Source organism: Schistocerca cancellata, chromosome 5 (genome assembly GCF_023864275.1).
Source record: "Schistocerca cancellata isolate TAMUIC-IGC-003103 chromosome 5, iqSchCanc2.1, whole genome shotgun sequence".
NCBI classification, from domain to species: domain Eukaryota; kingdom Metazoa; phylum Arthropoda; class Insecta; order Orthoptera; family Acrididae; genus Schistocerca; species Schistocerca cancellata.
This window is the reverse complement of record NC_064630.1, coordinates 84,719,463-85,250,438: the sequence shown is the minus strand read 5'-3', so window position 1 is coordinate 85,250,438 and position 530,976 is coordinate 84,719,463. Positions and strand designations below refer to the sequence as shown.

The 530,976-nt window shown below is 41.9% G+C and overlaps 4 protein-coding genes across 6 annotated transcripts; 2 read left to right on the top strand and 2 right to left on the bottom strand.

The window, feature by feature from the left end:
- Nucleotides 1-199,428: 199,428 nt before the first annotated feature.
- On the top strand, nt 199,429-214,008 carry LOC126188376 (eukaryotic translation initiation factor 3 subunit G-like). The gene is made up of 2 exons (XM_049929974.1): nt 199,429-200,096; nt 213,982-214,008. The coding sequence occupies exons 1-2, from the start codon at nt 199,515-199,517 to the stop codon at nt 214,006-214,008; spliced, it is 609 nt and encodes a 202-aa protein (XP_049785931.1). The 5' UTR covers nt 199,429-199,514.
- Nucleotides 214,009-218,447: 4,439 nt separating this feature from the next.
- On the bottom strand, nt 218,448-219,517 carry LOC126188375 (piggyBac transposable element-derived protein 4-like). The gene is made up of 2 exons (XM_049929973.1): nt 218,623-219,517; nt 218,448-218,536 (listed from the first exon to the last, which is right to left on the bottom strand). The coding sequence occupies exons 1-2, from the start codon at nt 219,515-219,517 to the stop codon at nt 218,448-218,450; spliced, it is 984 nt and encodes a 327-aa protein (XP_049785930.1).
- A 21,611-nt stretch (nt 219,518-241,128) lies between these two features.
- On the top strand, nt 241,129-287,197 carry LOC126188842 (cyclin-dependent kinase 9). Its single transcript, XM_049930461.1, has 7 exons — nt 241,129-241,390; nt 241,531-241,615; nt 241,699-241,789; nt 246,070-246,236; nt 246,379-246,497; nt 263,291-263,561; nt 285,851-287,197. The coding sequence occupies exons 1-7, from the start codon at nt 241,230-241,232 to the stop codon at nt 286,169-286,171; spliced, it is 1,215 nt and encodes a 404-aa protein (XP_049786418.1). The 5' UTR covers nt 241,129-241,229; the 3' UTR covers nt 286,172-287,197.
- Nucleotides 287,198-295,474: 8,277 nt separating this feature from the next.
- On the bottom strand, nt 295,475-474,302 carry LOC126188841 (uncharacterized). Of its 3 annotated transcripts, none has more exons than XM_049930459.1 (9): nt 474,222-474,302; nt 458,319-458,492; nt 458,116-458,225; nt 434,466-434,600; nt 379,940-380,098; nt 350,957-351,153; nt 332,919-334,097; nt 309,264-309,476; nt 295,475-298,481 (listed from the first exon to the last, which is right to left on the bottom strand). In XM_049930459.1, the coding sequence occupies exons 2-9, from the start codon at nt 458,408-458,410 to the stop codon at nt 296,418-296,420; spliced, it is 4,149 nt and encodes a 1,382-aa protein (XP_049786416.1). In that variant the 5' UTR covers nt 458,411-458,492; nt 474,222-474,302; the 3' UTR covers nt 295,475-296,417. The 3 variants fall into 3 exon arrangements, with proteins under 3 accessions (XP_049786416.1, XP_049786415.1, XP_049786417.1); XM_049930458.1 differs by lacking the exon at nt 474,222-474,302 and adding an exon at nt 472,692-472,928; XM_049930460.1 differs by lacking the exons at nt 332,919-334,097; nt 474,222-474,302 and adding an exon at nt 472,692-472,922.
- Nucleotides 474,303-530,976: the final 56,674 nt, after the last annotated feature.

The window sequence follows — 530,976 nt, the reverse complement described above, 5'->3', positions numbered from 1 at the left end:
GTGTTTTCTTTAATCATTCGGACAGAATTTGATTCTCTGACAGATGACATGGTAAAAACGCATGCTCGAACTCAGTTACATTTACTGTTTTTGACAACATACCTTAGTTGAACTAAACCACATGTAGGAGCTTTCTAATTCGTTTCCATCGAGCTCTGTGTGCTACATGCAGAAACAGGTAGTGACACACAAATCATATGCACCTACAACATCTATCACTGTGAATCACGTAAACTGGGTTCCTCCCGTTGAAGTGAACCACATAATCTTCTTCCGTTATTTTTCTTGTCCAGACATGTTTCGGTTATTTATGTTGCGGTCTATCAGTCGTATTTTGGATTGAGTTTAGTTGGATAGTTTTTGCAGAACCTTCATTAATTCACATAAAAGAAAGACAACAGTGTTTCTACATCTACACTGTGGAAACCACCGGGAAGTGTAAGGCATAGGATACATCCCATTGTACCGGTTATTAAGGTTTCTTCCCGTTCCATTCACATACGGAGCGCGGGAAGAATGGCCGTTTGAATGCCTCCTTGCGTGCTGTAATTATTCTAATATTGTCCTCCGATAACTATGTGAGCGAGACATAGGGGGTTGAAGAATAATTCGAGTCATCATTTACAGTCGGTTCTTGAAACTGTGCTAATACACTTTCTCAGGATAGTACACGTCTATTTTCAAGAGTCTGCCAGTACAGGTTCTTCCGTATCTTTGTCACACTGTTCCGTGGATCAGACAAACCTCTGAACATTCGTGTTGTCCTTCTCTGTATACGTTCAATATCTCCTGCCAGTCCCATCTGGGTCCCACACACTTGAGCAATATTCTAGAACTGGTTGCACAACTGATTTGTAAGCAACCTCCTTTGTAAACTGATCGCATATCCCCAGTATTCTACCAATAAACCGATGTCTGTCATCTGCTTTACCCATTACTGAGCCTATGTGACCATCCTATTTCATATCCCTACAAAGTGACGTCCAGGTATTTATATGAGTTGGCTGGTTCCAACAGTGACTCATTGATATTATAGTTGTAGGATACTAAGTTTTTTCGTTCTGCGACAACTGTTGTTGTAGATGTCCGATTCTTTGTAGCTGAGATGTAGGGAATCTTAATGACATTTCATTAAACAAATTATCGAGACGGTGTGAACACTGACAGGCGGTAATACTATTCTACAGAATGATCCTGAAAACTGGGTCTGTTGGCTTGACAGTTCACTGGTCTGCAGACTGTGATTTCTGTGCAAATCTGCTTTGTTACACTTTCAGCCCTATTGAAACTTATTTTGAATGCATCTATGCTAATTTCGCGTTGTTTTGGAGGCTTTTTATCCGTTGTATTGACAAGCTTCTTCGCTGAAAGTAAGTCAGTTTGAAGGGCCTGTAACGTTCGAGGTAAAGGAAGAACTGTTCCCGAAAATTCAGTGAGCATGATGAAGCTCACAATGAATTCCAACGAGATTATAGCTTGGAGCAGCGAAACTTACGTGTAGCTCGTTTGTTTCCTTTATCAGCCATTTTTTGCAAAATTCCAGGGAGACGTAGGAAGATGTCTAAAAATCTCAAAATCGCCTCATGTCTTTCAATCTATCTTGGCTTTTTAGTATGCTTTGTTTTTCCAGGGCATATGAGTTAGAATTTCTTCCTTGAAGAGATGCAGTCTTCCACCGGACTCACGGACAAAAGCTGTCCCACAACAGTTGCTATGCTAGGTACTGTGCAGCAGTACTGATGGCTAGGTATGAGTATAAAACGTAAAAGGTTGAATATTGGATATGCACACCTGGACACTTATTTTACGACTCATACTGGCACTTCCATCATATGCTTCTCCCTGGCACAGTGAAATGTCTAGGTTCAGGTTTTCCAACTCTTGCACTGTATTGCGAGCTGTGCATTCACCAGTAAGCTCCACAATCTGGACAAACTCGAGGAAATCTTCCTTGATTTGATTTGTATCCACTTCGGAATAGTGATTACAAATGGATAGTTGCTCACTAATAGAAGCTAAAATAGAAAAATATTTACATCTTTAAATTTTGGCTACTAATTTGTTTGTTACTAACTGCCCACAGCTTCCAATTAATTCATTTTGCAACGATTTGCTAATGCAGGAAGCATTTTTAGCATATGGTTTCACGTGGTGGAGTAGATATCGCATCTCCAGGATCTACTCGGAACCTCAACAATGCTTTGAAGTTGCCTTCACCAGGAGAACTTTTCGATTCTAAATCACCGTCATCCCTATGTCCTCTTAATGGAATGATTTGCATTATACATAGTATAATTGTTTTTAAAATGACTACAAGTTTTTTTGCGATTGTCTTCTACAGCTTTGCTCTCCTGGGTTCTCACGTGGACAAAAATATCCACTGACTTCCCCTCCATCATCACCATCAGGAAATTGTGACAGGTTACCATATTAGCTTGGTGTTCTCGTGGCGTTTGAGAATTTGAACGACTTCCTTTTATAATTTCTGCAGTTCTTCCACTAACTTTCACAATTTCACATCTTTTGTACATGTCTCACGCCATACAAAAATAAGGCACACCTTAAACAATCCGCTACTGGCTATTTTACATTTCTTTAAGGGGAGTTAGAACGGAAATTTTTTTCATATCATACAATTTGCAATTCTTTAGGATAATGTACAAAAAGAGGACAATTTTTGTAGTTCATTAGATTTAGAACATACAGTTTAATGACCTGTAAAAGTTTCATGTCAATGGATATATATATATATATATATATATATATATATATATATATATATATATATATATATATATATAGGGTGTTACAAAAAGGTACGGCCAAACTTTTAGGAAACATTCCTCACACACAAATAAAGAAAAGATGTTATGTGGACATGTGTTCGGAAAAGCTTAATTTCCATGTTAGAGCTCATTTTAGTTTCGTCAGTATGTACTGTATTTCCTCGATTCACCGCCAGTTGGCCCAATTGAAGGAAGGTAATGTTGATTTCGGTGCTTGTGTTGTCATGCGACTCATTGCTCTACAATACTAGCATCAAGCACATCAGTACGTAGCATCAACAGGTTAGTGTTCATCACGAACGTGGTTTTGCAGTCAGTGCAATGTTTACAAATGCAGAGTTGGGAGATGCCCATTTGATGTATGGATTAGCACGGGGCAATAGCCGTGGCGCAGTACGTTTGTATCGAGACAGATTTCCAGAACGAAGGTGTCCCGACAGGAAGACGTTCGAAGCAATTGATCGGCGTCTTAGGGAGCACGGAACATGCCAGCTTATGATTCGCGACTGGGGAAGACCTAGAACGACGAGGACACCTGCAATGGACGAGGCAGTTCTTCGTGCAGTTGACGATAACCCTAATGCCAGCGTCCGAGAAGTTGCTGCTGTACAAGGTAACGTTGACCACGTCACTGTATGGAGAGTGCTACGGGAGAACCAGTTGTTTCCGTACCATGTACAGCGTGTGCAGGTACTATCAGCAGCTGATTGGCCTCCACGGGTACACTTCTGCGAATGGTTCATCGAACAATGTGTCAATCCTGATTTCAGTGCAAATGTTCTCTTTACGGATCAGGCTTCATTCCAACGTCATAAAATTGTAAATTTTCACAATCAACATGTGTGGGCTGACGAGAATCCGCACGCAATTGTGCAATCACCTCATCAACACAGATTTTCTGTGAACGTTTGGGTAGGCATTGTTGGTGATGTTTTGATTGGGCCCCATATTCTTCCACCCACGCTCAATGGAGCACGTTATCATGATTTCATACGGGATAATCTGCCTGTGCTGCTAGAACATGTGCCTTTACAAGTACAACACAACATGTGGTACATGCACGATGGAGCTCCTGTACATTTCAGTCGAAGTGTTCGTACGCTTCTCAACAACAGATTCGGTGACCGAGGGATTGGTAGAGGCGGACCAATTCCATGGCCTCCACGCTCTCCTGACCTCAACCCTGTTGACTTTCATTTATGGGGGCAGTTGAAAGCTCTTGTCTACGCAACCCCGGTACCAAATGTAGAGACTCTTCGTGCTCGTATTGTGGACGGCTGTGATACAATACGCCATTCTCCAGGGCTGCATCAGCGCATCAGGGATTCCATGCGATGGAGGGTGGATGCATGTATCCTCGCTAACGGAGGACATTTTGAATATTTCCTGTAACAAAGTGTTTGAAGTCACGCTGGTACGTTCTGTTGCTGTGTGTTTCCATTCCATGATTAATGTGATTTGAAGAGAAGTAATAAAATGAGCTCTAACATGGAAAGTAAGCGTTTCCAGACACATGTCCACATAACATATTTTCTTTCTTTGTGTGTGATGAATGTTTCCTGAAAGTTTGGCCGTACCTTTTTGTAACACCCTATATATATATATATATCACTTATAAACTCACATGGGAAGTATTTTATGTTATTTTTTTAAATATAATCTACACCGATTGAAAATATTAAAATTTTTACGTCCAATACATCAAGATCTAATAAAATCGGTATTTTTTTTTATGAAAGGCTGTGGATTGCTGTGTTATAAAGGTTAAATTACGTGTCTGTATTGGTAGCACTGTCAAAAACAGTATCGTTGCGTTTCATAGAATAAACATGCGTTGTATGTCGAGAAGTGCTAAGGTTTTCCCGAGGAAAAGTGACGTATAGATTCCAAAATCTCTCAAAAAGCAAAGTATGACGCCAAAACGAGGTGTTTTTAAGAAACGTGGGTTTCATGGTAATAGATGTTCGAATATATGGAAACATTGTGTTCAACATATGGTGTGTGAAGTTAGAGACAATGAAATACAGGGGAACTCGTCAGTGTCTAGAGAAACACCCATTAGTGCTTCGAAGATTAAAATAAAACGTTGTGATACACAGTTTCCTCAAAACGAAAGTGATGTAAATGGTAGGTTAGGTTATATTCTGATAGACTTACACATCTTAACAAGGATGTTAGGTGAATGTGTGTATTGTAAAATATGTGGTGGGCCAGTTAGTTTACATGAAGACAGTGAGGTATCAAATAGACTAGCCAGGAAATGTATCATTAATTGTGCCAGTTGTAAATGTACTCCCTCATTTTGGAATTCTGATAAGTGTAAAGATAATTATTTTGAAGTGAATGTTAGGTGGTTTTATGGATTGAGAGCTATTGGCAAAGGTGCCGTGATGAATATGCCATGCCCATCTCGTAAAATCGACAAGTATGCAGGATTTATTGGAGCTGCTGTGGAGTCTGTTGCATTTGATTCAATATAAGGGTGCTGCAAACGAAGCTATTGAAATAAATGATGATATGACTGATATACCAGCAGCTTTTGATGGCACTTGGCAGAAGCACAGCTACAGTTCTAAGAATTCTGTTGCTGTGGTGGCCAGTGCAGATACTGGAAAGGTAATAGATTTCCAGATTTTAACCAAACATTGTTATAAGTGTAAATCAGGGAATGAAGAAGAGCATATCTGTGGCAGAAATTATGAAGGAACGAGTGGTGGTATGGAGGCCTCTGCAGCTGTTGAAATTTTTAGTCGATCTGTGAACGAAAGGGGAGTGTGTTACACTAAGTTCTTAGGTGATGGAGACTCAAAAGCATATAACAGTGTAGTAGCCACTCAACCTTATAGTGAGAAGATTATCACAAAACCGGAATGTGTTGGCCACGTCCAGAAGAGGATGGGCACCAGATTGAGGAAGTTGAAACAAAGTTTGAGAGACAATAAACTTTCTGATGGTAAAACCATAAGAGGCAGGCTGACAGACAAAATGATTGATGAATTACAACAGTATTATGGGATGGCCATTAGAAATAATACTGCAGATTTACTGAAAATGAAGCAGGCAGTATGGGCTACCAACTTCCACAGACTATCACCTGATGAAAAACCAGTACACCACCTTTGCCCTCCTGGACCTAATTCATGGTGCAATTACAGCAATGCCCAGTACTCAAACAGCCATAAACGTTCCATCCCAGCAGCAGTCTTGGATATCATAAAACCTATTTACAGAGACCTGGCAAATCCTGAATTACTGAAGAAGTGACTGCATGATCAGACTCAAAATCCCAATGAGTCGTTCAATAATCTTATATGGACATGCTTATGAAAAAATATTTTTGTTGGAATGAAGACACTAAAGTTGGGGGGGCGGGGGTCAGTGATGCTGTTTGATCCAGGTTCAGTAGTTTACCTGTAATTTTAATAATAGCAGGAAAACAATTATTTACATTGGACTACCCAACAAAACATTATACACCTGTTTCTGATTCATTGTAGAACGAATTCTTCAAACACATAATCAGTGGGTGCAAACACATAGTTCAAAAAGAACTAATTGAGAATAAATATTAATTTCGATTATTTGTAAGAAGTGGCTACCCTTCTGTCTGTCACTGTCTAAGATAATTATGTCCCTTTCATAGCACAACTGAATAAAAGGGTGAGCACAGATAGATACAGTGATAGAAATGTTTTGGTATGCATCAGCATACCACACTGGCACTACTGTTCCAGCAAATTTTACTTCTACATTTATTCTGATACGTTATTTATCGAACTGGCTTTTAGCTTTCGTGACAGACTGTAACTAGGTTTTTGTCTGTTTTAGGGGAATCGTCTTAAATGACTAATCATATTATTTTATAGCCTGATGTGCTTCTTTCGCGAATTTCGGCTATTACAAGAAAAAATAAATAATTATTGAGCACACCGAAGTGTTCCAGTCGACCTTGTTAGGTCACACACTAGCAAGCGATTGGCTGCCCACCTTTTCTGGGCCAGTGAGCACAACATTTCTGATCGACACTTGTACGTGGTGTCTGTAAGAGGTCAAGAAGTCAGTAATGGGCTTACTAGATAACTACACTACTTGCCACAAAATTGCTACACCACGAAGATGTGCTACAGACGAGAAATTTAACCGACAGGAAGAAGATGCTGTGAGCAAATTATTAGCTTTTCAGAGCATTCGCACAAGGTTGGCGCCAGTGGCGACACCTACAACGTGCTGACATGAGGAAAGTTTCCAACCGATTTCTCATACACAAACAGCAGTTGACCGGCGTTGCCTGGTGAAACGTTGTTGTGATGCCTCGTGTAATGAGGAGAAATGCGTACAGTCACGTTTCCGACTTTGATAAACGTCTGATTGTAGCCTATCGCGATTGCGGCGTATCGCATCGTGACATTGTTGCTCGCCTTGGTCGAGATCCAATGACTGTTAGTAGAATATGGAATCGGTGGGTTCAGGAGGGTAATACGGACCGCCGTGCTGGATCCCAACGGCCTCGTATCACTAGCAGTCGAGATGAGAGATGAGAGATCTTATCCGCATGGCTGTAACGGATCATGCAGCCACGTCTCGATCCCTGAGTCAACAGATGGAGACGTTTGCAAGACAACAACTGGACTATCAGCTCGGAGACCATGGCTGCAGTTACCCTTGACGCTGCATCACAGACAGGAGCGCCTGCGATGGTGTACTCAATAACGAACCTGGGTGCATGAATGGCAAAGTGTCATTTTTTCGGATGAATCCAGGTTCTGTTTACAGCATCATGATCGTCCCATCCGTGTTTGGCGACATCGCGGTGAATGCACATTGGAAGCGTGTATTCGTCATCTCCATACTTGCATATCACCCGGCGTGATGGTATGGGGTGCCATTAGTTACACATCTCGGTCAACTCTTGTTCGCATTGACGGCACTTTGAACAGTGGACGTTACATTTCAGATGTGTTACGACCCGTGGCTCTACCCTTCATTCGATCCCTGTGAAACCCTACATTTCAGCAGGATAATGCACGACCGCATGTTGCAGGTCCTGTAATGGCCTTTCTGGATACAGAAAATGTTCGACTGCTGGCCTGGCCAGCATATTCTCCAGATCTCTCGCCAATTGGAAACGTCTGGTCAATTGTGGCCGAGCAACTGGCTCGTCACAATACGCCAGTCACTAGTCTTGATGAACTGTGGTATCGTGTTGAAGCTGTATGGGCAGCAGTACCTGTACACGCCATCCAAGCTCTGTTTGACTCATTGCCCAGGCGTATCAAGGCCATTATTACGGCCAGAGGTGATTGTTCTGGGTACTGATTTCTCAGGATCTATGCACCCAAATTGCGTGAAAATGTATTCACATGTCATTCTACACTCCTGGAAATTGAAATAAGAACACCGTGAATTCATTGTCCCAGGAAGGGGAAACTTTATTGACACATTCCTGGGGTCAGATACATCACATGATCACACTGACAGAACCACAGGCACATAGACACAGCAACAGAGCATGCACAATGTCGGCACTAGTACAGTGTATATCCACCTTTCGCAGCAATGCAGGCTGCTATTCTCCCATGGAGACGATCGTAGAGATGCTGGATGTAGTCCTGTGGAACGGCTTGCCATGCCATTTCCACCTGGCGCCTCAGTTGGACCAGCGTTCGTGCTGGACGTGCAGACCGCGTGAGACGATGCTTCATCCAGTCCCAAACACGCTCAATGGGGGACAGATCCGGAGATCTTGCTGGCCAGGGTAGTTGACTTACACCTTCTAGAGCACGTTGGGTGGCACGGAATACATGCGGACGTGCATTGTCCTGTTGGAACAGCAAGTTCCCTTGCCGGTCTAGGAATGGTAGAACGATGGGTTCGATGACGGTTTGGATGTACCGTGCACTATTCAGTGTCCCCTCGACGATCACCAGTGGTGTACGGCCAGTGTAGGAGATCGCTCCCCACACCATGATGCCGGGTGTTGGCCCTGTGTGCCTCGGTCGTATGCAGTCCTGATTGTGGCGCTCACCTGCACGGCGCCAAACACGCATACGACCATCATTGGCACCAAGGCAGAAGCGACTCTCATCGCTGAAGACGACACGTCTCCATTCGTCCCTCCATTCACGCCTGTCGCGACACCACTGGAGGCGGGCTGCACGATGTTGGGGCGTGAGCGGAAGACGGCCTAACGGTGTGCGGGACCGTAGCCCAGCTTCATGGAGACGGTTGCGAATGGTCCTCGCCGATACTCCAAGAGCAACAGTGTCCCTAATTTGCTGGGAAGTGGCGGTGCGGTCCCCTACGGCACTGCGTAGGATGCTACGGTCTTGGCGTGCATCCGTGCGTCGCTGCGGTCCGGTCCCAGGTCGACGGGCACGTGCACCTTCCGCCGACCACTGGCGACAACATCGATGTACTGTGGAGACCTCACGCCCCACGTGTTGAGCAATTCGGCGGTACGTCCACCCGGCCTCCCGCATGCCCACTATACGCCCTCGCTCAAAGTCCGTCAACTGCACATACGGTTCACGTCCACGCTGTCGCGGCATGCTACCAGTGTTAAAGACTGCGATGGAGCTCCGTATGCCACGGCAAACTGGCTGACACTGACGGCGGCGGTGCACAAATGCTGCGCAGCTAGCGCCATTCGACGGCCAACACCGCAGTTCCTGGTGTGTCCGCTGTGCCGTGCGTGTGATCATTGCTTGTACAGCCCTCTCGCAGTGTCCGGAGTCACACACCGGTGTCAATGTGTTCTTTTTTCCATTTCCAGGAGTGTAGTATAATATATTTGTCCAATGAATACCTGTTGATCATCTGCATTTCTTCTTGGTGTAGCAATTTTAATGGCCAGTTGTGTAAATAAACCGCAGTGACCCTCATTAGCCTTTACTAACAAAGCTTTAGAAAACAGATATGTAAATATTGCAAATTTATACGCTATGAAGCAATATAAAATGTAATCGTAACCAAGCAATCAGCCCTTCCAGAACAGGCAACAACTTCCGTTTCATGCAGTTAGATTAGGAGGCTAGAGCAAAATGGATGTTTTTGGTCCGTGTCTGGACTACCCAGAGCTCACAGGCAAATTGAAATGGTCACACGGCCGTTTTTAACCCTGTACGTGCTACGGAGACAGCTCCACTTCATCCAATTTCTGTCCACCTACATCAATGTTGTGAGAAGCGGTTCCGCAAGCGAATGCTGCAGACTGTGTTTAGATGCACCATGCATTACAAAAAAAAAATGGCTCCGAGCACTATGGGACTCAACATCTTAGGTCATAAGTCCCCTAGAACTTAGAACTACTTAAACCTAACTAACCTAAGGACATCACACACACCCATGCCCGAGGCAGGATTCGAACCTGCGACCGTAGCAGTCCCGCGGTTCCGGACTGCAGCGCCAGAACCGCTAGACCACCGCGGCCGGCCATGCATTACATTCGTGTCGCGTTTGGAGCGCTGCGAGACACGCATCGCAGCAAAGGCAAAACCCGGCGAAGTCGGCCATTAGTCTGCTGTCATAGTGGCACCAATATCGATGAATTCCGCCGACGGCGAACATCGGCCGATGTTTTCACATCATACGCCGTTATGAGCGCGGTCACACTGTAGCTGATCTCATCACCCGAACGTGTAGACTTCGGACAACAATCAGTGAAATTCAAATCGATTTGTTTCGTCGGTCAAATCGACCGATGTGAGCTTTGAGAAACCGATGTTTAATCCAAGGAATAATGAATTTGTGTCATGCTGAGGATTTAAATATCATAATCGGAATATAGTTCGGAATGTATCTACAGAAATCGCGGGCTTATTGGAAACTACAAGTAGGCAAAATCTTTATCGGAAATTGTAAGTGTGAATTACGACGTCCAAAAATAATTTGTTCAAATGGGAAGGATGGAGTATCTTATGCTTAAGGTTACTATAGTGGATCTTTTTTGTGTGGTGGTAGGTGGACATTAACTGTCTAAAAATTATTATTACTGCCTACTGACGTTTTTATACCAGTAGGGGCTGATTCTATTACATGAAGTGGTTTGCATATGTGGTGTTATGTGTGTCCAGCTTTGAGTGTTTTACGTGTTTGGAATATCTTATTCTAAGCTTTATTTATCTTTCACAGTATGCTTTATGGTAGTCATTGAAGGTTAACTAACGTATGCCTGCAAAGCTTCAAATAAATTCGCAAAACATAGTGTTTGTAATCTTGCTTTTCAGGGTCATCACTAATCATCTTGTACATCTAAAGCCGAAGCCTCAATATGTGAAACATTTCCGGGTAACGAAATCTAACTTCCAGTATTTGTAGAGGTGTGATTCGAACTCAGTTAAAAAATCCGACACTCACGTTAAAGATGCAGTTCTAGCTCAAGTAAAATTAGACGTGACACTTCGGTATTTGACATGCACCACTTTCTGATAAGTACAATTTTAAAGTGTTTGTTTGATATCTTGGATGCTATTTACGATGCCCTAAATACCAATTTCAAAGCTAATATCTTCACTCTCGCTCCCCAAATAATGCGAAATGTTAAGTTTGTTCTATACCGGATTTTAAAGTTATGCTTTGTGCAAGTGCACTAAAAAGACACTGTGATAGGTTATAGATGATTTACTTTATGAAAAGCTACTCTCAGTCTGAAATAATACTTCCTTTCTCAAATCCACCGAGAAAGCGTTTAAAGAGCGTTGAAGTTTCATGTACTAGAATCTAATGATTTGAATATCCTGCCACCACTGGATTGGCGAAACCTTTGTGGTTGTCACGTAATGCTGATCGGTAATAACACATTTTAAATATCGTAAATGCATTTCCCCCCTCATGAACCATGGACCTTGCCGTTGGTGGGGAGGCTTGCGTGCCTCAGCGATACAGATAGCCGTACCGTAGGTACAACTACAACGGAGGGGTATTGTTGAGAGGCCAGACAGACGTGTGGTTCCTGAAGAGGGGCAGCAGCCTTTTCAGTAGTTGCAAGGGAAACAGTCTGGATGATTGACTGATCTGGCCTTGTAACAATAACCAAAACGGCCATGCTGTGCTGGTACTGCGAACGGCTGAAAGCAAGGGGAAACTACAGCCGTAATTTTTCCCGAGGGCATGCAGCTTTACTGTATGATTAAATGATGATGGCGTCCTCTTGGGTAAAATATTCCGGAGGTAAAATAGTCCCCCATTCGGATCTCCGGGCGGGGACTACTCAAGAGGATGTCATTATCAGGAGAAAGAAAACTGGCGTTCTACGGATCGGAGCGTGGAATGTCAGATCCCTTATTCGGGCAGGTAGGTTAGAAAATTTAAAAAGGGAAATGGATAGGTTAAAGTTAAATATAGTGGGAATTAGTGAAGTTCGGTGGCAGGAGGAACAAGACTTCTGGTCAGGTGACTACAGGGTTATAAACACAAAGTCAAATAGGGGTAATGCAGTAGTAGGTTTCATAATGAATAGGAAAATAGGAATGCGGGTAAGCTACTACAAACAGCATAGTGAACGCATTATTGTGGCCAAGATAGATACGAAGCCCACACCTACTACAGTAGTACAAGTTTATATGCCAACTAGCTCTGCAGATGACGAAGAAATAGAAGAAAGTATGATGAAATAAAAGAAATTATTCAGATAGTGAAGGGAGACGAAAATTTAATAGTCATGGGTGACTGGAATTCGAGTGTAGGAAAAGGGAGAGAAGGAAACGTAGTAGGTGAATATGGATTGGGGCTAAGAAATGAAAGAGGAAGCCGCCTGGTAGAATTTTGCACAGAGCACAACTTAATCATAGCTAACACTTGATCTAAGAATCATGATAGAAGGTTGTATACATGGAAGAACCCTGGAGATACTAAAAGGTATCAGATAGATTATATAATGGTAAGACAGAGATTTAGGAACCAGGTTTTAAATTGTAAGACATTTCCAGGGGCAGATGTGGACTCTGACCACAATCTATTGGTTATGACCTGTAGATTAAAACTGAAGAAACTGCAAAAAGGTGGGAATTTAAGGAGATGGGACCTGGATAAACTGAAAGAACCAGAGGTTGTACAGAGTTTCAGGGAGAGCATAAGGGAACAATTGACAGGAATGAGGGAAAGCAATACAGTAGAAGAAGAATGGGTAGCTTTGAGGGATGAAGTAGTGAAGGCAGCAGAGGGTCAAGTAGGTAAAAAGACGAGGGCAAGTAGAAATCCTTGGGTAACAGAAGAAATATTGAATTTAATTGATGAAAGGAGAAAATACAAAAATGCAGTAACTGAAGCAGGCAAAAAGGAATACAAACGTCTCAAAAATGAGATCGACAGGAAGTGCAAAATGGCTAAGCAGGGATGGCTAGAGGACAAATGTAAGGATGTAGAGGCTTATCTCACTAGGGGTAAGATAGATACTGCCTACAGGAAAATTAAAGAGACCTTTGGAGATAAGAGAACCACTTGTATGAACATCAAGAGCTCAGATGGAAACCCAGTTCTAAGCAAAGAAGGGAAAGCAGAAAGGTGGAAGGAGTATATAGAGGGTCTATACAAGGGCGATGTACTTGAGGACAATATTACGGAAATGGAAGAGGATGTAGATGAAGATGAAATGGGAGATACGATACTGCGTGAAGAGTTTGACAGAGCACTGAAAGACCTAAGTCGAAACAAGGCCCCCGGAGTAGACAATATTCCATTGGAACTACTGACGGCCTTGGGAGAGCCAGTCCTGACAAAACTCTACCATCTGGTGAGCAAGATGTATGAAACAGGCGAAATACCCCCAGACTTCAAGAAGAATATAATAATTCCAATCCCAAAGAAACAGGTGTTGACAGATGTGAAAATTATCGAACAATCAGTTTAATAAGCCACAGCTGCAAAATACTAACACGAATTCTTTACAGACGAATGGAAAAACTAGTAGAAGCCGACCTTGGGGAAGATCAGTTTGGATTCCGTAGAAATACTGGAACACGTGAGGCAATACTGACCTTACGACTTATCTTAGAAGAAAGATTAAGGAAAGGCAAACCTACGTTTCTAGCATTTGTAGACTTAGAGAAAGCTTTTGACAACGTTGACTGGAATACTCTCTTTCAAATTCTAAAGGTGGCAGGGGTAAAATACAGGGAGCGAAAGGCTATTTACAATTTGTACAGAAACCAGATGGCAGTTATAAGAGTCGAGGGACATGAAAGGGAAGCAGTGGTTGGGAAGGGAGTAAGACAGGGTTGTAGCCTCTCCCCCATGTTATTCAATCTGTATATTGAGCAAGCAGTAAGGGAAACAAAAGAAAAATTCGGAGTAGGTATTAAAATCCATGGAGAAGAAATAAAAACGTTGAGGTTCGCCGATGACATTGTAATTCTGTCAGATACAGCAAAGGACTTGGAAGAGCAGCTGAACGGAATGGACAGTGTCTTGAAAGGAGGATATAAGATGAACATCAACAAAAGCAAAACGAGGATAATGGAATGTAGTCGACTTAAGTCGGGTGATGCTGAGGGTATTAGATTAGGAAATGAGACACTTTAAGTAGTAAAGGAGTTTTGCTATTTGGGGAGCAAAATAACTGATGATGGTCGAAGTAGAGAGGATATAAAATGTAGACTGGCAATGGCAAGGAAAGCGTTTCTGAAGAAGAGAAATCGAGCATAGATTTAAGTGTCAGGAAGTCATTTCTGAAAGTATTTGTATGGAGTGTAGCCATGTATGGAAGTGAAACATGGACGGTAAATAGTTTGGACAAGAAGAGAATAGAAGCTTTCGAAATGTGGTGCTACAGAAGAATGCTGAAGATTAGATGGGTAGATCACATAACTAATGAGGAAGTATTGAATAGGATTGGGGAGAAGAGAAGTTTGTGGCACAACTTGACCAGAAGAAGGGATCGGTTGGTAGGACATATTCTGAGGCATCAAGGGATCACCAATTTAGTATTGGAGGGCAGCATGGAGGGTAAAAATCGTAGGGGGAGACCAAGAGATGAATACACTAGGCAGATTCAGAAGGATGTAGGTTGCAGTAGGTACTGGGAGATGAAGAAGCTTGCACAGGATAGAGTAGCATGGAGAGCTGCATCAAACCAGTCTCAGGACTGAAGACCACAACAACAACAACAACAACAAATGCATTTATTTGACACGAAGCAAGAAGAACAAAACATGGCAGAGAGAGAGAGAGAGAGAGAGAGAGATAGAACAAAGCAGTTCCAAGAGGTCAGATTCAAAGTTATGGCGCTCCGCGCCAGAGACGCCACAGAGCCCCCTCCTCGGCAGTGTGGAGTAGAGACGGGCAAAACTGTTCTTTTCAGAGATTGGATCAGAACTGTTCACTCCCTGAAATGAATTAGCTCTTTTTCATGACTCACCACTCATTTACAATAGAAAATAAATGGAAGGCACATTGCCCTTTAAACTTGGTTTATTCCAGTACTATACCTGTATTTTGATCTTATTTGATCCTATTTTGAAGTAACACAAATAATGAGTAAGAAATTTGTATTGTTTATTGAAATTTCCACGATATGACAAAGTTTTTGATTATTGATTTATTTTGCACTATCGTGGTTTTTTGGGTGATCGGAAAATGTTGTACCTTGAGATTTACATTAACAATATATTTGGCTATAATGTATTAAAATTTCATTAACCTCATACAAATACATCGCAAGCCATATATTTTTAAAGTGAACGTTTCCTTCCAAAGACGCCTAAAATCGCAAAATCCGTACCAGAATAAGAAAAAAATATATAAATTTGACTGTAAAACGAAAGTGCTGCATATAGCCTTACGCAGAATAAAACAAGGAAAATATTGGTGTATCACATTTTGCGATACGTTTATCGGTTCACTCGTAATTAAAGCGTAAATTCGAGTGTCCATAATAAAAATCCTATAGTAAGAGGAGTCATCAGGAACCTAATCTAATCAGTTTAAACAAATAAAAATAAAATAAAAACAATTGATGTATACATAATATAATAATGTAATATACATAGCAGTATTACTACGAAGAACAATATCCAGTAGGGACGAACTCCGATGCAGAGGTGCTGAGTCGAGCAGGTCGAGCCGCGAGCTGTATTACTGCGTGAGCTGAGACCGCAGAGACCAGAGTGACACCTGAGTTGCTTTGCTCAACGCTCTGGCTAGAGTCGAGACAGTGGGGTGAGCGTCGAGCGGGCGAGTTCCGAGGGTGGGGGGAGCGGTGAACTCACCCGCTCAGAGACAAATCGTCCGTTCCCTTGCGAGCAGGTTGTTGCAAGTAGTTCCTATGTTATCCGCTAGGTGGCTCTCTGTCCTGTTGCTCGCATCAACTGCCCAGAGGGCAGGACGCGCGACTGAAACGATCGCCGACAGAGTGCGATGCGAAGTTAAGCTGCGCCAAGGCCCTGCACATGGCAGACGACGCACAGAGACGGCACGGCATATGTGAAACACAAAATCCAATGGGGCACTGCACAATGCAGCCAGCCAAGGTAGAAGCAGGGCAGAGGCCGGCGCTGGCTGTGTTGTGTGGCGTGCACTGTGCTCTGACCAGCAGAGGCGCTGCTGATATGCTCCGTCTCTCTCTCTCTCTCTCTCTCTCTCTCTCTCTCTCTCTCTGCCGTGGGAAACGTTTGGAGCTACCGTTCTGTTTTTCTGAATCACTGATTGTTCACTCCTTTGAAAGATTCATCTCTATGAATTAGTTCAAGAGCGAATCCCCCATCTCTAGTGTGGAGTACGGGGGACGGAATCTTCATCACTCGAAAGCGTAATCCTCGTGCCAGCGCTTTGGTTGCAGGCGGCGGCCGGTGCGAGAAGTAGGCGCATCGGAAACTGCGCTGCAAGAGTCCCTTGCGGCCAGTTGTTCCACGTGCGGAGAGGCATCGGTCGAGGGCAGGTCGGCGGCGTCGGAGGCGGGGCGGCAACAACGGAAAGCAGATCGGAAGCATTGGAAGGCGGGTCAGAGAATGACCACGCTGGTTTCAGGCGATTAACAGACACGGTCTGTGGTCGTCCATGTAGACGAATTACGAACGTGTTCACACCTTGGCGTAACACTCGGTGAGGCCCCGAATAAGGTGGTTGCAAGGCCGCTTGCACGGAGTCGTCACACAGCATCACAAATTCACAAGATGCAAGTTCCTTGTGGACGAACACAGGTGGGGTGGAATGAGGGTGAGGTAGACTGGTGCGGAGGCGTGCAACGTGCACGCAAACCTGTTCAACCAGAGGCGGAAGGTCCATAGTATCAGCCGACAGTGAGTCCTCCACGAACTCTGCTGGGAGGAGGAGGGGCTTGTTGTATAGAATCTCAGCGAGTGATGCGTTCAAGTCTTTTTTATGTGCTGAGTGGATGCCCAGCAGGACGCAAGGGAGTGCCTCAGACCATGAGCCACTGTGGCACATAAGTGCGGCCTTGAGGGTGCGGTGCCACCGTTTGTCCAGGCCGTTTGCCTGTGGGTTTTAGGCTGTTGTGTGGAATTCAGCAACACCACAGAGTTCACACCGCCATGCAAAGAGAACGGACTCAAACTATCGTCCCTGGTCAGTTGTGAGGAAAAGAGGACAACCGAATCAGTCGACCCATGTGGATACGAAAGAACAAAGCAATAGTCTTGGTCGTGATGTCCACAAGAGGGACCACCTCAACCCAGTGGGTTATACAGTCGATGATTGATAAGATGTATCTGTACCCCCAGAAGGGGGGAGGGGGCCAACGATGTCAATGTGGGTGTGCCAGAGGCATCCTGTTGGAACGTCAAACTTGCGTAATGGAGGCTGAATGTGCCTGCCGACCTTGCTATGCTGGCAAGGTACACACACGTGGGTCCAAGTGTGGCAGTTGTGCTTCACACCGGGCCAGACGAAGAGCTCAGTAACCAGCCTTGTCACGGCCCGTGTTCCAAGTTGGGCCGAGCGGTGCAAAGCAGTAAAGACCCCACGTCAAAGAGCGGTAGGGACCAGGGGGTGGGGAGTGGCCATTGAGATGTCGAAAAGGACCAGGGTCGTCGACCCATGTAGGATGTGCGATTGGACACAGAGCAATGACTCATTGTCTGAAATTAATCGCTGTATATCATCGTCTTTTGCCTGAAGTCAGGCGAACTCTTCCAAGTTCAACGGTGCGGTTAGCATGCAGATGCAAGATAGGTAATCTGCCACAACGTTCTTCGCGCCGCTGATATAGCATGCATTGGAAGAGTGCTGACAGATGTAGTCCACATGACGAAAACGCCTCAGCGGAAGGTCCTTAGCCGGATTACGAATAGCGTCCATGAGAGGCTTGTGATTTGAGTAGATTGTGAAAGGTTGCTCCTCGAGGTCGCTATGGAAAATGTTTAATCCCCTCATACACAGCGAGAAGCTCACGATCGAAAGCCGACCACTTACACTGGCTCTCAGTCAGTTTCTTGGAAAAGAAGCAGAGTGGTTGGGTTGAGTCAGCGGTGTACTGTTGTAAAAGAGAGCCTACAGCTGAGTCACTGGCATCAGTCATGATCGAAACATAGGCCTCAGGGTCAGGCTGGGCTCTTGTAACGCGTTTGACGAGGGTTCAAATGGTTCAAATGGCTCTGAGCACTATGGGACTCAACATCTTAGGTCATAAGTCCCCTAGAACTTAGAACTACTTAAACCTAACTAACCTAAGGACATTACACACAACCATGCCCGAGGCAGGATTCTAACTTGCGACCGTAGCAGCCTCGCGATTCCGGTCTGCAGCGCCAGAACCGCACGGCCACCGCGGCCGGCTTGATGAGGGTAGTTTTAAGGTTACCAAATGCATCGAGCATGGGTTTGGTCCAGTTCAACTTCTGTTTCCCTGTGGAGTTTTTGCCGGAGAGGGCGTCAACGAGGGCCAATTGGACGGAGACAGCCAGAGGAATATGGTGGCGGTAAAAGTTTGCCATGGCCAGAAAACGATGGAGCTGAGCGTAATCTTCAAGAGGAGGGAGATCAAGTATGGTTTCGACACGAGAACTCGTCTGTCAGAGGCCGTCGGCAGAGACCGTATGGCCTAGGAAAGTAACAAATGTGGAACAGAGTTGAAGTTTATCATGGTTGATCACCACGCCATTGGCAGCGAGGGCGAAACGGACTGCAACGAGGTGAACTTGATGTTCCTCAGCAGAGGAGGAAAAGATCAGTATATCATCTAAGAAAGCATAAACAAATGGCAAAGGTAGCAAAATGGAATCAATGAACTGCTGCAACGTCTGTGCAGCATTTTTCAGGCATGTAACAGTATTCAAATAAGCCAAAGGGTGTGATGATGGCTGTCTTCAGAATATCCGGAGGATGCATAGGAATTTGATGGTTTGCCTTCGAAAAATCTAAAACAGAGAAAAACTTAGAATCATGTGGTAATTGCGTGAAATCCTGGATACGAGGAATCGGGTAGTCATCGATAATTGTGCGAGCATTCAGAGACCTGTAGCCCAGCACATGCGTAAGGAACCATCCTTTTTAGGAACAAGGTGGATAGGTGAAGACCAGTTTTTATCGGAGGGGCGGAGTATGCCCAAAGCCAACAAATCCTGAAAGATTACTTTTGCGCACAGAAGTTTAGAGGCGTCAATGTGCATGGCCTTATAATGTACAGGTGGGCTGTCTGTTGTACAAATCCTATGACACTGGCCGCTATGGCCGAGCGGTTCTAGGTGCTTCAGTCCGGAACGACGCTGCTGCTATGGTCGCGGGTTCGAATCCTGCCTCGGGCATGGATGTGTGTGATGTCCTTAGATTAGTTAGGTTTAAGTAATTCTAAGTCTATGGGACTGATGACCTCAGATGTTAAGTCCCATAGTGCTTAGAGGCATTTGAACCATTTTTTGAAATCCTATGACAAGTGCCATTACTGATGGCCGATACTCGCGAAGGGAGGCTGGCAAGAGGGATAGAGAGGGTCAGCAACGTCGGTTCACTGACCTTGCCGGATCGGGACAGCGTAGGCGAGGTGTCGGCTGTAGTCAACGAAGGAAGGCGTGGTGCAGCAGCCACGTGGTGTGAGGAATACGGAGTAGCGCGAGCAGTGCATCCTGGAGATCTGTCCATGGTGATGTGAAAACGACAGCAGGCGGTGGAATGCTCGACACATGAGCAGATTCGGGAGAACATGCAGGAGAGGCGTGTGTTGGGTCGCCTCGTTGCGGTTCTGCAGATAGGCGACGTATGGTGCGCCGTGCATGTGACAATTCAGCAGAGGCAGATGCAATGCGGGCACGTAACGATCATTCTGGGTGCGGAGTTCGTCGAAATGTGCGTGTACATCCGACAAATCAGAGAGCCGTGTAGCAGTATGCTCAAGCAAAGATGCTCAGATGGAAAGCATAGCCAAGGAGGTGGAAAGAAGTCGTGCTGAACTCGTTTGAGCGTGGAACAGCAGAACCAGATGCATGGCGGAGTGTGGCGGCCTGCAGGTCCAGTGAAAGTCCAACCCAATCACAGGTTCATCCAATCGGCGACGTGGAAAGTCCAAGGGAAAGTGTGGACTGGCAATAGGAGAGCTGACATCTTGATGGAGCCAAGCACCACAATAGGAGAATGATTTGCAGCGATCAAGGCGAGGTTAGCAGGTGAAATCATGTTTCCTGCGTGCTTGGCCGGAATAACGCTGACGTCGGCGCCGGTGGCGATGATAAAGCGATTGCCCGATGACAAGTCAGTGGTGTAGAGGCCGCTAGGCGTCATGTAGGCCGCTAGGTGTCAGCTCCTGACTGTCAGCTGAGGTGCGAGGCGAGCACACTGGCCTCTGCCAGCAGGGTGCGGAACTGAAGGTGCAGGTGTGGCAACTGATGGTGACGGAGGAGTCGTCCGTGACTGGTGGAATCTGTGACAAATGATAGTGTAAGCTCGATCAGTCATGTGTAAGCGAACCTCAAGTCCGCCAGTGATGTGGGTGGGACAGCAGGTGGAGTTCTAGAGCCGAAGGCACTGTGACCATCCACAAAGTCCAAACCACGGCGTCAGGTAATGCTTGATCATCAATTAATGCACAGAGCACCGCCAAAGCTGCGAAGGTGTGCGGTCGTCGAGTGCTCATCGTGAATAATGTGGTGGAGAGCCTCCGCCGGGGGGAGAGGCATCAAGGCGCTTGATGAGCAGTGCTTTTGCCGTCAGATACTTTCGCGAGGAGGGCAGTAAGAGAAGTAGATCGCTGATGAGGTTTGGATGAGTGTGGAAGTGACTCACCAGGCAGACAAAATATGCGTCGTCGTCCGGAATACCGTGGATATCCAGCAGGTGATCCACTAATGTGAACCAAGTCTTTGGGTTAGTTTCTTGCAAAGCAGGCAGCATAGGAAGCCTGCTGGGTAACATATGTTGATGCAGCATTGGCAGGCGGTGATCCATGCAAGCAGAGCAGGAAGCTCCCACCACCGGAAGTGCAGTAGCGATGGACGGTGCGTTGCCCAAGGCCTGCGTGGGGGGGGGGGGGCAGCAGCATGTAGCACATGGTGTGGAGTGTGCAGGTGCAAAAGTTGGTACCGTGTGTCCCAACTTCAGGCCCGATGATGAACACAGTGTGGGTGTAACAGCTGGTGCCATTGCAACAGTGGGCAGAAGGCAGTTCGGTGCAGCCACAGGGGGGGGGGGGGGGGGGGGTGTGATCAAGTAACCAGCGTGGATTGAACAGTGGGCGCCATTACGAAAGAAGGCAGGAGGCAATCATTGTGTAACCACGGAGCGATGGTTGTGGAAACCAGCATGGTTGAGGCGACTGGTGTCACTGAGATGATGGCGTGGCGTGCTGGGAGGGGGGGGGGGGTACTGCGACACTAGACATATATGAATGTGCAACCCCATGCATAGAAATGTTCGAATCACAGTTCTGGAGCTTCGTCGGCACATCAAACCAAACCGAAGGAGACGGCGTAGCTGAGGGGTAAACCACAACGTCCTTAACTGAGTGATCATCCACATTGTCACATTAGGTGGCGTGCACTGTCCATGTTGTGGCCGTTGTTGAGCTGTCACACTTGCTGGTGGCCATGTTGGGGCGATTAAGGTTGAGTGGCTGCTGGCGTGGCTGAGCGTACATAATTGTTCGCTTTTAACCAAATGCACCACTCATGTTCAAAAGCACAGTTAACAGGATGCATAGCACTAGCACCGAATGACACTGGTTGATCCATTGTTCCGAAGTCAATGTGGGCTGGCACACGAAGTCTGTTAATGATGAAGAGAAGCTCAAAATAACTTGCGATCATACGATGACAATGTCGGAGTCACCGCTGTGGTTATCATGTAATGCTGATCGATTTAAATATCGAAAATGCGTTTATTAGACACGAAGGAAGAAGAACAAAACATGGCAGTACACAAGTTGAGCGCCACGAGAGAGAAAGAACAAAGCAGTTTCAAGAGGTCAGAGTCAAAGACAGGGCGCTCCATGCCAGAGACACCACACCTTTATACACAGAAGTCGTATATCCCACTGCTGTTACCATACTCCATACTCGAAAAATAGGGTTTGGAAGAGAGCCTTAATGTTGGTTGGTGGTTTGGTTTGGGGAAGGAGACCAGACAGCGAGGTCATCGGTCTCATCGGATTAGGGAAGGACGGGGAAGGAAGTCGGCCGTGCCCTTTGAAAGGAACCATCCCGGCATTTGCCTGGAGCGATTTAGGGAAATCACGAAAAACCTAAATCAGGATGGCCGGACGCGGGATTGAACCGTCGTCCTCCCGAATGCGAGTCCAGTGTCTAACCACTGCGCCATCTCGCTCGGTGAGAGCCTTAATGTGATGATCATTGGTAATATACAGGTATAAATATAAAACACATCAAGAACGCATTTTACATTCAAAGGTAGCTGCTCCTTCTAATTGGTGGTGGGAGAAGGAAACTGTCGACACAATGTTAAAGCATTTTTAACCTTCGTAGCATGGCGTTTTCCCCTCCGCCTCATATTCATAAAACTTGTCACATAATTTTAGGAACTGATGACGGAGAGTACAGTACTCGCCATATTCTTTTCGAGACAGATACATATTACACTACTGGCAATAAAATTGCTACACCACGAAGATGATGTGCTACAGACGCGAAATTTAACCGACAGGAAGAAGATGCTGTGATATGCAAATGATTAGCTTTTCAGAGCATTCACACAAGGTTGGAGCCGGTGGCGACACCTACAACGTGCTGACATGAGGAAAGTTTCCAACCGATTTCTCATACACAAACAGCAGTTGACCGGCGATGCCTGGTGAAACGTTGTTGCGATGCCTCGGGTAAGGAGGAGAAGTGCGTACCATCATGTTTCCGACTTTGACAACCATCTGCACGAACACTTCGACGACGTTTGCAGCAGCATGGACTAGCAGCTCGGAGACCATGGCTGCAGTTACCCTTGACGCTGCATCACAGACAGGAGCGCCTGCGATGGTGTACTCAACGACGAACCTGGGTGCACGAATGGCAAAACGTCATTTTTTCGGATGAATCCAGGTTCTGTTTACAGCATCATAATGGTCGCATCCGTGTTTGGCGGCATCGCGGTGAACGCACGTTGGAAGCGTGTATTCGTCTTCTCCATACTGGCGTATCACCCAGCGTGATGGTATGGGGTGCCATTGGTTACACGTTTCGGTCACGTCTTGTTCGCATTGACGGCATTTTGGACAGTGAAAGTTACATTTCAGATGTGTTACGACCCGTGGCTCTACCCTCCATTCGATCCCTGCGAAAGCCTACTTTTCAGCAGGATAATGCACGACCGCATGTTGCAGGTCCTGTAGGGCCTTTCTGGATACAGAAAATGTTCGACTGCTGCCCTGGCCAGCACATTCTCCAGATCTCTCACCAACTGAAAACGTCTGGTGAATGGTGGCCGAGCAACTGGCTCGTCATAATACGCCAGTCACTACTCTTGATGAAGTGTGGTATCGTGTTGAAGCTGCATGGGCAGCTGTACCTGTATACGCCATCCAAGCTCTGTTTGACGCAATGCCCAGGCGTATCAAGGACGTTATTACGGCCAGAGGTGGTACTGATTTCTCAGGATCTATGCACCCAAATTGCGTGAAAATGTAATCACATGTCAGTTCTAGTATAATATATTTGTCCAATGAATACCCGTTTATCATCTGTATTTCTTCTTGGTGTAGCAATTTTAAAGGCCAGTAGTGTATTATTTGCCAACAAGAGGACTTTGGTGTAATGTCAGGGCACATACCTGTAGAAAAACAAATGTACTGACTGTAAGAACCCTGACGATGCTGGAAAATCGAAACGTGTAGCTTCGAGAAAAACTGGTTATAGTAACTGGTGGTAGTATTGTTTCTTACTGTCTAGCAAAAGAATCAAGAGAGATCGTATATTTACCGAAGATATATGAATATGTGAACCTGAACACTACCCTAAAATTTTACAAATTTTTCACAAAGTAAAAGATTTAACTTTACTTACATAGCGAGTAAAACCGACATAATAGCTGATTTGTCTGCTACGCAAACACGGAACGATAAGTGACATCATGTTTTGATGTACTTTTATCTAAATTCTGACAAAAAAGAAACAAGAACCAATGAAATAAACACATAACACAAGAAGTCACATTTACGTTCTGTTAATTCCAGGCTATTTGCATTTTTGAAACTCACGATTTTTGCTGCCAGTGAGTAAACATTACTGTAATTAGTGTCCACCCCGATAGCTGAATGGTAGGGGTGGTGGTTCGCGTCTGAACACATCCAAATTTTTGCCGGCACTGTAGCTCAGCGTGTTCGGTCAGAGGGTTAGCAGCCCTTTGTAATAAAAAAACTGAGTTAAACGATCAACAACGAACTTAAACGGATGTCTTACGATGTCCGCCCCGAGCAGATGCAACGAACGAAAACGAACAAAATGAGATTTAAAAAAAAATGGTCAGCGTGGCGGGCTGCCGTCCTAAGGGGCCCGGGTTCGATTCCCGGCTGGGTCGGGGATTTTTCTCCGCTCAGGGACTGGGTGTTGTGTCGTCTTTAACTTCATTATATCACCATCCGGCGCGCAGGTCGCCCAGTATGGATCGAATGTAATAAGACCTGCACCAAGGCGGCCCGACCTGCCCTGTAAGGGGCCTCCCGGCCAATGACGCCAGACGCTCATTTCAATTTACGGTAATTAGTCGAGATTCTCTGTCTTTTCCTGGTTCGATCTGTCTGAATCCGCCCTTGGTCATTAGGATACGACGTCTCTTCAAATAATTATCTAACTTTGTTCACAAATTTTTTTACTCTTACCTTTTACTTTACCTTCGCAGTACTCTCCTCCACAACTGATACACCGCTCCCAACGCCGTTTTCACTTCCGGAAGCAGTCTTGATACGCCTCTTGCTGCATCATCCGAAGCAGCGTCTGCGAATTTTCTTTCACCTCGTCTATCGTTGCAAATCTTTGGCGTTTTCAACTTTGGAAAGAAAAAAACGTCCGCAGGGGCGAGGTCGGAAAGTACGGCAGCACAATGATTTCATTTTTTGTGCAATAGTCACGCACCAACAGGGATGGACGTGCGGGTGCGTTACCGTGATGCAAGAGCTAAGAATTGTCACGCCACATTTCAGGCTGTTTCCTTCTCACATTTTCTCACAGGCGTCGCAACACGTCCCGATGGTACCATCGATTAACAGTTTGTCCCTGTGGTAAGAATTCATGATTAACTAATTCTTCAAGGTCAAAGAAAACTATCTGCATGGCTTTGACATTTGACCAGACCTGACGAGCATTGTTTGCTCATGGAGAAACTTTCCCGACCCATTGTGAAGATTGAACCTTTGTCTCAACATCATAACCGTAGACCCACGTCTCGTCACCAGTTATGATTCTCTTAAGGACCATCTCGTCCTCGTTTGCGCGATGCAAAAGCTCTTCGCAGATTGCGAGACGAAGGTCTTTCTTGTCTTGACTCATGAGCCGCGGGAGGAACTTGGCGGCAACACTATGCATTGCAATATGCTGTGTCAGGGTTTCACGACATGATCCAACTGAAATGGATCATTCCTCTACAATCTCCAGGATAGTCAATGTTCGATTGGTACGCACAGTTTAGCTGACGTTCCTGACTTGAGCGTCGTCGGTAGACATCGAAGGGCGTCCTGAACCAGGGTCATCTTTAAGTAGCGTCTGACCATTTTTAGATCATGTGAACTATTCGTAACACCGAGTAGGGCTTAAGCACTCATCACCGTACGCCTCCTTCATCATTTGGCGTGTCTCTGTAAAGGTTTTCTTGAGTTTCACGCAAAATTTAATGCAGACGCGTTGCTCCTCTAACTCTGCCATCTCTAAATTCGCAAACTGTGCGACACGACATTCTACTCAATACAGCGCTGAACAATAACTAACAGTAGTGATGGGGAGCTCGTGAATGAGTCGTTTAAATGAACGCTTCACTCCAGTGAAGTGTGAACTAACTACTCAATTTCAATGAACTGGTACTTCAAACTCTTCACAGATAACACACTCCACACTTTTTTCTAGTTCACTCACTCTCTTCCCCTCTCCCTCATCCCATTACATCGGCGCTACGTCACTTATTCTCCCTTCACTTCAGTTCCCCCTCTACTGCCTGTCGACGAATCGCGCGGCGTTTGTGGTAAACGATAGGTTTTGCTGGTGAGGGGCGAGGGGAAGGCAGCGTCAGCTGCTTCCTGCAGTGCTGACATCATTACCCGTGACTATTTGTGCAGTTCAGTTATACTTCGCGTCTACCGGTAGCCTACCGTTGGCAGCACTTGCGGAGAAATGAATATTACAGATACAAACGATAAGGCTGGCTGTGTGAGCACGCACAGCCAACATGTTAATAACACTGAAATCGTACCAATGACTACAGGTGACAGTTTACGTTTTGAATCTGGAGGGTTATTATTCTCAACAAAAATAAATCTACAGGAAAACTTCTGAATTATTACTTAAAGTAGATATATAGACTTTGTGACAGTGGTAAACATACACATTCTATTTTGGATTAAATTTTAAAAGGACCATAAAATTGGACTTCATTTCGTTGGTAGCCCTAGTTTTCAGTCCATGAATACAACAAATAATGTTTCACTTGGCAGATAAAGACTTTTTTGGGCGCTTCATGAGAAAATGTCGAGCAAGATTAAATGTAATACCTTCTTTATACGTGGCAGGCTTCTCTGTTTATCTTTCCTTTGTCCCCTTCGACCATACTCTATTTAAGTTAGCTCAGACGCTGTAAGAGCGTAAAACGTTGCATGCACATTACTGCATAGTTCGGCCATCTGTTGGTAAAATTATGAAGTATTACGAAGCTTTATTGTACGAGCGAGGCGAAGCGAGCGTAGCCGCGGCTGAGCGGCGAACTGGCCAACTTCGCCAGCTTCCGTACTTCATGAAAGAACTACTACATTTGAACGCTTCACGGCAAAGAGTGAAATGAATGAAGCAGTTCACGGGAATGAACGAGTTCGACCCATCTCTAACTAACAGACATACAACAATGAAACTTCCATCAGTAACATATTAAACACAGTTGTGTGCAGGGATGTCAATTGCATTTCGCTACAACACACCCTTGGCGCGAAATCACGAATGTTCCGGAATTTTTTGAACAGACCTCGTACGGGGTGTTCAAAAAGTCTCTCCGCAGTGCCGTATGATTGATTGTTGGCCGTGCGTGCTGTATGATTGTTCGCCTGCCTGGGTTACTTCCCTTCAAGTGGATTCTCCCAACATTCCACTGTTTCGTTCATCTCAGCCAGCGTCAGTAGTATCGTTGGTGTGTGTCGTTACGTGTTGACGTGAACGTTTAATTCCTTTGTTCGTTTGTTTCGTTTTTGTCACTGTTAAAATGCTAACAACTGAAGAACGTGTGTCTTTAGTCGAACAAGTGTTCAAAGCTGGCGGTAAATACACAGTTTCAGTTCGTCAAACATTTAATTCAGTTTTCCCGGAGACAACACTCCCACATCGCAATACTGTGCAAGATTTGATTAACAAATTTCGAAGTACGGGTTCAGTGACAGATGCACCGAGACGTGGTCGTCCTAGCGTTTTGTCTGAGGATAAACTACTCGATATTTTCGATAAAATGTCCCTGAGTCCGAACAAGTGTTCAAAGCTGGCGATAAATACACAGTTTCAGTTCGTCAAACATTTAATTCAGTTTTCCCGGAGACAACACTCCCACATCGCAATACTGTGCAAGATTTGATTAACAAATTTCGAAGTACGGGTTCAGTGACAGATGCACCGAGACGTGGTCGTCCTAGCGTTTTGTCTGAGGATAAACTACTCGATATTTTCGATGAAATGTCCCCGAGTCCGAACAAGTCAGTAAGAAATCTCGCCCAGGAAATCGATGTTAGTGTCGGAACGGCCCACACGTCAGTAAGGAAAAAATTAGAACTTTTTCCATACGAAGTGACAGTCGTGCAAGAACTGAAAAATACTGATCATGGCAACAGACTGCATTATTGTCAATGGTTCAAAAATTTCGTTCAACAAAATGGAATGGATATTCTTAATGAAACGTTTTTCACTGATGAGGCGTGGTTTCATTTATCCGGGTACATGAACTCGCAAAATTCTCGTATGTGGAGTACTGCAAATCCATTGTGTATTCATGAGGAACCACTTCATTCTATGAAAATAGGAGTTTGATTGCAATTTCTAGACGTCGGATTGTGGGTCCCATATTTTTCAACGAAACAATAAACGCACAACGATACTGCAGTGATATTCTGTACCCATTCATAGGAGAACTTACGTCAAGTGAAATACTGAACGGTTATTTTCAACAAGATGGTGCAACCGCGCATACAGCTCACGTTTCAGCTTCACTGCTTGCTGATGTCTTTGGTGATCGCATAATTTCACAGGGGCTTTGGCCTCTATGATCGCCTGACCTAACACCACCTGACTTTTTCTTCTGGGGTGCAGCGAAAGCAACTGTCTATAAAAACCGTCTAAAATCCATCGATGAATTGAAAACTGCAATATCCACTTTCACTGCTTCTGCTACAGAAGAAATGTTACACCTTGTGTTTGGAAACATGATTAGACGAATTAAATTGTATATTCAACAACAGGGAGGACACTTTCAACATTTAATGTGAAAATTTGCAAGTAAAAATGAATATTCGATAAATTAATAATTTGTTTTTCACTAAGATTCATTTCAGTATATTCACTGCGGCATATGGCAAGCGTGCTGACAATCATACGGCACTGCGGAGAGACTTTTTGAACACCCCGTACTACATTTTTTCGTTTTGTGAGGGGCACATTTACCATTTTCGAACATTTGAAACAATTTGTCAATCTTTTCACCAGTTCGATCGGAATGAATATTTATGCAGCTTCTTTCAGATAGTCCCTCAGTATAGATAACAACATAATCTGCAAAAAGTCTAAGGTTACTATTAATATTGTCTGTAAGATCATGAATACACTGCATGAACGAAAGTCCCATCACACTTCCCTGAGACTCCGCCGAAGTTGCTCTCCATCCAAGATAGCATGCTGCATCCTCCCTACCAAAATGTCATCAAACCAGTCACAAATTTCACTTTATACCCAGTATGATCGTATTTTTAACAATAAGCGTAGTTGTACTGAGTCAAATTCTTTTCGGAAATCAAGAAAGACTGCATCTAACTAACTGCCTCGATCCAAAGCTTTCAGTATGTTATGTAAGAAGAGAGCGAGTTGGGTTCCGCACGATCGATATTTTCGGAATCTATGCTGGTTTGCATGGAGGAGGTCATTCTGTTCGAGATACAGCATTATGTTTGAGCTTAGAATATGTTCTAAGATTGTGCAACAAATCGAAGTCAAGGATATTGGACGGTGTATTTGAGGGTCACTTCTACTACTCTTCTTGTAGAAGGGTGTGATCTGTGCTTTTTTCTAAGAACTGGGCACGGTTTTTTGTCCCAGGGATCTACCATAGGTCGTAGTTAGGAGAGCGACTAAGTTAGCCGCAAATTCAGTATAGAATCTGATAGTGATTCCATCGGGTCCTGGAGCTTCGTTCAGTTTTAGCGATTTCAGCTGTTTGTTAACACCACTGATGCTGATACTTATTTCACACATATTTTCAATGGGTCGAGGATTAAATCTGGACAGTTCTACTGGGATTTTCTTGGTAAAGGAACGTTTGACGACGGAGTTAAGCTTTTCAGCTTGTGCTTTTCTACTCTAAATTTCAGTTCCTGTCTCATTCGCTAGGGAATGTTCTGGGGGCAATGCTGCAAATTGTGAGGTCTGTTGAAACTCCATGCACAAGGCTGGTCTCTTCAACCTTCTCCGCCAGTTGCTGGGATGACCCAAGCATGACCCCATTGCCCAAACGACAGGCATCATTTGTTCCAACGTGCGCCACGATCTGAAGTTGGTTGCACCCTGTTCCCTCAGTGGGTGGTGGAATAGCCTCTTCAACATGTTGAATGAGGCCTCCAGACATACACACTGAGTGCTCTTGGTGTCTTTTCCTGTCCCTTCTGGGACTTCCGTAAAGGTACCGTCATTCACCATACTGGACACTAACTTTGGTGTCATTAACACCCTTTACGTACGACTAGAATTTCTTTGGGTTTTATTAAAGATCATTTCAAAAATGGTTCAAATGGCTCTGAGCACTATGGGACTCAACTGCTGTGGTCATAAGTCCCCTAGAACTTAGAACTACTTAAACCTAACTAACCTAAGGACAGCACACAACACCCAGCCACCACGAGGCAGAGAAAATCCCTGACCCCGCCGGGAATCGAACCCGGGAACCCGGGCGTGGGAAGCGAGAACGCTACCTCACGACCACGAGATGCGAGCAAAAGATCATTTGACAATATTCTGCTACAGTAGTCGTTGAAGGCTTCGCGTATTGCTCTCTTAACAGCCAAACTCGTTTCACTCAGCATCTCTCTATTTATAGCTCTATGCTTTGTTTTGCAGCAATTATGCAGTGATCTCTGTTTCTTTAGAAGTGTCTTTACAGTGACGGTATACCACGGAGCATCCCTCCCATTTTGAACAGTACTACTGGGTACGTATCTGTCCAGTGCATGGTCAACTATTTTTTTAAACGTGAGCCGTAGTTCCTCTACATGCTCCTGCCCAGTCTGAAAGTTTCAAGATCCTCATTGAGCTATGATACAACTGACTTTTTATCTAATTTACTGATCATATTTATCTTTCTGCTTCTTTTAGTTGTTCTTTGTACTCATTGTTGCCACAACCGTGTAGTCGTCACTGATTCCCGTTTCTATGCATACATCCTCAAAGACGTCAGGTATGTCTGTTGCCATTACATCCCGTATATTTCCGTCATGAGTGGGGTTCCGAACTGTCTGTGGTCGTTTTCAGAGAAGGCATTTAGTAATTTTTCACAAGATGTTTATCACGCCCACCACTAACAAAACTGTAATTTTCCCAATTGATTGACGGATGATTAAAGTCTCCGCAGATGGTCACAGTACGATTGACGAACTTACATACAAGTGAGTTGAGGTATTCTCTAAAATTTCGATTACATCAGGAGGTGCGTCTTGTGGGCGACAGAATGATCCAATTATCATTTTAGGCCCACCCCTGATACTGAGTCTTGCCAAAACAATCTCACATGCAGCTTCAGTTTCTATCTCGGTGGATTTGAGTTTCTTGTCTGCTGCGAAAAATACACCACCTCCATTTCCCATTTGCCTATCCTTTCGATATACACTTAAATTTCCTCCAAAAATCTCACTGATGCCAGTTTCAGGTTTCAGTCAGCTTTCTGAACGTAGCATTATGTAAGCTTCACTGCTTCTCAGGAGCGCTTCAAATTATGGCACTTTGTTTCGAATGCTTCGTCAGCCAACCATAGGATTTTAATACTCTCACTTGTGGGAAGCATATTGTTTCGATCTTACACTGATACTCCTTGGTTTTCTACAGCTACCCTTATCTTGATTGGATGGAGAGCTGTCTAATCTAAACAACCCTTGTGGACCCCACACACAGTCAACGACCTGAGTAGCATCCTCTGATATGTAGTGGACACCTGAACCATTTAGGGGGACCTTACAGTTCTCAACCCTATGGCGCAAATCCAGGACGTCACAGCATACTTGTCACAGAACCTCTGAAGTCTCTGGTTCACTCCTTCCACTCGACTCAGAACCGAAGGGCCATGATCAGTTCTGGGGGTAATGCCGCAAATTGCGAGATCTGTTGATACTCTATGTGCAAGGCTGGTCTCTTCAACCTTCTCTGCCAGTTGCTGGGATGACCTAAGCATGACCCCAGTGCCCAAACGACAGGTATCATTTGTTCCAACGTGCGCCACAATCTGCAGTTGGTTGCACCCTGTTCCCTCAATGGGTGGTGGTGGAATAGCCTCTTCAACATGCTGAATGAGGCCCCCAGACATACACACTGAGTGCACTCGGTGTCTTTTCCTGTCCCTTCTGGGTTTTCCGTAAAGGTACCATCATTCGCCATACATTTCAACTGTCGATGATTAATACACCCCTCCCCTTTTTTGTTTGCCTCCTCTCGCTACCAGTCAAATCAGGTTTCCCCAAAATTGGTGAAGTGAGTCCCGCTGGTTCAGTTTAAGTGAAAGACAGCACTTGTTGGTTAGGGGGATTGGTACAACACACTGAGTCTTACGTGGTCCCCAACTGCTCTGTACAGAACGACTAACTCTACCATCGAAATGCCACTCACACTCAAATGGAGGATTAATGACAGACCCCGCACTTTCTGCAGAGGGGACAGGATCCACAGGAGCGTAAAGTGCTTGAGGTACCTTTGGTACCTGTATCACAGGTACATGTCTCTCACGAGCTCTTCCAACACAATGACTCACAACAGCTGCCAATAGTTTGACAGCTGTCAGTGCGATTTCCAGCTACTTAACGAATGTCAACCAAATCATTCCGTGTCCGAGAACAGCATCCACAGTGCGGCAGCATTTTAGCTGATGTGATGTATTACAGGACAGTAAACAACTAAATTTAAATTAAGCCCGTTGATTGTCCTTTAAAATCTCGAGCTACAAAGTTGCTAATTCCCTGCAAGAACTGATGAAAATACACGAAACTAGATTTCAATTAAGGAAACAGAAAAACCTGTGGTAAAAATGATTAGTTTCATAAAACTTTTTGAGACGAGTTATAGTTGTTAAGAAACTCAAAAACAGAGTTAATTTGAGATAAATGTAGATAAAATATAGGGCTACTCCTCTTTAAAGGAAAACTAGATGTAAAACAATGTGTTAGGATATCTGCTATAGTAACTAAGTCACAAACGCCAATTTATACGAATTAGATTATGCACAGGACAATAATAGCTTCTGAAAATTCTCAAAAATCCTTTTTTGTTTGGGTTGATATAATAAAAACACAAAAAAGGAAGATATCCAGCATGTAGTAGACTCTGCTACAAGCCAGCTCAGTAAACGGTTAACAACAAATCAGTTCATAATAAACAGAAGGGGAACAGTAATGGCGTCAATAATTCTCCATAGCTGTCAAAATAACATTTTGCGTTACTCTACCGTGATTTCACCACTACCAAGCCATTGTAAATAAAGAGGCAACAAAATTTCTCATTACTTGGGTACAAAATGGCCTAAAAGGGACAAAAATATGTATTACATGAATTCCAAGCTGAATAGCTCTATAGGCTGTTATCCTGGGAATGTATAAACCAACAGTCAGTAATATTATGCTCAGTTTAGTGCAAAACTCAAATATGGGCTCATATTCTAGAGAAATTCGCCAGAATCCCCAGGTACCTACAGAATCCAAAAGAGAGACATTAGGGTTATTACAGACAGCAGAGCCAGACACACACGTGACACATTGTTTAAAACACTGAAAGTGCTGCCATTACCATGTGTGCATATAACTGACACATATTTAAAAAAAATGTAGTAGGCAGTGATAGTATGAAGGTCGTTCCGAAATTAATGCCTCCTATTTTTGTTCATGGAAACTACAGGAGATACATAAATCAGAACAGCACAGCTAAATAGAACAATATTTCAGCTGCAGAGTGTCATTTTCCCACACAGTCACGACCATTAATTATGCACTTTCGATAACCATGAACCAGAGTCTACATGCCGTGCTTGTAAAAATCACAACCAGGTGAGGCTAACCACTTCGTTACAGCTTTGACAACAGCATCTGAGTGTTGATAATGTTCGCTACGTAGTCCACCTTTCAGAGGCCCAAAGAGGTATGACCTGCCGAAAATTCACAAAGATGGGCTGCCTTTACACCCTACTGTTACCATCACTGGTGCCCCAACATACTCATTCGCCAAATACAGTACTTTAAGGATTTGCTTCTCCATTATGCTAGGCAATGTTTCATACTCACAACGGATTTTGTTATTATGACCATTACCTCCAGTCTTTTCTTCATGTGTCTTTCATAACAGGCCTATTATAGAAAGTAAATCATATTAACACGCCATGGGAGAAGTGATTCATTTAAACCATGTAAAAGAATAATAATCTTTATACGAAAAATGGAGAGTTGTACCTTTCTCAGGCCTTGTTATTTTGTAATAATATGTCTTCTGTTTTGGGAAACAAGTATGTCTGAAAATTATTTTTACGCAGATGTGTGACTAACTTCAAATTAAGTAGGCAACACTAATATTCTGTGTTGAAGTAGTTACCTTACTAACAAGGATTGATGTCGCACTCTGTACAACACTTCTGTAATAAGCGTGTTTGGTACTGTATTGTTTATTTCTCGGTTCATAGATCATTTCTGGACAACTCGTTATGATATGTAATATATAAGATAGCGCTATCATCAGCGTCAAAACTGTCTCCATACTCAAGACATGGGTACTGGGTGGAGACGCAGGTATTCCATACTGTTGTTCCAGACAAGGTCGTAGCAGGAGCCATTGTCTGCCTCCTATACGTTATTAAATGTCATGTATGTATCTGTGGCAGTTAGACGACTGTGATGTGTCATTGCATGATATAGTGTTATTAAGTAGTATAGTGTTGCGTTTGTATTGCTGTGGATGAAGAGGAGGAAGAGGGTGAAACCCAGTGCTGGCACATAGATTACTTCTCTCAGCAGCGCCAAGGGGGCTGCCAGGCTTCACTTACCCATCCTGCAGTTCGTTCAGTATCACCAGTGACACATGCTCTCACTCTAAGAGGCGCTGCAGAGAGATTTGGAATTCAATCCATCATGCTTGTGCAACGTTTGGTCTTGAAGCACTTGTCGGCACCATCTCTCCTCCTGTTGCCACCCAAATACCGGCAAGATGACACTGAGAGTGAATCGCGAATGTAGTCTGTTCAGAAGGAGATGAATGAATTCTGATGGAGGGGGGTTGGTAGTGGAAGGAAAACAAGCTCCGCCCACCACACCAACTCCCAGCGCATTGGCCTCTTGTGGGGGAGGGGGTGCAGGGTGGAGAATTCAGGCTGTGTTCATAGTGCCATCTACTGGCTGTTGTACCAGCTGTCAACTGCTACAGACTGCACATCTACAAAAGCAGCCGTCGAGCATTGTGGAGGGTGGTTGTAAAAAATCGCGTGAAATAAACGGAAGGAATCACTCGTGGATTCCAAAGTGCTATCTGGGGCCCATTTAACAGAATGATTGTACATAAGGAGTTAACCTGCCAGGGTAGCCGAGAGCGGTAACGCGCTGCTTCCTGGACTCGGGTAGGCGCGCCAGCCCCGGATCGAATTCACCCAGCGGATTAACGACGACGGCCGGTGTGATAGCCAGCCTGGATGTGGTTTTTAGGCGGTTTTCCACATCCTACTAGGCGAATACCGGGCTGGTCCCCACGTCCCACCTCAGTTACACGACTCGCAGACATTTGAAACACATTCACACTATTTCACGATTTACACTAGACGCAGACAGCTGGGGTACACTACTTCCGTCCCCGGGGGGTATGGGTTGGCGGCAAGAACGGCATCCCGCCACCCCTCAAAATTAACCATGCCACTTCCGTACTTAACCCTGCCGACCCTGCGCACAATGCAGGATAAAAGCGGTAGCAAAAGAAGAAGAAGAAGATTGTACATAAGGAATTAAAAAGAACGGGGTACAATGCTTGACCGATTCTTCATCAGCCACAAATTTCTATATTCAGTGCAAGCGACACTTGATGTGGTGTAAAGACGACGCCACTTCACACTGGACGAATGGAAACGAGGATTTGGAGTGACGAACGACGCTATTCCCTGTGGAAAACCGATGGAAGGGTTTTTTTGGACCCACCAAATGCCTGGAGAACTTTAAGTGCCGTCATGTGTAGGACCAAGAGGTGTACGTATGAGGTTGTGTTATGGTATGGGGGTATTTTTTATGGTTAGGGCATGCTTCTCTTATTGTCTTTAAGATTATTGTAATGCCAGTGTCGTCGTAACTGCTGTCTGCTTCACATCTCCTGTGCAGCAAGCTACGTAAATTTAAGTATTAACTGTGTTTTTCTTACTTGTCACTTCTTTTTCGGTGAGTTTTTGCTTTTAGGAAGCTTTATTTTTCGGGTTCTAGTAATAGTGTTCCATAGATTTCGTCTTTGTTTTGAATACAGTCCAGAGACAGTTAGTGCTTATTTTCATTGTTTCCAACAAGATGTTTCTAGTAACGACAGCTATCAGCCGCCTTTAGTGAATTTAGCAGTCTAGTTAAAAGTTGACTTCTGAAATTTTCCCGGCGTATTTCTTCTTCTAATAATTTCCGGGTATGCAGCCGGATCCCGTCGACATTCTGCCACGATATTTCGGCCCAGAGACGTCCGGCCATCATCAGGTGAGTACACAACTACTGAAGAGCCCAGGTGCAGTCGCGGTATTTATGCCGAATCTCGCGCATGTGAAATGTACTGGCATCCTACAGCGCATGCGTCAGGTGTTGACATGCGCAGCATAGCCGAGTTGTACGTGCTGCCCTCGGTGGTGGAAATAAAGGTTCATCTAGTCATTGAGTATCGAATGACACTGTCGATTCCGCTGTGATTGTATAATTTTAATAACAGGATTCCAATTTTTATCCAGCTGAAAGCCGTTGTCACGATTTATAAGATTATTGGCAAGACGTATTTCCACTGATTCCTTGATTACGGAATCCCAAAAACCGGAAACCGGGGATAAAATTTTTGTTACATTGTATTCCATTGAATGTCCCAAAGAAATACAGTGCTCTGCTACTGCCGATTTTGACGGTTGCCGCAGACGGGTGTATCTTTCATGTTCTATACATCGTTCATGGACAGTTCTTGTCGTCTGGCCAATATATGCAGCGCCACATTCACAGGGAATTTTGTAGACGCCTGCCTTCTTCAGTTGTAAATCGTCTTTAACGGATCCAACCAGGGCCCGGTTCTTTGCTGGTGGACGGAAGATAACCTTGATTTTATTTTTCTTCAGTAATCGGCCTATTTTCGACGACACATTCCCGGCGTATGGAAGGAACGCAGTTGATTTAAAGTCATCATCTGCGTCCTCAGTGCGTTGCTTCTTGTTATGATAGTTGCGCATGGCCTTCCTTATTTGGCGAGAAGTGTAGCCATTCTCTTTGAAAACCTTCTCCAAGTGTTCTAATTCTGCGTGGAGGTTTTCATCATCCGATATTATATGCGCTCGATGTATTAAGGTACTGAGAACACCGGCTGTTTGTGCTGGGTGATGGCAGCTTGACGCCTGGAGATACAGATCTGTGTGAGTCGCTTTCCTGTACACAGAATGTCCTAATGACCCATCATTTTTACGGCGTACTAGCACGTCTAGAAATGGTAAAGTGCCCTCTTTTTCAATCTCCATCGTAAATTTGATGTTCTCATGTAATGAGTTTAAGTGATGAAGGAATTTCTCCAGTTCCTGTCTGCCATGAGGCCATACAGCAAAAGTATCATCTACGTACCGCCAGAAGACCGTAGGCTTTAAAACAGCAGACTCAAGTGCTTTCTCCTCAAAGTCCTCCATAAAGAGATTAGCTACCACAGGCGACAAAGGGCTCCCCATGGCGACGCCGTCTGTTTGTTCAAAGAATTCGTCATTGAATAAAAAGTACGTTGAGGAGAGTATATGTTCAAACAAGGCCGTCATTTCTGCACTGAATAAGTTACCAATAAGATGTAATGATTCCATTAAAGGCACTTTGGTAAAAAGTGAGACCACATCAAAGCTGACTAATAAATCCGAGCTGCTAAGCTTAACTTCCTTCAAGCGACTGACAAAATCCTCGGAATTACGTATATGGTGGCAACACTTACCCACATACGGCTTTAGTAACGAGGCCAGATATTTTGCTGTAGAATAGGTCGCAGCACCAATATTACTCACTATTAATCGTAGTGGGGCACCATCCTTGTGTATCTTCGGAAGACCGTAGAGTCTTGGTGGTACTGCATTGTGTGGTCTCAATCTCTTGATAACTTCTTCAGGTAGAGAACAGTCGTTCAAAAGGGTAGTAGTTTTCCTTGATATTCGGCTTGTTGGGTCCTTTTCAATTCTACGGTAGGTAGAATCATTTAGCTGACAATATATCTTCTCGTTGTAGGCTTCTCTTGTCAGAAGAACCGTGGCGTTACCCTTATCCGCAGGCAGTACGACTGTGCTAGTATCTTCTCTCAGGCTGCGGAGAGCAGCTCTTTCAGCTGGCGAGATGTTACTCCGTTGTGGCGCACATTTCAACAACGTTCGGCAAGATTCACGTCGAATTTCGTCTGCAGAATCCACAGGGAGACGTCTAATGGCTTCCTCAATGGAACTGATGAAATCCGTTAAAGGCAGTGAGGCAGGTGTAGGAGCGAAGTTTAAACCTTTCGCAAGCACTGACATCGTCGCATCGTCAAAAGATTTCTCCGTGAGGTTCACCACGGATCGTCCAGAGATAGCTTCTTGCGGTTTTCGTGTTACGAGTTGGCTAAACTTTGCACTTTGTCTGTTCGTACTGTCCCTGTGAGCCCAGTCTGCCTTGGCCCGGGATACGCCGTCAATCCAGTCCCAACTAAGGGAAGAACATCTTGCTGAAATCTTCAGATGTAAATAATATAAATTCCTGGTGACAGCGTCTAACTCACGTCGCGTAAAACGGATTCGTTCTCTTACTAAAGCCAGACTCGCCTTGCGTTTTATATTGTTGGCAGCCACACTATTAATAAAATGAACAACTCTGGCGAAAGTTGGAATTGAAAAGGACCCAACAAGCCGAATATCAAGGAAAACTACTACCCTTTTGAACGACTGTTCTCTACCTGAAGAAGTTATCAAGAGATTGAGACCACACAATGCAGTACCACCAAGACTCTACGGTCTTCCGAAGATACACAAGGATGGTGCCCCACTACGATTAATAGTGAGTAATATTGGTGCTGCGACCTATTCTACAGCAAAATATCTGGCCTCGTTACTAAAGCCGTATGTGGGTAAGTGTTGCCACCATATACGTAATTCCGAGGATTTTGTCAGTCGCTTGAAGGAAGTTAAGCTTAGCAGCTCGGATTTATTAGTCAGCTTTGATGTGGTCTCACTTTTTACCAAAGTGCCTTTAATGGAATCATTACATCTTATTGGTAACTTATTCAGTGCAGAAATGACGGCCTTGTTTGAACATATACTCTCCTCAACGTACTTTTTATTCAATGACGAATTCTTTGAACAAACAGACGGCGTCGCCATGGGGAGCCCTTTGTCGCCTGTGGTAGCTAATCTCTTTATGGAGGACTTTGAGGAGAAAGCACTTGAGTCTGCTGTTTTAAAGCCTACGGTCTTCTGGCGGTACGTAGATGATACTTTTGCTGTATGGCCTCATGGCAGACAGGAACTGGAGAAATTCCTTCATCACTTAAACTCATTACATGAGAACATCAAATTTACGATGGAGATTGAAAAAGAGGGCACTTTACCATTTCTAGACGTGCTAGTACGCCGTAAAAATGATGGGTCATTAGGACATTCTGTGTACAGGAAAGCGACTCACACAGATCTGTATCTCCAGGCGTCAAGCTGCCATCACCCAGCACAAACAGCCGGTGTTCTCAGTACCTTAATACATCGAGCGCATATAATATCGGATGATGAAAACCTCCACGCAGAATTAGAACACTTGGAGAAGGTTTTCAAAGAGAATGGCTACACTTCTCGCCAAATAAGGAAGGCCATGCGCAACTATCATAACAAGAAGCAACGCACTGAGGACGCAGATGATGACTTTAAATCAACTGCGTTCCTTCCATACGCCGGGAATGTGTCGTCGAAAATAGGCCGATTACTGAAGAAAAATAAAATCAAGGTTATCTTCCGTCCACCAGCAAAGAACCGGGCCCTGGTTGGATCCGTTAAAGACGATTTACAACTGAAGAAGGCAGGCGTCTACAAAATTCCCTGTGAATGTGGCGCTGCATATATTGGCCAGACGACAAGAACTGTCCATGAACGATGTATAGAACATGAAAGATACACCCGTCTGCGGCAACCGTCAAAATCGGCAGTAGCAGAGCACTGTATTTCTTTGGGACATTCAATGGAATACAATGTAACAAAAATTTTATCCCCGGTTTCCGGTTTTTGGGATTCCGTAATCAAGGAATCAGTGGAAATACGTCTTGCCAATAATCTTATAAATCGTGACAACGGCTTTCAGCTGGATAAAAATTGGAATCCTGTTATTAAAATTATACAATCACAGCGGAATCGACAGTGTCATTCGATACTCAATGACTAGATGAACCTTTATTTCCACCACCGAGGGCAGCACGTACAATCGGCTATGCTGCGCATGTCAACACCTGACGCATGCGCTGTAGGATGCCAGTACATTTCACATGCGCGAGATTCGGCATAAATACCGCGACTGCACCTAGGCTCTTCAGTAGTTGTGTACTCACCTGATGATGGCCGGACGTCTCTGGGCCGAAATATCGTGGCAGAATGTCGACGGGATCCGGCTGCATACCCGGAAATTATTAGAAGTAGTTAAAAGTTGATTACTTAACTCTCCACAGTAAATTGTTGATTTCTTAGGATGGATAATATGTGTGACTGCTGTGTACGGACGCAGTAAGAGCTGGCCACTATTCGCGAACAGCTGAACGTGCTGATGGCCACGGTCAGCCGTCTTCAGGCTGCTGCTTCGGAGTGTAGCGGCAGTGGGGAGTCTGGTGCGTCACATGGTACACCCCAGGTGTTACATGCTTCACCTACGGTCCCTGCTGTCGAGACATCTTCGAGGGTACCGGGCGCGGTTGGGCCACCCTCTCCCCAAGGGGAGTGGCGGGTTCAACGGCGTTCGCGTCGCACGAGGCGGAGGGTCAATGTGGAGGCTGGCCGTGTGGCATCGCCCGCTCTGCCTGTGAGTGGACATGTGACCGCTCCTTCAGTAAGGTCCGAGCAGGCATACGGGGGGAGGGGTTTATTAGTGATTGGGAGCTCCAATGTTAGGCGGGTGATGGAGCCCCGTAGGGAAATAGCGGAAAGGTCAGGGAAGAAGGCCAGTGTTCACTCTGTCTGCTTTCCGGAGGGTCTCATCTGAGATGCGGAGGAGACCCTGCCGGCGGCGATAGAGTGCACTGGGTGCACCCGACTGCAAATTGTTGCTCATGTCGGCACCAATGTCTCCTATCGTCTGGGTTCAGAGGTCATCCGCAGTTCATACAGGCGGTTGACGGAGTCGGTGAAGACGGAGAGCCTCGCTCGCGGTTGGAATCTGAGCTAACTATTTGTAGTGTCGTTCCCAGAACCGATCGCGGTCCTCTGGTTTGGATCCGAGTGGAAGGCTTAAACCAGAGGCTCAGACGATTCTGCGGAGATCTGGGGTGTAAATTTCTCGACCTCCGCTATCGGGTGGAGAAATATAGGGTCCCCCTGAATAGGTCAGGCGTGCACTACACGCAGGAAGTGGCTACAAGGGTAGCGGAGTACGTGTGGAGTGCACATGTGGTTTTTTTAGTTTAGAGAATTCCCTCCCTAGGCCCGACAAGACGCCTCCTGAGACGCGACAAGGTAGCAGTAGGCAAAACGAAACAGGGAATGGCAATATTAATGTGGTAATAGTAAACTGCAGGAGCGTCAATAGAAAGGCCCCAGAATTGTTCTCATTAATAAACGGTCACAATGTCCACATAGTACTAGGGAAAGTTGGCTGAAACCAGATGTAAACAGTATGCAGTTCTAAACTTAGATTGGAATGTATACCGCAGAGACAGGCTGGACAGTGAAGGGGGAGGTGTGTTTATAGTGATAAAAAGTGCAATAGTTTCGAAGGAAACTGACGGAGATCCGAAATGTGAAATAATTTGGGTGAAGGTCACGATTAAAGCAGGCTCAAACATGGTAACTGGATGTCTCTATACACCCGCTGGCTCAGCAGCTGTTGTGGCAGAACACCTGAAGGAAAATTTGGAAAATATTTCGTGTAGGTTTCCCGACCATGTTATAGGTTTGGGTGGAGATTTTAATTTACCAGATATAGACTGGGAGTCTCAGACGTTTATAACGGGTGGCAGGGACAAAGAATGCAGTGAAATTTTTTCAGTGCATTATCTGAAAACTACCTTGAGCAGTTAAACAGAGAACTGACTCGTGGCGATAACATATTAGACGTTCTGGTGACAAACAGACCCGAACTATTTGAGACAGCTAACGCAGAACAGGGAATCAGCGATCATAAAGCGGCTACAGCATCAGTGATTTCAGCCGTAAATAGAAATATTAAAAAAGGTAGGAAGATTTTTCTGTTTAGCCTACGTGACAAAAAGCAGATTTCAGAGTACTTGACGGCTCAACACAAAAGTTTTATCTCAAGTACAGATATTGTTGAGGAATAGTGGACAAAGTTCAAAACCATCGTACAATATGTGTTAGATGAGTATGTGCCGAGCAAGATCGTAAGAAATGGAAAAGAGCCACCGTGGTACAACAACCGAGTTAGAAAACCGCTGCGGAAGCAAAGGGAACTTCACAGCAAACATAAACATAGCCAAAACCTTGCGGACAAACAAAAATTACGCGAAGCGAAATGTAGTGTGAGGAGGGCTATGCGAGAGGCGTTCAACGAATTCGAAAGTAAAGTTCTATGTACTGACTTGGCAGAAAATCCTAAGAAATTTTCGTCTTATGTCAAAGCGGTAAGTGGATCAAAACAAAATGTCCAGACAATCTGCGACCAAAATGGTACTGAAACAAAGGATCACACACTAAAGGCCGAAATACTAAATGTCTTTTTCCAAAGATGTTTCACAGAGGAAGACTGCACTGTAGTTCCTTTTATAGCTTGTCGCACAGATGACAGAATGTTAGATACCGAAATAGATGACAGAGGGATAGAAAAACAATTAAAATCGCTCAAAAGAGGAAAGGCCGCTGGAACTGATGGGATAACAGTTCGATTTTACACAGAGTACGCGAAGGAACTTGCCCCCCTTCTTGCAGCGGACCTATATCTCTAACGTCGATCAGTTGTAGAATTTTGGAACACGTATTATGTTCGAGTATAATGACTTTTCTGGAGACTAGAAATCTACTCTGTAGGAATCAGCATGGGTTTCGCAAAAGACGATCGTGTGAAACCCAGCTCGCACTATTCGTCCACGAGACTCAGAGGGCCATAGACACGGGTTCCCTGGTAGATGGCGTATTTCTTGACTTCCGCAAGGCGTTTGATACAGTTCCCCACAATCGTTTAATGAACAAAGTAAGAGCATATGGACTGTCAGACCAATTGTGTGATTGGATTGAATAGTTCCTAGATAACAGAACGCAGCGTGTCATTCTCAATGGAGAGAAGTCTTCCGAAGTAAGAGTGATTTCAGGTGTGCCGCAGGGGACTGTTGTAGGACCGTTGCTATTCACAACATATATAAATGACCTTGTGGATACCATCGGAACTTCACTGAGGCTTTTTTGGGGATGTTGCTGTAGTATATAGAGAGGTTGTAACAATGGAAAATTGTTCTGAAATGCAGGAGGAGCTGCAACGAATTGACGCTTGGTGCAGGGAATGGCAACTGAATTTCGGTGTTGACAATGAGTATTGTAATGTGCTGCGAATACATAGAAAGAAAGATCCTTTATCATTTAGCTACAATATAGCAGGTCAGCAACTGGAAGCAGTTAATTCCATAAATTATCTGGGAGTAGGCGTTAGGAGTGATTTAAAATGGGATGACCATATAAAATTAAACGTCGGTGAAGCAGATGCGATACTGAGATTCATTGGAAGAATCCTAAGGAAATGCAATCCGAAAACAAAGGAAGTAGGCTACAGTACACTTGTTCGCCTATTGCTTGAATACTGCTCACCGGTGTGGGATCCGTACCAGATAGGGTTGATAGAAGAGATAGAGAAGATCCGAGGGAGAGCAGCGCGCTTCGTTACAGGATCATTTAGTAATCACGAAAGCGTTACAGAGATGATAGATAAACTCCAGTGGAAGACTCTGCAGGAGAGACGCTCAGTAGCTCGGTACGGGCTTTTGTTGAAGTTTCGAGAACATACCTTCACCGAGGAGTCAAGCAGTATATTGCTCCCTCCTACGTATAACTCGCGAAGAGACCATGAGAATAAAATCAGAGAGATAAGAGCCCACGCAGAGGCATACCGACAATCTTCCTTTCCACGCACCATACGAGATTGAAATAGAAGGGAGAACCGATAGAGGTACTCAAGGTACCCTCTGCCACACACCGTCAGGTGGCTTGCGTCGGGTGGATGTAGATGTAGATGTAGAAGATAACACTAAAAGCGAAGCATGTGAAAACATTTTATATCATTGTGTACTGTGTACAGTAGAGCAATAGTTATAGACGATGATTGTTTCAGAATGATAAAGCACTGAGAGGCAATACTTTGTGGACAGGAACATTGCTGAAAGGGACTGCCATGCACAGAGTCTCAACCTGAACCTAATGGGACACCTTTGAAGAACGTCAACTTCGCTCCAGGCCCAAGCCTTCAACACGACTACTATCTCTGGTTTCGGCCCTTGAGAAAGAAGGGCCTGCCATTACTTCACAGACATTTAGAAAGCTCGGTAATAATATCCCCAGCAGGGTTTAAGCCGTCATAAAGACGATGGGTGGACAAACCCCATATTAATATTCACTAATATGTGTCTGGATATCTTTGATAAGATAATGTGTTTCTGTCGTCGCCAGTTCTGAGGAGAACCTCTTCATTTCGCATTTTATTAGTCCAACTAATTTTCAGCACTCTTTGTAGCACTGCATCTCAGACGCTTCAATTTTCTTCTTCTACGGTTCACCCACGGTCCATGATTCGATACAATGTTTTGTGCCAAAAGAACATTATCAGAAATTTCTTCCTCAAATTGAGGCCAATATATGACACTAATTGACTTGTTTTGACCAGGAATGCCCTCTTTGCTTATGCTGGTGTGCTTTTTATGCCCTCCTTGCTTCGTCCGTCATGTCTGATTTTGCATCCGAGGTAGCAGAGTTCTTTCAACGTCTACTTCATAATCCACAATTTTGACATTAATTTTTCAATAATCTCATTTCTGCTACTTATCATTATTTATATTTTTCACCGGTTTATTTTCAATTCCTATTCTGTGCTCAATAGCCTGTTCTTTCCGTGCAGTATTTCCTGCAATTCTTCCTCGCTAAGGATAGCTGTGTCTTCAGCCAAACTTACCGTTGATATTTTTTCACGCCGAATTTCAAGCCCACTCCAGGACCTATTTTTTATTTCCGTCATTGCTTCTTCGCTGCATAGATTTAGCAACACAGGAGAAAGGCTGCTTCCCTGTCTTGCATCCTTTATAATCCTAGTTCTTTTTCCTTGGCCATCCATTTCTATGGTTCCTTCTTGGTTCTTATGCCAAGGGCGCCCATGTCCGGAGGCAAGGGCTGTGTGAGTGTGTGTGTGTGGGGTGGGGGGGGGGGGGGATGGGGGGTAGAGGAGGAAGCGGACTTCCCTAGCTTTCAGGAAAAGGGAAGATATATAGTGCGGTCAGGTGTTTTTCTTTCAAGGAAGTGATTTAAAAGTCGGCGTTGGGAAGGTTTTCAACATATTCAGAAATGGAAATTTTTTATGGCTTCTTACAAGTCGCTGTTTGTCTTCCAAAATACGAAAAACACTCCAAACTTCAGGTCTAGCTGCCGCCCCCCAATAAACAATCGTTAGGGCGCGCTTGACACAAAATATATTTTCCCCGTCTTTCCCTGTAGATTAATTCTAATTTTCCGTGAATTTTAAATATCGTGCACCATTTTGCCTTGTCAAAAGCTTTTTCCTGAAAGACAAATCCTATGAACGTGTCTTGATTTTTCTTAGGTCATGCTTCCATTATCGAGTGCAACGTCAGAACTGTTTCTCTGGTATCTTTACCTTTCCTAAAGCCAACCTAATCTTCATCTGACAGACCTTCAGTTTTCTATTCCATTCTTCTGTATATTATTCTTGTCCTTAATTCGTTTCCTTTTCTCTATGGAAAGTCCCGCATTTTTTTTCCCCATACGAGCTCCTTAAACCACTGGAGAGCGAGACAAAAATGTTTGGCCTCATTTCTGTCCACGTGATTCTAAGGCTATGAACAAAGGACGTAATTGTAGTTCTAGTTAATTATGTTTCTTTTAAGATTCTTATCACAATGTATTCGTATGTATTGTTAGCATTTCTGATGATTTGAAGAACTGTATTCAAGGAATTCGAGAGGTACATCACCTAAGGTTATCATTACTCGAATTTGTACAGCAGAAAGGTGGGATGGATACTTCAAAATATCTGCGGCTACAAATTGACGGCAAACTAAATTGGTCAGACCAAGTTCCGGATATGAGCAAATCTCTGCATTCCGCAAATCACGCCTTACACGTTGTCAGCTCTCATAGAAATGTGGAAACTATTAAATATGTTTACTGTCGTTTATTTTAAAGTCATTATGACACATGGAATCATTGGGGAAATCAGCCATTGGTTAGAAAAGTGTTATATCTGCACAATATATTATATGTTCTGCAACGTGTTTCGTAAGGAAAAGAAGACTCCTTTTCAACACAATGTGAGTTGCGGCAACAACCACAGTTCAGACTTCACAACCCGCTGAGAGGCGTACAGGCGAGCCTATAAAACCCTGCCGACTTGTGCCAAAACACTGCTGGCACAACACCCTGCAACACAGCGGGTAAACCGCAGCCGGGGGCCGGATTTCCACGTGCCGTGGCACACCACTGCGCTTCCGTGGTCACCTAAATAGCCGTGGGCGGATTCCTCTGTCACAAAATAGCTGGGCAGAGCGACTATAAATACTCGCTGCTCAGCCCTTAGCACCACTTGTGTTCGTACTACGACTGGTTCCGGACTTCCGACTGCACGCTAGCCGGCGCTCCTACGTCACTGCTGCAACTCACATGACTCATGTGGGTTGTTTAATAAGTGTTTCACAGATAGATACGTTCTAAACGCTAATCCACATATGTTGTTCCACTACTATATTTTCTTTTAATTTTACGAAATGTAAAATATCTTGTGTGGTGTCACCGCCAGACACCACACTTGCTAGGTGGTAGCCTTTAAATCGGCCGCGGTCCGTTGGTATATGCCGGACCCGCGTGTCGCCTCTATCAGTGATTGCAGACCGAGCGCCGTCACACGGCAGGTCTAGTCTAGAGATACTCACTAGCACTCGCCCCAGTTGTACAGCCGACTTTGCTAGCGATGGTTCACTGTCTACATACGCTCTCATTTGCCGAGACGACAGTTTAGCATGGCCTTCAGCTGCGTCATTTGCTACGACCTAGCAAGGCGCCATATTCAGTTACAATAATTATACTGAACAGATAATATTGTGAATCGTGTACCGTCAAGAGCGACGTTCATCATTAATGGATTAATGTTAAGTATCAAAGTAATTACGTCCGCTTTCTGAATTCTAATTCCTTGTCATGTTCCAGACCTCACGTCAGTATAGTCCATCTCTCCTCACGCCAGCCTGCGTGAGCTAATACGCGTGCATTTCGGCCTCCTCTAGTAACACGGTGTTGGCTCTTCTGCCAACACAACATCTTGAGTTGTATTTCTTTTATTCTTTCTACATTTGATATATTTTTTGTTTTCAAGTTGTAATGTTTTCGGATTTAATTATGTTATACACTCCTGGAAATGGAAAAAAGAACACATTGACACCGGTGTGTCAGACCCACCATACTTGCTCTGGACACTGCGAGAGGGCTGTACAAGCAATGATCACACGCACGGCACAGCGGACACACCAGGAACCGCGGTGTTGGCCGTCGAATGGCGCTAGCTGCGCAGCGTTTGTGCACCGCCGCCGTCAGTGTCAGCCAGTTTGCCGTGGCATACGGAGCTCCATCGCAGTCTTTAACACTGGTAGCATGCCGCGACAGCGTGGACGTGAACCGTATGTGCAGTTGACGGACTTTGAGCGAGGGCGTATAGTGGGCATGCGGGAGGCCGGGTGGACGTACCGCCGAATTGCTCAACACGTGGGGCGTGAGGTCTCCACAGTACATCGATGTTGTCGCCAGTGGTCGGCGGAAGGTGCACGTGCCCGTCGACCTGGGACCGAACCGCAGCGACGCACGGATGCACGCCAAGACCGTAGGATCCTACGCAGTGCCGTAGGGGACCGCACCGCCACTTCCCAGCAAATTAGGGACACTGTTGCTCCTGGGGTATCGGCGAGGACCATTCGCAACCGTCTCCATGAAGCTGGGCTACGGTCCCCCACACCGTTAGGCCGTCTTCCGCTCACGCCCCAACATCGTGCAGCCCGCCTCCAGTGGTGTCGCGACAGGCGTGAATGGAGGGACGAATGGAGACGTGTCGTCTTCAGCGATGAGAGTCGCTTCTGCGTTGGTGCCAATGATGGTCGTATGCGTGTTTGGCGCCGTGCAGGTGAGCGCCACAATCAGGACTGCATACGACCGAGGCACACAGGGCCAACACCCGGCATCATGGTGTGGGGAGCGATCTCCTACACTGGTCGTACACCACTGGTGATCGTCGAGGGGACACTGAATAGTGCACGGTACATCCAAACCGTCATCGAACCCATCGTTCTACCATTCCTAGACCGGCAAGGGAACTTGCTGTTCCAACAGGACAATGCACGTCCGCATGTATCCCGTGCCACCCAACGTGCTCTAGAAGGTGTAAGTCAACTACCCTGGCCAGCAAGATCTCCGGATCTGTCCCCCATTGAGCATGTTTGGGACTGGATGAAGCGTCGTCTCACGCGGTCTGCACGTCCAGCACGAACGCTGGTCCAACTGAGGCGCCAGGTGGAAATGGCATGGCAAGCCGTTCCACAGGACTACATCCAGCATCTCTACGATCGTCTCCATGGGAGGATAGCAGCCTGCATTGCTGCGAAAGGTGGATATACACTGTACTAGTGCCGACATTGTGCATGCTCTGTTGCCTGTGTCTATGTGCCTGTGGTTCTGTCAGTGTGATCATGTGATGTATCTGACCCCAGGAATGTGTCAATAAAGTTTCCCCTTCCTGGGACAATGAATTCACGGTGTTCTTATTTCAATTTCCAGGAGTGTATTTGAAAATGTCTGTAAATTATTGCTATAACAGAATTGTAAATCTGTACAATAATAAGGAAGCGCAGAATTGTTCGGGTCAGAAAAATACTGAATGCACTTTGATTTTGCGTACCATGTACATCGAACAATTACAATACTAGTTCATCATACATGACTGAATTTTGTATTAGCGACACTATACTTTTGCTATTAGTTAAATGCAGGAACTCAGTTTTTTCCAGGTAACTGTGTCACCCCCTTAACAACCATGACGTGTATAAAAAAATGTGTCTTTTTATTTTGTTGTATGCTACAATAATTCAAATCCAATCAAAATCGAAGCTCCCTTGGGCAGGTTTATTTGTAAGATACGTCGAATGGTCGGTATTGCCTTGCAAGTTTCTGTATTTCACCGGAATCTAAAACGGTCCTACTAGAGTTTGCTGCTACCAGTTTTTCCATTCCAGTAAAATCAGCCGACAAGCTTCACTGTTTCCGAGATGTCCGTTCCTAGATGCCGGGTCATAACACTCTCCCCTTTCTCGAAGTCGCTTATGTCAACGGATTTCTCCATTTGCGGCCCGTATCGTCGCTAGAATGGTTTCCTGTTGGTCTCTGCTCCGTTTAGACACAGGTTTAGTCAGAAATATGGAAACACTACGAGTGCTGCATGTTTGAACATAAATGAAGATGCTAGCGAAGCCTGCAGGCTGCGCTGTTGTATTTAACCACGAACGACCCCTGTGCAATCTGTTGAATACGTTGCAAGAGTCAGTCATGATCAGAAAAGTGTTCTGTGCAGTTGTGAGTGCGTTATGTCGGACCAAATGAATTCGAAGTGGGCAGATTGTTGGAGCTCGGATGGTGGGTAGACGAAGTGTTCGATGTTTCGAGAGGCACTGCATCGAAGATTTATACCGCACACATAGAAAGCTACGTCACAACGCGAACGGAAGTGTGTGTTGAGTGATCGTGACAAACGGCCATTGAAGAGGATTGTGACGAGAATAAGAGGACGATAGGTGCAGAACTGAATGTCTCACTCACGAGCCCTGTGAGCACCAAAACGACGCCAAGGGACCTCAAGAAGCTGCGAACTGCAGGGCGAGCTGGAATTACAAATCCACACATCAGTGACGCATAACAGGGAAACGTGATACCGAAGCCATAAAACCTGGACTATGGAGCAGTGGAAAGTCATTTGGTCGGATGAGCCTTGTTTCACTCTGTTTCCAACTTCTGGTTGGGTTTAAGTCCCAAAAATGAAACATGGCGAGAGTTCGATGACAATTTGGGCAGCCGCATCGTGGCATTCCATGGGCCCCATGGTTACTCTACAATGTCACATTACTGAAAGGGTTATGTGACCATTTTGCCTTATCAGATGGATGCCATAATATGGTATTTGCTCCCCAATGGTGACGCCCTGTTTCAAGATAACAGCTCGCACCGACCACGACTGGTTTTGTGAGCACGGGGATGAATTTGTCTTATCTCCCCTGGCCACTACCGTCACCAGATATCAGTAAACTGAGCATTTGAAAACTTGTGGTAAGTTCCTTTGGGACCAAACTGCTGAGGCCATCAGTCCCTAGGCTTACACACTACTTAATCTAACTTAAACTAACTTACGCTAAGGACAACACGCACACCCATGCCAGAGGGAGGACTGGAACCTCCGAAGGAGGGAGCCGCGCGCACCGTGGCAAGGCGCCACAGACCGCGCGGATAACCTGCGCGGCTACTGAGCCTTGAGGTCTACTTTGGAGAGAGGGGCGCGTGATCGCTATCCACTTCCATCATACACACATCAAAAAAAGTTTTGCATGATCCCAGTTTCGCAGAACTCCTGAATACAGACGTTGACTTTGGATATTGTATCACAGGCATAGTCCCTCTAACTGTTCAGAGATGTCACTAAACCCGCCTAAAGATGTAAACAACCATGCATGAGCAGCACCTGTTAGACGGAGGGGGTCCGACAGCCGATCACTTTCAGTCATTTCACCAGGAAGGAGGTACACGGCGGTTCGATCGCGTCCGCATTGTTACTTTGTGCCAGGAAGGGCTCTCAACTAGGGAAGTGTCCAAGCATCTCGGAGTGAATCAAAGTGATGTTGTTCAGATATGGAGGAGATGCAGAGAGACAGGAAATGTCGATGACATGCCTCGCTCAGGCCGCCCAAGGGCTATTACTCCAGTGGATCATGGCAACCTACGGATTATGGCTCGGAGAAATTCTGACAGCAACGCTACCATGCTGAATAATGCTTTTCGTGCAGCCACAGGACGTCGTGTTACGACTCAAACTGTGCACAATACGCTGCATGATGCACAACTTCACTCTCGACGCCCATGGCGAGGTCCATCTTTGCAACCACAACACCATGCAGTGCGTCACAGATGAGCCCAACAACATGCCAAATGGACTGCTCAGGATTGGCACACGTTCTCTTAACCGATGAGTGTCGCATATGCCTTCAACCAGACAATCGTCGGAGTCGTGTTTGGACGCAACCCGGTCAGGCTGAACGCCTTAGACACACTGTTCAGCGAGTGCAGCAAGGTGGAGGTTCCCTGCTGTTTTGGGGTAGCATTATGAAGGGCCGACGTACGCCGCTGGTGGTCCTGTAAGGCGCCGTAAGGGCTGTATGATACGCGAATGTCGTCCTCCGACCGATAGTGCAACCGTATCAGCAGTATATCGGCGAGGCATTCGTCTTCATGGACGACAATTCGCGCCCGCATCGTGCACTTCTTGTGAATGACTGCCTTCAGGATAACGACATCGCTCCAATAGAGTGGCCAGCAATTTTCTCCAGACTTGAACTCTATCGAACATGCCTGGGCTAGATTGAAAAGGGCTGTTTATCGACGACATGTCCCACCAACCAATCTGAGGGATCTACGCTGAATCGCCGTTGAGGAGTGGGACAATCTGGATCAACAGTGCCTTGATGAAATTGTGGATAGTATGCCACGACGAATACAGGCATGCATCAATGCAAGAGGTCGTGCTACTGGGCAATAGAGGTACCGGAGTGTATAGCAATCTGGTCCACCACCTCTGGAGGTCTCGTTGTACGGTGGTACAACATACAATGTGTGGTTTTCAGGGGCAATAGAAAGGGCGGAAATGATGTTTAGGTTGATCTCTATTCCAATTTTCTATACAGGTTCCAGAACTCTCGGAACCGGGATTGTGCAAAACTTTTTTTGATGTATGTAGTTTCCTGGACTATTCTGGAGGAGGAATAGTATAAGATTCCCTTGAAAAGCATACAGACGACTGGAAGCTGTTATGAATGCCAGCGATTCTCCTGCATCGTATTAGGCACGGCAATGTGTTGCACTGGTGCTGTTTCCATATTTTTGTCGAGCTCCTTGCACTTTCCTTGCCGTGTCACGGCCGAGCAACGCCATAAGGCGACATCGTCTCGCGCTGGGCAGTAGTATTGTTTCTTCTTTTTCCTTTCTTTCCAATCCGTTAGACTGGTAGACAGCAATTATCGTTCTCCATTTTTTTCTATCTTCTGCAAGTCTTTTCAGCACCGGCTACGTTGTCAGTTTGAGATCTTGTTTTATTGGCCTGATGCATGGAAGTTTTGGTGTTCCTCATACATTCTTCCCAGGTTTATAAGCTGATAACCTTCACGTAATTGCTCAGTTGCATAACCTCACAATTATTTTGTGGTTACCACGGGCATAAATTGGATAATTTCGTTACTATTACTAGCAAATGTCTTCGACATATGCTAAAAGTATATAAAAATACATATAACGTACATGTAAGATGCCACTGAAAGTGGGCAAGTGCGCTATCCTGGTCCGGTAACCAAATAAAAAAAGTGCACTCTGTTAGGCAGCTACGTCAGTATACAGTTAACATGACATTCTTAACAACTACCAGCTGTAGAGCACAAGATTTATAATCATTTCTAACTCAATTTCTCGTGAGTAAATTTCACATTAGTGTTATTTTTTAAATGTACTGAAATTAACGCCTAGATTTTTGTGACATCAATTTTTGTGACATCGCAGTATGTTTTAGTCCATCGTACATTTTTCCAATCTCACTCTCGTAACATGAAAATCTTATATAACAACCTGTTGTTTCAGGCAAATGTCGCACACAAGTGATAGATTAACTGGGACATAACTGTGTGCTAGAACTAGCCATGTGAATTTAAAGCAACAGAAAAGAATGATACAACTTTTCCCGTGCCCACCAAATGTGTATCCAACAGATGAGTTCTTTCGGTTGGTGTTGTTCATTAATGCTGGAGAGAATTCTGCGCATGATTTAATAGTACAGTACTTCCTCAAGAAGTAATTGTGATTTCTTGGATAAGGAATTACTGCGCGAGGCCTTTTTTTTTAACGCAACTATAATCACAGGTGTAATCTAAGCCACCGAGCTGCCGAGCCAATTTTGACCTTCCACAAGCGGCCGACGTGTCGCGTGAGACATCATTCACCGGCTGAATAGCGGTGATCTCATCACGCAATTAAAAGGCCGCGAAAACAAGAGAAAGTTACAGTGTGCTGTGTATGCATGCAGGCTTGTAGCATTCCGATACAATCTCTTGATGTTAGGAAGAATTCCGCAGGTAAAATTCTTGTTCACTATTCAGTAAATTTTGACTGTGAGCGATCGGTATTCCTATATCTTTTAAGGTTGATGCACCTGATGATTCGATTTTAGGCTGCGAAAGTGGTTGTATTCTAATAAACAATAATTTTACCAAATGTTAGTGGAATTCTGCCTAATATCATGCCTTTCAACATTTGCTGATACCCGGAATATAAAATATTTCGTGACCATCTCTTAAGCTGCAAACAAGAAAACGCAATAACTTTGCACAGAACAAGCAAATAAGTAATTTTTGAGAGTTCTCCTGGAGAATATCAGTAGTCTCGATAAAATATTTTAAAACTGAATTTAAAAAAGTGTTGACTGCAGTGAAATATTTACTGGCAGCAGTAACACGTTTCGGTCAAAATGTGGCCATCTTCAGACCGTATTACACCATGATTGCAGGCGGCGGCGGTGAACGGACCACGTGTCATGGATTCACGAACATCAACTGCTCAAAAGCAGCAGCTTATGTTCGCGGATCCGCGATACCTGCTCCTTTCACCGCCACCGCCTGCATTCATGGTGTAATATGGTCTGAGGATGGTCACATTTTGACCGAAACGTGTTACTGCTGCCAGTAAATATTTCACTGCAGTCAAGACTTTTTTAAATTCAGTTTTAAAAGAAGCAAATAAACTGAGCAGGTAAATCGCTCTATCAGTTTGCAAGCTTCCTACTTTCTTTTGCAATCAGGACTTTTAATAAAAATGGCAAAGGTAATGTTAATCAGAACACAGGGAGGAGTTGTGATCTAAATAACAATAGACTTATTCATTCTTAACATCACACGACAAAAAACAATGACTAAAGAAATGTCACACACACACATTTTTATTTGACAAACGCTTTCACTAATATGGGGTCTATGGTGGACAACGTGATCAGCTGGGGATTGACACACGACACTAACCAGAACACTAATCGCTTTACCAGACTGCATACACGTGAATCCGGGGTATGGCACCAAAACTACGCCACAATCAAGCATCTATACTCTACTATTCCATAAAGAAATATATGGTTCCAAAGAACCAGTGGATACTTTACCCTCCTCCTGGTCAGGGCGGCACACCACGATGCGTTTGGTGAGTGAAGTCATGGACGGCAGCAGTCTGTTATTAATGGGACACGCCCGAAAAATGCAAGTACGCGGTCTCGTGTTCGGCTAATTCGGAACGCAGGTGCTTCCTTATGGGCCTCTGAAACCCCGGTGGATTCCAGTGTGCAGGCGGACCCGTTTTCTGGTCTGCCAAACCAGTCTGACTCCGTTCCACGACTACGCATGACAGAATATGTCAAATGTTTAGACAGCCGACTCAAGACAAGTAAGTACACTCATGCATCACTCGTTGTGTGCGTGAAGCTGGAAGCAGTACCTCTGACAGTTCAGATGGTGACTGGCACAGGCTCTAAGTGGCACGCTAGCAAATGACACAAGAATCACCATTTAGGTACTGACCTGCAGTTCTTTACTAGCGAAGTGCCAGTACAAGAGTGTCCTCTTTCTCTCCACTTTCCTCGCCAGCTCGGTAGCAAAGTACATTTACATCTTAGACTACTCCCACTTCACCACAAGCCAATCACGATCTGGAGCGCTGCATTCGAAGATGGGAGACTGCCCCTTGCTCTGCATACACAGATTTGACCAATCAGAGACTTTAAAGTTAATTGGGAGAAAATGAAAAAAAGATTCAGCTTTTGGGCCTCTTTTCCACGCATTTACGCCGTGTCTTTTGCTAGCAAAATGACCTGGATGGAACCACAGCCCTCCATGAAAAGATCGTTATATCCCCTGTTACATCCATTTCGAACTTTCCAAAGAACGGCCATAAACTCGCTAAAAGCCTCGTGCCGTCACAGATATGTTTTGTTACAGAGTCTGGACGTCTGGGTGCCAGTGACCTGTCCCATGGAAATTCGCAGAAAGCTCACAGTCGTCTCATCGGCTTCCTGCCTAACAAGGGCCCATCCTCTGCTTTATTGTCGATCTTCAATGTTCTGCCCATTGCAGCAGCGACTTCTCGGCGCCAGTTAGCCTACCTGGACATGGCCGCCGTCGAACCGGCGCCATCCGACGTGTCTACACACTGAGACTGCGGAACTCGGCAGTCCGCAAATGTTTTTCACCCAGGTTCCGCAGAAAAAAACGCTCCCCTCGGCCCTCAGCCGGCATACACTTTTACTGCAGTCGTTTAAATCGGCACCCTCTTCCTTTGAATGCAGGTAAAGCTTACCACTATTCCTTCACTAGACAACACAAGCAAAAGTGTTAACTGCTGCCACCATTTAATCATGACGTACGAAGTCAGATCGTATCCAGGTATAGCAACCAAGTAATAAAGATCAATTTCCCTAAGAACATTACGCTGCACAACACCATATTAGAAGTGAATGTCCTGCAATCTCTCAAGTTGACAGACGAGTAGCTGTTGTGAACCGCTGTAGCGAAATGAATCTCATCAGATGCTGATCAGCAGCCTCTGAAGAGGCGGCAGTATAAAGCCTCCGATTAGCAGTATAGGCTCCATACCCATAATAAAATTCCAGCCATTTCCGGATTATATTGTGAAATGCGTCTATTGTAACAGCACTACCGTGATTCAGGTGGTACGTGCTGTGTGTGTACTGTTCCGTGTTGTCATGACTGAAAGTGAATTTTGAATGTTGAATGGCTCAAATGGTTCAAATGGCTCTGAGCACAATGGGACTTAACTTCTGAGGTCATCAGTCCCTTAGAGTCCGCCCCCGGTAGCTGAGTGGTCAGCTGGCACGCTAGCTCAGCGTGTTCGGTCTGAGAGCCGGTTGGCCTCTGTAATAACAAACTAAGTGGAAGGATCAACCACCGAACTTGAACAGGATGTCTTGCGACGTCCGCAACGACCAAACACAACGATCAATAACGAACAAAATGCAAAAAAAACAAAACAGAAAAAAAGTGGTCAGCGCGACGGAATATCAATCCTAAGGGCCCGGGTTCGATTCCCGGCTGTGTCGGAGATTTTCGCCGCTCAGGGACTGGGTGTGGTGTTGTCCTAATCATCATCATTTCATCCCCATTGACGCGCAAGGCGCCGAAGTGGCGTCAAATTGAAAGACTTGCACACGGCGGACGGTCTACTCGACGGGAGGCCGTAGTCACACGACATTATTATTATTAGTCCCTTAGAACTTAGAACTACTTAAACCTAACTAACCTAAGGACATCACACATATCCATACCCGAGGCAGGATTCGAACCTGCGACTATAGCGGTCGCGCGGTTCCAGACTGTAGCGCCTAGAACCGCTCGGCCACTCCGGCCGGCGATGTTGAATGACTCACCAAATGTACTCCATGGTTTGGCCATTACAATGTACAGAATGGCTGTGTGTAATACGTTAAAACTACTACAAAGTTTCACTTGAGACGGACCTAAAGGTTAAAATTCGCCCATGGCCTAACTACAAATGTGGAACACTTCGTCCAGGCTACGGAACCAAGTGACATTCATTTCCACTGGGATGATGCGATACGATACGCTAAGTGACTTGCTACATGACAAGCAACAAGCTAGCATGAATAACTTTTCTGTTTCAGTTTCAGCTGCAGCTATAAGCTCTTCTGACGGACCTTTGTGGCTTATCATTTGAAGGTAGCTCAAGGAACTGCATATGAAAAGGAAGTACTGGATGCACCCGTACAATGCTATAAATATCAAACATTATACGGTGTGGGTTCTCGTGACAAACACAAATTCCACGAATTTTGCAGGATCAGTCCAGAAGTTTTCCACTACTCTGACAAAGCAGGACGCAAATTATCGACTTGCTGCTTCTTTTGGTGAGAACAAAATGTAAGTTGGTGCAAGTGCTTGAGTGACATTAAAATGTCCCTGTGAAAAGTTTATTTTTAGTAAGGCCACCTAGTATGACACTTTGTTCAATGCGGTACACTGACACGGCGACATTGGGTGGCACCTGGTGGCGTTGCGGGGATGTGGCGTGGTAATAAAAGTATGTAAGCGGAATTCTTTACAGACGAATGGAAAAACTAGTAGAAGCCGACCTCGGGGAAGATCAGTTTGGATTCTGTAGAAATACTGGAACACGTGAGGCAATACTGACCTTACGACTTATCTTAGAAGAAAGATTAAGGAAAGGCAAACCTACGTTTCTAGCGTTTGTAGACTTAGATAAAGCTTTTGACAATGTTGACTGGAATACTCTCTTTCAAATTCTAAAGGTGGCAGGGGTAAAATACAGGGAGCGAAAGGCTATTTACAATTTGTACAGAAACCAGATGGCTGTTATAAGAGTCGAGGGGCATGAGAGGGAAGCAGCGGTTGGGAAGGGAGTGAGACAGGGTTGTAGCCTCTCCCCAATGTTATTCAATCTGTATATTGAGCAAGCAGTAAAGGAAACAAAAGAAAAATTTGGTGTAGGTATTAAAATCCAGGGAGAAGAAATAAAAACGTTGAGGTTCGCCGATGACATTGTAATTCTGTCAGAGACAGCAAAGGACTTGGAAGAGCAGCTGAACGGAATGGATGGTGTCTTGAAGGGAGGATATAAGATGGACATCAACAAAAGCAAAACGCGGATAATGGAATGTAGTCGAATTAAGTCGGGTGATGCTGAGGGTATTAGATTAGGAAATGAGACACTTAAAGTAGTAAAGGAGTTTTGCTATTTGGGGAGGAAAATAACTGATGATGGTCGAAGTAGAGAGGATATAAAATGTAGACTGGCAATGGCAAGGAAAGCGTTTCTGAAGAAGAGAAATTTGTTAACATCGAGTATAGATTTAAGTGTCAGGAAGTCATTTCTGAAAGTATTTGTATGGAGTGTAGCCATGTATGGAAGTGAAACATGGACGGTAAATAGTTTGGACAAGAAGAGAATAGAACCTTTTGAAATGTGGTGCTACAGAAGAATGCTGAAGATTAGATGGGTAGATCACATAACTAATGAGGAAGTATTGAATAGAATTGGGGAGAAGAGAAGTTTGTGGCACAACTTGACCAGAAGAAGGGATCGGTTGGTAGGACATGTTCTGAGGCATCAAGGGATCACCAATTTAGTATTGGAGGGCAGCGTGGAGGGTAAAAATCATAGGGGGAGACCAAGAGATGAATACACTAAGCAGATTCAGAAGGATGTAGGTTGCAGTAGGTACTGGGAGATGAAGAAACTTGCACAGGAAAGAGTAGCATGGAGAGCTGCATCAAACCAGTCTCAGGACTGAAGACCACAACAACAACAAGCGGAGTAGACACAGACCGGGGGAACACCCTAGCGAGGAATGGGCTGCAAGTAGGGAAATCCATTTGAGATAAGCGATTTTGTGACAGGATAGGTTATTAGAATGCAGAGCCTGTGAACGAGTATCTCGAAAACGGCGAAGCTGGTCGAATTTTCATTTGCCACTGTTGTGAGCATCAACGGAAAGAGATAGGACAGTGAAACTACCAATAGGCGCTAAATGATTGGACACCCATGACTCTTCACAGAACATAGGGTTCGGAAGCTTGTCTGCTGTGTTGCTGTGTGAAGTAGGATAGATGGTGATCCGTGGCATCTCTGCCGAAAAAGCACAATGCTGGTGCACGCACAAGTGTTTCGGACCACATCGTTCATTGTACAGTTTTGAACATGGAACTCCACGCCATCCCTACGTGTATACATGTTCATCCAATGACATCGTCAATTACGATTGCAGCGGACACGGGTCCATCTGAATTCTACCGTTGATGGATGTATAGTGTCGGCTCTTCGGGTGAATCACATCTTCGCTACACTAGGTCTAGAGCAGATAGGTGGAAAGAGTACATTCAAGGCCTCTGTGAGGGACAATATTTGTCTCGTGTGGTAGAGGAAGCGACAGGAGTCGATTTAGAATAGATACGGGATCCAGTATTAGAATCAGAATTTAAGAGAGCTTTGGAGGACTTAAGATCAAATAAGGCACAAGGGGTAGATAACATTCCATCAGAATTTCTAAAATCATTGGGGAAAGTGGCAACAAAACGACTATTCATGTTGGTGTGTAGAATGTATGAGACTGGCGAAATACCATCTGACTTTCGGAAAAATATCATTCACACAATTCCGAAGGCTGCAAGAATAGAGCGCGTGGCGTGTTTTTGTAACGTTAACAGGTTCAAGTGCGACAGCGCAAACTGGAACGCGACGCAATGGTGACGGGACTGGCGTCTGCGCCTGGTCGCGTGGCGTTGCGGTTGTGGCACAGTTCGTCGCGCCGCTTGCCACGCCAGGAGAGGTAAGGGGGGGAACGGAGAAGCAGTCCTCCCATACGCTTCCTTCGACACCGCGCGTATGGGCAGTTGTACTGCTGGCATGGGCGTACCCAGCAAGGGGCAGGGGGTGGGGGTGGGGCAGCTGCCCCCCTCCCTAGAAAATATTCGCAGTTTTTCACTAGTTTACTGTTTTATTTAATAAGAAATGCTGCATGTTTTCTCGGATTGTACAAGTGCATTCTTGTATTTAAAATGTTTATTAAAAGCAGTTTTTCACTGGTTTACTGTTTTATTTTATAAGAAGTGCTGTATGTTGCCTCGAGTCCTTGTTTCCTGAGACTAGTATGACCTGCCCCCCCCCCCCCCCCCCCCCCCCAGTTCAGATCCTGGGTACGCCCTTGACTGCTGGCCGTCGGGAAAGTATTGCCTTACTACTGCACTTATTGTCATAGAGTTGTGTTTCGTTTTTCGCAATTTAACGTTTCAATTTTTTTTCATTAGTACATTGTAGCCGCGCGGGGTAGCCGTGCTATCTCAGGCGCCTTGCCACGGTTCGCGCGGCTCTCCCCGTCGGAGGTTCGAGTCCTCTCTGGGGCATGGGTGTGTGTGTTGTCCTTAACGTAGGTTAGTTTAAGTTAGATTAAGTAGTGTGTAAGTCTAGGGACCGATGACCTTAGCAGTTTGGTCCCACAGGAAGTTACCACAAATTTTCAGTACATTATATTTTGCAATTATTTATATCTATGTAGTCCTCCTTTTTTGTTTCGTTACTATTCTGTCAAGAACAATGCACAGTTGAATGACTGGTAGGCTATTAGCCACTGGGATTATATCTTCTGCCTCCGCAGTCTTCAGACTGTAAGAAGGAACAGACAATTCATCATGAGGATAACGAAACAGTAAGGAATATTATAAATCATGTGGATCAAGAAGCAAGGCAAGACATTTTAAATATACTACAATAATTCGAAAAGTGGGCATTTGCACAGATATATCCCCTTGTGCTCCTGACATAAAAGCGTTCAAGTATAGGTAGGGTGGCGCACGAAATATGTTACCAATTGTTCCTTTCACAATTTACGACGCACATTAGATATCCCTCTGGGATCTCTACAGCAGTACCAGCAGAGCTTGGAAAAACAAATGAGCTACGAAATGACGTGTAATTCACGATGCTGCCGCTAGGAGACTTGTAAGCAGCAATGACTGACAATGGAAGACTGACGACACAGCAAAATGGCTCTGAGCACTATGGGACTCAACAGACGACACAGCAATGATCGGCAATTGTGTTACTTTTTCATGAAACGAAAAGCCATGTTGTGACTCAGAGGCGTTTTCGACAACAGTTTAACACACGATAGGTCCCTTGCAAGAAGACCATCCACAGGTTGTACGATAAATTTGTACAGGAAGGAACAGTGTTGGAAGCGAAGCGACCTCGGCCTAAGCCTGTTTGTTCGCCGGAGAATATTGAAGCGGTACGAGTTGCTGTACAGAGAGGTCCCGGGAAATCGTGTAGAAAGGCAGCAGTGCAACTGGGAATATCCAGACGCTCCGTTCAACGCATTCTTAAAAGTGACCTCCATATGTACCCATACAAGGTGACCTGTGCACAGAAGCTCACTGAAGAACTCAAGCAGCAGACTACTGTTTGCTCAGTGGGCGGAGGATAGGGAAGAAACTCTCAACAACGTTTGGTTTTCAAACGAGGCGCATTTTCATTTAGACGGTGTGGTTAACAAACAAAATGTACGCTTTTGGGCCACTGAAAACCCACAAGTGCTTCATGAACGACAACATTATGTTCCGAGGATCACAGCTTGGGCAGCAATTTCCAATCACGGACTTATTGGACTGTTTTTCTTTGAACAAACTGTGAACAGCGAGCGTTATTTGAGCATGCTTCGCAATAGCTTCCTTCTGCAGCTTTTTGCTACTGCCTTGCCCTTCAACACGCAGTGGTTCATGCAAGATGCAGCAAGGCCACATACTGCAAACACTGTGTTGGAGTTTTTACACGAGCGTTTCGACATGCGGATCATTTCATTCAGGTTACCACGTCGCTTCAATGACGGACAAAATTGCCCCCCCCCCACCCCAATAGTCCAGACCTCAATCCATGTGACTTTTTTCTTTGGGGGTACCTAAAGGAAAAAATTTTTCCCGAAGCGTCCACGTGATTTAATGGAGCTCAGAAGACTTATTCTTCAAGCTTGCAGTGAAATTACGGAAGACAAGTGCCGTGGGGTAATCACTAACTTCATTGTTCATTTGAAGGAAGTTAGGAAGCGAAATGGTGGACATATTGAGCATGTGCTGAGTTAGAACAAATCTCCATGGACGGTTCTTCATTGTAGTATATGTTCCTTTCAGATTGTATTGACAATAAAGTTTATATTAAAAAATAAAATGGTAACACATTTCGTGCGCCGCCCTGTATATCCGTTTCACTGTGTTTACTTGGACATGGATGTAATAAGAGGTATTATACTATATCATAGGGACTTCACATCTTCGCTGTAAGCTAGAAACACTCGAGAAATTCCACTGAATGTCAATATTGTAATTGATGCGTAGTGATGAGAAAAAGCATTTCAGTGGTTGCATATATGGTATCAACATCAATAAGCTAATTATGCAACAGGCAACGCAAATGGAAAATGTGATCGGTATTATACTGCAAGTATGAGTGCTCTGAAAGAGTGTGGTTATTGATGTATTTAATTTGCTGAAATATATTGCTGACAAAGGCAACTCTGCATCCAAGACAACGTTTTTCGAACGACGCGAAGTCTTCCCGTCACAAAGCACACGTGGCTAGCTTCCGCATTCCCGCCGTGCTCATTATGCTATTCCAGTCGTGTGCATTATGCTCAGCTGTTGACGCATTCCTGTCGTGTCCAGTATATTCAGCTGCTGACAGTAAACTGACCATCGTGGGGTGCAGCGGATCAATTTTTTATTTTTCGCAGTTATAACTCTTTTACTCGCGAATGACATTGCCAGTTTGGCAAGCCGTAGGTCAGTAACCAGCGTCAGGCATGCGCGCGTCACTCCCCCCGAATGACACCCTCGTCATCATTTTCATATTTCTCAGTTTAAGAACAGGGAGAAAATCCAATGAAACTTTTTGAGTTTGCGACCGCATTGTCAATATATAAAAACTACCGACGTTTCGGTCCCTGACAATGCGGTCACCAACCCAGAAAAGGTTTATTGAATGTGACAATGGCCGCCGAAACTTACGTTTATATAGGAAGAAAATCCGTTGGTAATACTATGGGTTGCGGGGATTCTGCCAAAATTGCAAAGGAATTGTCGATTTATTTTTGTGTGATTCGTTAACCTTTTCTCATTTGAAGAAGCATCAACATTAATTGGTAACGGCTACATTTCTCTTGTTGATAGGTTTAATTGTCATTATATTGCCAAAAGACGGTATAATTTGCACAAATTCACCTTGCAGTAGCTATTGCACAGAATTCTGAAACAGAGTGTCTCATTAAACAAGCAACTGACGACCAGAGATATCAATAGCTTGTAAGGCGTTCAGCATCCTGCTGGAGCAAATAAACATCATTTCGTCGGTTTGTAGAAAAAAACACTCCGTCTACTGCCACAAGTGGCCCATCGGTACCATCCGACCGCCGTGTCATCCTCACTTTCAGAGGAGGATGCGGATAGGAGGGGCGTGGGGTCAGCACACCACCCTCCCGGTCGTAAGGATGGTATTCTTGACCGAAGCCGCTATTATTCGGTCGAGTAGCTCCTCAATTGGCATCACGAGGCTGAGTGCACCCCGAAAAATGGCAACACCGCATGTCGGCCTGGATGGTCACCCATCCAAGTGCCGACCCCGCCCGACAGCGCTTAACTTCGGCGATCTCACGGGAACCGGTGTATCCACTGCGGCAAGGCCGTTACCTGCAGTAAAATAAGAGAACAAAATTACATGTTTATTTTCGTACTAGGAAATTTTGTTTTCACTAGCTGTCGATGACTCTTAAAAACTTACGATACTAGATTGAGAAAAATAAAAACAATACCATCGGCTATAGTGCCGTCGACAAAAAAGTTCCGTGTGTTAACCATTTGGCAAAACACTCTTCACCTTACGTATTATCATTTGCCAAAATCTCGTTTCCATATCTGAGCGGGTTAGGAGATGTGAGGAATGGTACGAATATTTCATTCTCGAGCGCATGCGATCGGAAGTGAACGGCTACATGACATCTGTTTTCTAGAGATTGGTGACCCAGAGAGAGCTCTTCTCAAGTCTAAAGAAAAAATCAATATGTTAGCTAAATTTCATATGCACCAACATTAATGTAATATACACCAAACGCAAAATCATAGTGACCCCTATTTTTCATTTCAAACTTTTCGAATTTCGCGTAATATCTTACTTCAATAAGAAAGTCACAGTAAGTACGACCATTACCGAGATGATGGGCACTTCGCCATGAAGCTGACATACATAAAATCAAATTATTTTTACCGAATAGTTTCTGTGAAGTCGTTTGAGAAATATTACAGAGTGCGCGTCTCGTTTCTGTCGGCGCAGCGTGTCGCCATCCAGCGTGGGCGAAGAACGTCCACGCATCTCAATATGCGCAGGACATACGCGACACGTGCTGAATGCGTGCGTCGCGCTATAAGTCGCGCCACTTCACAAGTTTGCGCTTAGGCGTGCTGTGAATCGCGTCTGACGAGAAGCTTCCCTACACGTTAACTAAAGCTTTACTTCCATTCTTCGTAGCAGGAAACATCTGGACGGGCTTTGCTCTCCGATGGGGCTAAGACTTGAAGAACTAGAAAAAACCGTTAAGAAAGTTCATCCATATTGTTCGTTATAAGTTATAAAAGCTTTTGATACATCCCCTTGGTTTATTAAGACATGGCCCACAGCCTGTAACTAATGTTAATATACAGCATAGTGGGAGAACGACCATCACATGGAGGCAAGAAGCAAAACTGCGATAATCTTAGTCGACTCATATTATTCTAAACAAGATAAGTGAAATTTTTCCAAATTGCTCTGAAAAAATATTATTACTACAGTTGAACGCCGCTTCACTTATGTATTTGGCCACTGTATACTAATCGAAAGTTATTGATGATAGCAAACACCACTTGGGAACGTTACATTATTAATCGCAACCTCTCCGCAGCGAGCAGTCCAATGTGATTCGAAATGAACACAGACATGCCCGTTTATAAGAAGGATAAAAGAACGGATATGAAGAATGGCGGAACGGTTCCCCTAATGTCCCACTGGCGCACTTGTAAGGTGTCAAAACATCCGTATCTATTGAAGTTGTGCGCTATGTCGCTAAACTGCCCCAACGCTAAGAACAGTGAAACTGGTTATACCGTCATTTCTTCAAAAATAAACACATAAAATAAAAATAAAGAGCACTCCAAAGAACACACTCAAAGCAGTCCAACAAAATAAAGTAACCACATGGCCTGGCCTAAAAAAGTAGAGTCTGGGCTCAGTAATGTATTATTACCATAAGTAAAATCTAATAGTGCTTATAAGAGGGACAAGCACCATGTGGGGCGGCGTGTTAATAATAATAATAATAATATATAATCAGTCATAAGTAATTTGAGTAACTATTTGAAATATCAGAATACTGTTGAATTGATGTAAATATTGGGATATTGTTCGCCGTCTTTTACGAGAGCCTGGAAACTATTTCCGTGGTCAGCCAGAAAGCGATGGAGAACATACTGACCATAGTTCCCATAGTTCCCAGCCAGAAAGCGATGGAGAACATACTGACCATTGTTCCCATAGTTCCCAGCCAGAAAGCGATGGAGAACATACTGACCATTGTTCCCAGTCTGCAAGTCCACTTTCTTGTCCAGTCCATTGAAAGAAATGTATCTAATCTCTATTTTGCTCAACGGGATTATGATTATAAATGAAGATTTTGGGTTCTAATTCACAGACATATTTGGTGAAGTTTCACACACACAACATCGTAATATTCATTATATTCATATTGACAGTAAATCTCTCTATCCTAAACAGCACTATGAGCAGTTCAGAGGCTACCTCTACTGTAAGTTACTATTAAGTTGTCTTTCGCCCTGACTTCGGCTAATCAAAATAATTGCTCGCCGCAATAGTGGAAAATAAGTATCACCACTTGCCACAAGGAGTTGTTAACTTTACGGGCGGCACACTAACAGTTACTTCCGCGAAATCTAAGCGATAGAAGGTAGTGTACAGTCATCGCGAGTTCACTTTCTATTATTAGTGAAAATATACGTTTAGTAAAAGCCTGTCTCTGACATCATACGAGGCAGCGCGCAATCCAGCGTTTGACGGACGTGGATCGCACACTAACAGTTACTTCCGCGAAATCTAAGCGATAGAAGGTAGTGTACAGTCATCGCGAGTTCACTTTCTATTATTAGTGAAAATATACGTTTAGTAAAAGCCTGTCTCTGACATCATACGAGGCAGCGCGCAATCCAGCGTTTGACGGACGTGGATCGTACAGTGTTCGGGTGCGAAGTGATACCTAGTCTTGCCTCTCGGGCCGTATTTATATATGCGGCGCAGCGGACAGCCAAGGGAACACCTTTTGTTTAGGGAAAAATACTGACCTGATCATTCTGAGATTTGACAATTTACAAATTAATATACTAAAGCACATGCTAACAAAGTTTGGAAAAGCAACTTTAACTTTTAATTCCATTCTTAAATTATTGTGAAATATTTGTGTGCTACGCACAAAAGCGTTGTGGTGACGTGGCTCTACTAGCAGTGAGAGGGGGCAAGTCCCGGCACACTCGCTTACCTCTGTATTTCTCCAATGATACAGCTTTTGTTTCGCCACGTCACTCTCTATTTATTTTTGTGAACAATTTTATTTTTAAACAAAATTGAATACTAGAAACAAGAGATGTTATTATATCTGATCTCTTGATTTTTAGCAAAATTCCTTAACAATATCCTTACAAAATAACTGTACATATTTATACAGGAAAAATGGCATAATGGACTTTTACAAATCATGTACATAAATTACATAGAAACATGAAATAAAATTTTCGATAATTACAAAATTACTTTGTTTTACATAAATTTTTCAGTCTTTACCTCAAAGAGAAACACACAAAATTTTCTTGTTTCAGTAGTCACATATTTAATCGCAATCGTAGGCACTAATGTGAGCGTACGTAAGACACTTTCATTAAAACATTTGAAGTAAGGTGTGGGAATTCACTTCTCCATTATATTTTATTACAAGAAGGGAAATGGGAGCTTTCACTGTAGATCGTGTGGTCCTTGTTTCCTTCTCCACTACAGCGTGTAGGCTGCCTTTCTGAAGCCTCCATGTCCCTGAGAAACAGATGACATAGCCTAAGCTTCTGTTCTCAACTTACACCTAAGGGAGGACAAAACACATTTTATAATCTATTTTCCTTCAATTGTTTCAATAACTAGAAGTTAGCAGAAAGAATGATTCGCAGTAGATTACATCATAAAAACGTGACATTCTGCTTCATTATTAAGCCTGAATCACACACTTTGCAGGTCCTTTTTTCGTTTATACCTGAACCATAGCTAATTTGTACTGAAGGTCAATTTACGTTCTTAAATAGTGACTTTTTGGTTTAGTTTGCAATTTGCTTTACTACTTAGATGTTGCTTTACTTAGAAAATTGAGCAACCTTTGTAAGTTTTTCCTTCCTTTGGCTCAATTACCGTACGGATTAGTATGCTTAAGAAATCATTTGTTTTACAGCAGTTACTTTGCTACATCATTGGAAAGCTGTTTTTATCATGACATATCAGCTTCACGATCTGCATTTCTTAACAATTCCGTTTATTTGTATTTTGTTGCCTATATTTATCGGTTAAATGACCATCCGCCTTAAGCAAGACCATGCGTTTTTGAAACTTTTTCATGAGACATGTGGGAATTACTCATCAACTTTCCACCTTTTATACCATATATGTCAGCCTACCAACTTCATTTCTCCTGTTTCTCCCCATTTTCATTTAAACATATATTTCGACGATCCCTCTCTATTTACCTCCGTCAGCCTACTGACATTATTTACTTGAACATTTGGTGTGATCATGACACTACTTCTACATAGATCCTTTAGTTATTATTAAAACACTTTAGCTTTGCCTCTAGAGGCACCACATTATTACTCTCCTTTACCTTTAGACAACCTAATTCCCAATTGAAAATTGTTAATTTGTGCAGAGTCTGTGGGTTCATATTTAGGAAATTCCAGCTCTAATAATTTCTCTTAATGCAAAGCTTCTCTCTATTTTCATAGTTACTAACCCTTCTTATGGATCTTATTTATTATTTATTTATTTTAGCCACGAGTTTTCTATTATTGGCGCTCAAAAGATACGAACTGTCATTTTAACCTTTATAATTTACTGCTGTAAACTACCTCTCACATTCTTTTGTAAGCCCTCATTTGGATATAATCATGTTCGAGAATCACCCTTATTCACTACGAAGACGTTAGAAACTAATAGCATATATAGGACATGAAGACATACATTCGTTACTTACTATGATGGGACAGAAGAAGGGAATGAAACTTGTAAGGGAAATAAAGTTACATCCCGCTTGGACCGCACAGTACGTCAAACCGTGTATCCGCCAAAGAGTGGGAGAGTCCTTACAGTAACTAGTTACTATTATTTTTAAATTTCTTCAGATCTACAATATTTCGCAGACCTAGTTCTTTCTTAATCATCGGGTATTCCAAGCAGTATGCGATCGCACGAGGCTTACCTATTACCCTGAATGGCCCTTGGTAAACATGCATAAACTCCTTTGTTTCTGCTGAAATTTTCTTAGATTTTTCTTTAGTTTTGACCAATACTAGTTCACCAATGCTAAAACTAGTGGGGGAAGCTTTTGCGCCAAGCCTTTTTTTCTGTCCAAGGCTCTTTTATATATGTTTGCCATAGCTTGTGCCTTCTTCTCGTCTAAAGAGCTTTGAGTTAGGACTGGAAAATCAACCATGCTTGAAATGATGTTATGGGGTTCCTGATTAAGCATTAGTTCACAAGGAGCAAAGGCTGTGGCATCGTGTCTAAGATTATTGATGATTTCTTCAAAGTTTTTAATATTATCGGCCCAGGTCGAGTGCTTCCTGGCAGAGCAAGTCTACACAGCCTGTTTAACTCACACATAACTCTCTCACTCATATTTCCCTGCGGAAAATACCCCGAGATCCTTATATGGCGAATTCCAGCCTTTTCCAGACACTCCTAAAATTTTTCAAATACAAATTGAGGACCATTATTTCATAGGAGATTTTTTGGCTTGCCAACCTTTACAAAATAGTCCTTTTCTAGCTTGTCTACAAGCGTTTTGGCATTAGCACTCTTTATTGGATATAGTTTGACATATTTGCTAAAACAGTCAATCACCACAAAAACATGGGTATATCCTCCTTTAGATGTCGGGAGGGGGCCAAAAAGATCGGCTACACATAATTCCAGAGATTCACTTAGTTCTACATGGTGCATATCTCCCCGCACTATACTATTTATGGCACGTACCTTCTAACAAATAACACAGGATGCTAATCTTCTTGCTACTCTGCGATGCATGTTATCGAAAATGACTTTCTCACTTAATTTTGCAATTCATTTCTTGGCTCCATAATGGCCGTATTGTAGATGCACGTAGTCTATCAGCAGATCCACATGTTGTAAAGGAAAACATATTTTCCATTCCGCTGAATCTAGCTTCCTTCTTCGGAATAAAATTCCTGTACGTAAGCAGTAATATTGTGATACTTTAGGATAAGTAGGGACCCCTAAATGGCTTTTGACTAACCTCAATTGATCGTCATCATTCTGCTCCCGTCTTAAGTTTTTAAATATTTTCTTCATGGCACTCTCCTCCTTGGGCTCATGTGTGGCCAACGTGCTTACTTCGTTCCTATCTGCTAAGCGAAGTTCTGATTCCCTGCATAACTCAGCACTTCTTGATAGCCCATCTGGTACTAGATTGTTCTTTCCTTGAATGTATTTAATTTCAAGGTCGGACTGCTGAAGGTACATAGCCCACCTGGTTAGTCTTGGATGACTCAGTTTGCATGTTTTTAAAAACGTCTTGTGATCACTATAGATAACCACCTTGTGCCCTAACAAATAATGCTCAAACTCCCGCATACCAAACACGATGGCCAGTGCCTCTAATTCCAAAATTCTATAATTTCGCTCAGCAGGTTGCAGTGAACGACTCACAAAAACGATGATTTTATGAACTTCTTGGTCGCCTTCTGTTTCCATCTGAAACACCTCTACTGTACTCCCATATCCACTTGCGTCAACTGACATGCCAAAAGGTTTTGAAAACTCTCGATAGTGTACACAAAAGTGGACTATTTATCAAACAGTTTTTTAATTCTTCAAAGGCAGACTGGCACTCTGTAGTCCAAACCCATGGGGTTTTCTCCTTCAACAAGTTGAGTAAACAAGGTGGATGAAACAAGTGATCTTTAACAAAACGGCGATAGAGTCCGAACAAACTGATCATTGATCGGAGATGCTTTTTATTTCGGGGCGCTTCAAATTTTTCAATGACTGGTAATTTGGAGGAATCAGGTAATATACCATCCCTGCTAATTTCATGGTCCAAGAACTTTATTTTTTCCCTTACACATTCAGTCTTCTCTAACTTCAATTTTATACCTACTTTTTCTATAGCTTCTAGCACCCCGTCCAGCAGACTGATATGTTCTTCCCAAGTGGGAGTTGCCAAAAGTATATCATCCACATAAATAGTTACCTGACCTAATAATACCTGCCACAATACATGAGCCATTACTCTTACAAAGGCACACACAGAAATATTTAATCCAAATGGGACTACTTTATACTGGTAGCACACTCCTTCATACAAAAAGGCTGTATATTTACGTGATTCTTTCACCAGGAGCAAATTCCAGTATCCACAAGTTATATCCATAGATGTAAGGTACCTAACTCCTCGGAATTTTTTAATTAATTCGTCCATATTCTGGGGGCGGTCATTCTCATTAGAATTTCATTTAACCAGCGCGCATCCAGTACTAATCTAACACTTCCATCACGCTTAGGCACAACAAGAAGAGGATTATTATATTCACTAACTGCTTGCTCAATGACACCCCCTGCCTACATACACTCAATTTCTTTCTTAACCGCTTTTTTTCTTGAAAAATACCTGCCCGGGCTTGGCATTCATACCCTTTAACTTCACCAGGTGTATTCTAGAATACATTGTGAAGAGTGATTAATACTTTCCTTCATTCTGCTCCTTATTTATTAGAAATCTGATTCGTTGACTGCATCTTTGCTTCTATTTCTTCTGGAATATAGCTCCCTTCTGCATTAACTTCTTGCACATTATTACTGAATTCAGTATCTTCCTGCTAGTACCCTTTATTCCTGATCACCCTAAAAGGCAGTTCCCAGGTTTCATTATTACTGCCTACATAGCTTCCTATAAAAATGGTTCAAATGGCTCTTAGCACTATGGGACTGAACATCTGAGGTCATCAGTCCCCTAGACATAGAACCACTTAAACCTAACCAACCTACGGACATCACACACATCCATACCCGACCCAGGATTCGAACCTGCGACCGCAGCAGCAGCGCGGTTCTGGACTGAAGCGCCTAGAACCGCTCGGCCACATCGGTCGGCAAAGGTTATTTTATTAACTGAGAGTCAGGTAAGGTTAAAACTAAGTTATTCTGGTCAAAATCAATCTTCCCCTGCTACTTTATTAACAAACCTGAACCTATTAATATCTCAACACTTAAACCGACCACGATTAAACAAGGATGATCTACACACATCAAAAAAAGTTTTGCACCACCTCGGTTCAAAGAGCTCCGGAACCTGTACAGAAAACAGGAATAGAGATCAACATAAACATCATTTCCGCCCTTTTTATTACTCATAAAAACCACACATTGCATGTTGTATCACCATACAGCGAGACCTTCAGCAGTGTTGGTCCAGATTGCTGTACACACTGGTACCTCTAATACACAGTAGCACGTCCTCTTGCATTGATGCATGCCTGTATTCGTCGTGACATACTATCTGCAAGTTCATCAAAGCACTGTTGGTCCAGATTGTCCCACTCCTCAACGGCGATTCGGCGTAGATGCCTCAGAGTGGTTGGTGAGTCACGTCGTCCATAAACAGTCCTTTTCAATCTATCCCATGCATGTGCGATAGGGTTCATGTCTGAAGAACATGCTGGCCACTCTATTGGAGCGATGTCGTTATCCTGAAGGAAGTTATTCACAAGAAGTGCACGATGGGGTCGCGAATTGTCGTCCACGATGACGAATGCCTCGCCAACATGCAGCCGATATTGTTGCAATATCGATCGGAGGATGCATTCACGTATCGCACAGGCGTTATGGCGCCTTACATGACCACCAGCGGCGTACGTCGGCCCCACATAATGCTACAGCTGGGAACCTTCACCTTGCTGCACTCGCTGGACAGTGTGTCTAAGGCGTTCAGTCTGAGTGGGTTGCGTCCAAACACGTCTCCGACGATTGTCTGGCTGAAGGCATATGCGACACTTATCGGTGAAGAGAACGTGATGCCAATCGTGAGCGGTCCGTTCGGCATGTTGTTGGACCCATCTATACCGCGCTGCATGGCGTCGTGGTTGCAAAGATGGACTACGCCATGGACGTCCGGAGTGAAGTTGCGCATCATGCAGCCTATTGCGCAGAATTTGAGTCGCAACACGACGTCCTGTGGCTGCACGAAAAGCGTTATTCAACATGGTGACGTTGCTGTCAGGGTTCCATCGAGCCATAATCCGTAAGTAGCGGTGATACACTTGAGTAGCCCTTGGGTGGCCTGAGCGAGGCATGTCATCGACCTTTCCTGTCTCTCTGTATCTTTTCCATGTCCTAACAACATCGCTTTGGTTCACTCCGTGACACCTGGACACTTCCCTCTTTGAGAGCCCTTCCTGGCACAAAGTAACAATGCGGACGCGATCGATCCGCGGTATTGACCGTCTAGGCATTGTTGAACTACAGACAACACGAGCCGTGTACCTCCTTCAATGTGGAATGACTGCAACTGATCGGCTGTCGGACCCCCTCCATCTAATAGGCGCTGCTCATGCATGGTTGTTTACATCTTTGAGTGGGTTTAGTGAGATCTCTGAATAGTCAAAGGGACTGTGTCTGTGATACAATATCCACAGTGAACGTTCATCTTCAGAAGTTCTGGGAACCGTGGTGATGTAAAACTTTTTTTGATGTGTATATTATCACGTCACCTGTACCAATGGGTATCTAAGCTTCTTGATGTACCGGTCTAGAATCTTTTCCAGTAGCGCCCATTATTTTCAAACCACTTACTTTCATGACAGTTAATTCACTCTTATTAGGAATAGAATCAAAAAATGCTTGGAACGAAGCACTTGCTTCACTGCCACTGTCAAAAAGACAACGCACTGTTACTCCTGAGATGTTAGTTTTTATAATAAGGTGAGTTATTTTACTCTGAACAGGTCTCTCATAAACCTCTTCTAATAAATCCTTCTCAATTTGTTTCCAGTTAAGCAGTTTTGTTCAGTTGCAAGTACATTCACACTTAGATTGTAGGGTTCATCAATCTCTAAATTTTTAGCTGCCTTTTCCAACCCGTTCACCAATTTTAAATCAAAGCACTTGACGGCTCCCTTTACTTCCGTTTGCTGCACATCAGCTAAACTATTCTCTACCTGCAAGCAATTGCGCCCCTGTACAACATTGCTACCTATAATACTGCCGTCGCCTTTTACAGTTTGTGGCAAATCAATGTAGCTATCAGGTTCCTTGACCTCATTATTATTGCTAACCCCATCATCCATCACTTCCTCCTCTCTAGAACCTTGCAAAATTGATTCTACTTCCTCTACCGCAACTTTAGCCTTCAAATTGCCATCATTGTCGAAGATGTAAGCTTTTAATTCACCTTCGTCCATATCAGATTCAAACCCGTTAATTTCTTCCTCCCTGTTATCTGTACCGCGTTCTTTCTCTTCCTTGACTCATTTTTCTGAAGTGTCCAAAATGTTGTCAACTATATTATGAGAGTGGTTTAACACATCACTGGTACTATTTGCTCCTATTTCATCATCCCTGTTCTCTGTTTGCGTGTGTTGGCTGACTGTGGTCTGTGTTTTTGATACTGGTTGCGTTCCTGTTTCCGCCTTGTGAGCGCCACTTTCCTCTAAGATGGGATTTAGTTTCCCACACTCGGCCTGTTATGTTCATTTGATACACAGTCAGGTAGGGTAGCATTTTGCTCTCTGTCTTGTCTCAATGGCACATTATTGACTCTGTTGCTTTCTTCATAATAACTGTTGCTAAAGTGTTGTGACTGATACCCCCTCTTCCTCTACCACAGCCTTGATTATGATAATGAGACCTCGTATTCCAAATCCCCACACTTCTAACATTCACCTTCCCATTGTCATTATTTCTGTTGTTTACGTGATTGTTATTATTTGTTATTATTTTGCATCTGCTCCTCAGCAGCAGCTACTCTTTCTACTCGCTCTAAATATTCAATGAAACTATTTATCCGTAAGTGCGGAAATGATTCTTTTCTGCCAGTACCAAAGCAGCTTACCATCTAGTCCCATGATAATCGTTGCAGGTTTCATCTTTCCTGTCATTAGTGACAACCGTGAAACCTACTTCCTAGAGAACTCTTTTACTGACTCGCGTCCTGGAGCAAACTTTCTACTACTCAAAAACTCTCTTAAAACATAGTTTTGTTTATCGTGTGGCCAGTACTTATTAAGAAAAGCAGATTTAAATTCAGAAAGAATTTTGCATCTTATCATTACGTTAGCTGACCACCGGAAAGCATCTCCTGACAAATGACTTCTTCTGCAAGAAATTTTCTCTCGCTCTGACCATGCACTAGGCAAAACATTCTCAAAATATTCCAGAACTCTAATGAACGAATTTGTTTCCCTGGATTAAAACTCAAACACTGGCGTCACATGCTGTAAAGTAGTATTACAGGAATTACCAGAGGTTACTCTATTTCCTATGTTAGTAATACTAGTACTTAGTTCCTCTACTTGTAGTTCTTCTGCTTCTACTGCAACAGAATGTCTTTTGTCCACATTCTCACATAATTGCACACAATCTGCTTTAACTTTTTTAATATCTTTTTGCAAGCATTTGCCCTATTAGTTACTTCTTCAAATCGATAAGAGCAAAGTTTGGATTCGTTGCCTATTTTTTCTGACAACCTCCCTTCCAGAAGTTCATCTGCATCTTTGAAATCTTTGCGAACTTTGTCAATTTCGCTTTTGAAAGTACTATGCAGTTTATTTAACTGTTGCCGTACTTTGTTTTGCAGATTATGGTGATTGGCATCAATCTTATAATTTAACTGTTCAGTTTTGAGGTCATTTCATCCTTTAATGCCTTATTACCATCCCTCAGTTCTTTGTACTAGATACAATCCTACTTTTCAGTTCTTTATTACTATCCCTAAGTTCTTTATGGTGTGATTCAAGTTTGGCAAACACTAATTGAATCCAATTTGGAGCCTCTGCATTGCCACTTGGCATTTCCACTGATTTTAAAGAATTTTCTAGTATTCCGTGACTTGGCTGGTTCAAATGTCAAATGACTCTGAGCACTATGGGACTTAACAACTGAGGTCATCAGTCCCCTAGAACTTAAAACTACTTAAACCTAACTAATCTAAGGACATCACACACATCCATGCCCGAGGCAGGATTCGAACCTGCGACCGTAGCAGTCGCGCGGTTCCGAACTGAAGCGCCTAGAACCGCTCTGGCACAACGGCCGGCAGAGGACACTAGACGGATTTTCATATAAGGAATCAATTTCTCGAAAAGAATGTTTAGTTTTTCTGACTTTTTAAGGGAAAGGCTTAAGTCGAAACAAGGCACATGGAGTAGACGCCATGCCCTCGGGAATAAAGAGATCTGTATGAGAACATCTCAAGACAAAACTATTCCATCTGTTCTGCAAGATATTTGACATAGCGAAATGCCTCGGTCTTGAAGAAGAAAGCAGGTGATGGCAGGTATGAATATGACAGGTCCGTCGATTTAGTAAGTCATGGTTGCAAAACACTGAAGCCAATTATTTACAAGATAACGAAAGCATTGGTAGAAGCCGATCTCGGGGAAAATCAGTATGGCTTTCGGTGAAACGTAGGAGCGAGGGAAGTGTTACGGTTCATACAATTTATCTTAGAAAAAAGCTCGAATATACTCTTTGACATTCTGAAGGCAGCAGGGATAAAACACAGTGAATTAAGTTAACAAACAGAAACCAGACTGCAGTTAATAATAGTTGTAGAACGTGAAAAGGAAGCAGTAGTTGAGAAGGTAATGAGACAGGGCTGTAACTTATACTCGAAGTTATTGAGCATGCCGTAAAGGAAATCAAGGAGAATATTGAAAGGAAATTAAAGTTTAGGAAGAACAAATAAAAACTTTGAGTCTTACAAACGACACCGTAATTCTATCCGAGACAGCAAAGAATTTGAAAGAGTAGTTGAGTGGAATGCAGGGTTTTTTGAAAAGAGTGTATAAGATGAATATCACCAAAAATAAAATATTAAATGTAGTAGATGTGTTTGCTATTTGGGCAAGACGATGGCCAGAAGAAAGGATGTAAAACGCTGATTGGCAGAAACAAGGAAAGTGTTTCTGGAAAGACGGCTTTGTTAACATCGAATATATGTATATTTAAGTGTCAAGAAGTGTTATCTGAATGTATACGGTGTGCAACGTAGTATGGAAGTGAAACTTAGGTGATAAAGAGTTCAGATAAGAAGAAAAGAGAAGTTGGTAGTTAACATATATAACCAGCCACAAATGCTTTTAAAATGCTGTAGTTCAATGCCATAACCTTTTTGGACGTATGTCCATCTTCAGAGGGCTAACATTTCCAATGAATGTTTCGCTCAGCAGCACTCCTATACTGTAGAAGAATATTTGAATTTTAAGCGCCACTTTTTAAGTGGCAAATACACTTGGGTAGAATATTACTGTGCAGTACAGGAGGCGAACGAAATGTCGCTGACGAAAATATTAATGTCATTGGAAACGTTAGCCAACTGATTAATGAGCATAACAGGTCGACATCAGTTCGGCATTTGAAAAGTATTTGTTACTGGATGCGTTATTCAACAACATTCATTAACGGCCGCGGAGTCCTCGAGATCAGGCATGGATAAAGTAACCGATAACAGAAGGATTTGGTGCTGCAGGAGAATGCTGAAAATCAGATGGGTAAATCAGATAATTAATTACATGGTTCTGAATCGAATTCGAAAAAAATAAATTTATGACAACTGGACTAAAAGAAGAGATCGGTTGAAGGACACGGCTTGACGTACGAAAAATCGTCAAATTGGTAATGGAGAAAAGGGTTTCGGGGGGGGGGGGGGGGGGCAGGGGAGGGGGTGATAAAAATTTTATTGGGAGACCAAGGCCTGACTACAGTAAACAGCTTCAAATGGAAGTAGGGTGAAGCAGTTTTACAGAAAATAAAAAGTCTTTACAGAATAGACTAGACTGAAGAACTTCGCCAAACCAGCCTTCGCAATGAATACCACAGCAACATTGTGAAGGTAACGTTATCGATAGCCCTACCAACGACTATTACTGTTGCTCATTATCGGGTCTGCGTATAGCACTAGTTTTCTAGAACATTCTGGGCAGCTGCGCTATGCGCCAACTACAATGATACTTTGTCGACGTTGTGTTGGACCTTCGCTCTCGTTTCGGCCAGTGTGGGGAGAGAGACAGTGATGTTACATTGCCGGAAGGGCAGACGTACCATCTGTGCGTGTTGTAATAATCATTAGCGAGCAGAAATGATTTCAGCGGCTTATTTTAAGTGTTGAGGACCATGAGGTGATTTGAAGTAACTTACGTGAACATTGGTTACTTTTTGAAGATGAATTTAGTATTGGCAAGACTGGTAAAAGTGCCGGCCGTGGTGGCCGAGCGGTTCTAGGCGCTACAGTCTGGAACCGCGCGACTGCTACGGTCGCAGGTTCGAATCCTGCCTCGGGCATGGATGTGTGTGACGTCCTTAGGTTAGTTAGGTTTAAGTAGTTCTAAGTTCTAGGGGACTGATGACCTCAGAAGTTAAGTCCCATAGTGCTCAGAGCCATTTGAACAATTTTTTTTTGAACTGGTGAAAGTTAGCATCGCAAATATTGGTTCAAATGGCTCTAAGCACTATGAGACTTAACATCTGAGGTCATCAGTCCCCTAGACTTAGAAGTACTTAAACCTAAGCAACCTAAGGACATCACACACATCCATGCCCGAGGCAGGATTCGAACCTGCGACCGTAGCAGCCGCGTGGTTCCGGACTAAAGCGTCTAGAACCGCTCGACCACAGCGGCCGGCGCAAATATTGTAACAACTTATCTATGAGGAAAAACTGAAAGAGAACCCTGAGGGTAAAATATGGTTATTTACTTGCTTCATTTTGTGAATTAGAAGAAACTTAAGTAAAACTGTACAATCTACGTCGTCGCTTTATGATCAATCATTACCCTTAGTTCCCGAGTGTTGGAAAGAGGGCACAGGCTCCATCACAGGCACACATTAATAACAATTTTCCGTATGTTTTTCTGGTGTAACTCCTACTTTAGGTGTCCGATTTTCCCACTTTATACGGAAATTAAGGTAGAGAAACGTTATTAAGTCACTGTGGATTTTTGTTGAAACATAATTATTGCGTAAGTGCAATTTTATATATAAGTTTTTTTATTATCATAAACAACTTACATCATACAGCAACATATGAAGTTCTGTGACTATAGTCATGGACAAACATCTTCATTACAATCTGATTGTGACGGCAGTCGCCGAATGCCGCAGTGCACGCTCTAATTTGTCAATTTGTCCAAAGGTGGCTATGTAACTATCAATGACTGTTTCACAGTAATCAAGCACTTATTTAAGCCACACGGCCATAGTGCATATTTTTTGGGGGGTATCAGTCTTCTGACTAGTTTGATGTGGCCAGCCACGAATTCCTCTCCTGTGCCAACCTCTTCATCCCAGTGTAGCACTTGCAACCTACGTCCTCAATTATTTGCTGGATGTATTCCAATCTCTGTCTTCCTCTACAGTTTTTGTCCTCTACAGCTCCCTGTAGTACCGTGGAAGTCATTCCCTGATGTCTTAACAGATGTCCTATCATCCTGTCCCTTCTCCTTGTCAGTGTTTTCCACATGTTCCTTTCCTCTACGATTCTGAGCAGCACCTCCTCATTCATTTCTTATCAGTAAACCCAATTTTCAACATTCGTCTGTAGCAACGCATCTCAAATGCTTCGATTGTCTTCTGCTCCGGTTTTCCCACAGTCCATGTTTTACTACCATAGAATGCTGTGCTCCAAACGTACATTATCAGAAATTTCTTCCTCTAATTAAGCCCTATGTTTGATACTAGTAGACTTCTCTTTGCCAGAAATGCCCTTTTTGCCAGAGCTAGTCTGCTTTCGATGTCCTCCTTACTCCGTCCAACGTTGGTTATTTTGCTGCCTACGAAGTAGAATTTCTGAACTTCATCTACTTCGTAACCATTAATCTTAACAGTAAGTTTCTCGCTGTTCTCATTTCAAAGTGCATACGGGTAATTAATGGAAGGGTCTGGGTGTCAGTAACACAAGTCCAAAACTCTCACGTAGATGTAAGGTGCAAACTAAAGAGTTAACTGCTCACTTGGATGCAAAGCCCAAACTAAGAATGTTAAATGATCATTTAGACATAGGAGCTAAGCTGGCTGGACATGAACGCAATCGGAGGTTGCAGAATTGTGACTCCGCATTTGCTGAACATGTACTGAGTGAGGGTCACAACTATTAGCCAGTGTCCCATGTACTTCACTCAGCAAACAAAGGCCATAAATTTAACCTGCTGGAAGCCCTGGAAATTAACAAACATCTAGCCCACAGTCCTAATCCTAAAGGACCAGATACAGCTCAACACTTCCCCTCTCCTAAACTTCATATAGTCATCTCTGTTGCTCATTACTTTCCGCACTGTCTGTTCCTACATATTCCCATTTCCCTGTATTCATTAAGTTCTGTTATTTTATTGAAGTTGTCTATGTATTCCATATACAGTAGTTTCAATTGTTAAGGCTTTCTTTTAACTGGTACTTGTATTAATGACCATGTTTAATACCTCTTGTTGTTGTCTCATCAGATGTTTTTATATTTTACTTGGTTCATTTATTTAATGCAAACTGTTAGCCAAAGTTTTGAATTTTATGTATTTGTATATTGTTCAGCCTTTTTACCTTTTAAAAGTGCAGTATCACCACACTCTCAAAGATCGCATTTACTGTATGTTCCCTCAAACTCCTCCATTTTCCTGCATTTATTTATTTATTTCTGTTTATCTTATTGATATTGCTTTAGTTCCTTATGTATTTTGTAATGACACTTATAATTCTTTCTTCTTTTAATTGGTTTGTGGTAGAGATGAATACACTAAGCAGATTCAGAAGGATGTAGGTTGCAGTAGGTACTGGGAGATGAAGAAGCTTGCACAGGATAGAGTAGCATGGAGAGCTGCATCAAACCAGTCTCAGGACTGAAGACCTCAACAACAACAACATCACTCCTCCTGAAGTAGCCTTGTCAAATACTAATTTTATTTTATTTTATTATTTTTGTTTATTAATAGAAATTATTATGTAGGTATGCTGTTACTATTTTGTGTTAAATTTTTTCCCTGTCTACTTCATTTTTATTTACTGCTCTATTTTTTACTTTTCCAACGCATTACCACCACTCTGTCAAAGACATTACTTACTGTACGTCTCTGCTTCAACCTAGATGTGTAACTTCTCTTCCAATGTAGTTTACAAACATTGTAACTTCTCTGGTGGCAATACTCAGTAAATGTTTGAAGATGGCCTTGTAAGCCGAAAACCGGTTAACACAATAAAAGTAATACTGTAGAACAAAAGCAAACTGGTGCTTTTTGAAGCACCTGTTGAACGCTGGGGGTTATTGAAAAGCTGGCAGTTTGCCGTAAGACGGAAAATGTACGTGTGAAAATGAGTTGTACGATTTCGAATACTGACGAAGACACCCGAGCTGGACACGATCTGTATGTGGGAAAAGAAAACATGGCGAGTGACAAAGTGTACACCGTCCTGTCGAAAGTATCCGGACACTTATTAGCAGACATCAGAATGGGATGTATCCACTCTTCGCCTTTGCGATGGTTGGAACTCTACTGGGGACACCTTCAATGACCTGTCTCACTATCTGTGTAAGAATGACAGCCCATTCTTCCTTGAGAACCGAAACCAGAGAAGGGACTGATGCTGGACGCAGGGGTCTGGAGCTAGGTCGACGTTCTAACTCTTCTCAAATGTGTTCCATTGGTTACAGGTCGCGACTGTGGGCAGACCAGACCGTATCAGGAATGTTATTGTCCAGAAACCATTGCCTCACATTTGTTGCTTTATGACAGGGTGCACTGTCATGCTGATACAAACAATCATTGCCTACGAACTTTTACTCCGCTGCATTCCATGCGCAGTGCTGGGAATTGTGTTCATAACCTTCCGGATTCAGCGTATCCTTAAGCGCAGTAAGTGGTTCACACCACTACCACGAAAAAGTCTCCATGTTGTAACACCATCTTCTTTGTACTTCACTGCTCGATCTACAAGTGATGGCAGCTAACGTTATCCAGGCACTAGCCAAACCCAAACGCTCCTATCGGGTTGCCAGAGGGCATAGCGTGATTCATCACTCCAGATCGCAGGTATCCGGTCGTACGTTGTTCAATGATGTTGCTATTTGCCCCACCTCAAACGTCCTTAACATTGAATACAGTAATGTGTGAGAAACTGTTCGACCATTGTGTCCCGTTATTTGTAACCTCTCACACGCAGTAATTGTTCTAGCAGAAATGCTGGTATCTCTGTGGAACTGATGAGTGATTCCTTCTGCTGACTGCATGCGATTTTTTTTTACAATAACTCGCCGCAATACGAGGTAGTCCCTGTACGGCAGTAAATGAGACCTGCTGGATTTTGGTATAACTATCGTTGTTCCTTCGAGTTTACAATTCATAATCATATCACCAACAGTCAACTTCAGTAGCTGTAGAAGGGCTGAAATGTCCCTGGTGCATTTGTTAATCAGGTGACATCCAGTGACTGGTCCACGTTCGTGGATTTGTTACTAAGGTGACATCTACTGACTAGTCCATGTTAGTGGATTTGTTACTGAGGCGACATCTAGTGACTAGTCCACATTGGTGGATTTGTTACTCAGGTGACATCTAGCGACTAGTCTGCGTTAGTGGATTTGTTACTCAGGTGACATCTACTGAGTAGTTCATTTGTTAGTCAGGTGACATCTAGCGACTAGTCCACATTAGTGGATTTGTTACTCAGGTGACATCTATTGACTACTTGATTTGTTACTCAAGTGACACCTAGTGACTAGTCCATGTAAGTGGATTTGTTACTCAGGTGAGATCTAGTGACTAGTCCACATTAGTGGATCTGTTATAAAGGTGACATCTTGTGACTAGTCCACGTTAGTGGATTTGTTACTCAGGTGACATCTAGTGCATAGTCCACGTTAGTGGATTTGTTACTCGGGTGACATCTACTGATTAGTCCACGTCAGTGGATTTGTTACTCAGGTGACATCTAGAGTGGATTTGTTACTCAGGTGACATCAACCGACTAGTCGACGTTAGTGGATTTTTACTCAGGTGACATGTAGAGTCGATTTGTTACTCAGGTGACATCTATTGACTAGTCCACGTTAGTGGATTTGTTACTCAGGTGACATCTAGTGACTAGTCCACATTAGTGGATTTGTTACTCAGGTGACATCTACTGACTACTTGATTTGTTACTCAAGTGACACCTAGTGACTAGTCCATGTAAGTGGATTTGTTACTCAGGTGAGATCTAGTGACTAGTCCACGTTAGTGGCTCTGTTACAGAGGTGACATCTAGTGACTAGTCCACGTTAGTGGATTTGTTACTCAGGTGACAGCTACTAACTATTTGATTTGTTACTCAGGTGACATCTAGTGACTAGTTCAATGGTTCAAGTGGCTCTGAGGACTAAGGAACTTAACTTCTGAGGTCATCAGTCCCCTAGAACTCAGGACTACTTAAACCTAACTAACATAAGGACATAACACACATCCATGCCCTAGGCAGGATTCGAACCTGTGACTGTAGCGGTCGCATGTTTCTGGACTGTAGCGCGTAGAACCGCTCGGCCACCCTGGCCAGCCTAGTGACAAGTCCATGTTAGTGGATTTGTTACTGAGGTGAAATCTAGTGATTAGCTGATTTGTTACTAAAATGACATCTTGTGACTAGCCCGCATTAGTGGATTTGTCACTCAGGTGACATCTACTGAGTAGTTGATTTGTTACTCAGGTGACATCTAGCGACTAGTCCACATTAGTGGGTTTGTTACTCAGGTGACATCTAGTGACTAGTCCACGTTTGTGGATTTGTTACTCAGGTGACATCTGCTGACTATTTGATTCGTTACTCATGTGACATCTAGTGACTAGTCCACAACAATGGATTTGTTACTAAGGTGAAATCTAGTGACTAGTCCACGTTAGTGGATTTTTTACTGAGGTGACATCTAGTGACTAGTCCACATTCATGGTATTGTTACTCAGGTGACATCCAGTAACTAGTCCACGTTAGTGGATGTGTTACTCAGGTGACATCTAGTGACTAGTCTACGTTAGTAGATTTGTTACTCAGGTGACATCTACTGACTAGTCCACGTTAGTGGATTTGTTACTCAGGTGACATCTAGAGTGGATTTGTTTCTGAGGTGACATCTAGTGACTAGTCCACGTTAGTGGATTTGTTACTCAGGTGACATCTACTGACTAGTCCACATTAGTGGTTTTGTTACTCAGGTGACATCTAGTGACTAGTCCACATTAGTGGAATTGTTACTGAGGTGACATCTAGTGACTGGTCGACGTTAGTGGATTTGTTACTCGGGTGACATCTACACTCCTGGAAATTGAAATAAGAACACCGTGAATTCATTGTCCCAGGAAGGGGAAACTTTATTGACACATTCCTGGGGTCAGATACATCACATGATCACACTGACAGAACCACAGGCACATAGACACAGGCAACAGAGCATGCACAATGTCGGCACTAGTACAGTGTATATCCACCTTTCGCAGCAATGCAGGCTGCTATTCTCCCATGGAGACGATCGTAGAGATGCTGGATGTAGTCCTGTGGAACGGCTTGCCATGCCATTTCCACCTGGCGCCTCAGTTGGACCAGCGTTCGTGCTGGACGTGCAGACCGCGTGAGACGACGCTTCATCCAGTCCCAAACAAGCTCAATGGGGGACAGATCCGGAGATCTTGCTGGCCAGGGTAGTTGACTTACACCTTCTAGAGCACGTTGGGTGGCACGGGATACATGCGGACGTGCATTGTCCTGTTGGAACAGCAAGTTCCCTTGCCGGTCTACGAATGGTAGAACGATGGGTTCGATGACGGTTTGGATGTACCGTGCACTATTCAGTGTCCCCTCGACGATCACCAGTGGTGTACGGCCAGTGTAGGAGATCGCTCCCCACACCATGATGCCGGGTGCTGGCCCTGTGTGCCTCGGTCGTATGCAGTCCTGATTGTGGCGCTCACCTGCACGGCGCCAAACACGCATACGACCATCATTGGCACCAAGGCAGAAGCGACTCTCATCGCTGAAGACGACACGTCTCCATTCGTCCCTCCATTCACGCCTGTCGCGACACCACTGGAGGCGGGCTGCACGATGTTGGGGCGTGAGCGGAAGATGGCCTAACGGTGTGCGGGACGTAGCCCAGCTTCATGGAGACGGTTGCGAATGGTCCTCGCCGATACCCCAGGAGCAACAGTGTCCCTAATTTGCTGGGAAGTGGCGGTGCGGTCCCCTACGGCACTGCGTAGGATCCTACGGTCTTGGCGTGCATCCGTGCGTCGCTGCGGTCCGGTCCCAGGTCGACGGGCACGTGCACCTTCCGCCGACCACTGGCGACAACATCGATGTACTGTGGAGACCTCACGCCCCACGTGTTGAGCAATTCGGCCGTACCTCCACCCGGCCTCCCGCATGCCCACTATACGCCCTCGCTCAAAGTCGTCAACTGCACATACGGTTCACGTCCACGCTGTCGCGGCATGCTACCAGTGTTAAAGACTGCGACGGAGCTCCGTATGCCACGGCAAACTGGCTGACACTGACGGCGGCGGTGCACAAATGCTGCGCAGCTAGCGCCATTCGACGGCCAACACCGCGGTTCCTGGTGTGTCCGCTGTGCCGTGCGTGTGATCATTGCTTGTACAGCCCTCTCGCAGTGTCCGGAGCAAGTATGGTGGGTCTGACACACCGGTGTCCATTTCCAGGAGTGTAGTAACTAGTTCATGTTAGTGGATTTGTTACTCACGTGACATCTAGTCACTAGTCCACGTTAGTGGATTTGTTACTCAGGTGCCATTTACTGACTAGTCCACATTAGTGGATTTGTTACTGAGGCGACATCTAGTGACTAGGCCACATTAGTGGATTTGTTACTCAGGTGACATCTAATGGCTAGTCCAAGTTAATGGATTTGTTACTCAGGTGACATATAGTGACTAGTCCACATTAGTGAATTTGTTAATCAGGTGACATCTAGTGACTAGTCCATGTTAGTGGATTTATTACTCAGGTAACATCTGGTGACTGGGCTACCTTCATAGTCACTGTGCTGTCCCCGCCGACTCATTCTGCTACTTCTCTACTGACAACACAGTACTCCCCGCATCCTTTTATTCAGAAGAGTCTGCCTCTCGAGACATCTAGCATTCAGTTTCACACTACATAGGGTGTCCGGATCCTTTGATCAGACATGTATTAGGTACTCTGTGACGTTAACGACTTGCTCCCCTGAGAATAAGAAATTGGAGGTACACAAAAGCTACCGACTTGGTTCGACTGAGCCGGCTGCTGTGACCGAGCGGTTCTAGGCGCTTCAGTCTGGAACCGCGCGACCGCTACAGCCACAGGTTCGAATCCTCAGGCATGGATGTGTGTGATGTCTTTAGGTTAAGTCAGGTTTAAGTAATTCTACGTTCTAGGGGACTGATGACCTCAGATGTTAAGTCCCATGGTGCTCAGAGCCATTTCAGGCATTTGGTTCGACTGGGTCACGGATTGTGTTCAAGAAAATAAGGAAATGTTTCAGGTGGTGACGATACGGTACTAAGAGTCTCGTGGAGTAGTCCTTAGTCAGTAAGACTACATATGATAAGCAGCGGAATTATTGATGTAAAGTCCACCTGTTATGCAAGGTACTGTTTTTTCATGTGACCCTAAAGTGTTTCTGCACCTCACAGCCATCATCACCGGGTTTTCGTTATCCAAATCTGTGAAATGTGAACATATATTAAGTGGTAAATAATCTATGCAAATCAGGCCTAAAGATAGTTTTTGTTTGCTTTTTTCTCATTACGTTAATTTCACGCTACACGGTTATGCAGGATCATTTGTGCTTTACCCCGTTCAGCCAGCTTGTCATTTGTAACCAAACGGTGCTAACGTGAACTGTGTTGTCGAGTAGACACATTACTCTATGTTTAAACGTAATTTTGTAGCGTCAAGACATTTCGCACATATATTTGCTTTTACTTGCGTTTTTATTTGATAGGTCCTTTCTTCGCGTTCTCATGAGTTACTGAGAACCACTCAGATATAACACCTCTCTTTCTGTGCGTGTGTGTGTGCTTTTTAGCTGTTGGTGTTGTCTTTAAGGAAGTACTTTTAATGTGTTAAATGGTGTACCTTTTCAGAGTGTGGTGTATTTATTTACTCGCATAACCTTTTTTCCGTCCTGTATATGGACGATTTCTTCTATTGTTAGATTATGGTGTAAGGTGTCACTGGATTTAAGTATTTTTAAATCTGATTCTATTATAGTTGGGTGGTGGTTGTGAGCTATTATTTTGTCAGCAAAAATGTTATGGGAGCTGTTATTTTTTAGAGCTCTGAGATGTTCTGAATGTCTTGTTTTAAAGTTACTGTGTGTTTTACTATGTATACTGACTGACAAGTATTGCAGGTGAGTTCATAAGTACCTGATCTGTGGGTGTTTCCTGTTTCTGAGCTTCTGCTATGTTGTACTGTCTGTCCTGTATCCTATTTGAAGTCCCTGTTTCTACTCCCTACTCTGTCAAGTTTGTAGGTGATCCTGTGCCATTTAGTTTTGTGAGTATGTTGTTACTCTGTCGTGTCTTGCATGTGGTCATTGGTTGCCTGTTTTGTTCTTCTGTGTTGTGTAACGTCTTTTGTGTATGTGGCATGTTCATCCTCTTCCGTTCGCGTATTTGTTGGTTTATTTTCTCTATCATATGAACATTATAACAATATTCCTATGTTAATTGTTTTATTGCGTTTAGTTCAAGTGTGTAGTTATGTTTGCTTATGAGTGTTCTGTTTAGCCTTTGGACCACGAGTCTGAAGCTTGGTTGCTTGTTTGCCAACGGGTGGTTTGTTAAGTTCTCGGAACGGAATAGGAAAAAAGTACTTACATCACTGAAACTTTTTTGTTTTTCAATATAGTCTCCTTGTAGATTAATGCAATGGTCCAACGATGTTCCATTGCCTTTATCCCATCTCGAAAATGAGTTTCCTCGAGGCCTGCAAAATAGTTGTCAACTCCGGCTATAAATTCTTTGTTTGAAGTAAATCTTCTTCGACCAAGAAAAAATTTCAGTTTTGGGAAGAGATGGAAGTCTGACGGAGCCATATCAGGTGAATAAGGCGGGTCTGACAACAATTCATACCTTAGAAAATTTGCCATTGCGACAGCACATGTTTTTGATCCAGTGTCGAGAGTCGTGGCACCCATCTTGCAGATAATTTTTTATTTCTAATTCTTCAGTTAAAATGTGATATACTCTTTCAGATGACATCTGGCAAGAGTGAGCAATTTCATGTGCTTTTAATCGGCGATCCTCCATGACCATTTTGTGCTCTTTTGCAATGATTTCTGGAGTAGTGACACATCTTGGCCGACCTTTGCGCGGATCATCATCTTAGCTCTCCCGACAAATTTTAAATTCATTTGTCCACTTGGCAACAGTTCAATATGAAGGAGCAGAGTCCTCCAGTATATTCTGGAAATCGGCGTGAGTATGCTTTACTTTCATACCTTTCTTTACGAAGTACTTAATCACTGCTGGAATCTCGACTTTTTCCATCTTCGCGAATCACTACACGGGAACAACAGCAAAACTACATCACGGCCATAGCTCTCTTCCGAGAGCGCTAACGTGACACGTGTTACAGGCAACAGTCCAATGAATACCACGTGAACATCTCGCGCTAGAGCTGACCTCTCGCAGTGATTCGGACAACTTTTCAAACCACCCTCGTAGACCGTGAATGGTGGTGCTCGTCGCTGTCAGTTTGCTGAATAGTGTGAAGTCATAGGTGTTATTTATTTTTTGTGTTGAGTTATCCAGAAAATTTAGTGTTTTGTCCGTTTCTAATTAGTTTTATTATTTTGAGCTTTTCCTCATTACAGAGGCTTCTCTCCAACATAATAACTTACTTGGAAATTACTGTACAAAGAATAAACGTTCTTAAACTACATTTTCAAAATATTCCTCCAGGTGTTTCGATCTTGTGTTTCCTCTTCCTCTGCTCCCATTCTCCTCATTGTGTGCTGTACATTTTGGAGCCAGGTGGTCATAGATCGTCTTCTTCTTCTCCCCTCCGGTTCCCACTCCTGTATCAACTTTGGTATTCTGGCTTCCTCCATCCGTCGTACATGCCTGTACCACTATAATTTCTTCTTATCCATTACGTCATATATTCTTTCTTTTATTTCCGTTCTCCTTATTATTTCGGTATTCCTTATTTCCTCTTTCCTGGAGAGTCTTGCCGATCTCCAGAACATCACTAGAGCTTGTAATTTTTTAATGTGCATCAGGTTAATTGTCCAGGTCTCCGTTCCATACAGAACCACACTCTATAATGTAGATCTGTATACTAATTTTTTAGTTCTGCTCATTACATTTCTGCTCCATAAGACTGAGTTAAGCATCCCAATGACCATCCGTTCACTACTAATTCTTTTATTGATTTCTGACTCTGATTTTCCCTCGATTTGTAAAATGGATCCCAAATAGCAGAAAGTGTTTATCTTTTTGATTTTCTTTCCTTCAATGTATAGCTCATCGGAATCATTAGTCAAGTTTTCTGTTGTTTTTGGGGGAATTAATCTTCAAACCCCAAGTTTTGTATGCTACTGCTAGTTGATTGCACATATACACTCCTGGAAATGGAAAAAAGAACACATTGACACCGGTGTGTCAGACCCACCATACTTGCTCCGGACACTGCGAGAGGGCTGTACAAGCAATGATCACACGCACGGCACAGTGGACACACCAGGAACCGCGGTGTTGGCCGTCGAATGGCGCTAGCTGCGCAGCATTTGTGCACAGCCGCCGTCAGTGTCAGCCAGTTTGCCGTGGCATACGGAGCTCCATCGCAGTCTTTAACACTGATAGCATGCCGCGACAGCGTGGACGTGAACCGTATGTGCAGTTGACGGACTTTGAGCGAGGGCGTATAGTGGGCATGCGGGAGGCCGGCTGGACGTACCGCCGAATTGCTCAACACGTGGGGCGTGAGGTCTCCACAGTACATCGATGTTGTCGCCAGTGGTCGGCGGAAGGTGCACGTGCCCGTCGACCTGGGACCGGACCGCAGCGACGCACGGATGCACGCCAAGACTGTAGGATCCTACGCAGTGCCGTAGGGGACCGCACCGCCACTTCCCAGGAAATTATGGACACTGTTGCTCCTGGGGTATCGGCGAGGACCATTCGCAACCGTCTCCATGAAGCTGGGCTACGGTCCCGCACACCGTTAGGCCGTCTTCCGCTCACGCCCCAACATCGTGCAGCCCGCCTCCAGTGGTGTCGCGACAGGCGTGAATGGAGGGACGAATGGAGACGTGTCGTCTTCAGCGATGAGAGTCGCTTCTGCCTTGGTGCCAATGATGGTCGTATGCGTGTTTGGCGCCGTGTAGGTGAGCGCCACAATCAGGACTGCATACGACCGAGGCACACAGGGCCAACACCCGGCATCATGGTGTGGGGAGCGATCTCCTACACTGGCCGTACACCACTGGTGATCGTCGAGGGGACACTGAATAGTGCACGGTACATCCAAACCGTCATCGAACCCATCGTTCTACCATTCCTAGACCGGCAAGGGAACTTGCTGTTCCAACAGGACAATGCACGTCCGCATGTATCCCGTGCCACCCAACGTGCTCTAGAAGGTGTAAGTCAACTACCCTGGCCAGCAAGATCTCCGGATCTGTCCCCCACTGAGCATGTTTGGGACTGGATGAAGCGTCGTCTGACGCGGTCTGCACGTCCAGCACGAACGCTGGTCCAACTGAAGCGCCAGGTGGAAATGGCATGGCAAGCCGTTCCACAGGACTACATCCAGCATCTCTACGATCGTCTCCATGGGAGAATAGCAGCCTGCATTGCTGCGAAAGGTGGATATACACTGTACTAGTGCCGACATTGTGCATGCTCTGTTGCCTGTGTCTATGTGCCTGTGGTTCTGTCAGTGTGATCATGTGATGTATCTGACCCCAGGAATGTGTCAATAAAGTTTCCCCTTCCTGGGACAATGAATTCACGGTGTTCTTATTTCAATTTCCAGGAGTGTATAACTCAGCCGTGTCGCGTGTGCGATCTGACGCTAGCTGGGATATAGCGGCACTAGCCGGAATCGCGTTGCCTGCGCGCCGAAACGAGATTACTGCACTAACCGCCGCAAACACAGCATACGCAGACACCATGCCGGGCCTGTTGCGTATCCATCAACTGAACTCGCTGCTCTTGGTTTTGCCGTGTTCGTAGTTAAAATTATTGTATGTAATGTCTGCCTGTTACGCAAAACACTTGTTTTTTTCGTGTGTTTCAGCACCTCTGTGCCATAATCTGCGGGCTAACTTTATTCAAATCTGTGAAATGTGAACATATTTTAAGTGATAACTAATCCACGAAAATTAGGCTTAAAGATGTTTCTGTTTGTTTCTGTCATTACCTTAATTTTACGCTGTGAGTTATGCAGGACCATTTGTACATTATCCTGTACTGAATTACATTTTCATGAACAAATTAGCGAACAAGATTCAGACACATAATAAAACCAAAAGGATATATACTGGTACAGTTATGTCGATGACATAATTGTGTCTGATCGACGAAACGCATACACACATAAAACAGCTACGCAATGCAATAAACAATTTACACCAGACAATTCACTTCAGAATTAGAAACGGCCCGTGTGGAGTTTACTGGTCTCTCATCGGGCGCCTTCCCAGGTGGCGGATAGGGGAAAGCTCACCAGATATGGAGGGTACCGGGGAAATAAAATACCCGGGGTGTACCAAAACTAGCAACTGCTGCCTTGTAGTATGATATTGGCTTATCAAAGGCTAAAGGAAGAAAACCTTGAGTAAAAAGTACCTGGTCCTCCGGGTTGGGGGTTGTGCAGTGGGCCAGCTCCTCACTCAAATAAAAACCTAAAAATGGTAAAAAACCTAATAATATGCCTCGGAAAAATTGGAACTTTGGACGACGAACTGGCGATGAGAAACGGAAAATGATGTTTGGATGCCGGAATATGCAAGGTATTTCCACTAAAATAAATTTACTGCCTGCAGAACGTGACATGTTCAACATGGATGTTGTCGTACTCTCTGAAACAAAGCAGAAAGACCAAGGAGTAGAAGAACTGGATAATTATGTTCATATCTGGAGTGGGGTATCAAAGGCAGCAAGAGCCAAAACAGGAGTCTCCATTATGATTAAGATAGCATGGAAAAAAATAATCACAAATTGGACATTCATCAATCAACGTATTATAACTGTTGAAATAACATTATTTGCTAGGGAAGTTGTGATTATTGGTGTATACGCACCCACGAACGACACAACAGATAAGGAGAAAGATACATTCTGGGCCACCCTCAGGGAGACTATTGAAAAAATCCCAAGAAGAAAGGAACTGATTGTCATGGGAGATATGAATGCATGAGTAGGAATTAGAGAATCCTGTAGAATAGTAGGAACACATGGAGAGGAGGAATATAATGACCATTGGGAACGATTCATTGCAATTTGTGAACAATTTGATCTAAAAATTACCAACACATTTTTCAAATACAAGGGCACTCATAAATATACTTGGCAACAGAACACTAAAGAACTTCGTTCTATAATAAATGATATTATCATTAGGCAAACAAATAGTTTCAAGGTAGTAGACTTCAGAGCTTACAGAGGAGCCCAGTTTGGATTAGACCACTATCTAGTAAAAATGAAATCTTTTTGGCCATGGAAGAATGCAAGGAATGATACAAGTAACATAAATAAAACGAGCCAAAGTGAGAAAGATGAAAATTTACCTTTTAATATTGACAGCCTACAAGACGAAAGTATCAGAACACTCCTTCCGGCCAGGATGGAAAGGAAACTGGTTGAATCATTTGAAGGAAATACAGAGGAAATATATGACTATATAAAAACTAATGTGGAAATCATAGCAACAGAGGGTGCTGGGTAAAAAAGATAGCAACCAAAACGGTGCAGCAGAGTGGTGGTCAGAGGAAATAGAGGTCCTCGTTAGAGAAAAACGAAATGCGTTCCTTCAGTGGTTGAATTATAAATCAGAAGAAATAAGATCAATATCAAGGAAAGGAAGAATGAAGTGATGAAAAAAATAAGGATGGCAAAAACTGAAGCATGGGAAAGAATATGTGCCAAGGTTAATTGTAAATTAGGATTTGGGAGAGCAAAAGAAACATGGTCGGTATTAAAAAGGCTTCGACAGGATACAAAAAGCAAAACCAGTCTCCAACTGATAACAAAAAGGAATGTGAAGAGTATTTCCAAAAATTATTAAATGAGGACAGAGAGGAATATCTAGAAGAAGGAACAGTGGAAGAAATGGACATGAAGATGATGCGATCCAGATTTTAGAAAGTGAAGTACTTCAGGCGTTGAGGACAGGAAAGAACAGTAAATCACCTGGACCAGGTGTGTCTGAAATATGGTGGCGTCAAAATTGTGAAACTGATAATACAGCTCTTCAACAAAATGATACATGGAGATTCAATAGCCAACGAGATGAACCTACGTTACATTAATACCATATTTAAGAAACGGGATCGCAAAATTTGTTCAGACTATCGAGGACTTTGTGTTACAAACACATTAATGAGAATTTTTGCGAATGTAATTAAAAACAAACTAGAAAAAAATTTTAGAACCTAAGACGAACAATGTGGTTTCACGGCTGGGAGATCTTGTGTTTACCATATTTTCACATTACGACTGATTTTGAAGAAACATAGGGAAAAATCAAAAACATATAGGATTAATTTTCATAGTTCTACAAAAAGCGTATGATACTGTTCCAAGAAAATTACTGTGAAGAGCACTACATATGGCAAACATAAACCCTTCCTTGATTAAAATAACACAAAAGATGTATAAAGATAACATTTGCCAAGTGAAAGTTGGTAATAAACTTTCACAGAAATTTAGAACAAATAAAGGCCTTTTACAGGGCTGCCCCATGTCACCATCATTATTTAAAACCTATATAGATATTAACCTTAGGACATGGTCTCCTAAATATACTTCGTACCGGTAGGGTGACGCAGATACGCGAACGGGCAGCCACCTGCTAGGCGAGTGTTCGCGATCTGTTTTCAGTGACTGCGCGTGAACGGTTTAGTCACACGAAAAAAGGCCAGCATCCATACGAATGCGTCCCTCAGGAGACCCATAAAGAGCTTCCTACCCCCAAAGTAACTCCGAACTGAACACATAACGCCGTGCAACGGCGAAATTATGAACCGGGGGAAGCTAGTTAATTCATCAGTTCTACTAATGAGGAGTTCTACTAATGAGGAGGTATTGAATAGGATTGGGGAGAAGAGAAGTTTGTGGCACAACTTGACTAGAAGAAGGGATCGGTTGGTAGGACATGTTTTGAGGCATCAAGGGATCACAAATTTAGCATTGGAGGGCAGTGTGGAGGGTAAAAATCGTAGAGGGAGACCAAGAGATGAATACATTAAGCAGATTCAGAAGGATGTAGGTTGCAGTAGATACTGGGAGATGAAGAAGCTTGCACAGGATAGAGTAGCATGGAGAGCTGCATCAAACCAGTCTCAGGACTGAAGACCACAACAACAACAACACTAAGAAGATATCGAATACCGCTAAGAAAATTGATGCTTAGCTCTGGTTTTTGTTTCACAAAGGCTTTCTTCTGTACAGGAAAACAGAAGAAATTTATTGTCAACGAACGAATAAATTGTACATTTGCAAAGTAAGAAACAATATAATAACATTATTATTCTACTCCCAGGTACCGAGCGAAGTGGCGCAGTGGTTAGCACACTGGACTCGCATTCGGGAGGACGACGGTTCAAACCCGTGTCCGGCCGTCCTGAGCTGAGATTTCCTTGATTCCTCTAAACCGCTTCAGGCAAATGCTGGGATGGTTCCTTATAAAAGAGCGGGTGTGACTTCATTCCCTATCCCTCCGTAATCCGCTGAGACCGATGAACTCGCTGTTTGGTTGGTTCCCTTACCCAAATCAACCAGCTAACCAACACTCAGGTCATAGCAGTTCAGTACTTTACGTCAGTTTAAGAGATTTATACAAATTTTTTTGGTAATGTAAATGAACCACGAATATGAGGCCTATAAGCACTTGAGAGAAAATTTCCCATTACTGAGTGAATCAAAAGTCAAATAGGATGTCTTCGTTGATTCACAGATTCGAGAGCTTTTGAAAAACATACAATCTGATGAAATACTTCATAGCGATGATAAGGCTGTCCTGGAAAGTCTCAAAGAGAGGTTTCTTTCACTTCTTACGGAAATTACAAGGAAATCGTGAGCGAACTGTTGACATGTTATTGAAAAGCTTGGCTATAACATGTCTTTGAAAATACTCTTCCTTCGTTCGCACCTCGACTTCTTCCCTGCAAATTGTGGAGTAGTTTCTGACGAACATGGCGAGATATCCCATAAGGATATTGCAATCACGGAGAGGAACTATGCTGCAAAGAGGACTCTAGGAAGGTCCGGGATGTAGCTTACCAGCTGTAAATCAAGAGTAAACGCGCAGCCGATGTATTGTCTGATCATAAATTCTTCAAAATGTCAGGCAGGACTTTGATGGTGATAAAAGTGTTTGCACACTGACAGAAAAAAATCACAACACCAAAAAATAATTAATGTAGAGTAATGAATTTACGAGAATACACTTGTCTAGGCTACATACACTCCTGGAAATTGAAATAAGAACACCGTGAATTCATTGTCCCAGGAAGGGGAAACTTTATTGACACATTCCTGGGGTCAGATACATCACATGATCACACTGACAGAACCACAGGCACATAGACACAGGCAACAGAGCATGCACAATGTCGGCACTAGTACAGTGTATATCCACCTTTCGCAGCAATGCAGGCTGCTATTCTCCCATGGAGACGATCGTAGAGATGCTGGATGTAGTCCTGTGGAACGGCTTGCCATGCCATTTTCACCTGGCGCCTCAGTTGGACCAGCGTTCGTGCTGGGCGTGCAGACCGCGTGAGACGACGCTTCATCCAGTCCCAAACATGCTCAATGGGGGACAGATCCGGAGATCTTGCTGGCCAGGGTAGTTGACTTACACCTTCTAGAGCATGTTGGGTGGCACGGGATACATGCGGACGTGCATTGTCCTGTTGGAACAACAAGTTCCCTTGCCGGTCTAGGAATGGTAGAACGATGGGTTCGATGACGGTTTGGATGTACCGTGCACTATTCAGTGTCCCCTCGACGATCACCATGGTGTACGGCCAGTGTAGGAGATCGCTCCCCACACCATGATGCCGGGTGTTGGCCCTGTGTGCCTCGGTCGTATGCAGTCCTGATTGTGGCGCTCACCTGCACGGCGCCAAACACGCATACGACCATCATTGGCACCAAGGCAGAAGCGACTCTCATCGCTGAAGACGACACGTCTCCATTCGTCCCTCCATTCACGCCTGTCGCGACACCACTGGAGGCGGGCTGCACGATGTTGGGGCGTGAGCGGAAGACGGCCTAACGGTGTGCGGGACCGTAGCCCAGCTTCATGGAGACGGTTGCGAATGGTCCTCGCTGATACCCCAGGAGCAACAGTGTCCCTAATTTGCTGGGAAGTGGCGGTGCGGTCCCCTACGGCACTGCGTAGGATCCTACGGTCTTGGCGTGCATCCGTGCGTCGCTGCGGTCCGGTCCCAGGTCGACGGGCACGTGCACCTTCCGCCGACCACTGGCGACAACATCGATGTACTGTGGAGACCTCACGCCCCACGTGTTGAGCAATTCGGCGGTACGTCCACCCGGCCTCCCGCATGCCCACTATACGCCCTCGCTCAAAGTCCGTCAACTGCACATACGGTTCACGTCCACGCTGTCGCGGCACGCTACCAGTGTTAAAGACTGCGATGGAGCTCCGTATGCCACGGCAAACTGGCTGACACTGACGGCGGCGGTGCACAAATGCTGCGCAGCTAGCGCCATTCGACGGCCAACACCGCGGTTCCTGGTGTGTCCGCTGTGCCGTGCGTGTTATCATTGCTTGTACAGCCCTCTCGCAGTGTCCGGAGCAAGTATGGTGGGTCTGACACACCGATGTCAATGTGTTCTTTTTTCCATTTCCAGGAGTGTATTTAGGTGATTAACATTGCAAGATCACATGTTAATGTAAGCGCGAGATAGGCCATTGTAAATGTGAAATGCTGCTGCATTAATAACCGGTGTAATCGTCAGAATGTTGAATGTAAGCATGCAAATATGCATGCATTGTGTGTGCAGCTGCCGGACGTCAGTTTATGGGATGGAGTTTCGTGCCTGTTGCACTTGGTCGGTCTACGAGGTGCGACAGTAAAGTAATGAGACGGATGTGAAAAAAAATGTTGCTTACTGTTTTAGTCAAGTTTAGTGTTGTCTCCTTCAAAGCAGTTCCCTTCTGACTGCACACAATTTTTCCAGCGCTTCTGCCATTGATGGTAACATTTCTGGAACTCATCTTCTGTAATATCCTCCAAGACCCTCGTCACAGCTTTTTGGACATCTTGTGTTGTTTGAAAATGGTGTCCCTTGACCGCAGTTTTGACTCTTGGAAATAGACAAAAAGTCGCACGGAGCGATATCTGGTGAATAAGGTGGCTGTGGTAGTACTAAAATTTGTTTTGAGGTTAAAAATTGCTGAACTGACAGAGCAGTGTGGGATGGCGCAGTATCGTGATGCAGAATCCAATCTTCAGTTATTATTACACAAACCGTTTCTCGATTGATGTTCAGTTCTTCTGCAATCGTTTTCATGGATAATCTTTGATCAGATCGTACGAGTTCATGCGCCCTGGCCAAGTTGACATCCGTCTGTGAGGTTGATGGTCGTCCGCTGCGGTCTTCATCTTCAACACTCGTTCTGCTTTCATCATTTTTTGCCAACGATAAACTTGAGATCTACATAACCTCGTCTCCAAAAGCCTTCTGTAGCTTACCGTAAGTTGTCGCGTTTTCACCCAGTTTAACGCAAAAAGAAATGGCACACTGTTGCGCAATATTATGTGGTTCCATTTCCGTGACGGGAGACACAAACACGTGTTAACTTATTACTCCATAACTCACGACTGAGCAGTTCCATTGATGTGCCGCTTGGACTAGAAGCAGCTTATAGACCAAGGTCAAAGATATTGAGCCTGTGCAAGCCTGCAGGGTTGCCACATGTTGCAAAGAAAATCAGTCTCATTACTTTATCGTCACACCTCGTATCCAGGGACGCTTAATGCTATTTGTGGATGACGCTGGAGTTGTCGTCCGATGATGTCCCATATCTGTCGTCTTGAGAGATCTGGTGATCGAGCAGGTCAAGAGATATGTCGACATTCTCTACAGCATGTTGGGGCTACAACTGTGGTAGGTGGGCGAGCGATATCCTGTTGGAAAATACCCTCTGGAATGCTGTTCGTGAATGACAGCACAACAGGTCGAATCACCAGACAGCTGTACAGACTTGCAGTCAGGGTGCGTGGGATAACCACAAGTGTCATAAGAAATCTCACCCCAAACCATAACTCCAGGCGTAGGTCCAGTGTGTCTAGCACACAGACAGGTTGGTTACAGGCCTCAGCTGACCTTCTTCTAACACTTACACGTCCATCACTAGCACCGACGCAGAACCAGGTTTCATGAGAAAACGCAACATGGCTCCACACTGCCCTCCAGCGAGCTGTCGCTTGACATCACTGCAGTCGCAAATGGCGGTGGTTTGGGGTCAGTGAAATGCACGCTAAGGGCGTGTGGCCCGGAGCTGTCGTTGAAGTATCCGATTCATTGTCACTGTGGTGCTAACAGCTGCTGCAGGTGCAGTAAGATGCACCAGAGCCATATGGCGAACACATTGGTCTTCCCTCTCGGTAGTGTCACGTGGCCGTCCTGAGTCCTGTCTTCTTGCGACCGTACATTCTCGTGACCACTGCTGCCAGCAATTATGTACAGTGGCTACGTTCCCGCCACGTCTTTCTACAATGTCGTGGAACGAACATCCAGCTTCTCATAGACCTGTTACACGACCTCGTTCAAAAGCAGTGTGATGTTGACAAAGGCGTCCTCGTCGTTTCAAAGGCATTCTTTGACTAACGTCAACTCATCTCGTCCAATCTCAAAGGTAATTAACGCTCACGACCGTTACAGCGTGTATTTAAACAAACCTGATTTTCATGGTTCAAATGGCTCTGAGCACTATGGGACTCAACTTCTAAGGTCATCAGTCCCCTAGAACTTAGAACTACTTAAACCTAACCTAAGGACATCACACACATCCATGCCCGAGGCAGGATTCGAACTTGCGACCGTAGCGGTCGAGCGGTTCCAGACTGCAGCGCCTTTAACCGCTTGGCCACCACGGCCGGCCTTGATTTTCATCCTAATTGTGGCTCAACTAGCGCCACTTTTATGTGACTTGCGCGAAATCTGAATAGACATCATCTTTCACAATTACAAACACGTCTACCAACTTTCGTCTATGTCGCACAACTCCTTTTTGCTGTTGCGATTCTTTTTCCGTCTGTGTAGAACTGAATACCATGTACTCTACTGGTACCTACTGTAATTTTCTTTATTAATTTTAAATTAGTGGATTGCTTGTGTATGTTTCGTAAATTTTATAAGAAAATTGTACAAGATACGCAAAATTAATTTAGTAATTTTGTGAGCTTATAACACTAACCTGCCGTGAAACAAGCTAATGTTACCCTCTGCAATATTCAATCAATGCAGTCATTATGTATGTCATAGTCTGGAGTTTACATGTACTTTGTATATCCAGCTATGTTATACCGAATCTGAAACTTATAGACACGTATCAGTAGTCTCAGAACAAACAAGTTTTTTTCAACACAACAACACTTGACAACATAACATCATGAACAAGAACATACAAGCTTTGAAACTAAGACCAGAGCATCTGCCAACAAAGAAAGATGCATCCGGTGTTAGAGCAACTATACTGACAGATTACTTCAAGTTTGAAACTCACACTGATTGGAGATTATTCCAGTATAGAGTTGATTTTGCACCTGAAGAAAGCAACAATTTTGTAAGGAAAGCGAGATTATCATTACCTCCAGTTTTTCAATGTTCTAATGCGTAAATGTTTGGGATCGCTCAAACTGCAATTAGTGGAACATAAGTACTTTGGTGCAGGTGCCAGAATAAATGTCAAGGAGTATAAATTGGAACTTTGGCCCAGTCATCCATCTGATAGCATGAGAATAGTACCCTCATGAATTCAGAAATTAATTTAAAAGTTATGAGCCAGGATATCGTTCTCCATATTTACACAGATATATATGACAAAGAAAGGGATTGCCAGGTAGCTTTCAAGGAAGCCATTATTGGAGTCATCGTAATGATACCTTGTAACATTAGAACATACAGATTGAAATACTATTTCATTAATTCCATATACACTTTTTCATGTTGCCCCTTATTACTCATTTCTGTGGACGTAAGGTTTTAATTCTATAATGCTACAAACACCTAATGGCTTCTTTGACTTAGGATAAACAAGATAATAGGCGTTAGTGTGCGGAGTTCCTTGCTCTCCAAAGGGATCATTATAAATATATTTGAACTTAGAAATTTCTTGGTTTATTTCACTAGATTTTTCGTGAGTTTTTACGAGAACAAAATCTCCAATTTTGAATTTGGTCACTTTAAGGCCCTTATCGTGCCTTTTAGATCTGGCTTCCGCTTTTCCTTTCATTCTTTTTCTTACTATATCTTGTTTTCTCCCTCAGATCTAGTTCTACTTAGGGTGGAAACTGTAAGGTTTCATCAGTTACATTTTTACGCTTATGATTAAGTAAAATTTCTTCGGGTGTAAATCCATTAATTTCGTGGTGGAGAGTATTCATTGCAATTTCAAAGTCTGCAATAAACCTGCCCCATGCTTTATGATTGTGATGGAAATAAGTTCGACACGATCTGTCTACTTCACGCATATAGCGCTCCCAGATATGTTACTTACTGGCCAATCACCTATGTCTGGGGGCTTCATCGGCTTTCCCATTTCGAAGTCTTTCACGACTCTAATCAAATCTTGCCACCGTATCGTACCGTCTTATGTCTCTTTCTTTTCGGTTCGGTATTTACTGCTGGGTTTCGTTTACAACAGACTTCATTTTGCTTTTAGGAGACATCTTCAGTTATATTTTGTTCCCTTTCCTTCATTTCTACATTTTCTTCATCTGAACTATCATTTACTTCATATTCACTGTCTGATTCTAACATGAAAGTTACTCTTAGACAACGAGGAAGCTCTTCTTATGACCTTTCGTCAGTTTTCGTATTTTCAAAAATTCGATTCTTTCCCAAACTTTCTGTTTCATTTTCAGTTGATGACGTCAACTTTAACTTCATATTTAATATAATCGTCTTGGGTTTCAGTGGTTCGCGTACACTCATCTGAATCTATGTTCTCATGACCATCAACAACTTTGCAAAAACAGACATAATGTCTTATGGGATAACAGCAATCAGTGATTTTATAATGCTACTTAAAATCCGTCTTGATTGCAAAATTTTTTTTATTATTCATATGACCGGTTTCGGTTCATTCAGAACCATCTTCAGATCTAATATTTCAGTTACATGATGTGACGTAGCATGTGAAAGTTGCTGGATTTGGACGGGTTACTCCTGTAACTGAAATATCAGATCTGAAGATGGTTCTGAATGAACCGAAACCGGTCATATGAATAATAAAAAAATTTTTGCAATCAAGACGGATTTTAAGTAACCATCAACAACATCTAATTGTACGAGTCCTTTGTGAGCCAGGATCACCTCATCCATACTATCGAGGATTTCGTCCTCATCCCGATTCCTATTTATGGTGACCATTTTTCTATTTCTAGCTTCAATTTCTTTAACACTGGCAGCTCGCGTGCTTTGCGTGGCGTCTTTCTCTCCCTTACCAACCTCTTCATCTGAAATCGCTGTTCGCACACTTTACGTGGCGCTAATTACTTTCCTTTCCTTTTCATTTTCGGACAACGCCCTCTTTTCAACGTCTCCACTTTCGTTTCTCCCTTTTATTAATTCTCTGGCCGTATAACCCTTTTTAAAGTTTTCCCACTCATATCGTTTTAAACCATAAAACAAATCATCATGCCATTCCGCGATCCCTAAAGACTTCTTTTCGCACAAATTGTCTGTTTTTGCCTGGTTTAATGCTTTCACTTTTACTTAATAACATGTCCAAATCATTTCTCATTTCAGTGATATTTCCCACCGAAACAGATTCACTGAATTCCTTTCCGACGTTATCTCTTCCCACTTTCGCTACTGCAGCAGCAGCTTCGCTAAGTTCCAATGCACGCGATTTCTTAGTTCAAACGCTAGCCTCTGTAGCACAGCCTGTCATCCGTGACTCATTCATGATCACACTGTCTTGTGACACAGCTTTGCCACTTACTTGTGTCTCAGATTCACTTTGCTTTATCAAGTATGATTTCTTTAGTTTGGGCTGGTAATATTTGTCCACACGAATCTGGCCTGAAAAACACGTGGGCCTTAGTTTTCCACATCATTTCAGTTTTGATAGTTTTGTGGTGCAGATCCTCTATCGTGAAATGACATGTTACCGCGACCTCTGTCTCTACCCCCTTTGCATCATATTTACGCGGCAATGTTCGTTCTAATTTTGTTCGTTATTCTCGTGATTATACCTACTCCGGTTGTTGTTATTTTGACGATAGTCACGGCTCCCTCTCCAGTAGTCATTGTCTTCTACTCTTTCCAAAAATGACAAGAAGTTTTGTGATTACTTCCCATGTAACGTATTGAATCCTCCGAGAGCTTTTTCCATAGTTCCCACACTATTTCGGACTCCGTGCGTCTGTTTCTCAAGTGTATCAGTTTCCGATATCACATTTCGCAAAAAAAAAACCTTCATTGAGCTCCTGCCTCTGTTGTCATATAACCTGGCCATGATAAATTCCCGCCATAGACAGTTCTGTTTTTGCTCCGACCAGTATTCCTCTATAAATTTCTGTTTAAATTCGCCAGATGACATTTGTTCTGTATCCAAATTTAATCCCCAACTTTTCGCATCGCCAGCTAATGCGCTAATAACCACAGTGATCTTTTCCTGGTCCGTTAAGTAATCAGGAAAATTCCTTTTACAGATTTTCTAAAAATCTAATGCCTTTTTGCTGGATCGACTCATTCTTCTCCTGCTGGCAATTTGCTACACATTCAGTGACATAATTCGGTTTTTCTCTTATTTTTCGTTCAAGATCACTCACTTTACCTTGAACTCGGGAAGTGTTCTGTTCACACTTCTTTTCACATGTTGCCACTTGTTCCTTTTCGGGATCATTCACCGTTCGTCTCAATTGAGAAATTTCGGTTTTACATTTGTTTACTAATTCGGTTTTGGGCCCAAAAACCTTTTCATCAACTTTTGTTACAACCAGAGGTTCTACAGTGTCTTGAATCTCCATGATTTCGGTATCCAACCTGTCGTTAATGTCATTAATCTGTTCTTGCGTAGTGTCGATATTGTTATTGATAGTGTCTATTTCAGTTTTTAAGTCCATTGCATCACACACACCTACTTTTGAGTCTACTTTTTCGATCTGTTTACTGATTTTAACACTTTGTGTATTAATTACATCTGCCTGTGTTTTAAGCTGATTGTTAATATTACTGCCTTGTGCTGCAATTTGTGCAGACAACACTTTTAACAAATCAGTCATGTCCAGTGGTTTTTCGCTATCTTGTTCTAAGGTGTCCTCATACTCAGATTCTACTTCTTGTGTTTCGCTCGGTTCACTTTCGACTTTCGATGAACTGAACATATTCATCGAGTCATTAACATAACCACTGTCTTCAATCGTGCCGTCTTTCATAGCTTCTTTTATTTGCAACAAACTCTGAATTTGATCATTGACGTGCGTATTGTACACAATTTAAGCCTGTTGCCGTCCTGTGGCATCATCTATGCTCTCGTCTAGTGAACTACTGCCACCTAGTACACGATGTACTTTTTCGTTTCACTCCTTCTGACCTACTGTCGTCTTTGTTTCCATTTTAATTTTGTTAACACTATATATTTTATCTTTTAAAGACCTGTAAAGTTTTCTGTTAATTATTTTCCCGAACTATTGTAAATTCGCGAAGCTGGACATTCATTGCTCGTCTTACAACTGTTTTACGCCCAATATTTGTATTATAACCTGAATTTTAGTGAGTTAAATTGACGAATGTCCTGTCATGCAGCGCCACGTGTATCACTAACTTGCCGTGAACACGCTAATGTTTCCCTTCGGGAGGATTTTTAAGACTGACCACGCGTGTGTCTAATGAGCAAAGGTATCACGCTATAATTTTGAATTTGGGGAAATAAACAGAAAAAAACAGACTTTAACTTTGGGAGTTAATGTAAGTGATAAAATCATAAGTGAATGAAAAAAAAAGAATGGTCGCCAGCCCAATTAGGCACATTAATTTGGAAATATACATTTAAGAAAATTGAATATTGGTTATTGAAGTTACTTTACTTGAGATTTCCCTTTGAATAGTAACAGGATACAAACTGACACAGTGCACTCTGAACTGTGTGTAGCAGCAGTTACCAATAATTCACATCAGTAAATTATAAGAAGTAATTTTGCACCAAGTTCATACCAATGACAGCTACACTCAAGAGCATTACTTAAATACTGAAATGGTAGTGCATAAAGTGCAGCACTTAATTTGGACAAGAGGGTCTTTTATCTTAACTGACATAAAAAAAATCAATAAAGATGAATAATCGCATTAATACACTGTTTAAGCTCCTCTACATACATCAGTTTTCCTTAGCAACAGTAATAGTTCAATTTTTTCCTAGTAAGTGGAGAATATGATGGGGACCCATAAACTAGTATAGTTTATCTAGTCAACTCTGATTATTACAGTAAAAAAAAAGACTAATTCGAAAAGATAATCATTCACTTCACTTGGCGTAGTTCATAATTTACTTTGTGGGACAATAAAACACAGCACTGGGCTTAATTAAGTTCAAAAAAAGGAACCATTCATGATAGGAATCATAACTACACTACGTCTTGAAATGAGCTTAACTTATTTGCCTTTTTATCACCTGTGAAACTGGTATTTTAGACAATAATATTTACACGATCTTGCACCATATTCCTACAAAATTATACTTTGTGATAAACTAACGATACTTTAGCAAAATCCTATCCAGCTTCACTTTTGTGATTTTAACTTTAACTTTTACTACTCCTTTCACATTAGGCAAAAATCACTTTAAAACACTTGAATGCAAGAATTGTTCATTTAAATCAGGATACTCGGTTTTAGTAGCACTTAGATGAGGACGCTGTATACGTTCGTGATCAGAACAGGAAATATGGTTCTGGACACAAATTTGTTTTTGTGTTTATTATTCAGACCACACACATCTTAACTGGTCCATGCCCATATACGTAACTGAAGCAGTGGCGAAGATTGGTGGTAAGCAACATGGCGGCTAACTGTACTCATGGCTCTTGATGTTCGAATGCTCTATAAAATCTCTTCTTGGCGTCGGATTTTCACCATATTAGAGTCATTCCTTTTTGCCGAGAATACCAAATAAGAACCAGATTCACATCCGAGGCAAATCCATTGTAAAGCAGCTTCCAGTTGCCTCTCTTAGCACCTTCTAAATGTACCTTGCTACGGCTAGCCACATACTGCGTACCGTTCACACCAAGGAGCCGTTCAGTTCGACCGCCAAAACCACCTTTTACATCGCGCCATGGCACTTCCGTTGCGGAGGGACTTCCCTACATCTTTCATATATCACAAATGCAAGTGCCCTAAGTATAAACCAACTTTCAATAAACATTTTCTTTTTATAAACATACACATATTATAATAATTTATCATTTTAACAAATCATTTTGATTTTTTCATACATACATTACAGAACTCTAATTTACCTGTCACAAATCAAGGACTTTAAATAACAAAGAGTACACACTACATAACTGCAGATACACAGTTACATAATATAAACCTACTTCTAATTGATGTGTTACAAGCTGATGTTTATTGAATTTCAACGGTCCAGGAGATTTCATATTATTCAAGTGATTTTTCATTTCAGATACTTACAATCATATTTCTTACACTAAATTATTCTGGGGCAAACCTGTTCACCGACTTGCCCAAGCGAGCCGGCTCGCATTCATGCCTGGCCGGTGAGAAAGTCGGAACGAGGCAGCTCGTCGCGAGAAACTGTTGCCAACGAATCTACTCCATGACCGCTAATGTCACTTCTAAGGAGACATGTCGCTTCGCTCTGGCAAATGAACACCTTTTGCGGCAGACTGGTTTCCTAAGATTGTTGCACTGATGAGAAATAACAATGACATGAAACTTACGTTTCTTTTAATTAATGAGACAAAGAACGCGGAGAGCTAAGCGCGAAACATGATATTTCTTACAACTGATGCAGCCTTAAGATGAACGTCGTTTTAGGACCAAGTTTAAAGCTGCAGTACATCAGTTTGTATTTCATGGAGATTTTATTCACACTTTAAACATAAAACACTAGATGTCAATGAGTTCTACTTATTTTGATTTTCATTAAAGCGTCAATGTCTGGTACCGCTTTCCGATTACTGCTAATTCGTAGATGAGCTTTAAAGTTGCAGTGAGTGAGTTTCTGTGGGAAGATTTCATTGTCTTCACCGCTTAAAAAAGTAACTCAGACAAGTATGTAGGTCCGAACATCGCCTAATCGTAGATGCAGACTTGTGAAGTCGTGGAAATTTATGATGAGGAAATTTTTTATACGAGTGTGCAAGACGTGATGTATCACGAAACTTATCACGCGACTGCCCGTCACGCTATAGGTCTATAAATGTAGCTGGCCATCCTGCACTGATGTCTTGTAAATTGATTGTGCGTCTGACCTTCGCTTTGAAGTTCCTAAGCTATGCATGAGGCTGCATTTCATCAGTTTACAAAGAGCTACTCTCCACTTTAAGTACTGTGCCATTAAGCAGGAGTGTATTCGCCTGCCTCTAAGGGGACGGCGAAAGTAACACACGGCCATTCCTCTGAAAACAGCAAACACTTTGCACTTCCCCATTGCGCTTTCACTTCAGGCAGTCACATACTGACGTCTGACGGCCCTGTTTACCTCGAATGCTCACTGCCCTTGCGGCGAGATAGCGTGAGCGTTCGTGCTCAACTAGCCGACTCCTGAGCTGGCCTGTTCTATGGCATATTGCTACTTAAATAAATATATATGTTGATGGTACGTAACAGGACACGTAGTTCTGAATATGAAGCTAATTATTTCCTTTAATTGCAATTTTCACCATATTATTTCAAAACAAAGACGTTATGGAAGTGATTGCTCCAAACGAGCTGCAGTAATGTTATATGTTTTTTAATGTTTTACACGGCAGGCGTCTTCCGGCTTGTAGCCATTATCAAGTGACGTGTAGTTGGAAGTGACGACCATATTGCATCTACAGTAAAGTCTTTCTGTCATATATCGGTATGCACAATAGTTCTTGTAGTTACGAAACGTAAAAATACGCTATTTTCAGATATTTTGACAGTTCAGTTTTGACACTTCTTTATTTTGCTGCGGGCCCAACACAACGTAAAATAAAGACAGGCCATCGTTGATCATTGTTACAAAAATCTTGAAAAGTACTTCACAGATTAACTTCAAATTCTTACGCGATATTCTGATAAACTTTAGGATGGACACATTTAACGTTGTTACCAAAATCTTGAAACGTTCTTGACCGACTTACTTCAAAATAAAACTTTGGTTAGACATAGGCAACGTAGTTTTCAAAATATATGTGGTATGTAAGTATACTCCTGGAAATGGAAAAAAGAACACATTGACACCGGTGTGTCAGACCCACCATACTTGCTCCGGACACTGCGAGAGGGCTGTACAAGCAATGATCACACGCACGGCACAGCGGACACACCAGGAACCGCGGTGTTGGCCGTCGAATGGCGCTAGCTGCGCAGCATTTGTGCACCGCCGCCGTCAGTGTCAGCCATTTTGCCGTGGCATACGGAGCTCCATCGCAGTCTTTAACACTGGTAGCATGCCGCGACAGCGTGGACGTGAACCGTATGTGCAGTTGACGGACTTTGAGCGAGGGCGTATAGTGGGCATGCGGGAGGCCGGGTCGACGTACCGCCGAATTGCTCAACACGTGGGGCGTGAGGTCTCCACAGTACATCGATGTTGTCGCCAGTGGTCGGCGGAAGGTGCACGTGCCCGTCGACCTGGGACCGGACCGCAGCGACGCACGGATGCACGCCAAGACCGTAGGATCCTACGCAGTGCCGTAGGGGACCGCACCGCCACTTCCCAGCAAATTAGGGACACTGTTGCTCCTGGGGTATCGGCGAGGACCATTCGCAACCGTCTCCATGAAGCTGGGCTACGGTCCCGCACACCGTTAGGCCGTCTTCCGCTCACGCCCCAACATCGTGCAGCCCGCCTCCAGTGGTGTCGCGACAGGCGTGAATGGAGGGACGAATGGAGACGTGTCGTCTTCAGCGATGAGAGTCGCTTCTGCCTTGGTGCCAATGATGGTCGTATGCGTGTTTGGCGCCGTGCAGGTGAGCGCCACAATCAGGACTGCATACGACCGAGGCACACTGGGCCAACACCCGGCATCATGGTGTGGGGAGCGATCTCCTACACTGGCCGTACACCACTGGTGATCGTCGAGGGGACACTGAATAGTGCACGGTACATCCAAACCGTCATCGAACCCATCGTTCTACCATTCCTAGACCGGCAAGGGAACTTGCTGTTCCAACAGGACAATGCACGTCCGCATGTATCCCATGCCACCCAACGTGCTCTAGAAGGTGTAAGTCAACTACCCTGGCCAGCAAGATCTCCGGATCTGTCCCCCATTGAGCATGTTTGGGACTGGATGAAGCGTCGTCTCACGCGGTCTGCACGTCCAGCACGAACGCTGGTCCAACTGAGGCGCCAGGTGGAAATGGCATGGCAAGCCGTTCCACAGGACTACATCCAGCATCTCTACGATCGTCTCCATGGGAGAATAGCAGCCTGCATTGCTGCGAAAGGTGGATATACACTGTACTAGTGCCGACATTGTGCATGCTCTGTTGCCTGTGTCTATGTGCCTGTGGTTCTGTCAGTGTGATCATGTGATGTATCTGACCCCAGGAATGTGTCAATAAAGTTTCCCCTTCCTGGGACAATGAATTCACGGTGTTCTTATTTCAATTTCCAGGTGTGTATATAAATGCTATATAAAGGGGCAAAGTTTTTAACAAGAATATCGAAAGGTTCTTGACGGATTTGCTTAAACTATTATCACGGTCTCTGAACAGACACTGACTATAGCTTTTTAAAGATATTGTGGCGTGTGGTGTAATTGCGTGTGTTTTGTGTTGTACAATTTCAGCAAGATTACAATAAAACTAGTTGCTTATTATTAATGTAACGTGAAGTTTTATTTAATCACTGCTTTTCGCGGCTAATAATCGTTCTTTTGTTGAAGAAATCTCCACCTGGGTACGTGTAGCAATGTTGTCTGTCAAGCAGAGTAAATGTCACTGAGTTCATTCAGTAAAGTAATCATTTATAACCAGCGAACAAGCAATCTGAGCTAAAGAAGAGTAATGATTTTTCAGTAATTTCAGTGCTGTTGTTTAAAAGACTCTTTGCTAGTTGCAGATCGTTTATCGATTTTAACGCTACTGGTATTCAAGCTGGCAACACTTTTCTTTAAGCTAAATGAACAGTTTTGTTACACAATACCACACGTACACAACATTAATGTATTTTCCTGCCATATTTTTCATAATAATTGTTACGAAATAACCATGCTTCATTCTACAGCAGATAATAATTTGTATGTAACATGCTGTTTGCATTCATAGAAGTTCAATGTATTCACAGTCTAACTGAAACTTATTACCTCAGAGTGGGTCCTCGGCCACCAATACATAATTATTACCGCAATTATAACCAACAACATTTATGTCTGTATAAGAAATCAATTTAAAACTGCCGCTGCGATATTTCGCTAAGATGGCGACTAACAGAAGACAGTCACATATCGGTTAGGGTTCAGGCTGTGTTTTACTCCTAATAAATAATTATATATACATTAAATATTTTTGCACCTTCATTACATGCATTAACATTTGAAAATATTTCTCAATGTTAATGGCTTAATAAGCGCCATGTCCTAATAAACTGGTGTAGATCAATAGCGTTAATGGCTGCACTCTTTTGTAGCTTAGCAGAAAACTTAACATTTATATAGGACTAGAATTACAATCAAATAAAACTCCAAACAAAGAAGATTCATTTCAATAACACATGAACTCTACTTTAAATTCTGGTTAGCAACATAATACAGTTTTGGGTCAATTCTATTGTCCGATTCCACCCTTCGGCTTTGTTCAGTGACGTAATGTGTGATGTTATTTTGTTTATGTCGCAGCTTGTAGTTAGGAATATTAGATGATTTTTCAGGATTTCTTCATTATGCTCGTATATTAAAAAGCCGATGTACATTGTTTTGTTTTAATATCGTAATTTGTTTTACCACAGGTCTACTATAAGATTTTTACAATCGTTGGGCGTTACTGCAGAATTTTGCAAGTTCAATGTTTATGGTAATTATATGGTGCTGACGAAAGTTCCACCTTCAAGAACTTCCCATGAATGGATGTAGAGGTGCAGAAAAAAAAATATATATATGGAGGTCTATACGCATAGGACCTGGATCGGAAGATCGATCCTGAATTTAGAAGTAACAGTCATGTTAACTTACTATTTTTGCTATGAATATAAACAGGGGTCGTGTGTGGCATTGTAGTTGACTGATTTTAAATTTGGATCATTGGGGGGAGGGAGGGGGGCAGGAGTTACAGTTGAAGTAGACGAGCTGCATTTTGGATAGAGAAAGTATGAAAGGGGGCATGAGGTAGCTGGGCTTTGGGTTTTTGGAGTAGTAGTTTCTGGAGGGGACTGTGCTGATGTTGTATTAAGGGTCGTTCCAAATCGTACAAAATAAGTATTAACATCTTTAATAGAAGAATATGTGGAAGAAGGTTCAATAGTAAGGTCGGATGAGATTGCCTCCTGCAAGGGGTTGGGTGACAGGGATTATCGGTATTTGTTGTGAATCACAATATTCAGTTTCAAGATTACAAGACGGGGTTGCTTACCAATACTATCGAGGTGTATTGGGGGGCTGTTGTCGGGTGGGGAAAGAGAAGGATTTCTGTGTTGCAACGCCTTTTGGATGAATAGTGTTGTAGGAAGAGTATTCCTAAATGTTTTTGTGTATTTCTAGCATTTATGAAAATAGTCAGCAAAATGTACAAGCTCGTTTTGTTAGGTGTGAGTGAGTTTCATACTTTTTTCTTGTTTTATGTTGGTTTTTTCTGTTATTGTGACCTGTAGGTTTGGTACGTTTTTTAGGATTATCTGGGGGGGGGGGGATTTTTCTGTCGTTTTAATATTTTTGGGTACAATGGTGGAGCGAGGGGTTGGTTGTTGTGCCTTGTCTCGGTGGCTTTATTTGATTGACTTACTATATTTTTTTTTTTGTATTAAAATTTTGCGTCCGGTTGGGGACGGATGGTAGGGGAGAATTGATTTGGGAGGTGCCTTTTCCGTGCCTTGAAGGTTGTGTTTATTATTAATTTTTTTGATTACTTTATTGTTACGTCTTTTTTGTTCTTCTCATCAGCCTCGATCTTTCACTGCTTTGGAAGTTTCATATGTGGTAAGTTCCTTTTTATATAGCCAATTTTATGTCTTACTTTTGATGATTAGCTAACTATACTTTCTTTCATTCCTGAGGTATAAAATCTGCCATTTGTTATTTTCGAGCTATTGTAGCTGGTGTGGCTTACGTGTAGTTTTAGTTATCGGTTCCTAGGTTTTGTCATTTTTGCGTTTTATTTTTTTGAGTGTGCAGTGATGGTTGTGAAGATTTTCATTTTTGAAAATGTTTTCTTTACTACTTTGGACAATAATGTTCGCCAGCCGGAGTGGCCGTGCGGTTCTAGGCGCTACAGTCTGGAGCCGAGCGACCGCTACGGTCGCAGGTTCGAATCCTGCCTCGGGCATGGATGTGTGTGATGTCCTTAGGTTAGTTAGGTTTAATTAGTTCTAAGTTCTAGGTGACTGATGACCTCAGAAGTTAAGCCACATAGTGCTCAGAGCCATTTGAACCATTTTTTTGACAATAATGTTCCATGAAATGGATTAGTAAATTCGTCCTATATAGGTGAATTCCTTTGTCGATTCCGAAATATGCAAGATCTGCGTTTTTACAATGTGTGATCGCAGTGGTTTCTTTCAGTATTTCCATAGCGTCTTTCCTCTTTGTACTTCCGTGACAAACAAATAATTTATTATATGCAGTAGTACAGAAAGTTACAGCGAAATAAAAATCCTACAACAAACTACTTCACAAAATTACTGCAAAGACGTTCGAGGAATCGATAACTACAACTGACCTATAAATGATATATTGTTTACAATGGAAAGCGTGGAACTGATAACTGGAATTTAGGTGTATAGGTAAATTGTAGTTACCGATTCCAAACATTCCATGGTTGATTAAACACATCATTTTTCCATATATAGCTCAATTCTAGTTACCAATTCTAACCATTCCATGGTTGAGTAGTTGGAATCGGTAACTAGAACTGACGTCCTATGTAGGTTAGTTCTAGTCGTATTCGATAATTCACTAAAACGTTCGTTTTTTAAGCAGGTTTGTCAACTGTAATAAGATATTTGCGCTTGTTATTGTTCTCTGCACTACCGCGAAACAGTTAGTAATGTTGGAATCGGTAACTAGAAATGACCTTTATAGGAGGACATTTCTAGCTACCGGTTCCAACTATTCGATGGTTCATTAATTAGATCGTTTTTGCAGGACGTGTGCTAAATATAATACCATTTCTGTACTGACAACTGCTCTCTGAATTTCTGCGAAAAAGTTAGTGGTATTGGAATCCGTAATTGGGACTGATCTCATAGGTAAATTCTAGTTACCGATTCCAGCTATTCGATGGTTCATTAACTGGATCGTTGTTTTTTTTGCATGTGTCTTAAATGTAATAAGATTTTTCAGCTTGTAATTGCTCTCTGAATCATTGCGAAACAGTTGCAAACAATGGAATCGGTAACTAGAATTGACCTCCTACATTCGTCAATTTCAGTTACCGATTCCACCTATTCGATAGTTCATTAATGAGATCGGTTTTCCATGTCATGTATTAAATATATACCATTTCTGCACTCGTAGCTCTTCTCTGAACTTTTGCGAAAAAATTGGTAATATTGGAATCGGTAACTACAATTGACCTCATATATAGGTCAATTCTAGTTGTCGATTCCAATATTTGTTACTTTTTATGGATTTTCCTTCTTTGTGTACATGCTTTTTTTGGGATTTTGGGTGTTGGTTTCCCCATATTTAATGTTAGTAATTCGTATTTGCTATCATACGCTTTATTTTTCCGTTGTTGTGTTTGAATAATTAATATTATAATTAATGCAGTTTTATAATAGCACAATTTCACCATGCGATATACTGTAATGCAGTTTAATGGTCCTCTGTGCCCCTCTACTCTGAATTATGATAACAATTCTAACCACACATAAACATTTTCCCCCTCTTGTTCTTATCTATTTCGATTATCTTCAACTTGGTTAGATGTAATTCCTGAGTAAATAATAATCGCATTAAATGTGAGTGTAATTTTTTCCCATGCTACATTCGTTTGTTTTCGAGTATGATCCGTTCTTTTCATAGATTGCCTCTATGCAGCATCTTGCCTTTGGTATGATGTAATTGGTCAAAGCCCACGAGTGGAATCGGACACTACAATTCATCCCAGTTTTTTTACAGACCTCTGTGTGACGAGACATCAATCACATCCTATCAATACAACAGTTCGAACTAGAAGAAGGATTTTCCTACGAAAATCATAGACAATAAAAGATTGAGGTTTTCATTATTTTTTTTTACATGGGTATTTTTTTATTAACGATGAAGTCCTTTAGTATTACGAGAACAGGATCAAATTTCAGTCACATTCTATATACAGTGCTGTCGTGAATATTATTTTGAATAAAATATAGGCGTGGATATTACAATATATATATATATATATATATATATATATATATATATATATATATATATATATAGTTAGCAAAAATCTCAAAAATTTCTTGACCAATTTACGTCATATTTTTAACCGATGCTGTACTAAACTTTTGGACGGACATAGACTATGTATTTTTAAAAATACGCATGCTATATAAATATATCTATAGTCTCTGTATGTAATAGTCAATGTCCCGACTGACTCACTCTCTCACTGATTCATCATCGCTCAACCCAAACCATAAAGGATAGAAACTTGAAATTTGCAGAGGTTGTTGGTCTTATAGGTTTATCAACATTCCATTCCTAAGGGATGGAAGAGAGAATGAAGTTATTTTTTTTTCAAAATACGTCGCTATTAAGGCAATTTCGAAAATAGACCTACGAAAATTGGTATTTAGGTTGTCGACCGGAAACAAAGGAACATGTGTTTCAGCATTTTTGGGAATTTAGCCCCTGTAGAGGTGAAATAGTTGGTGAAAAGTTTATTTCGAAAATAAATCGTTATTAAAGAACTACTAAAATATTTTAAAGCTGCATCTATGAACATTGGTATTTGACCTCATGGTTACATTTTTAAAAAATTACATGTTTTAGTGTTTTCGAAATTCAACCCCTACGGTGGAGAAATAGGGGATGAGCTGTTCTATGCAAATATTTAATTACGAAAACGTTTTTAAAGCTAAATCTATGAAAATTTGAATTTGGCTTCTCAGTTAGAAATAAAAAATACGTGTTTTACTGTGTTCGGAAATTCAACTCCCATGATGGTGAAGAAGCGGATGAAAGTTTTAAGGAAATATTTCATTATACAAGCATTTTTGAATTTAAAGTTATGAAAATTTGTATTTGGCTTATCTGTTAGTAATTCAAAGCACCCATGTCACTGGTTTTGGAAATTCAATCTCTAAATGGGTGACATAAGGCCAGATTTATTCACTGGCTCATCATTGCACAGCTCAAACCGATGAGGATAGAAACTTCAGATTTGGAGAGCATGTTGATCTTATACTGTAGTCGTCGTTTAACAAAGGATTTTTCGATGTTCCACCCCTGCGAGGAACAAAATACTGTGCTACGACTTGCTGTGAAAATATACGGTTTCATTTTCTTCTTGCAGTCCGTTTTAACTATGATAGCAGGGCATTTAAGTCATGAGAGAATTTTTTTCTCTCATATATATTTCTTCCCTTACAAATAAATTTAAACAACTATTGTATACTCAACAGTCGGTTTAAATAGGAAAGAGGAAAGTTGTATTTATGGTGGTAGGCTTATGATTAAAATACTGTTGTGGAATCTGAATTGTGCGAAACTTTGTATTCCTAAGGATTTGCAGGTTGAAACTATGTGAAGTACTGTTATTGAAACTATTATATTCAAAGATCTAGCTGTTGGAGAGATCTCTCGTACCGCCGATGCCAATGATCCCCCCCGGATTACCTATTTATTTTAAACGACTGTCGTTTACAACTAAGGTTTCGTTGGTTGTAACAATAAATAAGGCTAAAGGTCAGTGAGAGGGGAAAAGAGAAAATGGACAGGGAGGAGAGGGGTGGGGGCTGGAGGTGGGGGGCGGCGCGGTGGTTGATAAATGGATACAGGCTGGGGAGAGGAGGAAATGGTCATGGAGACGGGGGAGAAGGAGGTCAGAACATATATCGAATTCCCATACATACAGGGTGTTTCTGTGAGAGCTTGCAAAAGTTTAACAGGACATAGAGGATGCTCCATTGAACAATTTGAGGTAGGAAATCTGGGGTCAGAGAAATCAGCTTAAGGAGATAACAGGAATAAAATCATATCACTGTATACTTTTATTTACATCAGTTACAGTTAACTGCAAGTACCATCACTGACATAATGAACGTACCATATGAGCCGTATCTTACAAAATGTTCTGGAACTGAAGGCCACCGACCTCAATGCAAGGATTCTGACGCACCCTGACAAATATCTCTAGTGTGTTTCGAATCACATAACTCTACATGCATGCCCAATACGTTTCTGTGAGAAAGTCAAATACCTCGGTGTCTGGCTGGACCGGAAATTACTCTGGGGGGACCACATATAACACATGACCAACCGAGCTAGCGCGATGCTCAAACAGCTCTACCCTATGCTCAACAAGCGTAGCACACTGAACAGAAGGGTGTCGAGGTCCATGTACATGACACTTATCCGACCCCTGATGACGTACGCAGCTCCTGTCTGGAGACACGCTGCGCCTACACGCCTGTGCTGTCTGCAGCTCATGTAAAACAAAGTACTCAAAATCATAAGCAATGCTCCACGATACACACGCATCGCGGACCTTCACCGGGAATACCGACTTGAGACTCTCACGGAAGTAATCCACAAACTCACCACAAGACTATACAGAAACTTCAGACATTCGCAGAACCCGTTTATTCTGAATCTGGGGAACTACGACCACAACCATAGATGGAAACATAAAAGACCAAAAGACATACTTGTAAGGACCTAACATCTATGGCCAAGCGCACGCAAACACAACGGTACAGGTGAGCCCCTGTTAATCAGACGCCATTACTGGATATCCAGCTGGAATACACTGCCGAATAACTGGCACCACGCAGAGAAGCCGTACCGTACACTGCATGCAGACAAGCTCCACACATCCCCCACACACTGAGATGATCTATAGCCGATCTCCCAATACTGTATAATGATCTTGATTGTTCCAGGAATGTAGCGGCTGCAGCAACCGGGATACATCGCCATCGCTTGCCACGGTAATGATGCATGATACTCATACTAACAAATCCAACCTTGCATGAACTATCGCAGCTAGTAAGCCACTACTGCTCTTACTACCCATCCCACTGTCGCAGAGGTTTTTTTCCCACGGCACGAGCCTTGGCACTTTTTTCCCTCTGCTCTTCAAATCGCTATCCTCACTCGCGTTTCGTCCACTATCACCTGATGGACCGTGTTAATGCGTAGTCTTACACAGACGCACGGATAACATCACAAGCCGGCCGGAGTGGCCGTGCGGTTAAAGGCGCTGCAGTCTGGAACCGCAAGGCCGCTGCGGTCGCAGGTTCGAATCCTGCCTCGGGCATGGATGTTTGTGATGTCCTTAGGTTAGTTAGGTTTAACTAGTTCTAAGTTCTAGGGGACTAATGACCTCAGCAGTTGAGTCCCATAGTGCTCAGAGCCATTTTTGATAACATCACAGCCCAGCATCCTGTGATCCACTTACTAGATAACTAACATGTTGACGGAGGTGACAGCAAAACTTTTGGTTTGGACACCACGTTGGCGCGGACGTAGAGGGGCCCCATCTCTATCACAGGCAGTTACAACTCTGGCAACTAATTCCATCTCCGTATCCACTTGGGTCTCACACACAAGTGACTTTAGATATCCCTATAGCAAATAATTAAGGAGATTCAGGTCAGGTGACCTAGCAGGTCATGGGGTAGGACCACCCCTTCAAGTCCAGCCATCAGGAAGTACAGCACTGAGACGGTTGCGAACATATATACTGAAGTGAGGCGGTGCACCATAGTGTTGTATCCACATCCTTTCACTAATAGCCAAGGGTACGTCTTCCAGCAACTCAGGTAGAACTCTCTGCACGAACCTCAAGTACAGGTGGGTACTCAGACGGCCAGGTAGAAGATAAGGCGAAGTGAGATTGTCGCCTACAGTGCCGGCCCAGGCTCGTCCTCCTTGTTTCCTTGCAGGAAATGTAGAACGCACAAGTAAATAAACGGGACAGCATGCCTAAACTTGTACACATGTTAGTCGTGAATAAGCTGGAAAACAGTAACGCTAGAAAAGCGGTAGAAATGTTTACTTCCATATCTCCGACCCCAGGTTTCCGACCTCAAATTGTTCAGTGGAGCATTCTCTATGTCCTGTTACAGTTTTGCACAGTGTAACGGAAACGCCATGTATTTAGCAACTGCACTCGTATACAGAGTGATTGTTATTAATGTTTATAAACCCTTGAAGGGACGGCCGGCCACAGTGGCCGAGCGGTTCTAGGCGCTTCAGTCTGGAACCGCGCGACCGCTACGGTCGCAGGTTCGAATCCTGCCTCGGGCATGGATGTGTGTGATGTCCTTGGGTTAGTTAAGTTTAAGTAGTTCTAAGTTCTAGGGGACTGATGACCTAAGATGTTAAGTCCCATAGTGCTCAGAGCCTTGAAGGGACGCGTATGACGGCGACACAAGTAATATAAGACGCTTGTGACCGCAAATGTCAAGAAATATCCCAAAAGTGGACGAAAAATGTTGAATATGTGACGTCACCAGATGTACCTCACCGCAAGAGCAGTGGTTGAGCCTATTGATACATCGCACCCTATCATCCCAACCCAAGGTATTGGCTCCGGGCGTACGTGTGCAGCTTCAGCACGTGGGACTCATAGTTCGAGTCTTGCTTCTGGCAGGCAGTATGGTTTTCTTTGCGGTAGATGCCTGTGTGTTTACATTGCGGTATGATTTATTATTTTATTTGGCGGTTTCGCGGTCTCCGCTGGTTTATTGCAGTCACTACAACAAATACCTACAGTATTCTGTCACAAGTACAGGACTATAAGCTTCCGGATGGTGTCTGATGGTGTCTTTACAAGTAAACGAACTATGTTTTCTTTACCAGATCAAGTCCGTAAACAAAAAAAGAGGGGACAAAAGAAACAAACACAAAACAAGAACAGCTTTTGCTTGGTTACAGCGAGGGCAAACCTACGTTTACAACAGTTCACATTTGCAAATGGTGTTCTTAATTTGCATAGTTTGCTTGAATAGCAGTACAGCATCGTTCAATCATCCCTTCACGCACGCAAGTGCACGTACGGCGAGGTACGCCATCTGGTACCGTCACAAGTTCTACATTTGTCATCCGCTTTTGGGCTATTCTCCTACATTTGTGGCCTCACGTGGCGTACATTAAATTACTTGTCTCAGCGACAGCTACGTCGCTTCGGTGGTTTTTAAAAGTTAATGAGAATCGCATTTCGCGTACGACGGCTGGGGGATGCCCGCAGCTCGCACGGCAGGCTCTCCGGCTGCTGCCCCCTGCGTCTGCCACAACACGGCTGGCTGTGCGCGCTTACCCTGAGTTGAGCGTAAACAGTGTTGCAATCTGATTAAATTAAGCCTACCTTTACTTACAGCAGGTGCTCAAAATGATGACACTCCGCGAGAAGAGTAGGCTGGCACTTCCTGAACGCTTACACATTCGACGAATTTCGGCTGCCGAAATTTGGGAAATTACTTGTCGAACGCTATTTTATAACTCCTCATGGTTATGGGGATTTTTTACTTATAGCTTATCTTTTAACATTCGCCAAAGATAATATACTTGACAAGGTACGAGTAGGATTCGCGTACTAAGGGTTCCGTACAAACTTAATTATTTATGATAACTTTGGAAGCTGAAGAAGTGAATAAAAATTTGTGATGCGGCCGGCACTCGACCGCGCGTCTTCTTGCTTAGTAGGCAGATATGCTGACCATTACACCACCACAGCAGTACAGTCAACATACCTGCACGAACTACCCAAGTCAAATACCCTCCCCAACACACACTCCAATTCACATCTCCCCTTATATTGTCGTTATTACCAGGGCACATTGGAATAGCACCCCAGCATTGAACGTAATGGGGAAGTGCTGTACAGCCCTGGTAATAGTGACAATGTAAGGGAAGATGTGAATTGGAGTTTGTGTTGGGGAGGGTAAATGACTTGGATTGTTTGTGCAGCTACATCGGCTAATGGTGTAATGGTCAGCATATCTGATTAGTAAGCAAGAAGAACCGCGTTCGAGTCCTGGCTGTAGCCTTTTTCAGCTTCCAACGTTATCATAGATAAATCGGAGACTTTAAATGTCTCAGGGAAAATTTAATTTAAAAATTTAATTAAGTATATAGACAGTTCCCCCCATGAACCATGGACCTTGCCGTTGGTGGGGAGGCTTGCGTGCCTCAGCGATACAGATAGCCGTAACCGTAGGTGCAACCACAACGGAGGGGTAGCTGTTGAGAGGCCAGACAAACGTGTGGTTCCTGAAGAGGGGCAGCAGCCTTTTCAGTAGTTGCAGGGGCAACAGTCTGGATGATTGACTGATCTGGCCTTGTAACAATAACCAAAACGGCCTTGCTGTGCTGGTACTGCGAACGGCTGAAAGCAAGGGGAAACTACGGCCGTAATTTTTCCCGAGGGCATGCAGCTTTACTGTATGATTAAATGATGATGGCGTCTTCTTGGGTAAAATATTCCGGAGGTAAAATAGTCCCCCATTCGGATCTCCGGGCGGGGACTGCTCAAGAGGATGTCGTTATCAGGAGAAAGAAAACTGGCGTTCTACGGATCGGAGCGTGGAATGTCAGATCCCTTAATCGGGCAGGTAGGTTAGAAAATTTAAAAAGGGAAATGGATAGGTTAAAGTTAGATATAGTGGGAATTAGTGAAGTTCGGTGGCAGGAGGAACAAGACTTCTGGTCAGGTGACTACAGGGTTATAAACACAAAGTCAAATAGGGGTACTGCAGGAGTAGGTTTAATAATGAATAGGAAAATAGGAATGCTGGTAAGCTACTACAAACAGCATAGTGAACGCATTATTGTGGCCAAGATAGATACGAAGCCCACACCTACTACAGTAGTACAAGTTTATATGCCCACCAGCTCTGCAGATGACGAAGAAATTGAAGAAATGTATGATGAAATAAAAGAAATTATTCAGATAGTGAAGGGAGACGAAAATTTAATAGTCATGGGTGACTGGAATTCGAGTGTAGGAAAAGGGAGAGAAGGAAACGTAGTAGGTGAATATGGATTGGGCCTAAGAAATGAAAGAGGAAGCCGCCTGGTAGAATTTTGCACAGAGAACAACTTAATCATAGCTAACACTTGGTCTAAGAATCATGATAGAAGGCTGTATACATGGAAGAACCCTGGAGATACTAAAAGGTATCAGATAGATTATATAATGGTAAGACAGAGATTTAGGAACCAGGTTTTAAATTGTAAGACATTCCCAGGGGCATATGTGGACTCTGACCACAATCTATTGGTTATGAACTGTAGATTAAAACTGAAGAAACTGCAAAAAGGTGGGAATTTAAGGATATGGGACCTGGATAAACTGAAAGAACCAGAGGTTGTACAGAGTTACAGGGAAAGCATAAGGGAACAATTGACAGGAATGGGGGAAAGAAATACAGTAGAAGAAGAATGGGTAGCTTTGAGGGATGAAGTAGTGAAGGCAGCAGAGGATCAAGTAGGTAAAAAGACAAGGGCTAGTAGAAATCCTTGGGTAACAGAAGAAATATTGAATTTAATTGATGAAAGGAGAAAATATAAAAATGCAGTAAATGAAGCAGGCAAAAAGGAATACAAACGTCTCAAAAATGAGATCGACAGGAAGTGCAAAATGGCTAAGCTGGCATGGCTAGAGGACAAATGTAAGGATGTAGAGGCTTATCTCACTAGGGGTAAGATAGATACTGCCTACAGGAAAATTAAAGAGACCTTTGGAGATAAGAGAACCACTTATATGAACATCAAGAGCTCAGATGGAAACCCAGTTCTAAGCAAAGAAGGGAAAGCAGAAAGGTGGAAGGAGTATATAGAGGGTCTATACGAGGGCGATGCACTTGAGGACAATATTATGGAAATTGAAGAGGATGTAGATGAAGATGAAATGGGAGATACGATACTGCGTGAAGAGTTTGACAGAGCACTGAAAGACCTGAGTCGAAACAAAGCCCCCGGAGTAGACAACATTCCATTGGAACTACTGACGGCCTTGGGAGAGCCAGTCCTGACAAAACTCTACCATCTGGTGAGCAAGATGTATGAAACAGGCGAAATACCCTCAGACTTCAAGAAGAATATAATAATTACAATCCCAAAGAAAGCAGGTGTTGACAGATGTGAGAATTACCGAACAATCAGTTTAATAAGCCACAGCTGCAAAGTACTAACACGAATTCTTTACAGACGAATGGAAAAACTAGTAGAAGCCGACCTCGGGGAAGATCAGTTTGGATTCCGTAGAAATACTGGAACACGTGAGGCAATACTGACCTTACGACTTATCTTAGAAGAAAGATTAAGGAAAGGCAAACCTACGTTTCTAGCATTTGTAGACTTAGAGAAAGCTTTTGACAATGTTGACTGGAATACTCTCTTTCAAATTCTAAAGGTGGCAGGGGTAAAATACAAGGAGCGAAAGGCTATTTACAATTTGTACAGAAAGCAGATGGCAGTTATAAGAGTCGAGGGACATGAAAGGGAAGCAGTGGTTGGGAAGGGAGTAAGACAGGGTTGTAGCCTCTCCCCGATGTTATTCAATCTGTATATTGAGCAAGCAGTAAAGGAAACGAAAGAAAAATTCGGAGTAGGTATTAAAATCCATGGAGAAGAAATAAAAACTTTGAGGTTCGCCGATGACATTGTAATTCTGTCAGAGACAGCAAAGGACTTGGAAGAGCAGTTGAACGGAATGGATGGTGTCTTGAAGGGAGGATATAAGATGAACATCAACAAAAGCAAAACGAGGATAATGGAATGTAGTCGAATTAAGTCGGGTGATGCTGAGGGAATTAGATTAGGAAATGAGACACTTAAAGTAGTAAAGGAGTTTTGCTATTTAGGGAGTAAAATAACCGATGATGGTCGAAGTAGAGAGGATATAAAATGTAGACTGGCAATGGCAAGGAAAGCGTTTCTGAAGAAGAGAAATTTGTTAACATCGAGTATCGATTTAAGTGTCAGGAAGTCATTTCTGAAAGTATTTGTATGGAGTGTAGCCATGTATGGAAGTGAAACATGGACGGTAAATAGTTTGGACAAGAAGAGAATAGAAGCTTTTGAAATGTGGTGCTACAGAAGAATGCTGAAGATTAGATGGGTAGATCACATAACTAATGAGGAAGTATTGAGTAGGATTGGGGAGAAGAGAAGTTTGTGGCACAACTTGACCAGAAGAAGGGATCGGTTGGTAGGACATGTTCTGAGGCATCAAGGGATCACCAATTTAGTATTGGAGGGCAGCGTGGAGGGTAAAAATCGTAGGGGGAGACCAAGAGATGAATACACTAAGCAGATTCAAAAGGATGTAGGTTGCAGTAGGTACTGGGAGATGAAGAAGCTTGCACAGGATAGAGTAGCAGGGAGAGCTGCATCAAACCAGTCACAGGACTGAAGACCACAACAACACATATAGACAGTTCATGCATTCGGGGAATTTGCTTGTTATCGACGTTGATACTGGCAAAATATCGGTTCCAGGGATTCTAAGACTTTCGAGAATGTTTTAACTTTCAAATTACAGAAGTGACATAAAGTCATGCAGGGGACAGGCGAACGTTATTACAACAATCAGTAGTTCTCCATTCAGGCTGACTGGGTCGCAATGATAAAAGTCAAACATCAGGCAAGGAATGACTTTCTTGCTCATTTGACGGACGCGTTTCGGAAGTTATCGATCTTCAGCTATCCAGGAGCGGTTGCTGCACGTAGATACGGCGTTTCAAGTGGTATGTGAACAAACATTCGCAGTAATCGCTGCTGGGTGGTGGGTGAATTTCGAAACGCCTCATATGAGCAGTATAGTCATTCCTTGCCTGTTGTTTGACTTTTACCATTACGACCCGCTCAGCCTGAATGCAGAACTACTGATTATTTTAATTTCAAGTTTGATGTGGGATACAAAATGATAGAACAAATATTTTTTGTGTTACATAATTGTAAATTAAGAATTTTCGGGTTTTTTTCTTTATTTTTACTATGAAATCTTGCATCTTACCAAATTTCACCACTGAAGAAAGCGGGGAGTACCCATAGGTTTTGATGACTGAGTTTGCGAGTATCAAAATGTATGACATAAATGGCCGTGCGATTTGATTGTACTGACAACGTTTATTATACCTCAAAGGGACCATAAACCTTAGTCTGTGACCTAAATTGCAACTTAATACGTCTACACTTACCGAGATAAAGGGGTCTTAACAGGCGGACGGACAGACAGAAAGTCTGATAATAAGCGAAAAAAAAAAATAAATCTTTTACATGTGATATAACTACAAATTTACGGAATTCGGATGTTTTTTTTCTTTGCTTGTACTATGAAACTTCCTTCTTACCAAGATTCACGATTCTAGGCCAACAGGAAGTACCCCATAGGCTTCGAAGAGTGAGTTTGCGAGTATCAAAATACGTGGCATATATGGCCGTATTTTTTGATGACTTTGACATAGAGGCTTCAGTTCATCGCCAAGGTACCATAGGCCTTAGAATGTGACATAAATTTCAGCTTGAAAGGTCTACCCGTTCCTAGGTTCAAAAAATGGTTCAAATGGCTCTGAGCACTATGGGACTCAACTTCTGAGGTCATCAGTCCCCGAGAACTTAGAACAACTTAAACCTGACTAACCTAAGGACATCACACACATCCATGTCCGAGGCAAGATTCGAACCTGTGACCGTAGCGGTCTCGCGGCTCCAGACTGTAGCGCCTAGAACCGCACGGCCTCTCTGGCCGCCTCCTAAGTTCAAAATAGTTCAAATGGCTCTGAGCACTATGGGGCTTAACATCTTAGGTCATCAGTCCCCCAGAACTTAGAACTACTTAAGCCTAACTAACCTAAGGACATTACACACATCCATGCCCCAGGCAGGATTTGAACTTGCGATCGTAGCGGTCGCGCGGTTCCAGACTGAAGCGCCTGGAACCGCTTGGCCACACCGGCTGGCCGTTCCTAAGTAAATGGGGCCTTAAAAAACGGACGAACATTCAAAGAGTAAGACAAGAAACGAAAAAAATTTTGTTTCGTGTGATATAATTACGGATTTACAGTTTTTGGGTTTTTTTCCCTTTGGTTATACTGTGAAACCTTCCTTTTTGCCAAATTTCATTATTCACAGTCAACCGGAAGTTAACTACAAGTTTTGATGAGTGAGTTGCCGAGTGTTAAAATATGTAACATAAATGGCCGTATATTTTGATTACACTGACTTACAAGATTCAGTTGTTTACACCGTCGAAGGACCATACACCTCAGTATGTGACATGCATTTCAACTTGATACGTTTGTCCATTCCCGAGAAAAAGAGGTTTTCACAGTCGGGCATACAGACTGACGTATAGCAAACCGATCCTATGCGGACTCCGTTTTCACCGATTGAGTCATGGAACCCTAAAAATGACACAGATTTATGTCTTGAAAAGCAGGAGGCTATTCAACTATACTATCATCAAAAACACTTCTCATTACTGTCATGGAAGCATTGTCAGTTTGTGGTCTTGCATTGTCCTGCGTGAAATGACCGTAGATCTGTCCGTTAGGTGTTAGTTCTCTATAAGAAAAGGTTGCGCTGTATTGTTCACATACCTATCAGAAGTTATTGCCTCTTGTATAAGGAATGTAGTTCGTCTAGCATTAATTGCATACCACACTTCAGTTGTCACATCATGCAGATGCAATCGATGATAATTTTCGGAACTCCAGCGTCGATTGTTGTGCCAATTTACGTGCCCTAACAAATGCTGCCATGCTTCGCCAGAGAAAAAGAGCATTTCGAGGTCAACCTCCCCATCCAGCACAGACTGTACCAGCCATTTGGAACAATGGCGTCGAGCAACAGTACGCTATCTGAGTTAGTCAGTCGATGTACTAGCGTTATTCTGTGTGATTTCAGTTAGAGTTTGTACATAGCTCTGTGAGCAGATGCTGCCGACAGTCTGAAGTGCTAAAAGTCGCAATGGTTTTCTTGAATGTCTTTCCGAGATCTCTCGTATCTCGTCTAATTTATTTCAATTAAAACGCTGGGTTCTCTAGACCTACGTTTGTCTAACACGGACCCAGTCTCTTGGAATTTCTTCATTAATCTACGTATCGTCGAATCACTGGGAACGAGCATGTCGGGAAATTTTCGTATGAATGCAAGCAGACATTCCACATAAAGATTCTGTTATTGCACACTTCACCGTAGACGTAGATCCTTCGCGAATATCACTGCGAATCGATATTTGACAAAAAACTTAAAAGGAAACGCCTGTACACTCAATCGCACGGTATAGGAGACACGTGCACGGTGTTACCGTCCGAGGACCGGGCAGGGCCGTATCTAGCATTAGGCAAGACTAGGCCGCAGCCTAGGCCACTAAAATTTTAGAGGCGGCAAAGGGCGGAAAAAATTAATTTCAAATAAAACAGCGAAGAAATTAAGCAAGTGAGGAGCAAAAATGAAAGGCTTACGGGTCGGGGAAGCCCCACATTCAGCTCAGGCGTCGGGTGTAAGCCCGTCAGGGGAGGCGTGCGCAGCCGTGTAGAGGCAGATGTTGGGGACAACAGCGGGTATACCTGCCGTGCGGGCTTCCCAGGCGTCGTGCGTTAAACAGCCGTTATAAACACCCGGTGAAATAAGCGTAGTATTTACGTCATATGCAGACTAATAATTATAGCCATTTTTTTTAGGTTGGTTAGTGTCTAATTTTTGGATGTTTCATTTTGAGCAGAAGAGTTCAGACTTCTGGGAAGAGATTTGCAGGACAACTTTTTGTTCACATTCTTTCAGTATTTCCATTTGTTTGGTTGCTGTTGCTACATTATCCGAGAGTATGACAAGGTCGTCGCTTTCCATTCCCTAATTACTTTGGCCAATAGTGAGGATAATCCGACGCCTTGGCGTACTCCAGTTTTGATCATGAATGGGTCAGAGATTTCACCCATAAATTTAACTTTCTATGTTGTGCCAACCAATGTCTGTCCGATTAGTCGTAGTGTTCTTAGGTCGAGTCCTTGTTCGTCTAAAATGTTGAATAGGGATTATCAGTCAACAGAATCGTATGCTTTCTTGAAATAAAAGTGCAAGCGATTAGAGTATACCTGACAGCCTTGTATTTTTGAACTGTTTTCATACTGAAGATTTGTTCAGTGAATGAACGACCGGGCGGAAGTTATATCACGCTGCAAACAACCAGGTGTTTCATGAGTAACGGTTGCAACGTCAGCCAAAAGGGCAACCAGCTCTTCTGAAGTGTCTGTCTATGTCGCATACACCAAAAGCTTCATCTCCTCCCACAACAAAAGAGATCTATAGAAAGTCAGCAACATCTCTAAAATAATATTCGCCACACAGCAACTTGAACACCGTCTCTGAACATCACTAGCGTTAAAACTTTCATGGATACCGAGGGGGAAATGGTGCACTTGTGATATTTTTGTCACTTAAAAAAGTGTTTCTTTTTATCTTCTTTAAACAGTCAGAAAGTTTGTAAACGTACTTTTTTTCAAGGCTGGTTTGTTAAGAATATTAAAAAAGCAAGGAAAAATGTTTGTTTCGTAAACAACTCACCTTGTTTTTCGACATAGTCTCCTTTGCGGGATATATACTTGATCCAGCGATCCTCCAGCTTCTTCACCCCATCGGAAAAATATGTTCTGTCAAATTCTGCAAAATAGTCGTTGACTGCAACTATCACTTCCTCACTTGATGAAAATTACTTCCGAGTGAGCCAAAGATTCAAGTAAAGGAACAGGAAGAAGTCATTTGAGGCTACGTCTGGTGAACAGGGTGTATGAGGAACCAATTCAAAGTCCAATTCATGCACTTTCACCGTTGTTATCGCTGATGTGTGGGATGGTACATCACCTTGGTAAACGAGCACTTCTTTGCATGAAAACCATGGTTGTTTTTCCAGCCTCCGCAAGTTTCAAACATTCCAATAACGAAGCATAATAGGGTCCAATTATGATTCTGACTTTTTGCGAGTAATCTGTGAGGTTTATTCCTTGGGAATCCCAAAAAGCAGTGGCTCTCACTGTACTAGCTGACAAAATAGTGTTTGCTTCCTTCGGTGCACTTTTACCAGTCTTTGTCCATTGTTTTGATTGCCGTTTTGACTCTTGTGTGTAGTGATGGATCCAAGTTTCATCAAGAGTCAGATACAGCTGCGGATTGCGATTAAAAATTGCCAGTCATTATGCTGAAATGTTGTTCCAGATGCAATTTTGGTCGACTGTAATCAATCGCGGCACCCACCACGGACACTTCCTCTTGATAACCAATTATCCGTGCAAGATACTTTACACTCGCTCACTTGAGATGCCTACAGTCTGAGCAATCTCATGAGTCTTTATTCGGCGGTCTTGCATTACCATATCATGAATTTTGTCAATGGTGTCCACTGTGATGGCCTCGTGTTCGGTGCTTGTCCGACCACGTTTAAATCCAGTAATCCCAAAGTAAATGGGCTTCAATGATGATGTACAGCCCACGTGAACTTCATTCAATTCTCTTTTGGTTTGTGCGGTAGTCCAGTCGTTCAGATAAAATATTTAATAATAGCACAAAACGCGGTTTTCTCCATTTTCAATCGCAGTCGACACACTGACCAATTCAGACGGCTGTCAACTTTGAACTTTATGCAGTACACTGTTGAAATTCTTTATACGATTCTTGGAATAACCAAGCTTACCAACCGCAAAGGCGCAAAAAAGTGTTCCATTCTTTCACGGAAATGTATCACACTTATCAATTCATCTTCGTACACTCTCTGTAATTAGAGGAAGAGTGTGGTCTGGTGACACATTGGCTAAGTGCCAGACTACGAACCCATTGGATTATGGTTTGACTTACAGCCAGTAATAGGACTTGTATCCGTCACTTACCACTTTTTTCCCATCTGGTAATGCATATTAACACGAAAAAGGCCGTGTTTCTCTGTAGCTCAGAGCCCATATTAAACTGCAGGTCCCTCTAAAATTGGTTGGATAAGACTGCTCCAAGGTCGAAGGGAGGAGTCAGAACCATATACAAGGTGTCCCACATAAAACCGGTACGCCTCACGCCCGAGATTAAAGTAACAATGAACTAACTAAAGTAGAACAGATAAAAGATGCTGCAAGTGGTGGCCATGGACATCCAGGCATCGGTGACTTTGTGTGATGACGCTACCAGCAACACGCTGTAATTTTGCTGGCGTGATGTTGTTACTATTATTATTATTATTGTTATGTAGTATTCTGCCTAGTGACAGGCCCATGTCTTCGTACGGAGAATTTCGGATTCCACTGTTTCCTGTCTTCAGCTTCTTCCTTCCATCAGTCTTTCATGTCGTCCAGATGTTGAATTCTTCTTCTTCCTCGTCCTGCGTTTCCTCTGAGTTTCCCTTCGATGACATCATGTATGCTGGTGGCCGAGCGGTTCTAGGCGCTTCAGTCTGGAACCGGGCGACCGCTACGGTCGCAGGTTCGAATCCTGCCTCGGGCATGGATGTGTGTGATCTCCTTAGGTTAGTTAGGTTTAAGTAGTTCTAAGTTTTAGTGGACTGATGACCTGAGATGTTAAGTCCCATAGTGCTCAGAGCCATTTGAACCATTTCTTCAATTTTGTTTTCCAACCGTCTGTTTAGTATTCTTGCAATGATCTTTGCTACATGTGACTTCAGACTAATTGTTCTATAATCACTACACTTCTGGGCTTGCTTTTTCATATATGAGTCCCTCGTGTCTAAGTACATGTCCAATCAAGTTGGCCTTTCTCTGAAGAAGTGTATGCAGTATACTTCTCTTCTCTCCTACTCTTCGCAGTACATCGTCATTTTTTATGCGATCTGTCCACTTCATCTTTGCCATTTTCCTCCAGCACCACATTTCAAAGCTCTCTAAGTATTTTTTCTCCTTCTTTCTCATGGTCAATGTCTCTGCTCCATACAGAGCAATGCTCCAAATGTAGCACTGTATCAGTTTTTTCCTCAATGCCAAACTCAACTTGCTGGTCAGCAGAGTCCTCTTCTTGTTGAAAGCAGCTTTGGCCATGGCGATTCTTGCTCGGATTTCGTTGGTGCAGTGGGCATCCTTTGTGATAAAACTTCCCAGGTACTTGAACTGATTCACATTTCCCAGTTCCCGATCGTCAACAGTTATTTTCAAGTGTTTCTCACGTTTTGATATGCGCACCACTTTTGATTTTTCGATGTTGATTTCCATGCCGTATTTTCTAACCCGTTTCCACCAAATTGTTCATCATGTGTTGCAGCTGTCTCTGATTTTTGGCGAGCACTACCAGGTCGTCTGCATACTTGATGGCGTTGATGAGACGTCCTCCTACTTTGAAGTTTCCGCATCCTTTCAGCGCTTCTCTCGCCAGCATTTTTCCATACAAGTTGAAGAGACTTGGCGACAGACAACATCCTTGTCTCACTCCCCTTCATATTTCCATACTGTTCGTTTCTCCATAGTTCAGTCATACCTTTACCCTTTGTCCCAGGTACAAGTTCCTTATAAGTCTCCGATCTCTCCAGTTGATTCCTATTTCCTTAAGGATGTTCATCAATAACCGGCCGGAGTGGCTGAGCGGTTCTAGGCGCTACAGTCTGGAACCGCGCGACCGCTACGGTCGCAGGTTCGAATCCTGCCTCGGGCATGGATGTGTGTGATGTCCTTAGGTTAGTTAGGTTTAAGTAGTTCTAAATTCCAGGGGACTGATGACCACAGAAGTTAAGTCCCATAGTGCTCAGAGCCATTTGAACCATTTGTTCATCAATGTATTCCAATTGACTCTGTCGAAGGCGTTCTGCCAGTCTATAAAACAAGCGCTAACTTCTTCGTTAACGGCCAAAACTCTCTCTGACAATAGCCTCATCATGCCAATGGCGTCTCTGGCCCCCTTTTCCTTTCCTGAAGCCAAACTGGTCTTCTCCCATCACTTCTTCAATTTTGTTTTCCAACCATCTATTTAGTATTCTTGCAATGATCTTTGCTACATGTGATTTCAGACTAATTGTTCTATAATCACTATACTTCTGGGCTTGCTTTTTCTTCTCAAGAGTAACCAAAGCGACGTCCAAAAAGTCTTCAGGCCATTCTCCAGTTTCATAGATTTTGTTTATAAGTTGTGTCAGAACTTTCAAACTTACATTTCCGATTACTTTAAGCAAATCCACTGGTATGTCGTCATCCCCTGTAGCTTTCCTGCTCTTCATGTCCTTTATCGCCTTCTCTACTTCCCTTGTAACTATAATGGGCCCTTTTTCATCTTCGCCAATAGCTTCCTCTGGCTCTATATCGATGTCATCTGGGCGATGTTCTGTATCATATACACTCCTGGAAATTGAAATAAGAACACCGTGAATTCATTGTCCCAGGAAGGGGAAACTTTATTGACACATTCCTGGGGTCAGATACATCACATGATCACACTGACAGAACCACAGGCACATAGACACAGGCAACAGAGCATGCACAACGTCGGCACTAGTACAGTGTATATCCACCTTTCGCAGCAATGCAGGCTGCTATTCTCCCATGGAGACGATCGTAGAGATGCTGGATGTAGTCCTGTGGAACGGCTTGCCATGCCATTTCCACCTGGCGCCTCAGTTGGACCAGCGTTCGTGCTGGACGTGCAGACCGCGTGAGACGACGCTTCATCCAGTCCCAAACATGCTCAATGGGGGACAGATCCGGAGATCTTGCTGGCCAGGGTAGTTGACTTACACCTTCTAGAGCACGTTGGGTGGCACGGGATACATGCGGACGTGCATTGTCCTGTTGGAACAGCAAGTTCCCTTGCCGGTCTAGGAATGGTAGAACGATGGGTTCGATGACGGTTTGGATGTACCGTGCACTATTCAGTGTCCCCTCGACGATCACCAGTGGTGTACGGCCAGTGGAGGAGATCGCTCCCCACACCATGATGCCGGGTGTTGGCCCTGTGTGCCTCGGTCGTATGCAGTCCTGATTGTGGCGCTCACCTGCACGGCGCCAAACACGCATACGACCATCATTGGCACCAAGGCAGAAGCGACTCTCATCGCTGAAGACGACACGTCTCCATTCGTCCCTCCATTCACGCCTGTCGCGACACCACTGGGGGCGGGCTGCACGATGTTGGGGCGTGAGCGGAAGACGGCCTAACGGTGTGCGGGACCGTAGCCCAGCTTCATGGAGACGGTTGCGAATGGTCCTCACCGATACCCCAGGAGCAACAGTGTCCCTAATTTGCTGGGAAGTGGCGGTGCGGTCCCCTACGGCACTGCGTAGGATCCTACGGTCTTGGCGTGCATCCGTGCGTCGCTGCGGTCCGGTCCCAGGTCGACGGGCACGTGCACCTTCCGCCGACCACTGGCGACAACATCGATGTACTGTGGAGACCTCACGCCCCACGTGTTGAGTAATTCGGCGGTACGTCCACCCGGCCTCTCGCATGCCCACTATACGTCCTCGCTCAAAGTCCGTCAACTGCACATACGGTTCACGTCCACGCTGTCGCGGCATGCTACCAGTGTTAAAGACTGCGATGGAGCTCCGTATGCCACGGCAAACTGGCTGACACTGACGGCGGCGGTGCACAAATGCTGCGCAGCTAGCGCCATTCGACGGCCAACACCGCGGTTCCTGGTGTGTCCGCTGTGCCGTGCGTGTGATCATTGCTTGTACAGCCCTCTCGCAGTGTCCGGAGCAAGTATGGTGGGTCTGACACACCGGTGTCAATGTGTTCTTTTTTCCATTTCCAGGAGTGTAATTTCCTTATAAATTCTTCCCATGTTTTCAGCACTTCCACTTGTTCAGTAAGCACTTGTCCGCTAGAATCTTCTATTCCGAACGTCCTTACACTTTTGTTCTCTCCTTCTCCCAGTTCCTTCGTTTTCTGGTACATGAGGTCGTACCTCCCTCTTCTTTGTAGTTCTTCTATTTCGTCACACATTTCTTTTAAGTACTTTTCCTTCGCTTTGTCTGTTTCCCTCCTGAGGGCGTTGTTAAGTCTTCTGTATTCTTCTTTATTTTTACTCTTCCTCCTTTCCTCCATCTTCTCCAGCATCTCATTGGTGATCCAGGGTTTTCTCGCTCTCTTTGTTTCCCTCCCAACTTCACTCTTCAGAGTATTAAAAAAAACCATTTTAACATTTTGCCACTGAGCTTACGCACTTGCAATTGTATTTTTGTGTCTCACTTCGTTAAATTTTTTCTCTAACGATTTTCTTACTGCCACGTTATTCTCTCTTAGCTTTTCCAAGTCCCATCTCTGTTTTCTCCTCCCATGCTGTCGGATCTTCTTCAGCCTTGTGCTGATATCTGCAACCAAAAGGTTGTGATCCGAGTCGATGTCGGCAGCCGGCATAGTCTTGGCGTCCTTCACACTGCCCGTAAACCTCTGTTTGACGAGTATGTAGTCTATCTGGTATCTGTTCGTATCTCCTGGCTCTTCCATGTGTACAGTTTACTCTTTCTTTTCTTGAACCAAGTGTTCATCACCACCAAATTATTTCGGTGACAGAATTCCACTAGCATTCCTCCTCTATTTGTTCTTTTTCCTAATCCATATTGTCCAACAATGTTTGCTTCATTGCCTTGTCCGACCACACTATTCCAGTCATCCATGATTATGGTATCTACTTCTCCTGTTCCTTCAGACTGAATGATGTCTTCTATTTCATCACACATTTTCTCCGCTTCTTCGTCATCGTGATCTAATGTTGGCATGGACTATTAGAATGTTTACTGGTTTTGCACTTATTTTTACAAACATTAAACGGTCACTATGACAGACGACTTTATTCACACTTTGCACTAATTCATTTCCCATCATTATTGCTACGCCACTTTCAAAACTTTTACTACCGAAATAAAACATTGTGTAATTACCTGATACTATTTCACCACTATCTGTCCACCTCACTTCACTTAAACCCATTATGTTCACTTCACATTTGTCAATTTCTCTCTTCAGATTTTCCAGTTTTCCTTCTCTTTGAAGTGTTCTCACGTTCCATGTCCCAATCCTGAAATTAAGATGTTCATCTCTTTTGATGACACCACCTGAAATACTCCCCACCCAGAGATCCGAACAGGGGAGTAGTTTATCTCCGGAATATTTTACTCCAGGAAACGCCATCGTTATCCTCCGTCTTCCAAAGTTCAGGAAATATAATAAAGTGGTAATATTTCCATTTCCTTTCCACATTGCAGTATCATGGCCGAAGAACCAGACTGTGGTTGGTTTCGCCCATGAGTCTTAGATCTTGATCCATTGAAGCATCATTTGCTCTGTGCATCAGTTCGATACTGGTGCCCGCTGCTGCTCGGTACGCCCGCATCTCGTGGTCGTGCGGTAGCGTTCTCGCTTCCCACGCCCGGGTTCCCGCGTTCGATTCCCGGCGGGGTCAGGGAATTTCTCTGCCTCGTGATGGCTGGGTGTTGTGTGCTGTCCTTAGGTTAGTTAGGTTTAAGTAGTTCTAAGTTCTAGGGGACTTATGACCACAGCAGTTGAGTCCCATAGTGCTCAGAGCCATTTGAACCATTTTGATTTTTGCTGCCCGATACCAGAGAAAGTATAGGATTGGGAAAAGAAAGACCCCTAGCCCTCGAAACCTAATAGCGTCAGGGAAAAAACAAGAGTTGGCTGAGGATGGCCAGACAGGAAAGATAAAAGTGAGGAGCCTGGCATAAGTAAGTGGAAGCAATGCCAGGATTCAACTCGGGGCCCCGTGGTTGCCAGCCACGTACTCACTAGGTGCGAGTCCCCTGGAGTTTTGTTACTATATCTAGTAATTTGTATGCTGACAATCCTCGCGCAATAGACGATCTTCGACAGAAAATTACTTGTTATTATATCTAGTAATTTTCTGTTCAAGATCGTATATTGTGCGAGGATTGTCAGCATACACTTTGCTTTTTAGTGTGTTCCATACATAAAAAATCACACGATGTTAAGTCGGGGGCTAGAGGGCCAGAGACCGCTGGTGACAAGTCTGTCTTCAGGGATGGTGATGTGGGCCATACTTTGGTTGGATGTGTGAGCGGTTGCTTCATCTTATTGGAATACTACATACAGCTTTACAGCATCGGTTAACTATGTATAGAAAGAACCAAAGATCTCTAAATACACTCCTGGAAATGGAAAAAAGAACACATTGACACCGGTGTGTCAGACCCACCATACTTGCTCCGGACACTGCGAGAGGGCTGTACAAGCAATGATCACACGCACGGCACAGCGGACACACCAGGAACCGCGGTGTTGGCCGTCGAATGGCGCTAGCTGCGCAGCATTTGTGCACCGCCGCCGTCAGTGTCAGCCAGTTTGCCGTGGCATACGGAGCTCCATCGCAGTCTTTAACACTGGTAGCATGCCGCGACAGCGTGGACGTGAACCGTATGTGCAGTTGACGGACTTTGAGCGAGGGTGTATAGTGGGCATGCGGGAGGCCGGGTGGACGTACCGCCGAATTGCTCAATACGTGGGGCGTGAGGTCTCCACAGTACATCGATGTTGTCGCCAGTGGTCGGCGGAAGGTGCACGTGCCCGTCGACCTGGGACCGGACCGCAGCGACGCACGGATGCACGCCAAGACCGTAGGATCCTACGCAGTGCCGTAGGGGACCGCACCGCCACTTCCCAGCAAATTAGGGACACTGTTGCTCCTGGGGTATCGGCGAGGACCATTCGCAACCGTCTCCATGAAGCTGGGCTACGGTCCCGCACACCGCTAGGCCGTCTTCCGCTCACGCCCCAACATCGTGCAGCCCGCCTCCAGTGGTGTCGCGACAGGCGTGAATGGAGGGACGAATGGAGACGTGTCGTCTTCAGCGATGAGAGTCGCTTCTGCCTTGGTGCCAATGATGGTCGTATGCGTGTTTGGCGCCGTGCAGGTGAGCGCCACAATCAGGACTGCATACGACCGAGGCACACAGGGCCAACACCCGGCATCATGGTGTGGGGAGCGATCTCCTCCACTGGCCGTACACCACTGGTGATCGTCGAGGGGACACTGAATAGTGCACGGTACATCCAAACCGTCATCGAACCCATCGTTCTACCATTCCTAGACCGGCAAGGGAACTTGCTGTTCCAACAGGACAATGCACGTCCGCATGTATCCCGTGCCACCCAACGTGCTCTAGAAGGTGTAAGTCAACTACCCTGGCCAGCAAGATCTCCGGATCTGTCCCCCATTGAGCATGTTTGGGACTGGATGAAGCGTCGTCTCACGCGGTCTGCACGTCCAGCACGAACGCTGGTCCAACTGAGGCGCCAGGTGGAAATGGCATGGCAAGCCGTTCCACAGGACTACATCCAGCATCTCTACGATCGTCTCCATGGGAGAATAGCAGCCTGCATTGCTGCGAAAGGTGGATATACACTGTACTAGTGCCGACATTGTGCATGCTCTGTTGCCTGTGTCTATGTGCCTGTGGTTCTGTCAGTGTGATCATGTGATGTATCTGACCCCAGGAATGTGTCAATAAAGTTTCCCCTTCCTGGGACAATGAATTCACGGTGTTCTTATTTCAATTTCCAGGAGTGTATCTGGCACTGTTTAAGGTCTGCTTGAAATACGAGGGTAAGTCAATTATTATCCGCAAAGTGGTTTTAAAATTTTATTGTAATCAAAGAGGAAACTTACAAGAACATAATTTTCTCGACATAGTCTCCTTGCGTTTAAACACACTTGGTCCGTCGTCGTACAAGCTTCCTGTTTCCCTCATAAAGGGAGGTTCTCGGTTGAGCTGCGAGCCAGGAATGCACCGCTTCTTTCACTGCTTGGTCCGAGGCAAATCGACGGGTATTTAATGCCTGTTTGAGAGGACCAAACAAGTGATAGTCAGAAGGGGATAGATGGGTACTATATGGAGGATGATTCAGTACTTCAAATTTGAGTTTCTGGAGCGTTTCAGCAGTGTGGGTAGCAGTATGCGGACGGGAATTGTCGTGCAACAACACAACACCTTTTGGCGGCAATCCTCGGCGTTTGCTTCGAATTGCAGGCTTCAGCCTGGCAGTTAGCATCTCACTGTAACGTACACTGTTTATTGTTGTGCCACTTTCCCCATTATGTCCAGTACTGGACCTTGTGCTTCCCAAAAAGCTGTAAGCATCAGTTTTCCTGTGGAATGTTGGGTCTTGAACTTTTTCTTGCACGGCGAATGCTTCCATTCCATACTCTGCCGTTTATTCTCCGACTCGTAATGATGGATCCATGTTTCGTCACCAGTAGTGATCCTGTCTAAGAAATTACCATAGGGATCCAAATGTTTTTTGCAGATGTCCAATCGCGTTTGTTTATGCAACTGTGTGAGTTGTTTCGGGACCCATCTTGCAGAAACTTTATGAAACTGAAGTCTGTTGAGGATGATTTCGTAGACAGAACCGTGACTAATTTGCAGACGATGTACCGTTTCGTCAATATTAATCGTTTGTCTAAGAGCATCATTTCACGTGAATGCTCAATGGTTTCTTCATTTGTGGGGGTAAACGGTCGTCCGGCTCCTTCATAGTATGTAACACTTGTGCGACCATTTCGGAATTTTTTAATCCATTTGTAGACACTCCGTTGTGGCAAAACACTGTTCCCGTACTGTACTGAAAGTCCACGATGAATTTCGGCCCCTGATACGCCTTCTGACCACAAAAACCGGATCACTGAACGTTGTTGCTCTTCTTTGGCGCAAATAGACAGCGGAACAGCCATGATTAACAGCACGGCAGCGGTAACGAAACTAACCTAGCAGCTTGAAAATTGCAAAGATTTAACAACAAATAAACAAAGCATGCGTCATTAACGCACAACGACAGTACTACCAAAATATACAAAAATATAACTAAATTGCGGATAATAATTAACTTACCCTCGTATACGGGGCCAATAACGCATATGCTACACAACGAAAACCCAACGCGTATCTTCTCTGAGTTGAGAGGTTCTTCATGGAGATTATGAGATTATGTGGGATGTCCCGCGACCAGTATCTGCAACTCTTGTCGTTCACATAACTTGACAAATGAAACCAGGCCTCATCTGACTTGAAGTGAAGCAAGGGGTCCAAGTAACCGTTAGCAGTTGATGTTAACAGCCAGCTACAATAATGAACTCCTTCTTCCTGATCCTCGAATATCAACTCTTGCATCACACTCATAGGATAGGCTTTCCATTTCATATTTTTTTGTACAAGATGACACGATGGACGAGGTACACGAAGCTGCTCCGAAAACCTCCTTACCGAAGTGCGGGGCTTCTCGTAACGTCCATGCGAATTCTGTCTGTAGTTTCATGGACCCTCACTGTCGGTCGCATATTCTTCTCCACGCTCTGAACAGATCCTACAGTCCTCCATTTCTTGTACAGACCTTTAATAGTGATGGTCGTGGGGAGTTTCCTGCCAGGATATTTTGCTTGAAAATTTCTTTACGTTCCTTGACGGATCCTGTCTTTATGTAACACTCCACAATATCAGTCGCTGTTCTAATGCGAACTGCCCCATTTCTGTAACAACTCAACAATGCGAGCTCACAACAACTGACGCACGAACACACAGCTGCACTCAACTTTCCGATAAATTGCAGTGTAGCCAACTTTCGACACAGTGCTGCCACTTGACAGGCAGTTCGACCAGAGATGATTAACCGGTACATGTAGTGTATCGGGTTTATGTAGGGCACGGTATGTAATAAAGCACTGTGGTGGCTCAAACGAACCTTCGGGTTGATGATTGCATTTCCTTAATTATGAAAACTAATTGTAAGATCCAAGAAAATATTTATCCTCCTCACACGTGCTTCAAGATGAGAAGATAGTAGCTGTTGGATTTTTCTCTCTGGTTTTCCACAACAATAACGTAAACCACTAAAAATCAGGTCGATATATTTCCAAACGTCATGTGCCCTCAATTTGTATTTTACCTCAACAAGACGGCCGCTGTGGCCGAGCGGTTCTAGGCGCTTCAGTCTGGAACCGCGCGACCGCTACGGTTGCAGGTTCGAATCCTGCCTCGAGCATGGATGTGTGTGATATCCTTAGGTTAGTTAAGTGTAAGTAGTTATAAGTTGTAGGGGACTGATGACCTCAGATGTTACGTCCCATAGTTCTCAGAGCCATTTGAACCATTTGAAATAGAAAGAATGAGAGTAATGACGATTACATTGAATCAATGTCTGATCTGTGGAATGGATACAGAACTCCAGTTGTCGCGTTGCGTGTTGTAAGTGCAAGTGGTGTGCTTACTCTGTATTATTGTTAGCAAAACTTTACACGAATCGATTAGGCAATGCAACTCCCAATACCAATAAAGAAATACAGTCATTGCAAAATACATTCAGCTCCTTAGGCACTGAACCATCTGGCCCTGTCCAAAAATGATAACTTTGGCCTCTGTGTGCATAACAAATAAATTAAATTGTCTTACCTCTAAAACAGCAACGGTGGAACGCAATGTATTCTGGTCTCTCACAAAAAATATGAATATGCTAACTACAGGCTCAGCAGTGTGCAATGCTGGCTATAATACTTGAAATGCACTTGAAATTCTTTTGGCTGATAAATGAGAACATTTAAGAAAATTCAACTTCTTTAAAAAGTAAAATGTAAATGTCGCGTGACTAGGGCTTCCCATCGGGTAGACCGTTCGCCGGGTGCAAGTCTTTCGATTTGACGCCACGACGGCGACTTGCGCGTCGATGGAGATGAAATGATGATGATTAGGACTACACAACACCCAGTCCCTAAGCGGAGAAAATCTCCGACCCAGCCGGGAATCGAAACCGGGCCCTTAGGATTGACATTCTGTCGCGCTGACCACTTTTTGTTCGCTTTCGTTCGTTGTATCTGCTCGGGGTGGACGTCGTAAGACATCCGTTTAAGTTCGTTGTTGATCGATTAACTCAGTTGTTTATTACAGAGGGCAGCTAACCCTCTGACCGAACACACTGAGCTACCGTGCCGGCTTTCTTTTGTTCGTTGCATCTGCTCGGGGCGGACGTCGTAAGACATCCGTTTTAAGTTCTTTGTTGATCGAGTAACTAAAGTTTTTTTTATTACAGAGGGCAGCTAACCCGCTGGCCGAACACGCTGAGCTACCGTGCCGGCACCACTCGACTACCGGGGGCGGACTTTAAAAAAATATATTACCTGGATTGGGAGGCGGTACTGATTATGGTGAATTACTAACACTTGAGTTTTCTTAGAAAAATTACATTGCAAGTTAAGTTTGTCTTTTCAGAAACCTCTGACAACTGAAGCTACTTTACTCACAACTGATTCACAAACAATGAGATTTCAACAGCAATTATTATCTAACTTCATTGGCTCAAATGGCTCTGAGCACTATGCGACTTAACTGCTGGTGGTCATCAGTCGCCTAGAACTTGGAACTAATTAAACCTAACTAACCTAAGGAGATCACACACATCCATGCCCGAGGCAGGATTCGAACCTGCAACCGTAGCGGTCGCTCGGTTCCAGACTGTAGCGCCCAGAACCGCACGGCCACTCCGGCCGGCATCTAACTTCATTAATCCAACATAAACGCAAACCATCAAATTACACAAAGCTCTGTTAACATATCCTTAAAAGCATTACAAAAAAATGAAATATCTAACTAGTCTTTTTCTCAATACAGTTTACATAGATTCTGGGATTAATCAACAATTGCAAATTACCAGCCAACTCACTTATACTAACGCGCTGGCAAAGACAAAAATCATAATTATTTAAATTTTTACCTTATTTGCCTGAAGACTTCTGCTTCCATGTTACAACAATACTGCCATACCTACGTTAATCTAACTCTTGGTCGCTTCACACAGCACACCACAGAAGCTGCCTGCTCCACCGTCTTTCCCTCACAGACAGCTACCTACGACTGTGCGCCAACCGCTCTCTTATTCCAACAAAGCAGTACAGTATTTTCTCCTCTGTGGTCGGGCACAGTCAGCGATCCACATTATCGAGACTATCAGAGACATTCATCGTTTATAGTATCCTAGTTACATTTTAATTTGTTAATATTCTTATCTTATTCTGGTGCCACATGCAAGTGTGCCCCAGTGTACTCCTTTCAACAGCAGCGAACGCTGAAGGGCCATTTTCATATCTCAGGCGCTACCCATCTCGACACTATGCAGGGCATTCCATTACTGTAAAAAGAGGCATCATCCTGAACAATATAACCTGTAGGAAGTTCGGTAGTGCATTAATGGCTTGATAATCAACTGGTTGAACTGAGCACTTGGCCCAGAATAATTTTCAAATGGTTCAAATGGCTCTGAGCACTATGGGACTTAACATCTATGGTCGTCAGTCCCCTAGAACTTAGAACTACTTAAACCTAACTAACCTAAGGACATCACACAACACCCAGTAGAATAATTTTCCCCATTGGTTGCATGCGTAAGTTGCAGTGAAGAAGTGCTTATTGATGAATATTCTCCAACACAATTCAGTTTCATCTCCTCAAATTCTACTAAGCGATCCACTCTTCGTCAGTAATCTTGGCTAGCTTTCCGAGGCTTGACCCATTTCCTCATTAGTCATGATGATAAATTTCCTCCAGTTGGGATGGCGCCTGTTGTGAAACTGTTTACACCACATTCATTCGGCTTGCCGAGCGCTACTGATCAAACGTATTTGAGCATGATTCAAAAAAAAAAAAAGTTCAAATGTGTGTGAAATCTTATGGGACTTAACTGCTAAGGTCATCAGTCCCTAAGCTTACACACTACTTAACCTAAATTATCCTAAGGACAAACACACACACCCATGCCCGAGGTAGGACTCGAACCTCCGCCGAGACGAGCCTCACAGTCCGGGAGCGCCCTAGACTGCTCGGCTAATCCCGCGTGGCTTGAGCACCATTAAAGGCTATAGTACCCTACCAGTGGCGATACATATGGATGAAGAAGAGCTTGTGTAGGTCTCGAGGCAGAGTAGTGTGGAGAGCTATCGCGGATAGCGGATGCGGAGCGTCGTATGGGCAACACCGCTGACACGGCTGTTTACTTGCCGTTGGCTATATGCCAGGTCAGTCAATTCTTAAGGCGAACATGTTTGAGAAAATCGCTCTTATCTAGCCACGGATTTCCCAAGCAAGCTGGTACACGGTCCAACAATGTTTGTCAGTTTACCCTCACTTTGAAGCGGACGCTATTCGTGTTCATGTGTATTTTGAGAGTAGTGATAACGGTCACAAATGCAGACAGAGCAGTCCTGGCATTGACTTTGGCACTGTTGTTTAAAGAAGAAGAAGAAAACAGGACTCTGGTCCAGGGGATGGCGTCAAATGAGAGATTTACCCATGAAAATATATAAAGATAATATTACGCTCAAATGGTTCAAATGGCTCTGAGCACTATGCGACTTAACTTCTGAGGTCATCAGTCGCCTAGAACTTAGAACTAATTAAACCTAAGTAACCTAAGGAGATCTCACACATCCATGCCCGAGGCAGGATTCGAACCTTAGCGCCTAGTACCGCACGGCTACTACGGCCGGCTATTACGCTCAGAACCCGATGATTACATCAACTTTCTTCGAATGGACAATGAAACTTTTTAAACCTTATTCAGTCCCTCCTGAAAGAGCAAACTTTCCTGTCAAGTTCTCTCTTATCTAGCCACAGATGTGTCAAACAAGTCCTTACGCGTACTAAGAAAGCTTGTCAATTCAACCTTACTTTTGAAGCAGACAGTTTTCGTGTATATGAATGAGTGGTTTCTGTTCTTTCGGACATGTCCGAAAGAACAGACACCACGCATTCATAGAACTAATAAGCCTAGCTGGGCAGTGGATCCACCTTCTTCAGTGCGAAAGCACAAATACGTCCGATCTCCCGTGGGAATCTCTGAGTAGCAAACGGAAGTACAGTATAATGTTCAAATGTGTGTGAAACCATTATGGAACTTAACTGCTAAGGTCATCAGTCCCTAATCTTACACACTACTTAACCTAAATTATCCTAAGGAATAAGACTAAAAACAGCCGACCAGTTGCAATTGATAAAGTAATCTTTACCTAGGTTTCGACAGATTTAAATCTGTCTTCTTCAGAAGGCGGCAGTATTACATTAATATGGAATGATGTATCATCGTCGTTTTTACAAATATCTGCATAGATCCATTAGTCCAAATTAAAATATAGCCCTGAAAACAGGGTTTGTCACGTAAATAAAAATTAGTACATGGATGTTACAGAGCTCATAACCCTATTTTCAGGGCTATATTTTAATTTGGACTAATGGATCTATGCAGATATTTGTAAAAACGACGATGATATATCATTCCATATTAATGTAATACTGCCGCCTTCTGAAGAAGACAGATTTAAATCTGTCGAAACCTAGGTAAAGATTACTTTATCAATTGCAACTGGTCGGCTGTTTTTAGTCTTATTACGTGTAACCGTTGCTGTTGCGCAGCTATGTTTAAAATACTTATCCTAAGGACAAACACACATACCCATGCTCGAAGGAGGACTCGAACCTCCGCCGGGACCAGCCGCATAGTCCATGACTGCAGCGCCTGAGACCGCTCGGCTAATCCCACGCGGCACAGTATAATGGGCAGGGACTGCGGATATGTGGGGCTCAATGGGAGTGTGGATCGGCCGTGAAACGTGTCGAGATGTCCGTGGATGGGGGAAAACGTGATGTCGCAGATGGTGCTGTGGTTACCGCACCTGCCTAGTAAGCACGAGATCCCAGGTTCGATTCCCAGTCCGGTACACATTTTCGCTCGTCGTCACTGATTCCGCTTAATGTCCCGCTGCAGCTGACATCAGTGATCACACTTCTGTTTACTTTTCGCGGATGCTATATTTTGGCACTAGTGGCAGGTAAAGCATTTCTAACACTGTCTTTGGTACTGTGTTTAAAGAAGAAGAAAACAAGACGCCAGTCCTGGCAATGGTTTAAAATGGCTCTGAGCACTATGGGACTTAACAGCTATGGTCATCAGTCCCCTAGAACTTAGAACTACCTAAACCTAACTAACCTAAGGACAGCACACAACACCCAGTCATCACGAGGCAGAGAAAATCCCTGACCCCGCCGGGAATCGAACCCGGGAACCCGGGCGTGGGAAGCGAGAACGCTACCGCACGACCACGAGATGCGGGCTAATGGTTTAAAATATACAACTGGAAACCTGTTAATGGAAATGTTTCACTCAGAATTTGATGTTTCTGCGAATGGACAGTGAAACGTTTAATAGCTTGTTTAGCGTTACTTCAGCCTCACACTGAAAAAGAAAACACAAGAATTCGAAAATTTATTCTCTTCTACTTGCTTCTCTAACGACAGCTCACTAAAATACCGCAACGTGGGAACATATAACCCACATCATCCGTGGAAGAATCAGATGACTTCTATTTCTTTTATTTCATTCCAATCCGCTTGTATGTCACTGTATGCGTAAAGTACTGATTTTGTCCATGCATAATGTGTGGCTGGAAAACCTCAATCAGGTTGGTAATTCTCAGTGGTTTTTTTTATACTTGATCGTAGTTTTCATAGTAGTGGAAACTCACGATACAGTGAAATAAGTCGTAATAAAACAATTTTTCACTAAACATACAGGACGAAACGTCGACACAAACACCGTCCGCCATCTTGTCAAACGTCCCGTCAATCAAAATTTCTCGCGAACATGTCAAACACGATCTATGCTCGAATAACACGTTAAACCGCAGCGTACACGGTCAAATATTTGACAAGCATACTTAAGTTTGACAAAATGTTTGATCGTTTACGGGAGGCCTTAACGCTGAGATCGACTAACACGGATCTGGCTTTCGAATCGCGCCGTGCTCATGGTTCCGTGTGCTAACTGTTCCGGTCATTCGCGCTGGTCGCATTTTGTGCTTTTCTCCGCGCAAGTCTCTGCTCGGTAATCGGACACTCTGCTCTCACACAGATTAACCCGTACATAAAGTTTTCCTCTTCCGGAGTCCAGCTCCCAGGGGTTTTAGTTCGAGCACCCACCGTCGGCTAGAGTAGTGCCACACACGTGCAGCTACGAAAGAGGCGACGGAGGGTTTTCTTACACGTGTGATGCTTTTATTTTTTTTTTCATTGTGCTAATTTTTGGCCACCATGAAAGCTTCGTTTTTACAATGCTGGCAGGAACAGTTGCGCCTGCAGCGGCAACATCGTCTGCAGCAGGAGCGCATAAGGGAGCCGCTCAAACAGAATAACGGAATCGATGCACACACACGCCATCTGTGACAGTTTGGCGCACTACTCTCCAGCGAGACCCGCCCCATCGCATCTGCTTCCAAATCAATATCCGCTGGCCGGGATACTAAAGCCCTCCTCCCACGTGAAAAGGCCACTTAGGACCGAAAATCGCTAGGTTTGTGCCCTGACAACCGGGCCGAGCAGACTCCACACTACTTTTCAGAGTCGTGACGTCACTGGTGGGTTTTCGATTATCGACTTTTGCGAGCGCTTGCGAATGACGTCTGTGTGAGCTGTATGCAGTTCGATTATTCATGTCCTTTGTAATGTGTGTGCTACAATACGCCATTTTCAAAGCAATAGCACAATTAAAATGTATCACAAACACCCAGTAACGATATAAGGCTTGAAGAAATATTATGATAACAAAGACGTGACACATATACAGTACGAGTAAACCGTAGCGTGCGGGATGTTGTCGTGGTTAATGGAGTGGAAGAGTGTGGGTTCGCATCCCACCCCCCATGCTATTTTTTTCCTTTAGGGGTTGTTAACACGGTCTGGAGCTTTGTTATGAATGTAGTACAAGCGTGTTCCGCAGTACTTGATGACATTTAACATTTCCGTCTTATTAGAGAATTAAGGGTGAAATAAATATTTGGCTTTTTATTTCCGAATATGTGGCGACGTCCGAGTGTGTGGTTAGGCAGGATCCCTACAGGTAAACTTAAACTTGCTGCGACTAAAACAAGCAGCAATTAAATTCATACTCTTTCTTCCCAAAAATACTTCGCTGTTTATTTCCAAATACGTCGCGATTCCCGAGTGTTTGGTTAGGCAAGAAAAGGAGAGGACAGCTTAAATCACTGCGTGTGAACACATGAGCAACAAGAATCAAATTCTTCCTTGTCGGAAATATTTCGCAAAGTTGCGCAATCACAGCCACATCCCAATGGGATTCTCCTGTCACTAACATATCCACAAACATCAGCTCGGCGCTATAGCGATCGGGAAATCCATAACTTTGTTTCTGGTACCCTTCACAGCACCATTACATCACTATTACGTCTGTTCCTGAAAAAAAAATAGTGTAAAACGTACTCGATCCGCGAAAACCGTCTCAAAACTGGAGAGGGCGTGACAGGCCCGGCAGCGGATCCATACCTGAAGTAGTCAATACCGACTTAGCATGCGCCTCCGAAGCGGCGGAAGATTGCGAAGAGTCTAGTGTAACGGGTGGTCCACCTGTCATCGGCGGGGTTGAGAAGTGGTCCACGAGTGAGTGGAGAAAGGAGGTCACCGGTTCCAAGGCTACGGTCGTAGTGGCACTGATATCGGTGCATTCCGCCGACGGCCAACATCGGCCGAAGACGACCTGTCGTTACAAATCAGTACTCCGCTACGCGCGCGGTCACGCTGCAGCCGACCTCATCTCCCGAACGTATAGACGTAGTACAACAATCGGTGAAATTCAAAATACTTTTTCGTCAGTCAGAACGACCGACGCTCTACCACACGGAATATGTAGTGTGAGAAAGGGATGAGTTTACTTCACGAAAGAAAGAGTTTTAGGCATCCTGCTGATGAAAATATTATAGTCGGGTATACTTCGGAAGCTACAGACTGAAATCGCAGGTTTATTGGAAACCAAAAATAGGTGAAATCTTTATTGGAAGTTGTAGGTGTAAATTACAACCTCAAAAAAATATAGAGTGAGTAGGGTGGCGTATCTTACTCTTATAGTTACTGCAGTGGATCTTTTTTGGGTCGTGGTAGTTTGGCATTAGCTGTTTACAAATCATTATTATACTGCTGACTGGCGTTTTTATGCCAATAGGGTGATGCTTCTGTTATATGAAGTGGTTTGTAAATGTGGTGTACAGTAGCTATGTACAGGGTGACAGTTATTGAATTATTGGAAATAAAATCGCCATAAATTGTGAACGGTTTGCGTTAGGACGTTGGCCGCGGGGCATGATGGAAATTGCTATGGTTTGGTTTAGCGACGAAGCCCACTTTCATTTGGACGGGTTCATCAGCAAGCAAAATTGGCGCATTTGGGGGACTGAGAATCCGCATTTCGCGATCGAGAAGTCTTTTCGCCCTCAACGGGTGACTGTGTGGTGTGCCTTGTCCAGTCACAGAGTAATCAGTGCGATATTCCTTGATGGTACGGTGCCTACCGTACGGTGCGTGAAGGTTTTGGAAGATGATTTCATCCCCATTATCCAAAGTGACCCTAACTGCAACAAGATTTATTTATTTATTTATGCATTTATTTTACCTGGCAAGATCAGGGCCTTCAGGCCCTCTCTTACACCTAACCAGGCTTACTCAGATTCAACAAATTTCAGTTTCTACAGAACATTAAGGACATATAACATGTTATACAGTATTAATGTTACAGAAAAAAATTAGAGATTATAAAAGTAGTACAATGATAATTATAACAATCAAAAAATAATTATAATAATCAAGAATAATAATAATAGTAATGACTATGTATAGGAAAGTAAACATATTTTTTCTTTTATGAATGTCAGTCCTATTGCTAGTTGGGAATTTTCTCGTTATATTCTTGCAGCTTGTGAGTTATTCTCATCAAGCAGAGACATAAGACGATAGAATGGGGTGAAAGAGATATAGAAGAGGTAGATAGGTTAGAGGAAGAGAAATAGAATGGTAAAATTCGAAGCTATGATGGAGAGGAGAAAGAAAAAGATGAGAGGGGCACGACAATGGTGGCTATACCGTCCCTAATATGTAAGTCTTGAGTTCCCTCTTGAATGTTAAGTGGTTCTGGATAAGACGCAGATCACAGGGGAGCGCGTTCCATAGTCGTATGGCTGAGATGGAGAATGACACAGAGAAAGATTTTGTGTTATGTAAAGGTACAGCCAAGATGCTAGACGTATCCGATCTGGTATTGCGGTTGTGGAATGATGATAGGTGATTAATGTGAGAAGATAAGTATTGGGGGCACCAGTGGCTAAGAAATCGATGAAGTAAGCACATCGTGTGGAGATCGCGTGCCTTATGAGGGCGTGTCCAACCTAGCTGGGAGTATGAAGGACTGATATGATCATACAACCGTATATTGCATACGTATCTAACGCAAGCATTCATCACTAGCTCGAGGCATCTCCAATTTTCACTATTTGTGCCGTGTTGAACTACATCACAGTAGTAAAGATTAGGCAAGACTAGTGTTTGGACTAATTTTTGTTTAACATGGGTTGGAAATATTTTTCTAAATTTTTGAATTGCATGTAGGGAGGAGAGCGATTTCCGGCAAGCTGTGACTGTTTGTTCTTCCCAGTTTAGGTGTTCATCCAAGATTATTCCAAGGTCTTTTACTGTTTTTTGGTATGGTAGTTGGGTACCATTGAGGAGTATTTGAGGGACTGTTTCGCGAAAGTACCGACTGATTAACTTTGGATGAGATATAAGTATGACCTGGGATTTCTTGGGGTTTAGTTTCAGACCTAGGTTCTGTGCCCATCGAGAAACAGGGCAAAGATCTGCGTTCATACTCGCTACTGCGTCAGCAATGTTCTTGGGGCTTGCACTTATGTACAGTTGGATGTCGTCGGCATATAGATGGTAGTTGCAGGAGTGAATCACTGAAGAAATATCATTAATGTACAGTGAGAAGAGTAATGGACCAAGGACGGAGCCTTGGGGAACTCCAGAGCGCACGTTTTTCCATGAAGACTTTTCCGACCCACAAATGACTTGTTGACTTCTGTTTTTGAGGTAGCTGTCGAAGCAGTGCATAGCGCTGTTTGAGAAATTCAGGTGTTTCATTTTAATTAGTAATATATCAAAGTCAACTGTATCAAAAGCCTTGCTAAAGTCAAGCAGTGTTAGGATGGTAGCTTCACGTCTGTCCATAGCATGTTTAATGTCATCAGTTACTTTGATTAATGCAGTTGCTGTACTATGGTGCTTTCGAAAGCCTGACTGATATTTGTTGTGGGTGTTATGAGTTTTGAGGTAATCCGTCAGCTGTTCATGGACGATGTATTCTAGGGCTTTAGATATTGCAGGTAGTATGCTGATCGGCCTGTAGTCACCTGGAGTGACCTGATGTGGTTCATGCAAGACGGAGCTCGACCCCATTGAAGCAGGAGAGTGTTTGATGTCCTGGAGGAGCACTTTGGGGACCACATTCTGGCTATGGGGTACCCAGAGGCCACTGGCATGGGTCTCGACTGACCGCCATATTCTCCTGATCTGAGCACATACGACTCCTTTTTAATGGTGCTGCATTAAAGACAACTTGTACAGCAATAACCCCAAAACCATTGCTGAGCTGAAAAATGCCATTCAGGAGGTCATCGATAGCATAGATGTTCCGACACTTCAGCGGGTCATGCAGAATTTCGCTATTCGTCTGCGCCACATCATCGCCAGTGGTGGCTGGCCTATCGAACATGTTATAACCAAATACGAATATCTGTAGTGACGTTTACATGTTGAAAAAGTGTGTGTACGCCGTAGTTTGTAAGTACTTTACTTTTTTTTTCATGTAGTTCAATAATTGTCAGCCTGTACTTCCACTTTTCATATCTGATGCTAAACTTTATACTTATCTTTCATAAACATGATGAATGACAGTCATTGAAGGTTAATTAACGTACGTCTGCACAACTTTGAATAAATACGGCGAACAGAGCGTTTGCAACTTGCTGTTCAAGATAACCACGAGTTATCTCTAGGGGAACGTTTCTCCCGCCATCTCATGTACTCGTAAAACAGTGTGTACAGTACTCGCCACACTTCTCTTCTAGGCCGATGTAGCTCATTCACATGCCATTCGGCGTCTTTACAGTAGCAAAAGCTGCAATACAGCACTCGTCTCCAAGCACAGAGGCGTCATGGTATCTATCCCACCCTAAGAGGTTAACATCTAACCTGCTTCGTACATAGAATATATTCTAACCTAACCTAACATAACATAACCTCCTTGACCCCATCAAAAGCTGACGAAGGAAATCGGACGTACTGTCACGGCACTCTGGGTCGATGTTACAAGGCAACCTCTAGTGACCGCGTCTGACTATCGTTTGTAACGTAGCCTCTCTCTGTTATTATTATTTTTTGTTATTGTTTTTTGTTATTGTAGTTGTAGAGATATGAAATTATTGTAGCGGTTTGCTTAGTCAGCCGTACTTCGGAATTTTTTGACAGAAAATGGAGCCTGAAACTTGCGTAATAAATACTTCGCGTGAAGTGCGATTTGCGGCATAAACAAAAATTAATTGCGGAGATGCAATCCACAGAATATTAACAGAAAAGCTTTAGAACAGTGCTCACGACTGACTAGACACATTCAGACGGAACGTACATTCGCGTACGAGTGGTTGCGATCTGATGAGAAAGCTCTATCTTAATTTTTTTTGTGTAAAATAATTACGTAGTAACATACTCGGAGATTGCGAACGTACAATCAGGGTAGAGGCACGTACTTTCTATCATTCCCCGTGGCCTGGGTAAAAGAATTGCAATTATTTAAATTTAAGAATATTTCTCTTTCAATCGGACTCCTATTTTTATACGAAAAGGAAGATTGCAGGTTCTGCATGTCTCGGCAAAAACACATCGAAATTAATCTTAGCGGCCACCAAAGGAAAGTAGTGAGCACAATCACGTACCTCTATTGTTGAGCAGCGCCGTCGTAAACATCGTCGCCTCCATCTAAAATTCGCCTTCTCGAATTAACAGAATAATTTGTCCTCCATTGGTATGGGGTTTAGGCTTGATCTTGACAGAAATTATAAAACACATTTTTCATCATTTAACACCTTCATTCAACACACACATAGACACGAAACTATACAGTACGTCTTTACGCCAGCACATCAGAACAAAAAAAGGTAGTTAATACTAGAAGTAATAAAAGAATCTCGAAATTAGTCCTTTGTATCTCAATGATAAAAAAGTTTTTTAGAGTATTCCTCTGGTATGACAGTCGAACAAATTTTCTTCTTGTATCTTTGAGATTAAATTACAACATTTTTTAGTTCCTTTTCACGTTGTCGGTGCCAGTGTGAAAGTAGCCCAATTCCTTGGGCTGCAGGGGGAGTCACGAGAGCGGCGCCCTATTCCTTGGTGAAAGTAGGACAGAGGAGCGCCATGTGGGGGCGACAGCGTGTACGCATGCTGCTGCATTTGAGAGCATTTCTCAATAGAGAAAACACTGCGACAGACACTGTCGCCCTGCAGGTACGGAATCGGCAGCGCGAGGATCCAAAAGGTAGCAGGTGGAGGAGGAGAGCCCCCTGACGTCATCGTACTCGATTTTTGAAAGGCGTCATCACACAGCAGCTCAGCGGAAGGCACGCTCACCTGGCCAACCCCAAGGGGCAGTGGGGGCTGTTACCGCACGTATACAGGGTGTTACAAAAAGGTACGGCCAAACTTTCGGGAAACATTCCTCGCACACAAATAAAGAAAAGATGTTATGTGGACATGTGTCCGGAAACGCTTAATTTCCATCTTAGAGCTCATTTTAGTTTCGTCAGTATGTACTGTACTTCCTCGATTCACCGCCAGTTGGCCCAATTGAATGAAGGTAATGTTGATTTCGGTGCTTGTGTTGACATGCGACTCATTGCTCTACAGTACTAGCAACAAGCACATCAGTACGTAGCATCAACAGGTTACTGTTCATCACGAACGTGGTTTTGCAGTCAGTGCAATGTTTACAAATGCGAAGTTGGCAGATGCCCATTTGATGTATGGATTAGCACGGGGCAATAGCCGTGGCGCGGTACGTTTGTATCGAGACAGATTTCCAGAACGAAGGTGTCCCGACAGGAAGACGTTCGAAGCAATTGATCGGCGTCTTAGGGAGCACGGAACATTCCAGCGTATGGCTCGTGACTGGGGAAGACCTAGAACGACGAGGACACCTGCAACGGACGAGGCAATTCGTCGTGCAGTTGACGATAACCCTAATGTCAGCGTCAGAGAAGTTGCTGCTGTACAAGGTAACGTTGACCACGTCACTGTATGGAGAGTGCTACGGGAGAACCAGTTGTTTCCGTACCATGTACAGCGTGTGCAGGCACTATCAGCAGCTGATTGGCCTCCACGGGTACACTTCTGCGAATGGTTCATCCAACAATGTGTCAATCCTCATTTCAGTGCAGATGTTCTCTTTACGGATGAGCTTCATTCCAACGTGATCAAATTGTAAATTTTCACAATCAACATGTGTGGGCTGACGAGAATCCGCACTCAATTGTGCAATCACGTCATCGACACAGATTTTCTGTGAACGTTTGGGCAGGCATTGTTGGTGATGTCTTGATTGGGCCCCATGTTCTTCCACCTACGCTCAATGGAGCACGTTATCATGATTTCATACGGAATACTCTACCTGTGCTGCTAGAACACGTGCCTTTACAAGTACGACACAACATGTGGTTCATTCACGATGGAGATCCTGCACATTTCAGTCGAAGTGTTCGTACGCTTCTCAACAACAGATTCGGTGATCGATGGATTGGTAGAGGCGGAGCAATTCCATGGCCTCCACGCTCTCCTGACCTCAACCCTCTTGACTTTCATTTATGGAGGCATTTGAAAGCTCTCGTCTACGCAACCCCGGTACCAAATGTAGAGACTCTTCGTGCTCGTATTGTGGACGGCTGTGATACAATACGCCATTCTCCAGGGCTGCATCAGGGATTCCATGCGACGGAGGGTGGATGCATGTATCCTCGCTAACGGAGCACATTTTGAACATTTCCTGTAACAAAGTGTTTGAAGTCACGCTGGTACGTTCTGTTGCTGTGTGTTTCCATTCCATGATTAATGTGATTTGAAGAGAAGTAATAAAATGAGCTCTAACATGGAAAGTAAGCGTTTCCGGACACATGTCCACATAACATATTTTCTTTCGTTGTGTGTGAGGAATGTTTCCTGAAAGTTTGGCCGCACCTTTTTGTAACACCCCGTATAAAGACTGTTAGTGGCACCAAAGTTGGCGTCCAGTCCCTTTTTGTAACACCCTGTATAACGTTGCTACCTGCCAATTATGGGAAAGTACGTCTCTCATCACCATCGTAAGTTCATGGGATTCAGCAATCTAGGTAACGTCGGCGAAGGCAGAGTCAGACGAGGCAAATGTCTTAATTTGGATCTCGGGGTAGGGTGCTAACCGGACAATCAAGTCGCTAGTTAACAAGACCACGTGTGAGGCAGCATATTGGAGACACTCAAATTGGCATTTGCTTGAGAGATCTTGCAGTTTGGCCACCCGGGACACTTACAACTGCGCAAGGAACTAAACCTCAACAGTGCCATCAATGCTTTTTCATGCCAAAAATAATGCATTAGTGACTGACGGAGTACGTCAAAGTTAAGTTTCTCGTGCTTGGCGGAGAATTTCAAATTTTGCACAATTTTGTATAAGAGTGCTGGACAGTAACAAGGTCGTCTTACAGGCTGGATTAACGATACACCTGACCAGTAAGTGTAGCAAGAACCGGCGCAGATTTGTCTATTGAGTGGGTAGGGGGGGGGGGGGGAGAAGACTTCTCTGATGGCGCGTGGCCTGCTACCAGCACGGCGTGAGTGTGGAGCAATTCCGCATTCTGTTTGGGCAGCTCCTGCATATGCTCCTGCTGCAGCTACTCCTGCACGTCTTGCAAAAATGTCGGGTCCATGATGGCCACAAATTAACAATATGAAAAAAAAGAAGTAAAGTGTAAGACATAGAAGAACGTTCTATGTTCCTACTTTTATGTCCGTACAGGGAGTGACAAAGTCGAGAGAACGCCAATGTAGGCACAAATGTAATTATTAAAGACGAGAATTCCATGCACTATAAAATCCCAAAATATGCATGCATTCAAGCAGACTATCAAACAACAATTTATCCACGATCAAGTGAAAAATACTATCATTTTTGTTTCCAAATTTATAAACTCACCTCCCTTTTTGCACAGTTGACATCTAATTTCTTTTCCGTGAGGTTCCTGCGCTTGTCAGTCAAAATATTTTTTTTAGACAGAAAATAACCTGTCTACACCACAAGAAGCTACGGTTGCAAATTTGAATGAACATATTTGTGGCAGTGTCAGATCAAGTTCTTCATTCATGCTTTCACCATAAAATACTTTGTTCCCTGAACAAAAGAATCCGTAGTCTGGGTTCCTGTTTGTTAAACTACCCAGTTAGTTCTTTGCTTAACAGTTGACATTGAGTATACTAGTGACACACATGTGGCTTCTAATTTTGTTGTTGCTTGGAGGGCAATTTAAAGAAGTTTGTCTTAACGTTAATTAACTCCTGCTACACACTTTTACATTCAAATGCTGCTTGGCATCACTGATACATACGGCACCATATGGTGAGAAACTGTTTGCTAAACAAAATGAAACAAGTATTTACTTTAGAGTTAAACATCAAAGTATTAATTTTATCGCAATTAACTTTATACCGACTTACTACCGGGCACTTAAATGTGATTCGCAGAGTATCCATGGGGATGTAGATGTAGACCTATTGGGATCAAAATTGACAGAATAAAACATTGTAGATTCCAACCATCTGGTAAGGACGGACAGAAGGGGTAGCAGTAACTCGCGTAGACTCTTTTTGTAAGCAGCTACACGTGTCGGAACTTTCGAAAACATCTGTATACATAAAATATCATTTTAAAATGACTGATTTATTTTTGCAGCTTTGGGATCACTAAACCTGATTTAAACCTAAATTTTGCACATTCGTCTTTAGTTGAGGTTATCAGATTATTGACATGCGTCATAAGTAAAGCGTATTGCTTCTGAACTGCGATAGAGCCCAAGAGAAAAACAAGTAATATGTGTTACACTTGGGTAGAATATTTTAAATGTTTTCCGGCCTTCAACGTGTAGGGAGCAGCATCACTGAATAACAAAATAACTCTCTTTTATTTAGATTATTTGGGCAGAAAACATCTAAAATATAAGAAGCATTTTCTCAGAAAATAATTTATAGAAATAGAGACTTCAATGAGAATACAATAATTATTTGAAATGTTATTCAGTTACAGTATAACCGAGTGAGGTGGCGCAGTGGTTCGACACTGGACTCGCATTCGGGAGGACGACGGTTCAATCCCGCGTCCGGCCATCCTGATTTAGGTTTTCCGTGATTTCCCTAAATCGCTCCAGGAAAATGCCGGGATGGTTCCTTTCAAAGGGCACGGCTGACTTCCTTCCCCGTCCTTCCCTAATCCGATGAGACCGATGACCTCGCTGTCTGGTCTCCTTCCCCGAAACAACCAACCAACCATGTAAGCGTAAGCTTCCGCGGCCGTTGTCTTCTTCAATAAAATTCTTCTGGGTATCAGACCGCATCGTCATAATTTAAAATGCGCCAACGTTTCGGCCAGCGTTGCAGCTAGCCTTCATTATTGAAGAACCAACCAACCAAGTTATAGTATCTGATTAAAACTTACACAGCCCATCATCAGAGGACCTAGCAGCTGTGGAGTTACTTGCTTGGTGCTGGACTTTACAACACACTAGATGGGGCTGGTCAGATCCCTCCACAGTTAATTTTCTTACAATTAGGTTAGCAACATAGTGACTCATAGGGTCAGTTGCTTCATCTACAGATTTCCGAATGTTCGAAGTTCCCAAGTCGTCTTGAATTTTATCCAATAGCTGGTTACCGAAATGACAAGTATTTTTATATGTGTGAAAATAATTTTATTTTTACACAAAATTAAATTTATTTTGGCAAATAAATCACGTTGGCCTACCCGATTACAAAATTTTGGAATATAATTTTTACTATTTGTCGAGGTATCAGGGACATCTTTTGATATATACTTCTCCGAAAAATACTTAAGAGCAGGGTTTTTGAGTTACTCAGGGATATCCGCTGGCGGGATACTAAAACAATAAATGGTGTACTATTAAAGAAATACATTAGTGGACAATAATGATGATTTCATGTTGCAGTTAAAATATAATCACTGATGATAATGTGAATGTGATAATGTGCTCTTACAAAAGCATCGCAGAAATCCATGTTAAAAATTTTTGACTTTTATGAAATGGATAAGTACTAAGTTTGAGCTAAGTCCCCGATCCTACAAAAATGCATTTGCATGGAATTATCGTCTTTAGTGATTATACTACCCGATGGTGGCTCGAAACAAGTTGAACCACAGAAAAGGAAACTAAACTCGACTTGCGAGTCAATCGGCGGGAGGGGGGTGGGGGGTGGCGGGGCAGAGATTCCGAACGCCTTGTAGATACGAGTTCGGATGTCAAAACAAAACGCGACCAGCCCAAAAGACAGAACACCAGCACTTGGAAACAGAACACGGCGCGAAGTAAGAGACAAGTCCGAGGTAGTTGATCTTAGCGTAGTATAAGAACTGAAGGCCCCTTTCCTATCGCGAGGTAAACACGCAGGTCAATGGTCCTGCTCGTACGATGCTCGCGCGCTCCGTGTGTGACGGCTTCCCGCCCTACTTTGCCGTGAGGTCCACGCCAGCTCAACTGCGTCCATGTCGATATCCGCTGGCGAGATACTAAAACAATAAATGGTGTACTATTAAAGAAATACATTGGTGGAAAATAATGATGATTTCATGTTACAGTTAAAATATAATCACTGATGATAATGTGAATGATTGTATGGTGCAATGGGTGATCATGAAAATGATCTGGTCGTGATGGGATATGGAAAGATGAGTATTGCTATGGGGTCCTGTGGAACTGCATGCGGCGACTAAAAGTCAGGACGGTGGAGAGCAGCTTGAAATTCCAGCGATAAAGGATGAATAAGATGCATAAGTATTCGGTCAGATGTTGATAGAAGATTGACAAGTTGCTTGAAATGTTCAGGAAACGAAATAACGTAGTGACGTATGACTATAGTATCAACGAGTCACAACTGAAGCCCGTCAACTTATATAAATACCTGGGTATAACACTTTGTATTTCTGTGAAAAGTGACGCTCTCATAGGCCCAGTCGTAGGTAAAGCATTTGGCAGACTTCGATTCACTGGCATCTTACAACACTGAGGCATAGCGATATGCACGTAGACAGATGGCGGTAGTACCGCATACACAAGGTATAAAAGGACGGTGCATTGACGGAGCTGTCATTTGTAGTGAGGTGATTCATGTAAAAGGCTTCTGACGTGATTACGGGCGCACAACGAGAATCAATAGGCTTTGAACGCGGAATGGTAGTTAGAGCTACACTACTGGCCATTAAAATTGCTACACCACGAAGGTGTGCTCCAGACGTGTGGTATGCAAATGATTAGCTTTTCAGAGCATTCACACAAGGTTGCCGCCGGTGGCGACACCTACAACGTGCTGACATGAGGAAAGTTTCCAACCGATTTCTCATACACAAACAGCAGTTGACCGGCGTTGCCTGGTGAAACGTTGTTGTGATGTCTCGTGTAAGGAGGAGAAATGCGTACCATCACATTTCCGACTTTGACAAAGGTCGGATTGTAGCCTATCGCGCTTACGGTTTATCGTATCGCGACATTGCTGCTCGCGTTGGTCGAGATCCAATGATTGTTAGCAGAATATGGAATTGGTGGGATCAGGCGGGTAATACGGAACGCCCTGCTGAATCCCAACGGGTTCGTATCACTAGCAGTGGAGATGACAGGCATCTTATCCTCATGGCTGTAACGGATCGTGCAGCCACGTCCCGATCCCTGAGTCAACAGATGGGGCCGTTTGCAAGACAACAACCATCTGCACGAACAGTTCGACGACACTTGCAGCAGCATGGATTATCAACTCGGAGACCATGGCTGCGGTTACCCTTGACGCTGCATCACATCGCCTGCGATGGTGTACTCAACGACGAACCTGGGTGCACGAATGACAAAACGTCATTTTTTCTGATGAATCCAGGTTCTGTTTGCGCCATCATGATGGCCACATCCGTGTTTGGCGACATTGCAGTGAACGCACATTGGAACCGTGTATTCGTCATCGCCATACTGGCGTATCACCCGGCGTGATGGTATGGGGTGCCGTTGGTTACGCGTCTCTGTCACCTCTTGTTCGCATTGACGCCACTTTGAACAGTGGACGTTACATTTCATATGTGTTACGACCCGTGGCTCTACTCTTCATTCGATCCCTGCGAAAGCCTACATTTCAGCAGGATAATGCACGACCGCATGTTGCAGGTCCTGTACGGGCCTTTCTGGATACAGAAAATGTTCGACTGCTGCCCTGGCCAGCATATTCTCCAGATCTCTCACCAATGGAAAACATCTGGTCAATGGTGGCCGAGCAACTGGTTCGTCACAATACGCCAGTCACTACTCTTGATGAACTGTGGTATCGTGTTGAAACTGCATGGGCAGCTGTACCTGTACACACCATCCAAGCTCTGTTTGACTCAATGTCCAGGCGTATCAAGGTCGTTATTGCGGCCAGAGGTGGATGTTCTGGGTACTGATTTCTCATGATCTATGCGCCCAAATTGCGTGAAAATGTAATCACATGTCAGTTCTACTATAACATATTTCTCCAATGAATACCCTTTATCATATGCATTTCTTCTTGGTGTAGTAATTTTAATGGCCAGTAGTGTAGATGCATGGGACATTCCCTTCCGAAAGTCGTTAGAGAATTAAGTATTCCGAAATCGAAGGTGTCAATAGTGTGCCGAGAATAGCAAATGTCTGGTATACTCTCACCACGTACAACGCAGAGGTGACGGCCTTCACGTAATGACTGAGAACAGCGGCGTTTACATAGAGTTGTCAGTGCTCACAGACAAGCTGCACTACGTGAAACAACCGCAGAAATGAATATGGGACGTGCGATGAATGTACCCGTTAAGACAGTGTGGCGAAATCTGGCGTTATGGGATTTGGCAGCAGGCGACCGGCTCGAGTGGGTTTGCTAACAGCACGTCACCTATAGCGCCTCTGCTGGGCTCGTGACCGTGTCGGTTGGACCCTAGACGACTGGAAACCCGTGGCCTGGTCAGATGAGTCCCGATTTCAGTTGGTAAGAGCTCATGGTAGAGTTCGAGTGTGGCACATACCCTACGAAGCCATATACACAAGTTGTCAACAAGGCACAATGCAAACTGGCGATGGCTCCGTAATGGTGTGGGCTGTGTTTACATGGATCGGACAGCACCCTCTGGTCCAACTGAATCCACCATTGACTGGGAATGGTTACGTTTGGCTACTTTGACCATTTTCGGCCATTCATTGACTTCATGTTCCCAAACAACGACGTGGGATGTCACTGGGCCACAACTTTTCGCGACTGGTTAGAAGAACATTCTGGACAATTCGAACGACTGATTTGGTCACTCAAGTCACCTGACGTGAATCCCATCGAACATTTATGGGACACAATCATGAGGCCAGTTAGTGCACAACATACTGCAACGGCAACACTTTCGCAATTATGGACGGCTACAAAGGGAGCATAGCTCAATACTTCTGCAGGGGACTTCCAACGATTTGTTGAATCCATGCACAACGCCGGGGAAAGGGAGGTCCGACACGATATTAGGAGGTATCCCATGACTCTTGTCACCTCAGTGAACTAAGGAAACGCAATCAGTCTACAAAGGAGATGGTTCACAAATCACTAGAAATCACTCGTGCGACCCATTCTGGAATATTGCTCAAGAGAGTGGGACCCTTACCGAGAAAGACTAATAGTGGATATTGAGCGTACGCAAAGAAGGATAGCATGAATGGTCACAAATCTGTCTGACCTGCGGTAGAGTATTCCGGAAATGCTGCAGAAACCGAACTGCCAAACACTTGAAAGAGAGACGCAAAATAACCAGGGAAAACCGTCATAAAGTTTCCGGGAGCAACCTTAAATGATGAGTCTAGGAACATATTGCGACTCCCTAAGTATCGCTCCCGTAGAGATCCGAGGAAAACATTAATTATAGCACTCACAAGAGTCATTTAAACAGTAATTCTTCCTGCATTCGTAGGTGAATGGAACAGGAAGAAGCACTAATAATTGGTACTATGGGAATTACGTCGGCCACGCACTTCGAAGGGTTTGCAGAGTATGGACGTAGATGTAAGCAGCATCCACAAGTCACAGCAAAATAAACTTACTTTAATCCTCGAAGGCTCTCTGCAAGTTTTGAGCAAATCTTACAGGTGATCAATGTGGTAGCCCTTCATGACGCGACAAATTGCAGTTCGGTATTTAACTGTTATAATCTTTGCCACATTGAAACGTCCACTTAGAACAATTATACACGACTGTGCTAAAAAATCTCTTACACTATTTGCTTTTCAAACAGCTGAGCAAAACTGAACGTACTCAAACATTCACTAAAGTGACACACAATATTTTTAGCGCAACGCAATCTGACTTTCAATAATCCCTACAAAACAATAGCCCTGACTAACTTTAACCTATACCTTTCACAAATCACTTACCTCACAAAAATCTTCGTTACTGGAACTACTGCAATACAGCAAGCGCCACTACTGCCAGCTAAATAAAAGATTCAAACTACGGAAGGCACTAACTACTGATAGGGATAGTTAGCAAACGAAAGATTTTAATAGAGAACAAACACTGTATTTACCTTAATAATCATAATATATATAGCAGTTCAATTACAAAACTCCGCCATCTCTCTCCCCACATCCACCACTGCTGGCGGCTCACCTCCAACTGCGCAACGCTACGCGCTGTTCACATCCAGCTGCCGCTGCCCAACACTACAATGGCAGACAACAATGCAAACTAGCCACATACTGCACACAGCACAGCCAGTGATTTTCATACAGAGCGCTACGTGGCATTACCAATATAAAAATCTAAACAGCCTAAAAATCTAAGCAGCCTACTTACATAGCCCCCATGCTCCCCACAAAAAATTTTACAAATTTTTTTGGCCAGTGGCCAATAATGATTTGATAAAATTTTTTATAATTACACTAACAAAGATATCCAATGCACACACTTATTGATACAATGTTGGTCAAAAGCTAAAATTTTCTCACAGTCCATAAAGACAGTCCTGATCATTCATCACAGTAAAACTGCTGTTTCTTTTGTCAAAGTCTGAGCAGTAGAAGACAATGCACACGGAAGTAGTGGATGTCAATGCAGTCTTGAAGAAGTAGCTTTGTCCTTCCAACGGAAAGACAGTGCTGGCACTTGACATGCTGACAGGTAATGGGCCACAACAGAGCAAACCCACAGCAGAGTCAGTCGAAGTTGATGAATATTGGTAGATAGGTCATTACAGAGTAGATCCACTGTAGACCTGATAGAGAGTATTGTATTGGTGGGCCACCAGAGGCGCAGACCCACTGCAGTCCTTGTAGAGATTACAGTATTGGTGGGCCATCAGAGATGCAGACCCACTGTAGTCCTGGTAGAGATTGTGGTATTGGTGGGCCACCAGAGGTGCAGACCCACTGCAGTCCTTGTAGAAATAATGGTATTGGTGGGCCATCAAAGGTGTAGACCCACTGCAGTCCTTGTAGAGATGGCCAGCAGCCATCTGTTGCGACTGTGCAGGTGCACATTCACCATCGAAGAGTCTTGCGGAGAATATAGCAAGTCCATAAACCACCTCTTGTCCACTCAAAAAAAAATTTGTTTGAAATGTCCTTAGAACCAGCAATGCTGTTATCCAGTCCCTTGCTGAATTATTAACACACGTGCAAACACTAACAGTCCCAACTTCTCACATATTGACCATATACTATGACCAACAGAAACGTGTGCAGTGAAATGTAACTTACAAGTTACTTAATTTGATGAACTGGTGTCAATTACAACATTATAACATGAGAATACAATTAAAAAGGTACAAAATACATCATTAAAAACATAACAATACAGATAACATTTGTAGTAATACAGGCTTTACAAAAGAATAGAAATAAACATATACATCAGTGTTACAGGAATTATGACATAAGTACACACATAAAAGATCAGAATAACTTGCGAAACATCAACTTCACACATGAGCATTAAAACAAAACAGAATAAATAATGTCTCAACATTTTTACAAAGTAAATAACATAGAAAAATTCTACAACATAGCTCTCATCAGCTAAACACATAAAGACAGGAAAAACACAAATACACAAGGGTACACAAACATATAGAGGGATGACACAAAAGGAAAGGACACGGTTTGTTTTACTGCAGTATTTTGCATGGAGATCTCCCTTCGTTCATCATTATTCCCAAAAAGTCCTATCTAAGCCTGCTTTCTGTATTCTGTTCACATCCTCTGTCAAAAATAGTTTTTCTCCACTGTACAGTATCCTTTTTTTTGCCAGACCATTTTCTGATAGCTTCTCAATGCATTTCTTATAAATTCATCATAGTTAGTTTTTTATATAGTCTACTCCTCTTAAGCTAACTTAAATCTACTGAGCTCAGATGCTAAACCAAGGGACGAGGCAATGCTGCAGCACATAACAAATTAACACAAACAGCAATGCAAAAAAAAAATGGAAAATTGCAAAGCAAGCTACAGTAAATCTAAATTACCAAGCAATGCAACATTACAACTAATATGAGCCAATGTGCAGCAACAAGAGAAATAAGTCAGTAGTAAAACTAGCTTAACAGAGTAACACAATTTAAAATTCAGTAGCACTATGCCTGGCAAACAGCAGCAGCAACTTATATCTAAACATGACAAAGCTCAAGCAGAAAAAATATTACACTAAAATGGCCATGTCTAATACCTATGTCACATCTTAACACTAGAGTGATGCATCACGAGAACTTACACTAGCAGATAAGTTACCAAATCGTAAAGAAATTATTTATGCAATTCCTGTGAAGGGAAATGTCTATTTATGTGCCCTCGTTTTCTTGGAAGTAGATCATAAATTTCTTATTGACTGGATCTGTAGGCATAAAATAACTATATTAGTACATATATTAAATTTTATTTTAACCAATGCTGCAGTGCAGCTAGAAACTAGATATTAAAGAAAATGAGCAAATATGTACAAAGGATGGCATGAAACATCATTCATTAGTCATATGGCATTTCATAACGCAGTAAAAATTCCCTCAATTCTAGAGAAAGACGCTTGTCATAATCAGGTGTGCAGATGTAAGCGTGTCGTGTTTGCGGTGCCTTCTACAAAGGTATGTCAAAAGCGAGGATAATGGCCTCCCTTTTTTTTTCTTTTCTACCTGAGCGTCTGAAAAGGCTTGTTCTCCAGGTGTCTGACGCAGCTGTGTGCCCACGACGCACGTGCAGGTGGTCACTTAACTTTCTTACGGAAATATTTACGACAGCAGCTTCCGCTACAGTGACAGTCTCATATAAAAATATTTCACAGGTCAAGAATTTACGTTGCAAATGTGTAGAAACAAAATGCTATGAGTATAACAGTGTCCAAAAATTTTCGCCGGCATTGTGATACATTCACGCATTTACACACATTTCATAACTCTTAAAGTACGATTCTCGGTTTCCAACATCCTTTTTCACAAGTCAAGAGTCCCTAACTTCTATTCATTATTCATATACATATAAACACGTAATCACATTCCTCATATATGGTAGCATCATCTTATTGACATAAACATACCTCAACAGCATAATACACATCGTCGTCGTAAAAATAACATCATAACACCTCAGTCAAATCTCAAAATCATCGTAGCTTCCTCCAATAATTTCAAAACCTAAAAAAATTCTCTGCTCATGTCAAAAGTGTCAGCTGCCTCAAACGTACTTTAAAAATCATGATATCATACCAAATACATCATTCAAAGCTCTCATAGTATCACAATGGGTCCGAAAAAATATGAACAGTTCACAAAGTACAGACAAAATACAATTTCGTAAGTGTGAAGTAATCCAACTCTGTAATTGCGTAAACATGTGTCACTGACGTAGTAAAAAAAATGTTTATCTCTCAGTTAAATGATCAGATAGGTGTGTAATTTGTGTGTTAGAGAAATATGGTACCGATATGTAAAGTTGTATAAGCAAATACCATATTAGCTAGGGCTCCTTGTGCTTGCCAAACACATGATGCACAAAGTAGGCGTGTACCCCCCTGAGGATTATTGTAATCATACCCTCAGGTGTTACAGATTACAGCAATGGACTGAAATGTATCACGGAAAACTTTCTTTGTAATTCAAAAATCTTTAAAAATAAATGTTTTAAGTACAAAATTAATCACTCAAATACGTGTCCTGTAGCGCTAAATGTGCGTCTTGCTGTAAGATCATCTCTGTGGAAGTCTCGTAGTTATTGTCCTCCGAAAGCTAAGTTCTGCAGAAGTCAATGTACTTACCTCATGATAAACAAAAGTGAAATGCTTTGGGTATAGATTTCTTAGTTATTACGCTTATTGTTGTGATGAAGAAATTACTGTGCTGTAACGTATTGTTGTGCTACGGAAAAGGCTGTCTCATTGTAGCTATACCACAAAAGTTACTATTAAGCATGTTTTACTTTCCAGAAGAATTCAGAAAAACCGTGCAGATATAAAACAGATACGCCACAAAAGCAACAATGTAAATTGTGTCACACATTAGTAATGTCATGATATAATCGTGTAGCTGTCACATTAACTAACCACTGTGTCATCTGGTATGTCCCAGAAAGTACTTTAATTCAGAATGTATTTTCAAGTACACCAAAATGTTGCATTAAAATCTCATTAGCAGTGCTGGTATATGTTCTAAGTATGTAAGCCGTATAGTCGTTACGTAATCGTGCAACTAACAAGCAAGAATGTACACACACAATAACACTGTGTCGTCTGTTCGCAATAACAATGCAGTCGTAATTTCTGTTTAAATAAGTTCTCTTGGTTCTTGACTGGATATTTAACTTCAAACATTGTTGCATGGTAACAGTTTCTAAGTCAGACAATGCATACCAGAAATGTGAAGTGAAACGTTTTATGGCAAAGACAAAGTTAAAGAGCAGATTATCTTTCAATAAACGGTTTTACATGTGAAATGTGGTGTAACCCTTTGCTCTTCTCAGTACGCGAGTTTCAACTTGAATGCAATTATCATGCGGTATTCGTCCATAAAGAATACTGGAATTTTGCTCAAGGTTAGCGTCAATGTTATTTTTCCCTTAGCCAGCGGGCGCAAGAGGCTGCCTACAGTGCGAGTCATTGTCTGTTTCTTTGTTGGCGTGCGTCGTTATTGGGATTTGGAGACCTAACTTCTAAAAATTCACCGTGACGAGAATCCCGCCAGTTCTGATGCAGTTCAGGTCTGTCGTTACGATCATATCGTCTGTCGTCATGTCGGTAGATTCCATAGTTTCTTTCTTGTCGGTCACGTGGTGGAGAATTTCTCCCTGAGTCGTAACTGCGTGCTGGACCGTTGCATCTAAAGTTATTCTGTCTCCCTTGATAATAATTGTTTTGGTTCCCATATTGTCTGTTCTCTGATTGTCTCTGTGATAGTCATTACCGAGGAGAGGTGATCTTTCCCTGTAATTATTACTACTCTGCCAACGGTTGTCATATGGGTGATGTCTGTTTTGGTCACGAATTGTGTTGTGAGAATAGCCTTGTCGTGTCCAGTTATTATTTCTGTCGTCACGGAATTGTGACGGATGTGCCCTGTAGTGATTGTTTTCCCGTTTTCGCATCCCGCGACTGTCTGTGTCAATTTCTAATTCTTGTAAGAGTCCCTGAAAAGCTTCAATGTCGTCTTTGCAACGTCCTGCTAAAATAATATGTCGTAAATGTTCAGGCAGTTTGATTAAGCAAATGCGGATGAGTTCTGAGGGGCTGTATGGGTTTGACAGGTACTGATTCTTGTGCAACATGTCTTCAAAATATTTCACAAGACTGGAAAATTCAGATTGTTCGAAATGTTTCATCATTATGATGCCATGTTTTACTCGGTCTTGTGTGGCTTGAGACCAATATGCTGAGAGGAAGGCATGGTAAAATTCTCCTTCACTGTGAAAATCGCATTCTTACAGCTGGTTCATTCTCCAAGTAGCCACACATAAATTCTAATCTGTGTTCTAATGACCAGTTGGGAGGAAAACAATGAGAGAATTGATGGAGCCACGCTTGTGGATGAATATCGTTGGTAGAATTCTTAAATGTTTTGAATTTACGTGTAGTAATGAACAACTTATAGTCAAAATCACCATGTCGGCGAGTCGCATGTCGGTCATTGTTACGTCTTGTCGGCGGTTCCATCTCAAAATTCGGTGCACATTGCCAATTCCTTTCATAATTTCTGAAATGCCCTGTGTTATTATTTTGTGGCTGTTCCGTATTTCTATGTCCCTCTTCCCGTATTGGGGCGCGAGTGTCCTCTGAAATACGTAATTCTTGTATTACCTGTGTCAGCTGATCTTGTACTTCCCAGATTTCTCTTTGGTGTTGCGTATTAATTTGATTCTGATTTTGTTTGAATTTCCTAATTTGTTCGCACTCTTCTGTGTCATTAAAGACTACTGGTTTTGTGTCATTCTACCTTCGTAGATAAATTATTTAGCTGATCTGAAAGTTCGGCTATTTTCTCCGATAGTGTACTTATTTCCTCCATGTGTCTTTCTGAGCCAATTTTCAGGGTAACTACTGTGTCCTTTAAATTTTCCTGAGTTTTTGCAAGTTGCGTAACCGAATCGGTAGATGCAACTGAGTCAATTTTAGCTTGCAAGGTCTCATGATTTTCATGAACAATAGTTTGCAGTTCTTTTATGGCTGCTTCGTGATTCTGTAATGCATTTTCATGACGCGAAAAAATAGGTTGGAAATGCTCACAAATTTGTGTTTTTACGTCATTACAGACCTTTTGACATTTCGATTCGATGTTATGTAACTCAGTGGTTAAATCTTCACGTGTTTGTTCAAGTGTGGTGTCTAACTTTTGAAGATTTTGTTCCATTGTGCCTAACTTTTGAAGATTTTGTTCCACTGTGTCTAACTTTTGAAGCTTTTGCTAAGTTTGTCTCTGATTTTGTTCCATTGTGTCTAACTTTTGAAGATTTTGTTCCATTGTGTCTAACTTTTGAAGCTTTTGCTGTGTTTGTCTCTGATTTTGTTCCATTGTGTCTAACTTTTGAAGATTTTTTCCCATTTGTTGCATTAATTGTCATAACAATGCATTAGTGTCTGGAATCTGTTCCTCTACGCTTTTCGGCAGTGCATTTGCACCAGCAACATTCACATTTTGACAAGCAGAAAATGTGTCTTGACTTATTTGAGAAAACGGTGAGGACCCAAAACCCAAGTCTACAGTATTTGCAATATTGTGTTCTGTCATTTCGGATTCCTGAGGCGAGCTGTTGCCGACCGATCGATCGATAATGCTTCCCTGTTCACTACCTGTTTCACTGTCTACACCATTATTTGCCGCCCGCTCCATTTCCCTATGCACAATTACCAAATTACTACTTCGAATGTCTGTTAATTCACTACCCAGTGGTGCTGATAAGCTACGCTCATCGTCACTATTATTTCTCAGTTTACTTTGGAGCCGAGTGTTACGTTTTTCACACGCCATTATTGTCACAATATTTCACACGACAACACAGAAAAACACAATTTGAATAGCAAAAATAGGAGAACACATAAACATAGCACTGAAAATAATATCTAGTTAATTGCAAGCGTAGCTGCGAAATACTTGGTGCAAATCTACATGCATGCCACAACTGTTTTACGCGCTAGCAATAAACAAAAGCTACACTAAATACACAAACTACAAGAAAAAAATCAGAAGATTCCAGTGAGGTATCCTAGGATAAGGGTCGACATATGAAACGTCCCCTTAGAAGAATTTATACACGACTGTGCTGATAAACCTTTTACACTACTTGCTTTTCAAACAGCTGAGCAAAACTGAACGTACTCAAACATTCACTAAAGTGACACACAATATTTTTAGCGCAACGCAATCTGACTTTCAATAATCCCTACAAAACAATAGCCCTGACTAACTTTAACCTATACCTTTCACAAATCACTTACCTCACAAAAATCTTCGTTACTGGAACTACTGCAATACAGCGAGCGCCACTACTGCCAGCTAAATAAAAGATTCAAACTACGGAAGGCACTAACTACTGATAGGGATAGTTAGCAAATGAAAGATTTTAATAGAGAACAAACACTGTATTTACCTTAATAATCATAATATATATAGCAGTTCAATTACAAAACTCCGCCATCTCTCTCCCCACATCCACCACTGCTGGCGGCTCACCTCCAACTGCGCAACGCTACGCGCTGTTCACATCCAGCTGCCGCTGCCCAACACTACAATGGCAGACAACAATGCAAACTAGCCACATACTGCACACAGCACAGCCAGTGATTTTCATACAGAGCGCTACGTGGCATTACCAATATAAAAATCTAAACAGCCTAAAAATCTAAACAGCCTACTTACAACATGCCTCTCAACTTACTATAATCGCCACCAGTGACTACCGATATGTTTACACGGCAGTTCCAGATAACGCAACGCTGGAGGCACAAACACACTTTCTTTTGCGTGAGGCCTATGTCACTGGCGTCAATCTATTGTAGAATTACGGAATATGTTTTATGTTTACATACAAGATGATTCCGTGACGACTTTACAGTCTGCGTGGTATGATAGAGCAGGGTAAATGTATCAGCTTGAAGTAAGGGATCCTAGTCCGGAAACGACCGAGTCGAAAGGTATAAGCGAAAATCTACTCGAGTTTCACCTTAGCCTGGTGCAGCGCTCAAACTAAGGGCCCCAACTTTCGAATACTTACCACAACGTACAGAATTCCCACTGAATACTCCCCAGTAACCTAAGATAACTTCCCCTATCGATGGACTAGTAATGGCGCACGTAAGTACACTCATGCTCACAAACGAAGGATAATTGCAGAATGTGGTGCCACACAACGTGGTGCTACACGAAACTGGCGCTAATAGCATAGGCACATAGGGAACACACACGACACAGTTCTGTAAGTCCACGGTATTGGTGAGAAGTTGAGAAAACCGTCCCCAAAACACATGTGCTACAAAACGCCACTGTTTCCTGCGCATGTACCCCGACATCAATATGGGATATGATCACCATGCACACGTACAAAGGCCGCACAACGGGTTGGCATACTCTGGATCAGGTGGTCGAGCAGCTGCTGGGGTATAGCCTCCCCTTCTTGCACCAGTGCCAGTCGTAGCTCCTGAAGTGTCCTAGGGGTTTGAAGACGTGCAGCGATACGTCGACCGAGAGCATCCCAGACGTGCTCGATGGGGTTTTGGTCTGGAGAACAGGCAGGCCATTCCATTCGTCTGGTATCTTCTGTTTCAAGATACTCCTCCACGATGGCAGCTCGGTGGGGCCGTGTGTTACCACCCATCAGGAGGAAGGTGGGACCCACTGCACCCCTGAAAAGGCGGACATACTGGTGCAAAATGATGTCCCAATACACCTGACCTGTTACAGTTCCTCTGTCAAAGACATGAAAGGGTGTACGTGCACCAGTCATAATCTCACCCCACACCATCAAACCACGACCTCCATACAGGTCCCTTTCAAAGACATTAAGGGTTTGGTATCTGGTTCCTGTTTCACGCCAGATGAAAACCCGTCGAAAATCACTGTTCAGACTATACCTGGACTCGTCCGTGAACATAACCAGGAACCACTGTTCCAATGACCATATACTGTGTTCTTGACTCCAGGCATTACGGGCTCGTCTGTGACCAGGAGTCAGTAAAATGTACCTTGCAGGTCTCTGGGCGAATAAACCATGTCTGTTCAGTCGTCTGTAGACTGTGTGTCTGGAGACAACTGTTCCAGTGGCTGCAGTAAGGTCCTGAGCAAGGCTACCTGCATTACTTCGCGGCCGTCTGCTGGCACTGATGGTGAGATATCGGTCTTCTTGTGGTGTAGTACACTGTGGTCGTCCCGTACTGTAGCGCCTGGACACGTTTCTTGTCTGCTGGAATCGTTGCCATAATCTTGAGATCACACTTTGTGGCACACGGAGGGCCTGTGCTACGACCTGCTGTGGTTGACCGGCCTCCAGTCGCCCTAATATTCTATCACTCATAACGTCATTAATATTTGTCCTTTGAGCCATTTTCAACACACAGTCACCATTAGCAAGTCTGAAAATGTCTGCACACTTACTCGCTGCACCGTACTCTGACATGCACCAACACACCTCTGCGTATGTGGACTGCTGCCAGCGCCACCGTGCGATGGCCGCAAGTCAAATGCACCGCATGGTCATACCCTGAGGTGCTTTAAACCCTCAAACCGCCCACCAGAGCATTGTTTCACCATATATCAGCATTATCCTTAATTTATGAGCATGAGTGTAGATGTCAGCATACAGAAAATTCTATAGTATCTAGGGTAAAGTAGTGATGAATTCCATTCACCTGCACAAGCTTCACAAGCTGCTAAATTTACAACAGTTGATCAAAATGGCGCCCAGCAGCTTTCAATGGAGGCATGGCGTCATCGCACGAACTTATGTGGTACCCGTTCCAATATGCCTGATACGGTTTGAACAGCGTCGCAGGCAGCGATAATTCTTGCCAGGAGATCTTCAGTCTCGACAGGCGTCTCGTATGGAAGACTGTTCACAGGGCCGCACAATAAGAAGTCAACTGGGGTGAGATCAGGCGAACGCGCCGGTCATTAAACAGGACCTCCTTTGCCTATCCACTTTTCAGGGAATTTCCGATCCAGGTGTTCACGAATTCTCAGTCCAAAGTAAGTTATTATCCCAGCCTCTACACCTATGGGATCGTTGGGATTGCCTTCCCTGGAATATTAGCAACGATAATACCTGCACAGGTGTTACACTGTGGGAGGTTGTTGTCATTGTTGTGGTCTTCAGTCCGACGACTACCCTGTGCAAGCTCCTGCATCTCCGAATAATTACTGCAATCTACATCCTTCTGAATCTGCTTAATGCATTCATCTCTTGGTCTCCCTCTACCATTTTTAACCCCCCCCCCCCAACCCCAATTATCTCCAATACTAAATCAGTGATCATTTGACGTCTCAGAATGCGTTCTATCAACAGATCCCTCCTTTTAGTCAAGTTGTGGCGCAGATTTCACGTCCCCCAATTATATTCAGTACCTTCTCATTAGTTACGTGATCTACCCATCTAATCTTTAGCATTCCTCCATGGCACGACATTCCAAAAGCTTCTCAGCTCTTCTTGCCTAAACTGTTAATCATCCAAGTTTCATTTCCATACATGACTACACTCCAGACAAACACTTTCAGAAAGGACTTCCTAACACTTAAATCTATATTCAATGTTAACAAATTTCTCTTTTTCAGAAACGCTTTCCCTGCCATTGCCAGTCTACATTTTACATCATCTCTACTTTAGCCACAAACAGTTATTTTGCTTAAAAATGAATATGAACAGTCACAACCGCAATAAACTTTTTTTTCTTTATGTGAGGTTACCCTGTTTGTAGACCTAGACCATGATAGTAGATGGTGGCTGTGAACGAATCAGGCCCTACACCTCCTCGAACGCTAACTGCAGTTAATCAGGTTGTGACTGATGATATTCATTTTTAAGTTATAAATAAACGGCTGTACTCCAGAGAAATCTGTTCTCAAAAAGTACTAGTTATTTTGGAGCCACAATAGCAAAACTCATCTACTGCTTGAAGTCAAATTAAAGTAAATGTAGAATAAGGTGCTGACGACCTAGCCAAGAAAGCACCCAATGTTGTACACGGATGAGTACCTAAGGTTAATGCATACGATTGGCAGTACTATTTCTATTCTACTGACTAAACTTTTTTTTTCTTGCAACTGGTGGTCACCAGCTTGGAGAAAACATTCCGAGGTATTCACTGCGAGTCACGGAAGATAATAGCACTCTATCCCATCATCTTTTTACATTCTTCTTAAAACAACAAAATTTTATTTATACTTCAACAGTATTGAGGCAAGGGGGGCATCACACGAAAGTAACGTTATCCAAGATGGCGGCGATGACGTCATTCAAGATGGCGGCCGTGACGTCATCCAAGATGGTGGCTGAGATGTCATCAAAGATAGCGGCCCTGACGTCGTCCAATATGGCGGCTTTTGGCGGGAAGTTAGAATTTTGGCAGGAAGATAGGTCAATTGGGCTCCCTCCACTAATCTAACCCCCCTCCCCTCCCTACTCCCAGAAAAATGGAAGGAAGTTCAAATTCCAACAGGATAATGCATCACAACATGGTTACCTCTACTAACCTAAGAAAATCGCGGGAAGATAGATCACTTGGGCTACCCCCACTAACCTGTCACCTGACAGCCACCTCTTCCTAGGAACTGGCGCCAAGGTTGAAATTTAGTGATAAAGATAGGTCAATTGGGCTATCTCTACTAACCTAAGAAAATCGCGGGAAGATAGGTCACGTGGGCTAACTCCACTAACCTAAGTCACTCGACCGCCACCTCCTCCTAGAAACTGGCGCAAAAACTTGAATTTTGGCAGACAACAAACCTAAGACAACTGCAGGAAACAAAGCTCACCTCCAGTAACCTAAGTCACCCGGCCGCCACCTCTTCTAGGGATTGCTGGTAAAAGGACTCAGCCAGCACTGGGCTGGTTGAGAGAGAAAGGAGTGCGCTTTATTTATTTTGGAACAATTTATTATCACAGTGATACAGAACACACGTTCTGACATGCCACTCAGTATACAGATCTGCAAACTACTCTTAAATAACTCTACACACAAGCTTTCTAATTGTAAACTGTCAAAATAACGCATTGCACAGCCTACAGACCTGCAAACCACTCGTAAATAATGCAATACATTTACATCCAGAGAACCAAACAACTCATAGATTGTCAAAATAATAATCCATCTAAAAGACTCTGCAAACATGCTTGCTAATTGTCAACTGTCGAAATCATGCACCAGTCTTTATTTAAACAATTAGAGACAGTACTGCCATCCACTGTGTTCACCAGGAGGACCGCACTCCAGCTGACCTAGTACACAGTACCACCACCAGAGGGTGCTGTCGTCCATTCCGTGATGTAATCCAAGATGGCAGCCATGATGTCAGCTGATGACACAAGTACCATTATCCAAGATGGCGGCAAACAGTGTGTTCACCATGAGGTCTATACCTATTACACAGTACCACTACCAGAGAGTGCTGTCGTCCGTTCCATGGCGTAATCCAAGATTGTGGGGTGAAATGGCAGGAAAAGGTTCAAATGGTTCAAATGGCTCTGAGCACTATGGGACTTAACTGCTACGGTCATCAGTCCCCTAGAACTTAGAACTACTTAAACCTAACTAACCTAAGGACAGCACACAACACCCAGCCATCACGAGGCAGAGAAAATCCCTGACCCCGCCGGGAATCGAACCCGGGAACCCGGGCGTGGGAAGCGAGAACGCTACCGCACGACCACGAGATGCGGGCGCAGGAAAAGGACTCTGCCTTTGATGGACATGAGTCTTTATTTTGCAGGCAGCCTCTCCACCACGAGATCTAGAGTCGAACTGACCTAGTACACAGTACTGCCCACCAGAGGGTACTGTCATCCCTCCTGTGACGTAATCCAAGATGGTGGTCTGGAGGGGGAAAATGGCACGAAAATGACAGCCTGTGCTGGGCTGCTGGGGAGAGTATGGAAGGAGTGTACTCTATTTATTCTGGAACATTTTCTTTATGCATGGAGTATATTTATCACAATGACACAAAACACTCGCCCTGATGTGCTTGGGGGTCACAACACAAAGTCTTCAGACCTATAAACTACTTCTAAATACCGCTCTCCAGACATGCATACAACTCCTAATTTACCGAAATGACTTCAGCACAGACATGCAAACTCCTCATAAATAATGCAGTACACTGATGTGCAGACACGAAAGCAACTCGTAAAATGTCGAAATAACACATAGCACAGCCTACAGACCTGCTCACAAAATAATCCAACAGACACGCAATCAATGTGCTCGAGCATCCTCCATCACCCCCTGTCCACTAGACTGCACAGGAGGCTACAGGCAGCCCCAGCAAAGTGACGTGGCTGTCAGGTGTCAAACTACACACTGGTGCCCTCAAGCATGAGGCAGTGACATCCCTTTCATACTTGATACCTGAGAAATTCTTCACAAAAGATGTGTTCACATAGGCACCGTTGCTGACGCGACTGGGTGGGGGCGCAGACACTCGAGGGGTGCACACACTGTCACAGCCACAAGCCACCACTGGATGCATGTGAAAGTTGTCTCTATTTTCGGGTATACAGTCAGTGTTATACTGATGTCACAGAACTTCAAATGTGCTCATGCAGCTACCATATGCGACAGCATGTGTCTTTACCATTGATGACAGAGTAGCACAGGGAGCATTGTTCCTAGCGCAAAATGAGAGATGCATCTAACCGTACTGAACTTCCCAGCATGACTGACGCGATGCTACCTGAAGCTACATACCATCGCAGGCACATCTAGTAATATTACCAATGTTATACTGAAATCACATGCCTATCTAAAATAATAGCCTAGTCGACCTCGCAGAAATTGTATAGTGTCCCACAAATAGTTAACGCTCGCTTTCTTGATGTCTCAGCTTGTATGCATGGAAATTCTTGCCCTAACAGAACCTGTTTACTAAAATAGCGCAGAATAACGTCGAATGCAGTCTTCCTCACAGACCTAATGCGGTACCTAGTCCATCATGTGCTACCCTTCCTGCTTTCAACACACACAAACGTTCCCATCGCTATGAAAAAACGCTCCTACATCCCAGCACAAAGGATGTGAATGAATCGAGTATTATGATTGGCTCTTATTGAATTTACCCATGGAATTACTGATGCCTCCAGTATCGAAGCACCATCCACCTTTTTTTTCTTTCTGCACACAGGACTTTCAGCGGTAAAATTATTTTGTACAGATCGCTAAATTGCATTGACAGTTAAACCCGCAAATTAGTCTACAGATCATCAAATACATACGAGATTCACAAGAATATTGGAAGCAGGGAACATATTTACCAATGTAACTACAACAAAATATTACGATTGCTCCTACAGTCTGACACCGATCGAAGTACAGGTAACATCTCCTCTTCACGACTGTGCTTTTGGAACGAATCTCAGTATCTATAGCACACATAATTTTCCACATAAAAAATCTCTCTCATACCCTCACGGTTATCGATGTGCTGAATCTACACGTCCCTCACGATAGAACACACAGTCTTCCTCTCTAGTCATGCCACAACATAAACCACAGTAACTTTGCAATGCAATATACACATATTATACACAATGTAAGCCACAGTAAATTTACAATACAATATATACACGTTGTACACAAACAGTGCAGTTATCTTTCATATCTGTACAGCACCTGAAGAAGTTATGGTATGCCCACACTCACACTGGCTATATGCCACGATACTCGTCAGTCCTAGGGAAGAACCGTCCGCCTTTGCATTCTTTCTACAGACATAACATTCAGCGGCAATAAACTTACACTGATCACCTTATTGCACCTAAAACTAAACCTCGCAAAGTGCCATACATATCGTCAAATATTTTAAGACTCTCACTCAATTACACTGCTCTCCCACTGAGGACAGAAGCTCGAATATTAGAGTATGAAACATCTCCAACCCACCAATATAACACCGTGTACCATGTTGATGTAGTAAACATTCAGTTCACATCCTCTGCCATATAAAATCATCCCTTTTACCAGAAAGCTGTCAGTGGAATTCACTCAGAACTGTTACGCAAAGTTACGGTCCTGCCTGCTTGCTGAAGTTTCAACACCCATCTCCAGACTCTGGGATTGCAAGAACATATCTGATTTCGCATAGTTCGCACACAGCAGTATCCTACCGATCGCTCATGCAACATAATTCCGAAGATATAGACTGAGGATTATTTCTATATAAACCCGAAAGTTTCGCTGGGTGGAGGGTGCGCTAGACCACTGAGTAATTAGAAACAGACGAAAAATGATATTTCCACCCACAAATACCGATCTTGGTGATGTAACAGATTCTAAATCTTCCCTACAATTTACAAGGTCAACTAAGGTGTTTCTCATGTCTAGAGAACCGGCAAATGTGTCTTCCACATGCTAGATGCACACCCCACAATCGACTTCTCTCAAATAAATGAAGGCGCGAAATGTGCCGAAGCAGTCAACCGAACAATTTACATGGGAGGGAATAATGGTCCAGCATAAACACACCTCCAAATTCATTCTCAAATTCCCATGCACTCACGAAAGCTATCCAACACATACTAAGTAGTAGTTTGCTATTCGATAGTCTAGAATACAACACCTTAATTCATCTACATTCCTACACTCCAACAGGCCTCTCCATTCTGACAGCTCCTACCGTTAAAGGGAAACGTGAATCACCGCCACAGGTCAAGGACGCTGCAGGCCGAGAGTGCACAGGTAGAATCAGTCATCCTAAGAAATCGGGCACATATATATTTCATCCCTATACTTACAACTAAATGTTACGATCGCAGTCTCAGTTCAACGACATTCAACAATGAGCAAAGTAACGAAAATACACCCTGTTGACGGCTATGGCTCTGGAAATAGAAATATCACTACCATTCTTATGACTTGCCATACTTTCCCTATGCTGTCACAAGTGGCCATGGTTCTACAGATGCATACAAGTATCGATGTTAAAAGATATACCCATTTCAAAAATGGTCGTACGACATTACCTCTGAATGAGGTGTTTTTTTTTTTTTTTGCCCGGACAAATACCATGACGGCGATCGCAGGAGTATATAGTATCAGACCAACAAATCGCTGACAGTGGAACCTCGTAATAAAATTAGTGGTGGTGGTGATGTGTTGGGGCTTACGGGCGCTCAACATCGAGGTCATCAGCGCCCTGACACGCATTAAAAGGAACGAATGTGGACAGACCTAAGAAAACTAAAGCACACACTCAAAGAAAGCAGGAAAAGAAGGAAAATGCTACATAAGAAAGTAAAACCTAAGGAAAGGGGAAACATAGCAACAAGAATGTCTCCCGAGCACGGGATCCCGGGTTCGATTCCCGGCGGGGTCAGGGATTTTCACCTGCCTCGAGATGACTGGGTGTTTGTGTTGTCCTCATCATTTCATCATCATCCAGGAAAGTGGCGAAATTGGACTGAGCAAAGATTGGGTAATTGTACGGGCGCTGATAACCACGCAGTTGAGCGCCCCACAAACCAAACATCATCATCATCATCAACAAGAATGTCACAGGAAATTGTTACTGGCTGGTCACTTTCATAAAATATGGGCGAGCTTGTCACACAGTGAGCAAATTAAAATACTCTCCCTAAAATCTTTGTAAAAACATTTGACAGGGCACAGAACTTTAAAACTTTAACCACATTCGTCGGAGTGTTGCCTAAAAGAGATGGCAGGTCCGCTGGCAAGTCAGCCGCGACCCGCTGGTCAGAAAATAAAACGCAATCGTAATAAAATTACTCAACTTAGAAAGTGATTCGGCTAAGGAACATGGTATGAAATCGGTATTTACGAATCCCTCACGTCAGCACTGCTAGATATTTCTACAGTATTTGTAGCGCATTCTCTCTCGATCCCTTGTCAGAGGTTCACTGAGCTATAGACGACGGTTGATTGAGAAGGATCACAAACAGTAGTAGACGGTGTTTTGATTGAGATCGTAATGTGGGGTGGCGGGTGTAATTAACTGTTATAAAAATGTAAATAGAATGTTATGTAGAAAAGAATGCATTTCCTGGCCGTTTAACCATATGTGGGGCGGCGGGTGGAATTAATTGTTATATAAATGTTCCTATTATTTATGCTGTCTTTTGCCGTTCTCAACACTGGCTCTCTAACTACAATTTTGGCAACCAGAAAGTGATTAGCAAAACGTGAAGCCTGTAATTAGAATTCCTAATGCCCACTTCATCTGAGAAATACATTTATAGCTACAGCTTATAGCTCTGAGGAATTAGGAGATTGTCTGGGATTCATAATCAAAAACGATCGTAAAAAAAACTTTCTCTGTATTCTGAAAGTCACAGATGAAATAAAAGTAAATCCACACAACCTGACTAACAGAGCAGTTCAGAGTCTAATGCGCTGATGCAACTATAACTATCCAAATTAAATGTTTAAATGAATGCTCGCCATAATTTGATGAGAATATTTCATCAAACGCCACGCTAAATAATGGTAGAATGTCTGTCCCGCGGCGGCACGTGAAAATACGACATACGCAAACTGAAGATAGATCATTAAAGTCATCCCAGAATTAACACTTCACTCGAAAATGATTTCATGGTTACGCGTATCCCGAGTAACTTAATATGGCACCCGAGGCTGTTTATAGCAATGATACCGACGCGACGCGACTCCTGACACAGATGGTGTGCTATTCAGCGTCTGGAGAGAACTGGGGCCTTGCTTCCTCGCGCAGCGTTCTTATATATAAAGCGGCGGTGCGGACGGCTAAGGGAACGCCTGATCAAATCGGCTCTCCCGACTAGCCGCTGGGCTAGTAATGCACCACATTAAGTTATATAATAAATCATCGCTTCCTTTGCTGATGGCCGATGAAGCTCTCAATTTAAATGTGCATTCAGCACACAGGTCAGTAATCATAATAAAAGGCTGATGTGGCTAAGTAAAATATTTTTAGGCGAGAGAATTAATTTAATTACACTACACACAGTAGACGAGCTCTGAACTTGCCTTTTGGAGATACGCTATCGCTATAGTTATATAGTTATTCAATTGAAACTTCTCACATCTTTATGATTATAGCGGATCTCCATTCTACTTAAACACAGTATAAACATCCTAGCCTTATTTATTAGCCTACTTAATCTATCTTGCTTTCTTAATTTTTAAGACAAAAACCAGAAAATATTGAATTTCAACTAAAATTTTAATTTGTGAGATCCAGAAGACTGTTTCTCTTAAATTATTATGAAAAAGGAATCTAAATATAAATTTTTAAGTCTCTAGCTCTTTTCTGTTACGCCAATGATTTTTACAGAAAAAGTCCAAATTTTGAAAATGGTTAAAGTTATTGAACTGACATTCAACACATATTGATTTAGTATTACTCCTGACGTGCTAGAAACGTTTCAGGTTATTTACTTGATTTTTAAAGTGTTGCGCCACATTTATGACGTCAGAGCTAGGCTGGCACACAATGGAAAGACTGATGAGAATTTTATAAGGCGTGAGTAGGCTGCTTCCCTACAGTAAGAAAATGTTCACTAGCTTCTCAGATCTTTAGTGTTACACCATCTACTAGAAATGATGTCTAGGATTTGGAAACAGTTCTTTCCATTCAAGCACATACCTGTGTTGGATCCTATTGACAATTCCTTTAATGATTACAAACACTACTGAATCATATTTCCGGCACTTACATATCTCGAAACGAGTCACCTTTCCCGAATCTAGATGCTACAGTAAAATTCCAGCGTGGTTTTATTGACCCCCTACGCATCTTGCAATTGATCCCATTTCTACAGCTCTCCACATGTGATCGTTCCAATTTAAGTCGGAACTGAGCAGAAGGCGGAGAAAGACATATCCATCACCTTCTGCAAACCGTGTATAAGCAGAACGTCCTAGTTAGTGCAACATGATTGTATTTTGACCATTTGGTGGAAATGTGCACAATGTCGTATGTCTCCAAACTAGATACAGATACTACAGTCCGAAGCAGATCCTCATCCATTCAGATCAATCAGCCCAACATGCTATCATCGTTATTCTCTATCCCCCAACAGAGAAAAATTACGAACTGTAGTAGCTCCACTAACTTCATCCGCTACAGAAGTCACCTAGGCACTGAAGCTGGCGCAAAGACGCATAGCTGCGGTGCGGTCCATCGCAGAGAAAGAGACTTTGCAATGCTCCCCAGAATGGTATTCCTTATGGGTCACCCTGCCTGTCATCGAATTTACCTGTCGAACTGCTGCTGCTGCCTATGCAGGGCGATCCTATTAAATATACAGCTTTTGATCCATTGCAGAGGTCAGTTAGTCAACATAAGGAAACTAGAAGAATTTGGCTGCATTGTGGAGAGTTTCCAAACTGATGTCCGAAAGTGATTGACAACCTCTACATTTAAACTCATCTCTCACAGTGACAGAATAGATTATGGCTCTGCATTCCGTTTCGACTGATTCCTCATATTACAGCCATGTACACGATCACTGTTTCGCTGCTAGCAACCCCCAGATGTTGTCACCTATCCACAAAATTCATTCCCCAACTCAAACAAGCGTTGTCAATCATCATTATATGGTAACAAACAGTGCACCAATGCATGGATCGGATGGAAAAGACACCGCCAATGCACTGTAATAATAAGAAACTAAGTTGATAGCGTGAACAATTTTAGCAATTTTACAATAACTTCAACACTGATCATTGATGTGACAGCATGGTTCCCCAGCTTCAGTATCATAGCTAAACCACCCCTTCTCTATTTTGCGAGTGTCATTGCGAATGAAGATAGATGACTGCTCAGTACGTACATTCAGTGTTAATTCTTTAAGAGCATTGTGCTTAATTTACGATCTACCTCTCTGCATATGAGAGTCACAGAGCATTTTCGCTATCTTAGGGTAAAATTAGAGAGTGAAAGACCCTCCTCACACTGTCACTGACCAATCCACCCTGCAGCAGCGTTCCTGAATTAATCTGCAACTGATCAGAAGAAGACCGCTACACTCCACGTCTCGTGAATGAATGCAGCTTCCCGAGTAATAACCCATCCAAGTGCACGAGATTTCTCGAGATGCGCCCATGTTGAGGAGCTTAGCACTCCTTATCGATGTATAGTAACAGATTTCAAAGTGTCGTGATGTACGAGGTGCATTCAAGTTCTAAGGCCTCCGATTTTTTTTCTCCAGACTGGAAAGAGATAGAAACATGCGCATTGTTTTAAAATGAGGCCGTGTTCATTGTCAATACGTCCCAGAGATGGCAGCACTGTACGGCAGATGGAATTTTACCGCCAGCGGCGAGAATGAGAACTGTTTTAAATACTTAAAATGGCGACGTTTTCCTTACTTGAACAGTGTGCAATCATTCGTTTTCTGAATTTGCGTGGTGTGAAACCAATTGAAATTCATCGACAGTTGAAGGAGACATGTGGTGATGGAGTTATGGATGTGTCAAAAGTGCGTTCGTGGGTGCGACAGTTTAATGAAGGCAGAACATCGTGTGACAACAAACTGAAACAACCTCAGGCTCGCACAAGCCGGTCTGACGACATGATCGAGAAAGTGGAGAGAATTGTTTTGGGGGATCGCCGAATGACTGTTGAACAGATCGCCTCCAGTTGGCATTTCTGTGGGTTCTGTGCACATAGTCCTGCATGACGACCTGAAAATGCGAAAAGTGTCATCCAGGTGGGTGCCACGAATGCTGACGGTCGACCACATGGCTGCCCGTGTGGCACGTTGCCAAGCAATGTTGACGTGCAACGACAGCACGAATGGGACTTTCTTTTCGTCGGTTGTGACAATGGATGAGACGTGGATGCCATTTTTCAATCCAGAAACAAAGCGCCAGTCACCTCAATGGAAGCACACAGATTCACCGCCACCAAAAAAATTTCGGGTAACTGCCAGTGCTGAAAAAATGATGGTGTCCATGTTCTGGGACAGCAAGGGCGTAATCCTTACCCATTGCGTTCCAAAGGGCACTACGGTAACAGGTGCATCCTACGAAAATGTTTTGAAGAACAAATTCCATCCTGCACTGCAACAAGGGCAGCGCGTGTGCTGTTTCACCAAGACAACGCACCCGCACATCGAGCTAACGTTACGCAACAGTTTCTTCGTGATAACAACTTTGAAGTGATTCCTCATGCTCCCTACTCACCTGACCTGGCTGCTAGTGACTTTTGGCTTTTTCCAACAATGAAAGACACTCTCCGTGGCCGCACATTCACCAGCCGTGCTGCTATTGCCTCAGTGATTTTCCAGTGGTCAAAACAGACTCCTAAAGAAGCCTTCGCCGCTGCCATGGAATCATGGCGTCAGCGTTGTGAAAAACGTGTACGTCTGCAGGGCGATTACGTCGAGAAGTAACGCCAGTATCATCGATTTCGGGCGAGTAGTTAATTAGGAAAAAAATCGGAGGCCTTAGAACTTGAATGCACCTCGCAATAGCATACAGTTATGAAGAACAAGAAACGAATGATTTTTATGTGCGATGGAGCTCCAGACAGATGGAGTTCGACGCATTTTTACGTAAATCAGCCAAGCTATCAACTGTAAAATATTGTTTTAGAGTCTATTATCGGTACCTGTAAGGTATTGGTAAGAGAGAACATAAACACACACACCCCTAAGGCTACAACGTTCTGCACTTAAAACGGGCTATAATGTTGGATCACCTCCATTTCCAACCTATCACTCGTATGGAATGTAGCGCTGTTAATATTCCAGTGTGAGAAATATATTTCCAGGGTATGACATACATCCTTCTTCCCGGTTTCTCTACGATAAACTATATTATCAAATCTTAAAACGAAAAAACTACTTCTGTAAAACCTTTCCTCTGCGTGATACGAGCACAATATAGCTTTCCAGAGACATATATTCTCCACCGTTCACATCCAATCACGGTTCAGAAATTATACAATGCCTGCATCAGGCCTATACAGGGTGTTACAAAAACGTACGGCCAAACTTTCAGGAAACATTCCTCACACACAACGAAAGAAAATATGTTATGTGGACATGTGTCCGGAAACGCTTACTTTCCATGTTAGAGTTCATTTTATTACTTCTCTTCAAATCACATTAATCATGGAATGGAAACACACAGCAACAGAACGTACCAGCGTGACTTCAAACACTTTGTTACAGAAAATGTTCAAAATGTCCTCCGTTAGCGAGGATACATGCATCCACCCTCCATCGCATGGAATCCCTGATGCGCTGATGCAGCCCTGGAGAATGGCTATTGTATCACAGCCGACCACAATACGAGCACGAAGAGTCTCTACATTTGGTACGGGGGTTGCGTAGACAAGAGCTTTCAAATGCCCCCATAAATGAAAGTCAAGAGGGTTGAGGTCAGGAGAGCGTGGAGGCCATGGAATTGCTCCGCCTCTACCAATCCATCGATCACCGAATCTGTTGTTGAGAAGCGTACGAACACTTCGACTAAAATGTGCAGGAGCTCCATCGTGAATGAACCACATGTTGTGTCGTACTTGGTAAGGCACATGTTCTATCAGCACAGGTAAAGTATCCCGTATGAAATCATGATAACGTGCTCCATTGAGCGTAGGTGGAAGAACATACTGACGACACTAAAATGAGCTCTAACATGGAAATTAAGCGTTTCCGGACACATGTCCACATAACATCTTTTTTGTTTATTTGTGTGTGGGGAACGTTTTCTGAACGTTTGGCCGTACCTTTTTGTAACACCCTGTATATAAAATGGTAGTTAGTAGCGAGGGATACATCCTACAAGGAAACAGATTAACGCATAGCAGCAGCGTCCGACATGTGAAAATTACAAGTCATTGCGTCACTAACTGTGTAAACAGCACATCTGTCAGGCAAATGTGTACACGGGGATTGCAGCACCTCACAAGCACCTATCGCGAACTTAGTTATGACACTGAAATCTCGATTTTACATCTAAGATGCGACAGGGGAATGGAGTACATCGGATAAATCAAAGTTCGTTGTAGAGAGTTTCAGGGAGAGCATTAGGGAACGATTGACAAGAATGGGGGAAAGAAATACAGTAGAAGAAGAGAGAGAGATGAAATAGTGAAGGCAGCAGAGGATCAAGTAGGTAGGAAGACGAGGGCTTATAGTCATCCTTGGGTAACAGAAGAGATACTGAATTTAATTGATGAAAGAAGAAAATACAAAAATGCAGTAAATGAAGCAGGCAAAAAGAAATACAAACGTCTCAAAAATGAGATCGACAGTAAGTGCAAAATTGCTAAGCAGGGATGGCTAGAGGTCAAATGTAAGGATGTAGAGGCGTATATCACTAGGGGTAAGATAGATACTGCCCACAGGAAAATTAAGGGGAGCCTGGGGTGGTCAAATCCAAAAAAATTACGATTTTTTTTTTGCTACCGAAAATTAATTGGAACATTCCTCTTTAATGTAAACTTTGAATTATTGTTCTACTCGCCCTAGAAGTGGAGTTATTACCATTTTCCCCCACGCCTGCAGAGGAAATGGGAGTCGCTGAATGCATCTAACACCCTCTCGTGACTTCCTGGCGAACTGCTTGGGATTTTCTCGGCCTGTTACGCATACAGCGCCTTATGTTACGCATACAGCGAGTGTGCAAGGGTTGGCTAAATTGTTTTCTGTGACAAACGAAGCGCTAAGAGCGCGGAACATCGTCTCTTTGCTGTTTACCGTTTCGAATTAGTGCAGTGTTGCGCCTGTTGTTGGTAGTTTTATACTTCTTGTGTAAAGCGTTGTTCTGGTTACGATGCCACGTTTTGGTAACCGTGTATATAGGAAGAGGAAGAACGTAGGGAAAAGAATCGTACGAAACTGAACACTGAGCTCCAGCGGCTCATTGTCGGCCAATTGAGAGCTGTTTACCAATAAGATCATGTGAAATACCTGCTTGACAGTAGGGACGACTATATTACCATTCTCGATTTCGTAAAATCAAAGGCGATGCCTTACTTTACCCACCAGACGTCGGGTAATCGCCGCACCAAAATCGTCATCAAGGACTTGCCACCAGGGGTTACGGCAGAGGAGGTCAAGGAGGAACTGCTTCGACTCGATTTCGAAGATCCTTTGGTCCACCAGTATAGCAAGAGGAATCCTGAGACCAGGGCATTGATCCCCTGCCCTACCCACGTCGTCTCCCTTTCCCGGAGGGAGGACATAGAGCGGATTTACCAAATCCGGTATCTTCTGTACACGAAAGTCCGGATTGAATCGTACGAGGACCGCAACGGTCCAGCCATCTGTCGCAAATGCCAACATTTACGACATACTGGGAATTACTGCTCCCTGCCGTTGCGTTAAGTGTGCTGGCCCACATATAGTGGAGAACTGCACACTCCCTGCTTTGGAGAAACCTACCTGTGCCAGATGTTTGGGAACAACGCACGATCCCCACCACATGGCATCCTGGAGGGGGTGCCCTCTTTACCAGAAGGCACTGAAGTCTTCTCGTCCGCCCAAAAAGAAACCGAGAACAAATCGATCTCCCCCACCGCTACGGGACATGACCAACTATCCTGTTTTGCGGGGTCAGCCTGGTGCACTGTCCTCAGCAGCCACTCTGGTTCCAGCCACTCAGGCACCAGATGGTTTGGTGGCTCCTGTGCCACTTCCTGCCCGGACTCCCACGACATCCTTTGCTGCTGCAGCCCGGTCTCCTCCACATTGTCTGTCTTCCGTGACAGCTCCCACTGCTCACCAACTACAGGAGCCAGCTGCAGCTCCCTCCAGTCCATCTGTGGCTCTATATCAGCCCTCTGCCCCTACCTCCACTCTGCCTACTACTACACCAGCACCTGGGCGCCGTAGGGGCAAGCAAACCACCTGGGACCCTCCCCCAGTGGTGGAGACTGATGCATCCTTTCGGGCGGACATGCGTGAAATCCTCCAGGTCATCTCCTTTTTCACGAAACCCCGCATCCGGGCTGTTATTCGTGACACTGCACAAAAAATCCGTCAGTCGGAGGACGGGCTCTCCAAGGTCATCGCCCTAGTGGAAGGGCTTAGTCAAATATTGTTGTAATGGCGAATGGACCTCCACACCACCACCAGCCCCCTCGGGATCTTGTCACTTGCATTTTTAATGCCAATGGCATAAAACATATGAAGACGGAATTCAACACCTTCCTCCATGACTATCGTGTGGATGTTTTACTGGTCACAGAAACACACCTCAAACCGGCAGACGATTTCCGCCTTCGCAACACGGTGTGTTACCGCTCTGACCGCCACGACCGCCGTGGTGGAGGCACAGCTGTATTCCTCAACAAAGCTCTTGTCCATACCCAAGAGACTCTCCAGCCAATGGAACACATAGAGGCCACAGCGGTTACCATCTCCACACGCCTTGGTGCCATTACCTTCGCAGCAGTGTATTTGAGCCCAAACAAGCCACTGCTGGAAGCAGACCTCCGTACATTGTCATCCTTCGACAGGCTCATCATTGGGGCAGATCTCAATGCCAAGCACCCAGCTTGGCATTCTCGCGTGTCTAACCCCAAAGGCCGGCTCCTCCTTGACCTGGAGGATACTTTAGCACTATCAGTCTATGGCCCCCACGAACCTACCCATATCCCAGTCCGTACTACCTGCCAGCCAGACGTTCTGGATGTGGCCATCTTCAAAAACATCACCGCTCAGTTTTCACTGGAAGTTCTCCATGAACTGGCCTCTTGACCATGAGCCAGTACTCTTGCACCTCACCAATGCTGCCCTTTCATTTGATGTTCGTTCCACTGCGACCCTCACCAATTGGGGCAAGTTTGCCAGGGTACTTAATAACACCACTCGACACGACCTCAATTTGACAACACCGGCCAATATAGTCCGTGCTGTGGATTATCTTACCGCCAAAATACAGAAAGCAGTGAAACTCTCCACCTTCCCTGCACCTCGAAATTTAACACCCCTGGACGACTTGCCCCCTCTGTTACGAGAGCTGAAGCTGCAAAAGAACCGCTACCGCCGGAGGTGGAAGCAGTTTCGTGACCGTCAGAACAAACGCCAAATGAGACGCCTCCAACGCGAATTCAGCCACCGGCTCGCCGAATGGCGGTCTGAACAGTGGGAGGACAGGATGTCCACTTTCCTACTCCACCAAAAATCTGACTGGGCTGTCATTCGCACCCTGCGGCGTTCTTAGTCAGCGACTGCCCATCCTATTCGCACAGCAGCGGGCTTGTCTTATGATACCCTGCAAAATGGTGGAAACTCTGGCAGATGCGTTCGAGGCCCAAAACCGTCCTCTGGTCTCCGAACCAACTACAGGAAGAACATGAAGTCCTGACAGCTGTTGCTGCTTTCCACAACCGCCCACCCCAGTCTGCTCCCCTTCTTACGTCCATGGCAGAAATTCAGCGCATCCTTCGACGGAAACGTGGCCAGTCGGCCCCTGGATTGGACGGAATTTTAAATGAACATCTTTGCCACCTTCCCCGCACACCACTCATCTTGTTCACCAAGATTTTAAACTGTTGTCTCACATCTGGCATTTTCCCCCCTCAGTGGAAACAAGCCAAGCTGATTGCGATCCCCAAGAGATTCAAGGACCCTACAATCCCCACCAACAACAGGCCCATCAGCCTCCTAAACATTATGGCGAAGGTCCTTGAATCTGTGATCCTTCACCGACTTTCCCAACCTCTTGCGGCAGCTGGGACGATCCGTCCTGAACAGTTTGGATTCACTTCGCACCTCTCTGCTGAACTTCAGGTCCTACGGATCACTGAACACATCAGCAAAGGCTTCAACACTGCCAAGTCGACAGCTGCCGTTTCTCTGGACTTGCAAAACGCCTACGACAAGATCTGGCAAGACAACCTCGTACACAAGATGCTGACACAGACCCCTATACCGGATATTTATTTCAAGATCGTGGATGACTACCTCCATGGCAGGACTTTCCTAGTGGCTCAACGGGGAATGCGTTCTGGCATTCGCCAATTGTCGGCAGGCACTCCGCAAGGATCGGTGCTATCTCCCATCCTTTTTAATATCTATGTCAATGATATGCCGGTCATCCCCGAGTGCCACCTTGCACAATACGCTGATGACACAGTACTATACACCACTGGCCGCATTACTGACGCCGTCGTCGCCAGCCTCCAGCGACAGGTGGAGGCCACTATCACCTGGTGCCGGACAAACAAAATAGCTCTCAATGCCGCCAAAACTACGGCAGTTTACTTCACGAAACGGCGCCCAGTCCTCCGCCGCAATATCTCGATTGCAGGTGTGCAGGTGCCCTGGTCTCCGACAACCACCTATCTCGGGGTCCAGATGGACCACAAGTTGCTCTTCCACTGTCATGCGGAGTATATCACCAACAAGGGGCAAAAGCTAACCAGGGCTTTGTACCCGCTCTTTCGCAGTAGGGAACTTAACCTGCGTACCAAGCTCCGCATTTACCGAACAGTTATCCTGCCGCCCTCACGTATGGATCTGCTGCATTGGCCACGATTAGTGTCACCAGGATGCGGACATTGCAGCGCCTGCAGAACAAGGTGCTCAGGTGGAGCCTGCACGCCCCGCCACTCACGAGAATTGTCACTCTCCACGAGGAAGCGGATATCGTCCCCCTAAAGACGACCATACGCAACAACGCGCGGCGGCTCTATGAGAAAGTGGATGCCTAGCGGGACACTGTCCATGGGTTACGCCACGTTGGGACCACACTTCCACGCCGCTGGCATCGACATCCGGTTCCCCTAACCATCCTAGAGGAATCGGATTCCGACCATGGCCAACGATAGGTCTGGCACGCCCACCATGGACGCATCATTTGGCGAGACTAGCCCCCATTCTACGTCCAATACCTCCCAATCATACCTGCCCACGTTAGGCTAAATTTTTCTGCCTGACTCATGTAGTACTATCACCGTCAGAGGGTGGTACGGGACTACAAGTCCCACCGCCACACCTCCAAAGTGAATTGCAGTGATGCAGTCACTGCCCTGTGGATAAATTTACTGCCTCACCAAAACAGTTAGACCGCAGTAGACCGGTGATGCTGTATTGTAACATATCACAAAAAAAGGGAAAAGAAAATTAACACTAATACCAAGTTGCGGTACTACAATTACTGAAACAGTGCGTTCTTCTACTAAGCAACATATGGCCGGCCATAGCCCTGTGACATTTTCTAGCAAATACTACCTTGGGGATGGTGACTCCAAAGGTTTCAAGACTATAGAGGAACTGAAACCATATGGAAATGAATTTGTAGTTGAAAAGTTGGAATGCATTGGGCATGTGCAAAAGCGTATGGGTGCATGGCTTCGAAGGCTCAAACAAACTTTGGGTTCAAGTAAGCTCAGTGATGGAAAGACAATAGGAGGGAGAGGCAGGCTTACTGATGAGGTGATTGAACGTCTACAGAAATACTATGGGAATGCTATAAGGCAAAATACTAGTAATGTTAGTGACATGCGAAAAGCAGTGTGGGCATTGTTCCTTCATACTGCCTCTTCCAATGAATACCCTCAACACAGCCTGTGCCCAAAAGATTCCTGGTGCAAATATAATGCAAAAAAGGACTATGATCACAAACATGGTTTGCCAGCAGCTGTGATAAATGCAATAAAACCAATTTTTCATGACTTAGCACAGCCTGAGTTGTTACACAAATGTCTACACGGAAAGACGCAGAATCCTAATGAGAGCTTAAACAATTTGATTTGGAAAGTGATTCCTAAAAGGGTATTTGTAAGCATAAAAACACTACACTTTGGCATTTTTGATGCAATAGCAACCTACAACTAAGGGAACAGTGTGAAGTGTGAAGTTCTGAAGGCATTAGGATTTAAAGCTGGGGTGAACACTGTACGAGCACTAAGAAATATTGACAGAGAAAGGATAAGAGGAGCAGAAAGGAGAGAAAGGCATATGAAGTATGATGGAACAACATGCCAGAAACGAAGACAGAAGAGGAAGCTTTTAGAGGATGAAGAAAAAGACCCTGATAATCCATCCTATAGTGCAGGAATGTATTGAGAAACTTTGATAGCCATTTCCCATATATTAGAATTTTTCGAATATAAGGAACATTTTCTCAAAATCCACTCAAGCTAGAGAGATGATATTTTTATACAGCACTCCAAGTGGTCAAACTTACATTGTAACACAGCCATTTTGCAATATGTTCAGTAGTTTCATTTCAGTTTAATTATAAAGCAATTATTTGTAAAAAAATTTGGGTCATTAATAAAAAAAATAATTGGAAGGAAACTAGAAAAGATACTCCAAAATCCCTCTGTCATAACTGCAATACTAAATCACTCTATATGTAAAAAAAATTCAATTTTTTCTATTTGGTAGTTTATTCATAAATGTTCCTCAAACTTTGTGTTTTTAACATGGGCAGCATAGGCACCTCCGGATCCCCTTAAAGAGACCTTTGGAGAAAAGAGAACCACTTGCATGAGTATCAAGAGCTCAGATGGAAACCCAGTTCTAAGCAAAGAAGGGAAAGCAGAAAGATGGAAGGAGTATATAGAGTGTTTATACAAGGGCGATATTATGGAAATGGAAGAGGTTCTAGATGAAGAAGAAATGGGAGATATGATACTGCTTGAAGAGTTTGACAGAGCACTGAAAGACCTAAGTCTAAACAAGGCCCCTGGGCGTAGGCAGCATTCCATTACAACTACTGATAGCCTTGAGAGAGCCAGCCCTGACAATACTCTACCATCTGGTGAGCAAGATGTATGAGACAGGCGAAATACCCTCAGACTTCAAGAAGAATATAATAATTCCAATCCCAAAGAAAACAGGGGTTGACAGATGTAAAAATTACCGAACTATCAGTTTAATAAGTCACATCTGCAAAATACTAACGCGAATTCTGTACAGACGAATGGAAAAACTGTTAGAAGCTAACATCGGGGAAGATCAGTTTGGATTCCGTAGAAATGTTGGAACACGTGAGGCAATACTGACCTTACGACTTATCTTAGAAAATAGATTAAGGAAAGGCAAACCTACGTTTCTAGCATTTGTAGACCTAGAGAAAGCTTTTGACAATGTTGACTGGAATGCTCTCTAACGAATTCCAAAGGTGGCAGGGGTAAAATACAGGGAGCGAAAGGCTATTTACAATTTGTACAGAAACCAGGTGGCAGTTATAAGAGTCGAGGGACATGAAAGGGAAGCAGTGGTTGGGAAAGGAGTCATACAGGGTTGTAGCCTATCCCCGATGTTATTCAATCTGTATATTGAGCAAGTAGTAAACGAAACAAAAGAAAAAATTGGATTAGCAATTAAAAGCATGGAGCAGAAATTAAAACTTTGATGTTCGCCGATGACATTGTAATTCAGTCAGAGACAGCTAACGACCTGGAAGAACAGCTCAACGAAATGCACAGTGTCTTGAAACGAGGATATAAGATGAACATCAACAAAAGCAAAACAAGGATAATGGAATGTTGTCGAATTAAGTCGGGTGTTGCTGAGGGAATTAGATTAGGAAATGAGACACTTAAAGTAGTAAAGGAGTTTTGCTATTTGGGGAGCAAAATAACTGATGATGGTCGAAGTAGAGAGGATATAAAATGTAGACTGGCAATGGCAAGGAAAGCGTCTCTGAAGAAGAGAAATTTGTTTAACATCAAGTATAGATTTAAGTGTCAGGAAGTCGTTTCTGAAAGTATTTGTATGGAGTGTAGCCATGTATGTAAGTAAAACGTGGACGTTAAATAGTTTAGACAAAAAGAGAAATGTGGTGCTACAGAAGAATGCTGAACGTTAAATGGGTAGATCACATAAATAATGAGGAGGTATTGAATAGAATTGGCAAGAAGAGAAATTTGTGGCACAACTTGACTAGAAGAAGGGATCGGTTGGTAGGACATATTCTGAGGCATCAAGGGATCACCAATTCAGTATTGGAGGGCAGCACAGAGGGTATAAATCGTAGAGGAAGACCAAGAGATGAATACACTAAACAGATTGAGAAGGATGTAGGTTGCAGTAGGTACTGGGAGATATAGAAGGTTGCACAGGATAGAGTAGCATGGAGAGGTACGTCAAACCAGTCTCTGGACTGAAGACCACAACAACAACAACAACAACAACATGCTCGAGGTGTAGAGTGCTGTCTGCTATATTTTGATGATTTATGTGTTCAAGAGTTAGTTTGGGGAAATACCATATTGCGTGCATTTCCACCAAATGGTCAAAACACAGTCCTGTTGTACTAACTCCGGACGTTCTGTTTCTACACGGGTTAGAGAAGGTGGTGGATATGTCTTTCTTTGACTTCTGCTCAGTCCAGACTTAAATTGGAATGATCACATGCGGAAACTGTAGAAATGGGATCACTTGCAAGATGCGTAGGGGGTGACTAAAACCATGTTGGAACTTTACTGTAGCATCTAGGTTCAGGGAAGGTGACTCGATCCGAGATATGTGAGTGCCGGAAATATGATTCAGTAGTGTTTGTAATCATTAAAGGAATTATCAATAGGATCCAACGCAGGTATGTGCTTGAATGGAAAGACCTGTTTCCAAATCCCAGTCATCATTTCTAGCGGGTAGTGTAACACTAGAGATCTAGAAGCTAGTGTAAATTTTCTTACGGGCTCAATCCAAACACCATCTACTACTGTTTGTGATCCTTCTCAATCAACCATCGCCTATAGCCTGCCGGATATATCACCGAACCTCTGACAAGGGATCGAGAGAGAATGCGCTACATATACTGTAGAAATATCTAGATGCGGTGACGTGAGGGATTCGCAAATACCGATTTCATACCATGTTCCTTAGCCAAATCACTTTCTAAATTGAGTAATTTTATTACGAGCTTGCACCGTCGGCGACGTGTTGGTCTGATACTACGTACTCCTACAATCACCAACATGGTATTTGTCTGGGCAAAAAAACCACCTCATTCAGAGGTAACGTCATAACTCGATCTGTGAAGTGGTTATAGCTTGTAACATTGATACTTGTAAACATCTGTAGAACCATGACCACTTGTGACAGCAAGGGGAAGAGTCGAATGTGTGTGAATTCCTAAAGGACCAAACTGCTGAGGTCATCAGTCCCTAGACTTACACACTACTTACACTATATTATGCTAATAACAACACACAAACCCATGCCCGAGGGAGGACTCGAACCTCCGGCAGGAGGGGTGAGCAGTTAGTGACATGGCGCCTCTAACCGTGTGGCCACTCCGCGCAGCTGAAGAGTATGTCATGGTAGTGCTATTTCTATTTCCAGATCCAAAGCCATCAACAGGGTGTATGTTTGATACTTCGCTCATTGTCGAATGTCATTCAGCTGAGACCGTGATTGTAACATTTAGTTGTAAGTACAGGGATGTAATATATATGTGACCGATTTCTTAGGATGATTGATTCTATCTGTGTGTGACCTGTGAGGGGGTGATTCACGTTTCCCTTTAACGGTAGGAGCTGTCAGAATGGAGAGGCCTGTTGGAGTGTAGGAACGTAGATGAATTAAGTTGTTGTACTCTAGACTACCGAATAGCGAACAAATACTTAGGGTGAGTTGGATAGCTTTCGTGAGTGCATAGGAATTTGAGAATGAATATGGAGGTGTGTTTGTGCTAGACCATTATTCCCTCCCATGTAAATTGTTCGGTTGACTGCTTCGGCACATCTTGCACCTTTATTTAGTTTAGAGAAGATCGATTGTGGGGTGTACATCTAGCATGTGAAAGACACGTTTGCCAGTTCTCTAGACATGAGAAACACCTTAATTGACCTTGTAAATTGTAGGGAAGATTTAGAATCTGTTACATCAACGAGATTGGTATTCGCGGGTGGAAATATCATTTTTCGTCTGTTTGTTTCTAGTTACTCAGTGGTCTAGAGCACCCTCCATCTAGCTAAACCATTGGGTTTATAGCCGGCCGGAGTAGCCGAGCGGTTAAAGGCGCTACAGTCTCGAACCGCACGACCGCTACGGTCGCAGGTTCGAATCCTGCCTCGAGCATGGATGTGTGTGATGTCCTTAGGTTACTTAGGTTTAAGTAGTTCTAAGTTCTAAGGGACTTATGACCACAGCAGTTGAGTCCCATAGTGCTCAGAGCCATTTGAACCATTGGGTTTATATAGAAGTAATTCTCAGTCTATATCACTCACACTGGGCAGATAAGTACGGTTAGATGCGTCTATCATTTCGCACTAGGAACAATGCACCCTGTGCTGCTCTGTCATCAATGGTAAAGACACGTGCTGCCCCGAGGTGTCTCGCATATGGTAGCTGTGTGGGCGCGCCTTGGAGTTCTGTGATGTCAGTATACGAGGTGCATTCAAGTTCTAAGGCCTCTGATTTTTTTTCTCCAGACTGGAAAGAGATAGAAACATGCGCATTGTTTTAAAATGAGGCCGCATTCATTGTCAATAAGTCCCAGAGATGGTAGCACCGTACGGCAGATGGAATTTTACCGCCAGCGGCGAGAATGAGAAATGTTTTAAATACTTAAAATGGCGACGTTTTCCATACTTGAACAGCGTGCAATCATTCGTTTTCTGAATTTCCGTGGTCTGAAACCAATTGAAATTCATCGACAGTTGAAGGAGACATGTGGTGATGGAGTTATGGATGTGTCGAAAGTGCGTTCGTCGGTGCGACAGTTTAATGAAGGCAGAACATCGTGTGACAACAAACCGAAACAACCTCGGGCTCGCACAAGCCGGTCTGACGACATGATCGAGAAAGTGGAAAGAATTGTTTTGGGGGATCGCCGAATGACTGTTGAACAGATCGCCTCCAGAGTTGGCATTTCTGTGGGTTCTGTGCACACAATCCTGCAAGTGTCATCCAGGTGGGTGCCACGAATGCTGACGGACGACCACACGGCTGCCCGTGTGGCACATTGCCAAGCAATGTTGACGCGCAACGACAGCATGAATGGGACTTTCTTTTCGTCGGTTGTGACAATGGATGAGACGTGGATGCCATTTTTCAATCCAGAAACTAAAGCGCCAGCCAGCTCAATGGAAGCACACAGATTCACCGCCACCAAAAAAATTTCGGGTAACCGCCAGTGCTGAAAAAATGATGCTGTCCATGTTCTGGGACAGCGAGGGCGTAATCCTTACCCATTGCGTTCCAAAGGGCACTACGGTATCAGGTGCATCCTACGAAAATGTTTTGAAGAACAAATTCCATCCTGCACTGCAACAAGGGCAGCGCGTGTGCTGTTTCACCAAGACAACGCACCCGCACATCGAGCTAACGTTACGCAACAGTTTCTTCGTGATAACAACTTTGAAGTGATTCCTCATGCTCCCTACTCACCTGACCTGGTTCCTAGTGACTTTTGGCTTTTTCCAACAATGAAAGACACTCTCCGTGGCCGCACATTCACCAGCCGTGCTGCTATTGCCTCAGCGATTTTCCAGTGGTCAAAACAGACTCCTAAAGAAGCCTTAGCCACTGAAATGGAATCATGACGTCAGCGTTGTGAAAAATATGTACGTCTGCAGGGCGATTACGTCGAGAAGTAACGCCAGTTTCATCGATTTCGGGTGAGTAGTTAATTAGGAAAAAAATCAGAGGCCTTAGAACTTGAATGCACCTCGTAGTACTGACTGTATGCCCGAAAGTAGAGACAACTTTCATCTGCATCCAGTGGCAGCTCAAGGCTGTGACAGCACGTGTGCCCCTAGAGCTTCTGTGCCCCCACCCGGTCGCGTCAGCAACGGTGCCTATGTGAACACATCTTTCGTGAAGAATTTCTCAGGTATCAAGTATGAAAGGGATGTCACTGCCTCATGCTTGAGGGCACCAATGTGTAGTATGACAGCCGACAGCCACGTCACTTTGTTGGGGCTGCCTTTAGCCTCCTGTGCAGTCTAGTAGACAGGGGGTGGCGGAGGGTGCTTGCGCGCGTTGATTGCGTGACTGTTGGATTATTTTGAGAGAAGGTCTAAAGCCTGTGCTATGTGTTATTTCGACATCTTACGAGTTGTTTTCGTGTCTGCACATCAGTGTACTGCATTATTTAGGAGGAGTTTGCATGTCTGTGCTGAAATCATTTCGGTAAATTAGGAGTTGTTTGTGTGTCTGGAGAGCGTTATTTAGAAGTAGTTTATAGGTCTGCAGACTGTGTATTGTGACCCCAAGCACATCAGGGCGAGTGTTCTGTGTCATTGTGATAAATATACTCCATCCATAATGAAAATGTTCCAAAATAAATAGCGTACGTACCTTCCATACTCTCCCCAGCAGCCCAGAGCAGGCTGGCATTTTCGCGCCATTTTCTCCCTCCAGACCACCATCTTGGATTACGTCACAGCAGGGATAACAGTACCTCTGGTCGCAGTACTATGTACTAGGTCAGTTGGACTCTAGATCTCGTGGTGGAGAGGCTGCCTGCAAAATAAAGACTCATGTCCATCACAGACAGAGTCCTTTTCCCGCCATTTCACCCCACCATCTTGGATTACATCACAGAAAAGATAACAGTGCTCTCTGGTGGTGGTACTGTGTAATAGGTATAGACATCATGTTGAACACATTCTTTGCCGCCATCTTGGATAATGGTACTTCTGTCATCAGCTGACATCATGGCTGGCATCTTGGATTACGTCACAGAATGGACGACAGCACCCTCTGGTGGTGGTACTGTGTACTAGGTCACTTGGAGTGTGGTCCTCCTGGCGAACACACTAGATAGTGGTGCTGTCTCTAATTATTTAAATAAAACTGGTGCATGATTTCGACAGTTGACAATCAGCAAGCATGTTTGCAGAGTCTTTTAGATGGATTATTATTTTGACAATCTATGAGTTGTTTGGCTCTCTGGATGTAAATGTATTGCATTATTTACGAGTGGTTTGCAGGTCTGTAGGCTGTGAAATGCGTTTTTTTGACAGTTTACAATTAGCAAGCTTGTGTGCAGAGCATACATGAGTTATCTAGGAGTAGTTTGCAGATCTGCTGTGTGGCATGTCAGAGCGTGTGTTCTGTATCATTGTGATAATATATTCTTCCAAAAGAAATAAAGTACACTCCTTCCTCTCTTGACCAGCCCAGTGCAGGCTGAGTCCTTTTATCACCAATCCCTTGGAAGAGGTGGCCTTTGGGTGACTTCGGTTACTGGAGGTGAGCTTTGTTTCCCGCAGTTTTCTTAGGTTGGTAGAGAAACCCCAAGTGACCTTTCTTTATGGCCAAAATTCTAGTTTTTGCGCCAGTTAGCAGGAGGAGGTGGCGGTCGGGTGACTTAGGTTAGTGGGGGTAGAGCAAATGACCTCTCTTCCCACTATATTCTTGGGTTAGTATAGGTAATCGTGGTGTGATGCATTGTCCTGTTGGAATTTGAACTTCCCGCCATTTTTCCTGGGGTGGGGAGGAGAGGGGTGTTAGGTTAGGGGTGGAAGCCCGATTGACCTATCTTCCCGCCAAAATTCTAACTTCCTGCCAAAAGCGGCCATCTTGGATGGCGTCACAGCAGCCATCTTTGATAATGTCACGTAGACTATCTTGAATAACGTCATGGCCGCCATCTTGAATGACGTCGTCGCCACCATCTTGACTAATGGTACTTTGAGGTAATGTCCCCTTGCCCCAGTACTTTAAACCTCAAATTATTGTTATTTTTTAAAAGTGTTATTCTTTGTGAAATGTTGCAGATAAAAACAAATCAAAAAAATAACTAGAAAAATATTACAGACGGAAACTGTAGGGTGTAGAACTTGTTTTAAAACATCAGGTAATAAGTCTTTAAATGTGCAATAAATAAATAAACAATAATATCATGGACGGTCCCTTCCATTGTGAGTAGTTCTATTGGCTACACATGTATCCAGTGAATCCCGGGTTCGGTGTGGGGCGGCGGAGGGGTGAAGTGGACTGCGGTAGTTGTCGTGGGGTTGTGGGCCACTGCGGCTGCGGCGGGGACAGAGCCTCTCCGTCATTTCTAGGTCCCCGGTTAACATACAATACACTACAATACAATCCAGTGAATGGTCAATGTTTTTTAAACTTGTGCCACAGTTCCTCTACATGCTCCAACCTTGTGCCGAAAGTTCACGTTTTTCGTTGAGGTATTACACTACTGATTTTTTATTTGGTTTGCTAAACATATATATCTTTCTGCTTGTATTAGTTGTACTTTGGTAATCATTGTTGCCACAACCTCATCATGGTCACTGATACCAGTTTCGATATGGACGTCCTCAAAGAAGTCAGATCTCTTTGTTGCCATTCGATCCAATGTATTTCCAACATGAGTGCGGTTTCGAACTATCTGTTCTAGGTAGCTTTCAGAGAAGGCAGTATGCTTCACAGGATGTCTTATCACGCCCACCACTAACAGAACTGTAATTTTTCCAGTTGACTGTTGGATGATTAAAGTCTCCACCGACGATTACAATATGATTAGGGAACTTACATACAAGTACACCACAACAGGATAGCACCACATGATGGCGGCAAATGCAATCAGGCGACGTTCGCTCTTCTCGGAGTCTCCTCACAACGATGCCTCCATTTTACATGCTGCATGCAGAACCAGAACTTACAAAGATGACGTGCTACAGACGCGAAATTTAACCGACAGGAAGAAGGTGCTGTGATATACAAATGATTAGCTTTTCAGAGCATTCACACAAGGTTGGCGCCGGTGGCGACCCCTACAATGTGCTGACATGACGAAAGTTCCCAACCGATTTCTCATACACAAACAGCAGTTGACCGGCGTTGGCTGGTGAAACGTTGTGATGCCTCGTGTAAGGAGGAGAATGCGTACCATCACGTTTCCGACTTTGACATAGGTCGGATTGTAGCCTATCGCGATTCAATTACGCCCAACGTAACACGACAAGGAAACAACATCCAAAAGCGATTTATGAATGAGAAACCGACTGTGTAATCTTTCCTTATGTAGAGAATATAGCTGGCATTAATACTACCATGCCCATGGTCAGTTCGTGTAGTTGAGCTGAAATGCTAAGCGTTTGAAGATCCAAGGATATAGTAAACTCAGTGTCAATTCGACGTTTTCTGCACGCCAGCTTCATGGTGTCTCAGTTTTAATGGTTTTACATGTATATACAAGGTGAAGAAAAAAATACCGCTTTTGGCGGTCCGCATGCGATTCCTCTTCCCAATTCAAGACAAAAGTGCATGCAGCAAAACCCCCTAGTCCTGCCAATAGATTTAATAGAAACGCAGTTTTAAAAATGAGGCTCTGGCAACGGTGTAACTGCTTGCATCGTGTCCAATTAAAAAAAAATGGTTCAAATGGCTCTGAGCACTGTGGGTCTGAGGTCATCAGTCCCCTAGTACTTAGAACTACGTAAACCTAACTAACCTAAGGACATCACACACATCCATGCCCGAGGCAGGATTCGAACCTGCGACCGTAGCGGTCGCGCAGTTCCAGACTGAAGCGCCTAGAACCGCTCGGCCACTCAGGCTGGCAAATTTCTGGAAATGGAAAGCTTAAAGTCCAATTGGAAAAATAAATGTACTTTGCAAATGTGATTAATGTTCAAACTGGTAGCCTTCAGCATCAATACATTTCTGAGTACGAGTCGCCACTGATTCCGTACATCGTACCAAAGTGTCCAATGAGATTTCTGCGCACACCGCCTGAATCTCATTCCAAAGTGTGTCCAGGTTACGTGGTTTACGTTTGTACACCTCATCTTTTACTGTGCCCCATAAGAAGAAATCCAGCGGCGTGAGGTCTGGAGAGCGTGCAGGAAACTCGATTGGTCCCCTGCGTCCTATCCACTGGCCTGGCACATTGTGACCCAGGTACGCTCGTACGTTCATATTGTATATTAAATCGTGTCTCATCATCAGTTTTGCATCCGTGAGTGCTATACAACGTTTGCCAGAAGGTGTACATCGAGAGTTAAATAATGCCTGCTCTGGAAGAAGTGAAATCCAGTTGGGCTGATGATGTTGAAGAAGAAGGACCAGCATCATCTGCTGCCCTACCACCTACTTCAGAAGTGATTGAAAATGGTTATAAAATTGTCACAGATTACAAAGTAGATGAAGATAATCGGAAAGTGAAAGTCATTACCACTTACAAAATTGAACGCATTAAAGTTTCAAAGTCAGTTGCCCAGAGGAAAACCTGGAAGAAATTTGGAGAATCCAAAAATGATAAGCCAGGTCCCAATGCTGCTACTACAACTGTTGCTGAAGATGTGATTATGCAGTTTGTATCAAGCAAGGAAGAAGACAAGCTAGAAGAAAATATTTTGGAGAAACTTAAAGACAAAGGGGCTGTTAAATGCCGCAACTGTGCCGGTGACCATTGGACAACAAAGTGTTCACATGGAACAACAAATCTAAATTTAGATAAGTCTATTGATAAAGGTCCAGGTCTGGGAGGAATTGGAGCAGATGATAAGAAAGCAGGAAATAAATATGTAGCTCCTGGTTTTCGCGATGGTGGCGCAAAACGACTTGATCTCCGTCCCTATGATAGTGCGGTGGGGCGCCATCTTGTTGGAAATAAAACTCATCATTACCGTATAATGCACGAATGGCAGGGAATATGGAGTCAGCAAGCATTGTTGGGTACGTTTCTCCAGTAACAGTACCTTCAAAGCGGAAAGGCCCAATGAGTCCCCTTGCAGACAAACCACACCACACATTTACACCAGGCAAATTCACAGCCTTTTCAACTGTAATGTGAGGATTATCTTCAGCTCAGTACACACAATTGTGCCTAATGACAGTTCCATTGAGTTTGAATTGGGCTTCATCCGACCAAAATTAAGCTACCCATAAATCCCGATTTATGTCTCACCATCTCCTGAACCCATTCACAAAATTCTAACCTGCGATCTGGATCGTCGTCACTTAGCTGTTGCAACAGCCTTGGAATGTACACAAGAAACTTGCCTTTCTTCAGAATGAGTAGCACACTACTAGCACTTACATTACTCTCACGTGCTGCTTGCCTTGAAGATTTTTGAGGAGAACGCTGAAACAGTTCCAAGACCGCAGTTGTGAAATCATCACTTGTAGCTGTACGAGGTCGCCCTGATCGACCTTTATGCACATCACGCACTGTTCTATGAATTTCGAATTTGTCTCGTAGACGTGTAACTGTTAACCTTGAAGGTGGTTCTGTACCATACTCACTTCTCCACAGTCTTCGAACCGCAGCTACATTCTCAAACTTCCAGTACCACTTTATCTGCTTCCGCGCTTCTAAGCTCAAACACGCGTCCGCCATGTTGCAGTTACTTCCTTGCAAATGCTGCCATACTTTCTCACAGATATTAACCTTGTAGAACGGGAAATAAATGGTCTATGACAGTTCAAAGTGTGTATACATTTTTTGACGCACCCTGTATTCTCGTGCACCCAAAAGGCAACGCTATTACGAAACGAATAAGTACAACGAATAAAGTCCATAGATTCAGGATTATTTTTACACTGTATACGGCGATAAATGTCTAAGACGTTTTCGCAAATGAACTAAAATAATTCCAATATGGCGATGGGGCACAATGGCCCACTTAAAAAGTGGCACGTCGGCCCAAACGGTAAACCTGGGACGCTTATTAAATTTAACAGGTCCAACGTAGTCAGAGTCCAGATCTTGTCCTCCCAAGCATTGTCAAAGCTGCTGTACCAAACGCAGTAACGCCCAGAGGTATATGTAATGGTTGTATTCGAAGTGACAGGCATCTCCCCCTTAAACAGTAACATTTTCGCCGACAGTGAATTTCTGCCTTCACTGATAACAGGCAAACACGATCGTAATGCTGAAGGTTGTGGAATAATTGCTGAAGCTCACTGTTCACCTGCTAAAGAAAAGAGTGGTAGGCATGCATTGTCATATCAGTAACAACGCCTATTAAGTTAAAAGTCACATCACTTGATTTATTGTTCTTCCTAACGCCTGAAGAAGTCACGTCATTTGAGAAATCGCAAAAATAGCAAACAAACGGAAAAGTACATCAGCAATGCTAACAGACACTCGAGTGAAAGATACTTCACAAATCAAACAACAAACTTATATAGAAGGATGAGAAAACTTTTGAAACCTGGTTGGTAGGTACTCAGAGAGCGCACAGGATAAGGTGAGGATTGTGGATGGGGCCGTAAACGGTTACTGTGAGTTGCACTATCAAACACACAACTTTATTTGTCTAAGAACCACTTATTTACACATTGATTTAAAAGATCACAATTAGACAATACGGCTGAAGACCTTGTTAAGGAAACTTGAGATGCTTTCTGGGCTGAAGGCCCAAAACCACACCAAAAACAAGAACGGCTGAAGGCCTGGCTTAGAAATCAAAGCAATTAAAATAGAAGGTAAATTTTAAAAATGCAATTGAAAACAATTAGTGGCTGAAGGCCTACATTACACATCTGTAGTACAACTACAAAAGCAAAACGAGGATAATGGAATGTAGTCGAATTAAGCCGGGTGATGTTGAGGGTATTAGATTAGGAAATGAGACACTTAAAGTAGTAAAGGAGTTTTCCTATTTGGGGAGCAAAATAACTGATGATGGTCGAAGTAGAGAGGATATAAAATGTAGACTGGCAATGGCAAGGAAAGCGTTTCTGAAGAAGAAAAATTTGTTAACATCGAGTATAGATTTAAGTGTCAGGAAGTCATTTCTGAAAGTATTTGTATGGAGTGTAGCCATGTATGGAAGTGAAACATGGACGGTAAATAGTTTGGACAAGAAGAGAATAGAAGCTTTCGAAATGTGGTGCTACAGAAGAATGCTGAAGATTAGATGGGTAGATCACATAACTAATGAGGAAGTATTGAATAGGATTGGGGAGAAGAGAAGTTTGTGGCACAACTTGACCAGAAGAAGGGATCGGTTGGTAGGACATGTTCTGAGGCATCAAGGGATCACCAATTTAGTATTGGAGGGCAGCGTGGAGGGTAAAAATCGTAGGGGGAGACCAAGAGATGAATACACTAAGCAGATTCGGAAGGATGTGGGTTGCAGTGGGGACTGGGAGATGAAGAAGCTTGCACAGGATAGAGTAGCATGGAGAGCTGCATCAAACCAGTCTCAGGACTGAAGACCATAACAACAACAGTACAACTATAATTAAAACACATTAATAAACATTTTTTCTAACCAAGAAGTTTCTTTTTAAACTTACAACAGAACGGCCCAAAGCCCAATTAACTTATTGCATGGCTGAAGGCCACAAACAAATTTGAAACAACGGCTGAAGGCCTGAACAACAAGTCAGACAAACAAACCCCTTCTTTCTTATAAAAAAAATTTCCTTTTAAGAATACACGCAGCTGAAGTCCTTATTTAAAGGGGGTCACGTAAATCCTCGCCTGAAGGCCAAACATAACACATCGAACAACTAACGGCTTAGAGCCTGGATTACAAACAATTTCAGATAGAACAAATTTTAAGGAAATTTGTTTAAAAATGAAATCTGTCTTCAAAATTTTAATTTAACAAGGCTGAAGGCCTTTATATAAAATTTGAAAAAGAACTGAATTAATACATGGCCAAAGGCCTCGCACAACACTTCAAACTAAAATGAAAATCACAATCTAAAACAAACAGAACAAGTGGTGCTGAGAAGTGTTCCAAGGGTCGGCCTGAGAAGGTAGCTGAAACATAAGGTGAGGTGAGACAGGCAGCCAAGAGTTGAAGTTAAATAGTCGGATGACAACCCAAACTAGGGATGGCTGAAGGACCAACCAACAACTTAACCAATTCCCTTCTGTCCGACCAACGGCACAACGATGGAAAATATTGGCTGAGGATGAGGATAAAAACAGCACTAGGTCTTCAGAAATTGGCGTTTAAAAACAGCCAAGGGAACAATAACCACTCTAAGCAAATATGAACCAAACAATTTAAAAGGCTGTCGAACTACACGTCGTGCCGGAAAGCAATAACACGATGAGGAAAGGCACACTGCCGGAAAAGTACGCTAACAACCAGGGAAGGTAACTGGGGCGTTAACGGCCAAAGGGCAGAAAATACGGCTGGTGCTCTTCACTGGTAACTAACAGTCAATTTAATAATTAATCACAATATAGGAAGATGGCTGCAAGATTTCGCCGACCCCAACACATCATACGTTGCTGCTAGCCCGAATGCCCCAGGGAGCAACAACCCGCAAATGAACAAACAAATGTCACAATAGTTGAGGATTCATAACAGGTTAACTGATCGCTCAAGTTCAGCGTCCAGGTTCGGTGGGCAACGAACTTTGTCGCTCTCGCAGCTAGCGCCTCACGATACCGCAGCGTGTGCACGCCGCCAGCGGTCCCAGCCCGGCCTCGCACTGCTCCGTCCCAACCGACTGACTATGTGCAGCGTGCAGACATAATTAAAATAGCTGCTCAGTTAAAACCACACAAGCTACACACAGTTCCACGAAAACACTTCCACAAACAACTAAAACCAGTGACTGTGGAACAACAAGGACGACACACGCAGAGAACCCAGAAGCGGTCGGCGACCAAATACTCGTCGTCTGATGAGACGACCGGCCGAACGACCAACCAAGTCGGGTGTGTCCGCAACGATCGGGCGAGTCACGGCTGTCTGGACGACACTGCGGCTCCGTCCCGACTCAACTCCCGGCATACGACTACCCGGAAATATAGGGCTATTACAAATGATTGAAGCGATATCATAAATTCACTGTAGCTCCATTCATTGACATATGGTCACGACACACTACAGATACGTAGAAAAACTCATAAAGTTTTGTTCGGCTGAAGCCGCACTTCAGGTTTCTGCCGCCAGAGCGCTCGAGAGCGCAGTGAGACAAAATGGCGACAGGAGCCGAGAAAGCGTATGTCGTACTTGAAATGCACTCACATCAGTCAGTCATAACAGTGCATACCATTCGGCGATGGTATGCACAGTTTAAAGCTTCTGGATGGCTCTGTAAGGGGAAATCAACGGGTCGGCCTGCAGTGAGCGAAGAAACGGTTGAACGCGTGCGGGCAAGTTTCACGCGTAGCCCGCGGAAGTCGACGAATAAAGCAAGCAGGGAGCTAAACGTACCACAGCCGACGGGTTGGAAAATCTTACGGAAAAGGCTAAAGCAGAAGCCTTACCGTTTACAATTGCTACAAGCCCTGACACCCGATGACAAAGCCAAACGCTTTGAATTTTCGGCGCGGTTGCAACAGCTCATGGAAGAGGATGCGTTCAGTGTGAAACTTGTTTTCAGTGATGAAGCAACATTTTTTCTTAATGGTGAAGTGAATAGACACAATGTGCGAATCTGGGCGGTAGAGAATCCTCACGCATTCGTGCAGCAAATTCGCAATTCACCAAAAGTTAACGTGTTTTGTGCAATCTCACGGTTTAAAGTTTACGGCCCCTTTTTCTTCTGCGAAAAAAACGTTACAGGACACGTGTATCTGGAAATTCTGGAAAATTGGTTCATGCCACAACTGGAGACCGACAGCGCCGACTTCGTCTTTCAACAGGATGGTGCTCCACCGCACTTCCATCATGATGTTCGGCATTTCTTAAACAGGAGATTGGAAAACCGATGGATCGGTCATGGTGGAGATCATGATCAGCAATTCATGTCATGGCCTCCACGCTCTCCCGACTTAACCCCATGCGATTTCTTTCTGTGGGGTTATGTGAAAGATTCAGTGTTTAAACTTCCTCTACCAAGAAACGTGCCAGAACTGCGAGCTCGCATCAACGATGCTTTCGAACTCATTGATGGGGACATGCTGCGCCGAGTGTGGGAGGAACTTGATTATCGTCTTGATGTCTGCCGAATCACTAAAGGGGCACATATCGAAAATTTGTGAATGCCTAAAAAAACTTTTTGAGTTTTTGTATGTGTGTGCAAAGCATTGTGAAAATATCTCAAATAATAAAGTCATTGTAGAGCTGTGAAATCGCTTCAATCATTTGTAATAACCCTGTACTAGCGGTCGCTCCAAAGATTGTACGACAGTGCTCTTATCGATAAGCGCTGCTGCTGCCTCTCACGGGCAGGTAAGCCAGCAACTTAGTGACGCCAGTAAATCGAATAAGAAACGGGATGGCAGTACCGCAGAGACAAGATAAAAGGCATGAACACTACCCGTGCACGGCTCACGACTCACGGTCAAGAGACTTATAGATGTTCTGCATAAAAAACCTATTTTACATTAGAAAAGTGGCCGTGCTCAAGCTAAATCACATGACAAAACTCCTCAAACAAAGCGCAGAAAGAAAATAGGCATTCCTAAGGAGACCCATCAAGGTGAAGAAGATAATGATGCCCTATATTTTAGGAGACTTAAACCGTTTTCTCACAGCAGTCCAGGTGATGAATGGATTCAATGTTGGGGTGGACACATCTGCCATGTGTTAAAAATTATTTGAATGGTACTTTTTTATGAATGTTTGATCTGTGAATATCCTATCAGCCAAACATTCAGTGGATGAAAATCGGGGGAGTGTGGAGGCCAGAAGAATGCACCTACACGACAAATTCATTTTCCAGGAAACGCTTTATTAGAACAGTAACGCACTTCATTCCAAAATGTGGAGGTACACCGTTATGCTGAAACCATAGCTGTCGCTGAACACCAAGTGGAACATTTTCTAATGCGTCAGGCAAAGTATTGTAATGAAACACGCGATAAAGGGGCACATTCAACTTGTTCCAGCCAACAGGGTTATACCAAGGCGTGCCTGAAAAACACGGGTATCATGTGGGTTGTGTTCCAACCAATAAAAGCTGTTGTGGAGGTTGAAAATATCTTCACGAGCGAAGCTGGTTGCGTCAGTCCATATCACGTTATGTAGAAAACGTTCTTTATCTTAGATATGGTGAAAAAGCCATTCACAAAACTGCATTGGTTGGTGAAAGATTTCAGGAGCCGTGTCCTCTGTTTGTGGAGTACGTCTAGCCCATGGACGACCTCTGTCCATTGGCCGGCCGGAGTGGCCGAGCGGCTAAAGGCGCTACAGTCTGGAACCGCACGACCGCTACGGTCGCAGGTTCGAATCCTGCCTCGGGCGCGAATGTGTGTGATGTCCTTAGGTTAGTTAGGTTTAAGTAGTTCTAAGTTCTAGGGGACTTATGAGCACAGCAGTTGAGTCCCATATGAACAGAGCCATTTGAACCTCTGTCCATTCTTTTGGACGATTACCGGTTTCCCGAAGGCTTTGCTTCAGGCGACGAAAAACATTCTTGTCGGGACGGTGCAGCGTACACACGAGTAGCAGGAGCTTCGTTATCGGGTGCACCCAGCACCTAAAGTGTGTCAAGGTATTCATAGTATAGTTTCCACAATGAAACCTTGTCTCAAAATATGGTAGAAAACCCAAAAAGATTCTGGTCGTATGTAAAGTATGCCAGTGGCAAAAAACAGTCAATAACGTCACTGCGCGATAGCGATGGAAATGTTACCGATTATGGTGCCACTAAAGCGGAGTTACTAAATACAGTTTTCCGTAATTCCTTCACGAAAGAAGACGAAGTTAATATTCCAGAATTCGAAACCAGAACAGCTGTTAGCATGAATGACATAAAAATAGATATCTTAGGTGTTACGAAACAGCTCACATCACTTAAGAAAGGCAAGCCTTCCGGTCCAGATGGTATACCAATCAGGTTCCTTGCGGAGTATGCAGACACAACACCGCCTTTCTCAGCAATCATATACAACCGCTCACTTGATGAAAGGGCTGTTCCTAAAGACTGGAAAGTAGCACAGGCCACACCAATATTCAAGAAATGAAATAAGAGTAACCCATTGAATTACAGACCCATATCACTGACCTAATTCAAGAAGAATATAATAATTCCAATCCCAAAGAAAGCAGGCGCTGACAGATGTGAAAATTACCGAACTATCAGTTTAATAAGTCACAGCTGCAAAATACTAACGCGAATTCTTTACAGACGAATGGAAAAACTGGTAGAAGCCGACATCGGGGAAGATCAGTTTGGATTCCGTAGAAATGTTGGAACACGTGAGCCAATACTGACCCTACGACTTATTTTAGAAGCTATATTAAGAAAAGGCAAACCTACGTTTCTAGCATTTGTAGACTTAGAGAAAGCTTTTGACAATGTTGACTGGAATACTCTCTTTCAAATTCTGAAGGGAGCCGGGGTAAAATACAGGGAGCGAAAGGCTATTTACAATTTGTACAGAAACCAGATGGCAGTTATAAGGGTCGAGGGGCATGAAAGGGAATCAGTGGTTGGGAAGGGAGTGAGACAGGGTTGTAGCCTCTCCCCGATGTTGTTCAATCTGTATATTGAGCAAGCATTAAAGGGAACAAAAGAAAAATTCGGAGTAGGTATTAAAATCCATGGAGAAGAAATTTAAACTTTGAGGTTCGCCGATGACATTGTAATTCTCTCAGAAACAGCAAAGGACTTGGAAGAGCAGTTGAACGGAATGGACAGTGTCTTGAAAGGAGGATATAAGATGAACATCAACAAAAGCAAAACGAGGATAATGGAATGTAGTCGAATTAAGTCGGGTGATGCTGAGGGAATTAGATTAGGAAATGAGGCACTTAAAGTAGTAAAGGAGTTTTGCTATTTGGGGAGCAAAATAACTGATGATGGTCGAAGTAGAGAGGATATAAAATGTAGACTGGCAATGGCAAGGAAAACTTTTCTGAAGAAGAGAAATTTGTTAACATCAAGTATAGATTTAAGTGTCAGGAAGTCGTTTCTGAAAGTATTTGTATGGAGTGTAGCCATGTATGGAAGTGAAACATGGACGATAAATAGTTTGGACAAGAAGAGAATAGAAGCTTTCGAAATGTGGTGCTACAGAAGAATGTTGAAGATTAGGTGGGTAGATCACGTAATTAATGAGGAGGTATTGAATAGGATTGAGGAGAAGAGAAGTTTGTGGCACAACTTGACTAGAAAAAGGGATCGGTTGGTAGGACATGTTCTGAGGCATCAAGGGATCACCACTTTAGTATTGGAGGGCAGCGTGAAGGGTAAAAATCGTAGAGGGAGACCAAGAGATGAATACACTAAGCAGATTCATAAGGATGTAGGCTGCAGTACGTACTGGGAGATGAAGAAGCTTGCACAGGATAGAGTAGCATGGAGAGCTGCATCAAACCAGTCTCAGGACTAAAGACCACAACAACAACATCGCTGACCTCAATTTTCAGTAGGATTTTGGAGCATATGCTGTACTCGAACATTACGAATCACCTTGAAGAAAATGACCTATTGATAATCAGAAAATATCGATCTTGTGCAACACAGCTAAATCTTTATTCCCATAAAGTAATGAGTGCTGTCAACAAGGGATCTCAGATCGATTCCATATTCATAGATTTCCATAAGGCTTTTGATACCGTTCCTCACAAGCGACTACTAATCAAATTGCGTGCATATGGAGTATCGTCTCAGTTGTGTGAATGGATTCGTGATTTCCTCTCAGAGTGGTCACAGTTCGTAGTGATAAACGGTAAATCATCGAGTAGAACAGAAGTGATATCTGGCCCTCTGCTGTTCCTGATTTATATAAATGATCTAGATGATAATCTGAGCAGCCCCGTTAGATTGTTTGCAGATGATGCTGTAATTTACCGTCTAGTAAAATCATCAGACGATCAGTTCCAATTACAAAATGGTCTAGAGAGAATTTGTGTATGGTGCGAAAAGTGGCATTTGGCACTAAACAAAGAAAAGTGCGAGGTCATCCACATGTGAACTAAAAAAAAATCCATAAATATTGGGGCCGCGCGGGATTAGCCGAGCGGTCTTAGGCGCTGCAGTCATGGACTGTGCGGCTGGTCCCGGCGAAGGTTCGAGTCCTCCCTCGGGCATGGGTGTGTGTGCTTGTCATTAGGATAATTTAGGTTAAGTAGCGTGTAACCTTAGGGACTGATGACCTTAGCAGTTAAGTCCCATAAGATTTCACACACATGTAAACATTTTTGATAAATTTTGGGTATACGATATATCGCACAAATCTAAGGGCTATCAATTCGACTAAATACCTAGGAATTACAATTACGAGCAACTTAAATTGGAAAGATCACATAGATAATATTGTGGGGGAGGCGAAACAAAGACTGCGCTTTGTTGGCAGAACACTTAGAACATGCGACAAACCCACTAAAGAGACAGCCTACATTACACATGTCCGTCATCTGGTGGAACATTGCTGCGCAGTATGGGATCCTTACCAGGTAGGATTGACGAAGGACATCGAAAAAGTGCAAAGAAGGGCAGCTCGTTTCGTGTTATCGCGCAATAGGAGTGAGAGTGTCACTGATATGATACGAGAGTTGGGGTAGCAGTCACTGAAACAAAGGCTGTTTTCTTTGAGGCGAGATCTATTTACGAAATTTCAATCGCCAGATTTCTCTTCCGAATGCGAAAATATTTTGTTGACACCCACCTACGCAGGGAGAAATGATCATCATAATAAAATAAGAGAAATCAGAGCTCGAACGGAAAGATTTAGGTGTTGCTTTTTCCCACGCGCCATTCGAGAGTGGAATGGTAGAGAAGTAGTATGAAAATGGTTCGATGAACCCTCTTCCAGGCACTTAAGTGTGAATTGCAGAGTAACCATGTAGATGTAGATGTAGATCGTTTGTGTATACCATCGGGAAGCCGCCTTATATGAAATTGACAGGAGAAATTATGGTCGTGCACTGCGCGGTTAGTAGACTCATGCATGCGGTTTAATAGACCATGTGATCGGCTATTGTAATCCAGAACGAAATTTTCACTCTGCAGCGGAGTATGTACTGATATGAAAGTTCCTGGCAGATTAAAACTGTGAGCAGGACCGAGACTCGATCTCGAGACCTTTGCTTTTCGCGGATAAATGCTCTACCACCTGAGCTACATAAGCACGACTAACGACCCCTCCTCACAGACAACTAAAGGCAAAGGTCCCGAGTTCGAGTCTCGGTCCGATCCCCCGAGCTTTGGCTAAGACATGTCTCCGCAATATCCTTTCTTCCAGAGGTGCTAGACTTGCAGGAGAGCTTCTGTGAAGTTTGGGGGATATGAGACGAGGTACTGACGGAAGTACAGCTGTGAGGACGGGTTGTCAGCCGTGCTTGGATAGCTCAGTTGGTAGAGCACTTGCCTGCGAAAGGCAAAGGTCTCGAGTTAAGAGTCTCGAGCCGGCACACAGTTTAACTCTGCCAGGAAGTTTCGGCTATTGTCATGTGTCAAAACTATGTTCCGCTGATAAACGACGAGAGCTAGTGAACCGACGTCAAAATTGAAAAAAAAAGAGGGTGACAAGGGTTAGTACCATAGCTCTATGGTCGAAATGAGTTTTTATGTCGCAGCAGTCTACTCGGCGAGCTACGATGGCTGGTGTGGTAGCGCAGGCTGAATCTCTATACATTCAGATGCGGTAGTGTTACCAACTCCTCGTTTTCACATACGCATTTTCAAAATGCGGTCAATCAGATTTTGCTAGATAAACTTTTGGCTTGTATCTGGATGAGGAATCGCATGTCGACCAGCAAATGCGGCATTTTTTCTTCTCCTTGTATACTAAGCTCCATCAGGCTGTTCGCAGATGATATTGTTGTCTATTGGAAGGCTCCAACACCAGAAGACTGTAGCGAAACGCGGAAAGACTTGTGGGGCTTGGATGATTGGTGTAGAGACTGACACTTGGCCATGAACTTAAATGAGTGTAACGTCTAGTTCATAGACAGGAAAAGAGATCTATTACTGTTCGATTACGCTATTGGCGAAAAATCACTCGAAACAACTGTAAAACGTCTAGGAGTAACTGTCCGGTACTGTCCTAAACTAGAATAACCACTTGAAACTAATAGTTGGAACAGCAGATGCCAAACTATAATACAACGGAAGAATATTATGGAAACGTAAATCTTCTATGAAAGAAGTGGCCTATAAAACATTTACTCAACCAATTCCTGAGTATTGTTCACCAGTCGAATGGAGCGATACCATTTTGAAAAATTTACTCGTTCTGTCTTCCTTTAACCATGACCTGAGCTATGGTTGCAGCATGTCTATACCATGTGCGACATCAGAACCATGAAAGTAGTCATTTTCTTACAATTACTTGTAAGGGGCCTCTGATCTTTACATTTTTATAAAAGAAATTCTGTAGCTTTGGTTGTCAACTAAGTACCTGGGTGTAAAAATTACGAACAACTTCAGTTGGAAAGACCACATAGATAATATTGTGGGGAAGGCGAGCCAAAGGTTGCGTTTCATTGGCAGGGCACTTAGAAGATGCAACAAGTCCACTAAAGAGACAGCTTACACTACACTCGTTCGTCCTCTGTTAGAATATTGCTGCGCGGTGTGGGATCCTTACCAGGTGGGACTTACGGAGGACATCGAAAGGGTGCAAGAAAGGGCAGCTCGTTTTGTATTATCACGTAATAGGGGAGAGAGTGTGGCAGATATGATACGCGAGTTGGGATGGAAGTCATTAAAGCAAAGACGTTTATCGTCGCGGCGAGATCTATTTACGAAATTTCAGTCACCAACTTTCTCTTCCGAATGCGAAAATATTTTGTTGAGCCCAACCTACATTAGAGCTCGAACAGAAAAGTTGAAGTGTTTGTTTTTCCCGCGCGCTGTTCGGGAGTGGAATGGCAGGGAGATAGTATGATTGTGGTTCGATGAACCCTCTGCCAAGCACTTAAATGTGAATTGCAGAGTAAGCATGTAGATGTAGATCTACATTAGAAAATGTTTCCTGAGTTAAATAAAATATTTTAATACAATGACTGTGCTTTATATTTATGATGATCAGCCTTCTTCTTGTGGCTCGATTTGCTATTTCCATGGTGTATGGTCAACGGATGCCGAGAAATTATTCCAGAAGGGAGCATGATTCAAAACTTGCCATTTTTATATAACTCATTCAGTGATTTGGAAAATACATTGCGCCTCAAAAACTAAATTTGACAAGAAGTACACAAAATGTAGTGTATCTCAAAAGATTGATAGTTACCTACATACTACACTCCTGGAAATTGAAATAAGAACACCGTGAATTCATTGTCCCAGGAAGGGGAAACTTTATTGACACATTCCTGGGGTCAGATACATCACATGATCACACTGACAGAACCACAGGCACATAGACACAGGCAACAGAGCATGCACAATGTCGGCACTAGTACAGTGTATATCCACCTTTCGCAGCAATGCAGGCTGCTATTCTCCCATGGAGACGATCGTAGAGATGCTGGATGTAGTCCTGTGGAACGGCTTGCCATGCCATTTCCGCCTGGCGCCTCAGTTGGACCAGCGTTCGTGTTGGACGTGCAGACCGCGTGAGACGACGCTTCATCCAGTCCCAAACATGCTCAATGGGGGACAGATCCGGAGATCTTGCTGGCCAGGGTAGTTGACTTACACCTTCTAGAGCACGTTGGGTGGCACGGGATACATGCGGACGTGCATTGTCCTGTTGGAACAGCAAGTTCCCTTGCCGGTCTAGGAATGGTAGAACGATGGGTTCGATGACGGTTTGGATGTACCGTGCACTATTCAGTGTCCCCTCGACGATCACCAGTGGTGTACGGCCAGTGTAGGAGATCGCTCCCCACACCATGAAGCCGGGTGTTGGCCCTGTGTGCCTCGGTCGTATGCTGTCCTGATTGTGGCGCTCACCTGCACGGCGCCAAACACGCATACGACCATCATTGGCACCAAGGCAGAAGCGACTCTCATCGCTGAAGACGACACGTCTCCATTCGTCCCTCCATTCACGCCTGTCGCGACACCACTGGAGGCGGGCTGCACGACGTTGGGGCGTGAGCGGAAGACGGCCTAACGGTGTGCGGGACCGTAGCCCAGCTTCATGGAGACGGTTGCGAATGGTCCTCGCCGATACCCCAGGAGCAACAGTGTCCCTAATTTGCTGGGAAGTGGCGGTGCGGTCCCCTACGGCACTGCGTAGGATCCTACGGTCTTGGCGTGCATCCGTGCGTCGCTGCGGTCCGGTCCCAGGTCGACGGGCACGTGCACCTTCCGCCGACCACTGGCGACAACATCGATGTACTGTGGAGACCTCACGCCCCACGTGTTGAGCAATTCGGCGGTACGTCCACCCGGCCTCCCGCATGCCCACTATACGCCCTCGCTCAAAGTCCGTCAACTGCACATGCGGTTCACGTCCACGCTGTCGCGGCATGCTACCAGTGTTAAAGACTGCGATGGAGCTCCGTATGCCACGGCAAACTGGCTGACACTGACGGCGGCGGTGCACAAATGCTGCGCAGCTAGCGCCATTCGACGGCCAACACCGCGGTTCCTGGTGTGTCCGCTGTGCCGTGCGTGTGATCATTGCTTGTACAGCCCTCTCGCAGTGTCCGGAGCAAGTGTGGTGGGTCTGACACACCGGTGTCAATGTGTTCTTTTTTCCATTTCCAGGAGTGTATTTTAAAGCCAGAAGCGTAATGGATATTTCTGGATGGAGCAATGGTAAAATAAGGGAAAGGCAGATCGATGCGTGGAGCACAGGGCCAGGTAACAGAAAACAACATTCACACTATCTTTAGAACACTAGCTCTTTTTCCTACAATAGCACACCTAGTCAGACTCACAACCACACAGAGACCCAAGCGCACACTGCCATGGCCACGGCAAGGCTGTTTAGTCTGGGCAGTACAAGCGACTATATGCTGAGACCGCCACTTGGGCTGTCCTTGGTGCTTCTGTTGACTGTTTTGCCTTCGTGCCATTTCAACAACCGACTACAGGGGTACGCAGTATATCAGAAAAGCCGCGCCCTCTCGCGGGCCGCGGCACTGACCACGGGCAACGCCAACGCCTGGGCTCAGCAATTTCATCGCCGGGCACCGACGTGCCACCTCACGCTCTTAAGCAGGGGCGGGCAGGAATCCCGCACGTGTGCGGTGCACTTGCACGCGTGCAGTTAACAGGTGTTCTGCGTGCACACGGGGGCAAGCTGGCCACCCGCTTATCCCCCCCCACCATACCTTCTGTCCGCTCCTTCCTCTGCAATGTGTTTTGTTTCCTAGCTTGCTTTATTGAATGTAGGAATAAGATTAGTAGTAGTAGTAATGCTTGAAAGATACCGTGGTTTGAAAGAGTACCTATTACCTAAGATACGTTTTATTTAATTATCACAGGTGGAGTGGAACAAAATAAGTTAGTAGGAGTGCTTGAAAGATGTCCTGTTTTGAAAGAGTACCTATTACCTACGATACGTTTCATTTAATTATCACAGGTGGAGTGGAACAAAATTTCTACATACAGACAAACGCAAGCAGTTACTTAAATTTTCATCACTGATGTTTGCTCTTAACCGACACTTACTAATTCAGCAAATGGTTTTTCAGCTCTCGCTGTATTAAGCTCGTACCGCTGGGCTATTATTGTTGTCGTCCTGAAAAATTGAAAACGGTGCTCCATAAAATGTTAAATCAGTTACATGAGAGACATGACGAAAGGAAGTCGCAGATCTCTCGTGACCACAGGAACTATGACAGATTCATCTAGTATCGTCAGATCGCTCTTCTTAAGCTCGGTCAATTTCCCCATCCTCTCAGAATCCGACAATAAATTGTACTCGTCCTTGTGAAATTTGTTATAATGGCCTTCAATACTAAACTTCCGCTGACCAGCGAGAATACTGCCACATATTAAACATTTTTAATTTTTACGTTTTTGCACAAAGAAAAAATGATTCTCCCATTACTTTTTAAAAGATAGCAAATCTCAACTTCTCTGCATTTTCCGGTTCTTGAAATACAACGTTGAGTACGCAGTGGTCGCTACGCATCAACGTCCGCAGCTTAGCCTGGTACTACACTGCCGCAACCTGCCGGCTGTCGCCACTGCCTCAGTCGACGATTGCACGCGAGCAGCACACGTGCAGCGCTGTGCGCTCATGAGCCGCGTGCGTTTGCCCGCCCCTGCTCTTAGCAACGGGGACTCAGCACGGTCGCTGCTATACTCCATTCACCGAAAGAAGAGACGTACTGTAAACACGGCAAGGCGCGTGACCACAGCGCTGCCGTCGAGGGGTGTACAAGGCAGGGGCGTCACAAAATAAAAAATGAAAGTCGTGTTTTTGATAATTTGGCACCTGAATATGAACAAGTGATCCGAGAACTACCTTCCGACACCTTTTTTTTCATTACATTAAAATTTATTGTCACTTAATAAGAGAAATATTTAAGCTTTCAGGAAAAGTTGTTTTTCGCGTTACTCTATATTTATCACGCCATAACTCCTAAACTGTGTGTCGCACATCAAAATGGTTTTATAATTGCCTTCAGCACTATATGTTGATGACGTCTGCAAATTTTCTGCCCAATAGAGTCAGTAATAGTGAAGTAATAAATTAAAATCTCACGTCTGATGCAGAATTTTTACCAAATCATCATCCGAAATATAGTAAGCGACAAACTTTTCCCCTTTAAATTTTTTTGTGGGGGTGCACGCGAGAAAAGTTTCAGAAAGGTTTGAATTTAATTTTGTAGTTTGTTCGAATGCGATGGGTGCAACCGTTTGTCCTTTATGAGCGATGCATTGTGCGGTTCGCAGGCGCGGCGCTTTGTCAGTGTGGCCGCCTCAATTGCAGGTGCGAGCTCGTCAGTGGGTGTTGTACAGCGGCGATTTCAGGATATCTTAAGTTCATCTGTAAAGACGCTTGAAAGACTAGTTGTTGATTATTAGAGTAAGTATATGTGTTTGTAGTCACGCTGAGCATTCACTGTTTATGTGCGTATCCAATAGCATCGCATGGTTTCTTATTTTATATATTCACTTATTTCATTAGCATCACATACGGCTGTCCTCATTATGTCAGCCACGGATTCAGCGAGCGAGGTCCACGTGTCAGTTCTGAGTCAACCAAAGAAGCGAGCAAAGAAGAAATCATTAAGTTCTTCTGAGAAGCACATGGTGCTTGATGTGTATAAAACGGAACTGTTACATCCAGAGCAGTCGATGAGTGACATTCTTTCGAAAACAGCTGCAGCTACAGGTGTTGGACGCTCTTCAGTGTATCGTGTGATAAGTGAGTACAAGGCCACACACTCTTTGAAGTCTCCCAAGAAAGGAATATTACGACAGAAACTTTCTGAAAGTGTCGATGACTTCGATAGAAATGCGATACGAAGGAAAGTACACGATTTTTTTTTCGTAAGGAATTGCCAACAATTGACAAAGTGCTTACAGTCGTGAACGTAGATGCAGATATGGGCAATTTTCGGAGAACTACATTTTATAAGTTATTGAGAGAAATGAATTTCAAATATGTCCGGCGTGGGCGCGATAGCATGCTAAAAGACAGGGATGACATCATTTTATGAAGGCGGCGTTATCTTTGAACCATTAAACGGTTGAGAGATAAAGGCAGACCCATTTACTATCTGGACGAGACGTGGGTGAACGCAGGACATACCCGAAGTTACGTCTGGGTAAATGACTATAAATTCCTCAAAACAAGCGTTTCTGTACGGATTTTCCACCGGAAGCAAGGGCCCATCAGGTAAAGGGAAACGTCTGATTATCGCACACATTGGCAGCAAAGCAGGGTTCGTTGAAGGATGTTTGTGGACTTTCGAATCCAAGAAAAGTGGAGATTATCATGAGGAGATGGGCGCCGAAACCTTCGAGATGTGGTTTCAAGATGTTCTTCCTCGGCTTCAGGAAAATGCAGTTATTGTTCTCGATAACGCGCCGTACCATTCTCGGAGAAAAGAAAAAAATCCCAATGCGAATTCCAATAAGCACGAAAAATTTAAAAACATTGATTTCGAAGACGGTATGTCGAAGAAATAACTTTAAGATATAGTTAAAAATCACAGAACAACGCACAACGAATAAGCAATAGATGTAATGGCGAAGAATGCAGGGAAAACTGTTCTCAGAATTCCTCTGTACCACTGTAAATTAACTCTTTGATGCACAGATTTTATGTTTAATTAATTTTTTAATAAAACATGCATTTTCTATGTCTGGTGGGGTTGCTAATAAAGGAAAACATGAATTAAAATTTTTTATTGTATTGATTTTGGTTTTAGATGGTGGTATATATAATATACCACCATGCCACTTAGGGCCGTACCTAAAGTTTTTGAGATATCTTGGTTTGTGCTTGTAACTCACCTTTAAATTCTACTCTAAGCAGTAATAATTAGTATAATTAATGTAAAATAATTTTATTTCTGGCAATTGGTCATTTACAATACAAAATCAAATTACAAACCTTACAAATAAAATATGTTTCTTATTCCTTTTTGTGAAAATCTTGAAAGCACCTTTTTGTTTTGCTAAGGCACAAAGGCACTTTGCATTCAGCGCACATCCAGAAAGTGCGCACTTGCTTCTTTTTTGTACTGCATTTCGCACAACGTCTGGCGGTAGTACGCTCTGGCTGGTGGGATGAATTGTCGAGACGCTGGCGTGAGGAAACATATGGCTTGTTTTTCTTTACGTGGACTTGACTCTCATGAAGTCTAGATGGCCTCAATGGTGTTTTCTGGGTTACTAAGCTTTGCAGGATACTCATCCTGAAGACTTTGGCAGTCATTTTTTCTCTATCGCCTAGTTCCTTCCAAATTATATAGCTGTTGACGATACTGACATCAAGCAGGTGAAAGAATATTCGGTGCCACCACTTTTTACTTCTCCGGCTTATTTCATATGATTTTTTCAGTTGGTCGAACTTGTCGACATTGTTCATGTGTGCATTGTAATCCATCACTGCTTGAGGACAAGGTAGCTCTATGCGTGAACCATCTCTTTCACGGCGAGTCACTGTAGTAACTTCAGGACTGTGAAAATTTGAAAGGAGATGAACAGCTCTCTTATCTTTCCACTTCAAGTAGAGGATGCCACAGTTGCTGACCCTCCAGTCAAATTCACCTCTGCTTAATTCTTTGTCTGTTTTTAATTTGGGTAAATGTTTCCTTGTTGGTTGAACTGTCCCACAGGCATATATGTTTCTCTGCTGTAAACCAGCCAACAAGTTATAGCTATTGAAATAGTTGTCGAAATAAAGATAATGGCCTTTATTTACGAGTTCAGAGGACAAACTCAGCACTACATGCTCCCCAAGGCCTGTTTGCACTGTGTCACCTACTTTTCCGGTGTAAATATCAAATTTCAAGTTGTAAGAGGTCTTGTCACACAGCATCCACACTTTGTAACCACGCTTTATGGGTTTATCTCTCATGTATTGTTTCATACTGTTGCGGCCTTTGAATTTGATCATTGACTCATCAATTGCTAGGTGTTTGCTGGGTTGGTAACACTTGGAAAAAGATTCAGATAGTATCTTGATCACTGGTCGCAGCTTGTACAGTTTGTCATAACCTGGGTGTCCTTTTTCTGGATGCAATGTGTTATCATTCAGATGAATGTTCCTCAGTAACCATCCAAACCGATTTACTGCCATCAGAGATGCAATATAACGATCATGAAGTTCTGGGGCACTAGACCAGTAGTCTCTGTATGCTGGCATACGCTTTATACCCATCAAAATGTTGATTCCCAGGAAAGTTCGTATTTCATTGTCAGTTGTTGGAGTGAAAGACTTGCCAGATTGCGTCGCATATAAATTTGTTTGGAAAACGATTAGCTCAACTAGCTCTTTTGGAAATATTTTTTCGAATATATCGATAGGTTCTGGATCATCAATGTCCCTAATAAAAGCACTTGGTCCTGATTCACTGTCGAACTGCATTCCTGAGGTAGCATTGAATTGTTGTCCCCAAGTTGGCGCTGTGTCAGCAGCGCGTTTTGGCGGAGTGGACTCACTTTCTTCCTCGCTCTCTGAAACTTCGCCTTCAGACGACACAATAGCCTCCGCAACAATGCTTGCTTCATAATCAGATTCGTCATCTGTGGTGTCAACAGTGGAATCCTCGTCTGATGGAATTTCACACAATAATCGTTCGATTTCTTCATCTCGTAAGCCTCTTCTTGACATTTTCATTTTCAAACAACAGCCTGAATCCAAGTAAAGAATACGTAAGCAAAACAAAATGGAGAAAGAGCTAAAATAAGTCACAACACAATTAAAAACTAAACTTTGTAGCGGAGGATTTCGAATTTTATACTAGGAAACGAAATGCAATAGAATACTGCTACATGCACGGTGGTACAAATAATATACCACCAAAATAAATTGTATATAAATAACGGAAGATTGTGCATATGAATGTATACATGGGTTCATACCGTAGCTGTGACGTCCAAGATATGGAAAAAACACAGGCGCAACAAGAAATTCGTTATAAACCACTATTCACACGCAAAAACCATGCACAACTCAGCACGCAGCTTTCACAGTTGTAATCTATGCAATTCTTGGCGGGAACTGATTCCTTATAGGCAGTGAGTGCCATCTGTCTGATAAGTAGAGAACTAGGTGAGCATATTAGAGTGGTGGTCGTGCAGTTAAACCACTGTGCAAAGAGCCAAGAAAATTTTCAAAAGGTGGTATACTATGTATACCACCGTGCTCCAAAGAGTTAAACGCCATCGAGTTAGTGTGGGCCAGAATCAAAGGCTATGTTGCAGCGAAAAACAAAACATACAAAATGCCGGAAGTACTGCTATAAGAAGCAGAGGATTGGAACAAGTGCATCCTCCACGTCGTAGAAAAAGTGGAAACTCAAATGTGGAAATTAGACTGCATTATAGAGGAGAGAGAGGAGCGGTTTGTTATAAACCTCAATGAAAACAGTTCAAGTTCGACAGAGTGAACCTTATTTCGTCGTTTATCATTATTATTATTATTATTACTGGTATTATTGTTAAAATTAACAATTAATTATGTTTGAATGGAGCGTTTTGTTAGCAACCTGAATGAAAGAAATCTGCTTCGACAGAATGAACTCAGTTTAACATTATATTAACATTATTGTTAAATTTATTTCGTACATTGTTGCCCAGGTTTCTCACAGTCCGCTGTGACAGCTCGGCAGCCAGCCGAACGCCGCCAGCTGCAAAGCGTGCGCCAAGGATTTTCCACACCCCTACGTATCACGTGAACACCGAATGCTTTCTCTGGAAACGAGCGTAGTCGCTCACGTGACACTGTTTATGTTTCGTCCCAGCTCTCGGTGAATAGACTATAGGCAGCCTCGGGAAGAAGTCGGAGAGATTATAAAACTCTCGCCACTAAATGACTGTAGACTGAGCCTCCTGGCGCTCACAGGATCTCCACTCCCCCCCCCCCCCCCTCTTCGCTCGAGCCCCTGATAACAGCGTGACTCCACTCAGGTCGTAACAGATGCAACTGAAAATAAAAATTTATTATCGATACAGAAACGCATGTAGAGTCCAAGTGAACCTACGAAAGATGAAATGGCTCTGAGCACTATGGGACTTAACTTCTAAGGTCATCAGTCCCCTAGAACTTAGAACTACTTAAACCTAACTAACCTAAGGACAGCACACAACACCCAACCATCACGAGGCAGAGAAAATCCCTGACCCCGCCGGGAATCGAACCCGGGAACCCGGGCGTGGGAAGCGAGAACGCTACCGCACGACCACAAGATGCGGGCACCTACGAAAGATGAAATGGCTCTGAGCACTATGGGACTTAACTTCTAAGGTCATCAGTCCCCTAGAACTTAGAACTACTTAAACCTAACTAACCTAAGGACATCACACACATCCATGCCCGAGGCAGGATTCGAACCTGCGACCGCAGCAGTCGCGCGGTTCCAGACTGTAGCGCCTTTAACCGCTTGGCCACTCCGGCCGGCTACGAAAGATGATTTCGATGCTATTCTAACAAGGGAAACTCCCCATCGCACCCCCCCCCCCTCTCAGATTTAGTAGTAAGGTGACCCAGTAGATAGCCCGTCAAAAACTGAACACAGATCAAGCATGAAAACGGGGGAAAGGTGTACTGAATTGTGAAAAAAAAACGAATTAGAAGCAATGGACGGCCCAAAACCAGGAACTGCAATAAAGAGCAGCTAAACCAGCAATGGCGTCGTGGGTAAGTAAGTGATCATGGTGTTGGACAGCCAAACGGACGGGCCTTTGTAATGTCCCCACAGCAAATACCCTCTACCACGCACCAATTAATCATTTTCAATCAAACCATCCACATTCATTCACTTTGGAAAAGTTATCTGATCTGATTTTCTCGTAATATAAGCGGCGACAGCTCGTAGACGCCAAAGTATTTTCTAGTGCATTTATTCTTTGAAATAACAGAGACGCATATATGCATTCTCCATGATTGTTAAGAGTGGTAACTAGCACAGCTTCTGGAGTATCTGTTGAGGGATTGACGTGTTTCTGAGGGATACATATTCTGCTTTTCTTCTCGCTAAAGCGAGCCAAATAACATTTGTGCCGCTAGCAGTTTGTTTTGAAGAGAAAGAGATTGAAAAAGGAAAATAATTAAGACGTGGAATCACCAGAGATCTGGACATGTACTGGAGATGGATTTAATACACGATTTCCTCCATAAATAAGGTTTGTGACTTTTTTGTTCTGGAGTGAATGAACGAATGAGTTTTTTCTGAATCATTTGTTGATCACGTTGGCCCTGTAATTACTGGGGAAGTTTCAGCTGTGTCGAAGAGAGCCTGCAATCACCGAGTCTGTGTTAAATCGTCCAAAAAGGCATCGTACACATCTGGAATTCGCATTCTTTCGTAAAAAGAACAAATTGTTCAAACGATTGATTCTACCGACTGACTGCAGTGTTTAACAGTAATAGTAATGAAACGTCCCCTTTCAACAATTTATACAAGACTGTGCTTAAACTGACACACAATATTTTTAGCGCAACGCAACCTGACTTTCAAAAATCCCTACAAAAGAATGGCCCTGACTAACATTAACCTATACGTTTCACAAATCACTTACCTCACAAATATCTTGATTACTCGATCTACTGCAATACAGCGAGCGCCACTACTGCCAGCTAAATAAAAGATTCAAACTACAGAAGGCACTAACTACTGATAGGCATAGTTAGCAAATGAAAGATTTTGACAGAGAACAAACAATGTATCTACCTTAATAGTGTTGAAAAATCATAATATACATAGCAGTTCATGACATCCAGTCTTACAAATTTCAAAACTCCGCCATTTCTCTCCCCACATCCACCACTGCTGGCGGCTCACCTCCAACTGCGCAACGCTACGCACTGTTCACATCCAGCTGCCCAACACTACAATGGCGAATATTACAACAATGCCACCCAGCCACAGACTGCACACAGCACAGCCAGTGATTTTCATACAGAGCGCTATGTGGCGTTACCAATAAAAAAACCTAAACAGCCTACTTACAAAGCCCCCATGCTCCCCACAAAAAATTTTACAAATTGTTTTGGGCAGTGGCCAATAATGATTTGATAAAATTTTTCATAATTACAATAACAAAGAAATCAAATGCACACACTTATTGATACAATGTTGGTCAAAAGCTAAAATTTTCTCACAGTCCATAAAGACAGTCCTGATCATTCATCACAGTAAAATTGCAGTGTTTTTCTCAAAGTCTGAGCAGTAAAAGAAAATGCACACGGAAGTAGTGGAATTCAATGCAGTCTTGAAGAAGTAGTGTTGTCCTTCCAACAGAAAGACAGTGCGGACTCTTGACATGCAGACAGGTAATGGTCCACAACAGAGCAAACCCACAGCAGAGTCAGTCGAAGTTTTGAAGAATATTGGTAGGTAGGTCATCACAGAGTAGACCCACTGTAGTCCTTGTAGAGATGTCCAGCAGCCATCTGCTGCGACTGTGCAGGTGCACAATCACCATCGAAGAGTCTTGCAGAGAAGATAGCAAGTCCATAAACCACCACTTGTGCACGCACAAAGTTTTTGGAATTGTCCTTAGAAGTCTTGCAGACAATGTAGCAAGTCCATAAACCACCACTTGTACACTCACGAAGTTTTTGGAATTGTCCTTAGAAGTCTTGCAGACAATATAGCAAGTCCATAAACCACCACTTGTACACTCACGAAGTTTTTGGAATTGTCCTTAGAACCAGCAATGCTGTTATCCAGTCCCTTGCTGAATTAGTAACACACATGCAAACTCTAACAGTCCCAACTTCTCACATATTGTGCATTACTATGACCAACAGAAATGTGTGCAGTGAAATGAATGCTTACAAGTTACTTAATTTGATGAACTGGTGTCAATTACAATATTATAACATGAGAATACAATTACAAAGGTACAAAATACATCATTAAAAACATAACAATACAGATAACATTTGTAGTAATACAGGCTTTACAAAAGAATAGAAATAACATATACATCAGTGTTACAGGAATTATGACATGAGTACATACATAAAAGATCAGAATAACTTTCAAAACATCAATTTCACACATGAGCATTAAAACAAAACAGAATAAATAATGTCTAAACATCTTTACAAAGAAAATAACATATTATCAGAAAAATTCTACAACATAGCTCTCATCAGCTAAACACATAAAGACAGGAAAAAGACAAATAAACAAGGGTACATAAACACATAGTGGGATAACACAAGGAAAGGACAGGTTTTGTTTTATTGCAGTATTTTGCAAACAAAATTTTCTTTGCTTCTTGGAGATCTCCTTTCATTCATCATTATTCCCAAAAAGTCCTATCTATACCTCCTTCCTGTATTCTATTCATATTTCTTTCAAAATAATTATTTCTGATTGTACAATACCCATTTTGGCCCAAATCTTTTTCATATAACTTCGCAATGCATTCTTTACCTATTCTCCATAGTCAGTTTCTTATATAGTCTAGCCCTCTTAAGCTAACTTAAACCTACTGAGCTCAGATGCTAAACTAAGGGACGAGACAATGCAGCAGCACATAACAAATTAACGCAAACAGCAATGAAAAAAATGCAGATTTGTGAAGCAAGCAGAATTATAGAAATTAGCAAAGCAATTGCAATATTACAACTAATATAAGGCAATGTGCAGCAAACAAGAAAAAGAAATCAGTAGTAAACTGGCTTAGAAGAGTAACACAAAGTCAAATTCAGTAACACTATGCCTGGCAAACAGCAGCAGCAAATGAAATAACTTATATCTAAACATGACATAGCTCAAGCAGAAAAATTATTAGACTAAAGACAACAGTGCAGACAAGGGAAATGTATATTCACATCTTAATGTCTATGTAATTAAAGTGGTGCACCACAAGAAGTTATTCTACAAAAAAAATTACAAAGTAGTTGAAAAGAAAATTCCGTATGCAATTCCTGTGAAGGGAAATGTCTTTGTGCTCCCCCATTTTTGGGAAATGTATTACAAAATTAGTATTTACTGGATCTGTAGACAGAAAATATTTATATTAGTACATCTATAAAATTCTATTTTAACCAATGCTGCAGTGGAGCTAGATACTAGATATTAAAGAAAATGAGCAAATATGTACAAAGGAAGGCATGAAACATCATTCATTAGCCATATGGCATTTCGTAAGGTAGTAAAAAAAATCTCTCAACTAGAAAGAAAGTAGTCATAATCAGGTGTATAGACATAAAAATATTTCTCGTCATTTCTTCAGGCATTGCAGTAAATATCATAAATTAAGAGCTCCACAGTGTTATCATGTTTTCAAGTTTGAGGGTGTAGTATTTACAATGCCTTCTACAAAGGAATGTCAATAGTGAGGATAATGGCCTCTTTTTTTTTCTTCTCCACCTGTGCCTCTGATGGGCACACACTAATGGCTTTTTTCCAGGCGTCCGTCGCGCAGCTGGGTGCCCACGACGCATTACGCGAAAGTGTGGTCACTTAACTTTCTTACCGAAATATTTATGACAGCAGTTTCCGCTACAGTGACAGTCTCATATAAAAATATTTCAGAGGTCAAGAATTTGCGTTACAAATCTGTAGAAACAAAATCCTATTTATATAACAGTGTCCAAAAAATAATCGTCGGCATTGTAATACATTCACGCATTTACATACATTTCATAATTCTTAAAGTACGATTCTTGGTTTCCAACAGCCTTTTTCACAAACCAGAGTCCCTAACCACTACTCATTATTCCTTACCTTAGTCGTCGACACTTCTTCAATATTTCATCATAACAGATACGTAGCATAATCAAATAACTCATATAGCATCAGCTTATAGATCATAAACATACCGCAACAGCGTAATACACAAAGTCATCATAATAATAACATCATAACACCTCAGTCAACTCTCAAAATCGTCGTAGCTTCCTCCAATAATTTCAAAACCTAAAAAAAATTCTCTGCTCATGTCAAAAGTGTCATCTGCCTCAAACATACTTCAAAAACCGTGATCCCATACCAAATATATCATTCAAAGCTCTCATAATATCACAATGGGTCCGAAAAAATATGAACAGATCACAAAGTACATACAAAATACAATTTCATAAGTGTGAAGTTACCCAACTGTGTAATTGCGTAAACATCTCTCACTGACGTAGTAAAAAAAGTTTATCTCTCAGTTAAATGATCAGATAACCACAAAAAAAAGATAGCCGTGTAATTTATGTGTTAGAGGAATATGGTACCGATGTGTAAAGTTGTATAAGCAAATACCATATTAGCTAGGGCTCCTTGTGCTTGCCAAACACATAGTACACAAAGTAGGCGTGTACCCCCCTGAGGATTAATGTAATTATACCCTCAGGTGTTACAGATTACAAGAATGGAATGAAATGTATTACGGAAAACCTTTGTATCATTGTACTGCAAATATCTTTAAAAATAAATGATTTAAGTACAAAAGTAATCACTCAAATACGTGTCCTGTAGCACTAAATGTGCGTCTTGCTGTAAGATAATCTCTGTGGAAGTGTCGTAGTTATTGTCCTCTGAAAGCTAAGTTCTGCAGAAGTCAATGTACTTACCTCATGATAAACAAAAGTGAAATGCTTTGCGTATAGATATCTTAGTTATTACGCTTATTGTTGTGATGAAGAAATTACTGTGCTGTAACGTATTGTTGTGCTACGGAAAAGGGTGTCTCATTGTAGCTATACCACAAAAGTTACTACTAAAACATGTTTTACTTTCCAGAATAATACAGAAAAACTGTGCAGATATGAAACAGAAACACCGCAAAAGCAACATTGTAAATTGTCACCCATTAGTAGCGTCGTGATAAAATCGTGTAGCTGTCACATAAACTAACCACTGTCTCATCTGGTATCTAACAGAAAGTACCTTAAATCCAGAATGTATTTTCAAGTAAACCAAAATGTTGCATTAGAATCTCATTAGCAGTACCAGTATATGTTCTAAGTATGTGAGCTTTATAGTCGTTACGTAATCGTGCAACTAACAAGCAAGAATGTACACACACAATAACACTGTGTCGTCTGTTCGCAATAGCAATGCATTCGTAATTTCTGTTTAAATAAGTTCTCTTGGTTCTTGACTGGATATTTAACTTCAAACATTGTTGCATGGTAACAGTTTCTAAGTCTGACAATGCATAGTAGAAATGTGAAGTGAAAAGTTTTATGGCAAAGACAAAGTTAAAAAGCAGATTATCTCTCAATAAACGGTTTTACATGTGAAATATGGTGCAATCTTTTACTCTTCCTAGTACCCAGAGGTTCAACTTGAACGGAATTATCATGTGGTATACGTCGGTAAAGAATACTGGAATTTTTCACAAGGTTAGCGCCTATGTTATTTTTCTCTGAGCCAGCGGGCGCACGTGGCTGCCTGCGGTGCGAGTCATTGTCTGTTTCTTTGTTGGCGCGCGTTGTTATTGAGATTTGGAGGTCTAACTTCTACAAATTCACCTTGCCCAGAGGGCCCAGCCCTGTTTAAATCCCGCCAGTTCTGATGAAATTCAGGTCTGTCGTTTTGTCGGTAGTTGACATAGTTTCTTGTTTGTTGGTCATGTGGTGGAGAATTTCTCCCGGAATCGTAACTGCGCGCTGAACTGTTGCGTCTGACGTTATTCTGTCTCCCGTAATAATGATAGTTCTGGTTACCATATTGTCTGTTTCTGTGATTGTCTCTGTCATATTCATTACTATGGAAATGCGATCTTTCTCTGTAACTGTTACTCTGTCAGTGGTTGTCATATGGGTGGTGTCTGTTTTGTTCACGATTTACGTTGTAAGAATAGCCTTGACGTGTCCAGTTATTATTTCTGTCCTTGCGGAATTGTGACGGAAGTGACCTGTAATTGTTGTGCTTCTGTTTTTGCGTTCCGCGATTTTCAGTGTCAATTTCCAATTCTTGTAAGAGTCCCTGAAAAGCTTCAATGTCGTCTTTGCAACGTCCTGCTAAAATAATATGTCGTAAATGTTCAGGCAGTTTGATTAAGCAAATGCGGATGAGTTCTGAGGGGCTGTATGGATTTGAAAGATACTGATTCTTATGCAACATGTCTTCAAAAAATTTCATAAGACTAGAAAATTCGGATTGTTCGAAACGTTTCATCATAATGATGCTATGTTTTACTCGGTCTTGTGTAGCTTGAGACCAATACGCTGAGAGGAAGGCATGATAAAATTCTCCTTCAGTGTGACAATCGTGAATGACCGATCGCATTCTTACAGCTAGTTCATTCTCCAAGTAGCCACACATAAATTCTAACCTGTGCTCCAATGACCAGTTGGGAGGAAAACAATGAGAAAATTGATGAAGCCATGCTTGTGGATGAATGTTGTTGTCAGAATTCTTAAATGTTTTGAATTTACGTGTAGTAATAAACAGCTTATAGTCGAAATCATCGTGTCGGCGAGTCGCACATCGCTCATTGTTACTTCGTTTCGGCGGTTCCATCTCAAAATCCAATGCGCCTTGCCAATTTCTTTCATAATTTCCGAAGTGTCCTGTGTTATTATTTTGTGGTTGTTCCGTATTTCTATGTCCCTCTTCCTGTACTGGAGCGCGAGTGTCCTCTGAAATATGTAATTCTTGTATTACCTGCGTCAACTGATCTTGTACTTCCCGGATTTCTCTTTTGTACTGTGTATTGATTTGATTTTGATTTTGTTTGAATTTTCTAATTTGTTCATACTCTTCTGTGTCAGTGAAGGCTATGGGTCTTGTGTCATTCAGATCATCATCTACCTTTGTAGGTAAGTTAGTGACCTGATCGAAAGTTCGGCTACTTTCTCTGATAGTGAACACATTTCCTCAGTGTGTTTTTCTGAACCAAGTTTCAGAGTGTCCATTCGTGTTGAAATCGAATCTACTGTGTCCTTTAAGTTTTCCTGAGTTTTTGCAAGTTGCGTAACCGAATCGGTAGATGCAACTGAGTCAATTTTAGCCCACAAGGTCTCATGATTTTCATGAATAATGGTTCGCAGATCTTTTATGGCTGCTTCGTGATTCTGTAATGCATTTTCGTGCCGCGAAAAAATAGGTTGAAAATGCTCACAAATTTGTGTTTTTACGTCATTACAGACTTTTTGACATTTCGATTCAATGTTATGTAACTCAGTAGTTAAATCTTCACGTGTTTGTTCAAGTGTGTTGTCTAACTTCCGAAGATTTTGTTCCATTGTGTCTAACTGTTGCTGTGTTTGTCTCTGCTGCTGTTCCATTGTGTTTAACTTTTGAAGCTTTTGCTGTGTTTGTCTCTGATTTTGTTCCATTGTGTCTAACTTTTGAAGATTTTGTCCCATTTGTCTCTGATTTTGTTCCATTTGTTGCATTAATTGCAATAATAATGTATTAGTGTCTGGAATCTGTTTCTCTATGCTTTTTGGCAGTGCATTTTCACCGGCAACATTCACATTTTGACAAGCAGAAAATGTGTCTTGACTCATTTGAGAAAACGGTGAGGACCCAAAACCTAAGTCTACAGTATTTGCAATATTGTGTTCTGTCATTTCGGATTCCTGAGGCGAGCTGTTGCCGACCGATCGATCGATAATGCTTCCTTGTTCACTACCTGTTTCACTGTCTACACCATTATTTGCCGCCCGCTCCATTTCCCTATGCACAATTACCAAATTACTACTTCGAATGTCTGTTAATTCACTACACAGTGGTGCTGATAAGCTACGCTCGTCGTCCCTATTATTTCTCAGTTTACTTTGAAGCCTAGTGTTACGTTTTTCACACGCCATTATTGTCACAATATTTCACACGATAACACAGAAAAACACAATTTGAAGAGCAAAAATAAGAGAACACATTAACATAGCACTGAAAATAATTTGTAGTTAATTGCAAGCGCAGCTGCGAAATACTTGGTGCAAATCTACATGCATGCCACAACTGTTTTACTGTACAACAATGAAATAGCTACACTGACACACAATATTTTTAGCGCACGCAATCTGACTTTCAAAAATCCCTACAAAAGAATGGCCCTGACTAACATTAACCTATACGTTTCACAAATCACTTACCTCACAAATATCTTGATTACTCGATCTACTGCAATACAGCGAGCGCCACTACTGCCAGCTAAATAAAAGATTCAAACTACAGAAGGCACTAACTACTGATAGGCATAGTTAGCAAATGAAAGATTTTGACAGAGAACAAACAATGTATCTACCTTAATAGTGTTGAAAAATCATAATATACATAGCAGTTCATGACATCCAGTCTTACAAATTTCAAAACTCCGCCATTTCTCTCCCCACATCCACCACTGCTGGCGGCTCACCTCCAACTGCGCAACGCTACGCACTGTTCACATCCAGCTGCCCAACACTACAATGGCGAATATTACAACAATGCCACCCAGCCACAGACTGCACACAGCACAGCCAGTGATTTTCATACAGAGCGCTATGTGGCGTTACCAATAAAAAAACCTAAACAGCCTACTTACAGTAAATGTAAAGATCTCTTACAGCAAGCCAGCCGCTGATTACCAAGACGAAGGACTCCACCAAAGATTATATTTGGCTGATTCTTTTTATCACTATATCACGTAATGAAATCTTATGTTAAAAACTATACATAGATAAAGGAGAGAGAGAGAGAGAGAGAGAGAGAGCGAATGAAAATAGAGATAATACTAATAATCCTCCATTAGTCTAATTTTTCGCCTGTCTTATCACGGATCAGCCAAGAAGTGGGAGGGCCTTACTTCACTGTATAGACTTATGTGTGAAGGTGGAGGGATCTTAAAGACAACAGATACACGTCTATACAGACAAGACATTACACAGAGATAGCGGCTAGCTGCATTGATCATCTATTCTTAGACCTTGTTCAAAACTTCCTCGTACTGTTTACTTGTATCCTTCCTCACAGCTTTATGAACTGGTCGTCCGGTCATTGAAATACACACATCAAAAAAAGTTCGCATTACCTCGGTTCCGAGAGTTCCGGAACCTGTACAGAAAATTGGAAGAGATAAGATAAACATCATTTCCGCTCTTTTTATGGCTCATGAAATCCACACATTGCATGTTGTACCACCATACAGCGAGACCTTCAGAGGTGGTGGTCCTTATTTCTGTACACACCGCTACCTCTAATACCCAGCAGCACGCCCTCCTGTATTGATGCATGCCTGTATTCGTCGTGGCATACTATCCACAAGTTCATCAAGGCACTGTTGGTCCAGGTTGTCCCACTCCTCAACGGCGATTCGGCGTAGATTCCTCAGAGTGGTCGGTGGATCACGTCACCCATAAACAGCCCTTTTCAACCTATCCCAGGCATGTGCGATAGGGTTCATGTCTGGAGAACATGCTGGCCACTCTAGTCGGGCGATGTCGTTATCCTGAAGGAAGCTGTTCACAAGATGTGTACGATGGGGGCGCGAATTGTCGTCCATGAAGACGAATGCCTCGCCAATATGCTGCCGATGTGGTTGCACTATCGGTCGGAGAATGGCATTCACGTATCTTACAGCCACCAGCGGCGTACATCGGCCCCACATAACGCCACTCCAAAACAGTAGGGAACATCCACCTTGCTGCACTCGCTGGATAGTATGTCTAAGGCGTTCAGTCTGACCGGGTTGTCTCCAAACACGTCTCCGACGATTGTCTAGTTGAAGGCATATGCGACACTCATCGGTGAAAAGAACGTGATGCCAATCCTGAGCGGTACATCCGGCATGTTGTTGGGCCCAACTGTACCGCACTGCATGGTGTCGTGGTCGTCCTCGCCATGGACGTCGGGAGTGAAGTTGCGCATCATGCAGCCTATTGCGCACAGTTTGAGTCGTGACACGACGTCCTGAGGCTGCACGAAAAGCATTATTCAACACGGTGCCGTTGCTGTCAGGGTTCCTCCGAGCCATAACCCTTGGTAGCTGTCATCCACTGCAGTAGTAGCCCATGGGCGGCCTGAGCGAGGCATGTCGTCAACAGTTCCTGTCTCTCTGTATCTCCTCCGTCTCCGAACAACATCACTTCCGTTCACTCCCAGACGCCAGGACACTTCCGTTGTTGAGTGCCCTTCCTGGCACAAAGTATGCGTACGCGATCGAACCGCGGTATTGACCGTCTGGGCTTGGTTGAACTACAGACAACACGAGCCGAGTACCTCCTTCCTGGTGGAATGACTAGAACTGATCGGCTGTCGGACCCCCTCCGTCTAATAGGTGCTGCTCATGCACGGTTGTTTACATCTTTGGGAGGGTTTAGTGAGATCTCTGAATAGTCAAAGGGACTGTCTCTGTGATACAATATCCACAGTCAACGTCTATCTTCAGGAGTTCTGGGAACCGGAGTGATGCAAAACTTCTTTTGATGTGTGCATTTGTTATCTTTCGTAGCCTTTGCAGTTGTCATACTCTGCATTGGTTACAGAATATGAGTCATGAGGTAAGACTACATTACCATTGCAAGTAAATGTGATGAATAGTGAGAGCAGGCGAGATACAACATAGACGTCGCAGAAATGAAAACAACAAATAAACGGATGCGAACAATGTTGCAACAAAGGAATTCAAGAGTCAAGACTTCCAAAATGGAACGCAACTTCAGAAACTTTAAAAACATATGTTTTGACAGGGTACAGAAAAACTGTGTGATTGCGAAATTGTTGCGTTCAATTGTTGCAGCTTATACGACAAACTATTATGTTTTCGTCGTCTCCTTGGGAGTGACCACATTCACATTCATACGAACTCCTGTATCGGGCAAGGTGGCATACCTCACTCTCTTACCAGTCGTACATATTAGGTCCGTCGATAAGAGATTCATATCATATGACACACGTACTGTCACTAATGCCGTGTATGACACACCAGACGTGTTTTCTGGTGGAGAATTCGGTTGACTTATCGCCTTGTCATCAAAGGTTTGCGGTACCCATTTGAAAGCCACCTGCTTTCGTCTGATAGTAGAGTAGTTCTACGTGGATACTCTGCAAATCACCTTTAAGTACCTGGCAGAGGATTCATCGAATCGCCTTCACAACAATTCTCTATTACTCCAATCTCGTACAGCGAGCGGTAAAACACGAACACCATCTTTCAGTGTGAGAACTGATTTCCCTTATTTTATTATGATGTGCAGAATCAACTGTCATTACAGGTCCCTACCGTACACCTCGCTGTAGCAAATGGACGTTACACCATGACACAGACACAAATTTGAATATAGCGAACAGCGAAAATAAAAAGAAATAAATAAAAATTGGCAGAGGGAGGTTTGAACACCGCTAAAAATTGGCGCGAGAGAGGTTTAAACACGGCTCGCCTTCTTCACAGTCCTACGCCATAACTACTTAACCATGACGCCATTTCTCTTCCGGCGCTGCTCTCTATTACACTTCTTGTTCTGGGAACGTTCACTGTTTCTGTTTTCCTTTTTTTTTTTTCCTTGTCCAGTACACCTTATTCCTGTTTTCATGCTTGATCTGAGTTTAGGTTTTGACGGGCCGTCCACTATGCCCTATTACCACTAAATCTGAGGGAGTCCGATGGGGAATTTCCCTAGTATGCAAATATTGCACCGGCCGCGGTGGCCGAGTGATTCTAGGCACTTCAGCCCGGAGCCGCGCGACTGCTACGGTCGCAGGCTCGAATCCTGCCTCGGGCATGGATGTGTGTGATGTCCTTAGGTTAGTGAGGTTTAAGTAGCTGTAAGTCTAGGAGACTGATGACCTCCGATGTTAAGTCCCATAGTGCTCAGAGCCGTTTGAACCATTTTTTGCAAACATTGCATCTTTTAAACTCTAATTTACAAATTTTGCTGCAAACTTTATGGGATTGTAGGTTTTCAAATTAGAATAGGATTCACTCCTTCAAATGCTCTACGTCACTAATCTTGATCGAATAAACTAATTTTCTAGTATTCTTTCGACTGAAGAATCCATGGATGTGATATCTGGAGATCGTTGAGGCCATTCAATAGTACCCTGCCTGCCAAACAATTCATCGAGGTTTTTTGTTTAAGAAGCGTCTCAAAATGACTCCATAATATGCGGGTGTTGCATCTTGTTGCCATATCAACTTTTCCTTAACCAAATGAAGATATTCAGAAAGTGGACTATTTTCCAGTTCTAGCCACCCTTTTTGAAGCACATCTAGGTACTTTTCTTAATTGACAGTACCGTTAAAAAATAAGGTCTGATTAGCCAACCTTGGAAAATTCATGCCCATACACTCACACCATGTTAGCTGAACTCTTGTCTCAATTACTGTAGAACCCCAATAGACACTGCTATCTCTGTTCGCTCTGCCATGCATCTTAAAAGTCGCTCCAAAGAATGTCTTTGTAAAACTTGGGATCGGCTTCTTTTCGGATTATGTACAACTCGCGGAATTCCATATACCTGTCCGGACCATCTTCATTTAGGCCTTAAAGCAAAGTAGGCCTAGATAGTCCCAATTTCATCCTTTTCTAACCCCTTCGTAGGCTTTTATTGCTGTCCCACACTCCTTGAACGCTTTTCTTTGAGTGTTCGACAGCATAAACCATTGCGTCGCGACATTAAGATTCTCTTCTGCAGTAACAGACTTCGGCCTACCTGAAAGAGGAAACTCCGCTGCCGACTCAGTCTCTTCAAATCTTAATTTCGATTTGCGAATACGACTTCCAGATAGAGGTGGTATGTTTGGAAAATGTCCCACAAACAAATCACAAACATCGCTATAATGACGGCCATGTTTCCAAAACACATACCTGTTGTTCTGTAGTTAACTGTCTATTCATTGTTTCTCAGGAACAACAAAAAACATAACCTCAAACTGCTAGTCTTAACTTACATATGGGCACCATGCACAAGTTCACATTTAACTACCACTATGCTATGCGAATCAAAGTTTAAGGATGTGGGGGTTGGGCAGCTTTGAATGGAGTTTCCCCTGGGGCATCCAACGTAAACCTGTTTGAGGATGCAGAAGTGTCCTGAAGACAAGCATTTCGGATAGAGTATGCTGTTGGCAATAACAACAGAGCATGCGCATGTACCCCAAACCTGTTTGTGTTTCTTGAGCGTGCAGTGAGCGGCGAGCCATGTCCTTCAAAGAAATTATCCTAGCCGTACAAGAAAGGCCAGAAGTTTGGTAGTCTAATCATTCTCAGTACAGAAATAGCAATGTAGAAATAGCAGTGGAGCTTAATATTGATGGTAAGTTAGACTTTTTACTGTGCCATTCTGTTCTGAAAATCTAATTCACAAACATGTCGCTTACATTTCATTCCACTAGGGCTGAACTATTATTCATTCTACTGAGATCACTGTTTTTTACAGTTTCTGTGCTATTTTCAATCATATTGTAAATGGGTCTCTATTTCCGTCACATTCTCTTATGATGTGTGAAAGACATGCTGTTTTGGTTACAAAACATATATGTTGTACATTCGTCTCTAAAGGTTTTCATACACTACTGGCCATTAACATTGCTACACCACGAAGATGACGTGCTACAGACGCGAAATTTAACCGACAGGAAGAAGATGCTGTGATATGCAAATTATTAGCTTTTCAGAGCATTCACACAAGGTTGGCGCCGGTGGCGACACCTAAAACGTGCTGACATGAGGAAAGTTTCCAACCGATTTCTCATACACAAACAGCAGTTGACCGGCGTTGCCTGGTGAAACGTTGTTGTCATGCCTCGTGTAAGGAGGAGAAATGCGTACCATCACGTTTCCGACTTTGATAAAGGTCGGATTGTAGCCTATCGCGTCTGCGGTTTATCGTATCGCGACACTGCTGCTCGTGTTGGTCGAGATCCAATGACTGTTAGCAGAATATGGAATCGGTGGGTTAAGGAGGGTAAGACGGAACGCCGTGCTGGATCACAACGGCCTCGTACGACTGGCAGTCGAGATGACAGGCATCTTATCCGCATGGCTGTAACGGATCGTGCAGCCACTTCTCGATCCCTGAGTCAACAGATGGGGACGTTTGCAAGACAACAACCATCTGCATGAACAGTTCGACGACGTTTGCAGCAGCATGGACTATCAGCTCGGAGACCGTGGCTGCGGTTACCCTTGACGCTGCATCACAGACAGGAGCGCCTGCGATGGTGTACTCAACGACGAACCTGCGTGCACGAATGGCAAAACGTCATTTTTTCGGATGAATCCAGGTTCTGTTTACAGCATCATGATGGTCGCATCCGTGTTTGGCAACATCGCGGTGAACGCACATTGGAAGCGTATCAAAAATGGCTCTGAGCACTATGGGCCTTAACTTCTGAGGTCATCAGTCCCCTAGAACTTAGAACTACTTAAACCTGACTAACCTAAGGACATCACACACATCCACGCCCGAGGCAAGATCCGAACCTGCGACTGCGCGGGTCCATACTGTAGCGCCTAGAACCGCTCGGCCACCCCGGGCGGCCATACTGGCGTATCACCCGGTGTGATGGTATGGGGTGCCATTGGTTACATGTCTCGGTCACCTCTTGTTTGCATTGACGGCACTTTGAACAGTGGACGTTACATTTCAGATATGTTACGACCAGTGGCTCTACCCTTCATTCTATCCCTACGAAACCCTACATTTCAGCAGGATAACGCACGACCGCATGTTGCAGGTCCTGTACGGGCCTTTCTGGATACAGAAAATGGTTCAAATGGCTCTGAGCACTATGTGACTTAACAGCTATGGTCATCAGTCCCTTAGAACTTAGAACTACTTAAACCTAACTAACCTAAGGACATCACACAACACCCAGTCATCACGAGGCAGAGAAAATCACTGACCCCGCCGGGAATCGAACCCGGGAACCCGGGCGCGGGAAGCGAGAACGCTATCGCACGACCACGAGCTGCGGACTGGATACAGAAAGACTGCTGACGTTACATTTCAGATGTGTTACGACAGGCGGCTCTAGCCTTCATTCGGTCGCTGCAAAACCCTACATTTCAGCAGGATAATAATGCACGACCGCATGTTGCAGGTCCTGTATGGGCCTTTCTGGATACAGAAAATGTTCAACTGCTGCCCTGGCCACCACATTCTCCAGATCTCTCACTAATTGAAAACGTCTGGTCAATGGTGGCCGAGCAACTGGCTCGTCACAATACGCCAGTCACTACTCTTGATGAACTGTGGTATCGTGTTGAAGCTGCATGGGCAGCTGTACTTGTACACGCCATCCAAGCTCTGTTTGACTCAATGCCCAGGCGTATCAAGGTCGTTATTACGGCCAGAGGTGGTTGTTCTGGGTACTGATTTCTCAGGATCTATGCACCCAAATTGCGTGAAAATGTAATCACATGTCAGCTCTAGTATAATAAATTTGTCCAATGAATACCCGTTTATCATGTGCATTTCTTCTTGGTGTAGCAGTTTTAATGGCCATTAGTGTAGTATGTGCCATTTTGCACAAACGTTCCAAATGCACAAACAGTGCACTTTTGACCATGAGAAAGGTGTTGACTGAAATACCTTCTTTCGTCATTCAGATTGCTTTCTGGTATTAAATCATTCAGTTTGGTTTCAATGGGTATGCCGCATTTGCTGGAAGATCATTTATTTTGATACTTGACTTGTGGTTAGACGCATTATTTCTGGCGGTGGTATACTGAGATATCCACTTCCAGTTAATTTATTTAGCAGTAAGTTATGGAAAGTTCCTGCATCACTCTGCCTCTTCAACTTTTTATTCACATTGACGACAGCTTGTGAAACAACAGAGAAGTAATTCTTATAATCGTAACATGCTCATACTGATTGGTCCAGACTAATGATTTCCCAGTGATTTCCTGCAAGTGCTCCCGATGCAATGGGGAAACTGCCATAGCCTAGAATAATCATCTGGAATTTTCTTCATTTCGTCCTGAGAGGCAGGCGCCATGTATGAGTTAACGAGTTCTCACCACATTGGTGCACACATGTCATTTACTATTGTTGCTTTTTTTTTCACACGGAAGTTAAAGGCCATAGCTCTGAACGCTATTCCTGTCGCAAGATTTCTGAAACAAGAGAGAACATAGCAGTGTATATTTTCGTTTATTTTTAAAATTTTCTTTTGCTGGCACTGTAAAAACAGAAAAGAGAAAATATTAAGTGAAAATGAAAAATTATGTTTCTCATGAGCGTTTTGCCTTCTATGAAGTTGTCTACCATTCAGAATGTGAGTTTTCGGAGAAAAATCAGTTAGCCGTTGAGTGAAGCTGTGACTGAGAATTCGACTGGTTATTCTTCTCTCCAGAACAATATCAATATCAAGCAAATGATTCTTTGTAATTTACACATCACACATTTCTCGAATCACCTCCATTGTGCTCGACTTTAAAGCAGTAGATATTAATGCAACTGTTGAAATTGTGTAATACTATTTTCCTTTAAAATAAAATAAAAAAATGTTCTTGAGTTTAGTTTTGTTTACTTCAAGGTAACTAGAAATTTTCTTCTGTCGATACCGTGAAATGGAAATTGGTGCAGGGTTGGCCTTGCTCTCAGGCATGCATCAATCTTTATCAAAATATAATATAATGTAAACACAGACCTTCTCATGTATTCACGAAATTTGTCAGGATCTGAAACTTTCTGGCAGATTAAAACTGTGCTGGACCGAGACTCGAACTCGGGACCTTTGCCTTTCGTAGGCAAGTGCTCTACCGACTGAGCTACCCAAACACGACTCACGGCCTCTCCTCACAGCTTTGCTTCTACCAGTACCTCTTCTCCTACCTTCCAAACTTTACAGAAGCTCTCCTGCGAAACTTGCAGAACTAGCACTCCTGAAAGAAAGGATATTTCCGAGACATGGCTTAGCCACAGCCTCGGGGATGTTTCCAGAATGAACTTTTCACTCTACAGCGGAGTGTGCGCTGATATGAAACTTCCTGGCAGATTAAAACTGTGTGCCGGACCGAGACTCGAACTCGGGACCTTTGCCTTTCGCGGGCAAGTGCTTGTCAGGATCTAATCGTAAACTCTCATACAAAGTATTAAACTCTCGAAACAATTTTCTCTGTTTCACTGGAATACCTGAATCTTTCCTTAAACTGAATAAATCCACTTTCAGAAAAGCATTTTCAGCCAGCATCAAATCGGTCAGCAATGCGTCCGACTACATTGTTTGTTTAATCTCTGGAGAACTCTTATGCACGCCGCTGAACTCCACTGGAACCTAGAGTTGCGACTCGCCTTCTGACGTCATCAAGAGTTCTGCCCGTTCCCCACCGCGCTCCACAGGCACCGCACCGTATCCTATGGATTGTGACAACTGACTTACGGCTCATCCTATATAGCGTGGTTTTGTTCGTCCGAGAGAACTGCAACAGCTCAGCTCTGTCTTGTGAGACGGAATACAGATTTAGCAGTCCATTTTGGGTTTTCTTTTTCCACAGGTAAATGGTAGCAACTGTTGAGATTTCACTGTGCACCAAGAGGATGGAACATCCTTACGGGAATAGGGGACGGATGACTGGCACTTTACCATCGAGTTAGACACACAGCTTTCTGTAGCTCGGTTAGAGCTGAACGAGAACGCGACAGAAAAAGATTAAAGTCACTATTTCTGCACGGTTCTGTAAAGGTCCATTCAAGTAAGGCCCCACGTCAAGGCAGGTCACCTCACAGAACGTCAGAAGCTACCACAATGCATTTCAAATGGCGGCATCCACACCCAAGCGCGCCCGTAGTTTGTAAGGGGGGACGGGGGGGGGGGAGGGTATGACCTGGGAGTATTGACTATTTTAAATATTTTGGAAGACGAATGACGAACTGTAAAGTAGTCATAAAAAAGTTATAGTTCCAACCCTGTTAAAAATTTGAGTAATACCGACTGTTAGATAATTTTCTCAAGGAAAAGCGCCTGACTTCACAATATTTTTTCCTTTCGCTGAGAGCTAAGGGTGGCGGGGCCGCCACCTTCCTCCCCCCCCCCCCCCCCCGCCCGACGGGTTTTCCCTGGGTATGTGCACTCTTGTATCCATTTAGACTGCAGATTAGCGCCGGAACCACAGCCTCACCATGCAATCAGTATAATTTTCCATGAACGGAGTAATAGCTAAGTAATATAAGGACTGCTAAGGCTGCAGTATTTTTCGTCACTGTCGACAATGTTAAATCTGCGTTTTAGTGGAGTCGCAGACAATGACTGCTAGAAATTCTAGAGAATTCTGTAATGAATAAAAAGACTTTACCCAAATTCCAGGCGGCGCCAAGTGTCCGCTCTATATGTGTGACAAAGAGTAAGTTAGAAACGCATCCACCAAGTTTCCTACATTTCTATGTCTTACTACTACTATTAGTATTACCAGTTGTTTTTACAAGTTCTGCGTCACTGATGTGTTACGACTTGGCGGACTACATAAGAATTGCGTTACTGTATAATAATATTACACTAAAATGAACAATATAATAACATTAAAAGCACACAATCAGTGCAGTTACTAGTGTCGTAGCATTGGGTTGCCAAAATGAATTTAGTCCGCCTCGGAATGGAAAAATGTAAACCTCTTCCAAAATTAAAGGGGAATAATGCTCTTATTACTGTCTTTCGAAGTGCTGTAAAAGGTAGAATTAGTTTCTATTTGATTTCAGATGGAAACTGTAAATATTAAACGGATTTTTAGTTATTTTAGCATTATATGTTTCTTATATTACTCTCATTTCTGTTTCAGCGCAAGAGAGCAGACTGCAATATTCGACTATCGAGAGAATATCGAAACAGCTTATCGAGAATCGTAACTATAAACTCTATGCAGCGTTAGCAATCGTTTAGTGTAGCGCAAGCGATCTGCGGGGAGTGGTGTGCTAGCTGTGAGTATGGAAGTGCGTATCTTTGTGCACGTATTGGAGCGCAGTCAAGCTTTTATTGGCGAAAAACCACTCTGTTGGCAACGTAAGTGCAAGCTACGATTCTTTTTTGTGTGTTTAAATGGAAGTTTGTTGTTAATTTTTATAATCGTAAAGTGTCTTTTTTTCCATATGTGTTAATTTTGATTAAGAGTTGGATTATTTCAGTGCCACTTAATATCAAATAGTCGAGCCTTTCAATTATCTAGGGAAAAAAACAATTATTGTATATTTTCATATTATTGCTGTAAATACATTGAAGTATACTTTCAATGTGTTAATTTATGAAAACAAGTATACTTTACATTAACATTAGTAATTACGAATTTGAGCTGAAATCATAAATTATGCCTTTGCTTATCTTTGTTTTTTTGCTAAAGCCGCCAACTGTAATGTTGGCAATACCTGTTGTTTTGAAGTGTTCGCCAAAGATCTTTGCTGTTCATGATGCAATGGCGAGTATGAAAGCATTTGTAAATGTTTTGAATGTTCGTGCTCACTAAAGTTAATACCCTAATAAGAAACTAGGTACGGGTAGGAAAAATGATGGCTAGTGCTGCAGCGAGAACTGGAGAAAGCAGCAGTACTAGCTCGGTTATGAATATTAAAGAGAAAGAAAAATACATTGAAGAATTTGATTTCCCATACTGTGATGAGGCAACGAAATACGAAAAGGTCGCCAAAATAGGCCAGGGAACATTCGGGTATGTTTTGTGTTGTGAATCTAGACCTAGTTCAAGATTTTCGTACTTATCAACAATCCAGTAGGATAGGCCTTACATGTACCTTTTTTGGTTAAATGCTTTCACTCGCGTTATTAAACGTTGATTTGTTTGTTTCCCAGGGAAGTGTTTAAGGCACGTGATAAGAAAAATGCGAAGAAGTTTGTCGCGATGAAGAAAGTTCTGATGGACAACGAAAAAGAGGGAGTATGTTTAATCCGATTTCATAACAATACATTTTTGCATACTTGTGTGATTACTTCATATTTCTAATGGAATTTTTGTTTCAGTTTCCAATTACGGCGTTGAGGGAAATAAGAATATTGCAACTTCTCAAACATGAAAACGTCGTGAATCTGATAGAAATTTGCCGGACCAAAGGTAGTGTTTCACAAATGCGAATAATTTTAACTTATGGAGATTGCAGAATTGTTCTATGCATAGTGTTTTTTTTTACGTGGTGCCCTTATGTAGCGCCGGATAGTTTATTTCATTGTCCCCTGGTATAAATGTCAACAATGTAATGTGATCAGAACGCGGGAGTGTTCTCAGAGTGCTGGGAAGTGTTGTAAAACAAGAAAAACTTGTGTTTGTTGATATTTTATTTATTAAATGTAGTGAAGGTGTATTTTGCAACGGGAAAAAATCGTGAAAACAGTGCTTGCTTATAATTTGCCTTACTGCGGGGGTTTAATTTTCCATGGAAATATTATGACTTACACATGAAAATTGAGTGAGTACACCATCAACCCAGTTATTATGATGGTGAAAGGCAGTACTGCAGTGTAAAAGCAACTTTGTGACACCTTGTTGAATTGGTAGTTGGCTTATGTATCTTGCTATCCTACATGGAAAAACTGATCAAAATGCTAAGGTTGCTTGAAACAGTGCAGTGCTTTTCTAAGTGTGTTTCTGTTGGAGATGGTATGTTGTTACTGTTCTTTCATCTGACCTTTGAATCTACTTACCAGCAAGTTATGACAACTACATTTTAACATGGACTCTGGACCTCAGTTCTGCTTGGCACATTTCAGGTTCACAAATAGTCAGGAGTGAGAGAAGTGAAAAATGTCAGAAAAGCTTGAAGTGATTAGTGACTGAACTGGGACTTTTGAATGTTTAACCTGACATTTACTGAGCAAATTAGAAATATTGTGGTTTCTGGCAGTTGTAGCTCATTTATTGTAGTAGCTGTAGGATGTGATTCATATTATATGAAAGTACTTACGTGGAGTATTACCAAGAGTGCCATGTTTTATAATATGTTTGAGCTACTGAGAACCATAAGAGCTTAAAGCACAGAACACAATGTCCATATGAAAGTGAATATCAGCGAAACCGGTGAAAAATCTTTCCCTGTATGCTCATATATACGATGTTGAGCCTACATAAAACACAGATGAAGTTGGTTCACAATAAGATGAACATATGTGAGGAGCATGCATAAATGCTACAATCTCAAAATTGAGGCCCGTAAGGTTCTCAGTTACATTAAGTGAAGATTTTTGAACATTTTCAAAGGAGCTTTGGCTCTTTTAATGTTGTTGAAAGTTTATCTGCTCTGATCATATGTTAAGTTGATTAATAATGTGGAGGTAATGTTTTCTACAGAGATGTGTGTAATAGGTGCTCCATCTGTATTGTTCTCAACTGCTTACAATGTGTGTTCCAGGATCTTTTAAACTGCAGTAGAAACAATTTCATCATGTTCTGTACAAGTGTTCAGTTTGCCAGTTTATTGCTGAGCAATCAGCTGTTGAATTTTTCATGAATTTGTAGGTGACTCAGTTAGCTTGTAGGCCTAGAAGAGTAGCACTACATACCATTATTATTCTTTAAATTCTGCAAAATTGAGGTAGGCCTACTTGGGTTTAGTGTTCCCAGTTATTATGCCTAAAAGTAACAGTAGTTCCTGAAAGGGGTTTGAAACTTACACCATGGCAGCTTTTTGCCTTATTTGGCAGAAGAGAAAATTTTCTTTTTCCTTTGGTTTCTGTTAGCAGGTGGTTATAAAGAAGTTTAACTTTGTGTATTACAATAGATCTGTGATACATTATCAGATAGGATGATGATGATGTGGCCAATTTACACAAGGCAGTGCTTTGTGTGAGCAGCAGTTCCCATTCACACTGTGAATGTGGCATTTATGTGACTGTTTTGATACTAAGATTAAGGTAAACATTTCGAAACTGGTGATATAAATCGGAGGAGATTATCAAAAGTACAGCTATAATTCTTTGTGTACTGTTGTGTAGTTCTCGTGACAAAAAAAAAAAAGTATTTTGTTATCACTGGGGTAGGCCAAGATTGCCATGCTGGATGATGAAGATATTATTTTTGTCTGTATGTAAGCCAAATAAATTTAAAATGTGAAAATGCGTCTTTTGTAAAACATGCCATCTTTATTTCGCCCATACGTACAGTTAAGGTCCTATGTGTCACTTCTTTGCTCTTACTTAATTTTTGTGCATTTTTATGTGTCTATTAAATTTACCTGGTATTGTTTTACAGTAATTTATAGATTGGTAGAATGTCTTGTTTTATTGTGGTAGCATACTTCCTTGGTGTTTTCATGTGTATCATCTGTCAACATGTTTTTACAGGTATATGTGCATCACTGTTAACCTTCATTTCCTTAATGCACTCTAGTAAAAGAGCAAACATGTAGATTGCATACTCTAAAAGTTGTTGCCTAGCTTATTTATCGGCTGTACAAAACATTTACATACACCTTACAGGAATGTAGGTAATAGTGTAGCAAAGTAACAGATGAATTTGTAATTTTCTGAATTGCAAACTATATTGTTGCTTTTTTTTCCTATGTCTATAGAAATTTGGTCCCTTGCCCATGTGAAAGTGTAGGCTTCCTTCCCCTGTTTGCCAAAACTTTTTCGTGTAGTTCAACACTACAAACTAGATGGAAGCTGGAACTTTCACCAGGGGTGACTTCAATGTTGAATTTCACACTTGTAGTTGGTGACTCTTTTTGCTTCCTACCTGTCATGACATTTTATCATCAGTGTTACAAATCTTAAAAACAGCAGTGGGTTGTTGATAACCTTTAATGTGTTCCAAACTAAAAGCATATTTTTTGTAGGACACTAATTGGATTATGAAAAACACTGAATAGGGCCATTTAGTGATCCAGTATAATGTGAAAAGAACTTATACATTGACAACTAAACCTAAGTGTTGTGACAAATACAACACAAAAGTGTGGTGGCAGTGTGAAGGTATCAAACTGTATGTTGTTGCACATGTCCAGTTGACCGGTTTGCAAACTGTCGACAGTGACCACTAGACTAACTCCTGGTGTACACTGCCAGAGAGAGAGAGAGAGAGAGAGAGAGAGAGAGAGAGAGAGAATCTGCAGATGCTAAGTTGCAAAGGTTTAGTTCACTTGCACAATGTCTGGATCATGAACTAACACAAAAGAAACAAACAAAAAGGTTATATTTATGTGAGGAGTGTATGGCTCTCACTGCAGAATGTGTGCGTTAGGCTTCCTATGCATAACCAGAGACATGCTGCAGGGTGAAAAACTCATTGTAGAAGGCTTTCATGATATCTACAGGAAAATTGCTTTTGGCCATTCAGCTTGACATTGCCACTAGATCTGTGTTGTAGAAAGACCTTACAGTTAAGGAGTTTGCGATGAAATGGGGGTGGGGGACAAGGAAGACCATAAAAATTGTTCAGTATGAGAATGTTTTATATTTTGTGCTAATGTACATATGCCCAGAATGTGCTAAACACCATAAGAAATTTTGTTCCATGGATTAACTGGTAGTACTTCTTGGGCAATGATATGTCTGTATTATTGAGATTTAAGATGAATTACTTTACAAACTCTTAAGGTCTTTCAGTGTGTTGGTTTATTTAACCTGGGAAACAATTGCCAGGACAGGAAACTAATATGAATAGCAATTTGTGAGGAAAAATTGAATAGGCCATCAGATATGTCCACTTTCTGGTAGAGGTTTCAATTATACAGCAGTGAAGCAAAAGTACCAACAGCATTAGACAATATGATGGCCATAGAAACTGACCACTGAGGACTGAAATGTTACAGTATAATAATACAATAATTGAGACTACTGAGGGGTATGGAAACATTGATCTGAAGAGAGATTACCATTCAGTATATGGAGGAAAAAAATTTGTAAGACTTGCATTATCAGGTGTGGGAGAAACAGCAAGCTGTATTACTTACAAATTTTAATGGTCTTCATGGCAGTATACTGTAATTACAACTATGTGATAATGGTTTCACTTTACTGGCAATGAACCTTGGACCACTATAGTTGCTACCCAAGTACAAAGTTAACCACATAACCAATTGTAACTAATATATAGCTTAAATTCTTCACAAAAAGGTGGGGATTTATGCTAGAATTTTTCCATTAAATTTAAATCCTGTACTGGAGAAAGAGAGGGGGGGGGGGGGGTTCAGTCTTCGTCCTGTTAAAAACTGAATGCTGTGCAGTTAATAAATGTGTCTATTATTTAGTGTCATTACGATACATGTAACTGTGCAGCACATACAGAAATCAGCAAATATTTACCTGCTTACAGAAAAACATGTAGTTGACATTGTGTTCTCTTAACTTATGACATGAAAACAATTTTAAGTTACTGGTTTTTTTCCTCCCCATTTGCAGCTTCCCAGCACAACCGTTACCGATCCACATTTTATCTGGTGTTCGACTTCTGTGAACATGATTTAGCTGGCTTGCTGTCTAATGTTAATGTGAAATTTAGCTTGGGAGAGATTAAAAAAGTAATGCAGCAACTGCTAAATGGCTTGTATTATATCCACAGCAACAAGGTATGTTCTTATTTCACAAATAAATAAATTACATTAAACAAACAAGTAATAGTGGAATGTTACAAATATGAATGTTTTATTTTGAAATTAAGTTTGGAGCCTAACTCTATATACATTAACTAAATTTTATTCATACTTTCAGATACTACATAGAGATATGAAAGCTGCTAATGTCCTTATTACAAAAAATGGCATCTTAAAGTTAGCTGACTTTGGTCTGGCAAGAGCATTTAGTGCAAATAAAAATGGTCAAGGGAACAGGTAATTCTAATTTAAGTTCCCTTTAAAGTTTTTGCTTGTTCTTTGGCCTCTCATTGTATCATGGACAAAAGACAGGTGAGAGTAAGTTAAAAATTTATGATTAGTTTATAGTGACAGTAATATCTGAAACATATACTCTTGCAACAGGCATCTCTTTCAAATCTTGGATTATACAGTTTGCATCTGAAATGCATACATAGACTCTAACTTCATAAACAGAACAGTCTATAACTTAGATGTGGAATGATTTTAATGATATTTTTAACAGCACCAAATTTACTAATTAAACAGTCCAAATAAAAAAAATAATTACCGTATTTACTCGAATCTAAGCCGCACTTTTTTCCCATTTTTTGTAATCCGAAAAACTGCCTGCGGCTTAGAATCGAGTGCAAAGCAAGCAGAAGTTCTGAAAAATGTTGGTAGGTGCCGCCACTACTAACTTCTGCCGTCGAATATATGTAGCACGACAGAGGCATGCTTTGTATAATAGGCACAAAGATAAATACTGGCGCCAAAACCTCCGCGTCAGTAAATAAATTTAAAAAAAAAGGGTGGAAGACGAGCTTTTTGTTCTCGGCCCCGAGTTTCAACCACTGCTTTTTCATACAATATCCAACGAAGTAAATACAAATTCCGTATTGTTCATCTTCGAATGTAGCAGAATTTCAATGTACTGCGAAAATCAGACTGGCAAGACTGTTTGGGATGTTTGTCAATATGACCAACTCTACATTCTGAATTTTTTCCTACCTGTGAGAAGAGATGGTTGCTAATAGGAACTTTTATGTATTGTGAATCACATGCAGTATTCTCTTCACCATAAGAATAATACGAATATAAACATTTTGCCATGTATTGTTTCGTGTTTGCTGCTATCTCATTTAAATCCTCTGTGCCCAATAAACTACGAAACTAGAGTGAGACAACAGCAAACGCGGAAGAATATACTTATCGTGTCATGTTTATATTCGTATTATTCTTATGCCTAGTAGTGATACAGTCAGAATTGAAGCACGGCAACTGACTAGATTTATAAATCTAAAATGACTAATTTCTGTGCAGAATTTGATGTACTAAAGAAGCGGCCGCAAAGATTTTCAAACGGAGAAAAATTTTCGCCAACTCTCGTTCAGAACATGTTCTATCATACGCAGTCTATTATTTGGTTCTTGTTGATCATTATCAAAGAAAGCAGCAGTGTAAGTAACAACAAATAAGTCTTTTGCCATTGTTTCGCTAATGAGACAATTCCTCTCTTTTTATTGTAAGCGGTGGTAGCGCGTACAAAAGCAAGCCATGCCGCTAGCGGCGACAGGTCGTAAACACGCACTATCAGAATGCGACGAACAATGCATGACAGTACAGTAATGCATTTTCAGCTTAGAGTGACGTATACACCTATAACAAAGAAAATGGCACTTATAAGATCGAAGCAAAATAAGCAATCGATTCAAACCAGACGAAGCACGTGAAAAAGGAAGGGTACTCACATAAATACGGACGGAGCGCGTGACGCGTAGCAATGGCTACCTGATAAAGCTTAACTGCTAAGCTTACGACTCGAACCAAACTACTGTAGCTGTATCGTCATTCATTCGACCTAAATTGTGTCTCATATGACAATGGACCAACTTTGTTTCGATTTGGAGGTGCGGCCTAATACTTTTCTCTCCCCTTGAATTTCGAGTCTCAAATTTCAGGTGCGGCTTAGATTCGGGAATTTTTTTTTCCTTTATTTCGAGTCTCATTTTTCAGGTGCGGCTTAGATTCGAGTAAATACGGTATGCATGAATCTTTAGTGGGTGTCTGTATAAATTATATGAAATGCTTGCCACCTTACCTGTGGTAATAAGCACACAACTTTTTGAATTATTTTGTTATGAGGCTCTTATCTCTGTTTTTAACACATTTTCTTCATTGACCATTGACCCTTTCTCTAATAACCACATCCGTTTTCCACCTTAATGTTGCCTGTCTTAGGTTCAAACAAGTGAAGGCTACTGTAGCCATTGTGATGTCAGTTAGACTATGTACTAGTTATTGAGATTTTTGACCTTTCTATCAGAATTTTGTTTTTAGCAGTCCCATGGAGTTAGTAAAAGTTCCATGACATTGGGACTGAACAATTTCTCTGTAAGAATGAAAGTGGATACCGCAAGTGCATGTCATGAGAAACATATCTTGCTCTTTCCATTCATGATACCCACAAGTTTGTCTCTGTTAGCATACAATCATGCTATGATGCTTGTTTTCAGTGCAGTTTCACAATATCACCTGATAAACTATAGGTTTATGGGATGTCAAACCAGATGGGGATTGGATTCAAGACTTATTATGGAGGGACAGTCATTAGTCATATATATAATCTGTTAGATAACATTGTCATTTCTTGTGATCTTTTCATGGATAACAAATTTGAATACGAGGCATCAAACATCGATAATGTAGGAAAAGATTGCTACTTACCGCAAAGAAGGCGCGTCAAGTTGCAGACAGGCACAATTAAAACACTCGTATATAGCGAGCGCACACACACACACACACACACACACACACACACACACACACACACACACGGCCACAATGCAACACCATATGGGATGTAAGCAGCAATGTGGAGGAGGTGGGGAAGGGATAGTAGTGTATGGGTGGGGAGAGAGATGAATGCTGTGTGCAGGGACTAGACTGCCGACAGGTGCAGTGACAGTAGGTTGTGGGGTAGGGAGGTGGGGGAAAATATTAGACATTGTAGCAAAGCGGAGGAAGACCTGAGGTTGATCATGCCATGTAATGATTGCCAGCTACCCTTCAATATAAACACAGGAAATGTGAAAAAGAAAATCTTTTTGTTGTGCCTATCTGCGATTCAGAATCTCCACTATATGGTGAGTGGCAAATCTCCTTCTCATAATATTGTTACATTCCGTCCTTTATTTTCCATTGTACTATTGGTTTATTACACTATTGTCAAGCAACTATTAGAATCTGTCAAAACTGCAGACACATGAGCATTTGCCTTTGAGTGATATAATGTGGAATGGCCACAAAAATGTACTTGAGCAGAAGGCAGATACTGAACTGATATCCAGTGGGGGAATAAAATGAAAGGGTAACTCATTCATGTACGAGGTCTGTGCTGAGTTTCTTGTTCTTCTGATTCTTGAGTATCCCCCCCTCCCCTTAATCATATGAGTAGTTTCTTTTGTCTCATCATAAATGCTTTCGATATCTTCGTATGCAGAACAAGTTAGCATTTAAACTTGTTCAACTGTGGTGTGTATTAGATTTGTGCCTATTTTGGTTATGATAAAAAAACATCATTCCCTATAATATTCATCATAGTTAGCCATCTTCCTATTTACTTATTCATTATTATACCTACTCCAGCATTGCTACTATTTGATTTTCTTTTTATAAGGAGTATATAGAGGGTCTATACAAGGGCGAAGTACTTGAGGACAATATTCTGGAAATGGAATGTAGATGAAGACGAAATTGGAGATACAATACTGCATGAAGAGTTTGACAGAGCACTGAAAGACCTGAGTCGAAACAAGGCCCCGGGAGTAGACAACATTCCATTAGAACTACTGACGGCCTCGGGAGAGCCAGTCCTGACAAAACTCTACCATCTGGTGAGCAAAATGTATGAGACAGGTGAAATACCCTCAGACTTCAAGAAGAATATAATAATTCCAATCCCAAAGAAAGCAGGTGTTAACAGATGTGAAAATTACCAAACTATCAGTTTAATAAGCCACAGCTGCAAAATACTAACGCGAATTCTTTACAGACGATGGAAAAACTGGTAGAAGCCAACCTTGAGGAAGATCAGTTTGGATTCCGTAGAAATATTGGAACACGTGAGGCAATACTGACCTTACGACTTATCTTAGAAGCTAGATTAAGGAAAGGCAAACCTATGTTTCTAGCATTTGTAGACTTAGAGAAAGCTTTTGAAATGTTGACTGCAGTACTCTCTTTCAAATTCTAAAGGTGGCAGGGGTAAAATACAGGGAGCGAAAGGCTATTTACAATTTGTACAGAAACCAGATGGCAGTTCTAAGAGTTGAGGGGCATGAAAGGGAAGCAGTCATTGGGAAGGGAGTGAGACAGGGTTGTAGCCTCTCCCCGATGTTATTGAATCTGTATATTGAGCAAGCAGTAAAGGAAACAAAAGAAAAATTTGGAGTAGGTATTAAAATCCATGGAGAAGGAATAAAAAATTTGAAGTTCGACGATGACATTGTAATTCTATCAGAGACAGCAAATGACTTGGAAGAGCAATTGAACAGAATGGTCTGTGTCTTGAAGCTTTCGAAATGTGGTGCTACAGAAGAATGCTGACGAATAGATGGGTAGATCACATAACTAATGAGGAGGTATTGAATAGAATTGGGGAGAAGAGGAGTTTGTGGCACAACTTGACAAGAAGAAGGGACCGGTTGGTAGGACATGTTATGAGGCATCAAGGGATCACAAATTTAGCATTGGAGGGCAGTGTGGAGGGTAAAAATCGTAGAGGGAGACCAAGAGATGAATACACTAAGCAGATTCAGAAGGATGTAGGTTGCAGTAGGTAATGGGTGATGAAGAAGCTTGCAGAGGATAGAGTAGCATGGAGAGCTGCGTCAAACCAGTCTCAGGACTGAAAACCACAACAACCACCATCCTGTACTCACCTGACAAGAAGTTCTTTTCTTCCTGCTGTTGCTTATTGATAATTCCCACTACAACTTCAACTATCCATTTCCATTTCTAAATTCTCTAACCTACCTACTTGATCAAGTGATCCAACATTCCATGCTGCGACCTGTAGAATGCCGATTTTGTTTTTCATGATATCTTCCTGAGTAATCCCCTCTGGAATATTTTTACCTGTAGTATGCTATTATCGTTTAACTACACAGTAGATATGCATACCCTTAAGTAAAATAATGGCTGTAATTAACCCCTGGTCCCAATTGTTCACAGTACCTGCATGACAAGGTCATGTTCACTAATGTTACAAGACGGAATTGTTGCCCCAGCAGGTAATAAAAAAAAGCAGCTGCTGCTGTCCTACAAAAAACGTATGTTGGTCTGGCCTCTCCATAGATGTTCGTCTTTTGTGCTTTCACCTACTGTACAGCTGTTTGTATCAGAGACAGGCAAGCCACCTCACATAGGCAAAGTTCATGTTTTTTCTTGTAAGTCATCAGTGTTCCAGTTGGTTTGATGTGGCCTGCCACAAATTCCTCTCCTGTGCTAATTTTACCGTCACAGAGTAACACTTGAACCCTGTATTCTCAGATGTGTTTCATGTATTCCAATCTCTGTCTGCCTCTGCAGTTTTTACCCTCCACAGTGCCATCTGGTACCATTTAGGTTATTCCCTGATGTTTTAACACATGTCCGATCACCCTTCCCGTTCTTGTTAGTGTTTTCAATATGTTCCTTTCTTTACCAATTCTGCAGAGAACCTCCTCATTCCTTATCAGTCTGCCACATTTAAAATATGTTCTGTAACACCACATCTCAAACACTTCGGTTCTCTTTTGTTGTGGTCTTCCCACTGTCCACAATTCACTACCATGTAATGCTCTGCTCCAAGTGACGTTTTTGTAACTTTCTTCCTCAAATTAAGGTGTGTGTTTGATACCAGTAGACTTCTCTTGGCCATGATTGTCATCTTTGCCTGTGCTAGTATGTTTTTTTTATGTCCTCTTGATCACGTTGAGTACGACAGATAACACTAATATTAATCCCCCCAGGGGGGTCCACGACTCTTTTGTGGATACGTGTGTGGCGAGCACGGGACCCCGAACTTCCAAAAAAGAGCCTACTCGCGACGAAGATTTTTTTACGTACCCCGACTTCACAACCGTCTATTCCTCCCTCATCTCAACGTCCTGTTTCCAAGAAGACTCATAAGAAACAAAGTTCCTCTCTTCTGCCACGGCGTGTTTCATCTACAGTGCCACTTGGCGGTAACCGCCCTCGGCCGTCTTCCGTGTCGCCAAGGAGCACTGCTGGCAGCAGATTGTTGGTGGCGTTAGCTGCCCCCGAGCAATCCATGGATCAGGATCTTTCTGCCTCTGGCTGAATGCCATTCCACGCTGTCAACTGCTGGCTCTCAACAGTCGTTGAGTTGAGAGCAACTGTGGTAAGATTCTTTCCTTTTCTGTCCACCCTATGTCAATTATCCATTGGAATATCCGTGGCTTTAGAGCCAATTGGGATGAATTGTTGATCCTCTTACGATGCTACTCAACGGTCATCTTCTGTCTTCAGGAAACAAAGCTACGTCCCCATGATTGCTTTGTTTTCCCTCATTTTAAGTCAGTCCGGTTAGATTTCCCCTCCGTTGATGGCACTCCAGCACATGGGGGACTTATGATTCTTCTCCATGATACCGTCCATTATCACCCAATCCCGTTAAACAGTTCGTTCCAAACTGTTGCTGTCCGTCTTTCCCTTTCTGGATACACCTTCTCTCTTTGTACCGTATACATTCCATCGTCCACACTGATGGGGCACGAGCTGATCTCCTTGACCTCCTTGGTCAGCTCCCGTCCCCCTGTTTGCTGGTAGGGGACTTCAATGCCCACCACCCGTTTTGGGGATCTCCGCGTCCTTGCCCACGATGCTCCCTGTTGATTGATGTCCTCCATCAAGCGGATCTTGTTTGCCTCATCACTGGGGAACCTACATTTTTGTCTGCCTCCATGACGAATTTCTCTCATTTGGACCTTTCGGCTGGTACTGTTCAGCTGTCTCGGCGCTTTGAATGGTTCACTCTTGCTGATACACACTAGAGTGACCATTTTCCATGTGTCCTTAGATGGCAGCCACAACTGCCGTCTATGTGCCTGAGACTCTGGAAGTTTGCCCAAGCCGATTGGACACTTTTTACATCTCTAGCGACATTCAATGACCGTCACTTTCTTAGCATCGACGATCAGGTCACTCATGTCACGGAAGTCATTCCTACAGCTGCGGAGCGTTCAATACCTTGCACCTCCGGTTTGCCCTGGCGCCGCCCAGTTCTTTCGTGAAAAGAGGTGTTCCATGACGCAATACATGAGCGGCGATGTGCTCTTTGCGTTTTCTGCCACCATCCTACTTTGGCCAACTGCCTCCACTAGAAGCAGTTACATGCACGAAGCCGTTGTCATCCAGAATAGCAAGAAGGCAAGCTGGGACTTCTTTACTAGATCTTTAAACACCTTCACTCCCTTCTCAGAAGTTTCGAGTCTAATTCGACGGTTATCTGGCGTGCCTAGTTTCTCCCTGATCTCTGGGTTCACTGTCGCGCATGATATCTTAGTGGACCCTGTCGCAATTTCTAACTCATTGGGTCAACAATTTGCTGAGATTTTGTGCTCTTCAAATTACCCACCAGCCTTTCTCCGAAAGAAACGTGCAGTGGAAGTGCAACCTCTTGCTTTGTCCTCTCAAAATAGCGAGAGCTATAATACTGTTTTCTCCATGCGGGAACTCCAACACGCACTCTCTTCTTCTCGCTCTTCCGCCCCAGGACCGGATGGTATCCACATCCAAATGTTGCTGCATTTACGATACCATAGTCTGCGGTACCTCCTTCGCCTTTATAATCGAATTTTGGCCGACAGTACTTTTCCCAGAAGATGGCAGGAAGCTATCGTCGTTCGTGTTCCGAAACCTGGAAAGGACAAATATCTCCTCTCTAGCTATCGCCACATTTCTCTCACGAGCAGTGTATCTAAGGTTTTGGAGCGTATGGTGAATTGCCGTTTAGCCTGGTGGCTGGAGTCCCGAAGTCTAACACCTACCCAATGCGGTTTCCGAAAGCATCGTTCTGCAGTTGACCATCTTGTTGCTCTCTCCGCTTATATCACGAACAATTGTCTCAGGAAATGCTAAACGGTAGCAATATTTTTTGGTCTGGAGAGAGCATATGATGCCTGTTGGAGGACAGACATTCTCCGCACACTGTTCTCTTGGGGCTTTCGAGGTCGGCTGCCCCTTTTTATTCGTGAATTTATGGCAGAGCACACATTTAAAGTGCGGGTGAACACTATTCTCTCCGATACTTTCTCCCAAGAAAATGGGGTACCCCCAGGGCTCCGTGCTAAGTGTTGTACTGTTTTCCATTGCCATAAATCCAATTATGGATTGTCTCCTTCCCGATATCGTGGGCTCCCTCTTTGTGAACGATTTTGCGATCTACTACAGCTCTCAACAGACCAGCCTTCTTGAACATTGTCTTCGAGGATGTCTTGATCGCCTCCATTCTTGGAGCATCGAAACCGGTTTCCGCTTTTCTCCCAGTAAGACCGTTTGTGTCAATTTTTGGCGCTGTATGGAGTTTCTTCCGCCTTCCCTACATCTAGGCCCTGTCAACCTTCCGTTTGCAGACATCGCTAAATTCTTGGGTCTTATGTTTGACAGAAAACTATGCTGGTCCTCCCACGTTTCCTATCTTTTGGTTCGTTGTCTGCGATCCCTCAACACTCGCCGTGTTCTCGATGGTACCTTCTGGGGAGTGGACCAAGTGGTCCTTCTGTGTCTATCACGCCTTAGTGCGCTCGAAATTGGACTATGGAAGCATAGTTTACTCCTCTGCTTGGCCGTCTATTCTTTGGCATCTCGACTCTGTCCATCACCGTGGATTGCGTTTAGCGTCTGGAGCTCTTTACACCAGCCCTGCGGAAGGCCTTTATGAAGACTGCTGACCCTCCGCTGTCCAATCGGCGAGCTGTCCTTCTGAGTCATTATGCTAGCCATCGGTCTTCCATGCTTGCTAATCCTGCCCATTACCTTTTTTCGATGCCTCCTTGGATTTAGGGTATGTAGGCCGCCCTTCCTCCCTACTACCACCGGGAGTCCGCTTCCATCAACTGCTATGTTCTCTTTCCTTCCATTTTCTCAAAACTTTCTTGACAACTGGGGGTACAGCACCGCCTTGGCTTCGCTCCCGGACCTCCCTGCTCCTTGACCTTTGTCAGCTTCCCAAGGATGGTACCCCTTCTCTCGTTTGTCGGACATTTGCTGCTCTATGCGCACAAATGAAGGATGCCACATTTATTTACACTGACGGCTTAAAACATCATTTGGTTTTGGGAGTGCCTCTATTGTTGGTGACACCCCTAATTGATTTTGGCTTCCCGATCAGTGTTTGGTTTTTACTGCGGAGCTTTACGCTGTTATCCAGGCTATCAAATACATCCTTCGCCATCAGCGGCTACAGTATATTATATGCTCAGATTTGCTCAGCTCTCTCCCCAGTCTCCAAGCTCTTTACCCTGTCCACCCTCTGGTCCACCGGATTCAGGACTGCCTCCACTTGCTCGGCATCTCTGTGGTGTTCCTCTGGATCCCAGGACACGTTGGTATCCGTGGAAACGAGGTGGCCTATATAGCGGCCAAGGCCGCAGTCTCTCTTCAGCCTGCTGTTCGCATGGTTCCCTTCGCTGATCTACAGAGTGCTTTATGTCATTGTGTTGCTCTTTTATGGCACGCACATTGGTCTACATTTCCCAATAATAAATTGCGGAATGTGAAAGCTCTTCCCTGGGCTTGGACTGCTTCCTCCCAAACTCATTGATGGGAGAAGGTAAGTTTAACTAGACTCCTGATAGGGCACTGTCGTTTTAGCCACTAACATCTTTTAAGTGGCGATCCTCCCCCACTTTGTCCCCCCTGCTCTCAACTGTGGACGGTGAGACACCTTTTACTTGATTGCCCCTATGTTACTCCGCTATGCGCCTGTCTACAGCTATCGCCTGATACATCTTCCATTTCAGCAGATGACACACTCAGCCGATCGCGTCCTCGAGTTTATTAGTGTCAGTGTGATGACGACGGTCATTTGAAGCTCTTTTTGGGAAAACAACACCCCCCTACTTCTATAGTGGTTATGAGGGAAACATTCCACGTGGGAAAAATATATATAAAAACAAAGATGCTGTGACTTAACAAACGAGAAAACGCTGGTAGATAGACAAAATAAAAATTGCACACAAACAAATTTCTAGCTTTCGCAACCCAAGGTTGCTTCATCAGGAAAGAGGGAAGGAGAGGGAAAGACGAAAGGATGTGGGTTTTAAGGGAGAGGGTAAGGAGTCATTCCAATCCCGGGAGCGAAAAGTCACGGACCGGGCTCTAATGACCGTAGCAGTTCTGCATCCTAAAACCATGTTGTTGTTGTGGTTGTGGTCTTCAGTTCAGAGACTGGTTTAATGCAGCTCTACATGCTACTCTGTTCTGTGCAAGATCCTTCATCTCCCAGTACCTACTGCAACCTAAATCCTTCTGAATCTGCTTAGTGTATTCATCTCTTGGTCTCCCTCTACTATTTTTACCCTCCATGCTGCCCTCCAATACTAAACTGGTGATCCCTTGATGCCTCAGAACATGTCCTACCAACCGATCCCTTCTTCTAGTCAAGTTGTGCCACAAACTCCTCTTCTCCCCAATCCTATTCAGTACCTCCTCATTAGTTATGTGATCTACCCATCTAATCTTCAGCATTTTTCTGTAGCACCACATTTCGAAAGCTTCTTTCTTCTTGTCCAAACTATCGTCCATGTTTCACTTCCATACATGGCTACACTCCATACAAATTCTTTCAGAAACGACTTCCTGACACTGAAATCTATACTCGATGTTAACAAATTTCTCTTCTTCAGAAACGCTTTCCTTGCCATTGCCAGACTCCATTTTATATTCTCTCTACTTTGACCATCATTAGTTATTTTGCTCCCCAAATAGTAAAACTCCATTACTACTTTAAGTGTCTCATTTCCAAATCTAATTCCGTCAGCATCACCAGACTTAATTTGACTACGTTCCATTATCCTCACTTTGCTTTTGTTGATGTTCATGCTATATCCTCCTTTCAAGACACTATCCATTCTGTTCAACTGCTCTTCCAAGTCCTTTGTTGTCTCTGACAGAATTCCAATGTCATTATTTCTTCTCCATGGATTTCAATACCTACTCCGAATTTTTCTTTTGTTTCCTTTCCTGCTCGCTCAATATACACATTCAATAACATCGGGGAGAGGCTACAACCCTGTCTCACTCCCTTCCCAACCACTGCTTCCCTTTCATGCCCCTCGACTCTTATAACTGCCATCTGGTTTCTGTACAAATTGTAAATAGCCTTTCGCTCCCTGTATTTTACCCCTGCCACCTTCAGAATTTGAAAGAGAGTATTCCAGTCAACATTGTCAAAAGCTTTCTCTAAGTCTACAAATGCTAGAAACGTAGGTTTGCCTTTCCTTAATCTAGCTTCTAAGATAAGTCGTAAGGTCAGTATTGCCTCACGTGTTCCAATATTTCTACGGAATCCAAACTGATCTTCCACAAGGTTGGCTTCTACTAGTTTTTCCATTCGTCTGTAAAGAATTCGCGTTAGTATTTTGCAGCTGTGGCTTATTAAACTGATAGTTTGGTAATTTTCACATCTGTCAACACCTGCTTTCTTTGGGATTGGAATTATTATATTCTTCTAGATGTCTGAGGGTATTTCGCTTGTCTCATACATCTTGCTCACCAGATGGTAGAGTTTTGTCAGGACTGGCACTCCCAAAGCAGTCAGTAGTTCTAATGGAATGTTGTCTACTCCCGGGGCCTTGTTTCTGCTCACGTCTTTCAGTGCTCTGTCAAACTCTTCACGCAGTATCATCTCTCCCATTTCACCTTCATCTACATCCCCTTCCATTTCCGTAATATTGTCTTCAAGTGCATCGCCCTTGTATAGACCCTCTATATACCTCCTTCCACCTTTCTGCTTTCCCTTCTTTGCTTAAAACTGGGTTTCTGTTTGAGCTCTTGAAATTCATACAAGTGGTTCTCTTTTCTCCAAAGGTCTCTTTAATTTTCCTGTAGGCAGTATCTATCTTACCCCTGGTGATATGTGCCTCTACATCCTTAAATTTGTGCTCTAGCCATCCCTGCATAGCCATTTTGCACTTCCTGTCGATCTAATTTTTGAGGCGTTTGTATTCCTTTTTGCCTGCTTCATTTACTGCATTTTTATATTTTCTCCTTTCATCAATTAAATTCAGTATCTCTTCTGTTACCCAAGGATTTCTACTAGCCCTTGTCTTTTTACCTAGGTGATCCTCTGCTGCCATCACTACTTCATCCCTCAAAGCTACCCATTCTTCTTCGACTGTATTTTTTTCCCCCATTCTTGTAAATTGTTCCCCTATGCCCTCCCTGAAATTCTCTACAACCTCTAGTTTAGTCAGTTTATCCAGGTCCCATCTCCTTAAATTCCCACCTTTTTGCAGTTCATAAGCAATAGATTGTGGTCAGAGCCCACATCTGCCCCTGGAAATGTCTTACAATTTAAAACCTGGTTCCTAAATCTCTGCGTTACCATTATATAAATCTGTCTGATGCTGTCTAGTATCTCCAGGCTTCTTCCATGTAGACAACCTTCTTTCTTGATTCTTGAACCAAGTGTTAGCTATGATTAAGTTGTGCTCTGTGCAAAATTCTACCAGGCGGCTTCCTCTTTCATTTCTTACTCCCAGTCCATATTCACCTACTACATTTCCTTCTCTTCCTTTTCCTACTGTCGAATTCCGGTCACCCATGACAATTAAATTTTTGTCTCCCTTCACTATCGCAATAATTCTTTCTCATTATTCATTTCATCAATCTCTTCATCTGTGGAGCTAGTTCGCATATAAACTTGTACTACTGTGGCAGGCGTGGGCTTCGTATCTTTCTTGGCCACAATAATGCGTTCACTATGCTGTTTGTAGTAGCTTACTCGCATTCCTATTTTCCTATTCATTATTAAACCTACTCCTGTATTACCCCTATTTGATTTTGTTTATATAACCCTGTATTCACCTGGCCAAAAGTCTTGTTCCTCCTGCTGCCGAACTTCACTAATTCCCACTATATCTAACTTTAACCTATCCATTTCTCTTTTTAAATTTTCTAACCTACCTGCCCGATTAATTGATCTGACAGTCCACGCTCCGATATGTAGAACGCCAGTTTTCTTTCTCCTGATAACGCCCACATCATCTCTAGTAGTCCCCGCCCGGAGATCCAAATGGGGAACTATTTTACCCCCGGAGGAAAAATTACGGCTGTAGTTTCCCCTTGCTTTCAGCCGTTCGCAGTACCAGCACAGCAAGGTCGTTTTGGTTTGTGTTACCGGGCCAGATCAGTCAATCAACCAGGCTGTTGCCCTTGCAACTACTGAAAAGGCTGGTGCAGGAGCCACACCTTTGTCTGGCCTCTCAACAGATACTCCTCCGTTGTGGTTGCACCTATGGTACGGCTATCTGTATCGCCGAGGCACGCAAGCCTTCCCACCAATGGCAAGGTCCATGGTTCATTGTGGTGGGGTGGGGGGGCCTAAAACCATAAAAAAACTAATATTAATGATTAATGGAAACCATCTCAGCTGTATAATTACAAATATATTTTTTATTTTTTAAATATTTTTTAAGACTGCTTTCATTCTTTAAACATCCTCAGGCTGCAGTTCGTCCACTAAACTTGCTGGGTTGCACATTTTACGTTGTCAGGCAGGCAGGAAATAATGTTAATCGTAGCCTTCTTGCTTTGCATGTCAGGAGTTATTTTGAGTCCAAGGAAGCAAAATTCCTTAACTCTTTTCGGCCTGGCCTCCAACATGGACTACATCATAATCTGACATTTTATGATGAATTATTCCAGGAAAGTTACAAATAACTCAATTAGTAGTGCTTACTCCTTACTACAGGTTGTTTCAGCTATAGCACCTTTAAGTGAACGTGTAGGTGTTACAGTTAGTGAGTCTACTTATGGGTTAGTTGGAATAGGTGGCCATATTGCATCAGTGAGTAAACTGTCGGCTGTCTATTTATTGCTAGAGTTTTATAAGTTGTGTAATTTTCATTTGTGTAGAAATTTTCTGTGATGTGCTTTTGAAGGCTAGATTGACAATTTATTCTTGTTGATGCTTTATGTTTACAGCATTTCGTTGCTGTTGTAATGTTATCTATAATATAATTATAATAAACTTTCTCAATCTAAAAATCAACATCATTAACAATTGTTTGGAACCTACAGGCAACATAATTGATGGAAGTCCTCGTGGCCCAAAATCCTCAATAATACGCCTACTTTAACTTGATGATCAATTGAATAATCAGTTTACCACTTGAATATGAACTTACAATACTCCAATATAGCTCAACAAAATAATTTCAACCCAAATATAGTGCCCGAACTGTGTGGAAAACACATGAGACCTAAAAACAAAACCGTACACAAGGACATAAAATTAACAAAAGAATACGAAACAAAAAGCAACTTGTGTACGGACAACATATTCAGGACAAATATTGACTAAAATAGACCTAATCTTAAACAAAAGAAACATAAAACTAGCATTCCAAATAATGTCAAGCCAAAGACAAAAATTTGATCTGGGAAAACCAAAATTAATGATTTTTACCTACCCAGACATACACAAAATTGTGTGCAACAAATGCGATAAATTTTGTATCGGTCAAATGGGATGAACCTTCAGCATTAAAGTACGTGCAATAAATTATGGCAGTAATCAGTCCAGCTTTCACCTACATCTAAAAACCCAAAGTCACATTAAAAGTTCTACACAAAACAAAAAAGGACACACTATGAACACTCTGGAAGAGTTAGAAATATATATGCACAAGAAAAATCATCTAGAAAATTTTGTTTCCATTTGGAAATTGAGGTGGATAAAAATACACAGTAAATGAAAAGAAAAGTTAACTATAGATAGAATCATAACAAAATTGTAATAGCAGTGATACACAACTAACATCTCTGACTAGCAAAGGTTACTTTGTAAAGATAAAGCATCAGTGAGAATAAATTGTCAGTTTAGCTGTCTTTGTATATACATATTGGCCAAGCACTTCGTTCTTGGTGTTTCTGTGTTATTGACGGAAAGCCATCGAGTAAAACAGAAGTGATTTCTGGCACTCCCCAAGGTAGCATTATAGGCCCTTTTCTGTTCCTTATCTAAGTAAATGATTTGAGGGACAATCTGAGCAGCAGTCTTAGGTTGTTTGCAGGTGATGCTGTCGTCTATAGACTAATAAAATCATCAGAAGATCAAAACAAATTCCAAAAAGATTTAGAAAAGATATCTGGATGGTGCAAAAATTGGCAGTTGACCCTAAATAACCGAAAGTGTGAAGTCATCTACATGAGTGCTAAAAGGAATCCGTTAAACTTCGGTTACATGATAAATCAGTTCAATATAAAGGCCATAAATTCAATTACATACCTAGAAATTACAATTACGAACAACTTAAATTGGAAGGAACACACAGAAAATGTTGTGGGGAAGGCTAACAAAAGACTGTGTTTTATTGGCAGGACACTTAGAAAATGTAATCGATCTACTAATGGGACTGCCTACACTACGTTTGTCCACCCTCTTTTAGAATACTGCTGCGCGGTGTGGGATCCTTACCAGATAAGACTGGTGGAGTACATCGAAAAAGTTCAAAGAAGGGCAGCACGTTTTGTATTATCGTGAAATATGGGAGAGGGTGTCACTGAAATGAGATAGGATTTGGGCTGGACATCATTAAAAGAAAGGTGTTTATCGTTGCGACAGAATCTTCTCACGAAATTCCAATCACCAACTTTCTCCTCTGAATGCAAAAATATTTTGATACCAACCTACATAAGGAGAAACAATCACCACGGAAAATAAGGGAAATCAGAGCTCGTACGGAAATATATATATGTTCGTTCTTTCTGCTCGCTGTACGAGATTTGAATAATAGAGAATTGTCAAGGTGGTTCAATGAACCCTCTGCCAGGCACTTAAATGTGATTTGCCTAGTATCCATGTAGATGTTATTGTTCCCAACTGCTTCTTTTAGATATTGTGTGTCACCCACCCTTCTGTATAGCTTACCCCTATTTTGTTGATGATTTTTAAGTATTTGAACGATTTTACATCTACAGGTGTAGTTGAAAATGGCATTATGGCTGAAACAAGCTCATAATAAGAGTAAGCACTACTAATTAAACTATTTGCAGCTTGCCTGGAATATGTATTTTTCAGGTTTATTCTCAATTTGTATTCTGCACTTGTTAAGACTGTTTCCATTCAACAGGTCCTGTAATTCTTCTTCACCTTCACTGACGATACCAGTGTCATTATTCACTCTTGAAATATTCTTTTATTTTCGGCATTGCTTATTCGGTGTATAGAACGAACAGTAGGGGCAAAAGACTGCATCTTACACTATTTTTAATTGGAGTACTTTGTTCTTGGTGTTCCTGTCTTTGTGTTCCCTACTGCTTCTTGTACGTATTGTCACCCATCTTTCCATATAGCTTTCTCCAGATTTGTTGATAATTTTGAACTATTTGAACAGTTTTACATTGTCGACACGTCCCATGAGGGTGACGTCTTATGCCGTAAGTCTTCAGCCGCCTTTGTTGATGATTTTTATTCAAAATTTAAGCAGTGGTTTTGTTTGAACCCACGATGGTTTTGTTACTAGTCAAAGGTGCTACTCCTAGACCATGGGCGTACCTTTGATTCATACAAAGTAGAGAGACTCTGGCATACAGTGAAATGTGACAGAAATAATATTTTGCTGGTACCATCCTTGAATGAAATTAGAAGAGAATAAAATTCAATTGGAACATTGTGTACCCCTAGCCAAATGGTGTATAGTGATTTACAAATTACAAAAGTATATCTAAATCACCTACTGTTTCTCTCTCTCTCTCTCTCTCTCTCTCTCTCTCTCTCTCTCTCTCTGATTTAACCGGATTTGATTTTCGTTGGACAGGTACACAAATAGAGTAGTGACATTGTGGTACCGTCCACCAGAACTTCTGCTTGGTGACCGCAACTATGGTCCTCCTGTTGACCTCTGGGGTGCTGGTTGCATTATGGCTGAGATGTGGACACGAAGCCCTATTATGCAAGGCAACACTGAGCAGCAACAGCTGACGCTTATCTCACAGCTGTGCGGTTCCATCACTCCTGAAGTTTGGCCTGGTGTAGAATCACTGGAGTTATACACCAGGATGGAGCTGCCTCGTGGACAGAAACGCAAGGTGAGTGCTCCAAATTGCTTGTTTCTGTGACTGTACTGCACATTACAAGCTGAATCCCTCAATTCTTTTCTATGATCAGTCTAGTGATGTCTGCACTGTCAACAAAATTGTCGTGAGACAATCAAATTATGTCTTTAGATATGGGAAATGAGAACACATGTTAAGATAGTTGAGAATGTAAGCATGTTTATGACAGCGCTCGGCGAGTCTTTAAAATAACAATTTGACTCTTATTGAATGGGCAGGATACAATGATGTTCAGTAAATTGTCAGAATATATAAATTGGAATACTAAAATATCATCAGCTGTTTCAGAGTGCAGGATGACCAAAGTGGAACCACAAACATGCAAATAATGATTCCGGGTAGTACAGTACAGTAACTGCTTTAGTCATACACTGCAAAATCAATAATTAAATAATAATTGCCCTCTGCAGACCCAAGCCCAAGCAAGTCTGGATGATATACAATAAATAGTTTTTGAATAAATTCCACAAAATTGCTAGTCACTGGTGAAGAAAAGCCTACAGGTGGAGATGAAGAATTTCAAAGTCCTGCAGGGTGTTAGTCACTGACTAATGGCAATCTGTTCCTGCAGATTCAAAGTTCAACCAGTGGTACATGTCCCTGAATGGCCAAGTCTAAACGATACTGTGGTTGTTGGGGAGTGATGTCATCCTTGGTGACTGCTCGGCGGCTTGTAATTGGTGCTTCAGTGTCGATCATCTGGAACTGGTGCTGCGGCTGGAAATGCCTGCTCTGGTGAAGGGTGGTTACATAAGTACTGGCCTGCCAGATTTACACCTGCCTTATGTCAGGTAAAGTAGCACCTGCTGCAAGCCCCACAGGTGGTGATTTTGGTGCCACATATTCCCATGTAGGCCATCTTGTAAACATATTGGCTTATATCTGTTGGCCAACATATTTATTGTCAAGCTGTCCCTTGTGTGAAGTTTGTGGTGGACCTGTAGTACTGCAACCCACCAGTTGCAGCTGCATTACAGGTAGTTATAGTCATAGGTAACATCAGAATGTTGTACAGAAACCACATGATAGTATTTGTAGCATTACCTGTATTCTTAGTAACACTCTTCTGTTGGAACATAACGGCTTTTCATTTATTTCTGTACTCCATGAGCAAGCATACAGTGTGTGGCAGAGGGTATTTTTTTCCCCCACCCTCGTGTCTCATATTAGTATATAAATATGTCATGTGCCCATTGTTTTTTCAATGAAACCTACATTCAATTCCAGTGCAATTTATTATTCACCTCCAGACAAGCACTGACTCGTCTTCAGGCTTTGTGGTGGGATTTACTGTATATTTATGGGCTGCAGCTTCTTATGAGATAGGTGTAAAGATAAAAACATAATGATTATTGATGAACTAAATAATATATTTTATAGATTAAAATATTTGTGTAATTCAATAAAATATTAACAACATTAAATGTTTTCGCATATTCTGCTGCACAAGGATTTTATTAACTTGTTATTTGCATAAACAACCAGTCTTACTATGCCAGGTTGCTATTTTCAGTTAAGATGGCTTACATCTGTTTCTTGTAGGTATTACATTTTTTAGTGTCACAATACAGTGTTTTGTAGTGTGTATTGATATTGACTCTGTTTCCATGCTATTGAGACTTGTTAGAATTTTAGGATTGTGTGCACTATTTTCGTTAGCCCACAGCATAATCCACTCTGTATTTTCACAATGAATATCATCTCACATTCATGGAATAAATACTAAATGGTAGGATTCTTAGGACAAACAATCTTTGCACATTACATGAAAGCATAGAACAACATGATCTTTGTATGTCACTATCTCTGAAATTCTGCAAATGTGAAATGAAAATTCATTATAAACATATGTCAGTGGAGTAAACTGTGCGTCAAACTAACATAAGTGCAAATTAAAAGAAAAAAAGAAAAAGGAAGAAAAAAAAAGAAAAATGCACATGGTTCTAACAAGCTTCAACAGCTGGGGCCTGAACTGCCGGAGTTGGCAGTCATTTTTGTGTGAGGTGTGCTTACTTGTGTGGTAGTTCATACTTTGCCTTAGTGGGTAAATGTCTAAAAAAGGGTTCCTATCACCCCCCCCCCCCCCCCTAGAAATTCTAAATAGAACAATAATTCATACAGTGGAGATTTTTCAGTCATGAATAAATGTCAGAATGATTCTCAATATATTATTTATTTAATTAAATGTTCTTCAGTACAAAAATTCACTTGCACAATGGAAAAATTGTGCTGCGCTTTGTGGGTCACAAATTAAATGTATTTAATAATCACCTAAATATAGTTTGTTGGTAATGTCATTGTAAACAGACAAAATAGTGATATGATTGAGTCAGTTTTGCAATACTGTTGATCCTAAATAAATTTTGAACTGAAGAAAAAAAAAGGAGAAACTTCACACCTTAGATCAACATTGTCCAAGAATTGGGGGAAGCAAAGTGCACAAATTCTGAAATATTAGTTCTTTTGTCCATTCATAGTTTTTAAAAAAAACTCCACAACTGCCCCCATGTGTTTTGCCTGCACATTTGCTCTCTCAGAAGTTGTAAGAATGTTTCTGTTGCTTATCAGTCTCTTTCTGCTGAACTGATTCTTCGTAAAAATTTTACAATTTCATCAGGATCTGTATAATTTCAGAGAGTAAATTGTTCAGATTATTTAAAGAAATTCATTGACTCATTGTTCAATCAGCTCTGCAAGTGATGCAATCAATTAGTCGAAAATTTTCAAATACTCGTGTGATTTCCTGGAAAGGTATTGAGGTGTTCTGTATTTGCCATTTTTGTTAAACCCTTGACTGAGACGTTTTGAATTTTCATGCTGACATGAAAGTTTAGGTTTGTCAAGATCAAGGTCAGCAGCAGTTTGAACACATTTATACCAAATTTCTTCACATTTAAAATTACAAGAAGCACTCTCAAATAATAACTGGTTCTATTTTTCTATATTTTTCAATTAGACTTCTGTAATTCTACGTTTAGAATTTCTGCTCGATGAAGAAGTGCTGTAAGTATTATTAAATTAAAATAGTGCTTGAGCCTTTGCAAATGTTTTGATGCTTAGCCTGATACCAAACTACCATTTCTCTTAACAGAATCGTCATCCAAATTTGCATCAGTTGTTTATAATATGCCCTGATAGGCTTTAGAGATTTTGTTCATACTTGTCATGTGCAAAATTGAAGTTGTATAAATATAAAACATCCACCACAGTTTAATAAAAATTTTAAACATTATATATGCTAGTCCCTCATAATGTTTAATTAATCTTTCATTCCAACAAATTATCTAGCTGACAGCTTTTTCAGTTCCATCCTGCACATAGAGATTAAGATTGTAATACAATGTAGAAACAATGCTAGAGACTCTTCTTTGCATATTTGTGACTGCAGTCCTGAAACTTCATCACAAAACATTTGATGCCCCATCCACTAGCCTCTGCATTTTCGGTCGATGGCACACACATGTGTTCAGTTTGGGACATGTCACAATTTTCATCAAATTTTCATGTTGTCCATAATTCTTTAATGAGTGTAGTTGCTGTCAGCACTAGAATTTCATTTTGGTTAACATGGTGAAGCCATTTATAAACACCTCTTTGTAACAAGATTTGATGGTGCCACATCTTCTGCGCAAGCCTTTAAGTGGCATAAAGTTGGAATTTTCATCATTGTTGGATCCTTGTCAGGAAAACATGTCTCACCACTGCCTTTTAATGTGCTGAACAGTTTCTATAACATTTTACGGTTTGCTGTCATTCGTTTAAACTAAAATGATATTGATTGAATGACATTCAGAGTTAACATGTTTTTTAATACTAGATACAATTAATATGAAAGGAATTCGTTGGGTGAGACCTTGTCCCCTTTCGTCCATGGTTCCAGTTCGAAAATCCTTCGCCAGCTCGAGCTTCTTTAAATTCTGTGGGCTGTGTGTCGAAGGTGACTATTAACGTTAGCTCGCATACTTCAGTACGGGGTTGACAGTTTCCCATTTTTGTCTTTGTTGCGTTGAACTTGTGGATTATGCTGCATCCAGTTTTTAAAAACTGAAGGCAGTGATAAGTTCTCTGTATCTGAATCTAAAAACCAAAATATATATTTATGTTGTGCACACACATGTAAGTAAATACATAAAAAACAGTACGAATGCTGCGGATGTTCTGTATTACTATGCCTTTTCTCATTTGTATTTCAGATACATAATATATTTCGAAAGTTCAACGTCATGTATATAGAAGAGAACAAACTGTTTATTAAAATGTCTGAAATGATTTTTGTTAACTATGTAAATTTAAATTACATGCTTTGGAGTGTAAATTTGCAACATTAGACGCTTGGAATTATAGTGGAGTTCATAATTTTGTGTGTATAAGAATAATATTTACACCATTATTTGAAATGGAAAAGAAACTTGATTTTGTAGTACATTTGCGACTTTCATTGTCAACTGCCGCAACAAAAAAGCTCATGACCATTAGGTCCAAAACACACTGTTTACTGCTTTCAAAGATGGAACAGGGGGTCTCTTCCATTTTCTGCAGCCTAACTGTCTTCTTCATTTTACTTTTGCTTGTCACCACAAATATGTCAGTATTTAAAACAAATTTCCACATTGTGACTTTTTACTAGTTACAGCACTGTTCTGTGTTTTTGCCTATTATAGACACTCACTTAGTTTCTTATTATATTAGTATGTCTTTGGGCGTGTTTCACTTGGTTTTACAACATGGGTATTGAAAGAAAGATGCATGTTTGCTGCTATTTGTATGCTATAATCACACCGGAAAGTCAGCTAGCTGGGGTTAAACAAAACACTGCCTGACAAAAAATAATTGTAATATATTTTTATAAATGAATGTGTTCGTGTACTGAGAGAACAGTTGCATAACTGCTGTCCTACTGATTGCTATACCTCGCTATGATTGGGCAGCAATTACATTGCTTGAGTAAGCTACCCTCTTATTTAGGACTGCAACTACACCAGTTTCTTAGAGCAGTAACGTCGCCACATGTTCATGATGCTGCTGCCTCACTTTAGAATGGCTGCACTACCTTGTGGGAGAGCTTAAGATGAAAATACGAAATTTAAGTTAATTTTTCCACTTTTTTGTCATTTTGAAAATCACAGAACGCTATCTTTTTTTTCCTCATATTACCAAATACTACTGATGTGATTATAAAAAGTATATTCTGTGCCCCAGCTGTCTGCATTATGTAAATACTTATTACTAAAAATGTAAAAAATTCATTTTTATGAGTTGTTATGAATTGTTTACTCGAAAACACCCAACTGAAAACTTTTGAGAATTAAACAAAATATTGTTTGGTTAATATGTTAGCAGCCAGTGCACACACAGTGGGGAGTATTTTTCTGTATTAAAATTTCAACATTATACATATTTCGCATCACTGAATTTCCAGTGTAAAATCCCCCCAGGGGGTCCACAACTCTTTTGTGGATACGTGCGTAGCGAGCACGGGACCCCGAGCTAATGTGGCCTTCCTTCCTTTCCGGGCTGCATACCTTCCCTTTCCGCATCCTTCCCCATCCCGCATCTTCGCCCCTCCTCCCCTCACCTCTGGCTCTTTGCTTCCCTTTCTCCCCATCTGGGAGTATGGTTTGTGCCTACGTCCGGAGACGGACGCTCGAAACTGTTCCAACTTCCTTGCTTTCTACACTTGCAAGTCTTCGTCCTTCCTCTGTCCTTTTCTTTTCCTTTCCTCTTCTCTTTGCCCTTTCCTCCGCTGCGGCGTTTGAGACCCCTCTTCTTTCCTTTCCCTTTCTCTTTTTTCCTCCCTGTGCGTGTCTGAAGGCCGACCCACGCACTTCCATGCGTAGCCGGTGATGGGGTAACGCGTAATTCCCCGCCCCGGGTATACAGGTAGGACACGTACGTACCCCCTGGGCCAGGCCCAGGGAGGGGTGATTACCCGAGCTGATACCTTCCGAAAGTGCCGTTTGGTCCCTCCGTCTGTTTGTCGGGAGGTGTGACCTGAGGTGTGAACAATCACCTAAGGCGGGAGTGCCCTCAGTGAGGGCCTCCACAAGGGAGGAGCGCGCCATCGGAGACGCTGGTAAACATGGGGGATTCTTCCGCAATGGTTTCCTCACCTTCCACTATGTCTGCTCACAAACGTAAGTTCACTGAGTCTCAGCCACAGACGGTTCTTCCATCGTTGCCACAGTTCCTTGTTGTTTCTCGGTCTGACGAAGGTCACGACTTCGCCACGGTCAACCCTTTCATTATTCAGAAAGGTGTCGACGCAATTGCAGGTCCTGTAAAGTCTTGTTCCAGATTACGGAATGGCACCCTGTTGTTAGAAACACACAGTGCCCTCCAGGCACAAAAATTGCTGCGTACTTCTCTGCTCCACACCTTCCCTGTCCGGGTGGAACCGCACCGTACCTTAAATTCCTCGCGTGGAGTCGTTTATACACGATCCCTCGATGGATTGTCTGACGAAGAAATTCAGCACTACCTGTCTGACCAGGGCGTAACGGCTGTTCATAGAGTTATGAAAAGGGTTGACACAAACATCATTCCAACCCGCACTGTCTTCTTGACGTTTGACAAAGTTCAACTCCCATCGAAAATCAAAGCGGGCTATGAGATAATTTCCGTTCGCCCTTACGTCCCAAACCCTACGCGTTGCTATCGATGTCAGCGGTTCAATCACACCAGCCAGTCCTGTTCCAATCCGGCCAAATGTGTTACGTGTGGCAAGGATGCCCATGAGGGTGCTTGTCCACCTCCATCCCCTAGCTGCATCAACTGTATGGGTGACCACGCTGCTTCCTCTCGAGATTACCCCGTTTTAAGGACGAAAAGCTCATCCAGGAAATAAGAGTGAAGGAAAAGGTGTCGACCTTTGCTGCTCGAAAATTATTCGCCAGTCGACAGCCCACCGTGCCTCAGACAGGAAAATACAGCACTGTCCTTGCTTCTCCTCGGCCAACAAAGGAGGCGGCCACGCACACTTGTGACCTCACCTTTAGTGCCACGGTCGTCAGATCGGCCAGCGCAAAGATCGCCCGTTCAACCTCACCACTTCTGCCTGCCCACTCTATGGTTCACCCTTCGTCGGGTTCTGCTAAATCTCGAGCCCAAAAGTCAGACACCAAGTCTTCGAAAAGAGAGCATACTCGTGAAGAGTTTTTACGTACCGCAACTTCACAACCATTGGTTTCTCCTTCATCTAAACATCATACTTCCAAGAAGGCTACAAAGAAACCCAGTTCCTCTCCTCCTCCGCCAAGGCATGTCCCATCTACAGCACCACCTGGCGGAAATCGCCCTCGGCCGTCTTCTGTGTCGCCGAGGCGCACTGCTGGTGGCCGGTCAACCGGCCGATCGCTGGTGGCAGGAGCTGCTCCTGACCAACCTATGGATCAGGATCTTCTGCCTACGGCTGAATGCCACTCCATGCTGTCGGTCGCAAGCTCTGAGCAGTCGTTGAGTTGACAGCACCCTTGGTCACATTCCTTCATTTTCTGTTCACCCTATGTTCATTATCCACTGGAATATCCGCGGCATTCGAGCCAATCGGGATGAATTGTCGATCCTCTTACGATCCTACTTGCCGGTCATCTTCTGTCTTCAGGAAACAAAGCTGCGTCCCCATGACCGCTTTGTTCTCCCTCATTTTCAGTCCGTCCGATATGACCTCCCCTCTGTTGAAGGCACTACCGCCCATGGAGGACTCATGATTCTTCTCCATGATACTCTCCATTATCACCCAATCCCCTTAAACAGTTCCTTCCAAGCTGTCGCCGTCCGCCTTTCCCTCTCTGGATACACGTTCCTCTTTGTACTGTATACATTCCATCGTCCACACCAATGGCACGAGCTGATCTCCTTCATCTTCTTGGTCAGCTTCCACCCCCCTATTTGCTGGTTGGTGACTTCAATGCCCACCACCCGCTTTGGGGATCTCCACATCCTTGTCCACGTGGCTCCCTATTGCTAGACGTCTTCCACCATGTGGATCTAGTTTGCCTCAACACTGGGGTCCCCACATTTTTGTCTGCCTCCACGACAAATTTATCTCATTTGGACCTTGCGGTCGGTACTATTCCGCTAGCTCGGTGCTTCGAATGGTTCGCCCTTGATGATACACACTCAAGTGACCACTTTCCATGTGTCCTTAGACCGCAGCCTCAACTGCCATATATGCGCCCGCGACGCTGGAAGTTTGCCCAAGCCGATTGGACACTTTTTTTCTTCTCTAGCGACATTCGATGACCGTTGCTTTCCCAGCGTCGACGATGAGGTCACACATACTACCGACGTTATTCTTACAGCTGCGGAACGTTCAATACCACGCACCTCCGAATTGCCCCGGCGCCCCCCAGTTCCTTGGTGGAACGAGGCATGCCGTGACGCAATACGTGAGCGGCGACGTGCTCTTCGCCTTTTCCGTCACCATCCTACTTTGGCCAACTGTATCCGCTATAAGCAGCTCCGTGCGCGATGCCGTCGCGTCATCCGCGATAGCAAGAAGGCAAGCTGGAAATTCTTTATTAGCTCATTTAACACCTTCACTCCCTCCTCGGAGGTTTGGAGTCGGCTTTGACAGTTCTCAGGCGCGCCTAGTTTCTCCCCGGTATCTGGGCTCACTGTTGTGCATGATACATTAGTGGACCCCGTCGCCATTTCTAACTCATTGGGTCAGCACTTTGCTGAGATTTCGAGCTCTTCCAATTACCCGCCAGCGTTTCTCCCGAAGAAACGTGCAGCGGAAGCGCGACCTCTTGCTTTCTCCTCTCAAAATCGCGAAAGCTACAATACGTTTTTCTCCATGCGGGAACTCCAACATGCACTCTCTTCTTCTCACTCCTACGCCCCAGGACCGGATGGTATCCACGTCCAAATGTTGCTGCATTTATCAACCCATAGTCTGCGTTACCTCCTTCGCCTTTATAATCGAATTTGGACCGACAGTGCTTTTCCCAGACGATGGCGGGAAGCTATCGTCGTTCCTGTTCCGAAACCTGGAAAGGACAAACATCTCCCCTCTAGCTATCGCCCCATTTCTCTCACGAGTAGTGTCTGTAAGGTTTTGGAGCGTATGGTGAATTACCGTTCAGCTTGGTGGTTGGAATCCCGCAGTCTTTTAACACCTGCCCAATGCGGCTTCCAAAGGCATCGTTCTGCAGTTGACCATCTTGTTGCTCTCTCCACTTATATCATGAACAATTTTCTCCGGAAACGCCAAACGGTAGCAATATTTTTTGATCTGGAGAGAGCATACGATACCTGTTGGAGGACAGGCATCCTCCACACACTGTTCTCTTGGGGCTTTCGAGGTCGGCTGCCCCTTTTTCTTCGCGAATTTATGGCAGAGCGCACATTTAGAGTACGGGTGAACACTACTCTCTCCCGTACTTTCTCCCCAGAAAACGGGGTACCCCAGGGCTCCGTGCTGAGTGTTGGACTGTTTGCCATTGCCATAAATCCAATTATGGATTGTCTCCTTCCTGATGTCTCGGGCTCCCTCTTTGTGGACGATTTTGCGATCTACTACAGCTCTCAACGGACCAGCCTTCTTGAACGACGTCTTCAAGGATGTCTCGATCGCCTCCACTCTTGGAGCATCGAAACCGGCTTCCGTTTTTCTCCCAGTAAGACCGTTTGTGTTAATTTTTGGCGACATCAGGAGTTTCTTCCACCCTCCTTACATCTAGGACCTGTCAACCTTCCGTTTTCAGACGTCGCTAAATTCTTGGGTCTTATGTTTGACAGAAAACTATGCTGGTCCTCCCACATTTCGTATCTTTCGGCTCGTTGTCTGCAATCCCTCAACACCCTCCGTGTCCTGAATGGTACCTCGTGGGGAGCGGACCGAGTGGTCCTTCTCCGCCTCTATCGCGCCTTAGTGTGCTCGAAATTGGACTATGGAAGCATAGTCTACTCCTCTGCTCGGCCGTCTATTCTTCGGCATCTCGACTCTATCCACCACCGTGGATTACGTTTAGTGTCTGGAGCTTTTTACACCAGCCCTGTGGAAAGCCTTTATGCTGAGACTGCTGAACCTCCGCTGTCCAATCGGCGAGCAGTCCTTCTGAGTCGTTATCTGTCTTCCATGCCTGCTAATCCAGCCCATGACATATTTTTCGACGCCTCCTTTGATGTAGGGTATGCAGGCCGCCCCTCCTCCGTACTACCACCGGGAGTCCGCTTCCGTCACCTGCTCCATTCTCTTTCCTTCCGCTTTCCTAAAACCTTCTTGACAACTTGGGGTACAGCACCGCCTTGGCTCCGTTCCCGGATCTGCCTGCTCCGTGATCTTTGTCGATTTCCCAAGGATGGTACCCCTTCACTTGTTTATCATCGGGCATTTGCTGCTCTATGTGCACAAATGACGGACGCCACATTTATTTACACCGACGGCTCGAAAACATCGTTAGGTGTAGGGAGTGCCTATGTTGTTGGCGACACCCCAAATCACTTTCGGCTTCCCGACCAGTGTTCGGTCTATACTGCGGAGCTTTACGCTGTTCTCCAGGCTGTCCACTACATCCGCCGCCATCAACGGATACAGTCCGTTATCTGCTCCGATTCTCTCAGCTCTCTCCTCAGTCTCCAAGCTCTTTACCCTGTGCACCCTCTGGTCCACCAGATTCAGGACTGTCTGCGCTTGCTCCACCTGGGGGGTGTCTCGGTGGCGTTCCTCTGGCTCCCGGGACACGTTGGTATCTGCGGAAATGAGGCGGCCGATATTGCCGCCAAGGCTGCAGTCTCTCTTCTTCGGCCAGCTATTCCATCGATTTCCGTCGCTGATCTACGGAGCGTTTTATGTCGTCGTGTTGTTCATTTATGGCACGCGCACTGGTCGACACTTCCCCAAAATAAATTGCGGGACGTGAAAATTCTTCCTTGTGCTTGGACCTCTTCCTCCCGAACGCGTCGTCGGGAGGAGGTAATTTTAACTAGACTCCGGATAGGGCACTGTCTTTTTAGCCATTGACATCTTTTAAGCGGCGATCCTCCCCCACTCTGTCCCCACTGCTCTCAGTTGTGGACGGTAAGACACCTTTTAATTGAGTGCCCCTATTTTACTCCGTTACGCGCCCGTCTACAGCTGTCGCCTGATATATCGTCAATTTTAGCAGATGACACGTGATCGGCCGATCGCCAGTGAAATGACGTCAGTCATGTGAAGTAGTTGTTGTTGTTGTTGTTGTTGTTGTGTTTTTTTTTTTTTTTTTTTTTTTTTACTACCAACTCCCTTCTGTAGTGAATTTTTAAGCCTTCCTTCTGCTTTTAGTTTCTCCAATTTTATGACTTTCGTTCCCATTGCTGCTGGTTTCCGTTTTCGGTTTTTTACTGCTTCTTAAGTCACAGATCGGGCGCTAATGACCATAGCAGTTTTGCGCCCTAAAACAAAAAAAAAAATAAATAAAATAAAAATAAAAAAAATCCAGTGTAAAATATGCATGTTGGCAATACTGTTTCCAGCACTCTTCTGTTTATAACAAAGAAGTGAGAACTTACACATAAACCATTCTGCATCAAGATTTGTGTTTGGCTTGAACTTTTTGTTAGATATGATGTGAGTGAGGAAATACTGTAGTGAAAGAGTGAGGTATGTACACTATGAAAAAAGACTCAAGCAGGTGGTGTTTAAGAAAAGTGAAAAACCCTTCAGTTGTTTAACATCTGCCAGATGTAATGCAGAAATATCTTGGTCCTCAAGTAACAGTATTAGCATCACATCCATTGTGCAGAAATTGCTACACTCACTACATGAAGAAATTAAGTGACAACCCACCTGAACATTGACCATCACATGAATGTGAGACTGAAGAAGACAGTGTAGATGTTTATATTCCTGAGTGTGAAGTTGTTGATGGAGTTGAAGTTGTTGGAGTGAATGTTAGTTCTGCTGTAGCCCCTACTGTGTCCCCCTTAAATGTCCAGGAATGGTAAGAAGCACAAAAAGAAATTAGTATGTAAAAAGAAATTGGGAACAAGTTTTACACAAGCAACATCTTCAAAACTTTTTGAAGTGTAAATGCAGATGTACTTGGTGCAGAACCTGTGGATAATGATATATGCAGGAAATGTTGTGTGGTTTCAAAACCTAAATACTGCTCTCTCAACAGCCACCTATACTGAGAAGGTACAGTTACTGACATTGATACCAGGTAGTTACTGTAAGCAGCAGATACAGAAGTACACACCCGCTTCCTCACATTGTTGTTTCAAAAACTTGTAAAATAAGGAATGAGAAAGGTATTTGGGCATGCCCAGATTCTTACTGTGGGCATCCATGGCAAGATCATACACTTACTGTTGCTCTGGAATATTACCTAAGTGGTGACAAAGATTGCAGCGGGCAAAGTCCTAACCAGGTTGATGTTACGTCTGTTAGTGAAAATTGTGAAAAAGCTAAAAATGTAAAAAGATAAAAGACCAATTCTACCCTTACAACCAAAATGGGTAAAATGCCAGCCAGTGAAGGAAATATGCACATGTATTTCCTGCACTAATTTAAAACTTGTTTGTTTTGCTGTAAGCAGTGTCACAGGAAAGGAGTAAGCAGAGATGGACCTGATGCTTTTGTGTATATGTCATGAGCAGCAAGATAAATGTTGGTTGTGGGAGTGTGCCATGTGTCCTGGTGCTGAAGTGATGACAAAGCATAACACCTTCAGGATATCGATAATGATGTAACCTATGCATTGTGGGAGGGAGGAGAGTTAGTGAAGAACACAGTAGAGTTGGAGAAGTTGTTACAGAGGTTAGGGAGGCATTGGGTCGTGAAAGGAATAGCTCACCATCATATCTGTAAGATTCACAGACAGGCCATAGCAGAAATAAAATCAGCCACATCGTGTGTATCGTGTATCGTGATCGACTGACATCTCTAGGGATGCTGACAGACAACATCCGACATCAATGTCTCACCATAACTCCGCACATGCTTTACAGTGCTGTTCACAATATTATTCCTCGACTACAGCTATTGTTGAGGAATGATGGTGGGCATATTGAGAATTTCCTGTAAAGTACATCATCTTTGCTTTGTCTTACTTTCTTATGCTAATTATTGCTATTCTGATCAGATGAAGCGCCATCTGTCGGACATTTTTTGAACATTTGTATTTTTTGGTTCTAATAAAACCCCATGTCATTCGAAGCATGTGTGTCAATTTGTACCTCTCTATCTACATTATTCCGTGATTTATTCAGTTTTCGTGTGTGTGTGTGTGTGTGTGTGTGTGTGTGTGTGTGTGTGTGTGTGTGTCACATCATCTGCTCTGTGTGGTGAATAGCAATCTGTCCTTTTAATAATATTGTCGCTATTCTATCCTGAATTTTCCATTGATACATTTAGGGTATGTAGGTCTTTTGAGACAGTTTCTTCTTCTTATTCAAAATGTTTACTTTGTGTTCATAGAGACATCATCTGCATAGCAAAACTTTTTATGTGCTATTTTAAGCGTGTCGCTTGTATATGTAAATAAAGGAACAGCTAACACTACTTTCAGTCTTACCATCTTAAATGATTTATTTGAACATTTTCCTACAGTGATTTTGAATGGGCGATTTTATTTATTTACTTTTTAAACACAGCATAGTTTCCAGTTCTTGGATGAGCTTAGCACATTTTATGGTTCATTTCAGCTAAAGCAGTAGTCTCTTTAGCCATGCAGTATCATAGGTTGCATTTAAATCAACAAAAGCAGTACATGCTCAAAACTACTTCAGTTTGTTCGAATAGTCTGCTCTGGGGTTCCTATGACATCAGTAAATGTATGTACTCTGTTGTAAGTTTTTTATAGTTCATAACATATACTGAGCAGAGTGAAATGGAAATAACTTGCTGTGTTGGTGGTAGGTTTTCTAGTTTGAGCTGTTAGTGCTTGAACTACTTTAAATTGCTGTGGGATTCTTGTGGCATTAAAAAGATGAGACTAGATTTTGTGAGCCCCCTTCTAGCTCACAGGCCCAGATTACTAATAAATTCGGGACAAATTCCATCATTTCCTACAGCCTTTTTCAGTTGGAGTGTTTTTATTTCTATAATCATCTCATCACTAGTGAAGGAACAGTGAAGATCTTGGTCTTTGTTTAGCTCTTTGTCAACATCCTCCATTCTTCATGATACTCTGTTGGGTCTGCAGCCAGATGGTACAACATCTTTTCTGTGGTCTATCTGGCCACCATTTTCACATGAAAGTGTTGTTTGCTAATTTTGCCAGAACTTATTCATACTGTGAATGGTGACCTTTGTAGATGTTGCAGAAGTTCAACATGCATGCATCAGAAATTGCTGCTGCTGCACCGGAACACAAGCGAAAGTACAATGCTCCAGTGGTGAAAACTGGAAAAACCAAGGAATCAGTATAGAGTGCCTCTGTTGGCAATTTTTAATGCCAGATAAAGTAGGGTTCCAAATCTTATGATGGTCATCCAGAAACTAAAGGAACACCCAGTCCTGATCCCCAACCACTGTCATAGCAAGTGTGCCAGTTAGCTCCTACCCCCATCTCAAGCCGGCTGGAGTGGCCGTGCGGTTCTAGGCGCTACAGTCTGGAGCCGAGTGACCGCTACGGTCGCAGGTTCGAATCCTGCCTCGGGCATGGCTGTGTGTGATGTCCTTAGGTTAGTTAGGTTTAATTAGTTCTAAGTTCTAGGCGACTGATGACCTCCGAAGTTGAGTCGCATAGTGCTCACAGCCATTTGAACCCCATCTCAGTGTGAGCCAAGCTATGTTTCCGAGCATTCAGGCCTCTTTGTTCTCTAACCTTTCGAAATAATGGCGCCCATTGAAAAGCTTGCCAGATGTGTGAAGTATATGGTGTCATTACTTTTCGGAATGCACAAAATGTTTGGCCTTTCAAAATTTATAGGCAAGTAAAGATGATTTATGGTGACAGTGCAATGACTGGGTCTTCAGTGATGTGGAATGTTGGCAAAAGTGTTTCTTGATTCATGACAATGCAGGACCTTGTGCATCAGCTCACACACAGCAAGAACTTAAATTTCTTAAGTGGGAAATTTCCGGACATCCTCCTTGCAGCCCTGATTTGGTACTACTGATTTTCACTTACTCCTGAAACTAAAGGAATTTTTGGGTGGGAAACAGTTAACAAATGATGAAGACCTCAAGCAAGCAGTGGCATCCTGGATGGAATCTTTGGAGCTTGAGGAGTACAGCATGAGAATTGAAAAATTGGTGCCTTGTTACAGTAAATGCCGTGACAGTTAAGATGATGACACTGAAAAATGGTGAGGTATTCTAACTTTGTAAATAAAGTTTTGTGTTGATATGTCTTTTTAATTTAATTCTTTATTTTATGGATGACTCTCATACTTAAACAGGTAACTATTGTCTGTTTTAATGTCCGCCAGTCTAATTTAATTTGGTTCCTTTTAAAACACAGTCTTAAGAGCGAGGCACATTGGCAACTATTTGTCTCATCATTCAGCATTGTTTGTTCCTCAGAAAGGCAGTTCTTTGCCATCACAGATTTCTCAGGCTACAACAGTCACATGTCATTACAGTGCTCAACACTTCTGTTGTGAATGGTGGGTATGGTTTGGTTAGTTTCCCACAATGGCAAGGGATTTTGTAAATGCTGGGCTTCCTCATTCCTAGATAATCTTTTAACAAGCCGAGGGGTGCTCTAATCTTGGCTAGCAGCCAAAATAACATTTTTGATTTTATCTTTCTAAAATCCTTTCTATCTTTGAAGGTACTCTCTCAGCATACGGGAAAAAGCCACCAATGTACATGCAGTGTTTATTTGTTCTGGCAAAGGTCCAAACTCAGACATACCTTTTTGTCGGAATAGTTGTTCAGCTCTAACACCAGCTTGATATGTTCCAGCTCTTGTCACGCTTTGTGTGTGCGATTAGCATAAATGCTCTTTGTCAATGCCCACAGGATTCCCTTGCTTTTGTGTTGACAACTTGTAGCATGTAGGTACCAGTCTGTGTGTGTCTTTCAATTAACATTGTGTCCAAGATTCCCATTGTCCTTTATGTGAGCCATACTTCTGGAAATGGAAGCTTTCCATCCTTCAGACTTCCATTGTGAACTTGCTACTGTGATGAAGGCAATTACAGTGATCCACTTAATGGTTCAGAGTGGTTATTCCATGTGGCCACACCATAAACATATCATCAGCATACCTCCAAAAAATAGGTAAGATTTAAAAACCCCACCCTCATCTCCCTGTCTCCAGAATCTTACATAAACAGATTGGTTGTGGGTGGGGGAGGGGGTAGTGGACTTCTCATAGCCACTGTCAGTTTGTTCAAAATATTTGTCATTTCCGTGTTCAGTTTTTCACTAATTAACATAAAGGGTTTTTAAAGAGAAATCCAGGTAAAAGGAGACACCACATCAAAACTCGCAAGCAAATCCGAGGGACCAAGAGACAAAGACTTTAACAGATGGATAACAATTGCAGAATTAGAAATATGGTGCTCCATGCACCTGAACTTGGAGGTTTCTTCATGTATGTCAGCATTATATTGGGAATGGATAGATTGTTGCTCTTGGACACTATCAGACTTGGCACACAGGAGTACAGTCACTAGGTACTCTTCAGAAATTAAACTTCTTTGCCATTGACCTACCATATTGGATGATGATACCTGTGATGTATCATGATTAACCTCATGAGTAAAGAATAGGATGACATCATGCTGTCAGTTTTGCTCTATGCCTAGGAGTCTTCCCACAACTGAATTTATTTGCTCAGTGGAGCAAGCAGTGTCCAGCTTTCCTGAGGACTGAGCAGAAATTGAGAACAGGAAAGAGGTTTTGCTTATGTCAAATTGGGCTTTGTCCCTGTGGCGTAATCTCCCCTCTGTTGAAACATTGCTGAATGACTGAAACAGAAGACTGTTTCACCTTCAAAGAAGAGTTTGTTGTCAAGTGATGGGCTTAAAAAAAATCTTTGCTGTGATGATGCTGCTGTTCCACTGAGTTATACTGTTTGCTGATAGTTCATAAAGGAGGGGCTTGACTATATCCCATTGTAACTTGATGCACCCACTTGAACCCACATGCAAAAAAGTGATGGTAGGAAATGAAATTTTGTGGAAACGTGTAGGATGCTGAAGTGAAGTGAAATAACAAATAAACCACTGGAAGAGACATTTTAATTTCGATGTGGGGGATAACTGTTGCTAATTCCGTATGCTGTTTACAATCCGGGTTTCAAATATCACACACTGTCTTGAGCAACCGCATCTGCAACAGCCTGGAAATGCACTAGAGACACAATTCCTTAATTGTTCAAGCACTTTTTGAAAAGTGGATCACGGAATGTTCTGTTGTGATGACAAAACTCGTGCACTGCTTGAAGATCATACATTGTATCCAAAATTGTCAGCTAAGGCAACATTAACTTCAGCAATTTGTGCTGAGATTGCCTGTTGGTCTTTCCCAGCAGCAGTTCCCAAGCCACCAGTTAATTTGAACTTCTGAATTGTGTTCTTCAACCCCATGCTCTCTGTATTCATTTTATGCATCGATACTTGCGAAGACAAGCAGGACTATTGCTGTTGTTTTGATAAAACAGCTTTTCGAGTAAAGCCCTGTCAGCTTGCCCAGACCCATATTGACTGTCTGCAACTGTAATGCATACTGATGCTTGTTTCAACCATACGTCACTGTACCAGTGCCGGCGCATAGCTCAGTCATACACTTACACTACTAACAACACAGTCCAGCAGTGCACAGCTTGAACATCATTCCTATGAAGTTTGATAACCGTACAGTAAATAGTTTTCTGTCTACACTGGGTAAAGTAGGGAAAGTTTAATTATACCACCTCATATTGTTGTCGTTTGACATCAAAAACCAAATGGAATTCTTATTGTATCCAGTTCACTAGATTTTCCCATTTTTCATTACTTATTGCAAATCCCAAGATACTGTGCTGATTGTTGAAATCTCCAGTATAACTCCTGGATAGTTAAGAGCTAGTAGGAGAGGGCTTTGGAGTGTTATAGTTGGTGGTTTGTGTACGGACATTATTGTAACTTAACTATTTCAATTCCGACAATTTCAGTTTTGTGCTGGCATAAGTAGTTAGTTACTTTATATTCCTCTTTTGTGACAAGCATAAATTAGAGGGCCATATATACAGGGTTATTCATAATTATTCCAGGGCCTTAGAAGAGAGGTACGCAAAAACTAAGACATAGAGCAGACCACTAGGGGCAGGCACTTCAGAGCATATATATAATGGAGCAGTGTGTGGAAGTGACGATCTAATACCAGATGGTCGGGTAAAAGCTTTGACAGACAGAAGAATCCATTCCATGAGACTGGCTGCTTATTTGGTGTGAAGAAAACAAGTGAACTGGGACAGTAGGACAGTCAGCTCTCTCTCTCTCTCTCTCTCTCTCTCTCTGTCTGTCTGTCTGTCTGTCTGTGTGTGTGTGTGTGTGTGTGTGTGTGTGTGTGTGTGTGAGAGAGAGAGAGAGAGAGAGAGAGAGAGAGAGAGAGAGAGAGAGAGATCATGTGCCCAAAGAAATTGACAACACTTGTGAGCAGAGAAAACTATACATACTGCAGTCAACTGTCTGCAACTGTCTGGTGCATTCTACACAAATATTTACATGCAAGACCATACCAGTGCACTGACAACTTGGGACAGTGTGCTTTGTTCTGATTTTAGTAATGACTTGCAGCAGCAGCAGCAGCAGCAGCAGCAGCTGCTGTTGCTGGTGAAGATGGTTTTGTACAGAGGTTGGTTTTCAGTGATGTTTCTACATTTCATGTGTACTCTGAAAACGTAAATCATTATAATGTGCATGTTTGGTGCACAGAACATCCATATGAGACTGTGGAACATAATCTGAAGTTAACATTTTCTCTCTCTTCCATGTCCTCTGCGAAAGTTTATAGACCAAATTTCGTTTTGGAGAAAATGACTGGTTGTGTGTACATGGACATTCTACAGCAGTGGATTGTGCCACAATTACAGCAAGATAGTATAGACTTCATTTTACAAGAAGATTGTACTCAATCACACTTTCAAATGTTTGTAATTACCTCAATGTTGAACTGCCTGTATTGGATTGGACATGCTTCTCATCATGACTCTCCTCCTCTGCAGTGGCTCCCATAGTCACTGTGTGCCCTGCCTCAACTGTCTCTTAATTTGTAAGAGTTGTAAGGAAGAATAATCAGTGCGATCTTTGACATGGCATGTTGGGATGTTGATGGCAAGAGTATTAATGTTTGCCTTGTTACAGATTGTATCCACATCGAGCACCTGTAATATGAGCTAAAAACTTGGAGAGAAGCTCTGTCCCGCAATGTGGTGTATTTTCTGTATGACTTGTAGTATTTATGCAATTTTCCTCTGAAATCTCGGAGGTACTCATGAGTAACCCTGTATTGGATACAATGTAAGCTGTGAGATTGTATTGTGCAGGGTGTATAGGGCCCGAGACAACTGGGAAAAACCTGGGAAAGACCTGGAAATTTTTTAAATTCTGGGATTTTTTGTCATTAGTTTTCAGTTAAATTTTTGTAATTTTGACTGGTAAGAAATGATACTCTAACAAAGAATTTTACTTTAGACCACTACTCCAGAATAATAATGGAGCAGTGAAACACAAATAAGAGAATAACACCAAAAGGAAACTCCAGTCACAAAGAAAATGTGCCATTCACAACAGCAACAGACAGTGCCTACACAAGCGTCTGCCAACAGCAAAATATGTCAGACTATGCAATACTTCGTAACAACAAACTGCTTTCAATGTTCATGTCACCATACCAGTTTATATTTCTAAAAGGTCGTGGGAAAATGTTGCGAATAGTGATTTGAGAAGCACTACTTTGAAAGTAAATTTATGTTTACACAAGACGAATTAAATTACACGTGAGAATGTGCAATGAATTTCTTAAATCAAAACTTAACAGTTCAAGGACGAGCCACTTAGAAAAATTTAGAGCCCAGAAGACCAGCCATTTATGCCATTATTTAAAAGCTTACTGGCGCACTTGTGTTTGATGTATCTTAAAGGGTAACAAATGCTAAAAGAGAGTTCCAAGGTTAGCTGTCCATATTTATTTTATTTCTTTCATAGATACAAATTATGTAAAAACAATGACAAAAAGTATTATTATCCTTCAAAAAACAGTGCGAAGTAAGTTCTTGAGTAGTTTCACCCGTACTTGGCTTTTCTATGGAAAATGGAACGTATATTCAGCCAGGTAACCCATGATTTTTCCGTGCAGGGTAGTGAAATTTATAATTGTGCTTGTCAGAAATATTCAGCTGCTGCAGTTCAAGCTGTTTTCCTAGGATCCTGCCTAACCACACAAAAAAAAGCAAAAAATTGTTTATAGTGTAGGAAGTTCTACGCTGGCGTATAAAACCTTCACCAGTCAAGGGATTGGCTAGTTTTACAGTTCGAATGGAACATATATTGTCATTTAATTCGAAAAAGTACTTTCACCACGGATATTGTGTACTTTCACCCAGGAAAAGTGTGTTCTTTTCCTGTCTGCATGTACACCCTTTCATGGAACTTTTGCTTTGACAGTGAGTTGTTATAGTGCTACATGTGATTCTGTGATAAATTCTGTGCTGTGATCCATGGCTAACAGCTCAAATGTTAACTCTTGCTCTTGTTAATACCTTCAATGTTCAATTGTACAAGACTATTTGTGTGTGTGTGTGTGTGTGTGTGTGTGTGTGTGTGTGTGTGTGTGGGGGGGGGGGGGGGGGGCAGCAAATATTAGTGTAATGGTGGCTGCTATTCTCATGTCTCCCCCCTCCCCCAGCTCTCAGGCTAAGGGGAAAATATAGTGTAGTCAGATGTTTTTCTTTCAAGAAAATGAATTAAAAGCATAGGCACATAGGGAACACACACGACACAGATCTGTAAGTCCACGGTATTGGTGGTAAGTTGAGAAAACCGTCCTGAAACACGTGCTACAAAACGCCACTGTTTCCTGTGCATGTACCCTGACATCAATACGGGATACGATCACTGTGCACAGGTCGCACAACGGGTTGGCATATTCCGGATCAGGTGGTCGAGCAGCTGCTGGGGTGTAGCCTCCCATTCTTGCACCAGAGCCTGTCAGAGCTCCTGAAGTGTCCTAGGGGGTGTGAAGACATGCAGCGATACGTCGACCGAGAGCATCCCAGACGTGCACAATGGGGTTTAGGTCTGGAGAACAGGCTGGCCACTCCATTTGCCTGTTATCTTCTGTTCCAATGGCAGCTCGGTGGGGCCGTGTGCTATCATCCATCAGGAGGAAGATGGGACCCATTGCACCCCTGAAAAGGCAGATATACTGGTGCAAAATGGCATCCCAATACACCTGACCTGTTACAGTTCCTCTGTCAAAGACATGCAGGAGTGTACTTGCAGCAATCGTAATCCGACACCACACCATCAAACCATGACCTCCATACAGGTCCCTTTCAAGGACATTAAGGGGTTGGTATCTGGTTCCTGGTTCATGCCAGATCTAACACGGTGAGAATCACTGTTCAGACTATACTTGGACTCATCTGTGATCATAACTTGGGACCACTGTTCCAATGACCGTGTACTGTGTTCTTGACACCAGGCTTTATGGGCTCTCCTGTGACCAGGGGTCAGTGGAATGTACCTTGCAGGTCTCCGGGCGAATAAACCATGTCTGTTCAGTTGTCTGCAGACTGTGTGTCTGGAGACAGCTGTTCCAGTGGCTGCGGTAAGGTCCCAAGCAAGGCTACCTGCAGTACTCCATGGCCTTATGCGGGCACTGATAGTGAGAAATCGGTCTTCTTGTGGTGTTGTACACTGTGGACATCCCGTACTGTAGCACCTCGACACGTTTCCTGTCTGCTGGAATCGTTGCCATAATCTTAAGATCACACTTTGTGGCACACGTAGGGCCCGTGCTATGACCTGCTGTTTTTGACCAGCCTCCAGTTGCCCTGTTATTCTACCCCTCCTAACATCATCAATATGTGTTCTTTGAGCCATTTTCAACACAGTCAGCATTAGCACGTCTGAAAACGACTGCACACTTACTCGCTGCACCATACTCTGAAATGCACCAACACACCTCTGCGTAAGTGAACTGCTGCCAGTGCCACCGTGTGATGACCGCAGGTCAAATACACCACATGGTTGTACTTCGAGGTGATTTAAACCCGTAAACCGCCCACCAGAGCATTGTTTCACCATGTATCAGCATTATTCTTAATTTATAAGCATGAATGTATATGTTTTGTGTGCAGGCTGTAGCTGTTTTAAATGTACCATGTGTGTTACAGGTGAAGGAACGACTAAGGCCGTATGTAAAGGACCCATATGCGTGTGACCTCCTGGATAAACTGTTAGTGCTTGATCCATCTAAAAGGTACGATTCAGACTCGGCCCTCAACCACGACTTCTTCTGGACAGATCCGATGCCGTGTGATCTTTCCAAAATGTTGGCACAACATACACAGAGCATGTTTGAATACTTGGCACCACCACGACGGCAGGGGCACATGCGGCCGCACCATCATCATCAAGGTGTCACGGGAGCAGCAGGAATGGCTGCAAAGTCTTCGGCATCTATGGACAGTGGATATCAAGATCGTGTGTTTTGAAGGACACATTTTCACTGTGCTGTAGTCCTCAATTTGTTTTCCATTATAATGGCAATTTTGTTGTGCTGTATAAACTGTGTACAGTGCTTCTTGTGTTCAGTTGTATAGAATTTCTATATGACTATGCCATTACTGTATGTGATGTGACAGTGTCTCAAAAACATTGGACTCAACTATTGAGACTTTGTTAAATTGCATCGTTCCAGCTTAAGGCCATATGCCTTTTCGGAAACCACAACTAAAATGCAATTTAACTAGAATGCTCTTGTAGATATAATCAAAGGTGCTCTGTGGTATCACAGTTGTACATAAAATTCCTATAATTTTTGTAGGTTAGGTACAGTGTAGCAAGGATACAATAATACATTCCTTGTAAGTATGTTGCATTCTTTGACTATCCATTCATTGGATTGATAAACGAGCTTTTTCACTCTGTGACTGAAGTTTGTAATTTATGCTATCACGGACTATATTCCCTATTAATCAGTGATATCACAGTGATGTCGTTACTGAGTGGTATTGGTGATGAAGGGGTCAGGTGAGGCAAATTACACATCAGAAGTACAAGAATTGTAATTTTTGTATCAACAAAAAGCAGTGAGATCTCAGAGATCCTCGTGTAGTAGACTATTTATTCAAATGTACATAACTGACATAAAATATGTAAGAGGTTCTAATCATTTGCCACTACACATATTCTTAAATGTGTATGATTACTGTTATGCAGGTGACATATGCAAGGAATATTGAAGGGGGAAAAAACCACATTGGAAGTCCACCAATTTCAGGGAATGGAGAAATATTGTAAATACATAGAACAACATTTTCTTCATATCATTGGATAACCTCATCTTGTGTGCCTTTTCTTATTTGTTATTGTTTATCTGTTTTGTTACTGAAATTGCTCATGAGTGAGATAAGGCACTTGCCATTAATTGGTAAGAATTTACTGAGTTCCATGAACTTAACTGCCATGAAGTTTATAAATATGTATGAAATGAAATTAAATGAATGTTTAAAAAATTATATTTTGTTCTAATGTTCTCTCTCCCTGTTTAGTATGTAAGTAAACCATAAATCTCCATGACCCCAACATTACAGTAGAAATGTGTGGAGTATGCATTTTGTGTTACTGAATACATAACTGTGAGCTGTACTTAACTGCTGGAAATAGGTGAAATGGTGGTTATGCAGTATCATTATCATCTCCCCCCCCCCCCCCCCCCCCCCCCATGATTTACTGATTTCAATGAATGTCATCTGCTCCAGGGGTTTTGTTTGACTTGAGTCTTTCAGTACTCCATCCAATTCTTCTTGTATTATCACATATCCCACCTCATTTTCATTTAATTCCTCATCTCTTTCTATAATATAGCATTAAAGTTTTTTCACTTGCATAGCCCTCAGATCTATTCCATCCATCTTTGTCTTCTCTGCACTTTACTTTGTTTATTAGTGGGTTGCTATCTGAGGTCTTCTCTATTAAGATTTCTTTAATACATGCATACAAAGATATATGCAGATAGCATCAATCTTTTCTCGAGTCATGCATGCTTCTACAGCTTTGCATTTCATCTGTAGCCATTTGTGATTAGCTATTTTCTGTCGCTCATTTTTTATACATTTGCATCTCCTATAGCCTCCTTAACAGCTACATTCTTATATTTTCTCCTTTATGTGTCTACCATGTTATCCAAGGATTTGAACTGGGCTGTTTTTCAGCCTATTCATTTATCTGCTGCCTTCGTTACTACTCCTCTTGTACATGGTCCAGGCATATTGTGACCACTGCCTATGTTCAGTGTCAATGTACAATGACCATTCAGATGGCAGGTGGCAGCACTGGCAGTGGAGGATACGTAAAGTGTGTTGGGGGACACAGAAAACAATGCAGTTGCTATAATGTGGAAACAGAGCAGTTTATCTTAAATACAAAGGGGTGTGATCTTTGGCTTTAGGGCCAAGGGTAGAAGCATTTCCAGAACAGCTAAGTTTGTAAACTGTTCCTGTGTTGTCGTGCATGGCAAAATGATGCTATCCAAAAGTGGCACCAAGGCAACTATGGTGTGCTATGGGCCATAGATGACAGGCAAATTAGAGCTGTGGAGATGTGTAAAAGTGAATAGACATGCGACTATTGAGCAACTGACCATCCAGATGAACAAAGAGGTTACTAACAAGGTCTCCTCAACAACTGTTCAGCTAATATTGCCACAGATATAATGTTGCACATTCATCGTCAATAAAGGCTGAACTGTGCTTACCAATACTGCACTTAGTGGAAGCAGGTGGTCTTTTCATTCTGGAAGACACAATGGATCAACACAAGTATGCACCTATCCTTGGCGACCATGTCAGTCCCTGCAAGTAGTTTTTCGTTGGCATGATGGTATCTACCAGCAGGACAATGCAGTGTGTTGCACAGCTCGCAGTTTGCGTATATGGTTCGAAGAACAAGATGATGAGTTTACTGTGCTTCCCTGGCCACCACATTCTTCAGATCTGGACCAAATTGAGAATCTGCGACTACCTCAATTGGGTTGTTCACGTTGTGGATCCACTACCGAGAAACCTAGCACAGCTGGTCATGGCATTAGAGTTGGCATGGCTCCTCCACATCCCTGTCGGTACCTTCCTGAACCTCATTGACACTCTTCCTGCACATCTTGCAGTGGTCTGTCCTGCAAAATGTGACGATTCTGGCTTTTGACAGGAGATCACATTAATGTGACAGGACAGTGTGTTTCTTTTCCCTCCTCCAGTCAATCCAAAACTTCCAGCATCATTTAGTTCTTTAAAGATATTCAGATCTCATCTTAATTTCCTACCTTCTTTGCCATTTATTTAGTTTTAATCTGCTGATCGTAACCAATAAATTGTGGTCAGTCCACATCTACCATTGGAAAGGCTTGCATTTGGGAATCTGGTTTTGAAATCAATGTAATCCACCTTAAACTTCCAGTGTTTTTAGGTCTCTACAACATATACAATCTACATGAATCAAGAAATATTACTTCCTGCCACATACATAACCCATAATGATTACAACTGTATAAAATTATCAAAATCATTATGAAACGTAAATCTGTCAAAAGACAAATTTCAGCTGAACAGTTGTCCACCATTGTCTGTTCTATTATTCCTTTAGTTTTCTGTAGGATATTCTTTCCCTTGAATCAGTTATCATGTCACATATTTTACTTTATCACAAGTTTTGGAAATCTGAGAATATCAGGGAATTTCAGACCTGTCAGGGAAATTTGAAAGCGACGCTGGAAAAATTTATTTTTGTCTCAGCAGATGAAATGGTTTGTTTACTGTCTTGCATCGTCACTGGCTGGGCGCAGCTGAGTACATGCGTCACTTCCCTACTCTTTCTTTCTTACTGCTTCTCCCATTTCTACCACTCCCCTCAGCTTGCAGTTAGCGCTGCCACCACTTCTTGCCGCTAGCCCAGCAGCTGTCGAGGAGAGGCAGGGAGGTGTGAGTAGTGGTTTGTTTGAATCTGATTCTCAGAGACTGTAGATGCAGTGGCCGGAGACGGTGGTCATGTGTGCGCGTTGTCTGAATGATTGTGTGAATGTGATGTGCTCTGGTTTCCTGACAAAGGCTATGGCCAAAAATTTAGTCATGAGAGTACGATTGTCTTTTCTATATGCCTGTCTGTGGCTCAGTGATTATCTTTACGGTGAGTTGCTACCTGTCCTCATTAGTGATTCTCAGAGTTTCGCGCAAGTTATCTGTTGCATGGATTGATCACGTGGCCTCATTTCGTCAACATGGTGTCTGTGACCTGTGAATAGCTGGCCACACTAGGGACTTCCATGACAGGCCAAAACCGCAGGCCATTTCTTGGCTATCTCTAACAGATCGAGCCTTTGCTCCGAAGCCCATAGTTTCCCACTAATGTGCAGGCCCTGCTTGTCAGATCTAGTCTCACCAATTCGCCAACTATTATGTTTACACAATGATGTCTTTCCATGTTTCATGTAGGCTGTCATGAGTGTTGAAACAGGTGTTCTTGAAACATTCAATAAGTTGGCTGTTTTGATTACTGATGCTCCAGCTAATTGGTCCCCCACAATCTGCCCTTTTTGGAACTCAGATCTTTCATTGCGTGTCAACCTTATCATCAGAATACAAATACGAAGTGTGCACTACTCGTAAACAACCTGCCTTGATGCCTAGTCTGTACTGAACATGCACAGTCCAGCACGACATGTACTTCACCTGCGTTATTGACCATCAAATACAACCATCCCATTACTACCATTGTTCACATTATTTTGCCTATCCCCTATATGTATACCCCTCTAATCTTTCCATTATGCGAATTCACTTGATACAAAGTTAGAAAATGTAATTTTTATCACAATTATTGGGCTAGCTAAAAAAAAAAGGCACTGCACTGACCTTCAAGCTACACAAATTATAAATATGAAGTAATGTAATACACATTCTTTATAAGTTTTTATGAAATAAATAACCATAACTACTCGTTTACAAGATGATGTGTAGCAAACTGGTCATAACTTTAACCAGGGATGGTCTGGAGCATACAACACTAGTGGGTTACATCATGTGATAAGTTTTTTAACAGTTTCTCTAATAATACTAAGAAGAAGAAGACTAAGAATAATTGTTGTTATTGTCTCAGTTATCTGGTGCAAATCTTTCCAATGGATGCTACTTCAACTACTTCCAACTTATAGTTTAAAGTGAAAACTGATGTTGTGAGGTGAAGGCTACGTTAAAATGAAGACTAAGACTGAAAAAATCCGTGGTCAACCAGGATTTGATTCTGCACCCTTTCAGTTTGCAGGCAGAGACTTAACTGTTGGACCATGTCTCATGAGACATAAATGAACACAGCTTTCTGTGCAGTAAGCAATTTTATGCACTCTTGCACCAAGGCATTCTGCAGTATCACTAAGTCTCTGGTAAAGGCAATGCTACAGTCTTCCTTTCTGATCGGCTTGGATGTGGTGGTAGGTGGTGTTTTTTGCTGGGTGTCAGGATACTGCAGATACAAAGTCTTCACTTCTGCTGAGGAAGAGTAGACTACTGGCATCTTGTTATACCATTGACAACAGAAATCTGTACATCTCATTGTGCGAACTGGCCTGTTCAGCTCCACCATTACATGTTTCTCATTTCATTGTCAGATTTGTACTTACTCTCATTTGGAATTCTGATTACTTTCCTGAGAACCTCACTCAGCTCCAGTTCAGTGTAAGTCCAATATCTATGCATGTAAATAATATAGTCGCAAGTAATGTATTCACTAATTTCAGTACAACTTTTCATCTAATATTTAGAAAGTTGGAACCTTTGAGTGTGATGAAGCCTGTTCCCAAATACACACACAGATCCGATGGTAGTCCATCTAGTAAGTCAAATGGATTTGGTTTGCCACAGATACAGTGCTTTATCATAATTTCTGACAAGAATGGAACAATCTGTTCATCTATGGATACTATGTAAGTTCTTAGATTCTGACTCTTCCAAAACTTGTACCAGAACATACATTAGGTGCATTAATATCCAACATTTTCAAAGCACTCCTTATGGAAAACAATTTTTTTCCTACGTGTTTTCGCTGATATACCATGGCAGCCAGAGCCCGGTACAGTGTTTAACGACTTGACAGTTCACCATAAATGACATTTGCTTCATACATATGACATCAGCTCAAGTGAAGTATTTGATAAAGACTGATGTAGTGGATTGTCTTCCTTCTTCAAGAGCTGGGGCAGGTGGCAAGAGCTCAAACATGTTTGACACTAAGAAGAATTAGTTCAGCATTGTTGCAGAGGTAACTGGGGATCTATTATGTTTAACTCATCATTAAATGACAAATCTAGTTACTGCACCTGTAGATGGAAAAAAAGGGGTCACATCACCCTCATGATGCCTCCTGGAAATGGTATGATCTCTTACTTTTTTTCGGCACGACTGATTAACACGCTGACTGTCGTTTGTCTGACGGCGGCAAAAGCAGAACCTGATGTAGTATGCATGGCCTGGCCAGCAGTGCAACATCCATCGCCAAGTGTGTGGCAGTCAGTGTGTTAATAGTGTGCTTCCAGGTGTTCTGCCGAGTTTTTGTTTTTCCATTTTATGCACAATATTTTGACAACTGACTCTGCCATTTTCTCAAAGTTCTGCAAGTTTTGCTGTTATGTGTAGGCATTGCCTGGACTCGAACCAGATTGTGAACACTGTTGGTCTAACTCCGCTATTTATAGGAGAATTAGACTCCAGACCCTAGTTGGGTACATTGCTGATGTTCCTTGCATCTCTCCTCGACTGTTCTGATTGTCTGTCCCCAAATAAGATGCCATATTCACATGGAATGCGGTATACACCCAACTTTCTGAGATCTAAATCATCTTTTCACGTTATGAATAATACTTATTTCAGCTGAAGGTAGCAAAATACGCTGGATGTCATGTTTCTGAAGGAGGCTACCAATATTTCGGAATATTGGGCCAGCATAACGTAAATGAGTGATTTTTGGCTTTTCTTCTTTGGTCTTTGTGTCAACCTCTTCCTCAGGCGTTCTTGATTTTGATTACACCACCCATTCAGTTTGATGGTCTGAGTACCCATTCCTTCAGAACACTATTCATAGGTGATGTAATTCTTTGACAAAGCTCTCCTACTCTGAAAGGATTCGAGCTCTATGGACCAGAGTCTTTAGCACTGAATTTCTTTGTGATGGCTTAAGTTTTAGAGGTCAGTGTGCATATGTTTCCTATATACACTCCTGGAAATTGAAATAAGAACACCGTGAATTCATTGTCCCAGGAAGAGGAAACTTTATTGACACATTCCTGGGGTCAGATACATCACATGATCACACTGACAGAACCACAGGCACATAGACACAGGCAACAGAGCATGCACAATGTCGGCACTAGTACAGTGTATATCCACCTTTCGCAGCAATGCAGGCTGCTATTCTCACATGGAGACGATCGTAGAGATGCTGGATGTAGTCCTGTGGAACGGCTTGCCGTGCCATTTCCACCTGGCGCCTCAGTTGGACCAGCGTTCGTGCTGGACGTGCAGACCGCGTGAGACGCCGCTTCATCCAGTCCCAAACATGCTCAATGGGGGACAGATCCGGAGATCTTGCTGGCCAGGGTAGTTGACTTACACCTTCTAGAGCACGTTGGGTGGCACGGGATACATGCGGACGTGCATTGTCCTGTTGGAACAGCAAGTTCCCTTGCCGGTCTAGGAATGGTAGAACGATGGGTTCGATGACGGTTTGGATGTACCGTGCACTATTCAGTGTCCCCTCGACGATCACCAGTGGTGTACGGCCAGTGTAGGAGATCGCTCCCCACACCATGATGCCGGGTGTTGGCCCTGTGTGCCTCGGTCGTATGCAGTCCTGATTGTGGCGCTCACCTGCACGGCGCCAAACACGCATACGACCATCATTGGCACCAAGGCAGAAGCGACTCTCATCGCTGAAGACGACACGTCTCCATTCGTCCCTCCATTCACGCCTGTCGCGACACCACTGGAGGCGGGCTGCACGATGTTGGGGCGTGAGCGGATGACGGCCTAACGGTGTGCGGGACCGTAGCCCAGCTTCATGGAGACGGTTGCGAATGGTCCTCGCCAATACCCCAGGAGCAACAGTGTCCCTAATTTGCTGGGAAGTGGCGGTGCGTTCCCCTACGGCACTGCGTAGGATCCTACGGTCTTGGCGTGCATCCGTGCGTCGCTGCGGTCCGGTCCCAGGTCGACGGGCACGTGCACCTTCCGCCGACCACTGGCGACAACATCGATGTACTGTGGAGACCTCATGCCCCACGTGTTGAGCAATTCGGCGGTACGTCCACCCGGCCTCCCGCATGCCCACTATACGCCCTCGCTCAAAGTCCGTCAACTGCACATACGGTTCACGTCCACGCTGTCGCGGCATGCTACCAGTGTTAAAGACTGCGATGGAGCTCCGTATGCCACGGCAAACTGGCTGACACTGACGGCGGCGGTGCACAAATGCTGCGCAGCTAGTGCCATTCGACGGCCAACACCGCGGTTCCTGGTGTGTCCGCTGTGCCGTGCGTGTGATCATTGCTTGTACAGCCCTCTCGCAGTGTCCGGAGCAAGTATGGTGGGTCTGACACACCGGTGTCAATGTGTTCTTTTTTCCATTTCCAGGAGTGTATTCTGTGACACAGGGTCTGTCCATTGTTCTTTTAACTAACATGTGTAGGAAAGGTAGTTTGCAAGCTTTTTCAAGTTCCATCATGGATTCTTCCGCTCATCAGCTTCTGTCATTAAGGAAAGAGAGATTTATCTATTTCACTTCTAGCAAAAATCATCATCACCACCACTATCTGTTTTCACTTAAGATCACACGGCAGTGGAATGTGCCAAAACTGATATCAAATCACACAAAAATTTTTGTATACATAATAGTTTTTATAAGGTACAAATCCACTACCATATGATAAATTTACCCTACAAAACAGTGGTAAGAGCTGCCCAAATGCTACAAGTGTCTAATATTCTATTAATGATCTGCAGAGTCTCTCAGCATTGTTTAATGGTGCTTCCACTGGATTCATTTGGGAAAGAATGATCTACTGTGGCAACTGACAATACAGAATAGTCTGAATTCCTGTAGTAATAGGCATTGGAGGACCAAGTTCAGCTGAAACCTGTCTATTTACATAGGATGATTTTCCCACTTTTACAGCCGTTATCATTATGGCATATATGAGGAAGTAATTATGTTTCTTGATTTATCCTACAGCATTTCCCACTTAATTTTGTAGTGAATGCAACACTTGTGTCAACTGAGTAAACCAGTGACACATCAAGCAGTAGTTATGTTTCATTTATCAACTAAAGATTCTGCACTGGTCAACACCACTCAAGGATTAGTCGAGTTCTGTAGGTGACCACCTTTTGAGTATGAATTACTCACTTAGGGTTTTACCAATGACTGACTCTAGCACCTACATTCGTGACAAATTTAAGTGATTCTTTGACTTTAAATAGTTCTAACTAGATTTCCTGGGGTATTTGAAAGTTGTAGTTGATTGAGTCCTATTACAGAATGTGTTGCAAGATCATTAGAGCTTAACTGCAATGAAGACAGTGAAAACAGCAAAATGTTTGTCGAGTCATCAATGTTTGACACACATTCCTGACAAACGGAGTCGCTGTCTCACAACATAAGCAGAATAAAGTTTCCTTATCAAGTCACTGAAATTTACTAAGGAGAAACGAGGAAATTTGAACATAAAAACTATTCAGTTCAAAACTATCTTTTATTTTGTAGTGTAAAACAGACTCCACATATGTTACAAACAAATCAGAAGGCACGGAAAAAACATTATTTTATATATATATATACACAAATAACATCTCTATAACAACTGTTGTGATTATTAAAATAAATTATTTCCATCCAGCTAGAACACATGGAGCTTATGTTTCCTGTCAGTCATGTGAAAAATACAAATAAATATTCCTTCTATTACAAAATATTACTTTTCTGTTGCACAGAATCACCCATAAAAGAAAATATTCACCACAATACTGGGAGTGGGGGGTTAATCTGTTACCTTTCAAAAGTCAAACTGAAAATTACAACTTGTGACAGAAGAGCATTTACTTACTGGAAAAAGGAACAACTGATTTAGGTCTTCCCCACACACACACACACACGAGTTGTTGAGTCTCTAGTTTCCTAATTCAACTGTTCATTTGAAGAAATTAAAAAGAAAAGGCTTAGCTCGATGAGAAAACACACGCACACAAAAAAACCGTTAATGGTAAGATGATGATGACCATCATCAGAGAGGGAGAAAAACAAACCACCATGAAAGGTGAAAATATTTACAGAAAAAATTACAGTGAGGGCACCCAAATTGTAATATTCCCTATCTGCCCCTTCTGACAAAAGAAACATTTGAAGGAAAATAATTCAGAGACACAGCGCACACAGGGGGGTTGGGGGGAATAATCATTATCCGGTTTAATTGATTTCAAATACTGGGACCTTTGTCCTCCAGTGCTGATACCATTCACTTAATATAATAATTTTCTTTCTTTGGAAACATTATCTTGAACAACAGCAACTTACATTATCACAGCTATTAACAGAATAATATACATAGAGGTTGGTTCCCCTTGCACACTGAAATGTCCTTATTTCACACATTTCCAATGTATTATGCAACAAAATACCATCCTGTTTTGTGCTGAAGCTTTCCTAGACTGTGCAGCACAGATGCTTACGTTTTTTCCTTATACGTCCACTAGTTTTATTCTGCTTACACACATTGGTATCAGTTTGTTGTACAACAACAACTGGTTTGCATAAATACAGATTATTTACCAGGTTCAAAACTTCGACAGCTGCTTCGCTAGTTTCCATTTTCATATTTACATGCTCTGGAGTTTTTTGATTGAAGAAAGGAACATAATTCCCCAATTCTGTCCGCTCAAAAAGTTCACCACAATTGAGGCATAATTCTACAGTAGTATCCAAACCACAATAGATGCATTTACATTTCTGCAAGGGTAAGTTTACATAAAATGATATACTATGCTTGTGTCCTGGTAACCATATGTCGCGCAGAAGTATCTCAATGCTTCTTGATGAGGTATATTGATGGCTGTGAAATTTAGAAAGAGCTGAGCAGTATTTTTCTACTGTTGAGTAAAACCCTTCAACTGATTCTTCTTCATCAACATGAAAATAAAAGCAGTGCTGTCTGTCACAAATATTGCTTCTATCCTTTACATCTGATTTAATGTTATGAATTATGTCAATTAACTGTCTACGAGGAGTTATTCTTTTTGCTTGAGAGCTCATCACAGTATACGAAGCAGATACACCCTGGAATTTAACCGAAGGAGGGCACTTACAGTGAGAAAAAGTAGATGAAATGGATTCTGTTGTTTCTGTGGAAAGACATGTACATTTTAAAAAGTTGTATGCATGAGAAAGTGTCATTTTATTTGAATTAACAACACATTCACTAAGGGAAGTTGCATGCAGTTTGTTTCTTTCAGAAATTTTGAATCTCAGAGACTCATTTGCCACACTAGGTTGATTGCTGAAACTTGAGCAGGCTTTCTGAGCTGCATTAAATGCCATTAATTGAAGGAAAGATTTAATCAAATCACCTTCCCCATTTGATGATGCCTGTGAGTTTGGTGACATATTGTGTAGTTTACAGTCAGTTAATCCTGGCACACAATCAGCATTAACATAAAGTTCCGTTGTGAAGAATACTTGTATTTTGGAACAAGATAACAATTTCCCAACATTCACTCTCACAGGTTTAGCAATTACATATGTCTTACTGTGAACTGATGGTACAACAGGGTCTAGAGGCACGATCTTTTCAGATGACATTTTCCTGTGAAAACTTTGAGGTCTACAGTTCTGAGACCTGTTTACAATGTTACAGTCATTCTTAGCTGAACCTTCAAATACTGATGAATAAATTTCTGTCAAAGATCCAGCAGTGCTTGTATTAGAACAATCTTCAAATCTGTCTAATGTGTTGCAGCTATCTGAAGCAGTTGTGACTGTTCTTGATCTTGATTTTAGTGGGATTTCATATAAAGAAAAATCCTGTGAGCAAGTAGAAATATAACACTCAGGATACACTGAAGATGACAATTTTATTTGCTCTATGGCCTTGTCAACTCCTTGCTGTATCAAAGTTGTACGAAGTGCACGGATTGAAGGAATGGTTTGAAGTTCTTTCAAAGATGCCAATTTCACGGCAGCATTTAACAAGACTTCTTTGGGTGATACATCAGCAGTCTTGCTGGTAATGGGTTTTGCTAAAGAATGCTGAGCAACTTTCAATTCACTGTTAATTTGTAAATGACTGCGACTACCAGAGGCAGTATCTAGTGTATTATCCCTCTCAAACAGAACAGCGCCACTGCTGCAACCAATATTGTCCTTTTGCTTTACTGAATTCGTAGCACTAAAATGTGGTGATCTGTAATATGAAACACTGGGTATACAAATTTCATCATAGTGAACTTGGACAGGTCTCTTTACCCTTCCTAAATGCATTTCTTCTTCCATAGAAGAGCACCTTGGTTTGACAATGCCAGAAAAATCATCTCCAGAACTTAATATGTGTACTACACCATTAGTTTCTACTTCGTATTTGTCCTTGTCTTTTAGTAAGTTATCACTTGTTGCTGTGCATTTGTACATGCCATTATTTCCTTTCACCATATATCTTAATTTTTCAGCATTTTCTGCATCCAACGGTTGATAATTTCTGTTATCAATCGATCCAACCTGTTGGGAAAAGAAGCAGTGTGTTACACATATCTAAGTAAAACGTCTATATATAACTTCTGTATACTACTTACACACACACACACACACACACACACACAGGTGTATATATATATATATATATATAATAGAAGGAAACATTCCACGAAGGAAAAATATACCTAAAAACAAAGATGATGTGACTTACCAAATGAAAGTGCTGGCAGGTCGACAGACACACAAGTCACATAATCTTTGTTTTTAGGTGTGTGTGTGTGTGTATATATATATATATATATATATATATATATATATATATATATATATAAAAAGAAAGATGATGATACTTACCAAACAAAAGCGCTGGCAGGTCGATAGACACACAAACAAACACAAACATACACACAAAATTCTAGCTTTCGCAACCAACGGTTGCCTCGTCAGGAAAGAGGGAAGGAGAGGGAAAGACAAAAGGATTTGGGTTTTAAGGGAGAGGGTAAGGAGTCATTCCAATCCCGGGAGCGGAAAGACTTACCTTAGGGGGAAAAAAGGACAGGTATACACTCGCACACACACACATATCCATCCGCATATACACAGACACAAGCAGACATTTGTAAAGGCCCATTACGACAGCTGCCACCCATTCCACATCAAACGGTCCCTTCCCTACAGCCTAGGTCTTCGTGGCAAACGAATCTGCTCCAGTCCGGAATCCCTGAAGCATTACACCAACAACCTGACAACAGCTTTCGCATCCCGCAACTACCCTCCCGACCTGGTACAGAAGCAAATAAACAGAGCCACTTCCTCATCCTCTCAAACCCAGAACCTCCCACAGAAGAACCACAAAAGTGCCCCACTTGTGACAGGATACTTTCCGGGACTGGATCAGATTCTGAATGTGGCTCTCCAGCAGGGATACGACTTCCTCAAATCCTGCCCTGAAATGAGATCCATCCTTCATGAAATCCTCCCCACTCCACCAAGAGTGTCTTTCCGCCGTCCACCTAACCTTCGTAACCTCTTAGTACATCCCTATGAAATCCCCAAACCACCTTCCCTACCCTCTGGCTCCTACCCTTGTAACCGCCCCCGGTGTAAAACCTGTCCCATGCACCCTCCCACCACCACCTACTCCAGTCCTGTAACCCGGAGGGTGTACACAATCAAAGGCAGAGCCACGTGTGAAAGCACCCACGTGATCTACCAACTGACCTGCCTACACTGTGATGCATTCTATGTGGGAATGACCAGCAACAAACTGTCCATTCGCATGAATGGACACAGGCAGACAGTGTTTGTTGGTAATGAGGATCACCCTGTGGCTAAACATGCCTTGGTGCATGACCAGCACATCTTGGCGCAGTGTTACACCGTCCGGGTTATCTGGATACTTCCTACTAACACCAACCTATCCGAACTCCGGAGATGGGAACTTGCTCTTCAATATATCCTCTCTTCCCGTTATCCACCAGGCCTCAATCTCCGCTAATTTCAAGTTGCCGCCACTCATACCTCACCTGTCATTCAACATCATCTTTGCCTCTGCACTTCTGCCTCGACTGACATCTCTGCCCAAACTCTTTGTCTTTAAATATGTCTGCTTGTGTCTGTATATGTGTGGATGGATATGTGTGTGTGTGCGAGTGTATACCCGTCCTTTTTTCCCCATAAGGTAAGTCTTTCTGCTCCCGGGACTGGAATGACTCCTTACCCCTCCCTTAAAACCCACATCCTTTCGTCTTTCCCTCTCCTTCCCTCTTTCCTGATGAGGCAACAGTTTGTTGCGAAAGCTTGAATTTTGTGTGTATGTTTGTGTTCGTTTGTGTGTCTGTTGACCTGCCAGCACTTTCATTTGGTAAGTCACATCATCTTTGTTTTTATATATATATATAAACATTCCACATGAGAAAAATATATTAAAAACAAAGATTCCATGACTTACCAAACGGGAAAGCGCTGGTAGATAGGCACAATAAAAAAACACAAACACACACACAAAACTTCGAGCTTTCGCAACCCCTGGTTGCTTCGTCAGGAAAGAGGGAAGGAGAGAGAAAGATGAAAGGATGTGGGTTTTAAGGGAGATGGTAAGGAGTCATTCCAATCCCGGGAGCAGAAAGACTTACCTTAGGGGGAAAAAAGGACAGGTATACACTCGCACACACACACATATCCATTCACACATATACAGACACAAGCAGACCACGGTAAGTCTTTCCGCTCCCGGGATTGGAATGACTCCTTACCCTCTCCCTTAAAACCCACATCCTTTCGTCTTTCCCTCTCCTTCCCTCTTTCCTGACGAAGCAACCGTTGGTTGCGAAAGCTAGAATTTTGTGTGTATGTTAGTGTTTGTTTGTGTGTCTATCTACGTGCCAGTGCTTTCGTTTGGTAAGTCACATCATCTTTGTTTATATATCTAAAAACAAAGCTGATGAGACTTACCAAACAACAGCGCTGGCAGGTCGATATTCATATATATGTCTTTCCCTCTCCTTCCCTCTTTCCTGATGAAGCAACGGTTTGTTGTGAAAGCTTGAATTTTGTGTGCATGTTTGTGTTTGTTTGTGTGTCTATCGACCTGCCAGCGCTTTTGTTTGGTAAGTCTCATCATCTTTGTTTTTAGATATATTTTTCCCACGTGGAATGTTTCCCTCTATATATATATACCTAAAAACAAAGATGATGTGACTTACCAAATGAAAGTGCTGGCAGGTCGACAGACACACAAACATACACACAAAATTCAAGCTTTCGCAACAAACTGTTGCCTCATCAGGAAAGAGGGAAAGCGTGGAATGTTTCCTTCTATTATAAACAAAGATGATGAGACTTACCAAACAAAAGCGCTGGCAGGTCGATAGACACACAAACATACACACAAAATTCGAGCTTTCGCAAACCCTTGTTGCTTCGTCAGGAAAGAGGTTAAATAGGTGAAAGGAACTGTTTGTGAACTAGAAACGGTGGATTTTATAGCAGCAGTAGTGTTGAAAGTGGAAAAAAATTTTTTTTTTTGTTATGGTTTGGAAGTGGGTTACGTATTATTGAGTATATATCGGCGGGATAAAATTGTATAGTAGATTACGGTAAAAAGGAGAAGGTGAACACAAAGTGAAACTACTGGCAAAAACAGAAGGAGAAAATAAGACGACAGAAAAGATTTCGAAATGCAACAGTGACAATAACAAACATAATTGTTGGGTTCAAATTAATGATATGAATATAATAGAGGGAAACATTCCACGTGGGAAAAATATATCTAAAAACAAAGATGATGAGACTTACTAAACAAAAGCGCTGGCAGGTTGATAGACATACAAACAAACACACAAAATTCGAGCTTTCGCAACCCCTGGTTGCTTCGTCAGGAAAGAGGGTTTAATAGGTCAAAGGAACTGTTTGTGAACTAGAAACGGTGGATTTTATTTGTGAACTAGAAACGGTTTTCCTGACGAAGCAACCAGGGGTTGCGAAAGCTCGAATTTTGTGTGTATGTTTGTGTGTCTATCGACCTGCCAGCGCTTTTGTTTGGTAAGTCTCATCATCTTTGTTTTTAGATATATTTTTCCCACGTGGAATGTTTCCCTCTATTATATATATGTCTTGAAGATACAGTGTGTTGTTACAAAATACAATGTACAATTATTTGCATATTTACAAACATATACAGGTTTAGACCTCGATCTATGAGTAACATCAGTATTATTACAGGTGTATGTCCAGTGTCCTTAACCACTCCACAGCTTCCTCACTGGCCTGATCGATATCCTCCACTGAACCACTGAACCTATGAAGTGGGCAGTCCATAACAACGTGGCTGATGGTCTGAGGCACGTCTGCGCAGTTGCAGACAGGGCTATCAGCAATCTTCCACTTGAGCTTCAAAAACTGACATCTGCCATGTTGGGTTCTTATTCGGTTAAGTGAAGTCCAGATTTTCCTGGGTTGGTTGAAACCCGGAGGTTGCTTGGTTTGGAGATTTCAGCCTGAGATCTTCATGTACACAATCTTCATGTATTGGCAAGACAGAGTTGTCACAGTGCTTATGATTCTCTCTTCAGTGCTAATGCTCTTCGGAGATGAGGAAGTGGAATGTTAGAAAGTACTGGTAGCCACTTCGGAGGAGTAGACTGGATATAATCCTCATAGTGTCATTCAGCTGGACATCTACCTTTTTTGTATGGGTACTGTTAAGCCATACTGGACTGCAGCATTCAGCTACTACCACTAGGCCAAGTGCTGTAGTTCTGAGAGTAGATGCAGAGGGACCCCAGCCTGTTCCTGTTAGTTTGTGTAGGATGTTGTTACGGCTTTTGATTTTAGCAGATGTTTTGCTTAGACGTGCACTGTAGGTCAAGGATTAATGCAAGATGACTCCTAGATATTTAGGGTGAGGATTGAACTTCAGCAGGTGGCCACGATATTGAACTTTAGGAATATAGTTGGCTTGTCTATTGCTCAGATGGAAGCTGCTGACCTCTGTTTTCGTTGTGTTTGGTTTCAGTCTCCAAGTTCTGAAGAACTTGTCGAGTCTCTAAATATCTTCTGTGAGCACAGTTTCTGCTGCTGCGAAGTCATTGGGCTGGGCTGTCAATGCAAGATTTTTTTTCTGTTTAGGGTGCTCAACTACTAAGGTCATTAGCACCCAGTCACAAATGTTAGTCTAATAGCGTAAAAAAAATGCAATGGGGCAACACCAGAAAGTAATTACAAATACGCAGATAAACAAAATAAAAGAGTTAGACTGTTTTGGACAAGTCCGTCAATGTAATAAAATGAAGGATACGAGCAGCTGCTTGAGGCGTCAAGATTAAAGGAGCCAAACCAATCGAGAATTTACCATGCGCTCCATAACCTTGCAGATGCAGCTGGTAAGGGAGATGGGGCGATAACTGGAAGGAAGGTGTTTGTCCTTTCCTGGTTTGGGTATGGGAACAACAATTGCTTCACACCAGCATGTGGAAACGTGACCTTCAGTCCAGATGTGATTATAGGTGCGAAGAAGAAAGCCTTTACCTGCAGGAGAAAGGTTCTTCAGCATCTGAATATGGATACCATTGGGCCCCGGAGCAGAGGATTGGGACCGGGCGAGTGCATTTTCGAGTTCCCGCACGGTGAAGGTGGCATTATAACTTTCACGATGCAAAGACTGGAAAGAAAGTGGCCGTGCCTCCTCTGCTTGTTTTCAGGGGAGGGGGGGGAGGAAGGCAGGGTGGTAATGGGCAGAGCTCGAAACCACCGTGAAAAAGCGGCCGAAGACATTTGAGACATCCTCAGGATCCACAAGGACTTTATTCGCTACAGTCAAGCCAGAAATCGGGGAGTGGACCTTGGTGCCAGATAGCCAGTGCATGCCACCCCACACAACCGAAGGAGTAAAACTGTTGAATGAGCTGGTGAGAGCCACCCGGCAAGCCTTTTTGCTTTCTTTGATAACACGACGACATTGTGCACGGAGTCGTTTGTAACTGATACAGTTCGCCATCATAGGGTGGCGTTAGAAGGTGCGTAAAGCATGTCGCCGAGCACGAATAACGTCGCTTCATGCTGTAGTCCACCAGGGGACTGGGACTCGACGTGGAGAAGAGGAAGTACGAGGGATGGAATATTCAGCAGTAGTGATAATAACGTCCGTGAGGTATGCGACCTGACTATCACAGCTGGAGATGTTTTGATCATGGAAGACCGCCAGGGAGGTGAAAAGCCCCCAGTCGGCTTTGGAGATGCTCCAGCTAGTGGAACATGGAGTAGGGGTGTGATGCAGGAGATGGATTATGCAGGGGAAATGGTCGCTCGAGTATGTGTCAGACAGAGCATACCACTCGAACCAACGTGCAAGTTGGATAGTGGATATTGAGAGATCCAAGTAGGAATAGGTATGCTTTGTGTCCAAAAGGAAGGTAGGTGCACCGGTATGTAAGCAGACTAGATTGAGATGGTTGAAAAGGTCTGCCAAGAGGTAGCCTCTCGCGCAGGATGTTGGAGAGCCCCAAAGGGGGTGGTGGGCATTAAAATCTCCAATCAACAAAAATAGTGTCGGAAGCTTGGAGATCAGTTGTATCATGTCTGCCCTTGTAAAGGCAGACGATGATGGAGTGTAAACAGTAGAAATGGAAAATGTGAAAGTGGGGAGAATAATTCGGACGGCAACTGCCTGCAGTTCTGTGTGCAATGTGATTGGATCGTAGTAGACATCATTCCGAACCAGCAACATGACCCCTCCATGAGCCGGAATACCTGCCACAGGGGGTAGGTCAAAACACATGGAGGTATAGTGTGCCAGGTCAATACGATCGCATGGACGTAACTTCGTTTCTTGGAGATCTACGACAAACAGGCAGTGCATTCGAAGGAGCAATTTTAGTTCCTCTCAATTGGACCGAATGCTGCGAATATTCCATTGAAGAAGTGCCACTAAAAAAGAAGAAACAAGAAAGGGTACCTCAATGGCCACTGAGGGCCTGGCTTCAAGGGAGCACTGCTGCTGCAATTGAGAGGTGGTGAGTCATGGTCCATCAACTCAACAGATGCATCTGCCACCTTCCTGAGCTGGTCAGGAGGGGCTGCTTCCTCCGCCAGTGAAAGGCCAGATGATCGGCTACCAGCGGTGCAGCCTGGCGAAACTGAAGATGGCTGGGGACGACAACCGCTGGGTGGCACAGGAGAAGAAACGCACTTCGACGAAGATGTAGAACTCATTTTTTCTATGAGCCTTCTTTGAAGAATTACGTTTTGTCAAAAGAACAGTTGATGGCTGTGAAGTTTGTGTACACAAGAAATCTTCGCGTGTCGGTTCTTTTTTGAAGGTCTGAGCATCTGATTTATAGATCCTCGTCTTAGCAGTTGCAGATGATGAGGTTTGAGCCTTAGGGTTGGTGGGAGGAAGAGGAGACGTTGATCGGACGATCTTAGCACGGGCTGATCTGACAACTGAATCGCTACATTTTAGATTGAATGTCTGTGCAGCTACCACCCTGGTAGGCTGAGGAGAGGAGAGAATGGTACTGTATTGACCTGCCGGAAGCACAGTGGGCTTTCTGCTATTGAATAACTTGCGGGCAGCCGAGGTCGACACCTTCTCTTTCACTCAAATTTCCTGTATACTTTTCTCATCTTTGTAGACGGGGCAGTCGCGAGAGGAGGTAGCATGGTCGCCCATACAGTTAATGCAACGAGGGGATGGAGGTGGACAATCACCCTCATGGGCGTCCCTGCCACAGGTAACGCATTTACCCGCACTTGAACAAGACTGACATTTATGGTTAAACTGCTGACATTAGTAACACCTTGTAGGGCTGGGTATATACGGCCGAACAGAAATGCTCTCATGACCCACTTTAATTTGTGAAGGCAATTGCACATTGTCGAATGTCAGGGTTCGGGTCGGTATGAGGTCCTTGTTGACCGTTTTCATGACCCGATGGACGGCCGGTCACTCCTTGATCAGAGAGGAAAGACAGAATCTCCTCATCAGTTAGTCTGTCGAGTGACATGGTATACACTACGCCACACGATGAATTCGAGGTGCGGTGGGCCTCCACCTGTACAAGAAATCTTTATAAGAGAGTGGCTTGAAGTAATTTTTGGGCTTGGAAGGCGCTTTCTGTCTCCAACAGCAAGGTACCGTTGCGCAATTTATCGAGTACAAGATTTCACTGGTCCTGCAATCACATCTAGGCCCTTCTGAATGACGAATGGGTTGACTGTTGAGAAATCGTGACGTTCAGATCTGGTGACAGCAAGAAACTTCGGTGCTGGTGGTAGAATTTTTGGAACAGGATTTTCATTTTGGGCAGAAGACAGGGAAGGGAGAAAGGAATCAACGGAAATATTACCTTCAATGGAGAACCCCTCAAAGTGGTAGAAAGTTTCACTTATTTAGGGAGTGAAATATCTAGGGATGGAAGAATAACTAACGAAATTAATAGGAGGTTACAGAAGGGAGGCAATTTCTACCAAACAATAAAACATCTGATTTGGAACAATGAAGTTTCAGAAAGAGCAATACTCCTTATGTATAAGAATTATTACATCCCTATTGTCACCTATGGTGGAGAAACATGGACAATGGCAGAAAGGGACTGGAGCAGACTGCAAGCAGGGGAAATGAAATTTCTCAGAGCAGTTAAGGGAAAAACGAAAATGGACAGAGTAAGGAATGTAGAGATTAGAAAGGACCTCAAACAAAAAAGTATGAGAGAAGAAATTGAAAGAAAGAGATTAAGATGGTATGGGCATGTTAAGAGGATGCATGGGCACTGACTCCCCAAAATTATGGAAGAACTAAAGATGGATGGGAAAATACCTAGAGGGCGTCCAAGAACATGGTGGAAAATGGGAGTGAGAATATCTGTTGAAAGGAGAGGTATGACCTGGCAGCAAGTGGAGGAAGAAAAGTGGTGGGAGGACCGAGCCAAATGGAGAGGACTCGTCAGCACCCAGACCCGGCAGGAGCTGGAGCGGGATTCGGATATAGTATAGCAGTATAGTAGTACAGGGAAGAAGAAGAAGAAGAGGAGAAATCCATTGCAGATGAATTCCCCATGATTGCCAGCGTCTCTGATGGCGTGCTCCTTCCTTGTGGGGGCCCTCTCAGAGGGCACTCCCGCCTTAGGTGATTGTCCACACCTCAGGTCACACCTCCCGAGAAATGGACGGAGGGACCAATCGGCACGTTCAGAAGGTAACAGCTCAGGCAATCACTCCTCCCTGGGCCTGGCCTTTACCAGGAGGTACGTGCGTGCCTTACTTGTCTACCCAGGGCGGGGAATTATGCGTTACCCCGTCACTGGCTACGCATGCGAACGCGTGGGTCGGCCTCTAGACATGCACAGGGAGGAAAGAAGAGAGGAAAGAGAGAGAGGGATAGAAGAAAGAATCTCAAAAGCTGAAGTGGAGGATAAGACACGGAAAAGAACACAAGGAGAATAGGGCAAGGAGAATGAGGCAGAGACAGAAGTAAGGGAATGAAAGCAAGGAAAAGAGTGAACATACGGAAAGACCAATAGAGGAAGAAAGCGTGAGGATGGAAAAAAAACAAAGGAAACAGGATCCAGGAGTTTTCAAATGTCCGTCTCCGGATGGAGGCTCGATACATTACTCCCAAGAAGAGAGGGTGTGAAGGGGAGGTAAGGGGGGGGGGATGATTGGGGACGAGGAGGGATAAGGAAGGGGGGTAGGGCAGCCCAGAAAGGGAGACCTGCACTAGCTCGGGGTCCTGTGCTTGCCAAGCACAAAAGAGTTGTGGACCCCCTGGGGGTAATGCAAGATAGTCAGCGTATATAAACTTTCTAGCAGTAGTAGCTGGTAAATCCGCAGTGTATATGTTGAACAGCAATGGGGCAAGTACTGATCCTTGTGGTAGTCCATCATTCAGTTCGTAAGGTCTGCTTATGTTGCCATTTAGGTGCACTTCAACTACTCTGCTGGCCAACATGTTGTTCAACAAGTGTTTCGCAGGGGATTATTTTAAGAAATTTCATGATAATCGCTTTTCGCTAAATTGTGTCATATGCTGATGTCAGGTCCACAAACACAGCTACAGTCTTCTTGCGGTCCTGAAACACTCTATGTGACTTGTTAGGGCCAGCACCTGGTCAGTACAACTGCACTTTGGTCTAAAGCCAGCTTGCTCTATTGGTATGTTATCTATGGTTGTAGCTGAGATTCTATTATATATTATTCTTTCCAGCAGCTTATAGCAGACACTCAGGAGGGCAATAGGCCTACAATCTTCTGCATTATCTCCACTTTTCCCAGGTTTCAGTATTATGACAATTATAGCTCTTTTGTGTATTAGTGGTAGCTGTCCATTGCGTAAGATGTTGATGTAAAATTTAGCAAAGCCATTCATTCAGTTGTTCTAGGACCACAGAGTGATAGGAATTCTGGTTAAATATCATCTAGTCCAGCTGACTTTCCCGATTTTACTTCCTTTAGTGCAGATGAAACCTCAGCAGCCATGATATCAAGTGAAAACTGAGAAACTGCCACAGTTTGGGACATCTTTGATTTTAATTCTGAACGAATTCTTTTCGCCTCTTTCTTGTCATTGTCGGCAGGTTTTTTTGTCAGACTAACTAATCTGTTTGCTATTGCATCTGGTTGTATCTTGGAGCACGTAGCACTGAATTTAGGAGTACTGCTACCAAGTTTCTGTAAAAGAGACCATGCTTTTTGGCTGGGGTGCTGAAAATTTGTATTTTCCATGGGGTTGATCCATTTTCCTCTTCTAGCTGAGTCTAGAGAATTTAGTAACTCATCTGCGATTTCAGGGTCACCACTGATTTTAAATTCTTCACATAGCTCGTTACATTTAAGATTCCAGCCAGGGACATAAGCCTCCCTGTATCCTCTTGGGATATGTTTCTTTGCGATGGCACAGACTAATCCTGTAAAGCACTTATAATTTTCTATTGTAGATGGGATTCACTGTATATTATGTTCTAGTTCGCTAGTGAATTTTGACCAGTTGGCTTCTAACAATGTACACAATATATAATTACACAATATGGCAGTCTGGCCTTGGCAGCCAAAAACTGTTGTCACGTGTGTATGAATTTTTATTTACACGTATGTGTGTGTGTGTGTATGTTGTCCAATTATGATGATGGCCTGCTTGGTCAAAAGCTTTGTTTGTAACAATTGTCCTTTTCATAATATTGTCATTATTGCATCCTGGATTTTCAATTGTTTAATATACACTTTAATTGTGTTATATTTAAATTAGAAGAAATATATAGACAGTTGTGGAGAAAAATTAAGCATAGTACTATAAAGTTATGAAAGTGTTACCTTGACATTTTGGACATTTGAACTCTCAGTTTCACCAATGTGTTCTACTGCAGGCTCACACATTTTTGACTTATGAAGGTTGTCTTGTAATGAATTATTTTCTTCTACAGTTTGTTGCTTAATGCTAACAGTTGAGTTGAATGCTCTCAGCTCTTGACTCTGACTTGATACACATGTTTGTTGACTACCACTAGAGCACACGTGTGACTCAGACTGTGAATTGAGAGAAGAAAAAAAATTAATTTTAGCCTCAATTTCAGCTTATACAGGAAAAACTGTAATTACCAATAGAAGTATACCACAAAATTATACAGAAAAAACTTAATCAAACAATGGAAAATAAGTGATGTGGAAAGTCTTTTTGTTCTGCCTGTCTGTGACTCAACGTCTCCACTATATGGGAAGTAACAATCTATCCTCACAGAAAAATTTAATAAATTTCAGAGTTCTAGAAGTTTGTTCTCCTCAATCATATTTTGGATGAAGTAACACATAGAAAGCCTGCATTTGCTTTTAGCTGTATGTTTTCAAAGTTAACTGTACTGGCAAATCTCAGAAAATCAGGCGAATAATATGTTTGTTTTGGAGCAACGTTTCAACAAGTTTCTTACTTCTCACCTTCTGGTGAAGTACCTGGGTGCTACTGGATGCTGTTATTTATTAACTCTATGTAATTTTCATCTTCTGGACTCACACTAGTAGCTAGGAACTGAGAATCCCAAGCAGTGGGGGTAAAGGTGGCGGATGGGTGTCTGCGGCCGACCACCAGCATGTTCCAACCATACAGAGCTGAGATGGAAGCCACTGTCTCTGTTCATTAGATTTGCACTCTTATTTCTACTGCTTCCTTGAATATAGAATCCCAGAAATGCCTGGTACAACAGGCACTTGTGTGTCTTCAAAGCTGCATGTGTCCCTGGATGATTCAGTGTTCTTCTATCAATGACTTGTCTGTGTAGCCAAGGTGGATGCTCCTCACACATTCTACATAGATCTGTGAAATGCAGAGTTGTGTTTAGCTAACATATTGATGGCCACTCCCACACAGGTTGCCCTACAAGCCAGCATGTTCCTAATTCTGCATGCACAGTGGAAAACAGTATTCACGTTGTGCTTGACCAGGATCTTTGAAATATTGGCAGTGAGAGGGCCAATGAAAACAGCACTTGAAACTGCTTGACTCAAGACAAAGTCCTTCTACAGATACAGGGACAACACATCCGTGGTTGGGGCCCCTTGGCTCCTCAATAGTACACGCAAAGGCATAAAGTTTCCAACGGAAGAAGATGAAAATAGTTGCCTAACTTCTTGGGTATTTGAAGAAAGATGAAACCTGATGGTGCAATCAGGTGCTCTGTCTACCTTCAGACGACATGTGTGGATCTCTACCTAAATGCTGGACGTTGCCATCATCCAGCTCAGCGGATCTTGGTGTGACTTCTGGAGAGGACAGAACGGATAACTAACCATCTGGCAGGGCCCAAACACTATGCCCACAATATGACAAGAAATAAAGAAACTTGTCATCAAAACATATTATTCAGCGGATTTCATGAGAAGAATTCATTAAGAGTAGCTAACACACAAAGAGTCAAGAGTCACAAGAAACAAAAAACAAATGTAAGGAAGGGCAGAGTTTAATGCCCAATAATGTTTAGGTAAAAGTTTGGAAATAGTGTAATATGGATCCACAGCTTTTATAATTTTTTTTAAAAATGATGTCCTCTTGCTTTTAGTGTTTTATTTACCAATTGTAATTTTGGCATTATGCCATTTTACACATGAGTTTTTGACATATAGGTTTACATTAGGCATGTATAATAGTGCAACAGTAATATTACTTCATTTAAAAAAAATGACTATAGCATTCAAAGAGTCGTCTCAGTATCAACTACACCAAGATTTAAGAAAACCATAGAAATCTTAACTCACTTGAATACTGCCAGGTAGGCATTTGAGACATTTGGAGATCTGTTTATGGAATTATGGAGCAAGATGGTAGGAGAAGACTTGCTGAAGGAAATGAGCAGTGAGTATGGTAAGTTGCACCAGTCATATGAAAAATTGCGAGGGCAAATGCAGCAGATAGTGGAAGTAGTGCCACACACGGTGCTGGTGACATCCAGAAACTGAATGGTATGATAGAGAAAGAGTGCATGATATTCCTCATTGCTACAAGGCCATCATGGGATAGCACACTACACAGTTAACCAGTCTGGAAAATTATGCAAATGAGTGTTATACTTGTTTTGAAGTATTATTATGTGTTATTTACACTAGTGGCATAGTATTCTGCATACGTTGTTTCCAAAGTTGACGCTACAATTTTAGAGAATACTGCTATGCAAAGGAATTTTATACTTGTTTTGAAGGTGAAATTGTAATTTACATACTAGACAGTGCACAACTTATTCTTGAACCAAATTTACTGATGCTTACACCTAAATGTTATGTAACAAAGTTGTATTATGTTGCTCATTACAAGATTAATGAAACATGAATATTGAATGTTACTTTCACAAAACACATGTGTATTACTCTACAGTTTATGTAATTATAGCAGGTGTGTGTGTGTGTGTCACACACACACACACACACACACACACACACACACACACTAGCCACTAATACACTTCACAAACACCCTCGTCCAGCTTTCTGTGCTTACTTTCAGGAGGCCAAGTTCCGGTGTAGCTGCTATACATGTTTTAAAGTATAACCTGGCTTTGTGAACTATTAGTTTCTCCATTGGGTAGCAAGGGAGGATTTAGGAGGATAGTTAGAGAGGAGTGACAGGTCACTCAGGCCCTAGGATACGAGGGACCCACCTGTTTTGAGCATGAAGGAAAACAAATATCCTGTCCCACATCTTGTACATATGAATTGTGTTATCATCTATGAAAAACTTTACTGTCCAGTCGCATCAGGATCCTCTTTGATAAAACTGTAGGCAGAGCAGTATGTCAACAGAGTAAATAACATGAAAAAGAAAGTTGATTTGCAATCTCTTATGCAAAGAATCATCAACAAACACAACTTCATGATTACATTTAAAACACTGCAAAATTATTTTGGCACTTCTTCACTGAATACTCAGTATGACCTCCAAAAGTTAATTGTTTTGCATTACATTGATAAAACAAAGCTTTAATTCTTAAGATGAAGCTGTGTTTTGAAAGGTTAACCTGTAATAAAACAAGCTACTGTTAAGACAATCGGCAGACGTTATTATTAATTTTTGGGATGCCATACCTCAGTCGGTAAAACCAGAACCCTTATAGGATCATTTTGTTGTCTGCCTGTCTGTTAAAAATCCCTTTTCTCAGGAATGAATCAAACAATGGAAAACCCAGGATGGAATGTAACAATACGAGAGAAGGAAAGCTGCTGCTCACCATATAGCGGAGATGTTGAGTCGCGATAGGCACAACTGTGTGAATCTTTTTATTGTGCCTATCATGACTCAGCATCTCCGCTATTTTCTAAGGAATGGATACGCATATCAAGTTGAAATTTATGTCACATATTAAGGGTATTTTCCCAGATAGACTGAAGTATGCCATTGTTAAACACTGCATAAAAAAGGGGATATGTCTGATGTCAACAACTACCACCCAATCTCTCTTCTGACTGCCTTATCCAAACTTCTTGAAAAGGTAATGTATTCTAGAGTAGCTTCACACCTTTGTAAAAATAAGGTTTTAAGAAAATGTCAGTTTGGTTTCCAGAAAGTTTTTTCAATGGAAAATGCTATATACACTTTCACTAATGAAACATTAAATGCTCTGAGTAACCGGAAGTCACCCGTTGGGATTTTTTGTGGTCTCTCAAAGGCTTTTGTTTGTGTAAATCACACTCAAATGGTTTAACTGGAAGAGTGCAGAAAGTTGAAATAAGTAGTTCACATAATATGTAAAAAACTGATGATTTCTCGAACTGGGGAACAATCAAGAATGGCATGCCGCAAAGTTTGGTCTTGGGTCCTCTGCTGTTCTTAATATATATTAATGACTTGCCATTCTACATTCATGATGATGCAAAGCTGGTACTTTTTGCTGATGATACAACTATAGCTATCACACCCAACAGACAAGAATTAACTGGTGAAATCGTAAACGATGTTTTTCAGAAAATCATTCAGTGGTTCTCTGCAAATGGGCTCTCATTAAACTTTGACAAAACACAGTATATACAGATCCACACAGTAAATGGAATGACACCATTATTAAATATAGACTTTGATCAGAAATCAGTAGCTAAGGCAGAAATTCAAAATTTCTAGGTGTATGCATTGATGAGGGGTTGAACTGGGAATAACACACTTAAGATCTGCTGAAACGTTTGAGTTCAGCTACTTATGCTATTAGGGTCATTGCAAATTTTGGTGATATACATCTCAGTAAATTAGCTTACCACGCCTATTTTCATTCTCTGCTTTCGTATGGCATCATATTCCGGGGTAACTCATCATTGAGTAAAAGAGTGTTCATTGCACAAAAGCATGTAATCAGAATAGTTGCTGGAGCTCATCCAAGATCATCCTCCAGACACTTATTTAAAGAGCTAGAGATCTTCACTGTAGCCTCACAATATATATATTCACTTATGAAATTTGTTATTAACAATCCGAACGAATTCAAAAGTAATAGCAGTGTACATGGCTACAACATTAGGAGAAAGGATGATCTTCACTACTCAAGGTTAAATCTAACTTTGGCTCAGAAGGGGGTAAGTTATGCTGCCACAAAAGTCTTTGGTCACTTACCTAATAGCATCAAAAGTCTGAAAGATAGCCATATGGCATTTAAAAGGAAATTAAAAGAATTTCTTAATGGAAACTCCTTCTACTCATTAGATGAATTTTTGGATATAGAAAGTGGGTAATTTCCCTAACCCCCCCTCCCCAAAATAAAAAATAAATAAATAAATAAATTTAAAAAAAATTAAAGTGTCGTGTAATATTTTGTGTAATGTAATATCTTGTATAGATACCTTTTATTAAACTGACACATTCCACATCATTACGAAGTGTCGTATTCATGATCTATGGAACAAGTACTAATCTAATCTAATAGTTCTACAGTCACTTGATGGTGTAAAAATGTGAAGTGTGTAAGTCAATGGAATCAAAAGATATGGCTTTTTACATAACATATTTTGATCTCAAGTAGTAAATTGCACAGCAATCAGTCACAAATGATGTTTACTGCGTATGTAGATTTCAGTCACTGTGTGGCTAGGGTCAGTGCTAGAAAACATGTGAAGAACCAGTTACCATAAAGTAACATGTGTGCCTTATTAACTGTACAGTTGCATAAGCTTTTAAATGTAAGTCAGTCCCCTATGGAATCAAATGTTATAAAACATATTTCAACTCTTGCAAACTCACCCATCAAGGCCTATATGGTGCTTCTGACTGACGTAGAATCATGAAATTTGTCAAGAAGCAAGGTTTCACAGTACACCTAAAGGAAAACAAATCTGAATATAGTTAATTTGGAATTATTACACATGGGGGAAAAAAAATCCAAATGTTTGGTCACTTGTTAGCTGGCTGGCTGGCTGGCTGCCTGTCTGTGCCCACACACTTGTCTGTTAAGACCCCTTTTTTCACAGGAACACTATACATATCAAGTTCAACTTTATGTCATATTTGGGTGTATATCAAATGGGAAATGGAGGTGGAATTTTTGTGACAATACACAAGAAACTCAAATCTGCCGAGATAGAAATTGAAGCTGCATGTGAGATTGTTTGGGTAAGACTCAAGATTAGGGGTGGCAAAATATGATAATTGGATCCTTCTATTGTCCACCACACACATCTCTTGTGTAACTGAAAACTTAAGAAAAAACCTCTGTTCACTTGCACATAAGTTTCCCAGTCGTACTGTAATCATCGGTGGAGACTTTTTTCGTCCAGCAGTTAATTGGGAAAATTATAGCTTTGTTAGTGGTGGGCACGATAAGATACCCTGTGAAACCATACTAAATGCTTCTCTGAAAACTACCTAGAATAGGTAGTTAGGAACACCACCCATGATGAGAATGTATTGGATCTAATGGCAGCAAATACCTGACCTCTTTGAGGATGTCCATATTGAAAATGATATCAGTAACCATGATGCAGTTGTAGCAACAATGATTAACACAGTACAAAGGAAACTAAAATAACCAGAAAGATATATATGTTCAGTAAACTAGATAAAAAAAAAAACAGTAGCGCTGTATCTCAGTGAGGAACTTTCAGCTCAGGGCATGAGCATGTAGAGGAACTATGGCTCAAGTTTAAAAGAATAGTTGGCTATGTTTAGGATAGATATTTACCCAGTAGAATAGTCCACAATGGGAGGGTCCCTCCTTGGTATACAGTCACTGTAAAGAAACTTCTGAAGAAATGGAGATTACTGCATAATAGGTGTGAAACAGAGCTGAGGGCTGAAGATGCAGAGAAGCTGAATGAAACATATTTTGCTCTCAAGAGAGCAATGCATTGATGCCTTCAGACAGAATATTGTCAAATGATATTTCACAAAACCCAAACAAATTTTAGTCGAATATAAAGACTGTTAGTGGTACCAAAGTTGCCGTACAGTCTCTAGTGATCGAAACAGGAACTGAAATTGAGGGTAGCAAAGCAAAGGCTTAAATGCTTAATTCTGTTTTCAAATGCTCCTTTACAAGTGAAAACCCAGGAGAATTGCCCCAATTTATTCCTTGTACAGTTGAAAAGAAGAATGAAATAAGTACTAGTGTCACTGGTTTTGAGACACAGCTGAAATCGTTAAAATTGACAAAGCTTTAGGGTGCAATGGAATCCCTATCATATTCTCTACTGAATTTCCAGCTGAGTTACCCACTTTTCTAACTGTAATTTATCATTCTGATACTGCGAACAAGAAACTGTGCCCAGTCCTTGGAAAAAAGCACAGGTCACACCCATCTACAAGAAGGGTAGTAGAAATGACCCTTGAAATGACCATCCAGTATCCTTGACATCAGTGTGTTGTGGAGTCTTAGTACTTAATCTGAGCTCAACATAATGATGTACCTTGAGAGGGAAGGAAGATTGGGTTTAACATCCTGTCAACATTGAGGTCACTAGAGAATGAGGTATCTTGAACAGAATGACCTCCTCAGTGCCAACCTGTGGATTCCGAAACATCAAACATGCGAAATCCTATTCCCACTTATTTCACATGACATACAGAAAGGTTTGGATCAAGGCAGTCAGGTAGGTGCAGAATTTCTTGATTTCTGAAAAGCATTTGACTCAGTACCACACCTACACATATTGTCAAAAGTACTACCATATTGTCAAAAGTACTATCATATGGGGTACCAAGTGAAATTTGTGACTGGATTGAGGACTTTTTGATAGGGAGGATGGAGCATGTTATCTTGGATGGAGAGTCATTGTCAGATGTAGAAATATCTTGAAATATCTTCAGATGTGTTCTACGAATGTGTGTTGGGACCCTTGCTGTTCCTGTTATATATTAATGACCATGCAGACAATATTAATAGTAACCTCAGACTTTTTGTGGATCATGTAGTTATCTATTATGAAGTACTGTCTGTAAGAAACTGCATAATATTCAGTCAGAGCTTGGTAGGTTACAAAGTGGTGCCACGATTGACAACTTGCTTTAAATGTTCAGAAATGTAAAATCATACACTTCACAAAATGAACAAATGTAGTATCCTATGACTACAATATCAGTGAGTTACTGCTAGAATCAGCCAACTCTTACAAATAAGTGGGTATAACACTTTATAGGGATATGAAATGGAAGGATCATAAAGGCCCAGTTGTGGGTAAAATAGGTGGTAGACTTCAGTTTATTGGTAGAATACTGGGCAAGTGCAGTCGGTCTGCGAAGGAGATTGCTTACTAGTCACTTGTGTGGCTGATTGTAGAATATTGCTCAATTGTGTAGGATCCATACCAAATCGGGCTGACAGGGGATATCGAACGTATATGGAGAAGGGCAACACAAATGTTCACAAGTTTGATTGATCCGTGGGAGAGTTTCACAGAGATGCTGAAGGAACTAAACTGGCAGACTCTTGAAGAGATTCTTGTTTCCTGGGATGGATGAACTATCTGCACACATAATTAAGTTTGTACAGAACCCTTAGTGTGCAAGCTTTAATCACACTTCTTGTTGTGGTCTTCAGTCCTGAGACTGGTTTGATGCAGCTCTCCATGCTACTCTACCCTCTGTAAGCTTCTTCATCTCCCAGTATTTATTTATTTATGCATTTATTTTACCTGGCAAGATTAGGGCCTTCAGGCCCTCTCTTACACCTAACCAGGCATACTCAGATTCAACAAATTTCAGTTTCTACCGAACATTAAGGACATATAACACGTTATACAGTATTAATGTTAAAGAAAAAATAGAGATTATAAAAGTAGTACAATGGTAATTATAACAATCAAGAATAATAATAATAATAGTAATGACTATGTATATGAAAGTGAACATATTTTTCTTTTATGAATGTCAGTCCTATTGCTAGTTGGGAATTTTCTCGTTATATTCTTGCAGCTTGTGAGTTATTCTCATCAAGCAGAGACATAAGACGATAGAATGGGGTGAAAGAGATATAGAAGAGGTAGATAGGTTAGAGGAAGAGAAATAGAATGGTAAAATTCGAAGCTATGATGGAGAGGAGAAAGAAAAAGATGAGAGGGGCACAACAATGGTGGCTATACCGTCCCTAATATGTAAGTCTTGAGTTCCCTCTTGAATGTTGAGTGGTTCTGAATAAGACGCAGATCACAGGGGAGCACGTTCCATAGTCGTATGGCTGAGATGGAGAATGACATGGAGAAAGATTTTGTGTTATGTAAAGGTACAGCCAAGATGCTAGACGTATCCGATTTGGTATTGTGGTTGTGGTATGAGGATAGGTGTTTAATGTCAGAAGATAAGTATTGGGGGCACCAGTGGCTAAGAAGTCGATGACGTAAGCACATTGTGTGGAGATCGCATGCCTTATGTGGGCGTATCCAACCTAGCTGTGAATATGAAGGACTGATATGATCATACAACCGTATATTGCATACGTATCTAACGCAAGCATTCATCACAAGCTCGAGGCATCTCGAATTTTCACTATTTGTGCCGTGTTGAACTACGTCACAGTAGTAAAGATTAGGCAAGACTAGTGTTTGGACTAATTTTTGTTTAACATGGGTTGGAAATATTTTTCTAAATTTTTGAATTGCATGTAGGGAGGAGAGCGATTTCCGGCAAGCTGTGACTGTTTGTTCTTCCCAGTTTAGGTGTTCATGCAAGATTATTCCAAGGTCTTTTACTGTTTTTTGGTATGGTAGTTGGGTACCATTGAGGAGTATTTGAGGGACTGTTTCGCGAAAGTACCGACTGATTAACTTTGGATGAGATATAAGTATGACCTGGGATTTCTTGGGGTTTAGTTTCAGACCTAGGTTCTGTGCCCATCGAGAAACAGAGCAAAGATCTGCGTTCATACTCGCTACTGCGTCAGCAATGTTCTTGGGGCTTGCACTTATGAACAGTTTGATGTTGTCGGCATATAGATGGTAGTTGCAGGAGTGAATCACTGAAGAAATACCTACTGCAACCTACATCCTTCTGAATCTGCTTAGTGTATTCATCTCTTGGTCTCCCTCTATGATTTTTACCCTCCACGCTGCCCTAAACTGGTGATCCCTTGATGCCTCAGAACATGTCCTACCAACCGATCCCTTCTTCTAGTCAAGTTGTGCCACAAACTTCTCTTCTCCCCAAATCGTATTCAACACCTCCTCATTAGTTATGTGATCTACCCATCTAATCTTCAGCATTCTTCTGTAGCACCACATTTCGAAAGCTTCTATTCTCTTCTTGTCCAAACTATTTATCGTCCACGTTTCACTTCCATACATGGCTACACTCCATCCAAATACTTTCAGAAATGGCTTCCTGACCCTTAAACCCACACTCGATGTTAACAAATTTCTCTTCTTCAGAAATGCTTTCCTTGCCATTGTCAGTCTACATTTTATATCCCTTTTACTTCGACCATCATCAGTTATTTTGCTCCCCAAATAGCAGAACTCCATTACTACTTTAAGTGTCTCATTTCCTAATGTAATTCCCTCAGCATCACCCAACTTAATTCGACAACATTCCATTATCCTTGTTTTGCTTTTGTTGATGTTCATCTTATATCCTCCTTTCAAGACACTATCCATTCTGTTCAACTGCTCTTCCAAGTCCTTTGCTGTCTCTGACAGAATTACAATGTCATCGGTGAACCTTAAAGTTTTTATTTCTTCTCCATCGATTTTAATGCCTACTCCGAATTTTTCTTTTGTTTCCTTTACTGCTTGCTCAATATACAGATTGAACACCATCGGGGAGAGGCTACAACCCTGTCTCACTCCCTTCCCAACCACTGCTTCCCTTTGATGTCCCTCGACTCTTATAACTGCCATCTGGTTTCTGTACAAATTGTAAATAGCCTTTCGCTCCCTGTATTTTACCCCTGCCACCTTCAGAATTTGAAAGAGAGTATTCCAGTCAACATTGTCAAAAGCTTTCTCTAAGTCTACAAATGCTAGGAACGTAGGTATACCTTTCCTTAATCTAGCTTCTAAGATAAGTTGTAGGGTCAGTATTGCCTCACGTGTTCCAATATTTCTACGGAATCCAAACTGATCTTCCCCGAGGTCGGCTTCTACTAGTTTTTCCATTCGTTTATAAAGAATTCGTGTTAGTATTTTGCAGCCGTGACTTATTAAACTGATAGTTCGGTCATTTTCACATCTGTCAACACCTGCTTTCCTTGGGATTGGAATTATTATATTCTTCTAGAAGTCTGAGGGTATTTCGCCTGTCTCATACATCTTGCTCACCAGGTGGTAGAGTTTTGTCAGGACTGGCTCTCCCAAGGCTGTCAGTAGTTCTAATGGAATGTTGTCTACTCCCGGAGCTTTGTTGCGACTCAGGTCTTTCAGTTCTCTGTCAAACTCTTCACGCAGTATCATATCTCCCATTTCATCTTCATCTACATCCTCTTCCATTTCCATAATGTTGTCCTCAAGAACATCGCCCTTGTATAGATCCTCTATATACTCCTTCCACCTTTCTGCTTTCCCTTCTTTGCTTAGAACTGGGTTTCCATCTGAGCTCTTGATGTTCATACAAGTGGTTCTCTATCTCCAAAGGTCTCTTTAATTTTCCTGTAGGCAGTATCTATCTTACCCCTAGTGAGATAAGCCTCTACGTCCTTACATTTATCCTCTAGCCATGCCTGCTTAGCCATTTTGCACTTCCTGTCGATCTCATTTTTGAGACGTTTGTATTCCTTTTTGCCTGCTTCATTTACTGCATTTTTATATTTTCTCCTTTCATCAATTAAATTCAGTATCTCTTCTGTTACCCAAGGGTTTCTACTAGCCCTCGTCTTTTTATCTACTTGATCCTCTGCTGCCTTTACCACTTCATCCCTCAAAGCTACCCATTCTTCTTCTACTGTATTTCTTTCCCACATTCTTGTCAACTGTTCCCTTATGCTCTCCCTGAAACTCTGTACAACCTCTGGTTTAGTCACTTTATCCAGGTCCCATCTCCTTAAATTCCCACCTTTTTGCAGTTTCTTCATTTTTAATCTACAGTTCATAACCAATAGATTGTGGTCAGAGTCCACATATGCCCCTGGAAATGTCTTACAATTTAAAACCTGCTTCCTAAATCTCTGTCTTACCGTTATATAATCTATCTGAAACCTGTCAGTATCTCCAGGCTTCTTCCACGTATATAATCTTCTTTTATGATTCTTGAACCACGTGTTAGCTATGATTAAGTTGTGCTCTGTGCAAAATTCTACCAGGCGGCGTCCTCTTTCATTTCTTAGCCCCAATCCATATTCACCTACTACGTTTCCTTCTCTCCCTTTTCCTACTGACGAATTCGTCACCCATGACTATTAAATTTTCGTCTCCCTTCACTATCTGAATAATTTCTTTTATTTCATCATACATTTCTTCAATTTCTTCGTCATTTGCAGAGCTAGTTGGCATATAAATTTGTACTACTGTGGTAGGCATGGGCTTTGTATCTATCTTGGCCACAATAATGTGTTCACTATGCTGTTTGTAGTAGCTTACCCGCATTCCTATTTTCCTATTTATTATTAAACCTACTCCTGCATTACTCCTATTTGATTTTGTGTTTATAACCCTGTAGTCGCCTGACCAGAAGTCTTGTTCCTCCTGCACCGAACTTCACTAATTCCAACTATATCTAACTTTAACCTATCCATTTCCCTTTTTAAATTTTCTAACCTGCCTGCCCGATTAAGGGATCTGACAGTCCACGCTCCAATCTGTAGAACACCAGTTTTCTTTCTCCTGATAACGACATCCTCTCGAGTAGTCCCCGTCCGGAGATCAGAATGGGGGACTATTTTACCTCCGGAATGTTTTACCCAAGAGGACGCCATCATCATTTAACCATACAGTAAATCTGCATGCCCTCGGGAAAAATTAAGGCCGTAGTTTCCCCTCGATTTCAGCTGTTCGCAGTACCAGCACAGCAAGGCTGTTTTGGTTAGTGTTACAAGGCCAGATCAGTTAATCATCCAAACTGTTGCCCCTGCAACTACTGAAAAGGCTGCTGCCCCTCTTCAGGAACCACACGTTTGTCTGGCCTCTTAACAGATACCCCTCCATTGTGGTTGCACCTACGGTACGGCTATCTGTATCGCTGAGGCACACAAGCCTCCCCAGCAACGGCAAGGTCCGTGGTTCATGGGGGTAGTAATCACACTTATAAGGATTTATTCTAAAACGCAACTGTTTGTTATTGTGATCTTTAGTCCAAATACTAGTTTAGTGCAGCTGTCCACATTATAGTGTATCCTGTGCAGCCTCTTCAGCTCTGCATAACTACTGCAACCTACATCTATCTGAACCTGCTTACTGTTGTCAAGTCTTGGTCTTCCTCTACAATTTTCATCCCCAAACTTTTCTTCCATTACCAAATTGATGATTCTGTGATGCTTCAGAATGTGTTTTATCAACCAAACTCCACCTTTAATAAAGTTGTACCCTATATTTCTTCTTTCCCCAATTTGATTCAGTAGCACCTCACCCATTATCTGGTTTACCTATCTAATCTTCAACATTCACCTATAGCACCATATTTTAAAAGCTTCTGTTCTCTTCTCCCCTTTCATGTACTTCAACTCTTACAACTGCAGTCTAGTTTCTGCACAAATTGTGAATAACCTTTTGCTTCAGAATTTCAAAGATTGTAGTATTATGCTCAAAATAACATTGTCAAATGCCTTCTCTAAAGCCACAAATGCTGTAAACAACGGTTTGCCTTTCTTCAATCTGTCTCCTAAGGTAGGTCATTGCCTCAGTATTGCCACCATGTTTCTACTTTGCTTCAGAACCACAACTGAGCTTCTCTGAGGTGAGCTGCTATAGGTCTTTTTTCCATCTTTTTGTCAGCATTATTTTGCAACCATGATAGTTGGGTAATATTCACACCTGTCAACAACTATCTTCTTTGGAAGAATTTATAATAAACTGTAGAATTTTAGAAAATGTAAAATAATACTTCAGAATACTTTCAAAAGATGAAACAATATGAATAGTGGCAAAAGAAAAGAAAATAGTAGACCAGAGAACAAAATTTAAGACAAAGTAAAGTAAATTGCAATGGGAGACAAGTAAATTTTATGAAATGTGGCAGAGAATGATATGTATGTGATTCTGAACACAACCAATAAAGTTGCTATATTTTTGCCTGGTTTCAGAGCTCTCTCTCAACAAGTGCCTGGTTTGACATTTACATTCATGTTAAGAAAGCTTCAGATACGAAGTTTTTTAATTGCCTTAATCGCATGTAGGTACGCTGGATTACTAGTTTCGACAGGACTAAGCCTTTGTCTTGAGATCCACAGTGAACAGGCTACGAAATCATGTTGTGTGATAAACCGCACATTTGTTTTCTACCATCATAATGGACTCATAATAAAGAGAGTAGAACATTAAAAAATATAACAGTGTTATACATGTTTGGAAAATATTGTTGACAAAAAAAAAAAAAATAAAAATAAAAAAATAGACGCTTACCTCAAGGAAGCTCAGTTTAGTTGTAAGTCCATTGCGATGGTAATAAAACAAATGTATGATTTCATAATCTGTACGCTGTTGATCCAAAGATGGCAAATTAGTCCTGTTGAAACTTATAATCCAGTGTACCTACATGCGATCAAGCCAATAAGAAACTTCACAAATTATATGAAGCGTCCTTACATTGAATTCATTGATCACTCAAAATCCAAAAATGTCACTATTTAGTTATATCTGTAGTCTGCAAACCACTGTGAATTGCATGGCAGAGGGTACTTCGAATTGTACCACATATTAAAGTTTTTTCTCTATAAAATCAAGTACGGTGTATGTAAGAAAGACAGCTTAAATCCCTCTTATGTGCTATAATGAGTAAATTTTCATCTTGGTTCATATGGGAGCAGTACACAAAGGATTGTAATATAATCCTAAATTCTTCAGTTAATGGTGGTTCTTGAAGCTTTGTAAGTAGGCTGTCACAAAGTAATTAGCGCATCTATTTTCAATCATATGTTGATTCAAGTCTTTCAGCATCTCCGTGGTGCTACCCCTGGATTGAACAGATTAGATTAGATTAGATTAGATTAGATTAATCCTAGTTCCATGGATCATGAATACGATATTTCGTAATGATGTGGAACGAGTCGAATTTTCCAATACATGACATAATTAGGTTAATTTAACAACATACTTAAGTTAATATAACAACTTTATTCTTTTGTGTGTTTTTTTATTTTTCTTTATTTTTTATTTTTATTTTATTTATTTATTTTTTTTTTAATATTTTTTTTCTTAATTTATATCTAAAAATTCCTCTATGGAGTAGAAGGAGTTGTCATTCAGAAATTCTTTTAATTTCTTCTTAAATACTTGTTGGTTATCTGTCAGACTTTTGATACTATTTGGTAAGTGACCGAAGACTTTAGTGCCAGTATAATTCACCCCTTTCTGTGCCAAAGTTAGATTTAATCTTGAATAGTGAAGATCGTCCTTTCTCCTAGTATTGTAGTTATGCACACTGCTATTACTTTTGAATTGGGTTTGGTTGTTAATCACAAATTTCATAAGAGAGTATATATACTGAGAAGCTACTGTGAATATCCCTAGATCCTTAAATAAATGTCTGCAGGATGATCTTGGGTGAGCATGATCATTCATGCTGCCCTTCTTTGTCACATGAGTGTTTTATAAGCAATCTCCTTTGTAGACTGATTGCACTTACCCAATGAACTGAAGTCTGCCACCTGTTCCTATGAGTATATGATCATTCCATTTCATATCCCTATGTATTGTCACATTCTAATATTTATACGAGTTGACTGAATCCAATTGTGACTAACTGATATTGTAGTCATGAGATATTACAATTTTCATGTTTTGTGCAGTATTTTAGACACTAATTCCTTGTGAATATGTGCGTTGCCAGTAAATAGTCTGAGGCTACATGAACTACTAGGGCCCAGTATGCTTCCCTGGAACATGGGTGAAGCTACTTTTACATCTGAACTCTCCATCAATGCTGTGTCCTCCATATGAAGAAATCCTCAATACAGTTACAAATTTTATTTGATATTACTTATGGCCATAATTTTGTTAATATGCTTTGATGTGATACCAAGTGAAATGCTTTTTGTAAGTCAAGAAATTTTGTATCTACTGGCTGCCTTGTTCCACGATTTGAGGATGTAATGTCAGAGAAGTAAGAGTTTGGTTACGTATGACCAGTGTTATTGGTGCATGCTGATTGTTAGGGAGAACGTCATTACTTTAAAGGCACCTCATTATGTTTGGCCTAAGGATATGTTTTAAGGCCCCTTACAATGTCTGACACCTCAATCCATAGAACTTCTCACCCCACTCAAACCATGCACCCCATCTTTTACCTTTTTCCTAAGACCCACAAACCCCATCATCCTGGCTGTCCTATAGTTGCTGGCTTCAAAGCACCCACCGAACTTATATCTGCCTTAGTTGATCAACACCTGCAACCCATAGTACAAAGACTCCCCTCCTACATCAAAGATACCAACCATTTCCTAGATCCAGAATGAGATTTTCACTCTGCAGTGGAGTGTGCACTGATATGAAACTTCCTGGCACATTAAAACTATGTGCTGGACCGAGACTCGAACTTTCAACCTTTGCCTTTTGCAGGCAAGTGCTCTACCATCTGAGCTACCCAAGCACGACTCACCTGTCCTCACAGCTTCAGTTCTGTCAGTACCTCATCCGACCTGTCCTCACAGCTTCAGTTCTGTCAGTACCTCATCTCCTACCTTCCAAACTTCACAGAAGCTCTTCTGTGAACCTTGCAGAACTAGCACTCCTGGAAGAGAGCATATTGCGGAGACATATCTTAGCCACAGATTTGCAGAAGAGCTTCTGTGAAGTTTGAAAGGTAGGAGATGAGGTATTGGCAGAACTGAAGCTGTGAGGACAGGTCGTGAGTTGTGCTTGGGTAGCTCAGATGGTAGAGCACTTACCTGCGAAAGGCAAAGGTCCCGAGTTCGAGTCTCAGTCTGGCACACAGTTTTAATCTGCCAGGAAGTTTCATTTCCTACATTGTCTGAAATCTGTGCCCGTCCCACTTCCATCACACACCTTCCTTGTCACCAGTGATGCCACCTCCCTCTATACCAACATCCCCCACGTACATGGTCTGTCTGCTGCTGAACATTTCCTCAGTCAGCACCTACCTGACTCCAAATCTATGATATCCTTCCTACTCACCTTAATTAACTTTACACTTGCTAACAACTACTTCACCTTTGAGGGGCAGACATACAAACAGATTAGGGGTACAGCCATGGGAACCAGGACGGCTCCTTCCTATGCCAAACTTTTCATGGGTCGCTTGGAGGGGGCTTTCCTGGGATCCATACATCTTCAGGCCTTGGTTTGATTTTGATACATTGATGACATCTTTACCATAAGGACTCTTGGTGGGGCTGAGCTGCTAAAATTCTTGGAATCTTTGAAAACCTTATCCAAATTAAATTTCACAGGGTCCTATTCTGAATCCCATGCCACTTTCCTTGATGTTGATCTTGTCCTCACTGAAGGCCAGCTACCCACTTCCGTCCACATTAAACCTACCAACAAACAACAGTACTTACATTTTGATAGTTGCCATCTTTTCCATGTCAAACATTCCCTCCCATACAGCCTTGGCATATGAGGCAAATGCATTTGTTTGGATGCAGACTCTTTGCAGCAATACAGCACCACACTCACTTCAGCCAATACACCACTACTCTCACTTCAGCCTTCACTGCTCATAATTACCCCATCAGCCTAATTAAAAAGCAGATTTCCTGGGCCATCACATCCAACCCTGGTACTGCTAATCCCTCCAGCTTCGGGGCACACCAGGTGGTGACTCAGTATTATCCTGGTCCGGAGTGTGTCAATCAGCTACTTCGACAGGGCCATGACTTCCTAAAATCATACCCTGAAATGAGATCCGTTCTGTCTGCAATTTTGCCCACCACACCTAGAATAGCTATCCATCACCTTCCCAATGACCGCAATATTCTTGTCAGACCCTATGCTCCTTCTGCACCCATCTGCGTACCCTATGGCTTCTATCCCTGTGATCATCCCCACTGCAAGACTTGCTCTATATACCCTCCTACCACCACCTATAATAGCCTTGTAACTGTCAAAACATATACTATCAAAGGGAGAGCCATCTGCAAAATAACACGTCATATACCAGCTATTCTGTAAACATTGTTCAGCCTTCTACATCAGCACGGCTACCACCAAAGGTGAATGAGCACAGGCAGAGGGTGTATACCGGCAACTTGCAATGTCTTGTTGCAGAGCGTGCTCTACAACATGACATTTGTGACCTCGGCACCTGTTTTATCACACACGCCATCTGGATTCTTCCCCTGGACACCAGTTTCTCAGAACTCTGCAGGTGGGAACTAGCACTACAATGTGTCCTTGGTTCTCGCCACCCACCTGGCCTAAATTTACATTAATTTCTCAAGTCTCATCTTGTCTTCACTGTAACTACTCTTTGCTTCACTCCGTTTTAGTTTCCTACATATTTAATTGTCTTTACCATCTAATTTTCACCGGCCCCCTCCCACCTTTGTTATGTAAAATGCACTTAGCTTTCCACTCTTATTAACTCGTGCAAGATGTTTCAGTAGTAATCTCTGTTTTGCATATTACACTATCTTCCAACTTTTAAGCTCTACATCTACATCTACATTTATACTCCGCAAGCCACCCAACAGTGTGTGGCGGAGGGCACTTTACGTGCCACTGTCATTACCTCCATTTCCTGTTCCAGTCGCGTATGGTTCGCGGGAAGAACGACTGTCTGAAAGCCTCCGTGCGCGCTCTAATCTCTCTAATTTTACATTCGTGATCTCCTCGGGAGGTATAAGCCGGGGGAAGCAATATATTCGATACCTCATCCAGAAACGCACCCTCTCGAAACCTGGCGAGCAAGCTACACCGCGATGCAGAGCGCCTCTCTTGCAGAGTCTGCCACTTGAGTTTGTTAAACATCTCCGTAACGCTATCACGGTTACCAAATAACCCTGTGACGAAACGCGCCGCTCTCCTTTGGATCTTCTCTATCTCCTCCGTCAACCCGATCTGGTACGGATCCCACACTGATGAGCAATACTCAAGTATAGGTCGAACGAGTGTTTTGTAAGCCACCTCCTTTGTTGATGGACTACATTTTCTAAGGACTCTCCCAATGAATCTCAACCTGGTACCCGCCTTACCAACAATTAATTTTATATGATCATTCCACTTCAAATTACAGAAGTAACTGCTACCAGTGTTTGTTCCGCTATCATATAATCATACAATAAAGGATCCTTCTTTCTATGTATTCGCAATACATTACATTTGTCTATGTTAAGGGTCAGTTGCCACTCCCTGCACCAAGTGCCTATCCGCTGCAGATCTTCCTGCATTTCGCTACAATTTTCTAATTCTGCAACTTCTCTGTATACTACAGCATCATCCGCGAAAAGCCGCATGGAACTTCTGACACTATCTACTAGGTCATTTATATATATTGTGAAAAGCAATGGTCCCATAACACTCCCCTGTGGCACGCCAGAGGTTACTTTAACGTCTGTAGACGTCTCTCCGTTGATAACAACATGCTGTGTTCTGTTTGCTAAAAACTCTTCAATCCAGCCACACTGCTGGTCTGATATTCCATAGGCTCTTACTTTGTTTATCAGGCGACAGTGCAGAACTGTATCGAACGCCTTCCGGAAGTCAAGAAAAATAGCATCTACCTGGGAGCCTGTATCTAATGTTTTCTGGGTCTCATGAACAAATAAAGCGAGTTGGGTCTCACACGATCGCTGTTTCCGGAATCCATGTTGATTCCTACATAGTAGATTCTGAGTTTCCAAAAACGACATGATACTCGAGCAAAAAACATGTTCTAAAATTCTACAACAGATCGACGTCAGAGATATAGGTCTATAGTTTTGCGCATCTGCTCGACGACCCTTCTTGAAAACTGGGACTACCTGTGCTCTTTTCCAATCATTTGGAACCTTCCGTTCCTCTAGAGACTTGCGGTACACGGCTGTTAGAAGGGGGGCAAGTTCTTTCGCGTACTCTGTGTAGAATCGAATTGGTATCCCATCAGGTCCATTGGACTTTCCTCTGTTAAGTGATTCCAGTTGCTTTTCTATTCCTTGGACACTTATTTCGATGTCAGCCATTTTTTCGTTTGTGCGAAGATTTAGAGAAGGAACTGCAGTGCGGTCTTCCTCTGTGAAACAGCTTTGGAAAAAGGTGTTTAGTATTTCAGCTTTACGCGTGTCGTCCTCTGTTTCAGTGCCATCATCGTCCCAGAGTGTCTGGATATGCTGTTTCGATCCACTTACTGATTTAACGTAAGACCAGAACTTCCTAGGGTTTTCTGTCAAGTTGGTACATAGAATTTTACTTTCGAATTCACTGAACTCTTCACGCATGGCCCTCCTTACGCTAACTTTGACATCGTTTAGCTTCTGTTTGTCTGAGAGGTTTTGGCTGCGTTTAAACTTGGAGTGAAGCTCTCTATGCTTTCGCAGTAGTTTCCTAACTTTGTTGTTGTACCACGGTGGGTTTTTCCCGTCCCTCACAGTTTTACTTGGCACGTACCTGTCTAAAACGCATTTTACGATTGCCTTGAACTTTTTCCATAAACACTCAACATTGTCAGTGTCGGAACAGAAATTTTCGCTTTGATCTGTTAGGGAGTCTGAAATCTGCCTTCTATTACTCTTGCTAAACAGATAAACCTTCCTCCCTTTTTTTATATTCCTATTAACCTCCATATTCAGGGACGCTGCATCGGCCTTATGATCACTGATTCCCTGTTCTGCACATACAGAGTCGAAAAGTTCGGGTCTGTTTGTTATCAGTAGGTCCAAGATGTTATCTCCACGAGTCGGTTCTCTGTTTAATTGCTCAAGGTAATTTTCGGATAGTGTACTCAGTATAATGTCACTCGATGCTCTGTCCCTACCACCCGTCCTAAACATCTGAGTGTCCCAGTCTATATCTGGTAAATTGAAATCTCCACCTAAGACTATAACATGCTGAGAAAATTTATGTGAAATGTATTCCAAATTTTCTCTCAGTTATTCTGCCACTAATGCTGCTGAGTCGGGGGGTCGGTAAAAGGAGCCAATTATTAACCTAGCTCGGTTGTTGAGTGTAACCTCCACCCATAATAATTCACAGGAACAATCCACTTCTACTTCACTACAGGATAAACTACTACTAACAGCGACGAACACTCCACCACCGGTTGCATGCAATCTATCCTTTCTAAACACCGTCTGTACCTTTGTAAAAATTTCGGCAGAATTTATCTCTGGCTTCAGCCAGCTTTCTGTACCTATAACGATTTCAGCTTCGGTGCTTTCTATCAGCGCTTCAAGTTCCGGTACTTTACCAACGCAGCTTCGACAGTTTATAATTACAATACCGATTGCTGCTTGGCCCCCGCATGTCCTGACTTTGCCCCGCACCCGTTGAAGCTGTTGCCCTTTCTGTACTTGCCCGAGGCCATCTAACCTAAAAAACCGCCCAGCCCACGCCACACAACCCCTGCTACCCGTGTAGCCGCTTGTTGCGTGTAGTGGACTCCTGACCTATCCAGCGGAACCCGAAACCCCACCACCCTATGGCGCAAGTCGAGGAATCTGCAGCCCACACGGTCGCAGAACCGTCTCAGCCTCTGATTCAGACCCTCCACTCGGCTCTGTACCAAAGGTCTGCAGTCAGTCCTGTCGACGATGCTGCAAATGGTGAGCTCTGCTTTCATCCCGCTAGCGAGACTGGCAGTCTTCACCAAATCAGATAGCCGCCGGAAGCCAGAGAGGATTTCCTCCGATCCATAGCGACAGACACCATTGGTGCCGACATGAGCAACCACCTGCAGATGGGTGCACACTGTACCCTTCATGGCTCCCTTGCTGCTATATCCCTAAGGGGCCCCATTACGCGCCTGACGTTGGAGCTCCCAACTACCAGTAAGCCCAACCTCTGCGACCGCCTGGATCTTGCAGACTGAGGGGCAACCTCTGGAACAGGACAAGCAGCCATGTCAGGCCGAAGATCAGTATCTCAGGTTTTCAAATCTCGTCCAATGCAGTCCCCAACAATCAGACTTTCCTTCTCATACCGTACAGTAAGTCTCCCTTGACCTGTGGTTCTGGGCGAGTTTCCCAAAATCTACCCCTTTTCCTAGACCTCTCCAGTCCTTTTCCTTCACCCTTCTTCCTTTCCCTTCAACCTTTCTGCCTGAAGAAGGAGCCACTGGCTCTGAAAGCTTGCCAGTCACAACGATCTTTTATGTGTGTGTTCTGCAGCCACTTGATGAGTAGATTTTTTATCTATCCAATTCAATTCAATGATTACGTACTTTTTATCTATTTGGCCTTCACTTCTAAGATGTGCTCCATTTATCTCCCAACTTTGAATTCACACAAATATTCCCTAACTATAGCTTTGCAGTGAGGTGCAATAGTTACAGCAGGTGACTTTTTACAAAAGTTGTGATGCAAAATTGTCAATAGCACATTTTTTTCGCATGCAATCCACTCTTCTCTGTGTCCCCCAACTCTGGAGGGATTTTATCTATCACTGTATGTTTTCTATGACATTTCCTAGAAAGAAGACTTTTTATTTGTCTTTAGTTATATTTTTGATATATTTTCTTCATTTACTTGCTACTTATATATATATAAAAAAAGCCTTTCCTTAGCCTCTAAATTAATAACATAGGCCTGCGTGAATTAACCAATGGTATGGGTAGCAGTCATCACTAACACATGTATGTCAGATCAAAACACATCATTTCATTAACATTAGGGTGAAGCTGTGAACAATGCATTTTCCAAGGCAACAATTCCAGTACATGTAAAGTAAGCACTATTGCGTCCATCATTGTTCACAAAACCATTACTGTGTTTTTCCCACAAACTGTAGCAACTTAATACTGTGCTCCTTATTTTTTCTATTTACATGATTACAAGAACCATAGTTTAATACATACCACAACAAATAGTTTCATTATATTGGTTTTTGTTTCCAGAATGTGTATACCTTAAAATATTGAAAAAACTGAATAATTTGCAAATTATTTAATCACACTACAACTTACCTTTACTCTAATTGCCTAGCACAGATGTATCACAAATATCTACAGGGGCAAGGAGAATGATTTCACATCCTGGATGTTGATAACAATGAAATATTATTTTTGTAAACTTTTTGAAATTCACACATATCAGTGGAATAGTATTGTTTTTATGGTTTTTTAATGCAGCTGTGTTGTGTGTTTTATTTGTTCAAATGGATTAACTGGAATATCATGCTCTTACATAAAAGTCCTTGTTTTTGAAAATTTGTTGCCAATGGATATTCATCCAAAGTTGGCTAAAGTTTAAAAAGGTTTACTTAATTAAAATGTGTATATATTTGTCTTGATGATCCACAGGGATGTGCTATAACAGCAGTCACAAATGAACTATCACGAGATTGCACAATATGGTATAGAAGATCAATTATTAGAGTTTTAGAAAATCACTGATGTCACAGGCATAAGAAGAAAGAGTCTGGTATCTTTTACATTAATAATTAAGTATGAGAAAACTTTATGGAAGAGGAGTGCTGCCAAGTGCTTCTGCAAATGCCAAAAGTCTCTAAAAAATGTACAGGTTATTTTACGAAGACTCCAACTAATCTTTTGCCCTTATTTTTTTACTGTGCAAGATCAGAAACAAAAACCCAACCAAAGCTGCATATGGTAGTTGGTCATGCTGTCCCAAAAAGGAATGTTGGGTAGATGGGTATTTTGAAGACCTTGCAGAATCACAAGTCAAAGATATCTATCTACTGGAAGCACTGAGCTAAAATGGATTATGTCGAAAAATAAGAATATCTTTTACCTAAAAAAGAATGATTTCTCTGCCAGGCTGAGAAGGTTTTTTCTTGCCCCTGTATGTTAATGTTACATGTAGGATAAAGCTTTATGTTTTATACCTTCATTTGTACTGCTGATGAATTTTTGTAGCATCCTCCTCCAATTTTACCAAGAGTGCTCCGCCAAGATTCTTTGGATAAATCGTGCATTATAATTTCATTTTCTTCTGACCTCATAATAAGTGCTCTTTTAGTGTGATGGTCAGAATGTGTATCACAAATCCGCAAATCCGGAGAAGAACATAAAAGTTTTTCATTTTGTTGGGAAAATGCCATATTTGCATTTCTGTTTCTTAAATATCGTATTATATATCTACGTATCTCTCTCAATTTTTTGTCACTATTAACCCTAGGCACAGCCCTTAATCTTGAAAGACTACTTTGATACGTAAGCCAATTCTCCAAATTTTCACCAAGATCTGTAAGATTTGATTCTACTTCGTTTCTACCTTCAGCTCCACCAAGAATATTTTGAAATGTTTTCAAGGCATTGAATAGTGACATCACACCTTCGTGATAAGGGCTGAATTCTTGGAAACTTGGAGGTCCCAAAATTACTGGGGCTATACCTGCACTTGTCACTCTTTTCTTCTTCGGTAACTCACAAATTTCGCTTTCATTTTGATTGTGCCGCCTTTTACGTTTGATCGCAACATCTGCAGTTATTTTACTACACACACTCATTTTATCAGGCAACTTGTAATTCTGTCTTACTGTGCAAGTATCATGAGTGAGTGCACTGTAAGAGCTAACGGTCAACGGTAACTCACATGCCTGAGGTTTTGCCACGGCATTTTTTTCCTTGTAGTCTACAGGCACCTTATGTACATGGACATTACAAGCTGAACACTGTCTGTGAATTGCAGCTTTACTTATATCAAATGTGTCTAAGTTTCTGTTCGTAGAAACTTTGATGTTACCAAATTTCCAGTGAGTAGTGACAACCTGCAGATGAGCTGCAGCCAGTTTGTTAGTTGAAGATGGATGTTTAACATATTTGTCATGTGTTAATATGGTTTCATTTTGGCAGTGTGTTCCTGCATCTATAATTGGAAAGGAGGAGTTTTTCCCAGCATTAACAGGGCTCCCAATCTCTTTGGGTTCATATTCTAAATCATGATGTAACTTTATTGTGTGACTAGTTGCCCCACTGCTATTTATAATTTCTGTTTTCATGCTGGCTGCTGCTACTTCTGAGGCATCTTGTTCTTTGTTATAACCAACAATCTTAGCTTGATTCTGAAACAGAATAAAACATAATTTATCAAATATTAGTAGAGACTATGAAAATAGAGTCATCAGTTTGTTATTTCTAAATGTAACTTGGTAGAATGGATGTGCTTGCTCACATTAAACGTATGCTAATGAAAGTACTGGTCATTACGTGTATAGGAGCTCAGAATTACAATCTTTAGTTGTAGTCACTGAATAAAGACACATCTACATCGATACTCTGCAAAACATTTAAGTGCCTGGCAGAGGGTTCATTGAACCATGTTCACAATAATTCTCCATTATTCCAATCTCAAATAGAGCGCACAAAAAACAAACACATATATCTTTCCGCGCAACCTCTGATTTCCCTTATTTTATGATGATGATCATTTCTCCCTATGTAGGTCAGCATCAACAAAATATTTTCGCATTCAGAGGAGAAAGTTGACGATGACAATTTCGTGAGAAGATCCTGCCGCAGCGAGAAACACCTGTGTTTTAATGATGCCTACCCCAAATCCTTTATCGTGCTTGTGACACTCTCTCCCCTTTTCACGATAATACAAAACGTGCTGCTCCTCGTTGAACTTACTCAATGTATTCTGTTAATCCTACCTGGTATGGATCCCAGACCGTGCAGCAGTACTCTAAAAGAGGATGGACAAGCATAATGTCTGTCTCTGCAGTAGATCTGTTACATTTTCTGTGTGTTCCACCAATAAAATACAGTCTTTGATTTGCCATCCACACATTTTCTGTGTGTTCTTTCCAATTTAAGTTGTTCATGATTCCTAGCTATTTAGTTGAATTTATGGCCTTTAGATTTATTGTGTAACCAAAGATTAATGGGTTCCTTTTAGCACTCATCTGGATGACCTTACACTTTTCATTATTTGGGGTCAATTGCCAATTTTTGCACCATACACATATCTTTTCAAAATCTTTTGCAATTTGATTTGATCTTCTGATGAGTTAACTAGACGATGAACGACAGCACTGCAAACAACCCAAGACAGCTGCACAGATTGTCTCCTAAATTGCTTATATAGATATGAAACAGCAGATGGTCTATAATACTACCATGGGGTACACCAGAAATAACTTTTGTTTTACTCTATGGCTTTCTGCCAGCTACTACGAACAGTGACCTCTCTGACAGCAAATCATGATTCCAGTCACATAACCGAGATGACATTCCATAAGCACACAATTTCACTACAATCTGCTTGTATTGTACAGTGTCAAAAACTTTCTGCAACTCGAGAAATACAGAATCAATTTGAAACCCCTTGCCAATATCACTCAACACTTCATGTGTATAAAGAGCTAGTTGTGTTCACAAAAATGACGTTTTCTAACTCCATATTGACTGTGTGTCAATAGACCATTCTCTTTGAGGAAATTCATAATGTTTGAACACAATACATGTTCCAAAATCCTGCTGCATATCAACGTCAATGATATGGGCATGTAATTTAGTGGATTACTCTTACTACCTTTCTTGAATATTGATGTGACATACACAACTTTCCAGTCTTTGGGTACTGATCTTTCGTCGATCGAGTGATTGTATATGATTATTAAGTGTGGAGCTATTGCATCAGCATACCTAACTGGTATACAGCCTGGACCCAAAGACTTGCTTTTATTAAGTGATTTAAGTGGCTTCACTACTCCGAGGATATCTCTTTCTAAGTCACTCATGTTGACAATAGTTCTTGATTCAAATTCTGAAATATTTACTTTGTCTTCTTTGATGAAGCAATTTGGAAGGGTGTATTCAGTAACTCTGCTTTGGCAGCACTGCTGCTGATAGTATTTCTTTGATTGTGTTTTGTCGCTAGCATACTTTACATATGACCAGAATCTCTCTAGATTTTCTGCCAGGTTTTGAGACAAAGTTTCATTGTGTAAACTATTATAACATGCATTGAAGTCCGCACTGAATTTTGAGCTTCTGTAAATAATTGCCAATCTTTGAGATTTTGCATTTGTTTAAATTTGGCGTGCTGTTTTCATTGTTTCTGCAACACTGTTCTGACCCGTTTTGTGTCCCAATGGGGATCAGTTCCATCATTTGTTCATTTATTTGGTACAAATCTCTCAATTGCTTTCAATACTATTCCTTTGATGAATTTTTATCTGCTTTTCTGAAAAAGTATATTTTTGTTTATTTTTGGACGATTTGGGTGTCATTCTATGACCAACTTGTATTCACTAATCCCTGTATCCATTTTGATGCTTGTTGTTAGCTCAGGATTATTTGTTGCTAAGAGCTCAAGAGTGTTTTCACAACTGTTTACTATTTGTGTGGGCTCATGAACTAAATACTCGAAATAATTTTCAGAGACTGTGGTTAGCACAATTTCGGATGATTTTTTATGCATTCCTCTGGATTTAAATATGTATTTTTGCCAATATATAAAGGGTAAATTAGTCATCTGTGATGGGAGGTCGGAAAAAGGATCCAACTATTATTTTATTCTGGTTGCCAAGAATGACTTCTGCCCATACCAACTCATTGGAGCTATCTATTTTAATTTTGCTACAAAATAAACTACTTCTAACAACAACAAACTTGCCACCGCTAACTGTGTTTAGCCTATCCTTTCTGAACACTATTAGGTTCTTCACAAAAATTTGGCTGAACTTGTCATCTGTGATGGGAGGTCGGAAAAAGGATCCAACTATTATTTTATTCTGGTTGCCAAGAATGACTTCTGCCCATACCAACTCATTGGAGCTATCTATTTTAATTTTGCTACAAAATAAACTACTTCTAACAACAACAAACTTGCCACCGCTAACTGTGTTTAGCCTATCCTTTCTGAACACTATTAGGTTCTTCACAAAAATTTGGCTGAACTTGTCTCCAGCTTTAGCCAGCTTTCAGTGCCTACAATGATTCGAGCATCAGTGCCCTATATCAGCACTTGCAGCTCTGGTACTTTCCCAACATACCTATGACAATTTACAACTGTTATATCAATGGCTCCTGGATCTATGTTCTTCCTGTGCTCAACCTGCACCCTTTGAAACTGAAGCCTTTTCCGTGTTTAGCCGAGACCCTCCTACCTAAAAAAAACTGCCCAGTCCATGCCACACAGCCTCTGCTACCCGTAAAACAAAGATATGCTAGCATAAATAATGATGTTGAGGTATCTACCCAGTTTTTGAGATTGGATTAATTAAAAAATAGATGATGGTTTTAGTGCTTCAGTTGTTTCTCATAGTCTCCCCTAAATTGCATGCAGCGCATAGAAGATTTATACATCCCTATGAAACTGTCGGAAAAGGCTTTCTTCAGGATGTACTCCAAATCGCATGTTACAATGACTTGAATGTTGGTTTTGTCATCAAAACATTGACCATTCATGTGAAACTTTGCCCTCTGACATTTTATGTAGGATTGTATTCATAACAGTTGCCTCATCACCTGTGATTACTTTTTTCTAAAAAATACTGACTGCATTTTGCATTTCTATCAAGTCACAGCATGCGTCCATGCATTGTTATTGTTCAGAACTTTAAGTGTGCGAGACAAACTTTGCGTGCACTTTTCTTTTCTTAAAAACATTCCAGAGAATGTCTTTAACATTTGATTTAGAGATGATGCTCTGTTACAATTTGTGACACAACACAGAGACACTACGGCCACATGACCATTACTTAACACTGTCTGCTCATAAATGACTGGTCAAATCACATCTGTTGCTTACTTGTAAGATCATAAGTTCACACTGCCACTATAGTTACTGTGTTGAATTGGGTTATACCGCAGGAATAAAATCAGTGTCAAAACCTTTTGGACAGATGGTGTTTGTAGAAATCCAAAAGAAAGGTATCACGAAATTCATGATGATACACACAAACAGTTGTGATGCCAGCTGATAGATAAGAATTAGCAATGAATATCAATGAGGATGGATTGCAGCTAAAAATTAGATGACCTTCAGTAGGAGCTCATTTTTACCACCAAGCTGTAAGTCTCCTGTGGGACATCCAAATCCCCTTACGAGCCAAGAAAAACCATTATCAGCCATATTTTTTACGTCTAGGGAATCTGCAACCACATTTAGCACTAATAAATTGCTCGTCTTGGTTACCAATATTCCTTTTAATTTTTTACTCTTTATGACGCGTTTTGCCCCCAGCATCATCAGATCTTTGGTACAAAATATAGCATGAGCAATGTGGGAAAACAACTTTGGGTACAATGATGCAATATGGTAAATGTAATAAAAGGCTAGTTGAAGAAGTAATTGTACATGACACAATGAGTTGAGTTCATACCTTAATTGGTACATAGTATCTAGTCAAATGTTAACATTCTTCCTTAATATCAGTGGCCAAAACTGCTCATTACATTCAGCATAACACAGTAAACAACTTAGAGGCAACATTTATACCAGATCACAAAATATCTGACACACATGAATGCTTAATTACAATTAATTTATAAGCTGTTATGTTGTATTCTATGCTTAAATAATGGATCACATTTTGAAAGATGGCGACAGACACGTACATATGAATCAATACAAATTATGTAGCTAACATTAAGTGTAATTAGGCATTCACATGCAACAGATATTTTGTGAGCTAGTATAGATAGTGCTTATTATAGCACTTCATCGCAAAAGATGTTTACTTAGTAATATGCATAATTGCAGGAGTGAGTTTGACAACTCCTGTTAAGAAAGAACATTCACAACTGACTAGATACTATGTATCCATAAAGATATATATCTCAACTCACTGCGTTATGTACAGATAATTGTTTCTCCACTTCATCTTATGTTACTTTTTGTATATTGTGTCATTGTACAGAAAATTGTTTTCCACTTTTCTCATGTTATATTTTCAAGCACAGAAGTTATGGTCCTAAGAATGAAACACATCATAAAACATAAAAAGAAAAAGAAATATTGGCAACCAAGACAGGAGTAATTTATTGCAACTATTTATGCCCCTAACCCGAACTATCAGTTATAGCAAACACAGTGGTACTCTCCAGGCTGTAGAAGTGAAGTTCTTGAGGTTGATGCTCTATAATACCAGAAAATATCCATCAAGATGCAAAGCAGTCACTAAAGAGGATAGATGAAACTAGAACAGGGAGCAAATGACTTGAAAAAGAATGTGAAAGTGAGACCTAGAGGCTGTCCCAAGAGACAGCTGATCACTCAAACAAAATAGGATCTGGAAGGAAGATGAAAGTAGTGGCACAACGCTGGGAGAGAAAATCTATACAAGGCCAGAAGAAGAGGAAAAGTGCTCTTATATGACACCTGGGCAGCTGGAGATGGTTAATCAATGACTACACTGAGATGTCTCTGAGAAGAAAGAGGCATTTTAGCACAGGACAGATTAAGGTAATCATGAGGAGTGTAAGGGAGTGGATGTAGTTCGCAACAATCCTTAGACAATTTGACATTAACTGTACATTAGTACATTGCAAAACCAATCTGCATGAGAAAGGAAAACAAGTAGGTAAAGGACAGAAATGGAAGATTTGGTTTGCTAAGCACATAAATTGGAGATGAGCCAACCACTCCGCATCACACCAAGCTTCTAGTCTAAAAGTTTGGGCTGGACGCCAGAAAGTAAACAAACTTTTTAAAGTTTTACCGCACTTGTTCCTGTCAACTAAAACAGTAAGTAGATCCCCCACTTCAAACTGCTTCTGCCTTCTAATCAAAATATAAAATGCTGTTAATGTGCAGTGACACATACATCACAGATGGATGGAGCAGGAGGACATGGAGTATGAACTGTGCATAAAAGGAAAGTACCTGATTTGAAGGCAGATGAAAAACTAATTCACCCGGCCATAAAGATTGATCTGTATGCTATGGCCAGACTGCTGCCTACTGTCCTCTACTGCCTGCCAGTTTCCCACCCACTGTCAAATGGCTCTCCATCTCTGAAGTGAGGCTGCAGACTGTTAGGTAACTGGCACATTGTGTCATATGATGACCCCTGCATAGGCCTCATAGCCACAAGTGAGATATAGATTTTCCCTGTTGTTAAAGCTGCTGAGGAATACCTTGTGTTTTTGTCACTTCCTCTGCAAGTTACATGCGTTGTACTGCTTGTATGCACTAAGAGAATCAGTTTAGATGATAAATTGTTCACTATGATGATAACTTCTCTACTTCCTCTGCAAGTTACATGTGTTGTACTGCTTGTATGCACTAAGAGAATCAGTTTAGATGATAAATTTTTCACTATGATGATAACTCATCTATATCAATCTTTTCAGGAACACATATAGTTCTGGACTATACACAATAAGAGTTGTTGGGGGGAAATCCTAAATATACAGTTGATAAAATTGACTGAAAAACCAAGGGAGTTCCTTCGCTTCCAAACATCAGTGTATATTAAAATACAGTTGTGCTAACTGAACCTTCCATTAGTACTCGGTAGAACAACTTCATATTTATAAATGAGCAGCCACAATTTTGGGCTTTTCATTTATTAAAAATGTACATTTGTGATGCCTGCATAAAATACTGCAAAATGAATACTTCAAAATTACATGAAGACAGCATTTTGTTTTGAAATCTGCAGATTTCAAATAATTTAGCTCCACTTAAGAAGCCAAGGCAGTGATCTGCCAAAATGCTTCTGTAAAATATTGGTAGAAGCTATAAGCATAAAGTAATCTCATCTTACACAATATTTGAACATTTAAGCTGCATGCCATTGCTTGTAATTTGATTTGAGACATTGTTGCCAGAGGTGGTCATTGTCACCAGCATGAACAAGAGGCAGTCAGTGTGTGTCGGGAACCACATGAACAGCTAGACAGTGCCATACTGTAACATAAATCATGTTGTGCAGAAAGTGGTAATATTCCTATTTTATTCCAATATGGTTTGAGTTATTCTGAACATACTCGTAAAATTGTTAACAATTGCGAATTAGTTACGGCCACATAAGTGGTTATTTTGAATGAAGGATTTCCAGAATATAGGTGAGTGTTTTCCTAGTTCGTGGTACAGAGCTCTGAACTAGCCTTGCTACCTATGTAGTTAACACTGTCAGGTACCATCTGTTGCAGTGTGGACAATGAATAGTTTCAGAGTATGTACCATTGGAAGATGGCTGATTAATATAAACTTTGTTGTGTTCTGCTTGAATGTGAGTGTACATTCACACTACGTACATTTCATTTCATAATGCTCCCTGTACAGATATATGAAACTCTGTCAAATACAGTATCAATATACCAGTCAATTTTGAAAGGGCACTTTCAAAACTACATTCATATCTGAAAGGCAATTTCGGTGGTTTCTAAAGTGATTTTTAAAGTCATTCCACTTACGAATCACATAGATAGGGAGTTTTAAACCAGTTGTGCCTTATGGAGTGCTGTTTCTAGATGTATTTCTCATAGGTTTGTTCAACATGTGACTATTATGAAAATGTTCCATGAGCTCAAATGAGAATCCCTAGAGGGAAGACATTATTTTTGCAAAACAGTACTGAGTTTAGAGAACTGGCATTTATGACTTGACTGCAGAATGATTCTACTGTCACCAATGTACGTATTGCATAAAGACTGAAAAGATAAAGTAAGAGAGAAATTAGGGCTCATAGAGAGGCATATATACAGTTGTTTTTCCCTCACTCCATTAGCAAGTGGAACATGGAAGGGAATGAATAGCAGTGGTACAAGGTATCCTCTGCTACGCACAGCATAATGGCTTGTGGAGTATGTATGTGGATGTGCATGTGGATGTGGATGTGGATGTGGATATGGATGTAGAGGTATATGTAGAGTTGCCATTTGTTGTTAAGCTGTGACTCATGAGTCTTAATGCAGTGGCTGAAAACAGGGGTGATTTTAGAAGCTGCAGTGGCCATTCTAATTGTCTCATGATGCACCACATCTAACATTTTTATATAGAATGGACTAGCAAGTATGCAGGCCATTCATCTGAGGTTGCACAAAAACTCTGAGAAACTGGAGTACATGGATTCCATTTGACATTCATTACATATTGTGAAGTCACAGGAGTAAGAAGTGCTTGGAGTGAAAACTCCACATGACTATAAGATGAGAATTACAAACGTGATATTTAATCAGATAGTAATTTGAGTGAAAGCACAAAAGAGAGAGAGAAACCTGCACAAGAAAATGACTCAAAAGAGGAACAAGAAAGGCAACTTGCACTAAGGAATGGGTGGGGGCTCTGGATGAAGAGTTCAGTGAAAAGCCTTTCTGTCTAAACCTTCATGAGGGGGCAACATAGGAAACTTATGCAAATGCGCTGATACAGTGACTGCTTGTAAGCGGTTGGGAAGGAGGAGAAGCAATAGGGGAAGTATACTTTTCTTGCAAAGATACCTATACCTGTCTTCTCTCTCTTGCTAGCGTTATACTTTTTCTGAGCTTTTAAATGCTTAAGATGTGTCAGAAAGCTATGACAATTGCACAACATTTATATATGGCTTAAGTTCAAAAGTGTGTGACTTCAATGATTCTATATGATTATTTGGGCTGGAGGGTGATTAATGAGCTGAATTCTAATGGGATAACTACACATTCAGTATCAGAAAAAAAGAAAAGCATTCTTGCAAAATAATACTGTACATCATCTCTGGTACCTACCTATATGAAAGAGCACATGAAATAGAAGTCTTTTAAATATCCTGAGCAGAAATGGAACTTTAAGGGACAGATTTAACAATTGCAATGCTTACCTTGATAATGGTTACTAAAGACAAAAAAATTTGTGTTGGTATAGTTGCTAAAATCTACTTAAAAAGCCTAATGAATATACTTTGCTCAAGTATAAAATATAAATTTCTTGATCTACATAAAGTTGTTAAACAGATATAAAGTCATCCCTATGACAGAAATGTACGTGAAGGTTTCCTTGTCTTATTGGTGCAATAAAACCTTCTCAGCTTAATGCCTTTACCAGAAGGTGGGAAGATAGAATACAGTTGCCAAAATGTCACAGATGCCTGCGAATCGCCATGCTCAGTACGTAGGAACTCCTGATAGAAACACTAGCAGGTAGCTGTGTAAAGCTGTCACAGATGCCTGCGAATCGCCATGCTCAGTACGTAGGAACTCCTGATAGAAACATTAGCAGGTAGCTGTGTAAAGCACGTAAATGCTATTAATGTTCACTTTATTCGAAACATCAACATACATAGAAAATGTGTATGCTATACGATGGTAAGCAGTGAACTGACGGAGTCAAATATATTCTCCCTGTGAAAGTCTCAACTCAGTGCAAAAGAGTTTTGTATTCACGTGCTTACATTACTGTTGCTGAGGTCCTGGCATTGTAAGTTCCACTGGAGGGTTCTCCCTGGGTCTGAGACGGTGTCGATCAGGAAGTACTGACTTGCTTAGTGCTCTAACACGTACAGCCTACTGCTGACACTCAGAAATGGGACAAAACCAATTTGGCTCACATTCCTGAGCTGTAGGCAGCTTTGCTGAGTGCTGCAATCCAGATTGCAACATGTGTGTGGTGGTTTCACAGCATAGGGCATTTGTGCGCCTGGTCACAGAAGAGAGTGCGAAACTAACACAGCCGTGGTCACATGGGCTCACCTATGTGAGGAACATTTATGATGGCCATGAGTATGGTTGGTGATGCTGGCCATATAACAGCATCCTCGTGGCAGAGGTTAGCGACATCATTATCGCGAATGCGTGGAATTGCTCAGATTGTGTTGGCTGCTAGCAACTGTGGGCAGGGTGTTGCACTAGAAACGTATAGGTACCAGTGATTGTTGTTTGGTACATCCATGCAAAGTCATTGCTGCACGATTGCAAAAAGTTTCTCAGCCAGGACTAACTTGCATTCCATTGTTTCGTTTTTGTGCAATATCAATGACACCAGTACCCATGGTGGCAGTCTGATGGGCCAAAGCATTCAAAGCAAGATGATTGACATGAGAGACAACTGAAGTATGTAGATACCTCCAGAGCTGAGAGAGTGTTCTGTTGCCCACTGGGTCCTCTTACATCACCTGTCCCAATCGTTGCTCTGGTGTCCTTGCGAGTCAGTGGAGCAATGCCCTTTCTTGGTGGTGAATGGTGAATTTGCTATCTGTCAGAGGTGCTAAAAAGATGTCACTGATAATGCGGTATGCTCCTATGTTGTGTAATAGGATGACAAATTTGGAAGTGTCATCAAAGATACCCTGGTTCTAGAGGATGAAATCAATGGTCATGAGCCAAGTTGCCATGACTACTCCAGTTGGAATGGGTGTATTCTTTTGCTTCTGTAGTGGGTAATGTGGTCTGAGGGAGGTGGCAGTGGTGGGTGCTGGATGAGATCCCTGGGACCATAAGTGGTGCAGATGGCAAATCAAGAATCTTCCCACGTGTTCCAGCCAGCTGGACCCAGTATGAGGTTATGAAGGGATTCGGCTGGGTTGTACCCGACACTGACGGACCAACTGAATCAAATGATGTGCTGTTCTGTAGTCTTGAAATAGTCTATGAAACACTGTCTTGTTGGCAGGAAGAAAGACTGAGCTCATTCCACACATAATTTAGGCTGATCTGGGTGGTGAAAAATATTAGCGAGTCTCTGCAGGAGACACCGTTTTGCTTAAATTGTTCACAAAGGCAGCTATCATGCGACAGTTTCTCTGTCAAAGGAAACACAATCTGGTGAAGTGCACTTATGTATTATGTTGAACTACTGTTGTTTGTTGCGGGGTCACCAATCCAGGAATTCCTAGTGGGAATGCTTGTAAGTAGTTGCAGAAAGCAGATAAATGCTATTAACAGGCACTTTATTCCTAACAAGGACATACGTAGAAAACACTTGTAATGATACAATAGCAAACACTGAATTAGTCTTGTTTTCTTGTGCTTGCATTATTATTGTGGGGTCTTCACAAGTAATCCTAGAAGACTATCGCATCAACATTCTGCAGACCCTTCAAGTGGAAAAATGATCAAATGTTTTGAAACGTCCTGGCAGATTAAAACTGTATGCCCGACCAAGACTCGAACTCGGGACCTTTGCCTTTCGCGGGCAACTGCTCTACCATCTGAGCTACCGAAGCACGACTCACGCCTGGTACTCACAGCTTTACTTCTGCCAGTATCTCGTCTCCCACCTTCCAAACTTTACAGAAGCTCTCCTGCGAACCTTGCAGAAAGTTTGGAAGGTAGGAGACGAGATATTGGCAGAAGTAAAGCTGTGAGTACTGGGCGTGAGTCGTGCTTCGGTAGCTCAGATGGTAGAGCACTTGCCCGCGAAAGGCAAAGGTCCCGAGTTCGAGTCTCGGTCGGGCACACAGTTTTAATCTGCCAGGAAGTTTCATATCAGCGCACACTCCACTGCAGAGTGAAAATCTCATTCTGAAAACCTCCCCCAGGCTGTGGCTAAGCCATGTCTCCGCAATATCCTTTCTTTCAGGAGTGCTAGTTCTGCAAGGTTCCCATAAGAGCTTCTGTAAAGTTTGGAAGGTAGGAGACGAGATACTGGCAGAAGTAAAGCTGTGAGTACCGGGCGTGAGTCGTGCTTCGGTAGCTCAGATGGTAGAGCACTTGCCCGCGAAAGGCAAAGGTCCCGAGTTCGAGTCTCAGTCAGGCACACAGTTTTAATCTGCCAGGAAGTTTCATATCAGCGCACACTCCGCTGCAGAGTGAAAATCTCATTCTGGATTCATCAAATGTTTTTATTAAATTGCAATTGCACACCCATCTGCACTAATTAATTCACTCATTGCATTCTGAAGAGCCCACGATCAAGATGAACCTTCAGGGAATTGGAATGAGTCAAATAACATATTAATAAAGAGAAGTAGCTCCTTGAAAAACATTAACAATTATCTATAATTAAACTGCTGTGCACAATTAGCACTAACAAAAGCAAATTTAATGCAATAGCAAAACTATTATGAGTGCTGCTACTTTCTAAAATTTATCTCGAATTAATACGTATTTCAGCTTTATGTAGTTTGTCGGGAGATTATAATTTATTTTTACAGTAGAATGAGAAATCACTCCCTGAGACCTAGACGGGAAGTGCACATGCATTGTCGAGATTTAAATCAGAGGTCAAGCGGAATTATGTATACATACACCATGCTGTACTTGTCTGCTCTGATAAAAAATGAAAGTTCAAAGTAGAGTTACAGTGTTCAACATCAAGTTTGTGTGTTTACCCACTGCTTAATACCTCCCCTATGTTGGATGTTTATCTTTTTATATGAACAGTCATCCTTTCTTTGGTTTCCATTTCAGTCATTCTAAATAACAATTCTGCATTTGATTAGTGTAAAAAATGAGATTAACCTTTGACTATTACACATTAGGCTTATGGCCAAAGCCACCTCACACGCAAGACCACTACCTCTGGCTGCTCAGGCCTGACTGAAACTGAAAAGCAACGAATTGGAGCAACAATCTGTAGTGGAGTGGGGAAGGGAGGCTAGCAGAGTACAGGTGGAGCAGGGAGGGGGGGGGGGGAGGGGGGAGAGAGGAGGCAACAGTGCTGCTTGATGGAACTTGCAGGGACTAGACGTGGTAGACAATGGTATCTGGTGCAGTGTTGCAAGGTTTGGGGATGGCGGGAGGGGGAAAACAGGGAGTGGAAAAGAGAAGAGCCGAGGAGGGAAAACAATTGGTGGTTGCATTGGCAGAGAGCAGTGCCCAGTGAGGGTGAGGGGACATGAGTCGGGAGAGGAGGCAAAAATTGTTGGGTGGAGGTTGTGGGGACAGTTGGTTACCATAGGTTGAGGGTGGGATGATTTTGGGTACAGAGAATATGTTTTACGGATAAATCCCAGCTGTACAGTTTTTTTAAGCTGGTGTTGGAGGGGTGGATCCCAATGGCATTGGTTGTGAAGCAGCCATTCATTCAAATCAAGCATGTCCTATGCAGCTGCATGTTGTGCAACAGGGTGGTCCACTTCCCTTTTGGCCAACCTTTAGTGGTGGCCATTCGTCCTGGTTGACAGCTGGTTGGTAGGTATATTAGTATGAAAAGCTGTCCAATGATTGCAGCAGAGCTGGTACACAACATGGCTGCTTTCACAGGTGGCCCGACCTCTGATTGGGTAGGATAAACCTGTGACAGGAATGGAATATGAAGGGATGGTTGGATTGATTGCTCAAGTCTTGCAGCTGGGTCTTCCAAGGAATGTGATGTCTGTGGCAAGGGCTTGGGATTGGGACTGGCATAGGGATGGATTAGGATATTGTAGAGGTTGGGTGGGTTACGGAAGACCACTTCATGGAGGGTGGAAAGGATCTTGGGTAGGATGTCCCTCATATCACGGTATGACAATAATCAAAGCTGTGACGAAGAATGTGGAGCACTTGAAAGACTCTTCGGGTTTGCTGCCGGATCCTAAAATCAACTTGACTCGATATTTCGGCGATCCAACTGTTCGCCATCTTCAGGAAATGCTGCTTCTGCTGATGAGTCCCGCTGAGAACTGACGCAAGATTGCAATTCGACGTCCTATATAGGCCACCGTTCAGTACACGGCGCATGCGCCGCCCATCACGGTTTCTGCCTTACAAAACAGGGAGGTGGCGCCGCCCTTAGTGAAACACTGCTGGCAGCGATATATCGCAATCCATGCCGCACCGAAGAACGTTCAGTTTTGATGCGAGATAATACGGGATTCCACGTTTTGCTAAGAGGAAACCCATTGTCTCTGTTGATTAAATTATCAGCCAACCTAATTTCAATCGCCTCTTTATAGACACTATTCCAAAAACCGGAAATGTTGGCAATCACAACAGTTTCCTCAAATTTCATTTTGTGTCCCTCATTTAGGCAGTGTTCTGCTACGGCCGATTTTTCCGGCTGTTGTAGCCTCGTGTGACGGCGATGTTCCACACACCTGTCATGCACTGTGCGAATAGAACGGCCAACGTAAGCTTTCCCACATTGACACGGGATTTTATACACTCCGGGTTTCCTAAGTCCCAAATCATCCTTCACAGAGCCGAGAAGAGCCCTAATCTTAGAAGGTGGACGGAACACACTCTTAATGTTAAAATTCCTTAAAATTCATCCAATCTTAAACGATAAGCCTCCAGCATAAGGAAGAAAGGCCACAGACCTATGTTCCTCTTCGTACGCCACCGGAGATGGTCCAAATTCCATAGCCCGACGAATCTGTTTCTCGGTGTATCCATTTTCCTTAAAAACAGTCATCAAATGCTCAAGTTCTTGGGTTAAGCTGTCTGCGTCGGAAATGGCATATGCTCTCCGTACCAAAGTCCTAAGGACGCCACTACGTTGGTGTGGTGGATGAAAACTCTTAGGGTGCAGATTCCAATCTGTATGTGTCGGTTTCGGTGAACACTGTGTCCCAAAGTTCCATCTGGTTTTTTATAAACCATTACGTCTAAAAATGGAAGCATCCCATCATTTTCAACCTCCATAGTAAATTTGATATGGGGATGAAGACAGTTGAAGTGGTCCAAAAATCTGTTAAGAGCATCACGTCCATGCGGCCAGACGAAGAACGTATCGTCCACGTATCTCCAGAAGCACGTTGGTTGCAAAGCTGAAGTCCTCAGTGCCATGGCCTCGAAGTCTTCCATAAATAAATTGGCGACTATGGGTGACAAAGGACTACCCATAGCCACTCCGTCATTCTGTTCAAAAATGTTACCGTTAAATAAAAAATACGTGGAGGTCAGCACATGACGACAAAGCTTCACCAGCTCTTCATCCAGTCTTTCAAGTAATCACAGAATGTGGAGCAGTTGGAACAGTCCAAGATGGTAGTGAGTGACGAAGGGGGCACTCCTTTGTAGCTGGTTCTAGGGGAAGGGGGTTGGTGGAAGGATATTGGGTATATGGCGATATGGCAGATCTGTTTCCAGACTAGGTCTGGGGGTTTGTGCCTGTCTCTGAAGATCTCTGTGAGTCCTTCAGCATACTGGGCAATGCAACTGCCGTCATTGCAGCTATGCCATTCTTGGTTGGCTAGGCTGTTTAGGAGGGAATTTTTGGTGTGGAACAGATGGCAGCTGTCAAAATGCAGGTGCTGTTGGTGGCTAGGGGTTTGATGTGTACAGAGGTGTGGCTGGAGCATTCAGAGGAATAGGTCAACATCCAGGAAGGTGGCATGCTGGGTTGCGGAGAACCAAGTGAAGTGGATGGGAGAGAAGGTATTGTAAGTTTTGAAGGAATGACAGGGGGTCCCTGGCACTGAGTCCAGATCATGAAGATATCATCACTGAACCTGAACCAGTTCAGGGATTTGGGGTTTTGCGAGGCTAGGAAGGTTTACTCTAGATGGCATAGGAGGGTGCCATGTGGGTGCTCATGGTTGTACCATGGGTTATTTCTATACCTTCTTTTCAAAGGAGAAGTAGTTGTGTGTTAGGATGTAGTTAGTAAAGTGTATGAGAAATGAGGTAGTAAGGTGTATGAGACATGATGTAGTAGGTTTGGAGTCTGAAGGACGTTGCAAGAGAGAGTGTTCAATAATGTCAAGAATATGGACTTAAGGGATGTTGGTGCACAGGGAAATGGCATCAACAGTGATGAGCAGGGATCCAGGAGGTAAAGGGGTGGGGACGGTGGAGAATCAGTGAAGGGAATGGTTGTATCTTTGATGTGGGAGGGCTAGGTACTGTGCAATAGGTTGGAGGTGTTGGTCAATGAGGGACGAAATTCTTTCAGTGGGAGCACAATAACCAGTTACAATGGGGCATCCAGATGGTTGGGTTTGTGGATTTTTGGGATCATGTAGGAGGTGGCAGAAGGTCACTGTCCAAGTGTCATAGGAGTGAGGAAGGAAATGGGTTCAGGAGATAGCCAGGAAGGGCCTAAAGCTGTAAGCAGGGACTAGAGGTTATGTTGGACATCAGGGATGGGATCACTCTGGCAGAGTTTACAGGCGGAGGAGTCAGTAGCCGTACCATGTATCAGCTCTGTTGCTATCATTACATAGATTTTATATTGGCATGACTACCAACCAGCTATCTACCTGGACGAATGGCCACTGCCAAACTGTGAGCAAGAGCAAGTGGACCACCCTGTTGCACAACATGCAGCTGAACATGCTTTCTTTGAAAGGCTGCTTCACAAGCTGGGCCATATGGATCTTTCCCTCCACCACCAGCTTTTCTGAACCGTGCAGATGGGAGTTATCCTTACAACACATTCTCTGTTCCCGAAATCGTCTCGGCCTCAACCTATTGTAACCTACTTTCCACATACCTTCCACTCGACAGTTTCCGCCCCTCTGCCCTATCACCTCCTCCCAAATCATGTCCCCTCACCACCGTTGCGCACTGCTCTCTACCAATGCAAACAGTGATCTTTTACTCTTCTCTGCTTTCTGCTCCCTTTTTTCCCTCCTTCACTCACTACCCCATCCTCCCGACACTGCACCAGGTAGCCTTGTCTGCCACCTCTAATCACAGCACGCTCTGCCAGCCAGCACTGTTTCCTATTCCCTCATCCGTATCCTACCGCTCTCCCCCTTCCACTATGGATTGTTGCTTCCATCTGATATGTTTCAGTTTCAGTCTGGCCTGAGAGAACAGTGATAGCAGTTATATGTGTGTGTGAGGTGTGCTTGCTTGTGTGAATGTGGGTGTGTTTTTCTTTTCTGATGACAGCTTTGGCTGGAAGCTTAATGTGTAACAGTCTTTTCATTGTGCCTGTCTGTAACTCAACATATCATCTTTAGGGTGAGTAGCAATCTATTCTTTCCATAACTGTTGATATGACAACCTTTACTTACCCATCGTTTGGATGAATTGGATTAGCTATACTTACCTGTAAAAACTATGACTATTTTAGAGGATAAGAAACAGTAGCAGACATGCATGCACCTTATACTCACACACGTGGGCTGAATAATTCAGAAATTTCTAGACTAGAACACTCTGAAAATATTATTTTTACCTGATGGACTTTGGCAGCCATACAAGCTCTCTCCACCAGTTTTTCCAATTTTTCAATTCTTGAAACAAAATCTCGTTCGGTTTCATTGGTTCTTGCAAAATGTTGTTCTCCATCATATCTGTCTACTATTACTTCAACTGACTCTTTTGTATTTGCTTGATTCTGACACATATGTTTACCATCATGCATCATAGCACCTAGTGGAACAGAAGAAACTAGATTTACATTTAACCAACAGTGTAGTAATAAACAGAAAACAGATTGAACACTAACTCCACTGAGAAAAGTTTGAAGGAATACCTTCTGACTATTTTGGTATAAGCAGCTCATGGTGTCCAGTGCTCATTGAGCAGTCAGTGGGTAGATTGATAGTCCACAGTGTCCAACGGGCACAATATTTCGGTGATCAGACACGTTTCCATCGTCAGGTGTGTTGATGAACTGAGCTCTGACAGCTCTCAGTTCATCAACTTGCCTGACGATGGCGACATGTCTGCTTGCGAAAATATTATGACTGCTGGTCACTGTGGACGGGCAGTACACCTGTGGACTGTTCAATCAACATACACGATAGGAGACACTGAAGAATCACACGATTTATTCAGTTTATTAACCCAACTATTTTTGTTTCTGTAAAAATACTTTCACATTAAAATGTACAACACGAAATACAAAGTAATATAACAGCCCAACAACAAAAAACATACACTTTTATCACCATGTGTATAATCTGTTCTCTCTATATACAGTGCAGAATTTAACACATTCAGAACTTTTCCTGTAAAGCTACTGTTCAAACTGTCGACAACCGTGATCACAGCAGAGTGACGCATCATCGACTTTCCTTACAAGCTCAAGAATCCCAGGAGTTTGGCGTACTACTTCTGTGGCTGCCACAGTTCTACCAGCCAGTTGCATGTAAGTATTGACCAAACATGCATACCGGCCAACTCTCCTTCAGAAAAACTAGTCATACTGCTATGTATCAATGTTAATATGCAACTAACATGACCAGAAACACAAATCCAAGACATAACTGAGCAGTACTGAATGCAAGCTTGAGGGTGAAACTGAAGAGAGTATTACTGTTGGTGACAGCAAGTAATGATAGTGAATGGAACATGCATGTTCATAAAAAAGGCACAGTGCACATATTGCTGACATTTGAATTATTGTGCAGGTACTTTAATTGCAATACAGATACACAGATAGCTAGTGATAAGAAATCAAATGAATCTAATCTGTCATGAGCCACTGGAGGCCATGGGTCCCCAATACCACAATACTCAAAAAATATCTCTTAACAAACCCTGAAATTTTGTTGGAGGAGATCGGGTTTACCCTGTAGATGCAGAAAGTATTAAAAATCAGTACATAAAAACAACTTTAAATATTCAACATTAAACAGCATTGCAAGTGAACATAATCACTTCTGGGGTGAAAAAGCACTGTGGATTGAAACCAAAACTGTCTTAATATCCCAAAGGTCAATGTAGTTGGCTTCTAAATAATATGGAAGTTTTACTGAAAAATTAACGGGCTTACACAAGACTCAGAGCTAATTTACATTGATTTTATATTATACCCAGGTGGAGATGCTGTAACTGCTTGGAAAGATGTTAGAGGTATTGACTGTTCTGTAGTACATACAAAAAAATACGGAAGTTGATATCATTTCCATAACCAAACGAAAGTACTGTTCTGACACTTCAAGCTTTCCCGGCAGATATGTTGTAAATAGTCTTCACGGATTTGCCGCTAGAGCACGTTGTGCGAATTCCACAATATTTCCTTAGAGAACTGTCCGACATCTTCAGGTCGTTCAACCTTGTTGGTGGCTGGGTACCTAGCCACCAGCAAGGCTGAACTACCTGAAGTTGCCAGACAGTTGCTCCGAGGAAATATTGTGGAATTTGCACAACGTGATCCAGTGGCAAACCTGTGAAGAGTATTTACAAAAGTACTGTTATCTGATGGTTAATGTCTACTTATTTTTTATTTACTCCTGTTTTCCCTTTATTTTTCTTCCTTGCTGGAGAAATAGGTGTGTACCTGGATGAGACAGGGTAGTTTTTGATGTAGTTTCTAGCCATGAAGCTGTGCTGTGAGACAAACTTGTTAGTTCTCACACACCCATGTAACTGAGTATGTTAATGCGCCACTTCCAGGATATGGGGAAGTGAGCCTGATACAGATCAAATCTGACTCATAAATAAATGAGAAGGGCAGGTTAGCCAGCCAGCCTGGACTTGGTTTTCAGATGGTCTCCCACATCCCACAGGTAAATATTGGGCTGGTTGGTACCCACGTCCCACTTCAGATACACATTATGAAAATGTTTAGAAAATGTTCTCACTTGCACATGAGATTTACTTTAGACACACCCAAATGGTGCACTCTGAATCCATCTTAGGGAGTGAATTAGTGATTGATAACCTTAGATGTTTAATCCCTACAACTCATAAATCATCATCACTATAGTTCTCACTAGTCATGGCTTTTGAATTACGCAATTGGTAAAATTGGCACTCCTACAGGGGTGTCAATTTTTGAACTTTTTCTTTCTGTAATACAGTGTAAGAAGATGTAAAAGTAAGAGGCTCAATTATTTGTAAATTTTTTAAGTCTCAGAATAAAACTGAAGATCTCAAATTTTTTTTTGAGCATTCTGGAATGCTAGATAGTCTATACTCCAAGCTGGGTGACTTTTGAACCACTTTTCCATTAGCTCAAGTGGAGAACATTCCATTAGCTCAAGTGGAGAACAATAGAGGAAGGAATCAACCAGTGGTGTGGAGGGTAACCTCAAATCTGCTTGAAGTGATTTAAAAAAACCATGAAAAACCTACATCAGAATAGCCAAAAGAGGATCTGAAACTGACTCTCTACAGTGCTTCTTTGCTTAATCAGACCTATAATAATGAGTGCTGAGCCCTTGATCAATTGCAGTCATCAGAATATTCCCCAAACCATGTGCAATATACGCTGAGATGACAAAAGTCATGGGTACCTCCTAATATCATGTTGGACCTCCTTTTGCTTGGCGTAGTGCAGCAACTTGACGTGGCATGGACTCAACAAGTTGTTGGAAGTCCCCTGCAGATATAATGAGTCGTCAATAATGGTGATAGTGTTGCCAGTGCAGGATTTTGGGCACAAACTGACCTCTCGATTATGTCCCTTAAATGTTCGATGGGATTTATGTCGGGCAATCAATTGGACGATTCATTTGCTTGAAGTGTCCTGAATGTTCTTCAAACCAATTGTGAAACAGTTGTGTGGCCCAGTGAGATGGCGCATAGTCATATATAAAAATTGCATTGTTGTTTGCGAACATGGAGTCCATGAATGGTTGCAAATGATCTCCAAGTAGCTGAGCATAACCATTTCCAGTCGAGGGATAGTTTATATTACGTCACACCATTTTGGAGCCACCACCAGCTTGCACAGTGCCTTCTTGACAACTTGGATCCTGACCTCATGGGGTGTGTGCCACACATTAACGGCATCTGTGCCATGCTTTAACCCTACTATAATCCTTACCAACTGAAATTGGGACTCATCTGACCAGCCCATGGTATTTCTGTCATCTAGGATCCAACAGATAAGGTTACGAGTCCAAGAGAAGTGCTGCAGACAATGCTGTGCTTCTGCTGCCATAGTTCATTAACACCAAATTTTGCCACAATGTCCTAAAGGATATGTTCGTCATAAGTCCCACCATGATTCCTGTGGTTATTTCTCACAGTGTTGCTCGTCTGTAAGCACTGTCAACTGTATACAAATGCTGTTGCTCTCGAACATTAAGTGAAGGCTGTCGGCCACTGCTTTGTCCATGGTGAGAGGTAATGTCTGAAACTGGGTATTCTCAGCACACACTGACACTATGGATCTCAGAATACTGAATTCCCTACCGGTTTCTGAAATGGAATGTCCCATGCACCTAGCTCCAAATACCATTCTGCATTCAAAGCCTGTTAATTCCTGTCATGCATCCAGAGACATGTTGGAAAGCTTTTCACGTGAATCACGTGAACACAAATTATTGCTCTGCCTTTTATACCTTGTGTACGTGATACTGCTGTCATCTGTATATGTGCATACCACTATCCCATGACTTATGTCACCTCACTGTAAATACCAATGTTACCAGGCTGTGTTTTTGATACTTAAAACAACCATTATGTATTTTTTTCAACTAATGATTAATTTTGCATTTCACACACCACACCATCCTTCCACTGTCTTCTGTGCTCTTGAAAACATGACAATATCCCCACCGAAGTTCAGATAATTGAACTACCACAAAAAATGTGAATTATTCAATCTTCATAAGGTTGGTGATAAAAAAAGCTTTTTCCAGGATGAGTATTCAATTACAAAGACTTAGCCTCCTTTTTTAGACATGCCAGCTTCTTGGGTATGGCTGAGCAGTGCTTGTGGTTGGGGAATTCTCCATTCTCAGAAGACTGTTACAGCTGTAGCACAGGATGTCTAAGAATCAATTACCCCTCCAGTACTGTGGAACTGTGTGTAAAGTTTACACACAATCCGTCAATACATGTTTGTTGCATCTGTATTAGTAATATATTACTTTTAATAATTCACTTCTGTATTCCATGTATTGTTAATGTACTTAAGAGGAAAAGAAACACCGCTGCGTGTGTCTACGTATTGCGTCATCCGTACTTCATAAGGTAAACTGTGGAAAGGTGAGTATAACTTTGAGAAATACCCCGTAGTTCTTGAGCAAAGTAGAGTGCAGCAGGCTCATAAGAACAACTTTAAGGTTAGGTTGATAGGAAATTCAAACTGAAAGAAAAAGAGTTCTGCTGCTAGGTACCTGTCATGGGAGGGGCTTAGGCCAAATGCTACCGGAAAAGCTACTTGTACCAGGTCACAAGCACCATGAAACCTAGTGACAGAGGACACAGAGGCTTTGTGCAGGGAGTATGAGGAAGATAGATCAAGCAGTCATAGTAGGGGGAGCAGCAAACAATGTGGCTAGCAGCTTAGAGTTCGGCGTTCAAGGCGACATGGAGGAAATAGGAGCAGCAACAGCACACATTTGCCTTGGGTTTGTGTAGTTTTTGCAATGCCATGACTAGCTCTGGCTTAACACAGCTGTGTAAACAAAGAGCTGAGTGGATTTCTTTTGACTGAAATAAAGTCTCTTATCTGTGCTGTACTAATTCTTGCAATTGGGAGATGGGGATACACAAATTATTGCCTGCACCTGTTTAGAAAGGGGAAGAACAGATTAGCTGAGCATCTCACAGACAGAGTAAAAAGGGGGGTTGGTTGTTTCATCGGCACATTATGCGGCCGAAAAAACAAAGCTTCTTATATGTCTAGATGTGTGAAATGATAGATATTCCGTGTGTCTCTGACTACCGTGTAACCAGAGGGATAGAGAAGTTAAATATAGAAGATTACAGACTATCATCATCATCATCATCATCATCATCATGTAGAGCAAATGTGGAGAAAGGAGGAGTTGCAACATATTTAAAAGTTGAGCACAAAGTCAAAAATATTGATACAAGAAATTTTTGTGTGGATCAGAACCTAGAACCATGTGCTTGCAAGCTGTTACTGCAGAAAACTTCTCTTGTAATTGTAACAGCCTGCAGATCCCCTCTAGAAATCTCACTGCATTATTGAGCCACCGTTCAGACAAGAAGAAACAGTTAGTAGTTGGTGGAGATTTCAGTGTAGTTTTCTTTAGAGATTTTGACAGGAAAATGAACTGGAGTCATTATTCGTCTGTTGTTGGTAAATTTCCCAACTTGCATACAGTAAGATAGGAGGACTCTTTCTGACAAAACTTTTATAAGCAGTGCTCAGGCTGAAACAATTAATGTGAACTCAATAGTTACTGGACTCTCTGATTACGATTCACTATTAAAGGAAATAAACAATGTAGTACTTTGCAACTGTGAGGCATGTTCATATGAAGCAGTGTGGCTTTTTAATGAGAACAGGGTACAATGTTTTAAGAATATATGTAAAGAGGTAGTATGGGATGAGATGTATAAAAGTATGCTAATGCAGATTCCAACATGTTCCACAGTACATTTGTGTCAATATTTGAAAATAGCTTTCCAAAAAGTTACGCAGAATGTCCAATAAGAAAATAGTAGAGAAAATTTTAGTGACTGGGGAGAAATCATAAAATCAGTCCCACAAACTTCAATTTTGGGTGTACTCTTATTCTTATACATCTCACTGACTTCTACTTAACATTCATTAAGCAGAATTGGTACTTTTTCCATGTGATACTAGTCTTATAATAAATTCCATTAGAGAGAAAGCTACAGAATACATTGTTAATGTTTTTCACAGAATTATTAAGTGGTTCTCTGGAAATGGGCTCTCTCTTAATTTCAAGCGCACACACTATATTCAGTTCCATACAACAAATAGAGACATACCAACAATGGATGTAGCACATGAAAAGGAATCACTAAAAGGGGTAGGACGCTCCAAAACTTTGGGTTTACACACTGATAAAAACTTGAACTGGAAGAAGCATATTACTGAACTGCTCAAACAATTCAGTTCAGCTACTTTTGCTCTTCGTGTAATTGCTAGTCTTGGATACAGATGAATCAATCTCCCGACATATTGCATATTTCCACTCAATAATGTCTTATGGAATAATTTTATGGGGTAACTCATCAGTTAGAAAGAGAGCATTGATCGCACAAGAGTGAGCAGTAAGAATATGTGCAGTGATCACCCAAGGTCATAATGGTAGGCACCTTTTCAAGGAGTTATGACATTTTAACTGCACAATCACAGTCCACATATTCCCCAATGAAATTGATCATAAATACCCCATCAGCATTTGAGAAGAACAGCAATGTCCATACCTACAATGCTAGAGGAAAATAATGACTTTTATCACCCAATATTAAAGCTTTTATTGGCTTAGGGAGGAGTTCAATATGCAGCAATAAAAATTTTTAATCATTTGTCCAATACCATAAAATGTCTGACAGGTAGCAAACCAAGCTTTAAATCCAACCAATAATCATTTCTCCTGGACAAGTCATCCTATTCCAACGTTGAATTTGTATTTGAAAACTGATAGCCAGCATAAAAAAAAGCTTGATTTTAGGTGTAGCTCCATGATTCTGACTAAAAAAAATTATATGTTTATTAACGTTAACACACACACACACACACACACACACACACACACTACTGGCTATTAAAATTGCTACACCACGAAGATGACGTGCTACAGATGCAAAATTTAACCGACAGGAAGAAGATGCTGTGATATGCAAACGATTAGCTTTTCAGAGCATTCACACAAGGTCGGTGCCCGTGGTGACACAACATGCTGACATGAGGAAAGTTCCCAACCAATTTCTCACACACAAACAGCAGTTGACCGGCGTTGCCTGGTGAAATGTTGTTGTGATGCCTCGTGTATGGAGGAGAAATGCGTACCATCACATTTCCGACTTTGATAAAGGTCGGATTGTAGCAAATCGCAATTGCGGTTTACCGTATCGCGACATTGCTGCTCGCGTTGGTTCAGATCCAATGACTGTTAGCAGAATATGGAATCGGTGGGTTCAGGGTGTGTAATACGGAACACTGTGCTGGATCCCAACGGCCTCGTATCACTAGTGGTTGAGATGACAGGCATCTTATCTGCATGGTTGTAATAGATCGGGCAGCCACGTCTCGATCCCTGAGTCAACAGATGGGGAGATTTGCAAGACAACAACCATCTGCACGAACAGTTCGAAGATGTTTGGGGCAGCAGCATGGACTATCAGCTCGGAGACTATGGCTGCGGTTACCCTTGACGCTGCATCACAGACAGGAGCGCCTGCGATTGTGTACTCAACGACGAACCTGGGTGCACGAATGGCAAAACGTTATTTGTTCGGATGAATCCAGGTTCTGTTTACAGCATCATGATGGTCGCATCTGTGTTTGGCAACATCGCAGTGAACGCACATTGGAAGCGGGTATTCGTCATCCCCATGCTGGCGTATCACCCGATGTGGTGGTATGGGGTGCCACTGGTTACACGTCTCGGTCACCTCTTGTTCGCATTGACGGCACTTTGAATTGTAGACGTTACATTTCAGATGTGTTACGACAGGTGTCTCTACCCTTCATTCGGTCCCTGCGAAACCCTACATTTCAGCAGGATAATAATGCACGACCGCATGTTGCAGGTCCTGTATGGGCCTTTCTGGATACAGAAAATGTTCAACTGCTGTCCTGGCCAGCACATTCTCCAGATCTCTCACCAGTTGAAAACGTCTGGTCAACGGTGGCTGAGCAATATATGAAACTAACTGACATTGGGGACTCAGTGAATCTCCAGTTTGGAGATCTATGAAGGAGGGAAGTGCTGGGCTATGTTCTGGTGACCTGCGTTCCTTCATGTGTCTACCCTCAACACCCCAGTCCAACCCACGACACCCTCAGAACTGAATTTATCCCTTAATATGGCTTTACCACACTTAGATGTGCTACACATTTAATATTTGTTCCTAATCCACTTCATTTACAAATAAATATTAATTTTATACCATTAAAACACTATTTTTAATAGACTGCCATTTTCTATTCCCTGCAATACCAAAACTATTTGTCCTGCACAAAAAATGAATAGGACCTTTTTTGTAGTTTAATAATGTCTCTATCTACAAAACTTTCAAGTCCAGGAACATTAGGTACTCCACTACCACCTCGTACCATGGCTACAGTCAGCCAACCATTACCATGCGAAAAAGTATCATTAATGTCAATACTAAAATTAAGTCTACAACCACAGAAAACACTAGGTCCGTCGACAAGTGCAGTAGCAGCAACAATCTTCACTGGTATGCGGTTCTTCTTGTCTCCAGCAGTTGTGGCGAATTCTATGTTCTCAATTGTTTTATAAATTGTTTGTCCGCTGAGCGCCAAGTCAGCCGCTGGCGCGCTGCCAAGATGACGTCGGCGGCCTTATCGGCGCGGGGTCAAAGGTCAACTAGTCAGTGTGATGACGTCGGCGGCCTTATCGGCGCGGGGTCAAAGGTCAACTAGTCAGTGTGATGACGTAACATGCTGTTACATACTCTATGCCGACAGATTCTAGATGTACCCTTGTCCGGTTTTCAGCTTCGCTACAGATCACTTTATTTATGAAAATACAAAGTACAATCACCAACAAATTTTACATATTCACATACTCCTTTACCTTTAACCCAAATGAATACAGACTCATTAACAGATATTTTTCTTTTGTTACGTGTATACAATGACAATGCAGAGGTAGACATATAGGCAGATTTACCAAAGTCTTTATTTGCAAGTTCAGCCATATGGTAGGTACGGTAAGCAATAATGTCTCTATCAACAAAGCTTTCCAGTCCAGGAACATTAGGTACTCCTGTACGTACGGTAAGCAATAATGTCTCTATCAACAAAGCTTTCCAGTCCAGGAACATTAGGTACTCCTGTCCGCTGAGCGCCAAGTAAGCCGCTGGCGCGCTGCCAAGATGACGTTGGCGGCCTTATCGGAGCGGGGTCAAAGGTCAACTATTCAGTGTGATGACGTGTAACATGCTGTTACATACTCTATGCCGACAGATTCTAGATGTACCCTTGTCCGGTTTTCAGCTTTGCTACAGATCACTTTATTTATGAAAATACAAAGTACAATCACCAACAAATTTTACATATTCACATACTCCTTTACCTTTAACCCAAATGAATACAGACTCATTAACAGATATTTTTCTTTTGTTACGTGTATACAATGACAATGCAGAGGTAGACATATAGGCAGATTTACCAAAGTCTTTATTTGCAAGTTCAGCCATATGGTAGGTACGGTAAGCAATAATGTCTCTATCAACAAAGCTTTCCAGTCCAGGAACATTAGGTACTCCTGTACCTCCTCGTACAATAGCTACAGCTACAGCTACAGCTGCTGCTGACAAGAAGTAGAATGCTGTGAAGACTGTTGCTGCCACTGCTCTTGTCGACGGACCCTGTGTTTTTTGTGGATGTAGACTTAATTTTAGTATTGATATTAATGATACATTTACACATGGTAATGGTTGGCTTACTGTAGCTATTGTACGAGGAGGTACAGGAGTACCTAATGTCCCTGGACTGGAAAGCTTTGTTGATAGAGACATTATTGCTTACCGTACCTACCATATGGCTGAACATGCAAATAAAGACTTTGGTAAATCTGCCTATATGTCTACCTCTGCATCGTCATTGTATACACGTAACAAAAGAAAAATATCTGTTAATGAGTCTGTATTCATTTGGGTTAAAGGTAAAGGAGTATGTGAATATGTAAAATTTGTTGGTGATTGTACTTTGTATTTTCATAAATAAAGTGATCTGTAGCGAAGCTGAAAACCGGACAAGGGTACATCTAGAATCTGTCGGCATAGAGTATGTAACAGCATGTTACGTCATCACACTGACTAGTTGACCTTTGACCCCGCGCCGATAAGGCCGCCGACGTCATCTTGGCAGCGCGCCAGCGGCTGACTTGGCGCTCAGCGGACAAACAAGTTATAAAACGATTGAGAACATAGAATTCGCCACAACTGCTGGAGACAAGAAGAACCGCATACCAGTGAAGATTGTTGCTGCTACTGCACTTGTCGACGGACCTTGTGTTTTCTGTGGTTGTAGACTTAATTTTAGTATTGACATTAATGATACTTTTTCACATGGTAATGGTTGGCTGACTGTAGCCATTGTACGAGGTGGTAGTGGAGTACCTAATGTTCCTGGACTTGAAAGTTTTGTAGATAGAGACATTATTGCCTATCGTACCTGGAGTGGGAAACATTTTCACTAGAAGGTGCAGTTTTAGTTATTTAAGAAAACATAAAAAAAGGCTTCTTCATCTAATTTACTGAACACACGAATATTTCTTTTTGTTTTAGTTGCTCTTTGCCTTTGGTAATCATTGCTGCTGCAACTGCCTCATGATTATTGATAACAGTTTTGATGCAGGCATCCTGAAAGCAGTCAGGTCTATTTCTATGATAAGATCATATACATTTCTGTTATGAGTGTGGTTGTGAACCATACTTCCTAGGTAATTTTCAGAGAAGGCATTTAGTAATGTTTTACAAAATGTCTTGTGACACTAACCATTAACAAAACTGCAATTATTCCAATTGATTGTTGGATGATTTAAGTCTCCTCCGATGAGTACAGTATAACTGAGAACTTACATACCAACCAACTGAGGTATTCTCTAAAGTTTTCAGTTACATCAGGTCATGAGTCTGGTGGTCAACAGAAGGTCCAGTCATAATTTTGTGTCCACCACTGATACTGAGTATTGCCCACACAATTTTGCAAGCAGCTTCAATTTCTATCTTGGTGGATTTGAGTTTCTTGTCTACTGCGAAAAATACACCACCTCTTGTTCCCATTAGGCTGTTGCTGTGTGGTCTTCAGCCTTAAGATGCAGCTCTCTTCCGTGTGAGCTCTTAATCTCTGAATAACTGCAACCTACATCCTTCTGAATCTGCTCACTGTATTCATCTCTTGTTCTTCCTCTATGATTTTTATCCCCCACACTTCCCTCTAACACTAAATTGGTGATCCTTTGATGTCTCATAATGTGTCCTATCAACAGAGCCCTTCTTCCAGTCGAGTTGTGCCACAACTTATCTCCCCAAATCTCTTCAGTACCTCCTCATTAGTTATGTGATCTAACCACCTAATCTTCAACATTCTTGTGTAGCACCACATTTCAAAAGTTTCTATTCTCTTTTTGTCTAACTGTTTATCGTTCATGTGTCACTACCATATGTGGGTACACTCCAGACAAATACTATCAGAAACACTTAAATCTGTACTAGATTTTTGTTTTGTTTATTATTGTTTTAGGATGCAAAAACAACTCAGGTCATAAGCACCCATGCCGTAACTTTAGAATACTAATAAGTAAAAGAAGTTAAAAGTGACTATACATTAAGCCTAAGCAACAGAAAGAAAGAGAGTTAAAAACAAGGTCCACAAAATAAACCCAGTGTTCTGGAAGCTGATATCAAAAATGGTCAGTGCCAATGATGAAAGCAAACCCAAAATCAGAGTTGTTCTTAGAGTCATCACTGTACACAAAGATGGTATCAGTAAGTTGTGTGCAAAGGTTGACAAACTTACAGCAATAGATCAAATCCGGAGTAGTATCATTGGGCAGCCACATGAAGCAAGGCAGTGAAGAGTCCACACCCATCGGGAACATGGTACGTAGTGTGAAGTTAAGCCTCCAGAGCAGTAGCCGAAAGTGAACTCCAGAAGGTAACAGAGGAGGAGGACACGGCCCATACTGGCAATCAAGGGAGTCATGGAAAAAGGAGGCACAGGATGGGTGGCTAGGGATGGCAATCAAATGGCATGCATATCTGCTGAGGAGGACATCACGCCAGTATGATAGTGATAGTTTAGCAGCTTCTTCATAGGGACCCTTAGCTGCGTGGAATGTATTCCACGATGGTGGATTGTGTTACGATGATGTAAGATGGACGGATATGCAGAGGAATACACATAACACCTATAGTCTAGTTTTGAACAGACAAGGGATCAGTACAAATGGAGGAGAGTAGTCTGATCTTCTCCCCAGGAAGTGCCGCTTAGGACACATAGGACACTGAGGGACCAGATACAGCATGTAGCCAGGTAAGACACATGGGAAGACCAAGAAAATTTCCTATTGAGCATGAGCCCCAAGAAATTTGTAGTTTCAGTGAATGGAAGAGCAAAAGCCCTAGATGTAAAGGCAGTGGAAGAAACACATGGCCTGCCAGAAATTCATACAAATGGTTTTGCCAGTGGAAAAGTGAAAGCCATTGTGGGTGCTCCACTAGTTGAAGATGCCACCCAAGGAGATAGTCCGTGGAGAACTGCAATAGATCACAAAGTCATTGATGAAAAGGGAGCCAGAGAGGCCTGGTGGGAGACTACCCATAATAGGTTAATAGCTAGAGCCAAGAGGATAACACTTAGGATGGAGCCTTGAGGCACCCTGTTCTCTGGATGAACGTGGCTGGCACAGCCAATCCCATATGCACCTCAAAACTTTGATCTTTTACAAATTCCTGAGGGAAAAGGGGCAGGTGACCTCAGAAGTCCCTTGTGTATAGCGTCTGGAGGATACCAATCCTCAGCTAGCTTTTTTGCTATCTTAAAGAACGTGATGACACTGCACACATAACTATTTATAATGAATACAGTTTGCCATTGTAGGTTGATGGTTAAAAATGCATAGAGCATATCTCCATGTGCGAATCGCATTGCGGCACGCCTCAGTCCACCAGGGTACTGGAACACGGCACGGTAAAGAAGATGTGCAAAGTATGGAACATTCTGCAGTGGTAAGGATAATGTTCGTAAGGTACCCTACCTGGTCATCACAACTGGGGAAATATTCTTCGAAGGTCAACAGGAAGGAGTAAAGCCTCCAATTGGCCTTAGGGAGCTGCCAACTGGGTTTACACGCAGGTGGCGTAGGAGTCGGCAAACACACAGTGCACCGGAAGTAGTTGCTCGAGTATTTATCAGAATGAACGGATCACTCGAGATGACGGGGACGCTGGGCAGTGTGGAATGACAGATTCAAATGGGAGTCTGAAAGGAATGTGGGTGCTTCAGTGTTAAGACAGATGAGTCTGAGTTGATTGAGAAGGCCAGCCAAGAGGAAACCTCTCGGATAGGACCTCTAAGAGCCCCAAAGAGGATGGTGGGTGTTGAAGTCACCGAGCAGCAAAAATGAGTGTGGGAGTTGACAATCAGCTGGAGTAGGTCTGCACTGGTGACAGCGAATGACAAAGGCATGTAGATGTTACAAAGAGAAAACGTGAAACAAAGAAGGAAAATTCAGACTGCAATAGCTTGCACCTGGATATCAATAAGATGGTTTTGCTATGGATGCCATCCCGAATGGAGAGCATGAGATGGAATCCCATACACAGGTGGGTAGGGGTGTGGGAGTGGGGGGTGGGGGGGAGGTCGGAGCGGACTGGGAAGAAATGGGAGAGATCGAAGTGGTCGCGAGGACGCAATTTCGTTTCCTGGAGGCAGCAAACAACCAGATGCTGGAATTCCAAGAGCAGCCATAATGTCTCCTCATTGGAACTAATGCAATGAATGTTCCACTGGCAAAAAGTCACAAAAGGGAATGGGGAGGAGGAAACACATGAAAGGCAGTCACCTTGGTGGCTGCCAAGTGCCAGCCTTCGAAGTCTCACAGCTAAAGGGTGCAGAGGCTGGAGGATCCTGTTCCATGAAATAGATGGAGGGATTGGCGATCTCATTGGGTCAATCTGTGAACTTCAGGGTAGAAAAATGGTAGGTAGTGCGCAATGGTGAAACTGAGTTTGGCCAGATGAGGGTTTCACCATTGAACAATATCTCTGAGTTAGGGAAGGAGAAGACCATTTGCCTCTGTTTGATTTCTTAGAGCCTTTATGGCTGGCAGATGAGGACTCATATGTTTGTTGGTTGGATGCATGAATGTAATATGTCTTCGTGGGACTGTCCTTACCAGCCTGCCAGATGTGTAGCAATGCCAGATGTCAGCAATAGACACACATACACACACGGACACACACTATCATGCAAACGCAGCTTGCACACACGTCTGCAGTCTCCGACAACTGAAACCACATTGCGAGCAGCAGCACCAGTGTGTGATGGGAATGGCAACTGGGTGGGGGTAAGGAGGGTCCTGGGGCGGGGAGGGGGAGGGATAGTATGGCGGGGTTGGCGGACAGGGAAGTGCTGCAGTTTAGACAGAGGGCAGGAGAGAAGGTGGGGAGGAGGGAGGATAGGTAGCAGAAAGGAAAGAAATAAAAAGAAATTAAAAGACTGGGTGTGGCAGTGTAAAGGCAGCTGTGTAGTGCTGGAATGGAAACAGGGAGGGGACTGGATGGGTGAGGACAGTGACTAGTGAAGATTGAGGCAAACAGGGTTACGGGAACGTAGTACATATTGCAGGGAAATTTCCCATCTGCACAATTCAGAAAAGCTGGTGTTGGGGGGAAGCATCCATATGGCACAGGCTGTGAAGCAGTCATTGAGATGAGGGATATCATGTTTGGCAGTGTGTTCAGCAACAGGGTGGTCCACTTGTTATTTGGCCACAGTTTGTCAGTGGCCATTCATGCGGACAGACAGCTTGTTAGTTGTCATGCCTGCATAGAATGCAGCACAGTGGTTGCAGCTTAGCTTATAAATCACATGACTGGTTTCACAGGTAGCCCTGCCTTTGATGGGATAGGTGATGTTAGTGACCGGAATGGAGTAGGTGGTGGTAGGAGGATGTATGGGACAGGTCTTGCACTTAGGTCTATTACAGGGGTATGAGCCATAGGTAAGGGATTGAGATCAAGGGTTGTGTAAAGATGGACGAGTATATTGTGTAGGTTCAGTGGAGGGCAGAATAATATTGTAGGACAGGTGGGAAGAATAGTGGGCAGGACATTTCTCATTTCAGGGCACAAGGAGAGGTAATCGGAAGCCTGGTGGAGAATGTAATTCAGTTGCTCAGTTCCAGATGGTACTGAGTAACGAGGGCAATGCTCCTCTGTGGCTGGACTTTGGGAGGTGGTGGGAGATTGGAAAGGTAAGGCACGAGTGACTTGTTTTTGTACAAGGTAGGGGGGATAATTACGGCCAGTGAAAGCTTCAGTGAGACCCTCGGTATATTTTGAGAGGGACTGCTCATCATTGCAGATGCGATGACCACGAGTGGCTAGACTGTACGGAAGGGACTTCTTGGTATGGAATGTGTGGCAGCTATCGAAGTGGAGGTCAGAGTGCTTCACCTGGTCCTACTCAACCCTACAAGCCACCTTCCTAGATGTCAACCTTCACCTCAGAGACGGTTATATCAGTACCTCCATCCATATCAAACCTACTAACCACCAGCAATACCTCCACTTCGACAGCTGCCACCCATTTCATACCAAGAAGTCCCTTCCACACAGCCTAGCCACCCGTAGTCATCAAATCTGCAGTGACCTGTAGTCCCTCTCAAAATATACTGAGGGTCTCAATGCAGCCTTCACTGACCGTAATTATTCTCCCAAACCCGTACAAAAACAAATATCCCATGCCTCGTCTTTCCAGTCTCCCACCACCTCCCAAAGTCCCATAGTCCGGCCACAGAGGAGCATTCCCCTCGTAACTCAGTACCATATGGAACTGGAGCAACTGAATTACATTCTCCACCAGGGTTTTGATTACCACATGTTGTGCCCTGAAATGAGAAATGTCCTGCCCACTACCTTCCCACCCGTCCTACAGTATTATTCTGCCGTCCACTGCATCGTTATACTCAATGACCATCCCTCTTCCTTTTCTTGCCTGTGTTTGTCTTGTTGCCTTAAAAACCATACTGCATTCTCTACTTACGAGCCACACTGTATCAACCGTCCTGGCTGCGCGCAACAGACCGCCTGAAGACCATGCTGATTGTTGGTGCAGCATCTTATGTCCCATGTTACTCCCGCCGATATAATTAATCCTATACTTACAAACTGTTCGCTCTCCCTGCGTCAGTTCCCATATTTTTGCATGTTATCTCCTGCAATTTTCCGGTGCCACATGATCTTGTATCTCACCTACAAACCCCTCCCCTTCCCCCCCACTTTCTCAGTTCTGTCCCACTAAATCCACCTCATCCAGTCACATCTGCCGTCCCCCTTCTTCATGCTTATCCGCCCTCAAACCTGCTACCCACAGTAATATACATACATTTATTAATTATTAGTTATTCTCTACTTTGATCCTTGTGACTTCTCGCCAATTTTAGTGAGTTTTCACCTTTCGCTATCGTCGTCTTCCTCAGATTTCACCTCATTTTTTCCCCTTGTGCATCCATTTCATACTTTTCGTATTTTTCACACGTATTTGGATGTATGTTTGTGTAATTTTTCAGACGTAATTCTATTTTATTACATAATTTTTTGCACCACCATGGACCCTTGCTCCTTCCATCCGCATCAATACAAAAGAAAAAAGAAAAGTTTCCTTATCACTAGCCAGATCCCAGTCCCACATACAGTTCCTGCGTTGTTGCTTGGCTTGTGAAATCTCCCCTAATGGCCTTACCATCAAATTACCCATCTCTGGTTGCCACCCTTCCTTCCACAATGACCTCCACCTGTTCAGATTAGGCCAATCCTTAGCCCTCGCTAACATAGTCCTGCAAGCCCAATTCTCCTTGCAATACCTTCTCTCCATCTGCAAAATTCTCCTGCTATGTAATCCCAAATTCCTGGAACCCATAACACACATTGAAACTTTTGTCCTGCAGGAACTTGAGCAACATGCACAACGCCAACTCAAAAAGCTTTCCATCCTGCTCACTACCTATTCCCGCCTCGGAGTACCACTGTCCACCACCTCTACAACAACCTCCAAGCCTCCCCCACGTCTCCTCATAGCTGACAAACCCTGTCTCGCAGACCTACTACAGTTTCCAAAACTCACTCCCACCACCACACAAAACCCAGAACCTAAACAGACCCGCAACACAGTCATGAACCTTTCCTCCAGAAGCATTAGTCCCACAAAAATATCAGTCCTTTTCAAAGGCGTCACCTTTTGCCCCACTCCCAAATTCGATCATTTAGAACTAGTTAAGGACCTTCTCTCCTTCTCCTGGTCCCTACTGTCATTTATTCGCCACCAACCCGACCAATCAGACTCAATCAAAGACCAATATTGAACCTTGCCTAACTCAGTTCACTCCTACATCCAACCGTGATCCTCCTCCACTGCCTCCAAACCATCCCCTGTTAACTTTCCAGAATTTCTTAACCTCGAACCTTGCCTCTCCATCATTCCCCAAATCCCTCAACATGCAAACTAACCTTAAATCTGCAGAAAGAACCGCAGTCCACCATCTAAAAACTGATCCCGACCTTATAATCCTACCTGCAGACAAAGGCTTCACCACCGTTGTTTTGAACTGCAAGGATTACGTGGTGGAAGGACTCTGTCAGCTGTCAGATACTTCCACCTACAAACCTTGCCACAGTGACCCCATTCCAGTAATCCAGCAGGATCTCCAGTCGCTACTCAAATCCTTAGGCCCAGCCCAGAACCTCTCCCCAGAGTCCATCTCTCTACTTACCCCTACCACTCCCCGCACTCCCACCTTCTACATGCTTCCTAAAGTCCATAAACCCAACCACCCACTGGCCGGTTACTGTGCCCCCACTGAGAGAATTTCTGCTCTCGTACACCAACACCTTTAACCTATTACCGGGAACCTATCCTCCTATATAAAACCATTTCCTCCACCTCCACAGTTTGTAATGGTTCTTTATTTACGTGACCATTATGGCACTCCAACCCCAGTTCTCGATACCAGTAATATCGTACTACTTTTCTGCGAAGTAACAGACGTATTTTTTGTGACAATATTCACATTTGGTTTTATTAATGTATATGTACTCCGATGTATCGATATATTACGGTGATATGGTTCTTGTGTGTATTCATTTCTGTGAGACTGTCATAATCTTTGACTTACTTGTAACCGTTTTGGCGCGAATGCGCACAGAGCAGTCTTTGTTTCACTTTGCAGGTGTTAAGTTGTTATTTCGCTTTGTAAAAGAACAGTCAAGTCTTGTGTTTGGTTAAAGTGGAAATTAAATATATGAAGATTGATAGAAAACTGTTTTCTTGATGATGTGACAATTAAGAAGAAGTATATGTGAATTTACAAGAAGTTTAATAAAAATGTGGATCATGAACACCAAGTCAAAAATTATTTCTACCATACCATTGTTATGATCTGGGATTGTTTGATCATTAAGAATTTCCTGAAAAACGCATTTGTTAGGTCTTCAAATATTACTAAAATACAGATCTGGACCTTCTAGCAGTCAAAGTGGAATCACCCTAGAATCAACAAGATGAGCCATAACAACTTCGATGAAATCTATGTGGGAATCCATTCAAGACAAGTGCTAAAATTAATGACTTTTTTACAGTGACTTCATTATTTACATTCTGACGATACCATCCACACTCAATAACTTTGTTGTTGCCCGATAAAGCGAACATATGCTGCGTGAGCAACATTATTAATCTGATTTCTAACCTACTTTGCAAGTGGTGGTATTGTTAGAAGTTCCTGACCCTTTACCACACGGTGCCCTGCTCATCACTACTAATGCCACCTCCCTGTACACTAACATTCCTACTGCCCACGGCCTTATTGCTATCGAACACTACCTTTCCACTCATCGTATGGATTCCAAACCAACAACCTCCTTCCTAGTCTCCAAGACCAGCTATATCCTCACCCACAATTACTTCTCCTTTGAAGGCATTACCTACAAACAAATACGGGGTACCACCCCCCCCCCCACCCCCCCGGATGGCACCATTCTATGCCAACCTATTCATGGACCATCTAGAGGAATCCTTCCTGAGAACCCAGAAACCTAAACCTGTCACCTGGTTCAGATTCATTGTGACATCTTTGCTATCTAGATTGAAGGTGAGGACACCCTACTCACATTCCTCCAGAACCTCAACTTCTCCGCAATTTGCTTCACCTGGTCCCACTCAACCCAACAAGCCACCTTCCTAAATGTTGACCTTCACCTCAGAGATGGCTACACCAGTACCTCCATCCATATCAAACCTACTAACCACCAGCAATACCTCCACTTCGACAGCTGCCACACATTCCATACCAAGAAGTCCCTTTTGAACATGTTTTCTGTAAACTGTTTTGAGTGTCTAGCTCGGCAGCCTGCATGCAATGGAAATATCTTAGACCTTGTAGGTACAAACAGGCCAGGCCTTATTGACTTTGTCAGTACAGAAATGGTGAGTAGCATTCATGATGATATTGTAGCAATTATGATTATTAAAGTAAATAAATCAGTCAAGAATGCCAGCAGAATGTTTCTGCTAGATAGAGCAGATAAGCAGTTATTAGCATCGCACTTAGACCATGAACTGGTATCACTTAGTTCCAGTAAGATGGATGCAGAGGAATTACGGGCAAAGTTTACACAGATTGTAAATCCTAGTCTGGAGTGTTATGTGCCTAGTAAGTGGATAAAGGATGGAAAAGATCCATCACATTTTAATAATGAAATTCGAAAGATACTGAGGAATTAGAAGCTATTCCTCGCTTGGTTCTGTCCCACCTGAGATAACTAACCCCAAACTTTACAAAAAATGAAAATTTTCAAATTTCAAACATTCATAAAAAAATTAAGGAAACATTTGTAAGTGTTCTTGCTCTATATGAGGCTAGTAGTGTATGGTATCTCACTATAGGAAAAAAATAGACTCTCATAAATCACCCCTTGTTTGTTATTTTTGGGCCTAAAAACTGGATTTTTGAAAATTTGGATACCAAACTTTGGAGGTAATTTTGACTGGTTATTTTTGAATTTAGGGTATTTTGTGTAATAGACAATGTAGTAGAGGACACTTTTCTAAAAACAATCATGTCAATCGCAATGTTTTAACTTAACCCAGTGCAGAGATATTCAAACTTTTGCTAACGTCTCTAAACTGAAACATCGTCACGTGCTTACAAATGAGAATGGCCACCAGTAAAGGTGAAAGGTAAAATTTTTTAAAAAACTGGTTTGAACTTCTCAATTACAGGGTAATCACAAATAAAAAAATTAAAATATTTGAAAATGGTCAAGCAACCAACTTAATTTTTATTGGAACACTTCATTTGGATTGACCCATACGTAAGAATATCTATGTCGAAGCACAGAACAACTACCACAGTCAGACCTTAGCAAAAGATCTGACAGAGAACCCGAGAAAATCCTGGTCTTACACAAAATCGCTAAGTGGGGCTACGGCTTCTATTCAGTCCCTCGTTGATCAGTCTGGTGTGGAAGTTGAAGATAGCAAAACGAAAGCCAAACTTTTAAATGTCATGTTCAAGAAATTGTTCACACAGGAGAATCATACAAACATACCGTCATTAGACTCTCGCCAGGAACAAAGTCCCAAGAGACTGCAAAAAAAGAGCAGAGGACTCCAGTATATACAATGGGTAAAAGAACGGACATGCAAAATTACAGACCAATATCCTTAACTTCTGTTTGCTGCAGAATCCTTGAACACATGTTCAGTTCGAATATAATTAACTTCTTTGAGACTGAGGAACTTATGTCCACAAATCAGCATGGTTTTATAAAACATCGCTCATGAGAAACTCAGCTTTCCCTTTTCTCACGATAAACTGAGAACCAGATGAAGGCCAACAGGCAGATTCCATATTTCTAGATTTCTGGAAAGTATTTGGCATGGTGCCCCATTGTAGGCTGTTGACGAAGGTACAAGCATATGAAATAAGTTCACAGATATGCGAGTGGCTCAAAGACTACTTAAATAATAGAACCAAAGTATGTTGTCCTCGATGGTGAGTGTTCATCAGAGACAAGTATATCATCAGGAGTGCCACGGGGAAGTGTGATAGGAGCGCTGTTGTTCTCTATATACATAAATGATTTGGCGGACCGGGTGGGCAGCAATCTGCGGTTGTTTGGTGATGATACCGTGGTGTATGGTAAGGTGTCAAAGTTGAGTGGCTGTAAGAAGACACAAGATGACTTAGACAAAATTTCCAGTTGGTGTGATGAGTGGCAGCTAGTCCTAAATGAGTAAAAATGTAAATTGATGTGGAGGACTAGGAAGATCAAACCTGTAATATTCGAATACAGTATTACTAGCATCCTGTCTGACACAGTCACACTATTTAAATATCTGGGCATAATGTTGCAAAGTGACATGAGATGGAGTGAACATACGAGAACTGTGGTAGAGAAGGCGAATGGTTGACTTTGGTTTATATGGAGAATTTTAGAAAGAGTAGTTCACCTGTAAAGGAGACTGCATATAGGACACTGGTGTGACCTGTTCTTGAGTACTGCTCAAGTGTTTGGGATCCATACCAAGTCGGATTGAAGGAACACATTTAAGCAATTTAGAGGAGGGCTGCTACATTTGTTACCGGTAGGTTCAAATAACACATAAGGGTTATAGAGATGTTTTGGGAACTCAAATGGGAATCCCTGGAGGGAAGGCGATGTTCTTTACGAAAAACACTATTGAGAAAATTGAGAGAACCAGCATTCGAAGCCGGCTGCTGAACGATTCTACTACCATCAAAATAGATTGCGCATAAGGACCACGAAGATCAGATATGAGAAATTAGGACTCATACGGGGCCATATAGACAGTCCTTTTTCCGTGGCCCTATTTGCGATTGGAACAGGAAAGGAAATGACTAGTAGTGGTATGCACCGTACAGTGGCTTATCAATGACAGGAATCAAAGGTGTTGGATTGTTGCAGATCCCTCACTGCTCATGTGTGGCCTGGCAAGGTCATGCTGAAGGAGAGGGTGCTCCATGCTTGGATGAACTCTTCAAATTCAAAACTCGACTACAGTATGCTGTTTCTCATGCATGAAAATAGTTGTATTACACATTGCCTTGTAACATGTTAGAACTCAAGAGTCCTCTAATGGCAGATGGATGCAAAGTGTAGACATGTTGTTGTTGTTGTTGTTGTTGTTGTGGTCTTCAGTCATGAGACTGGTTTGATGCACCTCTCCATGCTACTCTATCCTTGCTTCTTCATCTCCCAGTACCTACTGCAGCCTACATCCTTCTGAATCTGCTTAGTGTATTCATCTCTTGGTCTCCCTCTACGTTTTTTACCCTCCACGCTGCCCTCCAGTACCAAATTGGTGATCCCTTGATGCCTCAGAACATGTCCTACCAACTGATCCCTCCTTCTAGTCAAGTTGTGCCACAAACTCCTCTTCTCCCCAATTCTATTCAAGACCACCTCATTGGTTATGTGATCTACCCATCTAATCTTCAGCATTCTTCTGTAGCACCACATTTCGAAAGCTTCTATTCTCTTCTTGTCTAAACTATTTATCGTCCATGTTTCACTTCCATACATGGCTACACTCCATACAAATACTTTCAGAAACGACTTCCTGACACTTAAATCAATACTCGATGTTAACAAATTTCTCTTCTTCAGAAATGCTTTCCTTGCCATTGCCAGTCTACATTTTATATCCTCTCTACTTCGACCATCATCAGTTATTTTGCTCCCCAAATAGCAAAACTCCTTTACCACTTTAAGTGTCTCATTTCCTAATCTAATTCCCTCAGCATCACACGATTTAATTCGACTATATTCCATTATCCTCATTTTACTTTTGTTGATGTTCATCTTATAGCCTCCTTTCAAGACACGGTCCATTCCGTTCAAAAAAAGTGTAAACATGCAGAATAAAAATATAGAACTTTAATAACATTTGTTTTATCTAAAAAGCATCAAGAGTTTTCAAATAAAAAATTTGGAGGCGTTACTTTTCAGCATGCCCTCTTATCTAATCCTCCTATAAATGTTAATAGTTCATTTACACTAGACCAATCTTGATACCATATTCCTTTTCTCAATGGGATAATCTAGGGACCAACACTTATAACAAATGATACTTCTCTTTATGATTGTCTAAGTATTTAGATTTTGTCAGGTACCTCTCATAGTTTGTCCGACTGTTATTATGATGCCTCGGATCCAATAACTCAAGACTATCTTCTCTCGACTACTTGAAAACCAGTGTTTTTTTCTAAATGTGTCTTTAAAGTCATTCAGAGAAGAATATTCTTCTGAATGAACAGTTCCTCATTTGACAGCATCTTCTTCTAAATAAGCAAGGACAAAATCAATCTTCTTGGAGTCCTCCCAACACTTAGGTAAGGATTTAGAAAATACCTTTAAAAAGTAAGTTTGATGAGCACTGCCTTCAAGTTTAAATTTAGGAAACTATTTCGAAAAGTTTGTCCCACTATCTAGATGTAATTTCTCTATTAATCCTACAGGAAACCCACAATTATCAATAATGAGTGTATGGCATTGGTGGCCGGGAGACACCTTGCGGGGCAGTTTGGCCGCCGCTCCGCAAGTTCTTTAACGCCCCTACGGCGACTTGCGAGTGAAATGATGATGAAAGACACACAACACCCAGTCATCTCGAGGTAGAGAAAATCCCCGAACCCGCTGGGAATTGAACCCGGGCCACCGTGCGTGGGAAGCGAGAACGCTACTGCAAGACCACGAACCACGGACCACAATTATCAATAAGTTTTCTTTTTACAAATCTCATCCAAAGTTTTAGCTAATTCATCCCAGAAGTTCTGGAGCTTTGCTTCTGTTGTATCAGTGTTGGCTGTTGAATAAGATGTACCAATAGATGACAACTTTTTCCTGAATCTTTCACTCAATTAGGTAATTATGACACTACTCCGATGTTGCAAGAGTAGTATGAGATTGCAGTTCCGTCACAATCTTTATTTTGATCCAATACATTTAACCTGTTTTTAGTGTCCGAGATTTCTCAGTAAATTCCTGTTCAGTAAAATCTTTAATCTCTCTTAAACCTTTATTCAGTCTCTACATTGTTCATTAACTTTGCTTCTTGTTAAGTCACACTGCTTCCCAATTGAATTTGAAATGACTGATCATAATTTAGATATTCTATTATTAATTTCTATTTCTCCTTGCAAGACTCTGTAATGTGCTCTGCAAATTTCTGTACCTGCCTATCTATTTTCTTTCTTAAATCAACACTACTGACCTCTAGTCATCACTTAGTTTAGTGACTGTATATTTCTCTGCTAGAGCACGTTCAAGTCTAGCCCCTTGTTGTCTACATTCGCATTCAGCTCATCACCCCGACCCTTTATATTGGCATTAGCAGTATAAAGTCTAACACCTAGCTCAACACCTTGAAACTTTAAATTAGCTTTTAAACTTGTATTACCTTGTACCAACTGCCCCAGCTAGCATTTATTTTAGATATGGCTTTGAAAAAAATCCTCCTTTTTCTGGGTTCTCACTGGCATACATTACAAATGGCAATCACTATCACTGTCAAATTAACAGCAAAAGGCAACATTGAGATGAGTAAATGACAGCTATCAAAGACTGAGACAATGGATAGACGGGGCAACAAATCACTCACCATCTCCATGCTGAATACTAACCAGTGAGCCACTATACCATCCAGAATCACCACCTTACAGATATCTTTGCTGATATCACGCCACAAGTACACAGCTTAAAAGACATAACAACATTGTCCCTAGACACTGTCTTGAAGCATAGAAAAAGTAGCCTGTACTGATAAGTCATGGTACTTGTTAGTACATCATGACAGAGTATGACTATGTCAAAAATCACAGTTACCACCGCAATAGGGCATTTTTGAGGCAGGTGGTGGAATGATGGAAGAGATATTCTCATGTTGAGAATGTTTAGAGGGATGAAATGGGTCTCCTAATGCAAATATGAGGGGTGTTCAATAAGTAATGCAACACACTTCTTTCCTTGGCCAATTTTGACTGAAAAAATGGGAAACTTGTTGTGGAACATTGTGGAATACTCCTGCTTCAGCCCCTACAGTTTCACGAAGCTGCGATCTGTTCCAGCTGTATACTTGGCCTTCAAAATGACGTACGTAACAGAGGTGTGTTCCAAGCAGACAGCTATCTCTGTTGGCATAAAACCGAGCATTGCAAATATTCACAGGCACTTGCAGAATGTCTACGGAGACCTGACAGTGAACAAAAGCATGGTGAGTCATTGGGAAAGGCGTTTGTCATCATCGCAACAAGGTTGCGCAAGCCTGCCTGATCTCTTGCATGCTGGTCGTATTGTGCTACTGAGAATAAATTGGAGAATGACTTCAGCATGTTTGTTGCCACATAAGTGCAAATGAACTTCTCCTTCTCTGTGACAGTGCAAGGCCTCACACTAGTCTGTGCACATGAGAGGAGCTCACAAAACTTCATTGGACTGTTGTTGCTCATCCACCCTACAGCCTGGATCTCGCACCTTCTGACTTCCATCTCTTTGGCCCAATGAAGGATGCACTATGTGGGAAACCATACATGGATGTTGGGAGGTTATTGACTAAGTATCACGTTGACTTCAATGTTAACCATAACAGTGGTACCATGCTGGCACACAGGCCCTCCCACCAGTAAGATGGCCAAAGTCCATCACATTGAATGGAGATTATTTTGAAAAATAGGGTTTTGTAGCCAAAAGAGTGGTTGAATGCCCCTCATACCTCTCTCACTAATGAGCAATACAGGAAACCACTATCCTACCATGTGCATCTGTTTGCTAACATGGTTCCACGCTACACAACTCCAATCCTACTGAATACATATTGGAGGCCACTAAGCAGTGAGGACAATAATTTTCATGAGTTGTCGATGGTGGTTGAACGGTTACAGGTCATGATGGCTCCCCTACATTTTTGATTTCTTGTAAATTATTACGCTCTGCTATTGCCTTCAGAATAGGAGGTACTGCACGCTACTACATCGATGTGTCGAATTCAGTTCTGTACTTACATTCTATGCATATTTTTTATTTTTTTTATTTTAAGAAATAACCTTTTCCAGTCACAAGAGATGTCCCATTGCAACAGCAATCTCCAGTCAATGCTGCTAGAAGTGATATCACATTCTTTGTGTAACCAATACAGAATCTAACTGATATATCACCACATTCAGTTGTCTTGCTACTATTACAGGGCTTTAATTAGTTTCAAACTTTACAATTACTTACCTCTACATCTCAAAACGGAAACTCCAGATAGGAATATCAACAATGTAGGAGAAGATAGATTGCTACTTACCGTAAAGAAGACACATTAAGTTGCAGACAGGTGCAATTAAAAGACACACAAAGCTTTTGGTCACAGCCTTCATCAGCAAAAGAGATACACACAATTCTGACCTAAGCTGAATGAGTTTGTGCTCATGTCTGCGTGAAGTGTGCTTACTTGTGTGTATGACTGATGTGTGTTTCTCTTTTGTTAATGAAGGCTACGGCCAAAAGCTTTGTGTAAGTGTCTTAATTGTGCCTGTGTGAAACTTAACGTGTTTTCTTCACAGTAAGCCACAGTCTCTCTTTTCCTAAATTGTTGTTATCTCTATACCCGTCACCTCTGAATTCACACAACGCTCAGAAACTGGATCTGCTGTACAAACGTTTTTTGTACAACAATGTCAGAAGACAGAATTCCCAACAGTCCATATAAATCAATGGATGTTTCAATAACTTTAGACTCATTTGTGAGAAATTGCTAAAACACAGATTTCATCCAGAAAAGTTAAATACTGCAGGTAGGTCTGAGAAACTCCTACTATGCTATGAAAAAGATTTTGAAAGGGGGAGTGGATGATCGGCCACTTTATAACAAATTGTAGCAGTGCATGGCTAGCATATTTTCAGCACCGAAGTGATACATTGCATTGTGATGTAATCAAGCCTGATGTACATTCTGAAGACACTGATACCAATGTATATTGATAATTTCATTTATAAGTAGAAAATTAGTACAACACTATGTTATGTAAAATTTATTATTTTATGCATAACTATTTATATTTTATGCAATGAGGATGATTTTCGCAGTTTTAAGATGAAAATCTAAAAATCTATTTTACGAAGTTTTGTCAAATTATGTATCAGTTAATTGAAACATCCGCCTTGATGGCTGAGTGGTCAGCGTGATGGACTGTCATGCCAATAGGCCTGGGTTCGTTTCCCAGCTGGGTTGGAGATTTTCTCCACTCAGGGACTGGGTGTTGTGTTGTCATCATTATCATCTCATTCCCACTGACACGCAAGTCGCCGAAGTGGCGTCAACCCAAAAGACTTGTACCAGGCGACCGGTCTAACCAACGGGAGGCCCTAGCCATCGACATTTCATTTCAGTTAATTGAAACAATTACTTTGACAATGATGTAAATAATTTAAACCTTTTTGCCTCAAATGTCATCTTTGTACTCCTTCATGTTGGCACTTGGTACGAAGAGTGGTTTTATGATGGAGTGTCAAAAGACGTTTGAATAACTGAGGAAAGAAGAGTCTTGTAGAGTCTTTCACAAGACGTATATTGTGGACTTGTTGTCTATGAATTTATGAACATTGAAGAATCCAAAAAGAAACTGTTTTATTTTACATTTAACAAACCATCAGCATGACAAACCTAGAAATAGTATATTCATCCATACAGTCAAACTGGGAGAGCTAAGTTAAACCCTGAAAAGGAGATGATGTCGACTTCGGGACAATCAGCTGAAGAAAAAGTTATATTTTAGTAACACTAACATGTCCTTTAATGACACTTCTTTCTGAATGATGGCAAACGTCCATTCAGTGGACTTGTGATTGTGTAGAAATTAGTGAAGTGGGGTGTTACAATGTTCGTAGGAATGCAGTTATTGAAATACATGAGGAATATTATATCTTACTAACCCTTAACTTTCTGAAAATAACATTCTCATGCTTCCTTTCACTCTCCGAACATAATCCAACACTATTTCATGTAAAATGCCCCATTTAAGGAATAACCATCCCTAAGAGACAATTATTTTTGACATCGTAGCATATTTGCTTCTACAACAGAAAATTGTTTACAAGCCACTACCTGCTGAGAAACACCTGTTACATGTTGCTGCAACTGAAGTGTCGAAGCGAATCTATGAAATGCATACTCAGATAATGTCCGTCTTAAATTGGACAATGATATTCAGTTTTTTAAAATCTAGGAAGCATATCCTTATTAACATTAGAAGTTTATACAATTATAATATATGTTATACACAAATATGCTTATATTTTTATTGTACTCTCTTCTTTTCACCCATTTCATTTATCACTCAATGATTTTTTTTTTTTTTTTTTTTTTTTTCAAATTTCTTTTTATGAGAAGGATGGCTTGAGAAAATCAAGTTACAATCAGATGTCTCACTCTCACAACAATTTTATGATGCTCTCAATTGCTCATATAAATGTTAGAGAATTATAGCAGTACAACTTCTCATTTTAATTGACTGAAGTATAAAGTTAAAATTTAATGACATCATACCTGCATCTTTGGTGTGCAGCTGTATCCCATTCATTTGTACAAAATTAATGCCATTGGCAACAGTTTCAACAACTTTCTTCTCTGGATGAAATGGTTGTAATTCATTTTTCCAACCAACTTCACTGTGCATGAAAGAAAAAGTATGCACATGTTCACAGTCTGCAAAGGAAAGCAGAAGAGAATGTTATTTCACAGAAAGAAATATATGCAGAATAGGTGGCAAAAAATGTGTGACTGTAAGAAAGAAATGCTACTTGCCTCCTCCAAGAACAACTGTACTAAACCATAAACTGAACAGTACAGAGAAATAACAATGATGACATAACATTTAATTAAGTCTGTTACATAAGCACAGCAGACAAAAAATTAATACCACTAGGATACACTATGGTAATACTGTGCAGCACCCCCTCTGCCTTTGCTAATTGTATTAATTTCTCAAGTTTATTTAGGTATGCTATACACAAATGAAGCCTTTATTTCATGATCATAGGCTTTGGAGCTTCCAAATTTTGGAGATGTTCATTGCAATGATTCACCTGCTGTTCCAAACAGTTTCGAACATTTTCTGTGAGATTAAGATTGACAAGGAGAGGTCCCCAGTGGTGGGACCAACTTTTTGAAACCAAATATACGGTGTTGTAGGTTAAAATCCCATTCATCCTGGTGGCCCTTTGTTTGCGAGTAATTGACGAAAAAAATTTCTCCGTTTTGCGTGACACTTTTTAATAGTGTTAAAAAAGTTGCATTGCACAGACTAGTTGTGTGGTGTAAAGGATAAGCTTCACATGCAAGAAGTTGCAGGTTTGAATCTTGTCATTCAATTAGCTGGTTGAAATGTAATTCTTTATTTCTATTCCTTTGTCACATCATTTTAATTGCCTTATGAACTTCCTCATTTGTTTCATTTTTCCTTTATGTCATTCTTTCTGCACTCAGAAGTTTTGTGAATATGAATTTAATTACATTTATTTACTACAATATTCAATTAATTGAAAATTCCAATCTATCTGTTAAAAAACAAAAGGCAAAATACTCTATTTATACTGACTGAGTAATGGTGTGAAAAATGTATTTTTCATTAAAAGATGGGTAATTATTTTTTGCATGGTAATTTAAAACATAGCATAAAATCCTACTGCACGATGTCAAAAATAATGCAGGTGAAGATTTAAATAAAAAAAAAAAAGGTTTACAAAACAAAACAAAATTCAAGCTAAATGAGAAACAGATATAATGAATGCAATAACCTGGACAAAAAATAGGATGATAAAAACAAAAGAAATTATATTGAAATTAGTATGTAAAATTAACTAAAAACACATGAAGAATGATTTCAAGAATGACAGGAAGAAAAATGAAAGCAAATGAAGAAGTTGATTTTAAGATTAAAATGATGTAACAAAGAAATAAAATAAAAAATACTTTTAAATCAATTAATTGAATAAAAATTATGATCAAAGTCATTCCGGCAAAGTTACAAAAAATAAAAAATGCACCTGACCAGATTGAAACCACAACTTCTCCATAAAATGCCCTTAGCCTATCTATTACACCATACAACTAATCTATGTATTTTTTAACACTAATGAGGGTCATACAAAATTCAGAAATTTTTTGTCATCATGCTGCAAAGTGTGATACCTGGGATCTTAACTTACATAACCCTATACATGGTTTCACAAAGTTGATACCACCACTGTGGACCTCTCTTCGTGACTGATTTAGTGAAACAGTCAAGGAATGTATGCACGCAGCCCTTTGAACTCAGTGTTGCTGTCTTGGAAGACAGGAGTGCCCATACTATACTCATTACGAAGACCCAGAAGAAGAGGCAACACTCGGTCACCGGCAAAGTTGAAATAAACAAAATGTTCATGTTCACGATAACCTGAATGAGTTTGCTCAACTCGTGGCAAGACAAACATTGCATCATCTGCTATGAGGTTAAACAGCAAATAGTCAGATCACACAACAGATTTCTAGCCAGCTACTACCAAGTTTCTGTGTTGCTTGCTCCAATGAAGATGTACAACTTTATGTGTACGTGTGAGCAATGGCCTGTTGTAAAGAACCCAACTCCAAAGGTCTGTTGCAAGCAGGTCCCTACGCAATGTTCACTTGGAAATTGGTTCAGATGGACCTGCATTCAATGACAGCAACAATTACTAATGAGTGTAAAACTGGTTCAGATGGACCTGCATTCATTGACAGCATCAATTACTGATGAGTGTAAAACTGTTACTGGCAGGAGTGACATTTGTCTTTGGTAGCTATTGGTTGGAATCTCATTATGACCATTGTTCTTATGCTGTGAGTGGGACACCATCCCTTTAGACACATTGGACAGCTCGTGTTGATATACCAACAAAATGGGCAACTGCAATCTAAAAACGATAGTCTCTTTCTGCCATCCTGCCTTGTCTCCATGTTAACCCATCTTTCTGTGCTAATTCTATATAACTGACTAGCACAGATCCACCACCTCATTGCCATGCCTCATGTCAGTAGTAGGATGTCACATGGCCAGCTGGTACCAATTGTACACCATCAACAGTGCTCCAGGTGGGCTTATATAGATAATCACAAAACACAGGACTTCATGAACATGAACAAGCGAGTGTCAGAAATGATGAACCAATAGTCATGATATGAGATTGCCAGTCATCTAAGATCAAAGATACGGAGCCCTTCTTAGCAGCAGAGACTGTTTGAGCAGCAACTTGCAGAGATCATTAGTTACTGGTTTGAGAGGTTGCTGATGAAGTGAGACTCGGTATACTATCATGCCAGACAATTTAAATGAAGAAACTTCACACACAAGTCAGAAATTGCAAAATTTATCCCCCTGGCAATTGTGTGTCATTCAGTTAGGAGATAATTAAAAATGTAAACAACCATGAAAACTTACTGAAAAACACTGTGACTTGAGATGAGATATGGACGTATGGCTATGATTAGATTAGAGATTAGATTAGATTAGTACTTGTTCCATAGATCATGATATTATTATTATTATTATTTTTATGGAGGTAGGGGAATTACGCACTTACTGTATCCAAAAATTCATCTCATGAGTAGAAGGAGTTGCCATTAAGAAATTCTTTTAATTTCCTTTTAAATGCTATGTGGCTATCTGTCAAACTTTTGATGCTATTAGGTAAGTGACCAAAGACTTTTGTGGCAGCATAATTTACAGGAATGATTTTGTGGTATTTCAATGCAGTCATCTGCAATTGAAACCTAGCTATATCAAGACAAATTTTGCCACTTCCTTACTTTTGGTAATACTTGTACAAGCGGTGTTCCTTTTTCACAACAAGTAGAGAAAAATTACTGTTTCACTGATAGTTTTGGACTCTGAACTGTATTCAACCATTTGTGAATTTGAGATTGAGAGAATATTCATCATCATCATCATCATCATCATCATCATTTAAGACTGATTATGCCTTTCAGCGTTCAGTCTGGAGCATAGCCCCCCTTATACAGTTCCTCCATGATCCCCTATTCAGTGCTAACATTGGTGCCTCTTCTGATGTTAAACCTATTACTTCAAAATCATTCTTAACCGAATCCAGGTACCTTCTCCTCGGTCTGCCCCGACTCCTCCTACCCTCTAGTGCTGAATCCATGAGTCTCTTGGGTAACCTTGCTTCTCCCATGCGTGTAAAATGACCCTACCATCTAAGCCTGTTCGCCCTGACTGCTACATCTATAGAGTTCATTCCCAGTTTTTCTTTGATTTCCTCATTGTGGACACGCTCCTGCCATTGTTCCCATCTACTAGTACCTGCAATCATCCTAGCTACTTTCATATCCGTAACCTCAACCTTGTTGATAAGGTAACCTGAATCCACCCAGCTTTCGCTCCCATACAACAAAGTTGGTCGAAAGATTGAACGGTGCACAGATAACTTAGTCTTGGTACTGACTTCCTTCTTGCAGAACAGAGTAGATCGTAGCTGAGCGCTCACTGCATTAGCTTTGCTACACCTCGCTTCCAGTTCTTTCACTATGTTGCCATCCTGTGAGAATATGCATCCTAAGTACTTGAAACCGTCCACCTGTTCTAACTTTGTTCCTCCTATTTGGCACTCAATCCGTTTATATTTCTTTCCCACTGACATTACTTTCGTTTTGGAGATGCTAATCTTCATACCATAGTCCTTACATTTCTGATCTAGCTCTGAAATATTACTTTGCAAACTTTCAATCGAATCTGCCATCACAACTAAGTCATCCGCATATGCAAGACTGCTTATTTTGTGTTCACATATCTTAATCTCACCCAGCCAGTCTATTGTTTTCAACATATGATCCATAAATAATATGAACAACAGTGGAGACAGGTTGCAGCCTTGTCTTACCCCTGAAACTACTCTGAACCATGAACTCAATTTACCGTCAACTCTAACTGCTGCCTGACTATCCATGTAAAGACCTTTAATTGCTTGCAAAAGTTTGCCTCCTATTCCATAATCTTGTAGAACAGACAATAACTTCCTCCTAGGAACCCGGTCATATGCCTTTTCTAGATCTGTAAAGCATAGATACAATTCTCTGTTCCACTCATAACACTTCTCCATTATTTGCCGTAAGCTAAGGATCTGGTCCTGACAACCTCTAAGAGGCCTAAACCCACACTGATTTTCATCCAATTGGTCCTCAACTAATACTCGCACTTTCCTTTCAACAATACCTGAGAAGATTTTACCCACAACGCTGATTAAAGAGATACCTCTGTAGTTGTTACAATCTTTTCTGTTTCCATGTTTAAAGATTGGTGTGATTACTGCTTTTGTCCAGTCTGATGTAACCTGTCCCGACTCCCAGGCCATTTCAATTATCCTGTGTAGCCATTTAAGACCTGACATTCCACTGTATTTGATGAGTTCCGACTTAATTTCATCCACCCCAGCCGCTTTATTGCACTGCAATCTATTGACCATTTTTTCCACTTCCTCAAATGTGATCCTATTTCCATCATCATTCCTATCCCATTCTACCTCGAAATCTGAAACATTACTGATCGCATTTCCACCTACATTGAGCAACTCTTCAAAATATTCCCTCCATCTGCCCAAGGCATCCACAGGATTCACCAGCAGTTTTCCTGACCTGTCCAAAATACTTGTCATTTCCTTCTTACCTCCCTTTCGAAGAGTGCTTATTACACTCCAGAATGGTTTTCCAGCAGCTTGACCCATAGTCTCCAACCTGTTTCCAAAGTCTTCCCACGATTTCTTCTTGGATGCTGTAATTATCTGTTTGGCTTTGTTTCTTTCTTCAACATAACTTTCTCTGTCTACCTGGATTCTGGTATGTAGCCATTTTTGATACGCCTTCTTTTTCCTTTTACAGGCTGCCTTGACTGTATCATTCCACCAAGCTGTTTGCTTCATCCTACCTTTACACACTACTGTTCCAAGACATTCTTTAGCCACTTCTAGTACTGTGTCCCTGTACCTTGTCCATTCCTTTTCCAATGACTGTAATTGGCTACATTCAACTAACTGGTACCTTTCTGAGATCGCTGTTATGTACTTATGCCTGATTTCCTTATCCTGAAGTTTCTCCACTCTTATCCTCCTACATATGGACCTGACCTCCTGCACTTTCGGCCTCACAATCCCAATTTCACTGCAGATTAAATAATGATCAGTGTTATCAAAGAATCCCCTGAATACACGTGTGTCCCTCACAGCCTTCCTGAATTCCTGATGTGTTATTATATAGTCAATGACAGATCTGGTTTCCCTGCCTTCCCAAGTATACCGGTGAATGTACTTATGTTTAAAAAAGGAGTTTGTGATTACTAAGCCCATACTGGCACAGAAATCCAAGAGTTGTTTCCCGTTACTGTTGGCCTCCATAACCTCTCCAAATTTACCCATAACCTTTTCATACCCTTCTGTTCGATTTCCAATCCTGGCGTTAAAATCACCCATGAGCAGAACACTGTCCTTGTCCTTTACTCTAACAACTACATCACTGAGTGCCTCATAAAAACTATTCATCTTATCTTGATCTGTCCCTTCACAATGCGAATATACTGACACAATCCTAATTTTCTTGCTAGACACTGTCAAATCTATCCACATCAATCGTTCGTTTACATACCTTACTGCAACTACGCTGGGTTCCATTTCTTTCCTGATGTAAAGCCCTACACCCCATTGTGCTATTCCTGCTTTGACTCCTGACAGGTAGACCTTGTATTCTCCCACTTCCTCTTCTTTCTCACCCCTTACCCGAATGTCACTAACAGCTAAAACGTCCAGCCCCATCTTACTTGCAGCCTCTGCCAGTTCTACCTTCTTCCCAGAGTAGCCCCCATTGATATTAATAGCTCCCCATCTCATTACCATTTGTTTGCCAAGTCGTATCTTAGGAGTCCCTGGTTTGTCAGTTAGAGAATATTTACTAGATCAAAAATCCAGAATGAGATTTTCACTCTGCAGCGGAGTGTGCGCTGATATGAAACTTCCTGGCAGATTAAAACTGTGTGCCCGACCGAGACTCGAACTCGGGACCTTTGCCTTTCGCGGGCAAGTGCTCTACCATCTCAGCTACCAAAGCACGACTCACGCCCAGTCCTCACAGCTTTACTTCTGCCAGTATCTCGTCTCCTACCTTCCAAACTTCACAGAAGCTCTTCTGCGAACCTTGCAGAACTAACACTCCTGAAAGAAAGGATACTGCAGAGACATGGCTTAGCCACAGCCTGGGGGATGTTTCCAGAATGCGATTTTCACTCTGCAGCGGAGTATGCACTGATATGAAACTTCCTCAGATGGTAGAGCACTTGCCCGCGAAAGGCAAAGGTCCCGAGTTCGAGTCTCAGTCGGGCACACAGTTTTAATCTGCCAGGAAGTTTCATATCAGCGCACACTCCGCTGCAGATTGAAAATCTCATTCTGGAAACGTACCCCAGGCTGTGGCTAAGCCATGTTGCCGCAGTATCCTTTCTTTCAGTTGTTTGTGCTGTTCTCCCTTTATTTCTGTCATCTTAGATCATGGGACCAACAACTTCGCTGTTTAGTCCCCCCCCCCCCCAAATAAATCAACCAACCATTTTTTATGCATGGTCTTTATATTTTTCTCATAATTACATTACCTTACTTCTAATGTTTTGTGTTGGAGGATAAATATCTCTGATCCATAGAGTGCTTCTTGTTTGATCACTGTTGCATAGTGTTAGATTTTACAGATGCAAGGTAGGCATGTTTTGTTACAAATATCGTTTATTAACTCAATGTGAATTGAAACTTCCTGGCAGATTAAAACTGTGTGCCCGACCGAGACTCGAATTCGGGACCTTTGCCTTTCGCGGGCAACTGCTCTACCAACTGAGCTACCGAAGCACGACTCACGCCCGGTACTCACAGCTTTACTTCTGCCAGTATCTCGTCTCCTACCTTCCAAACTTTACAGAAGCTCTCCTGCTGCAGAGTGAAAATCTCATTCTCAATGTGAATTATTTTTTCTGAAGTCTGGACTTATGGCCTTCTTTTTGTCATTGTGTTTGGTGATCTGCATAAGTAAACTGTGTAATTGTGTGATGTTTAAAGCTTTCCCGGCATACTGATTGTTCCATAAAAACACGGGAGAACTGCCGGATATCAGTAACTTCCTCCCACGATATTTCGGCGCAGAGTCTTGTGGCCATCTTCAGGTGAATGCCACTGTAGTAGTACTGGCGAGTACGCGCAGAGCTCCGCTATTTAGAGCCTTCTGAGGTGACATTGCACATGCGCTGCTCAGCGTGCGAGTTCATAACGGCTCCGTGCACTGCGCCTCGCGCCCTCCACTGCGAAAGCCTGGCGTATCGGTGTCAGGTCGATTTCCATCTTTATACAGATAACTACGTCGACTACGAAGTTTCTCTATAACAGGATTCCAAGCAGAGTTCAGCTGATAACCGCTATCTCGATTGATGAGAGTCTCGTTGTCAGACAATCTTATTTCCACAGATTCATTGATAATCGAGCTCCAAAAGTTTGATGTATGGGCCAAAATTTTTGTGTTGTTGTAATTCATGGAATGGTCTGTGGAAATACAATGTTCGGCGATTGCGGACTTGGTGGGTTGGAGAAGGCGAGTATGCCGTTGGTGTTCCACAATGCGTTCCTGTACAGTTCGTGTTGTTTGCCCTATATATGATTTGCCGCATTCACACGGAATTTTGTAAACACCTGGTTTACGCAGGCCCAGGTCGTCTTTAACGGATCCCACCAGTGATGAAATTTTGGAAGGAGGGCGAAAGATGACTCGCACTTGATACTTTCTCAATATTCTGCCTATCTGTGAAGAAATATTCCCAATAAATGGTAGATAAACAGTCGACCTGAAGGCCTCTTCCTCTTCCTTGTTCCGTCGTTTGTAGGTCTTCATCACTCTGTTCACTTGCCTAGGTGAAAAGCCATTCTTCAAAAATACTTTTTGCAGGTGTTCCAGTTCCGCTTGAAGACTGTCGGCGTCAGAGATAGTATGGGCACGGTGGACCAAGGTTTTGAGAACGCCCATTGTCTGCGCTGGATGGTGGCAACTAGTAGCTTGTAGATACAGGTCTGTATGAGTGGGCTTTGTGTACACCGAGTGACCAAGTATGCCATCACTCTTCCGTCGCATCAAGACGTCTAAAAATGGCAGACAACCATCTCTCTCTATCTCCATGGTAAATTTTATGTTTTCATGTACGGAGTTCATGTGACGTAAAAATTCTTGGAGACGGTCCAGACCCTGAGGCCACACTATAAAAGTGTCGTCAACGTACCGCCAAAATACTGTCGGTTTGAAAGTGGCAGAGTCGAGTGCTCTCTTCTCAAAATCCTCCATAAAAAGATTGGCCACCAGGGGAGACAAAAGAACTCCCCATGGCGACACCATCAGATTGTTCGTAAAATTCGTTGTTAAATATAAAATATGTAGAGGAGAGAGTGTGCTCAAACAATGCTGTAATGTCTGCACCAAACATATTGCCAATGAGATGTAGTGAGTCCACCAGAGGCACCTTTGTAAACAGTGAAACCACATCAAAACTGACCAATAAATCACTACTTTGCAGTTGTAGTGACCGAAGTCGACTGATAAAATCACCAGAATTCTTTATGTGATGTGCACACTTGCCTATCACTGGTTTGAGCAGAGATGCCAAGAATTTTGCTAGGTCGTAGGTGGCTGCTCCAATGTTACTCACAATTGGACGTAATAGCACATTTTCCTTGTGGATCTTAGGCAGTCCATATAGCCTAGGTGGAACTGAACTGTTTGGTTTCAGTCTCTTGATGACCTTCTTCGGTAGAGAACTATTTGATAAAAGTTCTGCTGTTTTTCGCGCTACTCTACTCGTGGGATCCTTATCGATTTTGCGATACGTTGAATCACATAATAAAACATTGATCTTATTAATATAGTCATCCCTTGGTATGAGGACAGTAGCATTTCCTTTGTCAGATTTTGTCCGACAACGAGACTCTCATCAATCGAGATAGCGGTATCAGCTGAACTCTGCTTGGAATCCTGTTATAGAGAAACTTCGTAGTCGACGTAGTTATCTGCATAAAGATGGAATTCGACCTGACACCGATATGCCAGGCTTTCGCAGTGGAGGGCGCGAGGCGCAGCGCACGGAGCCGTTATGAACTCGCACGCTGAGCAGCGCATGTGCAATGTCACCTCAGAAGGCTTTAAATAGCGGAGCTCAGCGCGTACTCGCCAGTACTACTACAGTGGCATTCACCTGAAGATGGCCAGAAGACTCTGCGCCGAAATATCGTGGCAGGAAGTTACTGATATCCGGCAGTTCTCCCGTGTTTTTATGGAACAAACTGTGTAATTCTTTAACATGGAATAATAAGTTATTGCCAAGTTTGAGCTCACTCAGTTACAGTACTTTTTTCCCCCAACCATGATTCCTTCCACCCTTCAGATGAAATTAGTAGTCACATTCTCCTTGCTTGTTGCCACAATATTTCAATTTGTTGTTTTTCTGCATAATTGATGAATTTTGTAGTCAATCCTGTATCATCTGTATATGGTAGACAATCTAGTTTTTACATCTTTGGATTTAGGTTCTAGACAGTGAGTTGGTGCACCTTGTCTTGTCCATTCTCTTACAATTTATTGAGGGGTAAAATTGAACTGTAATGGGAATAGTCTGTTCCCCTTGTCATCCTTCTGTCTCTATTTTACATTCTTTGGTCAGTTCTCCCATAGATTTTACTTTTGATTTTGTCTCTGGTAGTGTTTCCTGTATGATATTTATTGTCTTTTGATGTAATCCAGATGTAGCTTGTATTCGAAAGAGAGAGTCTGCTGTGATATGCTATTTTGAAACTGGTAAACATAATGTCATATCCTTTGTTTGCTACGTTGCAGAAATATTTCACTGAATTCAGAAATTTTATATGTTGCTGCGTAAGTTTCTGTCCCAGTTGCTAAGAGTTTATTTACTGATTGTCATTTTTTATTTGTAGTTTACTGTTGCTATTTGAGTTTATATGTATTGGCATTTTGTTATTTGGAGATAGTGAGTGGAGCTGTGGATGCTAGAAAATGGATAGCCAAGTGGAGAAATTGGAACATTTCCGACATAGTCTTCTGTTTGAGTTCAATAGACGAGTGACAGTGGCGGAGACAGCCAGAAACATTTGCCCTCTGTATAGGGACAATACCATTGGACAGAGCACATCAAGAAAATGGTTTCTGATTTTAATAAGGATCGTCTTGACATTAGTGATTCTTCACAGTCAGGAAGACCTTCAGGGTTTGATTAAGATCATTTAAATGCATTAATCCACTATTATCCACACCAGTATACTCAATAACTGACAAATGTGATGAACTGTGATCATTCTAACATTGTGAGACAGTTGCACGCAATGGGGAAGGTTCAAAAATCGTGTGTATGGGTACCACACACTGTAAGCCACAATTACAAAAATCAGCGGATGACCATGTGTGCAGTTGACTTGTGAACAACACTCACCATTCCTATCCTCTTATCATTACTGGTGGTGAGAAATGGTTTCTATATAATAATTTGAGGAAAAGAAAGGAATGGTTGAGCCCAACAAAGCAGCAACTCACTGAACAAAGCCGTGCATGCATCCACAAAAGAGAATGTTATGCAACTGGCAGAACAGCAGAATTGTTTCCCTGAGGTGTAACCATTACTGCTGACATTTATTGTCAACAAATGAGACATCCAGCAGACGCAGTTTAAGAACAACAACTAGGAAGACTTAAGTGAACTACACAGGAGTTGGTTTAGGAAGTTATTCTGCACCCTCCCTATTTACCTGAAACAGCACTCTCAGAAATTTCCTTTCTGGACAAAAACGTGCCCTAAACATGACTTGACAACTTCTTTACCTCAAAACCATGTGATTCCTGTAGTCATGGGACTGAAAAGTTACTCCAGTTTTGGCAGACTGTTGTAAATAGTGAACGTGAATATGTTGTTTGTGACGGAAGTCTCTGTTCTGTGTATCTGTTGTGTTTATTAAACTTATGGAGAAACACTACAAAGTTATGCACCAACCAAATACAAACAAGAAATGTAAAACTGTTAAACTCTTGCCGTTTAATTTGAGCTCTAATTGTTGAGTTCTGTGTCTAACTTTGGCCATGTTGTTGGATCGCCCATTTCTTTCACATCAACCATCCATATTTCTGTAGTCCTACTGGTCAACTGTTATATATATTTCATAGCTTAAGGCCTTTACTTTCATTTTACAGTAATTTGTTTTACTCTTATTTTATACAACAGTAGTGTTTCCTAAGAAATTCTTTCAAATTTAATAGCAGTGTTCTGTACCTCAGTTGGTAAAAATGGAACCATATGGGATAACTTGGTTGTCTGTCTATCTATCCATCTTTTAAGACCCCCTTTTCTCAGGAACATGTTGAGTTATCAAGCTGAAATTTATATCAATACTAATATCTATGGTCCATTGCCAGTGTAAAAAATTTAAACTTCTAAGTCAATGCAGTCAAAAGATATGAACATTTATGTCACATATTTTGATACTTGCAAACACAGTCATTAAAACACACAGATAAGCTATTGATATACATAATTACAATGGAGATTGCTGGGTGGAGCAGTAAATAAAATAAGGGAAATACAACCTCTCACCTATAGCAGATTGATGCACAGAGCACATTAATAATAACAGAAGACAGCAGTCACACTAGGTTTCAACCACTAGCTCATTCTCCAGCAGTAGTACACACACACACACACACACACACACACACACACACACACACACACAAATCCACACTTCCGTGGCCACTGCAGTGCAGTCTGTCAGATCTGTGTTTGGATCATTCCACGTCAAAACACGCAATAATTCAAGGATTTGTAACCCTCTGTCTCAGGTTTTCACAAAACTTTGCACATTTGCTTATACTTATAACATAGGAACTTCTTCAAGATCTTTTCGGTCTCAGACTACAACTTTATTTTATATCGAATTTTAAATGTATTGATATTTTGGTAATTGGGCTCTGCAAGAATGTCAATGTAAAATGGTACTTGTCTACATAAATGCCCATAACTCAGGTTTTTATGAAACTTTTGATTTGGATTTTTTTTTTCAGAAATTAAGTAAGGCATATAGTTACAGGTACCCAGTTATTGAAGCAGTAAAGCTACAAAGAAAACTTTTTAAAAATATTAATTTATGTCAATCTTCGATTTTCAGAAAAATTGCGATGATGTAGAAAAATGCCTATATTACATTTCTCCAACCTGCTGGGAACCTAATTTTGATCTTAAATAATCTCCTAGATTGTAAGCTTTCTAATTTAAAAAAAAATTTAATAGGTCTTCCGCTAATTGACACACACTTCTGAAATCAAAATACTTTTTAAGTAAGTTCATCCACTAAGTGCTTCACATGCAAGTGTATCAAATTAGCAAATTTTAAGTATAACTCATTCCGGGCACGAAAGTTAACTTTAAGTGTCAAAATGTATTTCCTTTCATTTGAGTAATTCAGTAATTTTTTAAAGACTGTAATGTTTATGTTATATGTGTTCAGCCAGTCACCTGCTCACAGTGATAAAAAAGTGTTCTTAGCAGTAGCTTGTTTGAAACCTTTATAGGATGAAAACAATGCAACAATTGCTGAAATTCATTGTTGAGAGTAACTGGAATGCAACAATTAGTTTATTTGGTCTCAGTTGCTCTTTGTCTTTTTTGAGAAAAGTCATATCTTTTTGTCATGCGGCCCCATCATTCCTCTTGTATAAAGTATGCTTTAAGCGAATTAGTGCTCTGTAGGAAAATTACCAAAAACTCCATGTCATTTGACAACCTATCCCTTAGTAAAAGCTCTACAAAAAACAGAAGAGCTGAATGAAGACCAACAAGATTTGATATTGCTGCGATCTAATATAACCTTGCCACAAGATCAAGTAAGTGCTACTATATGTGACATCACAAATGCTATTATTTAAAAGTTTTTGAAAGTTATCAAAAAACTTGGTGTGTTCCTTTAAAAATACACAGATAAACAGTTAAAAAAATTTTCAGGTCAGTTTGCTTGCCTTTGTCTAAAACATTAAGTGCTAAAATAATCTATGTAAAGCCAGGCCAAAAACTGTGCACAACATGTCGTAATATTTGTGAACAGAAAACTGACATCAGTGATAGAAATGAAAGTGAAGTAGATGGCCCGGAGGTGACATTTCATGAATCAATACTAAAAAGTCAAGGTATTGAGCATGTAAATTAAACTTTACATGATTTGGAGTGCTCTCCCTTAAAACTTCACTCCATTCCCAATTGCAGCAAGGCATCATATGGCATAAAGAAGCTAGAAAAAGTGAAGCATGTTTTGGAAAGAAAAGTGTGCCAAGCATTAGATTGCAGTATTGAAGATTCTGACTGTAGAGAAGAAAATTTGATGATGAAAGTGTTAAGAAAGCCAAAGAGTTTGATGCCATGATATTGTTAATGAAAGAAAAAGTGGCTAGTGTAAGAGTACCTGAAAAAAATTCAAATTTTGACCTTATCTCCACCGTCTTGGTCAAAAGAAAACATAATGTCAGAATTGAATGTTAGTGGGTATGTGCTTCGACAAGCAGGGAAACTGAAAACAGAAATGGTTAGTTTATCAATTCCTAAACCAAAAAGGGGGAAGCTATTGCTGATGAAGTGGTCACTGATCTCTACCAAAATGATGGATATACTCAAATGTTACCAGGAGCAAAAGACAAAGTTAGCATTCAGAAGAATGGTCATATGCAAAAATGATTCATCCCTAGCAACTTAAGAGAACTGTACTCTTGCTTTAAATGGGAGAGTCGAAACATTAACATTGGTCTTTCTAAATTTTGCTTGCTAAGACCGAAGTGGGGTTGGGGTATTTTAGCTGGTGTGCCTGCACTCATTCAGTGTGTGTGTGTTTGGGGGGGGGGGGGGGGGGGGTTATCCACCAAAATATAAAAATGCTTTTGGATGCAGAACAAATTGAAGAAATATACAAATTACTTATAAAATTTCTTGTATGTGACTTTCAAAACCACGACTGCATGCTTAATCACTGTGATAATTGTACCAGTGATGACAAGCTGCCAGAATTATTAAAACAGAAATTAGCTTACAAAGATGCTGATGATGAAATTGAGTTCAACCAAGGGATAAACACAGATCATTGGGCAAAATTGCTGAAATAGTCTGCAACTGTTGATGAATACGTAGACTTGTTGGTAACAAAATTACAAACACTTAAACCACGCTCATTTATATCTCAGTGTCAGTCAAAATCATTGAAAAAATTCAAAGAAAATCTAGCCCTGGAAAAAGCAATTCAGTTAATGGACTTTGCTGAAAACTAGAATTTTGTAATTCAAAATGAAATTCAGATTTACCATTGGACAAGAAGCAGCTGTACAATCCATCCCAAGCGCGTTTATATGGCAAATGAAGAAAGAAAGTTGGTAATAGTGAACCACTGCTTTATAAGTGATGATATGGAACATGATATAGTATTTGTAAATGCTGTCCAGAAAGAAATGGTTAAGTGGTTGGCAGAGCATTACTCACAAGTGAATAAAGTGCATTATTTTACTGATGGATGTGCTGCACAGTATAAGAATAGAAAAAGTTTTAAAAATTTGTGTGAGCACAACAACAATTTTTCTATTGATGCTGAGCATTCCGTTTTAGCTACTAGCCATGGTAAATTTGTGTACGATGGTTTGGGAGGAACTGTAAAATATATATTGAGGAGAGCTAGTCTTCAACTAGCGAGCAACACACAAATAACAAGTGCATCTGGTGTCAACGATTTCTGCAAAGCTAATATTGACATTTTTTTCTATTCCTAGAGAAAGTAAATGTAGATTTTCTATGCAAGAAACTTGAGAAGAGATTTTCAGCAATATGGTACCAGGAGTTTCCACTATTACAAACCTTACAAACCACTTTCTTGTGATTCTTTAGAGATCAGAAGAGTAACTTCTTCCGAAAAGCCTTCCTTGATCTTTTCATTCAATGAAAATGCCCCACAATGGACATGCACTCATTCTCAAAATTCTTTTCAAGCAGCTCTATATGATGGCTGGTGGTACTTTGCCTTCATCAGAAATGTCTGTGATTAAGGAGGAGACATTGAACTACTACTTGTCGACCCACCTGAACCAGCAGTGTCATTCTTTTGGACTGGGAAGGAAGACTCTTGATTTGTGCCTTTGGAAAACATTTTGTGTGTTGTTGGTGAACCTAAATCAATGTCATTAGGCAGAATGTATTACTTTAATGAAAAAGATACATAGTTAACAGAAGATAATTTGTCACAGTGGATTACAAACAGAGATGCTCTTAAGAAGTTTCATTAATAGTTTCAGGGATCTTCACTGCTCCAGCTTAAGTTGATTTTCTATATTCCCATATGTCAAGAATAGTTATTAATTTTTTTCCAATAAAGATACATCCCTTGTGTGACATCTGGGGAACTATGGCAGTGATGTGTCGAAAGCAAAATACTTTCTGTTATTATTATTATTATTGTTATTATTTTTGTCTGAAATAATGCAGATGACAAACTTCAGTTGCAGCATTTACATTTGTAAAAAAATTTCATTTTTTCCACTCAAACCACATTAAGTATGTGGAGAAATTTTGCATTGACTATTGCCCTGAAGGAATGGGTGCCAGGTATGGATGATCTTACTTAGATTTTTTTATTTTTATTTTTTATTTTTATTATTATTTTTATTTATTATTATTATTATTTTTTTTTTCATCGTGGCTCAAAGTATTGTGATTTCAGATTCATTTGTGTGTCCATTCATAGAAAACCCATTAATAATTTTATTTTATTGCAATGTGTACTCTTAAGACCAATTATGAGTTCCCACCAGGTTGAAGAAATGTGATATAAGCATTTTTCAATGTGTGTGTACTTTTTCCGGGAATGGGAAAGTGACACTTATTAATTTTTTTATTGTTTTTTTTTTTTTTTTTTTTTTTTTTTTTTGTAAATTTTGCTTTAATAACTGCATACCTGTTAACTATATGCCTTACTTAACTTCTGAAAAAATTCCAAATCAAAAGCTTTGTAAACACTTGAGTTATGGGCATTTATGTAGATAAGTGTGATTTTGCATTGACATTCTTGCAGAGCCCAGTTATCAGAATATCACTACATTTAAAATTCGATATAAAATAAAGCTGTAGTCTGAGACCGAAAAGATCTTGCAGAAGTTCCTATATTACAAGTATAAGCAAATGTGCAAAGTTTTGTGAAAATCTGAGATAGAGGGGTACAGATCCTTGAATTGTTGCATTTTCTGGTGTGGAATGACCCTATGTATATTACAAACTGGTGGTGCATGGAAAAACAGCTGGTGCATCTGGTGGAAGCAATGCTTTGGAGGATGTGCGGTAACATGGATAAGCAGAGCAGGGAATTTGATATTTTCACTTTCAATGTAAGAAAATAACTTCATTTCCAAATAATTTAATTTTTTTTTTGCGTTTTGATGATCTCGAGCGTTTTTTTTTCCGCTATGTGGTTATATGCTAAAATATTTATAATGATTTTCCACACACATCCTCTCATTATTCATTTAAATCTTGAGAGAAACAATTTGGTTATTGTTCTGCTTGGAAAATCTCTCTGTTATGCTGTTTCTTACTCAAAATGATGTAAACACACTTTATGTGGCGATACAACAACTTGAACAAACATGTTTATCCTCTTATATTTACGTGATTAATGTGAAGTAAATATGATTTTAGTGTGCCCCTCAGTCACCTTTGATTTTCATTACCACACAACATTCAAACATTACACAGTGTAAAATTACAAAGAGACAAAATAGCTGGCCAGTACTTACCTCCAGAAGGCAAATTTCCAGTAGAGCTACAGCTGATAGTTACTTTAAAATACATTTTAAAAATCTAGTTCTAGCTTTCAGAGCTGTTAGTTGCTTCAAAATACCAGGGAGGAAAAAAGTATAGCTTTAGGGAGGTTGGGAAGGAGTGGAATGTAATTGAGTGCCAGACTGAGAGGGGATCACCTGGTGTGAAAATGAGGATAGTCGAAGGTACACCTTGCATTCCATGCCCTGAATTTTAGAACTGTAGCCTTAATTTTCTCTTTATGATAACCCTTTCCTAAGCATTGTGCATCTAAAGATTCAAACGTGTAACTATTTACTTCTGTAGGTTTCAATAAATATTCTCTAGAACAATGAAAACAATCAAATATTGACAAAATTATTTAACTTGATAGATAAAAAATCTACTCACCAAGCGGCAGCGAACAAACACACATAAAAGACTTGTAATTGGCAAGCTTTTGGAGCCAGTGGCTCCTTCAGGCAGAAGGTTTGAAGGGGAAGGAAGGAGGGTGAAGGAAAAGGAATGGAGAGGTCTAGAAAAAGGGGTAATTTTCAGAAAGTCATCCAGAACTGCGGGTCAGCGGAGACTTGCTATACAGGATGAAAGGAAGTCTTTCCTTCCCAGTATGTCTCCCCTGACCCACGGTTCTGTGTGACTTTCCGAAATCTACCCCTTTTCCTAGACCTCTCCAGTACTTTTCCTTCGCCCATCTTCCTTCCTCTTCAACCCTTCTGTCTGAAGAAGGAGCCAATGGCTCCAAAACTTGCCTATTAAAAGTGTCTTTTATGTGTGTAGTTTGCTGCTGCTTGGTGAGTAGATTTTTGATCTAAAACTTCCTGGCAGATTAAAACTGTGTGCCCGACCGAGAGGACTGTGTGCCCGACACTGAGAAAGGAAAACGGGCAAACAAAGAGGCAAAACGAATGTCGGGGTGGCAGGAAGAGTAAAGAACAGGAGGGGGGGGGGGGGGGGAGAGGAAAAGATGAGAGCAGGGGCACCTGAAAGGCACTAGACATGATGGGGCGCCAGTACCAGCACTGACCCTTCCCGATCCCCACAACATACTATCATCGCGACACAAAGAAGACAATATCAGTGGAAGAAGACACAAGAAAGGGGAAACAAAAAGGCACAAAAGACCAGAAAAAATGTATGGAGGCAAGGCTGAAGGCCTCCCAAACAATGGCAACGGAAACCCAGAGACTCCAGTGCCGGAAGGAAATCCAGGTACTTAAATCTGGAAGGATAAACCACTTTTGCAAAGAAATCCAACAGCACACGTAACCATGTGAGGGTTGTCTGCTAACACCTGCAACAAGAAAGGTGGGAGGGCATACTTAGTGGAAAGGGTCAAAAGGCAAGGTCAGTCCAGCAAAATATGGATCACTGTGAGGGGTGGGTCCACAACTACAAGGGGGTGGGGGTGACCTCATTACAGAGTAAAAAAACCAAGGGTCAACATGGTGTAGCCAATATAAAGACAGTGCAGGATGGTAGATTCCAGCTAGGAGAAGCGGTGGGATGAATGCCCTTGATCACATGAAGTTTATCAGTCAGAGGGATGGCCCCCATGAGTCCAAAGGAATTTGATGTGAAGCCGCAAATCTGCCACAGATGGGATCACTGTTAGCTGAACTCTCTTACCTAACCAGGAACCTTGCCTCAACAACATTCCCACAACCCCTGAAGATGGAAACCAACATTACATCTGCAGAAAGAACCACAATCCACTACCCAAGATCTGACATGGACTTTATAATTGTTATCTACCGAAAAAGGCACAGATTACCAGGCGGATAGACTCTGCCAGCTGTCAGATATGTCCACCTACAAACACTGCCACAGTGGTCCCATTACACAACTCCAGCAATATCTCCAGTTGCTCAAGCTCTTCGGTCCATCTCAGACCCCTGTCCTGAGTCTCTCACTCTCTCCTAACTCCACCACTCCCTGCACTCATATGTTCTGCATGCTTGCTGCCCCATTTTGTTTGGTTACTTGCCCTCACAGAAATATTCTGTGTTCTTGTAGACCAGTGCTTTCCGCCCTTATCCATAACCTACCCTCCTTACATAAAAGACACCAACCATTTCCTCTGCTTGCTCTCAACAGTATCTGTTACTTTACCATCCAACCGGTGCTTCTAACTATTGATGGTTCCTCCCTCTACATTAACATCCTCAATGCCCTTGGCCTTGCCACTTTTGAACATTACCTTTTCCAATGCCTGACTGGCTCCAAATCTACACCTTCCTTCCTGGTCACCATGACCAACTGTATCCCCACAATTACTTCTCCTTACAAACAAATGTGTGGCACAATAAAGGGCACCCATGTGGCAACATCCTATGCCAACCTATATCCATGGGCCACACAGAGAAATCCTTCCTACTACACAGAGCCCCGAACCCCCTTGCCTGGTTTGGATTCACTGATGACATCCTTGTCATCTGCACCAAGGGTTTGGCCACCCAATCCACATTCTTCCAGAACTTCAACATCATCTTTTCCATTCACTTCAACTGGTCATCCTCAATCCAACTTCTTCAATGTGTCCTGAGAAATCAGTACCCAGAACAACCACCTCCGGCCATAATAGCGGCCTTGATACGCCTGGGCATTGAGTCAAACAGAGCTTGGATGGCGTGTACAGATACAACTGCCCATGCAGTTTCAACACGATACCACAGTTCATCAAGAGTAGTGACTGGTGTATTGTGTAGAGCCAGTTGCTCGGCCACCATCGACCAGACATTTTCAATTGGTGAGAGATCTGGAGAATGTGCTGGCCAGGGCAGCAGTTGAACATTTTCTGTATCCAGAAAGGCCCATATGGGACCTGCAACATGCGGTCGTGCATTATCCTGCTGAAATGTAGGGTTTCGCAGGGATCAAATGAAGGGTAGAGCCATGGGTCATTAACACATCTGAAATGTAACATCCACTGTTCAAAGTGCCGTCAATGCGAACAGAGGTGACCGAGATGTGTAACCAATAGCACCCCATACCATCACACCGGGTGATATGCCAGTATGGCGATGACGAATACATGCTTCCAATGTGCATTCTCCGCGATGTCACCAAACACGGATGTGACCATTGTGATGCTGTAAACAGAACCTGGATTCATCCCAAAAAATGACGTTTTGCCATTCGTGCATCTAGGTTCGTCGTTGAGTACACCATCGCAGGCGCTCCTGTCTGTGATGCAGCGTCAAGGGTAACCGCAGCCATGGTCTCCAAGCTGATAGTCCATGCTGCTGCAAACGTCGGCGAACTGTTCATGCAGATGGTTGTTGTCTTGCAAATGTCCCTATCTGTTGACTCAGGGACCGAGACGTGGCTGCACGATCCATTACAACCATGCGGATAAGATGCCTGTCATCTCGACCGCTAGTGATACGAGGCCGTTGGGATCCAGCACGGCGTTCCGTATTACCTTCCTGAACCCACCGATTCCATATTCTGCTAACAGTCATTGGATCTCGACCAATGCGAGCAGCAATGTTGCGATACGATAAACCACAATCGTGAGAGGCTACAATCCGACCTTTATCAAAGTCGGAAATGTGATGGTATGCATTTCTCCCCCTTACAAGAGGCATCACAAGAGCGTTTCACCAGGCAATGCCGGTCAACTGCTGTTCGTGTATGAGAAATCGGTTGGAAACTTTCCTCATGTCAGCATGTTGTAGGTGTCGCCACCGGCGCCAACCTTGTGTGAATGCTCTGAAAAGCTGATCATTTTCATATCACAGCATCTTCTTCCTGTTGGTTAAATTTTGCATCTGTAACATGTCATCTTCGTGGTGTGGCAATTTTAATGGCCAATAGTGTATAATGTTATTATTACACCCATGCACTCATAATAATTTTCTTTAGAGTAATACCTATTGTAATTTGTGGATTTGGTAATTGACTTGTACCATTAATACTTGGGGCACCAGATATACCATTCCCTCGAATAAATAATATACGTTTTTGACTATTCCTACCTTCATACCCCTTCTTCTTACATCTCCTATAGTAGGTAACGGTGCTGGTACAGGTTGGGCAGTTTATCCCCCACTATCAGGTGCTATTGCACATGGAGATGCATCAATACATCTAGCCATTTTCTTATTACACATAGCAATGGTTTCATCACAACAGCAATTAATATATGTCAAGAACGAGGGAAAATCAAATCATTTGGAACATTAGGTATAATTTATGCCATATTATCAAGTGGATTAATAGGATTTACTGCATGAGCACACCATATATTTACAGTGGGAATGGATTTTGATACATGGGCATACTTCACATCAGCAACAATGATTATTGCTGTACCAACAGGTATTAAGGTGTTCAGACGATTAGCTACATTATAGGGAACTAAGTTCAAGTTTAATTTCCATTACCATGACCTCTAGGAATAATTTTCTTATTCACACATGTTGGATTAAAAGGACTAGTATTAGCGTAAGTTCTCTGCATTTTCATCATACAATGCTACGACTGGAAAAGATGGAAACAACTCCTTAAGTACAAGGAAAGATCTTTCTTGCACCTTGTTCCAGGAAAATTTGGCATTTTCTTGCAGTAGCTCTTGCAAGGGGCATGCTCTGATACAGAAGTCATTTACGAATCGATGGTAGTACAAGCACATTCCGAGGAAACTTCTCACTTCAAAATTAAGCTGAGGAGTTAGAAAATCTATAACTGCTCTTATTTTCACTGTACTGGGGCTATTCAATAGCATCCCAAAATTTTTAAATTTTGGGCAGTAATGAGGCAGTTTTTTGGATTCAGGTGGAGGCCTGCAGTCTGAACACACTTCAACATGGTGTTCTACGATCTGAAATGTTGTTCAAAGGTCTTTGAGGAAATGACACTGTCATCCACATAGCAAACACATGTTGTCCATATAAGGTGTCATTATACATTCAATGGTGGCTAGTGTGTTACACAGTCCAAACAGCACAATTTTGAACTCGTCAAGGATGTCAGGAGGTACGGACACCACCTTTTCCCAGCCAGCCTAGTCAATCTTGATTTGCCAGTAGCCAGTCTGCATGTTCAAAGTTAAGATATATTTTGCTCCTTTCAAGAAGTTTAGGGTGAAATCAGTACGCGGCAATGGGCAGACACCTTTCTTCATGATTTTATTCAGTTGGTAGTTGACACAGAAACACAATGTGCCACCCTTCTTCTTCACAACTACAAGAGATGACAAAGGACACTCAGAAAGTTCAAGATGTCATCTTGCAGCACCTTCATCTCTTTCCTCCTGGATTATCCGTTATTCAGCTGGAAACAGACTATATGAGCACTTGCTAATTGGTGGATGCTCCCTAGTGTTAATACAGTGTTTGTACCATGGGCCACTTGGTCTACCTTCTCTTCACTCCACATCTGAAAGCATCCAAAGATTGACACAGGATAAGGCTGGATCCTACTGGCAATTCGTTAGTGGCTTCCTCCTCTGTATTGTCTGTAGTAGTAGCAATATCAGTGGTGTTAAGCTGGTCTTCCCTTTATGGATGACTTGTGCCAGATTGTAATGATTAGTGATCCAAAGTTCTCCTTGATCATCTACGACACTTACGATCATCACTGTCATCCAAATTTCTTTTCCGCATTTGAGTAGCATTTTGCAACTGACAAAAGTTTCCCAGTTTAACCGAGCATTTACACTGATGGTGAACTCGTTTCATGGGATAGCAATATCATCAATGATAAGCAACTGCCTAGAGCAATCTTTGTGGGTGCTTCTTAAAATAGCTTCATCATTCTGGAGCTCTGATCTTCCACAGCCTATGAGTGCTTGTGATGCCTGCAAGAAGTCCCATCCCAGAATAACATTATCACTACAGTTTCATAAAATGACTAATTCAAAGGCTTGTTTCTGTCACTGATAGTTATTCTTGCAATATGTGTTCCCACTGACTGGATGTATTTCCCATTTGGGACTTTCAGCGCCATCACTTTTGCATCATGAAAAATATTTTACTTGAGCTGGCAACAATAAGCATTCAAAATTTCAAAAAAGGAAACCCCCAAGTCAACTAGCACCTGGATAGGTAGGTCACTGAAGATGATGTCAATGACATTTTGGTGACTGCTGTTCCTGGAGGATTTTCATCTGTGGTGGCTTCTTCACCTCCATAGGTGTCTGCCTTGCATTTCGTGAATTTGGTGGTTAGGCTTGTGGCTGGAATCTCTGAAAGGTGACGTGAAATGGTTACATCATGTTGCATAGCTGACTTGTCCAGGGTACAGTGATGACCTTTGTCTCACTGGTCGACTATAATCAACTGTAGCTGACTGGTGTGAGTAGAACTGTTGCGATGGAAGACTTCTAGTGATGTAGCAGTTGTTGAAAACTTTTCTTTCTCTGCAATAGCATACATGTCCAGGATGTCCACAGTGGAGACATACTGGCATGTTGCTCCCCATCATCCAAATGTCCATTCTTCTGTGGGGCCTTAAACTTGATGGAGCAGTTGGTGATACCTTCACAGGTCTGGTGCTGGGTTGTCATTTGATGGCTGTGGCTTGAAACCAAGTCTATAAAGTCCATCCATTCCTCTTGGTGTATTCAACTGGTGGCGGAAATTGGTGCTAAAGATCAATACAGCTCTTCAATGTCCTCTATTACAACCTGATATACTGGGTCAATATTCATGGCACCCCCCCCCCCCCCCCCCCCCCCCACCCCCATGAACCATGGACCCTGCCGTTGGTGGGGAGGCTTGCGTGACTCAGCGATACAGATAGCCGTACCGTAGGTGCAACCACAATGGGGGTTATCTGTTGAGAGGCCAGACAAATGTGTGGTTCCTGAAGAGGGGCAGCAGCCTTTTCAGTAGTTGCAAGGGCAACAGTCTGGATGACTGACTGATCTGGCCTTGTAACACTAACCAAAACGGCCTTGCTGTGCTGGTACTGCGAATGGCTGAAAGCAAGGGGAAACTACGGCCGTAATTTTTCCCGAGGGCATGCAGCTTTACTGTATGGTTAAATGATGATGGCGTCCTCTTGGGTAAAATATTCCGGAGGTAAAATAGTCCCCCATTCGGATCTCCGGGTGGGGACTACTCAAGAGGATGTCGTTATCAGGAGAAAGAAAACTGGCGTTCTACGGATCGGAGCGTGGAATGTCAGATTCCTTAATCAGGTAGGTAGGTTAGAAAATTTAAAAAGGGAAATGGATAGGTTAAAGTTAGATATAGAGGGAATTAGTGAAGTTCGGTGGCAGGAGGAACAAGACATTTGATCAGGTGAATACAGGGTTATAAATACAAAATCAAATAGGGGTAATGCAGGAGTCGGTTTAATAATGAATAAAAAAATAGGAGTGCGGGTAAGCTACTACAAACAGCATAGTGAACGCATTATTGTGGCCAAGATAGATACGAAGCCCACGCCTACTACAGTAGTACAAGTTTACATGCCAACTAGCTCTGCAGATGACGAAGAAATTGAAGAAATGTATGATGAAATAAGAGAAATTATTCAGATAATGAAGGGTGATGAAAATTTAATAGTCATGGGTGGCTGGAATTCGGTAGTAGGAAAATGGAGAGAAGGAAACGTAGTAGGTGAATATGGATTGGGGCTAAGAAATGAAAGAGGAAGCCGCCTCATAGAATTTTGCACAGAGCACAACTTAATCATAGCTAACACTTGGTTCAAGAATCATAAAAGAAGGTTGTATACATGGAAGAAGCCTGGAGATACTGACAGGTTTCAGATAGATTATATAATGGTAAGACAGAGATTTAGGAACCAGGTTTTAAATTGTAAGACATTTCCAGGGGCAGATGTGGACTCTGACCACAATCTATTGGTTGTGACCTGTAGATTAAAACTGAAGAAACTGCAAAAAGGTGGGAATTTAAGGAGATGGGACCTGGATAAACTGAAAGAACCAGAGGTTGTACACAGTTTCAGGGAGAGCATAAGCGAACAACTGACAGGAATGGGGGAAAGAAATACAGTAGAAGAAGAATGGGTAGCTTTGAGGGATGAAGTAGTGAAGGCAGGAGAGGATCAAGTAGGTAAAAAGACGAGGGCTAGTAGAAATCCTTGGGTGACAGAAGAAATACTGAATTTAATTGATGAAAGGAGAAAAATATAAAAATGCAGTAAATGAAGCAGGCAAAAAGGAATACAAACGTCTCAAAAATGAGATCGATAGGAAGTGCAAAATGGCTAAGCAGGCATGGCTAGAGGACAAATGTAAGGATGTAGAGGCTTATCTCACTAGGGGTAAGATAGATACAACCTACAGGAAAATTAAAGAGACCTTTGGAGAAAAGAGAACCACTTGTATGAATATCAAGAGCTCAGATGGCAACCCAGTTCTAAGCAAAGAAGGGAAAGCAGAAAGGTGGAAGGAGTATATAGAGGGTCTATACAAGGGCGATGTACTTGAGGACAATATTATGGAAATGGAAGAGGATGTAGATGAAGATGAAATGGGAGATACAATACTGCGTGAAGAGTTTGACAGAGCACTGAAAGACCTGAGTCGAAACAAGGCCCCGGGAGTAGACAACATTCCATTAGAACTACTGACAGCCTTGGCAGAGCCAGTCCTGACGAAACTCTACCATCTGGTGAGCAAGATGTATGAAACAGGCGAAATACCCTCAGACTTCAAGAAGAATAAAATAATTCCAATCCCAAAGAAAGCAGGTGTTGACAGGTGTGAAAATTACCGAACTGTCAGTTTAATAAGTCACAGCTGCAAAATACTAACGCGGATTCTTTACAGACGAATGGAAAAACTAGTAGAAGCCAACCTCAGGGAAGATCAGTCCGGATTCCGGAGAAATGTTGGAACACGTGAGGCAATACTGACCCTACGACTTATCTTAGAAGCTAGATTAAGAAAAGGCAAACCTACCTTTCTAGCATTTGTAGACTTGGAGAAAGCTTTGGCAATGTTGACTGGAATATGCTCTTTCAAATTCTGAAGGTGGCAGGGGTAAAATACAGGGAGCGAAAGGCTATTTACAATTTGTACAGGAACCAGATGGCAGTTATAAGAGTTGAGGGGCATCAAAGGGAAGCAGTGGTTGGGAAGGGAGTAAGACAGGGTTGTAGCCTCTCCCCGATGTTATTCAATCTGTATATTGAGCAAGCAGTGAAGGAAACAAAATAAAAATTCAGAGTAGGTATTAAAATCCATGGAGAAGAAATAAAAACTTTGAGGTTGGCCGATGACATTGTAATTCTGTCAGAGACAGCAAAGGACTTGGAAGAGCAGTTGAACGGAATGGACAGTGTCTTGAAAGGAGGATATAAGATGAACATCAACAAAAGCAAAATGAGGATAATGGAATGTAGTCGAATTAAGTTGGGTGATGCTGAGGTAATTAGATTAGGAAATGAGACACTTAAAGTAGTAAAGGAGTTTTGCTATTTGGGGAGCATAATAACTGATGATGGTCGAAGTAGAGAGGATATAAAATGTAGACTGGCAACGGCAAGGAAAGCGTTTCTGAAGAAGAGAAATTTGTTAACATCGAGTATAGATTTAAGTGTCAGGAAGTCATTTCTGAAAGTATTTGGATGGAGTGTAGCCATGTATGGAAGTGAAACATGGATGATAAATAGTTTGGATAAGAAGGGAATAGAAGCTTTCGAAATGTGATGCTACGGAAGAATGCTGAAGATTAGATGGGTAGATCACATAACTAATGAGGAGGTATTGAATAGAATTGGGGAGAAGAGGAGTTTGTGGCACAACTTGACAAGAAGAAGGGACCAGTTGGTATGACATGTTCTGAGGCATCAAGGGATCACAAATTTAGCATTGGAGGGCAGCGTGGAGGGTAAAAATCGTAGAGGGAGACCAAGAGATGAATACAATAAGCAAATTCAGAAGGATGTAGGTTGCAGTAGGTACTGGGAGATGAAGAAGCTTGCACAGGATAGAGTAGCATGGAGAGCTGCATCAAACCAGTCTCAGGACTGAAGACCACAACAACAACACATCTCTTGCTTACTCAGTGTGACAATTATGGCTGCCATAAAATGCTGTATCTCCTCTTACAAACCAGTGTATGAGAGGCATGAAGGTCACAGTGGTCTTTCACAACTGCCATATGGACCGCATTTGGGTGAAGGTCATACCTCTATTACATTTCCTCAATGCGTTGGCACTGCTTGATAAATTCCTCTATTGGGACATCCTTTACCCGAAGAGCTTGGTACATGTTTTCTGAGACTTCTTTCATTAAGTGTAAGATTTTGTCAGCTTCTGTCATACTGGGATCCACAGTGTTGTGTACGGCCAAAAATTTCTTTACGTAGCACGGTCATTTCACCATGATAGTGGACCCTGTTGGTCCACATTCCAGGCCAGACTGAAGAAAACATTTGGCAACAATCAACAGCAAAGCTTTCAAGCTTTTCTTTGTTGTTCTCAAACTACATCTAGGCTGTCCTGCCAAGTAAAAATGCAGCATGCAAAAACGGCGTTTTCTTTGAAACAACTGCAAAAATGGCCACTACAAGAAACGTGTTAAAAATACCCATTTGTGAAACACATAATTTCATCCATGTGTTGTGTATGGTGATTCAGTCAAATCCTTTCAGCCATTTCGTAGGGTTTTGACAAGCATCTCCGCAAACGCTGATGTATGCATGATGTGCAGACAAATTACTGCTATTTTGAAATCCACAGATCTCAATCATCACTAGAGAATGTAGATGTGTCATGCTGAGCAAAACATCAAACTTTTATTTCATGCAAGAAGTCCTCACAAAAAAGGCAAGACTCTCTTACACGGGAGGATGTTTATCAACTTGCTATACTATCAGTTAACTGGATATATAGTAGCAGCTGTGGTTAAGGAGGAACTTGCCATTAGCTGCTGTCTCAGCTCTGTATTGACTTTGTGCACAGTGAGTAATTTGTAAGATTTGATCACTTGTCACTTGTAAAGAGGGCATCAATGTCACATCAATAGTTGGCTGTTTTCTCTGAATCAAGTATTTCAAAGAACAACAGAGAGAAAACTCTGGCTCTGGACTGCACCTCTATCAGCAATCCTGGGAATACTCATTGATCAGGATGATAAGATAAAGACTGTGATGATCATTTCGCTTTTGCAACATGACTTCAGTATTTGTAATGGCAACAATTACTTCAAATGATAAACATATGCAACTGATATGAATTTAACTTTACTGTGTAACAATGTGCCATTTCTATGCACTTCCAGAACTTACTACTTTCTTACTGATTATGAAGCAGAGGCAGCTCTATATCCAGGCGCCGCTCCGGTACAGGTGAGCACCAAAGGCTGAGTCCATGATCAATTATTAAGGTAATAATTTGTACTCAAAGCTACTGTATTAGTAATTTTGTTTTACACATAAACATGGTAATGGATCCAATTTATATGAGTGATAAGTTTTTAAACGTTTGTAACTCACATGTTTAATTGGGCCCTTCTTTAACTAATACTGATGCTGCACTGGTTGTAGCCTCCAGTTTTGTATGGAGATGGTAGTTAACACTGTTTGGGGCTGGCCAGCCAAAACCCATACCGAGCAAAAATCCCAGACAGCACTGCACTGTTTCTGGCTCATATCAGTGTCACTGGCCAGCTTAGTTCCACCATTACCCTGAGCCAATTGTGTGGCAGAACTGGAGTGAGAGGAAATTTCTGCATCTCTTACTATTTGGGTGATGAAGGAGCGAAGATGGCATTTGTGTATGAATGGCTACAGAGAACAAATGTCACATTTGTAAATTAGGCTAAAATTGATGCAGAGCTATTGTGCAGATCTCTGACACAAGCGTGTGTTATCTTTTCACTAGATCAGTAATTTCTCTGCTGTTTTAACCAATACTTGGCAAAATGACATCTTATCATATTCATCATCCAGCATCAGCTGTTTAGGAACTTTGTCACTCATTTAACCAGCAGGCATTACCATCTCCTAAAATGCGCATTCTATTTTACCTTTTATTTCAGTCCATTTAGTCAATTACCACTTTTCATCACGTACCCTGCACTGCAGAACATATTTCTGAGTAGAGCATTTTTTTACATAACTCAATGTGTTCACAGAAAGAAACTTTCAGATACATAGAGCAGAAAAAGAAAACTGGAGAAAGAAGAAAATTTGAGAAAGGTTATTAGTTCAAAACCAAGGTTTCTTTGTGTTATGACTAGCCAATCTTTCAAAGTGCCACCGCGCAGTTACGAGCGTCCTCTACATGCGGCACTGTCTGCCAGCCATGCAGCAGCAGTGCCACCTAAGCGACCGGCCAGCCAGCGGCCGCTAGACTTGGACTCAATTATGATTTGACTGTTAAAGTGTACACACATCTTACTCTGTTTACTTTATCTGTGACTTTCATGTATTGCATCTTCCTTGAAATATATTTGTTCAACTTGAAGTTATAACAATTGGCGACGAGAATGGGATTTTTCTTTTCCATTGTTGACCCACATGCTTCCATGGCTACTTTAGAGCAAGGTCTCATAGAACAGCAAACGCTTCTCACAAATGCGATTCGTGATTTCGTCGCGGCATCAAATGTGGGGTGTCTCTCGTCGTCATCTCTACCTACTTTTCATCCTTACGATGAGATGGCGGAAGACTGGTCTGATTACGAAAAACGTCTTCGACAACACTTCTTGGCATTTCATGTCGCGGATGTACAAACATGTAAGTCTCTGTTCCTTTCATGGATTTCACCTCAAATGTATCGGCTGTTGTCGCAATTGGCTCCTTTGAAAGATCCTGCGTCTTTGTCCTTTGTTGAAATGTGCTCACTTCTGTCCGTCTATTTTCAAAAGCAAAGGCATGTGGTAGCCTCTCGTGTTGCCTTTTATCATTGTCAAAAACAACCGAATCAATCCTATCGCACTTGGGCTGCTGAACTTCATGGCCTCAGTATAAAGTGTCAATTTGTTACTGAAGTTCACAAAGAATCCTACGCCAATTCCATGGTATGGGATGCTATTATCCAATCGGCACCCAACAAAGAAGTTAGGCAACGTGCCCTTCAGTTGACAAATTCGACTCTAGATGAAGTCCTATCCATCGCTCAGTCTTTTGAAATTTCTCGCGCCACTGGAGCGCAAATAGAGGCATGGGGCGACGTCGTGGAAATACAACCTCTGTGCGATGTTGACGAAGCGTGTGGCGTGTCCCCGCCAGCCGACGTGGCTGCAGTATGCTCCCAAGCGCAGCCTTGGCCTAACCATAAACAAACCTCTAAGAAACTGCAGCAAAATCCACGGCAACTTACTTCATGTCCGCGGTGTTTTACGAAACATCCACAAGAAGATTGTCCACAACGTTGGGCCTTGTATCACAAATGCAAAAAAAAAAAAAGAAGGGGGGGGGGGGGTCATGTGTCATCCATTTGCAAATCCGACCCCATACGTGATGTTCATGAACATGGCGCTGATTCTGATTCTGTGTTGTCTGTCACTTGTACTTCTTTCCTTTCAGGGAAGTTATTCCTCACTGTCCAAATACTTGGTCGCGATGTTCGCATGCAGGTGGATACTGGTTCTGCTGCCAATATCATCAATTCTCAGACGTATCTTCAGTTGGGTTCTCCAATTCTGCCACCTGTCACTAGGCAATTACGGACTTACAATAAACAGAAGATTTCTCTCTTGGGACAATTTGATGCTGAGGTATCTTACAAATCTGTCATTCGCACTGTTCCCATATTTGTGGTCGACCATAGTAATGGGCAGAATCTTTTTGGTTTCGATGCCTTTCGTGTTTTTGGGTTCTCCATAGATGATTCTGTCAATATCGTCTCTGATGTTATTCCTTATGCTCAACTGGATTCCTTGTCAATGACATTTTCGTCCCTTCTTTCTCCTGGGTTAGGCTGTGCAAACGACTTTGAAGCTCATATCACGCTCAAACCCACTGCTTGGCCTAAGTTTTTTCGGGCTCGGCCCATTCCTGTGGCCCTTTGTGATCGGGTCAAACGGGAGCTGGATCGTCTCACTGCTTCAGGCGTCTTGCTTCCTGTCACTTCCAGTAAGTGGTCCTCTCCTGTCATTGTCGTTGCTAAGCCAAATGGCGATATTCGTCTCTGTGGCGATTTCAAAGCCACTGTAAATGCTCAATGCCTTATTGACACTTACCCTATGCCTCGACCTGAAGAATTGTTCACTAAACTTGCTGGATGCCAGTATTTTTTAAACTTGACCTGTCAGAAGCTTCTCATCAACTTCCTCTCGATGCTGCTTCCCGGCAGTTTCTGGTCCTTAACACACCTTTCGGCCTCTATCAATACCAACGATTGCCATGCGGGGTTTCCAGCGCCCCTGCTCTCTTTCAGCGATTCTTGGAACCATTTTTCCTCACTGTCCCTGGGTGTATAAATTACCAGGACGACATTGTTGTCACTGGCTCCACCACTGACGAACATCTTCAAAATCTCCGCACACTTTTTCATGTCTGTAACTGCCGGTCTTAAGTGTAATCTTCAGAAATCACAATTTTTTCAGGCATTTATCACGTACTTGGGGTTTCAACTCTCTTGGGATGGTATTCGTCTGCTTCAGCAAACTGTCGCTGCAATCGATGCCCTTCCTCGCCCTACATCTGTTAAGGAAATGCAGGCCTTCTTGGGGAAAATGGCATACTATCACAAGTTTTTACCGTCTGCTGCTTCGGTGGCTCAGCCGTTGCATCACCTGTTGCATAAAAACATGCCTTTTCACTGGTCTGCGTCATGCGATGCGGCTTCCCAGAAATTGAAGACCATGCTGAAACAGGCCCCGTGCCTGGCTACTTATCGACCTGGCCAACATCTTGTTCTTGCCACGGACGCCTCTCATATGCGATCGGGGGCAGTCCTTGCACACCGTTTTTCTGACGGTTCTGAACAACACATTGCTTATGCCTCCAAAACGCTCACAGATGCCAAACAAAAGTATTCTCAAATTGAAAAAGAAGCTTTGGCCATTATTTATGCTCTTCATAAGTTTGGTGTTTTTCTCTATGGATCCAAATTTCATCTTGTTATGGATCACAAACCACTTGTTTCCTTGTTTCATCCATCGACATCACTTCCCGCCAAGGCTGCACACTGCCTCCAGTGCTGGGCTCTTTACTTGTCTCGTTTCAATTATGAGATTCATTTCCGGCCGACGGCTCAACATGCGAATGCTGATGCACTGTCTCGCCTTCCCGTGGGTCCTGATCTGGCATTCAATAGGGACGAACTTTTGTGTTTCCACCTGGATGTTGCCGAGCAGCGGGTTTTGGATGCGTTCCCCATCACCGGGGACCAGCTGGCGGCTGCTACGGGTTCTGACCCTACCCTCTCCCGGGTTTTACGCTGTATTCAGAAGGGTTGGCCAGATTATCCGTCCGCTAAGACTTCTGATCCATTGCGGAACTACTACGCTTTGCGTTACCGCATCACGGCTAGGGATGGTGTTGTCCTCCTTTCCACCGAAAACGCTTCGCCTCCTGTTGTGGTACCTGCATCTTTGCGTGCTTCGGTCTTGGGCCTCCTCCACCAAAGGCACTGGGGTGTCTCTCGCACAAAATCTCTGGTGCGCCGTCATGCGTACTGGCCCAGCATCGACTCTGAAATCGCACACATGGTCGCTGCCTGCGGCCCTTGTGCATCACAGGCCGCCGCCCCTAAGTCATCTTTGTCACTGTGGCCTTCGCCTGAGAAGCCCTGGGAGCGTATTCATGCTGACTTCGCGGGACCTTTTTTTTTTGTACTTATTGGCTTCTCGTTATTGGCGCCTACTCTAACTTTCCTTTCATGGTCCGTTGCATGTCGCCTACCACCGCGGCAACCACCAATGCTCTAGCTCGCATTTTCTCTTTGGAAGGCCTTCCCTTTACTCTTGTTACTGATAATGGTCCACAATTTACCTCTTCCGATTTTGCGGATTTTTGTGCCTGTCACGGCATCATGCATGTCACGGCCCCTCCGTTCCATCCACAGTCAAACGGTGAGGCTGAACGACTGGTCTGCACATTTAAGGCTCATATGAGGAAACTCCTGACTTCTTCTGCTGCTGACGATGCGCTTCTCCAATTTCTGGCTTCTTACCAGACAGACACGGGTGTTGCAGTGCGTCATTTGGACCAGCTTCGGCCTCATGTGCCGACAGCCCCTGTTCCGGATGCCGCTACACCACCTTCGGCTCTACCTCATGCTTTGGATACTGGAATCTCAATACTCACAACACAGTCCTCTCACCATCATATTGGTGCCAGCACAAGCATATTGGTGCCAGCACAAGAACTGACGCCACGAGGAGATGTGCCCATGCAAGAACCAGATGACCATCATCTGTCGGAGCAACTCTACTCGCCTCCTTCTCCCACGGACACGGACACATCGCCCATGTCACCTGTTATAACAACCGGCAGATTGGTGCACGGGGCCCTAGCAGATTCGACCCCCACATCTCCTGTCACCTTGACCTGTTATCATCGGGGACACTTCCGTCTGTAGGGGAAGCCTCCTCCTCGAGACTTTACGGCAAGTCAAACAACACCTATGGACGTTAGGAATCTACAGGCCACCTCCATCAAGGCCTGTGCAAAGAAATTCAAAGTGGGGAAAAGTGTTGTGACTCGCCGATCTTTCAAAGTGCCGCTGCGCAGTTACGCGCGTCCTCTACATGCGGTGCTGTCTGCCAGCCATGCAGCAGCAGCGCCAGCCAGCAGCCGCTAGACTTGGACTCAGTTATGATTTGACCGTTAAAGTGTACACACGTCTTACTCTGTTTACTTCATCTGTGACTTTCATGTATTGCGCCTTCCTTGAAATATATTTGTTCAACTTGAAGTTGTAACACTTTGGCTTAGTGATATGCACAATAATGTAGTTGATTACATTCTGCTTAATGTCTACATTTCCTGACTTCAACTACTGAAAACAGTTTCCTTGAGTGCATATACTGACAAGCCTCTGAATTACTTTGTTATTTTCTTTTACACTGTTTTCCAAAACGAGAAAGTAGTCACATGAAAACATGGGCAAAAAATTTGTGTGTCTGCCCCCACCTTCCTTCTAACAACCCCTGAATTTGACCCGAATGAAATATTGTATGCATGAAATACTCCCTGAATGACACGTGGATTCTGAAATTTCCATTTCTTAATTTCCAAAACTGCACTCAAGGGAAAGTTTTTATTTCTGCTCCTTCAAATAATACTGGAATTTCCAAACTCTGAAAATAGATAATGGATACACATGACATTTATTTAGTATGGTATTTGAAAGTTCCCGGCACAGGATTCACCAAACTGCCTTTAGACAATTTCTCTGCTCTTTCACTTACGAACAGTGCTTGGGAAAAATGAACACTTAAATCTTTCTTAACACTGGAGAGAAATTTGAAATTGTTATATTGAGTGTCAGTTTTAGGTACTATTGGCATACAGGATTTCATTCAATCCATAAAGTATTTCAGCTCTTTGGGAACACCAATGGTTAAATGTCTGCTGTTTTCAGTGACCGCTTTCCATGACAAAAGAGGTTACGAAGTTTGGCAGCACTTATCGAAACTATAAAATTTAGTGAAAATTGCAAGAGTCTATTGCATGCAAAAAATTCTTGATCAAAAAACATATTTTGAAAGGAAGGACTGTTCATTCCATGATCCAGTTTAAAACTCAAAGAGAGAAAAGAGGATGGGCTTGCTGTAATAGGAATGATAATTCCATCTTATTTACTTTATATCACTGCAATGTTTAGTGTTACAAAAAGTCAGAAAAACTTTTTTAACCTGATAATTTTTTGGCACTAACTGAAAGTGTTTCTAATTTCAATGATGTTTTGCATGATCATATTTCTCATGTGAAAAAAGCTGCCCCATATGACTCATTTTCCCCCCGTCAAAAAATCTTAACAAAATCATATATTTATGGGGTGGAAAAAAATTTTGAACTTGAAACAATCAAAGTATTTTTATATTACTTAAGACTGCACAGGTGACTTGGCTTTCCTACATATCACTGGTCAGCAGTTGGGGGAGGGAATGATGAGGACAAATGTACAGAAACACATTTCCAAACAGATTTTCACTATTACTTGCTCAACATTTCTATAACAAAAAGTGACAAATGTTTCAAACTTTTATATGTAAATCACAATCTTTGGAAGGTAGGAGACGAGGTACTGGTAGAAGTAAAGCTGTGAGTAACGGGCGTGAGTCGTGCTTCGGTAGCTCAGTTGGTAGAGCACTTGCCCGCGAAAGGCAAAGGTCCCGAGTTCGAGTCTCGGTTGGGCACACAGTTTTAATCTGCCAGGAAGTTTCATATCAGCGCACACTCTGTTGCAGAGTGAAAATCTCATTCTGGAAACATCCCCCAGGCTGTGGCTAAGCCATGTCTCCGCAATATCCTTTCTTTCAGGAGTGCTAGTTCTGCAAGGTTCGCAGGAGAGCTCCTGTAAAGTTTGGAAGGTAGGAGACGAGGTACTGGTAGAAGTAAAGCTGTGAGTACCGGGCGTGAGTCGTGCTTCGGTAGCTCAGTTGGTAGAGCACTTGTCCGCGAAAGGCAAAGGTCCCGAGTTCGAGTCTCGGTCAGGCACACAGTTTTAATCTGCCAGGAAGTTTCATATCAGCGCACACTCCGCTGCAGAGTGAAAATCTCATTCTGGAAATCTCATTTTTACAAAGTTTACATAATTGGAAGAAGATAAGATATAGTAGAAAGAAAATGCCTTTTCAAACATACAAAAAATTTACCAGCTGCTTAAACTCTGGTACGGACCAAAATTATGCCTTTAATGATACAGAACGCTCACCAATCTTTCTTGATCGCATAAATCTACAACACATACTGAATTATTTATTTTCAACAAATTTAATTTCAATATTTCCAAATTTATTGACAACACTTGGATTTACTTAGTATTATCAGTCATAGTAGCTCACAGCAAAAGATCTTTTTCTAAATTAAAAGAAATACAAAAATTATCTCCAGTTTATGTTGATAATTAGATTAACCAATTTATCTCTGATTAGGGGCAGTTAAATGAAAACCAAACAGTCGCCACAACATGACTTTGGAATGGTTCCATTCAAAAGTAATCACCATATGCATTGAGACATTTATCCCACTGGGAGAGGAGACAATCAATTCTTGTTTTGTAGAATGCGGTTAGCTGATGGGAGATCCACACTCGCACCCACTCCTGCACTTCCTCATCCAACTGAACAGACATCCACACATGTCTTTTTTCAGGTAGCCAAGGATGTGAAAATCAGAAGGTGAAAGGTACCGGCTATACAGAGGATGCTGCAATGTTCAACAACCAAATTACCAAGGTGCAGCCTTCATCTGATTGGAAGTGTGGGGTGAGTGTTATTGTGCAACAGGATCCTTTCTCTGCTTGTCGAGTTCCTTGAGTGTGGAACCACAATCAATGCACAGCACCATAAAAACACTTTGCAGAAACTGCGATGTGCCATAAAGACAAAATGTCCAGAAATACTGTCAGGTGGATTCATCTTGTTGCACGGTAACGTCTGCCCCCATACTGCCAATGGGTTTAAGGTTACACTTCAGCAATTTGGTTGGGAAACCGTGCAACATCATCCCTGCAGCCTGGATCTTTCACTGTGTGATTTTCATATCTTTGGCAACCTGAAGAAAAACACGCATGGATGTCGGTTTCAGTACGACCATGAAGTGCAAGAGTGGATGCGGTTGTGGATCCGTCAGAGACCAGCTGTGTTCTATGAAACAGGAATACACCATCTCATCTTCCTGTCTTAACGCGTGTGGTGATTACTTTTTAATGGAACCATTCTGTGGTCCCACTGTGGTGGCTGTGTGGTTTACATTTGACTGCTCCTCATATGTTGAAATAATTGACATTGCCAACGATTTTGCATACATCAAAGTTCAGAAAGTAGATTTTCTGTAAGTGTTTTTTATATTTTTAAACTTGAATAATTAATTATACATTTTAGTGTTGCACAGTGAGAACCTGTAGTCTGGGGGTACTAATCTTTGAGCAGTAATCAAAACATCTTGTGTCTCAGGTCTGAATTCAGCCACAGCTTAAATTCTGAAGGGGGAAAAAATCAGCAATGACAGCTGAAGACTTCCAATACAAGAAGTCTCCCTTGTTCTGCCAATAGCAAATACAGTGGAGGAGCGGACAGAGTTGAAGGGCCACTTCTTGCACTTGCACCTGAGGTGGGAAATTTCACCCAAAATATGGAAGAATCAGCAACAATGAAAAGGATGAGAATGGAGAAGGCAATGGAAACCACTGAACTAAAGATTCATAATCTATATCTGCAGACCATGTGGCGTGTAATCGAAGAAGTGTCATAATGAGCTCTCCATTGGCTAGATTCTGGATTAGTCTCCCATTCAGATCTCCAGAAGAGGCTGCTCAGAGTGAGCTTACCATCAGAAAAAGATTGAATAACCAATGAAAGAGTAACATTCTGTGAGTTGGAGTGTGGAATGTTAGAAGACTGAAAATGGCAGGGATACTAGAAAATCTGAAAAGAGAAGTGCAGATGGTCAATCTTAATACAGTGGGGGTCAATGAGGTAAAATGCAAAGAAAATAAAATTTCTGTTCAGATGAGTATAGGGTAATATCAACAGAAACAGGATTCATTATGATTTCAGTAGGGCAGAGAGGGAGTTGCTATGAACAGTTCAGGTCGTTATTAGAATCAAAAGCAAACCAACGCCAACAATATTTCAGATATACTTGCTGACATCTCAAGCAAATTTACTAAACATGAGTTGTTTGAATAAATTTCAGCAAATCCACTGTTCACAAATCACAAGAGGAGATACTGTTGGAAAAGCCTTGAGACGCAGGAAGGCTCAGTGGATTGCATAATGGTAGAAAGAAGTTGCATACTGAAGTATTGAGGAATGATGGATATTTTGAAGTTCTCTACGGCTGTAGATACCGTAATAGGCAGGTCAGCTGAAGATGAGTGGATGTCTCTAAAAATGGGCAATCACAGGGGATGCACAAACAAATATAGGTACAAGAAGATGATAGCAAAGAAACTTGGGTAACATAAGGAATACTTCAATTGATTGATGACAGACTGAAGCCCAAAAATGTTCAGGGAAAGACAGGAATACTGCAACATGTCACTTAGGAATGAAAGAAATAGGAAAAGCAGGAAAACTATGGTAAAATGGCTACAGGAGAAATTGGAAAAGACAAGGTCACCAGAAGGACTAATCCAGAATATAAAAAATCAAAGTGATCTTCACTGAAAATGAAACCAAGGGTATCAAGATTAGGAGTGCAATCGGAATTCCATAACTAAGTGCAGAGGAGAGAGCAGATATTTGGCAAGAGTATACTGGAGGTCTCTGTAATTGTGAGGAACCCTCTGATGATATGATAGGAAAAGAAATGAGAGTCTATTTGGAAGCCACAGGTGACTGAATATTGGAGTCGGAATTTAAGAGAGTTTTGGAAGACATGCAATCAAGTAAGGAAAAAGGCACAGATATCATCCTTTCAGAAATAAAAAATCATTAGGGGAAATGGTAACAAAATGACTCCTCAAGTTGGTGGGTAGAATCTATGAGTCTGGAGATATACCATTAAACTTCAGGAAAAATATCATCCACACAATGCTGAAGATAGCAAGGGTAAATAAATGGAAAAACTATCAGACAATCAGCTTAACAGCTCATGCATCCAAGTAGTAACAAGAATAATATACAGACGACTGGAAAAGAAAATGGAGGGTTCATAACACGACAATCAGCTTGGCTTTTGTAAAGGGAGTGGCGCAAGAGAGGCAGGTCTGACACTTTGGCTGATAATGGAAGCAAGACAAGAAAATTCAAGACATGTTCATTGGATATGCTGACCTAGAAAGTTTTCGACAATGTAAAATGATGCATACAGTTAAAAACTCTCAGAAAAATAGGAATAAGCTAAGGGACAGACGGGTAATACAGGACGACTCAAAAGTCCGTTAACATTTGAAATTTCAATACTTCATGGAATCATGTAAACTGAGAGGTAAAAATTGACACACAGCTTGAAATGCCATGTGGTTTTATTGGAACCCAACAAAGTACCACAAAATGACCAAAGGATAGTACTTCACATGATAAAAATGCAATAATTAGCATAACAATGACTTCAGCAAAGATGTTCTTTATAACAAACATTCAATATCGGTCATCATTCATCAACAATATCTGTTGTCGAGGGATAATGTTGTGAACAGTACTGTACAGTGCATCAGTAGGTATGGTGAGAAATCAAGGTAGAATTGAAACTTCAGGTGAATACACAACCAATAACAACACGAATTGAGGTCTGAGGATCTCGGACGCAAGCATGACGGAGGACTACAACTCATATTATAAATTATTATCATGCAGCATCAGGGACATGTTGTCCAGTGCCATCTGTTGGCTGGTGTTTGCACTCATTTTTGATTGCAATAAAACCCAATGTCATTTTAGGCATTTGTGTAAAGTTTTACCTCTCTGCCCACATTATGCCAGTGATTAATGCATTTTCACATTTTAACAGACTTTTGGGGAATTCTGTATACACTGTGTACAAAAGCCAGAGATCGGAAGACAAAAACGAAGTGCTCAGATTAAAAAGGGTGTAAAACAGCTGTTCAGTTTATACATCCAAGAAGCAATGATGGAAATAACAGAAAGATGAAGAGCAGGATTAAAACTAAGAGGGAAAGAATACGAATGATGAAGTTCGCTAATGACATTGTTATCCTCAGTGAGTTTTATGAGTGCAGTGTATGGCTTGAGAATCAACCAAAGAAAGACAAAAGTAATAAGAAGCAAATAAGCATAGGAAAAGAGGGCATTCGTAACCAACAGAAGTCTACTAGTATCAAACACTGACCTTAATCTGAAGAAGAAATTTCTGAGACTGTACTTTTGGAGTGCAGTGCTGTATAGTACTGTGTCACGTACAGTGGGAAAACTGGAAAAGAACAGAACTGAAGCATTTGAGTTGTGGTGCTAAAGAAGAATATTGAAAATCAGGTGGACTTATAAAATAAGCAATGAATAGGTTCTCTACAGACATGGCAAAGAAAGGAGCACATGGAAAACACTGGCAAGAAGAAGGAACAGGATGATAGGACATGTGATACAATATAAGGGAATAATTTCTATTTTATTAGAGGGAGCAGTGAAGGGTAAAGCCGTAGGGGAAGACAGAGATCAGAAAATATCTGACAAATAATCGAGGATGTAGTGTGCAAGAACTACTTCGAGATGAGGACGTTGGTTCAAAAGAGGAATTTGTGATGGGCCACATCAAACCAGTTTGAAGACTTGACGACTATGGCCATCTCTGATAATAAGTATAACAGTTAAAATATACTGGGATTAAAGTGGACAAGTTTCCAAAAACAAGGAAATTACAGTTACAGTCAGCAGTACTGGAGCTGTCTGATGGAATCACAAATTGATGACTCATCCTCCTCCTCATCATCAGTCGCTGTGCTCATTGCTGAGCATTGTGACCCGTGAACCAAGCGTCTCCATCCTGGATGGTTGCCAGCTTCTCTTAGTGCCTGCTGAAGAGGTAGACCAGAGATCATCTTGATTTGATCTATCCATCTAATTGCTGCTCTTCCTCTTGGTCTCATGCCCTCGATCTTTCCTTGCAAGATTATTTTCTTGATGACTACTGGTAGTGATTATCTCTGGAAGATTCTAGCTACCGAACGGTGTGTTTCTTAGAAACAGAGAACCAAGTTACAAAGTTAACTATGGAGCATGAAGTCTTGTGCAAATTTTTATCTTTTGCTAACCAACAACTACTATTTTAACTTTCTGATCTACTCTATAAACAATGTTGCAGGTCCACTGTGTTACATAACATAGGTTTCAAAGTATGATGATCTGCAGATTCCAAATGTAATTTGTCCAGCTGAAAGTTATATTCATATTTCTGAACAATATCTTCTACTACATGTGGAAGTTCTGTAACACAGCAACCAAATCATGTGACATGACTAACTTACTTTCTCTAATATGATACACAAATGACTTTTATTGTTGCACACCCTACACCAGTTCTTTTCCTTTATTGAGCTAAATGATCCAAATGAAAAGTGAATATTTTCCAGGAAGACATCTGTCTTTCCTAAAACTGGCCACCCCATGACCCTCCCACCCCTTTTATTGCAAATTCGGATTCTATGTCTAAAAATACCTTGGGTTTACCGGAAACATTTTTTTCCATTTGTGGTAGATGGCACTGTAATCAACAAAATTCAATTTGTTCGGTTTTTTCAATTAAGAATGGACTCATTTGACTCCATATTAATTTTTCAATAAAAATTTTAACTTTTGTTCTAGTTTATATAATTGTACAAAATTTAATTTAGCTTTGCAAATTTGGTTGTATAGTAAAACTTAAACATTTAGACTTTTAAAAGTCTGGCAAATAAGCTATTTTTATCGTAACGTAACTTTCTGTTCCCTCTGGGATTAATTTCAGTTAGTCCCCACATCATCAGGATGCTTGATTTCAGTGAGTCTTCTATATTCTCATCATTAAGGTTACTGGTTATAGCACATTCTTCTGTCCGACCATTGTAACTCTCAGGGTGCCGACTACAGCGCCCTCTGCCACTGATGGAAAAATTATTTCAGATAACCCCAGGTATTTTTTTGGTGCAGAATCTGAATCTGTAATAAAAAAATTGGGGCTTCCCATTTGAAAATAAAAAGCTGATCCCCCCACCATAGGAAAGTGGGGGTTGTTATGGGGTGGCCAGTTTTAGCATAGGCAAATGTCCCTTTTGAAACAATTTACTTTTCACCTGGAGCTTTTTTTCCATATGATGCATATTTTTTTAGATATTTAGTTGTTCCAAGTTAAAACTATTTAGTTGTTCCAAGTTAGAACAAATACCCTGTATAATATCTACAGCTATAGCATCATCACTATATGTAACTTATAAGGTTGGGAATACCCCAGTATAAACAAATACATCCGTAAGTGCTATGGTAATTTCAAATAACGGAAACTCCAGGTAGGAATATCAATATTTGAGTTGCTGTATAAGAACAGTTGCTGTATAAGAACAGAAGATGCGGGTAGCCCTCACTTTAGTATTCTGACGTGTCACACAAGGATGCATTTTGTCACCATTCTTTTTCATATTAGTCATGGATTCCATAACGAGAAAAACTATGGACAACTCCAACATGGGCATATCTTTGAATTTTGAATGGGCTATGTAGGTTTACAGATCTAGATTTTGCTGATGACATTGTTCTTCTGGCAGATACACATAAAAGTTTAGAGCTAATGACTAAAAAGTTGTGTAAATGCATCTACTGAAAATTATAGTGCAACAAGATATCACCACCAAAAGTAGGAAAGTTTCTGCAGTCTTCCAATGAATATGATGCATATGGCAATTAGACTCTACATGTATATCCACAAAGCTTTGGCTGTACTCCTCTGTCATCCTAGCAATGTTCATATACACATGTGACACATGGAAAAGTCAGCAAAATCAGGAACAAAAGCTCAATGTGTTTCACCAATGATTCTGGAGTTGAATTCTGAATATCAGTTATCGTGACCAAGTTCCAAATGATGATGTGCTTAGAAGAGTGGTCTTGCAGCCTGCATAAAATCATTGCTGTAATAAGACTGAAGCTCACAGGGCATATTCTATGAATGAAACATGGAAGAAGCCAGCACTGTTGTGGATGCCGACAAATGAGTTTAGAAATAGAGGAGGATCTCTTAACACCTAGAAATGAAGTTCTGGAAAAGATGAATGGACATGAATTGGGAGGAAGCTGAAAACCTGGCAGCTGATCAAGTTGGAGGAACTATGACTAAGCCTCACATGCGATATCTTCAGCTAGTAGCTCATGACATGGACACACACACAGAGAGAGAGAGAGAGAGAGAGAGAGAGAGAGAGAGAGAGAACAATGAAAACCACAGTACAAACCAAACACAAAGTAAAAAAAGGGAAAAAGAAGTGGTAAGTATTAAAAGAAGATAGCAGATGACTGCTGGAAGAAAATGGTGTAAACCAACCACACTGCAACACACTAAAGTCTTCAGTCTAAAAGATTAGGCCAGAGTCCAGACATACAGCAAATTTTTAAAAGCTCCACCACACTTGTCTCGTCATCAGATAAAATAGAGGGCAGATCCCCACTGAAATCTGCTTCTGCCTGCTTGTCACAACGTAAAACGCATTCAGTTAAAATGTGGCATACACTGATTTACATGCCACAGGCATCACAAACAGGGGGTTCTCTTACTGGAATAAAAAGCCTTGTGTGAGTCTGTGACCCATCAGTGAAATGACATCCTGCAAGGGAATGGTGTATTCTGTAATAGTATGATCCCCGCAGACCACCTTTGCGGCTTTGTTGGCCTGTTCATTTCCCCTAGTTCCTGTGTGTCCTGGTACCCAGCAGAATCACATTTTCTTTCGACACTGTTGAAGGAAGTATAGTTGGTCATGTTATGATATGCACCAATTTCTCTGCTGGGTACAGGTGTCAAACGACTGTAGGGCACTTAAGGTAATCAAGCAGATGAGAAACTGTTTGCCCTGAAGATGTCTCATCCACTTCAGTGCCTTCAGGATTGTATGGAGCTCTGCAGAAAGTACAATATGGGTATGGGGAAGCAAATCCTAAACACACACTTATTTTTTTAAATTAATCAAATCTAAAATAATTCTGGGCCTCTGTAGGTGCCAGGGTGGAGATTAGCTCCAACCTTTGTGCAAAACATTAAAACCAGCCACACCCATCTCTAACAGACAATCCTTTGTGCAAATCCCATAGGGCCTTGTCATTCGTTGCTGATTATGAGAAAACTTTTATATTGTAGACGGAGCAATGATATGATATAATATGGTATGGTATGCAGGCGTGTAAGGCATGGACAGCATTTTATATACCTGACGCACAATGAGCATCCAAAGCCGGATAAGAACTGGTGGCTCTGTAACCTCAGCACAAAGGCTCAATATGGGGCTTATTTGGAATGCCCCAATGGCCAGCCATATCCCTTCATGGTGCATCATGTCCAACATCTGTAAATAAGATGGTCTTGTAGACCCATAAACCGTGCCCCTATTATAAAGTTGAGGTTGCATGAAGGCTTCCAAAAAAAACTGAGCAGACGAAGTCCCGTCCAACCCCCCCCCCCCCCCCCCCCCCCAATGAACTGTGGCTGATAGATTTTAAGACACTCAGTGCTTTGAGGGACCTTCTTTTCAGGTCCCTAAGGTGTGGAAATCATGTAAGTTTCAAGACAAATGTGAGTTCCAGAAGCCTCACTGTATCTTTAAAATTAAAAATAGTGTACCTAATCCTCAACTTAGGAAAGTTTAAAATAATGGGACAGTTAAAGGGAATGCACACAGACTTCTTGGTTGAATACTTAAAGCCCCTCCTTTCTGCTTATTCATCCAACCATTGAAGAGTTGGCTGCAAGTGATGCTTTGTTGTTGCAAGGCTTGAAGAGGAACAAAAGAGAGAGTTCTCCATGAACACTGGACAGGACATTAACTACTTACACAAAATTATTAATAGCTATGGAAAAGGCAGTCAAATTTAAAACACTACCTTGAGGGACACCATTCTTGCTCAAAGCTGTCAGAGAGGATGTCGCCAACCTAACATCTAAAATAGCATGGACACAGGAAGGCTGAGGAGCTGCCTGAGGATAAGGTGTCTCCAAATAGTATCATAGGCCTTCTCGAAGTCAAAAAGTATACCCAGAAGGTGATGGAAATGGAGGAAAGCCTGCTGTATAGCTGCCTCACGGAAGGTTAGGTTATGAAAGGTGGAGTGATAGCTCCTGAAACCACACTGAAAGAGACTAAGAAGCTGCCTGGATCCTAAGATCCAGATAAAGTGGAAATTGAGCACCCACTCCATGGTCTCTCCCACACAACTACTGGGGGTCTCACTACGATAATACTCTGGCACATGCAGTCTTTATTGTGTGTTAAAAGAGGAATTAAAATTGCCTCTCGCTACGAGTTGGGAAACTCATGTGACACCCAAATGACATTAAAAAGAGAGAGATGGATTCCTTTGCTTCATTATGTGAGGTGCTGTAACATACTATCGTGGATCTTATCGGACCATGGGATGTGTCACGAGCCGCAGACAGTGCAGAATGCAGCTCCCGCACGAAAAAGCAGCAGATGTACTATTCATCAGTAGTGGGATGGAAGTCCAATTGCTTATCTTAGCTGCCACTCTGTGGTGCCAGAAAGCTGGACCCTGTTTGGCAGTGGCAGTAACTATGGCAAAATAGGCCACCATAGTCTGCGCAATGTTTCACGGAGAGGTTTGGGGACTTCCATTGTCCATTACAGTAACCACTGGGCACTGCCCTTCTCTCTCAGAAATCATGATGGTGCTTCATACAACTGTATTGTCAGGAACTGTTGCCATGATCTCCTCTTTTTCCCCTACTCATTCGGTGACATTTTACCCTCACTACCCAGGCTTACCATTTAATCTGGGGAAGACTGCAGAATAGATAGCTCAGTGGTTTGATGAATCATTAGGATTATATGATCCACACATTTCTGGATGCTATTATAGTGTTCAAACACAGCAAGTTGGCTGTAGAGCATCTAGTCTGCCCTATGAAGCATCCATCGAGGTGGATGGCTTTCAGGCACCACTCTGTCTAGCAAGTGAATCCACACTGGGAAACGGTCACTTGAGCACAAGCCACCAATCCTTTCGCATTGAGTGGTGTGTGTGAGGGCTGGAGAGCATATCGAGAGAACAATGGCAGTGAATGACCCAGAAGCAATGTTGAAGTGCAAGTTCTCCCCATGTTCAACAAACATGCATGTGAGGACAAGAGAAGGCTCTGAATTGCTCTACCCCACGGGCAGGTGATTGCAGAGCCTCAAAGCACATTACGTGGATTAAAATCAACGCACAGGATGAAGGGGTGGAAGAACTGAGTAAGGATGTCAAGGAGATCCTCTCCATTGAACACCTTATGTGGAAGCAGATAAAGTCAACATATTGTCAACTGATGACGCACATGTACTGACACAGTGACTGCTTGCAGGCTAGTTATGAAGGGGAGAAGTAAGGAGAGGTACGGTTGACAAAATAGCTACTCCGCCTCTAGCTCTCTCTCTCTCTCTACTGAGGTCGTCCATGTAGCTCAGAAGTGTTAGACACACATTAGTCTACCTCGAGTTAATAGATGCAGTTCTTCCATGTGTCCCGAAACCATTCACGTTCCACTGCAGTATGGAAACCATTTTAAATATGAGATTTTCTTCTAACTTTCCTGTTGTCATTCTGCCATGGGGGAAGACTACAGCAGAGGGGGATCATTTGAGGGATTCAATGGTTCCCAAAGGCAAATGCTGATGTCCATATTGCCAATAGTATGATCACTGTCAGATTTATTGGACACAGCCAAGGTTGCATGGTCTGATGGCTCTGGAGCAGATCATTGTGGCCAATTGGCCTTCATTCTCAGCTTGGATTTTGGGGACAGTGGCACTGCTGGATCTTCTCCATTGTGTGCCATAAGGGTTTGCTATCTAAGCTGATTTTACATTCAGCAACTTTCAAAGTTCAGTGATAGGAAGGCTGGGCTGTGGAACCAGCACTGTGGGCTGGCAGATGCACTTATAGGTGCAGGTATATGTGCCCTCCTCAGCTGTCACAGTTTGAGTGCTGACAGTGACTTTTCTGATAGGCTTCTTCCAACGCTGAGGCAAAAGACTTGACATAACTTGGTGGCCTTATATTCCTTCTTCACGTCAGAGTATGAGACAATTTGGATGATTTTTATCTGCTGAATCTTCTCTTCTTCAGTGAAAATAGGACAGTCCCTGCCCCAAAGTGGATGGACCTCGGTGCAATCAACACACATGGGTGGGGCAGTGCATCAAAAACCTGGATTGTGGGCTCGGCACAACGTCTTTCACATGTTGCCCGACTGTTACAACACATACTGATGTGACAAATGTGTTCGCATTTGAAGCACCACATTGGATTCGGGACATGAAGTCTAATCTTAAGTCTGCTGCAATATACTCAGACAGATACTCGCCAGATTGAATGTCAGGATAAAAAATGCTGACTTTTGAAGCTGTCGATCAAACCTTTTCACAATGTTCTAGACTTCAGTCACCCTTGTACTTTCTCATTCCCATTGCAGTATTTTTGTACCATTATTTGTAATGTCCCAGCATGTTGCAACTCCTTCAACGCTTCATAGTCTCGAGCAGGACGGTACAACTGCGCAACCTCTTGATAGATATGAGTTGCTCTCCAAGCACCTTTAGAGCGTTATGGATATAGAACTGTGGCAGTTCTTCAAAAGAACTATTCACACATTTTACGACAACAAAGACATTACCTACCACTGAATGTGGTCCATTACTTTGAATACTTACATTTCAGAGATGACCCAGGTGAATTAGTCACCTGAAGCCTCTTAAGATTTTGGATGTTAATATTGTCCAACACTCCACCCAAACTGCTGGGAGTAGAAACATGAGATCTAGACTTCATAGTGACCCCATGAGCATCTAGGGAAGGATGTCCACCAGAGACTGCCCTGCTTGCCTGGGTAACCCTTATATTACTGAGGTGCAGCACATTACACAGGTTGCCTGATAGCGCCTGTTCTTTCTCAAAAGCCATGCATCTCATCAGCATGCAGCACACCTTGAGAATGAGGGCTTTTTGTAGAGGTTTTGCCATCCTTGCAATCCAGGCAGTTAAGCCGACATCCCCATTCCCTGTGATGCACGACATTCCACTGACACATGCCCAGAGCTTATGATAACAATGGATTAATGGTGCTCACCAGTCACCAGCTCTGCAAACTCCAGGTCACCATGCCCATACCCAGCACAGAAATGCTGAGCCCTGAGGGCATGTGAGGTAAGTATGTAAGAGACATGACCAGCTGTCTGTAGGTATCTCATTCATTGCTGTTGTGGGTAAATGAAGTGAATATCCAAGTTGCGCGAAACAATGGCATTGATTTACATACTGGGGAAGCAGAAGGATATTAATGGAGTTTCATGTGCCTCTGACATCTGAGAAGAATGTCAGCAACAGTGTGTTAAAAAGTTGAACCAACATGCTAAAGCGGAATAGCTCACTATCTGCACAGACTGCACTTGGGGATGGCCTGTGTCAAGGATGGGAGAGGAATGAATTGAGAGTGCTGAAATGGTGGTTTCAAATGAAAGAGAGATAATTAAAGGAAACTCATGGTACAGTCCAAAACTACAGAATACAGCAGGCCTCATTCAGGCTGGACTGTAGTGGGCATTTGCCAGTCTGAGTGTTAGCAAAATATGAAAAATGGAAGGAGAGAGAAAGATGGTTCATGCTTAAACTAGCTGGTGCCTAGTCAAAAAGAGCAGAAATGGAGGCAGATGGCACGAGATAGTCTGCTCCCCCTGAAAGGTAGAAACCGCGAATTTCTGCCCTGTACAATGACGGGACCCCTTTCTCACTCCTCTCTACTGGATTGCTGGTGGCATGGGCACTTTTACTGCATTGAGCAGAGGGCTGAAAGCATACCCCATCAGCGGCTTTTATCAGAAAGAACCATTTCTGTCCTGAAGAAACAGGCTGGCTGGTCATGTAGACACTGCAAGAACTTGTGCTAGGCTCCAAGCCTGCGGCCTTGGTACAGATGCAAGCATGAAAGGCAACTTTTAATTCTCAATAAATTATGCATGAATTACTCCTGATAACCCAAACTAACTAGGCACCCTGTAAATTTCATAATAGTTCAGAAAACCTGCTGCAAATTGTGCTCTGTGGCAGATAAACAGTGTCTGCATTCATGCTAATGATGGAGAATTAACAGAAAAGATAAAAACTTAAATTTATTCACCAGTATTGAAGCTGGACTGGTGCTTCATAGGAGAAAAGGAAGCTTACAAGGTGGTAGAGACAGCATTACACAACAGCGAATGCTTTAATGGCATTCTGTATGACCAGCTTCCACATGGAAGTCACTCTTGTGTAATTAGCTTATGAATCCATCCTTGGAGAATTATGTTTGGTCCGTCTTTCATGAGGAGGAAGAGCTCTATTAGAAGAAAGTTACAGTGCCTTGTCACCCAATTAGAAGTGTTCACAAATGGTTGGTACAGGGTGTACACGTGGACAAGAAAAAAAAAATTCCCGGATTTCCTGGTTAAAATTACACTTTCTCCCAGGTGAAGATACACTTTTTCTGTGTTCAGTGACAGTATACTTTTCCTTGGAACTGTAAAACTTATCAGTCCTTTGAATAGTTATGGTTTTATACACTGGTGTAGTACTTCTTGGTTCGTTAGAAAAAAAAACACACACACAGCTAAGCTTTCACATATAATGTTGATCTTTTTTGCACGTGTTACACTATAAGATACATCCCACAAATGTGCCAGTAAAATTTTTGATAAAGACATAAATGTCTTGATCTTCTGCGCTTGAAATTTTTCTAAATGTTTGTACTCAAAGACTTGATTTTTAAATGAGAGTCAAACACTCTGTGATTTAAGAAATTCATCGTACATTTTCGCATGTAGTTCATCTTACATAAAAGGAAATTTACTTTGAAAATAACGCTTTGCAAATAACCATTCGCAATATTTTCTCGCGACCTGTTAGAAATAGGTTTGCTTCAGCAGTTGTCACAGTGTGCCAGATAACAGGCGTCACCGCGCTTGCGCAGCTACTAGGAAGTGCGTATGTTCGTAGATGTATGACATTAAAAGATCTTACATTATGTCATAAAAGAAACAATTCATCAGAGGATACTTCAAGAGCATCAGAATTCTGTGCACCATAAACGTGTAATTCGGCTTAAAGTGCACATTTGTATGTGCAGATTCAGATGTAAATTTTCTTGGAGTACCAGTACTGTATTATCTAATGTTTGGTTCTTCATTATGGCATAATGTCACACGTGCTAGAAAATGAAAACGTGCACTTTTGAAATGCAGCGAACAGTTGAAACTAGCCAATAGCGTGGAATGAAACACTTTATTTCAAATAAATTGACTGCCTCATTGAAAAAGATTAATAAAAGCCAAATTTCTCTAGCAAATTGACAAAATAACTTCATTGTTCTGCAAGGCGATTAATACTTGGTTGTCAGAAAGGTGAAAATAAAATAAAATCTGAAACTAATTACATATTTTCTCCTTTTGTACTCATGTCAGTGTATTTTAATTCACTTGATAGCTCCCGGCCACAGAAATCCATTTTGTTTTCACTTGACGTGACAGCAATAAACGAAGAGGAAACAGCAAAATCACTAAACGTAAATGCCAGTCACGTGGAGACTATCCACTTTCCAACCCTAACTCAGACTGCTCTGTGCATCAGAAAAAAAAAAAAAAAACTCGCCATCAATATTGGATGGGATAATTTGTAAACGGGAGAACAAGAACTCTTCAGAAAATTTGCATTCTTTATTGCCTATAGCTAATAACTTGCTTTTTTGTGTGACATAAAATTAAACATAAGATAAATGAAACCAGTAGAAGAGACAAGCAAGACAGTACACATTTCTTCAGTCCATAAGTCCTAGCATTTTTTCTCTCCAACCTTGTTACAGCTTTACATGGCATGTTTCCCTTTGTGGGAAAGGATCTATTACCTCATCAAAGGTCGTCACATGTTTTGCTACATGAAAAAAAGAAATGTTTAATACTGAAAAAGCTGTTAATACAATACAAACAGTACCCAAGACTTGTGTGGTTTCTCAATCTGATTACGTGTATTTTGTCACTGTCTGCTAGATACAACGAAATAGGCCTGTCTAATATTGCAGCTACTGTAACACACACCAAATAAACAAGACTATTTTGGCACAAATGGTCATTTTTATAACACGAGAAAATATAATTCACAAAGTACCAATACTAAATGCCTATTAGGCCTACTACAAGCAAAAAGTTTTATGTTCGGAAATAGTTTCACATTTCATTCATACACTCCAGCTTCTCAAGCATGAGATTGAAAAGTAGTAGTATGAAATTTTCATATAAATTTGGAATTGTGTTATTCTTCCATAATTTGTGTGATGTCCCCGTTTCATCTCCTTCCTAGTTCTACCAAACAATCGCGTCATCACTAATTCTGTAACTTATTCTCCGGTTAACTTCGCTAGCCCTTCCACAATAACGGTTTAGTTATCCCGCGTTTATTCTCCGGTTAGGCGTTATTACGTGTTCATAAAACGCGCTGTCCGCACTACTCAGGTGGCTGCTACCGGGGACAGTACAACTGGTCCTTACTAGTGTAGCGGTCTGGCAAAAAATTTTCTATCAAAATTTAATTTTCTTGGATACACCAAGAAGAAAATACGTAATCTTTCTTACCTATGATTCCACTCTGGTAGTCTGAATCTATGGATTTCGGTCGTAATTATAACAACACTGATAATTCGCAAACACAGTTAACCACATAAACAAACAGTGATTGCCATTCACCCGTTCAGCTTTATTCTGCTCAGCTCGTATAGCCCTGTCCCCTTCTGTCTAAGGAAAGTTTATTTGTAGATGCGACGGGATTCCACTGGCAGATACATGACGTACACTACACACGCATTCAAAATTCAACTTATGATTCATTCAGAAATAAACTTAGAATATGTTCCAAAATGTTCAAAAACCAACAGGGATGTGTTTCAAAATCATATGAATAATCAACAGACCAACATGCGCTGGATACTAGGCACTTTGTGAAACAAGGTTTTTTCCCCCCTCAAGAATATGAATTTGGCGGCCCCATTCCATTCTGCTGAAATTGCCACCCGGGGTAGATACCCCGGTTTGCCCCACTGAATCTGACAACTTGCACGAGCCAGTAAATTTTTTCCGGGTAGCATTTTGCTGCAGCAGCAGCAGCAGCTGCTGCTTATAGAGCTAACAGTCACACTTCTGTAGCCAGAAGTAGGAGAAGGTACTACACATGCGCGACTCAACTGCGCTTGCGCATGAGCCCGCCCTGCTCAAACGAATCTAACGTAAACAGTTGTGATGTCACGCTCATCGGAGACGCAGGCAATTTATTGTTATGAAGCTCTGAACAGTCTTCCCAAGGCCTTTAACACATTTTGCTGTTGGCAGACGCTTGTATGAGCACTGTGTTTAGTTGTTGTATATAGCGCATTTCCTTTGCAACTTAAGTTTTATTTTTATTTTTTTTCCCTCTTGTTCATGTTTTATTGTCGCAGTATTATTCTGCAGTAGTGGGATACATAATATCCTTTGTTAGGATATTGTTTCTTACCACTGAAAATTACAAAAATTTAACTGAAAGCTAAAACAAAAACAAAAAAATTCCTGGAATTCCAAAAAATTCCCGGTTTTCTTCCGGATGAAAAAATTCCCGGGTTTCTCCCGGGTCGTAGATACCCTGTGGTAGTATATGACCAAGACTTTGGAACATTTCATTGAACCAAAATTCTTTTGATCTTAACCCACACGAACATCTGTCTTGTTTTCTGTGTGAACACCACACTATACACATCCTTTATCAGTCTATGGAAACCTATCAGCATTTGAATGATTCATTTTTAATCTGTCCAGGTGCTACGTTCTGCAAATAATGATTACTCTGAATACTAACAGCCAGTCACAATAATACAACTTTAGACCACATGAAGCTACTTGATAGTGCCGTTTTCACGTATAAAATTCATCCTGTCTCCAAAAGCTTAAAGTTAACACCAATGCAAGAAAAAATTCCTGAAGAATTTGACTATCAGTATGATCTTAAACAGAAGGATGAATTATATAATTAGTTCAATAAAAATAAATTATGAGGAAGGAAATTTGGGAACTAAATGCCTTTTAAGCAAACAGTGGACAGTTTTCAAGATGAAACTTCACAGCTTATGATAATCTTTCAGATAAATGTTTCCCAAAGAGTTTATAAAATACGACCAATAGAATTTTTAAATATAACTTAAGGGGAGATTCTGGTTCAGAGGCACGAAAAATCTTTTTACAATCTTTTTCAGATAGGGTTTCTTTTATTAAAATGGAGGTTGTACCACATTATTATACATACAATGGTATATGTTATATGTTTTTTTTGTTTGTTTGTTTGATAACAAATTAAAAATGGCAGCTGCAGCCCTTGTCAAAGTACACGTCTCGCAGTGCATCCTGGTTTGCATGAAGTGTTGTACAGACTCGTGGCTATTTCTGAAACCCATAAAAATAGAAAGTTCTTAAATCAAAATGAATTTGGAGGTACATCATGATGGGATTTTGAAAAAGACCTTGGAGAAACAAAAGGCAGCTGTTTGAGAAACATGTCAATTTCTTGGCATGTTTTCTTAAGTTCAAATGTTTAGAAAAAATATTTAAAATTCAAACACAAAAAAGCTCTCCCTATCACCCCCTAAATTTAATTACCTTTCAATTAAAAAATGAAATTAATCAGTTAATCTGTTGAGGCTCTGAGTGCTTCATCAGGTGAAAAAATGTGGTTTCAACAAACGTGTATTTTCACTTTGGAATAACAAAAAACATTGTTGTTTCAAAACCTATGGTTAATCTGCGATACTAGGATCATAGAGGCATCCTTGTTCTTCCTCAAACGTACTCTGGTTCTGAATCTAGTGTTTTTCTTTTTTTGCAATTTGGGCTGTTTTAATGAACTGAGACATTTCTGAACTGAGACATTTCTTGCACCATGGCAGGCATGCATTTCCTCTCAGATAATTCCACAAACTTTTTGCCCCACAATGAAGATGTTTCAGTACCACTTTCCAATGCATACATTGCATATTGACAACAGTGCACCTTTTATGCAAAACCTCACTGGACAGAAATTTGGATACTGGTTGAATCTTTTCTTGAACTAATTCATCAGGCACTTACAGCTGCCTATACTTCTATCGGCACACAGTTCCACTCGACATGATGTTACTTCTAAAATACTTTCACAACCAAAAAATCCTTTTGTAGACATAATATGTAAACTGCAGGGGATGAAAATTACACAAAAAATTCATTTTTTTATCCGCCTTGACCAGAACCTCCCCTTAATAATAATTCTGCATAGTTGTAAGGGCATATACATATATGTCTTTGAGGTGAGGCAGGGTAACAGTCAATACCGAAAATTTAATATGACAGAATGGCACTCAGAAATAGTGCTGAATACTTACCTTGTTGTTCTTTGCTGTCAGCAAGAGAAACCCTCAAAACATATGAATGTTTATGTGCTGAAAGATGCCCTTGCTTCTCAGACCTAAACTGACGTAAGGAGAGTGCTTTGGATCTAGGACTCCAGAAAGATATTTCTAGTTGCAAATGTAAGAAACAATGACACAGACTGCCTAGTGTAAACGCAATACACAATTAATGATCTGGATGAATTTCTTATTCTTTACATGTACTACTACGTAAATACTCCACAAGCACATGCATGACAGACATTATTAAACTAAGATTACACAATACTTTTTCCTTTTTTATGCATGATAACATGCAAGGGGCATCTGCAGTATCATACAAAATGAAGTGTTTATGTAGAAAAGCTTTTCTACATTCCAGACACCAATCAAATAGACACAGGAAAATTTGGAACTTGGAGGTGGAGGCAGATACAGACAAAAAATAACATTTGCAAGTACATAGTCATGCACCTACAGGAAAGCCTTCTTTTATTCTATTTAAGGGACTATAAAAATTGATGCAAATAATGGGAAAATGTAATTGGTTTTTAAACATATAATTAATAAAACTGCATTTAGCCATTTTATTAATTGTTGTGCCCTTTAATTTGAAACCTCTGGGCATAAAACAGTTTGACACCTAATACCACATTGATTGTAGTTATTTCTTTATCAAAAATCCATAGCTACCATTTGTTTCAACTTCTGGAAAAAATTTTCAATAAAGTTTTCTATTTCATAAACAGATATGGAAGTTTTGATTCCTACACTTGTAGCACAAATGTATTTGTTTACTGTATTTACATCTGCAATGTGAGGCACAACACTTATCTTCAAATCATTCTCACTATTTTCACTTTTTGTATTGTCAGCTTTTTCCCCAATATGGGACTCTTGCCATATCTTACACAGACTCCCTTTCAAGTGTAACAATATTGTTTATCAAGTGCAACAAATCTTGCACCAGGTGCTCGAACTGCAACTTTCCTACACTGAAGTGAGGAGACTTTCACAGTCATCATTGTTACTGTCCAGGTCCCCTTCCTTCACTTGGAAGAGTCTGACTTTTAGGAAGAAGAGTGAGATAGTATACTTCTTATACTCCATCTATGCCTTAGTTATAAAATAAAAATAGGAAACATGGGGACTGATAAAAAATGCCTAAAACATTGAGAAAATGTCAATTCTGGAAGTATGGTAGTGGGTGTATACTGCTGCAGCAGGTATGGAGTGAAAAAAATGCCTTACATGACAAAGGACAAAGTACCTGGGTATGTTGACACATGGGCTGTTCCATCACACAATATCCATCTGTCTACTGACACTACAGGTACTTCATGTAGTTATCCCTCAATTCTTATACATACTTCAACCAACTTTCTCAAAGAATCATGACCACCTCTGTAACATTCTTGTCAGATCATATGACATTTCCGATTATCTCTGCCCCATGGTTTCCGATCCTAGAATATTCCCACAATAAAGCCTAATCCATGCACCAACCAACTGCCACTTACACTGGCACCATCACTGGTAAGCCTTGTAACAAAAGTGGCAAAATAACATGTGAAACCACACAGTTTACCAACTATAATGTGCTCACTGCATGGCTTTTTATACTGAATGACCACCACTAAATTAGCTGAGCACACGAATGGACACACACGATCTGTATGCCTTGGGGCCATCCAGTATCCATCTGCTGAGTATGCTCTACAGTGCGACTGAAGGGACCCCTACACCAAACCTGCAGGAGAGCAGTGGTACAGTGCATCTTTGTTTTAATGTGAGTGATTTTTATCTTTGTATTTATGTTCATAGAAATTTCTTGTTAAATTGTTTTTATGGTAATAAACTGTGACTGACTAAATGTGCTGGTTCAAGCACAGACTGTTGTTTCCTTAGTGTAATTTCTCATTTGCCATTCACTGGTGGCAGTTTCTACTGACAAAATCTGTGCATTGGGAAGTTTGTGAGCTATAACTGGATAATGCACTTCTACCCTCTTGCCACTTGCAGGAGATAAGAGTATCTGCCACATCACAAATTGTATGTCATATGATCACATACTGCAGATCAAACCTTGCAGAGAAGTCTATTACAATGGCCTGCTGCACTTTCTTTTATTGTTGAAGAGACATTCTGGAATGTTTCCCGATATTCAGATCGAGCAATCTCTGTTTTCTTAACCTTAATCAAGGTCACATGTTAGAGACTGTTTGAGGAATGGAAAAGATACTCACATGTTATGTTTTGGATGCTGGCAGTCAGTCCACCTACATCTTTGTCAGTAGATGAATTTAAATCTTCATCAACATTCATGTTTTGGAGACTTGTGTTTCTCAGCCTAAGAAGCACGTGGAATACTGTTTATGTCATGCTCACTACATCCGAGCATTTACATTATTTCTTGAAACATTCTTCTGTGTCCTGAGATATCACAATAACTCAACACACCAAAAACTTAAGAGCTGGCATACTCCACTAAAGGAAAATCTGGTCTTTCTAAAGAGTTCCTTATTGGAGCATATCATTAGTGAGAAAGAGTGGGTGAAAGATCACCAAAACATATTTTTCAGTCTGTTGCACACTAAGCTCATCCTGATTACCAGGGGAAGTCATACAAGAGTTTCAGCAGAGTACACCACCACTAATCTCATGGGCTTTTGAAGAACCAAAATGACAACACTGTAGCTTCTGGGACTTGGAAGCAAACTGAATCAGCAAAGGTCCCAGAAAGAGCAATGAGTGGCTAAAAATACGCAATCTTGAACAGTTTCTTGTCTGAAGACCACTGGTGAGTAGTTTGCCTCCTACAAAAATACACTGGTGCTATACAATCAATAACTTTCACAATACTGAGTGGTGTTTCAATGCCTCAGGAAGAAGACTATTAAGAAATGAGAGCTGAGACATATTTGTCATAACATAATGTTGGAGTATATTAAAGAAGAGAGTTTACTACCAATATGAAGCCATGGACTAGTTTCTTGTTTCATTTGCCTCATCATATAATCGAGAGAGAGAGAGAGAGAGAGAGAGAGAGAGAGAGAGAGAGAGAGAGAGAGAGAGAGAGAGGCGGGGGGGGGGGGGGGGGGGGAGCAACAAATCACTAAATGAGAAACAGTATTTGATTGTTCATCCCATGAAAAGGGTGTCTCTACTATCAATGAAACTTTGTAAATCATGCCTAACATACTACTTGAGGTGACTGAAGTGCTTTACAAGATTCCTTTTCTGACACATTGTAATCATTGTATCACTCATGTCTTTCTGCAGCTCACTATAAACTCTAGCAGCAGAGATTTTACTCAATTCTCCTGGAACAAGTTAGATGCCAATAAGGTTGAGGAAGAAATTAAGGCTCGCCAAAGAGCAGTTTGCTTACTGAAACATCTGTTAGGCTTGCATGTAACCAGTTTTACTTTCAACCACCTTCCAAGAACTAACAGCCATTTATCACCAGTTCCCTACCGCTGCAGGGTTACTGCACGAAAACACATTTATGGATGGCTTAACTATAGGAACTGAAATGGAAGACAGCCTGATATCACTGTATGATGAGATGTCTTTGCTAATGGAGCAAATAACAACTGCCAGACACTATTCGCAATCTGCAAGGCAGAAGGACGAGATCTCCAAACAAATGTCACGGTAGACGAGGATAGGCTTTCAGTAAATCAGCTAGAAGTCACTGAACAAGTTTTGAAAATCATAGCACCTAGAAGAAATTTATTACGAGTTACTGCAGGTGATTACAGCCCTCTGAAATTAATGACACTAACATCCCATCAAGACATTTGGCTGCTCAGAATAGGTTGGTATGAAGATCTGCCACACAATCTACTGTCAGATGGTGACAACACTTTCTCAGTTATTTGATTAAAGATGGGTCCAAACAACAGGGAAAGAGCACTCCTATGTTCACACTTTGTCACATTGGAGTGAACATATGGTGCTGGCTTATGCATAGCTTTGGATAAGTGTCCCCAACTAACATGTAGTATAAGCTGATTAGCATCTGTTAAGATGGTAACATTCCCATGACTTGAGATCTGCTAGCAGCACTGACTGGTACGAGAATGCTATGCCACTACTGCAAGGCCTCTGACCACAGTAGAGCTGCAGTATGGACTGAATCTATCAACACTTTAATCAAAGGTCTACCACTACCCTGCACACTGAAGGTAAAGTGCGTCAACCCATATTTGATGATGGTTTTCTGCATTTGGGAACTCACTTTCAATACATCTATTGTGTCATCAAAGCAATCCTATGTCGTTGTCTTCCCCATACAATTGCACGCAGCACTGCCTGCCAGCAGATAGAAGTGCCATTGGTTGTTGATTAAGTGAAGCCTCACAATCGTTGGAAGTTTCTGGAATAGATTTTGTTGGACCCATGTAACCACAAATAAATAGAGTTACAAAAGAGTGTTATGGTATCTTTGCCAGCTGAGCTGTAGCTACAGCTGTCCATGTGCATGTGCGCGCGTATGCGTGTGCATTTCTTTTTTAAGAAAGGAAGAAGGAGTACCAAACATGGAAATAACTAACTGCAGCAATCATCATGGATCATGTTGGAAGACTGCTTAACTATCTTGAGAGTCTCTTGTACTGTAGCGACCTTGATAGTGTGGAGACAAGTCAAATGCAGACATTAAAATAATAATTCATCTGTGACATCAAGATATACGCAGAATTTTCTTTGCATTTTATGTTCTTTGGTACTCGTGTGTGGTCCACGTTTTGTTGTGTGGTCAAAGTAAAGTACTGTGTGCAAAGAATATTTATACAAATAAAGTGATAATCACTTACAAGCCACATATATATTTGAAGTAGAATCAATTCCCACAGTCATGACCCCATACTGAACGGTTGGCAAACTGATTTTCTGTGCACGCGCAGGGAACAATGGGCCTACTCACTAACATGGGCTGAAAGAGTAGCACCAGAGTTTACCGAGAGCTAACAATGGTATGCCATCACCACCAGCTACACTGAACAACAACAACAACAACAATGATACAGGTAATGGCAACAGAACAATAACATCAGAAATCTGTCTTTTTTGGCCCACAAAGTCTCAGCTATGGCTAATGGCCATCTTCCATTTGTGTGGAATGGTATCAGACAAGTACTTTATTTTACGGATTACAAGATGAACTTAACTTTTAAGCAATTATAAAATAATAACATTTTTATTATTAGTTTGTAAAGCCAGATTTTAAAAAAATTCTTAAGTTTATAAAACTGCATCGACCTTTAAAATCCCTGAAAATCACCATCTGAACTTTCTTCTTCTTCTTTTTCTTCTCCCTCCTCCTCTTTGTCATCACGATTGTTCTCTTCATATACAAGATGGTCTTTATTACCATCGAGGGCATTACTTTTGTCACACTTCTTAAAAGATTTAACAATAATGTCTTCTCTCAGTCTAGACCATGACTGTATTAACCACTGACACACTTGTTTGATCACAGATTGTTTTAAAGCTCCCTTCAGTGTAAATTCATGTCAGGTTTCATCCATTATCCATTTGTTCCATTCCTCTTTCATATACACTTTAAACGGTTTATTTATCGAGACGTCAAAAGGTTGCAATTATGAAGTAAGTCCTCCCGGAATAACAGCAATGTCTGTGTTTCCCTGTCTCAATTTCTCTTTCACAAAATTTTTCAGATGACTACTAAACTGATCTAGCACAAGAAAAGAACTCTTTTTCAATAAAACACCTTTCCTTCTATCCCACACTCTGTTAATCTAAAATTTCATACTAGCCTCATCCATCCAACCCTTGTCATGTACATGAAAAACAGCACTTGGCAGTATTTCAAAAGGCTTCAGCATTGTTTTGTACATGAAAATGATCACTGGATTATGTTTAGTACCATCAGCACAACATGACAGGACAAAAGTGTAGAGCATTTTTCTTGTCCACTTGTTTTTACAGTTACAGATTTACACCTTTCATGACAACAGTTCTGTTACTTGGGACTTCAAACGTCAGAGGAGTTTCATCCATATTCACTATTTGGGCTTAGCTCCACACTGCTTTTCTTTTGAAGTTGAATAATAAAGTGATGGAAAGGTAATATTTTCTCTTAAAGCTCTGGTGGCATTTTCCGAAATATTTTGGTTTTAGTTCATATGCAAAGTCCATGACGCTTAATAAACCTGTAGCACCAGCCAACTCCACCCTTCTGTTAAGTTCCACTGTAGCACTAGCTTATGAGCATGTATTTGAATCATTTCTTTGTATTAATTCCAATGCCATTTTGATGGTGTCCTTGAATCCATTTTAATACATCTGTAAGTAGGCTGTTTATGTTTTCTTTATGTAAGTTTGCTGTTTATGTTTTCTTATTGGCAACGTTACGTAGCTCTCTGTATGAAAATCACTGGCTGTGCTGTGTGCAGTATGTGGCTAGTTTGCATTGTTGCCTGCCATTGTTGTCATGAACTGCTATAGCTGAATGTGAACAGCGCATAGCGTTGCGCAGTTGGAGGTGAGCCGCCAGCAGTGGTGGATGTGGGGAGAGAGATGGCGGAGTTTTGATAATCTGTAAGACTGGATGTCAATTATGAATATTAAGGTAAATACATTGTTTGTTCTCTATTAATATCTTTCATTTGCTAACTATCCCTATCAGTAGTTAGTGCCTTCTGTAGTTTGAATCTTTTATTTAGCTGGCAATAGTGGCGCTCGCTGTATTGCAGTAGTTCGAGTAACGAAGATTTTTGTGAGGTAAGTGATTTGTGAAAGGTATAGTTTAATGTTACTCAGGGCCATTCTTTTGCAGGGATTTTTGATAGTCAGATTGCGTTGCGCTAAAAATATTGTGTGTCAGTTTAAGCACAGTCTTGTATAAATTGTTCTAAGGGGACGTTTCATATGTCGACCCTTAGCGTAGGATACCTCACTGGAATCTTCTGATTTTTTCTTGTAGTTTGTGTAATTAGTCTAGATTTTGTTTATTGCTAGCGCGTAATTGTAGAGAGAATCTCCTTTGTAGTTGCAGCTTTTCATTGTTGCACAGTAAAACAGTTGGGGCATGCATGTAGATTTGCACCAAGTATTTCGCAGCTGCAATTAACTAGATATTATTTTCAGTGCTATGTTAATGTGTTCTCTTATTTTTGCTCTTCAAATTGTGTTTTTCTGTGTTATCGTGTGAAATATTGTCACAATAATGGCGTGTGAAAAACGTAACACTCGGCTCCAAAGTAAATTGAGAAATGACAGTGAAGACGAAAGCAGTGTGTTGGCCCCACCATGTAATGAATTAACTAATATTCAAAGTAGTAATTTGGTAACTGTGCATAGGGAAATGGAGCGGGCGTCAAACAATGGCGTAGACAGTCAAACAGGTAGTGAACAGGGAAGCATTATCGATCGATCGGTCGGCAACAGCTCGCCTCAGGAATCCGAAATGATAGGACACAATTTTGCAAATACTGTAGATTCAAGTTTTGCGTCCTCACCGTTTTCTCAAATAAGTCAAGACACATTTTCTGCTTGTCAAAATGTGAATGTTGCTGGTGCAAATGCACTGCCGAAAAGCGTAGAGGGACAGATTCCAGACACTAATGCATTGTTATTACAATTAATGCAACAAATGGGACAAAATCTTCAAAAGTTAGACACAATGGAACAGAATCAGAGACAAACACAGCAAAAGCTGCAAAAGTTAGACACAATGGAACAAAATCAGAGACAAACACAGCAAAAGCTGCAAAAGTTAGACACAATGGAACAAAATCTTCGGAAGTTAGACACCACACTTGAACAAACACGTGAAGATTTAACTACTGAGTTACATAACATTGAATCGAAATGTCAAAAGGTCTGTAATGACGTAAAAACACAAATTTGTGAGCATTCTCAGCCTATTTTTTCGCGGCATGAAAATGCATTACAGAATCACGAAGTAGCCATAAAAGAGCTGCAAACCATTGTTCATGAAAATCATGAGACCTTGTGGGCTAAAATTGACTCAGTTGCATCTACCGATTCGGTTACGCAACTGGCAAAAACTCAGGAAAACTTAAAGAACACAGTAGATTCGATTTCAACACAAATGGACACTCTGAAACTTGGTTCAGAAAAACACACTGAGGAAATGTGTTCACTATCGGAGAAAGTAGCTGAACTTTCGGATCAGGTCACTAACTTATCTACAAAGGTAGATGATGATCTGAATGACACAAGACCCGTAGCCTTCACTGACACAGAAGAGTATGAACAAATAAGAAAATTCAAACAAAATCAAAATCAAATCAATACACAGTACAAAAGAGAAATCCAGGAAGTATAAGATCAGTTGACACAGGTAATACAAGAATTACGTATTTCAGAGGACACTCGCGCCCCAATACTGGAAGAGGGACATAGAAATACGGAAAAGCCACAATATAATAACACAGAGCATTTCGGTAATTATGAAAGGAATTGGCAAGGTGCACCGAGTTTTGAGATGGAACCGCCGACACGACGTAACAATGACCGATATGTGACTCGCCGACATGATGATTTTGACTATAAGCTGTTCATTACTACACGTAAATTCAAAACATTTAAGAATTCTGGCAACGACATTCATCCACAAGCATGGCTCCATCAATTCTCTCATTGTTTTCCTCCCAACTGGTCATTGGAGCACAGATTAGAATTTATGTGTGGCTACTTGGAGAACGAACCAGCTGTAAGAATGCGATCGGTCATTCACGATTGTCACAGTGAAGGAGAATTTTATCATGCCTTCCTCTCAGCGTATTGGTCTCAAGCTACACAAGACCGTGTAAAACATAGCATCATAATGATGAAACACTTCGAACAATCTGAATTTTCCAGTCTTGTGAAATATTTTGAAGACATGTTGCAAAAGAATCAATACCTGTCAAAGCCATACAGCCCCTCAGAACTCATCCGCATTTGCTTAATCAAACTGCCCGAACATTTGAGACATATTATTTTAGCAGGACGTTGCAAAGATGACATTGAAGCTTTTCAGGGACTGTTACAAGAATTAGAGATTGACACAGACAGTCGCGGGATGCGAAAACAGGAAAACAATCACTACAGGTCACATCCGTCACAATTCCGTGACGACAGAAACGATAACTGGACGCGACAAGGCTATTCTCACCACACAAATCGTGACCAAAATAGACACCACCCGTATGACAACCGTTGGCAGAGTAGTAATAATTACAGGGAAAGATCACCTCTCCGCAATAATGACTATCACAGAAACAGACAATATGGGAACCAAAATAATTATCAAGGGAGACAGAATAACTTTAGACGCAACGGTCCAGCGCGCAGTTACGATTCAGGGAGAAATTCTCCACCACATGACCGACAAGAAAGAAACTATCGAATCTACCGACATGACGACAGACGATATGATCGTAACGACAGACCTGAATTGCATCAGAACTGGCGAGATTTAAACAGAGCAGAGCACTCTCGTCAAGATGAATTTGTAGAAGTTAGGTCTCCAAATCCCAATAACGACGCGCGCCAGCAAAGAGACAATAGGCAATGACTCACTCCGCTGGCAACGACAATACGTACTTATGAAACGTCCCCTTAGAACAATTTATACAAGACTGTGCTTAAACTGACACACAATATTTTTAGCGCAACGCAATCTGACTATCAAAAATCCCTGCAAAAGAATGGCCCTGAGTAACATTAAACTATACCTTTCACAAATCACTTACCTCACAAAAATCTTCGTTACTCGAACTACTGCAATACAGCGAGCGCCACTATTGCCAGCTAAATAAAAGATTCAAACTACAGAAGGCACTAACTACTGATAGGGATAGTTAGCAAATGAAAGATATTAATAGAGAACAAACAATGTATTTACCTTAATATTCATAATTGACATCCAGTCTTACAGATTATCAAAACTCCGCCATCTCTCTCCCCACATCCACCACTGCTGGCGGCTCACCTCCAACTGCGCAACGCTATGCGCTGTTCACATTCAGCTATAGCAGTTCATGACAACAATGGCAGGCAACAATGCAAACTAGCCACATACTGCACACAGCACAGCCAGTGATTTTCATACAGAGAGCTACGTAACGTTGCCAATAAGAAAACATAAACAGCAAACTTACATAAAGAAAACATAAACAGCCTACTTACATAATAAGAAACTAACTATGATGACTTGGAAGAAATGTTTTGAGAAGCTATATGAAAATGGTTTGGGCAAAAAAAAGGATACTGTACAGTGGAGAAAAACTATTTTTGACAGAGGATGTGAACAGAATACAGAAAGCAGGCTTAGATAGGACTTTTGGGAATAATGATGAACGAAGGGAGATCTCCATGCAAAATACTGCAGTAAAACAAACCCTGTCCTTTCCTTTTGTGTTATCCCACTATGTGTTTGTGTACCCTTGTGTATTTGTTTTCTTCCTGTCTCTGTGTAGTTCCATAGAATTTTTTCTTTTCTTCTAATACTAAGCTACATTCACTATGATGAGGAATACTGTTATCCTCGAATATAATTGGCATTAATAATATGTTATTTACCTTGTAAAGATGCTTAGTTATTATTTATTCTGTTTTGTTTTAATGCTAATGTGTAAAGTTGATGTTTCAAAAGTTATTCTGATCTTTTATGTATTTACTTATGTCATAATTCCTGTAACACTGATGTATATGTTTATTTCTATTGTTTTGTAGAGCCTATATTACTACAAATGTTATCTGTATTGTTATGTTTTTAATGATGTATTTTGTACCTTTTTAATTGTATTCTTATGTTATAAAATTGTAATTGACACCAGTTCATCTAATTAAGTAACTTGTAAGTTACATTTCACTGCACACGTTTCTGTTGGTCATAGTATATGGACGAGAAGTAGGGACTGATAGTGTTTGCACGTGTGTTAATAATTCAGCAAGGGACTGGATAACAGCATTGCTGGTTCTAAGGACAATTAGAAAAAAAGAAAAACTTTGTGAGTGGACAAGTGGTGATTTATGGACTTGCTATATTCTCCGCAAGACTCTTCGATGGTGAATGTGCACCTGCACAGTCGCAACAGATGGCTGCTGGCCGATTCCACAAGGACTGCAGTGGGTCTACACCTATGATGACTCACCAATACCACGATTTCTACAAGGACTACAGTGGGTCTGCACCTCTGGTGGCCCACCAATACCGTAATCTCTACCAGGACTACAGTGGGTCTGCTCTGTGACGACCTACCTAACAATATTCTTCTAAATGTCGACTGACTCTGCTGTGGGTTTGCTCTGTTGTGGCCCATTACCTGTCAGCATTTCAAGAGTCAGCACTGTCTTTCCGTTGGAAGGACAACACTACTTCTTCAAGACTGCATGGAAATCCACTACTTCTGTGTGCAATTTCTTTTACTAATGAGACTTTGTGAAAAACAAAAACTGTAATTACTATTATGATGAACAATCTGGACTGTCTTTATGGACTGTGAGAAAATTTTAGCTTTTGACCAACATTGTATAAATAAGTGTGTGCATTTGATATCTTTGTTATTGTAATTATGAAAAATTTTTTCAAATCTGTATTGGCCAGTGCCCAACACCATTTGTAAAATTTTTTGTGGGGCGCATGGGGGCTATGTAAGTAGGCTGTTTATGTTTTCTTTATGTAAGTTTGCTGTTTATGTTTTCTTATTGGCAACGTTACGTAGCTCTCTGTATGAAAATCACTGGCTGTGCTGTGTGCAGTATGTGGCTAGTTTGCATTGTTGCCTGCCATTGTTGTCATGAACTGCTATAGCTGAATGTGAACAGCGCATAGCGTTGCGCAGTTGGAGGTGAGCCGCCAGCAGTGGTGGATGTGGGGAGAGAGATGGCGGAGTTTTGATAATCTGTAAGACTGGATGTCAATTATGAATATTAAGGTAAATACATTGTTTGTTCTCTATTAATATCTTTCATTTGCTAACTATCCCTATCAGTAGTTAGTGCCTTCTGTAGTTTGAATCTTTTATTTAGCTGGCAATAGTGGCGCTCGCTGTATTGCAGTAGTTCGAGTAACGAAGATTTTTGTGAGGTAAGTGATTTGTGAAAGGTATAGTTTAATGTTACTCGGGGCCATTCTTTTGCAGGGATTTTTGATAGTCAGATTGCGTTGCGCTAAAAATATTGTGTGTCAGTTTAAGCACAGTCTTGTATAAATTGTTCTAAGGGGACGTTTCACATCATCTTATAGTTTTGGTCATTTTGAATTCAGACCTCTATTTGCACATTTAGTCCCCCTCATTTTTTTCAGTTCTTGTTTAGTAGTCTGCCAATCAAAAATGGTTTTTTCTGTTGGTGTAGGGCTAAAATGCTGCTCAGTTGCTCTGTTTCCATGTTGTTCTGCATGTGGTATTACTTTCAATTTACAGCCCACATCATATGAATACTTTTTATTTTTTTCTATTGCAAAACTAGCTACTAAAAGAATATTACACTGTCGCCAATAACACAAATCACTTTCAATTCAAGTTCATTTGCAATGTAGACTGCAGTGACGCATCGCAGGCCAGACAGTGTTCTGGGTTTGTGATGACGGGGCAGGAGTGAGACAGTGTTACCAAGCTTATGAATCCTTGCAGCTTGTGTTCGTTGCATTGATGCATGCTGCTGCTCATTGAATCCAATGTTGCCAGATAGAGATAGGCTTCTGCTACACGCCCTTTTTTAAGACTGTTGGGAATTCTAAATCAAACAGAGGACATTTTTATATTAATTTTGAGTGTAAGATGCACCTGGATTTTGGAGGCAATTTTTCAGAGAAACAGTGTGTCTTATACTATGTAAATTATGGTAACAATTCACATTGGTTATAGCACAGCTGGATGGATATATTTCGTATTACCATCTGAGTTACGGATACACGGAAAATCAGCAAAAGTGTTGCTTGTTCCAGTGGTTCCCCTTCACAAGTACTTCATTCACAGTATATGCTGGGGCAGGGAGGGGGGGGGGGGCGGCAGGGGAAGGGGGAGAGGTAACGATCTCCTGTCTGAGTGGTTTTTGGCTATGTAGATTGCGGTGAAATAGGACTATTCAGCCCATTATGATGGAGCTTCCTATTGGTGATTTGGCAAGCAAGGTGGATGCTATCATAATTGACAATAATTTGTGGGCAGCAAAAAAAAAAAAAGGGGGTTCAAATGGCTCTGAGCACTATGGGACTTAACGTCTGTGGTAATCAGTCCCCTAGAACTTAGAACTACTTAAACCTAACTAACCTAAGGACATCACACACATCCACGCCCGAGGCAGGATTCGAACCTGCGACCGTAGCGGTCACGCGGTTCCAGACTGAAGCGCCTAGAACCGCACGGCCACACCGGGCGCCTTGTGGGCAGTATTTGAAGATGTTATAGTGGGAGGTTCCGAATCACACATTCAGACTTTTGCAGCGGCAGGGAGCACAGACTCGCACATTGCTTCACCACAAACACAAGCACCACAGACAGAGCCATCTAGTCAACAAATTAGCTAGGCTGAATGCTTGATTACAGAGTCAGGAAGGTAACAACAGTTTTTGGATCCCAAACAGTATTGACAAAATTTGAAATTGTGATGGTAGCATAGATGCTTCTGTGAAGCAGCAAGACAGAGCAAGAGCCCACGTCTCTACCCAAACTCAAAGGACGAGTGCCAGTATGCACACCCACCCATCCAGAACATTTAACACGCCTCAAGTGAACAGAAAGAAATGGAGTCAGTAGTTACAGGGTCAAATACACTATTTGTAAAGGAAAGGAAATTCAGTGACCTATTCTTAATCAACAATGGATTGTAGTAAGTGTATATCCAAAGTGGCTGAATGATCCCCACTCATCTACAACAGTTCCATTTCTCACAGCTGCTAACAATTTGGCAAATGAGACATTCAGGAAGAAGGGGTTGACTTTAGATTTGGATGATGGATTTTGCCGTACTTGAACACTCATTATTGTGGGTGTGAGTGGTCCGGTTTTGAGGGTCCAAGTTTCTCTGTAATTTTTCCGTGATGCCAGACCTGTCAAACTGTTGCTTGATCAAAGCACCTCTATCACCTAAGGCCTCGTGCTGCATGGTGCTACTGATCTGCCCTCACACAATGGTTTTAGCACTGTCCACGTCTTCCACACCTGGTATAAAATACTAGATGTCGCGACTGCCTAAATGCAGAACACACACGTGTATTATGCGAGAAGATCTCGCATTCTACATCACATGAACTTGTGGAGTTAAAAAGACATGCAAGGTGTGGCATTCGAGATGATGATTACTAACTAACATGTGACAAGATATCACAGTGAGGGAACATCACCACCCTGCAGGTGGTAAAAAAGAAGACTGGCTCATGGAGAATGTATTGTGATTATGGGGGCTGAAATGCTTGCACTATTATGGACAGATATCTGGTTCCCAGTGCTGCTGCAGACTGTAACAGCAGTGTGATGGACACTTGTTTTTTTCAGTGTGATACATTGTACGAAGGCTTTCTCACAAATCCCCATGGCTAGGCAGAAAACTCTAGTGAGTAACACCTTCAGACTCTGCGAACACAACATAATGCCTTTTGACTATGAAATTCTCCCAGACTTGGTAGCATTTCATGCATGAAGTACTACAAGAGTTTTCATTCACGTTCTGTATGGCTGGAGCACAGTCACAGTCAATCTGGGGGGAGGGGGGGGGGGGGCAAAAAAAAAAAAAAAAAAAAAAAAAAAAAAAAATTCTTTGCCAAGGAGGAGGTACAGTTTCTAGACTATTCAGTCTCTTGGACAGGCAGTTCACTTCTTCCAGAGAAATGTCTCAACCTCTAACATTTAATGGCTCTAGAAGACTACTCAAAACGTTAAACTATTGCAGGTGACACTCAATTTATCTGAAGTACAAGAACCTATAAATAAACTACTTACATGCAAAAAAACATCTGGCAGCAAAAAAATTCCTTGGACTCGTGAAGCTCAAAATGCATTTCAAGACCTAATAACTGCATTAACTAATGATACCATGTTGACATAGCCTGTTTCTGACAACCCCATTGCTTTGAGTGTTGATACAAGCTCAACTGCTGATGGCACTATATTTCAAAAGTACATCTCTGCAGATTGGCACCTTCTGGCTTTCTTTTCGAAGAGCCTGTCTAATCAGCAACAGTGGAACGCATTTGACAGGGAGCTTCTTGCAATATATGTGACTGTAAAGCATTTCCGGCCATGGCTAGAGGGAGAAGTCGTTAAAATTTTTACTGGTGATGAGCCACTAACGTCCAGATACCAGCATATGATGGAACTTAATTCATCATGAAAGTGTAGACACACTGGGTTCATTCCTCAGTTCTCAAAGGACATCCAGCACATTGTGGATCAATATAATACTGTGGCTGACTGCTTGTCTTGAAAGTGTGAGGCTATCACTGCTACTGACAGAGTAGCAGAACCAGAGAAAGATGCTTTCCGTCTACACTGTCATGCGAATCCTGCATTGACGGGCTTACGTCTTGAGCACGTGCCAATACATGGTACCAATCAACGGATATGGTGCAACACTCCAAGGTACAAGAATTGCCTCTTCATTCCTGCGAGATGGTGATGCCATCTTCAATGCATATCACAATGTTCCACTATCTGGCATCAAGGTTTCTGCAAAAATGTTGGTGGACAAAGGGGTTTGGCCAGGAGCAAAAAGACTGCTGGCACTGGGCACAGTGTTGCAGGAAATGACAAAATTGCAAGGTTTCCAGAAATGCTTGAGCCTCTTCTCCCCCCCCCCCCCCCCCCAATGGATTTCGTCTTTTGGTGACTATCGTAGATAGATTCACTAGGTAGCCTGAGGCCATGGCGGTAGCTGATGTTTCTGCAGTCTCTGTCACCCAGGCCCAACTAAATTGCTTGTTTGCGAAATTCAGCACTCCACTCCACAAGTTGTTATTATGGGGAGGGGTATGCAATTTGAGTGCCTATTGTTCGAAGAGATTATGAGGCCGGCCGAAGTGGCCGTGCGGTTAAAGGCGCTGCAGTCTGGAACCGCAAGACCACTACGGTCGCAGGTTCGAATCCTGCCTCGGGCATGGATGTTTGTGATGTCCTTAGGTTAGTTAGGTTTAACTAGTTCTAAGTTCTAGGGGACTAATGACCTCAGCAGTTGAGTCCCATAGTGCTCAGAGCCATTTGAACCATTTGAGATTATGAGACTATGCAGCTGAAACATATTTCAGTGATGAGCTACCATCCTGCCAGTAACCCGATAATAGAGCTTATTTACTGCACACTGAAAGCAACCTTGGACTGCTGTACGGATGCACGGTCGGTTGAACATACTACCTTTAGTACTGTTCGGGCTATGCACTGTGCTGAAAGAGGACTTAGGTTGCTAAGCTGCTGAACTGGTCTATGATCAGCAATTAAGGGTTCCATGTGTTCCATGTTGACGGATGCCCGGTCAGGAACATTACCTTTCATACTGTTAGGGCTACGCACTGTCCTGAAAGAGGACTTAGGTTGCTAAGCTGCTGAACTGGTCTATGATCAGCAATTAAGGGTTCCATGTGAATTTTTCTCACCCACACCTAAGCCTTGGCTACCAGTAAGAGGGTGCAATACATTTTTGTGCAATTGCACTCGCACATGCATCACCTCTTTCCAAAGAATCCAATTTGACACAGTGATAAACCCATTTTCTTTCACAAAGACTTATTCAGATGGTGTTTTGTGTGGCTGAGAGATGACACTATTAAACCACTACTCTTTTCCGGCCCCTTTACAGTCATAGACCATAGTAATGAAACAAATGTGACTGACTTCCCTGGGAAATGGTATTCTCTACCTGCCAAGCATCTCAAGCCTTCTTACACAGAAGACAATCTCTCTACGGCTTTGAGTGACCCAATCAGACCTCTACCTCAGCCACAAAAATGCAGTCTGACGGGCAGGTAACTAGCAGATATCTGCTAGTTAGATTAGCTCCTGTGTTTTCTAATTCTGTTCAGGTTTGCACTGGCCAGATTTGTGATTTGATGCAAGACCTTCCGAGCCACAGCTCCCCAAAAAGGGAGGTGCTGATGTGGAGATCTCAACAGACAAGGAATCAACACAAGTCAAATGCAAACATTAAGACAAAAATTCATCTGTGATATCAAGATATATACAGAACTGCCTTTGTATGTTATGTTCTTTGGTACTTGTGTGTGGTTAACGTTTTGCTGTGCAGTTGGTACAACTGAATCATGTCCTTCATCAGGGTTTTGATTATCTATTATCATGCCCTGAAATGAGGAACATTCTATCCAAGATACTTCCAACTCCTCCCAAAGCGGTGTTCTCCTGCCCACCCAACCCCTACAACATCCTAGTCCATCCCTATGCCACACCCACTTCCACCCTGCCACAGCGATCGTACCACTGTGGAAGACCAAGATGCAAGACCTGCCCGGTCCACCCACCCAGCACCATCTATTCAAGTCCTGTCACAGGCTTATCCTGCCCCATCAGAGGCTGGGCCACCTGTGAAAGCATCCATGTTATATACCAGCTCTGCTGCAGCCACTACATAGAGCTTTACATTGATATGACAACGAAACAGCTTTCAACTAGAATGAATGGCCACTGCCAAACTGTTGCCAAAAACATGGTGGACCTCTCAGTGGCACAACATGCAGCAGGGTACAATAAGCGAGATTTCAATGGCTGCTTCACAACCCGTACCATCTGGATCCTCCCCACTACCACCAGTTTTTCTGAGGTGCGCAGATGGGATTTACCCTTACAGCACATCTTTCACTTCCATAATCTTTCTGGCCTAAACCTAAGGTCACTCGCTGCCCCCCCCCCCCTTCCCACAAAACCCAATAGTGTGTGTGTGTGTGTGTGTGTGTGTGTGTGTGTGTGTGTGTGTGTACACCATTCCCCTGCCCCAGCAACCCTGCCAAATTTGCATCCTACATCAACTACTTGTGTGCTGTTATCTCATCAACTACTTGTGTGCTGTTATCTCATGCCCTAGCCTATGAAATTGCATGGCCAGTTTGTTTGCCACCTGCCCCTCTACCTGCCCCCCCCCCCCCCCCCCCGAGCTAGCCCACAGTCAGCTCCTCACTCTCCCATTAGCTGCTAGATGCTTTATGCTTTCCCCGAACCATCTCCCTCCCTCATGCTCTCTCCATCCCTCACTCCATTGCACCATACACCCTCACCTCACCACAGTACAGTACAGTACACTCACTGCAGGCCAATAAAGAGCTGGCAATCAACTGAGCACAATGTAGGGAGGCAAGTGTGTGTGTGTGTGTGTGTGTGTGTGTGTGTGTGTGTGTGTGTGTGTGTGGAGGGCGCATGTGCGTGTTTTTCCCCACAGCTAGAAAAAGAAAGTGCATTCCGAAAGCTTTCCAAGCTCCATACCTTTTGTTTGTGTGACTATTAACGATGCAGCACCCTACCTTTTGGTGCGTCATCGTCTTTATTCCTAAATAATTCATAATTTTCAACCAGAAGTTTCTGTAAATTATTTAATTTTACTCTGTATTTCATAACCAATAAATCATGGTTGCGGATTACACCTGCCCTTGGAAATGTTTTGCAGTTTAAAATTTGTTTTTAAAACTCTGCCTTACCATCATATAATCTATTTGAAAACTTCTAGTGGAATAAGGAGTCCCGGGTTCAATTCCCAGTTGGGTTGAGGATTTTCTCCACCCAGGAAATGGGTGCTTGTGTGGTCATCATCATATCATCATCATTCAAGACGTGGCGAGACTGGAAATGGAAAGATTGGGAACTTGTATGGGTGCTGATGACCACAATGTTGAATGCCCCACAAACCAACATCATTGTCACTACTCTGACTTAAAAGTTCTGTTTCACCACTTGACTAAATCCTATCACATCTAACTTCAACCCATTGATTTTCCTTTTTAAATTCTCTAACCTACCTGCTTGATTAAGGGATCCAACATTCCACACTCCGAAATGCAACAAAATGAATAACGCCATCTCTAACCCACCAACCTAAGGGATCCAACATTCTACACTGTCTGTAGAACACAAGGTTGGTTTTTCTCAATGACACCCTCCTGAGGAGTCTGCACTCAGAGGTTCAAATTTTACCTTCTTAATATTTTACCCAAGAGGATGGCTTCGTCACTAAACCATAGTAGAGCTGCATGTCCTCATGAAACACAAGTGATGTAGTTTCCCCTTGCTTTCAGTTGTTTACATGGCGAGATCAGTCAATTATACAGACAGTTGCTCCAGAAGCTACTGAAAAAAGGCTTTAGTAACAACGTTAGTCCGACCTCTCTACAGACATCTCTGATGCTGTGGCACCTGCAGCACTGCTATCTGTATCACTGAGCAACACAAACACCCCACTGCATCATGGTCCACACTTTGTGGCTGGCATATTGCCCACCACATGCCAAATATTTCTTGTCAGATGTTTCATCACAATTTATGTTGGTGAGGTAATACTATTACTGTTAGCCTTAGCTGACAGGTCTCTGAGCATCTTTGGGTCAATGTACTTAAAACTTATGGGGAATCACTCTTGAAGTGTCAAAAACTGTTCTAGTTTCCTGTGTAACCATTGTATTTTCCTGGTGATCTTGTCTGCCGAATGAAGATATCCTTGCATTTGTTTTTCATTTCTATAATGACTCACTATTTTATTTCAGCTGCTTGTGTGTGTGTGTGTGTGTGTGTGTGTGTTTTTGTTTATTGTTAGTCTGTCTTCACCTTAGTCAGCAGCTGATGTCCGAGCAGAGCTTAACAGACTGAATGTTGGCTTCCTTTAGCATGCATTTAGGTGTCAACGGCACAAGAACCATGGAAAAAAATGTTGTTGATAAGAACAACAACAACAATAAATTTAAATGAAACACATTCATACAGTGAAAGTAGTTTGAATGCTAGTTTGACAGTCGTGACCTTCAGAAGGTAAGTACAAGAAATGATTGGCAGCCTGGCAATATGAACTACAATGATGGCTACAAACTTCCATCATCTGGGCTGCCAGTAGTAGCAAGACTATGGACATACTGCACTTATGTACTTGTAGAAATAAGGAATACCAACAGGCATACTTTTTATAAAATATATTATTACACAACTAGTTTCAACAGTGCATTAGTGTATCTTTAGATCCCTGTGCAAACTGAATGGCGATATCCAACCATCAGTGCATTGTTACCATGTATATTCACAGGTGTCAGATTTTTTTTTTACGCTACGTGTGCACTCCAGCAATCTAACAACAACCGTCCATGACTGAACATGGTTTGTATTCAATTTTAAACTAGAGGTACCCTTTCCACAGTATGATTACTGGGATAGGTTACAGACATGCGTGTCACCGAAACAGCACCCTACTGAAAGACTTGCAACAGGCCATTGAGCTACACAAAATTATTATTAGACTGTACACGTGATAGTGCTTCATCAAGCACCGTAATAAACACTTCCAAGCTACGCACAGAAGGCACTAAGCCATTGTAACAGCCACTGATCACTGCAAAAACAATAATACACCACAAAAAACAAATACCTTTTAGTTTGCCAAGGTCAAGCAATTACATTCCAATATAAATGAAGGTCAATCACGAACTTCAGCCTCTCCTCTTCCTACAAACATTCAATCATGCAACAAAGTTAACTACGTTCTTGCTAACAAGGAACCCCTTGAGTGCGATGCCACAAGTCCAGTCTTTAGTAAGGCTCATTTGAAAGTGTTGTGTTGACAATTATGACATAAAAAATATTAGCTGCTAATGACTCACCACCCGCATGAGGCGGGCAACACAAAATGAGTGTCTGGGAAGTGAAGAGGTCAACCTCCTAAAGTACATATTACACTTCACAAAATGGACACCATCGACACTCAAGAAACGTTAAAAAAAATGCCCATTAACTTGCACCATGAACACCAAATCAAAAATGGCAAGCCACAGTGATCACAAAGGTTCACACCATCAAGATTGAAAGTGAACTCAATAGGAGTTACGTACCATGCAGGATGTTCATCTAGGTATACATTCTTAAAGAATGCATATTGTGTCATGGAAGTTATCACGAAACTGGCTATCCTTTATGGTGCAGCAGCAGATAGTGTGATATTATGTTTTATAGGCAAGGAAAAACAAACATCCAGAGGTTGAATTTGTCCCATGGTTCCTGGTGGTATGAACTACCCGTTACACACTTTTCAGGAGGAATAGTTTGTTCTGAAGAGTCAATTTCTATATGCAAACCAGGAATCAAGCAAAAGCAAGCTATTTTGACCAGCTACTGGCCAAAAGCAGAGCTCATATCATAGTTTAGTTCTCTTATGCCCATTTTCCCACTCTTGCTCATTTTGATATAAATATTCCCTACTGCCCTTGTAAGATCATGCATATGAGAAAGAATTGTAGAAAGCAGAACACCTCCAACTTCTCACAGTACAATATATAACTTTCCAGCCAATTTACCATCGAGATTAACAATAGCATAATCACATATGAACATGTTAAGGCATCAATATTAGTTGATCTTGATACAACTCTCTTGGTACTCCTAATTTCCAGGGCTCCTTTCATATGCACTTCCTCCCCAAATCCTTAGTCGGAGTTGGAAACACATTCCATACTGAATGACGAGGTATCTCATCTACAAGTTTTCGGGCTGATTCTGCAATTTGCTGCGCATTGTCAAGCTGACACTTTGTTAGAAATTTTTTTATCTTATGTCTTCCAATTCTGCAGCACTGTTTGAAGTTTAGCAACTATCCACTACTTCCCTTTAAATCACTGAAATCTACGTCAAGTGTTATTTTATGTGCATAACGTAATAGGTCACTGTCATACGCATCCTGTAAACTGTATCAAGCATCCCTGAAAAGCGTAAACACCAGTTATTGTAACAAGTGTGCCTTGTCCTCTCTTGCACAGCCAAAGATTTTTTTATGCACTACATGGTCACACTGCCATAGGCCCAAAATCCATTCATCATTGTTTTTCTTACTATGCTGCAGATGATCTTTCATGTACGTAATAATGTTTAGTATCTGCTCCTTGAACAATGATTGTCCGTTACTACATTTCACTGGAGATGAGATTTCCTCTCCGACAAGGATGATGAATTACATAGCTTGACAACTGTTTCAATACCACTTTCACTTGTTGAGCATGTATCGTCGTCATTGTACTCCTCACGTACATTCTCCACACAGTCAAGTACATACGACGCCACACATTTGACTCATCTGGCATAAATGCTAAGATTTCATCTGCCACTTCTTTCTCACTATGCAATATTCCTCGAGTTCCTTTCTGATCAAATGTCAATCAGGCAACAGTTGGTGCAGACATAATACAATGTTTGCTTTGCTTATCATTGCCATTGCTCTGCTTTGTAACAGTATGACAAGCACTGTAGTGCTGTTGAAGAGTTACTTAACCAATAAGCAGTTCAACTACGCTCCATAGACTCATGCTGTGCTCACCGTTGGATACCTCCAGTCCCACTCCACAGCAATTAGCAACTAGTCTTGTGGTAACATGGTAAACAATATGTGGGGTGTCAAATAACATAAAAATCATTGGTCTTTTATGGCCTCTCACTCAAGGGATTCCTTGTAGGATATTATAGCGGCAGAAAATAAGTTAGTATATTATGACTTGGGTAGTACTGACAAAGTGGTATTACATACCTTGACAAAGGTCACTTGCAACTGAGGGCAAAAATCAGACTCCGCACATATGCGATCGTCCATGGCAGAGTTGCATGCTAGTGGATGGGACTGACAAGAGAAGTGGGTAAAACAGTTAGTATCGGGCATGCAGACATTCATGCACAACATTACATCCCAAGCTGCAGTACTTTTGGTTTGCAGCTTGGAACTGAGAACCATGAAGTTCGAGCAAAATACGAATGAGAACAGGAAATTTGCTGGCAGTCGTGGTGGCATTTAATCACAATTGGTATTGGAATGAAAACTGACTAATATGGCAGAACTATTACAATGATGCAGTTGACGATCAAGTGAGATAGTATTTTTGTATTTTACACCTCCTCTTACATTAAGCAGTATGCCACTATCAGTTTCACAGATATGTCTTCATACATATAAACTGCAGTCTCTCAAAGTGTTGATGATATGAGCATGAGTTTAAAGTAATGTTTTCTGGCTGGACCAAGAAACATTGTATTTGCTTCAGACAAAGCTACAACAATGGATTGGGACAAAAATCCAGTTAGTGAATTTGCAAGAGGGGAGGGGAGAGGGGCACCAATATGGGGTATCATGTACTGACATGAAAATGCATTCTTTCTCCACTCCAATTCTTATTGTTTATAGACACTGATGTTATTGCAACTGTTAGCAATAAACTTAAGTTCACTGTGGAGAAACTATCAAAAGACAGGCCCTAAGATTTTGATTCTGGGATGTGTATTTTCATACACAATGAGTGAGTGAACAACTCTCGGGCTCTTTATTCACAGCAATACTTCTACTCCCCTAAACAATATGATTATTGGAGCATGGAATTCTTTGTTAACAAATAATAAACAAACACCATTCACAATTTTTTTGTAAAGTTTTTAGTGTTAGCATTTATACACACTTTGGTTATCCATCACCACCACACACTATCATGAAAGGATACTGGTTGTAATTTTCAGCTGACCCGTTGTTATTCTTTCTGGAAGATTATTTGTTTTGACAATGTCTTCAGTTACTCGCATCACTTCACGTCTTTGCTCCATAGTGGGTGCACTGCAAAAAGAAGAAGAAGAAGAAGAAGAAGAAGAAGAAGAAGTTAGCAGCAGCATATTTCTGGTTACATTTAGGAAAATTTATCTGACAAACCTCTTTGAACGCCATTTTATCCTGAATTTGTGGATGCGATTGCCATTACATAACAAGTAAGTTCCCGACACACGCAAGTCCTTCCGAATCATCTTAGAGTTCTTAAGAATCTGATATTATTTTCTGAATGCTTTTATATATAAATTCCAGAAGTTCAAGTGGTGGTCTCGTATTCTGAAACAAAGCGCACTTAATGCAACAAACATTTGCAGAGGTAAACTACTGGCTCTTAATACAAAGGTAGCAACTAAATATTAAAGTAATTTAGGAGTTACGGTAATAATTCACTGAATAGTAGTGGAACTGAGAGCTGCCACAGGCGCGCATGTTCGTTCGTGCATGCACACACGCATGCCCCCTCCCTCTCTCTTCACTAAACACACTGTTTTTGAATTAAATGACTGGTTTCCCTCCTTCCCTCTCAGGCCATTTTCCAATGGTATCTACGAAAGTATGGAACTATAAAGTACAACAGAATTAGTGAAAGACAAGACTAGCAATAGGTGTAACACACAAGTACTGCGAAACAACTCTGACGGCATGTATCATAAAAACAAAAACGATAAACGTTATGTGAACTCATCTACCATTAAAAACATATATACATCACATAAACTAAATAATGTTCAAAAATAACTTGTCAATAAACATTAAAACATTATATAAACTTGTTTACAATCTAAGAAATCAAAATATGCTAACATTATTTTACATGTCAGCCATCCTGAGAGGACACAGAATGACTAATGAGATGTGCTAACAGGTGGCACTTAAATAAGAGGCAAGTTACAGGGAGCGGCTGTAGGGGCCACGTAGGTAAACATGGAGAGGCATGTGATAAAAATACTATAAAACTAAAGTAAAGTCTGGAACAATACATATTTAAAAGGCTGACATATGAAATAATAATAATAATAATAATAATAATAATAATAATAATAATAATAGTTCAGGACAGAACTAAAGAAGCCTCGGACAAGCGCCGTCATGGTCGGGGACGACGCTTAAACCCTATACCCGCCCACAATGGTAACGACACTGCTAGCCAACTGGAAAATGATTTAAATCCAAATAGAGGTGTTTTGCAGGATACGCTTCCTGCAACCACCCTAGAAGGAAAACAAAGACAGAGGATGAGATGGTCAGATGAAGTTAATCGACACCTCATGTTCTGTTATTACCAAGCAACAAACCTAGGAACCAACACAACTGGATACAGATCACAAGTATACACAACATTTATTACCAGATACCCAGAATTAAAATCTTTAACAGAACGACGACTAGCTGATCAGATCCGTATAATAATCAAAAATAACTGGATACCCCAGTCAGAATTAGAAAACATCAAACAACAAGTACAACAAATACTGGAACAAAATAATGTGCAATCAGAAGAAGAAGAAAATACAGTAATGGACTCAAACATCCCAGAGCAAACTAACAAAGAACAACACGCATCAATTAAACAATCAGAGAAAACGAAATCTTAAGACAGCCACCAGAACAAGCACAAATAGAACACGAAGTGACACACATGTTAGATATAGAAGAAAAATTTCAGCTGACGTATATAGAATACAAAGACACAAATACAGACATTAGGCCATTCTTGCATAGACTGCCAAATAACCCACACGTCGAAACAACAATAAAAACTATCAACACCATCATACACAACAAAATAAATGAAAACACAACTATGGAAGAATTACAACTACTGGTTTATATAGGAGCACTCACTACACTTAATATACACACTAGGCAGAGATCAGAATCAACCAACACACAGAAGAAACCCACAAAACCAGCATGGCAACACAGGCTACAGATCAGAATAGAAAAACTCAGAAAAGACATCGGACAGCTAACACAATTTATAAGAAATGGAATGTCAGAAAAAAACAAAAAAGGTTAGGTAAAATCTCACAACAAGAAGCGATAGAGCAATTAGATGAAAAGAAGCAGAAATTACAAGCATTGGCCAAACGTCTTAGAAGATACAAAAAAAGTGAAAATAGAAGGAAACAAAACCAAACATTCAACACAAACCAAAAGAACTTTTACCAGACAATAGATAACACACACATTAAAATAGACACTCCACCAAACATAACAGACATGGAACACTTCTGGAGCAACATATGGTCAAACCCGGTACAACATAACAGGCATGCATGGTGGATACAAGCAAAAACAAACACATACAAGATGATACCACAAATGCCTGAAGTGATAATTTTGCAACATGAAGTCACCCAAGCAATTAATTCTACTCACAATTGGAAAGCCCCTGGAAAAGATAAAATAGCAAATTTCTGGCTAAAGAAGTTCACCTCAACACATTCACATCTAACTAAATTATTTAACAGTTACATTGCAGACCCATACACATTCCCTGATACACTTACACGTGGAATAACTTATCTGAAACCTAAAGATCAAGCAGACACAGCAAAACCCATCTAATTATCGCCCCACAACATGCCTGCCAACAATATACAAAATATTAACTTCAGTCATTACACAGAAATTAATGACACATACAACACAGAACAAAATTATAAATGAAGAACAAAAAGGCTGTTGCAAAGGAGCACGAGGATGTAAAGAGCAACTGATAATAGATGCAGACGTGACACATCAAGCTAAAACTAGACAAAGGTTGATTACCAAAAAGCTTTTGAAAGTGTACCCCACTCATGGTTACTACAAATATTTGAAATATACAAAGTAGATCCTAAACTGATACAGTTCCTAAAGAATAATAATGAAAAATTCGAAAACCACACTTAATATACAAACAAATTCAAATAATAACACATCACAGCCAATACAGATTAAGCGTGGAATATACCAAGGAGACTCATTAAGTCCTTTCTGGTTCTGCCTTGCTCTGAACCCACTATCCAACATGCTAAATAACACAAATTATGGATACAATATTACTGGCACATACCCACACAAAATCACACATTTGCTATACATGGATGATCTAAAACTACTGGCAGCAACAAATCAACAACTCAACCAATTACTAAAGATAACAGAAGTATTCAGCAATGATATAAATATGGCTTTTGGTACAGACAAATGTAAGAAAAATAGCATAGTCAAGGGAAAACACGCTAAACAAGAAGATTACATATTGGATAACCACAGCGACTGCATAGAAGCGATGGAAAAAACAGATGCCTATAAATATCTAGGATACAGACAAAAAATAGGAATAGATAATACAAATATTAAAGAAGAACTAAAAGAAAAATATAGACAAAGACTAACAAAAATACTGAAAACAGAATTGACAGCAAGAAACAAGACAAAAGCTATAAATACTTTTGCTATACCAATATTGACCTACTCATTTGGAGTAGTGAAATGGTGTAACACAGACCTAGAAGCACTCAATACACTTACACGATCACAATGCCACAAATATAGAATACCTCACATACATTCAGTAACAGAAAGATTCACATTAAGCAGAAAGGAAGGAGGAAGGGGATTTATCGACATAAAAAACCTACATTATGGACAGGTAGACAATTTAAGAAAATTCTTTCTAGAACGAGCAGAAACTAGCAAAATACACAAAGCAATCACTCATATAAATACATCGGCTACACCACTGCAATTTCATAACCACTTCTACAACCCTTTGGATCACATAACATCAACAGATACGAAGACAGTAAATTGGAAAAAGAAAACACTACATGGCAAGCACCCGTATCATCTAACACAGCCACACATCGATCAAGACGCATCCAACACATGGCTAAGAAAAGGCAAACGGAAGGATTCATGATTGCAATACAGGATCAAACAATAAACACCAGATATTACAGCAAGCATATTATTAAAGATCCCAATACCACAACAGATAAATGTAGACTTTGCAAACAACAAATAGAAAGAGTAGATCACATCACAAGCGGATGTACAATACTAGCAAATACAGACATGAGAACGTAGCAAAAATAATACATCAACAGCTTGCCTTACAACATAAACTTGTAAAACAACATGTTCCCACATACAAGTATGCACCACAAAATGTACTGGAGAATGATGAATACAAATTATACTGGAACAGAACCATTATAACAGATAAAACAACACCACACAACAAATCTGACATCAACTCACCAATAAAAAGAAGAAATTAACACAACTAATCGAAATATCCATACCCAATACAACAAATATACAAAAGAAAACAGGAGAAAAAATTGAAAAATACATCCAACTGGCTGAGGAAGTCTAGGACATGTGGCATCAGGATAAAGTTGACATTATACCAATTATACTATCAACTACAGGAGTCACGCCACACAATATCCACCAGTACATCAACGCAATACAGCTACATCCAAACTTATATATACAACTACAGAAATCTGTAATTATTGATACATGTTCAATTACCCGAAAGTTCCTAAATGCAATATAACATATACCGTACAGTTAAAAGGAAGTCACACTTGATCAAGGTCTGCGTCACTTTCCATTTTTGACCAGACATAACGTCTGAGAAAAGAAAGAATAATAATAATAATAATAATAATAATAATAATAACAATAACAGAAAAAGAGATGTAAAAGGTATCATTAGAAAAAGAGATAATAAGATGAATAAGAAGTCAATACACGAAAACAGCAAAGGCAAACTCTCTCACGCAAATGCAGCTCACACATGACCACAGTCTCTGGCTGCTGATGCCAGAATGTGAGCAGCAACACATGATGCGAGAGGCAACCAGGTGCAGGTAAGAAGAGGCTGGGGTGGGGAGGGGGAGGAATAGCAGGGTAGGGGTGAGTGACGGTAAAGAGCTATTTGTAGCAGTGTGCGGGGAATAGATGGTGGAGGGTAGAGCAGCTAGGTGCACTCGGAAGTTTAGATGGAGGGCGGAAGGGGTGGCAGGGCTAGTGAAAAAGGAGGAAGTAAAAAGACTGAGGGTGCAATGGTTGAATGAGGGCTATGTAGTGCCGGAATGGGAACAGGGAAGGGGCTAGATGCATAATGACAAAGATTAAGGAAGGTTGAGAGTTACGGGAACGTAGGGAGAGTGTCTACCTGTGCAATTCAGAAAAACTGGTGTTGGTGGGAAGGTTCAGGGAGAAATGAAGAACATTGTGTTGGATGACATGGACGGCAACAGGGTGGTTCAGCTGTTTCTTCGTTACAGTTTGTCAGTGGCCATTCATGCAGAGAGACAGCTTGTCGGTTGACATGCCCATGTAGAATGCAGCACAGTGGTTGCAGCTTAGCTTGGAGATCACATGACTGATTTCACAGGTAGCCCTGCCTTTGATGGGATAGGTGATGTTTTGTGACTGGAATGGATTGATGGCAGTGAGAGGGTGTACGGGACAGTCTCGTATCTACATTTATTACAGGAATAGGAAACATAAGGCAAGGGTCAATGTTTGGTCTACAAGAGCAGTGATTCTCTCAGTAGGACCACAGTAATGGCCTCAGTGGGGCGTCCTGGGTGGCTGGGTTTATAGACTTTAGGAAGCATGTAGAAAATATGAGTGCAGGGAGTGGTAGGGGTGAGGGGAGAGATGACCTTTGAGGAGAGAGGCTGGGATGGGCCGAAGGATTTGATCCTGACCTTACAATCCTACCTGCTGACAAAGGCTCCACCACTGTAGTTTTGAACCACAAATATTACCTGGCAGAAGGATCCCACCAGCTGTTAGATTCACCTAACTACAAACTCTGCTACAGTGACCCCATTGCAGAAATCCAGCAGGATCTCCAGCCTCTTCTCAAATCCTTAGGCCCATACGAGAACCTCTCCCCGGGTACACTACCATCCCTAATGCCCATGGCCTTACCGCTATTGATCATTACCTTTTCCAATACCCGATGGATTCCAAATCAACAACCTCCTTCATAGTTGCCATGACCAACTATATCCTCACCCACAATTACTTCTTCTTTGAAGGCATTACCTACAAATAAATCCAGGGTGCGGATGTGGGCATCCATATGGCACCATCCTATGCCAATCTATTCATGGATCATCTAGAGAAATCCTTCCTAAACACCCAGAATCTCAAACCCCTCATCTGGTTCAGATTCACTGATGACATCTTTGTGATCTGGATCGAGGGTGAGGACATCCTATCCACATTCCTCCAGAACCACAACAGCTTGTCCCCCATTCAGTTCATCTGGTTCTACTCAACCCAACAAACCTGCCACCCATTCCATACTGAGAAGTCCCTTCCATACAGCCTAGCTACCCATGGCCATTGTATCTAATAGTGACAAGTGGTAAAATATACTGTAGGTCTCACTCAATGACAGACTGTAATTACACTCCTAATATTTAACAAAAACAGATCTCCTGAGCCTTATCTCTCCAGTCACCCTCTACCTCCCAAAGTCCCACCATCCAGGAACAGAGGAGCATTACCCTTGTGACTCAGTACCATTCAGGACTGGATCAACTGAATCTCATTCTCCGCCAGAGTTTGAACTACCTGTCATCATACTCTGAAATGAGGAATTTCCAACCCACTATCCTTCCCATGACTCGCACAGTCGTGTTCCGCTGCCCACTGAACCTACACAATATCCTTGTCCATCCCTACACAACACCTGCTCCCAACCCCTTGCCTTGTATCTCTGCAATAGACCTAGATGCAAGACATGTCCCATCACCACCTACTCCAGTCCAGTAACAAGCATCTCCTATCCCATTGAAGGCAGGGCTATCTCTGAAACCAGTCATGTGATCTAAAAGCTAAGCTGCAATCACTGTGCTGCTTTCTAAGTGGGCATGACAACCAACAAACTGTGGCCAAGAAACAGCTGGATCACCCCGTTGCTGAGCATGCCATCCAACACAACATTCTTCATTTCAATGACTTCTTCACGGCCTGTGTCATCTGGACACCAGTTTTTCTGAACTGTGCAGGTGGGAACTTTCTCTGCAATATATCCTATGTTCTTAGAACACTCCTGGCCTCAACCTTCATTAGTCATTGTCCTTGCACATCTAGCCCCTTCTGTTCCAGCTGCCCTACTTGCCTCCACACCTACCGTGCTATCCCTACCCCTCCCCACCCCAGCCTCCTCCTTACCCTCACCACATGGTTGCCTCTGCCATCATGCACAGCTGCTTGCAGTCTGGCTTCAACAGCCAGAGACTGTGGTCATGAGCATGTTATTTGCATTTGTGTGTGTGTGTGTGTGTGTGTGTGTGTGTGTGTGTGTGTGTGTGTGTGTGTGTGTTTGAGGAAGGCCTTGTTGGTCAAAGGCTCATTTCCTGGCAGTCTTTTTGTTGTGCCTATCTGCGTATCAGCATCTCTGGTATATGGCGAATTTTTCAGTAAACAGTTCACAGGGGGCATGGCAAATAATTTTTGCAAAATACATGTTGATGGCATTGTGTTGTTGCATCTAGGATCTAAAGATGACATCGATCTGTTAGCTGACAAGATGAATGTACTTCATAACACTCATTTTACGGGTGAACATCAGCAAAAGAATGCTGATTAATTTTCTGGATTTATGCATTATTAAACTCAACTGAACCCATTTGTTTGGCATTTATTGTAATGATGTCATTATATCTCAGAATTATTGTCACTTAGTGAAACATAGAAAAGCCTTCTTTCAAGCACTGATAAACAGAATACCTAAATTAAGCCTTAAGAGTTTAGAAGCTAAAAAAAAGCACTTCATACAGTGCACAATGTTGCTTCCAAAAACAGTTATTAGTCCATAGTTGCTAAAATACATAATTCTAAACTCAAGGTTCTTCCGAATAGAGGCAACAAATTTAGTGACAATGCTGCAGAAACATTAATAGTCATCTTGTTTCTCTTTTATGGGAATGTTTCTTATAAGCTAAAATGCATTATTCTGCAGATTTAATGTTAAAATTGCCTTCAGAACCAACAACACATTTGTTCAGCTACTTGTACACAACTTCAAAATCTGCTGCACTGATTGAAAAGCCTTTTATATTGGACACACAGGTAGAAACGTTAAAACCAGTTCAAAGAACATACATAACTAGGAAGGAAAAATGCACAAGACAAATCGATCTTTGCTTCTCACTTAATTTCGAAAGTACACAGTGAAGCAATACCAACAATAACCCCACAGTTCTGCATGAAGTGGAAAAATGAACCTGAGTGGACATCTTGGTGGAAAATGAAATATGCAACCATTTAAACGACAATAAGGAGGGTATTCTTGACAAAAAAAGCCTAATAAACATTATTTACCTGGATGTCTTACAGAATGTGTTTGATAATATAATGTAAGTGGATAGATAAAAAATCTACTCACCAAGTGATGCCAGGAAAACACATATAGAAGTATTAAAGTTTCCAAGCTTTCAGGGCCAATGGCTCCTTCTGGGAGACAGGTTGAACAGGAAGGAACAGGGGTGTAGGGAAAGGATTGGGGAGATTTAATAAAAGGGGTACAGTTCAGGAAAGTCACCCAGAATCCTGGATCAGGGGAGACTTAGCGAACAGGGTGAGAATGAAAAACTGATAGTTGCGGACTGCACCTGACGAGATTTTAAAGCTTGAGAGCTTAATGGTGGAAATATGTAAGACATAGATTACTGCTAAAACACAGTACATGGGTTTTTAAGAGTGAAAAGATAGGTGCACTGTATGTAACAGAGGTGGGAGGGAGACGGCAAAATATAGGCAGGTTACAAAATGAAAGATGTAGAAAACTAAAATGGATTGAAGAAATGAGTCGTCACTGTGAAGAAATGCTGGGGTTCAAGAAATTAATGTCAATTAGGGCCAAATTGGTGGCAAGACCAAGGATGTGCTGTAGTGCCAGTTCCCACCTGTGGAGTTCTGAGGAAGAATCCAGATAGCACATGTGGTGAAATAGGCACTGACGTCATGTCCTATCATGTCGCTGGTTCTCGCCAACCACCTGGCCTTAATTTATGTCAATTTCCTCAGGCTCAACATTTCTTCACAGTAACTAATACTTTCTTCCCTTTCTTTTAGTTTTCTACATGTTTTATTTTCTGACCCATCTATTTTTTACCACCTCTCCCTCCGACCTCTATCACATATGATGCACTTAAGTTTTTTGCTCTTAATAACTCCTGCGTGACATTTTGGCAGTAATCTTGTTCTTATGTATTACTATATCTTCCACCTTCAAGCTCTCAGACATTTAAATCTCGTCTGGTGCAATCCCCAACTGTCAGTCTTTCCTTCTCATTCTGTCCAGAACCTAGGGTTGTGGGCGACTTTTCCGAAATCTACCCTTTTCCTAAACCTCCCCAAGTCCTTTTCCTTCACCCCTCTTCCTTCCCCTTCAACCATTCAGGCAGAAGAAGGAGCCACTGGTTTCTAAGGCTTGCAAACTTTAATACTTTTGTGTTAGCAGAAGAGCCAACACCGTGTTACGGGTGGAGGCCGAAATGCACGCGTTTTAGCTCATGAAGGCTGGCGTGAGGAGGGAAGAACTATACTGACCTAAGGTCTGGAACATGACAAGGAATGAGAATTCAGAAAGCGGATGTACTTAGTTTGATACTTAACTTTAATCCATTAATGATGAATGTCTCTCTTCATGGTACACGATTCACAATATTATCTGTTCAAAATACATTCTTGCAGATAGTAATTATAGTAACTGAATATGGCCCCTTGCTAGGTCGTAGCAAAGGGTGTAGCTGAAGGCTATGTTAAACTGTCGTCTCTGCAAATGAGAGCGTATGTAGACAGTGAACCATCGCTAGCAAAGTCGGCTGTACAACTGGGGCGAGTGCTAGGGAGTTTCTCTAGACTAGACCTGCCATGTGGCGGCGCTCGGTCTGCAATCACTGATAGTGGCGACACGCGGGTCTGACGTATACTAACGGACCGCGGCCGATTTAAAGGTTACCACCTATCAAGTGTGGTGTCTGGTGGTGACACCACAAATACCTTTTATATGTGTGTTCTCCTATCATCACTTGGTGAGCAGATTTGTTTTATGTACCCATTTACATTATATTTTTAAAAACTGAAAATGTGTTTGATGTATTATGATTCAATTAATTTCAGAACTTCGTTACCAAGTATGGTAGGACCAGTTATTATAAACAACAGACCACACTCATTTCTTCATAGCTGCATGTCATATAAATCAACTTTGTGTGCAGAGATACCCTTTGCTGTTTCCACCTGTTTGCCATCGCTGGTTTCCTAGATTGACTTTTTGTTCAGCTTAGTCTTGCTTTGTAATAATACCTTTTACATTTATTTCTTATGTACCTACATCAGTCTTTTAAATATCATGTTGTTCGATAATTTATTTTACTTTTAAACCATTTCATCAATTTTTTTTTTCAACACTTGTCTCTTCCTCCCCATCTATTTGCTTCCTCTCCCCTATTTAAGTGCCATCTCCTGACATCTCTCATCAGTCATTCTATGTCCTCTCAGGATGTCTGACAAGTAAAGTACTGTTACATATTTAGACTTCTTAGATAGTAAACAAGTTTATAAAATGCTTTTATGGTGGTTACTGATGAGTTATTTTTCAATATTATTTAGTTTATGTAGTGATACATTTTTAATAGAAGACAAGTTCATGTAACATTTATCATTTTTGTTTTATGAAGTATGTGGCTGAATTTTTTCACGATAGCTATGTATTATACTTGCTGCTAAAGATGCGTACTGCTACATACTTATCTGTTTGACTAATTCAATTGCACTTTGTGGTTTGATACTAAGTAGATATGATTGGATAATGGTCTCAGGGGCTGAAATCAGTTGTGGTTTTTAAAATAAAAAGAAAATTGCAACTGGTGCTGGAATTTTATTAAAAATCAAGACTGCAGTTACGGAACCTGCATCACCAGGCTTTATATGCTGGACGAGAAATGAATGCACTGTGCTGGAACTGCACTTCTGCAGCTTGAGAGACTGCAGAAGAGAATGTGGGCGCAGGATGAGTGAAGACAGGGTCCTGGGGCAGGGATGAAATGGGTGTGGGGGCAGGGCTTTAGCTGAGATTGAGGCCAGGGGAATTATGTTAAGCACTGTCCCTGACTTCACTCATCATGACCCACAGTCTCTTCTACAGTCAACCTTTTCTCTGTTCTGTCACTGTCTCTCAAACCACTGTTTCAAGTCATCTATTCTACAACTCCAAAATGTATGAGTGTCACATTAGACAGAGCACTTGCTCACAGGAAAAATTGCATGAACATGAAGTTGTTGTTGTTGTGGTCTTCAGTCCTGAGACTGGTTTGATGCAGCTCTCCATGCTACTCTATCCTGTGCAAGCTTCTTCATCTCCCAGTACCTACTGCAACCTACATCCTTCTGAATATGCTTAGTGTATTCATCTCTTGGTCTCCCTCTACGATTTTTACCCTCCACGCTGCCCTCCAATGCTAAATTGGTGATCCCTCGATGCCTCAGAACATGTCCTACCAACCGATCCCTTCTTCTAGTCAAGTTGTGCCACAAACTTCTCTTCTCCCCAATCCTATTCAATACCTCCTCATTAATTACGTGATCTACCCACCTTATCTTCAGCATTCTTCTGTAGCACCCCATTTCAAAAGCTTCTATTCTCTTCTTGTCCAAACTAGTTATCGTCCATGTCTCACTTCCATACATGGCTACACTCCATACAAATACTTTCAGAAACGACTTCCTGACACCTAAATCTATATTCGATGTTAACAAATTACTCTTCTTGAGAAACGCTTTCCTTGCCATTGCCAGTCTACATTTTATATCCTCTCTACTTCGACCATCATCGGTTATTTTACTCCCTAAATAGAAAAACTCCTTTACTACTTTAAGTGTCTCATTTCCTAATCTAATTCCCTCAGCATCACCCGACTTAATTTGACTACATTCCATTATCCTCGTTTTGCTTTTGTTGATGTTCATCTTATATCCTCCTTTCAAGACACTGTCCATTCCGTTCAACTGCTCTTCCAAGTCCTTTGCTGTCTCTGACAGAATTACAATGTCATCGGCGAACCTCAAAGTTTTTACTTCTTCTCCATGAATTTTAATACCTACTCCGAATTTTTCTTTTGTTTCCTTTACTGCTTGCTCAATATACAGATTGAATAACATTGGGGAGAGGCTACAACCCTGTCTCACTCCTTTCCCAACCACTGCTTCCCTTTCGTGCCCCTCGACTCTTATAACTGCCATCTGGTTTCTGTACAAATTGTAAATAGCCTTTCGCTCCCTGTATTTTACCCCTGCCACCTTCAGAATTTGAAAGAGAGTATTCCAGTCAACATTGTCAAAAGCTTTCTGTAAGTCTACAAATGCTAGAAATGTAGGTTTGCCTTTCCTTAATCTTTCTTCCAAGATAAGTCGTAAGGTCAGTATTGCCTCACGTGTTCCAACATTTCTACGGAATCCAAATTGATCTTCCCCGAGGTCGGCTTCTACCAGTTTTTCCATTCGTCTGTAAAGAATTCGCGTTAGTATTTTGCAGCTGTGACTTATTAAACTGATAGTTCGGTAACTTTCACATCTGTCAACACCTGCTTTCTTTGGGATTGGGATTATTATACTCTTCTTAAAGTCTGAGGGTATTTCGCCTGTCTCATACATTGTGCTCACCAGATGGTAGAGTTTTGTCATGACTGGCTCTCCCGAGGCTATCAGTAGTTCTAATGGAATGTTGTCTACTCCCGGGGCCTTGTTTTGACTCAGGTCTTTCAGTGCTCTGTCAAACTCTTCACGCAGTATCTTATCTCCCATTTCATCTTCATCTACATCCTCTTCCATTTCTATAATATTGTCCTCAAGTACATCGCCCTTGTATAAACCCTCTATATACTCCTTCCACCTTTCTGCTTTCCCTTCTTTGCTTAGAACTGGGTTGCCATCTGAGCTCTTGATATTCATACAAGTGGTTCTCTTCTCTCCAAAGGTCTCTTTAATTTTCCTGTAGGCAGTATCTATCTTACCCCTAGTGAGACAAGCCTCTACATCCTTACATTTGTCCTCTAGCCATCCCTGCTTAGCCATTTTGCACTTCCTGTCGATTTCATTTTTGAGACGTTTGTATTCCTTTTTGCCTGCTTCATTTACTGCATTTTTATATTTTCTCCTTTCATCAATTAAATTCAATATTTCTTCTGTTACCCAAGGATTTCTATTAGCCCGCGTCTTTTTACCTACTTGATCGTCTGCTGCCTTCACCACTTCATCCCTCAGAGCTACCCATTCTTCTTCTACTGTATTTCTTTCCCCCATTCCAGTCAATTGTTCCCTAATGCTCTCCCTGAAACTCTCTACAACCTCTGGTTCTTTCAGTTTATCCAGGTCCCATCTCCTTAAGTTCCCACCTTTTTGCAGTGTCTTCAGTTTCAATCTGCAGTTCATAACCAATAGATTGTGGTCAGAATCTACATCTGCCCCAGGAAATGTCTTACAATTTAAAACCTGGTTCCTAAATCTCTGTCTTACCATTATATAATCTATCTGAAACCTGTCAGTAGCTGCTGGAAACAACAATGCACGCAAACTAGCAGGCACTACATGGCGTGCACAACCCAGGGCAATAAGGACTACAGCTTTCGCCTTGTGTTTCTCTACTGCAGAGTACATATGTCCTGTATGCTGCAACTCCAGCCACGCCAGACAAATGGACATATCATTCAATGACTCATACCGCACCATCACAATGATGAAATGTGTGTATGGCATTTTGGGTAGGAGTTTTCTTCTGGGTAAATCAACTGCCTGGTGTAATTCTTCTTATTTGATGCCTTTTTGGTGACATAAATATCAATGACGACAAAATTGTGATGAGAACAACAACAACCCCCCCCCCCCCCCACACACACACACACCTGTCCTGAGCAGTGAAAGCCACTGACTCAATCAGGAATCGAACCCGGAGAGTCATTAGATCGGAAGTCAACAACACTAATCAGAAGACCACGAGCTGCTGACATATCATCATATCATCACAGGACGTCTGAGACCCGCACCAACTGCTAACTATAGTGCAAGCTAGTATCGATCCCCCTAGTATCTGACCTGAAGTGGCAGCCAAGAAGGAAAAAAAACAATCATTTACATCTAAGGGCCATCCCTTTCCATGGATGCTACTAATTTAAATCAAGAAGTTTCCAGCTCATAACAGAAAATCTCACCATACACTGCAACAAATCACTGTAGAAACTTGACGAGGAAATAAGTTCATCTGGGAGATTGGTCTATAGTAAAGGAAGAACTTCCTCAGAACACACAGAGTAGTGGAACATACGGAGATCTTTGCACAGACTACTTTTCGAAGTTGCAAGAAGCAGAATCAACATGAAGAGACAGGGATTATTAAATGAACCATTGGTGTATGACAGTGAGCAGGAGCAGACCACTACCCACCTCATCGAGGGTGAGTTATGCCCAAGCATCAGCACTGATGAGAAGCTCTTTGAGGTTACCCCAACCAGTTTAGGTACAGTTTAGGTAGGAACCACTCGTTTAGGTCTTCGAGCAGTTAGGTTTGAATTGGTTTTTCTTGTAATAGACAGCCACTTGTTAAAGATTTTTTTATAGTTTCCTTTTTATGGTCTCTTAAGTTATTTGATTAGGCCGTAACAGCTTAGTCATCTGTGTATATAAATTTCTCATCCCTGTAATATAACATGATTGTTTATACACAATTTCTAGTTCTACAAATTTTATCTTTATAAAATTTCATCCATTGTTTGTCATTATATACAGTGTTTGATGCTTCTGATATGATTAAATAAATAAAACATCTTTATCTTTAGCAGCCTGTATCCCAGGATGTTTTTGGGTTAAAAAAAAAAAGTGTTTATTACTTTAACGTGAATTGTAACATATGTTAAATTCAAAAACATATGAGACTGCTTTTCATGACTAAACTTATCAGGGCTATGTTAAATTTCAGAAGGAAAGAAGAGAAATCAATGAAGAGGTCATCAAAATGGGAGCACAAGCTTGGATTAGGGATGTACGTCTCATAGGAACCAGCCCACCATTTAATGGAAAATCTAAATGATTATAGTCGAAAGAGATTTGAACTGCCCTCCTCCTGATGCAAATCCAATGTCTTAACTACTGTGTAACTAATTTGGTTTGGAACGAAGTACGGAAGTAAGGAAGAGCACGATTTAAGGTCCTGCTGATGACTGGGTCATTAGTGATGGGCCACAAGTTCACTGGAAAAAAAATCTTTTACTAGTGATTAAATTGTGATTAAACTGGGGTCACATGTAATATATGTTTGGAAAGGATGCTAGAAAAAAGGAGGGAGGGGGGAAGCAACAGCAGCATTTCACATCCTGTCATCAATGTGGTTATTAAGAGAGGGCCCAAGTTGAGACTGGACTAATATGGAAGGAAATCTGTTAAAAAGAACCAACCTGGAATTTGCCTAAAGTGTTTTAGGAACAACTGGCGAACAACCCATATCAAGACGATTGAGTAGTGAAATAAAGCTACCATCTGTCAAATGCCTATCCAGTTCCTTAATTAGTTTCAACTCATTTGATGGGAAACAAGAACTTAGTGACAGGCCTATAAGTGGGGTACTGTGAGAATTGTAATAGATTTAGTTGAGGTTGTGGATCAAACCATCGTAAGTATGGTTCAATGTTTAACCTAGTATTAAAAAGGTCTAGTTGAAATTCTGATTGCATTTATTGTTTCTGTCTTCCTTTTGCTTCACTATTTAATTGCAAAAGCATGAATGTTATTCAAAAAATTCAAGTGTGTCTTTTGTGCTTATGATATTAAGCATCTTAAGCTTGGTGAGTCTGGCTATATTCTGAGAACTCAGATGTCTTATAAGTTATAATCCATTACAATAGTAACACAAGTACTGTATATAAATATTCAAATAAAATGTAAGGAAAGCATTACACTTTTGTGAAAAGTTGCACTCACTTGAAAAAGAGGTATTATTTCAGAAACCTCTGAGTCCTTAAGTGGTTTTGGCAGAATTGCAAGATAAAAAATGACCCTTTGCTGAAACACAAAAAAGTAAATAGTATCTTATTTACATAAATAAACTACTTTAAACAAACAGAAGAATGACTTACATGTCAAAGGAAGTTAATCAGGACATTAGTACCATATCAGTGAAAAATTATCTCAGGATATTTGTAGTGTGTACATTATTCTACTAAAACAATATTATGAAAAGAATACTTGCTACTCACCATATAGTGGAAATCCTGAGTCGCAGATAGGCACAACAAAAAGACTGTCCAAAAGTAAGCTTTTGGCCAACAAGGTCTTTGTCGAACACACACACACACACACACACACACACACACGCACAAATGAAGCTCTCGCACACATGACCACAGTCTCTGGCAGCTAGAGCCAGACTGCGAGCAGCAGCACCCAACGGGAGTGGCAACCAGATGGGGGAGGAAGAGCTAAGCTGCAACCACTGTCCTGCTTTCTACATGGGCATGACAACCAACAAGCTGTTTTGACTGTGTGAATAGCCACAAAAACGCTGTGGCCAAGAAACAGCAGGACCACCCAATTACCTAGTACACCACCCAACATAACATTCTTCATTTCAATGACTGCTTCACAGCTTGTGCCATCTGGGTCCTTCCCACCAACACCACCTTTTCTGAATTGCTGAGGGGGAGCTCTCCCTGCAATATATCTTATGTTCGCATAACCCTCTTGGCCTGAACCTTCGTTAGTCATTGTTTTCACCCATCTAGCCACTTCCCTGTTCCCATTCCAGGACTACACAGCCCTCATTCCACCAATGCACCCAGTCTTTTTACTTATCTCCTTTTCCACTATCCCCCCCCCCCCCCCCCATTACTCCCACCCTCCGCCTAACCTCCCAACTGCATCTAACCGCCTTACTCTCCACATCATCCCTGATCCCTGCACACTCCCACTAACAGCAATTTACCGTCCTCCACCCCTACCTTGCTATCCCTCCCCTTGTCCATCCCAGCCTCCTCCTTACTCCCACCTGATTGCCTCTCTCATCGTGCGCTGTTGCTCGCAGTCTGGTTCCAGCTGCCAGTGATTGTCATCGTGTGTGTGTGTGTGTGTGTGTGTGTGTGTGTGTGTGTGTGTGTGTGTGTGTGTGTGTGTGTGTGTACGTACGTCGTCTATGTTCGACAAAGGCCTTCTTGGCCCAAAGCTTACTTTCTGACAGTCTTTTTTTGTTGTGCCTATCTGCAACTCCGCATCTCCACTATATGGTGAGTGTAGCAACTACCCTTTTCATAATATTGTTACATCCCATTCTGTATTTTCCATTACTCTATTAAAATAATGATAAGGTAGTCTAAGGAAAGCTTAGAACGCATGGAAATGTATTACATGAGGTTAAATCTCTATTCACTGAATAAACTCAGGCACTGAGTAGCAGACAGGCATGTAAAAATGTAGGTTATCAGCAAAGTTTGTGAAACTTCTTCATAAGAAAGCTAACAAATGAATACACAAACAGCACACACAGAAGCATTCATTCTATCACTGCTGCAGCTTTCACAAACACTTAAATTCCAATGTGTATTTCCGTTTCCATATTTAAATCACATACAGTTCATTAAAGAGTGGCAACCAGTTCATGTGGCAAGTTACATGTACATAAACACATTTTTAACACAGGCACTGACACTTAAGCTCTAACAGGACAAATATATAACGAATCTCATCTTTCAACACTGAAAGTTAATACCGCACAATTATTTTCTATTTCTGACATCACTGTTGTCATCACATTGACAATTACTGTGAAATGGAGCAGTAGTGATTACTTGTTATTAGAGCACTAAATAAGAATTATACCAGTACTGCTTCATAGTTAAAACATCTAAACTTTGTACATTACCTGAAGAAAAACCATGTCAGGCAATCATGTATTCTCTCCCACTTTTACTCAAATCTAAATTTAAAACACAGTATTAAAATATCACAGTCTGATAACCAAACAGAAACAAACTATGAATCAGGACTCTGCTGCTTGATGAACATTTGGCACAAAATGATAAGCCAACCTAATAACTAACACAAAAGGTCAGACTCTACACACAATACAAATTTGTACACTTGTCTCACTGTCAGCAAAAATAGTGGTGTACAGAAACAAATAAAACACAAACACTGCCAACTGGAGGTCCTCTTTCTGGATAATGAGCCAAACTTATGCCAAGGTTAGTTACAACTACTTCCTCCCACTTCAGTGACTAGCAGGTGGAACAATAATACGGGCTCGTCCGCTTCACCTGGTATGCAAATGGATAAACTGGAATGCACCAGCATTACAAAATTATTGTTGTGGACATTCACCCATGGTTTATAATATGTCTACTGTTCCATTTTCCACAGTTAAGAGATGGATGGCAAATTCAAGGACACCACATCTCTCTTGAAAATGATCCACACAAAAGAAATCAGAAAACTCCAATCATATAGGAAAACAACTAAGAAGTGCTTCATATGATGATTGTGACTAAAAGAGAAAAATAACAGAAGTTTTAAGTGTAACAGAAGAAAGAGTGTGATATGTTTTAATTTAAAATTTAGCTACGAGATAACTCAGCACAAGAGGGGCTGCTGTAGAAGACGGGTGATGAAAAATTTGAAAACAAATTTCTCAGCCGTATATGGACAATTCTGAAGGGAATCAAATTGATTTTTTGTGTCAGTTTGTTGCTATGGATGAGTTCTGGGTCACATGAGAGACAAAACAGCAGTGAGCAACTTCCTGCAACAAAAAAGCTGATACCAATTTCAGACGCCAGAAGTTTATAGCCAGTGTCTTCTGGGATGAAAAGGTAGACCACTACATTAGATAAGAAGTATTTGAGAGGATGCCATGCTGGCACTATTGATTATACAATGGCTTTGGCTGCAGCTTCTCATGATGTGTTTTGGGCTACTTCACCACCAGATCTGTGGCATAAGAATACAATATAATACAAAATAGAGACTTGTACATTACAATGAATCAGTCAAGCTCAGTAACACACCTTTAATATCGATTCACAGTATTTTGTCACTTATAAACATTTCATGACATCTGGGCCCAAACTGGCTTAGGCAGTAAAGCATGTTATAAGGTAAAGTCATTGCCTTTAGGCAGCATCAGTGATAGTATAACAATGTTTATGGCAACAGGAATATCCAACATATCAACACTTCTTACAAGTACATGTATCATTTAACTTTAGTTATATAAAAAACTGGCACGAGAGCTGTAATATGTATGGATGAAAGAGTTACATTAACTACCTTTTTCCTTATAATATTAAAAGTAACTGATACATGGTGGATCAGATCACAAAAATTAACGTAGGAGATGGCAGTAGGGGAACACTTCAATAGTGTGTAGCACTAGCCTGCATTATTAGCTTACTCTTCTGTTGTTTGTCGGCTGTTCCTGCTATTTTCATTTTGCAGTTCACACACTATGAGGTTCACTGCATGACTGTGCACTTTCTATCACTGTGGAGGTCTATTTACCCATGAGAGACTGATCAAAAGGAAGTAGAATGAGAATTGGAGCTCCAAAAACTAAAAGACAGCATGAAACGGAAGCTCAAAAAGTAATAAGACCTGATTATTTTATGACTGATTATTTTCTGTGCAATTTGTAACACTGGTGCGCGATGAGTTATTCACGTGGGAAAGATTGCATAAATGCATGTTTTTATACTTTAATTTACCATCTGCAGTTATGACACGAGGAGACACATTTCATTTTCATTACTTAAACTGGCATCATTTAAGTAATTTTGAGCTGCCTTGTAACCACAAAGAAGGCAGGCTAAAGTGTGGGAGTGGACTCTACCCAGCAAAAGCAAAAAATAAAGTTTATAGTGTTCTGAATGAAGTGGAACAAGACTGCAGATGCAGTTATATAATGAAAGTTAGATCTCCAAAACCATGAAGAACTGGAAAGCATTATACAGGAGAGTGCAGTCAAAATTCCATTGTTGTGTTGTATTAGGTAGTTTGCAGTGTGTTTATAATACTGTTACTAAACTGTTAAACTGCTATGTTGTTTCTGAGACATCATCACCATCCCATCATAAACAGGTGAATAACTCCTTGTAGAACAATAAGCGTTACGCATCTTATCCTTCTGCTGTAAGGAAAATTTAATATTATTGTACGGTACATCTAAGCTCACCAACAGAATTTAGCAAGAGGAATTGTTTTTTATTATTATTTATTTTATGCCTTCATTGGATCATTCTACTCAAAAATACAAAGTTGTAAACAAGTTGTTACACAGGGATACAATTTGGCTCAACAATAGCTTAATATGATATTTAGGTAATATAATTATTAGAGTCTATTCTTATATGAAAGGTGTTTTGCTCTTCTGTCTGCCCAATATTTCTTCATTCTTTCAGATATTTTCTTTCTTTCTTCATCTGAGACCACTCTTCCTGTACTCCTTTTATTGATTTTCATTTGTAGTCTGGTTTGCGGGTCTTGCAGTATTCTTGTTTTCTCTGTCTTGTTTTTTTAGGTCATCTACAGTAATTTGGAGTTCTTTTATATCTTCCTTAATTTATGTGATCCATTTAATGTCGCTCTTGCTATTCCACTATTTTTCTATTATTTTTTTACTAACTCTGTTTTCTGGAGTTCTCATCAGATGTCCAAAGAATGAGATGCGTTTCTTCCTGATCGTGCTCATGACTGGTTCTATTTTCTTATATACTGTTTATTTGATGCTCTTCTCCAATGTCCATTTATTTTATACTGTTTATTTATACATGTTCTAATTATTCTTCTTTCTATTTTTAGTATTCTGTCAATTTCTGATGTGTTAGTTGTTTTGAAGATAGTTTCAGCTGCATACATTATTTCTGGTTGTGTAACTGTTTTATAGTGTTTTAACTTTGCATCTATAGATAGGCTTTTTTGTTGTATGTAGTTTTGGTAAAGAAATTGGCGTAGTTCAGTTTTTTTATTCTATTCTGCCATGATGGCTTCTCATTTAGATTGCATGTTATTATTTTGCCTAAATATTTAAATTGATCAACAATTTTGATTTCCTGTTCTCCTATTGTAATTTTGTTTGGAAGTGGTGGATCAGTTAGCATAATCTCCATTTTTTCAAATGATATTCTAAGGCCTACTTTCTCTGCTATTTCTTGTGGTGATTTCACTTGTTTCCTGGCTTCTTGATCGGTGTTGGCTAGGAGAGCAAGATCATCAGTGAATCCCAAGCAGTTTAAGCTAATATCGTCTTTTGCACTTCCAATTCTTATCATCTTTGGATTGTCCTTATATCATTCTCTCATTATGTATTCCAGTGCACAGTTGAACAGTAATGGTGATAGGCAGTCACCTTGCCTTAAGCCTGTTTTCATCAGGAATGGTTCCGAAATTTCTCCTCTAAACTTCACTTTTGATTTGGTGTTGGTTAGAGTGAGTTGTATTATTTTAATTAGTTTTGGATGGAGTCCTAGATTTCTTAAAATTTTTAATACTGAAGGTCTGTGGAGACAATCATATGCCTTCTTAAAATCTACAAATGTTATTGCCAGAGGTTTGTTCCGTTTCTTGTAGTATGCCATAATCAATTTTAAACTAATTATCTGCTCTGCACAGCTTCTCCATGGTCTGAAACTTCCCAGATATTCCCCTAACTCCTGTTCTAATTGCTCCTTGATTCTTTCATATAGGATCTTGGATAGAATTTTGTATGTGCAATCTAGGAGAGAGATTCCTCTGTAGTTGTCTGGGTTGCTCTTATCTCCCTTTTTGTGTAGTGTGTGGATGATAGCTGTGGTACAATGTTCGGGGAACCATTCTGTTACCCAAATTTTTGTTAGAGCCATGTGTAAGGAGGTCTTGACTGTGTCACTTGCATATTTCCACATTTCAACAAAAACCTGATCTTCTCCACATGCCTTATAATTGTTTTGTTCTTTAAGAATTTTTTCTACTTCTTGGAAAGTTGGAGGGTCTAGTTTGTTAGGTTTGGTTTTTATTGGGGTTTTTATGTTGATTTGTAAGGGTTCTTTGGGTACCTCGCAATTCAGAAGTTTGTTAAATGCGTTTGCCACGATTTCTGCATTTTCCTTGTTACTGTGTGTCCCATCTTCATCTTTCAGTATTAGTGTAGGGGCCTCATATTGTTGTAGTTGTTTCCCAAAGATTTTATAGTAGTTCCTGGAGTTGGTTTTCTCCCCCTTCCTCCAGTCTGGATGTTTCCATGTTTTAAGTTTACTTGGCTTCCTCTTAAAGTATGTTGATTTAGATATAAGGTTGTGTTCTCTGCAGAGTTCTACAAGTCTTTGATCATTTTTGTTCGTAAATTTATGTGGACTCCATTTTCCAATTATATCTTTATATTTCCTTTCTTTTCCCAACTGAGCATTGAAATATTTTAACATTCTTTTTATTTACTCTGTTCACAGTTTGTTCTAGAAGGTCCCAAAATTTATCTACCTCTTCCTTTGTTTTTGTTAGACATTTTTTTTCATTTGTTGGGGCATGAGCATTTATTATTGTATAGGTTTTATTCATTGTTTTAAAGCTTAGAGTCGCAATTCTTGGTGATACTGCTTGGAAATCCGTTACTGAATCTATTATTTTTATGTTTACTAAAAACCCTGTTCCAAACTGGGGACATTGTTTCATTGCCCTCAGTCCTGGTTTCCCATTATAAATTCTGTATCCTTGTGATTCGAATGGGTCCTCTGTGGTGTTTCTCATTTCTTGGATCCCAGTTATTAAAATTTTTTGTTTATTTAGTTCATCTGTGAGCTCCTTGAGTTTTCCGGTCTGACTGGGATTAATAACATATCAGAAGCTGTTGAGAATGGTGGTGATATCTGAGAAAAGAGAGGCAGCAGCAGAAAAGTGCTCTGTTTGGTGCAAAAAGGGAAAACATGACTGCATTTATTTTTTGGTTACAAGAAAGGGAATCATGTTACAGAAGGAACAGAAGTTATAGGCTTTATCTTCCAGCAGAACTGAACATAAACATACTCTTTTAAAGTTCACACAAAGGATTTTCACAGACTTATGAAGGAGACAATGTCACAATGTCTCTCTCTCTCTCTCTCTCTCTCTCTTTTGCTGCAGGTACAACCATGGCCTAAATCATCAACTGATGAAGCATCATATTTGCATCAAATATCATTTTACGCATTGTGTGTCCTGAACCAAAATTTTATGCTTGGAATGAGACTGAGGCTGGAAGACATGCAAATCAGATGTCATCTGGCATTACCTCATTTCTAGATGAGGTAAATTTTGATAATTCAATCACTTGTACCAGGCTCTCTGCAGACTGATGGAAAGGCCAAAACAAGAACACATGTTATTGATGATCTAGTTTATTGGTTTCAAAACAAAGTACATGCTAACATTTCTATAATTATTGTATTCTTTCCTGTGAGTGGATATTCATTTTCACCCACAGACAGGGTTTTTTGGCATTGCAGAAAAGTCTCTTCATAAGTTCTCAGACATCATCAGACTTGAGGAACACCAAGAGATTTATCAGGCTGTGGTAGCTGTAAAATTTCTAGGTTTCTATAATTATTGTATTCTTTCCTGTGAGTGGATATTCATTTTCACCCACAGACAGGGTTTTTTGGCATTGCAGAAAAGTCTCTTCATAAGTTCTCAGACATCATCAGACTTGAGGAACACCAAGAGATTTATCAGGCTGTGGTAGCTGTAAAATTTCTAGGTTTGTATGAGACTATAAGACGCTTGCCAAGAATTTTAAGAAACTAGGGATTAAAGAAATTAACAGAGTGACTGAAGAAAGGTGACACTAAGAAACAATGTTGATAACCTGCTGCACACAAGATTTAGAGACAACTTGAAAGAGGTTGTTAGTTTGCAATTTTATGTTTCAGCACTCAACATGGAGGTGACATCAGCTGAATCTGATATGCCGAATCTTCAGATGATGACTATGACTATTTGAACAAGGAAGAAGGACTAAGTGCAAGAGTGTAACACATTTATCTACTGTCAACTTGTTAATAACTTTATTTTCTTATGTGATGGGCTATGTCAAATAATAAAATCAACAAAAAATGGAAATGAACATTTCAAATCATGTTATGTGAGAAAACGATTGGATCAAAATGTATTTTGTTCAGTGAGCTGGTTCAAAACGTATTAAGTGCAATTTAAAAATTAAAATGGTGCCTTAATTCATTGGGAAATGATTTCAATCATGACTCACTCTGGAACATAATCCAAATACCAAGCTGCTGCCGCCACTGAGAATTTTGGCATATGTCATTTGGTTAGGAAGCGAAACTTCCTGTAAAATTATGATCTGAGGACTTAATACGATTTGAAATGTTGCGTCTAAAAAAAAAAAAGGAGCATTATACCAAACCCCTGTGGTCACTTCCTACATTAGAATCTGAGCAGCACTGAAATGTAACTGTTATGCCCATATATTTATGGCTACTTTGCCATTTTTTTTGTATAATGAAAGTTAAGTGACACATTTACTTGTAATAAGCATTGCAAATGACAGTTAGCCTGTTATCATATGCATTTTGTGGTAGAGATGGTTTACCTTATAACATGTTGTACTGCCTGGGAATTGATGTTGTAATGGAATCTACTGACATTAAAGGTGTGTTACTCAGCCTCACTACTTCGCCGTAATGCATGTGTCTCTATTTCATCTTACCCTGTATCTGATGATGGGGGAACCTAAATGTGCCACAAGAAGTTAAAAATAAAGAAAAAAATTTGGTGACCTAGACACGCATACATTAATTAATGAAAAGGTACACTTTTCATTACTGATTACCTTGCAATGCATAAAGTAATAACTGGAAAATTGTAAAAACATTTCCTGGGGTGGGGGTGGGAGGACTTCTTGAGAAGAAGCCTTGACCAATACAAGAAAATCTTGTCTCTCACCAAGAGGGGTATGCAAACGCATCTGCACTTTTTCGTGCTGAGAGGGAGACAGTGGCAATGGGAAAGAGATGAAAAAGTATAAAGAGTGAAGTTAATATGAACTGGCAGTGGTACAGAAAGAGTGAAGGAGACAATTGCAGTCTGAGAGAAAGAGAGAGACATGGTGGGCAGTGGGACATAGTTGACAGTGACACAACAGTGCAAGAAAAAGAGTGAAGAAGACAATGCCAGTGGGAGAGGAATAAAGAGGAGAAAGTAAAAGTGGGAGAGGGCAAGCAGTAATGAGAGACAGAATTTATGACAATAACAATGAGGAAGAGAGAGATAATGAAGTGAGAAGAAACACTAACAATGGGAAGGGATGAATACGGAGACAGTAGCAGTAAGAGAGAGCAAGAGAGAGACACTGATAGTGAGAGGGCACAGTATTAGTAGAACAGAACAAAGGGGATTGTGGCTGTAAGATGGGGCAGTGACAGAGACACACAAAGACATAATGACAATGGGATGTGCTGAAGCAGTGAGTGAGAATGGGCAAATGGGAGTGGATGAGTATGAGTGACTTTTTCCAATACATTGGCCTAGATGAACCTTACACCGTGTATCACAGTCTTGCTAGGATTGGATAAAGGCCTTGTAGAACTGAAGCATGTATGTTATATCTGCTTCTCATTATTGACAGCTAAGGCATTATAATTTGCTGAATGTTTTTTGGCCTTTAAATTATTCTAACAGCAACAACATAAGCTTGACATCAGAAGTGATTTTCACAAAGCTCACCATAAGTTTAAAACTGAGGACACTTTCCTTCATCTGCGGTACAGATAGATTAAAAATAATCTAGGACACTTAAAACTCATGTACACAGACTTCTATTGATGACTATTTAAAATCTGTGGTACTTGCTTCCCTACCCAATCACTATATTCTTTTCTGTAGCTCTCAAATTCTTGTTGGGCTTGGTAAAGCGCATGCCATGAAACCAAGAGGTTATGGGATTGAATCCTGGTTGGACCACAGTTTTTTCAATATGTGTTTTAACCTAGCCTTTGCCTCTCAATGATGTGGGGAGTCACCAGAAATAACATGGTTTCGATTAGATGTTAAACTGTAAGTCCCCTTTCTCCTTTCGGACAACTGAGGAAGATTCGGGATACGCAAGTCACCGAAGTGGCGTTCAATTCAAAGACTTGCCCAGGCCATGGAGTCACTTAAAATTATTTATTATTATTAATGCAACATTGAAAGACAGCACACAATTCCTGGACAGTACTGGAGATCCTGTTGTGTACTATATTGCAGTAACTACAGCAGTATATTTCACTTAAAATAGATCCTTCAAGAGCACATTTTCTTATTCATGCCTTTCTTATCAGCAACTCAGCACCCAAAAAATAACCTGAAAAGGAGGAACCTTATTATAGGAGTAATAGTGCCTAAAAGCCATATTTCTGAAACTGTTCAACAATATTTTGCAAAGCATATCTTTGAAATATCATAGAAAATAACCTGTATGCATTATCCACTCATAAAAACCTGTCGTACCACCATTTCCAGTGGTATACAATGATATATAGGTGAGCAATATCCTGAATCTCACTGGAAGCAACTCAGACTTTGCCTGGATTCTAAGAGCGAGGTCAGGTATGTTGACTGTGTGTTACAATATTTTCCCCAGACAATCCTGTGGTATCAACTGTGCATTGTAGAGAGATTCCTTAGTTTAAGGAGGTTGGGGGCATGTCCTCAACTGTTCCACTTTTAGGAGGATGGTCATCAACCTGAAATGCCACACTACTATCAGCAGGGGTGCCAGGTCCCCCACCTCCAATAGTAACACAATCATAAATGCTTCAGTTTGTCCATGTAGTTATTTTTACTTTAGCAGCAAATGATAAGGCAAAGACATTGCTTACACTGGTTCCCCTCTTTTGTTGTATATATAACTCACAGAAGAAAAGAAACAAAGAGCAACTAAAGTAGAATAAATTACTCTGGCCTGAAACCTTAAAGAAAGAAGCCATGGTTTTCTGAAATCTGATCAATGCAGAATTCATAAACAAACAATAAATCCTGGTGGGTGAAATTTTATGTGATGAGCACATTATTTATTTTCATTCCAAGTCCAGTTACCATTCTAGACCTAGTCCTATACATTAAAATGCAACAGAGAGTATAAGCTGTGATACTGCTGTCTCTAGTAACAACAATTCATTCAAGTCCCTTGACCTTAATTTAGAAACAAACTGTCTTTCAATTCTTTACATATCTGTGGCATCTATAGCAGCACTATGTTAGGTATGAAAAATATTCAAACCTTTTTCAACCTGAAAGCAGTTCATCTTTTTATTTTATTTATTTATTTATTTTTTTTTGAGTTTTCTAAGCGGAACTTTGATAGATGTTATTCATATTTCTTCAAGAACCCACTTGTTCGCATTCTTCAGAAACTCTTTCACAAGAAACAATATTAAATATTCCCTTCTTTTTATGTAGCCTATGCTTAATATTACAATTGGTTAGGATTTCCCACACTATATTAGTATTTACGTATAGGTGTCCATGTGTCTTATAAGCAAGATATTCTGCAGAAAAATGCAGTTTTCCAGTGTCCATCCTCGTATTAGAATGTGTCCTTTGTGTAACTACACATGTGCTCGTGTGTCCTTTTCATATCTGACGTATTTTAGTGATACACATCCTTATGAGATAGCCAAATGCAATTGGCTCTTAGCATTATGGGACTTAACATAGAGGTTGTCAGTCCCCTAGAACTTAGAACTACTTAAACCTAACTTACCTAAGGACATCACACACATCCACACCTGAGGCAGGATTTGAACCTGCGACCGTAACGGTCGCGTGGTTCCAGACTGAAGCACCTAGAACCGCTCGGCCACAGCAGTCGGCCCAAATGCAATTGCCGAACTATTAAAGGCTGTTAATATGGTAAGGAAAGTTCTGGCTGAATGTAAATAATTTAGGAGTAAAGGCGACAACTCATCAAATGCTGAAGGAGTAGCTGATGGCCAGGAGGGAGGCAGCAGGCATGAGAGATGAGAATGTGGGAGGGAGAGGCAGCAGATCCACAGGATAAGAATGTGACGCACTGTGCCCAATGAGTTCATGAGGTGCATGACAATGATGACACAAAGGAGTAGATTGGAAGGGGATGACTGGACAGATGGATGGGAGACTGCTAGGCAGAGGGTGTGGGTGCAGTGGGTTAGCAGAGATTGAGGCCAGGAGCATTCTTGGAGTAAAGGATATTTTGCAACAATAACTCCCATCTGTGTGGATCAGAAAATTTTGTGCTGCGGGAAGTATCTAGATGGCACTGTTCATCAAGCAGCTATTAAACTACGGAGGAGGCTGATTACACCACTACTTGTGATAAATCACTAGAAACAGTAGTAACTGTAAAATATTTAAGAGTAACAACCTTAAGCAAAATCATTAAATATAACAAGTGGCAGAAAAAGCAAATGTCTGACAGTTTTATTGGAAGAATCTTACGGAAATGTAGGCTACAGTGTGAAAGCAGACACCCCCCCCCCCCCCAAAAAAAAAACTGTGTGCCATACTACTTAATGCATAAGACTCCAACAGGTATTTTGATGCATATTATGTACATGCATGGTAAATAAACTATGATAAATGCAAGGGAGTTCCTCTACTACATAACTGTTAGGCCTTCCAAAATGTTAGCGACCTTCAGCGGAAAAGGCGCAAAAAAACTTGTTCAATGTATACGTGAGTATTACTTGTCAGTTTGGGACTCTCACCAGGCAGTATTAATAGAAGGTAATAGAAGATCATATGTTCATTTAGTAAGCATGAAAGTGTTAAGAGATCTGTTCGACAATCTAGTCACCAACTCTATGAGACAGGTGTAGTGCATCGCAGAGTAGGTAGCTGTTAAAAGTGTGTGTATGTTCCATGCATAGTGGGGCAAAATGTTACTTAATTCTACATACACCTACACTATGCCAAATGACCTCAGACAGAGAAGCAGGGAAATAACAGCTACTAAATTCTTAAGTTATCAGGGACAAATTATGGGAAGTGAAATTTTATATCTACAACTTGTAAAGAAATCAGGCTACACTTATCACAAGAAAAGGACATGTAACTGAAGGTGTAGTTAAGACCTGAGTGGAACAACTAGTAAAGGAAAGTTTAAGGAGGAGAAAAAAAATTAAGTTTGCTGACTTAATTGTATCAGAGACTAAGAAGAGCAATGGAGTGGAATAGCTAGTGTATTGAAAAGATGTAGTAAGATGAATGTCAACAAAAGTAAAAAAAAGTGTAAAGGGACTGCAGTTCATTATGGTGCGGAGTTTGAGTTGGTTGTGTTTGTAGATGTCGTCTTGTTGTGTTTGATGGCGTCCTCTCTCTCTCTCTCTCTCTCTCTCTCTCTCTCTCTCTCTCTCTCTCTCTCTCTGTGTGTGTGTGTGTGTGTGTGTGTGTGTGTGTGTGTGTGTGTGTGTGTGTGTGTGTGTGTGTGTGTGATGGCCAGCTGAAATTTGTTGGTGGTAAGTAATTTTTTTTTTTGGGTCTATTTTTTATTTTTCTCGAGTTGTAATGTTTTGTGTATTGAATGAGTTTTAATTTACGTAGGGACATTTGAGTTTTTAATTTTTGAAGTGTTGTAGTTTTGTTTTGGTTTTTCGTATTGTAGGTGTTGGTTTTTTCATATCAGTAGTTACAGTTGACCTATATAGGACAAGGGAAATGACCAATTCCTATTTTCGTATTTTTATATGTAGGTATAGGTGTTTTGGTACCGTCAGCTGTGGTTCAAGGGAAATGTCCGATTCCAATTTCCATAGTTTATTGCTGTGGGCATTGGTGTTTTGGTATCGTCATCTGCCATTGACCTATATTGGTCAAGGGAAGTGTCCGACTCCTGTAGATTTTTTTTAAAATTTTTATTTTGGGATTGTGGTGTGTTTTTTTACTGTTATATTTAACTTGTCCCATCCCTAAAACCCCCAATTTCCCACGGTTTTGGAGGGAGATGTTAGTGTCTCATTTATACCTATTTTCGTGTTTGTTCTCATGTGTATGTAGTGATATCATAGGCGTCATATTGGAGACGCTTAGAATAGCCATTTCCGCCATATTGATGATGTCGTGGGTCAAAGCAGATGAGTGGAATCGGACACTTACGTATTCCCCAAAACTAATACTGCAATTTGGGCAGCAAAATAACTAACAATAGCAGAACTAAAGAGGGTATACAATGCAGGCTTGCAATATCCAGAAACATCAAATATAACAGCATATATACATTTAAGTGTTTAGTTAGTCTTTTTTGCAGGAATGTTTGTTTGGAGTGTAACCTTACATGGAAGGAAATGTTAATTATAAATGATACAGAAAGGGAAAGAATAGAATCTTTTGAACCATGATGTTACTATTGAACTGAACAGGGAGAAAAGGGTTTTATGATACAAAATGACTGAAAGAATCGATAGGTTGATGAGACCCATCCTGAGACACCACAGTATAGTTCACTTGGCAGTGAAAGAAGTGTTTTATATAAAAATGCCGGAAGTCTACATCAGGGACAGCAGCAGTCACAGTAGCGTTTCTCTACTGTTCATGTGTTGGAAATCGACCAGTTTCATGTAAGCAATAAGAAGCAGTAAAAGAGGCTATGAATTTCTACTGTCAGAAATGAAACCATTCTCTTCTTATCTGTTTCATGAATATTTGATCTTCTCCGCAATATTTGTTACTAATTAAGAAGATGTGGTTAGGTTGGGATCTAATAGCACTGTTTGAATTGCTGTGAGTGAAAAGGAGTAGCAATTAAATTTACAACCTTGACTGTCACTGTCTCCCCCTACCCTCCAATGTGTTACGTTTTTATGACACTGTGGTGTACTGATGTGAAATGTGGCACTATTCCGTCATCCTTTGTATCTAGCTTCAAATCATGTTGGTTGTCCATGCTCTTTCACCGCCAGCACAGAACTGGTAGCTGACACACTCCCTTTTTGTTCCCCTCATACCTCATGGCAAAGCTGACAACATTGCTGCTGTACAAAAATATGTATAAGTACACCACTGACCCTGACCTAGGCTTTTACTGGCAAAAAATGTTGGCATAGACCAAGACTGGCTGTAACAAGCAGGTTCAAGAGGTGCACGCTATTGCAGTTAAGCGGGGATGAAGGAGCCTGCACACTAGCGTGGAGAGATGAATGAAACTAATCTTTCACTGAAAACAACAACAATATGGTAGCTTAAAAACAATCTCCCTTTCTAAGCATGAGGGAAGGTGAGAAAGGGTAGTGATGCCATCATGACACACCATCGGGCGACTTTCAGAGTATTTAAGTAGCTGTAGGATGTAGAATGAAAACAAGGTAATATGTGGTCCTATATTATGGCAGTCATCCATGGGCATAAATGAATGAGAACTCTGACCATGGTGGGAGAAGAGGTGCAAGAGAACATGCCCCGCCTACCTCTCACAGGCCTGGCAATGTAGGTCCATGTTCTGTGCATCTACAAAAGAGGAACTGACATATGGTATAGGGATTGCTGATACCTTCTGGGGGCCACCCTCGAATCCCTTTATGGACCAGAAACAGTCTCTTCATTCATTTCCACATAAAAAAAAGAAAGTAATGGGCAACACACTACACAAAGTAAAGCAGAGAATCAAGCAATTCTTCTGCAACGTTAGCAGTAGTAGTTCATGCCCAAGCTTTACTGTTCCTTATGCAAAAATAGTTGAAAGTCCCCCTATCCAAAACTGTCATAATATAGTAGCCATATGATTTTACCATCATTTTTTTCCTTTTTGATCATTTTCAAATCTTTTTTCCTTTAATACAACTTTTCCTAGAACCAGTTAACTACTACATTAGCTTCATTCTTAAAATTTCTTCCAACAGTAATAGTTGTGGTACTAATGAAATAATACTTATGCTCTTGCATTTAGACAAACTGGCTCTGTTCTTTTCATAATTTCATTGTGATTCTTTCATCTACAGCTAGGAACGACTTACTGAAATACTACAAATTTTTTGCTATGGCAACAGTTATGCCCAGTACATCCTATAATCAAAAATGATCTACCGCTATCACCAAATGAGTCACTTACCAGTGTTATAGCTTCATTGATGATAATATCTCCGACAGCACACCAAGGAATAAAATGTGTCATCTCATGGCCACATCTATATGTGGTTGTAAGTTGTAATCCAAATGAACCAACAACCAGTAGAGCCTCTACAAAAATCGCACGTGTTATCTTTCGGGCAACAATGTATTCAATGTCAACCTAAAGCTTTACAATAACTCTGTCAATTTTGTTGTTGGTATTTAGATGGCGTTAGTCACTTTTTTCGGAACTTATATCCGTAATTGAAAATAACTATAATCTTTTACTCACCAGATGTTACACTCCATAGCAAATTAGAAATAAGGCTGATTAATGCCAGCCATAGTGCAACGACGAAGCAAATATCAAGATGAAAATGACTTTCGGTGAGGAGTACTAACACAATTACGATTGTAAGGAGTACCTGATTTTTACTGGCTCCACTCAAATCACTTAATATGTATTCAAAGCACAAATCTGTTGCAGTGTGTTGTATTACGCTCAATCGAAGCTTCCTTCCGTATATATTTCGCTTCTCTCGCACGAATATAATTTGATGCTCTTTTCCTAACATTCGACTTGTAATAAATACAAATTCACTCGGATGCCTAATAAGTCACCGCCATCAACGTAAACCAAAACAAGCGTGCCCAAAGCAGTTCATACGTACAGATATTTTGCATCTATTGTTGTTTAGAATCGAACTTGCATTTATGTAAGTACTTGTTTTAGTTTACCAAAAGGGCAAGTTAATTAAAATAATATTACATTCGACATGATGTTTTGTAACAGTATCAGTATTATACAAAGTATATGAAAAAAATAGCTGCAGTACAGCTAGCAAATTTTATCGAAAAATATGATGTTATTCTCAAAAACCAATAAGGGTTCCAAAAAGGGAAAAGCATGATGAATGCAATTAATGAATTCATTGAAAAAATCAGCTCATCATTGGACAAAAGCAGTAATGTGAAAGATATCTTTTGTGACTTTAGAAAGCCATTCGACTGAGTGAATCACGGCATCTACTCCATAATGTAGACGGGCAGGGCATCAGACAAAATGCCGTACAGTGGCTCAGGGGTTATCTGACAAACAGGAAGCAAAAGGTAGCAATAACATCGAATACCACAAATTATGCATCTCAGTGCCTTTCACAAGGAGTCCCTGAAGGCTCAATCGCAGGGACAATTTTGTTTATCTTTTACATAAATGATTTACCTCTCAAAACCAGTGCCCAACCAATGAGGTTTGCCGACGATAGGTCAGTACTTATTGAAAAAGAAAACTTATGGGAAATGCTGGATGCTGTGATGACTACATTAAACAACCTAGATACACTCCTGGAAATGGAAAAAAGAACACATTGACACCGGTGTGTCAGACCCACCATACTTGCTCCGGACACTGCGAGAGGGCTGTACAAGCAATGATCACACGCACGTCACAGCGGACACACCAGGAACCGCGGTGTTGGCCGTCGAATGGCGCTAGCTGCGCAGCATTTGTGCACCGCCGCCGTCAGTGTCAGCCAGTTTGCCGTGGCATACGGAGCTCCATCGCAGTCTTTAACACTGGTAGCATGCCACGACAGCGTGGACGTGAACCGTATGTGCAGTTGACGGACTTTGAGCGAGGGCGTATAGTGGGCATGCGGGAGGCCGGGTGGACGTACCGCCGAATTGATCAACACGTGGGGCGTGAGGTCTCCACAGTACATCGATGTTGTCGCCAGTGGTCGGCGGAAGGTGCACGTGCCCGTCGACCTGGGACCGGACTGCAGCGACGCACGGATGCACGCCAAGACCGTAGGATCCTACGCAGTGCCGTAGGGGACCGCACCGCCACTTCCCAGCAAATTAGGGACACTGTTGCTCCTGGGGTATCGGCGAGGACCATTCGCAACCGTCTCCATGAAGCTGGGCTACGGTCCCGCACACCGTTAGGCCGTCTTCCGCTCACGCCCCAACATCGTGCAGCCCGCCTCCAGTGGTGTCGCGACAGGCGTGAATGGAGGGACGAATGGAGACGTGTCGTCTTCAGCGATGAGAGTCGCTTCTGCCTTGGTGCCAATGATGGTCGTATGCGTGTTTGGCGCCGTGCAGGTGAGCGCCACAATCAGGACTGCATACGACCGAGGCACACAGGGCCAACATCCGGCATCATGGTGTGGGGAGCGATCTCCTACACTGGCCGTACACCACTGGTGATCGTCGAGGGGACACTGAATAGTGCACGGTACATCCAAACCGTCATCGAACCCATCGTTCTACCATTCCTAGACCGGCAAGGGAACTTGCTGTTCCAACAGGACAATGCACGTCCGCATGTATCCCGTGCCACCCAATGTGCTCTAGAAAGTGTAAGTCAACTACCCTGGCCAGCAAGATCTCCGGATCTGTCCCCCATTGAGCATGTTTGGGACTGGATGAAGCGTCGTCTCACGCGGTCTGCGCGTCCAGCACGAACGCTGGTCCAACTGAGGCGCCAGGTGGAAATGGCATGGCAAGCTGTTCCACAGGACTACATCCAGCATCTCTACGATCGTCTCCATGGGAGAATAGCAGCCTGCATTGCTGCGAAAGGTGGATATACACTGTACTAGTGCCGACATTGTGCATGCTCTGTTGCCTGTGTCTATGTGCCTGTGGTTCTGTCAGTGTGATCATGTGATGTATCTGACCCCAGGAATGTGTCAATAAAGTTTCCCCTTCCTGGGACAATGAATTCACGGTGTTCTTATTTCAATTTCCAGGAGTGTATAAGCTTTCAACAAAATGGTCTTAAAATTAATATTTCCGAGACCCTATTTACTCAGTTTAAAACCAAACAATTAAAAATCAGTGACATCAGCATCGTACATAAAAATTAATTCATTGAAGAAGCTCAGTCCATCAAATTCTGGTGAGTAAACTTGGACAAAAATCTAAGCTGGCCAGCACATATAGATTATTTAGTTATTCAGTAAACAGCCTTACTTTTGCACTGTAAATGCTGTCTGGTGTAACAGACATAAAAAGCAGGAAAGTGGTATAACTAGACTGGTTTAATTTTTGGGGGGAATTCAAGCCACATGTCACGACTCATGCTACTTCAAAAAAGAATTGTTAGAAAAATGTGTGCTGCCTCTCCAAGAACATACAGGGACCTAAAAATGCAGCCTTTCTGTACATTGTACATGTCTGAGATTTTTTTACACAGTAATCCTGAGCTAAATGAAAAAAAAATATCAAAGATATGTATGTACAACACTAGACACGAATAAAATTTCGTGCTTTCAACACATCACTTAAAACTCAACCAACAGACACCCAAGAACATGGCAATGAAAGTCTACAATAAACTCAAGGGTTGAGAGGTACTGTATGGAGATAGGTCCACTGAAGCGAAAACTGTATGATCTCCAGGTGGAAAAGTGCTACTAGTTCAAAAATGGTTCAGTTGGCTCTAAGCACTATAGGACTTAACATCTGAGGTCATCAGTCCCCTAGACTTAGAATTACTTATACCTAACTAACCTAAGGACATCACACACATCCATGCCTGAGGCAGGATTCAAACCTCCAACCATAGCAGCAGTTCCAGACTGATGCGCCTAGAACCGCTCGGGCACAGCAGCCGGCGTGCTATTAGTCAATTGAGAAATTCATAAATGATGAGATGATCTTTTGAACAGTATAACTATTTAATATCATTGTGTTGTTTATAAACTGTATGTATAAAATAATATCTGAAAAAATTTAGACACTAAGTATTAGTACATCACCAGAAAAACAGTTTAATAATATTACTGTGTTTGACATAAATCTGTGATGCTGAAATTAGTGTTAGAAAATTATTTAAGTATATGTATCATGAACAAAATTCACATGTCTCTTGTACAATATGATCAGGTGAAATGTAAAATGCGGTGTCACAGCCAGACACCACACTTGCTAGGTGGTGGCTTTTAAATCGGCCGCGGTCCGCTAGTATACGACGGACCCACGTGTCGCCACTGTCAGTGATTGCAGACCGAGCGCCGCCACACGGCAGGTCTAGAGACACGTCCTAGCACTCGTCCCAGTTGTACAGCAGACTTTGCTAGCGATGCTACATTGACAAATACGCTCTCATTTGCCGAGACGATAGTTAGCATAGCCTTCAGCTACGTCATTTGCTATGACCTAGCAAGGCGCCATAACATTTGATAATTAATATTGTGAAGCCTGTACAGTAACGAGCGATGTTCACCAATTATGGAATAAAGTTAAGTATTACTTCAACTACGTACTTTATTTGCTATATTAATTACATTGTAATGTTCCAGACGTCACGCCAGTCTGCATGAGCTTAACGCGTGCATTTCAGCCTCCTCTAGCTACACGGTGTTGGCTCTTCTGCCAACACATTATAAAATATACGTTATGTGACAAATAAAATACAAATAAAAATATGAATGTCAAATATGAAATATCGTCATCAGTAAAATGTGATGCTGAGCACACATTATGAGAACATGAGTTTGTCATAAACAGCGATTTTGATTTACTTCTGTTAGGTGCACTTTTCTCTGTAAACAACTTTTTGCTGGGTACAGTTTTACTTACTTTTTACTATAAGACATTGAGTCTCAGTGGTAGAGCCCATATTCTAGAGATATTTCTATTGCAAAATTTAAATTATTTCATCTTTCCTTCTCCTTCTGGCAGTGGAATACAGTTCATCATTCTCAACAGTGCAGGTATACCTTTACCAGGGCACCTGCAGTTTTTCATATGAGTAGGGGAAAACATTTTCTACATTCACGTGATTTAGGAATTTGAGGACGTTTCTGTTTGCTCATCATTTCCTTCCACTTTCTACAGTTGACTTTTAGAACATGTTTTAAACACAAACAAGGTAACAGCGTCATTACAATAAAAGTTTTTCTTTACTTTCCTATTTTTGAATTTTGCCGCCATTTACGTTATTATATACACGTAAATCTACATCATATACCCACAAGCCACCTAATGGTGTGTAGCAGAAGGTACTTCTGGTACCACTAACTGATCCCCTTACATTATTCAACTTGCAAATGACGAGTGGGAAGAATGTCGGTAAGTGTATTGACTCTAATTTCAGTTCAATAAATTTCTGTTGATTCCATAGTAGACCTAAGCCCTATTTTGTCAATACTGTTTCTCTACCATTAAAACTACCATGTGGATAATACAGGGTGGTTATTATTGTGGCAACTGCAATGGCAATAAGAATGAATTTTGGAAAAATGGAGTCTATCAGGATTGATTTTCGGACAAGCAAGACTTTCCTATGCAAATGAACTAAGCTGTCGAACTTCTGGAGTCTATCAGGATTGATTTTCGGACAAGCAAGACTTTCCTATGTAAATGAACTAAGCTGTCGAACTTCTTTGTAAATTTTTGTCTCATATAATGACTGAGCTTTAATGTTGATGTTACTTGTGCTAATGTGCTTGTTCAGATTTATGAATAATAAAGTAGTTACTGTGTGTTTAAATGGTGTTGATCATACTTGTTCCAATCCCCTATGATAGTTAACTACAGAGGTGATCCTGACTTTCACTGATCCTTCATAACTTCCAGTTTTTGACATTGGGCCAACAGGGCATATTTGCTCACAATGGTACATTTACATCACCAGGAAGAAGATGGAATTCTTTTACGAAGGAAGAATTAAATGGCAAACTTCACACCATCATTATGTCATCAATACAAGAACACTTAAATCAGAGAGGAAGTGAGTCAGGGACTATTAATTTCATGGGCCATAAGGCTAATGGTGGACCCATATGTGAATAAAATAATGCACAGCAACTGTGTTACAATGCAGATACCATCATCTATCAGGGTGCTATGTACAGTAAACCCTATGATTGGACACAGTTGCGACAGTTTTACATCAGCCAATGTTATTGCAAGTGACAACTGCACCAGAGTCTACCGTGCCAGTTCATAACCTGACGTTACCATCTGCTTTGCATAATACTGCAAGACAACTGAATACACACACAGAAAAAAGGGCTAACCCATAAATGTAAAAAATTAGAGATTGCCATGTGTTGCTGGGTACGGGAACTATGAAAACTGACATTGGTCCCACCCCTAAGTGAGCAAAATTTACGTTGGTCTCACCCCTAAATATCACAAGGCGAGACCAATATTAATTTTGATAGTTCCTGTACCCAGCAACAAATGCCAACACTTGTCTGTAACCTTTTATTTTTGAGGGGTAGCCCATTTTTCTGGGCATGTCTTCAACTGGAGTAGCATGATGTATGTTCCAACGATTCAATAGCACCCCTATTAACTGCACAGTCACATGAAATGTTCATCAGTTGTTCGACCATGCCTTGAGCATGCCAGGAACTACTGTTGTACAAATCTGGAAGCATAATTCTTCCCCAACAATGGCAAGTGGGAACCATTCCAAAGTTATCAGCATTCCAGCCCTGCCACCCTCAGACTTGTTTTCAAACAACTGAACACATTTTACAAAATTACAGAGTATTGAACGATACACATAAATTTATAGCAGTGATGAACAATTTAGCCGAAAATTCTCATACCATTAGTGACATTATTGCTGCTCCACCTACCCTGAACAATTTTGATATATCAGGTTACCTTCCATTCAGAAGGCTGTTGCACGCAGTGACTCTCTTTACTGACTTGTAAATAATAGATTTCAGCTATCAGTCGTCCTTTTTAAATTTGATTGGCAGATCTAGATTTCAGCTAGAAACTAGCCATTCTCAATACACTATAATTTTTTTATCAATGCATGTAATGTCTATTGGCCAGGTTTCATCTACAATTCACTGGATGGTAGTATTCAATGAACTGTGGATGAAGCCCGACCAACAGGCATTACATGCATTGATCAAAACTGATAGTGCATTGAGAATGGCTAGTTTGTAGCTGAAATCTGGATCCCCCAATAAAATTTAAAAACGGTGACTGATAGCTGAAATCTATTATTTACAATTTTGATACAGTAAAAAAGGTCTTATTGTTGGGACTGCCACAGACACCTGGACAACGAATATGCAAGTCCTTGTAAGATGAGGCCATCAGAAGCAGAACACCATTTCAGCTATGGGGGCACATGAGGAACATAGTAGAAACCCAACATATTTTCAGGTGACTCCTTATGGAGAATATGTCTGCTCAAGCTTCCACTGTCGCTGCAAACTACAATTATTTCAAGAGAGCGTGAGACAATAATTATAAAATTACACTTGGCTGATAGACTCCATGCAGTATTGCAATAAAATAAGGAAGTGGAGTTGTGCATAAGAAATATTACTAATACTATGCAAGGAGCCATGTTGCCACAGCAGGAGAGTAGTGTTTCCAGACAAGTACAAACACACAATAGCTCACATGAGCTTTCAGTGTGCAATGTGAGGGATCATGGGATCCACAGATATGATGTGGAATGCCAATTAGCCAAGCTCTAACAGAAGCAAAGCAGCCGACTCCTCCCAATGACAGACCATTGACCCAAGGCTCTTGGCCTCGAATGGAAAGCATATCAGCACATCACATAATGGTGGCTCATCACCAATGGACATATGTTGGTTTCGTGAGAAATTCGGAGCAACAAACCTCAAATCTATTTCCCTTTTGCAATTTCACACATATCAGCAACAACATACTATCATCGGTGCGATCAACGATAAGACTCAGGAGGAGTGAAACCTACAAAGTGAGAAGGAGAAGGATAGCATTTCGTTTTTTAGCTCAAGAAGCTGAGGATTTACATACGGGATAGAGTGTCTAGTCGCTGCTTCCTGGTAGACTCAGGTTCTGAAGTAAGCACTGTACCGTGGGAACATTACTGCTGAGGCAGAAACCAATAGGGACCTTGCCTCGTGCCATTAATGACACACCAGTATGTCATTAATAGATTTTGGATCGTGGCATACTTTCAATTGGAATTCTGTGATAGCAGATGTATCTGTGCTAATTATGTGGGCAGATTTTCTTTACCATCACAAACTTTCACTAGACTTAGCAAATGGAACGATTAGTTGTTGTATTATTCGACATGCAGTGCAGAGATGCATGGACAATTTGGGCGCAACATCAAGGGCAGATAAAAGAAGACAGTTGACAAAACTTAATTCGATAAAGAAGAGGATAACATCAAATTACAGGAGGTGGTACAGGTGAAAGCATTACTATTTTTTTGTCAAGAAAATTCAGAATAACAGGAAGCAATAAAGAATCATTAAGAACTGGTGGACAGCATACAAAAGAGACTAGCGGCCTTGCAGCACCAGCAGTAGTAACCTCTACCACAAGTAGAGAAGCATATCGACACGCTAGGTTGGAAGAGACAAAATACACTGGTCAGTGGAGTACAAGCCATGAAGATTTTACCAGGGTATGTAAGCAAAAGGAAACGTGTAATCAATACAAAATGCAGACAAAAAGCACTCGGAGATGTTGTTCAAGGGAAAAATCATTGCATTCATTGATTGCAAGGTCCCCCAGTCTGTGCAAAAGCAAGCAGATAGACATTGGACAGTTTAACTGTTTGTAAACGAACTTTTGCACTTAGGCATAGTTTGGACTTCTGCTAGTAACTGATCATCGCTGATCCATTTAGTACCCAAGAAGGACAGTTCTTATACATTGTGTGGAGATTATAGGTCTCTTAATTAATGCACTGTACCAGAAGCTATCAGATAGATCATATAATGGTAAGACAGAGATTTAGGAACCAGGTTTTAAATTGTAAGACATTTCCAGGGGCAGATGTGGACTCTGACCACAATCTATTGGTTATGAACTGTAGATTAAAACTGAAGAAACTGCAAAAAGGTGGTAATTTAAGGAGATGGGACCTGGATAAACTGAAAGAACCAGAGGTTGTACAGAGTTTCAGGGAGAGCACAAGGGAACAACTGACAGGAATGGGGGAAAGAAGTACAGTAGAAGAAGAATGGGTAGCTTTGAGGGATGAAGTAGTGAAGGCAGCAGAGGATCAAGTAGGTAAAAAGACGAGGGCTAGTAGAACTCCTTGGGTAACAGAAGAAATATTGAACTTGATTGATGAAAGGAGAAAATACAAAAAAGCAGTAAATGAAGCAGGCAAAAAGGAATACAGACGTCTCAAAAACAAGATCGAAAGGAAGTGCAAAATGGCTAAGCAGGGATGGCTAGAGGACAAATGTAAGGATGTAGAGGCTTATCTCACTAGGGGTAGGATAGATACTGCCTACAGGAAAATTAAAGAGACCTTGGGAGAAAAGAGAACCACTTGTATGAATATCAAAAGCTCAGATGGAAACCCAGTTCTAAGCAAAAAAGGGAAAGCAGAAAGGTGGAAGGAGTATATAGAGGGTCTATACAAGGGCGATGTACTTGAGGACAATATTATGGAAATGGAAGAGGATGTAGATGAAGATGAAATGGGAGATACGATACTGTGTGAAGAGTTTGACAGAGCACTGAAAGACCTGAGTCGAAACAAGGCCCCGGGAGTAGACAACATTCCATTAGAACTACTGAAGGCATTGGGAGAGCCAGTCCCGACAAAACTCTACCATCTGGTGAGTAAGATGTATGAGACAGGCGAAATACCCGCAGACTTCAAGAAGAATATAGTAATTCCAATCCCAAAGAAAGCAGGTGTTGACAGATGTGAAAATTACCGAACTATCAGTTTAATAAGTCACAGCTGAAAAATACTAACGCGAATTCTTTACAGACAAATGGAAAAACTGGTAGAAGCCGACCTCAGGGAAGATCAGTTTGGATTCCGCAGAAATATTGGAACACATGAGGCAATACTGACTTTACGACTTATCTTAGAAGAAAGATTAAGGAAAGGCAAACCTACGTTTCTCGCATTTGTAGACTTACAGAAAGATTTTGACAATGTTGACTGGAATACTCTCTTTCAAATTCTAAAGGTGGGAGGGGTAAAATACAGGGAGCGAAATGCTATTTACAATTTGTACAGAAACCAGATGGCAGTTATAAGAGTCGAGGGGCATGAAAGGGAAGCAGTCGTTGGGTAGGGAGTGATACAGGGTTGTAGTCTCTCCCTGATGTTATTATATATATTGAGCAACCAGTAAAGGAAACAAAAGAAAAATTCGGAGTAGGTATTAAAATCCATGGAGAAGAAATAAAATCTTTGAGGTTCGCCGATGACATTGTAATTCTATCAGAGACAGCAAAGGACTTGGAAGAGCAGTTGAATGGAATGGACAGTATCTCGAAAGGAGTATATAAGATGAACATCAACAAAAGTAAAATGAGGATAATGGAATGTAGTCGAATTAAGTTGGGTGATGCTGAGGGAATTAGATTAGGAAATGAGACACTTAGAGTAGTAATGGAGTTTTGCTATTTGGGGAGCAAAATAACTGATGATGGTCGAAGTAGAGAGGATATAAAATGTAGACTGGCAATGGCAAGGTAAGCGTTTCTGAAGAAGAGAAATTTGTTAAACATCGAGTATAGATTTAAGTGTCAGGAAGTCATTTCTGAAAGTATTTGTATGGAGTGTAGCCATGTATGGAAGTGAAACATGGACGATAAATAGTTTAGACAAGAAGAGAATAGAAACTTTCGAAATGTGGTGCTACTGAAGAATGCTGAAGATTATATGGGTAGATCACGTAACTAATGATGAAGTATTGAATAGAATTGGGGAGAAGAGGAGTATGTGGCACAATGTGACAAAAAGAAGGGACCGGTTAGTAGGTCATGTTCTGAGGCATCAAGGGATCACAAATTTAGCATTGGAGGGCAGCGTGGAGGGTAAAAATCGTAGAGGGAGACCAAGAGATGAATACACTAAGCAAATTCAGAAGGATGTGTGTTGCATTAAGTACTGGGAGATGAAGAAGCTTGCACAGGATAGGGTAGCATGGAGAGCTGCATCAAACCAGTCTCAGTACTGAAGACCACAACAACAACACCAAATAAGTATCCTATTACCAAATCTTAGGCTTTTTCACATGCTCTGGCAGCTGTAAATATGCTTAGTGTGATTCATACGAATCGCTTGTGGACTAAAAAATGGAGACTAGTCACAGTAGAATTTCCGTTCTGTTTTTGTTACTTGGATGATATACAGATTTTCTCAAAATCAGTGGAGGAGCATGAGCCACAGTTAAAAATTATTTTGATATTCTGAAGATACATGGCGTATCTGCGCCACCGTTAAGATAGGAAAAAGTTTGATTTAGTGCAACATTTCTGAGTGCGCAAGTTACAGCCAGGCGTAGGCCTGTTGACAGTAAGTTATGCTTACCAGCGGTTGCGATGGAGAATGGAGGCCACAGGTCCGTAGAACCACTGAAAACAGTAAAAAAAGTGGTTTGCATGGCGGAAGTTACAGGCAGAAGGGGCCCACTGGCCCAACCTAGGTATTATCAGTACATGACTCAGAGTGTGCATTAGCAAAACATTGGTGTACAGCCACTTATAAAGGTGCTGGTTTTCTAATGAGGGGCATTCAAGTGTGGCAGCTCTCCTGGTCGGTGGAGCACATCACATCACTGGGGCGTCAGCGTTCCAGTCCAAGGCGGGTCACTGGTTCGACCCTCTGAGGCTAATGTGGGGTCTGTAGCCAGCCAGCGGAGGACCACTCTACGGCTCGCTACCATGGGCAGTCTTGTTGGCACCCAACACACGCCAGAGGCATCCCGAGGCGAGGGCTGCAGATTTGGCTGACGGATCACAGGTGCTTGTTGTCGCCGTGATTTTAATCACGTAGCAAAGAAGCACGCAGCGGGCCCCAACAAACGATGCTGAGGCAACAGGGTTGGAGGCCACTGAGTCGGCTGCCGGTGCATCCTGACGTTGTCAAAACTCCACGGCTGTACACGGCCGGCATGCCGCAGTACGTTGCATGGGTTGCTGAGGTAGGCTTTGCGTGCCAAGCTGTTTTGCAGACAGTGGGGTGGCGTCCTTGGCATCGTGGGACCCTGTTACACAGAGAGGAACGCGGCACTGTAGCTGGGAATAATAAAACACTTGAAGGTCATGGCCAATTTTCAATATGGCGCATCATGACAGTTTCCATCCACATTCAATATTCCTCCAATGCACACCAACGTCTAAATTTGGCAGTGATGGCTACAATGGTGTTGTGGTCCATGAAGAGAAGTGGCAACTTCAGTGGTAACCTTTTTGGGTCATTCTGTAACTACATCTGATATTAGACCCATAGCTGATAGGATTGAAACTATCTGCTCCATGCCTAGACGTACAACCTTCAAAGAGCTGTGACGGTTTATTGGTACAGTCAACTTTTACAGGAGACATTTTCCTCAAGCAGTGCAGTTGTAGGCACTTTTGACAGGTACCTTTATGGGGAAAGATAATTGCGGGAAGTGTGTGCTGAAATGGACAGTTAGTATGCAATAGGCTTTCGAGTAGATCAAATGCAACTTAGAACAGCCAGTTACATTAGCATATCCAGTACAGGATGCCCCAGTAATTGTGACAGCAGAAGTGTGTGACTTCGCGATTGGAGCTATTTTGCATCAGATAATCAATGGAAAACCTTAACCACTGAGATTCTTTCCAAAAGCACTAAATGCAGCTTAGCACAGATGGATGGTGTTTGACAGGGTATTGCTTGCACTTTATGAGACAGTAAGGTACTCTAACGCAGATATCGAAAGATGACAATCCACAGTTCACCTTCTCCTGGTGGTTGTGATAAGAAATCCTAGTAAAAACTGTCTTCCTCGACGTTTTCGGAATTTCGATTTGATCAGCCAATTCTCGATGGATGTGGTGCACATTAGAGGGGCGGATAATATTATTGCAGACTACCATTCCAGAATAAATTCACTGTTAATATGCTTCGACTGCGACGAGATTGCAGCAGACCAAGAAAACAACGAGGAGGTCCAACAGTTGTTACAAAACGACCCGAGTCTGCAATTTGAACCCAGGCAAATGACTGATACAGCAGACATGTTATAGTGTGATACATCACAAGGACACTCCAGACCATTGGCCCCTAAACATTATAGACTAGGGGTTTCCAAACACTTTAGCCTAAGGACCATATTAGCTCTTCCACTAAGCCCCAAGGGCCAAGAAATAGCTACAGTCTGTCAACAAAATTTCTCTAGGCTATTGAGCATATTGCTAATATATAAAATTGTCGGACGTTTCAGCTACTGTTGCAAGTGGCCTTTCTCAGTCAACTCAGCACAAAGTCCCTGAGGAAGGCAGCTTGCAAACAGTTGCCGAAACATCGGACAATTTTATATATTGACAATGCGGTCAACAGCGCAGAAGAATTTTATTGACAGTGACAATGTCCGTGGAAGGCTGTGCTTACATCTAGCTATAGTCTGTCTAAGTTTTCTTGAGGCCTGATACCCTAGTAAGACTCGGAAGTCCTTGGTACAAGTCAGAAATTTTCAGGACGCTTACCACTGCTAGCAATCTTTACGAGCTGGCACTAAGTGGCCTTGTAGTAGTCATTATGCATTGAACTGCCTATTGTTTGACCTTGAGCTGTGGCCTTAATTTCATTTCATATGCATTGCTACGAGTAAATACCACACGTGAAGATTGCTGTAATGCGCGTTCACGAAACCTTGTTTCTTCTGTGTGCCATTAACATCACAGCAAGTGGTCAGAACATAGCGCGAGCTGTGTGTGGTATCATGCACCACAGCACATCTTCCACCTGCAACATTCCTCGCCATGTGGCGGCAGTAGTTGTTATATCTTCGTTTTTGGCAGTCACCGCTGGCGTGGCTCAAGAAAATCAGGAAAGAACATAGTTCATCATACCAGCATACTGTAGTGCTGAAACATGGGCAGATTTTCGTTTCAAGGCTGCATGGTGATTGACGTATCTATGGCACAGGGAGCGAGGTGGACTCTACTCCGCAATTCCTGTTGGAACTTCCGGGCAAGTGACCAGCTCATTTCATTGCCCGGGTGATAGCTGATGAACATGCTGAGCTTTACGTATTGTTATGACTTGTTCCATCAATGCTAACTGTATAGTAGGGACATCTTCCAGAGAGTAGAGAAGTTATTTGCAGTAGTACAGCACCATCTTGTGGGTGCGGCAACATGTGAGATCTGAAAAGCAAAATATAGTGGTATTACTATGTTTTGTGATTACAATTTCTTAGTGAAGATATGGTGTGTTTAACAGAGGGTATTTACTTTAATTAAAATTACCTTAAAGATAAATCCAGTGCAAATCTTTATTCACAACTCTTGCTCTTAACAATATTAATTGGCATCATTTTGATTTGCAGTTACATCCTGTTTGTGCAGATTTGTGTAAATATGGAATAGAAATGAAAGATAGGTAGTGAGTCAGAAATTTTAAAGAGCAATGGGGAGACATCAATATTTCGTGTTTGAGTGAGGTAATAAAGCAATGCGCATAATTTGCAGAGAAACACTGTCAGTTCTCAAAAAATGCAATATAAAATATTGATTATGAGTCGAAAAATCCTCAGAGTTATTCCAAATTTACTGGAAGCCAATGGTTAGAAATATAACTGCCTTTGAAATGCGGTTTGAAATCTCAGAAAATGTTGTTTAAGAAAGTAAATGCTGAACAAGAAACAGTAACTCGTGCTAGTTTCCATGTGGCTCACTCAATAGCAAAACATGAAAAACCGTTTATTGGCTGTGAATTAATAAAGAATTGCATGATTACAGCAGTCGAATAAATGCATCCAGAAAAAAAATGTTTAAAAATAACTATTTGACTGCAAACGCTGTGGCTCAAACAGTAAATGATATTAATAAAATATATTAATAATATATCAGTAATAACATAATATATTAACTCCATTGTCTGAGGAAACTCGACACTTAGAGTGGTTCTCTTTGGCTGTGGATGAGTTAACAGATGTTTCGGATACTGCACAGGTGTTCATTTCTATTCTAGAGATAAATAAAAATTATTAACTGTATGAAGGGTCTCTTTACAATATAGCATTCATGGCATGGATGGCCATGGGAGAAGAAATTTTTAAAGGAGTAGAAAATGCTGTTCACAAAAACAGTCTTTAATGGAGCATATCACAACTAATGATGGCAAAAACATGTGTGTAAAAAATTATGGTGTTGTTGCTCTTAAGCCAAAGGTGGCAGAAAATGATTGTAAATCAAAACCATTAATTGTGCATTGCATCACTCATCAACAGTTTTTGCATGGAAGACATCAGAAGTTTTAAAGCCAGTCATGTCAGCTGTTAATTATATACCATCACATACTCACAGTCATCGTCAGTTCCGTGAGTTTATTGAAGAGGTTAAAGAAAATGGCTTACCATGTTATACAGCAGTACGCTGGCTTAGCTGTGGATAAGCTCTGGCGCGATTTTTTGAGCTCTGAACAACAATCGAAACTTTATTGAACTACAAAACAGTGAGTGGTAATGCAAGTTATTATTTTATACAGATTTAGCATAACATATGAATGAACGTAATGTTTAGTTATGAGGTGAAAATCGCCTTTTTTCTGCTTTGGGCACAACTTATTTCTGTGAAAAAAAGTTACCCAAAATGAAATACATAAAAATATTGCAGATCTAAACAAATTGTTTAGTATTTGAAGTTACTGCTGATAATTTGCACTAGTAAACTTGATCCACAACTACAAATAACTGTAACTGGGAAGTTACAGCTACATAAATCTCTTTAATCATAATTACAATGTTTAAATCCAATATGTGAATTGCCCATGTATGACATTTAGGCACAGTAAATTTTCAGTAATAGCTTGTAGTTAATTACTGTTAAAATGTGTAATTACATTGTATATGTTGGTTAATACGTATCTTAATTGGTTACAAGACAAAAACAACTGATAATTGTGTGAATTTTGTATGATTTACCTATACTACAAATTTTACTCTGAACAGCGTAAATTCGCTTGATGAGAATGACTCGTTCTGTACCTTACTCATAATTATCAATCGATAAATGAAACACTTTTTTCTGTAGGAATCCATTTAGAAAAATGGGTACTGAAACAGTTTTATAATACAGTATTGTGATTTTCCCTTGTACAGTACATCCTATTTTAGAAGAAAGTTGTCTAAAGGTACTATTTATGCCTGTGCTTGAAAATTTATCGAAAAAGAAACAGAGAATTATTGTTAATTAAATTTGTAGCGTCCATACCAACTGCCTGATGGACATCTTTAATCTAATTCGTTTTAGTTAATGATGACAAATCTTAATTGGAATCCATAAACAGATAGGGCAAGGGAAATGGTTACCATTTGCCAGCGAGGGAAAGATCTTCTTTTATCATTGCAGAGAATTGGCAACATCATCAAGGAAGCGCGAGCAGTGGTATAGATGACAAAAGTTGCAGCGCTAGGCACATTGTGTAGTACAGTTGACTAATACAGCATTGTTGGAGCTTTTACTTTACAGAGGAGTAGTTTATAGGAGAATAGGAGACTTAGTGTTCATTTATAGTGGCCAAAGAGACTGATCCAGGTCAGAAGGTGGCTTTCGAAATGGTTGATAAAGACTGAAAAAAAAAAACACTAAACAGACTCTCTATTGGAAAAATCGTTCGTTAAGCTAGTCAGTTTGTCACGTTTTCTTCTACTTGTGCGAATCACTCATAATGGGAGGTGCTCGATAAGCAAGGTTCGACTGTAATAAAAAAATTACAGGGGGCCAGAGTGATGGCATTCGCAGGTCGGTGTTGGGACACGGGCCATAATTTGGAGACCCCTGCCATAGACAAATCATCTTTCAGAAATTGCATGAATAATTGTATCCAGGAATATGCCTGTCTGCTAGACAAATGACAGAACATTTTTTGTGGTCAAACATGAAAAAACAACTGTAAACTTTGGACTCAAGTGTGTAGAATGTCAAAAGAGGAAAATAGGGAGACACACAAGCCCTGCTTTAGGCACATTTGATGTTCCAGCTACCATTTTACAGCATGTTCGCCTGGATTTGGTTGGCCAACTTCCGACACCTGGGGGATTTAAATTCATCTTATCTGTCATTGACAGTGTGACAAAATGGGTGGAAATCACTTTGTTACCTGACATCACGGCTAAGTCCTCAGTGAAAGCATTCATTGAAATGAGGATTGGATGGCAGTGACCATCACAAATAATCAAGTCCGACAATCTGAATTGTCACTGTTCAAGAACCTTTCTAAAAGGAAAACGCTTCCTTGCCACAGTGGCATTTTGTTAGTGTGGCTTGCCTACATTCAGGGGCAGGTATACCTTCAGGGGCAAACCTATTGTTCTTCTTTTGTTTATAGGTCCTTAACCTATTTTTCTGCTAAGAGGATTATAATTCTCTGGGGATAATCCTTCCCTTTGATTAACACGTCTTTAACCTATCGTTCCCCCACAACTCCCCTTCCGCTTCCTCCTCCCAACCCCTCAGGAGATCTCCAAACCTCCCCACTCCCCCTCGCTGATACAGGTACACTTTATAACACCTCAGTTCAGTTTACAGTGACAAAAGCTATAGAAAGAATAATTTAAAATTAAGAATAGAATTTTTAGAGGTGAAATAGTGTAGAATCAGAGTTCACTAATTGCAGATCAAAATTATAGTATATGAGGAAGAAGTTTAACGTCTAAGTACAACAAAACCACGGAAGCTCCGTCATGAAGAAGGCAGTGACGTTAAATTCTTGTGATGAAAAACTTATAAAAAGTCGTGATTGTCATTACTGCCGCCTTTTTTCCTTGATTGTTTCGTTAAAGGACGGGGAACCCGTGTCAGTCAGCGAGACAATAATTAGATTGGACTTTATCGTGTCAAGATTCACAATAAACTGTTAGAATATTATGGAGATTAAAAGTGATGTAGTGTACGATCTCTGACTGCAACGGAGTATTAAGGGGATTTTAGGACTTTAGTGCTAGATTGGAACTTTACGGACACATAGACGACAGAAACGCAAATTATCTGCTGATATGAGTGAATTCAGAGGTACCGGTATTCAGATATTAACGTGTGGACTTTTGAAAGTGTCGTGAGCCGTTAGTTGCGAATCTGGACGTAGAGCGCGTGCATATCGGCATTAGATTCCTCCAGGCTAGGAACCTTTTAAATAGACCATCATCCATCACCATCTTAATCCTTGAACACAGAGTGAAAGTGAAATACAAGAGTGTTGTACTTATTTCATTTACCTAGCACTAATCAGTGAAGGTTTTACGGAACCAAAGCTATTCACAAGTAAGTCAGCTAGCGGAAAGCGTAGGCAGTAACTAACACGCTAACTGAAGTGAACGTTTACGTGTTTTACGGACTGCTTAATATGAACTTTTGTGACTCTTTGACGTTCGCACTCCCTCCGAAAGGTGGCGCAGGCTGTCTTAATCATAAAAGGGGAGAGTTTTAGCCGGGCAAATTACTAAATAAAAAGCGATATTTACAAGACTCGCAGTAATAGCAAAACATGAGGCCCGCACCTCATCGGAGAGTCGTCGGTGTCACGTCGGGAAGTAAAGCCGGAAAACCTACCGACGATACGTATCTGCGAGCAGACATCGACGTGGAGTACCTAAAAAGGGAACCACAAGGGAGTTGGGGATGCTTCAACTTTCAGGCCTGAGTTATTTGAACAGCCCCCTGTAACTCTATCAATTTGATTGATTACTTAATTAAATTGATCAGTTAATTAACCTCTCCACCTCTGGTAAACCCCAACCCCTCCCTACCCTCCACCCCTCGCCTATCTGGAATTTAGCCACCCCTTCCTTCTCCCCCTTCCCTACCCGGAATTTGGCGGCTCTGTGCTGGAGAGGAATGACCTCAGACAGGAAATTCAATTGCGTAGCAGAGGGTATATTATTTATTTATAAAAAATTCAGTTTGCAGGGGTTGCATCTCTCTTGCTCACCATTCTCTGCTGTTCGGAAAGAAGTAATTAAATCGATCGTTCTTTTATTCCGATCACGTAAGGAAACATATAATTACACTATTAAAAATCTTTCGATCGCGAAGCATGGCCCGTCCACTGGCCTGCACAGAACGCCACCCAAGCAGGCTGCACAGAGTCAGGGTGTATGGGCGGCCCCCACAAAGCCATGTGTCCGTCAGCGGCCGCGCCACATGCTGGTGCCCAAGAGGCGGCCACTGCAAAACGGATCTAGAGTTCATGAACGGAATGAAGTGCGGTATAGTAACAACCGTTTGAGATCTCCCGTGTGTGTGTGTGTCTATCGTCAGGACGCCACCACAAAGGTCAAAACAGCCCAGTGTCCTAATTACAGATCTTACTCTTACTCTCTTACTTACTCTTCTGGCCTCCGCGCGTCGGGCGTCTTCCACGGTTCGCGCGGGCTCCCTCGTCGGAGATTCGAGTCCTCCCTCGGGCATGGGTGTGCGTGTTGTCCTTAGCGTAAGTTGGTTTAAGTTAGATTAAGTAGTGTGTAAGCGTAGGGACCGGTGACCTCAGCAGTTTGGTCCGACAGGAACTTACCACAAATTTCTAATTTCCAAATTTCTCCTGACCTTACAAACAGCAGCCGGTTTTTCGCCTCTTCAAGTAGCCTCTTCCACAGAATTCTGTTTTCGGGATCTTCTTTCCTTTCTCCCAGTACCTGGAGATCCTTGGTAACCTGGTCTCTCCATCTCGTTTTCGTCTACCTAGAGGTCTTCGTCCTTCCAGTTTATTGTCTGAGACTTCTCTCAGTAAAGATCCCTGCTCTCTTCTGTAGACGTGGGCAGCCCATCTTAGTCTTCTTGTCTTGGCTTCTGCAACTACATTTGGTTCATTGTATAGCTCCCTGTTATTTCTTATTTCCCATTGTCCTCCCTCATAGATTGGTCCAGATATTTTTCGCATTATTTTATTTTCAAAAACTTTTATCTCTCTTTCTGTGTATTTATCTATTATCCATATTTCTGCCCCATATAGTAATACTGATCTTATTATCTTAGTTTGGTTACTCTTGAAAAAATTTTAGATGACAATAGTTTGTTGAGTGAGTAAGATGATCTGGCTGTAGCTTTGATGCTTGCCTCTATTTCTAGCTTCTCATCATTTTTGTTGTTTGCTACTACCCCCTGATATTTAAACTGATTTACTTCTTCAAATATGCGGTTATCGATCTGCAGAGTTTCCCATCTTCTTGTTCTGTAATTTCTTTCTACCTTTATGAATTTTATTTTCTCATCATTTAGTTCTAATCCAGCTTCCTTTGCTTTTTGAAATAGTCTTTTTTCAAATATTTTGAAGCCATCCAGATTTTCAGCGGTTAGTGCTACGTCGTTTGCAAAGGCCAGTACATTTATTTTTGTTCCTATATTAAATCCCTCTTCTGATTAACTTGTTGCATCCAGTGGTTACTGTATTACAATGTTGAACAAGAGGGGTGATATTCCATCTGCTTGCCCGACTCCTGTTTTTATGTTAAACGCCTTGGAATATTCTCCATCCATTTTCGCCACCCCTTTCAGTCTCACTTTCACAAGATTTACATTCTTCGGTATTCCAAAACTCTGCATTTTCTCCCACAACTTATCTCTGGATATACTGTCATACACTTTCTTAAAATCTACAAATAGTATTGTCAGTGTTTTGTTATATTCCCAGTACTTGGATATGGCTTCTGTCAGTATGAATATCTGGTCTGTAGTTGAATGATTGTTCATAAATCCTCTTGTTTCTCATATATTATCTCTTTTCAACATGGTTCTAATTTCTTCTGGAGGATCTTGAAGAAAACCTTATAGATTGTGCTAATTAATGAGATGCCTGTGTAGTTCCTGCATTTTTGTTTGTCGCTCTTTTTGTAAATTGGTATTATTATCGCTTCTGTCCACTACCTTGGCATTCCTTCTTCATTCCAGATGTTCGTAACACGTTTGTGTATTTGTTCTGCAATTTTTATTCCCCCCATCTTAAACAATTTAGCTGTCACACCTTCTTTCCCTGGAGCTTTGTTGTTTTTTAGTATTTTTATTGAATCTATTGTCTCTTTCATTGTCGGTGGTTCCACTAAGGGATCTACTCCCTGATAATCATATTGTTGCTCCAATTATATCTTCAACACTTAGAAGCTTCTCAAAATATTCCTTTCAAATTTACATCCCCAGATATTTCCAGAACTGTATTGCCACTTTTATCTTTAATGCCATACACCCGTGTTATGTATCTTTTTCTGAAAAATCTGACTGATCTGTAAAAATCTCTTGCATTCCTGTACTATTATCCTCCTGTACTCTTTTGATTAAACTCTTCACATGTTACAGATTCAATTACAGATCACGTTATTAAATATCGCCGATCACAGACGGATGTCAGCCTCCTTTGATCTCACGGCCCCAAACAAAGCATCGAGTGACGGCATTCTGTTGATCGCTAAATTCCAGATTCGCTTCCTGTCTCAGTTACTCTCAAGAGCCCACTCCCTGCTTGTCTGTGTAAACCAACGTCTCCAAACACGAAGATGGAGGTTCTCATCTCTCCTCAGAATACTGTATTCCCATTGGCTAATGCTAGAGACAATGGGAAAGCTGACTCAGTTTCGATATCAAAAATAGATTGGAATAATCCACTTGCACTACCCTGTCAAACTAGTTGTTTAACAATTTACAGGAGTCAAATAGATCTCTTAGAACACTCACTTCCATCTTAGGATGATTCTTCTTCATAATAGAATATATTTTTAACGTTTGAGTATCATATGCAAACATTAAGCAGCTCAAGTAATGAAATTTCGGTCACAAATAGATCGTAGCGCTAAATACACTACTGGTCATTAAAATTGCTACACCAAGAAGATATGCAGATGATAAACGGGAATTCATTGGACAAATATATTATACTACAACTGACATATGATTACATTTTCACGCAATTTGGGTGCATAAATCCTGAGAAATCAGTACCCAAAACAACCACCTCTGGCGGTAATATCGGTCTTGATACGCCTGGGCATCGAGTCAAACAGAGCTTGGATGGTGTGTACAGGTACAGCTGCCCATGCAGCTTCAACACGATACCACAGTTCATCAAGAGTAGTGACTGGCGTATTGTGACGAGCTAGTTGCTCGGACACCATTGACCAGACGTTTTCAATTGGTGAGAGATCTGAAGACTGTGCTGTCCAGGGCAGCAGTCGAACATTTTCTGTATCCAGAAAGGCCATACAGGATCTGCAACATACGGTCGTGCATTCTCATGCTGAAATATAGGGTTTCGCTGGGATCGAATGAAGGGTAGAGCCACGGTCGTAACACATCTGAAATGTAACGTCCACTGTTCAAAGAGCTGTCAATGCGAACAAGAGGTGACCGAGACGTGTGACCGATGGCACCCCATACCATCACGCCCGGTGATACGCCAGTATGGCGATGACGAATACACGTTTCTAATGTGCGTTCACCGCGATGTCGCCAAACACGGATGCGACCATCATGATGCTGTAAACAGAAGCTGGATTCATCCGAAAAAATGATGTTTTGCCATTCGTGCACTCAGGTTCGTCGTTGAGTAACCCATTGCAGGCGCTCCTGTTTGTGGTGCAGTGTCAAGGGTAACCGCAGCCACGGTGTCCGAGCTGACAGTCCATGCTGCTGCAAACGTCGTCGAACTGTTCGTGCAGATGGTTGTTGGCTTGCAAACGTTCCCATCTGTTGACTCAGGGATCAAGACGTGGCTACACGATCCGTTACAGCCATGTGGATAAGATGCTTGTCATCTCGACTGCTAGTGATACGAGGCCATTGGGATCCAGCACGGCGTTCCGTATTACCTGAACCCACCGATTCCATATTCTGCTAAGAGTCATTGGATGTCGACCAACGCGAGCAGCAATGTCGCGATACGATAAACCGCAATGGCGATAGGCTACAATCCGACCTTTATCAAAGTCGGAAACGTGATGGTACGCGTTTCTCCTCCTTTCACGAGGCATCACAACAACGTTTCACCAGGCAACGCCGGTCAACTGCTGTTTGTGTATGAGAAATCTGTTGGAAACTTTCCTCATGTCGGCACGTTGTAGGTATCGCCACCGGTGCCAACCTTGTGTGAATGCTGTGAAAAGCTAATCATTTGCATATCACAGCATCTTCTTCCTGTCGGTTAAATTTCGCATCTGTAGCACGTCATCTTCGTGGTGTACCAATTTCAATGGCCAGTAGTGTATATCCGAGGTCTTGTATGTGCCCTCCTACACCACGTTTCCAATAAACATATCTGGTAAGAAAAAAAAAACCAATCCTAATGATCACACAAACTCGCGATCACGAAGCCAACTGCAGGGTATCGTCGTCCGCGCTGGCTGGGAGAGACCAGACCCACACCCGCACCAGCGATTCCCGCCCAAACTGAACCCATGCTCGAATGCAGTACAACTATCGGAAACAATAATTTGATCAGTCGGGAATCTAAATTTGATGTCAGTATTATTTTTTAAAAGTACTATAGACTTCCTAAATTGGTTCTCTCCGCTACATTCGGAAGGAGGGAGGAAGGTTCTACTGTGTGATAGAATAGAGACAACAGCAAATACCACTACAAGACAGAGTCCACTGGAATGTATTGAGAAGCACTGAACACGACACACTTAAACCACGATCCAATCCATAGCAATAAGGTCTCATGGCTAGATGACAGAGTCAGCTGAAAACATTCACACATCTTGCGCGCTCATGTCCTGAGGTCCATATGCAGCGCATCCATCCCTCCTGTAGCCCACCGGCACCGACGGAAAGAGGTCGGTGAAAATTTCCGCCGCGGCCGCAGCCGCAGTCGTGGACGCGCGTGTATGCCAGGGGCGTCCTGTGACTGTGGTAGATCTTAGCACTCCGTATGAACAAAAAATGCCTTAATATTCTAGTCCTGTGATGCATGACGTGACAGATATGAAAAGATATTTTTCTACCTGATGAAAGAATACTTATACGTTATAGACTATGCCATAGTTCTGAACAGGATTTTCACAAGTAACGATACTTCAGCGACTTGAAAGAACATGTATTGTCCGATTCCTTCTATCTTCGAAAATAATTCGTATAAACGGGAGGAATCTACATTTTGCGTGACAAATTCGAGGTATATGGTCAACAATATCGCTGGTTACGAATGGGTCAGGAAGACGTTTTAAACTAGTGGGTCTATGTCGGAATGAAATTATTTAGAACTACTTATATGTCCAAGCTGCAGCTGCTTGTTTCACAGTGCATCACAGCTGCCAGCAAGGTTGGTCATGAGGAGACAGCAACTGGAAGTAATGAGTTAGCTCAGCATGTGACGCGTACAGAGGATGCTCCTACCTGTCCGATCTTCTCCCTGGTGGCGAGGGCTGGCGAAGTGATCAGTGTGCTGAGTGAGCGCGAAGGAAGTGGACGTGTGTGTCTTTTGTGAGAGAACATGCAAAATGATGGATATTTGTGCTGGCCATATGAATAACACCAGAATTCCTACCAGTCCAGTCATACTCTGCATGGCCGGCAGTAGTGCACTAAGGCATACACGCGTGTCCGCAACAGCGGCTGCGGCCTCGGTTATAATTTTCTCTGACCTCTTTACGTATGCACTGGTGGTGTATGAGGGGGGATGGGTGTGCTGCATGTGGACCTCACCGTGGGGATTAATCTGTTTCTTTGGCCTAACCATTTACTCCCAATTCCAATGAGAATAAACACTGCTAAAAACTTATGACCTATACATACATAAATAATATAGAGTATAGACACTGTGTAATGCAAAATACTTTGTGAAACTGAGAACACTAACTACTAACACACATAGGTACTCTGTGGTATAAACTCCACTTTATGATATTGACAGTTCTGCTTTAATTATCATTTCATCTCGCAGCTGCAATGTGATGTTAGCTACTCATAACGCTGCAGCACATACTGTAAGAAGTCTTGTAAAGCGCTGATTACAAATTGCATGCGCCTGCTACATCTACATGGATACTCTGCAAATCCCACTTAAATGCCTGACAGAGGGTTCATCAAACCACTTTCTCAATAATTCCTTATTATTTCAATCTCAAAAAGTGCATGAAAAAAATGAATGCCTTCGTCTTTCCATCATAATCTGATTTATTTTATTATGATGATCTTTTCTCCCTATGTAGGTTAGCATCAACAAAATATTTTCACATTTGGAGGAGATAGTTGGTGATCAAAATTTCGTGAGAAGATTCTGCTGCAACGAAAAACGCCTTTGTTTGAATTATGCCCACCCCTAGTCCTGTGACCCTCTCTCCCCTATTTTGCAATAATACGAAACATGCAGTTCATCTTTGAACTTTCTTGATGTACTCCATTAATCCTATCTGATAAGGGTTAAACATCATGCAGCAATACTTTAAAAGAGTACAGACAAGTGTAATGTAGGGAGTCTCTATAGTAGATCTGTTACATTTTCTAAGTGTCCTGCCAATAAAACCCAGTCTTTGGCTTGCCTTCCACACAACAGTTTATATGCTTTCTTTCTGATCTAAGCTGTTTCTAATTGTAATTATGAGGTATTTAGTTGAATTTACAGCCATTTAATTAGACTGACATATCATATAACTGAAGTTTAATGGATTCCTTTTAGCACTCATGTGTTCAGTTGCTAGTTTTTGCACCATACTGGTACCTTTTCTAAATTGTTTTGCAATTTGTTTTGATCTTCTGATTACTTTATTAGACAACAAATGACAGCATCATCTGCAAACAGATGCACAGATTGTCTCCTAAATCGTTTGCATAGATAAGGAACAGCAGAGGGGCTATAACACTACCTTGGGGAATGCTAGAAATCACTTCTGTTTTATTCGATAAATTTCCATCAGTTACTGTGAACTGTGACTTCTGTGGCAGGAGATACCAAATGCAGTCAGATAACTGAGAGGGTATTCCATAAGTATGCAATTTCACTACAAGCCACTTGTGTGGTACAATGTTAAAAGACTTCTAGAAATCTAGAAATAAGAATCAATTTGGATTCTCTTGTCAACAACATTTAACACTTCATGTGCGTAAAGAGCTAGTTGTGTTTCTAAATTTCTTCAATATAATTCACAATGTTTGAACACAATACATGTTCCAGAATACAACTGCATATATACAGTAATGATATGGGCCTGTAGTTTAGTGGATTACTCCTACTAACTTTCTTGAATATCGATGTGACCTGTGCAACTTTCCAGTCATTGGGTACAGATCTTTCTTCAAGCAAACGGTTGTACATGATTTCTAAGAATGGAACTATCGTGTTAGCACACTCTGAAAAAAAAACCAAATTGGTATACAGTCTGGACTAGAAGACTTGCTTTTATTAAGTGGTTCAAGTTGCTTCACTACTCTGAGGATATCTACTTACTTCTACTGAACAATGGAGAAATGTAATTGTATACAAAGGAGAATTCTTATAAATCACCTTATGATGTACGAACATAAAAAAATGTCCTTACCTTAATGCTTGTGCTCGTGATGATCCAATACCCATTAAAATTTATTTCTATGTTCCTGTTTGTGGTCTCTTTTCCAGATAATTGCTTTTATCATTTGCACTCCAATCAGTATACATAAAATAAAATAAGACAACATATTAATATATTACAATGGTATGATATACCTGAAAACATTTAATACATATATTAATTAAATATGGTGATGTTACATATTCTATATACATATATATATATTTTATATCTTGCTACACGTTGGGCTCCAGTGTGCTGTCTTTTGAACCATGTTGTGAATGCGTAACTTTAGCAGTGTCCAACATAAATATTTAAATATGTTTACAGCAGTAAATTGTCATTCAGTTACTGAATTACCTGGCTAGAATATGATATAAGCGTGAATGTGAACTAAATTAAAACACAACCCTTTTCATATGTAGTCTGTAAAGAAGTGTACCTGTTTAAAATTATTCAATTAGGTTTGTTGACTACTTTCATACAAACTTAGTTCACTCTTGAATGTCACTTCACTTTTATAACATAGAAAGACACAACACTGGAATCAGCGAATTTTACAGATGAGATTTCTGAGCTTAGGCTGAGAACGTTTTATGCTCCAACACCAGAAAGGAATGGTAAAAGTTAAAATAGTTTCTCATAGATTTTGGTAGTCAATCAAATTACCTTTACATGGATTCTTTTTTCAATGGCAAATATATGTGTCTGAATTATTCGGCAATTTAAACTAGCAGTGTTAATCTTTCATGAAATGATGGCAGATAAATGAACATCGGAGTATCACAGAATCGATCTGTTTGGTTACATGAAAATAACAGACTGAATTCGATTTGAAAAACATTAATTAGTATTAGATAATTGCTCTCAGCATTTTAAATCAGAAGTAGAATTATAATTCTTGGCTGTAAAATCATATAAATATATTACCGCTAATGGCAGCGTTGCAACTTGTCTGCTGTGAAGCAAAGATGGACTACAGAGAATCAAGATTAGTAATATTCTTACAGAAAATATGAGGTAAACTTAAATAAAATTATTCTCTATTTTCTCTAATAATTTACAATAGGTAGTGTACATTATAGTAATAATACCAGACCTTATCATAGGCGGCAGACTAACATGTGTCTTACTAGTATGATGGCTACTCGAACAAAAAGAAAGAATGCAACACAAAATCAGTGATAATAATAATTGTTCTTATAATCAAAAGATATCATTGTTTTCAGTCTCTTTTTTGCGGCTTTTTATGATACTGTTACACAACCTCTGCACTAGCAAAACCAAACTGTTTCTCTGACAACACGCTTGTCTCTCGCGATATCACATATTTAAGAAAATAAAATTTTTTTTTATCAACTATAAAATAGGGGTGTGGCTGCTATATTGCCCCCTGAGGTGATAAAAAATATTTAGTGACAAAATTGTTTTTAACAATCCACAACAGCCACTACATGCACTGGTTTTAGTCATAATTATTCGGTGTTCAGGTGTCTGATAGTCTCATTATACTTGGACTCATAATAGTTTCGATGTTGTTATTAATATACATATTAGATTGATATATACATATAACAATAAGTATTTTTGTAATTGTCAGGTTAACTTTGGTAGTTAACGATGCCTCGGAAATAGCAGCGGAGACTTCCCAGATTACTTCTCCCCTCCCCCGACGCCATTCAGGTTCGCTGGATACGGAAAACTGGGAATAAAACCATCCAAGGGACCTCACGACACCCATAACTACTTACTTTCTGAGTCTGTTACAGAATTTTATTGTATTAACAAACGTTTGTTGACAATAAGTTCATATTACAATTATATGGGTATTTCTTATTAAATTTTCTGTGACTAGTTCATAGGAACTCATTTCTACTACAATATGTTAAAAGTTTTTGATTGACACAAGTCATTATAATCGTTGGTCGTCTTGCCCATGATGAGAAGGTCTTCCACCGTGTCGAGTCTCGAGAACGCCGGGTAGTGGGGCTGCATTGAAGTCTGGATCTGCTGCTGGACCAGATGCTGCACTGGAACAGGTCAGGATTGTCGCCTCTCATTTCCCATTCGTTCACGAAGGGTTCATGAAAGTCGAAAATTAGTGTTCGTATACATGTCATGTATCAGTGACGCTCTGCAAAAGAACAGTAAGATTTGGGTACGATTTCACATGCACAGATTCACTCGATATACAAATCAGTATATGTCCTGGAATCATAACACTGTCATGTCTTTTCAGTGTAGTGATCCACCATTTATTTACAATATTTTGTAAACGGCACAGAACTGGTTAGTTTTTGTGGTGTTCATCGTGATACTTTGCTTTAATCAGCACTGATTATAAGCATTCCTGCGCAACACAACGGAGCCAGTGACATAGCACACATTGTTGGTGCGCCACAGCAGGTGTAGTCTGATTCAAAAATATCTTACTCACATAGCATAGATGCGACTGCACTACTACAGGCCTCGCATTTTATACTCAGTTAAGTTGTTAACTGAAATCAACATCTTTTACCATCACAACTAATATCATTTCACTCTATGAGCGTCCATAAAATCATTTTGAAAGTTATAATATTGTTTGTTTAAAAAATCCACAGTTTTTCATGTGTCTCTCTCACCTTCTTTACACAGTTATTAGTTAGACATGTTTCACTGTCCAATTTACTGCTGGTGGTGTTACATTTCACACAACAGCTACATCAGTTGCGATTTGTTATAACCTAATTAGCGACCTTGTTATTTGATTACATTTTGTGGCTTATGTCAAAACATACTGACAAGGATCATGTAAACATTGATATTAATTAGGTTGATCCTCTACATTAATCATTATCAGATCAGATCGGACCTGTGTTGATCACAGTACATAGTGCCTTCTATATAAACTCTTATTACATTCTTCATCATTCACATGGGTAACATTACTTATTGAAAGTATAGGACAAGTGTCCATGTTGGGCATTTCAATCTTAAGTGAGTTCGAAATACTTTAGTTAGAAACTCTCTTAAGTCAACCTGTACCCAAATGGTACACAAAATCTTACTCAATCTGAGCCAAAGTCAATAATTTAGAAACTACATTGACTCACATGATACTTATGCTCAGTACACGTATGCATTCAAAAGTTATCTATCCATTGAATTATTAATTTAAAGACACAGGATAATACATGAATATTTATGTTACGTGTCAGGACTAGAAAACAAACAAGGTGCAATGGTTTTCCTAATCTAGCACAAACAATAAAATTCAGTATATAAAATACTGAAATGATATAGAAATTCACTAATCTTAGAATCCAGTCCACATATTTTAAGTTAATTAAAATATTATGGCATCACTGGTAGTGCTGCAAAGTCGTTTCAGTCATAGCTTAGTAATAGAAAACAAAGGGTGTCAATATGTAACACTTCAGCAGTATGCAATCAGACATCGTCTGACTGGGAAGAAATTACATGTAGTGTTCCCCAAGGTTCCATACCAGGTCCACTACTGTTTCTTGTGTATATTAATGACCTGTCATCTGTTACATTACCAGATGCCAAGTTTGTCTTATTTTCAGATGATATAAACATTGCAATAAGTAGTAAATCAAATATAAATTTAGAAAGGGCAGCTAATCAAATTTTAACTAGCATTAATAAGTGGTTCATAGCCAATTCACTGTCATTAAACTTTGAAAAGACCTACTATATGCAGTACAGAACTTCCAAGAGATTTCCTTCTGGTGTGTGTATAAAATATGATGACACGGAAATAGGAGAAGTTGAGAGTATAAAATTCTTGGGATTACAACTTGATAATAAATTCAGTTGGGAGCAACATACTAACGAACTGCTAAAGCGCCTAAACAAGCCTGCAGACATAAGGGATATAAATATAAAAAACTGGCATATTTTGCTTATTTTCACTCCACTATGTTATATGGTATCATATTTTGGGGTAACTCCACAAACAGAGAAAAAATATTTAGAGTACAGAAGCATATAATAAGAGTAATGAGTAGTGTATATCCAAGAACATCATGTCCAACAAAACCTATTCGAAGAATTGGGCATATTAACCACAGCTTCTCAGTATATTTATTCCTTAATAAAATTTGTTGTAAATAATACATCTCTTTTTCCAACTAACTGCTTAGTAAACAGTATCAATACTAGGAATAAGAACAATATACGTAAAGATTTAAAATCACTTACTCTTGCCCAGAAATGAGTCCAGTATTCAGCAACATATATTTTCAATAAGTTACCAGCTACCATTAAGAATTTAGTTTCAGACAATGCATAATTTAAACATAATTTAAAAGAATTTTTGGTGGCCAACTCCTGTTGCATCCATGAGTTTCTCAACAATTGCAGTAGACCATTTTAATGAAAATTTATTATACTTTAATTTTTGACAATACTTGTCTGTAACAGCCAAGTAACTACCTACCGTATGAATGATGGATGTATGGAAAGCAAACGTAAGTCTTCAGTCTGTAAATAGTGGAAGTTTAATTTTAAATCTTGTACATAATCTGACTGTTCTTAACTGAGGATCACTGAAATGAATAATTTACTTTAATTTTTGACAATACTTGGTTGTAATAGCCAAGAAACTAACAAATGTCTGAATGATGGATTTAATGAAAGCATATGTAAGTATTAAACCTGCAAATATTAGAAGTTTAAATTTAATTCATGTACATAATTTTACTGTTTATTGACTGAGGATCATTAAAATTAATGAAACTCAAGTTTTTCTAATTACATTTTTGTAATGTGTTTATCTGACATGTTCAACAGCCATGAGGATACCCTCTTTTATGGGTCTATGGAATGAATGAATAATTAATCTAATCTAATCTAAATATCTCTGGTTTGAGTGGCCCTACTTTCTTTGTATCAGTTTTCTGCATTTTTTGGTCTTGAAATGATCTAATCTACAATTTTAAAATTGACAAGAAACAAATAAATTTATGAAATGCAGCAAGTATATCACTTATAGCTACTATATACAAGCATACCAACACTTGGCAGAAAAATGTTATTTACATCACTTAAGTGGTTATTACCATTTAGTGAAGATATCTGTTTAAGTCTCTGTGGCAATATAACCCTTTTATTTTGTCAGTGTTAACTTCTGATAGTAAGTAACATCCCTCATGTGGGATAGAACTAATTTTGCAGGGACCCGTATATAGCAGATGCAACTTTTATTCTGCTTCTTTAAAAGTGACGCCTTGGGATGTGTCCAAATTAACAATGATTCATTTACAGCATATCCTTATTGGTTGGTTGCTTTCTTGTCGAACTTCATTTCATGAAGTTCTGCTTGCCTAGTAATATTTCGTAACACCATATCCACCTTTTCTTCGTTTTGCAACTTAGGTGTAGCCTTAGCTCATTCGTTCTTCTCCTGACCCATTAACTCATTTGGTGTAACTCAATTTGATAGATGTGGTAAATCATTGTATATTTCAACAAAGTTGTTTAGATATTCAATCCATTTTGTTTGCTTATTAGATGGATAGGTCAGGACGTTCGTTCTACTGGCTTACTGCTAGGTGAAATTCCCAATATTAAGACATGTCTTATTCCATATTCTTCCATTACATTTTTCCATCTGCTTCAGGTAAAATAGCTAGTATTATCTGTTATAACAGTGGTAGGGTATTCAATTGTTCTAAAGTAAGCTGTAGTTAGCTTTCTCCCAATACTGCTAGCAGTTGCTGCACACAAAGATTACATTTTCAGATGTTTGGAGAGTAAATCATATATAGCTAGGATGTATTTTACCCCTCCTAGAGCTGTCAATAGGGGTCCTGTTATGTCCATTGCAATCACCTCTCTAGATCTTTGTGTTATTATTGGGTGTACGTCTGTATCCCTGCACCTATTGTTTGGCTTTGCCTTTTAGCATATGTCACATGTTCTCAGTACTTCTTGGACTTTCTTTTTCAGGTTTGGGAAGTAACAATATTGTTTAATTTTAAGTCTAGTTTTGAAAATTCCAAAATTTCCCCAAGCTCAGTGGGTAACCAGATTAAATCTTCCAGTTGGTCTGTAGGGATGCACACACACCATCCACTGTTAGGCTCCTTCGTTCTATAGAATAGAATCTTATCATGTAACTGGTAACATTGATGTAAGATACTATCTTGTTGTTCACAGAATGAGATCTTCACTCTGCAGTGGAGTGTGCGCTGATATGAAACTTCCTGGCAGATTAAAACTGTGTGCCGGACTGAGACTCGAACGCGGGAGTTCAAGTCTCGGTCTGGCACACAGTTTTAATCTGCCAGGAAGTTTCTTTATCTTGTTGTTGTTTGAGGATGTCCCTAATGTTTTTCCACATAGGATCATTTTCCTGTGACTTTTTCAATTTTTTCCACATTTCCATGTATCTTTTTCGATAGGTCAGGCATTTTATTAATAAAACTTTAAATTACGTAGAATTCTCAACTATTTCTGCGAATTCTGACATTCATTGTGGCAATCTCGAAAGAGTATTCGCAGCAACGTTGTCTGGCCATGGACATGTCTTATCGCAAAGTCATAGTCCTGTAGTGCCAGAGTCCATCTAGCTAAACGTCCATGTAGCAATTTACAAGAAAGCATGAAACTTAATTCCTGATGTTCGCGTAAAACATTCACATGCTTCCTGTAGAATAATAACAGAACTTTTTAAATGCAAAGACAATGGCCTATGCTTCTAGTTCTGTCACAGTGTACGCCCATTCACATTTTGTCAATATACAAAACTGGCGAATCCTATCATTCTTATGTCCAGTCCGTTTTCTTGTTGTTCAGTTTGGAACAGACATGCACCTAAACCATAGCTTGAAGCATCAGTAGCAATTAAGAAGTCTTTTGACATATCTGGGTGGTGCAAGATTGGTGCATTAACTAATACTTCTTTAATCCTATCAAAATCTTCTCTGCACTGACTGGTCCAACACCATTGCGCATTCTTTTTCAATAATCCCAGTAATGCCTCACTGTTTAACTGTTGAGTGGGTAGAAAATGCCTAAAGAAGGGCGCCAAACCAATGAAACTCTTCAATTGTCACGTAGTTTTGGGATAAGTGAAGTTAGCAATTACTGGCATCTTAGTGGGATCTGGTTTGATAACCTCAGGTGAAACAATATGTCCTATAAATTTAATATTCTTTCGAGCAAATTTTGATTTCTTTAAATTTACCGTGACTCCCATTTTGGCAGATTTACTTAGAACATCTTGCAATAGATTAATGTGCTCGTTCCATGTCTCTGTTGCTAGTAAGAGATCACAACATATGCTGTGACTCGATTGAGCAACTGTGGCCGTAGCACATTGTCAAGTGCCGCAATAAAGAATCTGGTGCTTATATTTAAGCCAATGGGAAGGACACAAAATTGATAACTTCGTCCTCCAAATACAAATGCTGTATATTGTCTAGATTGCTTTGACAGCATGATTTGCCAGAATGACGATCTTGGATCGAAAGAGCCTAAGTATCCTTTGTCATAGAAGTTCTGGATCTGCTCTTCTAAATTTTCGGGGTTTGTTTGCACTGGCACGATAATTTTGTTAATAAGTCTAATACTTTTATCTGCTTTACGTCTTGCTAGCAAAGAAAGGGGAGCTGGATGTATCAATTATACCCCAGTCCACCATCTTCCTTATCTCTTTCATGACCTCTTCTTTTTTTGTCCAGGGGACCGAGTAAGACAGTAGGTCTTATGTGGATATACCTGCATATCATAGACGTATCTTTACACAATACCAGGCTTATCTTCAAATACTGCAGGGTATTTAGATAATAACCCTGTCAATTGTTTGGCTTGAAATTCCTCAATGTTTGTTGCTTTATTTATCTTCTCCTTGACAGTGTCACTGAGAGTCTTTGAATTAAGTGCATCATTATCCTGATGGGTATCACAGAATTTCATTTGTTCATACTCCAACATGAGGAGTTTCAGAACGCCGATGGAAAAAATAAAATTCCTTATTGGCGAATGGCGGTTGAGCTTCATAGTCATCTGCTGCTGACGGTATTTAAAGGTAAAGGTCCGACAGGCGAGGTCTATTTTTGCCTCCTTTCCCCACACAATATCTAGTGCTATTAAGACCATTACTGAAAGATTCTCTACTAAAAGGAATGTACACATTATGGCTCCAGTTTCCATTTGAATCTCGGCTTGAGTCTGGAACTTGATTGTTTGGGCCTTCTGTCGTAGTGCACCAACAACTTTGCAGTTTGAAATGGGCAAAATCAGTAATTTTCTAATCGGCGAGACCCTTTTATCGAACTGCATGTTCATAATTGACATACTTGCCCCGGTATCAAGAAGTATAGTGGTGGTCACACCGCTTATAATTGCAGTTATTCCTGCTTCAATTATTTCTTTCTCCTATTTGTCCAAAATGGTGGGCTCTTCATATAATTCTTCACAAGTGTCCCTACCATTCTGGTATCTAATCATATATACATCTTTCGACCTATTGCCTTCATTTCCATCCTCGGTCACCTGCCGAAGGCATACAGAGACCGATTTTAGTTTGACGGTTTTTGATTATTCAGTTCCTGCTCAGGTGGAATCTCCACTATCCTTGCATATTGTTGGTAGTTAGTGGGAGATGGTGTTACTGATTGATTCCACTGTTGTGGATAAGGATTATCCTGCTTGGGTATTGCTTGCATAAAATTTATTGGCTGTGAACGGGAACCATATGTTGGTTGTGAATTCCAACCACTAGGACCTGACTGCATGTTTTTTCGGTTGTCCTTATGTGGGCTATATTGCCCATTTTTGGTTCTCCTTTTACGATTAAAATGTTATTTACATTTTCGTTATAACCATGTCGATGATTATTATATGATACAGGTTGGTTTTAATTGCTGTTGTTACTGTTGTATTCTACCTTTCATCCATAATTCATTTTATTATTATTATAACCTCTATTATTGAAGTTTAAAAGATCCCTTTTAATCCCAAGACCACCTTTGCTATCACTCATATGTCCTTGTCCACGATCCACACCACCCTGCTTTTACATCCACTTATCCGCTCGTAGTCCATATTATTCGCCTTATTCTTCTGCAGCTGATAGCATAGCCTCTGCAGGTGCCCCATGGGATCATAATTGAAACATTTTACGTTGGAAACGAGCACTTGTCTGTGATGCCTTAACCTCATAGATATATCTGTCTGTCTGTACTCCAATGGTAGTCTCACTGCAGCGTGAAGATCCTTAGGCGTATGTGCATCCTCCTAGACATTTCTGGTGCCAAACCCGTCAAACACATACCTAGTGCTCACTGCTCGGCTTCTTGCAAAATCACTTTATTCACCTCCTCGTTCTGCGGTAATTCATAAGTATGTACATTCAACTGTCTAAATCTATCTGCAAAATCCTCAACCGGTTCATTATACCTTCTAGACACCATACTCAACTGTTCACGAAAAAATCGTGCACTACTTTGTTTTCTATACCTCTACTCTGGTCCTTGTTTAAGCTGCTCAAATGTACTCGTATTGTGCAATGCTCCTGTACAACACACAAATGACTCCACTTCATCCGCAAGATGCCATCTAGCAATGTGCAACAACTGATTTTCCGACCAAACCCCCATATCAGGTGGTACCCGAAATCCTCCAATAATATTAACAGATCGATGAGACACTACTCCTGAAAAGGGAGAAATACCTTGATCAACTCTTAAACTTTGTGACTTTAGTAACTTTTCTTCTTCACTTTTCTCTGCCAAACTATTACTTAACTCAATTGAGCCACCTGATTTACTAAAGATTGTATAGCCTGATCCTCCGATATTAAATTCCCCTCTTTCATACTCATTTTAAAATACACTAGTGTCCAAAATTAAAGCAACAATAAAAAGTTTTGCAAGGTTGCGTTTAGTTTTCCACAGAAAAGTATAAACAGGTGTTATTAAAGTAGAAACAATGTAAAGAATACGGAACGTAATCAATTCCAACATGCATAACGGTAGACAAAATTGTTCTTCGTTTCTTCCAACTTAAAGGATTTGCATACACATTCTGACAAGTGGTTAATGTGCTCAGTATGGGGTGTGAGCACTTCTGGCACCAGCACAGGCCTGAAAACGACGGGACGTGCTGTGAATGAAGTCATCAATCCCATGTTGAGGCAATAACGCCCATTGGTCCTGCAGAGCTGCTCACAAGTCTTGGAGACTTGTTGGTGGATGCCGGGGTGATCCAACCCAACCCCCTTCCCTAGTGCAGCGTTAACAGTTAACATGCTGTATTGGATTCAAACAGAGAGTGCGAACAGGCTACGCTATGCGTGCAATATCTTCCGTAAAAAAAAAAAAAAAAAAAAAAAAAAAACTATCAACCATCCCAACCGCGCATTAGATCCCAAGACTTCCTCACGGTCCCTGATAGAAGTTAAATCTTGCTGATTCACCCGTACAGTTTCATGAAGAGGTGTTCAAGTGGTCAAAATAATCCCTGCCCACACCATTAGGGATCCTCCTCCATACCGATGTCTTCCCACAACGTTTGGGTCTCAAAATCGCGTTCCACGTGCCCTCCAGATGCGAATCCGTCGAGAATCACTCTCCAGATCAAATAGGGACTCATCTGTGGGCACACTGTTCGTCTGTGCAGGGGGCAGGTTCTAGGCGCTTCAGTCCGGAACCGCGCTGCTGCTTCGGTCGCAGGTTCGAATCCTGCCTCGGCCATAGAAGTGTGTGATGTCCTTAGGTTAGTTAGGTTTAAGTAATTCTAAGTCTAGGGGACTCATCACCTCAGATGTTAAGTCCTATAGTGCTCGGAGCCGTTTGAACCATTTTGAGATACCATGCGACAGCTCCACTGTAGACGATCCTTCTGTGAAGACACGCCAAAGGTAAACAGAGAGCAGGTCTCCAACAATAAAGACCACTCTGCTGAAGACTTCTGCACCCCGTTTGCCTCGATACGACACGTCCAAGGGATGCTGCGTGGTCAGATGCCAGCTGCAGTGCAGTAGTAAGGCTGTATCGTCGTGGCGTTACAGCCAAATAACGGTCCATTCTTTCTGATGCCACACGTGGTCGGCCCTGTTCTGGTCTCAGAGATACAGTTTCGGTCTATATAAACTTTCGCCTCATCCGAGAAACAACAGAGCGATTCACATTAAGCCATCGGGCCACATCAGCTTGCGACTCCCCTGCTTCCATTCTTCCTACGGCCCTCCACATCAGAGCATCTGTAGGCGTCTTCTCTTGCCATACTGCACCGTCTGTGACTGTATACACAGAGATCGTGAATGCGGAGCTACCGTGCAAACACTGCCCCGCCGCCTTGGTAGGTGCCCTGACGTCCTCGCTGACGGGGCTGTCCGTTGATCGGAATGCCATCCTCCGTGCAGAACACGATCGTAACGACATCTGTTGGCAGTTTGTACACTACTGGACCTTAAAATTGCTACACCAAGAAAAAATGCAAATTATAAACGGGTATTCATTGGACAAATATATTATACTAGAACTGACATTTTTACGCAATTTGGGTGCATAGATCCTGAGAAATCAGAACCCAGAACAACCACCTCTGGCCGTAATAACGGCCTTGATACGCCTGGGCATTGAGTCAAACAGAGCTTGGATGGCGTGTACAGATACAGCTGCCCGTGCAGCTCCAACACTATACCACAGTTCATCAAGACTAGTGACTGGCGTATTGTGACGAGCCAGTTGCTCGGCCACCATTGACCAGACGTTTTCAATTGGTCAGAGATCTGGAGAATGTGCTGGCCAGGGCTGCAGTCGAACCCTTTCTTTATCCAGAGAGGCCCGTACAGGACCTGCAACATGCCGTCGTGCATTATCCTGCTGAAACGTAGGGTTTCGCAGGGATCGAATGAAGGGTACACCACGGGTCATAACAAATCTGAAATGTAACGTCCACTGTTCAAAGTGCCGTCAACGCGAACAAGAGGTGACCGAGACGTGTAACCAATGTCACCCCATACCATCACGACGGGTGTAACGCCAGTATGGCGATGACGAATAAGCGCTTCCAATGTGCGTTCACCGCGATGTCGCCAAACACGGATGCGACCATCATGATGCTGCAAACAGAACCTGGATTCATTCGAAAAAATGACGTTTTGCCATTCGTGCACCCAGGTTCGTCATTGAGTAACCCATCGCAGGGTCTCCTATCTGTGATGGAGCGTCAAGGGTAACCGCAACCATGGTCTCCGAGGTGACAGTCCATGCTGCTGCAAACGTCGTCGGACTGTTCGTGCAGATGGTTGTTGCCTTGCAAACGACCCCATCTGTTGACTCAGGGATCGAGACGTGGCTGCACGATCCGTTACAGCCATGCGGGTAAGATGCCAGTCATCTCGACTGCTAGTGATACGAGGCCGTTAGGATCTAGCACGGCGTTCCGTATTACCCTCCTGAACCCACCGATTCCGTATTCTGCTAACAGTCATTGGATCTCGACCAACGCGAGCAGCAATGTCGCGATACGATAAACCGCATTCGCTATAGGCTAAAATCCGACCTTTGTCAAAGTCGGAAACGTGACGGTACGCATTTCTCCACCTTACACGAGGCATCACAACAACGTTTCACCAGGGAACGCTGGTCAACGGCTGTTTGTGTATGAGAAATCTGTTGGAAACTTTCCTCATGTCAGCACGTTGTAGGTGTCGCCACCGGCGCCAGCCTTGTGTGAATGCTCTGAGAAGCTGATCATTTGCATATCACAGCATCTTGTTCCTGTCGGTTAAATTTCACGTCTGTAGCACGTCATCTTCGTGGTGTAGCAATTTTAATGGCCAGTAGTGTATGATTATATAGTGAATTAGATACAGGACGGGCAAATAGCACAAAAATAAAAATTCAGCACTAACACTACTAGAAAATCATCTACTCCCTCTGTCTAATCATGAGCCACCTGGATTCTCTACATTGTCTGTGTCCCCAAGAGGATTATAAGTGAAAAAAAATTACTGATTTGGCACAAGGGGGAAAACGCTGAAGCCAATGACATTGCGTACAATAAACACGCCATAACACTAGCATCCCCTTTAAATTACGACAGATCTACCGGTCACTCTGGTTTTTAAAAGTGACTTTCGCATAATCACTACTCCAATAATTCGACCGTGTTACCGTCACCAGACACGAAAAAATCTCACTCACCCTGAACGGCTTTACTGTGGGCTATGGTTGGGATGGCGCTTTGCAGGGCTGAGAACTTCAGCTGTAGGCATGTCCACTGTAGACATGTCCAGCAGAACAGACACCTGGCATATCTATAATTCCTTTGGCGGGACAGCATTTTGATGAAAAAGTTGCAGTGTAGAGGCACAACCAAACGTCCAAATTCTTACAGATATCAGAAATCTGTGAGTAGTGTGTTAGTGGGCGGAGATCGTTGAGGTGCAGTGAGTGGGAAGTTGGGGATTTGGGTGGGACAGAAAGTGTGTCCAGGCGGGCGAGGCTGTTAAAGCAACTGTTCTTGAGAGGCGGAGCATCCGATTTCGGGTCCCAGTACGGGACAAATTTTCAGCTCTCGCTGTTGCTTTACCACAGTGCCCTTTGTGGATTCAATTCTCTCCTTGTCTTTCCCATCACACTTCCTTTCCTTTCCTTCTATCCCAATTGTTTACATATACAGGGTGATTGTAATCAAAGTTAAAATTTCAAAACGCTGTGGAAATAACGCCACTGGTCAGAATGACGTCAAATCGTAACCGAATATTATCGGAGAAGGGGGAGAACATGTGGCAGAAGAAAAAAATAGTGTGAAAATTGACCAATAGATGGTGCTGTATGTATCAGAATACGAAAATGAAAACACCTGTCATGTGCACGACCCATAGAAATTGTTAGAAAAACGCCAGCTACATGGCTTTTTCGCGCCCTCCCCAAATTCTATAAGTCCCTCCAGATCCTCGAGCGCCATGCACTCCGCCTCGCCTACCATATACGCCTCCCGTCCCCCAAGCTGATCCTCTATGACCTGATTTCTTTCCCCCATCTGCTCCTTTTCTTAGAACATATCCCGAATCCTCTACACCTCCTGCAGACTTGATCCCCCCCCCCCTCCATCCCCTGGTTGCTCCACCACCTACCCTCCACCTCTGCACCCTTCATCTCCTTTCCCAAGGTGGCTTCCATCAACTCCCCCTCCTGAATGATGCCCTCTCTTCCTCCATTTATCCCACCTATCAACTCTGATCCTCACCCCCCCTCCCTATCTCTGTCCTTTTCCCAGGCTCCCTCATC

Bases quoted from the DNA above. Each gene is read 5' to 3' on its own strand.
- LOC126188376 (XM_049929974.1), top strand. From the start codon at position 199,515: ATGCCTGCTCTGGAAGAAGTGAAATCCAGTTGGGCTGATGATGTTGAA. The intron at 200,097-213,981 runs GTGGGGCGCCAT...TTCCATTTCCAG, and splicing joins TCCGTCCCTATGATAGTGCG to GAGTGTATTTTAAAGCCAGA.
- LOC126188375 (XM_049929973.1), bottom strand. From the start codon at position 219,517: ATGTCAAGAAGAGGCTTACGAGATGAAGAAATCGAACGATTATTGTGT. The intron at 218,537-218,622 runs GTTTGTCCTCTG...GCTGGTTTACAG, and splicing joins TGGGGAGCATGTAGTGCTGA to CAGAGAAACATATATGCCTG.
- LOC126188842 (XM_049930461.1), top strand. From the start codon at position 241,230: ATGATGGCTAGTGCTGCAGCGAGAACTGGAGAAAGCAGCAGTACTAGC. The intron at 241,391-241,530 runs GTATGTTTTGTG...TTTGTTTCCCAG, and splicing joins ATAGGCCAGGGAACATTCGG to GGAAGTGTTTAAGGCACGTG. The intron at 246,237-246,378 runs GTATGTTCTTAT...TCATACTTTCAG, and splicing joins ATTATATCCACAGCAACAAG to ATACTACATAGAGATATGAA.
- LOC126188841 (XM_049930459.1), bottom strand. From the start codon at position 458,410: ATGATTCGGAAGGACTTGCGTGTGTCGGGAACTTACTTGTTATGTAAT. The intron at 458,226-458,318 runs GTTTGTCAGATA...TTCTTTTTGCAG, and splicing joins ATAAAATGGCGTTCAAAGAG to TGCACCCACTATGGAGCAAA. The intron at 334,098-350,956 runs GTAAAAATAATA...ATTCTGTTTCAG, and splicing joins TGGCTGCCAAAGTCCATCAG to AATCAAGCTAAGATTGTTGG.